The sequence below is a fragment of the Ambystoma mexicanum genome, chromosome 1p, assembly GCF_040938575.1.
Source record: "Ambystoma mexicanum isolate Mex_15411 chromosome 1p, UKY_AmexF1_1, whole genome shotgun sequence".
NCBI lineage: Eukaryota > Metazoa > Chordata > Amphibia > Caudata > Ambystomatidae > Ambystoma > Ambystoma mexicanum.
In genome coordinates this window covers 1,054,428,547-1,054,883,163 of record NC_090921.1, presented here as the reverse complement: position 1 = coordinate 1,054,883,163, position 454,617 = coordinate 1,054,428,547, and the positions used below count along the sequence as shown (strand labels likewise).

Below are 454,617 nucleotides of genomic sequence, written 5' to 3'. Positions count from 1 at the left end.
TGACAGAAGTGTCAGCCATCCATAGCATCGCTTAAACAGTTTGCAGGATGCTGTGGCTAGCTGGCACTTCTGTCAGTCACAGCTGCCTGACTAAATAATGGTGGTGGACTCATCTCCCGTTGCGGCTGAGGCTGTGGTGGGATAATGACCTGCCGTGACATGCCGGGACTGGGGGGCCTCGGTTCAGCCTCACCTTTTGGAGACTGCCGGGGATCGTCCCGGCTGGCCCCGGCACACTTAAAGCACAGAGAACAGTGAACAAGTTGGATTAATCCTCTCCCTAAATCATCCTGCGCCTGCACCTTAAATTGGTCACACTTGTGAATGATTGTGTTTACTCTTGGTTCTCTACGAAGCGCCAATATGCCACCCGGTGCATTAAGTGGGGTGAGAAATCGAGAGGTGTGGGGGCTCTGGCAAGGGGTGTGGCCTACGAAGTGCTGGGCAGGGCTTAAGGTGGGGAAACTTATGTGATGGTCGGATGCTGTAAAATTTTACATAAGCTGGCTAAGTGTGGCCCGGGTCCCAGCGGCTCACCACTAAATCATTTCTTATGTCTCGCATTCAAAGGAAGAACGCACTAATACAATTCCCATTTTATTCACATTCAACTTGCACCCAACCAGGAATCTGAAAAGGAAAACCCCAGTTACTCTCCCTGCAGCTGCATGTTCCTCGCCACTTCAATCTGAAAGGAAATGTAGGCAAATGTAGGCAAAACTAAATGTCAAAGCAAGTTGTGCAATATACATTCATTGGGAAATGACAAGTGAGGCTATTCACGTGCTGTGCTGCAATGGGGTATAAAGATTCCTGCGGCATGTGGGAGTATACATCACATCCAGTGGCAACACCACTGAGCAGATTGGGCTCTAGACCCCCCACCCCCACAACATTTCGACTATGTTGGCTGGAGCTGGCTGACCCACAGAGCCGTGGCCGGACAGACCAGGACACAGGCATTAAACAGTGCTTGGGGCTTTGCTGTTAACAATGGCCTTGCAATTACTAACCTAAGGCATTTGATTGTTAGCACCTGCATTCATATGCATATATTTTTAGGCAATTGAAATCGTGATGTGGGGTTTGTACTAGCATGCCAGGGGAGTTATTTGAAGGATAGAGGGGAAACAGAAGGCAGCTCATAGTGCGCTCAAAAATATTGTCCCAAGGGTTCGGGAATGTGTTTTTAAGCATCCGTTGATCGATCGTACAAACATTTCCTATGCACCTTGCCGTAGTTTTCCTTTATTTTACACCTGCGAAAACAGGAAGCAGGGCCCGGCCATCTTGTGATAGTCTTATCCTTTGCCGCATCGCCCAAGGTGGACTGCTCTGGCGGCACTAAATCATATCCCCCACCCCTGAGGCTGAGATCAATAGACGCGTACCACCCATTTCACAACACCAATGCACGTCTCGTGTCAACATTCTCTGCACTTCAGTTTATGACGTGTCTCCATGGAAATGGCAGGACTCCTCTTTCCTCAATAAGTATAAACAGAGCGCTTCTAAACAGACAACATCAGATTTGCTTTTCCAATCGTTTCACTGTCTTTTTTTGAGTATTCTGTGCCTCGTTTCTGTGCTCTGGTCAGCTACCTTCATTGCTTGCAGCCCATGCAAACAGATACTAGTACCATTACTATCCATTTTTATTTTGCCCCATAATGGCAACAATACAGCCCCACCAGTACGAGCCGGAGTATTCCGAGGCGGGATTACTCGAAAGAGAAAGATGCGCAAACGATGGGGCTTCGGACGACAGTTGGGACGAAGATTCAACAGATCAATAGCCTGAGCCTAGTGGCTTGGACGGCATTTTCACCTGGTGTACCCGCAATCGGTGCACGCAAATGCCAACCGAGGAGGAGAACTGCTGCTGCCGGGAAAACTCTGGATGATTGTCCTACATATCGGAAGGCGAGAGACGGCTGCAAAGCGTTACCTGCTGCCAGACTTCAGGGCAGCCTGCCTCACACGGTCCGTGTTGACCATTATGATGGTGCTTATGCACGAACTTCGAGCAACAGTTCGCCCTCACAATCTAAGTAACAAGTAAGCGTACTCTAGTTGTGATGTCACTTAGGCAACTGCCATTTCATAGTTGTCTCCTATATTGTCGTAACTTTGATCTATCTAAGCCAAATGAATGTAGTCTTGCAATTCTATACATCACTCGCAATTTTGGGAAATCATAGTGGTCTCCTTATGTTTATTTCATGTACATCCATGAAGCAATATTTCTTTGTGTCTGTATTGCTTGCCCAGAGTGCACGGACAGTCATTAATCACCAGCGCAATTGCAGAGCCAATACTTTGAACGCAGGTAGACGACGCAATGACTTACAACCACACGCACGCTTAGAAAATAATGAGCACTTATACGGCTATTTATTCAAAGCTTGGAAGCAACAAGTGACAACACAGAACTAAATCGCAGAAAAGACAGAGAATTCAAAAGAAAATACATCACTGTGGGCGTAACTGAATCCCTCATCTCGCCAGAAGCGGCTAGAAGACCCCGGTAACAGCCAGGCTGAGAGCACAACAGCCCACAGGTATGCCAGACAAAGGCGTCCCCCTTCCGACTGAGGTCTTTGTACTTGTCCCGTCTGACCGTTGAGGGGTTCCACATATATGCACTCCTCAAAAAGGGGTGGTAATTTCTCGAACCTTCTGGCAATGCACTTGCGCATTGATGGGTAACCGTTGGTTGCCAGCTGGGTCAACCGACAGTAACCTCAAGGAGTAAAGCGCTTCCCTCTCCTAAAAAAACGCCTTAGAAAACAGTTCTATAACTCATCTCAAAACCTTGGCACGGGCATAGCAAACCACAACAAATCTTGTTATCAGGTACCAGCCGGCACCTGCAGATCTTAGTTTTCCCAGCGCTGTGTCCTTGGCTAAGAAGGCCTGCATTCCAGGCCCAGCAGCAAATAACGTTGAAAACATGTTGTTTCGCAAAGCAAGTGCATCTTTCCACTGAGGCATGGATAAATATCCATTATGGCTCTGAGTGCCCCCAGAATGCACTGCGCACCAGCGCCATGTTTTAGCTCAAGCATAACAGTGTCCCAAATGTAATGGAATGCATAGTCGTTCAATATTGTACAGTGTCTAAGTAACATTTGTACTGGCAACAATGCCATTGGATACAAGATTTGTCATTGTCAACTAAGGTTTAATACACTTATCTTGTTCATTTAAAAACAGTTTGTATCTTTCTCTTTCGCATGTGGTACAGGCTGGTGGCCTATCATTCGTCTACATGGTGGCTTCATGGGAGGCTTGGACAACGCGTTCAATGAGTAATACCCGCCTGTGTCGTTAGTGCAATTAGAGAAACTTTCCCCAGTGACAGCGGTCAGTACAGGAGATTTTCCCACACTTTGCTGCAACCAGAAGTTTTAATGTGTAGTACATTTGTGCCATCAAAATCAGCAACAAAATAAAACACAACAGAACTTTTATCAATGGTTGTTTCAATTTTTCAGTGAATCAAGTGTGTTTCCATTTAGCAGTGTTCCGGCCCTTTCCTGCACGCCTCAGGCCCCTCCATCCACCGCTCCTGAATAAATGACTGTTAGCACCTGTGGATGTGCCCTCCCAATGGGGGCTGGCAGGGGTGGGAACTGCCAAGGAGCCAAACACCATGTACACTTCAAAGATATCTTACGTGCAGGGGTCATTGTCACATGCCCTCCTCAGACCCAGTGTCTCCAGGCAGGCTCCCTTTGAAGCAGGCCGCGCCCCTGCAATCCACATAAGACCATGTCATATACACGTCATTCAAATACACACCCACTTTTCTAATTCTTTATAAACCACTTGATATTTATCATGAGAACATCTTTGAGCACTGCAAGTCAATTCGTGAACGTGCTACCTGAGAACTTCTGTGACCACTGCGAGTCAGCTCGTCATTGTGTTACCTGTGAACATCTCCCTGTTCTCCTGATTACTACCCTGCTTGCTGAATCTAACTGTCTGTTGGTCAAGGTAAGGGCAGGTCACCTAATCATATCTCCTTGATCTTTAAATTTCTATCTATTTCCAACTAATGTACCCCTAGTGTAATGTTCATTCCTCTCATTGCCATTGACATGAGTTTAATTTGTTATGTTATCGATATATAGCAATTGTCATCAGTGTCAATTGGGATTGAATTGCATCCTTCGCGGACTGTGTCTAGAAGCATGTTTCATTTTGATGCACGATAGTACATTCAAGGGACGAGTAATATGTTCCGATTTGCATCACATCAAGGAATTGTGTATGAAGTTATCCTTTAATCCAGCTGGCTATGCTACACAGGTTTTGCTTCGGTACCAAAGCATAGATTGCATTGACTAATGTATGATATAATTCCATCTTTCTCACGCTTTTATGCAAAGTAATTTTCTAATAATGTTGAATTTTTATTACAGAATTTCGAACAATGCCTGCATGTACGGTTTACGGTTGCTGCTCTAAGACCCATAACAAACCCAAAGGCACTACAATGCATGTATTCCCGAGGAATATAGATCTAATAAGAGAATGGGTCAGATATTGCGGATTTGCACCGGAAGAGCTTGAAAGTAGAGTCCATGAAGACTTGGGGGACTCGAGGGGTGATCGATTCCACATCTGCAGCCTGCACTTTGCCACGAATATGTATGACCAATCGCAGTACACAAAGAAGCATCAACTCAGAACGTCTCGTAAATTTCTTCAAAATGCAATTCCGACTCTATTCATGCACACGTTGCCTCCGAGAGTCCCGGTTCCTGATTTAGCTGTAGTCCTTGGGGTACTGAACATGGACGGATTGGTGTTTTATGTGTAATGTGCTTTATATTACTTTTCATATTTACAAGATTGTATTGCTTTATAACTAAAACCCATTTTGCTAAACATCTGTCCTTAGTTTTAGGAGCATCATAGAAAACTATTTATGGGCACAGATAACTATGCTATAGTGCCCTTGGAAATAAGCATAAAGTTTTCGTAATCGGTTGCTTTACATGTCAATTTTTTAGGTTAGCATTTCTAAATCAAATCTAATTTTCCCTTTACAACTCCATGACAATGCACTGAATATGAAGGAGCAAGATTCTGCATTCATTTCTTTCCTAGAGTCATCAACAACTTTGAGCGCGCATCAGGTAGTAGCTATTCAGTTCCGGAAATGTTTTACGCATGGAATTTGAGATAATATGATCAAATTTACGGATCCGGTTGTTTGTTTACATAATGTTTCATTTATGGGTTTTTATTGATATATACCATTGTCTGCATCACATTGTGTGTGTTCAGTTTCACTTTCTTTCTTCCATACTGAAACAAGTACTGTTTTACAGGGTGATGCTGGTACTTCGACTACAATTACATCATCCTTCGGAGCTGATACAGAGCCAGAGTTATGCGTACTGACAGTTCCCTCAAATGAAAGAAAGTTGGTCCTAGATCTGATACCATTAGACATTGACATTATTATTATATTAAGCATCTTTTGCAAATTGCTTCAGTGCAACATTTTAATCAGTGGGTTGCGCAGAGTCATCTTTCATCAAGAAAACTAGCCATCAATCAGGTGAAATTCGAAATGTATATTTTGACTAAGTGATGTACACGTTGTACGAGGGTATCTGTGTAAGCCATGTGTGTGATGGAATAATTTGATTTCAAATACGAATGACTTATTTTTAATGGATACTCTTTTCTAGGGATCTATACAAGATCGGGATATAGAAGAGGAGGCACGTGGATCCGAGTCGGCGGACCAGCTTGCTGTTGCAGTCGTTACAGTAAAGAAGAAAAACAGGGTTTCAGAGAAAACCAAGAAAGCTACGGTAATTTACAAACAATTTCATTTTCAAACAGTGTTTTGTGCTGGTGTCTTCATAACATTCTTTTTAAAAAATCTAAAGTGCCATATACCGTATGTTGGATTTACATTGAACAGGTTTTTCCAACCTGTCTTCTAATTGCCCGATGGTGTACGAACTATGCAGACACAGACAGCTATAGAAATCAGAGATGCTGCTTGCCAAACTGATTGACCATGGAGAAACTGTTATTTGAGGCGCAGCATGTTCAAATCAATAAGCAGACTCGAGATGCTTTTGCCCAATGCTCAGAAAATGAATTGAATGTGACCGGCGACCATTGCTACAATGCGAGAGCTCCACCAGATGAAGATGAAACTGAATGTAATGAAGATGCTTTAGAATTAGACGCAGACCACTCGACACAATCGACACCCGCCAAAAAAGGGCCACCCAAAAACAATCGACATTGATGATTTCTCCGATTCATGTTCAAGTAACAGAAGCTGAAATAACAGAGACTGAAGCAACAACACAATTGACAGAGGAACTAGCCAAAGATCTCGACTACAGTTAGTCCAGTTGGGCTCATATGTCAACCACAGTTGAGTCAGAAACAAGATTCATGCAGGATGATAGTCTAATAAAGGAGCCCAAATACGTTGTATTCGACAGCTGCTTGATGCAGATTATAATGATGCTGAAATGTGTGCATCCAGTGAGGAGGGAAGTATGCGGGAAGCCATTGGTGAATGTTACTCGGGCATCACAAGGCAGTAACCTCAAAATACAAGCCACCTGTGAAATGCTCCATGCAAAGGTTTCATGGTCCGCTCAACCGATGCTGGGGAAACTGCCAGCTGGAAATCTAGTGTGTGCAGCTACTTTACTTTTCAGTGGCTCTAGTTTCAGTAAGTTGTCCAGTTTCTGTCAATTTGGGGACTCCAGTTCCTTTCTAAAACGCAGTACTACAAATACTACAAATACATATTTCTCTTTGTAAAGGTTTGAATAAACCAAAACAAATAAATAAAAAAAATATATATATCAACGTCAACATCTATTCCCAGCTATTAGTGAAGCTTGGAAAATTGAACAAATGTCTATTCAAAGTACATTCTCTGAAAAATGTTTCAGGCTAGCTGGCGATGGACAGTGTGACAGCCCCGGATTTTCAGCAAAGTACTGCACATACCACTTTCAGGACATGGAAACTAAAAAAATTGTGAGTTCGGTAGTCGTACAGGTGTCCGAATGTAAATCCTCAGTGACCATGGAGAAACTTGGTTTTAAAAAATCCCTGGAAGATCTCAAATTGAGGGGAATCCAAATCGACCTCATAGCCACGGACAGACACGTTTCAATAGCCAAGACAATGAGAGAGCAGTTTCCCAATATTCGCCTTCAATTTGATGTATGGCACGTTGCCAAATCAATCAATAAAAAAATCTCAGCTGCAGGAAAAAAAAAGGTTCTAAAAATATTTTACAGTGCTCCCAGTCTTTCAGCAACCATCTTTGGTGGAGCTCCAAGACTTGCGATGGGTCTGTGGAAATTCTACTAGAAAAATGGCAGTCACTAATGCACCACTGTTCCAACGTCCACTCTTGGACAGAAAACCAACATTTCCACCAATGTGCACATGGCCCTTTGTCGCCGGAGCAGGAACGGAAGAAGAAGTGGTTGATTCCATCTTCACCTCCACACAAAGCTCTTGAGAAGATTGTGTTTGATAAAACTCTGTCAAGAGATCTGAAGGGACTCACAGAATTCTTTCACACAGGAGATTTGGAGGTGTTCCACAATATGTGTCTAAAGTACAGGCCCAAGAGATTGCATTTCGGCCTAGACGGGATGCAATATAGGACATTACTAGCAGTATTAGCGCATAACGAGAATGTAGGGCGTGAACAATCGAGGACTGTGGGAAACTTTGGGATGCTTCGCTACACAATGGCCTTCATGAAAAGAAGCAGAAATGGTGGTCAAGCCAATATACGAGGAAATTAAATTCGATTTTGTGAAAGATCTTATTATGACTGTCTTGGACATACATACTCACGGAATCCCACGCTATATTTTTCCGAGGGCACATACATTGCTACAAAACATTGCAAACGTGCCCTGTCCACCTAAAGCAGAACTTGTGCAACAGTTCACTTCCAGGTACAAATGATTACCATCTGTATTTTTGATCAACAATGTTTATATAAAGTGTCCAAATAAAGCATCAAATTTGTCTTTTTAAATCTATCCACTTTGTCAATTTTTGTTTTCAACAAGAACCATTTTTACGAATGCCATACAATGTAACGCTGTGCTTTTACACTTCTCAGTTTCATTGAGCTACTGTGGGACCTTCACTGATCGTGGGAGGGCCAGATGGATAACAGCATGAAAGCAACTTTGGGGTTCTGCAGTTGCCTTACCAAACAGTTGCCCAAATAGCTGAATAACTACTCATCCCACAAAAAGGATGCAACCTAGGCAAGATAAGGTACTCGGCACGCAAGAACTACTGACTGTGAGCAAAACAGCGCATCAAAGTGGGTTGTTGGTGAGAAATAGCTGTACTCTGATCAATAAATTCAGGGGGGCATGTGTTGGGGGTTGTTGCTAAAGTAAGGAAGGAATGGGTCGGTTGAGCCCCAAGCCCCCATACATTACACGCAAAAGTGACACCCATATCTTGCACTCGTGGGGGACACCTCCTTTGCCCTTCTGCAGCCATGGGGAAGAAGGCCCTGACATAAGCAGAGATGGGACTATTGCTAGACACACTTGGACTCCATTTTGTGTACCCTCGACTCCAACTTTGGACTAGGCCGCATTCTGGCATTGCAAAGATTCCCCTCCCCCCTCAGCAGTGCCACAAACAGCAAGCACTGACAGCACCCTCCTTTTTCCTCCTGCGCCTGTGCCTCCCAAGTCCCTTTCTCATGGATGCGCCGAGACAAGATGTTGCGAACAAAGAATGTATTAATTTAATTCTTCCTCTGAGATTAATGTTGTGTGTGTGTCAGGGCCAAACCATGACTTGTAGTTGTTCATCCATCTCAACAAATATTCTCCTGTACCTCTCACCCCTGCTGATGGAGAATTACTGCTTGTTCAACTTTGTGCCCCTTCAAAGCTATTCTTTTCATGTACCAGAGGTATGCCCCTTCCTTGCTGACCACCACAGAGTGCCTCCCAATAAAACAAGACCCCAGTCACATTATATTCTGTCCTAAACTATCATGTGTCACTCCACCCCCTTTCTAGCTATGATGTGCCATACCTGTCAGCTTTCAATCCTGACCCCCACTGGTTGCCTCAGGGTCAAGAACCCCACACCCTTCACCTCGCTAGTGACCCAAAGTGGGATAGTACAAACACACATGTTCAATTTATAGGCCTCTAATATATAACTTCGGTCATGAGTTCAGGGGACCGCGGCCTGGCAGGAGAGGGTTGCAACAGGGCTTGCTCAGACATTCTCATACGAGCACATTTTGTCAGGGCTCGAGACTTGCTCCTTGCAAATTTCTTTTACGTGATTTGCTGTGTGAACACGAGATGGGCTGAGCTGACAGGTGGTGTGGGGTGGCTGTGGGAGTCGCTGGGAGAGTGCGAATTCTCCAGAGGAACCAAGTAAAAAACTAGAAATTTCAAGTGCAATTGGTGGATGGCAGCAAACAATTCGTATGTTTTTCAAAAATATTTCTAATGCCACTATTGTCTGAACGGCTATTGGCTCCCATTCTGAGTGAAGGACAGCAGCTTTGAATTTTTGGTTGCGAGCTGAGCAAACCCACGCATCGCACACAGTATAAGGTTCAATTGTTTTTCGACCTTGAAAGAAAGGGATGACTCCGAAAGGAATGAATGAATGAAAGGAGGGGTGCATTACCGTCAAATATGATAAGGTTCACCATTCCAAAACTGGACAAAGGAACATGTAATTTCATTTTATGAAAAATCGTTGATCTAAACGGAGTCTCTGCGTTACGCCGAGAGAATGGAAATGCCGAATATTATGTAAGTTTTACTTTCACCGATTTTATAGACCAACGAGTCAATTTATCATTAGCCGAACGTTACTGCTGGCTTACATTGTACTGGGTTGTTCTTTGTGGCATATTGCAATGACACGCAAATACAACCTATGCGTGTACTTATCTTTGTCCCGGGCACATGGGCAGTCCAGCATCGAGATGCATGTAGTCCACCGCTGCGTTCCCCCAGCTTCAACGCTAATATTTCATTAAAATGTCGTCTTTGTGTTCTTCGAATTGTAGCCTCAGCTTCCGCATCCCATTTCGAGCTGAACATACTCCATAGCACTAACCTCTGAAGCAAATTGTAGACTACTTTCCACATTGTTTTCTCTGTGTTCCCATTGTTTCACTTCTGTGTTCATCATTAGTTTTAACACAGGTAAAATAATAAAGATTGGCTACTGAGACCCATTTCTGTTATGTTTTTCAAACATCTACATCCTGCCTTTCTGCGATTGTCATCGATTCCAGATACCAACAACTGACAGGCTTTTTAACCGGCAGATGCAGATACACTTGAATGGCTGGATCACAATGATGCTTTTTGGGGACGATCGCCATGGGCCGAAATGCCCTGACGCGGTACCAGCGATAAGGAGCAACCTGACATCGTTTACGGTGGCCCAGCGCCAAGCTGATGCTCAAGCCTTGCGATTCACGGTGCGTCCAATGCACTTCGTAGACCCAAAAGGAACACGTGTGACTCATGATAAACATTTGTGGATCGAGAGCACAGAAAATAATTACCCATTTGCTTAAATATGGCAATCGCCGGATGTTCTCGGAGAATTTATTGTGAAATAAAAGTACTTTACAAATTGTACAGTTTTGCTATTTCCTTTAAAAGTATAGTTTTATATTCAAAATTGGGACGCGCTGTGTTGTGAGATGATGTGTATTGATATTCTGGGTTCTGCGTCAACCTACGTTAACATGTAGGTGATGACTGGGCTCGTTTGGCTACGCTGCCCAGTAACGTCATGGAGATAGGCCGAGAATATCACTAGGTTTGGTGATGTCAGCCTCAGGGGTGGGGAATGCGGCAATGGATAAGATTATCACAAGATGGCCACGCCCTGCTGCCTGTTTTCGCGTGTGTAAAAAAGAGGAAAACTACGGTAAGGTGCATGTCACGACCATTGGCGCTTGGAGGGTGTGGCGAAAGTGGAAGTTCCGTCGCCATTAGACGGTTCCGTCACGTTTTTTGTTTCAACGTACGGCGCGGTCTAGTGTTTCTCCAACATGGCCGCTCGCCGAGTATTTCACCATTCGAATCTCGGCGGGTCGGCGTGTTGCAACTTGCTTTCCCGTTCGTTGCGAGCGCTCAGTAGCGTTATTTCCTCTTAGCGTTTCTTCCACCCCCATTCCTGCTCTCTCTCTCTCGCTTACTCACCCCCCTTTTCCCTTGCTTCCAACCTCCATTGGGGTCCCCCCCGCTGGCCGTTTTCTCATGTAAGTTTCCCGTGTGTTCTCTCCTCTGTGGCGCCCATTCACGCTGCGGCATTTCCTTCTTGTGATCCATCGCTTATGCCTGGAGCCGATTTCCCTGGATCCTGCTTCAAGTACTCCACGCTTCTACGAATCTTCAGGAGTCTTCCTTCATCTGGTGGGGGTTTTTTGGGCCTCGGAGGCTTTTTCCCCCAATAACAACTGGCTGCCACGGGAGGGGGTCATCGTGAGTTTTCTCTGTTAAGATTCACGGTGGCTTCTTTTCGAGGCAGACCGTATCTGCTCTCCAAGAAGAAGTTTCTATGGGAGAAACCACGTCGAAGGAGAACCCACTACTCTTCAGCATCAGGTGAGGAGGAGGACGGCACTCAGGGGGAACCTTTCTTATCAAGCGAGGAGGAGGACATTACAGACCCAGCGGGCACTACAGCAGGCCAGTCACTAATCCCTGATAGCTTGCAACGCCCGAAGACATGGCCACGCCACAGCAGTTACAGGAGCTGGTGGCCGCAGTTCAGAACCTTAATGTTGAGGTCCAAACACTCAAGACCGACAACGCAGCACTCCAACAGAGAGTAGCTGCTAGAGAACAACAGGCTACTGATCTACCCCCTTTGCCTTTAGTGTCAGGGAAGTTTGATGGCACTGAGAGAAGGGTGAAGGAATTCCTTGAAGCCTGCAATATTCATTTCACCTTTAGACCCTATGCATTTTCTACGGATCATGCAAAGGTGGGTTTCATGATCACACACTTAACTGGGAACGCCTTGGCATGGGCAACCCCATTGGTGTCCCAGTCAGATCCTGTGTTACAGGATTATACTGCCTTTAAGGATCTCCTTAAACAGACCTTTTTGCGGACGGAATGTGCCCACATCGCTAGTGAGGATTTACTAGATGTGCGGCAAGGGAACTCCGATCTACTGTCCTACATAGCAACATTCAAGACATTGGCTGCGGAAGCTGGGTGGCAAGAACAGGCTCAGTACACGATTTTCCGTAGAGGTTTACGGGAAGAATTAAAGGACGAACTTGCCAGAATACCTCGTCCTGACTCCTTCTCGGATCTATTAGCGGCAGTACTAAGAATCGACTTCCGCCTAACCGAACGGAAAAACGAAAGAAAGAAGAGCCGTGGCTCTAACCCATTTTTGGACTCTCACACCCCCGCCTCCTCACCTGCAACTCGAAAGGTCCGAGACGAACCCATGCAAGTCGGAACCACTAGACCTCCCTTAACCGCCGAAGAGAAGAGGAAGAGACGTGAAGAGAATCTTTGTCTGTATTGCGGTTCTGCTGCCCATCTGTTGAGGGATTGCCCAGATGTGCCCCCCCGAAGGTCGGGAAACGAGCGCCCTCGATAGTTGGTAGGACGGACTACCGAGGGGTGCTTCCCTGTTCTTACACCACACTTACCGTTACCTCTGCCAGAACGCCAGAAGACCTCCGCCTGATGGTGATAGGCATCACGCTCCGCTTTAGAGACAAGGAAATTGATACGCAAGCGTTGTTGGATTGCGGAGCCGCTGGAAACTTTCTGGACACCTTGTGGGCGGATAAGGTGGGTCTACTTAGAATTGCAAAAAAGGAGGATCAAAAGGTGGAAGGAGTGGACGGAACACCCCTATGTTCCGGACTCATAACTCATACCACTGAAGCAATACAAGTATCCATACAGCAACACAAGGAGCAGATATCGTTTGACATAATCCGAGCTGCTCACTTCCCTGTCATCTTGGGTATCGGTTGGCTCCGGAAGCACAACCCAACGGTGGATTGGACAAACAACCTGTTAAGCTTTCATTCCAAGTATTGTCAGAAGGAGTGTTTACCGGAACCCCAACATGAATTGGTAAAGACGGTATGTGCCACAGAACAGAATACCGTAAATTGTGTACCCAGTTGCTTTTCCAAATTTACCGAAGTGTTTCAAGACCAGGTACCCATTGAACTGCCACCGCATAGACCCGAAGACTGTGGTATTGATCTGGTTCCTCAGGCGTTGGTTCCTTTCGGCAGGATGTATCCCCTCTCATTGTCAGAAAAGGCAGTCCTCAGGCGTTACCTTGATGACAATCTCGCCAATGGACTGATTCGTTCTTCTAAATCCCCCGCAGGCGCCTCTTTGTTTTTCATTCCCAAACGCGAAAGCAAAGAGTTGAGACCTTGTATAGACTACAGGGGTCTCAACAAAGTGACCATCAAAGACCGTTACCCGATGCCTATCATCTCTGAGATCCTGGAAGCCATTCAGGGCTCTGTAGTTTTCACCAAGCTCGACCTACGAAACGCCTACCATCTACTTCGGATAAGAGCGGGTGATGAATGGAAAACAGCTTTTCGCACTCCCTACGGCCTTTACGAATATCAAGTAATGCCATTTGGCCTAGTAAATGCACCCTCTATATTTCAGAGGTTCATGGACCGTTTATTTTCAGATCTTCTGGGTCAGAATACCGTGGTCTACTTGGATGACATTCTGGTGTACTCTCGCAATCAAAAAGATCACGTTCTTCATGTTGAAGAGGTCCTAAGTAGGCTGAAACAACACCACCTTCTAGTAAAGCCGGAGAAATGTACCTTTGCCCAGTCTTCCTTATCCTACCTAGGATTCATTTTGTCTGAGCAAGGGATTACTATGGACCCCAAAAAGGTCGAATCCATTCTTGGTTGGCCGTCTCCCACCTCCGTCAAAGAGATACAACGGTTTTTGGGACTAGCAAACATTTACAGAAAATTCATACCCAACTTCTCACAGCTCACTCTACCCATAACCTCGCTGTTAAAGAAGTCTTCTGAACCTTTTGTCTGGTCAACAGCCGCTGAGGATAGTTTTCTCCGCTTGAAACGAAGTTTCTGTTCAGCACCTATACTTAGACAGCCCGATCAGCTGAGTCCCTTCATTCTGGAGACCGACGCTTCAGCGGCAGCCATAGGAGCAGTTCTTCTGCAATCGGACCAGGGCCAGGAACACCCTGTGGCCTACTTCTCAAAGACACTGACTTCGAGCCAACGGAACTATTCAGTCATCGAGCGGGAGCTTTTGGCCATGAAGCTGGCTTGCCTCGAGTGGAGACATCTACTCCAAGGAAGCTTTCATCCTTTCCAAATACGCACCGATCATAAAAACTTACAGGTCCTCAGACAACAAGAATGTTACAACACCAGACAAGCCAGGTGGGCTCATTTCTTTGCTCAATTTCATTTTACCGTTTCCTACATCCCGGGTACTCAAAATCAGATTGCTGATGCCTTGTCCCGCAAAGACGACTTGAACCCTACCTACAGAAAAGAGTTAATGTTCCCACATACCCAGATTATCTCCACGGTGTCCTCTTTTATGCAGGAGGTAAGGGAAACCTCTTCAGATGTCCCTGCTCTAGACGCCAATAAACTGCCTGTCAGTAGGAAGGATGGTCTGTACTTCATCCAGGGAAAACTGTTCTTGCCCGCGCAGAAACATCGCCAACAGGCTCTTCAGTGGTGTCACGACACCAAGACCGCCGGACATCGAGGAATCAGAGGTACTTTGGAACTGTTAAGACGTTCTTTTCATTGGCCTAACATGAGGACAGATACCATTACCTATGTACGGTCTTGTTTAGTGTGTCAACAGAACAAATATTCTACCCAAAAACCACTGGGATTGTTACAACAAGACTCTGTTCCTTCGGGTCCTTGGAAGTCTATCTCTACCGACTTCATCGTGGAACTACCTAGTTCCCAGGGTTGTACTTGCATTATGGTTACTGTCGACACCTACTCCAAACTCGCTCATTTCTCTCCCCTGTCCAAGCTGCCTGCAGCCTCATTCATGGCTGAAGTATTCCTCAGGGATATCTTTAGGTTACACGGCTTACCCCAGAAGATCGTATCTGATCGTGGTACCCAATACACCTCCAAATTCTGGACGGCCTTGTGTAATCTCTTGGGCATGGAGAGGGCTCTCTCTTCTGGTTATCACCCTCAAACAAATGGCCAGACCGAAAGACTCAATGGTTCACTGGAACAGTATTTAAGGTGTTTCACAAATCAACAATAAGACAACTGGGTCACTCTGCTTCCCACAGCTGAGTTCGCGTATAATAATGCTGTGCATTCCGCTACGGGCATCAGCCCTTTTTTTTGTACTTATTGGTTCCATCCACAATCCATTGTACCAACCGCCTGGAATGAGACAAACATCCCGTCTTTAGAGACCACTCTCAATCGTCTGAATGAAGCTCATGACACCGCGGAACAAAGTTTAAGAGACCAGCCGACGGTATAAGGAACTATCCGATAAACACCGACGACAAGTGCCTTCGTGGGACAAGGGTACAGAGGTCATGTTGTCCACCAAGTTCCTACCCCGTTGGGTCCGCCCTTCTAAGTTGTCCCCTCGTTTCATTGGACCTTTCAAGATAGAGTCAATAATCAACCCTGTTGCCTACCGTTTAAAATTGCCAAAGACTCTCCGACGGATACATCCGGTGTTCCATTCCTCCCTCCTTCGACCCTTTGTCCCTGATGTCAGGAAACAAGCTGCTCCCAAGTTAGTGATTCAACCTACTTGTACCTCGGAGGAATATGAAGTCTCCCGTATTCGAGACTCTCGGTACCATCAAGGACGCCTAGAGTACCTCATACATTGGAAAGGCTACCCCTCTTCCGAGGATACTTGGGAGCCGGCTGCACAGGTTTTTGCCCCCCGATTGCTTCTACGATTCCACAATCTCCACCCGGGTAAGCCTGGAGGAAGGGGTCTTAGAAGGGGGCATACTGTCAGGACCATTGGCGCTTGGAGGGTGTGGCGAAAGTGGAAGTTCCGTCGCCATTAGACGGTTCCGTCACGTTTTTTGTTTCAACGTACGGCGCGGTCTAGTGTTTCTCCAACATGGCCGCCCGCCGAGTATTTCACCATTCGAATCTCGGCGGGTCGGCGCGTTGCAACTTGCTTTCCCGTTCGTTGCGAGCGCTCAGTAGCGTTATTTCCTCTTAGCGTTTCTTCCACCCCCATTCCTGCTCTCTCTCTCTCGCTTACTCACCCCCCTTTTCCCTCGCTTCCAACCTCCATTGGGGTCCCCCCCGCTGGCCGTTTTCTCATGTAAGTTTCCCGTGTGTTCTCTCCTCTGTGGCGCCCATTCACGCTGCGGCATTTCCTTCTTGTGATCCATTGCTTATGCCTGGAGCCGATTTCCCTGGATCCTGCTTCAAGTACTCCACGCTTCTACAAACCTTCAGGAGTCTTCCTTCATCTGGTGGGGGTTTTTTGGGCCTCGGAGGCTTTTTCCCCCAATAACAACTGGCTGCCACGGGAGGGGGTCATCGTGAGTTTTCTCTGTTAAGATTCACGGTGGCTTCTTTTCGAGGCAGACCGTATCTGCTCTCCAAGAAGAAGTTTCTAAGGGAGAAACCACGTCGAAGGAGAATCCACTACTCTTCAGCATCAGGTGAGGAGGAGGACGGCACTCAGGGGGAACCTTTCTTATCAAGTGAGGAGGAGGACATTACAGACCCAGCGGGCACTACAGCAGGCCAGTCACTAATCCCTGATAGTGCATAGGAAATGTTTGTACGATCTATCAATGTATGCTTACAAACACATGCCTGAACCCTCGGGACAATAATATTTTTGAGCTTTTGAGCGTACTATTGCTTTCAGACTTAAATGATAGAGTTAACTACTTGTAACATTGAAGTGGCACTAGAATAGTCTAATTAGAATGCATAAAGAATTTAGATGCCCCCACACAAGTACATTTGCCCCTCCTTCACAGTCTCTGAAGTTAGTGCCTCTCCCAACGCTTGATGGGGTAACCCCCCCCCCCCCGCCGAAATAGGTCACAACTGATTTTGCCAGAGGGCCGAATGCATCTTACAAGCTGCCTACAGTGGGCCGAAAAAGTTAATGTGGGCGGGGCGGTAGGTGGGGCAGTTGGGGGGTGCATGGCAGGATCCTTTTCCAACCCCCAATTTATATTAAACATATGGAAAAAGAATACCCTTTTGAGGTGTACTGGTTTTTATTTGTATTTCAAAACTTAATTATTGTACTGCACATTTTCCATTTTCACCATTTAGTTATTTCCTATGGACATATTGGCAATAGTAGACAAGGTAGGGACCAATCATTCAGGAGGAAAACATTGTGCTCAAACATTTTACACATTCAGTGAGAAACACTGGAGTGTTTCTCAGATGTCATTTTCTGGATCTCAGGCTCCAATGATGTTATGCTGCCTGCCCTCAGAATCGCATGGAGATGGTGGTCAGTGAGTCTTGTCCTAAGACTGGATTTATGCAATTTCAACTGAGAGAAAACTTGCTCACAAAGGTAAGCACTGCCAAATATGGACACCATTGTTAATGCTTCCTGGGACAGATTGGGAAACTTAGCAGTGTTCGGAGACTGGTAAAAGGCTAATAAAGGCATCTCTCTGTGTTTATTTTTGAGGATACTACAGCACTGAAGTTCATTCACTTCCAGCTGAAGTTCAGGTGGCACATTTTTGACATCAGCAGAGAAAGGGTCTGCAAAAACCTTTAAAGGGGCTCGCTGGGATTTAAATTGTGTGACACGATTGCCAAAAACAACTTGCAACTCACGTCAGGACTTTCACATGCCGATGCTATTGTGCATACTTCTCATGGGGAACGCTTCTGCCCATGTGGGGAAGTGTACCAACATCCCTTTCTCCGGTTGGGCTGTCAGAAGTCTAACTTTATTTCAAAAGCACCAACTGCCTCAAGTAGATCAGAGATTAGATTCTGGGCCTCTTCCAACTTTAAATTCAAGTTGTTCAAATGGCCTATCAGGTCAGTCAGAAAAGCTCCCCAGCGTTCTTTATTCTCGCTTCCCCCTGCAAATCCTTCTATTGTGAATGTTTCTTTCCACAATGGCAGCAGATGTTATATTCCTTGGGGACTGCCATCCGCTCGAGGCAAATAAGGCTTGAGTACACATTTGGTTTGGACTCAGTGGAAAAAAAAACTTCTCAATCCACTTAAAGATAAACAGACGGTGCTCCTGGTCCATTTTCCTTTTTTTAACAGCACTGGACATTGGCAGGGACATCCTTAGAGCAGAAATAGTGAAGCAATGCACACAGTGGCCTGCCTACAGAGATGGAGTACCATCGGCAAAGGCCAGGTTCAATGGTACTTCAGGCAAGATAGGAACGCCACTGTTATGCTCCCACTATGATGGTCCAAGTCTAAAGTATATACAAATCGTATACTTTTTAGACAAGCCTAGAAGCTACAAAGAACAAGGTCAGATCAAGAGCATATCCTCTCTGGCATACCTTTTTGTGCACCTATTGATGGATACTTGCTTCAGGAAAAGCAGGCTGCATAGCATATCAAACTGCTATGTAATAGACTAAGGTGGTGAATGCAGGGATTGCCTGGCCCTACTACAGTAACCATTATCAATTTTGAATTGGCAGAGCTGCGTGGTACAAATCCCACCTTTGAAACAAATAATGACCCAGAGCAAAAATGTACCTGTACAAGTGCATTTTGTGGAAGCCCCTACTTTCTCGAAAATTCTTTTTTTGCAAAATTACATTTGCCATAAGTGGTACATGCCCTGGAAAGTTAGTGCTCAATGTAGGGCAGTAGGGGGCACAATGTGAAGCAGCACTAGTCGCTCCATTCTGTGTTAATGCTGCAAATATAAGAAACAGACACATAGGAAGGATTCTCTCCCCCCAGCACTAAAGATAAGGGGTGTATCAGCCATGTTTACGCCCTCAAAATAGGCAAATGCTCCCCAAAAATATCAAAAATAAAGTAAAAATGCTCCCAACAAAAAGTAGGGAACAGACACTTAGCACCATGTGCCTCTGCTTTCGCAAACACATTTCCAATGATATACTTGCACCGGTACTGCACATAGTACCACAGGAAGCAATTACTTCTTCCGATCAGGCAGTAATAATAGCAAACATGTATCTTTTCATTTGTATGAATAACTAGGTGCAAAGAAATGATATTACAAAAACATTTCTGGTTTCCAGTTAAAACATATTTTTACTTGCTTACAAAATACTACCATGGTGAATTGGACTCATATGCTTACTCCCTAAAAAATCAGTTTACTCCCAACTTTAAAAAATGGGAAGTAAAATCCTCCCACTGCCAAATATTATCAGGAACACTGTGTCCCCCTGATTTCACAACAAGACACTATTATTACTGCCTGATCTGACAAGGTAAAAAAGTATCCTTTAACATACATGAAGGAGACTTCAATCTCTGCTTCAAGGATTCAAAAGAAAAACATAGTAAAGCATTTGCCAAAGCTCTCCTAGACCTAGATTTCATTCAAAAAGTTGACTCGGCCACCCATTCTAAAGGATGCATACCAGACTGGTTAGTTGATCACAATTGCGGGGTAGACCTCAGCTCCAATATCCCACAACCATGGACGGACCACCATCTCATCCACTTCTACATCCCAACAAGTGCTGCATCCTTACAAAACCTCCCTACACCAGCTGCCCTATCTAGATCTAAAAAACCGCTCACAAAAGATAGAATCCTCCCGCTCCTAGAAACTTCAGCACTAACATCACCACTCCCAAACAACCGGACTGAACCGATCAATCTCTACAATACCACTATCAAAGAGGTGATCGACACAATCGCCCCACTAGAGAAAAAAAAGCAAAAAGACTCTTTCATGGTACAACCAAGAGCTACTTGACTTAAAAGCACACAAAAGTCACACTCTCAACAAATGGCAATCCTGCCCATCACCCTCCACTCGTGACACCTACCTATATATTGCAAAGCAATATAAAAAGGCCAAAGCCATAGCCTACAACATCAGAATTGGCAATGCCAAATCTCACTAGAAAGAACTATTTACCATCTTCAACAAGCTGGTTGTGCCCCCCCACATCCAAACATCAAAATGTTAAGGATGAGAAATGGTGTAATGACATCCAGAAGGCTATGCTGGACAAAATTGACTTACTTAAAAAAAGAATCACTGTTAAATTTAACAACCTACCGAAGGCCACCCACACAACACACACAGTAGATCATTCTAAGCCCCTTATCCCTCCTGACGGCAATACACCACCGCCATTTACATTCAGAAATGTATCCATTCCAGAAGTCCTACTCATCATGAAGCAAATAAAACACTCACTATGCAAAGGGGACATCTGCCCAGCAAACATAATCAAAGACTGTTCTGAAGCCTTTGCTCCATTCATTACAACCTTCATTAATGCTTCATTTGCCTCAGGCTCAGTACCCTCCTCTCTTAAGGAAGCATGGGTTCGGCCACTACTAAAAAAGCTTACCTTAGACCCGGACTCCCCAAACAACTACAGGCTTATCACAACTGTGCCATTCCTGCTGAAAATCCTCGATAAGGCCGCTTATCTGCAGATACAAGCCAACTTAGAATTACACAACATCCTAGGAAAGAGACAATCTGTTTTTTGTCCACGGAACTGCACTGAATCAGCTTTGTTGGACCTAAAAAACCAACTCCTAATACATATGGACAAGGGCAAATCTACAATCCTCTTACTGCTTGACCTGTCGGACGCATTCGACTTGGTGGACCACAAGATCCTAAAGACACACCTCACAGGCACGGCTCACTTCTCTACTGAGGACACCACTTGGATTACTTCCTTCCTAGAGGGCAGAGCTATGCGAGTCTTCTCAGAACAAGCGCCAGCTACTCCATCCCCTATTAGTTGTGGAGTACCACAAGGTTCTTGCATCTCCCCCATGCTCTACAATCCATTTACACTACCACTCTAACGACTTAGAAGAATTTGGCATAACCTTCACCAAGTATGCCGACGATACACAAATTCTTCTCCCACTATCTGGTGATTATGAGCAAGACCTAAAAGCCCTACAAGACACCTATGCTATCATCCAGGCCTGGATGGCAGCCAACGGCCTCTGGAGTCAATGGAGACAAGACAGAGATCCTACTGGTGGGCCCTAAAGAAACACTCAGAAAACTAGATAGCAAATACTAAAATTTCCAAAATGAGAACTCTGTAATTGTTGTCTCCTCTTCTTTAAAACACTGGAAGTATACCTAGACTCAACCTTGTCCATGGCAGACATGTAAGCTATATCTCCTCATCAGCAGCTCTTACAACCCAAATAATCAATGCTGTTAAACCCCACCTATCCACTGAAAATTGTCTCAACATATCTAGGGCCACTATAGGTGCACAATCGGACTACTGCAACGTCCTCCTACTGGGCACTTCCGCTAAAAACATTAACAGATTACAAATTACACAGAACAACGCTTTGAGAGCAGCCTTCAGTATTCCCAGGAGGGAACACATCTCCCAAGCAAGAGAAAAGGGCCCAATGGCTCCCAGTCAGAGAACGCATCTTGTTCAAGACCTGAACTATCACCCACCACAGGTGCCTACCCCAATCTGTTCCCAGCTATCTAACCGAACGAATACACCAAGTACAGGCAGTCAGACCCAAACGGGACATGTACACACACACCAACTCTCAATTCCTACCTTCAACAGAGCCAAAGCCGGAGGGTCAAGCATTGAAGTTCTAGCTCCAAAATCCTGGAACTCACTGCCACCTAAGTTGAGATCAGAAACATCCCTCATGGCCTTCAGAAAGGCACTGAAAACCACCTTCTTCAAATAAACATGTATCTGCCCCACGGCTCCCTTGCAACTATGTAACACCATCAATTCTGTAACTAATCCTGTACTGTATATTGTACCCACACCACCGTTTCTATGTAACTCCGGAAGACAAGTAATGTTTGTAACCAATCTTTTCTTCTGTGTCATCATACCTTACCTATGTCAAGTGAGCTTTCTGTAACAGCGCCACAATGCCCGAGGGCAGTTGTGCGCTTTAGAAATGCAAATAAAATAAATAAATAAATACATAAAAATAAAATAAGGTGCAAAGAAATATTTGATGCCAAGACAAATTACTCCCTGCTCTTTGTCTGCAAAGCAGGTGCACAGTAGCGCACATTGAAAAATACATTTTAAAATTACTAATGGATCTCACACCACATACCTACTATGTGCCGACCTCCCATAACAACTACACGGAAATGGAGGAAAGGCCCAGAGATACGTTAAAATAAGCAAATGCCTGGGAGATGGGCCAAGCCCAATTCCAGCAAAAACTCAGTCAATGACCACTCATATTGCTGCCAAGATCCAGTGGCAACAGGTGTGTTTGTGTACAAATAGAGATCATCCCTTCTGACTGAACAATCCTTAAGAACAATTTGACTAGAGGCTGCTCAAACAGCACTCTTACAGTGCCATGAGTCAATTGTGCTGTTAATATTAGTAGGAAAATCATCAGACCAGGCAACCCATGCATAAACCTTTTACATTGTGCGTGCCCTTCAGAGGACATGCAAAAAAGGAAACTTCAAAGCACTCCGACTCGCCACATGCCTCAGATACGCGAATAATGCCCTGAGCAGTGCTCCAGATACGATTTTGGCGTGAGAGTATTTTACTCCCAGTTTTAGAATTGAAGAGTAAATCCAATTTCAAGAGAGTAAAAATGAGTTTCTTCCTTTGCAAGAGAGTAAAGAAGTGTCTGACAACTATCCAATTTGTGCGTGAAATTAAAACTGTGTTCGAAAACATTACTGACCTAGAACTTGTCAATGCATACTAACAAGCTTCATTTTCATTATTTGGACACCAAAACTCTGTTAGGAACTACTACAGATGCCAGCTAGTTACATCATAAATCAAGTCTTTCACTCTACCAGCATCACTTCTCTGCCTCTTAGCAATACCTGCTTGACAGCCACTCCATGTTTTTGCTCCATCTCTCCTTTCTTTTGCTACTCTGTTTCCCCAGTCTCTCACTTTCTGATGTACTTCCTCTCACTCTTGCTATGCCACGTTTTGAGGTCTGTTGCTCTGTCACTCTTCCTCTGCCATCTCTGCATTCTATTATTGCTGTTTCCCTCCTACATTGTTCTGTGTCGGTTGTTATAACTCTTCCTCTCTCATGTCATTACTCTGGCTATATCTGCTATTTCATTTTCTCAGTTGTGGTTGCTATTCCTTTTGATTATCTTTCTTGCACTGGCTTTTATGTTATTGGCCTGCCTCCCTCTAATCGGATTTTCTATTTCCAGATCTCCCTGTCTGCTGTTGATCTATGTTTTCTTATTTTACTGTTTCTATATGTCTCTTTTGCTCTGCTTCTATCCCTCACTCGTATTGTGTGCGTGTCCCATTATTTACCTCTGTTTCCCCTCTCATTTTCTTTGTTGCCCTCTTATGTAGTTAATTGGTCTCACTCCTCCTGTTGCGTGAATTCCTGTTTTGTATTGTGTAATACATTTTTTGTTCTCGCTGCCTTTCCCCACCCCTCACTTTGTTCTCCTGTATTGCTTAGGTTGAGAGTTGCTCTTTCTCTCCTTTTTGTCTTTTGACATTGCACTAATAAATCTACAAATCCAGTGCAGCTTTACCATTGGGTGCTCCTTTTTTTAGATGTGTGCAAACCTTCTTTTGGCAACTAGGCTGGGAATTATAGAGTTAAATGTGTGTCTCACTAGATGCAGTACTTGCTTGAGTGCAGATGCTTTACCAAGCACTGTATGCCATTAAGTATAAGAGCCCAGATGAGATGTGTGTTCTGAGCCATTACAAGTATAGCAGCCACCATGGGATGTGCTTGTTCTGAGCCATTACAGGTATAGCATCTCTGATGAGATGTGTGTGTGTGTGTGGTCTGAGCCATTACAAGTTTAGCAGCCCTCATGGGATGTGGTTCTTCTAAGCCATTACAGGTATAGCATCTCTGATGAGATGTGTGTGTGTGTGTGGTCTGAGCCATTACAAGTTTAGCAGCCCTCATGGGATGTGCTTCTTCTGAGCCCTTACAGGTATAGCAGCCCTGATTGAATGTGTCTGTTCTGAACCATTACAGGTATAGCAGCCCTCATGAGATGTGTGTCTTCCACGCCATTACAGGTATAGCCGACCTGATGAGAGGGAATATATGTGATCACTGTGCCGTTTTTACTGGGACCACCTAAAATGGTGATTTAAAATAAAATTCAACACCCTTTTCATCCCATATATATGCAGGGGGGTCTCCCCCTACATTCATTATATACTGGACCCATCCCCCACATATATTTGGGGTTGAAATAAAAAAGTCAACATTTTCAGTGGTCGCCGTAAAAAAGGCGCAGTAATTGTATGATCCCGATGAAAGATGTGTGTCCCGAATCACTAAACAAAGTCCTTTTGATAAGTCGAAAGCTAAGTCAGCTCTGTTACAATTGAATGTTACCTGCATCTTAAACACATACATCTGATGCAGACGCATTAGCTCACCTATCAACAGGATTTGAACTAACAGGTTACACAATGATCTCTGCAGCAGGGTTATTGACCATCTGAGCTACCTTTCCCAAGAGGCTGTTGATTTGGAAAGGCAAATAGGGCTAGGGCACTGGCAGCTCCATGTGAGGCCTGCCTGACATACCTGGCTTGCCAAAATGTGTCAGTCTGTTTGGACTATCCTACATAAGTCGATAGATTCATAATGAGGCTTTGAAATGTGCTAGATTTTTGGTAGTGGGACTCAGTAATGTGACATGGGAGAAGCAGAAGTTTTGAAAAGCGCAAGGCAGAGGAGGAGGGTTTGAAGTATATGACACCATTGCCATCTTCTCACACTGTCCGCCAGTGTGCATCACACCAGCTCAGTTGGGTGGTGGGAAGGATCTATATGAAAATACCATACTCTTTACTGCGAGGTCGAAAATCCTGCATGTAAAACACATTTTCAGTGTTTTTAAAGTGGGGGGAGACCGCTCTCAGCACACCCCATCCAGATCCACCCACTTATTAAATACCCATACCGAACACCCCTCCCCATCTATTTTTTGGGGGACATTTTCCGTTTTCCATGCAAGGTTTTCTACATCGCAGTAATGGGATTCATGAATTTTGTAGTGAAATCGGTGGCAAGAACTCAGACACTGTTCTTGCTCAGTACTTTAGCTTGCTGCAGAAAATGCCAACACATGTTCTTGCTTTGTCATTACTGAAGCTCTTTTAAGAAATTCAGGTACCGTCCGAAAACAAAAGCAGTCCTTCTAAAAAATGTTGGCATGATGCAATCAGCCCCGCTGTGAATAATTGGCACTGTGCCATGACCTGCGTATAGCAGCTCTGCTGATACATTAGGCTACTTTGCCTGAATATATAGCAGTCTTGTTAAGAGGTACCTGTACAATCTGTGCCACTGAAAATATATACAGCACTGCTTCTGCCTGCATCCATTATACCCGCTTGCAGTGGGCGGGTGGTCAGAAAGAAAGTTAAAGTAAACCTCAGACTACATGGCCAGCTATTTCTTGGTCTCCAAGACAACAAACTATGTTCCTTGCCCTTTCATGCATGCACATGCACACGGACACATACAATCTTAAGACTAAATAAAACACAGCTTCATGTAGAACAACAAAAGCTTTTCCTTCTCACAAATGCCAAACACCTGCTCGCTGGGAGGCTCTTCTGAAACTTCGAGACAAATGCAATTGATCTGCTTCTGTGATGAAAAGAAAAGAAAGACGTTCCTAATGGAGGGCGGCCACTGCTTGCTTGTGGGCCGCCCTCCGTGGGGAAAGTCTTTGATCATGGCGGGCCAGGAAAAACAACATGCAGGGCCGCACTTGGCCCACAAGACTTATGTTGTGCACCCGTGGCCTAGGTGCACCCCTAATTGTATCTGCTGCCCAAGCCTGCTGCGGGGAAAAGGTGACAGGCTGTCAAGAATGTCCCAACTATTTAGCCCAGGGCACATTTTAAAAAGCTAAAAAAGCTAATGAATGTTCAAACCCTGCAGAGCGGGGGGAGGGGGCTCTCTACAAATGTGGCTTAAACTCTTGATAGACAAGTCAAACAACATCAGATTTAGAGTCAACAGGAACATTCTTATTAAGGACAAAAAACAAGCAGAGCAACTCTGTACACACATTAATCGATGAGGGCTGCTTTCAGGTTTTCACTATCTAGAGCTGGGAGGGTGCTCAAAAGGAGATGCTTTGTTTCCAAAACCTCCTTTGCAAATTATTCACTGGTCGAGATGCACTGCAGTCACCCGCCTTTCAGGACAAAATCTTCTGTCCTGTTAATCAAGGAGGGTGGGGGACCAGGGGCGCATGGCAATCGTTGCTTGTGTGCGCCCCATCTCCCTTTCTTTTGCACATGCAACGGCGCAGACCACCCAGCAGGCAGCCTTTAGACAACGATGCAGTCTGACCAATAGCATCTGTTGGGTGAATCATCTCTCTTACAGCCATTCCCCAACAAACAGAAAACAAAGCCAATGCTGCACACCTACAACCTGCAGCGCTGCGTGCGCTCGAATGCTGCGTGCGTCTTGCAAGGGGCTTATGTGAGCCCTGGCAGAGCTCCGGCTCACTGGCACTTTTTGCAGCGGGGCTCGGCTCCGGCTAGCCCCAGTCCACTTAAAGCCCTGATGCCACTTTTGGCAACTTAAGAAGCTTTGAAAGCCACTGTAATCAATGTGAGCTGTCGCCAGCACTCACAAATGACCCGCAACGTGCACGTTACTACTCAAGAAAGCACTTGACAATGTTTAAGTCTAAATAGTGCATAATCTGCACTATTTACCTTCACAAATGCTAAATAGTACACAGTCTCTACTATTTACCTTGAAAAAAGGGTGCATAGTGATCATGCCCATGATCTCTTGAGTTTCCTGTGTTTCAGTTTGGGGCTCCAGTCCATCCAGAAATAGCCTCCATGCTAAAGGGGGACACACCCACTTTACCATCCGCTAAGTGTTGGGTTTTATCAGCGTATTCACAGAAAGGGGATAACAGCTTCGGCTTCCATAAGTGAGACCAAGGATTTGACAAAGCGATTAAACTAAAATAGGAAAGAGACAAGGACTGTGGCACATCACTAGCGAGGGGAAGAAAGGACACGTGAAAGAAGTGTGAGAGACGGCCCGGAATCAGCCAGTGAGGAGGGCCAGACACAGATGTAGCATGGCCAAGGGTGTGGGTCATGGTGTTTGAGAAAGAGTTCAGTTTTCGATACAGTTTCCCAGTTGTCATGCATCAGCAGAGGTTGTCCACCATGGCTGCAGGAGATTTGTTGAATCTCGCTAGAAGCAGAGTATTATCAGCTTAAGGGTCAAAACAGGCCGAAGGTGCAAATGAGGTGCTCAGAAGGACGCAGGTAGACGTTAAGTATTAGGAGGTGAAAAAGAGAGCACCAGTGGGGGACGCATGCAAGTATAAGGGAGATGGATATAGAGAGCAGGAGGCACAAAAGTGGTTCCTGTCATTATGAAGGATTAGCTAGGATAGAGCAGAATATTGACTGCAATGTCCGAAAGTCAGGAGAGAAGGATCTTGATCATCACACATCCCTCTCCGAGCCATTCACTGCCATACACTTTCCAGTGTCCGTGCAAGAGGCAAGTTAACTGCTGTGACCCTTGCCCAAAGCATCCACCTTGCAGCATTTTTACTTCATTGAAGGTACCTTAGTGCGCTTTAAAGTTTGCTCCCTTGCCCTGTCCTTTTTCCCCAGCCACAACCCTCCGATTGGCCTAGAGGCCCTTATAAGACACACACAGTGGGAAGCCTCTGCCCAGGCAGCGCTCGGCTAAGGGCCTCACTGGCTAAGGGCAGCTCCAGAAGAAGCAGCTCTAGTAGGTATTTGCACATGTTCGCCTGTAAAGCCAGCTGCCGTCAACCAACAGCAACTGATAAGGTAAGTGTGGTCTCGGTGGGGAATACAGCAATTACTGTATTGCATTACAACCCTACCACTCATATTAACTTACATAACATAGCAAACAGATGTTAGCCAGCTAGTAGTTTTCCAAACACTGCTGTGTCTCAATTGTAGCTGGTTCTCATTTACTGCTGTATCTCAAATGTAGGCTTTTCCCCCCACATGCCAGGTATATCTAATCTAAGTGTTTCTACCTATTGCTGTATCCCAAAATGTAGGTGTTTATTCACCACTTGTCAGGCATCTCGAATCTAAGTATTTTCTACTTACTGTTGTATCCCATATGTAAGTGTTTTATCCCCTCAAGCACTATGTGCCAGTTCTAAGGGTCTCCATACTGCTGCTATGTTTCACATCTAGGTGTTCTTCCCTTAACTGCTTTATTCCACTCCTAAGTGTTTCTTCAATTGCAGTTTTTCCAATTCTAGGCGTTGTCCCCTCTCGCACTTTGTCCCAGCTCTAAGTGTTTCCTTACTACAGTTGTGTTCCAGTTCTAGGGGTTTCCACTGCTGTTTTCTCTCCAAGTCTAGGTGTTTCCACTTCAGCACTGTGTCCCAGTTGTAGGTGTTCCCATACTACTCCTGTGTTTCAAATCGATGTGTTCCTCCATCAGCTGCTTTATTCCAATTCTAGGTGTTTCTCCTCTAGCCCTGTGTTCCAGGTGCTCCCCCACCACTGCTGGATTTTGGTTCCAGGCTTTCTCTCGCATAACAGCTGTGTTCCAAATCAAAGTGCTCCAGAACTAGGTTTCCTACTAGTACGTGGCCACAATTTTAGGTGCTCCACCACCACTGATGTGCTTCAAATCTAGGGGTTTCTAGGGGGAATCCAGAAGAAAGGAAGAAAGGTAGCCGTAAACTGACAGACAACAGAAGCCACCAAGAAAACCGCTACCAAAAGGGGACCCTAAAACTAAACAAACAAGAAAGATAACAAGCCCATCAAAACTCAGAAAAAGCAGCGGAGGTGGGCTAGAGACCCTGCAATCTAAATACAATAACATAAACTCAGAAAAAACTAGAATACCTAAGAAAACAGAATATGCCACGTCAGAGAACAGGACAACGCAAGAGAAAAATAGGAGGAAGCATACATGAAATGGAACCACATCAGGCCACCACGCAACCAAATACCAACACAACAATGAAGCAAACGCCCATAAGTGCGAAAGAAAAAAGAATAAACTCAAAAACAAGACATAAATCAGTAAACCTAACACCATACCCCGCTACGGACCACTTGCCAGAGAAGCACACGACCACCAGAAATGTTAGACAAACTTGCAGGATAGCGGTACCCCTTAGGAAAAGGGCAGAAACATGCGGAAGGAGAAAGATGGGAAACAGCACTTTGACTCCATATATCACCAAAACCCAAGGGGACCTGCAACAACAGTAAACAGACACAGAAGAGGAACCTAGCTGACCTACCCAATGATGAAACAGACCTAACAGAACACAACCTACAGCCTGATGATAATGAGGAAAATCACCAACAAGACCACACAAAGACGAAAGCAAGAACAAAACAGGACACTTTAAAGAAAATAATACACTGCAATCTAATCAACGCAAGATCATTGTCCAAACACGCAACAGAGATCTACGATCTACTCTGCGATGGTGGAATTGACATCCTATTCGTCACAGAAACCTGGCTAGATGACAACTACAAAGTCACACTACACAGTTGTCTGCCCAACAACTTCAACTTCATACAGGTGAGCCTGTGTACCCAACACTAGGACCTTTAAGACGGGGTAGCAATACTCTGAGATAGATGGGGATGCAGAATATACTCAAACATCAAAAATCAAACCGACTCAGGAAGTTGGCAATGTAAAACTGTTTTATTTTCAATTGTCTAAAACAGGGAGTACAACGAACATCAACAAAACCGCTTGATCTTCTCACTCAGCGAATTTCATAAAAAACATAGCTCATATAGTAAAAACTCATCATCATTGACGTCAATCTACATGGCAAACTACAAAAACCTACTTGGGAAAGTGATAGGCTTACAAGGAACATCTCGGTATACGTTCCATACTTCTTGGGAAGGTGATTGGGTATCTAACAGCAGGTGGGCAACTAAGCCCTCCTCTTGTGCAAGTTACTATGAACATCATCAAATACACAACATCCTATTGGTTATACAAACTATAGGGATCTCAATTACGTGGCCTTCTACAATTGCATGGCACTCTCGTACCCCTTTGTAATATCCCACACACGCCAGCACACAGGCTAGAACCCAGGTGCTGGTGGGCTGGTCATAACCATAGCTTCCCACCTCATTAGCCTGCTGCCTATCATCTCTCTGCCATCTGCCAGTCAATTAGCACTTTGAACATTGGCCTTGTTAATGTTCTCTGTGCCTGGGAATAAAAGAGAGTGTAGGCACAATTGTCTCTTGGTTTCGATACAACTCAACTTCAGTGTCAATTTCCATCCGACCATGTAACTAGAGACCATGTTTCAGAGCCTTTTGCTATATTAAACTCTATTAAATGATGAACCTCTGATGTCTTCAATGTTCTCCTACCCCACCTCAAACAGGAGTTTGTCCTTTTCACACGTTAATTGTAGCATCTGCGTGAACATCCAGGCTCACGGTGGCTTTGCCTTTCTTGTGCTGGGCCAGCCAAGCCTTTCTTAGATTCACCTTCGTTCATTAGCTGTTTTCATAGTATGCCCCACTGGAAAAGCCTTTCTACTCACGGGGTCCAGACTCTGCTAAAGTGCATTGTGGAATATCCATAGTCCATTCATTAATATGCATATAGATTTGGCGCATCGCCGCAATCTATTTACTATGTAGCCAACATTAAGAAATCTTTGCCCTGCGTTTCTGCATCTGTACAAGTGTAAAATGACTTAGTATCTTCGTTATTATTTCTGTAGAATGAGTATCTTCATCTCGAGCCTGAAACATTGCTCATCTTTAACATCTTTGCTTCTATAGAATTTCTACACACGTCAGCTTCTTCTGGGTGTGTCAGTTCCATTCTGTATGACATCACCAGTCTTCTCCCATGCTTGCTTTTCCCACTTCCTCCGTGATTTTGTTCAAATGGCCATCAATAGTTGCAATTGCACATATACTTTTCTCAATGGGAACCTTGCTTCCAGATTCTTTGCGGTATTGATATTCTTACTGGCACTGCACATGTCTCACACTCTGGCTCCCAACATATAGGCATCATGGGGGTGGAGCTTGGAGTGGGGGTACTTGGCTGCCCCTCTACACAGGTAAACAGGAAAGGAAAAAGAGGAGGAGGTCTTGCAGCAGCCTACAAAGAACACCTACAAATAAAAACAGCTGACCGACTAAGCATCCCGAACTGTGAATCCCTCGTCCTTCACCTGACATCTGACCCACAAGCACCTCAAATTCATACTCATCTATAGACCACCAACCTATGACGCAACCTTCATCAACACCATCATAGAAGCCATCACAAACCTGGACACCATACATGATCACTTGATTATCCTCTGGGACTTCAACATATGGTTTGAAGAAGAGAACACAAACTTGCAGAAATTGCTTACTAAACAGCTTAAGACAATGAGACTATGGGCCCTTATTATGAGGAAAGGGGCCCCGTTATCCCCCTACCGCCTCATTACAAGGTCTCCTTAGCGGGTCCCACGAGCAGCCCAGGATGCAAAGAACGGGACCGTCATTAACGGGCCCGTTTTTTGCATCCTCCCCATTCCCAATGAGCCCTATGGGGGCTCAATGGGAATGGGGATGTACCGGGTCCGGGTTCCCTGAATGGGGAAATACCCGGCCCTCCAAGGTCGGAATGGCCCGGTATTCCCCATTCAGGGAAGCCGGACCCGGTACCCGGAATGGGGGTGGCCATGCCACAAAAAGCGGCATGGTTACCTTCAGGGTCATAAAGAGGCCCTATGACAGATGGTGAAAGGAGAGACACACACAGTAGGACACACTCTTGATGAAGTTTTTGCAAATAAAAAACTGATCTCAACTGAGCCACCAATACAAATACTATGGAGCGACCACATCATTAAACTTTTCATGATACAACTACCATCTAAAGTATCCAAAAAGCCTTAAAAGTAACCCTGATCTGGAAAAGAAATTGGAATACCATCAGAAGCAGTAACTTAGAAGAACAACTAGAATCCTCCAAGTCATCCACCTCAACCTTGGACGCAACTGACCAAGGGCCTCATCAGGGGTTGGGCGAACTGGCAAAAATGCAGCGGTAACACTATTACCGCTGCATTACTGCTCTGTCCAATCCCGAGTTTGGGCAGAAAATTGGAGATTGACCTCCAGCTTTGCTTTCTGCCCATTTTCAGCACAATTACAGCCAGCGGGAATAGCGCTGTAAAACCCCATAGAGTCCTAAGGATTCATAAGAAATTGGGACTTACACCATACCGCAACACCAGATGCAGCGCTAACAGCGCCAGACCGAGTTGCAGTAACGCTATTTGTGTTGCCGGTATCCCGGCGCAATTACCGTTGGGATATCGCCAAGGCTGTGATAAGACCCTTAGACAAAAAAAGCAGACCTAATCCAGAAATGCATCATGGAAACAATTGACTGCATCGCCCTGGAAAAAACCCTCATCTCATCACGAAAAAATCCAGTGGCAAGATGGTTCATTCCCCACCTCAATACAATGAAGAAAAAAAAACGGAAACTAGAAAAAGAATGGAGGAAAAACTATGACCAAGCCAAAAGAATAACTTATTAAAAACAAATCCGAGCATGCAAAAAGGAAACTCTTAAAGATAAAAAGAAATACTATGACAACCGTATCACATAAGATACCAATACTCAGAAAGAACTAATCAACATTGTAAGCAAGATGAGAAATACCCCTGGATGCAACAACACACCGGTGCCTTCACAAAAAATGATGCACTTACCTCGCAGATCATTTAAAGAATAAAATCATAGATATACACCAGATCTTACAAAGTAGACCAATCAACCAGACCACGCACCATCCCTTACCTATCTCGGGACTACAGAAAAGGCTGAACAGTTTCACCCAAATGTCAAGAGAAAAACTCTTAAGGTTTGTGAAAAAAGCAACAAGGCAGACTCCCCAATGGACCCCTGCCCACCAGACATCTATAAATCAATCCTCACACAGGGTACACCATCGGAATGCTACCTAAACTTCTTCAACCAATCACTCTCAATGGGGAGAGTACCGCAAGCCTTCAAATCTGCTTGCATCAAACCACCTCAAGGATACAATGGGTGACGTGGAAGACCTCTCAAATTACAGACCGATCTCAAACATTTGCTATCCTGCAAAACAGTTAAAGAACTTTGTCCGCTGACAAACACTGGAACACATAGAAAATCACCAACTATTGGACCAGGCACAAGTTGGCTTCAGACCACTGAGAGAGAGGGAGACTGCACTTCTCTCTATATATGGCACAACCTAAAGACCAACGCAGACTCCAACACGAACTCAGCACTGATACCACTCGACCTCTCTGCAGCATTCGGCACAGTCAAGCATAACATCTTAATTAAGAGACTGGAAGAAATAGGGATCACTGACACAGCGCTGCTCTCGATTAAATCTTTCTTGTCTGAAAGAACAGAAACATTATGGATATAGCCATTAAAATGTGAACTGTGGAGCACCACCTGTGGAGAACCATAAGGATCCTCGTTATCCCTGCTCCTCTTCAACATCTATATGCTACTAAGCAACCTCATAAAAAGACATGGTTTCACTTGCTGTAACTACGTAGCTGATACCCACATCATCTACAAAATCAGCGATAAACAAGAGTAGAACACAAAGCTAATAGACTGTCTCAAAGAACTCTACCAATCGATGAACACTAACAACCGCAAAATCAACCCAGACAAGAAGGAATTCATGATTGCATCCAACAACCAAGGAAGCAACCAGTATATCCCATGGCCCACAGAACTGGGAACACCACCCATCCATACAAAGTTGTCAAAAACCTTGAACTACTAATGGACAATGAGCTAACCCTAGAACCGCAAATAAATGTGATAATTAAGAAATGCTTCTTCCATCTGCACACAATCAAAATGATTCTACCATTCCTCTCCTTCACGCAGAAAACACTGGCCATCATCTCCCGCATCATGTCTAGGATAGACTACGTCAACAGTTTATACCTTGGAATGCCGGACCATTTACTGTGGAAACTGCAACAAATACAGAACGCAGCTGCCAGACTTCTCCTCAAATTCTCATGAAGGGACCACATCACTCCAGCGCTAAGAATCACCTTCAAAACAATGTGCATAACACACAGAGCAATCCACGGCTTAGGAGCGGAATTCATACAAAAGAAAATCACCATCTACCAGCCGACTATAACACTCAGATCCTGTAACGACATCCGCTCAGAACCTAGGCCATACACCAGGAAATGACTTGGTGGATCAGCATTATCTTGCATAGTCTGTAAAACTTTAGAACTTCCTTCCCAGAGAAATACAAACTATGAAGAGCCATGTAAAATTCAGAAAACTTCTAAAAACATGGCTCTTCAGCTCAAAACGGGATATTATATGTCATTTATAACGTGTCTATACACAAGTGTTAGTAGGCACGAAAATGATTGAACAACACCCACGCACCATGAAATGAACACACAACTGAGAAGGAGTGGGGAGTAGGCCGGACTGGAGTGGAGTTCAGGGAAGAAGAGAGGCATCTCTTTAGGAGGGGTGGTTTGGTATACCCTTTGCTCTAGACGGTCAAAGGGGAAACAGGAGAGGGAGATGGGCCCGAGTTAACTGGACCACTGATAGAGGGCCTAAAATGTAACCAGGGGGGAGAGGTATCTCGATGCTGAAACGGATGGACCAGAGAGCACAGGGGACAAACCCCCCCACCACAGAGGACCCTGTGGGGGTGGTCATTGCTGCATACACACCAAAATGTACTAAGGGGCAAGGGATATAGGCGAGACTTAGTCAGAACACTGGGGTAGAAAAGGTACCACCATTAAATAACCCTCCTAAAAACCCAAACTTTTGCATACATGTAGGGTCGGCAATTGCAGCACACCAGAATGTACGAGAGGGGAAGGGATATGAGCTACAGTTAGTTAGAACAGAAGGGGTAGGAAAGGGCACGGCCACTAACCACCCTACTAAAAACTCACCCCTCTGGATACACTTCTCAAACTCTGCACTAAACACAACCATACCTCTACAGCACAACACACCGCACACCCTTCACTACACCCCAATAACTAAACAAACCACACATAGCCTCGTCCAACAGCACATGGTGGCAACCAACCGAAAAACACACACTCTCAGTGAACAGTGTCAACTGAACTGAAACTGCCAACAGCACATCAAAGCTCTCCTGCTCTTTCCCCCGCTCAGTTCTACTATCTTACCCCCTCCACCAGAGCCTCAAGTAACCACGCAGGTGGCAACAGTGCACGGTACAAGAATCTTTAACATGACATAACATACTTACTCATACTACCCCATCACTCCTAAAGTCCCTTTCCAAAACCCTGACCCTCTCTCCTCTCTGAGCTCCCTTTCTCCTACAAGACACGCTCCCAGAATCACTCTATGAAACAAACAAACCTTTCAATCCTCTCCTCTCTGAAACCCTCTCCTCCGAAATTTGTTCTCCTCTGAACTACCCGGAACATCATTCACCTCTAGAGCACCACCTCCTGCCTCTGAGGGTCTTCATTTAGGGGGCCCCCTCTTTGAACCCTCCCCATCCACGAGACGCACTACTGCTCTGAGCCACTGCACTGCTAAGTGCAGCTTTGTGAACCCCCCTTCTGAGCCATTCATGCACACTCCTTCGCCAAACTCCCCTTGCAAGCCTCTCGCCAAACCCCTTCAGCTCAAAAAGCCTCCCTTTGTGCTCCCTCATTACCCATATAGACCCCATTCCACCCAGAACACCTGATGCTCACAGTCTCCTCCACCGAGCCTCTGCACCCAAAGAGCCACTGTAATCTCCCCCGAGCCTTGCCTACCCTCTCCCCCGAGCTTCCCATTTTTCCTCAGCCCCAACACTTACATATCTCCTCTGACTACCCCATCCAGGCTTCCTAGAACCCCTCGGATCTCCCTTCCCCATGCCTCTCACCCAGAGACTATTTACTGACTGATCACCCACAGCCTCATACCATGCAGTCTCACTCACCTGCTCTCTCTTTGACCCCCTTCACTCTCTAGCCGGCTCATCCCACCTTTCTCAGCCCCATCAATGCCAGAGTCCATATACAAACCAGCAGCCATTCCGGCTGCACAGGTGTCCACTGAGCCCCTTCAATCACAGAGCCCCTCTGAACTCCCCCAGCATGTCACCCTCTCTCTCAGACTCACCCCTCAGACCTTATCTGCCCCCGTGAGGTATTCACTCCCCTATGAGCCCCAGTCAAAACCTCTCCCCGTCTAGTGATGATCCTGTCTCTCGCTTCGCCTCTCTAAGCTCCCCTCATCTGAGCCTTTTACCTTCACTCAACTCCCTTTGAATACGTTTCTTATGCATGCCCCCTCTTTCTCTGGATCAGCCCCTATAGGAACTCCTCTTGCGTCTATCAAGCCTTCTGCAATCGAAACCCAAGAAGCTGTTCACTCAATCTGAACCCAACAAACTTAACACTCCCATTCCGAGCCCCTTCACTCAGAGACCCTCTCTGACAGTATCAATACTTATCCCCTTCTGCCAATAAGCCTCAAACTTCACTCTAATTCCCCTTGCTAAGCCTCATACGTCCTCTTTCTCAAAGCCCCTTCACTGTCAGTTTCACTCTATGTACTTTCGATCCCAGGGCCCCTTAACTCTGAAGCCCTTTAGGCCCCCAGCCTCACTTGCCTTATCTGAACCTCTGACCTCCCAAAGGCACTCTCTGTCGCTGAACAATTCTCCTCCATGAGCCTCTCCCCCATTTTAACTCTACCTGGTATTTAGCACCCCCTTTCCCTGAGTCAAATAACTGTCTGAAGAGACTCCCTACTCCCTGAACTGCTGTCGTCTCTCACCCACTATTACAGGAGGGCGCTAATGCTTCCTCGCATCCTACCTGCAATAGGTACAGGAGGGTTGGAGAAGACCGCTTCCTGCGTCCAACCTGTGTCAACTCCGGGGCAAAGCTCCCCTGGGACCGTCCCGTGTCCCTCCTGCCCTGAAAGGGCTCTTAGCGGTCCTGCACCTTTCGCAGGCTGGAAGAGCAGCAATCACAACCCACTCCATGGTCAAGAAGCAATGCGTGGCTTATTCTCAGAATAGGAAGGGACTCGAAGAGATAGAAGGTAAAAAACAACTAATCACACCTGCCGCCTGGTCAAGCTTTTCCTGTCCCCAGGCGAACCAGCGATAGATTACATTTGCCACATCTAGACTGCATTGGGAATATTACCAATGCCACATTTAGATAGAATTGTGAATGCTTGCTTCGCATCTAGACAAGATTTTGAAGGTGGGCCAGTGCCACATTTGGATGTAATTGTGAATATTGGTGTGCGTCATATATAGACGGGATTGTGAGTAATAGCCAGTGCCGGATCCAGATAGAAATGCAGAGATATTCACGCGCCACATCTAGAAAGACCATGGAAATTAAGCACATATCACTTCTAGAAAGTGAGGCCAATAACCAACCCACTAACAAGTTCAACCCCCCTGCATACACCTCTCAAACTCTAACCAAACACAACTACAACCCTAAAGCACAGCAAACCGCCCAAACTTCACTACACTGCAACAACAAAACAAACCACACATAGCTTTGCACAACAGCACACGACGGCTACCGCCCGTAAAGCACCCCCAAGCTCAGCGAACAGTGTTAACCAAACTGAAGCTGCCAACAGCACATCACTGCTCTCTTGCACTTATCCCGCTCGTTCCCACTAACTCAAACCCCCCACCCCCTTTCCTTTTCAGATCCGCCAGAGCGCCATGGGACCACTCCAGTGGCGATAGTGTGCAGTACAAATATCCTTTAACATCCATGGGGGGGGAGTAACACACCATTGTAACAGCCCTGTAAGTCTTTTAGCTCGTGCACATTCTTTGTTGATGGAAAGTCACTGAGGCAAAGGCAGTAAAAAGTCCGGTTTTTCCAGCCTGGCCTCAGCATCTTTGGGTGGAAATGCTGCGCCCTCACTATTGCCAGCAGCTGTGTCCAGTTTTTCGTGTATAACTTCTTCTGAAATGGCTTACTCTGGTTTCACCTGGAGAAAGAAATGTCGCAAACACTCTTTAACTTCTCTGTTAATGAAAATATGCTCAAAGAAGTAAAAACCAGTTGTGAAGGTTATGGGCACTTGTATTGCGAGCCTGGCTGCCTTTTAACTGTCAAAGACCAGATCATAGTTAAGGCCCTTTTTACCTGATATGTTTCCAGAAGTCATTCCTGCTAACCTGCAGGCTAAGGCTCTATCTCTGAATTGATCTTTTGATCTCATCCATAAATTCCCCCAGAGCATGTTAACCCCTCTCATATCCCCCAAGTGTCATGCAGACACTCCCCAGTTACCCACCATTCCTTTATCTAAGCCCCACCCACACCCCTTCTCTGAACTTCCTCTGAACTTGCTCTCTAAACATCTCCCCACCTGAACCTCTCACGCTTTCTGTTAACTCCCTTCTCCTCTATGAGCGTCCCCCCTTTCACCCCATCTCCTCTCACAGGGCATGTAGTACGTTGCAGTAGTGGAGGCAGCTTTGGTGCCAGGGGGGCTGCCAATAGGGCACCAAGGGGGCGCCGCCTCCTCCCTCTCCCCTGGCTCCACCACTGGTAGGTTCAGGTCTCTCTCTCTCTCTCTCTCTCTCTCTCTCTCTCTCTCTCTCTCTCTCTCTCTCTCTCTCTCTCTCTCTCTCTCTCTCTCTCTCTCTCTCTCTCTCTCTCTCTCTCTCTCTCTCTCTCTCTCTCTCTCTCTCTCTCTCTCTCTCCCTCCCTCCCCAAAGCACTCTACTCCCCTCTCTATGAACTATTCAACTCTTCTCCTCTCACAACTAATCCAGCTGTGTGTTAACATTGTAGCCTCTTCCCCCTTCAACCCTCCTCTCACAACCCACTGTTCCCACCAGGGCCTGTAGTCTCGTTCTACCACCGTTCTACCACCTCCTAAACGCGTGTGCCTTGTCAGTAGTCATGTGGTGCATACGACGTAAGGCCAGTCATGTGTTGGACGGGGCAATTAAATGTCTTACCCTCCTCATTTGGGCAAATTGTGAAGAATATGTGTATTTATATGTTGACCCTGAAAATAGACACGTCATTTCCCAATACCACTAATCAGACTTCAGCCAGCACTGGGACTGTGTTCAGTCAGTGTGATTATTCTTTGAAGCCAGTACAGAACATAGAGTATCTGGGGGAGAAGAGAGGGAACCCACAGAAACATGCTTTTTGCATGCTTGACTTCAAAGCAGGGACATGCATTTACATACATGAAGCCAGACCTATTGGCTTTGCCAAATCTTGTTTATATCAAGGTGTCCACACGTGGCATGGTACAGTACATTGCTTCATTATTGGTGCATGACAGTAACAATGATTGTTGTTGTGTTGGTTTATTCTTTAGAAGCACCCCTAAATGCGACTATCTTTCTAAGATCTTGCCCCCTCTTTCCATCCTCAAAGACAATGTTTAGTAGTATTTATTGGTTGGCTTTTCTTTGATTGCTTTGTTGTGTGGGTTGTTTAACATACTTCAGGGTGCCTCTGAACAAGCGAGGAGAGGTTTCCATCCCATTTCAAGAAATAAAACATGAAACTAACAAGTCTCCCCCTCCCCCACCCCACCCCCAAACCCCGGAAGCTCTGTGACATGAATCATGAAAGAAAGACCATTTTCAAAGGTTTCCATTTTTAAAACGGACGCATCGATAAAGACGTAAGAAGTGTTTTCATTATCTGGCCTGATTATTGTGTACTCATCACAGTGGAGTTGGTAGATCAGTCCTGCTCCATCACTCACACAAACCTTAAAGCACATCACCTTTCTTCACCAGGGGAGAGTGATTCCTTCCCAGTCCACCATGGTTGCAGCCTCCTTCTCCGTGAGCGAGGAAAGCACCTGTAAGATTCGCGCACACTGTGGTCTTTGGTAAGCGCAGCCCGTACAAAACATAACACAACCTTATAATCATAGGATTTGCACAACTACCAGGCAGGTTTTAGGGTTTCCAAGGACCTGAGCAGTAATTACTCCACTGGAAGTGACATCAAAGAAAATTAAACCACATTAAGTGCCACCAGTCCTTGATCCATGATAAGAAGTAAAACCGGAAGTAGTTGGCATGAGTAAACTAAGGGACAGATAACTGTGTGTTGTGCAATGCATGAATGCTCCCTATTCTCATTATATATGAATGTAAAAATACAGCTCCATTGTATTAAAAGAAATAATACATCCGAATTTTCTGCGATTTAAAACCACGAACAACATAGAAACATACAGTGGCAACATGTGTATAATCTTTTCCTGTCGATTTAAAAACTGTATGCTAATCAGCTATGGGGATTTTTTGTCCGAGCCATCAGTGCCTCAAACAGTCAACAAAGACATCATTATATTTGACTAGATTGCTCTGTCTTGTTCTGGCCCATTTCCTGCGCTGCAAAGGTGCTTTAAAAGCCACAATTCTGAGCCATTTTTTTAATTTATTGATTGAATTAGCTGAACAACTCAACCTTTCAATTTTATACATAATGAACAATTCAATTCAACCAACAGATACATATTAAGAACAGAGAAAAAAGAAGAAAAAGAAAGTAGAAAAAAGGAAAAAGTAAACACAATTCAAATCATGACATTAGTTCGAAGAACATTTATTTTCCATAGTTTCCACAGTTACATGCTTTAGCAATTAAAAGGGGATGCCTTCCCTCGTATGAATAAAACAGCCGAAAGAAGAGTGAAGAACATTGTGCCCCTCTTTATTCAAATGATAAAACCTTCAATTTTAGCAGCACTTGAGATGTATTAATTTAACAGTTTGCCATACATTGCTTGGATCATCCTAGTATAATCCCTGTGCATCACTCTTCACTCTTTTCTATAAGATTTAACATCTCAAAGTAGTTTAGAATCGCTAACTTGAGAGAAACATGTTCATAATTAAAGAGAATATTCCACATTGACCCCAATGTTACAATGCAATAATCACTGAAGTAATGGTAAAAATACTTAATTCTCAAATTTGATAGTTTATAACATTCTGACAACAGATGCTTTAGCGTTTCAGGTTGGTCGTGATGCTTACAGAATCTGCAGTAGTTATTATCCTCAGTAATGATTCTGCGCATGGCCAACACACCTCTTGTTCTCCATAAATTCGTCCTACATCTCAAATATTTACTTCTCAGTTTTGCATCTGGAAACTTAATTAAATAAGATTCTATGATATTCATTTTCTTAGGCAAGAAGGCATGTTCTTTAAAGAGATTTAATCTCTAACAGTTGCACCAATACCGGTACCGCCACCGACGTGGTGGTATGGGGACTTACCGGTCTATTCCGACCTTTATGGGAACGGTAAATCCCAATTTGAAAAACCATTCCCCATTCCCATTTGAGCCCCCATAGGGCTAAATGGGAAGGGGTTAGGCGTCAATAACGGTACCGCAAATCACCCCCACAGAGTTTTATTTTTGCCCTATCTGGGATAGATCTCAGTAGGGTTTCAGGTACACCAGCTTCTATCAGAAACTGCAATGTATTCATCAACCATATATGCATTTCCGTATGAGTCGTACCAGTAATATAATTAGCAATTATATGCATGATTGAGTTGCTGTTAGTTGACAGTAAACATTTACGATAGAAAGACACCATCTTCCACTTATAACAAGTGCTCAGAGATACTAAACCCAATTCATGCCTAATGCAACCAACGGGCAAACAAAGAGGCAAATGCAGAACATTCTGCCAAAAGTATCCTTTGAGCTTAGACCAATATAAATCACTCCGCCAAGCCCTCGCTTCAGCACCATAAATCACTGTTGGCACTGCCTTCTGCATGTAGGTTATAACAGGCATTAAGGAAAATGTGCCATATTTTGCCAAAATAATGCCGGCCTGTGCTGTAGCAGTCTTCATTTTGCCTTGTATGTCAGCATAGTAGGGTTCATCGGAGGGGTGATTATTCGTATTGAGCCCTCAGTATTTGTACTCGTTTACCACCTATAAGGGATTGCTTTGAAGGACCCATTTTCGGTGCAATGCCGTGGCCACTCTGTCTTGGGGGATCAGATGCTATCCCAACAAATGAGAACCTCATGTCCGATATGAAAACATTAAAAATGGCTGAGGCCAATATGCAGCCTTGTTTCAATCCCCTGTAAGTGGGGATCGGAGCTGAAAGATTTCCGTTCATTGAAAGCCGTATTTGGATTGACGTATTACTATGTAGTTGATCAATCCAATGCCGCAATGATGATGGACAAGCAGCCTTCTGTACTTTTTCCCTGAGAAGTTTCCTCGAGACAGAGTCGAAGCTGGCCTGGAAGTCTATGAAGGCCATGTATATGGCTTGACGCCTTTCCCTTTCCTGTAATTCTATCGCATGTAGTTATCAAGTTTACAGTCATGCCCATTCCTGCAAGAAAGCCTGTCTGAAACGGATTAGCTGTGTTTGATGTATTCACCCATGCTACGAAGTGCTTTAGAATCAGACGGGCAAAGAGCTTTCCCAGGACGTCAAGAAGAATCACTGGTCTATAGTTCTCAGACACCTGCCGGTCCCCCTTCTTATACAAAGGTACTACTACTGATTTTTTTCCGGGACGCCGGTACTCTTTCATTTTGTAGAATCTGGCCAAATATTAAAGTCAAAATGAACACCCAGGCTTCCGGGTGGGACTTCATCATTAAATTAGACAGCCCATCCAGGCTTGGGGGATGGGACGTACTTAACTTTCCTATGTGAAATAGGATATCCTCGGTGTTAAATTCGATGTTGTACCACCTTTTTTGGATATGAAAATCACTCACATGAGACAGATTCATATCAGCATATAATGACCTATATTATTTGCCCCAAACTTCCATCCGGGACAGCATTTATTTGCACACTCAACTGATTCACACCTTGAGCCTTGTTTATAAAACCCCATATTAGAGCTGACTTTTTAGTAGCTAAAGTCTGCAGCATGGTCTCGGAATCCTGTTGATACAATTTTGCATGTCTTTCTCTTACCCAATTTCAGTATTTATTTTTCAGAATTTTCAACTTTTGTTGAATAGACGATGAGATTTGCTTCATCTCAAATCGTCTACTTGCTCGATATTGGGCCCTCTTTGTTACTACTTCGTAGTCATAAGTGTGTGTATGTATGATTTCTTTATTGTCATCAAGACGAGCCTGAGTTTGTATTTCGCAGTAATGTAACATATAGACCACTGGATGCGATTGACTCATGGTTCAAATCAAACATAAAATGTGTTAGTCGAGATTCAAAATCCCCCAACAATACTGGTGTCCATCTAAAGTGATTTTTAGCAGTAGCGGCACATAAATTGCTAATGCAGGATTTTAGAATCTTCTTATTATTTTTACTGCATGTCCAGGTTAGTGTTAGCAGATCATGATCACTACTAGTCTGGGATTTGATTTGAAAGGATTCAGTTATGGCAAATAGATTTTTTCTCACAAATATGTAGTCTATTAGGGCGACTTGATTGCCCCTATGCCAGGTGTTTTTCGGCGGAATGTCGCCCATGACGGCACCATTTACCATTAATAACTGCCTTTCTTCCACCAAAAAAACCCATTGTTGTGCCACCTGTGACAGTTGCGTCATAGAGTTTTCTATGCATTTAATATTGAAATCAGCTACCAAGATTGTAATATTGTATACTTGAATCCGAATTTATACAATCCAAAACATTCTCAATGTCTCTGAAAAAAACTTAATCCGAGATTCCTACATGGTTCCAATATAGGTTCACCAAAGCTATTATCCCATCAGGGGATTTCATTTTAACCACTTGGGTGAACATATTCGGTGACAACCATGGACATATCTGCAAGTTGGCTGCCACTCTAACTGCAACCATCAACCCAGCCATTGGTTTCCCTCTTACTGGTAATTTATCAGGAATGAGCGAGATCGTATAACTCTCCTATATGGGTGGAGTGAGTAACCACACTTCCTGCAACACAAGTGTATCATGTTCATTGAGTGGATTGTGTTGGGAAAATGTCAAATGCTTGTAACCCTGTGTGTTCCATGAGGCGAAGGAGCATCTTGCTAATATTTGAGAGACTGGTTGTTAATTGCAAGTACTTGATGAGGTGCTGCCATTAGGAACATCTTGGAAACATGTGAGTTTAATATTCTGATACTTCTGCTGAGATTTCACTTGGGTATCATTCCATTGTTGCCAAAGTGGTGACGTTTCTGCCTCCCTAACTGGCTGTTTACTGACCAGAAAGCCCATCACACACAGGTCCTCCCTGGCCTGCCAAATTAGATTCATGACGACTCCCGATGACATCCAAAGTTTTACAATGGTCAGGTTATTGTCATCTATGAGCTCTATTAGGTCAATGTCACTGGAGCATAAGTCCTCTAGTTTTATCACATCCCCCATGATATTCAGCATCATTTGTTCTGTTTAGATATTAGTTTGGGAAAGGCTTCCCTCTGCATTGCATAATTAGGTAATGAGCTGTTTTTTTTTTATTATGCTTGTTGTTTTTCTGCATCAGTCGTATTTTAGGGCCACTATTAAAGGACCTCTCATCATTTTCCCATTGTTGGTCATTTAGAGCAGCTTGTTGAGGAATTGATCCCAGCTCTGTGCTTTGATAGGACCCTGGCACCACACTTCTCGAGACAAAGGTTTGCATAGGAAGACCAGTCATGAATAAACCTACCGATCTAGCTATTTCCTCTCTTCTTTGTTCCAAGGATGTGCTAAAATTGTCAATTGCAACTACGTCATGACCACTCCCCTAAATTGTGGGTCACAAGATCAGACTGCAGTGGGAATGCTAGCTCCTCGGACTTACGACCTAATTCCACTACTCTAAGTAGGGCATCTAAGGGATCATATTTTAAGCACGCTTCCAAGGGAGTCTTTTCCATTGGTCGTTTTAAATTCATCATTAGTTCAGCCTTGCTCCGTGTAATTCTATTATATTTGTACACTACCGCAATGCTTGCTATCTGCGATGGAGGTTTGGGTAAAGATATATTTTTCACAAATTGATGAATGCTTGAGCGTTTTGAGGAAGGCAAAGTTTTGATGTTTTTACTTTTTTTGCACATGTTATATTGTTTAGTTTCCTTTTGGATTTCTCAAACATATCGTAAAGGCTTATTTCTCCCCCAGGGTCAGGTGTGATCAGGTCAGCGCTATCTACAGACAGTTCCGACACTGCCTCACCTTCCAACTGCGCTCCAACTTGCTCTTGTCAATTTTTCATTTTAATAATCTTCTTGAAAGCCCTTTTGCTACCTTCTACGATATCACATGTTATTTTCAGTTTATCCACTGCAATAGGAATCATTTGGTTGGGCGCATCAATAACACTATTGCAAATGACAGAGATCTCATTCATACTTTCCGTTCTTCCAACAGGGTAAGCCTTTCTCACGTCAAAACATAAACCCCCTCCTTCCGGGCACCAGCGGCCTTGCCATCTTGCCATTGCAGAACTTTTGCTAGCATATTGATCTGCTCATGTAATCTCACATCCAAGCTTTCGTACAGCTTGGCTAGTGAGAACAAGGCCATATTCATGGCCTGCAAAGAGATCTCTCACCCAGCACTCGAGGCAGATGGCAAAACAACTAGATCTGGAAGAGAGGCAATTCCAGCTCTCCTAGGAGTTGGTTCTGTAAAGGAGATCCATAGTACTGAGGAGTCTCGAGTCAATGCCAAAAACATAGCCGGCGACTACGACAAATCGCTAAAGGGTCATTTGTCAGGTTGAAGAGGAGTCATACTCGTGTGATCATCTCTCCTTTCATTGATCAGAACATTTGGGGGAGTGAGCACATCACTAGGTTGTCGCTCCGCAGAGGTCGAGGTCAGCGCAACTATATTAGGTGATTCTACACCACTTTCTTTTTTTTTTTTTCAAAATATATATTTATTGGTTTTTATACAAACATTGCATCGAGTGGTAGCGAATACATAAAGAGCGCTGCGAGCAGCGACGTTGAGCTTCGAGATACAAGTAATAAAACAACAAGGACTATGTCCTTCATAACAAAACAACAGTAATAACAGGTCAGGGGACAGTTCAAGGGGAAGCGCAAGCGGTTAGTTTAGCCCTAGTGGGCGGTGATAGGTTACAAGTGGGCGAGAGGGGATCCTTGAAAGTACTTTAGGCGCTGGGTCATGAGTGGGTGGCGTCGAGCGTCAGATTGTCCGGGCCTTGATGCGTTATTCCTGGGTTTAATAGCCGGCGGGATCTTGGGCCAATCTGTACCTCTGCTACTGCGTTGTCCCTTCTGTATTTATTCGGTTTTGTCCATCCATCGTAGGGAGGGGGGTTGTCGTGCCAACCCTGGGAATTTCTGGGTGTAGTCCAAAAAGGGAGCCCATGTTTGGGAGAATTTGTCTCTGTTTCCGAACCGGAGGGCAGTTATCTTTTCTGCTGCAATTATGTCCGAGCATTTTGTCCACCACATTTGTACTGCTGGGCCCTCTGGGTTTTTCCACAGCCTAGCTATGGAGATTTTCGCGGCCCTCAACAGGTGGGAGCATAACTCTGCTCTGTGCCCGGAGAGGGGGAATTGGCCCTCCCCGCTTGATCCCAATAAAGCGATGCCCGGGTCCCATGGGATGGAGAGACCTGTCATTTTCTTGATGTGATCCAGCACTAATTTCCAGAATTGGTTAGCCTTGGGACATGACCAAAACAGATGGAAGAGTGTGCCTTTTTCTGGGCATCCTCTCCAGCAAGCCGGGGGAATCGTGGGGTTGCATTTATTGAGTGTCTCTGGGGTCCGATACCACCTGAAGCATACCTTGAATGCTCCTTCCTTGTTGGAAACACACTTCGAGCTTCTGTTTGCTCTTGTCCAGATGTGGTTCCACTCCTCCAAATCGATAGGCCTCCCGATGTCATTTTCCCACTTCAGCATATATGGTTCTTTGCGGGATGGGTCTGTTCTGTCCAAGAGCTTGTAGAGGGTGGAGATTCTGCCCTTTGGCGGGGAGCCTGTGAGGGTGAGTTCCAGGGCTGTAAGGGCCCTGCTTCCGTGACGCTTCATCTCTCTGCTCGAGAGCCAGTGGCGGAGCTGGGTGTATCTGAATCTTTCGCTCTCCGGCACGTCGAACTTTGCCTTGCAGGCCTCGAAGTCTAGGGGGATTCCTTCCTCATAAAAATCTTGTATCCTCTCCAGTCCTCCAACTTTCCATCTCCTGAAGTTACTGGGGTTGCAGCCTGGGGTGAATTCTGGGTTTCTCCAAACCGGGGTGAGTGGGCCCGTCGTGCCGCGGATGTTCCATAGTCGCGCCGCTTTCTTCCAGCTCTTTACTGTGTTTTCAGTTGCCGACAGAGGACCCATTCCCTTGTTTGCGTTGGGGTCCTTCAGGTGTGGCAGTGAGGTTATTGGGCTTGGACTCCAGGCCTCCTCCAGCTCCCGCCAGCGGGGCTTGGAGGGGGCGGGGAGCCAAGCGAACGCCGACGAGAGCTGAACGGCCAGAGCATATCTTGCAACATCGGGTGCTCCCAGACCTCCCGTCTCCCGACCCCGGAGCATGATCTTTCGCGGGATGCGCGGCTGTTTCCCCTCCCAGATAAAGCTCATGTTGTTCTTTTGTAACTTCTGGATCTCTTGCTTCGGGATTGTAGTGGGTATGGCCGCACACTGGTACAGGAGTCTAGGGATGAGGTTCATCTTCAAGGCCGTGATTCTTCCCAACCAGGAGATCTCCTGTTTTTGCCAGCTTGAGAGATCGGCTTTAAGTTCTTTCAGGAGTGCCGGGAAGTTGGCTCTGTATAGTCTGCTTAAAGCGACGGGGAGCTGGACCCCTAGATACGGGAGGTTCTTTCTGGCCCAGGGGATCTGATATTCCCTCTCCAGGTCCAATAGTAGCTGGCTGGGAAGGTTGATGCTTAATGCTGTAGACTTGGTAAGGTTAACCTTAAACCCCGAGGCTTCCCCGAAATCTAGCAGTTCCTTCCATAGGGCTTTCATGGATTCCTCCGGCTTGGTTAAGGTGAGGAGGACATCGTCGGCGTACAGGGCGGCTTTATATGTTTGGGACTTGACTGCCAGACCCTGGATCCCTGCATTGTGGCGAACCCTGATCGCAAATGGCTCCATGGAGAGGGCGAAAACCAGGGGGGACAGGGGGCACCCCTGCCTAGTGCCTCTTGAGATTTTGATCGGGTCAGACTTAGCTCCATTCATTCTGAGGCTGGTGGATGGATGTTGGTAATTTGCTAGTGTCCATTTTATGAAGTGTGGGCCGAAGCCAAAGTGTGTGAGTCAGTTTCGGATGTAGCCCCAGTCAAGCATATCGAAGGCTTTGTGTGCATCCAATGATAGTACCATCAATGCCTGCCCCCTCCTATTGGCAGATTCGATGACATTGATGGTTCTTCTTATATTATCGTGGGTGCAGCGGCCGGGTATGAATCCCGTCTGATCCGGGTGGATAATTGATGGGAGCAGGGGGGCCAACCTGTTCGCGAGGGTTTTGGTGAAGATTTTTGCGTCATAGTTCAGAAGGGTGATAGGTCTATAGGAGGCACACTGGCTCCGATCCTTTCCAGGCTTCGGCAGGAGCACGGTTATTGATTCTTCCATTGAGGGGGTGGTCGTGCCCGAGAGGAGGAATGAGTTAAATAAGGTAGCCAGGTGGGGAGATAGGATGTATGAACATTTTTTGTAGAATTGAGCTGTAAGCCCATCTGGGCCAGGGGTTGAATTTTTCAATTTAGATATGGTTTCACTGACTTCTTCTGCCGAGAAGGGGGCCTCCAGGGCGTCAAGTTGTGGGGATGGGGCGGCAATATGTGCTTCTGCCAGATATTTGGCTTGTGCTGTTTCGGCCGTGGGAGCACCCGACATGATCGTTCTGTGATGGGAAGCCATGATTTCAATTTTCTCTTTGATGGAGTAGCGGAGGGTCCCTTGCGCATCTGCGAGGCTATGGATGAGGTTTCTCGTTCGTAGCTTTTTTAATTTGTTGACCAGGAGCCGGTTTGCTTTGTTGCTGTGAACATAGTTCTACACCACTTTCAAGTGCACTAGGTAATATAGGCAGGTGTTCACTATTAATCTGAGCCGTTGCCACGAGCTCTCTCCTAGGTTCATGAAAGGACGCATCTGATTCCAGCATGACCGATTCCATTACAAAGCCTGCCTCAATTATAGAGTCAGGGGGTGCGCATATATCCACTTCTGATTGCACTAAAGCAATTGACACATCAGCACTTGGATGACTGGCAATTACAGGCACTTTCACTATTGCTACACCCTCTATCGGGTTAAATCTTCTTATATCCGACGCCGGTGCCGCCTGGCGTCCTCTTTGCATTGGGTTCAAACTTTGTGTTAGATTAATCTTGGAGTGTTTTGGCATGATTCTCGAAATATCAATTAAATTAGACAACTCCTTAAACGGAGGCATATGGGTCACAAGAGTATAAACGCCCGGCATAGCTGCACAAGAGTTCACATAAACAAAAGCAAATGCCTAAATCACAAGTGAGAAACAACAACGGCAGGCACACAAAATGTTAACACATCCTATGCAGTATTGGGATTACCCAAGTACCTAAAAGAACCATTTTGACAATAAATTCACAAATAGTATTTACGGACTCACCCACACCCACTCAACCACCTCCACTGCCACAACTGCTCTTCGAAAATGCACACGCGCAAATGTAAGTAGGATTGTGGGAGTTGCGGGTGGGACTTGTCCGCTTTCAAGCATTTCAGCCTGAAAAATGCCTACAATAAATAAAAAAAACAGGTTGAAATAAGTTGGAAATTAGCAAAGTTCTTTAGTTCAGTAAGTGCTGTTCACAGACTATGGGCCTCATTACGAGTTTGGAGGTAGCCATGCCCTTAATAAGGGCATGGCTACCCCCAAACTCGGGTCCGGGTTTCCTGAATGGGGAAATACAGGGCCATTCCGACCTTGGAGGGCCCGGTATTTTCCCATTCAGGGAACCCGGACCCGGTACATCCCCATTCCCATTTGAGCCCCCATAGGGCTCAATGGGAACGGGGAGGATGCTAACAACGGACCCGTTAATGATGGGCCCGTTGTTAGCATGCTGGACCGCTTGTGGGACCCGCGAAGGACGTCTGGTCTAACCAGGCGTCCTTCGCGGGTCCCGCGAGTGGACCTTGTAATGAGGCAGTACGGGGTTAACGGCGCCGGCAGCTCTACCATTGCCATTAACCCCCTACCGCCAGGGTCGTAATGAGGCCAATGTCAGGTGTGTTAATTTCTCCACATACATATTTTTGTATATACATGGTGAAAAACATCTTTTATGTTAGGGAGCTGATTCGTATTACAGATATTGGTGTTGTTTGTTTTTAGATCTTGTCCTCAGGAAGGACCTGTGTGGCCGAAATGCACTCGCGTTTATGTCTGCCTCTCAAGCATCAATGAGATAAGAGCTAGGAAATAAACTAATTATCCTTTGCAAAAAGACATTCAAAGACTTTTTTGTGGAAATTGTTCAGTCATTATTACGACCGTGGTATAACTGGTGGAGATTCTTCCCCAGTCCCATATCCACATAAAGCTGTGTCGCAATCTGATCCTTATTTGTTTACTGTGTACAATGTGAAAGGATCCAGGGGAACACACAGAAGAAAAGCCTAAAATATCACCAAAATCTCCTTGCACTTCAAGTGATTCATGGAAGAGGTTACACATAATGACATGCCATCAACAGCTCAGATGACCACTGTGAACAATCCACTCGCTGACAATACACCAAGTATGCGCTTTTTAACAGTGTGGAAGGAGGAGAATGACGCACAGGTGGCATGCTTGTTTCTAAAGACTTTTATTTTGGCAGAAAATAAAGTAAAAACCCTACCTCACCCTATTACTAAGAGGGGTTTCCCTGCCTCAACTCAATACCATGGATGTGTCAGAATGTCTGAAATCAAAAGGCCACCCTTCTGTGTCAAAACCTATTTCCTTCCCTTACATTTCTCAGTAAAGTAAAACGTTGGTGAGTCTCCTTAATGCAGAAGAATGATTACCTTCTTCTGTGGAGTGGACTGTCGTGCCAGTAGTCTAAAGGAACTATTTCCCGATGTATAGACTCCCTTCCCCAGGTTGCAGTCCTTTTCAAATGCAGCACACAAAGTTCCTGACAAAGTCTCAATTCAAAATAAAGCAAAGTTTCCGATTCAATACCTTGGTCCCAAGAAAATGGCTCCCTTGCCTTGATCTTTCTCAGGCTTCTCACAATGTTCACAAACAAAACAATGTTACAACTCAAAAACCTGAAGGCTAAGAGAATGACCCCTGTAAAAGTGCCGTGGAAACCCCCTGTGGATAAGCAAAGAGGACAGGCCAGGCGAAATCTCACGCCCAAAACTTTTGACAAAGATCGGTTTTATTTGACAAAACCCATTTAAAATAGGAACAGGTGTGGACATCAAAACAATTCCCAAGCTCTTGAATAACTCCAAGGTTGACAGTGGCTTAAAAATGAATATGGAACCAAAATTAACGTTTCAATATAGAAAGCCTAAGGTGGGAAGGAATTGGTCAGGGGAAACAACTAGATATATATTCCATAGGGGTTAGCGCATTCATTGGCTACACTCTGTCTGGTGACTCCGCCTGAGACCACCTACTATAATAATACAAGTGAGAACATGTCATCATACTGCTGTATAATAGGCCATTGCAACATTGATAGATGAGAGTTAAAGGCGGAAAGTGATTGGTCAGTGGTGTCTTTCTCAGCCTTGGTACCCTGGAATGTTACCAACACATGAGCAACAATAGGGGTTGGTGAGAATGGCACCAAGCTGTTAACTTTAGGCAATAAGCCCGCGCCTGCAGGCCATTATCGCATAAGGTAATAACCCTGGGGCCCATAGTTACAGGCCTGAGCGTAGCAACGGCCTTAACGTAGGCCCCAGGGCATTACCTTACCATTACCATTTCCCAGTCAAGCATATCGAAGGCTTTGTGTGCATCCAATGATAGTACCATCAATGCCTGCCCCCTCCTATTGGCAGATTCGATGACATTGATGGTTCTTCTTATATTATCGTGGGTGCAGCGGCCGGGTATGAATCCCGTCTGATCCGGGTGGATAATTGATGGGAGCAGGGGGGCCAACCTGTTCGCGAGGGTTTTGGTGAAGATTTTTGCGTCATAGTTCAGAAGGGTGATAGGTCTATAGGAGGCACACTGGCTCCGATCCTTTCCAGGCTTCGGCAGGAGCACGGTTATTGATTCTTCCATTGAGGGGGTGGTCGTGCCCGAGAGGAGGAATGAGTTAAATAAGGTAGCCAGGTGGGGAGATAGGATGTATGAACATTTTTTGTAGAATTGAGCTGTAAGCCCATCTGGGCCAGGGGTTGAATTTTTCAATTTAGATATGGTTTCACTGACTTCTTCTGCCGAGAAGGGGGCCTCCAGGGCGTCAAGTTGTGGGGATGGGGCGGCAATATGTGCTTCTGCCAGATATTTGGCTTGTGCTGTTTCGGCCGTGGGAGCACCCGACATGATCGTTCTGTGATGGGAAGCCATGATTTCAATTTTCTCTTTGATGGAGTAGCGGAGGGTCCCTTGCGCATCTGCGAGGCTATGGATGAGGTTTCTCGTTCGTAGCTTTTTTAATTTGTTGACCAGGAGCCGGTTTGCTTTGTTGCTGTGAACATAGTTCTACACCACTTTCAAGTGCACTAGGTAATATAGGCAGGTGTTCACTATTAATCTGAGCCGTTGCCACGAGCTCTCTCCTAGGTTCATGAAAGGACGCATCTGATTCCAGCATGACCGATTCCATTACAAAGCCTGCCTCAATTATAGAGTCAGGGGGTGCGCATATATCCACTTCTGATTGCACTAAAGCAATTGACACATCAGCACTTGGATGACTGGCAATTACAGGCACTTTCACTATTGCTACACCCTCTATCGGGTTAAATCTTCTTATATCCGACGCCGGTGCCGCCTGGCGTCCTCTTTGCATTGGGTTCAAACTTTGTGTTAGATTAATCTTGGAGTGTTTTGGCATGATTCTCGAAATATCAATTAAATTAGACAACTCCTTAAACGGAGGCATATGGGTCACAAGAGTATAAACGCCCGGCATAGCTGCACAAGAGTTCACATAAACAAAAGCAAATGCCTAAATCACAAGTGAGAAACAACAACGGCAGGCACACAAAATGTTAACACATCCTATGCAGTATTGGGATTACCCAAGTACCTAAAAGAACCATTTTGACAATAAATTCACAAATAGTATTTACGGACTCACCCACACCCACTCAACCACCTCCACTGCCACAACTGCTCTTCGAAAATGCACACGCGCAAATGTAAGTAGGATTGTGGGAGTTGCGGGTGGGACTTGTCCGCTTTCAAGCATTTCAGCCTGAAAAATGCCTACAATAAATAAAAAAAACAGGTTGAAATAAGTTGGAAATTAGCAAAGTTCTTTAGTTCAGTAAGTGCTGTTCACAGACTATGGGCCTCATTACGAGTTTGGAGGTAGCCATGCCCTTAATAAGGGCATGGCTACCCCCAAACTCGGGTCCGGGTTTCCTGAATGGGGAAATACAGGGCCATTCCGACCTTGGAGGGCCCGGTATTTTCCCATTCAGGGAACCCGGACCCGGTACATCCCCATTCCCATTTGAGCCCCCATAGGGCTCAATGGGAACGGGGAGGATGCTAACAACGGACCCGTTAATGATGGGCCCGTTGTTAGCATGCTGGACCGCTTGTGGGACCCGCGAAGGACGTCTGGTCTAACCAGGCGTCCTTCGCGGGTCCCGCGAGTGGACCTTGTAATGAGGCAGTACGGGGTTAACGGCGCCGGCAGCTCTACCATTGCCATTAACCCCCTACCGCCAGGGTCGTAATGAGGCCAATGTCAGGTGTGTTAATTTCTCCACATACATATTTTTGTATATACATGGTGAAAAACATCTTTTATGTTAGGGAGCTGATTCGTATTACAGATATTGGTGTTGTTTGTTTTTAGATCTTGTCCTCAGGAAGGACCTGTGTGGCCGAAATGCACTCGCGTTTATGTCTGCCTCTCAAGCATCAATGAGATAAGAGCTAGGAAATAAACTAATTATCCTTTGCAAAAAGACATTCAAAGACTTTTTTGTGGAAATTGTTCAGTCATTATTACGACCGTGGTATAACTGGTGGAGATTCTTCCCCAGTCCCATATCCACATAAAGCTGTGTCGCAATCTGATCCTTATTTGTTTACTGTGTACAATGTGAAAGGATCCAGGGGAACACACAGAAGAAAAGCCTAAAATATCACCAAAATCTCCTTGCACTTCAAGTGATTCATGGAAGAGGTTACACATAATGACATGCCATCAACAGCTCAGATGACCACTGTGAACAATCCACTCGCTGACAATACACCAAGTATGCGCTTTTTAACAGTGTGGAAGGAGGAGAATGACGCACAGGTGGCATGCTTGTTTCTAAAGACTTTTATTTTGGCAGAAAATAAAGTAAAAACCCTACCTCACCCTATTACTAAGAGGGGTTTCCCTGCCTCAACTCAATACCATGGATGTGTCAGAATGTCTGAAATCAAAAGGCCACCCTTCTGTGTCAAAACCTATTTCCTTCCCTTACATTTCTCAGTAAAGTAAAACGTTGGTGAGTCTCCTTAATGCAGAAGAATGATTACCTTCTTCTGTGGAGTGGACTGTCGTGCCAGTAGTCTAAAGGAACTATTTCCCGATGTATAGACTCCCTTCCCCAGGTTGCAGTCCTTTTCAAATGCAGCACACAAAGTTCCTGACAAAGTCTCAATTCAAAATAAAGCAAAGTTTCCGATTCAATACCTTGGTCCCAAGAAAATGGCTCCCTTGCCTTGATCTTTCTCAGGCTTCTCACAATGTTCACAAACAAAACAATGTTACAACTCAAAAACCTGAAGGCTAAGAGAATGACCCCTGTAAAAGTGCCGTGGAAACCCCCTGTGGATAAGCAAAGAGGACAGGCCAGGCGAAATCTCACGCCCAAAACTTTTGACAAAGATCGGTTTTATTTGACAAAACCCATTTAAAATAGGAACAGGTGTGGACATCAAAACAATTCCCAAGCTCTTGAATAACTCCAAGGTTGACAGTGGCTTAAAAATGAATATGGAACCAAAATTAACGTTTCAATATAGAAAGCCTAAGGTGGGAAGGAATTGGTCAGGGGAAACAACTAGATATATATTCCATAGGGGTTAGCGCATTCATTGGCTACACTCTGTCTGGTGACTCCGCCTGAGACCACCTACTATAATAATACAAGTGAGAACATGTCATCATACTGCTGTATAATAGGCCATTGCAACATTGATAGATGAGAGTTAAAGGCGGAAAGTGATTGGTCAGTGGTGTCTTTCTCAGCCTTGGTACCCTGGAATGTTACCAACACATGAGCAACAATAGGGGTTGGTGAGAATGGCACCAAGCTGTTAACTTTAGGCAATAAGCCCGCGCCTGCAGGCCATTATCGCATAAGGTAATAACCCTGGGGCCCATAGTTACAGGCCTGAGCGTAGCAACGGCCTTAACGTAGGCCCCAGGGCATTACCTTATACGTTAATGGCCCACAGGCGAGGGGCTTATTGCAATTAGTACCCCGGCCCGTTAGACCAGGGTACTAAAGGCATTTTTTTTCTGTTTGAAAATGCTCCAGCGTTTCGGAACAGAAAAAACATAATTCAAAAATATGGCCGCCGGGGAAGGCTAAACAAAGTCGTTTTCCCTTTCCAAGGCAGCCTTTGAAAATAAGTGAAAAAAGTAAGCAAACAAAATGGCCACCATGGAAAGGGAGAAGGGACTACATGTAGTCCCTTCCCACTTTCCATTGCGGGCATTCAAAAAATAGGAAAAAAAGTTAACCAAAAAAAGGGCCGCCATTGAAAGGAGGAAGGGACTACGTCTAGTCCTTTCTGCCTTTCCATAATGCCCTGTAGCAGATCGGGAGCGGACGCACTGGGGACGGAAGTGTTCCCAGAGCGTTCGCTCTCAAAATGGACAGAAAAGAGGGTGTGTGCAGGTGGTAGGGCGAGGAGGGAATTCTATGGATGGGGCAGAGCTTCGGGAGAAAGACTTACTTGATTCCCCGGGAGGGGAGAGGGCTGCCGCCAGCCTTGAGGAGGCTCAGGGCGATGGGATTACCGCGTTGTAGCGCCCACGTTCTGAGCCTCCCCATTGGCTGGGTGGCCGCCACACCCCCCTCGCCCGGTACTTATTCCCAATAAGGTTACCATTTATGATTCTCTAGGCCACTAGTGTGGATGTTTAGCTTTCAACATTGCACTACCTTGTATCCTTTGTCCCGAGAACTGGATGGGACTGAAGATCTCATTCTGTCAGTCTCTGAATCTAATGAATAGACATTATCCTCCAACTGCAGGTCACGTGTTTGGAGATCAAATTTTGGATTATTTTGCGCAGCATTTATGAGGATTTTAACCCTTATTGGTGCAGGTGTCTTTACCTGTCTTAGCCTCTAGAAATGTGTTAAAACTAATTTCCCCCTAATATTAAGCCTTAGTTAGCGAGAATCCGACCTTTCAGCATTATTTGTTTCCTTGCTCAACCCAAGAGGAATGTGTCTCATGCCTGGAAACTGTCATCATCTGTTCTCCTGGGTGCCAATCCAAATCTTTCCTTACACAGTAACCTTGGTAAGACACGTGGTTTAGATGTGGCTTCTCTGCTAACTCAGCGAGCCAGGTCCTCTTGCAGCTTTGAGGCTTCTCAATGTCTCTCATTCACCCAAACGTGACTGTATCATCCATCTTGTTTTACATGGCCTATCTTTTCAGTTGAGTTCTGCATTAAGCAAGCTTTATGTGAGTTCTTGTCCATTTTGCGATTCAGCTTATATAAAGTATATGTTTTCTAACCGACTGATTGCAAGCATATTCGTCATTTCTAAGTGCAGTTTAACCTATTGTTCCTGTAGTTTCATGGTGGATGCGTATGTGCTTCATGTCTAATGCACCTACATGTGTCAATGTTCAGCATTGACATCATTTGCTTATGTCATCTTAGTCACATCATGTTCATATCCTCCATAGCTTGCAGATTCCGCTCTTCCGCGATTCCTCCGAGATAGGGTTGCGAGGGTTGTCTCAGTGAGTACCGTCTCTCGCACCTGCGGTAGGGGGTGGAGGAGTGAGATGCCATAAGTGATGTGCATTCTATTTCTGTAGCATTGAAACAGGGGAGGGGCTGACATAATGAATGACACATTCATTTGCCTGTTTTCACACCCTTCCCTTGGTCTTTCCCAGGCTTCTCACAATGCCAAAAGAAAGGCTCCCTTCCCAAGGCTTTTATCAGAATGTTCACAAACAGCAGGGGGAATGACTCCCTTCCCCTGGCCATTCCTAGGCTTCCTGCAATGCCAATAGAATTACGCCCTTCCCTTGTCCTTTACCACAATGTTCACAAACACCAAGGGGAAATAACTCCCTTCCCCTGGACTTTCTTAGGCTTCTCGCAATGTTTACAACCCACCTGGTTCACTACCCTGCCAGGTACTGTTACTACAAAGATGACTTGGGTTACTCTTCATACAAGGGTGCGGTTCCCATAACCGTGAGATTCTCCTCTCTTCAAGCTGTAGACCTGGTTCACTATCTTGCATGGTACTGTGACTATGAAGATGACTTAGGTTATTCTTCATAAAAGGGTGCGGGTCACAGACCCGTGACAGTCTCTTCTCTTGAAGCTACAGACACCGTTCACTATCCTGCCAGGTGCTGTGAATATGAAGATGACTTTGGAGGCAGTTCGTTAGTAGCTGTGGGTCCCAGACCCTTTCTTTGTGACTCTTCTTCCCTTCGAGGTCTCAACAAACTATCACAGGTACCCAGACCTCTTCAGGTTTCTAACCGGTGACATCTGGTTGTCTGTGGGCTTCTCCTCCCTGCTCGGGCTTCTTGCAGTCTCTCGAGCGGCTACAGCGTCTTTGCCGCATTCTCTGCTCCTGGGCTGCATGTTTCCAGCTCTTCGCACATGCCAGCCCTCCAAGTCGGCTGGCTCTCTGCCCCTGAAATCCCAGTGTCTCTGTTCCTTCAGCTCAAATTGGATTTTCCAGTTCCTCCAGGAAGGGTCTGACAATTTGTGAAGACCTTCTTCCCTTTTTATCATCGACTTGAACTTGTTTGTTCCAAATTGTCCAAGCCGTGCATGTTGGTTCCGTGGGGCACTCTGCATTGTACCATGCCTCTTCCTCGTCTCAGTATCGGTGTTCTCACTCTCAACTTTGTTATCCATGTTCTTCTTTGTCCCAGTACTTTCTAGGGAGGTCAGGTCATCTACCCTACAGAGGTACATGGAAGTGTGTGGAATTATGGCACCTGTGTAGGGTAGGAGATTGCTTTCGGCATACCACATTCTACCTAGACAGTTGTTCGTAGTCCCATAGGGGGATCCCTCCCCATGAGATCCACCCACTGAGTACCACCCGCAGGGGTACTATCGGGTAGCGGCCTCATTTCCCTGGCCTCATGGGAAGGGGCTCGCCCTAGGGGCGAAGGGACGACATCCAAGGATTCGTCAGAGCTTCCTCAGAATCACCCAAATGCTCTGGTGAACCATATATTCAGAAGAGCTCAGTGTGAAATGCCCTGAATGATTGATATAAGAAATGGAATGACATAATATTTGTTTTCCTCTTTAAGTCCAGGCACCATGTCAGGTTTTGCTCATCAGAAAAACAAAAGAGGTGATGGCTGGAAGGCCTAGAATTAGTCTTACCCTCTGGCTTTGCTCTGGACAATCCCCCAGACCATCGTTCTTCACCGTCCAAGCCATTCCGCTCCCACGCACCGCTCTCGACTCTCAGCGGTGCGTGGGAGAGCGGTCGCCGGTAGCCCAGAGGGAACTGCAGGCTTGGAAGCCCTGCCTGGGCCTCGTGAGTATTTAATCTTGAAATTGTTCTGTTAACTTGCTTCGCGCTCTGTGCGCGTTGTGTGCCTTTCTCCTGCTGCCCCCTCCCACTTCCTGGTCCTCCTCTCCCTCCCGCCTCCCTGCCCGCCCACCACCCCCCTCTGATTGGCTACCTTGCTGTTCCTTTCTGGCCTACTCGACGGCCGTTCCCCGCGCCCGCTTCTTTGCTCAGCGGTGCGTGGGAGAGCGGTCGCCGGTAGCCCAGAGGGAACTGCAGGCTTGGAAGCCCTGCCTGGGCCCCGTGAGTATTTAATCTTGAAATTGTTCTGTTAACTTGCTTCGCGCTCCGTGCGCGTTGTGTGCCTTTCTCCTGTTGCCCCCTCCCACTTCCTGGTCCTCCTCTCCCTCCCGCCTCCCTGCCCACCCCACCCTCCCCTTCCTCTCCCTCTGTCTATAACCTCCCCCTCCCTGGGCAGCCCTCTGCCCGGCAGCCCCCTGCGGCTAAGGGCCCCAGGCCAAGGGCGACTCCTCAGCTGCAGCTCCCTGTGTGTCTGCAGGTGTCCGCAGGGGACGCAAGGCGCCAGCTTCACCTGCTTCTCCGCTCCCCCGGCCCACCCCTCCTTCACCTGGTTCACCTCATCCGCATGGTGCCTTCGCCTCACTGTATTCCACAATTGTGGTAAACTAGGTTGTTTCTCTCCCCTCGCAGGACTCTCAAACTTAGGTGGCCCTGTACCTAATACGCATTTACTGTTTCTCTGAAATGTGGTAAACTAGGTTGTTTCTCTCCCCTCGCAGGACTCTCAAACTTAGGTGGCCCTGTACCTAATACGCATTTACTGTTTCTCTGAAATGTGGTAAACTAGGTTGTTTCTCTCCCCTCGCAGGACTCTCAAACTTAGGTGGCCCTGTACCTAATACGCATTTACTGTTTCTCTGAAATGTGGTAAAGTAGGTTGTTTCTCTCCCCTCGCAGGACTCTCAAACTTAGGTGGCCCTGTACCTAATACGCATTTACTGTTTCTCTGAAATGTGGTAAACTAGGTTGTTTCTCTCCCCTCGCAGGACTCTCAAACTTAGGTGGCCCTGTACCTAATACGCATTTACTGTTTCTCTGAAATGTGGTAAACTAGGTTGTTTCTCTCCCCTCGCAGGACTCTCAAACTTAGGTGGCCCTGTACCTAATACGCATTTACTGTTTCTCTGAAATGTGGTAAACTAGGTTGTTTCTCTCCCCTCGCAGGACTCTCAAACTTAGGTGGCCCTGTACCTAATACGCATTTACTGTTTCTCTGAAATGTGGTAAACTTGCCTGCCGCTCACTTCCTGTCTGCGTGCTCTCGTTTCGTCTGTCCTCCCCCCACCCCCTCACTCCTTCCTACTCCATGGTGCTCTCTATCTCGCCTATCTTCTCTAACTGCTTCTCCATTGACTATCCTGATCTCCTCACTAAATCTGGTAGGAAAAAGTTTAAAAAGGACATCCTGGTCTCCAACCCAGGCCTCCCTATCGCTGACACCTACACTAGTGCCAGCTCCAAGGAAACTCTCACTGACATTCTCTTTTTCGTGCCTTCGCCTGACCTATGGACCCTTCATATGGTCTCTGTGCTCTCTCCTTTCTCCTCCTCTCCCATTAATGGTGGCACCCGTTGGGATGTCCTCTTGACCCCTTTCCGCTCCTCTAAGGCCATCATTAATGTCTATGCTAATGGGACTGTCTTGGTTCAAGGCCCTCAGGCCAACCTTCACCTCTTTGATAGACGCTTCCCACGCCTCATCAACTTCCTCTCCTCTCCTGCTGTCCCCCCTCCTCTGTCCTCGGCTACCTTGCCTCTACCCTCCCTCCCTGCCCCCTCTTGTGCTCCTTATTCACCTCCTTCTCCAACACCTCCGCAGGGCGTACCTCTGATCTGTACCCCTCCCCGGAAGTTCTTCAAGGATGGCAACCTTCTCCACATTGCCACTCTTAATTCTCGCTCTGCCATCAAGCATTCCTCTGATATCTGTCGCCTTCTTGAGGAACTGGACCTCGACGTCCTCGGTCTCACTGAGACATGGTTCACTGCCAGCTCTGCCACCAGCTTTGACACACTCCTACCTGACGGTTACAAGATCCTCTCCGTGCCCAGGCCCAACCGTGCAGGGGGTGGTGTTGCCCTTATCTTCCCTGAGTGGATTCCTGCCACTGTCACTCCTACGCAGACCTATTCCTCTTTTGAATGTCTCGTCTGCCGACTCTCTCTCGCTCCTAGCCATTCCCTTACCGTGGCTTCTATCTATCGGCCACCTGGTCAAATTTCCTCCTTCCTCTCTGAGTGGGTTGACCTCTCCGCCTCACTCCTGTCCTCAACCACTCAACTCCTCTTTCTTGGTGACTTCAACATCCACCTCGATGCCTCCTGTCCCCCCACTGGTCTCTTTCGTGACCTATACGACTCTCTCGCACTCTCTATTCTCCCGTCTGGGCCTACTCACTCTGCAGGGCACACTCTTGATGCTCTGATCTCCTCCGACCTTCCCCTCTCCGTCCCTCTCTCCACTCCTCTCTCCTGGAGTGATCACTTTCTCCTATCCTCCCACATCACCCTCCCTACCCCACAGGCAAAGCCACCCTCTTCACTACCACCCACCTTCTCGGTCATCCGACCCATGAAGCGCGTGTCAGTTGAGGCTTTTGCTGCTACCTTCTCGCCCCCGCCTCCCCCTTCGGCTGACTCCCACCCTGACACAGCCCTCTCCATGCCCCACTCTGCTATATCTAATACTCTTGATATCCTTGCCCCCGTCATGAGAATCCACCTGAAACCCAAAGCCAAATGTAACTCCTGGTATGACTCGGATCTCGTCACCCTAAAACGCAAGTGCAGGGTGGCAGAGAGGAAATGGCGTGCTTCATGTTCATCCTCTGACAAACTGGCCTGCCGCCTGCTCCAAAGGCAATACCGGCTCTCCGTTCTCACCAAGAAGAGAGCCCTTATCCAAGCCCGCATCTCTGAGGCATCAAACAACTCGGCCGAACTCTATAAAATCTGCAAGGAGCTGGCCAACCCTGCTGGAGTCTCTACCTCTCCTGTCCCCTCCCAGGCCCTCTGCACTGCACTGGCCTCTCACTTCATCTCAAAAACTCAGGACATCCTGTCCTCGCTCTCCTCCTTTCACCTCCCTCCCTCTCTTCCCGGCTCTTCCTCTGGCCCTTCTGCAGCCACCCCTCCCCCTTCCTTCTCTGCCTTTCCACTTTTTTCTGCTGATGAGGTTTCCAGACAAGTCCGATCCATGAAAGTCTCGTCTAAACAGGTTCACCCCTGTTGTTCCAAAACCATCAAGGACCACATCGACTCCCTGGCTCCTGCCCTGGCTGATTTTTGCAACCATTCCTTCGCCTCTGGAGTATTCCCTTCCCCCCTCAAGCACTCCCTTGTGCACCCCCTCCTCAAGAAACCCTCTTCCGACCCTTCCTGCCCGGCTAACTATCACCCAATCTCCATTACTCCCTTCCTGGGCAAGCTCCTGGAGAAACTGGCCATCTCCCAGCTTAACCTCCACGCTGAATCTGTTGGTAGTCTTCATGACCATCAATCTGGCTTCAGAGCTGCCAGAAGCACGGAAACTGCTCTCCTGAACATCCGTGATGACCTGCTCTCGAACCTCGATTCCAACACTCCGTGTGTTCTCATTCTACTCGATCTCTCCTCTGCCTTTGACACTGTCAACCATGCCATCCTGCTCAACCGTCTCCGTGATAACCTGGGTATCACTGGTCAGGCTCTGGCGTGGCTGACCTATTTCCTTTCCAATTGACCCTCCCAGGTCCAACTGGGGTCCTTCCTCTCTGACATCTTTTTCTCCTCCTGTGGTGTTCCCCAGGGATCTAACCTCTCTCCCTGGCTTTTCAACCAGTATCTGGCACTCCTTGCCCTCCGCATCGCCGCTCTCTGCCCCAACTTCCAGTGCTATGCGGACGATACCCAGCTCATTTTCAGGCTACCCTCGGCCTCCTCCTCTTCTTCCCTCATCTCGGACTGTCTGTCTGCTATCCAGGAATGGTGTGCCACCAATGACCTTTGCCTTAATGCCAGTAAGACTGAGATTCTACTTATCGGCACACCCACTCCCTCCTTCCCTGAAGCTCTCTGGCCGGCCTCCCTTGGCCCCCTTCCTGCTCCTACCTGCAAGGCAAAAAACCTCGGGGTCATCTTCGACTCCACACTCTCCTTCTCTCCTCATATATCAGACGTCTCTAAGAAGTCACACTACCAGCTGCACCTCCTCAGAGGTATTCTTCCCTTCCTCTCCTTCCCCCCAGAAGCTCACTGTCTCCCGAGCCCTGGTTCTCTCAAAGCTGGACTACTGTAACAGCCTCTATCTTAATCTGCCTGCCTCCACTCTCCGCCCTCTGCAACTCATCCAGAACAGTACTGCGAGACTTGTCCTTGGCCTCAAGCCCAGGGACCGTATCTCTCCAGGACTGAAATCTCTACACTGGCTCCCAGTGGCTGCGAGGATTAAGTTCAAAACCCTCTGCATTGTCCACAAGGCCTTCTGGGGCCTGGGGCCCAAATACCTTCAACTCTCTCTTCCTAAATATCTTCCTTCCCGAGCCCTTCGCTCATCCGTCTCCAACTCCCTCAGGGTCAGCTGCTTCTCGAAGCAACGAGCTGGGGGTAGATCTCTCTCTACAGCAGGGGCCTCCCTCTGGAACAGCCTTCCTGCCTCCCTGAAACTTGAGGAGAACCACCTCTGGTTCCGGAAGCACCTCAAAACCTTCCTCTTTGCTTCTGCTTTCTCTCTCCCTCTCCCCTGCTGAACAGCTTTAATTCTTCACTGAATCTGCTCTGAATCTGCAACTGGGCCACTCTCAGTGACCTCGGTCCACGGCCCAGCCACTCTCCACTTGCACTGCCTCCCTGGCACCCCCCTGCACTGCGGGACTGTCACTGTATCCTTACAGCCCCCCCTTCCCAGCACTTGTTCTTCATCTACCTTGCACATGCCACCAGCTGGCCTTATTTATTATTTTTTATGCTACTTACCTTGTACTGCACTCCCCCCCTCCCCTTCCCCTTGCACTTTTCCCTTCCCCCCACCCCTGCACTTGCACGATCTGAATGACACCTGGCCTAGTAGGATCGTTGTCTGTCTTCCCCTTGTTCCCCCCCCCCTGCCTCGTCGCACCTTGAAACACTTGTATATAGGCACGTTACAAATGCCATATCATATCATTCCAAAAGCGGAAAGACCGTATGCAATTCAGGCTTGGTGTCAACCCAAAAGAGGCAGTCCAGCCCAAACTGCTAAGTCACATCCCTTCTGCACGAGACCACAAGCATTCCCCAACATGTTTCGGCCTTGTTGGGCCTCATCAGTGAGGAGTAGCTTGGGTCTCTAGGCCCAGCAGGCACTGGACCTACATCTGGACATACCCATATCACTCGGGGTGACTACAGCAAAACAAAAGAGGTGATGACTGGAAGATTTAGAATTCATTTTAACATCTGGCATTGCTCTAGGCAACCCTCCAGACCATCGTTCTTCACCTGCAAAGCAATTACAAAAGGGGAAAGACCATATGCAAATCAGGCTTGGTCCCACCCCAAAAGGGGCAGTCAAACCTGAACTGCTAGGTCACATCCCTTCTGCACGAGACCACAAGCACCCCCAAACATGTTTGGGCCTTATTGGGTCACATCATTGAGGAGTAGAATGGGTCTCTAGGCCCAGCAGGCTCGGGGCCCATGTCTGGCCATAACCGTTCCACTCGGGGTAACTACAGCAAAACAAAAGAGGTGATGGCTGGAAGGTTTAGAATTAATCTTGATCTTTGGCATCCTCTTGGCAGCACATCACAGATCTGCCATGTAAGACAGAAGTTATGAGTTGAAGGGAGGAAGTGGAGAAGTAGTGAACGCTGGGGCTGTGAGTCGACAAGCAGTCACAAAGGCCTGTGAGGAAATAAACATTTGTTGCAAGTAACCCCATAATCTGTACATCATTGAAAGTACAATACATCTAAATCAAATTGTAGATTCTTGGTGGGTGCTGTTGAGCTGGTTATAGAATAGCCAGGCATTGTTTGTGTTATGAAGCCAAGCAAACTATTGCCAAAGTTCTGCTTTTTTGCCATCTCTACATAAAGGTAAGAAAAATATAGTTGAAACCTCTTTCAAAAATGATAAATTATATCCTATTTCAGATGCACTTTTGTGTTTTTTTAACACTAACTTTAATAATGTTCAATTAGTTGTGGCCACATACAATTTTGTCTGCCATTACAAAACACATTTAGCTGAAATCTAAGTACCTTTTTGTTCACCAAAAAAACTGAATATAGAAGGTTCTTAAAAGAGTTTTATTTCTCTTATTGTTTAGAATTTACTTTTCAAGTTTGTTTTTCATGATTTCTTACATTTCTTTCCTTCTATTTTGTTACAGGTTCTGGTAATTGGCAAGATAATTAGAAAATTATTTAAGCACAGTTGAAGCGTGAAATTTGATTCTCTCTTCCAGTAAAATCAATTTTTTAAAAATGTTGATACCTCCAGATATTGAAAGTCATTTAAAAGTACAATTTCCACCACCAGCCAAAAAAAGAAAATGGATAAAAGACTTTTCCTTTTGTATCTTATGTCAACAAAGAAAGAAATCTCCCCTGGTTAATCCAAAATGTTATAAAAAGGTTTTAGAGTGTTTTAAGAAGAGAGGTGAGTGGAACAATAATGAATACTTGAACATAAGTCTACGATTAGACAACTTAATACCTGAATAACTGAAAAATGAAAAAGCATTCGTAATGCTACAAGCAACGTACTCATAAGGAAAACATGGATCGAAGCAAAAGATTGTATGGAGAGCAATTATGTGAGCCAAAGTCGTGCATTTCCAGCCATGAAGAAGAGGAAGAAGTAGAGCGAAGCTACACTGCAAGACCAAAAATACCTATGTACGACAGAAATAAATGCTTCTTTTGTAATAAACAAGGAAAAAGAAAAAATCAATTATATCTGATAGCAACTAATTCAGGAGGCATCCGTTTGAAGAGATCAGTAGGACTGTCTAACAATGACACATTGAAGATTAGTATTAGTGATTATACAAATCCTGGAGACCCTCATGCAAGAGAAATTGCATATCACAAGCTATGTTGGGACACACATGTAGTGAATGTCTTACGACGCAAGCCTACACTAAGCGCAACGATGCAGCCAAATTCACTGTCTTACAAAGTACCATATCTTGAATTTGTATCTTCAATCCGTGATGTTCTCCTTGAAGGCAAAGTAGAAACAATGGGGGGAATTGAAAAGCTTTACAGGAAAATTGCAGCTAACAATGATTTAGAAGAAGGACAGACGAAAACAAGAAAACAAATAAAAAATTTAATAGAAGAAGAGCTTGAATGTATTGGCATTATTTTTAGTAATCCCAAAAGGGTAAATGAACCACAATCGGTCTCACTGAAAGTAACAGCAGATTTTGCACCATCTCATGCAGAAGAAGAATTTGAGGATATTGAGAAAATATGAGAACCCTTCTTGAAGCAGCTACGATTTTACAGAGAGCTGCACTAGCTTGAGAAAAATGGAAATTCACTGGAAGTTCTGAAGAAGTGAATTTGGCAGATGTTGTTCCAAAAGAAGTTATTTTTTACAAGTAGTGCTGTCGAGAACAGATGATATGAAAAGTCATTCAGAAAAGCAGAATACCTCTGTAATGAACATGGCTCATAAATTGTTAGAGATGTTTATATATGAAATTCTATCACCACAACTAGCTTCCTACGCAAGCACTTCTACCCCGGCATATTAGAGAAATGCCCCTGCAAGTGGCAGTTGGGATCACAATGTCCACAGCAACTGCAGCAAATTCATCATCCAAATTCTGTGTAGCATGGGACCTTCTATAGATTATTCTGGAGTCCTTTGGTTTGAGACAGAGATAGACACAGAGGAAATAAAACACATGGGCAAGTGTAGAGGATTTTACGTTTCCTCAGAGTTGGTTAGATGCAGATTTGTCTATTGTGCTGCTGACAACATTGACTTCCGTGAGGATATTACATATGGTAAAGGAACTTTGTACAGTACAGTTAGGGTGGTCTATCAGGAGAAGGAGGAGTCAGATGTCCTAAGCCAATTGTAATATCAGGACCATCACTTTAATGACTGCAGAAGAATCCTCAGTCTCTGTCTGAGTTCATGTCTTGCAACATTCCCAAAGGGTGTAGACCACAGAAATCTGTAAGCAGTCAAATCACAGATTATACAGAGTGGAATAAGGTTATTTTAGATTACAACAGGCTTGAGGACCTACTTTGGATGATTGCGGGAGTCTTGCCTTTGAGTGAGTTTCAAGAATGTTTTGATGAAGAGTTGCTAGATTCACATACAGTGGTGGAGCCAGGGAGCCAGTGGGGGCTGGGACTCCTGCTGGGCCATGGCTGGGTAGTTCTGCTCTGCAGTGCTGTGCGTGCTGTGGCTGGCTCGTGACGCGTGCCATTAATTTATTAATTCAGGCACACACACTGTCATCTCTGATGTGTGTGCTGGGCCCACCGTGCACACTGTCATCACAGTAGACAGTGACTGGCATTTACACACAATTGGGCATGTTGTCTGTCTCCATTGAATCCATCCATTCACCACAACTCGATAGTATTTACTCCAAAGGCTTATCACAACAAAACCAACTTTCACAGTACAAGAGTCTCCAGGCTGGGCTGGGCACTGCTGGGGGTAGAGGGGCAGCTGCAGCGGGGCACCTGACTTCAGCCTGAGACTGAGTCTTGTCCTAACAGTAACACATTAACACTCTTCTTCCCCTGGCTGGGCCCGCCACAAAACGGTGCTCTAAACTACAAAGAAAAGAAAGCTGTGCCTGAGAGAAGAAACCTACAGTGTCTATCAGTGATTGAACACTTCATTGCAAGCAATTACAATATCCCCCTTCACCTGACCTCCCCACCCCCTCTTCGTTCTTCCATCCTGTTCCTGCTACTGCCAGCAGCCAGCCAGCGCCTGGCTGGCTGATGATCCCCGTCCGTTTGCAAAACGGATGACGGTGTCATCTCATTATCATGCAGGGCACTTAGGGCAGGCAGGCTGCACTGAGAGAGAGAGTGTTTGATGTAATGCGGAGGGCTGGAGAAGGGGTAGCAGCCGAATGTGACATGTGGCACGTGCCACAGCGTGCCACCAATCTCTGGACCTGACTGATGTAAAATGTACAGTTGAAATGATTTCAAACACATTCCACAAGTGAAAAATACCCTCTCTATCATTGTGGGATTGTTTTATATTAAAAATCTTTCAGCAATTGCATGGTTTAAAGCACTTATCATGCCACAACATGTCACCAATCTCGGGACTAGCTGATGTCAAATTTACTGTTTAAATTTACTGTTTAAATGACTTTAAAGACATTGAACAAGTGAATAAAAAGCCTCACAACTATTGTGAGATGTTATAAATCAAATTTGGAGCTCACAGCCTTATGCACTGTAGTCGGAAATTCTATCATTCCACCAATGCTTTATATGGGAAATTCTCTGGAGCTAGGTTTTATGACCTATTCAGACAGAAGGGCCTGCAAGTCCCTTTTTAGTGTCAATTCCAATGTGGCATGCGACCACACATATTTCTTCATATTTGCTTCGAATCAGTCTTTTCCTTGGTTCAAAAGTACTGCTGGCATCTCACCTCTTAGCCTCTTGTCTTATATTTAATAACTTTCAGCAATTGCAGGGTTGAAAGCACTTGGAACCAATCTCGTGACTAGCTGATGTCAAATTTACTGTTTAAATGACTTCAACGACATTAAACAAGTGAATAGAAAGCCTCACAACCATTGTGAGATGTTATAAATCAATTTTTTTAAAAAAAGAAAACAAATTCCAGACAGCTCCCTTGAGCTCACAACCTAATGCACTGTAGCTGGGCGCCAATGCCTGATATGGGAAAGTCTCTTCAGCTAATTCTTATGACCTATTCAGACAGCAGGGCCTGCAAGTCCCTTTTCGGTGTCAATTCCAACGTGGCATGCCACCTAGATATTTCTTCATATCTGCTTCAAATCAGTCTTTTCCTTGGTTGAAAAGTACTGCAGGCATCTCACCTCTTAGCCTCTTGTCTTATATGTAATAACTTTCAGCAATTGAATGGTTGAACGCACTTGGAACTCCAGCATGCCACAGCATGTCATCAATCACGGGACTAGCTGATGTAAAATGTCATTTAAAAAAAAAAATTAATTCCAGACACCTCCCTAGACCTCATAACCTCAAGCACTGTAGTCAGAAGTTCTACCATTGCACCAATGCTTCATCTGGGGATTGTCCTGGAGCTAGTTCTTGTGACCCTTTCGGACAGCAGGGTCACAAAAGTACTGCAGGCATCTCTCCTCTTAGCCTCTTGTCTTATATTTAATAACTTTCAGCAATTGAATGGTTGAAAGCACTTGGAACTCCAGCATGCCATAGCATGTCACCACTCTCGGGACTAGCTGATGTAAAATGTACTGTTTAAAGGACTTCAAAGACATTAAACAAGTGAAGAAATATCCTCACAACCATTGTGAGATGTTATAAATCAAATTTAATAATAAAAAGACTGTGCATCACCTTGCGGCAGCTAGCTGTCTGTCTCCTGTGCATTACACAATATGGCCTGGATAGGAGTAGAATCCTCTGACAGCGAGTAAAGCAGAGCAGGGCCTTCAAACATTCTGCAGGACCCCTCTCTGGGACAGCTGATGGAGAAAGCAGCATGGGCAGGCCTAGGGCCATTATCCCATAAGCTTGACTTTCTCCTGGACTGGGTTGCCTTTTCGCAAGGGCCGAAAGCTGTGAGGACCTGAGCCTGCAAGAGACAATGGCAGGAGGAACATAAGGCTAGTGACGAACCACAGTCCGAATCACGCAAAGGACACACAAAAGAGAAGCATGATAAGGGAAAGGCGTGATGGAAGGACAAGGTGACATATTCCGTAGCCCACAGGAAGACCAAGAGGGCACTGAATTGGATTCCAACAGCACTGAGAGTTCTTATCTTTCTGTGAGCTTGGCCACTCCTCAGGAAGGAGAACTGTGCAAAAGGCACAATAAGAGCGTTTAGAAATGCAGAGATAGTTCCCTGGTCGACCCCTTTCATCCAAACTTGCTACTCCACCCGAGGTCCTCCGAGGGGAAGCCCCCAGTTAAGGCCAAAAGGTACTTGAGCAAGCGACTGTGCACACCTCTAAATAAGGAGGTGAGAGGCTAATTGAAGGCACAATATCCCAGACCTTCTCTGCCGGATAAAGTAGCGGACACTCTGGAGGTGGACTCCTGTATGTTAACATTCATGGTGAAGCACACCAAGGACCTGAAAAGGGCATGGACCGCTCATGGATAGCATGCCAGGACACACTCCCCGATTCCATAGGTTCATTGGCCAAGATCATTAAAATGGTGGAAGAGACCAAAGAGGCCCTGTCTATGGATGTGCATATTCTGGCTAGTTGGGCACAAAGAGCAGTTTGTTTAATAAGAAATACCAACTGTACGATAGCAGCGGAGTGCAGATGATCGATTTTACTAAAGATCGACCTGAAACTCAGGGAGTTGGCATCCTCTGAGGCCGCTGCAGCAGCTAAAGGGTTTTTGTTTGGAGAAGCTTTTCTCAAAGACATGTCCAGATTTGTTAGCACCTTTGCTGCTCTGGACAAAGGTCAGACATTGTTAAAAAGAGTTTTTGTGCCCTGTGTGTCCGCCAGGGTGGCAGAAGCAGAGGCAGCTCTGCCAGCCGCTGGGGAGGCCAGAGGCCCTATAGAATAAACTACTGGTGACAGCAGTCAGACAGAAGGCTGAATCCTTCTTCCCCTCCTGTGGAAGAGGCAGGGGCCAGGGCTGGCATTGCAGCAGCAGGTGAGAGTACAGTCGTATGCACACAGAGCAGCAGCAAGCAATGCTATTCCCGCGATAGGAGGTAGGCTAGCGATGCACCTAAGTGCTTGAGAGGAGCTTACTGTGGACTCTTGGGTCGCAGAGACTGTGCAGGGGTTTCATCTGTAATTTTTAACGAGCACAGACAAACAAAACTGCCACAACCTTTCGCAATTCCAGAGGAGGAACAAATCCTCATTGACAAGGAAGTAGGAGAGTTTCTAAAGAAAATGGCGATAAGGCCAGCTCAGCAGGTGGCGCAACGCTTCCTAAGCAATGTCTTACTGGTGAAACAGAAGCAAAAGGTCATGCTGGTGATAATCTAAGACAATTTAACGCCTTTCTCGTGTACTGACACTGCAAGATGGAGGAAATCCATCTCTTCAAGGACATTTTGCAGAAAGGGCACTGGCTAACCTGCATAGATTTGAGGGATGCCTAACTAGCAGTACCCATTCCTGAGATGCACCAGCAATTATTAGAATTCCTCTGGTGATGGCAAAGGTGTCTCCCTTTTCGGACTAACTTCAGCACTGTGGTGCTTCACAAAGCTACTCAGGAGTGAGACTGATTTTATACAGCGACGATATGTGTCTCATGGCGCAGGATCCAATGCGGCTGCCAGAGCAAATGGTCCTAACAACGGGTCTCCTAGAGAAGCTGGGGTTTCTCATCAATTGGAAGAAATCTGAGACCAGGCCAGAGAATGGAATTCCCGCGTTTTTTCACAGACTCAAAGCTGGGGCACTGTCTCTGCCCCTGTAGAAAATGAACGACCCTTTGAAACATCACAGTATTGACTTTCCATTAAAGACTAAACTTTACTTGACAGTCTTATGTTTGCTCAATCACCTCTTCTGTTTAAAAGTTCTTTTAACTAACTGATCAATTTTCCATCAATCATATGTCATAACAAATTGCATTTGTCAGTAATTTTACACTCACTTATCTAAGAAGGAATCTTCTGAACCTCCAAGGGAACCTGACAGCAGGTGCAGACACTAAACAGGCAGACAACACAGGGTGGATCCCTGCAGGATTTGGAGGAGGTTAATTACGGGTTTTGTTCTTCGTTATACCCTGTTCGAGATGGAGTCATTCATTAGGAAGCTACAGCGAGACATTGAAAGAAAGAGGAATTGGGGACGAGGATTTGTGAGGTGATAGGACCATAAAGTTGTGATTCATGGACTAGGACAAGTGTCATGCTTGAGAGCAATAGAGTTTCAAACTGCAAAGACTACATTGTCACAGAAAATGTTTTTTCTTTTTTTTAAGATTGCTTCTTGAGTTTTAATAAAGAAGGGTATGCATAATACGATCATCTGTGTCTTTAATAGAATCATAACTTTCCTGAAAGTATGGAACATCTGGACTCTACCACAGTACTAACTGGAGTTTACCATCAGACAACATTTCTGGCCAGTCCCTTTTTTCTGGCAATGCATTCCATATTGTGTCGTGGAGTGCCCCCTACATTTCTCTGTCAACAGAGCTGCCAAGTCTCCCTAAAATCATGGGAGTCTCTAGCAAAAGGAGACAGACACATGCACTCTTGTATTTGAGCAGGATTTTCTTTCTACATCTGCAAAGATCTTCAGCTGTGCCTCAGACAGTCCCTTTGTTTGTGGCAACACTGGGTTGAAGTAAGTAACACAATGCTGAACACAGCACTCAACAGCACATGCTGGTCTGACTGGGGCTAAGCTGTGTCCTGTACACCTCGACTGCTGAATTTCCAGCTGATCTCAGTGACAACTTTGGATAAAGAGGGATAAATGAGATAGATAAAATGATCATGTGTGTAATTTCAGCACAGGTGGCGTGAGAGAGGCTACACAGTCTATGTGATGGTCTGACATGCCTATTCTGGCACGCAAACATGACTGTAGCGTCTGATAGGACATATTCTTGCCTTTCTTCTAAATCTGCTTAGAAACCACATCCTGCAGTCTCATATAAGGTAAGGGTTTCTAAGACAGACCTTTAGTTTTGTAATGTTACATCAGGAAAGGAGAGGAGCTTGCAATTCTCTTATTGATTTCATGTGCAAGTTCATCACTACCAGGTCGGTGCTGCGGACCCTGGTCAACGTCAAGGGTTAGCCTTCATGGAGGAACTACTTCACCTTAATGTTCACTTTTCTTAAGACTCAGCCCAAGGAAAATCCAGACACTTCCCAACAGACTGGTTCCTTGAATGTCGCTGTGGCTCATATGTCTCATACTCTGCCTGAGCTCTATTGTCCTTCAACGGCATGCATGAAATGGACAACTACCCTCAGGGCCACAGCTTTATGGAAGAAATGGCAGCAATTATATGGCATTTCCCCTAGTCTATGTTCACAAGAGAGTAACAATATTCTTATACTGCAGGCCCATGTGAAATATAGCTCTGTCTTAAAATCTATGTATCATATGTTTGTCCTTCTGTAGGCTGTTGATTTCTTGGAGTCATAGATGTGTGTGATGTGTTGCAATTTGATAAATCGTTCATTTTGTGAGGCCAATTGCTTCCGAGTCACATTTTACATGTTACTGTGTGGGATCTCAACAGTGGGTCAAAGAATAGAAGAAAAGCATGACAGGGTTTAGTTAAAAACAATATTTCCAGAGATACATGGGCTAGATGGAGCCTGGAGTCCCCTGGTGTATTAAGCAGGCCAGGCATTTCAGGAGCTACATAAGGAAAGAAGGAAGGCCCTTTACCCTGGAATAGGGAGTGCAGAGAGTGGAGGCTCCCAAAGCATTGATACAAACAGAAATGCGACATTCACAAATAGAGTGTGAGGTGTTCCTTGGTCTGTTGTGGTGTGGTCATGTCCACCTTTACATTTTTCATCATCCTATCATGATTGTGATGGACCCAAAACACCTACTGCCAATTTTCCAAGGGTCATTTCTTCGCACACCACTTCCATTAGAGCACTTGATTGTAACTGTCAGATTACATGGTCACTGTCCATTTCGATGTAGTGGCTGGCAACCCCATGGACTACCTGCTGGGTTATCCAGGTCTTCGTGCGTCGACGCCGGAGGCAGTGGAAGTTGAGGCTAGAGCTCTGGTTAGCATGGTCAGATCGATGACTCCTCTGAAATTTATGTCACTTTGATTGTCCTGCTGGTGTTTAAATTCGTTTTCAGTTGTGTGCCCATCTTGATTGTCCTGCTGGTGTTTAAATTCGTTTTCAGCTGTGTGCCCATCTTGATTGTCCTGCTGCTGTTTAAATTCGTTTTCAGCTGTGTGCCCATCTTGATTGTCCTGCTGGTGTTTAAATTCGTTTTCAGCTGTGTGCCCATCTTGATTGTCCTGCTCCTGTTTACATTTGTTTTCAGCTGTGTGGATAACCTGCTTTTAATGTGTTAACAAGTCCACCCCTCTGTACTCTGTCTAGTCTGCTACCGGTTCCCTCACCCTTCCTCAGTCCCATTGTCCCTCTGTGCTGTTATTCCCCTCAGCCCTACACCCGCTACCTCCCTTTCCTCTGCGTGTTCACTGTATTTCTGTGCATATTACCTCCCCCAGCTCTCATTGTTTTTCTCCCAGGCTTGTTCCCTGTCCCCCCCCCTCTACCTAATGCTCTCGCTGCAATTCTGTGGCCTCAGCCAGGTTAAATGTACCTAACTCTCTGCAGTTTGCTACAGCGCTATCTATCTCTCCTAGCTTCTCTATCTCTTATCCTTCACCCCTTACTAAGTCTGTCAGGAGGAACCTCAAGAAGGACATACTGAGCTCTAACCCAGGCCTTCCGATTGCAGGCACCTACGTCATTGCCTCTGCCAGAGAGACTCTCACAGACATACTCTATGTCGTTCCCTCACCTGTCCTATAGACTCTCCATATGATCGCTCTTCTCTCTCCATTCTCTTCTTCACCCATCAATGGTGGCACCCGCTGGGAGGTCCTTCTTGTCCTCTCCACCTCCAGGGTCCTCATCAATGTCTACCGCAATGGTATCATCATGGTCCAGGGTCCTCAACCCAACCTTCTACTCTTTGATAGTCTCCTCCCCTGCCTTATCAACCTCCCTCCACCTTCTGCACCAGCTCCTTTGGCAGCCGTGGCTCCCATGCCAGCTGTGCCCACCTTGGCTCCATTGGCATCTCTTAACCATGCTTCTACCCTCGCCATGGCTTTCTTGCCACCACCCCACACATTGACCACCCTGTCTGCCTTCTCCTCTTGGGTGAACCAGTCACCCACTAACATGGTACCTGGGGCTCCCTTGCCTCATGTGGTGTCTCCCGCACGGGCTCCCCCCTTACCCATTATGGTTCCGGCTCCCTTACCGGCCTTGGCTCCTCTGCCCCCTTCTACCTCTGTCCCTCAGGCACTATGGTCACTTAGGGGGGCCCAGTGTCCCCTGTTCCCCCCGTAAGTCTTTCGCTGATTGCAGTCTGCTCCACATTGCCATGGTAAGCACTCGCTCAGCTGTCAAACACTCCTCTGACATCTGCAACCTCCTTGAACTCCTGGATTGTGATGTTCTTGCCATCACTGAAACCTGGTTCAAGGATTGCTCTGTCACGAGTTTGACACACTTCTCCAAGAAGGCTACACAATACTCTCTCTTCCTAGACCAACCAGACCAGGTGGGGGAGTAGCATTGATCTTCCCTGAGTGTATCCCTGTGTCTGTCATTCCCACTCAGGTCTACTCATCCTTTGAGTGCCTGATCTGCAGACTGTCCCTCTCTCCAGGCTCTTCACTGCTGCTGTCCACCTTCTATCGGCCACCTAGTCAGCCCTCCCTCTTCCTTTCGTAATGGGCTGACCTGGCCTCCTCTCTCCTTTCCTCCTCGTCTCATCTCCTCCTACTGGGTGATCCCAACATCCATCTCGACTCACCTGATTCCTTAAGAACCTTTGCGACTTTCCCTTTCTTTCCATCTTACCGTCTGGCCCAAAGCACAGCGCTGGCCACACCTTGGATGCTCTCTTCTCAACTGACATTCCGCTATCTATCCCTCTAACTACTTCTCTCTCCTGGACTGATCATTTTCTCCTCTCTTCTCACTTGAAGCTCTCTTCTCCCCTTGCATCGGTAAGCCTGGCAATGCCTCCCATCTACAAGGTCATCTGACCCACGAAAAGAGTCTCAGTAGCTGCCTTTGCCTTCCACTCCTGCGACTGACTCCCACACTGTCACACCACTCTCAAACTTTAACCTCTCTGTTTCCAATACTCTTTATATTCTTGTCTCTGTCATGAGGGTATGACTGAAGCCTACCAAAAAGTGCAACTCTTGGTATGACTCCAAATTGGCTTCCCTTAAACGCAAGTGCAGGACAGCCAAATGGAAATGGGATTCCTCTGGTGCACCCTCTGACAGACTGGCCTGCTGCCTCCTCTAAAGGCAGTATAAACTCTGCATCCGCTCCCAGAAAAGAGTTTTTATACAAGCCCGCATCTCTGCGGCATCCAATAACACTTTTCAAAGTCTGCAAGGAATTAGCCAACCCTACCGCAGCCTCCTCCACCATTGCACCCACCCAGGCAATTTGCTCGGCCCTGGCTGCACACTCACCTCAAAAACACTGGATATCCTATCCTCCCTCTCTTCCTCACCACCTCATGTACCAACATCTCTTGTACCACCCTTGGCCACCTCCACCACTCGCCTTCATCTCTCTTCTGTCTCCCCTGTCACACCTGAGGAGGTCACTAGATAAGTATGGTCTACAAAAGCTTCCTCCAAACAGGTGGACCCCTGTCCCTCCAAAATCATCAAGGACAACATTGACTCTCTCGCCCCAGCCTTGGCTGACCTCTGCAACCTCTCCTTCGCCACTGAGGATTTCCCCACCACTGCTCTTAAGCACTCCCTTGTGTACCCTCTCCTCAAAAAACCTTCTGCTGACTCTTCCATTCTGGAAAACTAATGCCCGAACTCTATCACTCCTTTACTGGGCAAACTCCTGGAGAAGTTTGCTATTTCCCAGTTTACCCTCCGCACTGAATCTGTTGGTTCCTTCCACGGCCACCAGTCTGGTTTTAGACCATCCAGAGGCATGGAAACTGGTGTCTGAACACCTGTGAAGATATGCTCTCAAATCTTGGTTCTAACTCTCCCTGGGTCCTCATTCTACTTGACCTCTCCTCTGCCTTCGGTAAGGTGAACCACAACACCCTCATCACAAGTCTCCGTGATACCCTGGTCATCACTGATCAGGTCCTGGCGTGGCTAACCTACTTTCACTCCGACAGCCGATCCCAGGTGGTACTGGGGTCTTTCCTCTACCCTATAACTCCCTCTACTTGAATTGTCCCCCAGGAATCTGACCTACCCCCTGGATTTTCAATGGCTACATGGCCCCCTGCCCCGTATGATAGTCACCTTCACCTCCAACGTTCAGTGTTACGTGGATGACACACAGCTCTCCTTCAGGCTACCCTCAGTAATCTTTATCACTAATATCTGACTGTCTGGCCGCAATTCTGTCGTGGTGTGCTTCAAACGACCTCTGCCTCAATGCCAGTAAGACAGAGATTGTCCTCATTGGGACCCCTGCTCCCACCTTAACTCTTTCTCTCTGGTTGGACTCCCTTGGCCCTGCGCCTCCACCTACCAACGAGGCAAAAACCCTGGGGGTCATCTTCACTCCACTCTCGCCTTCTTGTCTCACATCACGGGCATCTCTAAAAAGTCCCACTACCAACTGCACCTTCGCAGAGGTATTCTACCTTTTCTCACATTCCCCTAGAGGCTCACCATCTCCATAGCAATGGTCCTCTCTAGGCTGAACTACTGCACCAGCTTCTTTCTCAACCTGCCCTCTTCTACCACTTCTCCAAGCAGAGACTTGGGGGGGAGATATGTATTCTCTGCAGGTGCCTCCCTCTGGAACAGCCTTCCAGCCTCTCTCTGTCTGGAGCCATATCTCCTTAAATTCCAGAAACTCCTCAAGACTTTCCTCTTTGCCTCCTCCTTCTCTCTCCCCCTCCCCTGCTAACCACCCCTCTCTGCTCTCTCGCTCTCTCTCCTCTACTTCTGCTCAGTTTCCATGACTGGCTGCCTGGTGTACCTTCAGTGCCTCACAGGTCCCAAGCTTTCCTCGCCAATCTCCTGCACTTGCCCCGAGGCTTTGAACTTGCTGCAGCACTGCTGCACATCGGTTACGATCCATGATATTGGTATCTCCTTGCACTTAACCTATGTTCTGACCGGACTGGGTGCACTTGTCCCAATTGCCCCCCCACACACTTCCTTTTCTATTCACCTGCATGATCTGAACGTGCCATGCCTAGTAAGATTGTTTGTCTTGTCTTCCCCTCTAATGCACGGTTGCACTTTGAAACACTTGTGTATAATGCATAATAAAGAAACAATCAATCAATCAATCAATCATCTTTGCAAGACATTGCAGAAGCCACCCGCCAGCATCGAGGCATGCAGAAGGTCGTTGAACAGCTTAGGGGTTAGTGAAAACTCTTATTGGTGGATACTACTCATGATAGAGAAGATACACAGGTATTCATGTAGGTCCTATTGAAGGTCCACACTGAATTGTGTATGGACATTGAGGGCGATCCACTTGGGGGTATCCAAATTGTAATTCCCCCCATCACTAATCCAAACAATAATCAGCATTGCACACACAGGGCACCAAGGGGTTGCAACACGAAGTCTGTTTCCCTGAGCTGGAGAAGGAAATGTATGTCCTGCTGGCCAGCTGCCAGGGGACTGGTGAGATTCAGAGCCCTCCAATTGAATCGTCCATGCGGCCATCTGTGCCCTTGCAAGCCATAAGAATGGACTTCAAACTATACAGCAGAACACGCAGTTGGGGTAGATGAGTTCTCCTGATATCCTGCTGGTGATAGAGGACATTTTTGTAGATCAAAGGCTCCCACATATGGTGAGAACATATGATAGGCCCCCATTTCAAGGTGCAGTGAGGCCCATCTAGTCAAGCATCTACCACACATGGAATTGCCAATGGCTGTAAATTAAGAAATATCACCTCCTGACTACATAAAAACAATCCATGTATGTATAAAATTAAGTCATTGAATGATTTTCCCACAACAAAATTACATTTGGTTTTTAGGACATTTTGTATCTGTCTCTTACTCTTCTAGTCAGTTGTCCTTCCAGTGTGCTTATTGCTGCAGTGTCTTAGATGACGGCCATCACTGCCCTCTTTTTCGTCAGCTGTTCTGCCTACTGTGGCTTTTTGAGCCAGGGGATGTCAGCATCTTTGCCCTTACACATTATCGTATACAAGCAACGTTGGTCTTACTCAGAAAACACCACAGGTACATATCCTACCACCCCTTTCATAGGGTGAGATGGACCTTTGTCTGATTGAAACTATCTTTCAAATGTCCTGCACAACAAAACCACAACCCTGGCAACATTCCCCAAACTCCTTTGAAAAGTATGCACTCCCTTTAACGACCAAGTATCAATGCAGTTGTCTTCATCTACATAGTTCATTCTTTTTCAATATTTAAAAATGTTTCTTTTAATTTAGCATCATCCAAATTGTATTAAATGAAATGTCTATTTATGTATGGTACACAGGATAAAAGGTGTACATTTCTTATTAAAATGTCCGTCTAATAATAACCATGGTCACCTTACCATAGTCTCACTGGCATTATTAATTTAAAAGCCTATTTCCTTGCTATAACCTTCTGTTTAATTTCTAATAATTTGTTTTTTAAACTGGTCATCTCTAATTTACACGTTTCCTTGTTCCTACTAAATTATCTTTTCTTGCATACACTGATCATATATTAACATTAATGTGGCCCTTGTTACTGTTATTAATTAATGGCAGAGTAGCTGATCTAGATGCTAATCTTGTGCTTATTTTTCTAATTCATTGTCTTCATTTCAATTCACTTTATCACAAGCCTGCCTCTGCTTTCTAACTAACACTAATGATAATGACGCGTTATAACCACTTTACATATAACATATTTGCATACAAAATCAACCAACCAAAGTTGTTACTCATTTGTCTGTCTCAGTAGGTTGAAAGTTTAAGTTGGCCTTTCTGGGATTCGAACCGGCAACCTATAAATCACAGCAGCGAGTGTTGCTACCCTACATCACTAATCTCTTATCTAAAATGAGAATCTCAAATGAAAATGCATAACATTTTTATTTTTAATCTTTTACTGAAATGCTCTCAATAAACGCTTCTTACAGTGGATTAGTTTAATTTTCTCACTGTTTTCTTGGCCGTTCAAACAATCACTTTGCTGTATACTTTTTCTAAACATTAATGAATATCAAACTGCACCAACTCAATTAAAGTTAAATTATTTAAATACATAAATAATAAAACAAATATAATAGTGCAAAAAACCATAACAACATTGTATTTAACAATGTTATATTTATATTTCTGAGGCTTGTGGAATCGGCTTAGATCACATGCTGTGCATAGGCCGACATCTAGTGGAAGCTGCGGAGTATTACAGTTTGTTTTTCGAAACTCGAAAATGGGCGTCGACACAGGGCGTGCCAGTAATACTATCTCTAGTGTGACGTCCACTGTACCCAGGATCCCTCACGCGTGTAGGACCCTCAGATTGTTTTTTCCGCCATACTTGACAGAAGCATTCCGCAGAGTTCCCTGGCTTTCAGCCATATTTTGCAAAAAATCAATAATTATTCCCTGTTTCTTCCACTCCCACGTCGAATCATCGAGGTTCGAAGTTTGACACCGACCTGGAGAAGAAACAACCGTCGAGAGCTGCACGGCAGACTTTTGGCCTAGGAAGGCTGCTGGCCTCGGCCCTGCAATTAGGGAGAGTGGGGGGTGGTAACATACTCTACACTCGTATATATTTTCCTACACACACTTGGCTGCTGCCACAGGGTGCGTATGGAGGGTACCCCTTTCAAATTCTGCCCCAAGTGCAACCGCAAGTATCCTTGGGTTGACAAACACACCACCTGTAACCTCCTCTTGCCGAGGGACCACCCTGAGGCAAACTGCAGAGCGTGTAGCCAGTTCAAGGCTAAGACACTTAAGGACCGCTTAATGTTGGGCCCACCATGCCAGGCAACACAAGACCATGGAAGCGGAAGGCACCTTCAGTGATGGCAGCAACACCGTACTTTCGGATGGCGAGGGCAACGAGGCGTCGAAAGACACCCAAGCGCAAGTCCCCGACCTCGGAAGGCTGTCCGGCAGGGCAGTTATGGGGAACACACCCGGCGACACGAGCGCTACCCACACCACTACTACACCTAAACACTCAAAGTCCAACCGAGAGCGGTCCACCGATTCGGATTCCTCTGGGCATTCACGGTCAAGATCGCCGCACAACACCAGGCAACCGTCCACAGTTGCCAAAGGTGCCTCACTCACCAAAGTCATGGAGGTACGCTCGTCAGAAGACGAATCCGACCTCCATCCCCAGCCCGCACACCAGAAGTCGGCTCTAGCAGCCCTTTCGGCGTCTGCCTCCGAGTCCCGACGTGCACACTCTAAAGTAATAGACAGTACCCCTGAATCTCGACGCCAGGCATCGTATACCTCAGAGAAGGTGAAAACACCAGGGAATCATTCTTCGACTCTTGGGGAAGGGGGTAAACAGCAGAAGAAGCCATCTCTCTCTCTTGTCCTGCACCACAAACACTTAAGGACAGCCAAAAGTCTTCAGATAAGCAAAAATCCAAGACCTCTGTCCAAACTGGTTCCTCCTACTCCTCACGATAGGGGAATAGAAGGGGAACCCTCTCATGGAATTGTCACTCCCATATCCAGAAAATGGAGCAGTGAAGATACAGACAGGGTAATGACGAGAATGTCTTCCCTGGCTGACTTCTACTCCAAGAACCCAGAACACTTCCTCACCTATACCCCTGATGGTGCTACTCCGTCGGGATCTAGGGACCCACAGCCCTCTGGTAAGAAACCTTGGTTTGATACTCCAACACAAGGTCTGTCTTCAGGCCCTTTTTACTTCCAGCCTTACACCCAGTATAGTGAGGATCCACTACAGGATGAGGATCCAGACTTGGTAACGTTGGACGACCAAACTGGGGGGGACTATTATGGGGATGACGAGGACCAAGATAAGGAGGAAGATGACCCAGAAGTCTACAGAATAGACTCCCCTGTAGGCAAAGAACCACAAGTTACAGACTCTCCAGTCGACAACCAACCCCTCCTAAATGAGGTCTTGACTAGAGCGGCAGAGCACGTCCGCATAGACACTCAGGGAGCACAAGAGGAAAGGGACTTTGCTGAAAAACTAGTGGGAGAAAAGAAACCCATTGCCCAAGCCATTCCAATTCTCAAGTCCATCCAACAGAGAATTGACCCTTCCCTTCTCACTCCTAACCTCACCAGGGCAGTAAACCCCAGAGTCGAGAAATTGTTCAGGGCAGCCCAATCAGACCCGCTTTACATAGGGGGGCAACTGAAGCCGCACTCCCTGGTAGTTACTAATACTCGGAAGAGGGCAGGAACGCCACTATCATCATCTGAGGCTCCCCCCAATAAGGAGAGCAAGAAAATCTATGGGTTGGGAAGGAAGGTGGCCTGCACTTCCGCTTACCAGGCAAGGATTGCCAACTCCACCACTCTGCTGGCTAGTTACAACTGCCACCAGTGGGAGCAAGTAGCTGCCCTCATCGACTCAGCACCGGAAACCTTAAGGTCCAGTTGGCCCAGGTTGCGTCAGAGGGGAGAGCCGTGTCTGGTTGCATCCTTAAGGCAACCTTTGATGCCACATATAATGCCAGCAGGCTAATAGCAGAGAGCACTGTCATTATGAGGCATGCTTGGTTAAGACAGTCAGGGTTTAAACACGAGACACAAGCATCCCCAATCGACATGCCGGTGGAGCCTAATCTACTGTTTGGCAAAGCAGTAGAAGACGCATTAAAAAATGCCAAAGATGAGTATGAGACTCTGAAATCCCTGGGACAGTTGACCAACAAGCCCCCTAATCAATGAGGCAATAGTAATTTTCGTCGCCCACGCGGCCAAAATTCACAAAGAGGCTCCAACTATTCACAGGGGCATGGGGTAACAACCAGCAGTCTACCCAGAGTTACAGCAGAGGAAACAAGAGGGGAAGTGGTAAGGGTAGAGGCAGCCCCAGCAGAGGCGGCACGCCTCCCGCAAAACAGTGACGCCGCGTTCAGGGTCCCTTCTCACGCATCCCCAGTAGGGGGACGCATTACCAACTTCACCCAAGCTTGGGAAGGGATCACATCAGACTGATGGGTGCTGTCCACAGCGTCCGCAGGATACTGCATAGAATTACTCGAGCGTCCCCGAAACCACCCTCCACGTCAAAAGATACATTCCTCAGACCACCAGAAGATCCTCCTCGAGGAGATCGTCAATCTTCTAGCAAAGGACGCGATAGAACTCGTCCCGGGCAACCAGGTAAACAAGGGTATTTATTCAACTTACTTCCTTGTGCCAAAAAAAAAAGATCTGACAATGCGCCCAGTATTAGACTTACGACCTGCAAACAAGTATGTCAAGCCACAAAAGTTTCGCATGACTACTCTCCAAGAGGTAATCCCCCTCCTAAAAAAGGGGGATTACATTGCAACATTGGACATGAAAGATGCCTATTTTCTTATTTCCATGTTCCCAGCGCACAGAAGATTCTTGCGCTTCAAGGTGGACAGTCAGCACTACCAGTTCAAGGTGCTGCCCTTCGGTATAGCCTCGGCTCCAAGGGTATTCACCAAGGTACTGGCGGTGGCAGCGGCACACCTATGCAGGGAGGCAATCCCAGTGTACCCTTACCTGGATGACTGGCTCATCACGGGGGAGACCCCAGTAATTTGCAGAGCAAACATTCAAAGAACGATCGACCTCCTCTTCGAATTGGGTTTCTCCATAAACGAGAAAAAATCAAGCCTGGTGCCAAGCACCTCCAAACAGTTCCTAGGAGCTGTCTTAAACACTCAAGAGGGGTTGGCCTTTCCATCAGAGGAAAGAATTCGGAATCTACTACTGCAAATTCCTCTATATCAGCCCGGTCACCAGATAAGGGTGCGCAAAGCGATGCGTTTGCTAGGCATGATGGCGTCATGTATTTACCTTGTCCCCCACGCACGCCTGCGCATGCGACCCATGCAAGAATGGTTGGCGAAACAGTGGTCTCAGACAAGTGGTCAGTGGGACGATCTAGTGGTCGTTTCGCCAACACTTGTACAAAGTCTTCACTGTGGACAAGAGAGAACCTGTCAAAGGGGAAACCCTTTTACGATCCAGAGGTACAGGCTGTAGTCACTACGGACGCATCCCTGTCAGGGTGGGGAGCACACCTCTTTCACCCCATAGCTCAGGGTCTCTGGTCTCACACAGTAGCCAAGAATAATATCAATCTGCTAGAGCTTCTGGCAGTATTCAGAGTGCTTCAAGTGTTCGAGCCCCACCTGTTGAACCTGTCAGTGCAGATCCTGACAGACAGTACAACAGCAATGTTTTATCTAAACAAACAGGGAGGGACTCGTTCGCCAAATCTGTCCAAGCTTGCCCAGAAAATCTGGAAATGGGCACTCAGACGGAACATTTACCTGTCATCTCAACACGTTCCAGGGGATCGCAATTCGCTAGCGGACGCTTTGATCAGAGATTCTCTCCCAAGAGAACACGAATGGTGTCTACTCAGAGAAGTCGTAGAGAACATCTTCTCACAGTGGGGTTTCCCCACTACAGACCTATTTGCCACAAGCAAAAACGCATCCAGGTTCCCCCAGTCAGACTCCAAGGGGAACGCCCCGTGGATGAACTGGTCAGGGATGTTTGCCTATGCTTTTCCACCAACCCCTCTCATGAGGAAGGGGGTCAACAAGATGCACAGGGAATCGATGTCGCTCATCCTAGTTGCACCCATGTGGGCGAGGCAACCGTGGTTCCCACACCTACGCAGACTAGCAGTGTGCGAACCCATCAGACTCCCGTGCTGATACAACCTACTGTCCCAGCACCAAGGTCCAACAGTGCATCCTCAACCCAGCTCAATGAACCTGGCAGCATGGCTCCTGAAGTCATAGAGTTTGGACATCTCAACTTACCACAGAGATGTATGGACATCCTAAAGGAATCTAGGAAACTAACACGAGGCACTGTTACTTTGATAAATGGAAAAGATTTGTTATCTGGTGCCAGAATAAGCACATCAACCCACTTGATTGCACTCCTTCCAATATTGTCACTTACATGCTCCACGCAACATGCTGGACGCAGGCCTGGTACTTAACTCACTAAAGGTACATCTGGCAGCGCTTTCAGCCTACACCACTCCCACAACAAGGTTTCCTGATGGAAAGTACCAGTGGTTAAAGCCTTCATGGAATGGGTAAAGAGACTCCACCCTCCAATTTCAAACCACCACCTGGTTGGGACCTTAATGTGAAAACTGCCTTCTTAGTAGAGATTACATCCATAAGAAGGGTCAGTGAAATTCAGGCTCTGTCAGTGCAGGATCCTTTCTTTACTGTTCATAAGGATAAACTGGTTCTACGAACACACCCTATGTTCTCACCTAAGTTTATTTCTAAATTCCACGTTAACCAGTCCATCGAGCTTCCGGCCTTCTTCCAAGCACCCAAAAGCTCTGCTTGTCATTACCCGGCAAAATTGCCCTTTTTGGACCTCATGGTCATTGTCACGAAGGGCTTGTACTCCTTGTTTCTCCCAACATGGCCGTACCAAGCTCCGTGCTACGCACTAGCTTTCAAGTCGTGGCACGCACTATAAATTGGTCACGCCCCTGCGGGTCCGCGCGTCTCAACACTATCTTCGGTAGTGACCCGATGTGTGTTTACTCTCTACATTGGTTTCCTTTGATCCTCTTAATTCCTTACTTGCCTTTTATCCTGTTCCTGGATTTCCCCCCCTACCTACTCGTTCATCGCTATCCTGGATACCCTGGAACCACGAACTTCCCGGAACTCTGAACGCGTCCTGCAACCTGACGAGGCTCGGGCGAGCCTATTCAAGACCCGAACCATCCACAGGAAGAGTCCTGGGGCCGAACAAGGGAGATCCCGATCACAGGTGAGGCGGGGGGAGATTTACGACAGTTTGAGACGCCAAACGATCAATACGGATTCTACCATGGAGAATGCTATTCAGGACCTGATGCGCGGAATGCAAGAACTTTCCACAGAGATGCAGAATTTAAAAGCCGAGAGTGCGGCGCTAAGACAGCTTGTCTTGTCACGTGACTCCGCGAACAAGGACAGCGTATTATTGGGAGGAGTGGTTGATAAATATGACGGTTCAATAAAGACCTTACGTGGATTCCTGGATTCTTGTTTGGTACATTTTACCTTCAAGCCCTACTATTTCTCAACTCCTAGGGCTAAGGTGGGCTTCATAATATCGCATCTTTCCGGTAATGCCCTTACATGGGCCACTCCTTTACTCAATTCAGGGGATGCTCTCCTGGATGATTATGAAGGGTTCATCACGGAACTCAAGACCATGTTCGCACGACCAGAGCTGCCCCTGGAAGCCAGTTTTACCTTGTTTCGCATGAAGAGATTAAGGATGAGCTAGCCAGGGTGGCAGGTCCTAGTTCATTCCAGGCCCTCCTGGACTTGTCTATGCAAATAGACTTCAGAATCCAAGAAAGAAAGGCCGAAAAGAAAAAGAATAAAGTCTCAATTCAAAGAAACTCCCCAGAGAATACTACAAAGACAGAATCTGCCAAGAATCCGAGCACTGATTCTGAACCCATGCAACTTGGAGCCTTTCGTGGACCAATTTCCCCGCAGGAAAGGTTAAGAAGGATACACACAGGCTTATGCATGTATTGTGCCTCAGATAAACATCTAGTTAAAGAGTGTCCTCTTGCTCCTCCCCGACGCTCGGGAAACGCCAGCTCCCGATCCTAAATGGAGCAAGGTTTCGGGAGAGCGATGTTTGCTCCACATCAATTCCATCCTTGAACTCTCCTGGACAAAACAAATTGGTGATATTACAGGCCTTTTTATCGCCATCCAAGGACAAGGTCTACCCCATACTGGCCTTGGTGGATTGCGGAGCAATGGGAGTCTTCATTGATCAAGATTGGGTCAGAAGTCATAACATTCCATATGAAGCAAGAAGTTTTTCACAGCCAGTGGAAGCAATTGACGGAAGACCTCTTTCCTCAGGACCCATAAGTCTGCAAACAAGCGAGATCCATCTTTCCATAAATCATCATCAAGAAAGAATTATGTTTGACATTATAAAATCAGCCCATTACCCCTTGGTTCTGGGCATGCCCTAGTTACAAAGGCACAATCCATATATTAACTGGACGGCCGGATCCTTATTCCTGGGCTCGGAGTTCTGTATGAACCATTGTTTAAACCTGGATACCTCAGTCACAGCTCATATAAGTCTACCAAGGTGTCCAGAGACACCACTCATGGTTTCCAATATTGTACAAGTTCCAGAGATCTATCAAGGGTATGCTGATGTATTCTCTACTGCCATTGTTCAAGCCTTACCTCCACATAGACCTGAAGACTGTGCCATAGATACTGAACCCTCAGCAGTGATTCCCTTTGGCAGGATGTTTATCCTTTCAGAACCCAAAAAGAGAGCACTCCGGGAATACCTAGACACTAATCTTGAGAACGGCACCATAACACCGTCAAAATCACCAGCTGGTGCTTCATTGTTCTTCGTTCCAAAAATGGATACCAAAGAGCTTAGACCTTGCCTGGACTATCGGGGCCTAAATCAATACACCCTGAAAGACAGATACCCACTGCCCCTGATCTTGGATATCCTTGAAGCTGTGAGAGGTGCAGTGATATTCACGAAACTGGATCTCCGAGGTGCTTACCATTTGATCCGTATCCGGGAAAGAGACGAATGGAAAACAGCCTTTAGAACACCCTTTGGTCACTTTGAATACCTAGTCATACCCTTTGGTCTGACTAATGCTCCCGCAGTCTTCCAGCGTTTTATGGATAGGGTGTTCTCTGACATGTTATTTCTCAATGTTATCGTCTACTTGGATGACATATTGATCTTCTCCAAGGACTCCTTGAAACATGAAGAACATGTCAAAGCAGTACTTCAACGTCTCCGTGAAAATCAACTCTTAGCCAAACCAGAAAAATGTTTGTTTCATGTTACATCAGTTCACTATCTGGGATTTGTCCTAAGTTCAGAAGGAATTAGTATGGACCCTTCAAAGGTGAAGGCCATACTGGCTTGGCCCGCCCCAACATCTGTTAAGCAAATACAATCCTTCCTGGGGCTTGCCAACTTCTACCGGAAATTCATTCCCACCTTTTCCGAGATTGTTCAACCCATTGTTAATCTCCTGAAGAAAGACGTTCCATTTAACTGGTCTACACCACAAGACAAGGCATTCCAACGCTTGAAAGAAGAATTCACTCAGGCCCCCATCCTAGCCCAACCAGACATAAATCGTCCTTTTCTAGTAGAAACTGATGCCTCCAATTATGACATAGGAGCAGTTTTAAAACAAGAATCCGATGATAAATTGGAACATCCCATTGCTTATCTCTCACAGACCCTGACCACCAGCGAGACTCACTACTCAGTTCTGGAGAAGGAGTTATTGGCTATTTGTCATGCCTTCACTGAATGGAGACATCTACTCCTGGGTGCTAAATATCCAGTTCAAGTCCGTACTGATCATCGACATCTTCAGGTCCTACAATCCATAGAGTGCAGGAACAGTAAACAAGCTTGAAGGGCCTACTTCTTTGCTCAATATCAATTTCAAATTTCGCATGTTCCTGGATCGCAAAACTTGATTGGCGATGCCCTTTCTCGGCGTCCCGACTATCCCTTGGAGGATAAGATCTATCCTAAAATGTTTCCACCCACAATCTTTGTAGCTGAAGCGATCAATCTCCTGGAAGAAATCAGAGTACAGACTCAATTATCTGAACTCTGGAAGGACATATCGAAGAAAAATCCCTGGCGTCTAACAATCAAGGAAGGATATTTATTCAAGAACAATTCAGTGGTCATTCCGACAAAAGAACTTCAACAGAAGTTAATGAATCTATGCCATGATACTCTTCACTCCGGCCATCGAGGAGTAACCAATACCTTCCGTCTTATACAAAGACAGTTCTGGTGGCCAGGGATGAAGTCCAGTGTAGTTCAATACATCAAGACCTATGCTATTTGTAGTCAGAACAAATACGATAATCAGAGGCCGGCGGGTCTGCTTCTACAACCTACGTTGCCAACCAGACCCTGGGAAGTTATTGCCACGGACTTCATTGTTGAATTACCACCTTCCCGAGGATATACAACCATCATGGTAACCATTGACTTGTTCACTCATCTAGCTCATTTTACACCATTGTATAAACTACCATCTTCCTCAGAACTTGCTGGAATTTTCCTGGAACATATTTTTTGTCTTCATGGCCTTCCTTCCAAGATTATTTTAGATCGGGGACCTCAGTATATTTCACAATTCTGGAAACATCTCTGTCGTGTTCTAGGAATCCAACGTGCCCTTTCTTCAGGCTATCATCCACAAACCAATGGGGCAACGGAACGAGTAAATCAAAACCTGGAACAATATCTTCGTTGTTTTGCCACCAAGGTTCAAGACGATTGGTCTCTCCTTATACCTTTAGCCGAATTTTCCTACAATAACTCAGATCATTCAGCTCTCAAGATCAGCCCTTTCCAGTGGCGGCTGGTGACTTTGAAAGGTGGTGGGGCGTACATTTCTGTGGGTGAATTGGTAAGCGAGCGAGCAGAGTGAGCGTGTTCCCTGTGTGCACCTTTTTGTATAACGGCTTCCAAAATGTGTAATTTACTGTCCAAACCCACACAAATATGACCTAAAATGCATTCAGGTACTTCAGTAGGGTAATATTGTATGTAAATATGTTCTATGTAAAGCGCTTTGGCAACAGCGCTATATAAATAACATCATTATCGTTTAAAATTCAATTGTGTAATGGAGTCTATTTGAAGTAGAAGCAAGGGCACGCCTTCTGTTCTTGATGCCAAGTATATGCTACTATAGTCTTGGCCTACTTGAAACTTGTTGCCCCCCTGCCTTTGGCGAACCCATCTCACACCTCCTTGGAAGGATGATTCGTTCGCGGGTGCATGTCCTAGGGGCCACCCACTCAATATGTGAGACCCTCTCCGGTGGGGGTGGAGACCAGTAAAGAGCAACCACCATCTTCTGCTGGGCTACTGGGCATATTTGCGATACGTTTCTGCCTTGTTGGTTACCACGTGTGTTCTCAGCACCACTGAGGCTGGATAAAACATCCACTTTATACTCTGTTTTCCTGGCTCAAGCATCTGGCCCATATACTGTAAAAGCAAATAAAAAAACTCTGAGGACTCCCTGAGTAAAGCTTTTAGCTTTCCCGTGATTTAGGGTGTTCACCTTACTGTTACTCGCCGATTTTGCATATCAAGGTGCACATAGTTTCGGGTCCTTTATTGTGGGAGAAGTCATCATAGAGCACGTTCGTTGTCACTCAAATTTTATAAATCAAGCCTTGTGCTGACCACTCATTTCAAGTGATTGTAATATAAACAAACAGATCCAAGAGACTGACGTGTCATGCTGCCCACCCTGCAGCTATCTAGTGTGCCTCTAACTTCCCAACCTGCGAGCTCCACCGAAGTTTGTAGTTCACTGTAAGAGGAGAGGAGCTGAATGCCCAGCTGCATCTCCCTCGCTGTCTAGGCTTCTAGACAATTAGTAAACTTTGCCTGTAACTGTATTAGTGAATGTAATGCTTTGATTCATGGTCCTGCAGTTGCTGCCACGGTATATAGCATATATAGAGTTGGAAGCTGCTCACCCCAGCCCCACCAGCTCGCTTTGCCCTTGGACAGTTCCTGCACATAGCACCTAACCCAAATGCACGCCTTTTGCTCCATAAAACTGTCTTACAGGGCAGGGCTACTTTCAACACAAGAAAGACATTTCTCAAGGCTGTAGACCCACAAAAACCTCGCCTGTGTATCTAAACATGCCTCAATCCTCCAATCACAAGACTCTCAAGACGATACTGCACTAGTGATCCCTAATAAGGGTGAAAACAGGCATGTGGTTGTCTGCAGCCTTCAGAGATGTCCATCTTGGGTTGATAAAGCTATGTATAAGGGAAGTTGCAGAGTGTAAACACGTTATCATGCTACCGACATTGACATCGTAAGTGTTTTTATGTAGTTAAAAACAAATGTTTAACATTTTATGGACTTCCCCCCCTCTCCAGCTGCCCATTGTTCGTTTTCGTGTATTATTTATTTCTGTAGACTGGCGACTGCTCACTAACACATGTCATTTAAATGCAAATTAACACCCAAAACAATGTTGAGAGGTGGATCACAATGCTTAGATGGTATGAAACAGAACGAGGGAAAAGGCTGGTTTCTACACTGATAATTATCCAAGATTCGTGACTGGCTGTAGTTAATTTAAAAATACCTAAATATTTAAACATAAAAGAACAGCACAACTAGCTCCCTCCCCTGTCAAAAGACAAATGTTCTTGATTTTTCTGCCGGCGCTGCTGTACAATCAGTGAAATCATCAGGACTGTTTCTACAGCCTGTCCAAGTCCATGAACATTCTGCCCTATCACATAAGCGCAGCAAATGAGTAGTGCAATTTTGTCGGAGGACATAAATTGCCTTAGTGTAAATGTCTTGTGAACCAATGCTTTTCTGTATCAGAGGACTACTCTTGAGTGCCGTTTACGAATAGTGCATTGCGTGGAAATATATTACATTAAGAAGCAACGTGCATGCAGGATATCCCTGAACGTTTCAGGTTTGGAAGAGCAGTGGGGAGGAGGCTTTCTTCTGGAGTTTGCATCATGTATTGCAGGCTGCGCAGCCGATGTTCGTCAAACTGATGGGTTCTGTACATAATGGATCATCATCGCCTGTTAGTGTTCAGTAGCATACCCAGACCGTACCGTACGTAGTTTTACCTCTGCATTCATAGATATGTGCTCCTTAGTGCACGCACATCCCTTTGCTGCTTTTATTATCACACCCTCTCCTATAATCAGAAAAACTCTTTCATGCCGAGGACGGAAATGTTGAACTCGGCAGCTGGCCTCTGCTGCATGAATCAGAGGCCTTGAGAAGAGTGTGGAACTCCCAGGCGCTACCCAGCCCATGGCACGGTGCCCTGTAACCGCCCGCATTACAGGCCCAGGCTGGGGGCACATATTTCTTCCTAAACTCAGTAGTTAGTTGAGTACTTATAAATAGTAAGTTACTTACTATTTACGGACTCAAGTCCACGCCACTCCACAAGCAGCAACCAGCAAGGCAACAAACTTAAGCAAGGCTACACTGCTCTGCAATCTCTAAGAAGGCCCTTGGCTACGTGGCTGCCCACACCCTGGCTCGCTCTGCTGACTTCGATTTCGAATTGAGATGGCGTGTGTTCGCCTGCGCCCGCCACACTCTCATGAACAATTTTCATTGGCTGCTCAGAAACAGCCAATGAAAATTCTGTTACTATGCTACTGATTAGCATAGAATTTACTGACAGGCTCAGCGCTGTTTGCGCACAAGTTAATACTGGCGGGGCCACAGCTCTAGCGCCCCGCCAGCATCTACAGTCAAATGATTACGTAAACAGCGTGAGCCTACGAGCTGCACGCTGTTTACTATTGGGAAAAACAGAGTTAAATGGGACGCGCCCCTCTGTGTTACAGCATCTACAATCAAATGATTACGTAAACAGCGTGAGACTATGAGCTGCACGCTGCTTACTATTCGGAAAACAGAGTTAAATAGGATGGGCCCCTCTGTGTTCACTTGTCGGACCCAGCGTGAGTCGCAGCCAATGCGAGATAATTATGTATTTATTTAATAATACAACACTGCAGCTATGCTGCACTGCCACTTGTGACAACTGTGACAATTGTAAACATGCTTTCCCTGATCTGATGGGGGGGCGGCGCCCCCCCGCCCTAAATAAGCGGCCGCCACTGGCCCTTTCTATTGCAGTCAAGGTTATCACCCGTCTGTTTTACCATCAGTTCTTCCAGAATCTACTCCGGTATCTACCCTTGACTCTTGGATTCAGACGCTGATCGACTTCCAAAGAGAGGCCAAGGATCAGTTAGAACAGGCCCAGACTCGAACCAAAAGATATGCGGACTCTAAGAGAAGACCATCACCTTCCTATTCAGTTGGCGATCAAGTTTGGTTAGCCTCGAAAATGTTACCTCGACATCTACGACCAAACAAATTAGCTCCTCGCTATTATGGTCCATTTTCTATAAAGGAGATCATCAATCCTGTCTCCTTCCGACTTAAGCTCCCGGATTCCTGGAAGAAGATACATCCAGTCTTCCATACTTCCCAGTTGAAACCCTACGTTAGTTCTACTCGAAAACCCTTCAAACCCACACCTGTTGTTGTGGACGACCAGTTGGAATATGAGGTGTCCAGGATATGTGATTCCAGGTATAGGAGGGGTCGACTACAATATCTGGTCGAGTGGAAAGCCTACCCCCCTAGTGAGAGAACATGGGAACCAGTTTCTAATTTAAAGACCCGTCGTTTGCTCAGAAGATTCCATCTTATTCACCCAGGCAAGCCTGGAGGAACCAGTCTTCGGAGGGGGCATGCTGTCATGACCCGGCGAAATTGCCCTTTTTGGACCTCATGGTCATTGTCACGAAGGGCTTGTACTCCTTGTTCCTCCCAACATGGCCGTACCAAGCTCCATGCTACGCACTAGCTTTCACGTCGTGGCACATACTATAAATTGGTCACACCCCTGCGGGTCCGCGCGTCTCAATGCTATCTTCGGTAGTGACCCGACGTGTGTTTACTCTCTACATTGGTTTCCTTTGATCCTCTTAATTCCTTCCTTGCCTTTTATCCTGTTCCTGGATTTCCCCCCCTACTTACTCGTTCATCGCTATCCTGGATACCCTGGAACCACGAACTTCCCGGAACTCTGAACGCGTCCTTCAACCTGACGACGCTCGGGCGAGCCTATTCAAGACCCGAACCATCCACAGGAAGAGTCCTGCGGCCGAACAAGGGAGATCCCGATCACAGGTGAGACGGGGGGAGATTTACGACACTGCTGAGGTGAAACTACACACTCTAGATGTGCGAAGAGCGATCCTCTACTGTGTAGACAAGACCAGACCGCTAAGGAAAATAGACCAACTGTTCGTCTCCATAGCTACATGCATAGAAGGAGATCACGTCTCTAAAGGTGCCATCTCCAAATGGATAGTCAATTGTATCCAACTATGTGACTCCGTTTCTGAAAAGACTCTGGGCCTCATTACCATTACACGGTCGGAGGTAACCATGCCGCTATTAGCTATTAGCGGCATGGCTACTCCCTTACTGCATAACGTGTCCGAGTAGGTGGTATGGGGATTTACTGGGTCATTCCGACCGTGGAGGACCCGGTAAGTCCCCATTCCAAATACCATTCCCCATTCCCATTTGAGCCCTCTTAGGGCTCAAATGGGAATGGGGAAGGAGCAAATAACGGTACCGCAATTTGCAGTACCGTTATTAGCTCTGAAGTCCCTCAGCGGGCCCCGTCCTTAATGCTTGGTTAGACCAGGATGTTAACACCCCAATTTTAAATATTTATTTTCACGAGAGCATGACCCTTGCATCTTATGACAACTCAATGTAATGTAAAATAATTATTATTTAAATAAATAATATAACAAATATAATAGTGCAATAATAGTGCAAATAAACTGTAAAAACATTATGTAGAATGTGTATATATATATATATCACATTTATTAATGTCATCTCAGCATAGCATGAGCATCACAGCTTAGTGAATGGTTTACATACCACCACTCGACCTGTAAAGGTCTTATTAAACTGTGCTACTAATAATAAATAGTAACTTCTTGTACTACTTTTTTTTTTATTCGTCTTCTCCACAAATTAAAGTGCATCCACAGATCAGCACACATTCAGCTTCATAGCGGTTCAGTGCTTCAGAATTTTGATTGTCATCTGCAAAAAAGAAAACAAAAAGGCACATTTCGGTCATTATTACTTTAACTGATCATTAATTGTGTAACATTGTGAACATACAAATACCCTGAGTATGGCCTGCAGACTACAAAGGGGAGTGCAACACTCACAAGAACGACATGAAAAGACTCACAGACAAGAGTGTGACAAGCGTCCACAACGGAGTGCTGGCTTAAAACAGGTCATTGTCTTTGGAGGTTGGGCGGAATGACAAGGGTGTGGATGGGAGTGTGTCGTTGGTGTCAGCACAGCCTGGTGGTTGGTGCACAAGTTCCTCAAAATTGCAAAGGGGAGGCTTGAGATCAACAAAACGGCCTAGAACTTAGCAGCGTTATGCAGCCTGTCTTTCCACTCTTTGATCCAAATAACCACTGCATTAAAAAAGTATACAATTCTAAACTTTTTGGACAACATTTCCCAAGTTTATTAATTGACTTTTGAACCATGATTTAAAGATCATGCGAGACAACTTGAGAGATAGAGATAAAAATAATGAAAGTGAGGCTAATGAGGATTAGTTGCCCTGCTTATCCTGAATTGCTATGACATCTAATTCTTTGTTATGTCTTGTTATGCCCTTTTCATGTCCTGCTAGGCTGTATTGTTCCTTGTTATATTTGGCTTTATTAATTGTTAAGCTTGTTAACTTACCACTGCATTTTTAACTTATTCTATGATTCTTCCTGGTGACCGGTAGTGATTATGTCAATGTTATTTCCACCCATGTGTCACAATACACTTTTGTCCTGCTTATGTTTTCCTCCCTGTGGTCCCACAGTCTTTTGGTCCTACAGCTCCCCAATCAATTAGTGCTCTGCTTTATTTTATGTCTTCAGTACTCAATTTTATTGTTTTGACACTGGCTCCTCCATATTCCAAATTCACCTTGTAGTAAGCCGAGTTGGTCCTATGGACACCATCGGGAATATGCCTATATGCAATCCCTACACTGAACTCACCTTTTAAAATATTCTGATCCACTATCTAATGTATCCTAGCAACTAGGGCACACAAATCGTAGCTCTAAAGATAAACATATATGCCTTTACTCTCTCTACACATGACACCAAGAAACAATCCAGCATGCGGATATCATGGTACTCGCAGTGTCCATACATCTACAAACCAAGCTATATTTCATGTTCCCTTTCTCCCAACTAACCTGACCCACTGCCCTTTCTTTCACAACCTCAAGAGCACCTTCAAACGGTAGTGCTGTGTGATGTAAACCTTCATAATATAATTATCACATCTCATACAAACTTAATTATTAGATATGTTATATACATTTTTATTCCAGGCTGTAATAGTTAGATCTTGTCTGTTTTAGACTATATTATTTAAACACAATGGGCCTCATTACGAGTTTGGCGGTAGCCATGGAGCTATTAGCTCCATGGCTGCCGCCAAACCGGGCTCCTTTACCGGGTTCCCATGAATGGGGAATTACCAGGCCATTCCGAGTTCGGAGGGCCCGGTAATTCCTCCCTCAGGGAACCAGGGCCCGGACCTTCCCCATTCCCATTTGAGCCCCATCGGGCTCATTGGGAATGGGAAAGGGAGCTAACAACGGCCCGATTACGACCGGCCCGTTGTTAGCTCCCTGGTCCCCTTGCGGGACCCGGTAAGGACGCCTGGTTTTACCAGGCGTCCTTACCGGGACCCGTGAGGGGACCTCGTACTCGTGCGGAATGGTGTTAACGGGTCCGCAGCCATTAGCGGAACCTGTTAACCCATTCCGCACGGGTCGTAATGAGGCCCAATGTTTTACATTTGACACATACTAAGCCAACTGCAGTTTAGTATAATCAGTCTGCAATGAAGTTAGGGGTTTGAATACATTTTAATAAAATCTTGCCCCAAAATCATGCCCCATGGAAAGATTAGGGGTGAAGTACCGGGTGTTCGATGCCAGATGTTTGTCAGGTGGAGGTGTTTTCCTACCCCCAAATTACAAAAGGTTTTGGTATCACAGCCAAATATCTGAGACTAGGGAATCTGGTATATTTACACCTAACAACCATCATGTAGGGGGATTTGTCTCGAAATCCAGATATCATGTCCTTGTTACCTTTCATGATAAAATAATACATTTTCAATTTACATAATGTCATCCAACCAAATGTTGAAGGAATATAAACTTTTTTCTTATTTGTTTTGTATTAAAAAAGAATAGTTTTATTTTTGAATGCCGGATAATGATACAGTAAACTATGGTTATGTTTTTCAATTATAAATACGAACTTTGAGATAAATCATGGTATGCGCTACATTGTGTTGCATAAAGTGATTACAGAGGTTCCTATGATTGTAATAATGATTATTTCGATGTTGGTACTAGCGAACTATCCATAAAAACGTTCAATTTCTCTTCACAACAATCAATACAATTAATGCAGCTATTCAGTAAATATTTAAAAAACATTCCATGTTTTGTTCGCAAATGGCTTCTAAAGTAAATGAACAGGTTTTTAGGATAAAGCAAATGGGACAGTGCCAATGGTTTCGGTTTTTTGTGTGTAGTTGTAATTGTGGAAAAATTGCAAAGAATTATGTATCCATCTGTAGAATTTAAAATAATACTTGTTGCATTACGAAAACAACAGAAACCCAGCAAGACATAGGGCCTCATTACACGGTAGGCGGTAAGGGTTTACCAGTACCGGTAAGGGCACCGGTACCGGTAAACCTTTACCGCCGTACTACGAGGTCCCTTTGCGGGTCCTCCCTTAACGCCTGGTTTTTCCAGGCGTTAAGGACGGGACCCGCAAAGGGACCTCAGAGCTAATTACGGTACCGCAATTTGCGGCACCGTAATTAGCACCTTCCCCATTCCCAATATGCCCTATGGGGCAAAAATGCGAATGGGGAAGGGCGTTGGTGAATAGGGATTTACCGCCCCCGCTCACCTTGGAGTAGGGCGGTAATTCTGCCATCCACCAAGGCGGACTCGGTACGGTACCGGCGGCAACCATGGCGCTAACAGCGCAATGTTTACCACCTACCGTGTAATGAGGCCCATTGTTTAATTAAGTGGATGAAAATGAAAAATTGCTTTTCAATGATGTGATTTGAAAAAAAAAGATGAATAGGTATAATGGTTTCAGTGCTTGTTGATACTCATCCTTGCCACAGTCCTTCTGTAACTCTCGGAAAAATAAAAGGGGGATTTAGTCTTTTAATACACAATACTGGATGTGGTTGTGTCTGATAAATATAGCGCAGCTGTTAATGCGGTGGCACCATGACACGAGACAGGATACACCTACACAAGTAGTGGACAAATATGAAGCTTAAAAGGGTTTAGAGGATTTAAAAGGACCAAGAGGTACTGAACACTGCCAAATGGGAAACAGCCACCATCTGGACAGCAGATGAGGAAAAGGTGCAGCTAATTATTGAAATGGAGCGGTTGACTTGCTTAAAGAGGGATTGTGATACTTGTTGTGCGACAAATGCAGTTGACAAGCCCATGACAAAAAAGGCAGCATATATGTCATGCAGCAAAAGTGTCTACTCAATGCAGGCACACAATGTGAGTCATCAATGACTATGGAAACAGGAACAATCAAGTAGGCATATAACAGATGTGTACCACTGTGACTGTACACAGCATGTACAACATGTAAACACACACACACAAACACACACACGACAAAATCAAAGAGAGCACCTGCTGTGACGAATGTGGACTATTCATCCATTCTCTCCAGAGGGCAGCCACCACCTTTAAGGCTAGTGATGTAAGCAGGCTAAGCAAGACCCACTTTAGGAGTCAGGGAAAGTGTGACCACATTGAGAGTGACTCCCCTTTTGGGGACAAGTACTCCCATTCATTTAAGTAATTCCCTGTACACAGTACAATGTCTGCCTACATGTGAATCGGGAAGACTGTTGTTACTTTTGTTTTGGACTCTACATATAGTTACCTTTCTTCAATCATTTTGGCTTCAGGCAATGCTGCATTAAACAGTAAAAGAGCAGCAACAATCCCCTTATCATTGTCATGACGTACTGTGACAAACCTAAGGGTATTCTCCCAGTAAGACCCCTGGAATCCCTTATTCATGTGGCCAGGACACGGTCATTGCTTTTGGATCCAGTTCCTGGGGTGGAGGAGGATCATCTGGGTAGGGGACCCCGGGGTTGTACTCTGGGAAATGACCCAGGTGAGACGCAGTATTATACCGGAGAAAGGGAAGAGGAGGACAAGGTCCCCAAGGCTTTTATGGACTGTAGTAAATCGACCTCCCTTCCACCCGATAAACTTCCCTTTCGAGAATCCATCATCCCCTCCACCTCTGCTGAATATTTTACACACCCTGTTGTATTCAGACACAATCTTTCTCAGAATCCTTGCTTTCCTGCTCCCTATTCAAATGCTCCCCACTACAATTCCCACAATCCTCTTTGTTCATTTCCCAATTCCAGCCAATCCCTTCCATCTGATTATTGTTTCCCGAAAATACCAATCTACTGGGACAGAGTACTATCATTTCCCCAATTTCTTATGTGCTGTTCTACATCCCGGTCATTTTCATCCAATTTGCAAACCTTCCCCGTCATACCCCGTAGGACACTCAGGAACTCTACCACCCTCCTTTTCCACTCTGAGCCTTTCGTCCCAGTGTGACAGAGAACAGACTTGTAATGTTAAACCTGTGTACCTGGCTGGTCTCAACCAGAGGGTCAGGTAAAGTCAGGCAATTAACTTGAACCACATGCACCTGATGGCCCTTCCTTTTCCCCACAGGGATGAAAGGTGGAGTAGAAGAGTGCAGTACGACCAAGGCGAGCCTAGCAATCATCACAACGAGACAGCTAACAGCAGTTCAAACGAAGGAGAAAGATGGCAGAAAGCGAGAGTGTGGCGAGGCCGAAAGTAACCTTGCCCTTTTTGTCCCAGACCCGCGGAACCTTCATTGACAAGAGCCTAAAACCGCGAACAATAGCGCCAGTGTCCTGCAACAGATGTGAACGGTACACAGGGCAAGCTTATGCCGATAAGAAGGAGCGAGTGAAGCTCCCCCGCCCGTGGTACCGGCCTTGACTCAAGGAAATCCGAAAGCGCCAAGCGGTGCAATACAGCCGGTGAGTCGAGGGGCGAATCGATAAGCACCGTGCTGTGTTGAGTGAAAAGCGCCAAGTGGCATGTTTAAGCATATTAGATTGAATTGTGATTGAACTGTAAAAGGTGGTTAAGGGGAGATCAGCTGAAGAGGCAAACCAGCACCACGTGGGTGCTAACTCAAGAAGTGCTCTTTAATCGCTGCTAGAACAGAGCTACAGAAACCAGAAGGCCACCAATAGAAAGTGGTCATACGTGAGGCTTGAGCAAAAGCCCCGTACAATCGAAAGACTTTGATTCGTAGATTGGCTAAAAGCAAGGGAAGTGAGTACCGAATTGTGAATAAAGGAAAAGGACGTGAATCCCGCAAACATTTGAACCCAGTAAAAAGTTTTGAAAAGGCCATAGTGAACACGGAAGAGGGATGCCGGAAGAGAGGGCCAAAGTTTAAAGGTCCTGAGAAACAGAGTGTTAAAGTGAACCCAAAAAAGAGAGGTTGACTGAACTGTCTGAAAAAGAATAAGAAACTAAGAAGAGTCCGAGCCCGGATGAGGGAGATCCGGGGTGAAGCTAAACTCAGCAATGGAAGTCGAGAGAGGTCCGAGCCCGAACGAGGGAGATCCAAGGAGTGAAGCTATCACCCGAAGTTTAATGAGAAAAGAATAAGAGATACAAAGAAATACAATTGAGGAGGGTCAGCCCAGAATAGGGGGACCAGGGGTGAAGTCGCCACCCTATCTGAACCTCGGATTACAATTGAGAAGGGTGAGCCCACAACAGGGGGACCCAGGGGTGAGCCCACTACCCAGCGAATATTGGGAACAAACTTTTATTTGTTAAACAAACTTTTATTTGTTAAAGGAACTTTTGTTTTTGTTGTTTGAATACATCAGGCCCTGAAGGCAAGAGACTTTCAGAGGAAACGAGACTCAGCCATCAACGGTCCAGAGAACAGCCATTGGAACCATCGTCTCATGCCGGAGGAGCCCGAGGCTGTACTCTGCTCCAAGCTCCCAACTTAAGTTGCTTTTAAGTTGGCCAAGAGCTCCAGGAAGATCCTCCAGACTCCCAGGAAGCAGGACTCACCGAGCCTGAGCCACCTCAACGGAGTGCTGCACCCGAGATGCAAGGAAAGCCCATCTCGACAGCCAGAAACCGCTCTGGTGTTATTTGCGATTGACGCGAGAAGCTGAAACACTGAACTGTCACTTGTTTCAAGATTGCTGGTTTCTGTCGGTGACTGTCCTATTGCAGTGCAGGGGTCCCCAGAAGTCCTCCCTCTTGTCCCCACAACTGAGGCCCAGGAACACCAGGATCACAGAGCTGCACAGGAACAGAAGTCATCTGCTGCATTTTTATTCTAACTAAAGTTACTGTACAGTCTAAGAGAATGTACCTCTTGTTGTAGAGTTGCTTGCATCTTCTACTACTCACAAGTCTAACAGCTTGTGGCCCTACATTGATTCATCTTTTTCTTCAAAGACTTTTAAAACATTGTGCAAAGACTTTTCTTAGGGCCTCATTACGACTTTGGAGGCAGCCATGCCCTTCATAAGGGCATGGCTGGTCAGACCAGACGTCCTTTGCGGGTCCCGCGAGGGGACCAGGGAGCTAACAACGGGCCTGTTATTAACGGGCCCGTTGTTAGCTCCCTCCCCATTCCCATTGAGCCCTATGGGGGCTCAAATGGGAATGGGGATGGTCCGGGTCCCCTGAATGGGGAAATACCGGGCCCTTCAAAGTCGGAATGGCCTTGTATTTCCCCATTCAGGGACCACGGACCTGGACCCGAGTTTGGAGGTAGCCATGCCCTTATTAAGGGCATGGCTACCTTCAAACTCATTATGAGGCCCATAGACTTTTGCCCAATAGACATTGGCCTAGCCTGGTTCCCTGAATGACTCTTCTCCCCTCTGACATTGTGTTGCACTTATTATTCCAGGAAGGGGTTAACTTACTCTGCATTTGGGAGGGGGGGTCCAAAAGTATTTACCTGCTTAAGAATATTTGTGATCTCTTGTTTGTTCCGTTAACCATTTTCTTTGACACTCATCTCAGTATTATCCGAAATGCCAACAGTAATATATTAATGCCCACAGTGTCCTAGCTATTTAAGTCACCTAAGGGTGTTGGAAGTGTCTGTGTGCCATCCCCAATGGGTAGTTGCTGATTTAGAAACTAAGAGTGTGTATATTTGGAAGTATTTGTGTGTTGCTGTATATTGCTCCCTTCTGAGGAAGGCTTATTCAAATGACTAATAAATAAATTATAATTGTTTAATCAAGAAGCCTTGAGTGTAAGAGTTTGTTTGAACACTTGTCACTGTAAATCTTTGTGTAACTACCCTACTGCTCACATTGACTCCTCTTCAGATAAGCCTGGCTGCTCAACCACACTACCAACCTGTGTAGTACAGACTTATACCAAAGGTTGGGTTCCTATTACCAGGAGGCTAAGGTTGTTGTAGTGCACCCAAAAGATACTACCCCAAATCTTCACCTAACACCTGCCCTCATTCCTATTGACCATAATACACAAACACATTCTAAAATCATCTGAAAACATGTCTCATACCTTGGACTCTGGTTCACCAGGGGCGTTCACCTACAGCACCAGTGAAGTGAGAGCATCCTCTCTTTGCTCCATCCGTGTTAGACAGCCTTCTATGTCCCTCACACTGTGGAAGGGTTCTGGTTGTGGGCTCATTGGACCCATGGGACTGAAAGGCAGGGCCTCCTCAAAGCTGTGGTCTGTATCACCAGTATCAGGACTACCCTCGTCCGCAGAGTTTTCATCAAGACACCCTTGTGCACGTCCTTGTGGCTGTGGTGGAGGTGCCACCGGGATCTGTGGTGGAGGTGCCACCGGGATCTGTGGTGGAGGTGCCACCAGGGTCTGTGGTGGAGGTGCCACCGGGATCTGTGGTGGCTGGAGGGATGCAGCTGGGGTAGCACTGCGTCTGCCTGTTGAGGCTCTGGAGTTCTGTGTTGAGGTGATGGTAGTGGTTCTTCGGCGGCGAGTCCTGATGCCCCTCGATGTACTGGGCTGGCCGTCCCCATTGCTAGATGATGTGCCTGAGGGAGACAGAAAGGCAGGGCATCAGTTGCGTGTGGATTGATGAGACAGACATGAATGCTTTGATGTTTTGATGACACTGCTGTGTCAGGGACATGGTGGAGGGCATGACATGGTGCACAGATGCTTGTGTCATGGATACTGTGCGGGTGGATGGTATGTGCAGTGCCAGATATACTTCCATGGTGTACTTGTGTTTTCTGGGTGGGGTTTTAGGGGTGTGGCACACAAGATGTATGATGCTGTGTTGTGGCGGGTTGTGCCATGAATGTGTTACACATGTTTCTGCTGCCTGTGGCACTTACTGCGTCTGTGATAATTTGTCATCATGGGTCATGCTGGATGTGCCGAGGGGGGTCACATGTTTCCTTCGTGTGTGACGCTGGTCATTTGTTGGTGGTGTAGGTGCTTGGCACTGACGTGACTTTGGGCCTGTGCTAGCACAGTGGAAACATCACAAGTTATGCTGTGGCAGGGGGATGTGTGTCTGAGTGCCAACAGGAGCATGTTGTTAGGGCGATACAGGATGCCTGTGATATGTTCACTGGGCCTCATTCTGAGTTTGGAGGTAGCCATGGTGCTATCAGCGCCATGACTGCCTCCAAAATCGGTCCGGGTTCCTTGACTGGGGATTTACTGTGTCATTCCAACCTTCGAGGACCCAGTAAGTCCCCATTCAAAATACCCATCCCCATTCCCATTCGAGCCCCCAGAGGGCTCAATGGGAATGGGGAGGGAGCTAATAACGGGCCCGCTATAAGCTGGTAAAACCAGCCGTCCTTAGCGGGACACGCTAAGGGACCTCGGAATGCATCGGTAAGGGGTTAACGGCACTGGCACCCTTACCGGCGCCGTTAAACCCTAACCGCCGCACTCAGAATGAGGCCACCTGCGTGAATGGGCTATGAGTGAGGTTGGGGGGCAAGGTGTATGTCGATGTGTGCAACCAGGTTGCAGGGGGGGGGGTTCCTGGCAGGGCTGTACTGGTATTGTGTACAATGTACTTGACGTGTTTGGCAACTCTAGTGTGTGCAGGGGGGACAGGGAGGTTGATGTGACATTGGGGTTACATGTACTCACCAGTGCCTCCGCAGCACCAACTCCCTCAATAGATTCAAGGTGCAGCACACTGCTGCAGGTCTCCTCCCAAGGCTTCAGGTGGATGGGGATGCAGTGCCGCCTCCTGTTGCTATGCCCTGGGTGCACTTGGCCGACAAGAGGTTGTGCACCCTCAGGTACAGGTCGTCTCACCTTTTATGGCAGTCACGCACAGTGCAGGGTGTTGAGCCAACTGGAGTGACCTTCTGTGCCACCTGCTCCCAGAGGGCCTTTTTTTCTTAGCTGGACCTGCCTTCGTAAGTCTGTTCTGAACAGTTGGTCGGCATGCTCCACTATTGTGTCTGTCAGCATGTTGAGTTCTGACTCACTAAAGTGGGACTTGCGCCTCTGGGTTGCAGGTACCCTTGATGTCATCTCTATTTCTCAGGATCAGTGCTCTGGATGTGTGTAACAGTCCTGTGCTCTAACGATTGCAATGGATTGTGATTTATTAATGGCTGCTGGTCGATTTCCTGTTCCGGCAACACTGTATTTCCCGTCATGTTAATAGCAGCACCCTTGTTACCGGTGCTGGTGGGACCGGGAGCGTAATGCCGGATTCACCGGCACCAAGGGTGGCAGTGTTGGGATTTTGGGGGGAGTTTAGTGTAATTCAAGTGCGTTCACGCCAACACGGAATCAACCATTGTTTCCAGCAGCAGTGCTTCATGGACACTGTAGCACTGGCATACTGGTATTTGCGATATTATACATCCGTACTCGTAATGAGGCCCATAATATTCCAAACATCGCAACTCACAAATGTCAAAATTCAAAAATATTGAAATTCAAAAATATCAGCTTTCAAAGTGATTTTAACCCTCAAAAGAACAACAAAATTCAAAAATCGAAATTCAAAAAAATAAAATGTAGAAATGAAAAATCAGAATTCCGAATGCAACACCAAAATTCAATAACAAAACTTCAAAACCCAAAATTAAAGATGACAAAAAAAGAATTCTAAAATATTAAGGTTTCAAAATATCAGAGTTCAAACAGTGCTGTCTTCGAACAGAGGTCACTTCCACACAATGAAAGAAGACAGACTGTTCCCTCGCAAGCAGGGTTTCAGAGTGGGGTTGAGGGCATATTTTTAGAAAAAGAATAGAGTGCATTCTCTGAAGTGCACTGTCCTTTGTAACACACTTTTGGGTTAATTCCTGGGCCTCAGGTTATAACGGGGCACCACTGGGTTGAGCCCAAGACCCTTCAGGATTGAGTGCGGTGGGGGACAGGGTCCCAGATTTATGGAAGGCAGCACTGGGGGTTCTGCTTCAGGAGCAGGAGGGGGCTCACCTTCTTCGTATGGATGTTGTGAAGCAAGAACTTTACACTTTTCAGCTTCAGTGCGGTGTCTGTGGTCATAAGGACAGTACATGGTCCTTTCGACCTGGTCTGTAGACAATTTTCACAGGCAAAGTCTTTGAGCATCATTTTGTCGCCCTCCTGCACCAAATGTAGTTTTTGCTGGTCTGGCACAGCTTGTGCCTTACTGGCCTGGTGGTAGGACTGTCTCATGACAGAAGTAAGGTGCTTGAAATATGCCAGAACTGAATTATCAGTCAGCACAAAAGGCAACCCGTTCACTGAGGGAGGAGCTTCAGCTGGCAGGGCCATTGGTTTCCCCGGCCTGTTGCCCTGCAATCTGTTGAGTTCCTCGTGTGAACGATCCTCATTGACTTGGTGAGTAGATCAGGAATGGCCATATAATTTACACTAGTACTGGGGATAGATCTATTCTTTACACATCTTTCCTTTAATTGTAGATGCCACTGAGCGTAGACATCCTATTATCCTCTGCTCCTGTACTGAAACTTGTGCAACTTGACACTTAGGGGGTAATTCATAGAATTCAGCGCACAAGTGGCGCACGCGGCTGGCGCACAGTGTGCGCATGCGAATCCCTGCGCCAGCCGCGTGCGCTAAAATCCATTTCCGCGCACAGCGTATTCATGGATTGCAGCCACCAAAACCAGCCGTGGCGCACAGTGGCTTACCGACCCTGCAGCAGCGCCAGTTACGCCCCCAAGAATGCCTCTCGCGTAGGGAAAAGCCATCAATATACCCAATCCAGCGGAAAGGGCTGCGCTAACCCTGTACCAGCACAGCAAGCGGGCTACGTGTATCACTGGGGTGTGCGGGAAGTACCTCACGTGATTGGCCCCGTGCGAGCAGGGTACGCGTATTTCAGGGGTGCGCGGGAAGTTCCACACGCGATTTCATCATGGTACGTGTATTTCAGGGGTGCGCGGGAATTTCCACACGCGATTGGGCCTGTGCGAGCAGGGTACGCGTATCTCAGGGGTGCGCGGGAAGTTCCACACACGATTCCATCAGGGTACGTGTATTTTGGGGTGCGCGTGAAGTTCCACACGCGATATCAGCAGGGTACGTGTATTTCAGGGTGCAGGGGAAGTTACACACGTGATTTCATTAGGGTATGTGTATTTCAGGGGTGCGCGGGAATTTCCACACGCGATTGGGCCCGTGCGAGCAGGGTATGCGTATCTCAGGGGTGCGCGGGAAGTTCCACACGCGATTCCATCAGGGTACGTGTATTTCGGGGTGCGCGTGAAGTTCCACACGCGATATCAGCAGGGTACGTGTATTACAGGGGTGCGCGGGGAGCACCACACGTGAATTGCACGTGTGGGTCCTCCCAGGTGTTCCCTCTACACCCTCCACGGCCCCTGCAGGTGGCTCACACCACAGGGGCCTACCCTGCACATGTCCTGCAGGCACCCTATCCACCATGGCCATGCCCCCCCAGCCAACCCACATGTCAACTTGCACTACTGCCCACCAACGCATGTCCCCCTGCACCCCCAGCCACCAGGGGCACCCTCCACAGGCCCCCACCCATGTCTCCCACCACCCCCAGCAGTGCAGGGGCACCCTCCACCAGGCCCCCACCCATGTCTCCCACCACCCCCACCCCCCAGCCACCAGGGGCAGCCTCCACCAGGCCCCCACCCATGTCTCCCAGCACCCCCACCCCCCAGCAGTGCAGGGGCACCCACCACCAGGCCCCCACCCATGTCTCCCACCACCCCCACCCCCCAGCCACCAGGGGCAGCCTCCACCAGGCCCCCACCCATGTCTACCAGCACCCCCACCCCCCAGCAGTGCAGGGGCACCCACCACCAGGCCCCCACCCATGTCTCCCACCACCCCCACCCCCCAGCCACCAGGGGCAGCCTCCACCAGGTCCCCACCCATGTCCAACTCATGTTCCCCACCTCCCCCCGCCCCCAAGCACTGTGGGGCACCTGCCAGCTGGCCCCCACCCATGTCCAACTCATGTCTCCCACCACCCCCACCCCCCAGCACTGTGGGGCACCTGCCAGCAGGCCCCCACCCATGTCCAACTCATGTTCCCCACCTCCCCACCCCCCAGCACTGTGGGGCACCTGCCAGCAGGCCCCCACCCATGTCCAACTCATGTTCCCCACCCCCCCACCCCCCAGCACTGTGGGGCACCTGCCAGCAGGCCCCCACCCATGTCCAACTCATGTCTCCCACCACCCCCACCCCCCAGCACTGTGGGGCACCTGCCAGCAGGCCCCCACCCATGTCCAACTCATGTCTCCCACCACCCCCACCCCCCAGCACTGTGGGGCACCTGGCAGCAGGCCCCCACCCATGTCCAACTCATGTCTCCCACCACCCCCACCCCCCAGCACTGTGGGGCACCCACCACCAAGCCCCCACCCATGTCCCATCCATGCCCCCTGCACCTGGGTCCCACCAATCCCCAATCATGTCCGTAATGGCCATCCTCCCCTGCCAAAAGGCCCAACCAACTATCACATCCACCCACATATCAAAGGCAATGACATGTTACACACCCAAATGAACACATGTCTGTCACACACAATGGCTGCAAGTGAATGTTAAGACACCCAACATGACATGCATGAAAGCAATGAGATGATACGACACATTGAAGGATGAAAATAAAAATGTATTTAAAATCAACTTGAATGGAAATGAAATGAGAAAAACCACAAAGCAAAACAACCAAAAGAAGAAGAATGTCCATGAAAAAAATCAAAAACACACAGCACAATCCAAAAAAATGGTGTCCAAAGTCACAGTCAGAAAAGTAATCCAAGTGTAAATGATAAACAAAAACCATTGCTCCATGGCGATGAAAAAAATCCAAAAAATAGAAAAATCCATTGAAGAACTATTTACAAGATAATCCCGAGTCCATGAGCCCAACCAAATGAAACCTAACTATGACAACTAACTAAAAACTGAACTACATACAAAAATGTGGCGCATTGTCCAATCGCAACCAAATAAAAAAAATAAATAAAGGAAACCTAACACTAACTATATAACTATATACAAAGGCGGCGGGCAAGTCCAGCGGCTCACTCTGTGGTGTTCCGGGCCAGGGCATCATCGAACTCCTGTTCGATGTCCCGGAGGCGGTCCTGTTCCATGGCCCCGAGGGTCCGCAGGGACGACGCCGTCTCCTCCTCCAACCCCCTGCGGATTGCCTCGAGGCACTCGGCCCGCCTCAGGGCCCTCCGCATGGAGTTCTCCGCCCTGACCATTGTGAGCTGTGCCTCTTCCGCCCGTCGCCGCTCCGCACCTATCTGCTGGCCCAACCGCTGCCACACGGAAGACACTTCCCGTCCTGGGTCCTCCTGCCCTCCGGCCGATGCCTGCCCCTCCGATGTTGATGGCCCCGAGCCATGATGCCTCCCATGTTGACTCCGCTGCTGCCTCCGACGCCACTGCCTCTGCCAGCACGACGGCATCCAGGCTGATGGAATCCACCGACGCCGTCGTGCACGTGCCCTGCCTGATGATGCCGGCACATCCTCCATCTGCTGGGGTACAGTTGCTGTGGTGTCCACCCCTGCTGGACCTCTGACTCCCCGACTGTGGCAGGGATGGGATCCCCACCGAGCTGGCTGCATTGGTCAGGGCAGGTCCACAGGGGGCCCTGGTGGCATCTGGGCCGGAAGACGGCAAGGAGAACGACTGGCGTATAGTCTCCACAGAGGAGGAGAGGGCCGCCAGATTGGCCGACACATGCAGGAAACCCCCGAACATGGACGATCCCGATTGGGCCACGTCGGCACGGTGCTCTTCGTGATGACGTGCGTGCTCCTCCTGGGAAGCACGCACGGCATCACGAATCACAGCCGTGCGCATCGCGACCCCAATCAGGACCTTCTCCATACGGCCAGTGGTCCCCTCGTCCGCAGGTGGAGGGGAGTCAGATGACATGGACATCCCCTCTACCTGCGGACGGGCCTGGGACGGGGCATCCCTGCTGGTGCATGGTGGTGCACCCACAGGGTCAGGGACAGCGACATGCACAGGCCCCTCCACGGTGACCTCTGCTGCCTCCTGCCCCTGGACTGCACCACTTGCACCAGTAGGGATGCCCCCACCTGGCCCCACGTGCGCCTCAGTGGCGGACTCCTCCTCCTCTGTGGAAACCACCAACCTGGATGGCTCCTCACCGTCTTCCGCCGTAGCAGGCCCCTGTGGGGGCTCACCCAACCTTTATACCAAAGGTTGGGTTCCTATTACCAGGAGGCTAAGGTTGTTGTAGTGCACCCAAAAGATACTACCCCAAATCTTCACCTAACACCTGCCCTCATTCCTATTGACCATAATACACAAACACATTCTAAAATCATCTGAAAACATGTCTCATACCTTGGACTCTGGTTCACCAGGGGCGTTCACCTACAGCACCAGTGAAGTGAGAGCATCCTCTCTTTGCTCCATCCGTGTTAGACAGCCTTCTATGTCCCTCACACTGTGGAAGGGTTCTGGTTGTGGGCTCATTGGACCCATGGGACTGAAAGGCAGGGCCTCCTCAAAGCTGTGGTCTGTATCACCAGTATCAGGACTACCCTCGTCAGCAGAGTTTTCATCAAGACACCCTTGTGCACGTCCTTGTGGCTGTGGTGGAGGTGCCACCGGGATCTGTGGTGGAGGTGCCACCGGGATCTGTGGTGGAGGTGCCACCAGGGTCTGTGGTGGAGGTGCCACCGGGATCTGTGGTGGCTGGAGGGATGCAGCTGGGGTAGCACTGCGTCTGCCTGTTGAGGCTCTGGAGTTCTGTGTTGAGGTGATGGTGGTGGTTCTTCGGCGGCGAGTCCTGATGCCCCTCGATGTACTGGGCTGGCCGTCCCCATTGCTAGATGATGTGCCTGAGGGAGACAGAAAGGCAGGGCATCAGTTGCGTGTGGATTGATGAGACAGTCATGAATGCTTTGATGTTTTGATGACACTGCTGTGTCAGGGACATGGTGGAGGGCATGACATGGTGCACAGATGCTTGTGTCATGGATACTGTGCGGGTGGATGGTATGTGCAGTGCCAGATATACTTCCATGGTGTACTTGTGTTTTCTGGGTGGGGTTTTAGGGGTGTGGCACACAAGATGTATGATGCTGTGTTGTGGCGGGTTGTGCCATGAATGTGTTACACATGTTTCTGCTGCCTGTGGCACTTACTGCGTCTGTGATAATTTGTCATCATGGGTCATGCTGGATGTGCCGAGGGGGGTCACATGTTTCCTTCGTGTGTGACGCTGGTCATTTGTTGGTGGTGTAGGTGCTTGGCACTGACGTGACTTTGGGCCTGTGCTAGCACAGTGGAAACATCACAAGTTATGCTGTGGCAGGGGGATGTGTGTCTGAGTGCCAACAGGAGCATGTTGTTAGGGCGATACAGGATGCCTGTGATATGTTCACTGGGCCTCATTCTGAGTTTGGAGGTAGCCATGGTGCTATCAGCGCCATGACTGCCTCCAAAATCTGTCCGGGTCCGGGTTCCTTGAATGGGGATTTACTGTGTCATTCCAACCTTCGAGGACCCAGTAAGTCCCCATTCAAAATACCCATCCCCATTCCCATTCGAGCCCCCAGAGGGCTCAATGGGAATGGGGAGGGAGCTAATAACGGGCCCGCTATAAGCTGGTAAAACCAGCCGTCCTTAGCGGGACACGCTAAGGGACCTCGGAATGCATCGGTAAGGGGTTAACGGCACTGGCACCCTTACCGGCGCCGTTAAACCCTAACCGCCGCACTCAGAATGAGGCCACCTGCGTGAATGGGCTATGAGTGAGGTTGGGGGGCAAGGTGTATGTCGATGTGTGCAACCAGGTTGCAGGGGGGGGGGTTCCTGGCAGGGCTGTACTGGTATTGTGTACAATGTACTTGACGTGTTTGGCAACTCTAGTGTGTGCAGGGGGGACAGGGAGGTTGATGTGACATTGGGGTTACATGTACTCACCAGTGCCTCCGCAGCACCAACTCCCTCAATAGATTCAAGGTGCAGCACACTGCTGCAGGTCTCCTCCCAAGGCTTCAGGTGGATGGGGATGCAGTGCCGCCTCCTGTTGCTATGCCCTGGGTGCGCTTGGCCGACAAGAGGTTGTGCACCCTCAGGCACAGGTCGTCTCACCTTTTATGGCAGTCACGCACAGTGCAGGGTGTTGAGCCAACTGGAGTGACCTTCTGTGCCACCTGCTCCCAGAGGGCCTTTTTTTCTTAGCTGGACCTGCCTTCGTAAGTCTGTTCTGAACAGTTGGTCGGCATGCTCCACTATTGTGTCTGTCAGCATGTTGAGTTCTGACTCACTAAAGTGGGACTTGCGCCTCTGGGTTGCAGGTACCCTTGATGTCATCTCTATTTCTCAGGATCAGTGCTCTGGATGTGTGTAACAGTCCTGTGCTCTAACGATTGCAATGGATTGTGATTTATTAATGGCTGCTGGTCGATTTCCTGTTCCGGCAACACTGTATTTCCCGTCATGTTAATAGCAGCACCCTTGTTACCGGTGCTGGTGGGACCGGGAGCGTAATGCCGGATTCACCGGCACCAAGGGTGGCAGTGTTGGGATTTTGGGGGGAGTTTAGTGTAATTCAAGTGCGTTCACGCCAACACGGAATCAACCATTGTTTCCAGCAGCAGTGCTTCATGGACACTGTAGCACTGGCATACTGGTATTTGCGATATTATACATCCGTACTCGTAATGAGGCCCATAATATTCCAAACATCGCAACTCACAAATGTCAAAATTCAAAAATATTGAAATTAAAAAATGTCAGCTTTCAAAGTGATTTTAACCCTCAAAAGAACAACAAAATTCAAAAATCGAAATTCAAAAAAATAAAATGTAGAAATGAAAAATCAGAATTCCGAATGCAACACCAAAATTCAATAACAAAACTTCAAAACCCAAAATTAAAGATGACAAAAAAAGAATTCTAAAATATTAAGGTTTCAAAATATCAGAGTTCAAACAGTGCTGTCTTCGAACGGAGGTCACTTCCACACAATGAAAGAAGACAGACTGTTCCCTCGCAAGCAGGGTTTCAGAGTGGGGTTGAGGGCATATTTTTAGAAAAAGAATAGAGTGCATTCTCTGAAGTGCACTGTCCTTTGTAACACACTTTTGGGTTGATTCCTGGGCCTCAGGTTATAACGGGGCACCACTGGGTTGAGCCCAAGACCCTTCAGGATTGAGTGAGGTGGGGGACAGGGTCCCAGATTTATGGAAGGCAGCACTGGGGGTTCTGCTTCAGGAGCAGGAGGGGGCTCACCTTCTTCGTATGGATGTTGTGAAGCAAGAACTTTACACTTTTCAGCTTCAGTGCGGTGTCTGTGGTCATAAGGACAGTACATGGTCCTTTCGACCTGGTCTGTAGACAATTTTCACAGGCAAAGTCTTTGAGCATCATTTTGTCGCCCTCCTGCACCAAATGTAGTTTTTGCTGGTCTGGCACAGCTTGTGCCTTACTGGCCTGGTGGTAGGACTGTCTCATGACAGAAGTAAGGTGCTTGAAATATGCCAGAACTGAATTATCAGTCAGCACAAAAGGCAACCCGTTCACTGAGGGAGGAGCTTCAGCTGGCAGGGCCATTGGTTTCCCCGGCCTGTTGCCCTGCAATCTGTTGAGTTCCTCGTGTGAACGATCCTCATTGACTTGGTGAGTAGATCAGGAATGGCCATATAATTTACACTAGTACTGGGGATAGATCTATTCTTTACACATCTTTCCTTTAATTGTAGATGCCACTGAGCGTAGACATCCTATTATCCTCTGCTCCTGTACTGAAACTTGTGCAACTTGACACTTAGGGGGTAATTCATAGAATTCAGCGCACAAGTGGCGCACGCGGCTGGCGCACAGTGTGCGCATGCGAATCCCTGCGCCAGCCGCGTGCGCTAAAATCCATTTCCGCGCACAGCGTATTCATGGATTGCAGCCACCAAAACCAGCCGTGGCGCACAGTGGCTTACCGACCCTGCAGCAGCGCCAGTTACGCCCCCAAGAATGCCTCTCGCGTAGGGAAAAGCCATCAATATACCCAATCCAGCGGAAAGGGCTGCGCTAACCCTGTACCAGCACAGCAAGCGGGCTACGTGTATCACTGGGGTGTGCGGGAAGTACCTCACGTGATTGGCCCCGTGCGAGCAGGGTACGCGTATTTCAGGGGTGCGCGGGAAGTTCCACACGCGATTTCATCATGGTACGTGTATTTCAGGGGTGCGCGGGAATTTCCACACGCGATTGGGCCCGTGCGAGCAGGGTACGCGTATCTCAGGGGTGCGCGGGAAGTTCCACACACGATTCCATCAGGGTACGTGTATTTTGGGGTGCGCGTGAAGTTCCACACGCGATATCAGCAGGGTACGTGTATTTCAGGGTGCAGGGGAAGTTACACACGTGATTTCATTAGGGTATGTGTATTTCAGGGGTGCGCGGGAATTTCCACACGCGATTGGGCCCGTGCGAGCAGGGTACGCGTATCTCAGGGGTGCGCGGGAAGTTCCACACGCGATTCCATCAGGGTACGTGTATTTCGGGGTGCGCGTGAAGTTCCACACGCGATATCAGCAGGGTATGTGTATTACAGGGGTGCGCGGGGAGCACCACACGTGAATTGCACGTGTGGGTCCTCCCAGGTGTTCCCTCTACACCCTCCACGGCCCCTGCAGGTGGCTCACACCACAGGGGCCTACCCTACACATGTCCTGCAGGCACCCTATCCACCATGGCCATGCCCCCCCAGCCAACCCACATGTCAACTTGCACTACTGCCCACCAACGCATGTCCCCCTGCACCCCCAGCCACCAGGGGCACCCTCCACAGGCCCCCACCCATGTCTCCCACCACCCCCAGCAGTGCAGGGGCACCCTCCACCAGGCCCCCACCCATGTCTCCCACCACCCCCACCCCCCAGCCACCAGGGGCAGCCTCCACCAGGCCCCCACCCATGTCTCCCAGCACCCCCACCCCCCAGCAGTGCAGGGGCACCCACCACCAGGCCCCCACCCATGCCTCCCACCACCCCCACCCCCCAGCCACCAGGGGCAGCCTCCACCAGGCCCCCACCCATGTCTACCAGCACCCCCACCCCCCAGCAGTGCAGGGGCACCCACCACCAGGCCCCCACCCATGTCTCCCACCACCCCCACCCCCCAGCCACCAGGGGCAGCCTCCACCAGGCCCCCACCCATGTCTACCAGCACCCCCACCCCCCAGCAGTGCAGGGGCACCCACCACCAGGCCCCCACCCATGTCTCCCACCACCCCCACCCCCCAGCCACCAGGGGCAGCCTCCACCAGGTCCCCACCCATGTCCAACTCATGTTCCCCACCTCCCCCCGCCCCCAAGCACTGTGGGGCACCTGCCAGCAGGCCCCCACCCATGTCCAACTCATGTCTCCCACCACCCCCACCCCCCAGCACTGTGGGGCACCTGCCAGCAGGCCCCCACCCATGTCCAACTCATGTCTCCCACCACCCCACCCCCCAGCACTGTGGGGCACCTGCCAGCAGGCCCCCACCCATGTCCAACTCATGTTCCCCCCCCCCCCACCCCCAGCACTGTGGGGCACCTGCCAGCAGGCCCCCACCCATGTCCAACTCATGTTCCCCGCCCCCCCACCCCCCAACACTGTGGGGCACCTGCCAGCAGGCTCCCACCCATGTCCAACTCATGTTCCCCACCTCCCCACCCCCCAGCACTGTGGGGCACCTGCCAGCAGGCCCCCACCCATGTCCAACTCATGTTCCTCACCCCCCCACCCCCCAGCACTGTGGGGCACCTGCCAGCAGGCCCCCACCCATGTCCAACTCATGTCTCCCACCACCCCCACCCCCCAGCCACCAGGGGCAGCCTCCACCAGGCCCCCACCCATGTCTCCCAGCACCCCCACCCCCCAGCAGTGCAGGGGCACCCACCACCAGGCCCCCACCCATGTCTCCCACCACCCCCACCCCCCAGCCACCAGGGGCAGCCTCCACCAGGCCCCCACCCATGTCTACCAGCACCCCCACCCCCCAGCAGTGCAGGGGCACCCACCACCAGGCCCCCACCCATGTCTCCCACCACCCCCACCCCCCAGCCACCAGGGGCAGCCTCCACCAGGCCCCCACCCATGTCTACCAGCACCCCCACCCCCAGCCACCAGGGGCAGCCTCCACCAGGTCCCCACCCATGTCCAACTCATGTTCCCCACCTCCCCCCGCCCCCAAGCACTGTGGGGCACCTGCCAGCTGGCCCCCACCCATGTCCAACTCATGTCTCCCACCACCCCCACCCCCCAGCACTGTGGGGCACCTGCCAGCAGGCCCCCACCCATGTCCAACTCATGTTCCCCGCCCCCCCAACCCCCAACACTGTGGGGCACCTGCCAGCAGGCCCCCACCCATGTCCAACTCATGTTCCCCACCTCCCCACCCCCCAGCACTGTGGGGCACCTGCCAGCAGGCCCCCACCCATGTCCAACTCATGTCTCCCACCACCCCACCCCCCAGCACTGTGGGGCACCTGCCAGCAGGCCCCCACCCATGTCCAACTCATGTTCCCCACCCCCCCCCCACCCCCAGCACTGTGGGGCACCTGCCAGCAGGCCCCCACCCATGTCCAACTCATGTTCCCCGCCCCCCCACCCCCCAACACTGTGGGGCACCTGCCAGCAGGCCCCCACCCATGTCCAACTCATGTTCCCCACCTCCCCACCCCCCAGCACTGTGGGGCACCTGCCAGCAGGCCCCCACCCATGTCCAACTCATGTTCCTCACCCCCCCACCCCCCCAGCACTGTGGGGCACCTGCCAGCAGGCCCCCACCCATGTCCAACTCATGTCTCCCACCACCCCCACCCCCAGCACTGTGGGGCACCTGCCAGCAGGCCCCCACCCATGTCCAACTCATGTCTCCCACCACCCCCACCCCCCAGCACTGTGGGGCACCTGCCAGCAGGCCCCCACCCATGTCCAACTCATGTCTCCCACCACCCCCACCCCCCAGCACTGTGGGGCACCCACCACCAGGCCCCCACCCATGTCCCATCCATGCCCCCTGCACCTGGGTCCCACCAATCCCAAATCATGTCCGTAATGGCCATCCTCCCCTGCCAAAAGGCCCAACCAACTATCACATCCACCCACATATCAAAGGCAATGACATGTTACACACCCAAATGAACACATGTCTGTCACACACAATGGCTGCAAGTGAATGTTAAGACACCCAACATGACATGCATGAAAGCAATGAGATGATACGACACATTGAAGGATGAAAATAAAAATGTATTTAAAATCAACTTGAATGGAAATGAAATGAGAAAAACCACAAAGCAAAACAACCAAAAGAAGAAGAATGTCCATGAAAAAAATCAAAAACACAGCACAATCCAAAAAAATGGTGTCCAAAGTCACAGTCAGAAAAGTGTAAATGATAAACAAAAACCATTGCTCCATGGCGATGAAAAAAATCCAAAAAATAGAAAAATCCATTGAAGAACTATTTACAAGATAATCCCGAGTCCATGAGCCCAACCAAATGAAACCTAACTATGACAACTAACTAAAAACTGAACTACATACAAAAATGTGGCGCATTGTCCAATCGCAACCAAATAAAAAAAATAAATAAAGGAAACCTAACACTAACTATATAACTATATACAAAGGCGGCGGGCAAGTCCAGCGGCTCACTCTGTGGTGTTCCGGGCCAGGGCATCATCGAACTCCTGTTCGATGTCCCGGAGGCGGTCCTGTTCCATGGCCCCGAGGGTCCGCAGGGACGACGCCGTCTCCTCCTCCAACCCCCTGCGGATTGCCTCGAGGCACTCGGCCCGCCTCAGGGCCCTCCGCATGGAGTTCTCCGCCCTGACCATTGTGAGCTGTGCCTCTTCCGCCCGTCGCCGCTCCGCACCTATCTGCTGGCCCAACCGCTGCCACACGGAAGACACTTCCCGTCCTGGGTCCTCCTGCCCTCCGGCCGATGCCTGCCCCTCCGATGTTGATGGCCCCGAGCCATGATGCCTCCCATGTTGACTCCGCTGCTGCCTCCGACGCCACTGCCTCTGCCAGCACGACGGCATCCAGGCTGATGGAATCCACCGACGCCGTCGTGCACGTGCCCTGCCTGATGATGCCGGCACATCCTCCATCTGCTGGGGTACAGTTGCTGTGGTGTCCACCCCTGCTGGACCTCTGACTCCCCGACTGTGGCAGGGATGGGATCCCCACCGAGCTGGCTGCATTGGTCAGGGCAGGTCCACAGGGGGCCCTGGTGGCATCTGGGCCGGAAGACGGCAAGGAGAACGACTGGCGTATAGTCTCCACAGAGGAGGAGAGGGCCGCCAGATTGGCCGACACATGCAGGAAACCCCCGAACATGGACGATCCCGATTGGGCCACGTCGGCACGGTGCTCTTCGTGATGACGTGCGTGCTCCTCCTGGGAAGCACGCACGGCATCACGAATCACAGCCGTGCGCATCGCGACCCCAATCAGGACCTTCTCCATACGGCCAGTGGTCCCCTCGTCCGCAGGTGGAGGGGAGTCAGATGACATGGACATCCCCTCTACCTGCGGACGGGCCTGGGACGGGGCATCCCTGCTGGTGCATGGTGGTGCACCCACAGGGTCAGGGACAGCGACATGCACAGGCCCCTCCACGGTGACCTCTGCTGCCTCCTGCCCCTGGACTGCACCACTTGCACCAGTAGGGATGCCCCCACCTGGCCCCACGTGCGCCTCAGTGGCGGACTCCTCCTCCTCTGTGGAAACCACCAACCTGGATGGCTCCTCACCATCTTCCGCCGTAGCAGGCCCCTGTGGGGGCTCACCCACCCCTTCCGCTGCAGCCGTGGGGGCATCCCCGCCGCCTTGCTCCACAGCGCCGTCTCCGCCCTCTTCTTCACTAGCCGCTGCGTAGAGGGAGACATAGAACACAAGCATCAGGGTACTGTACAATGGTCCCCTAGACAGGAAGCAATAGCAGATGAGTGCCACTGTCAAAGTACACTTCCATCATGTCCCTCCACAACACATATGTCAGTCCAGGCAAAACACACACAGTGACAGTCATGGTGCATGCCATGGACATTTCCATACATGTCTAATGGACTCTCGAAACATACAATGTAATGGAACTCACATGCATCATGGGTCATGCCTATCACATGCACACACTTCACCTCAGTCACATCCATCTGGCCCCGTACACCCCAATCACAGTGGATACAAGGATGACTAGGCTGCATCAATGAATCTGTACATTGTCACAGACATGTGTCATGCATCCATGGCATTCACAAGTCACAGACACGCAGGTCAGGCACACAGACATGGATACCATATATGTACCTGGCATCAGCACCCATCCCTCACCCCCACCCATGTCCAGGAACAGAGACTGCCATGCTCTCATGTGTAAAATCTGCATAGGGCTCCCCATGTCGCATTTAAACACATGCAACAACCGTGCGGTTCACACATTACTGGTCGCACATGCATTACCATGATGTCCCTGCACACATACATGCGTACATGGCCTATGTCACACATACAGGCAAGTATCAGACAACCAGCACACTGCAACATGCCCTGTCTCACACAGCAATGCTTGGCCACTTACCGCTCAACTCCAGATGGGTCTCCCTCTCAAGGACCTGGGCGTGGAGCGCTGGGTGTACGCGTTCCAGGACCCTCATCTGAATGGAACTCATGCGGCCCCGGCCCCCCTCCACGAGGCGCCGGGCCTTTATGAGGGTCCTGGACCTCAAGTCCTCCCAGCGCTTCTTGACCTTCTGGATGGTGCGGGTTGCCACCCCCTCCGCGTTGATGGCAACCACACAGTCGGCCCAGATCCTCTCCCGTCCTTCCTTGTTGGCGCTGGACGATCCGAAGAGGGCATCATACTGCCCCAGGACTTGCTCCACCAGGACACCTACTTCGGTGGCAGCGAAGCTGGTGCCCCTCTGCCCCTCTGGCCGGGGGTTGCCACTGGTGCCAGATGTGGATGTGCCCGACATGGCAACCCCAGGGGCAGGAGTGGGTGGGCAACTGGGTCCTGGGGCTGGGCTGTGGAGCGATGTTATCTGAGTCGGGAGTCTTCTGTTCCAGCAGGGGTGGACACAGCAACAGGACCCCTGCAGATGGCTGATGTGCAGGCACCAAATGGCAGGGCACGGTGGCAGCAGGCAGGCAGGCAGGCAGCAGATGGCACGTGGGAGGCTGCTCAGGGCACTGGGGGGCAGTAATTCGGCCTTCTGGGCAGGAGCGTGGTCTTCCGTGTGTTTTCGCGTGGCCAGCTTGATACGGAGTGATTTGGCACGTGAAAATCCTGCACGTCAGCGTGAAAATTGAGGAAAGGCCCTTAGCGCGTAAGCGCGTCAGCACGCGTACACGATTTCATTGGACCAAAGGCCCTTACAGCGTAAAGGCGTCTGTGACGTTTTGCGCACGGGCGTTGCCCTGGCAGGGCTTGGAGATCCCGCGTGCCTTTACACTGTTCTGTACGTGCTTTTCGTGCGGTGCGTGTGTTTCCGAAAAAGTTCACGCGAACCCCTGAGATACACGTAGCCCGCTCCCCCAGGCCCGATCGCGTGAAAAAGTTCACGCGAACCCCTGAGATACACGTAGCCCGCTCCCCCAGGCCCGATCGCGTGTAAAAGTTCACGCGAACCCCTGAGCTACACGTAGCCCGCTCCCCCAGGCCTGAAATACACGTAGCCCGCTCCCCCAGGCCAGATCGCGTGTGTGACTTCCCGCGCAACCCCGAAATACACGTGCCCCGCTCGCACAGGCACAATTGCTGTATGTTGCCACTTTTGTAATGCGCAGGGACGCTACCGGCCGCCTTCGTGTGGCGGACGTATTTCGGCTTGTGCGTGTCTTTCGCTGTGCGTGGCTTTGCCCTATTCGATTCCATGAATACGTGTGGTTCGGGTGCGTGTGGGCGTTCCGTCTGCTTCCCTGCAGTACATCCCCAGTTACGCCCTTATTTTCGCGAGTTGTTCCCCATTCCGCGCGTTGCGCCCCGTGTTCCGCCCACTTTCTAGTGTATGCGCCGAGGTTGTGCGCTTTCACTGTGCGCGTCGCGCACGTCTTTCGGGATGTTGCAGTGACGTGTGCGCCATGCACGGGTTTGGCGCACATCCCGAGGAAAACACGCGCAGGGACTTCCATGAATCGCACACGTGCGCGTGCGCCTGTTTTTTTGCGCTTGCGCCTGCTTGTGCAACGATTTTCGGCGCACGTTTGTTCCATGAATCGGCCCCTAAGTCGTGTGTGAGTGTATTTTTTGAAGCTTTCATGAATGTTGCACAAACTGATAGGCAAGTGGACATTGGACATGAGGGTTGATTAGGCTTTTTGCTTCTGCCTTCTAGGTGTAAACCCATGAGATGAGACTTCTCATTAAGATTTTAGTAATTGACATGTTAATAGCTTAGGAATTGGTGATTTGGTATGAATTTGCTAGTACTAATATATACTATATCCTTTAGGTTTCACAGACCACTTTGATTAAGCTTAGGAAACCAGCAGTTTAAAAGCCTTGAAAATGGACTTAGATTCCAAAACGTATCTGCCTATTTGAAGTGTCTGCTATTAACATCTTTAGGACTGAGCACTTCCTATGTAACTATTTGGTATTTTTTGAGGACATTCATTTTATATTGAATAATTCAATTTTTTCTGTCCATTTTAATTTCAGTGATTTTCACATGCTTTGAGACTTTCTGTTACTTATATGTACATGAGAAATTGTAAGGGAAATTCCTTACTTCACTTTATGTGGTGGAGTCATGTATACTAAGTGAGAAGTTAAACACTTTGTTAACTATTCTGTTTCAAATGAAGTAAATTATATATATTTTTTCACTGACCATTTTTGTTGTTATTATTGTTCTTCTAAATGAAGTAAACCTTTTTTAGTCAAATTAGTTGATGCTGTGTAAAACATTAAGAGTGCATTTGGGGGTACCTATTGAAAACAACAGGCAGTTTTTGATGGAGGGACATTGGTCTTGCCATCAGGATCTCAAATGGAGAGAGTCCAGCAAAGCGGCTGGGTATACCTTTCATGTATATGAGGGCAAGGGGAAACACCTCCAGCCAACGTCTGTGTGCACACTTTTCCCAACTTGTTCTTTAGCTCCCCATTCTTCCTTTGTTTTCCCGAGCTTTGCCTCCTAGTCTCTAGGGGCGCGGGGAAGGGGTCTGGAATATGTGCATCCAACTGTTAAGGACTTGTGCCTGTCTAGAGGTTATTATTATTATCTGAATTCTTATTCCACATCACATGCTCATGGGCCTCAGGACGCACACATAACAAATAAAAATAAACAGTTACACAGCAGGAAAAGAAGAAAGCAGCCGTGTCAACTACATTCAACCCACCTTCAGGTTGAAAAGACATGTTTTAATGAATTTCTTTAACACAGGCAGAGTGGAAGACATCCTCAGAGAAAGAGGAAGGGCATTCCATTCTTTGGGATCTTGCACATCGAAGCTCATCACACCAAATTGCACAAGTTTAATGCGTTGTTGTAAAAGCTTGTGATTGTCACTGGAATGCAAATTTCGCCTAGGCTGATCAGCTACTAGGCGGCTCGTTAGATAATGAGAGGCCGGGGTTCACATGTATATGTCAACGACAGCAGTTTGTGGGTAATCCTGTACTCGACAGGGAGCCAATGCAAGGCCAGTCTGGATGGTGTGACGTGATCACCGTTTGGTAGACCATAAATGACTCAGACAGCTCCATTTTTCACAGTCTGAAGAGAGTGTAGATCGGCTCAAGGTGTTTCAGATCAGAAGACTGTTACAGCAATCAAGTCTTGTATTGCCAAGAGCAAATGCAAGAAGGGATCTATTTTCAATGGACAAACAAGGCCTTATTTGATGCAGGAACTTCATAAATATCCACAAGAGGAACAAAGATGGGAGACACAAGGTTTCATAGACACCTCTGCATCTAAATAGACCGTTTAATCTTTCTGGCTACAGGTATCTCACAACCCATGACCGATAAATGATTGTAGAGGTGGTCTTTTTTTTTTAATCATGGGCCTGAAGCAATAATGAGGAGCTCTGTCTTCTCATCATTGAGGGCAAGAGAGTTTATAGCCATCCAAAATTGAATAGCAGAATGAACTCTATTCAAGGCCTCAGAATCTTGAGAATGATCACCCAATAGCTCAAGGAGAATCTGGGTATCATCAGTATAGTTGGTGTACTGTACACCCCGACTATCCAAGAGGTTGAGTAAAGGCCTGATATAAATATTGAATAGTTGGGGACAAGCATGAGCCTTGTAGTATTCCTCAGGTGGTAATAATGGGAGATGCTTGGGCATCCCCAATCACTAATCTACAGGCTCTTGGGCCCAGGAAAGATTGATTCTACTGGGCAGCCGACTCAGAGCAGCATGTAGTGCCCTTAAGCCTGTTCTCCAAGAGACTGTGGTCCACAACGTTGAATGCTGCTGATGGTCGAGTAGTTGGCACTAGTAGTAATGCAGGGGGCCAGAGAAGAAGTGACCTGGTCAGTAGACCTGGTAGTCATGGTAGACATGGCCTGGAAGGCCGATGCAGGGGCCTAAGGAGTGGAGGATACTACAGGGGGTGCAGCGGGGTCAGACAGTACAGAGGCTGACACAGCAGGGGGAATATGCACAAGGGGTAGTGACTGGGAAGGGAGCAGAATAGCTGGGTGGAGGAGTAAGTGCAGAAACATCTAGGACATCCTCTGGGACAGAAGGGGTTATTGGGGGTAACACTGGCAACAGGTGGTGGCCACACCTATTACTGGGGTAATTTCTCATCTTCTCACTATTATGCTGTTCTGGACTTTTCTCAAAGGTCACTTGTTGTTTCAGCCACTTCTTCCTGTCCACGGACACACTTTGCTGGGACCACAAAGTGTAGGCCTCCCACTCCCTAACTGCTGAGCTCCCTTTCTCCCTTTTAAGAACCTCACGCACTGCAGCTAGCTGAACCTCATCAAAAGGGCCTTCTGGGGGTCATTCCAATAGGCTCCGGTGCTTGGTCTGTTTATGCCATACTGGTATCTATCTGAGAATATCCGGGCCATGCCCTGTGGGGAATCAGGGGAAAGGCTCACGCCCTGGCTTGCAGAATTTCCCATTCTGACAGGCAAAAAGGTGTTGTACACAAACAAATATTTCTTGACTAAATCACTACAGGGCTTAGGTCAGCACCACTGACTCCCTACTATTCTAGCCTGCAACCGCGTGAATCTAGCACACTCACAATTGCTCAGAGGCACTCACACATGCACACTCACAGGTGCTCAACCCAGGGAAGGGGTTGGGTGATAAACTGTTGCAAGACGTGTGACTGGTGCTAAAGTTCTTACCTTACTACTTCATCTGGCAGACAGGCAGCAAGGCATGGATACAGTAGGCAGCTTGGAGGGCAGATACACCTGTTCTCATGGGCTGGAAGTCTCAGGTAGTTTCTGGTCTGTAAATTCTGAAATAGGGGAAAGTTAGAATCCACTTGGATAAAAATGGGATGAGTTCAGTCAAAGAAGGTGCAGATAGTGAGGTGCTCTTCATGTGATCAGGGACCTAGACCAGGTTCTAGATCTGAGTCACGCCACAAGCAAACTGTGTACTTGGGAGACAGGCCAAAATGGGGAAGGTCGTGTGGGAGACCACAAGCGGAGCTACTGTTTTGGGCCATGGGATAACATACCCAGTGAGGGTGCATTGTGTATGCAGGCAGACTGGGTTCTCCCTCTGGCAATAACAGACAGGCTACACCGAAGAGTGCGAAGATCAAATGATTGCACCAAAATCTTTGTTCAGGTCAGAAATCAGCAACAGATTTATTAATGGCAGAAAAACCAATTTATTGCTGGCAGAGTATGTTAGGCACACTGCTGCGGACACAAGGCGGAGCATCAACGGCAGGCATACAAGCTAAGCACACCCACGTTCATGGGACCCAGGGCCTGTTGAGTAATCTTAGCAGGGGCTGGGGGTAAGGGATACCGAGGGAAGAAGGGAAGGGTTGGAGAGGGAAAAGCAGAATGGGGAGGCTGCCGGGAAGGAGGAGAGAGGTCAAGGTCAAGAGACGTCAAGAGAGAGACTAGAGAGAGGTGGTATAGAGTTCAAGGACTGACAGAAGGGTGAAAGAAAGAGAAAAAAAATATACATATATATATATAGAGAGAGAGAAAGAGAGAGAGAGAGAGAGAGAGAGAGAGAGAAAGAGAGGGAAATAGAAAGAGATTGAGAGAGAATAAGAGAGACAGAGAAAGAGAGAAGGAAAGAGAAAGGGGGAGAGAGAGAGAGAAATAATGGAGAAAGAGAGAGAGATAGAGAGAGGATAAGAGAAAGAGAGAGTGAAAGCAAGAAAGAGAAAGAGAAGAGCAGCGACAGAGACCGCCCAGAGGCCAACCAGTAGAAAATAGAGCAGGTTGGAGGAGAAAGAGGAACAAGAGGAGGGAAAGGGGGGAGTGTGAAGGACAGACAGGGAAAAGGGGTACCTGCTAAAGGGCCTCCTCAGCTTCCCTGCCCCCATTCACACGTACAGCACACCACTGCAGGCAAGCCAGCAACAATGAAAAGACACAGGTCCTCGCTCCACACACGTATAAGGCTGTCGCTTCCACACTCCAGAACCTGCCCACACCCACTCCCATGATGAACACAGCTGTTCCCATGGTCCAAGGAGACTTTGGTGAAAGGAATGGAGACGGAAATCCCAGGGTTTAGGCCAGGCGGGCAAACATAGGTAGGGATAGGTTTTCTCCCTACCGCTGTTGCTTCCCCTCTCCAGAGATCGCCCACCCCCAAGATGAACACAGCTGTTTCTAGGGTCCAGGGATGCTTTGGTGACAGGAAGGAAGAGGGAAATCCCAGAATGTAGGCCAAGTGGGCAAATATAGGCTGGGGCAATAGATGCTGTTACTAGGGAGGAGAGGAAGTTATGAAAGGGACAGCCCAAGGCTGCAGATTACACTGGCTGTAAAACCTAGCAGCTGTAACCTGTGCTGGGAACAGGTTTAGTTTTCATGTGGGCTGGCCGGGCTAGGGAGAGAATGGAGTCCCTTTGTCTGGGCAGGAGCATGGCTGCAGTTCTACAACCCCCACAATATACAGTCCAGTCACATACAGTGCAAGATGAAAAATACATTTGGGAAAATGAAAAGTCATGCAATAAATTGGTAAAATGAAAAATACAGAAAGCCCACAGTAAATAACTAGTGACATATATGTGAAACACAAGTGAAGGCTGTCAGGGGTACACAGGTGGAGACTGCCATTTCCACACTGGTGCAGTATCCTCTGCTGTTAATACTTGGCACTGCGCTTACTTTTCCATATATTTCCATTCTGTGATTTATTTCTATGATCTTGTTTTAGTGCAATTCATCTAGCCACATTTAGGGGGTCCCTTCCTTTCACAATAGCATTTCTGTACACCCTGCTGTTCTGAACATTATGTGCTTATTTTTGACAGGTTATGTGGGGTTTGGAACTGTTCAGGCTGTATTCGGTACTGGGTGACCCCTTCAAGTGTGAAATATGGTGCCAATAAGCTAACTCTTCTGTTAAACTGTGTGTAAAAGGACACTCTGTGTTCAGTTCAAGTCATACGTGTAAAAGGTATTCATAGGAAAAGAAAGGAGAAAAAGGATGACAATCTTATGCCCTATGTTGGTTTAATGAAAAAACATGTGTGTTCTTTGACAAGGGGCCAGCAGCAAGAGTCAGACACAGAGCTAGCATGAAGAGTGTTATAAGACTGTGGGGGTAGATTGGGGTTTCTGATGGAAGAGAATCAGGGAAGAGAACCATAGCATGAGCGTCTTCATCCCCAAGAGGTAATCCTCTCCTGGAAGGTCTTACTGTATGTTACCACCCCTAGGGGGATTATTGGTTAGCTGCTGCACCACACTAACCTTACAGGGAAACTCTACCTCCTGGGGAACATTGATGTCCTCCAATGATTCGTCATATACCCTTCCCCTCGAGACGGTCCCTCGCCCATCTGAAAATATGGTGGTACTCTTAACAAAGATCATTGCCTCCATTGAGTCAGCAGATATTTGTCCCCAGTCCCAAACAGGTCTTGCTTTCTCCCAATTCCAATTTTCCCATTTTTCAAAGGGTGAGTAATAGGAAGAGGACTTGTTTCCTGTGCTTAATAGCTGATCAAAGTTTGGGAAGTCCCTTCCAATAATAACTTCTTTGGAAGCCCCGGAACTATAGCAGTGGGGAGATTTACATCTTTTCCTTTGATAGAAATTGTTATAGGGGCTCTGTGATACACCTCCTCATCCCCATGGACACAAGTGATCAGGCTATGTTTTCCTATTTGTAATATTTCAGGGCAAACTTACATCAGACCTAATAGTGGTTTACTTGCTACCAGAATCTGTAAGTGCCAAGGCATCAATCCCATTTACTCCTAATTCTCTGTGAGACTGAAAGGGACGTGGTGCGCAAAAACAGCTAGTAATTATTCCCAATTCTCCTTCATAACTATCTCTTCTTCTTCCCAGGGATCACTAGACATCCAACCGATCTCCATGGGTTCCTTCCTTGTTCCTGTTTTTAGGGCAGTATCTTGCCAGATGGCCCTTTTCATCAAACAGGTACCCATGGACCCTATAGCAGTTTTTACTTTCTCTGACCCAGATTTAATTATCAAACTTCCACTTGGCTCCATATATTTCTCGCCATCTTTTTTTTCTCTAGAAAGCGTTTTTATTTCCCTATAGATCCTCTCTGCTGGGATATTTTTAAGAGTAGATTTTACCTTTTCTGATTCGTCCCACTTGTGCAAAGGCTGCATGGGCTTCACTGTCTCCGCATGAGCCTGAGCGATTTCTACTGCTTCATTGAAGGTGGGATTACTATGTTGTAACACCGCCTTTTGATGGTAGGGTGGTAAGGAATTGGTAAATTGTTCGAGGGCAATAGCTTCTAGGACCTCGGGTAGGTTTGTTTTCCTAACCATTGTTACAAAGTATTTTGAACTCTTTCTCCTAACTCTTTAGTGCTATTCGAATATATTGTATTTCCCTAAATGTATGACGGATGAAGTTCTCAGTTTGACCCAACCTTTTTAATAATCCCTGTTTTGTCTCATTAAAGGAGGTCATACCTTGAGGATTTAACTTCTGGTACGAAGCTGTAATTCACCCTTCAATAGAGGAGCAATATAGCAAGATTTAACTCCTCACTCCATTCAAACTGCTAGGCCAGTGTCTCAAAGTTTAGGAAGAAATTCCCCAGATCCTCCCCTTCCTAGTAAGGTTTTAAAACCCCATGTGGAAGAGTAGAGTGATGTTGGCTTGAAATAATTCTCTCTAAACTGTTTTGATATCTCTGGTCCGTTTAGATGCCAACTGTTCCATCAAAGTTTCAATGATACTCATTTTAGGAAATATTTGAGAGGTTGTAAAACAGTGTTCCTCAGGGGCCTCTTCATCAAAACTATTGTTCTTGGGGTCACTAGGGAGGTATGATGTCAAGGGAGACGGATTTACAGATCTGTGAAGGCTTGCTCTTACTCCAAACAAATTTAAAGGGGTTGTCAGGTCACAGGATGCGCCATGTACTATCTCATGAAACCCTAAGGGTCCCCCAATTTTTATCAGTTGGGCTGGATCCCACTCCTGACACTGTGTGTGACATGGCACCAGAAGCAGGTGCCTGGCACAGAGGTGGCATGATTCAAAGTGGGATTTATTTATAGGAAAAGAAGACCTAACTATCCCTAACTCTAGAGTGTTCCTGTTGACTTTTTTATTCTAATATTGTTTGACTTTTCTATCAAGAGTATAAGCCACATTTGCAGACAGCTTTCTCCCCCTAACCTCCCCCTGCCATGCTTGAACATTCATTACCTTTTTAAAATGTGCCTGGGGGTAAACAGATGGGACACCTCTCCCCCACAGCTGGCTCGTGCAGCAGGTGCAACCAGGGGTGCACTTAAGCAGAAATGTCAGGGAGGGCCCTAACCCATCAAAGTTCGGGAGAGGCACTCATTTCAGAGCCAGTGGGTGAGAGGCAAATGTACTTTTGTGGGGGCATCTAACTTTGTTACGCATTCTAATGAGACTATTCTAGTGCAGCTTCAATGTTGCAAGCAGTTAACTCTCCGTCTGAAACGACACATTTTAGGATGGTGAAAGTAGTGCATGTTTGCAGAATTTGATCATAATCACGTTGCTTTAATTGATATTTTGCATGCTTTTTAGAAATTTAGAAATTGCAATATATTTATAGGGAACTTGAAATTTTAGATTGGTTTTCATGTGTTTTTAACACGGTAATAACTTTTATTTTGGTGAAGATACCTTTTGAGAATACTTTAGGAGCATTATGTTCTGCATTTTTATCTCTCCCAGCCGAACGCTAAAAAGCGTGCAGAGAGACTACATTCCCCATAATTCCTAGGTGTGTTGCAGCCCGAAACGCATGATTTCGGCACGACACAGGCCTTAACTGTCTCGCAACAGCAAGCAAAGCCTGTTTAGGCCTGTTTACGGCCTGGGTGCCGGTTGTCTGCCAGTTCGTCCCATTGTTGAGTTATTGAGGTCAATCTGACCTTGCAGGTAAGAGTATTTTTAGCATGGGAGGGGGGGCAGATCTATACAACGCTTTGCCTGAAGGAGTTAAATAATGGAAGGGGAAGTGTGCATTTGAGAACCCTCAACAAAACCAGTTTTTTGGTGATTGATAGTAAGTCATCTAAGTCAGTGGGAGAACAACCGAAGAGGACGGAACGCTTAATCATTAAAGCAGCATTGGTCAATGCATGGTTGGCAGCAACCCATGCTGTAGAGGTGGGGGAACTCATCAGGGAATATGATCTGATGCTCCTATTACTGACCAAAACCTGGTTTACAGAGGGGAGCCAGTCTATGTTTCATAAACTGGTCCCCGAAAATTACCTCATTCAGAAAATTGACCAACTGCATAAAAGAGGAGGTGGTATCGCCATCATTTATAAACAAACCATTGTCCTCTCACATATGGATGAGTTGGACTGGGGGCGAGATGCACAGATGGGGGGGTTTACCATCACACTGTCTGACTCCAGCTCAATAAAGGTGATCCTGGGCACTAGACCACCAGGGCCATTAGGTAATTTCCTAGAATCACTTGAGTCATACTTAACATTAACTTGAAGCAAATATAACAAGCTCCTGTGCCTTGGTGATTGGAATTTGTGCCTGGACAGCCCCACCACCCTAGACGCTGCTGCTCTAGCGAAGATCCTAGATAACCATGATCTGAACGTTTTTACAACCTTGTTATCATTGTTTAGATCTGTTATCTTCAAGGTGAAAGGACATTTGTTTCTCAGAGCCTCACCAATTCTGTGGTCAGATCACTGTGTCCAGTTATTTGGATTAACGAGGTGTAAGCTGCAGAGGGGAAAAGGAAGAGGAATGCCTCAGATCTGGAGGCGCACAGTGGCCGACCTGGACAAAATTCCAGGTGGAGAAATACAGGCTAGGCTGGCGAATATTGATACCTCACTCACTTGTGAAGAGTTTTTCAACAACGGGATGGATATTTTAAAGGAAATATGCTCTAAATATGCCCCATTGAAATAAAAAAAATACAAGAAGTCCAAACCTTGGTTTGGTCCTGGCCTTGCTTTGCTACTGAAACAGTAACGGCAAGCAAATAAAAGCTGGAGACTTACTTAATTGAATAACAATGCTGTTAGAGCAAGGGAAGTTCTAAAATCATATAAAGTAGCCCTGTTTGAAGCAAAAAGGGAGTTCCTACATGAGGAGATTAAGCAAGCAGGGAACCAAGCAAAGGCAGTATTTGAGGCTGTCTCAAGATTCAGTAACCCTGCATGTATGGATACGTCGATTACTCCCTCTCAGGATCAAGCAAACAAGTTGAACAGTTTTTTTAAGGAAAAGATAGCGACAATTCAAAAGAATATAGCAATGGGCAAGGGTCTAAAGCAAGAGGTGGGGGTGGTTGAAGAAGAAGAAGAAGTGGATGGAAGAAGATTTTCACTTCCAAATGGTGGATGAGGAAATGGTTCTTTCTCTTGTCAGCCAACTGAAGCACACTAATGACCTCTCATGCGCAATACCCGCATGTACAGCTAAACGTCTGCCGACTAACATTATGCCTTTTATCACAATATTTGTGAATAAGTCACTACAGGAGGGGCAGGTTACAAAAGCTCTAAAAAGAGCACTAGTGAAACCGCTGCTAAAGAAACCTAATCTGGATCCAGAAACCCTGAAAATTATCAGCCAGTGGCCAATCTGATGTGGCCGACAACATTTTTAGAGAAGGTGGCTGTAGTCAATTCCAGACGTTTGTGGACAGAGAGAGGCTGTTTGACAAGTTACAATCGGGGTTCTGCTCAAATATGGCACAGAGACAGCTCTCTTAGCAGTGCACGATATCTTGTTGGAGGCTGCAGATAACGGGGAGTCCACAGTGTTGCTGATGTTGGACCTCTCTGCAGCCTTTGACACTGTGAAACACCTAATTATGTTACATCGCATTAGGCACGTGGGTAAGGCCTAAAGTGGTTTGAATCCTTTCTTAAAGATAGGACACAAAGAGTGATACTGGAAGGTTTCACTTTAGAAATGGTGGATTTGGAATGTGGAGTGCCATAGGGTTCATCTCTGTCTCCCTTAATTTTTAATCTGTACTTTCGTCCAGTATTTAACATATTCAAGAAGTATGGTTTGCGGTTTCATTCATACGCAGACTATACTCGATCTATTTTGAGATTCAGAACATCGTTGATGCTTTTGAAAAAATCAATCCGTGTATGGATGAGCTCGACGAATGGAAGACCTTCAGTCATCTGCAGCTGAATGCAACCAAGACAGAGATTGTATTGTTTGGACCAAAGAATAAAATGTTGGAAGAAAGACGGAGACCCCCCCCCCCTGATTGACCTCCGCCCCTGATCTTAGGGGAACATCTTCACTATGCCAAAAAAATTAAAAACCTGGGTTGTATATGGCACGAGAACCTGGTCAGTGGAGCACAGGTGGGGGCGAAGGTGAAGGCAGTGTTCTATTCATTACGTTTACTGAGGAATGTGCTTCCTTTTATTCTAATACAGGATAAGGTAATGGCGGTGGGGGCAATGACTAACCCCCACCTAGACTACTGCAGTAACCTCTTAGCAGGAATTCCAGCCAAACAAGTTGCTAGACTGCAGAAGGATGCAGAATGCCGCAGTCAGAGTGATCGGCCATCTCAGGAAACGGGACCATGTCTCTACAATGCAGAGATCCCTCCACTGGCTTATGGTGAAGGATAGGATCCAATTCAAAGTAGCCTGTCTGGTCCATAAATGCTTGAGGGGGCTTGCACCTGATTACCTCGCAGAGAAGATCATTTGGTACTGCCCAACTAGAAAGCTCAGTTCTGGAGATAAAATCTTGATCTGTATCCCGCGGTCTAACTGTGTCTCCAGGGGAGACAGCAGATTTGAAGTTTTTGGGCCAACACTTTGGAACCAACTCCCACTGGAGATTAGAGCATGTGAGATATTGGACTTGTTTAGAAAAATATTGAACACCTTTCTATTTAGATAAATGTAATACTTGTCTATAGTTAAAAATCTGCTTTCTTCATGTGCTGACCTTTAGTTGTCATCTGCGCCCGAACATACTTCAATCTGTCTGGTGCACTTAAGAAATTCTTCAAAATCAAAATCAAATTCATATTGAAGTGGTGAGGCTCATGCAGTTGCAGGGAGAGTGACTGGGGTTTCCCTTTTTTAGATTCCTGGTTAGGTGCAGGTTGAATGTGAATTAAATGGGCATTGTAGAAGTGCAGTCTTCCTTTGAACGCGAGACATAAGAAATTATTTAGTTTTGAGCCACTGGGACCCACACCACAAGTAGCCAGTTTATGTAATGTTTTGCGGCATCCAACCATTGCATAAGCTTTCCCGCCTTAAGACCCGCCCAACACATTGCAGGGCACACCCCTTGTTAGAGCTCCCACGCCTCTCGATTTCCCAACCCACTTAAAGCACTTGTTGGCATATTTGCGCTTCGTAGAGCACCAAAAGTAAACACATTCACAAGCAGTGGTGTACCAAGCAGGAGGGAGGGGGGCAGGTTGTCCCTCCCCCCCAGTGGCTCTTTCAGTGCCCAGACCGGGACCGTAGTGCTGGCGGCTGGGCACAATGATTCATTATCCTTCTGACAGCCGGACTCCGTTCCTCTTGGGCACCCTAATGCGGGTGCTGAACAGGAAAGTGTCCTGCTGTCAGGAGGACAATGAATCATATGTGAAAGGAAGATTCCACAACGAGCTACCCTTCGATGTAGCACTAAAGGTTGGAGACTTAGGGGGTCATTCCGAGTATGGTGGTAGCCATGGAGCAATTAGCTCCATGGCTGCCTCCCATGCCGGTACTGACTCCGGTATGGTTCAATGGGAACTTACCGGTCCATTCCGACCCTGGAGGGACCGGTAAGTCCCCATTGACCAAACCATTCCCCATTTCCATTTGAGGCTCAATGGGAATGGGGAGGGCGCAAATAACGGGCTTGCTAATGGCAAGCCCATTATTTGCACCCTGGTCCCCTAACGGGACCCTTAAGGTACGTTTGGTCTGACCAAACGTACCTTACGGGTCCCGTTAGGGGACCTCGGAATCGGGCGATAGGGGATTACCGGCACCGGTCTCCTTACCGGTGCCCGGTATCCCCTACCGCCCGACTCGGAATGACCCCCTTAGTCTGACCCCAGGCAAGATTTTGCAATCATCTTTATCAACATATATTAAAAGATGAAGTGGTCGGGATTACAAAAATATATCAAAGTTCATTCCATAACACATAATACAAATTAGACCTCTTGGTCACATTTGCAAATCACAACAACATAAAACATGATTTTATCACAAAACAATAACTGGTTGTATAATAATAGTATCATTTTTACTATGTTGGTCTATCCAATTATACACAAGAGCTGGGGTGATGTTAGTAGCCTATGGGTGACTTTAATCAGTACAATTCATTATTATATCTTGAAAAGGGGCCCATATTTATTGTGTCGACATAAATTAGTCTGTTTCCAGCCTTATTCTTGAACACACGTTTAGACTGTATCAGTTATTCAAACAACATTTGGTCATTCGTGTAAGGCTTTCTTCAGGACACAAAAACCTAAGGGTGAGGGTGTAGGATGTCGCATTAGAGGTCTTATTGCATTCTGTACCAACGTATCTACAATAAACCAGAAAAAGATTAATATTTTACCGACCAGTCATAATTATTTGTGTCTCTTTCTCATATCTGCACAGTCGGTTAGGCAGTTCTACCAACACATAAACAAATCTTAGTGCGCATCATTTTCTACTTCTATTTCTATGTCAGATAAATTGCTTTAAAGCCAAACTATTTGACCATGTGTTTCTAATACAAGGTTAGATCACTCCGTGCAATTCTTTGCATTGCAGCATTATTGCATTTACTTCTTTGTGCCCAAAAGAGGGCCATGGTCAATTATTTATACAAGAAGGCAAGGGGGAGGGAGAAGGAAAACGGGGGGGTGGAGGGGAAAGGGGTTGGAAGGGGGGAGAGGGGAAGAGGAGGGGAAGGAAGGAAACATGTATTCCACATGTTATTTCGTCACTGACTGTGATCATTCTAATTACGAGCAAAGAAAAAGGGGGGCAAAGGTGCATACCTCCATGTTTTTAAGGTGTTGTCAAACAATGTTCAATCAAGAAAGGACTGCACTATGTCTTCTGATAGTGAAGCTGCGAAAGCAAGGTAGAGAACACTAAGTTGCTAGATTTTTGTATTTGGTTTATCTAATACAAGCCCCGTTTTCATGTGTTATTTAGTGGGCGCCTACCTGATATGCGCAGCGATTGTCGTCAAAGATGTGACATGTATGGATATTTTCTTTTTTGTTGTTTTTTTGCTGCTGTGTCTTGAATCGAAGATTTGTCATTGTGGGAGTGCCAGAGCCGCGTGGAGCTGGACATGGCGGAGGGGGGCAGAAAGAACAGGCAAAGCTTGTTTTATTAAACGCATATGCAGTGCCGATATAAAGGCATAGGTCCAGATTTAAATAACTTACTTTTGCAGAAGTCTTTTTCTTGGAGCACTGGCCGGGATCCAGTTACATGAATGATGATCCGATCCTTCTCTGACCGCGCGGTCATGTGATATAGCGAATTGGATGGCTGCGTCATGACGTGTTAGCCTGCAAAATGGTCCGTCAACGATCTAACAGTCGCGTCATCCTGTCATAATTGCAAAACCACCATGTTGAAGCCTCACATTCAAAATGTACCTACCGTCTAACTAACAGCCTACAATTTGTGGAATGTGTATCATTAGATGAGGGTGCACCACAGAGAGACGATCTAGGTACTAGCGGTGTAATGTCTCATAGTGTCTCATGGTGTCGTGCAGACCTAATGAATTTAGAAAACTGGTGCCCACGCTTGGGGGGCCTCCATTCAACCATCATGAGGGTGTATGCCAAGTCGGAGTGATACATGCATGTCTACCTGCGAGGAGGTGAGGCAGGCCTGTCCAAGTAATAGGATGTCTACTTAATAAGGACACCTAACGTGATGGTGAAATGGTGGAGGCATTATTTGCGCACGAAAAGGTTCCATTCAATGTATAGATTTAATGCGTGCTTTACAGAGTCGAAGTTGTAAATCCACTTTTGCTACAGCTTGCGGAGTCACAGGTCTCTATCCCCCCCCTGTGGGTGGGGGTTAAGAATTTGCAGAACGCTCCAAAAAATATCGTCATGGGAGTGCTTTGCTCTCTTGTAATGTTCGACAAGAGGTTTGTCTGTGGTACCATTTTTTATACAGGATTGATGTTCCCCGATTCTTATTCGGATTGCTCTTTTAGTCTTGCCGATATGCAGTAGCCCACAGGGACACCTGATGCAGTAGATTGCCCACTTAGTGGCACAATTGGTAAAAGATTTAAGCTGCCAATTTTTTCCTTTTAGGTCGATGGATTTTAGATTTTGAGTAAAAGTGCACATTGAACATTTACCACATTTAAAATCCCCTGTGACAGGTGGAAGTTGCCAAAGTGTGGACTGTTTTGGGTCATTGGAATTTTGTTGTGGATAGGTGTGGACCAGTCTGTCACTGAGATTTTGCAGACGTTTACATGCAAAACGTGGAGGAGGGATCTTAAAATCCTCTGTATTAATCATCTTCCAGTTTTTTAGTATTGATTTTCTTAAATCACTACTTATGGGAGTGAAGGACGATACACATGTGATTTTGTCCAACATGGTTTTAGTTTGTTTAGAAAGGCATTCTGTCCTAGGGACATTCGCCGCCCTTTTGTAGGATCTTCTTATGGTTTGAGACGGGTAGCCTCTTGTCTTTAGATTTTGTTTTAGTGCCTCACTATGTTGTTTGAAATCTTCTTTATCTGTGCAATTCCGCCTGATGTGGAGGATTTGTCCAAAAGGTAAGTTCTCTCTCAGCGATTGAGGATGGAAACTTTTAAATTGTAAGAGGGTGTTTTTTTGGGTGGGCTTTTTAAAGAGACTGGTCCCGATTTTGTTATTAGACATTCGATAAATGACAAAATCCAAAAAGGCGATTTTGTCTTTGTTTGCATCAAAGATAAAATTGATGGCGCCTTCCCGCATATTGAGCCAGGTGCTAAAAGAATTTAGCTCTTCCCTACTACCTCGCCAGATCATAAAAATATCGACAATGTAATGATACCAGGCTCGGATGTTTCCTAGGTAGGGGTTATTGCCCGCATATACATGGTTGTTTTCGAAATGATCCATGTAGAGATTGGCCAAATCGGGGGCAAATGTAGCCCCCATACTTGTGCCATGTAGTTGTTGAAAGAACAAACTGTTATATATAAAAAAGTTTTTGGTAAGTGCCAGATGTATACACTCAGCAATGAAAGCTGACGGAGGGCGTTTGTCCTCAGGTTTCTCTAGAAATTGGAGCATTACAGTGATGCATTTAGTTTGTGGTCTATTGGTGTATAATGATACGAGGTCTAATTTTTTATTATGTGTTATGGAATAAACTTTGATATATTTTTGTAATCCCGACCACTTCATCTTTTAATATAGGTTAATAAAGATGATTGAAAAATCTTGCCTGGGGTCAGGCTAAGTCTCCAACCTTTAGTGCTACATCGAAGGGTAGCTTGTTGTGGAATCTTCCTTTCACATATGTTTCATAGTCCTCTCTCAACGAGCCCCCAATAAAAAAGAGGACACCCCTTATTTTGCTCATTGAGTATTTATTGGACAATGAATCATTGTGCCCAGCTGCCAGCCCAAATGTTCTGGCAGCGGGACACATCCCGCTCGGCATCCTCTAAGGGTGCCGAGCGGGATGTGTCCCGCTGCCAGGACAAGGACAGCACTGAGCAGGAGCCCACCACACAGCAAACTGGTGGCCATGTCCCACCCCGCTAGGAGCTGCAGCCTGGAGAAGTGCGGGTCACGGACACCAGACAGTGCTCTTGTGTGCCCCTACAGCTCCAGGCCTGAGCGCATTCACTAGTCTAACTACAGAAAGAAGTCCGATCATTTCTTTCTGACTCCAGAAAGAAATGATCTGACTTCTTTCTGAAGTCGGACTAGTGAATGTGCTCAGGCCTGGAGCTGCAGGGGCACGCAGGAGCACTGTCTGGTGATGTTGTTTATGGGCATCTATGATCATACCTGTCCATAAAAAAGTCATGCCACAGTAAGAAAGGGCTAGACTGGCTGCCCCCAAATGCCAGACCAAGCATGATTTGTGTTATTGCTTGGCTAGACTGCATTTGGGGGCAGCACAGGGATAGCGTCAGTGCCTTTCAGGTTTTTCAATCGAAAGGGGACTCGAGCCTCAGAGGGGCACTCAGCAACTGTCCCCATGTTGCCAGTTAGCAGTCTTGTAACACAGCAATATATTAATTTCTCTATCTTCCTTCTGGGGCTTAAAATATGCGCTTTGCAGTGCTCGCATTACAAGATGCGTTTTCTCGTCCCACGGGATATACAGAAGTCTTATCACCTCATTGCCTTCTAACTCTGGTTCCTCCACATCAGCCTCTTGCTGACAAAGAAGGGTTTAAAGCTCTTCAGTCAGCATTTAGTGTTTAAGCCCCCTGCTGGCTGGCCGTCTCGTGACAATCAATGGCTGTTAACCTTATCTTTGTCGCCATTGTAATGTAAATACTCCAAGGGTACCTCAGACAGTTTTTACTCTAAGCAGGGGGCCTCCAACCATCATGTTGAAATGGACCCCACACATCCAGGGCTGGGCCTGTGGCAGCCAGTCTAGCCCTTTCTTACTGTGGAGTGACATTTTTTCTGGGCATCCATGATCCAGCACGTATGGTATGTGTTATTACTTGCCTAGTCTGGCATTTTGGAATAGCCAATCTAGCCCTTTCTTTCTTACTGTGGCATAACTTTTTTTTCTGGGCATCCTGTCGGGACAGCAGGGTTGCTGTGTGCTCCTGCTCTACCTGACTGCCTGTAGAACAGGAGTCTGGAGCAGGACACAAACAGCAGTGTGGCTGTATGCTCCTGCTCTGCACCCTCCATCAGGGGCGCCGAGTATGCAGGTGCTCCGGGGCCCAGGCACGCACCAGTAGAATCAATTTGGGCTGAGCCTCCCGCACCGGGCCGGAGAGAAGACGTAGTATGGAGGGCCCTTTGTTTTCGGCTCCATACTGTCTCTTTCTCTGTGACCCGGGTCCGTGGCACTGAATGCCGTGAACATTTCAAACAAAGCCCTCCCCTCTAGGCCTCATATTGGTGGTTGGGCCTGGAGGGGAGGGCTAAGGGACTAGCCAACGGAAGCAAATTCATATTTTGCTTCCAGTTAGCCCACAGTTTAAGGCCAGAGGAGCAGGCCCACAGGACATAACACCAGCTGAAGCAGACAGCAGAACGCCCAGAGAAGTTGAGAAGCAGGTACATTTTTTAATTTTGTAATTTTGGGCATTTCGGCCCTTTTCTTCCTTTGCCAGTTGCTTTTTGTCTTTCCCACCATTGCTTTATTTGCCCAACACCTCCCACCCCCTACCCCGTGCCCTGTTTTTACCCAGTCATTTATTTGACTTGCCCTCCCAGCGCCCATCCGCCCGGAGTGGGCTCACAACTGGGTAGACTGGCTTAGGCTGACGAGAACTTGGGCAAAGTCTGAGGGGGTTCCTTTTGAATTCAGTCAATTACATAGACTATTGCAAGGACATGCGCAGAGTACAGAGTGTTTCTGCATTGAGTTCTGACCAGGTGTCTTAATGTTTAGTGTCCCTTGATCTCATGAATTGTGCAAATAGCTCAGCCTAATGTCCAGCCATGGCCCATATGGTCTGTTCAATAGCTAAACACAGGCTTTTGATTCCGATGGATGTAGGATGCCAGAGACCATCATCTGCCTGGTGGAGTTAGCGGTGTGTTTTCATAAATTTGCATTCCATCCCAATCTGAGGCTCTTTATGGCCCAAGATAAATCAATTGGCTACATTGGAAGTATCGGCACTTAGATGCTGACCGGTACATACATTTTTGAGAGTTTCTTGGCAGTTAGTAAAACTCACAATTGGGCTGTGTCGGAGCTGCCCTGCTTTTACCCAACTTAATCAGTAACTGGTTCACACATGGAAAGTACAAGTCCTTTAAATATTGTGGATTTGTTTTTTATGAATTGATATGATGGTTGAAAACTTTATTCTTGGAAAAATGTTTGCACGGTGCAAAGTAACTACTAATCGTAGAATGCAAGATAATGGCAACCTAAAAAATCCAGTTAACCCCTGTACTTTCAGTGATTTAAGAAATGTAATAATAGAAGTTGTGTAATAAACAAAGATAGATATGCAGATCCTTTGTCACAAACTTACAGCTCGTTGTTACGTGTTGTTGGCATAGCATCAGGTGGGCATTAAGACCACCTTTGGGTTGATGGTTATGCTCCGGTAAACAGGGTATGATGTAGATCATGACAAAGCACTGTTGTTCTTTTAATCAAGAAACTTCTTTACTTGTTTTCCCTTGAATCAGGAACATTTCCTGTGTGTTGGTACTCCACCTTGCAGCTGTATCTTCTGTTTAGCGAGCATGGTGTTCTCCCATCCTAGTGATGTTGCTCTGCCTTTTGAGGGCTGCTACAACCTGGATGATTATAGCAGGGTGGAGTAGGGGCAGCGGTGGCTTACTGGAATGCAACTGGAAGGCTTGCAACTCCTTCTTACTTGACTTTAGTATATGCAGTACGTTCTAGCCAATGTTTCCACTGTTATGCACCCCCCCTTTGCACCAAGTTGGCGACTACGTGCAAATGCGGTCACATAACTGCCGGTGATGTCACTTCCCTAGATTTGGGCACCCCAACACCCCCCCAACCCCTCAGTGAAATTCATAAGTAGGCTCCCCTGCCCCCCATGCACAAGGGGGGGCATAGCAGTCACACAGCTCCATGCCTTATTCTTGTCCAAATGTTGTAGGGAGAGGGTAGGAGTCAAGTCATCATATGGGAGGGAGGCAGGAACTTGTGTGTCCGTTTAGCATTCATTTTGCAAGGTACATTTGTAGGGGAAACTAGCAGGACTTTTTCCGTGGTCCGCCCGCCCCCCCTCCCCCACTCGTAATGCTGGATACTGTCTGACTGAACATAACAGGTTGGATTACTACTCTCCCAAAATCACTCTGCGTCTGCACCTTAAATTGTCATCACTTGTGAACAGGCGAATCACCCAGGCAAAGATAACGTCCAACCAGGAAGGACTGCGGTTGGGAGCTGGCTGCGCACCTGGCAGGCACGGTGAACTTTGCCCCGTTATTTAAGACAAACACGCAGGTCCTTCCTGCCTCCAGCTTTGGTTCAGTGTACGCCGGCAGCAGCGCAAGTGAGACGAGAATGGGCGACCTGCAGGTTGGCAGTGTGCTCGTGACCGGGTCGAACCGTGGCATCGGCCTGGAACTGGTCAAGAAGTTTTTGGAGAGCCCTGTTGCTCCACACTGGGTCTTTGCCACCTGCAGGGACCCTGAAGGCCCGAAAGCACAGGTTCGGAGGAAACTGCGTTTGCTCATAGAAATGTCATTTTAAGATAAGCTGCCTGGGCATTACCATATCCATATAACGCACATTGTAGCAGTGACAGTCCGAGGTCTGTCTGCGCGGTCTCTTTTACTGCGTCATGGAGAGAAAAGTGAAGAGAATTATCTTTGCCAGTGTGCCCTCAATGGTCCTAATAATGCTGGAGCCTTCCAGTTCTTTCCACGGGATAAAGGGGTTTGTTCCCAGTGGAAAAAAAAACAATTCCTGAAGGTTGAGCAGCCTCGGAAACTGTTAGTGGGTCAGTAATATTTGTATCGCCGCCTGGCTGCACAGCAAGGCTACGCCACTTAATTTCCCTTGACAGTGTCTGAAAGGGGACCTTTTGAACTGGGAGGCGGGCTAAATAAGGTGGGTAAGGGAGAGTGGCACTCCCTCTGCTCTCCTAGGGTCACACCTGGGGAGTGGGACACTGCTGGAAATGGGGGAAAATGTACTGGGTGAACCCGCTCATCCTTGAAGGGAGGTGGGGCCGAGTGGGGGTGTGGTCCCAGGCCAGGTCAGTAATAAAGTATCTCTTCCTAGAACCCAATCCCGCCGATTTGCATAAATGTAAAGAGCATTATGGGAACATTATTTCCAGAATTTGTAATTTTAAACATGCCTTATTGTCATTCAGTAAGAGACCCTTTTGAGCGACTAACGGAATTTGGGCTCTGCAGTTTTAATTGATCATAATACTCACCCTAAGAAAACATGGCTCTGCATTGCAAGACATATATACGAGTGTGGCTAGCAGCAGGTGTTTCAGGCTTTGGCTGTTTCGAGTTGCCCATGTCGTGTTCACTGATAGTTGTGGGTGCGTGTGTTAACTCAGCTTCAGCACATAGCCTGATCTGAAGCAGAAGTGTTACAGGTTACCCGAGGCCGGGGTGTGAGTGTCTAGGCAAGCCCCGAGGGCAGCGAGGTACGTTTTGGCCAATACCCGCCACGTCGTGTATACGGTACATTTCCTGCGCGGGAGTGGGGTACAACCCGGGTGACGGCTAGGAATGCATGAGGTGTCGGGTTCTGGCACCGGACAAATGGATTTAGGGCAGCCAAATATAGGGGTACTTCAATAGCGCACACGTGTTACAGGAAAAAAAAAACTGTGGCTGAAATTGGACTTGTTATGCTGCCACGCCTATATTTCTTTTTATAGAGATAATTGCATAAGTAAAATTATGCCTCGCTATACAAACATGGTGTGTTACAATAAACACATAAAAGGTGCAGATTCTGTCTCAACATACAATAATTATTTTACTAATTTCCTCCAAGTGTAATTTTTTACTAAAACGTGTAATTCATATCGGTTCTTGGCAATTAGACATTTTTTATTTTTCGTGTGCATAGTTCCTTTCTCGGTATTATCAATCATTGATTAGTTTTATTTTTTTTTATTTCAAGCTATATATTCCGCTGGTAGTATTGGATAACGGGCTTCCATTTCTTCTGAAATGTACTTTCCATGAGTCGGTATGGGCTTCATTGTGAATATGACAGTAGCAGCAAAATAAGCAGTATTTGCAAATACCGCCTGTTTTACCACTCTACCTGCTTATTTATTTATGTATTACATTTATATAGCGCACCTAACCCTGGGTGCATGTGCTTAAGAATATGGTTACAGGTATAAAAACAGTCTTGTGCATCGTGAAATTGGTTACATTTCAGTTACTTTCAACTTAATCATGTTTTTGTACATACTTACAGCTTGCGCATGTGCTTAAGGAGTTGGTTACATCCAATTACTTTCAATTTAGTCATAATCTAGTACATACTTTCAGTTTATTCTTAGTCTGGTACATAGGAATCTGGTTGCAACCTGATACCTTTAAGCTAGATTAAGCTTTCAGTTCAAGGATTTGGTTACATCCAGATGCTTCAGGCTTATTCTAGGGCAAGGTGCGGGGGCAGCAAATTTCATGCCATGGAGAGAGTGTCTAGGTCCAACATTAGGATGGTTAATCGAGTACTGCCAGTTGATTGGGAGGGTGGACTCTGGGACCCTATGGGAAGCTCCCACCATTTGGTAGTAGTGGGATTAGTGGTTATTTTTGAGGTCTTGTTTGAAAAGCTAGGTTTTGAGTTTTTTTTCTGAACGACCACAGTGAGGGGTCAGTCCTGAGCTCTGGGGGCAGGGCATTCCAGTAGGTGGCTGCCACAACCGGGAAGCTAGAGCCACCTGCATTTTGTCTTTTAAATCTTTGGATGGCAAGCTGACCTAGATAGGGTTATCTGGTAGGTCTAGATGGTTGAACTTTGGTTATTTGGCTGGAGAGACAGCGAGGTGCAGTGTTGAACAGGCATTTGTGAGTCAATGAGAGTATCTTGAATTTGATCCTGTCTCTAACTGGTAGCCAATGGATATTGCGTCTGGTGGAAGTTATGTGTGCTGATATAGGGATGCTGAGTGCAGCTCGGATAGCATTGTTTTGAACAATCTGAAGTTTGGAGATGTTTTTGGCTGAGGACCCTGCAAAGATTGCTTTGCAGTAATCGATTCTGGAGAGGATCAGGGCTCTCGCCAGAGTGATGCGGTTCTCTACGGATAGTAGAGGTTTGCAGGCAGTGATGAGTTTGGGTGTGTATGCAGAAGCTGATGTTATGGCGTTAACTTGTCGAGAGAGAGTAGTGCATCGTCAAGGTAAACCCACAGAGTTTTGACCTCTTTGGCCACTGCAATTGTATTTCCGTCAATGTGAAAGGAAATGTAGGAGGATGAGAGGTTGTTTAGTCTAGGGGGCTGCCTATGATCAGAATCTCAGTTTTATCATTGTTGAGGCAGAGTTTGTCTTGTGCCATCCATGCTTGGATGGCAGAGTAGATGGCGTTCAGGGATTTCGAGTCAGTGTCATGGTTGCCTGTGATCAGAATGAGTATCTGGGTATTGTCAGTATAATTTGTATATGTGACACCCAATTTGTCAAGTCGGTCAAAGGCTGGTTTGGTGAATGCATCATAGAGTGTAGGGGAGCCACATGATCTTTGAGGAACCCCACATGTGACTGGTGAGTGGGGTGCAGCCGCTGTGGGGGAGAAGACTCTCATGGAGCAGTCAGGCAGGAAAGATTTAATTCATTTTATGGCATTGTTGGAGAAGGGGGCATTGCTGGCCAGGTTACGGCATAAGATTTTATGGTTCACCAAGTCGAACGCTGCCGAGAGGTCCAATAGGAGGAGCATGGCCAGGTCGACCTCTGTCTCTGAATTGGTCCATTTGGGTTTTGAGATCTATCAGGGATGTTTCCGTGCTGCGGCCGGGTCTAAACCTGATTGGCAAAGGCGAAGTAGGTTGTGCTTTTCGAGGTAGTTATGAATTTGTACATAGGCCACTCTATCTAAGATTTTTTAGTAAAAAGGTCACTGTGGTGATGGGCCTGTAATTCGTTGGAACATTGGGTTCCAGGGTGGGTTTCTTCAGTAGTGGAAGTACCCATGCTTCCTTCAGGGTTTTTGGTACTTTGTTGGTAATGAAGGAGTTGTTAATTAAGGATGTGATGAACGTGGCAATGTTATGGGCGGAGTCTTTCACAAGGGTTGCCGGGCAAATGTCTCCTTGACATTTTGAGGGTATGAGGACTTTTATGGTTTTTATGGTCTCTTCTACCGTAATAGGTGATAATTCAAACCTGGGAAGGGATTTTGTGGGGTTGTGTTCTGTGGTAGATGGTTGGGAAAGGGGGCGAGTTTAATTTCTTTCAGATTGATCTTCTGTTGTAGTGAGGTGATTTTGTCTAGGAGTGCTCTTTGTATGCTTTCGCACCAGGCCTGCTCTTTGATGGTCGTTTCCGGGGCCTGGGACAGTGATTCTAGTTCTCACAACACACAGAAAAGCTCTTTAAAGCTGGACTTGGCGTTATCTATGCGTGTGTTTTACGCATTGCTCTTAGCTTGAAGGGAGGCCTCTTTATTTTCTGAGGCTAAGGAGGCGAATTGGGTTTTGTTGTCCTGGCTGGAGTTTGAGTTCCATTTCGATTCTGCAATTCTTTTGTTTTTGTGCAGATTCTTGAGCTCTGGCGTAAACCAGTGGTTGATGTGGGCTTGGGGTTTGGCTTTGCAGGTGCCAAGGGGGGCTATTTTATTGATGGCTATCTCCATAGTCTAATTATAGGTGTCCACTAGTTCTGTGGGGTCAGTAATCATGTCATTGTGGTCTGTGATTGCAGAGAGTAATGGGAGCATGTTGGCAGGTGTGAGGTTGCGATGGTTGCGAACTTGGGTAGCACGAGCGATAATGGTGGGTGTGATGGTGTGTTGATAGTGAACAGTATTGTGTTCTGGTCTGACCATGGGCAGGCGTCATTGTTAGATATGTTGATGGTGGAATTGTGATCAGCTAGCCAATCTAAGGTGCGGCCTTTGGTGTGTGTGGGGCCGGTGGAGCGAATGGAAAAACATAGAGCTTCAATAGTGTTGGCTAGAGCGGATGCTTGATTTTCATTGTTAACGTTGAGGCCCAAGTTGAAATCTCCTAAGATGATGAACTTGGATGTGGATTTGAGATCGGTTGTCAGTAATTTGGCTATTTCCTCTTCGAATGAGGAGGTGGGGCCTGGTGGTCTGTAGATCAGGTGGAGGAGGATGGAGGCTGTGGCGGAGAGTGTTATTTTTGCTGACAGTGATACCCCTGATGGGAGGGCTTGGTTAGGTAGTTCTCTTATTATTAGGTTCTTTTTGGAAATGAAGACGACTCCGCCTCCGTTGGAGGTGTTTCTGTCCTTTCTGATAATGGAACAGCCCTCTGGTACGGTGAGCGCAAGAGATGGCCGGGCTGCTGGATGTAGCCATGTTTCTATAATGGCGATGAAATCTAGGTCATTGACTGCAATGAGGTCAGAGATACCTAAGCATGCGCCAGGAGAGATTTGGCGCTAATGAGGCCACCTTTGATAACGGACGGCTGGTTAGGATCTTTGTTCTTGTGGGTCCTATTTGTTGCGTGTGTTGTGAGGTTGCTAGCCTTAGATTGATGGGTGTTCCTAGAGTGATTAGTGGTTGTAGTCTTGTTCCTGAGTCTTTCATTTCTCTGAAGGATGGAAGGTGCGGAGGAGGTATTATGATAAGGTATTGTGATAAGGTTGTGTTGGGATGTTGACGGGGTGGATTGATGTTTGATATGCATGGCAGGGTGATAGGTGTAGGCCACTACTTCCAACTCAACTATGTGGCAACAAGATCTAACATGACAGTTCAATTAAGCCATTACTGGTATTTGGTAGGTTCAATTCTTCAATCTCATTTTTTATAACCTGCACATCTGCTCTGTTTTTTAAGCATATTTGATTAGCATTTGTAACATCTAAATTGAGGCTTACTCATCCTCAGTTTAGGTATATACACAAATAATCACACCTTGCGGTAACCTCTGTGCCTCAACATATTGCCTAAGGATCTCCACTTTCCAAAATGTTGCTATTTCTCCTTTTAATTGATGCTCCAATCTGATACATTTATCTCATAGTCTACGGCTTTTATGCTCTGCCAGGAGTGCGTACATGGAAAACATGTCTAAATGGGAGGTGCTCCGGGACTGGAACGCAATGCTCTGGTCCCACATGTAAGTCGAGGGCATGGGGAGGCAACAAGGAGAGGCTCCCTGTTTCCTGTCCTTGTTGCCTGCCAGCAATGATACCAAAAACAAAAAACACCACCCGAGGAAGGGCCTCGGGTGGCAGGGTCAGCGGGCAGGGATTGTGCATTCTTGACCACTGTTCCAGCCACCTGATTGAATGAGCTCCCTTCCCCGGGTGCGAAATTAATTTCTTGCAGTTCTTATATAGTCCTTTTGTTGCAATAGTGTTTCATTGTGTCTTCTTTTTCTTTGCAATACCAACTGAATAACCTAAATCAGTCTTTACAGCAACATTAACATATCACGCCTCATAAAGTACATTAGTAGCTTTGTTATCCATCCCCCCATTAACGGGAAGACTCTATTATCCTGGCACCTGCCATTTCCGGTAATAGTACAGTCCTGGTTAAGGAAATGCTGAATCGGAGGGTGAGTACCTGAGGTTGCAGGTGGTAGAGTACTGTAAAGACAGCAGAACGCCAGGAAGCTTTGTTATATTGTCTTTTTCCTCTGTTTTCCGACTCTCTGCACCATAACCGCCATATGGTAAACTAGCATATTTCATCATATAGCAACATTGGGTTTCCATTGGTGCTGGATAATCCAGCTTTTACTGTAAATAGATGCTTGAGCTTTTTAAGTAGAGATGGGAAGACACATAAGACAATAATATAGCCTGATAGACCGACAGAGGGGTCATTATCACAGTGCTAAGGACCATACATTGGTGAAGGGTCATTATCACAAGCGCCAATGACCCTTGCTGAGGTGTATAAGGCTATTAGCACATAATGGTAGTAGCAATACATGTTTTGGAGTTTTGCGTATGAAGTAAACATTTTACTTTAATAGTGAGTAAAGTAAATAGAACAACAGAGTTAGTAAATTAAATGTTTTATTTTATAGTATTCAAATAACAAGGTTGTTTTTATAAACTAAGCATTTTAATGGTATCTGGTTATTCTAACAAATGTAAAAGTTTCGAATGGCAAACCATTGAATTTTTTTTGTCGAAATGCCATTCTTTTGAATGACAATTTCATTGAAAAAAATGTGAAGGTGCCATCGACATGTGATGGTAAGTATTAGTGCAGGGTTGAGGCTAGGGTTAGGGGTTAGGGTTGTGGTTGGGGTTAGGGTTGGGGCTAGGGTTAGTTTAACTGTTAAAATAGGGATAGGGTTGTGGCTTGGGTTAGTTTAGGGGTTAAATTAGGGTTAGGGTTGAGGCTAGGGTTTGGGTTTAGGGTTTAGGGTTGGGGCTAGGGTTGGGGCTAGGGTTAGTTTGTGTTAAAATAGGGTTAGGGTTGGGGTATGGGTTAGTTTAAGGGTTATATTGGCGTTATGGTCGGGGCTAGGGTTAGGGTTGGGGCTTGGGTTAGGGTTGGAGGGTGGGAGGGTTGCGTGGGGGTTGGGGGGCTGGGGGGAGGAACCCCCCAATATACACAAAAACTTTGAAACGTTACATCGAGCTGTCCAGTGCTGAAATCACAGCACTGGACAGCTCCATGTAACGTTTCAAAGTTACAAAAAAAGCATTGAAATGCTAATTTTAACATGTGAAAGTGCATTTCAATTGAAACCAGTCCATGACTATTGTCGACGGATTGGTTTCCAAAGAAATGCTCTTTGCATGTTAAATATAGCTTGTCACAGCTTTTTTTTTCGAAACTTGGTTTTTCGAAATTTTTATTTTTCGAAACATTTTTTTTTGAAATAATCACTTTAAACCATTTTAATTGCAAAGTTGGTTGAACTGAAACCGGTTTAACATGAGCATACATTAGGTACCATATCAAAATTAATTAAAGTGTTTTCCATTGATTTGGCTTCCTTTTTGGTATATTAAGTTGCATGCAGCAAAAAAGGCCCTCCCAGAGTAGATGTTTGTTGAAAGAAATCTTACCTGGGAATTGTATTATTGTTTCCCTGCCTGCGTTTGAAGAAAGAAAGTTCAGAATGCAGCCAATGCCATTAGTTATGGACTGCACATTAAACATTAATATTGTCTGAGACACGGTCAATAATAATCCCCATGTGCTAATAGTATTTGGAGTGAGTAAAAATGGAAAATTCCAGGATGGCAAAATGTACTTCATCCGTTCACAGAGGATATTTATTTATTTATTTATTCGAATTTATTTAAAGCGCACATCAGCCCAGGGGCATCGTGGCGCTGTTACAGATAAACATTAAGCTGGTTACAGTGGAAGGAAGATGGTTACAAGGCAATTTTCATTACAGGATAATGTATACAGATGCTGGTATTTTCAGACACATTTCGTAGCAGACCGTATGAGATCAATTGTAGGTGAAGGAAGGTAGTGGTTAATTGAATAGTGTAGTTTTGAGGGATTTGCAAAAGGAGTACAGTGGGGGTTCTGCTCTGAGTGAGTTGGGGAGAGCATTCCAAAGCTTAGGTGGTATGTGTGGGAAGCCAATGTCGCTGGCTTTGGCTCTTCTTACAGTGGGTACTCGGAGTTGATTAGCGTGATGGCCTCTTTTAAGGCGGATGGATGAATTCATGGTTATGGTTTCTGTTAAGAAGGGGGGTGCTGTGTGATTGATGCATTTGTGAGTGGTAGTGAGTATTTTAAAATTGATTCTTTCCTTGACTGGGATCCAGTGTGCGAGTCTTCTGGCCTGTGGGATATGGTCAGTTTTGGGGATGAGTAGTGCAGCGCGGAGGGCATTATTTTGCACTATTTGGAGCCTGTTTAAGTTTTTAGTTGGTGTGCCTGCTAGAAGGGCAGTGAAGTAGTCCAGTGTGGCTCCTATAGTAGCTCTGGCTATGGAGAGGCAGTTGGGTGTGGTGAGGTAGGGTTTTATGGCGTAAATGAGTTTGGTGGTCAGTGCAGATGCAGAGGTGATGGCGCTGACTTGTCTAGTCACGGAGAGTGTGGCATCTAGGTTGACTCATAAGGTCTTAACGGCAGAGGAGACAGGTATGCTAATACTGTTGATGGTCATGTGAGAGTAGTCGGGGCTGAGTTTGGTTAGTGTTTCGCTGGGGGCTAGGATGATGATTTCGGTTTTATCTCAGTTTAAACAGAGACCATTGATAGCCATCCAGGTTTGGATAGTGAAATACATTTTAAGGAGGGCTTCTGAGTCTTGGTCGTAATCTCTGGTGAGGGGGAGGAGAACTTGCGTGTCATCCGCATAGTTTGTGGAGGCTATGTCGAGGGAGTCCAGTAAGTCAAAGAGGGGCTTGGTGAATAGGTTGTAGAGGGTCGTTGCAGTGCAAGACCCTTGTGGTACTCCACAACTGATGGTGGTGGGGGAGCGCTGGCCTGGTCTCAGTACACTTTCATGGCCCTGCCTTGAAGGAAGGAAGTGATCCAGGTGGTTGCCTTATGAGAGAAGTGTGCAGCATTGAAAAGATGAGAGGTGACAATGCTGTGGTCGACAAGGTCAAATGCTGCAGAGAGGTCGAGCAGAAGGAGGAGAGCAGGTTTGTCTGTGAGCATTATTTTGGTGATTTGAATCTTTAAATCTAGAAGGGCTGTTTCAGTCCCATGGCCTTTGCGGAAACCTGATTGTCTTCTGCCTAAAATGGTGTGGGTTTCCAGGTAGTGTTGGATTTGGTTATGGGCAGCTTTGTCTAGGATTTTGAGGAGGAAGGGGACGGTGGTGATAGGATGATAGTTATTGGGGGAGGAATGATCAAGGGAGGGTTTTTTCAGGAGCAGGCGAACCCAGGCTTCTTTTAGACATTGTGGTACGGTTCCAGATGCGAATGAAGGAAGCTGTGATGATGGGGGTGAGTGATTTTGTACATTCTTTGATGATGGAGGGTGGACATATATCACCTTTGCAGTTGGACTGTTTGATTTTTTTTGAGGAGGTCCGCAACTTCCGTCTCTGTGACTTCTCTGAAAGCGAAGAGGGGTGTTTGTGAACGAGTATTGTTAGTGGGAGGTGAGGGAGAAGTGGTGGGGGTGTTGAGAGCTTTGCGTTGTGATGCTATTTTATTTTGGAGTGTGTTGACTTTATTGAGGAGGGCAGAATGGATGCCTGTGCACCAGGCTTCATCCTTAATGATTTCATCTGGGCTGGAGGCAGGTGAGGTGAGTTCTTTGAATATTGAGAACATTTCTCTTGATTTGGAGCTGGCATTAGTGATTCTATGGTTATAGGTTTCGGATGTGGCTTGGAATATAGCTTTTTTGTAGGTCAATGAGATCTCTTTGAAATCATTGCGAGAGGATTGATTAGGTGCTGATTGCCACCTGGATAGAGCTTTGCGTTCCTTGGTGCGATGGGCAGATAGTTCTTCAGTGAACCAAGAGTTGCAGTGCATGGATTTTTTTTCTTTTTTTTCTTCTAGAGGGGCAATAGTTTCGATGGCTTGAGTGAGCGCCCTGGAGTAGATGTTGGCGAGAGAGGTAGGGTCATGGCTAAATGGAGGTTTAAGTTTGGGGATATCGAGGAGAGGAGCGAGGTTGGAAGCAGTGAGTTTTTTGGACCTTCTTACTTTGGCGTAGGCATGAGTCAGGGTTTTATGGGTGGGAGTGGTGGGAATGGAGAATTGAATTAAGTAGTGGTCCGTCCATGGGATGGGTGAGATGGAGGTGATGGCAGCTGAGCAGTTGTGATCAGCAATCCAGTCAATTGATCTGCCTTTGTTGTGAGTGGGTGTCGTAATTTTGTGTTTGAACCCCATGTGTGAGAGTTCTTTGCCTAAGTTTGCGGCTGCTTTGTCCTTCGGGTCAGATAGGTCCAGGTTAATATCACTTAGAAGGATGGTTTTGGTGGTGCTTTTAAGGTTGTTGCCAATGTTTTGGAGGAGTTGCTTTTGGTAGTCAAGGGGTGATCCCGGTGGTCTGTAGGTGATGAAGTTTATGGTGCAGTTAGGGGAGAAGGTTAGTTTGGCAGAGAGGAGATCAGCCTTGTCCCACTGGTGGTTACACATTCTCCATGGCCAGCGTATTTTTAAAGATGAGGGCAACAACGCCACTTTTAGAATTTTTTCGGTCCTGTCTGAGGATGGTATAGTCTTGGGGGAAGGCAAGGTGGATGGAAGGACTGGATGCTTCATGGAGCCAGGTTTCGGATATGGCTAGTAGGTCTAGATTATGGCTGGTGATAAGGTCAATGATTTCAATAGCATGGGCATGGACAGAGGGAGCATTGATGAGTGCACATCTTAAATCTAGTGATGGAGTATGTATGTTGGCGTTGGGGGTGCGGGAGGTGGTAGGTGCGTGTTTGAGTGAGGGAGGCTGGAGCGTGATGGGTGCGGCGTGATGGGTGCTGGGGTGGTGTGCATGATCAGAGAGGTGAGTCTGGGCGACTGATGTGTGGGTGTGAGAGCGAAGTCTGTTGTTCCTAAGGTATGTGGAGGGTGGTGTGCTGCGGAGAGCTAGGAGAGGTTTAGTGCGTGTTCTTAGTCTACAGAGCCTGCGGTGGTGTGGGTGATGTCCAGTCGGATTGGAACGGTGGTTGAATGTAGATTGGACTGCTGAAGGTGATGTGGTATGCATGAGGTCAAGTTGTGGTGTAGGGCATGGGTGAGCATGCAAGCCTGGGTGAGCAGGCGGCATGCTGCAGATGGCCAGGAGGGGGAGAGAAATGAGGAAGAGGGAAGATGGGGAGAGAAGGTGCATAGGTGCTGTGGGGCAGGTGCCAGGGGGATGCATTTGTAGAGAACAGATGTAGTAGGGTGCTAGTGCACGGGCAGCAACACAATTAATATCAGGGCTGCTGGGGGCAGGCAGCAACACCGTTAATCAGGGCTGCTAGGGGCAGGCATCAGCAATACAGTTAATCAGGGCCGCTAGGGGTAGGCATCAGCAATATAGTTAATCAGGGCCGCTAGGGGCAGGCATCAGCAGTACAGTTAATCAGGCCCACTAGGGGCAGGCAGCAGTAAAGTTAATCAGGCCCGCTAGGGGCAGGCAGCAGTACAGTTAATCAGGGCCGCTAGGGGCAGGCATCAGCAGTACAGTTAATCAGGGCCACTAGGGCCAGGCATCAGCAGTGCAGTTAATCAGGGCCGCTAGGGCAGGCAGCAATATAATTAGTGTTAGTGCCGTGTGAGACAGATAGTCAATTACTGTTGTGGAGCAGTTAAAGTCAGGCTGGTGCTCAATCGGGCATTCGTGGGCAAAGCGGGAAAGGTGGCGTGAAACATCAGCGCCTATAATGTGAGGGGGCAGGGGGCCAATAGCTTGCTAGCAGGAGCCTACAGTGGGGTGATCCTTGGTGTGGGGATTGCACATGAAGGAATGGTGTGCGGGGGACTCACCTATGGCTCTCAGCGAATGAAAGAGCGTGCGCAGGCAGCATAATGGCTCCTAGGCATCTGTAGCGCTCTGTCAGCTCGGTCAGTGAAAGGCCTTCTTTCCTGGCCTTACTTCGCTCGCCGGCTAATAGCCTGCCGGCTATTGGATGGCAGTAATTAGGCGCTTCTTGCCCAATCCGGGCCATGGGGAAGCCAGGCAGAGGAAAAGGACAAAATCAGGCAGGGGAGGCGGCCATCTTCGAAATGGGTAGCCTTGTGTGTGTCCCAGAAGATACGGCGGTGGATGGCTCCGAGATTCAGCAAATGGAGCGTTTTTAGAAGAATGTAAGCAGCCGGGTTGTGGGTGTTGCTGAATCCACGGCAGATCGTGAGATTCATGCAGGGATCAGTAAAGCTTCAAGGCAGCGTGGATAATGCCTGAGCTTACCTCCATGCTTAGATGAATCCAGACAGGGTGTGCTGCTCCTGCAGCACACGGCGGCAGCCCTAGTGAGCTCCTGCTCAACGTAGCTGGGGGAACAAATGAAGCGAGCTCAGATATCATGGATTTCATGGATATCATGGATAGTCATGACTGAAAGATATTAAAATACTAATATTTTCTAAATGTCTGTTGATATGGCAGGAGAGAAACTCGATGACCATGGAATGACACATACTCCATGTAAAACAGTATATGTCCTGGTGTTGATTACAGAACTTAGGTAAACAAAACACGTACCACTATGGAGTGTCCACCCTATTTGTGCTTTTAAACAGTTATTAGGTTGAATGTAATTGGTCTGCTGAATGGGAGATGGTAATTGACGTACAACTAATAATGTTATGTTATGTTATTTTGCATTTATATAGCGCCTTATATACCATTGGTATGGTCTGAAGGCGCTGGTAGGTTGGGAACCGAATTTCGGGTCAGTAGAGAGAGTAGAGAGAGTCCAAAGGTGCGTGTGCGCACGAGGTATGTGTGCAGCTGGTGCGGAATTCGTGTGGTAGCTGCTTCTTAGTGGTAGGGGCAGTGGTTGAGAGATCAGGAGAATGTGTTTGCTCTGGCAGGATTTATCCAGACCGAGTGTGGCTGCGTTAGGCCTGAGGAGAACGCCTGGCTGGGGGGGGTGAAACCAGCAGTGTTTACTCAGGGTGATGGGGAGTGAGCGGGAGATGTTGATATGAGAACAGTTATACCGAATGGTGACATAGTATCTCTGTGTTCTAGTTGAGTGGTCGTGTAAAGAAGAGAGTAAGCGTGGGGTGTGGAATGATATATGCTCTTTCAAATGTTCTCTGTATTCCAAAGCATATTATGTACGTCACGTAATTCAATGCGATCACTTCCAAGTTCAGCTGCTCAAAGACGATACTAGACTATTTGGTGCATTTCTAGATACAATTGTAGACAGAGATGATATTAGTTTATTAGGTACACTTCTAAGTTCACCTGTACAGAGAGAAGATATTCGGTCTGCCTCTAGATTCAGTTTGATTAGAGGGGGTATTAGATCATTAGTCACCGTTTTAGATTCTACATTACACAGCTGTACTGTTAGTTATACTAATAGGATTGAATAGGGCCCGCTAGTGGGTGGACATATTTCAATTCGCCTTTATTCAGGGTGTTAGGCATGAATCTAAATCAACTGTATTAGATTATTAGTCACCGTTTTAGATTCTACAGTACACCGCTATACTGTTAGTTATATTAATACGATTAGTTAGGGTACGCTAGTGGGTGCACTTCATTCAATTCGACTTTATACAGGGAGGGTATTAGGGACTTTGTACAGAGAGGTTATTAGGGAGATTGGACGGTTCGGTCCGGCATGGTATTACACTATTGCAATTTTCACAGAGAGGCTATTGTGGTCACTTCAAAATGTAACTTTCCACAGAAAGGCTATTGGGAACACTTTCTGAGTTCACAGAGAGGCTAATGAGGACACTATTAATGCAACTTTTCACAGACAGGCTATTGGTAACATTTCTAAACAGCAATTTCAAGTGGTAAAATGGATTGTGACATTTTGTGTTTCAGAAATTGACAGTGATAATGTTGAGGTGATATTACGTATGTCAGTCTTGTTTTCAATATACCAGGATCATTTGACAAAGAGACCAAATACTTGCCACAGCCTCTTAGAAGCATCAGAAAGGTGTGAAGCAAGCGCAGTTTCTGGATCGGGGTTGCCATGCATGTAGATTTATAGACCTCAATACAAGTCAAATATTGTGCAATTGCAACAACTATAGAAGTAAAGCTTCACTCAACGGCAATTTGATAATTAATATCAAAGGGAAAACCATCACTAAAAACCATCAAAAGATATTAACATTAGATAGTTTTACTTCATATATGAAGGCAAAATTCATGCCTAGTTAGTATGAAGGGAGGGATGCATTTTTCTTGAATCATTTTATAAGAATGATTTTCTAATAACTAACAATACACAGGCCTGCTGTGCATATTCCATTCTTCAAGATTCTGGATTTCGTTTTTTGTTCTGCCATCCATTTTTTTAAGCTAGTCTGATGGAACGGGGTGGTTGGATAATGAGGAAACCTCCCAATGGCGCATGAGGCCCGTCCCGTCTTGGCCACCTACCTCGTAGCTCCAGCGGCTGCTCCTGCTTGGACAGTTGAGTACTTAACACGTTGATCACATCCAGCCATACAAAGTCAGGTGCTGTGGTGCATGTTAAGATGGATTTCTGAACTCTGACCTGGTGGGCAGAGGTTCAGAAGACCAGCCTAGGTTCTTGGAACAGGGTAAACCTCTGGACAAGCCAGACATTGGACTGACCCGGGTCGGCTCGACCTGAGGAAGGCAAAGGCACAAAATGGCCAAAGGATAGGACAAAGAACCTCGTGGCATGGCCATTTCCAAGCCAGACCACCTTCCTATGCCAAACGCAGTTAGTGCGGTTTACATGGCAAGAAAGGGTTGAGAATATGCGAAAAGATAAGCTGCCACCAACCCTGTCCAAGGCACATCTCTCCTGAAAAATCCTTTGAGGGAGTCTATGGCCTTTGGAAATGAAAGTAAGACCCAAGAGCACTGTACTGTAAGGTACATTGTGCACTTGTAACATGTTGCAGAAAAGTTGCAACATTGGAAAGGATTAAGGGAAACAAAGTCTCCCAGTAGTGACTGTCTTTGAGGGCATGTAAGTTTCCCCATAATAAAGTGAGCGAAAAGCCCAGGGGAGTGCTGCTAAAGGCTGCACTTCACTGGTAAAGTCAGATTATGGTGTTTAAACAGCAGCAAAAAGTAGGGGTGCAATACCAGTAGCTAGCGCTTAGTGGAGCACGACAAAGGAGCTGCACATTAGCGATATGCTGTATTGTCAAATGTCCTAAGCAAGGACTTGTCAGCTCACCTCTTTCTAATGTATGTTTTGCTTCTCCTACAGATGTTTTTCTGCTCTTCAGGCTGGCCGCACTCACTCTCTTACTTTACAATGGAACTCCTTTCCTTTAGGTCTAACCAACATGCCTCCTACTCCTGATAATATGTTACTACTGCAATCTTTAGGCCTTCACCCCAAAATGTCTGAACTCAACCAAGAGACTGGCAATGTACTCTCTTGTGCCCTACTTAGCAGCTAGTTAGCGGTCAACCCTGCTATCCCAAGGGGGGACCTTGTTATCACACCAGGCTGGATTGCTTTTTTCCTAACAAATCCTGGCTTTCTAACCCCACAACCCTCATCACTGAACTAGCGCCAGAAGAGTATGACATCCACTGGGTCAACCAACAGGAAGTGCGTGGGAATGGGGCATTGGACGTCTAGCAAATATTGTGAGGGATACCCTTGCGATATTTTCCATAACACTCCTCGCAAAACCACAGTACTGATATACTGTCACTAAAAATCAACCTCACCCCTAATAGCTGCGCTCTTGGTGTCCTTTGCTATCAGCCACCCTAATATTCCTAGCCTTTCACTAACTGGCTGTTGGGACTGATAAGTTCTTTATCGCTCACGCACTATCACATCCTAGTACTAAGCGATCCAAATATCCATTTTAATATGGCCGCAGATGGTTTCACTGACTCCGCCAAGTATTGCTGCTGCCATCCTGACTTCCAGGTATTAAGCATGGATGCCACTCGGAATGAAGGGCACACTTTGGAAATTACTCTCTCCGAAAGCATTTTAACACCCCTTGGCAACATTGCTCTTCTAGTCTGGCCAAATATTGCTACTTTTTTCATGATTCTCTTCAGAGCAACGATGCCCAGTGCTGTTCCAGCGATGCTCATGCTTTAGGGCTCTATGCAAAATCTTACACCCGATAATCCTCTCCCTCTCCCACATAATCCCAAGTGAACATGCAGCTCACTCATGAGTTCTGAGTTTATTTGACACGGCAGCAGACCGCCTTCTCAAGCCGTTGATTTATAAGCTCCCACAAAGATGGGATCATGTGAAAAGAGAGCATTTCCCCGGGGTCACCCCAGCAGCCTCTGGATGGAAAAGCTAAACTAGAGCCACCAAGTGAAATAGAGGTAACCAAAAAATCTCAGTAGACAAATCGGTGCATGAAAATGCTGCACCATTTTACCGAAAAACCATTGTCCTGAAGCAGCCAAAGCCACTATGCTTACTAAGTGATGTTAACTCTTCAAAAGCCCTGTTCAAAACAGTCAGTCTCTTCTTTCTCCACATTCTGAGGTATTGTCCGAAACTATAGAGAAGAAATTCTGAATGTGCGTTTTCTGCGCATTCGGCTAGGTCAAAAATATCGAATACCGAACAAGGGGAGAAGGAGTTTCCAGGGTGTCCCCTACTCCTCTTGTATGATAAAATGGGTCCGGGGGCTGCAGGGTTGCCGTGCCTGTGGACAATAAAGTGAAAAAAAACAAAAGACAAACAAAAAGGATCCTGCAACCGGATTCGGATATGAAATTTTCAGGTTCGGTAAAATGGGGCACGCAGTGATCACATAGATCCCATTATCACACTTACAAAGTAGTCCCCCGACAATCTTTCTGTACAAATATGACCTACTCTTAAGACACAAAATCAAATAGAAGCTCCCCACGCTGTGGCCATTAAACAAGAGGGAATTCAACCATTGCAGCTTAACCACCCCTTCATATTTTCCCATCTCCAGTGAGCCTGAGTCCTGAGTTTTAACCCAGATGGCCAGCTCTAAACTTCACCTCTCCTCATCCAACTCTATTGCCGCACACATTGTGAAAGACAAAGCTCCCACTCTAGCCCTATTGATCACAGTATCATCAAACGCTCAGTCTCTGAAGGAGACTCCCCACCACCCAAAAACAAATACACCTTCCCAAAGCCTTGGCTGATCCGAATGCTGTATTGCCAGCCTAGTCTAAGCTCTCCCAGAAAGTCATTCCCTGCCAGCTGCAGGATCACCAAGCTTTCCTTCATTCATTTACATCTTTTTTTTAGATCCGGGTGCAGTACAGAAACCGCTCTCTGCAAGTGGCAGAGAATCCTAGAGCAGGAGACCTATTCCTCCGATCCCTCTTATCCCTCCTGTGCCTACACTCCCTTTTGAACACTGTGGGTCATGCTCTTCTATTGCCTTGCCTCCTGGGAGCCAATACTAAGCTCTTGCTTTGGTTGCAAAGCTTTCATCCAGCTCGCTCCCCCTGAATCTTCCCTGATTTATTATGAAGCACCTCAGGAATCCCCCTTTTTCCCATTTTATTTAACTTTACCCACAGCTTAACTTCTTGGTTGTCACCCAGCACCACATCCATGACCGCTCTTATTCAGGTGATACCCAGCTGTTCATCCGTTTATCAGGGAAGCCAGTCCCTCCAGACGAATAGGGCTATATCATTGAACACATGTGATCCAGGCTGGCAGCGAATTGGCTCCAGGTAAATCAACGGATCTATTGGTGCTGTGAGGTTAAAGCAGCCCTGCCTTCCACTCCAATCCCTCAAATCAAAGCAGTAACAAAACCCGCCGTCTTCCACCTTTTCCGACTTCCACGTGTTCTCTGTATTTACCAGTGTACCTCCACCCGCAGGGTGCTAGGAGCACTGGCGAATTCCCACTTCGGCTATGTGAACCCTTAATATTCAGGCATTCCCCTTAGACCCATTGTCTTATCTCAGTGAGTTCAGAATACACCATTTGCTTTGCCGGTGCTAGGGGGTCTCCATACTAGCTTACAGCGGCCAACAGAAATACATTGAAGATTCTGTGCCTTTAACAGAAAGGTTATCTAATCAACCTCATTTCCCCATGCCAACCTTGAAGGGCCCTTCCATCTTCTTTGGCCAACCTTCTCACCATCTGCCTTAACTGGCATGGCTTTGATGGCAAATCAGTTTGCAACTGGGAGCAAAACTGTTGAACCCTTCTTAGCACCTCGATCACACCCTTTTTCCTCTTCTGGTTTCCCATCAAGAGATGGTTTAGCCCATGATTGGCGCTGTATCTTTAATCTAGCTCAGGCACTGAATACTCAATCTGCGAACTCTGTTAGCAGAAAGATCATTGTTTCAATGTTGTGCCTTTCCCCATGACCTAGAGATTCTGCTGAAATCTTAAAGCAGCGATGTTTTTCTTATCATTTGACCTCATTTCCAGAGCTTAAATCCTGCTCTTTGAGCCATGTTTCGTGCCCATGAAATGAACAGTGTTGAATCACTCACGCTGGCACTGTTAACTGCCCTGCCCAGTAACACTTAATCAGTGGTTGAAGTGTATGAAAAGAAGTAGTGGAACTATGTCCCGTGCTGGCCTGCCCCTCCCCAACCCATGGCTTTGCATAAACCCCAGCATCACGCCCCTCTCACGCCCAATAGAAACCCACAAACAAATGCACCCGCTGTTTAAGGGAATGTTCACTTCAGTGCACTGAAGTGCACGTTTCAACGGCTTCCTACACTTTTCTTTTAAAACAAAACCTTTTCTTTTTAAAATAAAAATATAGGAACAGGAAAACCTAATAAAAAATGTAGAGGATCCCTGCTCCAAAACACTCCCACTCACTTGGACCGCTGCACTTAATCCCGGGGAAGCAAATAAAACAGCAGACACATTGAGCCCTGGTCCTTTACTTTCTTTCCTACACCCAAAGGACCATGCCCGGCAGGTCCCTGGGAAAAGAAGTGCAGTGCCACCGCAGAAAGAAGAGTCTCCACAGCCCTTTACTATTTTAAGAGAAGAGGAAGCGCCAATACCTCCAACAGACAATTGCTTGAAGGATTAACTCTGGTGTACCAATATCCACAATGCCCTAATGAACAAAATCGCACGACTTCAGCATAAAATTGCTGATAAAAGAGCTAACCTACCCAATGTAGATACTCACGCCAGAACCCCAACTTACACTGTTAAACCACCTCACTGCTTCAGATTCTCCCAAGTCAGCATTCATGAGGTTGAAAAAATGATTGTCTCTCTGAAACCGGCAAGGTGCCAGGGAGATAGCTGTCCAGCTCATAATGAAAGAGGCCGCTAGAGTCTTGGCGCCCTTTATCTCTAAATTAATCAATGCTTCTTTCTCATCGGGCATAAACCTATCTTGGGTCTTACCCCTCCTAAAGAAATGTTTCTGGACCCCACCATTCCTACCAACAATAGGCCAATTACAACAGTACGGTTCCTACTCAAGATTGTATACATAGTAGCCTACATCCAGATACAGGAGTACCTAGAAACTAATAACCTCCTAGGAATCCGCCAATCTCGCTTTAGGCCACAACAGGGTACGGAAAGGGCACTGATTGATCTAAAGATCCGGATCAATGAACTCAAAGATAAAGGGAATATGGCCTTGTTACTTCTCCTTGATCTATCCGCCGCCTTCGATTTGGTGGACCATAAAATACTATGTAAACACCTTGCTTCAGCCGCTCACTTTTCACAGGACGTGATTGCTTGTATCAAATCCTTTCTGAATAATAGGACCATGAGATTCTTCTCTCCTTCAGCAGCTGCTGACCTCATCCCAATAACTTGCAGTGTGCCACAAGGCTCCTGTGTTTCACCAACAATGTACAACATATTTATGAAGCCATTATTCGACGACCTGGATCATCTGGGTGTCACCTACACCTGCACTTGGCATACCCAGGAGATAGCCCATTTTGGGACTGAGGAAACAGAACAAATGGCTTTCCATCAATGACAGAATCCTGCTCAAAACTGTCTCTCTAACCCACAAATGTCTCAATAATGCTGCCCCACTTTACCTCACAGAGAGAATTGTAAAAAACCCTTGTCACGCCCCACTTGGTCAGTCAATTCATTCTGCCTGGTTGTTCCTAGATTCAAATTAAAAAAGCAGGGGGAGCAGCTTCCCTGTCATGGCTGCGCAGTTCTGGAACACCCTCCCTCCCTCTCTAAGAGCGGACCAACCATTCTCTAACCTTAGGTGAAATACCATAAGTTGGCTCTTAGCTAAGGAACTCTGACACACACAGGATAGTCCAAACCATGCTCGATCGTTGATACATGACCTCCCTGGCACTGTAACCTTTGCCTCGGACTGTTAAAGGTGTGATTCTCATCTGTACCCTTATTGACCTATCCTGCATTTTTGAGGTACATACTCACTGTATTATTTTGTAAAATAACTGTAACTATTGCAACTATGCCTAAAGTATTCCTGTAAGTTTCTGGTAATGCGCCCAGATACCTTTGGGTTTGGTGCGCCATATAAATCAATAAACAAACAAACAACATGGCAAACCATGGTTTGACTGCCATGGCCTCACTATGCTGCATTGTATACAAAAACAAAACAGCAAGGCCCAAACAAGAGCATTTATTAAAACAGGAAGACAACTGCAAAAGATGTTCACAAGCTAAACTTAAGTTAAAAAAAAACATTAAAATACAGGTGCACTGAGAAAGCATTTATGACCAGTGTGAAACTGACGAATTGCACACAATTGTTTTGTGATGGTGTTTAAACTGTGTGCCTATTTGCTGTCCTCTGTTCATATAGGATACTTGATTGTTGAATAAAGTATATGTCAGCAACTGGATGCAGTAGAAGCCAGATCTTATATTCCACCTTTCCTGCAATTAGCCTCGCCTGTCTCGTTTTTTCCAGCCGAAGCCAGTGCCCTGGGGTACACTGCAGGTGACTATTTCCAAAGGATTTCTCCTGTGTCTCTGTACATCTTCGGAATTGCTATCGAGAAAGGTTTAGGGGTGCTTTTGTGTATCGTGTGAAGGCCAATATTGCAGTCCATGTTGCAGCTGTAGCCAGTGGACACCGTTTCCTAGACGCCATTTGCAAGTTTCACTAGCAGGAGCTACTCACAGCTGGCATACCACCACTTGGGATAGCCTGCCGTCGCCGCAACCGATCTTTGCTGCCTCAGGTTGTTTACCTGAAGCCGTGGTGCCCTGATGAAGAATCCACGTGATTCTTTCCAAATGGTTTCTAGTGGTTCCAGTCGCTGGCATATATTTTATACATCTACGGAAAGGCTAAGAGTGAAGTTTCAGTGGTGATTTCTGTCCAATCATTTGCACTGCACCACCCTCCAGCTCCTTGTCCGTGCATTTGCAGGCAGTGCCATGCAGCGTCCACTCTTTCGCTCACTAACCAACACTCCTCTTTCACTTGCTTCTCCCCAACGTCTTTTCCCTCACCAACAGGGTCGGACTGGTGCATAAAATTGTCTCGGGCATGAATGAAAAAGTGGCACACAGTTGCAAATGGCAATTCATTCCTTTTGTGACAGACTGTTTGAATAGTGCTCAAGGGGAGTTATTTGATAAAATTCGATGTGAATTGTGCATTTTAAAGATATATATATTCAGCAGCACAGGTCATAATTACTAGCTGCATAGTGAAGTAACTCATCAAACTGGCTCACGTTGCCCAAAAAAGTGGCCCACACCAGCATTTTGTGTTTTTGGTTCAGACATTGCCCTATTGCCCGATAGGCCAGTCCAAGCCTGCTCACCACCCCTTTGTCCCTCACCATCCCTGTTACCCTTGCTCCCTCTTTCTATCACTCCTCACTCCCCCTCATGCCCTCACTCCTCATGTACCCGTTTTACAATGCCTATAACCAAGCCAAAACAATCGGCTTTGCCAGTGCCTCTTTAGTTTGTATGAAGCAGTTCCCACGCTGATATGATGTGATATGATATGATGTGGCATTTATAACGTGCCCGTACACAAGTGCTTCTAAGCATGACAAGACAAGGAGGGGGAAACAAGGGAGGGACAAATAACTATCTTACTAGGCCTTGTGTCATTCAGATTGCGCAAGTCCGGAGAAGAGGGACGGGAGAAGTGCCAGGGGGGAGCGGAAGGGGGAAGTGCAGTTAACTCACAAGTGCAGCCAGCGGGTGTCTCATAAGTGCAGAGAGAAGGGACTGTAGGGTTGCAGATACAGACCCTTAAGTGCTGGGGAGCCTAGAGGTAGTGCAAGGGCAACTGGACATGCAGGAACCTGATCCCGAGTTCAAACCGTGACCAGTGCGTGGAGCAGTCAGATGGATCAGCAGGGGAGAGGAAGAGAGAAAGAGGAAGCGAAAAGGAAGGTCTTGAGTTGCTTCCGGAACCGGAGGTGGTTCTGCTCAAGTTTGAGAGAGGCAGAAAGGCTGTTCCACAGGGAGGCCCCAGCCGAGGAGATAGATCTGCCCCCAACTCACAGTTTAATGCTTTCCCAATGTTCACATTTAAGAGGACAGGGCCACAGAGAGCAGGGATGGACTCACCTATAGCGAACTCTGGAGATTTCCCGGTAGGCTTCTGTGCTCTGTGCCTCTTTTGTGTGGTAACCTGTTTGATTTCAAAATGTACTCCTAGGAAAAGGTTTGGGCTTGCTGAAAATGTATAATATGGGGCCACTTTGAAAATTATTTCCAGGGCCTCTTTTGGTTCCCAGTCCATCCCTGACAGAGAAGCAATATGATCAGGATCACAGTTTTGCTAATGTGGGGAATACAGCAGTTTTGATTCCAAATTTGCCCAATGTGGATGGAAATACACAATTCCTGCCCACTGTCCCAGCCACTCGAGGCCCTTCCCCGTGTGGCGCCTTTTTCTTTCTTTCAATGTGGGGAGATAACAGGGAGTATCTCTGCCCCCACTACTCAAAATGACTTAATTCCCCACCCTCTCCACTTACCTGCGGGGCTGGAGCATTGCGCTCCGGTCCCAGCACTCCTCCTGTCTGGCTGTCACCATAGACATGGAAAAGGGACTTAGTCCCTTTTCCATATGGCAGCAGCCATCTTTCCCCCCCCATTTTTCATCTGCAGGTCGGCTGTGCTGGTAGCACGGATCTCGCGATGAAAAACTGTGAAATACATTTACACCCCGGACGAACCCCAGGGGTTTGAATAGCTTTCATGCCCTGCCAGGAGGGCGGACATAGCCTTTACCGGCCCACAGTCCAAGCTGAGGAGCTCGCACGGGCCGTTACAGACCATGTCCACCCTCCTGGCCGGGCATGAAAGCCATATTGTATGCCTGTGCCTGCAACAATTTGACACAAATATGAATTGTCGAAAGAAAAGCAAATCAATCCCCAATGTGAATTGCCATGTCAAATAGATTTATAGAACCACCGACACAGGATAGAATGCATATCTTCAAAAGGGAGTGCAGGAAAAAAAAGGTGTAATCAAAACATTAATACTGCATCTTGGTTATTCTACCAAATGCAGTCTCAAATGCAAGTAAGGAAAGACACTGTTATAAAGATTTGCGAAGGTAACAAACTGGTTACAAGAAAACATGCTTCCAGATATCTACAAAGATGAAGAACAGCTGCTTTTGAAAAAATGAAAATGGGACGGCACATGCAAGACTTGCTCCCAGCTTCTATTGCAGCAGAAAGCTATTGGCGCTGGCAGCTTCACTCCATTGAATTGTGCCTCCACCCTCTAATGATGACCAGGGGAAAATGCAAAGCATGAGGACCTAGCACACAGGCTGTCAGGCCCTGAAAATATAACCAAAGTCATGGGAGAGAGGGAAAGCATGAGCAGCTCACGCCCTTGGCGGACGCCAAAGCTACCCTGGCCTAAGGCCAGCCCCTAAAAGCATGCAAAGAAAGTCACAACAACCACACCAGGCGCATCTAGTCTGCTGACCTTTCTATCAATTGCTTCACCTGGAGATCATGCATAGTCTCTGGTGTTATTCTTGCACACACCAACAATCCCTGCCATTGGCTTCCACTTTTGTACATACGGCACATTTTCAGTCAAGGTTTCTCCACACCTGGCTTTCCAAGCTGGCATCGGACTCTAACAGGAGACTGCAGAAGAACTGGAAATGGCTTTCCTGTTGCATCCTTCTATATGGGGGAGCGACTAGCGGATCTCCCCCTTTGTCTTGCATACGTCCTGCCCTGTCGCAGAATGTTAATGAAGAGGACCCAGAAAGAGCACCTGAAATGATGAGGATTCAGGCAAAATGTTGACTGGAAAGTAGTAAGTAGTTCAGGACAAAAATAGACTTTCTTTTTATGGCCACCGTTTGCAGTGCAGCAGATGCGTGGAGGATGTTGCTGCATTGATGCGGAGCACCGTCAAGGTCTTCTGCTGGTGATGGAGTGATGTCTGATTGGTCCTGAATTACAACAAGACCCAGTTCTGTAGGAGAGTGAGGGTTTCCTCTGGGTGGCCACCGGCCAGCTCCATGACTGGGCATCGATCAGAAGTATTCCAAGTAAATCAATAATCAAATCCTTTGACTCTGGAAGGTTGCCACCATCGTCTTAATCTGTTTTGTGAAACACTGAGGGGCGGAAGGGAAGACAAGCAAAATTGAAAATGGTTCTGCTCCAGGCAAGCTGAAGGAACCGACAAGGGGGAGGAGGAAAGATGCTGACTGATGGGTATGCATCCTTGCGTTTCAAGTGGATCATCCAAGTGCCCGGCTCCAGGACTTCCTGCAATAACTCAAGGGTTTCCTTCTTGACATGCCTGTAGGCTAGAAACCTTTGATATCCCTTTGATTGATACCTGCTCTGAATCCCGTATACATTTTCCTTTGAATGAAAAGATTACAAAAAAAACCGGAGGGAGAAAACAAAGTCAGCAATATTCTTTATGTGTTTAACAAATAATGGATTTCTTGATAAATAACTAGTAGTTTGTCTTGGATACTTTGCCCGAACCCTGCACCATCTGTAATACCCAAAGATCCCCTGTGATTCTGTACAAATTCAACCCAGGCAGTTGGAAGATGTAGCCTGGGTGGTGGGAGCCAGTGGGTTCCTCTCATGTAATCTAAGAACTCAAGAATAACTGGAATAAAGGGTCCTACTTGTAACTTACCCACGTGTCTGAGGATCTTCTTTGTAACACCGTGCTGCCAGCAAAATATACACCTCTCAGCCATAGGGTCCTGTGGGGTTAATACCCCCTTTGTCCCAGAGTGTAAGGACTCATAGAAAATAACACTGCGCCCATCCCTGCAGTCACTGGGTGTTGCCTATTCTTACTGGTGCCCTCGGATGAGCACCCCCAGCTGCCATAACTATATGTAGTGCCCCTGACTAGGGAGGCGAGCGTTGCTAAAAGAGGAGCTTCAGTAACAGTTACAGAACTTGTAACTGATTGATCCCCAACTCTGATGTAACCCTTTAAAATTAAGATCTCAGGTGGTCTTCTCTGCATCCTTTAAATAAAGCACCCACTTGTTCAGTTTCTTGGAGAGGTGTGTGGTGAGTGCAGTCCACACCAAGCACGGGCCTTTGCTTTCTGTGAGCTGTTTCTTAGAGGACCCATTCTACAGCAGCACTATCTCAAACAAGCATTGGAAATGCGAACAGTAGTGGCGTTTGCTTAGGCATAGGAAAGGCACTTGCCAGGCCCTGCTGTAGTGGTATTAAATGGGCATTGATGGTACCAGCTGCAAGATTGTGCAAGTGCCTGGGCATTTAAGTTTGGATTAAGTTGGTTTTACCAGCCGTTAAGGAAGGAAGCCGCAAAGGGACTTTCGAGGTAATTACGGTAACGCAATTTGCGATACCGTAATTGCCGCCTTCCCCATTTCCATTGAGCCCTATTGGGGAAAAAATGAGAATGGGGAAGGGCCAATGGTGAATGGGGAATTACCGCCCCGCCAACCTTGGAATGGGGCGGTAATTCCGCCATCCACCATGGCGCAATCGTAAAAATACCGGCGTCAACCATGGCGCTAATAGCGCCATGGTTAACGCCTGGGTCGTAATGACCCCCATTAATTCTAAGACGGTTGCTTTGAAAAAACACTGGTGGCACTTTGAGTGGAAAGTTTGAAGGTAATGCTTTATAAAAGCGAGCTCAAAGAGTTCCCTTGAGGGGGTATATTGTACGGGGAGTGTCAGGAACTGGGTGGGAAACGGCTATAGGGATTAATATGGTTATGGGTAGTCAATGAGTGGGTAAATAACCCCCACAAAACTACAAGCTTTATGTTCCTTTGCATATGCCATTCCTCGCCATTGGTACTCTAATGCAATAGCCCAAACGAAAAAAAAGATATAGAGTAACCACGTCATGTTGCATGAGGGTTGTAGGAGAGGTGACATCCTGTAAACAGAGAGGAAGGCACTAATGATCGGTGCATTGCACAGGCCATAACCTACCCTGAAAGAAATATGATTCATGAAAATATGACCCCAATCCATATTATCCATGAGCATAAGTCTGGTGCTACCCTTCTGTTAAGATGGATTTCTAAACTCTGACCTGGTGGGCAGAAGTTTAGGAGGCCGACCTAGTTTAGTGGAACAGGGGAACCTTCTGAACAAACCACACCAATCTACGATAGCTTGGCAGGCAGTCAAGACTAAGGGCCTCATTACACCGATGGCGGAGAACCATGGCGCTATTAGCGCCATGGTTCATGCCGGTAAAATACCGGCACCGCCAACCCGCAAAGGGACCTCGTAGTAAGGCGGTAAGGATTTACCGGTACCGGTAAAATACTGGTACCGGTAAATCCTTACCGCCATCCGTGTAATGAGGCCCTAAGTCTCAGGAGGGGTGAGAGTGATCAGAAGCCCACAATGAGCAAAACAGTGAAACTCCACAGAATACTCTTAGACAAGTGTATGTCAAAAATACATTTATGATAGGCCTTTATACCTAAACACAAATAAACCACAGTAATAATAAAACAGTTACCACACATGCTATTCACTATGCAACATATAAGCAAAATGCGTTTAGCCTAATGCGGATAACGGGGGATAACAGAACCTGCAACATAAGAGATAAGTAAAACATAATTTGCACATTAGGCAGTTCTTCACATTTGATCCCTAGCTTATGCAGTCCAGCCCTACGAAGTGGGGAGCCTTGTGCTCAAAAGTACAGCAGTGCATTAACAACGCACGGTTGTGCGTAAGAGCGAAAGCGGGTCCTCTTCAAGGAGCTGGAGCAGTTCAGCAAGGGGGTTGAGGTGATTAAGAATAAAGCCCTAATATTCGAGGAGGGTCTGCCCTTGCAGTTAGAGTGACTTTCAGAGTTCGGGAATAGCTGGAGAGTGCAGGCTAGCCCAGCTAAGGTGAGTATCTTTTCAGGGATTCTCGTGCGTAAAAACAAGTGGATGTGCCAGGTGGCCCACCGGTAAGTGATGCAAGTACTCACCGACCTTCGACACAGTCTGGGTTAAACTTTGTCAGTCTAGTCCAGGTCGCATGTTTAACCCCTGCAGTTACACGTCGCTCCGGCTCTGAGCGGCTGCGGGATGGGACAATCGTCCGTAATGGGACAGTAGCCTTTTCTCTGCTCTCGAACAAGAAAGAAAGACAGTTCCAATGCAGCATGTCTTAGGACACAGGACACAAGGGGGCAGGTCTGCAGGAACTTACAGCAACCGTCACCACAGCGGGGCAACACAGAGACCGCAAATGCACTCTCATAAGTCGCATCCCAGAGGAGCTAGGACAATGAGTGCCCAATCTTCCTGCGGTTCCATGGGTCTGCTCTTCATTTCAGGATACTTGGCTCCTTCTGTAGTTCGGTGTGAACTTACTTCAGTTGATCGACCTGGAATGGATGCAGACCCCTTTCTCTTATCCAAGATTCACTTTGCGCTCAAATCTGGGATAGCCAATAGATGATCTGCTCTCCTGCATGCATGCCAGGCATGGGCCAATCGTGGCCCACAGTGGTTCCAGTCATTCAGGCATACCAGCCATACTGGCACCAGTAGTGTGGATTGGGACCAGACAGTCCCAACCCTCTTCCTGGGCACTAGCACAAGTGACATGCAGGAGCCCGCGAAAGAGGCGTTTTTCACAGGAGGCTGCATGCCCAAATAGGGAATACCCGGGTCTCTCGACCTGGAAGAAGACAAAGGGACAAAATGACCAAAGGACAAAACAAAAGACTTTGTGGCATGGCCATTTTCGGCTCTGGCCACAGTCTTGGGCCAAACGCGGTAAACGCGATATGGTCCATCAAAAAGAAGTAAAAATAAAAGTAAACTGCTGCCACCAGTTCGTCCTAGGCACACTTGTACAAACACCCAAAAATCCTTATAGGTTGGCTAGGGCCATAAGACAAAAGGACCCCTATGAACGGGACTGTAAGGTACTTGGTACATAGATAAAAAGTTACCAAGAAATGACAACATAGTCAAAGACTGAGGGAAAGATAGTTTCCCAGTACTGACAGCCAGAAGGACGTGTCAGTTTCCCCATAATAAATGAGCAAAAGCCCAGAGGAGTGAAGCTGAAGGGTATGCTCCACTGGAAAAAGTGAGGTTAGGTAAGCCAAACAAAAGCAAAAAGTTTGGGGGGGGGGTGCATAGGGAAATTTGCAACTAAGGGAAATCTTTCCTAAAACCTTCAAACTGAAACTAATAAAACTCCAAGAAGGTAAAGTTTTGATTCATGTTATTGAACCAACCAAACATTTCTTTTTATGATGCCACCGGAATATGTCTTCCATATGGTTTTAAGAGCTGATGAATTCTACAATTTGCACATATAACATTTGGTTACTGCATAAAAGTTGTCAAAACAACAGTAATTCTCTAACTTTATGGACAGCATTTACACCACAGTGCATCTCTCTTTTCACTGTAAAAACATATTTGTGAAAAACATTTCTGAAGAATTGCGAATGGCGCATATTTTGGAGCATGAATTGCACCCAATGCCTCTTGTTGTGCTGTGGTCCTTGCATCATGTTGCAATTAACAGTATATCATGTTGTGGAAAAGTTTTGGGACTTGGTTGCCCTCCTAGCTTTCAGTGTCAGATGCTGGATGAAGAAATGGGATGCCAACATTTACAAGCCGGGCTCCGTGATCAGAGTTACCCTGGTACATGGCAATGTGAGACTAGTATGAGCATGACCTTAAAATAGAAAATAAATTCACTAATCATGCAGAATCCAAGGAGATATTACCTAGTCAAAGAGATCCTTTGTATTGAATTCCTACTCACCTTATGTTCTTCCTTGGGGACTGGAGGTTCCTGAGATTACACGCTGATTTTAATCCAACACATTTCTTTCCTGCTCCTGCTTGAAAATTGGGGCTGCCACTTGTGGGTGTCTTCTTCATTAAGTACACACAACACACTGCAGAGTTCATCTCCTCAAAGCACTTGGAAGAGATATGGATGTGTAATCAGCTCTCCTACATTGAATATGGAAGTGCTATTTATACAGGCATTGGCAGCCAAGCCGCAGCCGACATTCATTTTGTTTCACTAACATTGCAAACATGTGCCGGCGGTCGGTTAACAACATTATTCCACTGCCGGCACATATTTGCAATGTTATTAAAACAAAGTCAAAGTCGTTGTCGGCAGCATCAGGAAAGCCAAGCTGCCGCCGACATTACATGTGTTTGACTAACCTTGCAAATAGGTGCCTGCGGCAGGTTACCAACATTAATCCGCCACCGGCACATAATTCTAACGTTAGTAAAACAAATTCAATGTCACCGGCGGCATGAATTCGCTGACACAAATTAAGAAATGCAAACAAAACACAACTTTCAGCTCTCTTCAAAAAGGAAAACAAACACACACTGCACATCCAATTACATCACTAACTGCACAGCCAATCAGGTGCTCCTTACATGAAAAACACTTGTCCAATCCCCCACAGGTCACTAGATGTACGTTTTCAGAGAATTTTAAACCAAAACCAAACTATTACAGCGCCCTATTTATTTTTAATAAAAAATACTGTAAAATGTGTAACATAAATTGAACTCTGCAGTGATTATATTTTAAAGCATCAATCAAGTTAAATAACCTTTCAATAACATTAACAGAAGGCGGCCACCATTTTGGAAGTACAAATGGCTGATAAATTCACCACACAGTACCAATTCAACCAAAGCGTGCAAAAAGAGGTGCGGTTGGAGGAAAAATGGGTGGGAAGGGGAGGAAAATCCTATAGATTTCACTTAGCAATGGGCGTTAAATGGGTGGGACACATAGCCAAACTACAAAAATTCATCCTCACATGTCATCTGCATTCAAAAGCATTACAAACCTGCAATCAAAACCCCTATTTTAAGCTTTTATGTTAAAGCTCTTATTTTAATGCCAATAGTTTCAGCTTTATAGGTAGCACTTTCAGCACCACCTAATAGCCAACACTAAAAACCCACTGCTGTGCGAAGTGCCCGTGAAAGATCGTGGACAAGTGTAGTCGCTGGAGTCAACTGCACATAACTGCTGGCCGCGTGCCATTCTACGTGACAAGGCTTATCAGTAAAACTGTTCTCACTTATTACTATGCTAATAACGTATGATTTACGTAGCAAAGCAGCCGGCCCTTTAACTGGCCCTCCTGGCCTAACTTCAATTGCGGTGAACCCTGAGTGCCCTCTGGCAGCTCCGTGTACTTCTATGATGCCCTGTGCAGCATGTGCTTCTAAGCCCAAATTATCACTAAAGGGGAGGGGTGGACAGCCACGCTCATCTAGTGACTCTGACGGGCCCCTCCTATGCTAAGATCACTGCTTTTTTCGGCAGGAAACCTGTTGTGGAATCTTCTGTTATAATAAACATGAACCAGCATCCTTCTCTGATACAGCGAGAAGCGAATGAAATTCCATACGTTGCTCTTTTAAATCTTTCGCCAGGGGTGTCCGAGTTGCCCATCTCTGTGTCTCCTGTGAAAGGCTCTGTTGGAATTGAGGGTCAGAAACGCTCTTTGGATAAATCCCCTAGTTTACTTTACAATTCAGCAGAGAAAGAGCGTTCAAGTGGCAATTCACCCCCTGACCCCCCCTTACTATTTTCTCCAGGCCTCCCTGATTTGAAGTGCATTCCGCCTTTTGGCACGACGACCATTTCAGCTTTAAACTTTGTACTAAATTCATTGGTACACCTCTATGAAAACATCATTGCTAATCTAAATGACCAAAGGTCAATGATTACAGTAACAAATATGAAGCTGGCTTTTCTTGAAGGGTATATGACCGCTTGCTCACAACCTGCCAGGGCAGATAAGGCTCTTCGATTCATCATGGCCCTAAGATGTCCATGCAAATTATGCAATCAGAAGGACAAGCAGCTTCTAGGGGCCTCATTACACGGATGGCGTTATGGATTTACCGGTAAATCCCTACCGCCTTACTACGAGGTCCCTTTGCGGGTTGGGGGATTTAACGCCTGCTTTTTGCAGGCGTTAAAATCCAACCCGCTAAGCGACCTCGGAGCTAATAATGGCACCGCAAAATTGCGGTGCCGTAATTAGCGCCTTCCCCATTCCCATAGAGCCCTATGAGGCAGAAATGGGAATGGGGAAGGGCAATGGCGGAAGGGGGATTTACCGCCCCTCCAACCTTGGAATGGGGCGGTAAATCCCCTTTCCGCCAAGGCGGTGCCAGTATTTTACCGGCATGAGCCATTGCGCTAATAGCGCCTTGGCTCACCGCCTTCCGTGTAATGAGGCCCTAGGTCATTAAGTGGCGCAGTACAACAAAATTTGGGTGCGCCTGATGCTACTGTATTGGTGTTGTCGGACATACAAGCTGCCAGTGTGGTTGAGCATGTTAGTACGCAGCAACCGCTTGTGACACATACGCCTTCCGTGGAATATAACATGAATTACTCAATCTTTTCATCAAAGAAAAACAAATGTGGCAGCCACTAAGGAGGAAGTAAAAAAAATAAGAAGCTAGTGGGGCAGAATAACACCTGTGGCTCAAGGACATTCTTGCACAATTTAACCTTACCGCGCCTGACTCCCATGAGTCTTCCGCAGTGCAATATAACTAGACCTCAAAAGAGAGGGAAGCATGTCAAACAATTGTACAAGAAACCTATACTTTTTAAAAATCCCAGTCACCAAGAAGAGGTGGAGCTGGTTATCGAAGAGCAGTGTTTCACTCGCCAACACAAGATGCAGTTTCAGATGATTTACTTAATATTTCGACCTACTCTGTGAATGGGGTCATCAAGTCATCTACTGTCATTAATAAGTCCTTCCGTGTGTCAAATGAAGGGACAACGGTAACTGTTCTACCCATGTCAATCCAGGCAGAAATCCCGTCAAGTTCTGAGACCTCACTGGAAAAATCAAATAATGTGCCTCACAGGAATTCTGGTATCTTTGTCACTTGTTTGACCAATGTAGCCTCTAAAAGAAAAGTGCACTGAGGAGGCGGGGACCTTCATCCTGGGTCTGATCGAGAAAGTTGGTCATGGCTAGCCAGAGCCCTCTACAAAGAATCTTTAATCAATACCTAACTACCTTAACGTTGTCATATTAATCCCCTGTGTGTTTTGTCATGGAACACAAGAGGGTTTTCCCATTTAGTTACGGATAATGTAGTGTTTCTAACTTTAAATCTTATGACATATTTCCCTTAAGGGATGGTTTTCGACAGTGTCAATCGTTTTCAACTTTGGAGAAAATTGCGGCTGTTGGGATGTCCATCTCATCTGGTTGAGATGATTTGCGCACTTTATTCCAATACCTTGAATAAAATAAGACAAAATAGTGATGGCCTTCTATCGACTCCAATAGATACGCAAAGGGGGCTTAAGCAGGGCTGCGTATTGACACCCATTCTTTATAATTTGTTTATTTCAGACATTGGTATTGAACTCATTAAAGACTTGTGGGCGAGAAACCTTATACTGGATTTGCGCAACCACTCATAAGTACAGTTGCACGAACAATGGGGAAGTGTGCTGCAGTAGTGAGGAAAAATAGGTGTTTTCTCCGTCACCTGAAACTAAACCAGAAAACCATGTGTAACCTCACATTCCGCGCTCACTATCAAATAGGATAGAAAACCAGTTGTGTAAGACGTGCCGAATGGCTTGGTTTATTCATAAAGGTAAGCAAATATGTTCACCTCACATAACTTGCACAAACAGGCTGTTAAGTAAAATCATTTTGACACACTAGGATATCGTGACACAAAAGTATACATTTGTTACATTTGCCAATTTTGTGTGCTCCAAAAACTTAATGTACTTTCATGTAACACTGCGTGTACAGTTTTTGGAATAAACCAAGCCATTCGGCGTGTCTTACACAACTGGTTTTCTATCCTATTTGATAGTGAGCGCGGAATGTGAGGTTACACATGGTTTTCTTGCACTCATTAAAGTCTGTATCTTTCCTTCTTATCTAGGTGCCAATTCAATAAACTGGCTTTTGTACGCCGATGACCTGCCCTTATTAGACCAAACTCCCATCGGCTTGCAAAGGCAGCTCTTAGCCCTGCAAAAATATGACCGTGAGAACAATTTAATTAGCAATATAAATAAACAAAAATTCTAATCATTCAGTTCAAGGACGATAAAAAAATATGCTACCTTTACATGGTTTTTAAATCAACTTAACCTTGAAGTTTTAAACTCCTTTACATATTTGGATGTTACAAAAAAAAAGGTAGCAGGCACTCCTCTCTGGAAAGAACATGGCATGATAACCTGTTCAGTGGTTTTTACCCACTTTGAGAGTCTGCAGCCATTGCTTTGTGCTCACTCTACTTTTCACAAAGGAGTAATATTCATTTGCATATCAGTCTTTGTCCCGCCCACAAGGGCAGTGCAGCACCGAAATGCCAGGAAAACCTCCTTAGAACAAGAGTACCAACAGCAGCTCCAGACACGTGTTTCAGCCTTGTTGGGCCTCATCAGTGAGGTGGAGCTGTGCCTCTCTGAGTACAGTGAGCAAGGTGTCCACATCTGGGTTCCCCCAGGTAATTTAGGATGACCAACCCCAAGTTCCATACAAAAAAGGTAGCAGACACCCCTCTGTGGAAAGAACATGGTATGATAACCTGTTCAGTGGTTTCTCTAAGTGGGGAGTTAGTAATGCAAACCTTATTGCCTCGTTGAAACAAAAAGGAGTCGGATTAGCTTTGCAGGCCATCATTATTGATGGTAAATATGGCTGCTTCCTTTCCCTTCCGCTGATTAAATCTTACAAAGCAAAGGTCATTCCCATCCTGACTTATGGGTCAGAGATATCCCCGTTAATAGATTTATCTTATTGGCCCTTATTGGAGGGTGCTTTCTGCAAAAGTGTTTTTGCCTTCCAAAGGAGGTTCCAGCCCCCATAATTCTCTATGAATTGAGTCTGTTGTCCTTAGCGGCAATCGCGAAATGGAACATGTTATCCTTGTTGAGGAAGATTTTACTTGTTACTAAAAGTTCATTATGGTGGCTGTTAAATTAGTTGCTAAATAATGAGAGGGTTGACACTTTTAATACTTGCCATCTATTTTTTTTGTAACAAATTTTATTGCCATTTATTCAAATGTGCACAGGTATTACAATTAACAAATGATAACACAATGAACGGTTAACCAACAACAGTCTTCTTACTATGTAGTATTGTTCACAGATTTCAGTGCGGGCTGGTGATGTAATGGGTTAATAGTTCGGGTGTTGGAGGGTACCTATGTCGGGGGGCTCCCATTGCCTGGGTGGTTCTTGAGTTCAGCTGCGTTAGTTTGGGTGGTTTCCTCAGGAGGGCTTATGGTCAGCGGTGAATTGTATGTCCCCAGAAGGGCCTTTCAAGAATCAAGAGTGTCAATCACATTGTCCCCGCCTGTGTTGACTCCGTCCCACCAGGCTCTAGTTTCAGCTTCAGTCCATCTCTCTAGATCCCTGATCCATCGTTCATGCGTTGGACCCCCGGTGATTTCCATGCCATAGCTATAGTGAGAATGCATGCAATGTCCATGAACTTGACTACGTGCTTGTATTTACAAGTCTGGGGTGAGCGCCAAGTAGGCATTCTTTTGGGGTCCATTCGTTTCTAGTTATCCCGGCGTCTATGCAGGTCTGTTTTACCCTGGACCATAATTTCATCGACTTGGTGCAAGTCCAAAACATGTGGATCAGATCTGCTTTGTCGTTTCCACACCAGGGACATTTTGGCGAAGTCTGTCTATTGAAGCTGGCCACCCTCTGTAGGGTCATGTACATCCTATATAAGACGTTTAGCTGTATATGTCTGAATCTGGTGTTTCTTGACACCTCTTTGGGGTAGACTAGTACCCTTTCCCATTCCTTGTCCGTCAGTGTGATTTCAAGGTCTGCTTCCCACTTCTCCTTCAGTGTCGCACTTTTGGGGTTGGGTTTGTCCATCAACCGACTATAGAGTCGAGAAACTGGTTTCCAGCCGTCCGTGAGGTCATGCATCTCCTGTAGTAGGGGGTTCGCGGTAGGTTCCTCTGGCCAACTGCACCAGTACTTCTTGGCGGTTTGCTTGAGCTAGTGGTACCACAGGAACTGGCCACCGGAGAGCCCCTCATTGTCCTGCAGTGATTCAAACTCTCTGAATACACCCTCTTCGAACATGTCACCCCATGTATAGATTCCAGCGCTTTCCCATCTTCTCGCTGTGGTGAGATCTGTCTGGGTCTTGCATGTGTCTACCAAGATGGGGGTATTAGAGGAGTAGGGGTGTTTCAGTTACTTGATGAAGCAGGTTCTGGACCATATCTGTCTGCCTAATTCGACAATCAAAAGCTTCAAGATTTCCCCAAAATCTTGAAGCTGTCCGAATATCCTCCCTGGCGACAGAGGAACCTAGAAAGGTACCCAACAAACTAAAATAATCTCTGTTTAAAACTCTAGCTAGTAAGCACCAAATAAATCTAATACCTTCTTGAGCAGTCGAACCCTGAAGTGTGCCTAAGATATCACATCTCATGGTGTGGGAGGGGTCTCGGGATTGGAATGGGGAGGAGTTGATATCACATCCCATGTTATAGGAAGGATCTCAGGTTTGAGCAGTTGAACCCTGAAGTGTGCCTAAAAGCGTGTCATCACCGACCTTAGAACTACAATCAGAAAACCCTCCTAAACCAATCTTAAAACTCGCACCAATCATGAGTGCACCCACTCCACCAGAATCAGTCAGAAACACCACCCATGGACCACCCCCACTCTCCGATCTGTCTCCCGTCCCCTCCCGCCGCACCCAAACCCCCCCACCCTATCTCGCACCCCCTGCTTTTCCCCTCTCCAAACACCAAGCAAGGGGGGCACGATGGCGAGCCACCCACCCCAAGACCACTCATCCTCTGAACCTCACCCCCGACCCACCAGCATTACCCATACCCGCTCCCCTCTCTATCATACCTGACACACCCCACCCTGCAACCACCCAACTCCCGCCCTCCCCTTATACCCCTGCCACCATCCCCACTCGACCTCACCCCTTCCCCTCCCTAAAAACTGCACGGCTAGCCCTAGCAAGAACCGAAGCTGCCTCCCACTCACCCTCCGACCCCCCCACTCTCTCCCACACACCAGTCGCAGCAAGGAAACTAAAGAGGAAACGTTCCTGGTCCCCCTCAATCTCACAGCACTCCTCGCCCCCCCTATCTCGACCAACCACATCTATCCCGCAATCCCCCCTCTCCCCCGCGGCCTCCCCCCACCTGAAACCCCTCTCCCTCGATTTCTCATCAGCTGCAACTGAAACTCCTTACCGTCAACATCCCTCTTTCAAATCCCCCTTCCAAAACCCGACCATCCTATCACACGCAGCCTCCCAACCCCTCCCGAAGCCTGCCAATCTCTCTGCTCGCCCACTATTCCCATCCATCATCACCCAACCTACCCTCCCCCCCCAAACTCTCCACCACTGCACCCTCCCCCCCACCACCAAGATCATCCCTGACTGCCGATGTGAACTGCATCCTATTTAACGCCCGATCAATAGCAAAAAACAGACACTCCATCTTTGACCTCCTCACCTCTGACAAACCAGACCTAGTTTTCATCACTGAAACCTGGTTCTCTGACGACTTCGGCCCAATCGCCAACGAAGCCTTTCCCCCCAACTACTCCCTCATCCCACTGAACCGTCCGTCCAGGGGAGGAGGGCTAGCATTCGTCTTCAAATCTCTCTTCCGCGCCTCAATCATCAATAACCAACCCTCCATTCCATCCTGCAAATCTCTCCTTGTTAAACTATCCCTCTCACCATCGCTCTCACATAGCTTCCTAATAATCTACAGGCCCCCAGGCTACGATAGACACTTCGCAAATAACCTTTGCGACTCTATCGCCACCCTCCAACTAAACCATCCCAACCTCACCCTTCTTGGAGACTTCAACATATGGCTCGACATCCCCACCAACCCTATGACATACTCCCTGGTTGACGGATTAGATGCAATTAACCTCCAACCCCACATAAACGGACCGACCCACTATAAAGGACACACTCTCGATGCCATCTTTAGCTCCAACAACCTGATTCAGCTAATGCCGCCCACCCCTATCATCTGGTCTGATCACTACATTCTCTCTTTCACCATCCACTCACCCGAACCCCTCCCCCTACTCGTATCCGAACCTCCGAATATAGGCAAATGCTGGAAGAAACTAATAATCACCCCAGACCTAGCCGAGGTTCTCCTCCAGTCTCCACCACCATCCTGCCCTCTCAACAACCATCTCACCCCTGAGGCCCTTGATTCATGGCTTAGCGCATCTCTGATGCGCCTCACCCCCCCCTGCAAACCATCAATCCGCCGTGGCCCTTTCCCCAGATGGTTCACTCCTGAGCTGAAGACCACTAAACGACTATACAAACACCTAGAACGCAAATGGCATAAAGAGAAAACCCATGAGAGCAAGACCACCTTAGCCCGACACCTGTATCGGTACAAAGCCGAAATCCGGAAAACAAAAAAGGCCCACTACAACTCCCGAATCCTAAACTGCAAAAACCCAAGTAAAGAACTCCACAAAATTATCTCCGAATTCACCAACCCAGCTTGTAACACAACCATCCCGACCGCATCGCAATCACTCTGTGACTCACTCTCCCTCCACTTCTACTCCACTGCTATAGAAAGGACAAATACTCTAACCTCCAAACTAGCACTCTTACAGCCACTAGACAATCCTCAGCCCTTACCACCCAACCCATCAGCTACAACCTCCACGCAACCAACGTTCGACTCCTTCAGTCCATTAACAACAGAACAGTTTCTCAAACTCCTATCTGCCCGCAAACCATCCGGATCACCATTGGACCCATGCCCAGCCACTACCCTTAAAGAAATCTTTGCCTCCACCTGTGCAGGAGAACACGCAAGATCTATCATAAATGCTTCCCTCTCTTCCGGTACCTTTCCAGACGCATTCAAATTGGCGCACGTCAAACCCCTGATTAAAAAACCCTCGCTCGACCCGCTTGAGCCCAAAAACTACCGCCCCATATCAAACACCAGGTTCCTCGCCAAACTCATTGATCGAACCGCCTACTCTCAACTTAACGCCTTTGTTGAAGCCAACAAACTCCTAGACCCCGCCCAATCAGGCTTCAGAACTTGTCACGGAACTGAAACCACCCTAATCTCTATCTGGGACGACCTTAAAATGACTGCTGACTCCGCGGGATGCGCCGCACTAATCCTTCTCGACCTATCAGCCGCCTTTGACACGATCAATCACTCAATACTCCTTGATCGCCTCCACTCCCTAGGAATACGTGGAACCGCCCTCAAATGGATAGCCTCATTCCTCAAGGACAGGCACCAAATAACGACACTCTCCAACTTTACCTCCCAAGCCCGACCAGTTGACACAGGAGTCCCACAAGGAGCGTGTCTATCTGCCCTCCTCTTCAATCTCTACCTGATCACCCTCCCACCGATAATTCGTGCACACAACAACCTATGTTACAATTACGCCGATGACACACAACTAATTCTAAAATTCTTGAACACGAATCCTAACTCACGACCTGACCTGGCATCCTGCCTCCTTAACATTGAACGCTGGATGACCCAAAACCACCTCCTGTTAAACCCCTCCAAAACAGAAATCATGGTGTGCGGCAACCCGGATCTTCTCCCGCACCCTCTACCCTGGCCAACCGCCATGGGCAACTCACCGATACCCTCCAACACAGTGAAAAATCTTGGATGCACCCTAGACTCTGACCTAACACTCTCGCGCCAAGTCAACAATGTCTCAAAGTCCTGCCTCTACCACCTCAAAAACCTTAGGCGCATCTTTCCATATCTATCATTTCCTAACAGAGTCTCTGCGGTACAATCAATCGTCATCTCACGGCTGGACTACGGCAACCCCCTATACCTCGGAATCCATGCCTACCAAATGAACAAACTTCAAAGAGCACAAAACGCGGCGGCCAAAGTGTTACTTGCGCTTGGTCCAAGAGACCACGTATCCCCAGCCCTCAAGACACTCCACTGGCTTCCAGTAGCCCGTAGGGTAGCTTTCAAAACCTTATGCCTCACCCATCGAGCAGTACATAAAACTGGACCGCAATACCTTCAAGAAAAACTAATAGCTTATCACCCCACTCGCACCCTCAGATCAAGCACAGCCGGCCTCCTAGTAATTCCTAAGACAAACTCAGTCAGGTTAGGCGGAGCATCATTCTCAGCCCTAGCCCCAACCCTGTGGAACTCTCTCCCACCCCACATCAGGCTAACCGAGGAGCTAACAGCTTTCCGCAAACTACTGAAAACCTGGCTCTTTCCCTAAAACCAACCGGTTCCGTTCTAGCATCATCAAAATAACACCGACCCAGCGAAGCACCTAAAGCAAAACCAAAAGCAAAAAAAATAAAAAATAAATAAAAAATACGGATTGTATCAAATATTCAGAAAAGAAATTAAAGCAAGTAATGTAGATGTAAACAGTGAAGTCAATAACACGAATTGACCACTGGATAAAAGAAAAAAATAGAGCATGGACGAGCTTGGAAAGACGATGAGTGTGGTGAACGGATGATTGAGAAGGGCGAATGAATAAAGATGATTCTAGACAAGTATAAATGAATGTGGAGGATGAAAGCGGTTGACCGGTGCGTCTGGCAGACGGTTGGGTCTGGAGACCCGATAAATAATACGAGCAAAATCGATGGGGATGACGGATGAGTATGTAAACCAATTGACTGTAGAAAGCGGTCCGAGTATGAAGAGCGGCTATGTGTACAAAGTGGAGGAAGGTGGAGAATTGGAAGAGCATGCAGAGCGAAGGAGCTTGTTGAGCGAAGAGAGCATACAGAGCAGAAGAATGTGAAGAGCAGATGCGCGTAATGAATAGAGAAAAGTATCAGCGACTGAATGGGGGAGCGACAGGGTGTGGAAGAGCGGAAGAATGTCGAAAGCGGAGGAATGTGTAGGGTGAGAGGCCGGAAGTGGGAGACCGACTGAGTACCGACAAGTGGAATGCGCGTGGAAGATGAACGCTGCTGACAGATGATTACGGAGGGCGGATGACTGTGGAAGGCGGATGATTGTGGAAGGCGGATGACTGTGGAAGGCGGATAACGGTAGAGGGCGGATGACTGTGGAGGGCAGATGACTGTGGAGGGCGAATGACTGCGGAGTGCGAGTGATTGCGGAGGGCGGATGATTACGGAGTGCGGATGATTACGGAGTGCGGGTGACTGTGGAGGGCGGATGACTGTGGAGGGCGGATGACTGTGGAGGGCGGATGACTGTGGAGGGCGGATGACTGTGGAGGGCGGATGACTGTGGAGGACGAATGACTGTAGAGGGCGGATGACTGTAGAGAGCGGATGACTGGGTAGGGCGGACGACTGGGCAGGGCGGATGACTGCGGAGGGTGTGTGCCTGTGGAGGGTGTATGCCTGTGGAAGATGACTGTGGAGGGCGGATTTCCGTTGGAAAGCGGTAATCTGTGGAGAGCGGATGACGGTGGAAAACGGATGACGGTGGAGGGCGGATGACGGTGGAGGGCGGATGACGGTGGAGGGCGGATGACTGGGGAAGGCGGACGACTGTGGAGGGCGAATGCCTTTGGAAAATGGGTATGGATGGCGGAAGACTGTGGAGAACGGTTGCCTGGGGAAGATGAGTGTGGAGGGCGGATGCCTGTGGAAGATGAGTGTGGAAGGCGGATGACCATGGAGGGCGGATGACCCTGGAGGGCGGATGACTGTGGAAGGCGGATGACTGAGGAGGGTGGATGACTGTGGAGGGCGGATGACTGTGGAGGGCGGATGACTGTGGAGGGCGGATGACTGTGGAGGGCGGATAACTGTGGAGGGCGGATAACTGTGGAGGGCGGACGACTGTGGAAGATGAGTGTGGATGGCGGTTGACCGTGGAAGGCGGATGACTATGGAGGGCGGATGACTATGGAGGGCGGATGAATGTGGAGGGCGGACGACTGCGGAGGGCGGACGACTGCGGAGGGCGGACGACTGCGGAGGGCGGACGACTGCGGAGGGCGGACGACTGCGGAAGGCGGACGACTGCGGAAGACTGATGACTGCGGAGGGCGGATGACTGCGAAGGGCGGATGACTGCGGAGGGCGGAGGGCGGATGACTGCGGAGGGCGGATGACGGATGACTGCGGAGGGCGGACGACTGCGGAGGGCGGACGACTGCGGAGGGCGGATGACTGCGGAGGGCGGATGACTGTGGAGGGCGGATGACTGTGGAGGGCGGATGCCTTTGGAAGATGAGTGTGGATGGCGGATGACCGTGGAAGGCGGATGACCATGGTGGGCGGATGACTGTAGAGGGCGGATGACTACGGAGGGCGGATGACTACGGAGGGCGGATGACTGCGGAGGGCAGATGACTGCGGAGGGCGGATGACTGCGGAGGGCGGATGACTGCGGAGGGCGGATGACTGTGGAGGGCGGTCAGCGTACAAAGCGAACGAATATGAAGAGCCAATAAATGTGGTGGACAGACAAATGTGGAGAACACATGAATGTAGAATGCGGCTGAATGAATATGGAGAACACATGAATGTAGAAAAAGGTTGAGTGTAATGAATTTAGAAGTATTCCCAATAGCCTCGCTGGAAAATCGATTTTATAGTGCGCCCAGTAGCCTCTCCGTAGAAAATTGAATTTAGATACGAGTCCAATATCTTCTGTGAAAGCTGCATTTAGAAGTGCTGATGAAATGAATTTAGAAGTGTTCCCAATAGACTCTGTATGGAAAATTGTACTTAGAAGTTCGCCCAGTTCCCTCTCTGGGAAAGTTGCATTTAGAAGTTTGCACACTGAAAGAGCATATAACCCATCACACCACACCCCACGCTTACTCTCTCCTTACATCACCACTCAACTAGAACACAGAGATACTATGACACCATTCGGTATAACTGTTCTCATACGAACATCCACCGCTTACTCCACATCATTCTATGTAAACACTGCTGGTCCCACACCCCCAGCCAGGCGTTTTCCTCAGGTCTAACGCAGCCACATCCGTTCCGGATAAATCCTGCCAGAACGAACACATTCTCCTAATCTCTCAAACACCACACCTACCGATAAGAAGCAGCTATTACACGTGTACCGCACAAGCTGCACACATATCCGGTGCTCACACGCACCTTTTGACTCTCCCTACTCTCTCTACTGATCTGAACTTCGGTTCCCAAGGGCGTTCAACCTACCAGCGCCTTCAGACCATACCAATGGTATATAAGGCGCTATATAAGTGCAAAATAACAATAACAATAACAATAACAACATCATGCATCTGCTTCAGTGGGTTCCAGAGTGTCTCTTTGGGGAATAACTTGGAAGGTAATTGACGCAGTAGCCCTAATTCAGGGGTCGGATTGTCCGAGAGCCACCTCGTCACATGACTGAGTTGTGCTGCCACGTAGTACATTTGGAGGTCAGGGAGCTGTATCCCTCCTTCCTTGTGTGGCAGCATTAGAATAGACAAGGACAGTTCATGCCTAGATGGTCCCCATAGGAAGTCCCTAATTAGTGCTTCCAACTTCTTGAAGAAGGGTGGTCTGATATAGTGGCAGATGTTTACGAAGTGGTACAAGAATCGAGGGAGTACTATCATCTTGACAATTGCTGCTCTGCCCATCATTGCAAGTGGTAGTTTTGACCAGAATTTCATAGATTTGCGTAGACCTTTTATTACTGCTTCGGTGTTGTGTTCAGGAGTAAGCGTCGGGGTGTGCCTCAAGTTGACTCCCAGGTACCGGAACGTATCGGGTTGCCATTTTATCCCGACATCTGGCAGTTTGGCCACCTTCAAGCCCTTCAGTCTGGCCAGGGGGAATGCACAGGATTTTAGCCTGCTGAACTTAATCCCAGAGTAGTGTGCATAGTTGTCGAGGACATCCAGTGCGACTTGTGCGTTGATCTGGGGGTCTTTCAGGTATAGGAGCACATCGTCTGCATATAGTGATATTATGGAGTGCTCATCGCCCATCTTTATGCCTGCATCAAAAAACTGTTTCCTGAAGTAGATAGCTAATGGCTCCAGGCCTAAGATGTATAACATAGGCGATAGTGGACATCCTTGCCTGGTGCCCCGTTGTATTTCCCAGGGTTCAGACACCGTTCCACCTGTCTTCACTCTTGCTACAGGCGAGTTGTACAGCACCTTGACCCATCTCACGAAGCCTTCGCCAAAACCAAACTCTCTCAGCACCTCGATGAGCCACTCCCAGAATATGGAATCAAAGGCCTTGATAGCGTCGAGTGAGAGCACTGCCAGGTCTTCATCTCTCGTGTAGGTCTCGGCCATGATGTGTTGGAATCTTCTCAGGTTGGCTGTGGTATTACGTCCTGGGACAAATCTGTTTTGGTCCTCGTGTATTATGGATCCCACCACCCTTGCAAGTCTCTTGGCCAGGATGGTAGTGAGAATCGTACTATCGTAGTTCAGCATAGCTAGGGGGCCATAGGAGTCACAATCACTGTGTGGTTTGTTCGGTTTGAGCATAGGGATTATTATCCTCTCCTTCATGGTGTTGGGTAGGATCCCATTCTCGTTAGCCTCCTGGTACACCACATGAAGGATAGGGGTGAGGGTGGTTTCGTATGCTTTGTAGAATTCAGGCGGGAGGCCGTCACTCCCGGGAGCCTTACAGGTGGCTAGCGATCTCATTGCTATTGTCACATCTTCTTTGGTGATCTCCACCTCTAATGACTCTTTTTGCTCGTCAGATATTTTGGGGAGTCCTATCTCTTCTAAGGTAGGCCTGATTTCCTCTCTGGGTACTTGTTTATCGTGGGAGTACAAACTGGAGTAGAATTCAGCAAACGCTGTGTTGATTTCTAGTTGTGTCCTGTGAATTGGCCCGTTTCCGTCCAAGATCTCTGTTGGGAGGTGTCTAGGGTGATCACGCTTGCACAGCCAAGCCAACAGTCTGCCTGGTTTATCGGATTATTTATGTTCCCTGGCCGTGTATGTTGCGAAGTCTAATTTGGCTAATCTGTCCCAGGCTGATTGGCACTTCTCTCAGATTTCTTTCAACATCACCTCAACCTCTGGTGTGGCATTGGAACTGGTCTCTAGTTGTGTTATTTCCTCTTCCCATACCTCTAGTTCAGCCTTCAGTTTTCTTCGGATGCCGCCGGCTTTTGATATTGCTCCGCCTCGTGTCACTACTTTCATGGCTTCCCATAGTGTGCCCCAGCTTGCCACAGAGCCTTTGTTGATGTCTATGTATTCCTCTAGTTTTTCAGCAAGGTCTTCTCTGAATTCGGGGTCAGTGAGAGCTGTGGTAGGCATTCTCCACATGGGGATTGGTGGTCTAGGCCCCCTGAATTTCCATTGCATGAGTAGTGGTGAGTGGTCGGAGATAGATCTGCCGAGATATGCCATGGTTTCTGTCATTGGGACTTGCTCCCTGTCTATGAACAGATAGTCTATCCTCGTGTGGATCTTGTGCGGGGCTGAATAGTAGGAGTAGTTCCTCTCATTGGGGTGTTGTTCCCGCCAGATGTCCACCAGATCTAGGTGCTCACGGGCGCCATTCATCGCATGGGTTGCAGCATTATTTGGTTGGTGGGGCGGTTCTGATCTGTCCACGGAACCGCATCCAACACAGATGAAGTCTCCTCCCCAAATAAAGATTCTTTCTCTGTGGTGTGCCATTTTAGTGTATAGTGTCTTGAGGTGTGAGGGTATTCCATGTTGTGGGAGGTATGAGTTCACTAGACAAACTGCCACATGCTCGATAGAATCCCACATTATTATGTACCTGCCTTCTTTGTCAGTCTCAAAGCCCTGCAGTTGAAAAGGTACATTTGGGTTCACCAACGTGTACACTCCCCTTGCGTATTTGGAATAAGGTGCTCCTCTCCCAATTCCACCCCATCTTTCAGTTAGTTTGGACATGGTTTCTTCCGTGAGGTGGGTCTCTTGAAGCATCATAATCAAAACCTTTTTTCTGCGGAGATAGGATTGAATCCGATTCCTTCTTCGGTATGAGCCCATCCCCCTCACATTCCATGTCATCACCTTAAGTTGTGACGCCATTGGGTTAGTGTTTTGGGTCCATCTAGTTGGTCTTGACTGGAATCTTGGGGCAGTCTCGGTCCCAGGATGTGGGGTTTCAGACTTGGGTTCCAGGGTCCCCTCGTACCCAATTCTTGGTTTCGATTCATCTTGTGCCCCTTTGGTATTAGTGGTGTGAAGACTGTATAACTAATAAAACACTTAACATAACTAAAACTGGTGCGCCAAGCGACCACTTCCTTCTTGTGGTGCTCAGGCGCACTCGCGCTGTCTGGGCCCATCTGGGTATCGGGCACGAGCTGGGTCGGTCAGGCAACTGGCCTGTCCTGGACTGCCCGTGGGGGTCAAGCCTAGCGCCTGGCAGGAGGCCGAGCGAGGGCTGCATCTGTGTGGCCAACTGTTGACTGGATTACCGTCTATGTTTTGGTTGCCTTTTGCCTGCGATGGGAGTGTGGGTTTGTAGGTAGTTTCATTCTTTGCATTCCGATATGAGGTTTGCCTCAGTCTTCCATCTGGGGGTGGTCGTTGCCTTCTGCGAGGTTATCTTCTAACCACATATAGGCGGCTGCTGGGTTCTCTAGAAATATCGCACGCCCTTTAAAAATGACCTTCAATCTCGAAGGGTAAAGCAACATGTATTTCAGGTTTAATTGTCTGAGTCTTGCTTTCACTGGCACAAATGAGTTTCTTTCCCTCTGAACTTTCTGGGTATAATCTGGGTAGATGGCTATTTTGGAGTTACCACGTTCTATGGGTCCTTCTTCTCTGGAGTACCTCAAGATGGTTTCTCTGTCTTGAAAGTTGAGTATTTTGGCAATTATGGGGTGAGGGTGAGAGCCAGGTGGGGGTCTCTTTTGTAGGGACCTGTGTGCCCTTTCGACTGCGAATCCTTGCGTTAGCTTCCCGGGGCCTATCTCTTGTTGTATCAGAGACTCAATGTAGGCCGTTGGGTTTGGGCCTTCGCTTCCTTCCGGTACTCCGAGTATTCTGATGTTACCCCGTCTAGCCCGAACTTCAGCCTCCTCGGATCTTGCCTCTAGCGCGGCCACTTTCCTCTCCAGGTTTCGGGCATCTTGGCGCATGAGTTGGATGTCTGTCACAACTGAACTTAGGAAGGAGGATTTCAATCCCTTCTCCCGAGCCACAGAAGCCGAATGGATTGACCCCTCCCACCGTGGTTGGCACGGGCGCCTGGATGTTCTAATTACAGGTAGCCACGTGGCAGCCAATGGGGGGAAGAAGGAGTTAGGGAAAGGGGATGGACAAATAAAGGGAAGTAGGGGAACAAGACATAAACAGCAAAAGACCTCTACAATTCCTGACTCGATAATGTAATACTCCTGCAACCTGACCTGACTCTACCTTCAGCAATTCGTAGAACATAACATAACCTTCATACCATACATAACCTATTACACATGACCTCCGGTGTTTTAGCACTCATGACTTTAAAGCCACAGTACTTAGATTGTGAGCAGAGAACATAGAGACATACATATAACATGGATTAACATAACACACTGCACATAGACAGACGCTTTTCTCCATGTGGAAAAGCCAATTGATTGGAAATGTAGATTAGTCGGGTTGTTTTTCCCTTGTTTTTAGAACGTGAAGAAAACAATGCGCCTGCAACCAGAATGGCGTTTATCTTGCCCAAAACCTAGTTGTCACATTAGACCTAGAAGGGTAAAAGCACCCATATACGTTCTTTTTATGAGAGTTCACTTAACTCATGGTCCGGACGTTTTCCTTGTTACGTCCGGACAGAAATGCATGAAGCGTCTGTACACTCCGTATCACTGCTGCAACCCGGCAAAACAAACAAACACAGAAGCACTTAACTGAGTGTCCGGGAGCCTCCTGCGGCTGACCCGGACCTGTGACCTGTAGAACTGAGGCAGATTAAAGAGTGTTCACCGCCGCAGCCCGGGGAATGAAGAGGCTTGGAGGCATAGCCGGCGTGACTCCTTCACGCCGCCAGATTACCCTTCTAGCGTTCGCGTTGCTGTTTCATCCTGCCGCCGCCGCCGCCCGTGCTCTCCAACATTAATCAACAGCAACTGAACACGGGTGAGCGGCCGTTAAGAGCCCACTCCCTAATTACAAAGTGCCGGCAGCTGAGTACCGGCGGGCCCAAGGAACTAAACATTCCCCATGCCTACTGGGAATTGTAGTTTTCAAATATGCCGTACCTGCTTTCTCCTGCACCACAGGCCCTTATTCCTGACAATGTCAGATTTAAATTTGTCAATCTTAGAATCTATTAATGTCCTCAGAGATGCAATAGCTTGCAGTACCTAGGATTGGTTGTCAGTAGATTCTCCCTCTCTTGTCTGTGCGGGTTCCGGGGTGGAAAGGCGAGTTTGCGCAGGGGTTTTCACTTTGGTGGAGACATATGTGTCCATGGTAATTCGTTTCCATTTATTCCTGGAGGCCATGATGAAGCTTTAATCATATGCTGTTCAGCTTGTTTCAGGGGCAGGGAGTTCAGGTCCCCGGTGAAGATCCGGGTCGTTTCGGGGCCGGGCGGATGTGCCAGGCCTATATTGTAATGTCCTTTGTTTGTTAGGATCCATGAGAAGAACAAGCGAAGCGGATGGTAACCCTAGCTCTTCCAGCCACACTCAGGTAAATAATATGCCTATTGTAGGAAGACAAAAGCTGTTGAAACACTTATTTAAAATGTATGGGTGTCATAATGACACTCAACACTGTGCCAATGGAGAAACATATAACAAAAGCACTTAAAAAAACAACCACTAGATGAAGCTAATCTAAAAAATTCCACTTAGAAAAATGGAGAACATTATTCACAATACATCTAAACATGATTACAGCAAATGCCGAGTTATTTACAAAGCTAAAAAACATTTGTGGGGTTAGTACGTGACAAGGAGTACTATATGGGCACTAGGTGTGCAACATCAAACATTTTAAGAGTAGAGTGCTGTTTGATTTAACAAGCTCTATCGAAAGAAAAACCTATTAGATGTCTTAGGTTTCTGTTTGTGGAAGTCGACATATGTTTCGGCTAAAAGCATCCAAAAAATCAGGCAATGCACAAAACAGTTGTCTGTTGATGCGGGTTTAGTCGTCTTCAGGACATGAGAAAACAAGGTAATAGTACAACTTGATGGTGTTGAGTACTTCTTAGTAAACGTATTTATTTGACAAAAAAATCCACTGTAAAGTAAACAAACAGGCAAAAAAATGAATAAAAAGTGGTTGAAAGGGTACATTTAAAAAACATTCCATATGTTGCAGGAGCGGAGTCTTCCATACCAGTGCACATCATCATTATCAACACTGATAGTGGCCGAGAGATATGCATGTAGTGTTACTTTTTCAAACATGAGGCGAGGGAAGGAAAATTTTCCGTTAGTAGTTTAGAGCAAAATGCCTGAAAATGGAGCCGTGCAACCACAGGAAGAGACCATATGTGTCTCAAGGAAATAGTTTTTAAGTGGTTTTAAGTTTTTTTTAAATTACACAATGTGGTACTGTCATGGGTACGACTCGGGGCTGGTCATTCTGGCGCCGCTGGCGCTATTTACATGCAATCCGAATTCCCCCTACTAAGATGGAGTCTCAGACTTCGAGTGACGTTCCAGCCCTCCTGTAGCAAGAGGAGACAGTGGCTCCGCCCCTTCCTCACGAAAGAGTATTTCCGGAGGCAACGCCGACAAGGCAGTGCGTTGCTACGACTTACTGCAGCCACGCTTGTGAAAGACAAAGCTCCCACTCTAGCCCTATTGATCACAGTATCATCAAACGCTCAGTCTCTGAAGGAGACTCCCCACCACCCAAAAACAAATACACCTTCCCAAAGCTTTGGCTGATCCTATTGATCACAGTATCATCAAACGCTCAGTCTCTGAAGGAGACTACCCACCACCCAAAAACAAATACACCTTCCCAAAGCTTTGGCTGATCCGAATGCTGTATTGCCAGCCTAGTCTAAGCTCTCCCAGAAAGTCATTCCCTGCCAGCTGCAGGATCACCAAGCTTTCCTTCATTCATTTACATCTTTTTTTTAGATCCGGGTGCAGTACAGAAACCGCTCTCTGCAAGTGGCAGAGAATCCTAGAGCAGGAGACCTATTCCTCCTATCCCTCTTATCCCTCCTGTGCCTACACTCCCTTTTGAACACTGTGGGTCATGCTCTTCTATTGCCTTGCCTCCTGGGAGCCAATACTAAGCTCTTGCTTTGGTTGCAAAGCTTTCATCCAGCTCGCTCCCCCTGAATCTTCCCTGATTTATTATGATGCACCTCAGGAATCCCCCTTTTTCCCATTTTATTTAACTTTACCCACAGCTTAACTTCTTGGTTGTCACCCAGCACCACATCCATGACCGCTCTTATTCAGGTGATACCCAGCTGTTCATCCGTTTATCAGGGAAGCCAGTCCCTCCAGACGAATAGGGCTATATCATTGAACACATGTGATCCAGGCTGGCAGCGAATTGGCTCCAGGTAAATCAACGGATCTATTGGTGCTGTGAGGTTAAAGCAGCCCTGCCTTCCACTCCAATCCCTCAAATCAAAGCAGTAACAAAACCCGCCGTCTTCCACCTTTTCCGACTTCCACGTGTTCTCTGTATTTACCAGTGTACCTCCACCCGCAGGGTGCTAGGAGCACTGGCGAATTCCCACTTCGGCTATGTGAACCCTTAATATTCAGGCATTCCCCTTACACCCATCGTCTTATCTCAGTGAGTTCAGAATACACCATTTGCTTTGCCGGTGCTAGGAGGTCTCCATACTAGCTTACAGCGGCCAACAGAAATACATTGAAGATTCTGTGCCTTTAACAGAAAGGTTATCTAATCAACCTCATTTCCCCATGCCAACCTTGAAGGGCCCTTCCATCTTCTTTGGCCAACCTTCTCACCATCTGCCTTAACTGGCATGGCTTTGATGGCAAATCAGTTTGCAACTGGGAGCAAAACTGTTGAACCCTTCTTAGCACCTCGATCACACCCTTTTTCCTCTTCTGGTTTCCCATCAAGAGATGGTTTAGCCCATGATTGGCGCTGTATCTTTAATCTAGCTCAGGCACTGAATACTCAATCTGCGAACTCTGTTAGCAGAAAGATCATTGTTTCAATGTTGTGCCTTTCCCCATGACCTAGAGATTTTGCTGAAATCTTAAAGCAGCGATGTTTTTCTTATCATTTGACCTCATTTCCAGAGCTTAAATCCTGCTCTTTGAGCCATGTTTCGTGCCCATGAAATGAACAGTGTTGAATCACTCACGCTGGCACTGTTAACTGCCCTGCCCAGTAACACTTAATCAGTGGTTGAAGTGTATGAAAAGAAGTAGTGGAACTATGTCCCGTGCTGGCCTGCCCCTCCCCAACCCATGGCTTTGCATAAACACCAGCATCACGCCCCTCCCACGCCCAATAGAAACCCACAAACAAATGCACCCGCTGTTTAAGGGAATGTTCACTTCAGTGCACTGAAGTGCACGTTTCAACGGCTTCCTACACTTTTCTTTTAAAACAAAACCTTTTCTTTTTAAAATAAAAATATAGGAACAGGAAAACCTAATAAAAAATGTAGAGGATCCCTGCTCCAAAACACTCCCACTCACTTGGACCGCTGCACTTAATCCCGGGGAAGCAAATAAAACAGCAGACACATTGAGCCCTGGTCCTTTACTTTCTTTCCTACACCCAAAGGACCATGCCCGGCAGGTCCCTGGGAAAAGAAGTGCAGTGCCACCGCAGAAAGAAGAGTCTCCACAGCCCTTTACTATTTTAAGAGAAGAGGAAGCGCCAATACCTCCAACAGACAATTGCTTGAAGGATTAACTCTGGTGTACCAATATCCACAATGCCCTAATGAACAAAATCGCACGACTTCAGCATAAAATTGCTGATAAAAGAGCTAACCTACCCAATGTAGATACTCACGCCAGAACCCCAACTTACACTGTTAAACCACCTCACTGCTTCAGATTCTCCCAAGTCAGCATTCATGAGGTTGAAAAAATGATTGTCTCTCTGAAACCGGCAAGGTGCCAGGGAGATAGCTGTCCAGCTCATAATGAAAGAGGCCGCTAGAGTCTTGGCGCCCTTTATCTCTAAATTAATCAATGCTTCTTTCTCATCGGGCATAAACCTATCTTGGGTCTTACCCCTCCTAAAAAAATGTTTCTGGACCCCACCATTCCTACCAACAATAGGCCAATTACAACAGTACCGTTCCTACTCAAGATTGTATACATAGTAGCCTACATCCAGATACAGGAGTACCTAGAAACTAATAACCTCCTAGGAATCCGCCAATCTCGCTTTAGGCCACAACAGGGTACGGAAAGGGCACTGATTGATCTAAAGATCCGGATCAATGAACTCAAAGATAAAGGGAATATGGCCTTGTTACTTCTCCTTGATCTATCCGCCGCCTTCGATTTGGTGGACCATAAAATACTATGTAAACACCTTGCTTCAGCCGCTCACTTTTCACAGGACGCGATTGCTTGTATCAAATCCTTTCTGAATAATAGGACCATGAGATTCTTCTCTCCTTCAGCAGCTGCTGACCTCATCCCAATAACTTGCAGTGTGCCACAAGGCTCCTGTGTTTCACCAACAATGTACAACATATTTATGAAGCCATTATTCGACGACCTGGATCATCTGGGTGTCACCTACACCTGCACTTGGCATACCCAGGAGATAGCCCATTTTGGGACTGAGGAAACAGAACAAATGGCTTTCCATCAATGACAGAATCCTGCTCAAAACTGTCTCTCTAACCCACAAATGTCTCAATAATGCTGCCCCACTTTACCTCACAGAGAGAATTGTAAAAAACCCTTGTCACGCCCCACTTGGTCAGTCAATTCATTCTGCCTGGTTGTTCCTAGATTCAAATTAAAAAAGCAGGGGGAGCAGCTTCCCTGTCATGGCTGCGCAGTTCTGGAACACCCTCCCTCCCTCTCTAAGAGCGGACCAACCATTCTCTAACCTTAGGTGAAATACCATAAGTTGGCTCTTAGCTAAGGAACTCTGACACACACAGGATAGTCCAAACCATGCTCGATCGTTGATACATGACCTCCCTGGCACTGTAACCTTTGCCTCGGACTGTTAAAGGTGTGATTCTCATCTGTACCCTTATTGACCTATCCTGCATTTTTCAGGTACATACTCACTGTATTATTTTGTAAAATAACTGTAACTATTGCAACTATGCCTAAAGTATTCCTGTAAGTTTCTGGTAATGCGCCCAGATACCTTTGGGTTTGGTGCGCCATATAAATCAATAAACAAACAAACAACATGGCAAACCATGGTTTGACTGCCATGGCCTCACTATGCTGCATTGTATACAAAAACAAAACAGCAAGGCCCAAACAAGAGCATTTATTAAAACAGGAAGACAACTGCAAAAGATGTTCACAAGCTAAACTTAAGTTAAAAAAAAACATTAAAATACAGGTGCACTGAGAAAGCATTTATGACCAGTGTGAAACTGACGAATTGCACACAATTGTTTTGTGATGGTGTTTAAACTGTGTGCCTATTTGCTGTCCTCTGTTCATATAGGATACTTGATTGTTGAATAAAGTATATGTCAGCAACTGGATGCAGTAGAAGCCAGATCTTATATTCCACCTTTCCTGCAATTAGCCTCGCCTGTCTCGTTTTTTCCAGCCGAAGCCAGTGCCCTGGGGTACACTGCAGGTGACTATTTCCAAAGGATTTCTCCTGTGTCTCTGTACATCTTCGGAATTGCTATCGAGAAAGGTTTAGGGGTGCTTTTGTGTATCGTGTGAAGGCCAATATTGCAGTCCATGTTGCAGCTGTAGCCAGTGGACACCGTTTCCTAGACGCCATTTGCAAGTTTCACTAGCAGGAGCTACTCACAGCTGGCATACCACCACTTGGGATAGCCTGCCGTCGCCGCAACCGATCTTTGCTGCCTCAGGTTGTTTACCTGAAGCCGTGGTGCCCTGATGAAGAATCCACGTGATTCTTTCCAAATGGTTTCTAGTGGTTCCAGTCGCTGGCATATATTTTATACATCTACGGAAAGGCTAAGAGTGAAGTTTCAGTGGTGATTTCTGTCCAATCATTTGCACTGCACCACCCTCCAGCTCCTTGTCCGTGCATTTGCAGGCAGTGCCATGCAGCGTCCACTCTTTCGCTCACTAACCAACACTCCTCTTTCACTTGCTTCTCCCCAACCTCTTTTCCCTCACCAACAGGGTCGGACTGGTGCATAAAATTGTCTCGGGCATGAATGAAAAAGTGGCACACAGTTGCAAATGGCAATTCATTCCTTTTGTGACAGACTGTTTGAATAGTGCTCAAGGGGAGTTATTTGATAAAATTCGATGTGAATTGTGCATTTTAAAGATATATATATTCAGCAGCACAGGTCATAATTACTAGCTGCATAGTGAAGTAACTCATCAAACTGGCTCACGTTGCCCAAAAAAGTGGCCCACACCAGCATTTTGTGTTTTTGGTTCAGACATTGCCCTATTGCCCGATAGGCCAGTCCAAGCCTGCTCACCACCCCTTTGTCCCTCACCATCCCTGTTACCCTTGCTCCCTCTTTCTATCACTCCTCACTCCCCCTCATGCCCTCACTCCTCATGTACCCGTTTTACAATGCCTATAACCAAGCCAAAACAATCGGCTTTGCCAGTGCCTCTTTAGTTTGTATGAAGCAGTTCCCACGCTGATATGATGTGATATGATATGATGTGGCATTTATAACGTGCCCGTACACAAGTGCTTCTAAGCATGACAAGACAAGGAGGGGGAAACAAGGGAGGGACAAATAACTATCTTACTAGGCCTTGTGTCATTCAGATTGCGCAAGTCCGGAGAAGAGGGACGGGAGAAGTGCCAGGGGGGAGCGGAAGGGGGAAGTGCAGTTAACTCACAAGTGCAGCCAGCGGGTGTCTCATAAGTGCAGAGAGAAGGGACTGTAGGGTTGCAGATACAGACCCTTAAGTGCTGGGGAGCCTAGAGGTAGTGCAAGGGCAACTGGACATGCAGGAACCTGATCCCGAGTTCAAACCGTGACCAGTGCGTGGAGCAGTCAGATGGATCAGCAGGGGAGAGGAAGAGAGAAAGAGGAAGCGAAAAGGAAGGTCTTGAGTTGCTTCCGGAACCGGAGGTGGTTCTGCTCAAGTTTGAGAGAGGCAGAAAGGCTGTTCCACAGGGAGGCCCCAGCCGAGGAGATAGATCTGCCCCCAACTCACAGTTTAATGCTTTCCCAATGTTCACATTTAAGAGGACAGGGCCACAGAGAGCAGGGATGGACTCACCTATAGCGAACTCTGGAGATTTCCCGGTAGGCTTCTGTGCTCTGTGCCTCTTTTGTGTGGTAACCTGTTTGATTTCGAAATGTACTCCTAGGAAAAGGTTTGGGCTTGCTGAAAATGTATAATATGGGGCCACTTTGAAAATTATTTCCAGGGCCTCTTTTGGTTCCCAGTCCATCCCTGACAGAGAAGCAATATGATCAGGATCACAGTTTTGCTAATGTGGGGAATACAGCAGTTTTGATTCCAAATTTGCCCAATGTGGATGGAAATACACAATTCCTGCCCACTGTCCCAGCCACTCGAGGCCCTTCCCCGTGTGGCGCCTTTTTCTTTCTTTCAATGTGGGGAGATAACAGGGAGTATCTCTGCCCCCACTACTCAAAATGACTTAATTCCCCACCCTCTCCACTTACCTGCGGGGCTGGAGCATTGCGCTCCGGTCCCAGCACTCCTCCTGTCTGGCTGTCACCATAGACATGGAAAAGGGACTTAGTCCCTTTTCCATATGGCAGCAGCCATCTTTCCCCCCCCATTTTTCATCTGCAGGTCGGCTGTGCTGGTAGCACGGATCTCGCGATGAAAAACTGTGAAATACATTTACACCCCGGACGAACCCCAGGGGTTTGAATAGCTTTCATGCCCTGCCAGGAGGGCGGACATAGCCTTTACCGGCCCACAGTCCAAGCTGAGGAGCTCGCACGGGCCGTTACAGACCATGTCCACCCTCCTGGCCGGGCATGAAAGCCATATTGTATGCCTGTGCCTGCAACAATTTGACACAAATATGAATTGTCGAAAGAAAAGCAAATCAATCCCCAATGTGAATTGCCATGTCAAATAGATTTATAGAACCACCGACACAGGATAGAATGCATATCTTCAAAAGGGAGTGCAGGAAAAAAAAGGTGTAATCAAAACATTAATACTGCATCTTGGTTATTCTACCAAATGCAGTCTCAAATGCAAGTAAGGAAAGACACTGTTATAAAGATTTGCGAAGGTAACAAACTGGTTACAAGAAAACATGCTTCCAGATATCTACAAAGATGAAGAACAGCTGCTTTTGAAAAAATGAAAATGGGACGGCACATGCAAGACTTGCTCCCAGCTTCTATTGCAGCAGAAAGCTATTGGCGCTGGCAGCTTCACTCCATTGAATTGTGCCTCCACCCTCTAATGATGACCAGGGGAAAATGCAAAGCATGAGGACCTAGCACACAGGCTGTCAGGCCCTGAAAATATAACCAAAGTCATGGGAGAGAGGGAAAGCATGAGCAGCTCACGCCCTTGGCGGACGCCAAAGCTACCCTGGCCTAAGGCCAGCCCCTAAAAGCATGCAAAGAAAGTCACAACAACCACACCAGGCGCATCTAGTCTGCTGACCTTTCTATCAATTGCTTCACCTGGAGATCATGCATAGTCTCTGGTGTTATTCTTGCACACACCAACAATCCCTGCCATTGGCTTCCACTTTTGTACATACGGCACATTTTCAGTCAAGGTTTCTCCACACCTGGCTTTCCAAGCTGGCATCGGACTCTAACAGGAGACTGCAGAAGAACTGGAAATGGCTTTCCTGTTGCATCCTTCTATATGGGGGAGCGACTAGCGGATCTCCCCCTTTGTCTTGCATACGTCCTGCCCTGTCGCAGAATGTTAATGAAGAGGACCCAGAAAGAGCACCTGAAATGATGAGGATTCAGGCAAAATGTTGACTGGAAAGTAGTAAGTAGTTCAGGACAAAAATAGACTTTCTTTTTATGGCCACCGTTTGCAGTGCAGCAGATGCGTGGAGGATGTTGCTGCATTGATGCGGAGCACCGTCAAGGTCTTCTGCTGGTGATGGAGTGATGTCTGATTGGTCCTGAATTACAACAAGACCCAGTTCTGTAGGAGAGTGAGGGTTTCCTCTGGGTGGCCACCGGCCAGCTCCATGACTGGGCATCGATCAGAAGTATTCCAAGTAAATCAATAATCAAATCCTTTGACTCTGGAAGGTTGCCACCATCGTCTTAATCTGTTTTGTGAAACACTGAGGGGCGGAAGGGAAGACAAGCAAAATTGAAAATGGTTCTGCTCCAGGCAAGCTGAAGGAACCGACAAGGGGGAGGAGGAAAGATGCTGACTGATGGGTATGCATCCTTGCGTTTCAAGTGGATCATCCAAGTGCCCGGCTCCAGGACTTCCTGCAATAACTCAAGGGTTTCCTTCTTGACATGCCTGTAGGCTAGAAACCTTTGATATCCCTTTGATTGATACCTGCTCTGAATCCCGTATACATTTTCCTTTGAATGAAAAGATTACAAAAAAAACCGGAGGGAGAAAGCAAAGTCAGCAATATTCTTTATGTGTTTAACAAATAATGGATTTCTTGATAAATAACTAGTAGTTTGTCTTGGATACTTTGCCCGAACCCTGCACCATTTGTAATACCCAAAGATCCCCTGTGATTCTGTACAAATTCAACCCAGGCAGTTGGAAGATGTAGCCTGGGTGGTGGGAGCCAGTGGGTTCCTCTCATGTAATCTAAGAACTCAAGAATAACTGGAATAAAGGGTCCTACTTGTAACTTACCCAAGTGTCTGAGGATCTTCTTTGTAACACCGTGCTGCCAGCAAAATATACACCTCTCAGCCATAGGGTCCTGTGGGGTTAATACCCCCTTTGTCCCAGAGTGTAAGGACTCATAGAAAATAACACTGCGCCCATCCCTGCAGTCACTGGGTGTTGCCTATTCTTACTGGTGCCCTCGGATGAGCACCCCCAGCTGCCATAACTATATGTAGTGCCCCTGACTAGGGAGGCGAGCGTTGCTAAAAGAGGAGCTTCAGTAACAGTTACAGAACTTGTAACTGATTGATCCCCAACTCTGATGTAACCCTTTAAAATTAAGATCTCAGGTGGTCTTCTCTGCATCCTTTAAATAAAGCACCCACTTGTTCAGTTTCTTGGAGAGGTGTGTGGTGAGTGCAGTCCACACCAAGCACGGGCCTTTGCTTTCTGTGAGCTGTTTCTTAGAGGACCCATTCTACAGCAGCACTATCTCAAACAAGCATTGGAAATGCGAACAGTAGTGGCGTTTGCTTAGGCATAGGAAAGGCACTTGCCAGGCCCTGCTGTAGTGGTATTAAATGGCCATTGATGGTACCAGCTGCAAGATTGTGCAAGTGCCTGGGCATTTAAGTTTGGATTAAGTTGGTTTTACCAGCCGTTAAGGAAGGAAGCCGCAAAGGGACTTTCGAGGTAATTACGGTAACGCAATTTGCGATACCGTAATTGCCGCCTTCCCCATTTCCATTGAGCCCTATTGGGGAAAAAATGAGAATGGGGAAGGGCCAATGGTGAATGGGGAATTACCGCCCCGCCAACCTTGGAATGGGGCGGTAATTCCGCCATCCACCATGGCGCAATCGTAAAAATACCGGCGTCAACCATGGCGCTAATAGCGCCATGGTTAACGCCTGGGTCGTAATGACCCCCATTAATTCTAAGACGGTTGCTTTGAAAAAACACTGGTGGCACTTTGAGTGGAAAGTTTGAAGGTAATGCTTTATAAAAGCGAGCTCAAAGAGTTCCCTTGAGGGGGTATATTGTACGGGGAGTGTCAGGAACTGGGTGGGAATGGCTATAGGGATTAATATGGTTATGGGTAGTCAATGAGTGGGTAAATAACCCCCACAAAACTACAAGCTTTATGTTCCTTTGCATATGCCATTCCTCGCCATTGGTACTCTAATGCAATAGCCCAAACGAAAAAAAAGATATAGAGTAACCACATCATGTTGCATGAGGGTTGTAGGAGAGGTGACATCCTGTAAACAGAGAGGAAGGCACTAATGATCGGTGCATTGCACAGGCCATAACCTACCCTGAAAGAAATATGATTCATGAAAATATGACCCCAATCCATATTATCCATGAGCATAAGTCTGGTGCTACCCTTCTGTTAAGATGGATTTCTAAACTCTGACCTGGTGGGCAGAAGTTTAGGAGGCCGACCTAGTTTAGTGGAACAGGGGAACCTTCTGAACAAACCACACCAATCTACGATAGCTTGGCAGGCAGTCAAGACTAAGGGCCTCATTACACCGATGGTGGAGAACCATGGCGCTATTAGCGCCATGGTTCATGCCGGTAAAATACCGGCACCGCCAACCCGCAAAGGGACCTCGTAGTAAGGCGGTAAGGATTTACCGGTACCGGTAAAATACTGGTACCGGTAAATCCTTACCGCCATCCGTGTAATGAGGCCCTAAGTCTCAGGAGGGGTGAGAGTGATCAGAAGCCCACAATGAGCAAAACAGTGAAACTCCACAGAATACTCTTAGACAAGTGTATGTCAAAAATACATTTATGATAGGCCTTTATACCTAAACACAAATAAACCACAGTAATAATAAAACAGTTACCACACATGCTATTCACTATGCAACATATAAGCAAAATGCGTTTAGCCTAATGCGGATAACGGGGGATAACAGAACCTGCAACATAAGAGATAAGTAAAACATAATTTGCACATTAGGCAGTTCTTCACATTTGATCCCTAGCTTATGCAGTCCAGCCCTACGAAGTGGGGAGCCTTGTGCTCAAAAGTACAGCAGTGCATTAACAACGCACGGTTGTGCGTAAGAGCGAAAGCGGGTCCTCTTCAAGGAGCTGGAGCAGTTCAGCAAGGGGGTTGAGGTGATTAAGAATAAAGCCCTAATATTCGAGGAGGGTCTGCCCTTGCAGTTAGAGTGACTTTCAGAGTTCGGGAATAGCTGGAGAGTGCAGGCTAGCCCAGCTAAGGTGAGTATCTTTTCAGGGATTCTCGTGCGTAAAAACAAGTGGATGTGCCAGGTGGCCCACCGGTAAGTGATGCAAGTACTCACCGACCTTCGACACAGTCTGGGTTAAACTTTGTCAGTCTAGTCCAGGTCGCATGTTTAACCCCTGCAGTTACACGTCGCTCCGGCTCTGAGCGGCTGCGGGATGGGACAATCGTCCGTAATGGGACAGTAGCCTTTTCTCTGCTCTCGAACAAGAAAGAAAGACAGTTCCAATGCAGCATGTCTTAGGACACAGGACACAAGGGGGCAGGTCTGCAGGAACTTACAGCAACCGTCACCACAGCGGGGCAACACAGAGACCGCAAATGCACTCTCATAAATCGCATCCCAGAGGAGCTAGGACAATGAGTGCCCAATTTTCCTGCGGTTCCATGGGTCTGCTCTTCATTTCAGGATACTTGGCTCCTTCTGTAGTTCGGTGTGAACTTACTTCAGTTGATCGACCTGGAATGGATGCAGACCCCTTTCTCTTATCCAAGATTCACTTTGCGCTCAAATCTGGGATAGCCAATAGATGATCTGCTCTCCTGCATGCATGCCAGGCATGGGCCAATCGTGGCCCACAGTGGTTCCAGTCATTCAGGCATACCAGCCATACTGGCACCAGTAGTGTGGATTGGGACCAGACAGTCCCAACCCTCTTCCTGGGCACTAGCACAAGTGACATGCAGGAGCCCGCGAAAGAGGCGTTTTTCACAGGAGGCTGCATGCCCAAATAGGGAATACCCGGGTCTCTCGACCTGGAAGAAGACAAAGGGACAAAATGACCAAAGGACAAAACAAAAGACTTTGTGGCATGGCCATTTTCGGCTCTGGCCACAGTCTTGGACCAAACGCGGTAAACGCGATATGGTCCATCAAAAAGAAGTAAAAATAAAAGTAAACTGCTGCCACCAGTTCGTCCTAGGCACACTTGTACAAACACCCAAAAATCCTTATAGGTTGGCTAGGGCCATAAGACAAAAGGACCCCTGTGAACGGGACTGTAAGGTACTTGGTACATAGATAAAAAGTTACCAAGAAATGACAACATAGTCAAAGACTAAGGGAAAGATAGTTTCCCAGTACTGACAGCCAGAAGGACGTGTCAGTTTCCCCATAATAAATGAGCAAAAGCCCAGAGGAGTGAAGCTGAAGGGTATGCTCCACTGGAAAAAGTGATGTTAGGTAAGCCAAACAAAAGCAAAAAGTTTGGGGGGGGGTGCATAGGGAAATTTGCACCTAAGGGAAATCTTTCCTAAAACCTTCAAACTGAAACTAATAAAACTCCAAGAAGGTAAAGTTTTGATTCATGTTATTGAACCAACCAAACATTTCTTTTTATGATGCCACCGGAATATGTCTTCCATATGGTTTTAAGAGCTGATGAATTCTACAATTTGCACATATAACATTTGGTTACTGCATAAAAGTTGTCAAAACAACAGTAATTCTCTAACTTTATGGACAGCATTTACACCACATTGCATCTCTCTTTTCACTGTAAAAACATATTTGTGAAAAACATTTCTGAAGAATTGCGAATGGCGCATATTTTGGAGCATGAATTGCACCCAATGCCTCTTGTTGTGCTGTGGTCCTTGCATCATGTTGCAATTAACAGTATATCATGTTGTGGAAAAGTTTTGGGACTTGGTTGCCCTCCTAGCTTTCAGTGTCAGATGCTGGATGAAGAAATGGGATGCCAACATTTACAAGCCGGGCTCCGTGATCAGAGTTACCCTGGTACATGGCAATGTGAGACTAGTATGAGCATGACCTTAAAATAGAAAATAAATTCACTAATCATGCAGAATCCAAGGAGATATTACCTAGTCAAAGAGATCCTTTGTATTGAATTCCTACTCACCTTATGTTCTTCCTTGTCGACTGGAGGTTCCTGAGATTACACGCTGATTTTAATCCAACACATTTCTTTCCTGCTCCTGCTTGAAAATTGGGGCTGCCACTTGTGGGTGTCTTCTTCATTAAGTACACACAACACACTGCAGAGTTCATCTCCTCAAAGCACTTGGAAGAGATATGGATGTGTAATCAGCTCTCCGACATTGAATATGGAAGTGCTATTTATACAGGCATTGGCAGCCAAGCCGCAGCCGACATTCATTTTGTTTCACTAACATTGCAAACATGTGCCGGCGGTCGGTTAACAACATTATTCCACTGCCGGCACATATTTGCAATGTTATTAAAACAAAGTCAAAGTCGTTGTCGGCAGCATCAGGAAAGCCAAGCTGCCGCCGACATTACATGTGTTTGACTAACCTTGCAAATAGGTGCCTGCGGCAGGTTACCAACATTAATCCGCCACCGGCACATAATTCTAACGTTAGTAAAACAAATTCAATGTCACCGGCGGCATGAATTCGCTGACACAAATTAAGAAATGCAAACAAAACACAACTTTCAGCTCTCTTCAAAAAGGAAAACAAACACACACTGCACATCCAATTACATCACTAACTGCACAGCCAATTAGGTGCTCCTTACATGAAAAACACTTGTCCAATCCCCCACAGGTCACTAGATGTACGTTTTCAGAGAATTTTAAACCAAAACCAAACTATTACAGCGCCCTGTTTATTTTTAATAAAAAATACTGTAAAATGTGTAACATAAATTGAACTCTGCAGTGATTATATTTTAAAGCATCAATCAAGTTAAATAACCTTTCAATAACATTAACAGAAGGCGGCCACCATTTTGGAAGTACAAATGGCTGATAAATTCACCACACAGTACCAATTCAACCAAAGCGTGCAAAAAGAGGTGCAGTTGGAGGAAAAATGGGTGGGAAGGGGAGGAAAATCCTATAGATTTCACTTAGCAATGGGCGTTAAATGGGTGGGACACATAGCCAAACTACAAAAATTCATCCTCACATGTCATCTGCATTCAAAAGCATTACAAACCTGCAATCAAAACCCCTATTTTAAGCTTTTATGTTAAAGCTCTTATTTTAATGCCAATAGTTTCAGCTTTATAGGTAGCACTTTCAGCACCACCTAATAGCCAACACTAAAAACCCACTGCTGTGCGAAGTGCCCGTGAAAGTGCGTGGACAAGTGTAGTCGCTGGAGTCAACTGCACATAACTGCTGGCCGCGTGCCATTCTACGTGACAAGGCTTATCAGTAAAACTGTTCTCACTTATTACTATGCTAATAACGTATGATTTACGTAGCAAAGCAGCCGGCCCTTTAACTGGCCCTCCTGGCCTAACTTCAATTGCGGTGAACCCTGAGTGCCCTCTGGCAGCTCCGTGTACTTCTATGATGCCCTGTGCAGCATGTGCTTCTAAGCCCAAATTATCACTAAAGGGGAGGGGTGGACAGCCACGCTCATCTAGTGACTCTGACGGGCCCCTCCTATGCTAAGATCACTGCTTTTTTCGGCAGGAAACCTGTTGTGGAATCTTCTGTTATAATAAACATGAACCAGCATCCTTCTCTGATACAGCGAGAAGCGAATGAAATTCCATACGTTGCTCTTTTAAATCTTTCGCCAGGGGTGTCCGAGTTGCCCATCTCTGTGTCTCCTGTGAAAGGCTCTGTTGGAATTGAGGGTCAGAAACGCTCTTTGGATAAATCCCCTAGTTTACTTTACAATTCAGCAGAGAAAGAGCGTTCAAGTGGCAATTCACCCCCTGACCCCCCCTTACTATTTTCTCCAGGCCTCCCTGATTTGAAGTGCATTCCGCCTTTTGGCACGACGACCATTTCAGCTTTAAACTTTGTACTAAATTCATTGGTACACCTCTATGAAAACATCATTGCTAATCTAAATGACCAAAGGTCAATGATTACAGTAACAAATATGAAGCTGGCTTTTCTTGAAGGGTATATGACCGCTTGCTCACAACCTGCCAGGGCAGATAAGGCTCTTCGATTCATCATGGCCCTAAGATGTCCATGCAAATTATGCAATCAGAAGGACAAGCAGCTTCTAGGGGCCTCATTACACGGATGGCGTTATGGATTTACCGGTAAATCCCTACCGCCTTACTACGAGGTCCCTTTGCGGGTTGGGGGATTTAACGCCTGCTTTTTGCAGGCGTTAAAATCCAACCCGCTAAGCGACCTCGGAGCTAATTATGGCACCGCAAAATTGCGGTGCCGTAATTAGCGCCTTCCCCATTCCCATAGAGCCCTATGAGGCAGAAATGGGAATGGGGAAGGGCAATGGCGGAAGGGGGATTTACCGCCCCTCCAACCTTGGAATGGGGCGGTAAATCCCCTTTCCGCCAAGGCGGTGCCAGTATTTTACCGGCATGAGCCATTGCGCTAATAGCGCCATGGCTCACCGCCTTCCGTGTAATGAGGCCCTAGGTCATTAAGTGGCGCAGTACAACAAAATTTGGGTGCGCCTGATGCTACTGTATTGGTGTTGTCGGACATACAAGCTGCCAGTGTGGTTGAGCATGTTAGTACGCAGCAACCGCTTGTGACACATACGCCTTCCGTGGAATATAACATGAATTACTCAATCTTTTCATCAAAGAAAAACAAATGTGGCAGCCACTAAGGAGGAAGTAAAAAAAATAAGAAGCTAGTGGGGCAGAATAACACCTGTGGCTCAAGGACATTCTTGCACAATTTAACCTTACCGCGCCTGACTCCCATGAGTCTTCCGCAGTGCAATATAACTAGACCTCAAAAGAGAGGGAAGCATGTCAAACAATTGTACAAGAAACCTATACTTTTTAAAAATCCCAGTCACCAAGAAGAGGTGGAGCTGGTTATCGAAGAGCAGCGTTTCACTCGCCAACACAAGATGCAGTTTCAGATGATTTACTTAATATTTCGACCTACTCTGTGAATGGGGTCATCAAGTCATCTACTGTCATTAATAAGTCCTTCCGTGTGTCAAATGAAGGGACAACGGTAACTGTTCTACCCATGTCAATCCAGGCAGAAATCCCGTCAAGTTCTGAGACCTCACTGGAAAAATCAAATAATGTGCCTCACAGGAATTCTGGTATCTTTGTCACTTGTTTGACCAATGTAGCCTCTAAAAGAAAAGTGCACTGAGGAGGCGGGGACCTTCATCCTGGGTCTGATCGAGAAAGTTGGTCATGGCTAGCCAGAGCCCTCTACAAAGAATCTTTAATCAATACCTAACTACCTTAACGTTGTCATATTAATCCCCTGTGTGTTTTGTCATGGAACACAAGAGGGTTTTCCCATTTAGTTACGGATAATGTAGTGTTTCTAACTTTAAATCTTATGACATATTTCCCTTAAGGGATGGTTTTCGACAGTGTCAATCGTTTTCAACTTTGGAGAAAATTGCGGCTGTTGGGATGTCCATCTCATCTGGTTGAGATGATTTGCGCACTTTATTCCAATACCTTGAATAAAATAAGACAAAATAGTGATGGCCTTCTATCGACTCCAATAGATACGCAAAGGGGGCTTAAGCAGGGCTGCGTATTGACACCCATTCTTTATAATTTGTTTATTTCATACATTGGTATTGAACTCATTAAAGACTTGTGGGCGAGAAACCTTATACTGGATTTGCGCAACCACTCATAAGTACAGTTGCACGAACAATGGGGAAGTGTGCTGCAGTAGTGAGGAAAAATAGGTGTTTTCTCCGTCACCTGAAACTAAACCAGAAAACCATGTGTAACCTCACATTCCGCGCTCACTATCAAATAGGATAGAAAACCAGTTGTGTAAGACGTGCCGAATGGCTTGGTTTATTCATAAAGGTAAGAAAATATGTTCACCTCACATAACTTGCACAAACAGGCTGTTAAGTAAAATCATTTTGACACACTAGGATATCGTGACACAAAAGTATACATTTGTTACATTTGCCAATTTTGTGTGCTCCAAAAACTTAATGTACTTTCATGTAACACTGCGTGTACAGTTTTTGGAATAAACCAAGCCATTCGGCGTGTCTTACACAACTGGTTTTCTATCCTATTTGATAGTGAGCGCGGAATGTGAGGTTACACATGGTTTTCTTGCACTCATTAAAGTCTGTATCTTTCCTTCTTATCTAGGTGCCAATTCAATAAACTGGCTTTTGTACGCCGATGACCTGCCCTTATTAGACCAAACTCCCATCGGCTTGCAAAGGCAGCTCTTAGCCCTGCAAAAATATGACCGTGAGAACAATTTAATTAGCAATATAAATAAACAAAAATTCTAATCATTCAGTTCAAGGACGATAAAAAAATATGCTACCTTTACATGGTTTTTAAATCAACTTAACCTTGAAGTTTTAAACTCCTTTACATATTTGGATGTTACAAAAAAAAAGGTAGCAGGCACTCCTCTCTGGAAAGAACATGGCATGATAACCTGTTCAGTGGTTTTTACCCACTTTGAGAGTCTGCAGCCATTGCTTTGTGCTCACTCTACTTTTCACAAAGGAGTAATATTCATTTGCATATCAGTCTTTGTCCCGCCCACAAGGGCAGTGCAGCACCGAAATGCCAGGAAAACCTCCTTAGAACAAGAGTACCAACAGCAGCTCCAGACACGTGTTTCAGCCTTGTTGGGCCTCATCAGTGAGGTGGAGCTGTGCCTCTCTGAGTACAGTGAGCAAGGTGTCCACATCTGGGTTCCCCCAGGTAATTTAGGATGACCAACCCCAAGTTCCATACAAAAAAGGTAGCAGACACCCCTCTGTGGAAAGAACATGGTATGATAACCTGTTCAGTGGTTTCTCTAAGTGGGGAGTTAGTAATGCAAACCTTATTGCCTCGTTGAAACAAAAAGGAGTCGGATTAGCTTTGCAGGCCATCATTATTGATGGTAAATATGGCTGCTTCCTTTCCCTTCCGCTGATTAAATCTTACAAAGCAAAGGTCATTCCCATCCTGACTTATGGGTCAGAGATATCCCCGTTAATAGATTTATCTTATTGGCCCTTATTGGAGGGTGCTTTCTGCAAAAGTGTTTTTGCCTTCCAAAGGAGGTTCCAGCCCCCATAATTCTCTATGAATTGAGTCTGTTGTCCTTAGCGGCAATCGCGAAATGGAACATGTTATCCTTGTTGAGGAAGATTTTACTTGTTACTAAAAGTTCATTATGGTGGCTGTTAAATTAGTTGCTAAATAATGAGAGGGTTGACACTTTTAATACTTGCCATCTATTTTTTTTGTAACAAATTTTATTGCCATTTATTCAAATGTGCACAGGTATTACAATTAACAAATGATAACACAATGAACGGTTAACCAACAACAGTCTTCTTACTATGTAGTATTGTTCACAGATTTCAGTGCGGGCTGGTGATGTAATGGGTTAATAGTTCGGGTGTTGGAGGGTACCTATGTCGGGGGGCTCCCATTGCCTGGGTGGTTCTTGAGTTCAGCTGCGTTAGTTTGGGTGGTTTCCTCAGGAGGGCTTATGGTCAGCGGTGAATTGTATGTCCCCAGAAGGGCCTTTCAAGAATCAAGAGTGTCAATCACATTGTCCCCGCCTGTGTTGACTCCGTCCCACCAGGCTCTAGTTTCAGCTTCAGTCCATCTCTCTAGATCCCTGATCCATCGTTCATGCGTTGGACCCCCGGTGATTTCCATGCCATAGCTATAGTGAGAATGCATGCAATGTCCATGAACTTGACTACGTGCTTGTATTTACAAGTCTGGGGTGAGCGCCAAGTAGGCATTCTTTTGGGGTCCATTCGTTTCTAGTTATCCCGGCGTCTATGCAGGTCTGTTTTACCCTGGACCATAATTTCATCGACTTGGTGCAAGTCCAAAACATGTGGATCAGATCTGCTTTGTCGTTTCCACACCAGGGACATTTTGGCGAAGTCTGTCTATTGAAGCTGGCCACCCTCTGTAGGGTCATGTACATCCTATATAAGACGTTTAGCTGTATATGTCTGAATCTGGTGTTTCTTGACACCTCTTTGGGGTAGACTAGTACCCTTTCCCATTCCTTGTCCGTCAGTGTGATTTCAAGGTCTGCTTCCCACTTCTCCTTCAGTGTCGCACTTTTGGGGTTGGGTTTGTCCATCAACCGACTATAGAGTCGAGAAACTGGTTTCCAGCCGTCCGTGAGGTCATGCATCTCCTGTAGTAGGGGGTTCGCGGTAGGTTCCTCTGGCCAACTGCACCAGTACTTCTTGGCGGTTTGCTTGAGCTAGTGGTACCACAGGAACTGGCCACCGGAGAGCCCCTCATTGTCCTGCAGTGATTCAAACTCTCTGAATACACCCTCTTCGAACATGTCACCCCATGTATAGATTCCAGCGCTTTCCCATCTTCTCGCTGTGGTGAGATCTGTCTGGGTCTTGCATGTGTCTACCAAGATGGGGGTATTAGAGGAGTAGGGGTGTTTCAGTTACTTGATGAAGCAGGTTCTGGACCATATCTGTCTGCCTAATTCGACAATCAAAAGCTTCAAGATTTCCCCAAAATCTTGAAGCTGTCCGAATATCCTCCCTGGCGACAGAGGAACCTAGAAAGGTACCCAACAAACTAAAATAATCTCTGTTTAAAACTCTAGCTAGTAAGCACCAAATAAATCTAATACCTTCTTGAGCAGTCGAACCCTGAAGTGTGCCTAAGATATCACATCTCATGGTGTGGGAGGGGTCTCGGGATTGGAATGGGGAGGAGTTGATATCACATCCCATGTTATAGGAAGGATCTCAGGTTTGAGCAGTTGAACCCTGAAGTGTGCCTAAAAGCGTGTCATCACCGACCTTAGAACTACAATCAGAAAACCCTCCTAAACCAATCTTAAAACTCGCACCAATCATGAGTGCACCCACTCCACCAGAATCAGTCAGAAACACCACCCATGGACCACCCCCACTCTCCGATCTGTCTCCCGTCCCCTCCCGCCGCACCCAAACCCCCCCACCCTATCTCGCACCCCCTGCTTTTCCCCTCTCCAAACACCAAGCAAGGGGGGCACGATGGCGAGCCACCCACCCCAAGACCACTCATCCTCTGAACCTCACCCCCGACCCACCAGCATTACCCATACCCGCTCCCCTCTCTATCATACCTGACACACCCCACCCTGCAACCACCCAACTCCCGCCCTCCCCTTATACCCCTGCCACCATCCCCACTCGACCTCACCCCTTCCCCTCCCTAAAAACTGCACGGCTAGCCCTAGCAAGAACCGAAGCTGCCTCCCACTCACCCTCCGACCCCCCCACTCTCTCCCACACACCAGTCGCAGCAAGGAAACTAAAGAGGAAACGTTCCTGGTCCCCCTCAATCTCACAGCACTCCTCGCCCCCCCTATCTCGACCAACCACATCTATCCCGCAATCCCCCCTCTCCCCCGCGGCCTCCCCCCACCTGAAACCCCTCTCCCTCGATTTCTCATCAGCTGCAACTGAAACTCCTTACCGTCAACATCCCTCTTTCAAATCCCCCTTCCAAAACCCGACCATCCTATCACACGCAGCCTCCCAACCCCTCCCGAAGCCTGCCAATCTCTCTGCTCGCCCACTATTCCCATCCATCATCACCCAACCTACCCTCCCCCCCCAAACTCTCCACCACTGCACCCTCCCCCCCACCACCAAGATCATCCCTGACTGCCGATGTGAACTGCATCCTATTTAACGCCCGATCAATAGCAAAAAACAGACACTCCATCTTTGACCTCCTCACCTCTGACAAACCAGACCTAGTTTTCATCACTGAAACCTGGTTCTCTGACGACTTCGGCCCAATCGCCAACGAAGCCTTTCCCCCCAACTACTCCCTCATCCCACTGAACCGTCCGTCCAGGGGAGGAGGGCTAGCATTCGTCTTCAAATCTCTCTTCCGCGCCTCAATCATCAATAACCAACCCTCCATTCCATCCTGCGAATCTCTCCTTGTTAAACTATCCCTCTCACCATCGCTCTCACATAGCTTCCTAATAATCTTCAGGCCCCCAGGCTACGATAGACACTTCGCAAATAACCTTTGCGACTCTATCGCCACCCTCCAAATAAACCATCCCAACCTCACCCTTCTTGGAGACTTCAACATATGGCTCGACATCCCCACCAACCCTATGACATACTCCCTGGTTGACGGATTAGATGCAATTAACCTCCAACCCCACATAAACGGACCGACCCACTATAAAGGACACACTCTCGATGCCATCTTTAGCTCCAACAACCTGATTCAGCTAATGCCGCCCACCCCTATCATCTGGTCTGATCACTACATTCTCTCTTTCACCATCCACTCACCCGAACCCCTCCCCCTACTCGTATCCGAACCTCCGAATATAGGCAAATGCTGGAAGAAACTAATAATCACCCCAGACCTAGCCGAGGTTCTCCTCCAGTCTCCACCACCATCCTGCCCTCTCAATAACCATCTCACGCCTGAGGCCCTTGATTCATGGCTTAGCGCATCTCTGATGCGCCTCACCCTCCCCTGCAAACCATCAATCCGCCGTGGCCCTTTCCCCAGATGGTTCACTCCTGAGCTGAAGACCACTAAACGACTATACAAACACCTAGAACGCAAATGGCATAAAGAGAAAACCCATGAGAGCAAGACCACCTTAGCCCGACACCTGTATCGGTACAAAGCCGAAATCCGGAAAACAAAAAAGGCCCACTACAACTCCCGAATCCTAAACTGCAAAAACCCAAGTAAAGAACTCCACAAAATTATCTCCGAATTCACCAACCCAGCTTGTAACACAACCATCCCGACCGCATCGCAATCACTCTGTGACTCACTCTCCCTCCACTTCTACTCCACTGCTATAGAAAGGACAAATACTCTAACCTCCAAACTAGCACTCTTACAGCCACTAGACAATCCTCAGCCCTTACCACCCAACCCATCAGCTACAACCTCCACGCAACCAACGTTCGACTCCTTCAGTCCATTAACAACAGAACAGTTTCTCAAACTCCTATCTGCCCGCAAACCATCCGGATCACCATTGGACCCATGCCCAGCCACTACCCTTAAAGAAATCTTTGCCTCCACCTGTGCAGGAGAACACGCAAGATCTATCATAAATGCTTCCCTCTCTTCCGGTACCTTTCCAGACGCATTCAAATTGGCGCACGTCAAACCCCTGATTAAAAAACCCTCGCTCGACCCGCTTGAGCCCAAAAACTACCGCCCCATATCAAACACCAGGTTCCTCGCCAAACTCATTGATCGAACCGCCTACTCTCAACTTAACGCCTTTGTTGAAGCCAACAAACTCCTAGACCCCGCCCAATCAGGCTTCAGAACTTGTCACGGAACTGAAACCACCCTAATCTCTATCTGGGACGACCTTAAAATGACTGCTGACTCCGCGGGATGCGCCGCACTAATCCTTCTCGACCTATCAGCCGCCTTTGACACGATCAATCACTCAATACTCCTTGATCGCCTCCACTCCCTAGGAATACGTGGAACCGCCCTCAAATGGATAGCCTCATTCCTCAAGGACAGGCACCAAATAACGACACTCTCCAACTTTACCTCCCAAGCCCGACCAGTTGACACAGGAGTCCCACAAGGAGCGTGTCTATCTGCCCTCCTCTTCAATCTCTACCTGATCACCCTCCAACCGATAATTCGTGCACACAACAACCTATGTTACAATTACGCCGATGACACACAACTAATTCTAAAATTCTTGAACACGAATCCTAACTCACGACCTGACCTGGCATCCTGCCTCCTTAACATTGAACGCTGGATGACCCAAAACCACCTCCTGTTAAACCCCTCCAAAACAGAAATCATGGTGTGCGGCAACCCGGATCTTCTCCCGCACCCTCTACCCTGGCCAACCGCCATGGGCAACTCACCGATACCCTCCAACACAGTGAAAAATCTTGGATGCACCCTAGACTCTGACCTAACACTCTCGCGCCAAGTCAACAATGTCTCAAAGTCCTGCCTCTACCACCTCAAAAACCTTAGGCGCATCTTTCCATATCTATCATTTCCTAACAGAGTCTCTGCGGTACAATCAATCGTCATCTCACAGCTGGACTACGGCAACCCCCTATACCTCGGAATCCATGCCTACCAAATGAACAAACTTCAAAGAGCACAAAACGCGGCGGCCAAAGTGTTACTTGCGCTTGGTCCAAGAGACCACGTATCCCCAGCCCTCAAGACACTCCACTGGCTTCCAGTAGCCCGTAGGGTAGCTTTCAAAACCTTATGCCTCACCCATCGAGCAGTACATAAAACTGGACCGCAATATCTTCAAGAAAAACTAATAGCTTATCACCCCACTCGCACCCTCAGATCAAGCACAGCCGGCCTCCTAGTAATTCCTAAGACAAACTCAGTCAGGTTAGGCGGAGCATCATTCTCAGCCCTAGCCCCAACCCTGTGGAACTCTCTCCCACCCCACATCAGGCTAACCGAGGAGCTAACAGCTTTCCGCAAACTACTGAAAACCTGGCTCTTTCCCTAAAACCAACCGGTTCCGTTCTAGCATCATCAAAATAACACCGACCCAGCGAAGCACCTAAAGCAAAACCAAAAGCAAAAAAAAAAAAAAATAAATAAAAAATACGGATTGTATCAAATATTCAGAAAAGAAATTAAAGCAAGTAATGTAGATGTAAACAGTGAAGTCAATAACACGAATTGACCACTGGATAAAAGAAAAAAATAGAGCATGGACGAGCTTGGAAAGACGATGAGTGTGGTGAACGGATGATTGAGAAGGGCGAATGAATAAAGATGATTCTAGACAAGTATAAATGAATGTGGAGGATGAAAGCGGTTGACCGGTGCGTCTGGCAGACGGTTGGGTCTGGAGACCCGATAAATAATACGAGCAAAATCGATGGGGATGACGGATGAGTATGTAAACCAATTGACTGTAGAAAGCGGTCCGAGTATGAAGAGCGGCTATGTGTACAAAGTGGAGGAAGGTGGAGAATTGGAAGAGCATGCAGAGCGAAGGAGCTTGTTGAGCGAAGAGAGCATACAGAGCAGAAGAATGTGAAGAGCAGATGCGCGTAATGAATAGAGAAAAGTATCAGCGACTGAATGGGGGAGCGACAGGGTGTGGAAGAGCGGAAGAATGTCGAAAGCGGAGGAATGTGTAGGGTGAGAGGCCGGAAGTGGGAGACCGACTGAGTACCGACGAGTGGAATGCGCGTGGAAGATGAACGCTGCTGACAGATGATTACGGAGGGCGGATGACTGTGGAAGGCGGATGATTGTGGAAGGCGGATGACTGTGGAAGGCGGATAACGGTAGAGGGCGGATGACTGTGGAGGGCAGATGACTGTGGAGGGCGAATGACTGCGGAGTGCGAGTGATTGCGGAGGGCGGATGATTACGGAGTGCGGATGATTACGGAGTGCGGGTGACTGTGGAGGGCGGATGACTGTGGAGGGCGGATGACTGTGGAGGGCGGATGACTGTGGAGGGCGGATGACTGTGGAGGACGAATGACTGTAGAGGGCTGATGACTGTAGAGAGCGGATGACTGTAGAGAGCGGATGACTGGGTAGGGCGGACGACTGGGCAGGGCGGATGACTGCGGAGGGTGTGTGCCTGTGGAGGGTGTATGCCTGTGGAAGATGACTGTGGAGGGCGGATTTCCGTTGGAAAGCGGTAATCTGTGGAGAGCGGATGACGGTGGAAAACGGATGACGGTGGAGGGCGGATGACGGTGGAGGGCGGATGACGGTGGAGGGCGGATGACGGTGGAGGGCGGATGACGGTGGAGGGCGGATGACTGGGGAAGGCGGACGACTGTGGAGGGCGAATGCCTTTGGAAAATGGGTATGGATGGCGGAAGACTGTGGAGAACGGTTGCCTGGGGAAGATGAGTGTGGAGGGCGGATGCCTGTGGAAGATGAGTGTGGAAGGCGGATGACCATGGAGGGCGGATGACCCTGGAGGGCGGATGACTGTGGAAGGCGGATGACTGAGGAGGGTGGATGACTGTGGAGGGCGGATGACTGTGGAGGGCGGATGACTGTGGAGGGCGGATGACTGTGGAGGGCGGATAACTGTGGAGGGCGGACGACTGTGGAAGATGAGTGTGGATGGCGGTTGACCGTGGAAGGCGGATGACTATGGAGGGCGGATGACTATGGAGGGCGGATGAATGTGGAGGGCGGACGACTGCGGAGGGCGGACGACTGCGGAGGGCGGACGACTGCGGAGGGCGGACGACTGCGGAGGGCGGACGACTGCGGAGGGCGGACGACTGCGGAGGGCGGACGACTGCGGAGGGCGGACGACTGCGGAGGGCGGACGACTGCGGAGGGCGGACGACTGCGGAGGGCGGACGACTGCGGAGGGCGGATGACTGTGGATGGCGGATGACCGTGGAAGGCGGATGACCATGGTGGGCGGATGACTGTAGAGGGCGGATGACTACGGAGGGCGGATGACTACGGAGGGCGGATGACTGCAGAGGGCGGATGACTGCGGAGGGCGGATGACTGCAGAGGGCGGATGACTGCGGAGGGCGGATGACTGTGGAGGGCGGTCAGCGTACAAAGCGAACGAATATGAAGAGCCAATAAATGTGGTGGACAGACAAATGTGGAGAACACATGAATGTAGAATGCGGCTGAATGAATATGGAGAACACATGAATGTAGAAAAAGGTTGAGTGTAATGAATTTAGAAGTATTCCCAATAGCCTCGCTGGAAAATCGATTTTATAGTGCGCCCAGTAGCCTCTCCGTAGAAAATTGAATTTAGATACGAGTCCAATATCTTCTGTGAAAGCTGCATTTAGAAGTGCTGATGAAATGAATTTAGAAGTGTTCCCAATAGACTCTGTATGGAAAATTGTACTTAGAAGTTCGCCCAGTTCCCTCTCTGGGAAAGTTGCATTTAGAAGTTTGCACACTGAAAGAGCATATAACCCATCACACCACACCCCACGCTTACTCTCTCCTTACATCACCACTCAACTAGAACACAGAGATACTATGACACCATTCGGTATAACTGTTCTCATACGAACATCCACCGCTTACTCCACATCATTCTATGTAAACACTGCTGGTCCCACACCCCCAGCCAGGCGTTTTCCTCAGGTCTAACGCAGCCACATCCGTTCCGGATAAATCCTGCCAGAACGAACACATTCTCCTAATCTCTCAAACACCACACCTACCGATAAGAAGCAGCTATTACACGTGTACCGCACAAGCTGCACACATATCCGGTGCTCACACGCACCTTTTGACTCTCCCTACTCTCTCTACTGATCTGAACTTCGGTTCCCAAGGGCGTTCAACCTACCAGCGCCTTCAGACCATACCAATGGTATATAAGGCGCTATATAAGTGCAAAATAACAATAACAATAACAATAACAACATCATGCATCTGCTTCAGTGGGTTCCAGAGTGTCTCTTTGGGGAATAACTTGGAAGGTAATTGACGCAGTAGCCCTAATTCAGGGGTCGGATTGTCCGAGAGCCACCTCGTCACATGACTGAGTTGTGCTGCCACGTAGTACATTTGGAGGTCAGGGAGCTGTATCCCTCCTTCCTTGTGTGGCAGCATTAGAATAGACAAGGACAGTTCATGCCTAGATGGTCCCCATAGGAAGTCCCTAATTAGTGCTTCCAACTTCTTGAAGAAGGGTGGTCTGATATAGTGGCAGATGTTTACGAAGTGGTACAAGAATCGAGGGAGTACTATCATCTTGACAATTGCTGCTCTGCCCATCATTGCAAGTGGTAGTTTTGACCAGAATTTCATAGATTTGCGTAGACCTTTTATTACTGCTTCGGTGTTGTGTTCAGGAGTAAGCGTCGGGGTGTGCCTCAAGTTGACTCCCAGGTACCGGAACGTATCGGGTTGCCATTTTATCCCGACATCTGGCAGTTTGGCCACCTTCAAGCCCTTCAGTCTGGCCAGGGGGAATGCACAGGATTTTAGCCTGCTGAACTTAATCCCAGAGTAGTGTGCATAGTTGTCGAGGACATCCAGTGCGACTTGTGCGTTGATCTGGGGGTCTTTCAGGTATAGGAGCACATCGTCTGCATATAGTGATATTATGGAGTGCTCATCGCCCATCTTTATGCCTGCATCAAAAAACTGTTTCCTGAAGTAGATAGCTAATGGCTCCAGGCCTAAGATGTATAACATAGGCGATAGTGGACATCCTTGCCTGGTGCCCCGTTGTATTTCCCAGGGTTCAGACACCGTTCCACCTGTCTTCACTCTTGCTACAGGCGAGTTGTACAGCACCTTGACCCATCTCACGAAGCCTTCGCCAAAACCAAACTCTCTCAGCACCTCGATGAGCCACTCCCAGAATATGGAATCAAAGGCCTTGATAGCGTCGAGTGAGAGCACTGCCAGGTCTTCATCTCTCGTGTAGGTCTCGGCCATGATGTGTTGGAATCTTCTCAGGTTGGCTGTGGTATTACGTCCTGGGACAAATCTGTTTTGGTCCTCGTGTATTATGGATCCCACCACCCTTGCAAGTCTCTTGGCCAGGATGGTAGTGAGAATCGTACTATCGTAGTTCAGCATAGCTAGGGGGCCATAGGAGTCACAATCACTGTGTGGTTTGTTCGGTTTGAGCATAGGGATTATTATCCTCTCCTTCATGGTGTTGGGTAGGATCCCATTCTCGTTAGCCTCCTGGTACACCACATGAAGGATAGGGGTGAGGGTGGTTTCGTATGCTTTGTAGAATTCAGGCGGGAGGCCGTCACTCCCGGGAGCCTTACAGGTGGCTAGCGATCTCATTGCTATTGTCACATCTTCTTTGGTGATCTCCACCTCTAATGACTCTTTTTGCTCGTCAGATATTTTGGGGAGTCCTATCTCTTCTAAGGTAGGCCTGATTTCCTCTCTGGGTACTTGTTTATCGTGGGAGTACAAACTGGAGTAGAATTCAGCAAACGCTGTGTTGATTTCTAGTTGTGTCCTGTGAATTGGCCCGTTTCCGTCCAAGATCTCTGTTGGGAGGTGTCTAGGGTGATCACGCTTGCACAGCCAAGCCAACAGTCTGCCTGGTTTATCGGATTATTTATGTTCCCTGGCCGTGTATGTTGCGAAGTCTAATTTGGCTAATCTGTCCCAGGCTGATTGGCACTTCTCTCAGATTTCTTTCAACATCACCTCAACCTCTGGTGTGGCATTGGAACTGGTCTCTAGTTGTGTTATTTCCTCTTCCCATACCTCTAGTTCAGCCTTCAGTTTTCTTCGGATGCCGCCGGCTTTTGATATTGCTCCGCCTCGTGTCACTACTTTCATGGCTTCCCATAGTGTGCCCCAGCTTGCCACAGAGCCTTTGTTGATGTCTATGTATTCCTCTAGTTTTTCAGCAAGGTCTTCTCTGAATTCGGGGTCAGTGAGAGCTGTGGTAGGCATTCTCCACATGGGGATTGGTGGTCTAGGCCCCCTGAATTTCCATTGCATGAGTAGTGGTGAGTGGTCGGAGATAGATCTGCCGAGATATGCCATGGTTTCTGTCATTGGGACTTGCTCCCTGTCTATGAACAGATAGTCTATCCTCGTGTGGATCTTGTGCGGGGCTGAATAGTAGGAGTAGTTCCTCTCATTGGGGTGTTGTTCCCGCCAGATGTCCACCAGATCTAGGTGCTCACGGGCGCCATTCATCGCATGGGTTGCAGCATTATTTGGTTGGTGGGGCGGTTCTGATCTGTCCACGGAACCGCATCCAACACAGATGAAGTCTCCTCCCCAAATAAAGATTCTTTCTCTGTGGTGTGCCATTTTAGTGTATAGTGTCTTGAGGTGTGAGGGTATTCCATGTTGTGGGAGGTATGAGTTCACTAGACAAACTGCCACATGCTCGATAGAATCCCACATTATTATGTACCTGCCTTCTTTGTCAGTCTCAAAGCCCTGCAGTTGAAAAGGTACATTTGGGTTCACCAACGTGTACACTCCCCTTGCGTATTTGGAATAAGGTGCTCCTCTCCCAATTCCACCCCATCTTTCAGTTAGTTTGGACATGGTTTCTTCCGTGAGGTGGGTCTCTTGAAGCATCATAATCAAAACCTTTTTTCTGCGGAGATAGGATTGAATCCGATTCCTTCTTCGGTATGAGCCCATCCCCCTCACATTCCATGTCATCACCTTAAGTTGTGACGCCATTGGGTTAGTGTTTTGGGTCCATCTAGTTGGTCTTGACTGGAATCTTGGGGCAGTCTCGGTCCCAGGATGTGGGGTTTCAGACTTGGGTTCCAGGGTCCCCTCGTACCCAATTCTTGGTTTCGATTCATCTTGTGCCCCTTTGGTATTAGTGGTGTGAAGACTGTATAACTAATAAAACACTTAACATAACTAAAACTGGTGCGCCAAGCGACCACTTCCTTCTTGTGGTGCTCAGGCGCACTCGCGCTGTCTGGGCCCATCTGGGTATCGGGCACGAGCTGGGTCGGTCAGGCAACTGGCCTGTCCTGGACTGCCCGTGGGGGTCAAGCCTAGCGCCTGGCAGGAGGCCGAGCGAGGGCTGCATCTGTGTGGCCAACTGTTGACTGGATTACCGTCTATGTTTTGGTTGCCTTTTGCCTGCGATGGGAGTGTGGGTTTGTAGGTAGTTTCATTCTTTGCATTCCGATATGAGGTTTGCCTCAGTCTTCCATCTGGGGGTGGTCGTTGCCTTCTGCGAGGTTATCTTCTAACCACATATAGGCGGCTGCTGGGTTCTCTAGAAATATCGCACGCCCTTTAAAAATGACCTTCAATCTCGAAGGGTAAAGCAACATGTATTTCAGGTTTAATTGTCTGAGTCTTGCTTTCACTGGCACAAATGAGTTTCTTTCCCTCTGAACTTTCTGGGTATAATCTGGGTAGATGGCTATTTTGGAGTTACCACGTTCTATGGGTCCTTCTTCTCTGGAGTACCTCAAGATGGTTTCTCTGTCTTGAAAGTTGAGTATTTTGGCAATTATGGGGTGAGGGTGAGAGCCAGGTGGGGGTCTCTTTTGTAGGGACCTGTGTGCCCTTTCGACTGCGAATCCTTGCGTTAGCTTCCCGGGGCCTATCTCTTGTTGTATCAGAGACTCAATGTAGGCCGTTGGGTTTGGGCCTTCGCTTCCTTCCGGTACTCCGAGTATTCTGATGTTACCCCGTCTAGCCCGAACTTCAGCCTCCTCGGATCTTGCCTCTAGCGCGGCCACTTTCCTCTCCAGGTTTCGGGCATCTTGGCGCATGAGTTGGATGTCTGTCACAACTGAACTTAGGAAGGAGGATTTCAATCCCTTCTCCCGAGCCACAGAAGCCGAATGGATTGACCCCTCCCACCGTGGTTGGCACGGGCGCCTGGATGTTCTAATTACAGGTAGCCACGTGGCAGCCAATGGGGGGAAGAAGGAGTTAGGGAAAGGGGATGGACAAATAAAGGGAAGTAGGGGAACAAGACATAAACAGCAAAAGACCTCTACAATTCCTGACTCGATAATGTAATACTCCTGCAACCTGACCTGACTCTACCTTCAGCAATTCGTAGAACATAACATAACCTTCATACCATACATAACCTATTACACATGACCTCCGGTGTTTTAGCACTCATGACTTTAAAGCCACAGTACTTAGATCGTGAGCAGAGAACATAGAGACATACATATAACATGGATTAACATAACACACTGCACATAGACAGACGCTTTTCTCCATGTGGAAAAGCCAATTGATTGGAAATGTAGATTAGTCGGGTTGTTTTTCCCTTGTTTTTAGAACGTGAAGAAAACAATGCGCCTGCAACCAGAATGGCGTTTATCTTGCCCAAAACCTAGTTGTCACATTAGACCTAGAAGGGTAAAAGCACCCATATACGTTCTTTTTATGAGAGTTCACTTAACTCATGGTCCGGACGTTTTCCTTGTTACGTCCGGACAGAAATGCATGAAGCGTCTGTACACTCCGTATCACTGCTGCAACCCGGCAAAACAAACAAACACAGAAGCACTTAACTGAGTGTCCGGGAGCCTCCTGCGGCTGACCCGGACCTGTGACCTGTAGAACTGAGGCAGATTAAAGAGTGTTCACCGCCGCAGCCCGGGGAATGAAGAGGCTTGGAGGCATAGCCGGCGTGACTCCTTCACGCCGCCAGATTACCCTTCTAGCGTTCGCGTTGCTGTTTCATCCTGCCGCCGCCGCCGCCCGTGCTCTCCAACATTAATCAACAGCAACTGAACACGGGTGAGCGGCCGTTAAGAGCCCACTCCCTAATTACAAAGTGCCGGCAGCTGAGTACCGGCGGGCCCAAGGAACTAAACATTCCCCATGCCTACTGGGAATTGTAGTTTTCAAATATGCCGTACCTGCTTTCTCCTGCACCACAGGCCCTTATTCCTGACAATGTCAGATTTAAATTTGTCAATCTTAGAATCTATTAATGTCCTCAGAGATGCAATAGCTTGCAGTACCTAGGATTGGTTGTCAGTAGATTCTCCCTCTCTTGTCTGTGCGGGTTCCGGGGTGGAAAGGCGAGTTTGCGCAGGGGTTTTCACTTTGGTGGAGACATATGTGTCCATGGTAATTCGTTTCCATTTATTCCTGGAGGCCATGATGAAGCTTTAATCATATGCTGTTCAGCTTGTTTCAGGGGCAGGGAGTTCAGGTCCCCGGTGAAGATCCGGGTCGTTTCGGGGCCGGGCGGATGTGCCAGGCCTATATTGTAATGTCCTTTGTTTGTTAGGATCCATGAGAAGAACAAGCGAAGCGGATGGTAACCCTAGCTCTTCCAGCCACACTCAGGTAAATAATATGCCTATTGTAGGAAGACAAAAGCTGTTGAAACACTTATTTAAAATGTATGGGTGTCATAATGACACTCAACACTGTGCCAATGGAGAAACATATAACAAAAGCACTTAAAAAAACAACCACTAGATGAAGCTAATCTAAAAAATTCCACTTAGAAAAATGGAGAACATTATTCACAATACATCTAAACATGATTACAGCAAATGCCGAGTTATTTACAAAGCTAAAAAACATTTGTGGGGTTAGTACGTGACAAGGAGTACTATATGGGCACTAGGTGTGCAACATCAAACATTTTAAGAGTAGAGTGCTGTTTGATTTAACAAGCTCTATCGAAAGAAAAACCTATTAGATGTCTTAGGTTTCTGTTTGTGGAAGTCGACATATGTTTCGGCTAAAAGCATCCAAAAAATCAGGCAATGCACAAAACAGTTGTCTGTTGATGCGGGTTTAGTCGTCTTCAGGACATGAGAAAACAAGGTAATAGTACAACTTGATGGTGTTGAGTACTTCTTAGTAAACGTATTTATTTGACAAAAAAATCCACTGTAAAGTAAACAAACAGGCAAAAAAATGAATAAAAAGTGGTTGAAAGGGTACATTTAAAAAACATTCCATATGTTGCAGGAGCGGAGTCTTCCATACCAGTGCACATCATCATTATCAACACTGATAGTGGCCGAGAGATATGCATGTAGTGTTACTTTTTCAAACATGAGGCGAGGGAAGGAAAATTTTCCGTTAGTAGTTTAGAGCAAAATGCCTGAAAATGGAGCCGTGCAACCACAGGAAGAGACCATATGTGTCTCAAGGAAATAGTTTTTAAGTGGTTTTAAGTTTTTTTTAAATTACACAATGTGGTACTGTCATGGGTACGACTCGGGGCTGGTCATTCTGGCGCCGCTGGCGCTATTTACATGCAATCCGAATTCCCCCTACTAAGATGGAGTCTCAGACTTCGAGTGCCGTTCCAGCCCTCCTGTAGCAAGAGGAGACAGTGGCTCCGCCCCTTCCTCACGAAAGAGTATTTCCGGAGGCAACGCCGACAAGGCAGTGCGTTGCTACGACTTACTGCAGCCACGCTTGTGAAAGACAAAGCTCCCACTCTAGCCCTATTGATCACAGTATCATCAAACGCTCAGTCTCTGAAGGAGACTCCCCACCACCCAAAAACAAATACACCTTCCCAAAGCTTTGGCTGATCCTATTGATCACAGTATCATCAAACGCTCAGTCTCTGAAGGAGACTCCCCACCACCCAAAAACAAATACACCTTCCCAAAGCTTTGGCTGATCCGAATGCTGTATTGCCAGCCTAGTCTAAGCTCTCCCAGAAAGTCATTCCCTGCCAGCTGCAGGATCACCAAGCTTTCCTTCATTCATTTACATCTTTTTTTTAGATCCGGGTGCAGTACAGAAACCGCTCTCTGCAAGTGGCAGAGAATCCTAGAGCAGGAGACCTATTCCTCCTATCCCTCTTATCCCTCCTGTGCCTACACTCCCTTTTGAACACTGTGGGTCATGCTCTTCTATTGCCTTGCCTCCTGGGAGCCAATACTAAGCTCTTGCTTTGGTTGCAAAGCTTTCATCCAGCTCGCTCCCCCTGAATCTTCCCTGATTTATTATGATGCACCTCAGGAATCCCCCTTTTTCCCATTTTATTTAACTTTACCCACAGCTTAACTTCTTGGTTGTCACCCAGCACCACATCCATGACCGCTCTTATTCAGGTGATACCCAGCTGTTCATCCGTTTATCAGGGAAGCCAGTCCCTCCAGACGAATAGGGCTATATCATTGAACACATGTGATCCAGGCTGGCAGCGAATTGGCTCCAGGTAAATCAACGGATCTATTGGTGCTGTGAGGTTAAAGCAGCCCTGCCTTCCACTCCAATCCCTCAAATCAAAGCAGTAACAAAACCCGCCGTCTTCCACCTTTTCCGACTTCCACGTGTTCTCTGTATTTACCAGTGTACCTCCACCCGCAGGGTGCTAGGAGCACTGGCGAATTCCCACTTCGGCTATGTGAACCCTTAATATTCAGGCATTCCCCTTAGACCCATCGTCTTATCTCAGTGAGTTCAGAATACACCATTTGCTTTGCCGGTGCTAGGAGGTCTCCATACTAGCTTACAGCGGCCAACAGAAATACATTGAAGATTCTGTGCCTTTAACAGAAAGGTTATCTAATCAACCTCATTTCCCCATGCCAACCTTGAAGGGCCCTTCCATCTTCTTTGGCCAACCTTCTCACCATCTGCCTTAACTGGCATGGCTTTGATGGCAAATCAGTTTGCAACTGGGAGCAAAACTGTTGAACCCTTCTTAGCACCTCGATCACACCCTTTTTCCTCTTCTGGTTTCCCATCAAGAGATGGTTTAGCCCATGATTGGCGCTGTATCTTTAATCTAGCTCAGGCACTGAATACTCAATCTGCGAACTCTGTTAGCAGAAAGATCATTGTTTCAATGTTGTGCCTTTCCCCATGACCTAGAGATTTTGCTGAAATCTTAAAGCAGCGATGTTTTTCTTATCATTTGACCTCATTTCCAGAGCTTAAATCCTGCTCTTTGAGCCATGTTTCGTGCCCATGAAATGAACAGTGTTGAATCACTCACGCTGGCACTGTTAACTGCCCTGCCCAGTAACACTTAATCAGTGGTTGAAGTGTATGAAAAGAAGTAGTGGAACTATGTCCCGTGCTGGCCTGCCCCTCCCCAACCCATGGCTTTGCATAAACCCCAGCATCACGCCCCTCCCACGCCCAATAGAAACCCACAAACAAATGCACCCGCTGTTTAAGGGAATGTTCACTTCAGTGCACTGAAGTGCACGTTTCAACGGCTTCCTACACTTTTCTTTTAAAACAAAACCTTTTCTTTTTAAAATAAAAATATAGGAACAGGAAAACCTAATAAAAAATGTAGAGGATCCCTGCTCCAAAACACTCCCACTCACTTGGACCGCTGCACTTAATCCCGGGGAAGCAAATAAAACAGCAGACACATTGAGCCCTGGTCCTTTACTTTCTTTCCTACACCCAAAGGACCATGCCCGGCAGGTCCCTGGGAAAAGAAGTGCAGTGCCACCGCAGAAAGAAGAGTCTCCACAGCCCTTTACTATTTTAAGAGAAGAGGAAGCGCCAATACCTCCAACAGACAATTGCTTGAAGGATTACCTCTGGTGTACCAATATCCACAATGCCCTAATGAACAAAATCGCACGACTTCAGCATAAAATTGCTGATAAAAGAGCTAACCTACCCAATGTAGATACTCACGCCAGAACCCCAACTTACACTGTTAAACCACCTCACTGCTTCAGATTCTCCCAAGTCAGCATTCATGAGGTTGAAAAAATGATTGTCTCTCTGAAACCGGCAAGGTGCCAGGGAGATAGCTGTCCAGCTCATAATGAAAGAGGCCGCTAGAGTCTTGGCGCCCTTTATCTCTAAATTAATCAATGCTTCTTTCTCATCGGGCATAAACCTATCTTGGGTCTTACCCCTCCTAAAAAAATGTTTCTGGACCCCACCATTCCTACCAACAATAGGCCAATTACAACAGTACCGTTCCTACTCAAGATTGTATACATAGTAGCCTACATCCAGATACAGGAGTACCTAGAAACTAATAACCTCCTAGGAATCCGCCAATCTCGCTTTAGGCCACAACAGGGTACGGAAAGGGCACTGATTGATCTAAAGATCCGGATCAATGAACTCAAAGATAAAGGGAATATGGCCTTGTTACTTCTCCTTGATCTATCCGCCGCCTTCGATTTGGTGGACCATAAAATACTATGTAAACACCTTGCTTCAGCCGCTCACTTTTCACAGGACGCGATTGCTTGTATCAAATCCTTTCTGAATAATAGGACCATGAGATTCTTCTCTCCTTCAGCAGCTGCTGACCTCATCCCAATAACTTGCAGTGTGCCACAAGGCTCCTGTGTTTCACCAACAATGTACAACATATTTATGAAGCCATTATTCGACGACCTGGATCATCTGGGTGTCACCTACACCTGCACTTGGCATACCCAGGAGATAGCCCATTTTGGGACTGAGGAAACAGAACAAATGGCTTTCCATCAATGACAGAATCCTGCTCAAAACTGTCTCTCTAACCCACAAATGTCTCAATAATGCTGCCCCACTTTACCTCACAGAGAGAATTGTAAAAAACCCTTGTCACGCCCCACTTGGTCAGTCAATTCATTCTGCCTGGTTGTTCCTAGATTCAAATTAAAAAAGCAGGGGGAGCAGCTTCCCTGTCATGGCTGCGCAGTTCTGGAACACCCTCCCTCCCTCTCTAAGAGCGGACCAACCATTCTCTAACCTTAGGTGAAATACCATAAGTTGGCTCTTAGCTAAGGAACTCTGACACACACAGGATAGTCCAAACCATGCTCGATCGTTGATACATGACCTCCCTGGCACTGTAACCTTTGCCTCGGACTGTTAAAGGTGTGATTCTCATCTGTACCCTTATTGACCTATCCTGCATTTTTCAGGTACATACTCACTGTATTATTTTGTAAAATAACTGTAACTATTGCAACTATGCCTAAAGTATTCCTGTAAGTTTCTGGTAATGCGCCCAGATACCTTTGGGTTTGGTGCGCCATATAAATCAATAAACAAACAAACAACATGGCAAACCATGGTTTGACTGCCATGGCCTCACTATGCTGCATTGTATACAAAAACAAAACAGCAAGGCCCAAACAAGAGCATTTATTAAAACAGGAAGACAACTGCAAAAGATGTTCACAAGCTAAACTTAAGTTAAAAAAAAACATTAAAATACAGGTGCACTGAGAAAGCATTTATGACCAGTGTGAAACTGACGAATTGCACACAATTGTTTTGTGATGGTGTTTAAACTGTGTGCCTATTTGCTGTCCTCTGTTCATATAGGATACTTGATTGTTGAATAAAGTATATGTCAGCAACTGGATGCAGTAGAAGCCAGATCTTATATTCCACCTTTCCTGCAATTAGCCTCGCCTGTCTCGTTTTTTCCAGCCGAAGCCAGTGCCCTGGGGTACACTGCAGGTGACTATTTCCAAAGGATTTCTCCTGTGTCTCTGTACATCTTCGGAATTGCTATCGAGAAAGGTTTAGGGGTGCTTTTGTGTATCGTGTGAAGGCCAATATTGCAGTCCATGTTGCAGCTGTAGCCAGTGGACACCGTTTCCTAGACGCCATTTGCAAGTTTCACTAGCAGGAGCTACTCACAGCTGGCATACCACCACTTGGGATAGCCTGCCGTCGCCGCAACCGATCTTTGCTGCCTCAGGTTGTTTACCTGAAGCCGTGGTGCCCTGATGAAGAATCCACGTGATTCTTTCCAAATGGTTTCTAGTGGTTCCAGTCGCTGGCATATATTTTATACATCTACGGAAAGGCTAAGAGTGAAGTTTCAGTGGTGATTTCTGTCCAATCATTTGCACTGCACCACCCTCCAGCTCCTTGTCCGTGCATTTGCAGGCAGTGCCATGCAGCGTCCACTCTTTCGCTCACTAACCAACACTCCTCTTTCACTTGCTTCTCCCCAACCTCTTTTCCCTCACCAACAGGGTCGGACTGGTGCATAAAATTGTCTCGGGCATGAATGAAAAAGTGGCACACAGTTGCAAATGGCAATTCATTCCTTTTGTGACAGACTGTTTGAATAGTGCTCAAGGGGAGTTATTTGATAAAATTCGATGTGAATTGTGCATTTTAAAGATATATATATTCAGCAGCACAGGTCATAATTACTAGCTGCATAGTGAAGTAACTCATCAAACTGGCTCACGTTGCCCAAAAAAGTGGCCCACACCAGCATTTTGTGTTTTTGGTTCAGACATTGCCCTATTGCCCGATAGGCCAGTCCAAGCCTGCTCACCACCCCTTTGTCCCTCACCATCCCTGTTACCCTTGCTCCCTCTTTCTATCACTCCTCACTCCCCCTCATGCCCTCACTCCTCATGTACCCGTTTTACAATGCCTATAACCAAGCCAAAACAATCGGCTTTGCCAGTGCCTCTTTAGTTTGTATGAAGCAGTTCCCACGCTGATATGATGTGATATGATATGATGTGGCATTTATAACGTGCCCGTACACAAGTGCTTCTAAGCATGACAAGACAAGGAGGGGGAAACAAGGGAGGGACAAATAACTATCTTACTAGGCCTTGTGTCATTCAGATTGCGCAAGTCCGGAGAAGAGGGACGGGAGAAGTGCCAGGGGGGAGCGGAAGGGGGAAGTGCAGTTAACTCACAAGTGCAGCCAGCGGGTGTCTCATAAGTGCAGAGAGAAGGGACTGTAGGGTTGCAGATACAGACCCTTAAGTGCTGGGGAGCCTAGAGGTAGTGCAAGGGCAACTGGACATGCAGGAACCTGATCCCGAGTTCAAACCGTGACCAGTGCGTGGAGCAGTCAGATGGATCAGCAGGGGAGAGGAAGAGAGAAAGAGGAAGCGAAAAGGAAGGTCTTGAGTTGCTTCCGGAACCGGAGGTGGTTCTGCTCAAGTTTGAGAGAGGCAGAAAGGCTGTTCCACAGGGAGGCCCCAGCCGAGGAGATAGATCTGCCCCCAACTCACAGTTTAATGCTTTCCCAATGTTCACATTTAAGAGGACAGGGCCACAGAGAGCAGGGATGGACTCACCTATAGCGAACTCTGGAGATTTCCCGGTAGGCTTCTGTGCTCTGTGCCTCTTTTGTGTGGTAACCTGTTTGATTTCGAAATGTACTCCTAGGAAAAGGTTTGGGCTTGCTGAAAATGTATAATATGGGGCCACTTTGAAAATTATTTCCAGGGCCTCTTTTGGTTCCCAGTCCATCCCTGACAGAGAAGCAATATGATCAGGATCACAGTTTTGCTAATGTGGGGAATACAGCAGTTTTGATTCCAAATTTGCCCAATGTGGATGGAAATACACAATTCCTGCCCACTGTCCCAGCCACTCGAGGCCCTTCCCCGTGTGGCGCCTTTTTCTTTCTTTCAATGTGGGGAGATAACAGGGAGTATCTCTGCCCCCACTACTCAAAATGACTTAATTCCCCACCCTCTCCACTTACCTGCGGGGCTGGAGCATTGCGCTCCGGTCCCAGCACTCCTCCTGTCTGGCTGTCACCATAGACATGGAAAAGGGACTTAGTCCCTTTTCCATATGGCAGCAGCCATCTTTCCCCCCCCATTTTTCATCTGCAGGTCGGCTGTGCTGGTAGCACGGATCTCGCGATGAAAAACTGTGAAATACATTTACACCCCGGACGAACCCCAGGGGTTTGAATAGCTTTCATGCCCTGCCAGGAGGGCGGACATAGCCTTTACCGGCCCACAGTCCAAGCTGAGGAGCTCGCACGGGCCGTTACAGACCATGTCCACCCTCCTGGCCGGGCATGAAAGCCATATTGTATGCCTGTGCCTGCAACAATTTGACACAAATATGAATTGTCGAAAGAAAAGCAAATCAATCCCCAATGTGAATTGCCATGTCAAATAGATTTATAGAACCACCGACACAGGATAGAATGCATATCTTCAAAAGGGAGTGCAGGAAAAAAAAGGTGTAATCAAAACATTAATACTGCATCTTGGTTATTCTACCAAATGCAGTCTCAAATGCAAGTAAGGAAAGACACTGTTATAAAGATTTGCGAAGGTAACAAACTGGTTACAAGAAAACATGCTTCCAGATATCTACAAAGATGAAGAACAGCTGCTTTTGAAAAAATGAAAATGGGACGGCACATGCAAGACTTGCTCCCAGCTTCTATTGCAGCAGAAAGCTATTGGCGCTGGCAGCTTCACTCCATTGAATTGTGCCTCCACCCTCTAATGATGACCAGGGGAAAATGCAAAGCATGAGGACCTAGCACACAGGCTGTCAGGCCCTGAAAATATAACCAAAGTCATGGGAGAGAGGGAAAGCATGAGCAGCTCACGCCCTTGGCGGACGCCAAAGCTACCCTGGCCTAAGGCCAGCCCCTAAAAGCATGCAAAGAAAGTCACAACAACCACACCAGGCGCATCTAGTCTGCTGACCTTTCTATCAATTGCTTCACCTGGAGATCATGCATAGTCTCTGGTGTTATTCTTGCACACACCAACAATCCCTGCCATTGGCTTCCACTTTTGTACATACGGCACATTTTCAGTCAAGGTTTCTCCACACCTGGCTTTCCAAGCTGGCATCGGACTCTAACAGGAGACTGCAGAAGAACTGGAAATGGCTTTCCTGTTGCATCCTTCTATATGGGGGAGCGACTAGCGGATCTCCCCCTTTGTCTTGCATACGTCCTGCCCTGTCGCAGAATGTTAATGAAGAGGACCCAGAAAGAGCACCTGAAATGATGAGGATTCAGGCAAAATGTTGACTGGAAAGTAGTAAGTAGTTCAGGACAAAAATAGACTTTCTTTTTATGGCCACCGTTTGCAGTGCAGCAGATGCGTGGAGGATGTTGCTGCATTGATGCGGAGCACCGTCAAGGTCTTCTGCTGGTGATGGAGTGATGTCTGATTGGTCCTGAATTACAACAAGACCCAGTTCTGTAGGAGAGTGAGGGTTTCCTCTGGGTGGCCACCGGCCAGCTCCATGACTGGGCATCGATCAGAAGTATTCCAAGTAAATCAATAATCAAATCCTTTGACTCTGGAAGGTTGCCACCATCGTCTTAATCTGTTTTGTGAAACACTGAGGGGCGGAAGGGAAGACAAGCAAAATTGAAAATGGTTCTGCTCCAGGCAAGCTGAAGGAACCGACAAGGGGGAGGAGGAAAGATGCTGACTGATGGGTATGCATCCTTGCGTTTCAAGTGGATCATCCAAGTGCCCGGCTCCAGGACTTCCTGCAATAACTCAAGGGTTTCCTTCTTGACATGCCTGTAGGCTAGAAACCTTTGATATCCCTTTGATTGATACCTGCTCTGAATCCCGTATACATTTTCCTTTGAATGAAAAGATTACAAAAAAAACCGGAGGGAGAAAGCAAAGTCAGCAATATTCTTTATGTGTTTAACAAATAATGGATTTCTTGATAAATAACTAGTAGTTTGTCTTGGATACTTTGCCCGAACCCTGCACCATCTGTAATACCCAAAGATCCCCTGTGATTCTGTACAAATTCAACCCAGGCAGTTGGAAGATGTAGCCTGGGTGGTGGGAGCCAGTGGGTTCCTCTCATGTAATCTAAGAACTCAAGAATAACTGGAATAAAGGGTCCTACTTGTAACTTACCCAAGTGTCTGAGGATCTTCTTTGTAACACCGTGCTGCCAGCAAAATATACACCTCTCAGCCATAGGGTCCTGTGGGGTTAATACCCCCTTTGTCCCAGAGTGTAAGGACTCATAGAAAATAACACTGCGCCCATCCCTGAAGTCAATGGGTGTTGCCTATTCTTACTGGTGCCCTCGGATGAGCACCCCCAGCTGCCATAACTATATGTAGTGCCCCTGACTAGGGAGGCGAGCGTTGCTAAAAGAGGAGCTTCAGTAACAGTTACAGAACTTGTAACTGATTGATCCCCAACTCTGATGTAACCCTTTAAAATTAAGATCTCAGGTGGTCTTCTCTGCATCCTTTAAATAAAGCACCCACTTGTTCAGTTTCTTGGAGAGGTGTGTGGTGAGTGCAGTCCACACCAAGCACGGGCCTTTGCTTTCTGTGAGCTGTTTCTTAGAGGACCCATTCTACAGCAGCACTATCTCAAACAAGCATTGGAAATGCGAACAGTAGTGGCGTTTGCTTAGGCATAGGAAAGGCACTTGCCAGGCCCTGCTGTAGTGGTATTAAATGGCCATTGATGGTACCAGCTGCAAGATTGTGCAAGTGCCTGGGCATTTAAGTTTGGATTAAGTTGGTTTTACCAGCCGTTAAGGAAGGAAGCCGCAAAGGGACTTTCGAGGTAATTACGGTAACGCAATTTGCGATACCGTAATTGCCGCCTTCCCCATTTCCATTGAGCCCTATTGGGGAAAAAATGAGAATGGGGAAGGGCCAATGGTGAATGGGGAATTACCGCCCCGCCAACCTTGGAATGGGGCGGTAATTCCGCCATCCACCATGGCGCAATCGTAAAAATACCGGCGTCAACCATGGCGCTAATAGCGCCATGGTTAACGCCTGGGTCGTAATGACCCCCATTAATTCTAAGACGGTTGCTTTGAAAAAACACTGGTGGCACTTTGAGTGGAAAGTTTGAAGGTAATGCTTTATAAAAGCGAGCTCAAAGAGTTCCCTTGAGGGGGTATATTGTACGGGGAGTGTCAGGAACTGGGTGGGAATGGCTATAGGGATTAATATGGTTATGGGTAGTCAATGAGTGGGTAAATAACCCCCACAAAACTACAAGCTTTATGTTCCTTTGCATATGCCATTCCTCGCCATTGGTACTCTAATGCAATAGCCCAAACGAAAAAAAAGATATAGAGTAACCACATCATGTTGCATGAGGGTTGTAGGAGAGGTGACATCCTGTAAACAGAGAGGAAGGCACTAATGATCGGTGCATTGCACAGGCCATAACCTACCCTGAAAGAAATATGATTCATGAAAATATGACCCCAATCCATATTATCCATGAGCATAAGTCTGGTGCTACCCTTCTGTTAAGATGGATTTCTAAACTCTGACCTGGTGGGCAGAAGTTTAGGAGGCCGACCTAGTTTAGTGGAACAGGGGAACCTTCTGAACAAACCACACCAATCTACGATAGCTTGGCAGGCAGTCAAGACTAAGGGCCTCATTACACCGATGGCGGAGAACCATGGCGCTATTAGCGCCATGGTTCATGCCGGTAAAATACCGGCACCGCCAACCCGCAAAGGGACCTCGTAGTAAGGCGGTAAGGATTTACCGGTACCGGTAAAATACTGGTACCGGTAAATCCTTACCGCCATCCGTGTAATGAGGCCCTAAGTCTCAGGAGGGGTGAGAGTGATCAGAAGCCCACAATGAGCAAAACAGTGAAACTCCACAGAATACTCTTAGACAAGTGTATGTCAAAAATACATTTATGATAGGCCTTTATACCTAAACACAAATAAACCACAGTAATAATAAAACAGTTACCACACATGCTATTCACTATGCAACATATAAGCAAAATGCGTTTAGCCTAATGCGGATAACGGGGGATAACAGAACCTGCAACATAAGAGATAAGTAAAACATAATTTGCACATTAGGCAGTTCTTCACATTTGATCCCTAGCTTATGCAGTCCAGCCCTACGAAGTGGGGAGCCTTGTGCTCAAAAGTACAGCAGTGCATTAACAACGCACGGTTGTGCGTAAGAGCGAAAGCGGGTCCTCTTCAAGGAGCTGGAGCAGTTCAGCAAGGGGGTTGAGGTGATTAAGAATAAAGCCCTAATATTCGAGGAGGGTCTGCCCTTGCAGTTAGAGTGACTTTCAGAGTTCGGGAATAGCTGGAGAGTGCAGGCTAGCCCAGCTAAGATGAGTATCTTTTCAGGGATTCTCGTGCGTAAAAACAAGTGGATGTGCCAGGTGGCCCACCGGTAAGTGATGCAAGTACTCACCGACCTTCGACACAGTCTGGGTTAAACTTTGTCAGTCTAGTCCAGGTCGCATGTTTAACCCCTGCAGTTACACGTCGCTCCGGCTCTGAGCGGCTGCGGGATGGGACAATCGTCCGTAATGGGACAGTAGCCTTTTCTCTGCTCTCGAACAAGAAAGAAAGACAGTTCCAATGCAGCATGTCTTAGGACACAGGACACAAGGGGGCAGGTCTGCAGGAACTTACAGCAACCGTCACCACAGCGGGGCAACACAGAGACCGCAAATGCACTCTCATAAATCGCATCCCAGAGGAGCTAGGACAATGAGTGCCCAATCTTCCTGCGGTTCCATGGGTCTGCTCTTCATTTCAGGATACTTGGCTCCTTCTGTAGTTCGGTGTGAACTTACTTCAGTTGATCGACCTGGAATGGATGCAGACCCCTTTCTCTTATCCAAGATTCACTTTGCGCTCAAATCTGGGATAGCCAATAGATGATCTGCTCTCCTGCATGCATGCCAGGCATGGGCCAATCGTGGCCCACAGTGGTTCCAGTCATTCAGGCATACCAGCCATACTGGCACCAGTAGTGTGGATTGGGACCAGACAGTCCCAACCCTCTTCCTGGGCACTAGCACAAGTGACATGCAGGAGCCCGCGAAAGAGGCGTTTTTCACAGGAGGCTGCATGCCCAAATAGGGAATACCCGGGTCTCTCGACCTGGAAGAAGACAAAGGGACAAAATGACCAAAGGACAAAACAAAAGACTTTGTGGCATGGCCATTTTCGGCTCTGGCCACAGTCTTGGACCAAACGCGGTAAACGCGATATGGTCCATCAAAAAGAAGTAAAAATAAAAGTAAACTGCTGCCACCAGTTCGTCCTAGGCACACTTGTACAAACACCCAAAAATCCTTATAGGTTGGCTAGGGCCATAAGACAAAAGGACCCCTATGAACGGGACTGTAAGGTACTTGGTACATAGATAAAAAGTTACCAAGAAATGACAACATAGTCAAAGACTAAGGGAAAGATAGTTTCCCAGTACTGACAGCCAGAAGGACGTGTCAGTTTCCCCATAATAAATGAGCAAAAGCCCAGAGGAGTGAAGCTGAAGGGTATGCTCCACTGGAAAAAGTGATGTTAGGTAAGCCAAACAAAAGCAAAAAGTTTGGGGGGGGGTGCATAGGGAAATTTGCACCTAAGGGAAATCTTTCCTAAAACCTTCAAACTGAAACTAATAAAACTCCAAGAAGGTAAAGTTTTGATTCATGTTATTGAACCAACCAAACATTTCTTTTTATGATGCCACCGGAATATGTCTTCCATATGGTTTTAAGAGCTGATGAATTCTACAATTTGCACATATAACATTTGGTTACTGCATAAAAGTTGTCAAAACAACAGTAATTCTCTAACTTTATGGACAGCATTTACACCACAGTGCATCTCTCTTTTCACTGTAAAAACATATTTGTGAAAAACATTTCTGAAGAATTGCGAATGGCGCATATTTTGGAGCATGAATTGCACCCAATGCCTCTTGTTGTGCTGTGGTCCTTGCATCATGTTGCAATTAACAGTATATCATGTTGTGGAAAAGTTTTGGGACTTGGTTGCCCTCCTAGCTTTCAGTGTCAGATGCTGGATGAAGAAATGGGATGCCAACATTTACAAGCCGGGCTCCGTGATCAGAGTTACCCTGGTACATGGCAATGTGAGACTAGTATGAGCATGACCTTAAAATAGAAAATAAATTCACTAATCATGCAGAATCCAAGGAGATATTACCTAGTCAAAGAGATCCTTTGTATTGAATTCCTACTCACCTTATGTTCTTCCTTGGGGACTGGAGGTTCCTGAGATTACACGCTGATTTTAATCCAACACATTTCTTTCCTGCTCCTGCTTGAAAATTGGGGCTGCCACTTGTGGGTGTCTTCTTCATTAAGTACACACAACACACTGCAGAGTTCATCTCCTCAAAGCACTTGGAAGAGATATGGATGTGTAATCAGCTCTCCGACATTGAATATGGAAGTGCTATTTATACAGGCATTGGCAGCCAAGCCGCAGCCGACATTCATTTTGTTTCACTAACATTGCAAACATGTGCCGGCGGTCGGTTAACAACATTATTCCACTGCCGGCACATATTTGCAATGTTATTAAAACAAAGTCAAAGTCGTTGTCGGCAGCATCAGGAAAGCCAAGCTGCCGCCGACATTACATGTGTTTGACTAACCTTGCAAATAGGTGCCTGCGGCAGGTTACCAACATTAATCCGCCACCGGCACATAATTCTAACGTTAGTAAAACAAATTCAATGTCACCGGCGGCATGAATTCGCTGACACAAATTAAGAAATGCAAACAAAACACAACTTTCAGCTCTCTTCAAAAAGGAAAACAAACACACACTGCACATCCAATTACATCACTAACTGCACAGCCAATTAGGTGCTCCTTACATGAAAAACACTTGTCCAATCCCCCACAGGTCACTAGATGTACGTTTTCAGAGAATTTTAAACCAAAACCAAACTATTACAGCGCCCTGTTTATTTTTAATAAAAAATACTGTAAAATGTGTAACATAAATTGAACTCTGCAGTGATTATATTTTAAAGCATCAATCAAGTTAAATAACCTTTCAATAACATTAACAGAAGGCGGCCACCATTTTGGAAGTACAAATGGCTGATAAATTCACCACACAGTACCAATTCAACCAAAGCGTGCAAAAAGAGGTGCGGTTGGAGGAAAAATGGGTGGGAAGGGGAGGAAAATCCTATAGATTTCACTTAGCAATGGGCGTTAAATGGGTGGGACACATAGCCAAACTACAAAAATTCATCCTCACATGTCATCTGCATTCAAAAGCATTACAAACCTGCAATCAAAACCCCTATTTTAAGCTTTTATGTTAAAGCTCTTATTTTAATGCCAATAGTTTCAGCTTTATAGGTAGCACTTTCAGCACCACCTAATAGCCAACACTAAAAACCCACTGCTGTGCGAAGTGCCCGTGAAAGTGCGTGGACAAGTGTAGTCGCTGGAGTCAACTGCACATAACTGCTGGCCGCGTGCCATTCTACGTGACAAGGCTTATCAGTAAAACTGTTCTCACTTATTACTATGCTAATAACGTATGATTTACGTAGCAAAGCAGCCGACCCTTTAACTGGCCCTCCTGGCCTAACTTCAATTGCGGTGAACCCTGAGTGCCCTCTGGCAGCTCCGTGTACTTCTATGATGCCCTGTGCAGCATGTGCTTCTAAGCCCAAATTATCACTAAAGGGGAGGGGTGGACAGCCACGCTCATCTAGTGACTCTGACGGGCCCCTCCTATGCTAAGATCACTGCTTTTTTCGGCAGGAAACCTGTTGTGGAATCTTCTGTTATAATAAACATGAACCAGCATCCTTCTCTGATACAGCGAGAAGCGAATGAAATTCCATACGTTGCTCTTTTAAATCTTTCGCCAGGGGTGTCCGAGTTGCCCATCTCTGTGTCTCCTGTGAAAGGCTCTGTTGGAATTGAGGGTCAGAAACGCTCTTTGGATAAATCCCCTAGTTTACTTTACAATTCAGCAGAGAAAGAGCGTTCAAGTGGCAATTCACCCCCTGACCCCCCCTTACTATTTTCTCCAGGCCTCCCTGATTTGAAGTGCATTCCGCCTTTTGGCACGACGACCATTTCAGCTTTAAACTTTGTACTAAATTCATTGGTACACCTCTATGAAAACATCATTGCTAATCTAAATGACCAAAGGTCAATGATTACAGTAACAAATATGAAGCTGGCTTTTCTTGAAGGGTATATGACCGCTTGCTCACAACCTGCCAGGGCAGATAAGGCTCTTCGATTCATCATGGCCCTAAGATGTCCATGCAAATTATGCAATCAGAAGGACAAGCAGCTTCTAGGGGCCTCATTACACGGATGGCGTTATGGATTTACCGGTAAATCCCTACCGCCTTACTACGAGGTCCCTTTGCGGGTTGGGGGATTTAACGCCTGCTTTTTGCAGGCGTTAAAATCCAACCCGCTAAGCGACCTCGGAGCTAATTATGGCACCGCAAAATTGCGGTGCCGTAATTAGCGCCTTCCCCATTCCCATAGAGCCCTATGAGGCAGAAATGGGAATGGGGAAGGGCAATGGCGGAAGGGGGATTTACCGCCCCTCCAACCTTGGAATGGGGCGGTAAATCCCCTTTCCGCCAAGGCGGTGCCAGTATTTTACCGGCATGAGCCATTGCGCTAATAGCGCCATGGCTCACCGCCTTCCGTGTAATGAGGCCCTAGGTCATTAAGTGGCGCAGTACAACAAAATTTGGGTGCGCCTGATGCTACTGTATTGGTGTTGTCGGACATACAAGCTGCCAGTGTGGTTGAGCATGTTAGTACGCAGCAACCGCTTGTGACACATACGCCTTCCGTGGAATATAACATGAATTACTCAATCTTTTCATCAAAGAAAAACAAATGTGGCAGCCACTAAGGAGGAAGTAAAAAAAATAAGAAGCTAGTGGGGCAGAATAACACCTGTGGCTCAAGGACATTCTTGCACAATTTAACCTTACCGCGCCTGACTCCCATGAGTCTTCCGCAGTGCAATATAACTAGACCTCAAAAGAGAGGGAAGCATGTCAAACAATTGTACAAGAAACCTATACTTTTTAAAAATCCCAGTCACCAAGAAGAGGTGGAGCTGGTTATCGAAGAGCAGCGTTTCACTCGCCAACACAAGATGCAGTTTCAGATGATTTACTTAATATTTCGACCTACTCTGTGAATGGGGTCATCAAGTCATCTACTGTCATTAATAAGTCCTTCCGTGTGTCAAATGAAGGGACAACGGTAACTGTTCTACCCATGTCAATCCAGGCAGAAATCCCGTCAAGTTCTGAGACCTCACTGGAAAAATCAAATAATGTGCCTCACAGGAATTCTGGTATCTTTGTCACTTGTTTGACCAATGTAGCCTCTAAAAGAAAAGTGCACTGAGGAGGCGGGAACCTTCATCCTGGGTCTGATCGAGAAAGTTGGTCATGGCTAGCCAGAGCCCTCTACAAAGAATCTTTAATCAATACCTAACTACCTTAACGTTGTCATATTAATCCCCTGTGTGTTTTGTCATGGAACACAAGAGGGTTTTCCCATTTAGTTACGGATAATGTAGTGTTTCTAACTTTAAATCTTATGACATATTTCCCTTAAGGGATGGTTTTCGACAGTGTCAATCGTTTTCAACTTTGGAGAAAATTGCGGCTGTTGGGATGTCCATCTCATCTGGTTGAGATGATTTGCGCACTTTATTCCAATACCTTGAATAAAATAAGACAAAATAGTGATGGCCTTCTATCGACTCCAATAGATACGCAAAGGGGGCTTAAGCAGGGCTGCGTATTGACACCCATTCTTTATAATTTGTTTATTTCAGACATTGGTATTGAACTCATTAAAGACTTGTGGGCGAGAAACCTTATACTGGATTTGCGCAACCACTCATAAGTACAGTTGCACGAACAATGGGGAAGTGTGCTGCAGTAGTGAGGAAAAATAGGTGTTTTCTCCGTCACCTGAAACTAAACCAGAAAACCATGTGTAACCTCACATTCCGCGCTCACTATCAAATAGGATAGAAAACCAGTTGTGTAAGACGTGCCGAATGGCTTGGTTTATTCATAAAGGTAAGCAAATATGTTCACCTCACATAACTTGCACAAACAGGCTGTTAAGTAAAATCATTTTGACACACTAGGATATCGTGACACAAAAGTATACATTTGTTACATTTGCCAATTTTGTGTGCTCCAAAAACTTAATGTACTTTCATGTAACACTGCGTGTACAGTTTTTGGAATAAACCAAGCCATTCGGCGTGTCTTACACAACTGGTTTTCTATCCTATTTGATAGTGAGCGCGGAATGTGAGGTTACACATGGTTTTCTTGCACTCATTAAAGTCTGTATCTTTCCTTCTTATCTAGGTGCCAATTCAATAAACTGGCTTTTGTACGCCGATGACCTGCCCTTATTAGACCAAACTCCCATCGGCTTGCAAAGGCAGCTCTTAGCCCTGCAAAAATATGACCGTGAGAACAATTTAATTAGCAATATAAATAAACAAAAATTCTAATCATTCAGTTCAAGGACGATAAAAAAATATGCTACCTTTACATGGTTTTTAAATCAACTTAACCTTGAAGTTTTAAACTCCTTTACATATTTGGATGTTACAAAAAAAAAGGTAGCAGGCACTCCTCTCTGGAAAGAACATGGCATGATAACCTGTTCAGTGGTTTTTACCCACTTTGAGAGTCTGCAGCCATTGCTTTGTGCTCACTCTACTTTTCACAAAGGAGTAATATTCATTTGCATATCAGTCTTTGTCCCGCCCACAAGGGCAGTGCAGCACCGAAATGCCAGGAAAACCTCCTTAGAACAAGAGTACCAACAGCAGCTCCAGACACGTGTTTCAGCCTTGTTGGGCCTCATCAGTGAGGTGGAGCTGTGCCTCTCTGAGTACAGTGAGCAAGGTGTCCACATCTGGGTTCCCCCAGGTAATTTAGGATGACCAACCCCAAGTTCCATACAAAAAAGGTAGCAGACACCCCTCTGTGGAAAGAACATGGTATGATAACCTGTTCAGTGGTTTCTCTAAGTGGGGAGTTAGTAATGCAAACCTTATTGCCTCGTTGAAACAAAAAGGAGTCGGATTAGCTTTGCAGGCCATCATTATTGATGGTAAATATGGCTGCTTCCTTTCCCTTCCGCTGATTAAATCTTACAAAGCAAAGGTCATTCCCATCCTGACTTATGGGTCAGAGATATCCCCGTTAATAGATTTATCTTATTGGCCCTTATTGGAGGGTGCTTTCTGCAAAAGTGTTTTTGCCTTCCAAAGGAGGTTCCAGCCCCCATAATTCTCTATGAATTGAGTCTGTTGTCCTTAGCGGCAATCGCGAAATGGAACATGTTATCCTTGTTGAGGAAGATTTTACTTGTTACTAAAAGTTCATTATGGTGGCTGTTAAATTAGTTGCTAAATAATGAGAGGGTTGACACTTTTAATACTTGCCATCTATTTTTTTTGTAACAAATTTTATTGCCATTTATTCAAATGTGCACAGGTATTACAATTAACAAATGATAACACAATGAACGGTTAACCAACAACAGTCTTCTTACTATGTAGTATTGTTCACAGATTTCAGTGCGGGCTGGTGATGTAATGGGTTAATAGTTCGGGTGTTGGAGGGTACCTATGTCGGGGGGCTCCCATTGCCTGGGTGGTTCTTGAGTTCAGCTGCGTTAGTTTGGGTGGTTTCCTCAGGAGGGCTTATGGTCAGCGGTGAATTGTATGTCCCCAGAAGGGCCTTTCAAGAATCAAGAGTGTCAATCACATTGTCCCCGCCTGTGTTGACTCCGTCCCACCAGGCTCTAGTTTCAGCTTCAGTCCATCTCTCTAGATCCCTGATCCATCGTTCATGCGTTGGACCCCCGGTGATTTCCATGCCATAGCTATAGTGAGAATGCATGCAATGTCCATGAACTTGACTACGTGCTTGTATTTACAAGTCTGGGGTGAGCGCCAAGTAGGCATTCTTTTGGGGTCCATTCGTTTCTAGTTATCCCGGCGTCTATGCAGGTCTGTTTTACCCTGGACCATAATTTCATCGACTTGGTGCAAGTACAAAACATGTGGATCAGATCTGCTTTGTCGTTTCCACACCAGGGACATTTTGGCGAAGTCTGTCTATTGAAGCTGGCCACCCTCTGTGGGGTCATGTACATCCTATATAAGACGTTTAGCTGTATATGTCTGAATCTGGTGTTTCTTGACACCTCTTTGGGGTAGACTAGTACCCTTTCCCATTCCTTGTCCCTCAGTGTGATTTCAAGGTCTGCTTCCCACTTCTCCTTCAGTGTCGCACTTTTGGGGTTGGGTTTGTCCATCAACCGACTATAGAGTCGAGAAACTGGTTTCCAGCCGTCCGTGAGGTCATGCATCTCCTGTAGTAGGGGGTTCGCGGTAGGTTCCTCTGGCCAACTGCACCAGTACTTCTTGGCGGTTTGCTTGAGCTAGTGGTACCACAGGAACTGGCCACCGGAGAGCCCCTCATTGTCCTGCAGTGATTCAAACTCTCTGAATACACCCTCTTCGAACATGTCACCCCATGTATAGATTCCAGCGCTTTCCCATCTTCTCGCTGTGGTGAGATCTGTCTGGGTCTTGCATGTGTCTACCAAGATGGGGGTATTAGAGGAGTAGGGGTGTTTCAGTTACTTGATGAAGCAGGTTCTGGACCATATCTGTCTGCCTAATTCGACAATCAAAAGCTTCAAGATTTCCCCAAAATCTTGAAGCTGTCCGAATATCCTCCCTGGCGACAGAGGAACCTAGAAAGGTACCCAACAAACTAAAATAATCTCTGTTTAAAACTCTAGCTAGTAAGCACCAAATAAATCTAATACCTTCTTGAGCAGTCGAACCCTGAAGTGTGCCTAAGATATCACATCTCATGGTGTGGGAGGGGTCTCGGGATTGGAATGGGGAGGAGTTGATATCACATCCCATGTTATAGGAAGGATCTCAGGTTTGAGCAGTTGAACCCTGAAGTGTGCCTAAAAGCGTGTCATCACCGACCTTAGAACTACAATCAGAAAACCCTCCTAAACCAATCTTAAAACTCGCACCAATCATGAGTGCACCCACTCCACCAGAATCAGTCAGAAACACCACCCATGGACCACCCCCACTCTCCGATCTGTCTCCCGTCCCCTCCCGCCGCACCCAAACCCCCCCACCCTATCTCGCACCCCCTGCTTTTCCCCTCTCCAAACACCAAGCAAGGGGGGCACGATGGCGAGCCACCCACCCCAAGACCACTCATCCTCTGAACCTCACCCCGACCCACCAGCATTACCCATACCCGCTCCCCTCTCTATCATACCTGACACACCCCACCCTGCAACCACCCAACTCCCGCCCTCCCCTTATACCCCTGCCACCATCCCCACTCGACCTCACCCCTTCCCCTCCCTAAAAACTGCACGGCTAGCCCTAGCAAGAACCGAAGCTGCCTCCCACTCACCCTCCGACCCCCCCACTCTCTCCCACACACCAGTCGCAGCAAGGAAACTAAAGAGGAAACGTTCCTGGTCCCCCTCAATCTCACAGCACTCCTCGCCCCCCCTATCTCGACCAACCACATCTATCCCGCAATCCCCCCTCCCCCCCGCGGCCTCCCCCCACCTGAAACCCCTCTCCCTCGATTTCTCATCAGCTGCAACTGAAACTCCTTACCGTCAACATCCCTCTTTCAAATCCCCCTTCCAAAACCCGACCATCCTATCACACGCAGCCTCCCAACCCCTCCCGAAGCCTGCCAATCTCTCTGCTCGCCCACTATTCCCATCCATCATCACCCAACCTACCCTCCCCCCCCAAACTCTCCACCACTGCACCCTCCCCCCCACCACCAAGATCATCCCTGACTGCCGATGTGAACTGCATCCTATTTAACGCCCGATCAATAGCAAAAAACAGACACTCCATCTTTGACCTCCTCACCTCTGACAAACCAGACCTAGTTTTCATCACTGAAACCTGGTTCTCTGACGACTTCGGCCCAATCGCCAACGAAGCCTTTCCCCCCAACTACTCCCTCATCCCACTGAACCGTCCGTCCAGGGGAGGAGGGCTAGCATTCGTCTTCAAATCTCTCTTCCGCGCCTCAATCATCAATAACCAACCCTCCATTCCATCCTGCGAATCTCTCCTTGTTAAACTATCCCTCTCACCATCGCTCTCACATAGCTTCCTAATAATCTACAGGCCCCCAGGCTACGATAGACACTTCGCAAATAACCTTTGCGACTCTATCGCCACCCTCCAACTAAACCATCCCAACCTCACCCTTCTTGGAGACTTCAACATATGGCTCGACATCCCCACCAACCCTATGACATACTCCCTGGTTGACGGATTAGATGCAATTAACCTCCAACCCCACATAAACGGACCGACCCACTATAAAGGACACACTCTCGATGCCATCTTTAGCTCCAACAACCTGATTCAGCTAATGCCGCCCACCCCTATCATCTGGTCTGATCACTACATTCTCTCTTTCACCATCCACTCACCCGAACCCCTCCCCCTACTCGTATCCGAACCTCCGAATATAGGCAAATGCTGGAAGAAACTAATAATCACCCCAGACCTAGCCGAGGTTCTCCTCCAGTCTCCACCACCATCCTGCCCTCTCAACAACCATCTCACCCCTGAGGCCCTTGATTCATGGCTTAGCGCATCTCTGATGCGCCTCACCCCCCCCTGCAAACCATCAATCCGCCGTGGCCCTTTCCCCAGATGGTTCACTCCTGAGCTGAAGACCACTAAACGACTATACAAACACCTAGAACGCAAATGGCATAAAGAGAAAACCCATGAGAGCAAGACCACCTTAGCCCGACACCTGTATCGGTACAAAGCCGAAATCCGGAAAACAAAAAAGGCCCACTACAACTCCCGAATCCTAAACTGCAAAAACCCAAGTAAAGAACTCCACAAAATTATCTCCGAATTCACCAACCCAGCTTGTAACACAACCATCCCGACCGCATCGCAATCACTCTGTGACTCACTCTCCCTCCACTTCTACTCCACTGCTATAGAAAGGACAAATACTCTAACCTCCAAACTAGCACTCTTACAGCCACTAGACAATCCTCAGCCCTTACCACCCAACCCATCAGCTACAACCTCCACGCAACCAACGTTCGACTCCTTCAGTCCATTAACAACAGAACAGTTTCTCAAACTCCTATCTGCCCGCAAACCATCCGGATCACCATTGGACCCATGCCCAGCCACTACCCTTAAAGAAATCTTTGCCTCCACCTGTGCAGGAGAACACGCAAGATCTATCATAAATGCTTCCCTCTCTTCCGGTACCTTTCCAGACGCATTCAAATTGGCGCACGTCAAACCCCTGATTAAAAAACCCTCGCTCGACCCGCTTGAGCCCAAAAACTACCGCCCCATATCAAACACCAGGTTCCTCGCCAAACTCATTGATCGAACCGCCTACTCTCAACTTAACGCCTTTGTTGAAGCCAACAAACTCCTAGACCCCGCCCAATCAGGCTTCAGAACTTGTCACGGAACTGAAACCACCCTAATCTCTATCTGGGACGACCTTAAAATGACTGCTGACTCCGCGGGATGCGCCGCACTAATCCTTCTCGACCTATCAGCCGCCTTTGACACGATCAATCACTCAATACTCCTTGATCGCCTCCACTCCCTAGGAATACGTGGAACCGCCCTCAAATGGATAGCCTCATTCCTCAAGGACAGGCACCAAATAACGACACTCTCCAACTTTACCTCCCAAGCCCGACCAGTTGACACAGGAGTCCCACAAGGAGCGTGTCTATCTGCCCTCCTCTTCAATCTCTACCTGATCACCCTCCCACCGATAATTCGTGCACACAACAACCTATGTTACAATTACGCCGATGACACACAACTAATTCTAAAATTCTTGAACACGAATCCTAACTCACGACCTGACCTGGCATCCTGCCTCCTTAACATTGAACGCTGGATGACCCAAAACCACCTCCTGTTAAACCCCTCCAAAACAGAAATCATGGTGTGCGGCAACCCGGATCTTCTCCCGCACCCTCTACCCTGGCCAACCGCCATGGGCAACTCACCGATACCCTCCAACACAGTGAAAAATCTTGGATGCACCCTAGACTCTGACCTAACACTCTCGCGCCAAGTCAACAATGTCTCAAAGTCCTGCCTCTACCACCTCAAAAACCTTAGGCGCATCTTTCCATATCTATCATTTCCTAACAGAGTCTCTGCGGTACAATCAATCGTCATCTCACGGCTGGACTACGGCAACCCCCTATACCTCGGAATCCATGCCTACCAAATGAACAAACTTCAAAGAGCACAAAGCGCGGCGGCCAAAGTGTTACTTGCGCTTGGTCCAAGAGACCACGTATCCCCAGCCCTCAAGACACTCCACTGGCTTCCAGTAGCCCGTAGGGTAGCTTTCAAAACCTTATGCCTCACCCATCGAGCAGTACATAAAACTGGACCGCAATATCTTCAAGAAAAACTAATAGCTTATCACCCCACTCGCACCCTCAGATCAAGCACAGCCGGCCTCCTAGTAATTCCTAAGACAAACTCAGTCAGGTTAGGCGGAGCATCATTCTCAGCCCTAGCCCCAACCCTGTGGAACTCTCTCCCACCCCACATCAGGCTAACCGAGGAGCTAACAGCTTTCCGCAAACTACTGAAAACCTGGCTCTTTCCCTAAAACCAACCGGTTCCGTTCTAGCATCATCAAAATAACACCGACCCAGCGAAGCACCTAAAGCAAAACCAAAAGCAAAAAAATAAATAAATAAATAAAAAATACGGATTGTATCAAATATTCAGAAAAGAAATTAAAGCAAGTAATGTAGATGTAAACAGTGAAGTCAATAACACGAATTGACCACTGGATAAAAGAAAAAAATAGAGCATGGACGAGCTTGGAAAGACGATGAGTGTGGTGAACGGATGATTGAGACGGGCGAATGAATAAAGATGATTCTAGACAAGTATAAATGAATGTGGAGGATGAAAGCGGTTGACCGGTGCGTCTGGCAGACGGTTGGATCTGGAGACCCGATAAATAATACGAGCAAAATCGATGGGGATGACGGATGAGTATGTAAACCAATTGACTGTAGAAAGCGGTCCGAGTATGAAGAGCGGCTATGTGTACAAAGTGGAGGAAGGTGGAGAATTGGAAGAGCATGCAGAGCGAAGGAGCTTGTTGAGCGAAGAGAGCATACAGAGCAGAAGAACGTGAAGAGCAGATGCGCGTAATGAATAGAGAAAAGTATCAGCGACTGAATGGGGGAGCGACAGGGTGTGGAAGAGCGGAAGAATGTCGAAAGCGGAGGAATGTGTAGGGTGAGAGGCCGGAAGTGGGAGACCGACTGAGTACCGACGAGTGGAATGCGCGTGGAAGATGAACGCTGCTGACAGATGATTACGGAGGGCGGATGACTGTGGAAGGCGGATGATTGTGGAAGGCGGATGACTGTGGAAGGCGGATAACGGTAGAGGGCGGATGACTGTGGAGGGCAGATGACTGTGGAGGGCGAATGACTGCGGAGTGCGAGTGATTGCGGAGGGCGGATGATTACGGAGTGCGGATGATTACGGAGTGCGGGTGACTGTGGAGGGCGGATGACTGTGGAGGGCGGATGACTGTGGAGGGCGGATGACTGTGGAGGACGAATGACTGTAGAGGGCGGATGACTGTAGAGAGCGGATGACTGGGTAGGGCGGACGACTGGGCAGGGCGGATGACTGCGGAGGGTGTGTGCCTGTGGAGGGTGTATGCCTGTGGAAGATGACTGTGGAGGGCGGATTTCCGTTGGAAAGCGGTAATCTGTGGAGAGCGGATGACGGTGGAAAACGGATGACGGTGGAGGGCGGATGACGGTGGAGGGCGGATGACGGTGGAGGGCGGATGACTGGGGAAGGCGGACGACTGTGGAGGGCGAATGCCTTTGGAAAATGGGTATGGATGGCGGAAGACTGTGGAGAACGGTTGCCTGGGGAAGATGAGTGTGGAGGGCGGATGCCTGTGGAAGATGAGTGTGGAAGGCGGATGACCATGGAGGGCGGATGACCATGGAGGGCGGATGACTGTGGAAGGCGGATGACTGAGGAGGGTGGATGACTGTGGAGGGCGGATGACTGTGGAGGGCGGATGACTGTGGAGGGCGGATAACTGTGGAGGGCGGATAACTGTGGAGGGCGGACGACTGTGGAAGATGAGTGTGGATGGCGGTTGACCGTGGAAGGCGGATGACTATGGAGGGCGGATGACTATGGAGGGCGGATGAATGTGGAGGGCGGACGACTGCGGAGGGCGGACGACTGCGGAGGGCGGACGACTGCGGAGGGCGGACGACTGCGGAGGGCGGACGACTGCGGAAGGCGGACGACTGCGGAAGACGGATGACTGCGGAGGGCGGATGACTGCGAAGGGCGGATGACTGCGGAGGGCGGAGGGCGGATGACTGCGGAGGGCGGATGACTGCGGAGGGCGGACGACTGCGGAGGGCGGACGACTGCGGAGGGCGGACGACTGCGGAGGGCGGATGACTGTGGAGGGCGGATGACTGTGGAGGGCGGATAACTGTGGAGGGCGGATAACTGTGGAGGGCGGACGACTGTGGAAGATGAGTGTGGATGGCGGTTGACCGTGGAAGGCGGATGACTATGGAGGGCGGATGACTATGGAGGGCGGATGAATGTGGAGGGCGGACGACTGCGGAGGGCGGACGACTGCGGAGGGCGGACGACTGCGGAGGGCGGACGACTGCGGAGGGCGGACGACTGCGGAAGGCGGACGACTGCGGAAGACGGATGACTGCGGAGGGCGGATGACTGCGAAGGGCGGATGACTGCGGAGGGCGGAGGGCGGATGACTGCGGAGGGCGGATGACTGCGGAGGGCGGACGACTGCGGAGGGCGGACGACTGCGGAGGGCGGACGACTGCGGAGGGCGGATGACTGTGGAGGGCGGATGACTGTGGAGGGCGGATGACCGTGGAAGGCGGATGACCATGGTGGGCGGATGACTGTAGAGGGCGGATGACTACGGAGGGCGGATGACTGCGGAGGGCGGAGGGCGGATGACTGCGGAGGGCGGATGACGGATGACTGCGGAGGGCGGACGACTGCGGAGGGCGGACGACTGCGGAGGGCGGACGACTGCGGAGGGCGGATGACTGTGGAGGGCGGATGACTGTGGATGGCGGATGACCGTGGAAGGCGGATGACCATGGTGGGCGGATGACTGTAGAGGGCGGATGACTACGGAGGGCGGATGACTACGGAGGGCGGATGACTGCGGAGGGCAGATGACTGCGGAGGGCGGATGACTGCGGAGGGCGGATGACTGCGGAGGGCGGATGACTGTGGAGGGCGGTCAGCGTACAAAGCGAACGAATATGAAGAGCCAATAAATGTGGTGGACAGACAAATGTGGAGAACACATGAATGTAGAATGCGGCTGAATGAATATGGAGAACACATGAATGTAGAAAAAGGTTGAGTGTAATGAATTTAGAAGTATTCCCAATAGCCTCGCTGGAAAATCGATTTTATAGTGCGCCCAGTAGCCTCTCCGTAGAAAATTGAATTTAGATACGAGTCCAATATCTTCTGTGAAAGCTGCATTTAGAAGTGCTGATGAAATGAATTTAGAAGTGTTCCCAATAGACTCTGTATGGAAAATTGTACTTAGAAGTTCGCCCAGTTCCCTCTCTGGGAAAGTTGCATTTAGAAGTTTGCACACTGAAAGAGCATATAACCCATCACACCACACCCCTTGCTTACTCTCTCCTTACATCACCACTCAACTAGAACACAGAGATACTATGACACCATTCGGTATAACTGTTCTCATACGAACATCCACCGCTTACTCCACATCATTCTATGTAAACACTGCTGGTCCCACACCCCCAGCCAGGCGTTTTCCTCAGGTCTAACGCAGCCACATCCGTTTCGGATAAATCCTGCCAGAACGAACACATTCTCCTAATCTCTCAAACACCACACCTACCGATAAGAAGCAGCTATTACACGTGTACCGCACAAGCTGCACACATATCCGGTGCTCACACGCACCTTTTGACTCTCCCTACTCTCTCTACTGATCTGAACTTCGGTTCCCAAGGGCGTTCAACCTACCAGCGCCTTCAGACCATACCAATGGTATATAAGGCGCTATATAAGTGCAAAATAACAATAACAATAACAACATCATGCATCTGCTTCAGTGGGTTCCAGAGTGTCTCTTTGGGGAATAACTTGGAAGGTAATTGACGCAGTAGCCCTAATTCAGGGGTCGGATTGTCCGAGAGCCACCTCGTCACATGACTGAGTTGTGCTGCCACGTAGTACATTTGGAGGTCAGGGAGCTGTATCCCTCCTTCCTTGTGTGGCAGCATTAGAATAGACAAGGACAGTTCATGCCTAGATGGTCCCCATAGGAAGTCCCTAATTAGTGCTTCCAACTTCTTGAAGAAGGGTGGTCTGATATAGTGGCAGATGTTTACGAAGTGGTACAAGAATCGAGGGAGTACTATCATCTTGACAATTGCTGCTCTGCCCATCATTGCAAGTGGTAGTTTTGACCAGAATTTCATAGATTTGCGTAGACCTTTTATTACTGCTTCGGTGTTGTGTTCAGGAGTAAGCGTCGGGGTGTGCCTCAAGTTGACTCCCAGGTACCGGAACGTATCGGGTTGCCATTTTATCCCGACATCTGGCAGTTTGGCCACCTTCAAGCCCTTCAGTCTGGCCAGGGGGAATGCACAGGATTTTAGCCTGCTAAACTTAATCCCAGAGTAGTGTGCATAGTTGTCGAGGACATCCAGTGCGACTTGTGCGTTGATCTGGGGGTCTTTCAGGTATAGGAGCACATCGTCTGCATATAGTGATATTATGGAGTGCTCATCGCCCATCTTTATGCCTGCATCAAAAAACTGTTTCCTGAAGTAGATAGCTAATGGCTCCAGGCCTAAGATGTATAACATAGGCGATAGTGGACATCCTTGCCTGGTGCCCCGTTGTATTTCCCAGGGTTCAGACACCGTTCCACCTGTCTTCACTCTTGCTACAGGCGAGTTGTACAGCACCTTGACCCATCTCACGAAGCCTTCGCCAAAACCAAACTCTCTCAGCACCTCGATGAGCCACTCCCAGAATATGGAATCAAAGGCCTTGATAGCGTCGAGTGAGAGCACTGCCAGGTCTTCATCTCTCGTGTAGGTCTCGGCCATGATGTGTTGGAATCTTCTCAGGTTGGCTGTGGTATTACGTCCTGGGACAAATCTGTTTTGGTCCTCGTGTATTATGGATCCCACCACCCTTGCAAGTCTCTTGGCCAGGATGGTAGTGAGAATCGTACTATCGTAGTTCAGCATAGCTAGGGGGCCATAGGAGTCACAATCACTGTGTGGTTTGTTCGGTTTGAGCATAGGGATTATTATCCTCTCCTTCATGGTGTTGGGTAGGATCCCATTCTCGTTAGCCTCCTGGTACACCACATGAAGGATAGGGGTGAGGGTGGTTTCGTATGCTTTGTAGAATTCAGGCGGGAGGCCGTCACTCCCGGGAGCCTTACAGGTGGCTAGCGATCTCATTGCTATTGTCACATCTTCTTTGGTGATCTCCACCTCTAATGACTCTTTTTGCTCGTCAGATATTTTGGGGAGTCCTATCTCTTCTAAGGTAGGCCTGATTTCCTCTCTGGGTACTTGTTTATCGTGGGAGTACAAACTGGAGTAGAATTCAGCAAACGCTGTGTTGATTTCTAGTTGTGTCCTGTGAATTGGCCCGTTTCCGTCCAAGATCTCTGTTGGGAGGTGTCTAGGGTGATCACGCTTGCACAGCCAAGCCAACAGTCTGCCTGGTTTATCGGATTATTTATGTTCCCTGGCCGTGTATGTTGCGAAGTCTAATTTGGCTAATCTGTCCCAGGCTGATTGGCACTTCTCTCAGATTTCTTTCAACATCACCTAAACCTCTGGTGTGGCATTGGAACTGGTCTCTAGTTGTGTTATTTCCTCTTCCCATACCTCTAGTTCAGCCTTCAGTTTTCTTCGGATGCCGCCGGCTTTTGATATTGCTCCGCCTCGTGTCACTACTTTCATGGCTTCCCATAGTGTGCCCCAGCTTGCCACAGAGCCTTTGTTGATGTCTATGTATTCCTCTAGTTTTTCAGCAAGGTCTTCTCTGAATTCGGGGTCAGTGAGAGCTGTGGTAGGCATTCTCCACATGGGGATTGGTGGTCTAGGCCCCCTGAATTTCCATTGCTTGAGTAGTGGTGAGTGGTCGGAGATAGATCTGCCGAGATATGCCATGGTTTCTGTCATTGGGACTTGCTCCCTGTCTATGAACAGTGTGGATCTTGTGCGGGGCTGAATAGTAGGAGTAGTTCCTCTCATTGGGGTGTTGTTCCCGCCAGATGTCCACCAGATCTAGGTGCTCACTGGCGCCATTCATCGCATGGGTTGCAGCATTATTTGGTTGGTGGGGCGGTTCTGATCTGTCCACGGAACCGCATCCAACACAGATGAAGTCTCCTCCCCAAATAAAGATTCTTTCTCTGTGGTGTGCCATTTTAGTGTATAGTGTCTTGAGGTGTGAGGGTATTCCATGTTGTGGGAGGTATGAGTTCACTAGACAAACTGCCACATGCTCGATAGAATCCCACATTATTATGTACCTGCCTTCTTTGTCAGTCTCAAAGCCCTGCAGTTGAAAAGGTACATTTGGGTTCACCAACGTGTACACTCCCCTTGCGTATTTGGAATAAGGTGCTCCTCTCCCAATTCCACCCCATCTTTCAGTTAGTTTGGACATGGTTTCTTCCGTGAGGTGGGTCTCTTGAAGCATCATAATCAAAACCTTTTTTCTGCGGAGATAGGATTGAATCCGATTCCTTCTTCGGTATGAGCCCATCCCCCTCACGTTCCATGTCATCACCTTAAGTTGTGACGCCATTGGGTTAGTGTTTTGGGTCCATCTAGTTGGTCTTGACTGGAATCTTGGGGCAGTCTCGGTCCCAGGATGTGGGGTTTCAGACTTGGGTTCCAGGGTCCCCTCGTACCCAATTCTTGGTTTCGATTCATCTTGTGCCCCTTTGGTATTAGTGGTGTGAAGACTGTATAACTAATAAAACACTTAACATAACTAAAACTGGTGCGCCAAGCGACCACTTCCTTCTTGTGGTGCTCAGGCGCACTCGCGCTGTCTGGGCCCATCTGGGTATCGGGCACGAGCTGGGTCGGTCAGGCAACTGGCCTGTCCTGGACTGCGCGTGGGGGTCAAGCCTAGCGCCTGGCAGGAGGCCGAGCGAGGGCTGCATCTGTGTGGCCAACTGTTGACTGGATTACCGTCTATGTTTTGGTTTCCTTTTGCCTGCGATGGGAGTGTGGGTTTGTAGGTAGTTTCATTCTTTGCATTCCGATATGAGGTTTGCCTCAGTCTTCCATCTGGGGGTGGTCGTTGCCTTCTGCGAGGTTATCTTCTAACCACATATAGGCGGCTGCTGGGTTCTCTAGAAATATCGCACGCCCTTTAAAAATGACCTTCAATCTCGAAGGGTAAAGCAACATGTATTTCAGGTTTAATTGTCTGAGTCTTGCTTTCACTGGCACAAATGAGTTTCTTTCCCTCTGAACTTTCTGGGTATAATCTGGGTAGATGGCTATTTTGGAGTTACCACGTTCTATGGGTCCTTCTTCTCTGGAGTACCTCAAGATGGTTTCTCTGTCTTGAAAGTTGAGTATTTTGGCAATTATGGGGTGAGGGTGAGAGCCAGGTGGGGGTCTCTTTTGTAGGGGCCTGTGTGCCCTTTCGACTGCGAATCCTTGCGTTAGCTTCCCGGGGCCTATCTCTTGTTGTATCAGAGACTCAATGTAGGCCGTTGGGTTTGGGCCTTCGCTTCCTTCCGGTACTCCGAGTATTCTGATGTTACCCCGTCTAGCCCGAACTTCAGCCTCCTCGGATCTTGCCTCTAGCGCGGCCACTTTCCTCTCCAGGTTTCGGGCATCTTGGCGCATGAGTTGGATGTCTGTCACAACTGAACTTAGGAAGGAGGATTTCAATCCCTTCTCCCGAGCCACAGAAGCCGAATGGATTGACCCCTCCCACCGTGGTTGGCACGGGCGCCTGGATGTTCTAATTACAGGTAGCCACGTGGCAGCCAATGGGGGGAAGAAGGAGTTAGGGAAAGGGGATGGACAAATAAAGGGAAGTAGGGGAACAAGACATAAACAGCAAAAGACCTCTACAATTCCTGACTCGATAATGTAATACTCCTGCAACCTGACCTGACTCTACCTTCAGCAATTCGTAGAACATAACATAACCTTCATACCATACATAACCTATTACACATGACCTCCGGTGTTTTAGCACTCATGACTTTAAAGCCACAGTACTTAGATCGTGAGCAGAGAACATAGAGACATACATATAACATGGATTAACATAACACACTGCACATAGACAGACGCTTTTCTCCATGTGGAAAAGCCAATTGATTGGAAATGTAGATTAGTCGGGTTGTTTTTCCCTTGTTTTTAGAACGTGAAGAAAACAATGCGCCTGCAACCAGAATGGCGTTTATCTTGCCCAAAACCTAGTTGTCACATTAGACCTAGAAGGGTAAAAGCACCCATATACGTTCTTTTTATGAGAGTTCACTTAACTCATGGTCCGGACGTTTTCCTTGTTACGTCCGGACAGAAATGCATGAAGCGTCTGTACACTCCGTATCACTGCTGCAACCTGGCAAAACAAACAAACACAGAAGCACTTAACTGAGTGTCCGGGAGCCTCCTGCGGCTGACCCGGACCTGTGACCTGTAGAACTGAGGCAGATTAAAGAGTGTACACCGCCGCAGCCCGGGGAATGAAGAGGCTTGGAGGCATAGCCGGCGTGACTCCTTCACGCCGCCAGATTACCCTTCTAGCGTTCGCGTTGCTGTTTCATCCTGCCGCCGCCCGTGCTCTCCAACATTAATCAACAGCAACTGAACACGGGTGAGCGGCCGTTAAGAGCCCACTCCCTAATTACAAAGTGCCGGCAGCTGAGTACCGGCGGGCCCAAGGAACTAAACATTCCCCATGCCTACTGGGAATTGTAGTTTTCAAATATGCCGTACCTGCTTTCTCCTGCACCACAGGCCCTTATTCCTGACAATGTCAGATTTAAATTTGTCAATCTTAGAATCTATTAATGTCCTCAGAGATGCAATAGCTTGCAGTACCTAGGATTGGTTGTCAGTAGATTCTCCCTCTCTTGTCTGTGCGGGTTCCGGGGTGGAAAGGCGAGTTTGCGCAGGGGTTTTCACTTTGGTGGAGACATATGTGTCCATGGTAATTCGTTTCCATTTATTCCTGGAGGCAATGATGAAGCTTTAATCATATGCTGTTCAACTTGTTTCAGGGGCAGGGAGTTCAGGTCCCCGGTGAAGATCCGGGTCGTTTCGGGGCCGGGCGGATGTGCCAGGCCTATATTGTAATGTCCTTTGTTTGTTAGGATCCATGAGAAGAACAAGCGAAGCGGATGGTAACCCTAGCTCTTCCAGCCACACTCAGGTAAATAATATGCCTATTGTAGGAAGACAAAAGCTGTTGAAACACTTATTTAAAATGTATGGGTGTCATAATGACACTCAACACTGTGCCAATGGAGAAACATATAACAAAAGCACTTAAAAAAACAACCACTAGATGAAGCTAATCTAAAAAATTCCACTTAGAAAAATGGAGAACATTATTCACAATACATCTAAACATGATTACAGCAAATGCCGAGTTATTTACAAAGCTAAAAAACATTTGTGGGGTTAGTACGTGACAAGGAGTACTATATGGGCACTAGGTGTGCAACATCAAACATTTTAAGAGTAGAGTGCTGTTTGATTTAACAAACTCTATCGAAAGAAAAACCTATTAGATGTCTTAGGTTTCTATTTGTGGAAGTCGACATATGTTTCGGCTAAAAGCATCCAAAAAATCAGGCAATGCACAAAACAGTTGTCTGTTGATGCGGGTTTAGTCGTCTTCAGGACATGAGAAAACAAGGTAATAGTACAACTTGATGGTGTTGAGTACTTCTTAGTAAACGTATTTATTTGACAAAAAACACACTGTAAAGTAAACAACCAGGCAAAAAAATGAATAAAAGGTGGTTGAAAGGGTACATTTAAAAAAACATTAGATATGTTGCAGGAGCGGAGTCTTCCATACCAGTGCACATCATCATTATCAACACTGATAGTGGCCGAGAGATATGCATGTAGTGTTACTTTTTCATACATGAGGAGTGGGAAGGAAAATTTTCAGTTAGTAGTTTAGAGCAAAATGCCCGAAAATTGAGCCATGCAACCACAGGAAGAGACCATATGTGTCTCAAGGAAATGTTTTTAAGTGGTTATTAAGTTTTTTAAAAATTACACAATGTGGTACACTCAACTATATATTAGATGAAGTGAGAGAATTGGCCAAGGAGAAGATAACCTTTTGTCCTAGTGAGCCAAGAGGAATCTGTAAATCAAATAGGTTTGTGGTTAGTTTTATCTATTTTATCACTTGTTAATTTGGTGTTTACCTAAAACACTAAATGTGGCAGCAGCTCGACATGCACTCACCTATATTAATGCTGTAAGGATATCTATTTTTAGAGAAATGACCACGATATTCATTACTAAATAGTGCTTAGTCCGGAAAGCAGTGTGGCTCGAAATTTTCGTTGTTGAAAAAAGCTGCTGGATGGAAATTGTAGCAGGAAAGAAAAAAGAGACTTTAAGCACACGAGACGGAGTATATTTGTAGTTTGTATGCGAGAAAACAAAGTAGGCTTATTACCTTTTATTGGCTGCAAAGGTGGATACACTTGGTAACAACTCTGTTACCGAAGAAACAGCTCGTTAGTGAAAGGTACTTTTAGCCAAAGTTGCATACGAGCGGGCACGACCTACGAAGGAGTAGGTAACAGCAAATTAATGCATTGTGAACCGCTGTTTTTATTTTGCCATTTAGCACTGAACAAGAAATCCGATCATCCCGGCGTTTTACCTATTACCTAAGATACATAAAAATGAGTGTACCTGTTAACCTTTACCACACCGAAAGATTAGAGAGGCTTATGGGTCTCACTGATTTCTGACAGAAGCAGTCCTTATCAAGTGGGGGCCGCTGGATCCCAAATGCAGAAATGACACTCTTACCTTGTCTTCAAACGGACCCGCTGAGATTAAGGATCTACCTGACCCCTCCTCGCCCGACTCCCAAACAAGGCGTGTAGAGAAGGCGCCAGGGAAACCCTTTGAAGGGAAAAAACCCTGTGTAGCTGGGGTGCGCTGTGAAGCTCAGGAAGGTGCTGTTGTAGCTGGTGAGCGCAGATGGATGACAGCTGGGATGTGCTCGAAGGATTCTGGTGTCGGGTGTTTAGGATTCCGACTGTTAATATAAATGAAAGTGGTTAAAGGAAAATGAACTACGTGTGAAACTTTGTTTATGGAATTGTAAGCGCGGATACCTTGGATGCAGTCTTTGGGCCTCATTACGACCCAGGCGGTAAGTTACCGCCTGGGTTGTACCCTTACCACCATGGCGTAAACTATGTTTACGCCATGGTGGTTGGCGGATTTACCGCCCCATTCCAAGGTGAGTGGGGCGGTAAATCCCTATTTCCCATTTTACCCTTCCCCATTCCCATTTTTGCCCCATAGGGCATAATGGGAATGGGGAAAGGCGCTAATTACACCACCGTAAATTACGGTGGAGTAATTAGCACCAAGGTCCCTTTGCGGCATGGGTTTTAACGCCTGCAAAAAGCAGGCGTTAAAATCACCATCCCGCAAAGGGACCTTGGAATCAGGCGTTAAGGGTCGGCGCCGTTTACGGCGCCGTAAACCCCTTAACGCCTGGGTCCTAATGAGGGCCTTTATCTGTAGAACAGGGCAGCTGAGGAGGCTGGAGCTCGGTCTCGTGGTAGGAGAAGGTGGGAAATGACAGACCCTTTACAGAGTTCGTATGATACACAGGTAGTGTTTTAGTGTGTTCGGAAGAATGGCTTAATCTTCCCGATCTGCGAGAATGATGGGAAACGTAGCCCGTGTTCTAGCGGGTTCGGACCCTCACTTAAAGGAGAAAGGAAAGAGTTTATTTACTCCGGGAAACCAAAAGACGGAAAATGATTAAATAGGGAAATGGAAGTTAGGCACTTACTCCCATGAGGCACAGGACGGGCTTCCGATAGGAGTGAGGACCCGAGGGTACAGAAGGAGGAGTTCGAAGCTGGCGGATCTGCTAAGAATAAGAAGTGTCAACAGGGGGTGGTTAGATAGGGAGTAAAACGGGTAATAGAGATAAGAAAACTTGACGGTGAATCTTGTGAACTCACGAAGCGTGGCTGCAGTAAGTCGTAGCAACGCACTGCCTTGTCGGCGTTGCCTCCGGAAATACTTTTTCGTGAGGAAGGGCCGGAGCCACTGTCTCATCTTGCTACAGGAGGGCTGGAACGGCACTCGAAGTCTGAGACTCCATCTTAGTAGGGGGAATTCGGATTGCATGTAAATAGCGCCAGCGGCGCCAGAATGACCAGCCCCGAGTCGTACCCATGACAGTATGCCCCCTCCTAAGGGAGGCAAAACCTGGTTTACCCGGGTGGTTCCGGTAGAATTGGCGGACCAGTCGATGGGCATGTACCGCTGAAGCTGGCTCCCAGGTTCTATCTGCCGCCGTATAACCCTTCCAGTCAACAAGAAATTGCAAAACACCTCTTCTATACCTAGAGTCACAAATGCCGGAGACTTCATATTCAGGACCGGTATCAGTCATTACAGGGGGAGGTGAACCCATAGGAGTAGCGTGGAAGCGATTGCGAACATCAGGCTTTAGTTGGGACACTTCTAATGTCGGATGAATGCGTCTCCAGGAATGAGCTTGAAGACGGCTGAACCCCTCTTTTCAACCACCGGAAAGGGCCCGAAATATTTAGGAGATAGCTTGGAAGGTACTAATCTCCTGGGTAGAAATTTGCTGGCCAACCACACCGAGTCTCCTATGTGAATGGAAGGAGCAGGAGTACGGTGTTTATCAGCTTGCTTCTTACTACGGTCCTGAGCCTCCTCTAGAGCGGTCTTTGCCTCCTTGTGGCCGTTTTGAATGGTCTCCACCAATCTATGTCCGGGCACGGAGAGGCTTGTGGTACTTGGGAGGGAAAAACTGAAGGGTGGAATCCATAAGTACAAAAGAAAGGACTTGTGTGTAGGACTGAATGCGCCGTGTTGTTATATGTAAATTCGGCAAATGGTAGTAATTCTGACCAATTATCCTGGGCTGATGATATGTAACACCGAAGGAATCCCTCCAATGTTTGATTTAGACGTTCTGTCTGCCCATTTGTCTGTGGGTGATAGCCAGAACTCAGGGCTCGTGATACCCCCACGGTTTTGCATAGGGTCTCCCAATATCTAGAGGTGTACTGTGGACCACGGTCAGATATTATTGTGTCAGGTAGACCGTGGAGTGAAAATATGCGCTCCAAAAAGGTTTTTGCCATTACTGCTGTCGCAGGAACCTCTGGTAGTGGAATGAAATGAGCCATTTTTGTCAATGTGTCAACTGTCACCATGATAGTGGTGTTTCCATCGGATTTAGGTAGATCTACAATAAAATCTGTGGATATTATCTGCCAAGGTCTCGTAGGCAGAGGCATCTTTACCAATTCACCCAAAGGAGGTCTTCTGGGGGTTTTGGTCTGGAGGCAAACAGGATAGGAAGCAATATATTCACGTACATCTGATTGTAGGTCTGGCCACCAGAAATGTCTTAGTATTAACTCCAAAGTATTGTGTATTCCTCAATGACCTGCTGCTCGAGAATCATGGCACATTCTTAACACTTCTCTCTGAAGACCTTCGTTGGGAATAAACATCTGCTGATTCCTAAACAGAAGGTTATTACTCTTGGTCAATTTCCATTTTGTTATTAGATCCGGATGTGATGTCTCCAAATCTTGGGATTCATTAGCTATTTTGCTAAGAAAGTCTTGAATCACTGATACAAAGAGGGTGGTGGGAAACAAGGGTTCCTGTTGAAATGGGGATTTCTGCAGAGTTTCTATTTGAGAGAGTGCATCCGCTTTCAGGTTTTGATTGCCTGGGACGAAGGTAAATTTTATCCGAAAAGGGGAGAAGAAGTGGGCCCACCTGGCTTGCTGACTGTTGCAAGTTTGTGCATATTGAAGAGCACAGAGGTTGTGATGGTCGGTTCTAACTTCTATCGGATGAACCGACCCAAGAAGAAGATGGCGCCATTCTTCGAAGGCTCTTTTTATTGCTAATAACTCCTTCTCTAAGACCGTATAATTGATTTCAGCAGGGGATAATGTCCTGGACAGATAGGCTATGGGATGTTCTATGTTGTCATCATCGGGCTGCAGGAGTACAGCTCCTAAAGCTTGTTGGGAGGCATCAGATTCTACGATGAACTGTCTTTGTTGATCTGGCACTGCAAGAATGGGAGCTTGGGTGAAAAGGGTTTTCAGCTCCTCAAAGGATTCCTGTGCTTCCGGAGACCAGTTGAAAGGGATTCCCTTTTTTAGTAGATGTGTTAAAGGCTGAGATAGGGAGGAAAAATGAGGGATAAACCTTCTATAAAAGTTAGCGAAGCCCAGGAATCTTTGGATTTCTTTGACTGTTCTGGGAGCAGGCCAATTCTTAACGTCCGACACTTTAGTAGGATCCATGGAAATGCCCTTGCCTGAAAGTATGTATCCAAGATAGGCTACTGAGGATTTGTGGAATTCGCACTTTTTGATCTTGCAGTACAGATGGTTTTGTTGTTGACGACGGAGTACTTCTTCTACATGAATTACATGCTCTGACATCGTGGAAGAGAAAACCAGTATATTATCCAGGTAAATGATGACATAATGCAGGGCGATGTCGGCAAAGATGTGGTCCATGAACCTTTGGAAGACAGCGGGCGCATTAGAAAGGCCAAAGGGCATTACCCTGTACTGGAAGTGGCCGAAAGGGATTCGGAATGCAGTCTTCCACTCATCGCCCGCTCTAATACGTATGAGATGATACGCCCCTCTTAAATCTAGTTTGGTGTAAATGTGGGCTCCTCGAACTGCCTCCAAGATATCAGGGATGAGTGGCATAGGATATTTATCCGGTATGGTAATCTTGTTCAGTCCCCTGAAATCTATACAAGGAAGAAGTTCCGTGGTGTTTTTCTTCGGAATAAAGAAAAGAGAGGCTGCAGCTGGTGTATGGGATTCGGTGATAAGACCGTTTTGTAGATTGGTGTGGAGGTACTCTCTTAATACTTCTTTTTCTCTGGCAGACAAGATGTACATCCTGCCGAATGGGAGAGGACGGTCTGGAATCAAATCAATAGCGCAATCGTCTCTGCGGTGTGGTGGTTACTCTGTGTATTCAGTTTGGGAAAAAACCCGATGATATTCGTGGTATTGTGTGGGTAGTGCTGAGATCTCATTCACCGTGGTTGTTCCGAGATCCGGTTGGACGTTCTGGGGCTATGCTTCCAGTTGTCGCTTGTCTTGAACGATACATTGGTGGATACAATATTCGGATCCCAAAAATAGAGTGCCAGCGGTCCAGTTAATATAAGGGTTATGATTCTTCAACCAAGGAAGACCTAAGATCACCGGGTAATGGGCTGTTCTGATAATGTCTAATTCCAATGTCTCATAGTGATTAGACAAGGATATAATGACAGGAACAGTGTGATCAGTAATTGGTCCTGAGTTAAGGGGGCTACCGTCTACGCTTTCCACAGGGATGGCCTGAGGCTTACGGGAGCGGGGAATGCCTTGATTTTTAGCCCACAGGTCGTCTATAAAATTTCCCGCAGCTCCACTGTCAATTAACGCCGGTACGTTTTCCAAACGGTGGTTATTCCAGGAGAGGGAAACCCCCAATATGATCATAGAGTGATCAGTTGAAGAAGTTAGAGGAGAGGGGAGAGCGTTATGAAGGGAACTAGAAGTAGAAGGTGAACCCGGCACCGTGGTTCCCTTCACTGCCGGGCACTGCCATTTCCCGGCTTTCGGGGAGGCGCAATTGGGCATTCCTTTACCGTGTGAGTGTTAGCCCCGCAGTACATGCATAAGCCTAAAGTTTTTCTTCTACACCTTTCTTTTACTGAAAGTGGGCCTCGGGTGGTACCCAATTGCATGGGTTCTTCAGTGGGGAAAGTTTTAGGAGGCTTAGGAGGATAATCAGCGAAGGATCGGAGATTCCGGTTCTTTCTTTCACAATTTCTCTCTTGAAGTCGGTAGTCCAGTTGCATCACTAATGCAATGAACTCAGACATGTTATTTGGACGAGGAACTCGAGAAACCTCGTCTTTTAACTCCTCTGACAACCCTCGTCTAAATATTGTCATTAATGCCCAGGCCGTGTCTGAAGCATACTGCTTAAATTTGGTGACATAAGTCAAAATGTCAAGGTTGCCTTGTTTTAGGTCTATAAGACGTTCTTGTGAAGCTATGACTATCTCTTGCCTACCAAACATGTTTTTTACGCTATTGCAAAAGGCTTGGTAGGAATCCAAGATTGGGTTGTTGTTGACTACCAGGGGAGTTGCCCATGCCAGGGCTGCTCCCGTCATTTGGGCTATCATGTGTCCTACTTTATCCCTATCGGTAGGAAAAAAGGCATTTTTGAAAGTAAACTGGACGGTACAAGATTCTAGGAATTCTTTGACCATGTGGGGGTTACCGTCGAAACGCCTTGAAGGAAGAGGATCCGGCGGAACCCCGGCACCCTGTGAGGCTTTGTTCACCTGTTGCCGCAATGACGTGTTTTCCTGTTTTAGCTGTTGCACTTCTGCTGAAAGTGCCTGTACAGCCGAGACTAACTGTTGTATCTGTTGCTCCATTTTAGTTTCCAACAGCCAACACCGATAGGGCTACCACTGTCAATATTTTTTGAGGCGTTGCTATCTGTTAACCTTTACCACACCGAAAGATTAGAGAGGCTTATGGGTCTCACGGTTTTCTGACAGAAGCAGTCCTTATCAAGTGGGGGCCGCTGGATCCCAAATGCAGAAATGACACTCTTACCTTGTCTTCAAATGGACCCGCTGAGATTAAGGATCTACCTGACCCCTCTTTGCCCCGCCTCCCAAACAAGGCGTGTAGAGAAGGCGCCAGGGAAACCCTTTGAAGGGAAAAAACCCTGTGTAGCTGGGGTGCGCTGTGAAGCTCAGGAAGGTGCTGTTGTAGCTGGTGAGCGCAGATGGATGACAGCTGGGATGTGCTCGAAGGATTCTGGTGTCGGGTGTTTAGGGTTCCGACTGTTAATATAAATGAAAGTGGTTGAAGGAAAATGAACTACGTGTGAAACTTTGTTTATGGAATTGTAAGCGCGGATACCTTGGATGCAGTCTTTATCTGTAGAACAGGGCAACTGAGGAGGCTGGAGCTCGGTCTCGTGGTAGGAGAAGGAAGGAAATGACAGACCCTTTACAGAGTTAGTACGATACACAGGTAGTGTTTTGAGTGTGTTCGGAAGAATGGCTTAATCTTCCCGATCTGCGAGAATGATGGGAAACGTAGACCGTGTTCTAACGGGTTCGGACCCTCACTTAAAGGAGAAAGGAAAGAGTTTATTTACTCCGGGAAACCAAAAGACGGAAAATGATGAAATAGGGAAATGGAAGTTAGGCACTTACTCCCATGAGGCACAGGACGGGCTTCCGATAGGAGTGAGGACCCGAGGGTACAGAAGGAGGAGTTTGAAGCCGGCGGTTCTGCTAAGAATAAGAAGTGTGAACAGGGGGTGGTTAGATAGGGAGTAAGACGGGTAATAGAGATAAGGAAACTTGACGGTGAATCTTGTGAACTCACGAAGCGTGGCTGCAGTAAGTCGTAGCAACGCACTGCCTTGTCGGCGTTGCCTCCGGAAATACTCTTTCGTGAGGAAGGGGCGGAGCCACTGTCTCCTCTTGCTACAGGAGGGCTGGAACGGCACTCGAAGTCTGAGACTCCATCTTAGTAGGGGGAATTCGGATTGCATGTAAATAGCGCCAGCGGCGCCAGAATGACCAGCCCCGAGTCGTACCCATGACAGTACCACATTGTGTAATTTAAAAAAAACTTAAAACCACTTAAAAACTATTTCCTTGAGACACATATGGTCTCTTCCTGTGGTTGCACGGCTCCATTTTCAGGCATTTTGCTCTAAACTACTAACGGAAAATTTTCCTTCCCTCGCCTCATGTTTGAAAAAGTAACACTACATGCATATCTCTCGGCCACTATCAGTGTTGATAATGATGATGTGCACTGGTATGGAAGACTCCGCTCCTGCAACATATGGAATGTTTTTTAAATGTACCCTTTCAACCACTTTTTATTCATTTTTTTGCCTGTTTGTTTACTTTACAGTGGATTTTTTTGTCAAATAAATACGTTTACTAAGTACTCAACACCATCAAGTTGTGCTATCACCTTGTTTTCTCATGTCCTGAAGACGGCTACACCCGCATCAACAGACAACTGTTTTGTGCATTGCCTGATTTTTTGGATGCTTTTAGCCGAAACATATGTCGACTTCCACAAACAGAAACCTAAGACATCTAATAGGTTTTTCTTTCGATAGAGCTTGTTAAATCAAACAGCACTCTACTCTTAAAATGTTTGATGTTGCTAGTGCCCATATGGCACTACTTGTCACGTACTAACCCCACAACATTCTTTTAGCTTTGTAAATAACTCAGCATTTGCTGTAATCATGTTTAGATGTATTGTGAATAATGTTCTCCATTTTTCTAAGTGGAATTTTTAGATTAGCTTCATCATGAAGACAAATAAAATTATTTGTGTTACTATCTAGTGGTTGTTTTTTGAAGTGCCTTTGTTATATGTTTCTCCATTGGCACAGTATTGAGTGTCATTATGACACCCATACATTTTAAATAAGTGTTGCAACAGCTTTTGTCTTCCTACAATAGGCATATTATTTACCTGAGTGTGGCTGGAAGTGATAGGGTTGCCATCCCCTTCGCTTGTTATTCTCATAGATCCTTTTTGATCCCCGAGGGTGGTATTCCCATAATCCGGATCTTCCCAATTTGTTAAATTAGTCCTTTGTTTGTTAGGGCCGGGGCCAAGTTTGTGACCCCCAGTACGAGTGGCCCGTTGGTTTGGGTGCAGAGAGCCTTCTCCCAGCACCTCGTTACTCTATATGTAGTTCCCAGGGTGATGGGTTTTATTATCAATGCGACCCCTAGGTTCTGGTGCCGTGGACCTTCTGGTCAGTTCCTGGGGGGGCCCACTCACTATGATGATGGCGTGTTTCACTGCACCCGTTTATGTGTGAGGTGCAGCGGTTCCTCTGCTAGCGCGTTGACCCCTCCATCCTCACCTTTAGTGGTGTGTCTCTGCTTCTCTGAGGCCGGATGGTTCAGAGGCAGGGGGGAAGGCCTTCTCCGCTGCCTTCTCTCGTTCTATCCGATGCGCTTGTGTCGCTCTCCAGTCCGGGTTCGGGCGCGAGCTCCTCGCTTCTGGGGTTTCCCAACAGCGCTGGGTCGGAGTCCTGGGTGGCTGCAACCGGCGTCTCCAAGTTGCTCCCTCCGTTCTCACTGCGTGCGCGGTGATCGATCAGCGCGGCTTCCAGCTCGTGCCGGGGTGGGTGTCCCGCAGCGGCCCCAAGCACAGTGAGGGCCGCCATGGGTGAGCAGCTTCAGTATTTGGGCAATCTTGTGCAGGAGCCCGGGACCCAGAGTGGTCACTGCTCACTCCGGCGTGAGTTATTGCTGCAGATGTGGCGCGCGGGGCCGCTTCCTCGAGAGGCTCCACAGTCACAGGCAGGCCGCCATCTTGGATGCGCGCCGGGGGGGATCAGTTCAAGTGTGGACCCGCTAGCCCCTGAGGTCCAATTTTTCGGCAAACCAGGTGGATTGTGCTGGGGACCGCTTCTGCTACCCACGTAGCTGCTTTTCACCGTCAGGGCATAAGTCGATTTAGGCAAAAAGGATCAAGAAACAGCGCCTCGGCCGGAGCACGGCAACTCAGCCTCTACTCGCCATGAGCTCCAGGCCACGCCCCTAATACTTGCCATCTATAATGTAAATTTATATTGACCTCTTTGGAGGCATCAGGCGCGGTGCTGTCTTCTATTGCTAATAGCGTTACAAAGACATTGTGGAGACTTGATTGGTTATCTACCAACTCTGAATGTAAGTCATATTAGCTGTTTTCATACATCACGGCTGTTGAGAAACCCCTAAGTGAGATTCCATTGCATCTTGAAAAATCGCCAAACTCTCATCTACGTATCCTTTTTTTTTTAGATTACGGTCTTAATCTATTCCCTATGTATGAAATATTGGGCGCGCACAACAAAATTGTAATAGAAAAGCGATCAGTCCCTTTTTACATTGTTTCGGGGTAATTGAAACATTACATCGTATATTGGTTGAATGTGATAATCTAAATGATCTCAGAGCTCAATGTTTTAAACGTTTGGTGGGCCATTCTATTTTTTTTTGTTGATAAAACATTTTTTATTGTTTTAAGATAACAATCACAAAAACAAAACCAACATAGGGACTATCATGTTTATTCATAATCAAAGGGTATTACACATGTTATCAATGACAAAAAGGCTTTTTACGTGAGTACGTTTGTGTATTGTTCGTGCTCATATCACTTGTGACAGAGAGTCCTAAGTCACTTCCTCTTCCCATCTTTCCCATATGTTCGAGGCTTTGTTGGGGCAGCCCCTTGCTTTGTAGATCCTGCGCTCCAACATGGCACATGTGTCCATATCCGCTATCCATTGGTCCAGCGTCGGGGAGTCTCGGGCTCCCCATTTCTGCGCTATGTTGCGCTTAATCAGCCCTGTTGCCGTGTGTAGGAGCAGTCTCTCCCATTTATTAACATCTATTTCGTTAGGTATGCCTAGGAGTAAGGCCCTTGGGTCCAGTGGTATGGTGCGGGCCAGGACTCTAGCGGTTTCATTACAGCATGCAATCCAAAAGGTTTGTATCCGGGGGCATGTCCATAGGATGTGTGAAGGTTCCTTCTTCCTCTCCACATCGAAGACAGTTTGGGTTTGGAGCTCGTTTCCAACCATATAAGCGTGTGCTAGGATAGTGTACTCAGTGCAATATTTTCAGCTGTACTAGGCGAAGCCTGGAGGAGATAGCGATCTCCCGGGGGTGCATGAGCACCTGTATCCAGACCTGGATCTACTTCCCCCACATCTACTTCCCATTTCGCCTTTAAACTGTTCAATTCGGGGGTTCCGAAGGATGATATAGCGTTATATAGGATTTAAGTGCATTTGGTGGAAATATATGCTGGCAGCATGTTGCGCTCTATATCAGTGTAGTCCGGTACAGTAGCGTCTGCTGGTATGTGAGTTTTCAGGGCATGGGCCAGCCGCACATAGTGATATCACTCTGTACCTGGGATCTGGAATTGCAGTTGCAATGTGTCAAATGAGGCCAGTTTCCCATCTGCGAGAATATCCCCAACCTTCAGGATTCCCTCCCTCACCCATTTGGGCAATGGCTCAAACTTTACGATTTCGGTCAAGTTGCTATTTTGCAATAGGGGTTGTTCGGCAGTAATTTTGTTTTTCCACCCTACAAATGTGTGTGCTTGTTTCCAAACGGTAATGATGTGTGTTGTGGTTGTAGGTGGAGGGGGTCTCGGAAGGGGCCGATATAGGAGACTAAGTGGGTCTACGTTGTGAATGGTGGCTAACTCGGCCCATATGTGGGGCAGCTCCCGGTCCCCAGGGAGTAGGTCATTAATCACTGTTAATTGTGAAGCCCAGTAATAGGTTTGGAGGCGGGGCACTCCTATCCCACCTTCCCATATCGACCTCTTGAGCGTGGTTGGCCTCCACCCCATATGAGTTCTCTAAGGAGTATCTCTACTTGGTCGAATTCCGAGTTCGGGATCTTGAGCGGGGCATTTTGCAGGATGTAAAGAAATCTTGGGAGAGTCATCATTTTGAAGAGTGTGGCTCTGCCATTAAGAGTCAGGGGGAGAAGTTTCCAATGTTGAACATCATTGATAAATCGGTCCATAATCGGTTGGAGATTGTGTTTTATATACCCCGCCAAGTCCTCGGATATCCAGATTCCCAGATACAGGAAGCCCTGCCGTTCCACTCGGTACGGGCAGTCCTGGGGGATGGCCTGCACCCCACCCTTTACCGGAAAGAAAACGGATTTTCCCCAGTTGATTCTTAGTCCACTTAACTCGCCAAAACATATGAGCATCTGCGTCACTATGGGGTAGGACCAGGTTGGATCCCCCAGATATATCAAGAGATCGTCTGCATATAGGGATGTTCGGTCATCGTATCCCTTTGGCCATCTGAACCCTATCCAGTCTGCATTCTGGCGAAGCCGTAGAGCGAGCGTCTCGATCGCGAGGGCAAAGAGAAGGGGGCAAAGTGGGCAACCCTGTCGGGTGCCCTGCCGAAAGGGAAGGATCGGGATGACCATCCGTTTACTTTCACTTCTGCCTGGGTATTGGTGTAGAGCAATTGTACCCATCCCAAAAAGGCCTACCTGAACCCCATACGTCGCATGATTTCCCACAGGCTGTCCCAGTGAATCGAATCAAACGCCTTCTCAAAATCTATTGCAAATAGGGCTAGTGGTCCATCTATAATAGTGGCTTGTTCTAGTGCCAGATGGAGACGTTGCAGATTCATCTGGGTCGATTTGTGTGGCATAAAGCTGCATTGGTCCGGGTGGATCAGGGTAGTTGCGACCAATTGTAATCGATTAGCTAGGAGCTTAGGCTTTGCTGTTAATTAGTGATATGGGTCTGTAGGAAGTGCATTTTTCAGGGGGTTTGTCGGGTTTGGGGATGACTACGATGGTTGCCCTACATAAGTCTGGCGGAAGGGTCCCCTGCTCTCGGGCACTGAGGAACATTTTATGAAGGGGGTGGGGGGGCGCTATTTTGTCTCCAACTAGTTTTTGCCAGGTTTCAACTGGGAATCCGTTAGGACCCGGTGTTTTCCCTGTTTGAAGTTGTGTTATGGCTTCTGTGATTTCCGCATCTGATAGAGCGGAGTCAAATTGTTCCTTCTGTTGCGTTGAGAGGACTGGCAGTGTGATGTTATCTAAGAGGGAGGGGTCAAGCGGAAGAGTTGGGGCTTGGTATAGGACCGCATAAAACTCGGCAAAGGCCTCTGCTATCTCAGCGTCCTACTGACACCGTTTGTCATGTGGAGTGACTATTTCCCGGACGTGGCGTTGTCCCTCATCTCTTTTCTCAAGCCAGGCAAGCATTTTGCCCGCTTTGGTGGGCCATTCTAGAGTGATGACTGAAGGCTATTTAAGAGCTCAGAGGTGGAACTATCAAGTTAGGTAGCTCTTCAGATTAGCGAGCCTGAGTCCTCTTCAGGAATCTCAAAATATTCCCCCTCAGAGGAAGTCTCCAACTGTCCCTGCTCCGTTTTGCTGCCAGAATGCTGCGACCTTCCTAAGACTTCAAAGGAATTACATAGACGTGTTCCTAGGCAGGAGCAAGCAAGGAGCGCATGAATCACCATTCCTACAGGGGTGATAGTGACAGAAGAAGAGTGTTGCTTCGTGGGGAGCACACATGTACCAGCTTGCTTGAATTAGTAAACCATGCTCTGGGAAAGATTTCTGAGGCATCAGAGGTGTTGTTTGGGAGGCAAGGAGGGAGGGTGGGGCTATAACCCCAGGTCCTTTGGTTGTAGCTTAAGGCTACAACCAAAAGGCAAGCTAGCCCCAAGTCCCGACAGTCCCCACATTAGTGTAGCCCCGGATTTTTTGCAAACCTAGCAACCCCCCTTGAGGCATAGTCCAAATGTCATTCCGGGAAAGTCTCCTAATTGTATCTTCATGTACTGTGTCCCCAGAGCATGTCTCCATCCAATTAATCCACATAAAATGAGAGTGCACGCAATTTCCATTGCATATGAGACCGGAATATTATTAACCCATACATAGCCTGCAGAACAAACAGACATTTATGAACAGCGTTCCGCAATACTAAACACTGAGCAGTAGCAGCAAGAAAAGAGGGCATGGGGTCGAGGCGAAGCCTTTTCTGTTATGATTTGGAAGAAACTCGAGGAGACTCTATGCACATTGAAATTATCCGTTTTGTAGTGCCTGTTGAAAAAGGTTTTGAATACATTTCTTACTGCGATCAGAAAATCAAAGCAATTTTAATGTGTAACAAGAAGCCTATGTCCTCTGCCATTAAGCCTGCCCACACGTGTGTTGGCAAAGCACAGAAATGAAATGGCTTGGAAGTCAGCTAAGGGGCCCAGATTTGAAGCTTGGTGGGCGGATTTAAAGCGTTGGTCAATGGCTGAGACTATGGCATGTTATAGGGCTGTATGGACTGGGATGAGGGAAGGAAGTACAGAATTAGTTGCCTGGAATGAGCCGACACAGACAATGATTGCCCCCTGCGACGAGGAGCCCCCGTGATCATGTCAACTTGGGGAGGCTTCGGCGGCTGAAGAGTAACAGAAGTTGCCGAAAAGGGGTGGGCAATTACCAGGGGAGGCGAGGGGGGAGTGCCTGGAAGATAACCAGACCATGTGCATGCCATGGATTCCTTTTGGTAGAGTTTAGGTTTCAGGGTTACGCGGCATACTATTCTTTAAATCCAATATTAAATGGCACTTTTTGTTGTAAAAATCAGTTGTACTGTGAAATCTGAGTACTGTTTTACTTTCTTATTCAAAATTACTATAATTGGGGTTTTATGAATCCAGTTGCATTGCAGAGCAAGTTACCTTATGAATTCCATCGCAACCGTGCATCATGCAGTTTCAGAACTACACAATCAAAAATAATTTCTAACTTGTTTAATTATTTTTGTATGTAGGGAATGTTATGACGTTATCTGATTGTATGCAAATAGTTGCCGTCAGGCCTGCTGTATATAGAATACTGAATGTTTCATGCACATGATGCAACTTAGTTCTATGTAGAATCTTACAGCCTAGTTAGACCTAAAGAATGTTTATATTTAATGTTGGTTCTATACAGTGCTTAAAGTGGGCCGGGGCCTGCCGGGGCCGGGCCCCGGCAGTCTCCAAAAAGTGGGACTGAGCCGGGGCCCTGCCGGGGCCCCGTCCTACCACAACATTGGCGGGATGCATTAACCCGTCGCGGCTGTAGCCGCGACGGGATAATGCGCCTGCAATGAAGTCAGGCAAGCTGACCGAAGTGGCAGCCAGCCACAGCGACGCTGTGACTGGCTGCCACTTCCGTCAGTCACAGTAACTGCATCTGGTGACCCCTCGCGCGAGAGGTCACCAGAGGCAGTTACTGTCCCTTTGTTTCCCCAGGTCGCCGAGGCGTCTTTAATCCTCGGCGAACCTGGGGATTCCTCGACATATTTCGAGGTTTATAAAAAATGGCTTTGAAAGTACACATTTCAAGCCATCTTTTATAAAGCTTTGCCGATGGACAATTTTGTCCGTAGTCAAAGCTTTATAAAAGATGGCTTGAATTGTGTACTTTCAAAGCCATCTTTTATAAACCTGAAATGTTAGAAAAGATGGCCTGAAAACTAGGCAAACCGTAGGGTATGCACACAAATATATATAAACGTTATATATTTGTGTGCGTACCTTACTATGGTTTGTGTACTATGCAAGCCATCTTTTCTAAACATAGAAATATGTAACATATTTCTACGTTTATAAAAGATGGCTTGCAAAGTACACAAACCATAGTAAGGTACGCACACAAATATATAACATTTATATATATTTGTGTGTATACCCTACGATTTGCGTACTTTTTAGGCCACGCCCCTCCCACAAGCCACGCCCCCAAACGAGGGCCCCCCCTCGATTTCTTACCCCACTTAAAGCCCTGGTTCTATAACAGTTTGTAGTACCCAGCCTGGTCTAAAGACGTGCTGGGGGTCTGTACTATATGCCCTGATTAAACCCTTTTTAATCTATTGGAATTGGGCCTGCCTATCTTTCATTGGTGACGAGTATCTCCAAACAGACCCCTGGCACCGCAGATCAATGGATTAGCAACCCATTTATCCTGCAATAACGATTGCATTGTCGCTCCGCCACCCAGCGTTTACAGTGGGCGACGTGGGGGCAAGGAGTGCCTTTCCTTTTAATGTACGCAGCTCCATGCCTAGAGAATAGAAAGCCGTTCCGCCTTATCTGGCTGAGGCATCTGCAGCAGCCAACGCTCTGCGGGTATATGAGCCCGTTTAGTTTTATGAACAGTGAGGAAACAGCTCACTCGTCAATCACACGTCCGCAAGATTGAGAAGTAAGTAAAATATTCACTGTACCAGCAGTAAAAGAAGTGAGACAGCCGCGACGCATCTTTCAAAGATAATTTACACATGCGCAGCAACTTGCCTGACCATCCTGAAGACAGAAGCGAATCACGCATGTGCAAGGAGGGAGACGCGCAAGCGCATGAGCAGTGCTGCATCTTTCTAAGGTCATTTGCACATGCGCAGCAGCTTGCCTGACCGTCCTGAAGACAGAAGCAAATTGCGCATGTGCAAAGAGGGAGACGCGCATGCGCACGTCAACTCCTAACGCGGACTAGGAAAGCAAGAAGTTTCCGCACATGCTGTCTGCAAAATGAACATGTGGGGCACGTTTAGATAGAGTATTAGTATTAGACCTTGTTAACTAAGGAAGAGAGTGTAAGGGACACAACATCCCGCACGATGGAAACAAGGAAAGAGTAATAACATTGTACAAAACATTTCTTACACCACTAACAGAGAGAAAGAATACACAGTAAGATAAAGGGCATCAAGTAGTAAGAAGAAGTAGAACATATCACAGCTGGCTAACATATAAGAATGTGAAGTGTTCAAAGTTCAAGTATAAAGGCCACCAAGAAATAAAAAGAAGTACAGCATATCACTACTTGCATACAAGGTAGCACAGGCATCCTGACATGATCATGGCAATGACAGGTCTACTGGGACCATCTTTATTTATGGCATTTCCAGGAAACCCAAAAGTGAAGTGGTCACAGTGGAAGAAGGGGTTTCAGCATTATACCAGGGCGGCAGGTGGTAATTAATTTTCCATGGACAGAAAAGTAACTTTACCCATGCACTTTCTAGGCTATGAAGGACAGAGAATATATGATACATTGTCATATCTACCAGAAGCAGGAGACGGAGATGGCATATCGGATTTGGACATAGCTCTGAGGAAACTGAACATTCATTTTGATCCCAAAACGAGTACAATACTCTAATGATATAACTTTGGAATTAGAGTTCAGGAACCTGGTGAGAGTGCAGAAGAATTTGTTACAGCTTTAAGACATTTAGCCCTATCTTGCAAGTTCAAAGTTCAAATTCAATGAACATATCAGGCACCAATTTTGTATCAATTGCAGCAGCAACAAGATACGTGAAGAGTTATGGTTGAGAGATGATTCATTGTTAGAGGAAGTGTTGAGTATTGCGAAAAGAGTGGAGCATTCCATGGCCTGTGGGGCTAAGATATCAGAAAAAGATAACAATGAAGGAAAGATTGAAGTTCTCAATGTGGTTGAGTCGTAACAGAAGAAAAGGGAAAGGCTAAACCTTGTAGGAAGGAAAAGGTTGAATTCAAGAAGAATACATGAAAAAGCGAAAGAAAAGATGAGGAGCGTTTATGCTTCAGATGTGCCAGTAACACACATTTTACGGCTGCATTGGCATGCCCAGGAAAGAGGGAAGTGTGTGCCAAATGTAAAAGGAGAGGGCATTTTGCCAACTGTTGCAAAAACTACCAAACGAACCAAAGAAGAGTTATGGTGGTGAATGATGAAGATGGAATTGGTTATTCGGAAGAAATAGGAAATATTACTGTAAACGTAATTCATGATAAGGATGAGATTGAATGTGAGCATCCATATGCGACTGTGAAATTGAATGGTAGGAGTGTTAGGATGTTGGCAGATTCTGGGTCTAAGATTTCCTTAATGTCTAGAAAGGTATTCGAGGAGCAAATGGATGGTAATGTCAGAAATCTACTCAAACCAGATATAAATCCAGTGGTGTATAACCAAGACCGTATAGAATTACTAGGATATTTCATGGCAGATTTTGAATTGAAGGAAAGATATATCAAAGGAAAGGTTTATATTACGAAAAAAGGATGACCTGGTTTGGTTGCAGGGACCAAAAGAGATTGATGGTAAGTTAGACCCTAATCAACCTAATCAAGATGATCAAGTGTTGCAGATAAATACCTCTGTGTGTGTTGAAGATACATATGAGGGAGTGTTCAGAAAAGGCATTGGCAAGGTGAGAGGGATGCAACATCTGATTGTGTTGAAGAAGGCATGTGTGCCAGTGACAGCGACATTGAGACCTGTTCCATTTTCTTTGAGAGAGGAAGTGAAGAAGGAATTGGAGAAACTGTTGAATATGGGTATAATTGAAAGAGCTGGTGTGTGGAATGGACTTCCCCCATTAGTAATAGTAAAAAAGCCATCAAGGGATTTTAGGCTATGTGTGGATTTAAGGGAAGTGAATTGAGCTGTCATGATGGACAAACATCCCTTACCAAATATGAGCGAAATGCTTTCTATGGTGGGACAAGGAAATTTGTTTTCAAAACTTTGACATGGCATCTGCATATCACCAGGTGGAACGTGAAGAGAAATGCAGAAAATTAACAACTTTTATTACACATGAGGGTGTGTTTTCAGAAGATTATGGACAAATTATTTTGTAAAATCCGTGGTGTATTCTGTTTTCAGGATGACATCCTAGTTTCTGGTGAGAATGTGGAGAACCATGATGAAAGGTTGGGTGAAGGTTTGAAAATATTGGGTGAGAGAGGAATAACATTGAGGAAAGAAAAAAGTGTATATTTCGTGTCAACAAAGTAGAATATCTGGGTCACAAGACTTCAGCCCAGGGTATAAAGCCCAAGAGCTCTATGGTGAGTGCAATCAAAGAGGTTATGGAACCTAAGAGTAAAGGAGAGTTGCGTTCCTTTCTTGGTATGCTTGAATTTTATCAGAAATTCATAAAGAATTATGCCGAGAGGGTTACCAAAATGAAGAAGGAAGAAGAATTTGTGTGGAATGATGGGGGTCAAAGGGAGTGTGATAGATTTGGCTACGCCATTGAAAATTGAAAAAATATGACACACGGTGGAGAAGTACAATCACTGTTGATGCCAGTGATGTGGGTTTAGGGGCAATATTGTCCCAAGTGCATTCTGAAGGAGGAGAAGAAATCATAGCACATGCTTCAAGAGCATTGAGAGGTGCAGAATTAAGGAATTCTGTCCTGGAAAAGGAGGCTTTGGGGTGCTTTTGGGCTCTGGAAAAAGTTTTGTATGGGGGCCACATTTCATGAGTAAGACTGATCATAGGCTTTTGAAGGCAATATTTGAACAGAAAGGTTTAGATAAAGTTTCTAGAAGAGTAGCGGGATGGGTCACCAGATTACAATGCCAAAGTTTTAAAGTGTGTGTGGTACCAGGAAAGGATAATGTGTTAGCGGATTGTCTGAGGCTAGCAAGGACGGAAGAGGGAAAAACTACAAAATGAGGATATGGAATTGGTTTTTGCCACTGGTGACAATGTTGTGAGTAAGGAGGAATGGATGAGGTCAGTAGAAAATGATGAGATATTGACAAAAGTAAAGAGGTCCATAGAAAGTTGTTGGCCTGCAAAAGGTGAGTTGTCCCCGAAGGAGAGGTCGTTTTGGAATGTTCGGGAAGAATTGAGTGTTGAGGATGGTATTATATTTCGGTGGGGTAGAGCAGTAGTTCCTGAAGAGATCAGAAAAAGGATGTTTGATATAGCTCATAAAGGTCGTATAGGTGTTAGTAAAACCAAGGCAGTCTTGAGGGCAGATTACTGGTGGCCTGGATTTGATAAAGAAGTAGAGAAGAGATTGAAAGGCTGCACGGGTTGTGCTGAAAATTGTAAAGGGTTAATGGCAAAAAGACAGCCCTTGATGCTCAAGGATGTTCCGGGGAGAGTATGGGAAGAGGTGGCTTTGGACATTCTGGGTCCTGTAGAAATCGGTAGGTTTATCCTGGTAATTGTGGATGCATTCTCCAGATGGTGTGAATACAAAATTGTTAGAGACATTAATGGAGGGAGAATAGTGGAATTTTTGCGTGAGGATTTCGGAACAGAAGGAATTCCGAAGTATATATTGAGCGATAATGCTCTCCAGTTTACGAGAGGATGTTTTAATGAGTATGTGAGAAGTTGTGGTAAAGAGAAGCATTCTACCATCCCGAAGGAAATGGATTGGTGTGAAGAATAAATCGATGTATTATGGAGGGTGTTCCATTGGCGGGTGCTTGTGGTGTGAGTAGGAAGATGGTGGTTGAAGAATTAATGTGTGCATTATGAATGGCACCACATTCTGTCACTGGAGTGTCTACATTTGAATTGATGAGAGGGTGCAAGGGGTTTTCGGAAGGGTATCCTCCATGGATGGAGAGAGGAGGTGAGTCAGATTGTGTCATTGGTAAATTGAGGAAGACACTCAAAGAGAAAAAGGAACAGTATGTTATGAGGGAAAATGTGAGAATAGGTATTAAGGAACTCAGAGTGGAGTGTGGAGATTATGTAAGAATTAGGAAGGCAGTGATAAAGAGAAAGGGAGATCCCTTATATTCTGATCCTGTGCATGTGGTTGCAGTAATGAAGGGTGCCGTAAGAGTGAGTGGGGGGCAAACTTGGAATAAAAATAGAATAGCTGCTGTGAGAATATCTTGTGTGGGATAAGAGAGGGAGATATGTTATGAAGTTATTTAATTGTATGTAAATAGTTGCTGCCAGGCCTGCTGTATATAGAATACAGAATGTTTCATGCACATGATGCAATATAGTTCTATGTAGAATCTTACAGCCTGGTTAGGCCTAAAGAATATTTATATTTAATGTTGGTTCTATAACAGTTTGTAGTGCCCAGCCTGGTGTAAGGATGTGCTGGAGGTCTGTACTATATGGCCTAGATTAAACCCTTTTTAATCTATTGGAATTGTGCCTGACTATCTTTCAGGGAAGTAATTGGGGAATCATTAAAAACATGTTCATGCTCTGTTTTTGTTTTATATTTGGTACAACTGAACTACTTTGTACTTTGAAGGAAAAGTTTAGTAACTTCTGATTTGGTGGCTTTTTCCCTTTTATGTAGGAAAACAAAAAAAAGTATAGAAGTTGGGACAACCTGTTATGATTCCATCTTGCTTTGTTTGCTCTCTAAAATGTAGATTTCAAACAACCAGAAAAGTTTTGCATTTCATTCTAAATCTACTTTGAATTGCAGGGCCATCAATCATGCAACAAAGGGCTGTATCATGCACCAGGGCAATATTCTGTTTTACAATACCTTTTCAAAAATAATCTTTGAGTTAAAATGTACTCCTATAATGGAATGCAAAAATGTATCAAAGTTCAAATGCAAAAAGCACTTGTTTTTGCATGTAATATAGATAAAGCTTCCAGTTTTCAATTCTTACAGATTTGTACCTACAGATATAAGATGAAAATCACTGTTTCAGTATTTATTTGCAAAAAATGGAAAAAGGTGGAAATTCATGGGGCTTCACATTTTCAATTACACAACGGAGAGCTAGAAAAACGAATGTATTGTCCTTTGAAATTATTTAAAGGCTACAGAGATGTTTATCACGGTAGCATAAGAAACAACTGTGTGTTTCGGTTGAAAAGGAATCTTGTCATCATGGCAAGCACCCAGGACTATGAGCTTCTCATTACAGGCATAAAAGCCTGTAATGAAAAGCCCTCGCAGGACAAGGCTGTGGTGTTCTGTGACGCAGGTACACAGGAGACGCTGCCCGACGACACGTAGCACACAATGCAACTTCTACGCTTCCGAGCATTTAAGAACCAAGGATCAGACCCTCTGCGGCAAAGCCCTCGCAGGACAAGGCCACTGTATTGTGCGATGCAGGTACACAGGAGACGGTGCCTGATGAAACTTAGCACTAAACGCAAGGCAACCTCCACACTTCCGAGCATTTAAGAACCAAGGATCAGACCCTCTGCTGTAAAGCCCTCGCAGGACAAGGCCACAATATTTTCCGATGCAGGTACACAGGAGATGCTGCCTGATGAAACTTAGTACGCCACGCAAGGCAACCTCCACACTTCCGAGCCTTTACGAACCGAGGAACAGACCATCTACGGCAAAGCCCTCGCAGGACAAGGCCGCTGTGTTGTACGATACAGGTAAGCAGGAGACGCTGTCCGACAACACGTGGCATGCAATGCAACTTTAACGCTTCGGAGCCTTTAAGAACTGTGTATCAGACCCTCTGCGACAAAGCCCTTGCAGGACAAGGGCGTAGTGTTGTGCATCACAGGTACGCAAGAGACGCTGCCTGACGACACGTAGCACGCAGCGCAACTTCCATGCTTCTGAGCCTTTAAGACCTGAGGATCAATCCCTCTGTGACAAAGCCCTAGCAGGAGAAGGCTGCAGTGTTGTGAGACACAGGTACACAGGAGATGCTGCCCGTTGACACATAGCACGCAACTTCCATGCTCCCAAGCATTTAAGAACCGAGGATCGGACCCACTGCGGCAAGGCCCTCGCAGGATAAGGCTGCAGTGCTGTGCGACGCAGGTGTTTGGTGGCAATGGCGAAGCAGCATCCATTGTGAGCATGGATGACACTCTGTCCATCCGCGTCTGTAAGGTAAGAAGGTGCGGGGACGGAGAGTAGCACAGCTGCACTCCACGCAACTCCTGACTCTTGCATGTCCTTCCCCTCTCTTCATGTCTCCATGTGCGCTTTCCACCTGCAACTCAGGCTCCGCTCTCCCGGCCGTGCGTGCCCCTCCTCACTTCCCGTTTCTACGTGCGCTTTCCACCTGCAACTCAGGCTATGCTCTCACTGCCTTTTGCGTCCATCTCCTCTCTTTCCGTCTCTTTGTGAGTTTTCCACCCGCATCTCAGGCTCCGCTCTCCAGGCCATGCGAGTCCCTCCCCACTCTTCCCGTCTCCATGTGCGCTTTCCCCATGTTCTTGGGTCATTCTCCTCCTCTCCAATAAGTCCCCCCAATTGTGACTATTTATTGAATACTTGCTGTATTGTATGCATTCTCTTCTTCTCCTCTAGGTCCCCCAGGGTTCTAGTGTCTTGCTTATATTGTACTGTATTTGCATTCCCCTCTAACTCTATATTGTTTTGTGTATATTGTATTGTATTTTTGTGGCATTGTGCATTCTCTTCTTACTCCTCTAGGTTCCCCATGGTTACTAGTGTTCTGCGTATTCTGTACTGTATTGCATTTCTCCTCTCACTCTTGTTCCCCCACAAGTTATCTCCAGTGTGTTATTGCATACTTTTGCACTGTCTCCATCTCATTAGGTCCTTTCCTACACCCTAACTGCGAGCATTGTGGTTAGGTTCTCTCTGCTCACTGTACGCATCCTCCTCTTGTGTCTTCTCCTTTGTGTGCCCCTAGTGTGTGACCCCTCCCCTCTCCTGCTTGGGCTGCCTTCTCTTGCTCTCCGCCTCGCAGCCCTCCATGGTGCTCTCTGTCTCACCTATCTTCTCTAACTGCTACTCTATCTCCTATCCTATCTGTCGCACTAACTCTGGCAGGAAGAAGCTCAAAAGGGGCATACTGGTCTCCAACCCATGTCTTCCTATCGCTGATACCTACACCAGTGCTTCCTCCAGACAGACCCTCACCAGCATCGTCTTTGTGGTTCCCTCCGTCTCCAGGCCTATGGACCCCCCACATATGGTCTCTTTTCTCTCTGCTATCTCCTCCTCTCCCATTAATTGTGGCACTCAGTGGGAGTGGGCCCCCTTCCACTCCTCCAAGACCATCACTAATGTCTATCTGAATGGCACTGTCTTGGTCCATGGCCCTCAGCCCAATTTCTTCCTTTTCGATAGATGCTTCCTGCATCTTATCAACTTCCTTCCTTCTCCTGCTACTCCTACCTAAACCTCTCTGCCTCCCCCGCTACCTGCCACTTCTCTGACACCCTCCTCTGCTTCTCTGGCTGCTCGGCCTCCTCCTTCCTCTGCCACTCCTCTGGCACCCTCTTCTTCCTCTCTGACTACTCTGCTATCTCATTCTTCCTCATCTGCCCACGCTTGGGCACCTATAGCACCTATGCAGGGCGTACCTTATGCCTGTACCCCTCCACGGAAGTCTTTCAAATGTGGCAGCCTGCTCCACATTGCTACCCTTAACTCTTGCTCTGCTGTCAAACATTCCTCTGACATCTGCCGATTGCTCCAAGAACTTGATCTGGATGTCCTCAGTCTCACTCAGACATGTTTCATGGCCATCTCTGTTACAAGTTTCAATACTCTCCTCCCTGATGGCTATAAGATCCTCTCTGTACCCAGAACCAACTGCCCAGGAGGTGGAGTAGCCCTGATTTTCCCAGAGCGGATCCCTGCTTCTGCCATTCCCATGCAGGCCTACTCCTCCTATGAATTCCTGGTCTGCAGGCGCTCTACATCTCCTGGCTTCTCTCTTACTGTGGCCACCATCTACAGACCACCTGGCTAGGTCCCCCTCCTCCTCTCTGAGTGGGCCAACCTCTCCTCCTCTCTCCTTGCCTCTACCTCTCAACTTCTCCTCCTCTGAGACCTCAACATCCACTTAGATGCCTCTAGCCCCTCCTCTGGGCTCTTTCACAATCTCTGCAACTCTCTCTCTCTCTCTCCCTCTCTCTCTCTCTATTCTTCCCTCTAGCCCAACTCACTCTGCTGGGCACAATCTGGATGTTCTTATCTCGTCAGACATCCCCCTCTCCAACCCTCTAACCACTCCTCTCTCCAGGACTGACCACTTTCTTCTCTCCTCTCACCTGTCACTCTCTGTCCCCCAGGCAAAGCTGACCCCAGCACTGCCACCTACTTTCTCGGTCATCCGGCCCATGAAGCATGTGTCAGTGGAGGCTTTTGACGCTACTTTCTCTCCTCCTCCTTCACCTGCGGCTGACTCACACTGTGACACAGTCCTCTCCAGGCTGCATCTCCCAATCTCTAACACTCTTGATGTTCTTGAACCTGTCACGAGGATCTGTCTGAAGCCCACATCCAAGGGCAGTTCTTGTTATGATTCCAACCTTGCCACCCTTCAACGCAAGTGTAGGGTGGCTGAGAGGAAGTGGAGGGCATCGGGATAATACTCCGACAAACTGGCCTGCCGCCTGCTCCAAAGGCAATATATACTCTCTGTCTGGTCCATGAAGAGAGCCTACATCCAATCCTGTGCCTCTGCGGCCTCTAACAACTCAGCCAAACTCTTCAAAATCTGCAAGGAGCTGGCCAATCCTGCTGCAGTATCTACCTCTCCTGTTCCCTCCCAGGCCCTTTGCATGGCTCTGGCTTCTATCTTCACCACTAAAACTCAGGACATCTTGTCCACTATCTCCTCTTCCGCTCCCTCTACCACTCCTGGCCCCTCTCTGGATGGTCTCTCCTCCTCTTTTCTCCTCCTTCCCCGCGTTCACTCCCAACAATGTTTCTAGACAAGTATGATCTCTGAACATCTTGTCAAAGCAGGTGCTCCCTGCTCCTCCAGAATCATCAAGAACCACATTGACACCCTCACTCCAGCCTTAGCCGATTTCTGCAATCACTCTTTTGTCACTGGAACCTTCCCTCCCCCCCCTAAAGCACTCCCCTGTGCACCCCCTTTTCAGGAAGCCCTCTGCCAATCTCTCCTCTCTGGAAAACTATGGCCCGATCTCTATCACTCCTTTCCTGGGCAAACCCCTGGAAAAGCTGCCCAGCTCCCAGTTTACTCTCCATACTGAATCTGTTGGTTGTCTCCATGACCACCAGTCTGGCTTCAGAGCACCCAGAAGCACAGAAACTGCTCTCCTGAATACCTGCTCTCAAATCTCGACTCTAACCTTACTTCTGTACTCATTCTTCTTGATCTATCCTCTGCTTTCGATACGGTCAACCACACCATCCTGATATATCGTCTCCATAACAACCTGGGCATCACGGGTCAGGCTCTAGCATGGTTGACCTCCTTTCTATCCAATCAAACCTACCAGGTCCAACTTGGGTCCTTTCTCTCTCCCACCTTTCCCTCTGCATGGGGTGTTCCCCAGGGTTCTAACCTCTCACACTGGCTCTTGTCCTGGGAGTATAGCTCAGCGGCAACGTGCGCGCCTTGGAAGCAAGACGACACAAAGCAACACAGTTTCGATCCCCGGGTCCGCGCTTAGAAACCTCTGGGTGTTTAAACGCGTTATAAATACGCAACTAAGACACAAACAAAAAAAAAAGAAACAATTATTCAACTAAACAAACAAATTCTGTAAGAGCGCCTTGATGCCTGCGGGCTGTGTGAGCGCTTTAATAATGTAAAAAAAAAAAAAATACTTGTTCCTCTGGCCCACCTCATCTCTACCTTCTGTTCTAACTTTCAGTGTTATGCAAATGACACTCAGCTCTCCTTCAGGTTCCCCTAAGCCTCCTCTGATCTCTCGCTCATTCCTGACTGCCTATCCGCAATTCAGGAATGGTGTGCCTCCAACGATCTCTGCCTTAATGCCAGTAAGACGGAGATCCTTCTCATTGGAATCCCTGCTCCAGCTTTCCCTTTTGCTCTCTGACCACCCACCCTGTGACCTCCACCCTCACCTTCCTGTGAGGCAAAGAACCTTGACGTCCTCTTCGACTCCTCCCTCTCCTTCTCTCCTCACATATCTGACATCTCTAAGAAGTCACACTACCAGCTGCACCTCCTCAGAGGTATTCTTCCTTGTCTCACTTTGCCCCAGAAGCTCACTGTCTCCAGAGCCTTGCTTCTTTCTAGGCTGGACTATTGCAACAACCTCTTTCTAACCATCACTACGTGGAATAACTACCCTTGTGGCTCCTCGTCCTCCGTGCTTTCTCTCGCTTCCGCTCTTTCTCTCTTCTTGGTCCACTTGCATGGAATTCTCTTCCCCCGGATATCCGAGAAACAGTCCACACAGATTTGCTCAAAACCAAACTAAAAGCGTATTGCCTCGCCTCTGAGTTATACTCTTCACCTACCTCTCATCTCCCTGCTAGATAACAATGTTCCCTCACCTCTAACCTGCCTCTGTCCCTCACTCCCTCTGCCTCCACTGTAGCACTTCACCCATCATGGTCACATCCTGTGCACAGCTGGCTGTACCGCCTACCTGCACTTAAAAATGTCCACTGCTGGTTGTCCTTAATATATGTATGTTCACTTATGCATTGTCCTCGAAATGTCCCTCAAAGTCACCCCATTGTAAGAAGTTCACTGCTTCCCGTCACATCTGATTTCTTATGTATTGTACATTCTTTTGTGATCAAAAGAGCATTGTTCCTTTTAGATATGAATAAATAAAATAAATCACAAAGGACTGAATTATATTCGAGGAGGTGTGGCCCGCATTGATACATCCTGTCTACATATATCAGACATTGGGCCTCATTAGGACCCAAGCGGTAAGGGGTTTACGGCGGCGTAAACAGCGCCGACCCTTACCACCTGATTCCGAGGTCCCTTAGCGCCATGGAGGATTTAACACCTGCTTTTAGCAGGTGTTAAAATCCATGGCGCTAAGGGACCATGTTGTTAATTAGGCCACCGTAATTTACGGTGGCGTAATTAACGCCTTCCCCACTCCCATTATGCCCTATGGGGCAAAAATGGGAATGGGGAAGGGTAAATGGGTTAATGGGGACTTACCGCCCCGCCAACCTCGGAATGGGGCGGTAAGTCCGCCAACCACCATGGCGTAAACGTAGTTTACGCCATGGCGGTAAAGGTACGGCCCAGGCGGTAACTTACCGCCTGGGTCGTAATGAGGCCCATTGACAGTCCACCCACATATCCTGCTCACCGTAAACCTAACAGTCACATGTTAATCCCATGTTGTCCCCATCACAGTGCAATCCCAAAGGCTCCTGGAAGACGTCTCGACTTTCCCCACTCAGATCTTCCTGACATTAGGCCTTTCTCTGGTCGCTGATACTTCAACCTTTGACTGCAGGATAACCCACACCCTCCTTCTGGAAATCCTTTAACATATAGTGTACAACAGCCTCAATCTTGAAATACTTTTTGGAAAACCATCTCAAAAGCATGTGCCATACCTTAACAACACCCATGGATTCGTTATTCCCTAGTACTTCACTGCATCCCCTGTCATCTACAACAAGTCACACAAACTCTGCAAAGTAGTAAACTCCTTCAATACACTTCACCGCACAAGGACATAGAGATCATACCCTTCAACCAGATAAACCACTGACCCCCAGCTACACGCTCAGCATTTGGCGTGGCACGCCCTCTGACTATTTATTTCCAAGAATTGAACGAGAACACCACTTTCAGGGTAATAAAAGCCTGGCATCCTGCTTGAGATGACCATTCACCACCCCTGAATACATACTGCCCCACCACCTCGCTACACTCCTCTGCAGCCCACTGTCTACCAGCTTTGTACTTAGTTCACTAAAATACTCCCTTATCATTGCACTTCTAAGAAAAATAAACTTCCTGTTCTAAGGAGGAGCTTCCGAGCATCAGTAGTCAGTGGATTTCCAAACATCTGGAAACAGAGGTCGCCATCCACCTTCAAAGGTATAGGGATGACTCAGACCCTGCTTGGCCATATTTATTCAGGCTCCCGTCTCCGCCATGGCACAGACAGAATTCCCTTAGTCTCCATCTGGACAACACATTCGAATTTCCATCATCAGTGCAGCCATTTGGATACTGCTCAAATGTTAAGGTGGTCGGCCACCCCATCCTACTACATGCTACATGCACTGCAGTCACTGCAGGCGTCTCCAGCGATGACCTGCAATTGATTTCCTCCTTCCTCTCTGGAAATGAACAGAGATAACACTGGGTAACCTCACCATCCCCCTGCCCCCAAGTCTTTGGCATTTTACAATGGGGTGTCCACCTGCAACCAGCGCAATGTGTGGCATTCCGAGTGTATATTCAAACTTGACTCCCCAAAATGTTCTTTTATTGCTTCTCAAGCTAAATATTTGATAGCATTGGAGCAGAATTGTTAGAGCTCTCTTATGAAGGACTTGTGCTGTTTAAATGATGCAGGCATGTAGCAAGAAAATAGAGCGTTGATTTGTTTTCAGCAGGTTTTTTGCAGAGCTGCTTTCAGATCATGTTGTGCTCAAGGAGCAGCAAGACCAGGTACAGCAAGTGTCGCGTTTGATTATTTTTTTAATGTTTTTCTTTTTCACAGTCAGGGTTCGCCACTTGCAATCCTATAGTTTTTGTTCGGTTGGTGGTGTGGGCTTTTTGAGTCTACTTGATGATGTATCTGTAAATATAGTGGTGGGGGGGTCACCAAACTGTTTATGTCAGTGCCACTCAAACCTGCATGGGTGCGTCGAGGTTTGTTAGTTCCAGGGGCACGTCATTCCAGAGCCAAGAGCAAATGCCTGTCTTCCCTTCACCTGCCTTTTCAGTGCAGAACTGTTAGAAGGTTAGTGTTGGCTGATCTTAGGGGTGGGTGAATTGCTAGTGAAGGATTTTGTCCTGGAGATACTGGGGGGCTCTGCTTTTTTAAACTTTTATGTATCAAGCCTAGCAACTTGAGGCTAATCATTAAACATGCTGATAGTGAGCGCACCTTAGTTGGGTTTCCTGAGGTTGATGGTCTCTCAGGTCAGAGAGTTGGGGTTCGGATGCATTTTGCAACCATTGGCGTCTTTGGAGCTGGTACTTTGGGATGCCTAAAAACAGTGCATTCCTACCACAAGACTGCCCTACCACACCATCCATCGAAGGGGGGCATCTTAAAGGATGTATTAGAGTATGTTTTGATGATGCAATACTACACTGACCTTTTATTCTAGGGTCATGCCTACATGATAGGTGCATGACATGTGACGCCCAGGTTTCTCACATTCTTCTGTATTGAAGTTTTTCTCCTGAGAAGGAGAGGCTTGGCCGAGGGGGGTTGAATTTGCTACAAAAGTGTTTGGGGCCCAGGGACAAAAATCATCAACCAGTGAGTATCAAACCCTTTGTGCCCATCCACGCTTTGCTTGCTGCCCTTTTGGCACTGCATGCAGTGAACGGGGCCTTCATGCAGATACAGCTCCTGGTTTTACATGTACGCATGGAAATGGAGGTGGGTGTCCCCGAGTAGGTCCATCACTAGCTTAACATTAATGTTGAATTGCAACTAAAACTGAAGCAATCCCTGGGAGAGTCATAAGGATATTACTCTTAAACTGGGATTAATGTCTGAGTCTAACACTGAGACAAGGACATTGCAAACCCCTTCAGGACCTGTTGTGATATTGTGTTGGTGCTGGAATGAGATCCTGTGTCAAATGCATAGCAGAATCTGCCGTAGACTTTTTAAGGTCACCACATACAGCTATGTGGGCCGATTGCATGCCATGTCAGGGATGTGAGCCACATTGACATTGGTCAGTTATTGGGCGGCTTGCCACATGGTCCTGAAGCTGGAGGGGACCTCTTTCTCCATCATTGGGCCTATCCAGCGGAGGCCTACTTTGAGCCAGCAATGTTTAGGGGCAAGACACACATTTCTTAGTAGAGAGAATATTGGAGCATTTCAATGTCTGGGAACTCTTGCCATTAATAGGGGCTTTGGATAAATGCCATCACCAGGCAGACTGGGTGATTTCATGGCGGGCATCAATGACTGCAGGGTCTAAGCAGCTGGTGTCTTTGCTTCCTACCAACTATGAAAATTTAAATTGTGCAAGCACAGTGTGGGTCATTTTAGTGTGAGGGCTGGTAATAAAAGGGTCTATCTGGTCTGTGGCAGGTGGGATAGTGTGACAGAATCTTTAATGTTCTCGATCTTCTCATTGAAGAATGTGGAGATGCTGAGCTCCTTAGTCGGGGAAATACAGGATGGTGTGTATTGGAGGGATATGCATGAATGCACAATTGTGAAGTGTTCTTGTGCCGGCTCGTGGCTTCCAAGGCCTTTAGGACAGTAGTGCTCCTATTTGGCTGCGAACGTAGCCTGTGGTAGACCATGAGGGTTATCTTCAGGCCAGCTTTGATGGCGGGGTCTCTGGATTTGTTCAAGGATGTTTCTGGTTTTAATAACTGAACACTGTCACTGTGATTCATTGTATCTTTTAACTTAACAAACATGTGACTTGTACAAATTAACTGAGCATTTATACCATTTGTGTCCAATAAATGACCATCCACAACCCTGCCTTCCAATAAACAAACTCTCACATCCTTCTGTATTCTTTCTGGGCACATATAGCCGTCACTCTTCAACAGCACCTGTGATCCCCAGGACCTGTTTCTGAGTCTCAGGGCGAGGCTACACATTCTCTAAACATACACAATATTCTTTTGGCTACAGGAATTGAAGGCCCTGGCGTCAGAACATTCCAACCTGGTGGTGCTTCAGCTAGGTAAGTCGTACTTCAAAGACGTTTTGTGTGTATGGGGGGGACGAATATGGGGAGATTTCTTTAGGGAAATATGGGAGACAGCTTGAACTAAATTTGTAAGGAACTTTAGTGAGATTTCCGAAATGTAATGTTGTCAAAAGTCATCCATTCTAAGGAAGTGTTTATTCTGTGATGTGTAGATCTGTACGGTGTCCTCCATACTTCTATGCTGAGTGCATCCTGGGACATGTTGTCCTATTGGATGAGGGGGGCATTCTGGGGCGTGTAGGTCTGCTAGAGCATTCTCCCCAAAGCGAGACCGAATTCATTCTAATATGTGAAGTCCTGTAGGAAGCCCTATATGAGTGGACCAAAGTACATTCTGAGACATGTAATTATTTGGGTGAGAGCTCTGAACTTAGGTAGACTCTGTATAGATGTAAAGATGATCTTTTGAGGGAATTTATACTTGGAGATGTAAATTTGAATTGTGGGGCATTTTGTCACCTAGAGGCATCAGTCCTGTGCAGGGGAGAGGGTATTTGTAGAAAGTAAGTCCTGTGAAGTCCACTGAGTGTAGTAATGTGCATTCATTGACATGTAGCTTTGTGAGTGGCTGGGGTGGCATCTGAACTATTAGGCAGAGTTCCTCTTTCGACACGTAGTCCTGCTGAGGCACTAGTATTGAGGGAGGCCGGCTGGTGTATAGGACAGTTCTGTAGAGGCATTTTTGTCATTTTTGTCAAGTGCGCTGCAGTGCATTTTGGGATACATAGTCCGATATGGTTACTTATACGTTACTTACACGTATGAGAATTAAAGTGTATTCAGGGGCCTGTAGTTCACTATGGAGACTTCGATACTGAGCGAGAGAATGCATTCTGGGTTATGCAGCCCTGTGGTGGAATTTGCACAGGGTGAGGCCAAAGTTATATACAAGTCTAAACAATGGGTTAGTACTGTAGATCCGCGCACTGTCCAAAAAATATTAAGTAAGCATAGTCGCAAATGTCCTTAAGTAGATTGTTCGCTGGTTTATTGATATGTTCAGCCGACACGTGTTTCGACAGTAGGTCGTTTTCAAGGCCATACGTTCCTGGTTTTGATGCCCAATATATGCAGTCTTAGGTTCTATCCTTCAGTTGGGCTGATTGGCGAGCTTCATGTAAATACTATCCATGTGTAATATTTACATGAAGCTCGCTAATCAGCCCAACTGAAAGATAACCTAAAACTGCATAAATTGGGCAACAAAACCAGGAATTTTTTTGGAAGAATATTTTGGGCCTTCCCAAAAGTACTCCAATTCAACTAATCTGATTAAAGGGCTCTTGTCTGTAAAAGCTATGGTCTACTGGAAAAGGCTGGCTTTTATTGAAAGTTCTTGATAGCTGATGACTTCACTCTCCTTTTAGTTGTAGAGAAATGTGATATAATTTTAAAGTGGGAGGAAGACTGTCTACAGGGCTTTAGAGGGGCGGATTGGGCAATAGAGATTTTGATTGTGAACTCACAAGAGGTTAAAGGGAAGCTGTGGAGACACGTCTGGATTCTACACAAGGGCAATGTAGTGCATATAAGGCAGATTTGCTGGTGGAAAACGCTCTGTCTGTGTGTAACTGCAGTGCTCCTGCAGCAATGCTGTGCCTTTACAAAAACTATACATGTGTTGTGTATTTTAGAATGCTTCAATGGTGCCAACAATGTATGTTTTGTATTTTCCTGTGATGCAAAGCATTAGTTTTGAAACTTGAAAAATCCTACATCTTTTTGGCCACAAAATGTTGGCAAGTATGCACCTCCCGTCCGGTGAGGTGAGTGATCACCCTCACCCAGAAAGCTGCGGTAGCCGCAGGGCTGCTCTCCTGTGCTAGCAGCCCTGGAAGTCGCTTCCGCGCTGCTGGCGGTATAATAAATAACTGCTGAACCCATATGCATGCATTGTTATTGGCCGACCCCTTACCCTCACCCAGAATAGTTTGGCTCACACAATGTTGTCAAGTGTTGGCAATAAAAGGCTGTAGGTTTTTATTGTACAGATATGGTTATGGAGATAACAATTATCACATATCATAATAATAACATGCTTTTGGGCACCGGGTCCTGAGGTTAGCCCCTCTGGCCCATGCCGCCTTCTCATGTCCCATGACTTGTTGTGGGCACCGTACAGTACCTTGTACCTCTTTTTCTTTGTTCTTCTCCCTTATTTTGTAGGGTGGGAGGGTTTTGTGGTAAAGAAGCAAAGGTTGGAAGACACTGGGTAAACAGTGAACCTCCAGTTTGTTTGGGTCCCCGTTCAGGGTCCACAAACAGATTGTGTTTTCTGAGAGCATGCTGCTCTTATTTACAAGACCCAGGGGAGCCCTGGGTCTTTGATGTGTATAGTAGTGGGGGCTGGGTTCGAGCCCCCGGCCTTGTAGCCGACTGTCTGGCCCCTGGGGGGGGCAGATCTTTGAACCTGGGCCCTGCCTGACTGTTGGTTTCCTTAGGTGCTTAGCACCTTGCTGCTTGGAGGAAGGGTGAGGTGATTGTTCACACCCCACCCTTCCTCAGCTTTGTGTGGCAGAGACTGTGTGTCTCTGCAGCTAGGAAGAGGAGAGGAGCAGACAGGGGGCAGGGAGGTTGGGCTGCCCCTCTCCTGGTCTGCTGATGTTAAGACCAGTTACCCTGCCTTGCCTTGGGGGGCCCTGCTGCATTGCCCATAACTGCTGAACCCATATGCATGCATTGGTATTGGCCGACTCCTTACCCAGAATAATTTGGCTCACACAATGTTGTCAAGTGTTGCCAATAAAAGGCTGTAGGTTTTTATTGTACAGAAATGGTTATGGAGATAACAATAATCACATATCATAATAGTAACATACTTTTGGGAACCGGGTCCTGAGGTTACCCCCTCTGGCCTGTGCCGCCACACGTGGGCAGGTTGACGGCTGACCGTGTTCCCCCAAAAGTATCTCCTAGTGACAACCCCTGGAGGCTAGAGTTGCTGTGATTTCTTGAAAGAAGTGTTCTATGCCCTGATTTGGTAAATGAGTGCCGTTTTTGAGAAAAAGGCCCGGGTCACCCAGTGTAATGGCTGGGTGCTTTATGAAGCCCAGTCCTCTTGTTGTACAGAATTTCTCAAGCCCCTGTTCAGTTTTCTTCCAGAGATGTCTACTGATTGGTAGCAGTTTGCCCCTTGCCATTTCTTTCTGGGTACGATGGCAGAGAAATATATTTCTGTTCCCCTCCAGTTGTGAGAAATGCCTGCTAGGCAGGAGCAAATGTCCTCGAATAAGGTTCTCCTTCCAATGGAAACCAGGTAATTGCCCCCTAGGTGTATAATCATAAATTCTGGCGGGTCTCTGTATGCGACCAACTCTGCTAGTGTTTCGTGGATATCGGCCCATTTTAGGCCTCTGTATCCCCACCATGAAGCAATGGTGTTTCTGAAGGGTGGCCTTTCTTTGGTCTCTTCCGCCCATCGGCCCATCCTGAAGATAAATGAGTGGCCGACTATCCATGCTGATCGGAGTGGGGACCTCCCTTCACCTGTCATTTCTGCAGCGGGGACGGGGGGCAGGAGAAAGCAAAATGAGGAAAGATGGCTACATTAACTGTGGTCTGATGTATCTTTTGTAGCAATCTGACATCCATCACCCTATGTTTTTTAGCTGTTGAGGTGCTAAGCCTCCTTGCCATGCTGAGGTGGCGGCACCTATCCTGAAGGAGTGGGTGCCAAAACCCTTTGGGTCCCACCCTGCTTTGCTGGTTGCTTTCATCAGCACCCCTTTACATTGGTAGCGGCTTAGTGCCAAGACGTCCTTGTGGATTAGGAACCTCTGCCCCACTTTGGGCCTTTGTGTGTAATAAAGATTGCTGATACATACCGGGCAGTTTGTTGTCTCATCAATACAACAAATGTTGATGGTTCTTTTGGCCCCAGTTTTTGACTGTTGGATTTCTATGCTGTCGCTCTCCTGTCTAACCCTGACCTCCATGACACCCAAGCCGTTTGTGGCCTTGGTGCTGGAGGCGATAAATTCACCTACCCAGAACGCCCCGAAGTATGCCAGGAAAAAAGCTGTATTGAATAATATTGTCATGATCTCTGCTTCCAAAAGATCAGGACTTGCCCAACTCCCTTGGAAGCAGACCCATAACCCCGGTTCCGAGTGCCAGCCAGTCCCAATTGGGACCTTTTGGACCTTGTCCTGGCGCCAGTGGCACCAGGCTCATAAAGATGCCCAGTCCCAGTGCTGAAAGCGCCGGGCTCATAATGCTTGGGTGGACTTAACTGCAGCAGACCATGCTGCTTACTTACATGCCAGTTGAGCCCCCGATCCTCTTCTGTTTGGGACTACTTTTCCTGTTGGGTGGGGCAGGAGCCACTCCCTAGGTTCAGAACACTGGAACTCTTCTGGAAAGCAGGAACTCTTTTCTTACCTAGGCGAGGCTGTGGAAGGAGACACCTAAGCACTACAGGAGGCTATTTAAACCACACCCGATGGATGAATCTTGCTTTGCGTTATTCTGCATTCTCTGCAGCAGAACGCTCATCGTGTCTTCAGCTTCTGATCCTGGGCCTAAGGGAACAAAGGCTTATCATCCTGGAATCCAGTCTTCAGCAGCACCTGTAAAGACAAAGAAAGAACAGGTTAGCACTACGGTCTTCAGTGGCAGCGCATCTCTTACCTGGTCCATCGGCTGTCACCAACGCCTCGCGCTGCATTCCGGCATCTGAAAGACAAAGGCTTACCTACTCTTCGCATGCTCCGGAGGTCTTCGCACTGCATTCCGGCATCTGAAAGACAAAGGCTTACCTACTCTTCGCATGCTCCGGAGGTCTTCGCACTGCATTCCGGCATCTGAAAGACAAAAGCTTACCAGCTCTTTGCACGCTCCGGAGGTCTTCGCCGCTGCATCCCACATCTGAAAGACAAAAGAAGGTGCGTTTAAAGACATTGGGCAACTTTATTACTCACGTGCCATTACTCCTTCCCACGCCGAATCCAGTGGGTATTCCAGCACCCTTCAGCTTCTCTAAAGCTCCGAACTTGTACCTGCAAGATAAAAGGGACAGTTAGTGCGCATCGTGAAGCAGGCTACAAGCGCTTACTTACGTGCTTCCAGGCGCTTCTATTCCTCACGCGGGTTCGATCCTCAATTCTCTTCAGCCCGCCATCCGCCATCGCCGGAACCCTGCAAAACAAGAGATATCATTACAAAAGACTTTTAAGACATTTGAAGTGCCCAGAACTTACCGTTCGTGCAGTTAACGACGGACAGCAGTCCTCTGAGGTCAAGAGGCCTGCACCCTTATCCAGTGAAGAAACTGGTTACGGCACCCTGCCCCGAGGCAGATAGAGAGCTCGGCGTTCACTTACCTAAGGTGAGGGCGTTAACCTTTGGGGTTCTACAGGAGAAGAGAAAGGGAAGAGGAGAGAGGCACCCAATAACCCCAGTTCATTAATCCCATATTTTCTATCTGCAGACATCTTACTCTTCGAGTCAGACATACAGTGCACAGAGGTCCAGCCCAAAGAGCCAACCGTGTGTTACACATCACCTTTGAAGATACGGCATTCACCCAGTCAAGACCGGCGCCTCTGCGGGAATCAGGTGAGCGTTACAGAACGCAAAGCCGACCGCAAAACTCCCACCCAGGCGCTATGGAAACCTCGGATACCGACCAGCTAGCCCAGTTACTTGGGGAACTAAGAGCAGAAGTGCATGCAGCCCGTCAGGAAATGAATGCTCTAAGAAGGGAACTGATTATTTCCAAGGAGCGAATAGACGATCTCGCTAGACAATTGCTACAGTCACAAGCCGGACAAACTCTGTTACCCGCATCAGGGGCAAATCTTCCTTCAACATCCTCTACGAACCCAGTGCAGATCAACCTACCTGGGAATGTACCTCTGGCTCCGCCCGAACGATTTTCTGGTGACCCAAAGAGGTTTTCAGTATTTATTAATCAGTGCCGGTTGCACTTCTTATGCCGGCCAGCAGCCTTTCCAACTGATCAAGCTAAGGTAGCTTTCGTGCTTTCGTACCTTAGTGGCAATGCGGCAGACTGGTCGATCCCTCTAGTTAATCAAGATGATCCTGTTCTCCATGATTTTCAAGCTTTTCAGCTCAGTATGGAAAAACTGTTTGCAAGACATTCACAGGGGCAGGCCTTGGACAATGAGCTCCTTTCATTGCGACAGGGTAATCAAGACCTTTTGGCTTATATTGCGTCTTTCAACAGACTGATAGTGGAAACTCGATGGCCTGAGGACAAAAGGATTACGCTGTTTTATAGAGGTTTACGTGGAGAGCTCAAAGATGTGTTAGCCCAAGTAGTGAATCCCCCGCAAGACTGTTCGGACTATATTGACTTAGTCGTTCAAATTGACCACAGACTGCAGAACAGGAAGGCCGATCGTTCCAAGTTTGATGCTCGAGTATTTTCCAAATCACCAACTCCTACCAAAGGAGTAGACTCCGGGGAACCCATGCAAATAGGGGGCCTGAAAGGACCACTAACACAAAAGGAGCGGGAAAGGTGAAAACAGCTGCAATTATGCCTCTATTGCGGAAACTCGGGGCACTTTCTTCGAGACTGTCCGGTGAAACCAGCCAAGAAGGCAGTAGGAGCTGCAGTTACCAGGGTCACAAACTCTGAGCAGGGAAACAACCTCGCCCGACAAGAATAGAGGTCCTCTTGCCGAGCGTTAAAACCAGTTCCGTGACCTCGCATTTCGTGATACCTATGGTCCTCATTAGCCCTGAACATCCGGATCGATTACATGCGATTGAAGCTTACGTCGACAGCGGTGGCATCGGCAATTATGTGGATCATGAAATGGTTTTGAGGATGAATCTGACTCTTTGTCCAAAGGCTGTAAAGGACGTCATTACTACGGTGGATGGTACGGAGATAGCCTCCGGACCAGTAACGCATACCACCCAAGAAGTGACGCTAATAAGTCAAGATGGACACCATGAGAAGATCGTGTTCGATGTGATCAAGGCCCCTCAGTTCCAGATTATTCTAGGAATTCCTTGGTTAGAAAAGCACAATCCTCAGATCGATTGGCGAGCAAGAACGGTTCAGTTTCCAGAATGTGTCTCTACTTGTCACCCTCGACCTGGTGTTGCACTGGCAGCAATTTCCTCGGAGGCTCCCCAGTTACCTCCTGAATACCTAGAATTCCAAGATGTTTTCCGGAAGGATCAGGCTAACTCTCTACCTCCTCATAGGTCTTATGACTGCCAGATAGACCTGATACCTGGATCTACTCCTCCTTGTAGTAGAATTTATGCCCTCACCGAGCCTGAGAATCTTCACCTCCGACAATACCTGGATCAATACCTAGCGAATAGGTTTATTCGTCCTTCCAAGTCCCCTGCTTCCTCAGCTTTGTTCTTCGTTCCAAAAAAAGAAGGGGACCTTAGAACTTGTATAGATTATCGCGCCCTGAACCAGATCACCGTTAAGAATAGATATCCGTTACCTTTGATCCCTGAACTCCTGGACCAAGTCAGAAAAGCATGCATATATACAAAGCTGGATCTTAGAGGAACCTACCACTTGGTACGAGTAAAAGAGGGCGATGAATGGAAGACGGCCTTCCGCACCAAGTATGGGCTATTTGAATATCAGGTCATGCCCTTCGGACTTTGCAATGCCCCAGCCGCCTTTCAATATTTTATGAACGATGTCCTCAGAGAGCTCATAGATGTGTGTGTTGTTGTTTACATTGACGACATCCTCGTTCATTCTTCATCGGAAACTGAACATCGGAAACACGTGAAAATGGTCCTCGAGAGATTGCGTCAACACAAACTTTTCGCTAAGTTGGAAAAATGTGTTTTCAACGTGACTGAAGTTGAATTCTTGGGATTCATATTATCACCTAGCGGAGTGCGTATGGATTCAAAGAAGGTCGATGCAATTCTCAAATGGCCATCGCCATGTTCAAAGCATGTTAGGCTTCGCTAACTTTTACCGCAGGTTTATCCCTGAATTCTCTCGAATAGTCCAGCCCATCACCGCCTTGTTAAAGAAAAACAAACGTTTTGAATGGTCTACCGAGGCGGAACAAGCTTTCCAGAATTTGAAGACTAGATTTATCTCTGCACCGATCTTAAAACATCCTCGCCCAGAACTCCCCTACATCGTTGAAACTGATGCTTCGAGCCTTGCCATGGGGACAGTTCTATCACAAAAGGACCCAGTAACCAATCAGTTGCATCCCGTGGCATTTTGGTCCCGCAAATTCTCGCCTCCTGAAATCAATTACACTATTACTGATAAGGAACTTCTAGCTATCAAGTCCGCCTTTAAGGCTTGGCGGCATTATCTTCTGGGGGCCCGACACACCGTTACTGTGATTACAGATCACCGAAACCTGCAATATTTGAAAACCGCAAAAGCTCAATCCTCTAGGCAACTCCGTTGGGCACTATTCTTTGCCGAGTTTGACTTCGTAATCACCTATCGACCTGGTACAAAAAACGGTAAAGCTGATGCCCTTTCTCGGATGGGAGTGGAAGAACATTTGATCAATCCTAAACCTGTACCTATCATTCCCGAACAAAGAATTCTGGGTGTAATCGCCACACAATCCATAGAGGAAGTTAAGGATAAAGCCAGGCTACTGGTAACTCCAGCAGACATACAGAATTGGCATCTGCAGGGAAAGGACTTTACGGTGAAGGACAACCTATTATATTTCCAAGAACGGTTATACCTGCCCAGCACAGATTTACAGAAAAAGGTAATCTCTTGTTATCACGATTCTTTAATGGAAGGACATCCCGGTATGGCCAAAACCTCGGAAAAGATCAAGCGCTACTTCTGGTGGCCGTCTTGGAAAAAAGATATCAGAGACTTTATAATGTCCTGTGGAGTATGCGCCCAAAACAAGAGTCAAAAGAAAAACCAGCCGGCCTCTTACGCCCTATTGACATCCCACCTCGCCCTTGGCATACGCTTTCTATGGACTTCATCACCGATCTACCTCCATGCTCCGGATACAATACGATCCTAGTAATCGTGGACCTATTCTCCAAGATGGCGCATTTCATTCCACTCAAAGGCTTACCAACAGCAGCAACTCTGGCCCGAGAATTTCTCGAAAACATCGTACGACTGCATGGTTTTCCTTCAGTTCTAATTTCGGATCGAGGGAGTCAATTTATTTCTCATTTTTGGCGAAGTTGCTGTCGGTCGGCTCAAATTGATGTGAGACTTTCGACCAGCCACCACCCTCAAACCGACGGACAAACCGAGAGGACCAATCAAACTCTGGAACAGTATTTGCGCTGCATGCTGCAACAAACTGAAAAAACTTGGAAAGATATCCTTTGGATAGCCGAATATGCCTACAATAATTCTGTCCACTCGGGAACTGGGAAGACCCCGTTTTTTCTTTTATACGGTAGTCACCCTCGAACCTCGGAGTTGGATCCACTCCAAGATCTTGGAACACCAGCAGTAGACCACCTGCATTCTACAATCACCCAAGCCTTTAAGGAAGCCGTTTCTCACCTTCAAAGGGCTAAAGAACAATACAAGAAAGGAGCAGACCAACATCGGAAGGAAGCCCCCCAGTATCAAGTAGGAGATCAAGTCTGGTTATCCACCAAATATCTACCTCTAAAAGGACCACGCACATTCAACCCAAGATACCTTGGTCCCTATTCCATCACTACCATAGTAAATCCAGTAGCGGTCAAGTTGGACTTGCCCCCTCACATGAAGATACATCCGGTCTTCCACGTCTCTCCATTAAAACCCGTGCAACCTCAAACCCGACTAACTAAATCTCCAAAACCTATTCTAGTTGACGGAGAACTCGAGTTTGAAGTCGAAAGCATCCTGGATTCCAAGATCTCCAAATCTAAACTATTTTACCTGATTGACTGGAAAGGCTACGGTCCCCAAGAAAGATCCTGGGAACCTGCAGAATATGTCCACGCGCCTCGTCTAATCAAAAGATTTCATCGAACATTTCCTAACAAGCCAAAACCCCCGGAGAAGCCCGGTTTGGGAGGGGCCTTGAGGGGGGGTGCTGTCATGATCTCTGCTTCCAAAAGATCAGGACTTGCCCAACTCCCTTGGAAGCAGACCCATAACCCCGGTTCCGAGTGCCAGCCAGTCCCAATTGGGACCTTTTGGACCCTGTCCTGGCGCCAGTGGCACCAGGCTCATAAAGATGCCCAGTCCCAGCGCTGGAAGCGCCGGGCTCATAATGCTTGGGTGGACTTACCTGCAGCAGACCATGCTGCTTACTTACCTGCCAGTTGAGCCCCCGATCCTCTTCTGTTTGGGACTACTTTTCCTGTTGGGTGGGGCAGGAGCCACTCCCTAGGTTCAGAACACTGGAACTCTTCTGGAAAGCAGGAACTCTTTTCTTACCTAGGCGAGGCTGTGGAAGGAGACACCGAAGCACTACAGGAGGCTATTTAAACCACACCCGATGGATGAATCTTGCTTTGCGTTATTCTGCATTCTCTACAGCAGAACGCTCATTGTGTCTTCAGCTTCTGATCCTGGGCCTAAGGGAACAAAGGCTTATCATCCTGGAATCCAGTCTTCAGCAGCACCTGTAAAGACAAAGAAAGAACAGGTTAGCACTACGGTCTTCAGTGGCAGCGCATCTCTTACCTGGTCCATCGGCTGTCACCAACGCCTCGCGCTGCATTCCGGCATCTGAAAGACAAAGACTTACCTACTCTTCGCATGCTCCGGAGGTCTTCGCACTGCATTCCGGCATCTGAAAGACAAAGGCTTACCTACTCTTCGCATGCTCCGGAGGTCTTCGCACTGCATTCCGGCATCTGAAAGACAAAAGCTTACCAGCTCTTCGCACGCTCCGGAGGTCTTCGGCGCTGCATCCCGCATCTGAAAGACAAAAGAAGGTGCGTTTAAAGACATTGGGCAACTTTATTACTCACGTGCCATTACTCCTTCCCAGGCCGAATCCAGTGGGTATTCCAGCACCCTTCAGCTTCTCTAAAGCTCCGAACTTGTACCTGCAAGATAAAAGGGACAGTTAGTGCGCATCGTGAAGCAGGCTACAAGTGCTTACTTACGTGCTTCCAGGCGCTTCTATTCCTCACGCGGGTTCGATCCTCAATTCTCTTCAGCCCGCCATCCGCCATCGCCGGAACCCTGCAAAACAAGAGATATCATTACAAAAGACTTTTAAGACATTTGAAGTGCCCAGAACTTACCGTTCGTGCAGTTAACGACGGACAGCAGTCCTCTGAGGTCAAGAGGCCTGCACCCTTATCCAGTGAAGAAACTGGTTACGGCACCCTGCCCCGAGGCAGATGGAGAGCTCGGCGTTCACTTACCTAAGGTGAGGGCGTTAACCTTTGGGGTTCTACAGGAGAAGAGAAAGGGAAGAGGAGAGAGGCACCCAATAACCCCAGTTCATTAATCCCATATTTTCTATCTGCAGACATCTTACTCTTCGAGTCAGACATACAGTGCACAGAGGTCCAGCCCAAAGAGCCAACCGTGTGTTACACATCACCTTTGAAGATACGGCATTCACCCAGTCAAGACCGGCGCCTCTGCGGGAATCAGGTGAGCGTTACAAATATGATCTCGTATGGATGCCAACATATGGCTTACAGCTGGCTTGCTATTTGTACCAGCTAGTTGAAGTCAGGAGGGCGGCAGGTGTCCACCTCGGGGCCCTCTAGTCTGCCCCATCCTTTCATTGCATAGGCAATGAGGGCGTTCTGGGTGGGGTCTGAATCGCCCCGTATTTTTGAGAAATATGAGATTGCAACTAGGTGTCTTTTTGCCCAGTCTCTCTTAAAGCCCTGTTCATGCGCCCATTTTAAAAATATTTCTATGTCTTTAATTGTTATTAACTCTACATGGTTTAAACCTGTGACTCTAAATACTGTTTGTAGGCACTTACTGTACTGCTCTGCGGTAGTGCTGGCTAGTGCTTTTTCTGCCATCTCTGTTAGGAACCCTGGGCCAGGGTTCGTGATTCCTGTGGGCAGTGGGTTGTTGGCACCCGTTTTTGAGGTGCCTGGTTCTTGCTGAGCATCCCGGCCTGGGCTCTCTGGCGCTGGCGTTGATGCCGTTATGTTGTTGGCACCCGTGTTTGAGGTGCCTGGTTCTTGTTGGGCATCCTGGCCTGGGCTCGCTGGCGCTGGCGTTGATGCCGTTATTCTTGTTTTCACATTATTACCCAGCATTCCGCTGGTATTGGCGTCATCTGCTCCTGGGCATGTGGCGCTAGCTCCCGGAATCTTGGCCACTGAAAGCGAGATAAAGCATCTGCAATGTTATTATCCACCCCCAGATGTGCTTTGCTTTGACCACAAGGTTTTCTTGTAGTGTGACTGCTGTGATGGCTCGTAGGACTTTCAGTACTAGAGAGCATTTGGTAGACCTTCTGTTTAAGGAGCCCACTACAGCCATGTTGTCGCACCAGACCAAGAGTTCCATGTTAGCTAGCTGCCTGCCCCAGATGTGTAAAGGTAGCCAAATGGGAAATATTTCTAGGAGGGTGATGTTTTTTGTCCACCCTGCCAGTTGCCATGAGTTGGGCCAGTGTCCTGCCACCCATTCTGAGTCTAATATGGCTCCAAATCCCTTGCTCCCGGCTGCATCGGTGAAAAGGACCCTTTTTGTTCATGTGTTCAATGGCGTTCGCCAAAGTGAGGTCCTGTTGAAATCTTTAAGGAAATTCCCCCAAATCTCCAGATCTTGTTTCACCTCTGTGCCTAGCCGGATGTGTAGGTGGGTTTTGGTGTATGATTTGATTTTAACTCCAGACTTCTGGAAAATACCTTCCCCTGAGGGATTATTCTGGCTGCAAAGTTGAGGCTACCTGCTAATGATTGAATTTCTTTTACTGTGCCCTTGTCTTTTGATATCAGGGCTTGTATTTTCTCCAGGAGTTCTGCTATTTTTGTTTTCAGGATTTTACATAAGCCGCTTGCAGAGTCTATTTCGATACCCAGAAAAATTATGTTGGTGGCAGGTTTGGTAGTTTTTTCCCTTGCTAGAGGTATGCCCCAATGTGAGGCCATTCCTTCTAGTGTTGCCAGAGCCCTGCTGCATTCCTCAGAATTTGCTGGTCCCATTAACATGAAATCATCGAGGTAATGTACTATTTTGGTCCCTGGTCTCTGTTTTTGGAAAGCCCATTGAAAAAAGGAGCTGAATTGCTCAAATAGGGCACAGGATACTGCGCACCCCATGGGGAGGCATCTGTCTAGATAGAATTTGTTATTAAAAGTACAACCTAGCCATTGCTGGGAATCCGGATTGGCTGGCAATAGTCTGAAAGCGGATTCGATTTCCAGTTTGGCCATCAGGGCGCACTTGCTGCATTCCTGTATGAGTCTTACCGCCTCTTGGAAGTGTGTGTAGGATACCGTGGATTCTGTGTGTGGAATGCCGTCGTTTATAGATTGACCTTTGGGATAGGATAGATGATGAATTAACCTCATTTTCCCGGGTTCCTTTTTGGGGTCCAAATCTAGTGGAGATATTATGTAGTCTTTGAGGGGCATGTGGTCCCAGGATCCTGCAATTCTGCCTAGTAGTAGTTCCTTCTTGATTTTACTCTCCATCATCAGGGGGTTTCCCTGGCTGATTTCAGGTTCATCGGGACATTCTGTGACCCTGTGCCCTTGAAAGGGATGATGAAACCCTTGGTGGTGAAATCCTGCCATATCGCGTTGCTGGTTTCCCTGTCTGGGTAATTACTGAGTGTTTCTCTAAAATTGTTTGGGTTCATGGGAGTTCTGCCTGGTGCTAAAATTTGGGTTGGTGGGGAGGGGTTGTTGCTAGTCTTTTGAATTTTTGGCTGGCAGTCTGGTGCAGTTGTTTGTTGCATGGTCACCGTTGCAGTTTGTGCAAGTGTGCTTGTACCAGCATTCCTTCCACCATGTGCACAGGGTTTTGCCAAATTTCCTGCATGGAATGTTGGCCTTTGGAGAGTGGTTTTTGTTCTGCCTGTGGGCATTAGACTTAGCCGCCCATGGCTGATTCTTCCGAAAGGGCTGTTCCCCTTTTTTGTGTTTTTCGTTGTCATTTATTCTGGGGCTCTGTGCATTTTTGTTATTTTTGGAGATTGTTTGTGGGGCCTCTTCCTCTGATGGAGGCTCGGCGTTCAGCATGTATAAGTCATTCTGGACCTCGTCCCATTCTATGGCTGGCCTCTCTGACATGCTTCTCCTAAATCTAATATCATATGCTAGCCAGGTCTTCCCTCTTTGAGCGATTTTTACTTCTCGTATTTTATCCATGTATGCCCATAGTTTTCTGCCATCATTGGGGAATTTCTCTTCATATATTGTTGCCAGGATTGCAAAGGCCTGCATCCAGTTGTCCCAATTCTGTTCTACCTGGGCGTATCTGGCTATGGCTTTCTCCTCTATCTTTTTGGGATCCCTAAAATCATCTTTCCCTTTGCGTTGGCCTTCTATAAGTGAAAAGATTTCAATGAACTCCTTGGCCCAAATGGCCTCTTTGATTGTGGTGTCAATGATCCATGCTAGGCATCTTTTGTATCTATTTAGTATTTCAGTCTGAAAGGATTTCATTTTTAAGTCTATTAGGCATTGCAGATCATTGCTATGCCTGTTGGGTTGTTGCTGCTTGCCCCTGTCTGCCCCAGAGTGTCTGTAATGGGGGTTGCCCATGCTTTTAAAGCACTTGCTGGGTCTGTTGTTGCTGTTGTTGGCACAATTGTGGTGGCTGTTGTTGGTGTTGCTGGCATCTGTGGCAGTGGTGTTGCTGGTGCTGGTGTTGTTGGGATTGTTGCTGATGGCGGGGTGACCGTTATGGTGGGTTCTATAGGTATGCTGGGGTTTATGGGCCTATTTCCCCCTGTGGCGGATAGTTGTTTTCCCCTGATTTTGAGCAATAATTGTTGCAATTCAGACATGTTTTCGCATAATTTTACCAGTTTCTTGTTACCTTTTCTTGCGCCTTCTGTTACCTTCCTTCTCTTTGTTGGTGTTGTGTCGTCATCTTGACTGGGTGGTATGGGTGCCCCTTCTTTTGGTAGGCCATACATATTTTTCCTGATCCGAGCCCAACCATAGTGTTCCACCGCCTCTATGGCTGCTAGGAGGTGAGGTGACTTGGGCTTTTGTGCTGGTGTTAGGGGTTAAGGGAAATTTCTTTTTCGCTTTGAATGGCTGGGCTCTTGTATTTGTGAGAGTTTCTCACAAAGTTTGTTATGTTGCTGCCCATGTTAGGTAGCTGCCAGATGTTGCACACTAGTTACAAGGCTTCTGTTTAGCCAATTGCCTTCAGCCCACAGAGCTGGCTTGCTCCCGGGCCTCTGTGTTGCCCCTGCTTGTCCCTCAAGCTTACTGTCATATATTGTCTTTACTGTGCGCACCCCTTCCTAAAAACATTTGTTTGTGCCCAAGTTCCAAGTCTAGGGTAGCCAGAAATTATGCTCTGTTGCTTATTTGACTTCAATCATGCATTATCACGTGTTATACATTTTTTTTGGTGTCTGAGAGCTGCATATTATTCCCCAGGTCTCTTTCCAATGCCAGCTAATTCATGCAAGTTAAAAACGGTTCAGTGTGAAATAAACTTATACCTGCTGTTGGCATGGACCCTAGTAAAGAATAAATAATAGTGCTATGAAGCCTGTGTATCTATGCACTGCTTATTATTACCCAGGACACCCCTTTTTCGCCTGATCAAATCTCTTGCATGAGGTTTCAGAGGCTGAGTTTCCCTGCGGCCGGTGCTTAGACTTTGTTACATTCTTTTCTGTAATTGACACAGCGCGTGCTATTTGACAGCTGGAGGGATCAGTTTCTTGCCGGCTCCCTCGGGATGTTTATATTAGCACTCGCGTTGCAACAATAGTTTTCATTTTCCCTCGCAACCCGGCATAGCGGCTCACCTGCAAGCTGAAATTGACCGCCGCGTAACACTGGGCTGCTTTGTTTGTTTGTCCTTCCCTCAATCAGCTGGGCATGAGTCCTGATCCCGCATGGCACGTCCTGGGGATCCTCTTCTGTTTATTCAGTTTTCGCTGCTCACTCCCGGTCTGCAGAGTTCTTAACAGGACAATGTTCAAGAGGTAGAAAGACACTGCGAGTGCAGTGAACCTCAAAGAGTTTGCTAAAGAAACAAAGGTTGGAAGACACTGAGTAAACAGTGAACCTCCTGTTTGTTTGGGTCCCCGTTCAGGGTCCACAAACAGATTGTGTTTTCTTAGAGCATGCTGCTCTTATTTATAAGACCCAGGGGAGTTCTGGGTCTTTGATGTATATAGTAGTGGGGGCTGGGTTCTAGCCCCCGGCCGGGTAGCCGACTGTCTGGCCCCCTGGGGGGGCAGGTCTTTGAACCTGGGCGCTGCCTGACTGTTTGTTTCCTTAGGTGCTTAGCACCTTGCTGCATGGAGGAAGGGTGAGGTGATTGTTCACACCTCACCCCTCCTCAGCTTTGTGTGGCAGAGACTGCGTGTCTCTGCAGCTAGGAAGAGGAGAAGAGCAGACAGGGGGGGTTGGGCTGACCCTCTCCTGGCCTGCTGATGGTAACACCAGTTACCCTGCCTCGCCTTGGGCGGCCCTGCGGCATTGCCCAGAAGCGCTCCAGGATGACGCACAGATAATAAAGTATATTGCTCTTTGACCAGGCCATAAAGGCGGTGAGTTCCCTGCAAGGCTCTGTGTCGGAACGGCCCCAAAGTGGGAAAAGAAATGCTCTGGCTCGGAGCAATTGAAAAGAAAAATGACTGTGTGTCTGTGGCCCGCACCCCATTCTTTCCCCTATAGCCAACGGTATTAGGGTGCCAAGCGCACACAGAGATCCTGCAGATACACTGGGGCTGCTGGCGGGGAAAGTGTTCAAGCGCTCCGGTATCGGAGTTCAGAGAGGAGATGCCCTGCTATGTAACATTGATCCTGGGCCCTGCTGGTGGTGAAGAGCTGAAGTGCTCCGTGACAGTGCTGGGAATATAGCATGCACACACACCCCTGAAGAGCACGGGGCCCACACCAGTAAATATTTTATTTAAATGCAAAGTGTATGTAAAAAGGGGACACTCGGGGGTGGCGAGGTGCCAATAAAATGTGAATGGCTCTCCTGCAGTAATCCCGGGCCGAGGGGCGGTGAATGAGCAGCGCTCCATGTCGGGGCAAAGAAAAAGAAGATGCGACTGCCCATCTGACAATCCTGGGGCTCCTGCTATACGTGACACTTGCTCCTGTTATCAGAGGGGCTTTGCAGTGCTCCTTGGTGAGCTGATGGGCAATTTGCTGTGCCGGTGCTCTCTGTCCCCGAGGCACCCAGCGGTGAAACACCAGTGTGTGCTCCATGTCTGCGCAGTAAAAGTGACAACATATGGCCCTACAGTGATCCCAGGCTTACGACCCAGTGAAAAGAGCACTCTGTGACAGCGCTGTACATATAAAATGAAAAGGGATTTAACTCTCCCCGCTCTTGCAAGGCCACAAATAATTGCCTCCCCCAATCGATCCCAGGGACGGTCACGCCCAATATGATGTGCTCCTGTCTGTGGAGCTCCAGTGATTCACATTCGCATTTCCGAGCTGTCAGCAGAGGAAAGTGCAAGTTTGCTGCCACACAATCATCTAGTCTAGGTGTAACACCAGACAATGTAGGAACTTACTGTAACACAAGCTCCATGCGCCGCACCAAAGCCTGCATTTGACTCTAGTGCCAACGGTCACTGCCTTTGTTAATACAGGAGCATGGGGAAGATAAAAGAGCAGGACAGAGGCAACTAGCACCCGATCCGCTTAATCCATGCATCTTTTTACGTGAATGCGAGCACACCATCCCGTGGAGGTGGTGCCTGCTATCCTGCCTCCACAATTGTGCACATTACTTAGTCCCGGCAAACCAAACAGCAACTCCTAGCGGTCACTTGACAACTGTATAAGGTTGACAACATGCTGTGCCATTACACAGAGCTGGAGCACTGAAATAAAGGAGCTCTGCTGTATGAGGACTATAGAAAGGAAGGCGACAATACTGCACTCCATGGCCCGATAACATCTGTGACTAGCACAGGCCTGCCAAGAAGACCTGAGCTGACAACTGCCCAAAGCAGATAGAGATGAGGGTTGCAACTCAAGGTTGAGTGTTTGTGTGCCCTCTACTACTGATAGCGTCCTGCCAACAACTCCTGCCTGGGGGAGCAAACGAAGTCGAAGCCCCGACACCCCGACACCCAGCCACCAGTGTTGCCCTGCTAGTGCCCCTCACCCACTGATGTCACTCTGCCTGCCAGGAGAGTGGGCCCCAACACCCTGCCACCAATGTCGCCCTACCTGGCTCACCATCCATGGACCAGGCCTTTGTGGCCCTAGGTGCGATTCCTGCCAGCCCCGAACTGGGACACCAACTGCCCAATTGTCCTTCCTGGAAGAAGGGAAAGGTGGACTGGCCAGGACTACTGCCCCACCAACAGTAGTGACTCCTGTTTGTGGAGGAGAGGCTGTGGCCCAGATACCCTGTCACATGTGTCCGGCCAACTGTGATGCTGGAAATGCATTGGAGGGACAGGGCCTCCCTGTCCTTGTCCTGTAGTCCTTTTTCATTTGTGTTCTGTATTATTTTCTGCCCAGGAGTCCAGGTGGGACTACTGGCAGTGCAGCTCTTCCTATTTTTGTTTTGGTGTACAGACCCAGGGGATACCCTTATGGCACCCATGGGTGGGGGTGCAACCCTGTGCCCCTAGTGTATGTTTTAGGGCACCTGTGGGTGGCCCACAGAGCAGGGTATAGGCTGGTGGCATCTCCATGCAGAATTTGACAGGTGCTATGGGTGTCCTCCATTTTGGGATACCCAGGCCCTGCCATTGGAATCAGTTGATTCCTGATAGGAAACAAGATGGCCCCTGTGGCCTCTTGCTTTCTATTGCCTGTTACCTTGTTTTCCCAAAGTCCTGGGAAGCCCTGACTCTGTCCCCTCCCCCTGGCTGTTGGGTGGAAGTTCCATATATGGTGTTGTTGGGAAGGCCAGGCCAGACTAGCTGGAGCCTTCCCATTGACTGTATGTTGTGGGTACCTCCTGGGGGTGGGACCTGGGTGAATGGAGTGTGTGACCAGTATGAACTTCTTGTTGTGGTTGTCTGGTTTCTGGCATGAGAGACAAAGACTGAGACAGCCCTGCCCGAAACTGGCCTGAATGCAGTGTGTAGTGTTGAATGGCTGGGTACTTGTCCCAATCCACCTTCCTTGTTGTGAGTGTCTGAGAGGGAGGAAGATGGCCTGAATGCACTGTGTGCCTGATTGGCTGACTGACTCCATGAATGCCCTTCTCTATGATTGGCTGCTGAGTGTGACCCAGCAGTGTGGATGAGAGACAGAATAGTATATCTGGGGACCTCACACCACTGGAAATTGCTCAGAAGCGTTCAGAAGTTGTGTCTACACTAGAAGAGTAACTGGAACTGCTGATCCTCGACGCCCAGCTGGAAGAAGAAGACTTACTGTTGCATTTGCTTCGACCTTTCTGAAAGCTGCCGAATTCGTCGAAGACTGATCCGAGAGAGGACCTGGTAAGGCGCCCTCTTCCCGTGCTCCGAGGGACCATCGAGCACCGCTAACCTTCGCCGAAGCTCCCTGGATGCCAAACCCTCGAAAGGCTGCCGACCGGAGACGGGGCGGCCGAGGAGATCGAAGTGAAGCACCCGGACTTCGCCGCCGTCGAAGTCCATTGCCGTCGACCAGGGTTCGCAGGTTTGTGTAACTGCTGGAGGCCCGTCGAAGTCGTGTTGCCCAGATGTGGGGACCACTTGATGCCATGCCACCGATGACCGGAGCCGCGCGCTCCTTTGCCTAAGAACAGTTGAATCGAAGGACTCCCTTGTCCGCGCCGTCGACCACTTTATCCTGCCGGAGAAAGTCGAGGACAACCAACGCGCCGAGGAGAATCCGCCGGTGGGTTTCCCGCCACCTCACGACCACAAATACTCGAACGACTCAATTCTTCACACTCTTTGCGGTCCATAACTATTGTCACTGAGGTGCCCCGCACGCCTATTCCTTGCAGGACGCCAACGCTCCGTTGTCGACGAGCACTGCTCGGATTGAAGCTGCCACCTCATCGACGCCGTTCTACCCTGTTCACTGTCGGACGTTCGACGACCCGTGACTCCTGCTTTAAAGGGAGGGCACTCAAGAACGGTCGTCGATTCCCCGACGCCGAACGCCGAGTTCACTTTCCTCGACGTCTCTCGACGATCCGTGACTCCCGTTTTAAAGGGGGTCACTCCAGAAGGATCTGTCGATGCCTCTTCGAAGAACTCGACTCCACCAGGTACATTGGGGGGTAAAAACATTATAGGAGGGAATAAGACTATTGAACCATATCTGGACTGGGCTTGTGCTATATATCTTATTTTACAGGTTGCCCAGGTGGGGGGGATCTCCACACAGAACTGTGTCTAGGTAACGGGGCTAGTATTCTGCCAATTGTGCCAACCATCTTGCTTTCCCTCCTCTCTCTATTTGATGGTTTCCTCTTTATTGATCTGTGTGACATTTTTACATTATAGTTGATGCACTTTAATGAGATCTAATATTTGTGGTACCACTTTAGAATTGTAGATATTTACCATTGTTGATTTTCCTGAGCACAAAGTGAGTTATTGTGATAAGTGTACATAACCTTTGAATATTGATTATATAAAGACTGTTTTCAGTAATACAGTGTGTGGACATTCCTTTGTGGGGGCTTGGGGACTACACTGTACTTAAGAACCAGCCTGCATCACCTCCTGAGAAGCTAGGCCTTGATTGCTCGTCCATTGCTACCACAATAGAGAATCTTGGCTGGGGTCCTCTGTGCCTCTCCTCTACCATATAGAGAGCAGAAGTACAGACCACCCCCTACCAGTCTTTACACCAACCAATGTTGTGTGTCCCTCACACCCGCCACCAGAAGGCGGTGTAACAAGCATGGAGGGTTGTAGCTCTGCACAAGTGCTTGTGTGCCCTCCTGTACCAGTGCAATAAAGTGACACTCCTTCCTGGGGGAGTGTGACCAAGAAAAGAGGGGTGAGTAACATGCTGTCACCCCATGCCCAGTCAACATCATGTGGCAGAGCCTAGATGCCCTGCTACCACTGTCTCGTTGCCTGCCCTAACATCAAGGGACGAAGCAGATGTGGCCCCTGGTGCCCACAGGTGCGGCTTTGCCGGTGTTTGACCCGTACCATCAACGGACCTGAACCCGTGGTAGTGACTATCCCGAACAGACGGTGAAGCAAAGTAAACTGGTCTCCTGCAATCCTGCAAGGAACACCTGTGTATAGGCACATTACAAATGACATATCATATCAAGTAATCAGGGAAGACGCAGTAAGCATGTGTTTAGATGCTGTGAGCCTGCATGTAGATGATGTGCTTAAAGAAGTCCCAGTTAAACGGATGTGATGCTGTGCTCCCGCAGTTTGTAGGCATGCTTTAAATGGTGCCAGCAGCCAGCGAGGGCATCATTCAGTGGTTGAAGTTCCACTTACCGCAGGTTAATAAAGAATCTTGTAAAATGTGGTAGAACTGCTAGCATTCCACCGGTGGTTCACCAACCAGGACTGTCACCCGCTGGTTATGTTTAGAGTGTGTTGATATGTGTTTTGTGTCTGTAACTATTTGAGTCCCTATAAGTGTAGCAGTGGCATATCCTACTAGCTGTCTACCCTACAATTCCCAAGTGGTATACGTATTTGCCATTCTCTAATGGGAAGGGGGATCATTTATGTTTCAGCAACATTTGTTTGTTCCTTATGAAAAAGGAGGAGTGTGATATGTGACCCTCCCACATATTGCCCCTTTAAGATGTGAGTCCCTCCCAATGGATATTGCCCTTTTAAAATGGGACATAACTGTGTCATGGACCAAGCTAATAAAAGGAGCCCCAGCAGGCACGTGCATCAGAGCAGTTGCAGACTCCCAAAAAGGCTCGACTGAGTCCATCTCTCATTTAGGCCTGCAGGCCCATACCGTGTGAGCACGGGCCTGCAGGCCATGATGCTGTGGGACCATCGAGCCAGCAAGGTGGCAAGGGTCTGCATTGTCATGGGTATGGCCTGCCCTGCCCCACATAAGACTGGGTGTTCACCGTCAACCCCCTGTGGCACTTGGCCTCTAAGGTGCTGATGCCTGTAGCACTAAGGGGGCCAGCATGATGCAGTAGCCGGCCCCCATAACAGGGTGGGCTGGTGGTCAAAGAGTGGAGCGATACATTATTATTATTTTTTTAATGGGGAATTCCAGCTTCATTAAGGTCTGGATTTTGGTTGCCCCTATCTTCCACTGGGCTCCCCCTCCAGTGGTACAGTAAAAGGCACTTGCAGTTTGTGGGGTATCAAGTGTCCCCTGCACTTCATCTCATCTTGGCTGAATGGTTGCTTGTCATCCTCCAGTCAAGAGGTTGGTCTCTGAGGCAGTCGCTTTTTCACCTTTTGGGACTTGAGGGGCATTGAGTTCATTGATTTGCTTTCCAAAAAGGATTGGCCATAGGTACTGCGGTGCCTTTGGTAGACTCTGCCGCATTCCCTATAAACTCCCTTCGTCTGCCACGATTTCTCCTTCAGTTCCCCTCCTCCTTCCCAGTTGTCTCCGTCATGGACTGGGTGCAAGTCTCTCTCCTCGCTCTCCCCCTTCAGATTTTGCAGCCTTCTTGTCCTCGTCTTTTACTTACCCCTTCCTTTCCTCCTGCCCCCTCTATTCTCCTCTGTTCACTTCATTCCCTCAAGGTGTCCCTTTCTAATCACTCTCCTCAGTTCTTTCGTCTTTCCACCTTGTTTTGCTCTCAGCTGTCTCCCACATATTCTTATCTATTTTCCCGTTTCCACTTTTGTGTTCCGTTCTTTAATTTCCTTCTTCTACTCCAATACTTTCTGAGTGGGCATTTACAGATTTTGGGTGGGCCTTGCCCGCTCAGGCCCTAACTTGCATAGCTGCTTAGTACCGGTGTCCCTTCAGCGCCCCTCCTTTTTCCCTCTCCTTCCTCCTCTGCTGTTAATGTCACACTTCTTTCTCTATCCTCTCTTCCTCTCTCCAGGTCTCCTTCCAGGACTTTCCAATCCTCTCCCCATCCCTCGCCTATCTCCACCTTTCTTCTCCGCCTCGTCTCATCGCCATCCTCCTCCTCTCTTTTTCTACCTTATCTACTGGCATCCGTTGCCAGAGAAAATACTTTTTTAAAAAAAACTATTAGCACCCGTGTACTACACGGGGCTAATGGCGATATGCCCCTCTGTGGCTGGGCCCACCCTGTGGGTAATGGCCCACCTCCCATTTTAAGGGCCCGAGCGACCTCGGGGCATATCGTCTCATTACTACCATTACGCACTTTAAAACACGCACTCCGTGACCCGCAACACAGCCAGTTTTGCCGTTTTAATTGTTAAATGGTGGCTGTTACGTGCATATCATACTGAAAACATAAAGGGTTGGGGATGAGATGTAGGTCTGAAGAATACATGGGTGACTGACATTCAGTACTAGCAGCACAGTACAGGTGAATTGCACAGGACATTATTCAAAACCTTGCGTTCGGGCAGACACTTGTTGCCGTCTAAACTGATTCAGTTGGTTGTTTGAGCATTAATTAGCAAGCAGGTTAGTTAAGATAATAACCAAGGATTCAATTAAGCACAAGAATGCTCTATGATATTTTCTTTTTGGTTGGTCCACATTCAGGGCCGGACTGGGAACCAAAAGTGGCCCTGGAAAATGTTTCCAAAGTGGCCCCATATTTCACCGAACAAGCGAGCACAGAGCGTGAGCCCAACCCTTCTATCGGGGGATTGCCAGTATCCCCCAAGAATGAAAAATTGAAAATAATTAATCAAAATGAGTGCACTTAAAGCATGTTTTAAACATACACAGATTAAAAAGTCATGTTTTAAATAAGTTCATGATCTCCTAAAGTAGATCTTCCATCACAGAGGGACCTAGGACGTTCCACATTTAGCAGATGAGCAAAACGAATAAAGCTGTTTTCAAAAGTGCCCAGACAACATTCACCCCTAATCCATTCCCTAATCCAGTTCACCCTATTCCCGTGCTGTGAAGGGCACACAGATAAAAAGCATTCAGAAACGAGCATTGGCAATGCTAAGAGTTTTGGCTTTTGTGTAGGCATGGGAAATGCATTTTGCCAGGCACTGCCACAGTAGTATTAACTGTCCATTGATGGTAGCAGCTGCAAAGTGGTGAGACTACCTGGGCGGCATAATTTAGCAATGCCTGATGAAAGTCTAATATTGAAACAGAAGTTTAAACTGTTGGCTTTGCCAATGCTTGTTTTTAACAGGACTTCAGTGAGGGACAGATGTAGTGCTTATTTGTTTTTAACAGGACTTCAGTGAGGGACAGACGTAGTGCTTATAAATGGAGTGCCTGAAGGCAAACCTGGTTGACATTTTTATTTTACCAGTAGCGTGTTCATAGTTCCATTTCAGTCATTAACTCTCAGAAGACTGCATTAGAAAAAACTGGCAGGCACTTAAAGCACACACTCTGATGCTAAGGCTTGATAAAGCTAGCTCAAAAACATCCCAGGAGGACGCGTTTTTGGTGAAGGGCAGAAAGCAGTTAGAAATGGCCATAGGGATTAACATGGCATTGGGCAGTCAATGGGTGGATAAATAACCAAACAGCATGTACAAGGTTTGTGTGCCAAAAGGCACCATAGGGTCAGAAAGTGGATAGTAGGATTCAGCGAGTTGATGTTGGGAGGATGAGCAGATCGGCCAGACAAGACCTGTGAATAAAATGTAGAGGCAGGTACAATAATGATATGAGAGATGCTATGATCCGTACACTGCACATCTGTATAGGTATACAATGAGAACCACACAGTCCACAATGTAAATCTCAATAACAAGTATCCATAGCATGACGCTCCACGGCTCCCCTCCCTCCATGATCCAGCTGTGTCTGGCCAGATGTTTGGCCCCATGCTTTGCTGGGAAGACTACATTTGAAGATTTACTTATGCAATGTCCTAGCCGGCACTACCCATCCCTGCTTCATGGTGATGGGATTTTCCAAAATGGAGGTAAGGAAAGATACAGCGACAAAATACAAAATATCACGGGAAGCGAGACAAAACACATAGAGGAGCAAAAAAAGAGGAGAACGTGTGAGAAAGGGGATGAAGGGGGGACAGACAGATTCAAACAGAGAGGAGATGTATAACAATAGAGAATGGTATATTGGAGAGATAAAATCAGAGAGCAGAGAAAAAGATTGTCAGGGAGAAGGAGGTGGATAAGAGAGAAATGTTTAGAGAGAGGAGTGAGCATAAGAGGAGAGAATTCAAGAGATAGAAAAGAGGGCAGGTGGAAGATAAAAACAGACTGTGCGGGAGATAGAACAGGAAAGAGGGAAAGGGATGACACAATAAGGAGAATTGGAGTATGCCTGCTACACTAAGGAGGTTGCAGGTAGCCCAGAGAATTGAGCACTAAGGCGCGGGGTGGCCGGTGTACCCCTGGCGTTCTACTTCTTGCAATGATTGTTTGCTTAGCTGTGATGTTCATTTCTCCTTGAGAGGCTCCCTTTCCAGCAACATGCAGGCTACCCCCAGTGCTGCAGCTGCAGTGCCCTGGCAGCAGGTCACTCTGAAAATTTGAGCAATAATATTTCCCCTTGACGCTGGTTATATTTAAGCATCATTTAAGTGTTAACGTAATGCATTTAAGTGACAGGGATCCATTCATTTGTTGCTAGCAGTTGACGAATGGTGAGTTGTATTCGCTTTTTTCAAGGGTGTGGCATGTCTGTAGGACAATAGTCAGTATCAAAGTTACAAGTCCACAGCACAATCACAAAGACCCAAAATGGCTGCCATCAAATACTAGGTGCAGCCTTGTATGGCGAGGCAGTGCCATCTTATGACAGGCTCAGCCAGCCTGGGTTGCCTGGGTGCTGCCAATTACACAACATTGTATGATACAGGGTACAGCATCAGAGCGCACCAATAGGTAAGCAGGTACTAGTGCTAAGAGAGATATGGTGGAAATAATGGGGCGAGAGAAAAATAATGTGTAGAGAAAATAGTCTGTTGGGCAGGTTTCTGACTCCTGATGGAATAGCAAAACCCTTACAAGTTTACTGTTTTGCAGCAGGGAGGTGGCTGGGCAAATGGAGCTCGGAACGTTGTTCCATAAGGCCGGGGCGCTGTTGAGAACCCTTTGCCTCCTCAGCATGGCTATCAGGAAAATTTTGGAACAGTTCATCAGTCAGATGGTTTTGCGTGACTAGGTATTACACATACATGACAGATTGCTTGTGCTTTGACAAAATGCGTGTATGGCTTTTGCAGGCTGCCATGTGTTAATATACTGGGCATGGCAATCAGGCTTATGCAAGGTGTTGCACTCGAGCTATTATGGCAAGTATTGAAACCCAGCCTTTACACCGGCTAAGGATCGAGTCCTGCATGATATGATATGGCATTTGATATGATATGATATGGCATTTATAACGCGCCTATACACAGGTGTTTCAAGGCGCATAACTGCACTCATAGGCAAACCCTCCAGCTTCTGGGGGGCATCTAAAGTGCAGCTAGTGTGGCATAGGTGAAACGTAGTCATATCTTGGGATGAGCGGAGCTTTGATAGGGGAACTAAATATATCCTATTACTGTGTATTATTGAAGATGAGCTGCCGGTTGCCTTCCGACCAGGTGTGTGAGTAGACCATCCGTGCAGAACTACAAGTTCCACAATGCAATGCTAACAAAATACAGACCTGTGTGAACCACGTGCGCCTCATCGCGGTGCAGCGTCGTGCCTGGAAATCTAAGAGGGGCACAGGGCAGTAAAAATAGGAAAAAAAGACAGACACATAAAAATTCCTGCTGAAAGACAGAGAATGATGCTTCTGCACAAGGATAGCTGTCATTATGCTGTGCAATTTCATACCATATGTACACATGACAGTGGGAAGTCGGATGGGCTTCACCCAGGCTCGTTGAGCACCCTCATGAGGACCGGCAGCATGCGCGGACCTCTTCAAACACAACCTTGGAGCCTCTCTTTAATATCAAGAAAAGGGGCTCCGGCAGGTGAGAGGCACTGGCCTGGCCCCCTTTTGGAGCCTCTATTTCACCTCATCGTGAATGCTCTGGGCTGAGAGTGGCCTTCCTGCATTCACACCAAGTACCCAGGCCTGTTCCATCGGCAGGAGCCCATTGCAGGCAGGCAAATAAAGACAGAGGTTTGTTGCTGCCTCCTGCAAATACACGGATTACATGATGCAGCTGCATGATCCACGGTACATGTTAAATGGATCATGCAGCTGCATCATGTAGTACAGGTCTAAGGGCAGATATTCGTATCGGCACACATTTAAAGATGAATCGCACCTGAATTGTCAGCACCTGGGCTCAGTTGTTGTGCACTCAGAAGCACTGAGGTTGACACTGGCGACCCAGGGTGTGCAGCCTGCATTTCTCCCTCAATTGTCTCGTTTTCACCTACCTCAGTGGTCGTGGCGGTGAGTCGTCGGAAGGCACAAGCAGCAGGCAGCCACCTGGCTGTGGCCTGTGGCTGGCTGGCTGCTGCCCTGCCCACTCCGCCAGTGCACTTTAGCCACTCAGCAGCACCTGCCCTGTGCAATGTGTGTGTAGTAGCAGGCAGGGCACGTGTAGTTCCCAGGACCCCATCACCACGCTCAGGCACGAGCTGCAGGGAAAGAAAAGAAATGTGCCAGAGTCACGTGCTTTGGTCGGTGGTGGCAGTAGCCAATTCAATCTGAATCATCCAAGCAGATCACGCGATGCGTGTGATCGTTGCTCTTCTAATTTTGTATCCTTCCGCTCCTCGCCAAAGAGACCCTATGCCCAGAGGCCCACCGGGGGATGTCCCGGTGTCCCTGTGGGGCAGTCCAGCCCTGGGACCAAAAGATACAAATAAATAAAAATAGTAAGATCACTATGTTATATGTTAACTAAATGAGAGCACTGTGACCTTTGCTAATTTGTCAACCTTAATACCAAAGAAACACCCTTGTGACACCTCTACCAATTAGGATACAGGACATCATTATCAGAGTTGAATCAAAATCGTGTGACTTATTTCTCTACCAAGTAGTAAGGTGCCACCCGCAGCAAGAGGGCTCCCCCTTAATTATTCAGAAGATGTTCTTCTAAAATGATGGGAACCAGCTCTCTTCTCATGTACACATCTACAAGAATGGCGCACCAGGCGCAGAGCTCACGGCCTGGTATCTACAGCAAGGGAAGAGTCATCAAGAGACCGCGTCAAGAGGACTCGAACAGGTAAATAAAACAGAAGTCCTACACTGTGAAGGCAAAGAAAGGGAACACACTTATAGTATTAGTATTGCCATATTGGCGTGGGGAACAAATCGCCCCACAGATATGCAGGCGTCTCTGTCTCTTCTCGAGCGGCTGCACTATATGAGCCGCTCTCCAGGGATTCAGTAAATAGTGGAAAGACAAAGGGGCAGAGGCTGCTATATTAAATTGAATGTACAGAACAGCCTGTGAGGAGCAATGAGGCCATTGTGTGTCGAAAGACTCACTGGGCCTCATTACGAGGTGGGCGGTGAGGGATTATCGGCACCGGTAAGGGCACCGGTGCCGGTAATCCCTTACCGCCCTAATACGAGTTCCCCTTGCGGGTCCTCCCTTAACGCCTGGTTTTTCCAGGTGTTAAGGACAGGACCCGCAAAAGGACTTTAGAGCTAATAACGGTTACGCATTATTAGCGCCTTGCCCATTCCCATTGAGCCCTATGGGGGCTCAAGTGGGAATGGGGAAGGGCCCTGGTGAATGGGGAATTACCGGTGCCGCCAACCTTGGAATGGACCGGTAATTGCTCCATTCACCAGGGCAGAGTCGGTAAGGTTTTGGAGGCAACCATGGCGCTAATAGCGCCATGGTTACCTCCCACCTCGTAATGAGGCCCACTGTTTATTGTAGAGTGCTGTTCTGCGATGGCCTGTCAGCTCTGCGCCAGTTCACAAGAATACTGCTAGCAGCCGCACTCGAGGGGCTGATTCCTGTTTAATTGCGTGAAGAGAGAGAAAGCAATTATTACTAACTGATGTCTGGCTTCGCCTTAGCTTGAGCGTAACATTCAGTAGCCACTTGTGGCGTTGCCCCGTGAGGGAGACGCGCACGCGGCGACGTGACGTTGCACGTCGCCGCATGCGTCTTAAATAAACGGGGCGTTCCCGGCCGCGTCAGAGCGACCGGGGAGCCCGAAGCACACAGACATGTCTAGTCTGAGTCTGTGGGTGGAGGGGCTCACGGGCACGCGTGGGGGCACCCAGAGACCCCCAACAGTGACGACGAGTGTTGGATGCCCGGGCCCGGCGGTGAGAGCGATCCCGGATAATTTTTTCTTCGACGACGAAACATCCGCGGATGTTTCGTCTCACGCTGTGGCCGCGGACCATACACGCGGCTGGCGGCCATTTTGCGCACGTGGCTGAGGAACTTCTGAAAGCTCCGGTTTGGAGTCGGAAGGCCATCCAAGCCCAATTTTTGGATTTGCTGACTGCGGGCAGCCTAACCCGCAGGCCCATGCCTGAATTTTGATGTTTTGGCCAATTTTCAGTCTGTAACGTCGTGTGGTAGCTGGAAGATGGACTGAGGTGGCTGGGCCTTCTCAGCCCACTCCATTTTTGAAGCTCAATTTTTGGAACATTTGGTTCAAGGACCCTCTTCAACCCCTTCATCATCACGTGGGTGATGGCATGGCCGCTCCTGAGATCCACGTTGGAACGAGACGCCTCAAGGTAGCTTCTTTAACTCTTTCATCATCACGAGGGTGGTGGCAGTGTGGGGAGAGGTGCAAGTTGCGGCCCTCAGGACGAGAACGAGGGTGCCTGTGCGCTTGGGCCCATGAGTGATTTCGGCGCCCTGGAGGGTGCGACTGCCACGGCCTCGGAGGATTCGCAGGACGAAAGCCTGGCTGATTTGTTTCAACAGAATCCCCCACAGCCAACCCCACATTCTGCGACGTCTGGGCTGCCTACACCCACGGTTGGTGCCGCCCTTCCCCCGAACCAACCACCACCCCTGGCCATGGCCCAAGCCAGGGCGCAAGCGGCCTTGCAGCCCATTCCGGAGTTTGACGCTACGGGTCCTCCGTCCAGCCTGGGCCCCCAATGGAGAAGATGGATTGGACGGCTGGACATGTACTTTCGGGCCGCCCAGGTCACGGACAATGACAGCAAGGTGGCTACGATGCTGTATTCGGCCGGAGCAGCTCTACAGGAGATATTTGAGTCGTTAACTCCGGTGGACAACTCCTATGACCAAGCCAAAGCCGCCCTCCTCGCGCATTTCATTCCCCTTGCCTTCGTGGACTATGAGAGGTTCGTCATGCTCTCGGCCAGACAAAAGGAGGATGAAACGCTCGACACCTTCTATGGCCGCCAGCGCCGCCTATCCCAAGGGTGTGCGTGGGGGGATGCGGAGGATATGATGAGGACCATGCTAATCCAGGCATGTTCATCTGGCAAGCTGAGGCGACAGGTCCTGAGAGAGCCCGGACTCACCCTGCCCAGAATCCTGGAGCTCGGGCGGTGCCATGAGGTGGCGGAGGCCCGTGCCAACAAGATGGAGGCCGGATCCCGCGCAGCGAGGCCGGAAGAGGTGTGCGCTGTCTGGCGAGGCGGCAGAGGGGTGCGAAGGCCCGGTGGGGCTCCCAGAGACAGAGCTGGTAAGCCAGTGGAGTCATGCCAGAAGTGCGGCTATGACCTCCCCCACTCGTCTGAGTGCATGGCAATAGGAAAGATCTGCGGACGCTGTGGGGTGCCCGACCACTTCTCGAGGGTGTGCAGGGCGACCCTGCCTGTACTGATTCCGAGGGGACAACCCCGTCTGTGGACCCCTCGCCAAAACCGCCCGCCCAATGTAGCTCAGGTGGAACAGGCGGGAGAGGAGACGCCGGCGGAAGAAGCGGAGGAAGAGGATGAGGAGAATATCTTCTTCGTCTCCAGCATGGAAGTCCTCAAGGGGAGGAGCAGGAGACAGCCGAGATGCGTCGTGGAGGTGAACTGCTCGCCGGTCCCGGTGCTGGTCGACACGGGGGCCTCAGTCAACGTAATGGCGAGAGGACATTATGCCGCGCTCAACCCACCCCCGAGGCTGGCGACGCCGAGAGCCCGCATTTTTGCATTTGGTGGGCGGGAGCCCCTGCCACTGGACGGTGCGTTTGTCGCCAAGGTGGAGCACGACGGGTCGAAGATCAAGGCCCGCTTCTACGTGACTCCGGTGAGCAGCAACACCCTGTTGAGTTGTGCGGCAGCGGAGGCTCTTGGCATAGTGAGCTTCGCGTACTCAGTCTACTTAGAGGACATCAACGATCTGCTGGAAAAATATGCTGACATCTTTAAAGGGATTGGGAGAATGAAGGGTGACCCCGTGAGGCTCCACATTGATGAGTCGGTGCAGCCCGTGGCTCTGAAACACAGGAGGATCCCGTTTCATCTAAGGGACCAGGTGGACAGGGAACTAGACAACCTGGTGAACCTGGATATAATCGAAAAGGTGGAGGGCCCCACACCATGGGTATCCCCTATCGTAGTGGCGAGGAAACCAAAACAGCCGGACTCCGTCCGGATCTGTGTGGACATGAGGCTGCCCAACAAGGCCATCAGGAGAGAACGACACCTGACCCCGACAATCGATGACATCATTGCTGAAGTGCAGGGGGCCCGGTTCTTCTCTAAGTTGGATTTACGAGCTGGATACCACCAAGTTGTCCTCCACCCAGAGTCCCGATATATTACAACCTTCACTACCCACAGGGGGCTCTACCGATACAAGCGGCTGAGTTTCGGAGTGTCGTCAGCAGCCGAGGTATTTCAGAACTTGATCCGAGGCGCTCTCGCAGACCTGGAGGGCGTCCTAAACATTAGTGACGACATTCTGGTCTTTGCCAGGATGGAACTTGAACATCTGAAACGTCTGGCCAAGACCCTCGAGAGGCTGCAGTCGCTGGGGCTCACTCTCCACAAGGACAAGTGCGAGTTCCTCCGCCCGACCATTGAGTTCTTTGGTTTCATCTTCAAGGAGGGCGGTGTATCTCCAGACCCCAGGAAGGTCCAGGACATCAGGACCGCGCGCCCCCCTGAGTCGGCGTCAGATGTGCGGAGCTTCCTGGGAATGGTAACATACTGTGGGCGCTTCATCAGGAATCTCGCCTCGAGGTCGGAGCCTCTGAAGGCCCTGACGAAAAAGGATACCACCTGGCAGTGGGGCCCGTTGGAACAGTCAGCGTTCGAGGACATCAAAGGCGCCCTGACAGCAGATGATACCGTGGCTTTTTTTGACCCCGCCCTGGAGTCCGAGATTGTGGTGGACGCCAGCCCGTTTGGCCTCGGTGCTGTGCTCACCCAAGTGGGCAGAGATGGGGGGATAAGGCCAGTGGCATATGCCAGCAAAGCCCTCTCCGAGACCGAACAGAGATACTCGCAGATTGAACGCGTGGCCCTGGCTGTCTTGTGGGGCTGTCGGCATTTTCGGCTTTATGTGCTGGGGAGACCCGTGACAGTGGTAACGGACCACAAGCCGCTGCTTCCGATCATGGCCGGATCATCTTCAAAACCACCAGCCAGAATCGAGAGGTGGATGTTGGCCCTTCTGGAGTATAGCGTCACCCTGATCTACCGGCCGGGTACCAACAATGCGGCTGACTACCTGTCCAGGCACCCGGTGGGCGGTGGAGGACCCGCACAAGACTCATGTGCTGAGGAAGCCGATGACCACGTCAGGATGGTGGTAGAGGGTGCCACCCCCAACGCAATGCCGCTACCCGAACTGGAGAGTGCTGCGGCCAACGACGAGTGTTTCCGCATCTTGAGGAGCTCGATGCGGTCGGGGTCCTGGAAGTCCGTGCTGGAATTGGTGGCAGGGCGCACTCAAGAAGCTAAAGTGACCCTCGAGCAACTCTGGAAGGTAAAGGACGAACTGTCCTTCACAGAGTCGGGCCTGCTGCTGCGTGGCGATCGCCTGGTGGTGCCGGGCTCCAAGATCCATGAAGTCATCAGCCTGGCACACCAGGGACACCAAGGGGCCGCCAAGACGAAGGCGAGACTAAGGCTGAAGGTGTGGTTTCCCGAGCTAGAGAAAAAAGTGGACGACTTCGTAGCGGCCTGTGTGTGGTGCCAGGCGGCCTCCCCAGTCCAGCGGGAGCCTGAAATCGAAGTAATGCCACGAGGGACCCGGCCGTGGGAGGTCGTACATGCGGACTTCGGATCCACGGCCGTAGGCACTCACTTCCTGGCCATTGTGGATGAATACTCCCGATACCCTGAGGTGGAATTCGTCGAGTCGGTGGCATTTGAGCACGTGGTGGGCGCTGTGGAGAAAATCTTTGCCACCCATGGGTTTCCCGTGACTCTGTGCTCGGATAATGGGTCCCCATTCCAGAGCGCTAGGTTCTCGGAATTTCTGGTGAGCTGTGGAGTGGCGCACCGGAAGGTGTCCCCGCTGTGGCCCCGGGCGAACAGGGACGCGGAGAGGCTGATGAGGACATTGAACAAAACATTCCGGATAGCCCAGGGACAGGGCCAGCCCCTCCAGCGGGCGCTATACCAGTTCTTGAGAGTGTACCGCACCACCCCACACGCCTCAACGGGGGTGGCCCCGGCTGAAGTCCTGTTCCGAAGGTGCCCCCGAGGTCTCCTCCCGGAGGTACATGAAAAGGAACCCGGCGTAATAGATGACCAACGGGTGGAAGCGGAGCGACAGGCAAGGACACATCAAGAGAACATACGGCGGGGTCTTCGTCCGCAGCGGCTGGAACCGGGCGACGAAGTGCTGATCAGGAATCGGCATCCCCACGGAAAACTCTCGCTCCCATATGAACTGGAGCCGCTGGACGTGGTGGCAGTAAAGGGATCGATGGTAACGGCCTCGGACGGGAAGTCGGCTGTCACTCGGAATGTGAGCTTCTTTAAGAAACTGGGGGACTCTCGAGCTGAGCTCCCGCCTGACCCGGATGAGACTGTCCTCCCGGATGAAGATACCCCCCCGGGGGGAGCTCGTGGGGTCGCCAGAACGAGGCACTGGAGCAGCTGGGACTCCTGCGGCTGAGGTAGGCGGGAGGTACCCCCAGAGGGCTGGGCGAGGGAGACCTGCCTATCTCGGAGACTATGTGCTGGGGCCGATTGACTGTGTTCCGGAGTAAGGGGAATCGGGAGGCTGACATTAAAGGGGCATGGGCTCTGAGTTTGTAATTGTTATGTTGTGTGCAGTGCAATTTTTGGAAGTGTCTGTTGTTGTTGTTCCTCCCGGAAAAAGGAGGAGTGTGGCGTTGCCCCGTGAGGGAGACGCGCACGCGGCGACGTGACGTTGCACGTCGCCGCGTGCGTCTTAAATAAACGGGGCGTTCCCGGCCGCGTCAGAGCGACCGGGGAGCCCGAAGCACACAGACGTGTCTGGTCTGAGTCTGTGGGTGGAGGGGCTCACGGGCACGCGTGGGGGCACCCAGAGACCCCCAACACCACTGATATCGCACTGACCTGCTGTGCGAGGTAATTCTCAGTCCGCGCCGCTACACGTCAGTTGACATTGGTAACCACTAACCGCTAGTGTACGGCCGCAGGGAAACCAGAAGACATATAGGGCCTAATTCGAAACGCTTCTGTGAATTAGATCCATAGTCTCGCGAGAACAATTCCGTTACGGGAAGGCAAGTGCACATCCCCTGCGTAGCTAATGAGATCGGCATGTGGCGAGTGGGTGTACAGGTTAATCAGGCTGTTGTATGATATAGAGAAGATGTCTCATTGATGGGTCCTGAGACGAACGTGATCTGGGGAGGACTGGGAGAGGCCCTGGAAATAATACTCAAAGTGGCGCCGTATTACACATTTTGATCAAGCCCAACCCTTTTCCTATGAGGAAAATATGAAAATAAAATATAATAGCGGGCCAGGTTTCAGAGGCCGACTGGGAAATCTCGAGACTTCCCTGTAGGCCAGTCCAACATTAAACCTGATGACACATCCACAGAGGGAACAGTTGAGTGGCACTGGACTAGTGGGAAGCTGCACAATAAACATCACGTCAACAGAGGGCAGAAATGAGACCCGAAGCGTTGACACCTAGATTGCTGCTGGGTTCACTGTTCAAGATCATCTGTGAGAAAAATCAGGAATGATAACTAATGAACCTGCAGACTTTATATGCTCAATAACAATTGTGGATTCATATCACTGGGCATATGTGTTGCCATTATGAGTGTTGTAATTATTGTTGCAATGCCAATTCAGGTCGTTTTCTTTGCTGCTTCCTAATGAAATGTATTGATGCAAACTAGGAAATAATTAGTAGTGACTACACTGTCACATTCACACTGGCCAATGGAAAGGCCATGTTCCTTTGACTTTTTTGTGCTTGTCACCAATAAACTGCTGATCCACTTGATGTTATCCGAATTAAATGAACAAGGGGTTGCGGAAGAAATATTCTGGAAGGAGAAAAGTGTGCAAAGGCTGTGCACTCACATTGCATCTCTGTGTTTCATTAGATGTCACGGACCACAGCAGCATACTGGAGGCAGCGAAGAAGGTGGAGAGCAAGCTGGATGGATCTGGGTTGAACTTGTTGATAAATAATGCGGGCATGATGCATCGTACCATGCTACATGACTCCACCCGTGAAGACCTGATGGAATCATATGACAACAACCTGATTGGGCCCCTGCTGGTTAGCCAGGTAATTTCATGGTGTCATCCGTCTAGGCCTGAAAATCCAGTTTCATCTACGCCGGACCAATAACATATTTGTTTCAAGATCTTTTCTTGGAGAAAAAGGGGCGCTCATTTTCACCAAGATTAGAGCAGGAAGTGTAACATCTATGCTCTGTATAAGCACAATATTGCATTGTCTGCCTTATTTACCAAATCAGTTGCTAATTATTTGCAAAATTTAAAGTCAGAGCTTACTAATTGTGATCCTGCAAATGCTCCTAAATATCTGTTTTTCCACAATATGCCTAGGGGTTCCTGTTTTCAGTGTTTGTTTTTCCAATTTCAGTGGTGTTCTTCCGGGTTTTCAATTTTTCCAAGGGCTTATGGCCCTTTGGAACATGCATTTGGCAATGGATGCGATTACACCAGAATAATTCTGAGTCGAAATAACCGGACAAACTTAAGAATATGGCAAGTTCTGTTTTATTAACAAGTATCTAAAACAGGGACGTTACAACGAACATCAACGGACGCACGCTCAGTCTCTCAATGATCTCCACATAAAATATGATCCTTATACTAAATAATGCGTCAGAATGATGTCATACTACGTGGCAATAGTGAAAAACCTATCAAGGGTCAGGATTGGTTAAAGGAAACATCTGAGTATACATTTCTATGTGAGCTAGGATTGTTATTGTCTGCCTGTTATCAGGTAGACAACTAAAGCCTACCTCTAAAAACATGACATTTCAGAAATATTAGATACACAGTTTCTCATTGGTCTTCAAACTAGAAGGTCCTTCGCTATATGGACTACTACAATTGGTTGGCATGCTTGTTCCATGTCTGGAACATTCGGTTAATTTAGCAGCATGGAAGCCCAGACCCAGGTGTAGGGAGATAGAACATAAAGCTATCTCATCACCCAATTAGCACAGCATCTCTTATCACCCATGCCTTCTGCCATGAAATCGTCTTTGTACTTGGCCTTGCAGAGTATCCTTGTCTCTGAGAATGCACGTGAGTGAGGGCAATCGCTATTGTATCTGGAACTCCAAGTACAATCTCTATTTCAATCCTTGGCTCACGTGACAGGAGACCACAATATGGTATATTTTGCAGCTTTTAAATGCTCTAAATGAATTCAAACTTGGCATCCTTTGTGTTCTTTCTTGCACCATAACGTGAGAAGGTTCATCCTCAGCACACGTGTTCTTCTTTAGAGTAGATAGCTGACCTCGATTTCTAGAATCTTGACTTTAGGCCAGGCAGCTTCGCCACACAGCTCCATGAGCCTGCTATTCTGCTGCGACACAACTTTTCCATTCCTGCTTCATGGTTTCAGGCTTACTTAATTTGTGATACCAATATCCAGTACTTGTACAATAGTGGCTTCACCTGCATTCTAATCACTACTAGCTAGCTTATAATGACTTAATCTTCCTTGAATTTCAGCATCTGTACATTTATTGAACGTTTGTTTTCTGCATGTAATCTTCTTCTTTTACACTTGAGAGTTCACTCAATCCTTACTTCGTCATTGGTGTTCAGGATCAATACAGCATCTTCGTATCTTGAGACGTCAAGCACACTTTCTTATGATGTCACTAGCTCCTCTTCTTTGCTCTTTCTCATATTTCTTCAGGGAGTTCCTGCTGCCAGTTATCATTACTTCGGTGGTACATACAATAAGGTTCTCTTAATGGGTATCTTCTTCCAAACACTCACTGCGGTATCGGCATGATGGCTGGTGTCATAAACGGCACGGTCTTATGTCTCCAATACAGTGGAGGTAGGGGGGCCAGATATCCTGCAGATGTGTACAGCTGCTTCTCTACATTCCCCCCTCTGGTCGAGTCCTTGACCACCTCCTCAAGTTTTTCTGCTTCCTTCTATCTTCTCTTAAAGAAGTTTTTCTTGGGTGTCCATATTTTCATCACCCCCACCCCACCCAAACCCCTCAGGGTGCCTGCTGTTTTAATGTGTTCATCCACACTCCAGGTCATGTAACTACATTGTGCATTCGGGGTACAGTAGACCCAATGCCCCACATACCTTTTATGATCCTTTGGATACCAGAACTTTGTTCCTTCAGGTGCCACAATGCTTGCCTTTATGTAATCCCTGACGGCATCATCAGTTAACTCTTTGGTGTCTGGCTCATCCTTGGCATCAATCATGATCTGCATTCCTACTGTTTTCTTTGCTGTTTTCTTACATTGTGCAATTATTATCCTGATTAAACAGAATCCAAACATGATCAGCACCAAAATTCTTCCAAGAAACTTGAATACATTCGCCATCCAATGAGGAATCCATGAAAACAAGAATGCAAACCAACTGTCATCTTCAATGCCAACTGTCTCTACCTCCATCTTTGTATGCAGCTTGGTCAACATTGACAACATATGGCCTCCATCAAGGTGCCATTCTCACTGTTGTGAGAAGGAATGAATGTGCAACATGATGGCCCAATATTGGCGCAAACACCTCCTTTCATTGATGTGATCATGTCAAGGACCATACCTATTCTGAAGGGTCATCAGTCGTATGGCCCTCAGCTCTTCCTTTATGGCGTTGAATCATTTTATAGTAGCATTGATTGTCTGCAGAAGCTCCCACCTGGTGATCTGATAGCCATTTGGAATTCACCGCTGTTTGTAGTGCAGGCATAAATATAGAAGTCATTATCATAGCAGTCTTGCGGAACAACTTGTGTTCATCAGAAATGGCTTCATAAGCCTTTATTGATTTTGATGAGAAATAATTCTCTCTTTAAATCTGTCAGAGTTCAAGTGATCTTCTTTTTCTCAAATGGTCATCCACATTTGGGAATTCATCAATGTTTAGATCGCTCTGAGGAATTACTAATGCTGGAACATGGACGAACACCAAGAAACACACTCTACCCCAAATCCTGGGCAATTTCCGATATGCTCTAAATCCACAGGCCCAATATCAATCCATTAGGACAGCTGTCTCTTTTCTCATTCCTTAGACATCAATTATGGTTCTGCACCCTTTAATATGTCCAATGTGATTCTTTCCATGACTCTGGAAAAATATTGTTGCCTTAACTAATGGGACTCTTCCACCCATGTCAGTGGTTTGGAGTACTTGGCCCAAGACTTCAGATACTCATCATTCACTTTCTGTATTGCTTATATTGCTTCCTTCCTCAGCAGATGGACTGCACAGGACACCATTCCATCATCCCATCCTTTAGTTGTGCTGACTCGTCCATAAATTAGCAGCTGTGATTGTTCCCAGCATCCAGGCATTAAAGCTTTTTCCGTCATATCAGAACAGTTCATCCTCTTAATTTCTTCAACGATCACCTTATCTTGACCTGCAGCAGGATACCCAAGCATCTTGTCTGTCCATCCAGGCTCCTTCTCCATTTGAGTAGTCTTAATATAGTCATCCTGGTATGGGAACGCCTGTCTTGTTCTCCATCGCAAGGTTGCCCAACTCCCTTGGAATAGTCCCCGAGTAGTACATGCTGCAAGATGACTGGGGCACTTTGAAATGAAAGTCTTTACTGTATTCAGGGCACAGGGGATGAGAGAGCAGACATAGCAATTCTCATTGACACACCATCCCCCACCTTTCTTATGTGTTGATACCACATATTATTCCCAAGGTGAGCTGAAATATCAAGATAGGTATTTATCCCCTGGTTATCTTCCTCTGCATCCCTCCTATGTCGTCTGACATGCCCAAATAGTCAAATAAATTGTTATCATTTGTACTCATAGAAGGAAAAATCGTATGAGCTCTTTCTTCAATTGGACCATTAGGATAAGAGAGACCTTGAAATGTAAGATATAAAAAGATAAAGAGAATACACATGCATATGTATATCGAGCATTAGAGTCGGGAAAGACATTTGGTGTGCCATCCCAATACTTGTTGAACTTGTGCTCTCTCTAAAATCACATTATCCTCCTTGTGAATATTTTTTTAATACCAATATTCAATTCTTTTACATTTGTAATTGCACAATCTGCTCAATTATAGCGATCAGGACCATTTTTGGGATCCTGTAAAAAAGGTATGAATATTGGCGTTTCTTCTGACAAGAGCAGGGTAAGACTGAAGTATAAACACAAAGAGGGCAACTACAAGCTGGTGTGTGTCCCTGTCGACAGGTATCATGTACTTATTATTAAAACAGATATTCTACACAAAATGAATCTGGGTATTGATCTCACTTCCAATTTCCAATCAGGAACTGACGTCTAGGAATGATACTGATACATGGTACTGATGCAATATTCATTCCTTCAAAGAATTTCTAAAAGTTGGTTTCAGCCTCTGGAATTTCTCTGCAATTCTATGCACTTCCTGCTAAATATATAAAGCGTGTCCACTGAATTCCAGTCCAAAGGAAATATATGCTAATCACTTGCTGTGTTATCGTCCTTCTTCTTGGTCATCGATCGAGTCTGCACACACAGAAATTCTTCTTCTTGTCTTGCTTCTCGATCAGCAACTGCTGGAGGGAGGGTCTCGCCTTTGTAGATTTTTATATCGCCTAAATGCAGCCAAGCCCGTCTTACTGAAGAAGGGAGACTTCCTCAACACTAAAGGGGCCATTATATCTAGGTTTGTGCCACTTTCGAGTAAAATCTTTAATAAGAATTAAGTCTCCAACACATAACTTTGGCAGTGGCAATAGTTCACTTGGATTAGTCGCTGGACTGTTCTCTTCCATGTTCCTTGTCCCCTCCCTCCGATGCTTGACTTGATCTGAAATGAAAGAAACACTGGTAGTCATACATGTCAAATGATCATGCATTTCATCACTTAGAGCCTTTGCCACACTCTGGGCATCACTCCTGACTCTAGATGGAGGCGTAAGAGGCATTCTGATGTGACACCTTGCCACTGACTTGTGAGAGGTGAGGTGGTGAGAACCTGGCTGATTCCTACAAGATCCTCTTCACGCCCAGGTCCAACAATTCTGGAGGGGGTGTAGCCCTGATCTTCCCCAAGTGGATTCCTGCCTCTGTCATTCCTACACAGACCTACTCCTCTTTTGAATGCCTCCTATGCAGGCTCTCTCTCTCTCCTAGCCATTCCCTTATTGTGGCTACTACCTATCGGCCTCCTGGTCAGATCGCCTTCTTCCTCTCTGAGTGGGTGGACCTCTCCTCTTCCCTCCTGGCCTCGACCAATCGACTCCTCCTTCTTGGAGACTTCAACATCCACCTGGATGCTTCCTGTCCTTCCTCCAGACTCTTTTGCGACCTTTGCGACTCTCTTTCACTCTCTATTCTCCCCTCTGGCCCGACTCACTCTGCAGGGCACACTCTGTATGTTCTGATCTCCTTAGACCTTCCCCTTTCTATCCCTCTCACCACTCCTCTCTCCTGGAGTGATCACTTTCTCCTTTCTTCCCAGCTCACCCTCTCTACCCCTCAGGCCAAGCCAATTCCATCACTACCATCCACCTTCTTGGTCATCCGACCCATGAAGCGCGTGTCAGTTGAGGCTTTCGCTGCCACCTTCTCACCCCCCATAGCCCTTTGTCTGACTCACACCCTGACACAGCCCTTTCCTTGCTCCACTCTGCTATATCTGATACTCTCGATGTTCTTGCCCCTGTCATGAGGATCCGCCTGAAGCCCAAAGCCAAGTGCAACTCCTGGTATGACTCAGACCTTGTCACACTTAAATGCAAGTGCAGGGTGGCTGAGAGGAAATGGTGTGCTTCATGTACATCCTCTGACAAACTGGCCTGCCGCCTGCTCCAAAGGCAATACTGGCTCTCTGTCCTCACCAAGAAGAGAGCTCACATCCAAGCCCGCATCTCTGCAGCGTCTAACAACTCGGCGGAACTCTTTAAAATCTGTAAGGAACTGGCCAATCCTGCCGTAGTCTATACATCTCTACATCTCCTGTCCCTTCCCAGGCCCTCTGCACGACAGGACATCCCTTCCTCTCTTTCCTTTTTTCGCCCCTTCCTCCCTCTTCTCTCTGCGCTTCCTCTAGCCCTACTTCGGCCACCTCTCCTCCTGCCTTCCCTGTGTTTCCCCTGTTTTCCCCAGATGATGTTTCTAGACAAGTCCGATCTATGAAAGTCTCATCAAAACACGTTCATCCCTGTTCCTCTAAAACCATCAAGGACCACATTGACTCCCTGGATCCTGCTCTGGCCAAATTCTGCAACCACTCCTTCACCACTGGAGTCTTCCCTTCCCCCCTGAATCACTCCCTTTTGCACCCTCTTCTTAAGAAACCCTCCGCGACCCATCTTGCCCGGCTAACTATTGCCCAATGTCCATTACTCCTTTCCTGGGCAAACTCTTGGAAAAGCTGGCCGTCTCCCAGCTCATTCTTCACACTGAATCTGTTGGTTGTCTCCATGAGCATCAGTCTGGCTTCAGAGTTGCCAGAAGCACGGAAACTGCTCTCCTGAACATCCGTGAAGACCTGCTCTACAACCTTGATTCCAACACCCCTTGTGTCCTCATCCTACTTGATCTCTCTTCTGCCTTTGACACGGTCAGCCATGCCATCCTGCTCAACCGTCTCCGTGATAACCTGGGTATCACCGGTCAGGCCCTGGAATGGCTGACGTCTTTCCTCTCTGATTGACCCTCCCAGGTTCACCTTGGGTCATTCCTCTACTCCATCTCTATCTCTACCTGTGGTGTTCCCCAGGGGTCTAACCTCTCTCCCTGGCTGTTCAACCAATACCTGGCACTTCGTGCCCACCACATTGCTGTGCTCTGCCCCAATTGCCAGTGCTATGTGGACGACACTCAGCTCATTTTCAGACTACCTTCAGCCTCCTCTTCTGCTTCTCTCATCTCTGACTGCCTGTCCGCCATCCAGGAGTGGTGTGCCGCCAATGATCTCTGCCTTAATGCCAATAAGACTGAGATTCTCCTCATCGGAACACCCGCTCCCTCCATTCCTGTCACTCTCTTGCTAGCCTCCCTTGGCCCTCTTCCTGCTCCCACCTGTGAGGCTAAAAACCTTGTGGTCATCTTCGACTCCACACTCTCCTTCGCTCCTCACTAAGAAGTCACACTACAAGCTGCACCTCCTCAGAGGTATTCTTCCTTTCCTCTCCTTCCCTTAGAAGCTCCCTGTCTCCAGAGCTTTGGTTCTCTCTAGGCTGGACTATTGCAACATCCTCTTTCTAAATCTGCCTGCTTCTACTCTCCGCCCTCTGCAACCCATCCAGAACAGGACTCCAAGACGTGTCCTTGGCCTCAAGCCCAGGGATTGTATCTCACCAGGACTGAAATCTCTGCACTGCGGCTGTGAGGATTAAGTTCAAAACCCTCTGCATTGTCCACAAGGCTTTCTGGGGCCCGAGGCCTAAATACCTTCAACTCTCTCTTCCTAAATATCTTCCTTCTCGAGCTCTTTGCTCATCTACCTCCAACTCCCTCAGGGTCAGTCACTTCTCCAAGCAACGAGTTGATGGTAGATCTCATTCCTCAGCTGGGGCCTTCCTCTGGAACAGTCTCCTGGCCTCCCTGAAGCTTGAGGAGAACCATCTCCCGTTCTTGAAGCACCTCAAAACCTTTCTCTTTGCTTCTGCTTTTTCCCCTCCTCTCCCCTGCTGACTTCCTGGTTTAAACAGAAACTGCACTGGTTATCTGGTCACCCTCTGATCTCGGACCCAGGTCCACTCTCCCGCCAGTCGCACACGGGCACTGCCTTCCTGGCAACCTCCGTACTTGGGGACTGTTTTCTGTATCCCTACAGTCCCACTACCAGCACTTGACACCTGATGTCTGCACTTACCCTTGCACTTGCCACCAGCTGGCCATACTTTACTTATTGTTTATTTATTCTTTTATCCCATATACCAAACTTTCCCCCCACTCCCTTCCCGTGCACTTGCACAATCTAAATTACACCTTACCTAGAAGGATCTTTGTCTGTCTTCCCTCTGTTTCCCCTCGCGTGCCTCGTCGCGCCTTGCAAAACTTGTGTATAGGCACGTTATAAATGTCATATCATATATCATATCATATCATTCCGAAGGGCATATAAGGCTAGGGGAAGGCAATATAGCCTTACCCTCCTTTAAAGTCAATTTAATCTTGGCAATCCTCTCTTTGAGGAGGCCGTTGAGCCTCTCTCATACACCATGCTTGTGGGTGATATGTAGAAGAAAACGTATGCTTTATGCTCAATAAAAGCCATATTTGCTCAATTAGCTCATTAACAAAATGTAGCCCATTATCGGATCTTAGTACTTCGTATACACCCCATCTCGGGAAGACTTTGCTCACTAAAAACTTTGCTGCACAAGTGGCATCAGGGTGTGTACAAGGACCAGCCTTGATCCATCTACAGAAGGGACACACCACCACTAATAGATACCTGTATCCATTACATGTTTGCAGCATATCGATGTAATTGATATGTAGTTGTTGAAATGGACGATCCGGTTGAGGTATTACTCCTCTGATTGTTCTCAGTGTATGCCCAGCAGTAAATCTTTGGCACACTGTACAATTCACCATGAACTGCACAACGTTTTCCAGTAAATTGGGGATGAACCAGTTTTCTGCAATCGTGGGGGCAAGACATTCTCTGGTTATATGTGTGTGATAATGCAGTTACTCAAGTGAGATTTTCAATAATGCTGCTGGCACACTGGCTTTCCAGTGATTTCCTGTCACCATAATGCTTCTGTGGGGGATAAAGAACACCCCCTACATTTCCATAGTTTTTGATCCTCTTGCGGGTCTCTGCCCTGAATTTCTATTAATTGCGTAATTGACAGCATATTAAACCCTTCTTGTATTTACATGCTTCTAGTTAATACTTCTTTAGTATGTTCAGTGTCAAAACGCACAATATCTGGAGAATATTCAAGCCTTTTGGCTTTTACAACTGCGGCTTCATTTCCATGAGAAGTAAAGTCTCTTTGTTTAGTATGTTCTGCGCATTTTACGACCGCTTGTACGGTGAACGTCACATAGTCGGGTCACTGTACACCGTCACTTCGTGCCCTTCATGTTTCTCGAGCGCGACAATAAGCGCTACTAATTCTGCTGCTTGTGCTGAAAAGTGAGACGGTAGTCTTTCACTCGCCACTACCTCAAATTCACCATTTAATCTGTGTTTTATAACTGCAGAGCCTGAATGCCTCTCCCCACTAGTCTGGTCAATTTTTGAAGAACCATCAATAAAGAGAATTTCTCCACCTGCCAAAGCATTTTCTTTCACATGGGGTATATCATCATAGAATTCAACATATGTTGCAGAGTCATGCACATGATCACCTTCTTCTACAGGTGTAGCTACAAACGTGGCTGGGTTCACTATTTTGCACCTCACTATTTTAATCGGAACTCATTACTTCATAAACCGAAGCTCTTCGTGACGTCAATGTACCCTTGGGTTTCTTTAAAATGGCAAATAGGGCATGCTCCATGTAAAGAGTCATGGACCAGCCCATGACACTTCTTGTGGACCTCTCAATTGCAAATGCGGCAGCAGCCAAAGATGCCTAAGGTTTATATTGCAACGTTGTCCTTTGTGTGAGCAATGCTGTCATTACTGACCCATTTGTGTGTGAAAACAATTACAATTCCTCGCTATAGTTGGGAATCCCTAAAACTGAAGCTGTACAAATTGCTCTTTTTAACTTTTCAAACCCTTCCTCCATTTCTTCAGTCCATTCTAATGTTTCCTTACCAACTTGAGCTTTCTTTAGTGCTTGCAAAAGTGGTTTACTATACATGCTGTAATCGAACACCTAGGCCCTGCAGTAATTGCATAAGCCCAAAAACTGCTGCATTAGTCTCTCTGTGTTTGGCTTTGGTGTTTTCATAATAGCCTGAGCTCTTTCAAGTGTCATCTTCTTTTCTTCATGTGAAATTAACTGACCTATGTACAATACTTCTTCCTGACAGTACTGTAATTTCTCCTTGTCCATCTTGTATCCTTTGTCTACCAATATAGTAATTAACTGAATAGTCTTGTTTACACTCATCCTCTGTTTCACTACAGACTAGTATGTCATCCACGTATTGAATCACTGCGCTCTTGAGTTCACTGTTACCGAGATCCATCTGTGGGACCCTGTTAAAGATCGATGGGGACTCACAATAGCCTTGAGGTAAACAAATATGTTTTAGTCTGTTTTGTCTAAACGTAAAGGAAGTCAGGTCTTGTGAGTCCTTATGCAACGGGATCGAGAAATGCATTTTTCGAATCGATCACAGTGAAATACTTAGCTTAAACTGGGATGCCACACAATGTTGTCGCCAGCGTTGGATTGAGCAGTCGGCCAATCGGCCCGTGGCCGATAAGAATTGGAGCTGACTGGAATGTGGGCCGGTTTTATTTAGCACTTAGGGGCCGATTTATTAGTCATGCACACACGCACACATAATAAATCAATCGTGGCCATTAGCATTTCCACTCTCAGCTGCCTCTGCTCTCAGCCTGAAGGTGCTGCGTGGGGGGGGGCGGGGGGAGGTAGGGTCAGCCCGCAGGACTGCCTGGGCAGCGTGGTGTTATTTCGTAACATTTCCAAAAAGTAACATTCTCCGTCCGGTGGAGCGCGCCCATGTGCCCACAGGCGAGAGAGCAGAGCAGGCCATTTAGCATTCGGTTTCGTTTCGCTTCCTTTCGAATTTTGCATTCAAAAGGAAGCAAGACTTCGAGTGCTGACTGCCTGCCTGCCGAGAGGATCAAAGTGCTCCCTGCAGAGGCTGTGGGGAAGGCGTGCGCACAGGGGAAAGAACATAAATCCGACGAACTGCAGAGGTTAGTTTGTTGGCGGGCACGCATAAACCTTGTTGTTCTCCTTTGTCAGTGCGTGTGCTGCTGTGCACCAGTTTTGGGATTACTAAATCATTTAAATGATGCTCTTTCTGACTCGCATTGGAGCTTGAAGCACGAATTATGCAGCCCATACGGTACCATAGTAGAAAATAATGGATTTTTTTTTAAACTGACAGCATTCCTCAGACACCGAGAAGGGAAAGAAGGGGGCGGTTAAAGGAGTCAGGCTCAAGTTATTGAGCAAAAGTGAACCACAGCCCATTTATTTTTCTGTTGTTAATTAAGACTAACAGCAGCGCACAGTTATACTGAGTCATCTTGCCGTGTGAAATGATTATACACAACCACCATAGAACTTTAAAGAAAGGGTCCCATTTTACCACGGCTGTGAGGTTCGAAGAAATTACAGCACGAGCATGCACTTATGAATGCAGCATTTGGAGAAAGCGCAGGCATTTATTTCAAGTAGTGCAACCACCATGGCTTTGCTGAAAAACCTCTTTTCCATAAGAAAATAAAAAGCCTGCATAACAATTTATTGGGCTCATCAGTTTAACACAGTGGCAGCTGCCCAGCCATGGCAATAACTTTCTTCATGGACCCTCCCTCGCGGCCCGGGCTCTGATGAAAGAGCTTCTGGAAATCTCAGGCGGATAAGTCGCCAGCACTTCCTGCCCTTCGTTTAACTAAAATGTAAACAGTTTCAGAGCAGACCTGTGGCAAGTAAAACAGGAAGACCCGAACTGAAAGGGGATTGAGGAGGCACAATTTACAACCTCACAGCCAGGGGTGCGCACACCGGCCATGGAAGATCCAAACCTATATGGTAAGCAAGCACCCCATTCCCTGCTGCAAGATTTCAGGTAACCTTATGATGCATGGCTCTTTCAGGCTTGTTAAACCCCTTGATGAAGTATTGATGTATTTGTTATGCCTATATGTTTCTCGTGCATGTTTTATTTAGGTGATAGAATATATGTTTGACGTGGTCCAAAAGGCCTGCGTGGCAAATAGCCCACGCCTTCCTGACCTCGACTGGTGGATTAATTAAAAAAAATAATGTAATTCCCCCAAATTGGGATCCCAAAATCTCTGTCAAGTGGTGATCGATCATTACCACAAAAGATGATAGAAAATGTGCCACTATTTCTTTCCTGCTTGAAATGATTTCACATGGGTCTTGTAGCTTCCTCTCTGTAGAGTCCGCATTTTGAGGTGTAGATTTGACAAACTGATGATGTGCACAACAATTCAGTAAAAAACATGACAATGGGGACCGGGTCACTGGCATTTTCCCATCCAAAAGGTCTCAGATTTCTGATCCACGAACTCTGGATTCATATTTTAATGATCAGCTATGGGTTTCCTGCCCCTGTTTACTCCTCCTTTTCCGGAATGTACTGGAACTTTGTGAGGAGAAGCCACGACGTGCTTACTTTCTGAAAGCCTGCTCTCTTTTGTTGGGCTAGGAGATGCCCCGGGTGTTGGCAGTACAAGTTGCCTCTAAAGCGGAAATGTGGGGTTCTCCACAAACATCATTGCAGAGAGAGAGCACATTAACACCTACTTGCATACCGGGGTGGGAAATTCTGAAATTAAGGGAACGTGCCTCTCAGTACGCATTGCTACTTTAACATTATTTTACAGCTTCTATGAGCTGTCTTGGTTTGGGAGTGTTCTGCAGGAGTCACAGGATTCTCTTGAAGAGTGGGGAGGGTGGCTGGACTGAAGCGTGCACACCGCACACACGTTATGGGCTGCACATGCTCGTCTGTACAGTCCAATAGGGGAGGGCGCCTCTTCTGTCGAGTCACACACACAAGGTAGGGGATGGTGTTATGGTGTGTGTGTACGTACGCGCAGGCGAGACATACTGTCGCTCTGGAGATGTGGGTTCGACCAGCGCTCTGTTGCATGCACCCTGAAAAGTAGATGCACACAGGCGCATGCGGCCCAATTTGCACCAGACGTGCAGATGAACTTTACTGGTCTGCCCTTAAATCTCAGTTACAAGATTAATGGTATCAACACCACACTACAGAATAATTGCTGATTTTACCATAGCCGATATGATAGCTCAGTGAGTTGAGCGCTCACTGCTGCGATGAGTGTGTGATCTGCAGGTTGCAGGTTCGAACCATCTCCGCCTTTCATCCTTCTGAGGTCGATTTTAAAAAGTACCAACACAGGTTGGGTGATATTGTATGCATATTTGTTCTATAAAAAAGAGCTTAAGCGTAAGTGCTATACAATAACATATTATAATTTGGCCTTGGACGTCTGCTTGCATTCACAGTAATTTGACAATATGGATCTATACACACAGATATTAATGATACATAAGGTGATCCATTCTTGTATGAAATGTATATCACATTAGTGAAATCATAACCATATTTTTCGTAGTGTACTTAGGAACAATGCTATTTGATGCCACTTCCTGTTTTGTCAAGGGGTGAAAGGTTGTGTTAATTCCACCCCTGCACCTCAGAGCTGTGGACCCTGTCACAGACCTGTATGCAAAGTTATGTTATTTCATGAGTTGTGTTGTAATGTAACAGACACATGAAACCTCCATAAGCAGAATTTTCTGGAAAGTCATGAATTGGCGGGATTCACGAATCACGGATAATGGTTTGAGGGCCACTTTTTTGAGGCGCCTGGTGGGCCACTTTTTGGAGGCGAGGGGTGGGCCACTTTTTTTTTTATGTCCGGGCCTATTTCTAGCCCCAGTCCGACCCTGGTTGTCGCAGGATTAGGAACTAATGGAAACTCTGCTTCTGCAATCTGATCAAGAGGGCACATGTCTTGGATAAATCTCCATGACCCCCCTTTAGATTTTTTAATTGGATACACCCTAGTAATGAACAGGGATTCTGATGGTACTAGAATTCCCTGATGCATTAGTGCTGAAATAGTCTGGAATATGCTTTCATCAGATTTTCGGGACATAGGGTACTGTTTTTCTCGGGTGAAATTGCTCCTGGCTTGAGTTTTATTTTAACCTCTCCTATTCCCTTCAATAGGCCTACGTAATAGGGGCCCGTATTCCAAAGGACACTTGGCACTTTTTCTAGGTCTTCCTGCAAGAATGTGGGTCGTTGCCGCATTATCGCCATTCACTGAGGGATTTCTCTTTTCTCTATCTTTATCCAGTATGTAATGTCCATAAAAACACCACCTCATCATCGATAAGTTCTTCCCTGAACATATCTTCATCTGTTATGTCAACTGAAAACGAAATCATGGCTTCTCGCTCAAATCTGATTCAGCCTTCTGCCTGTAGCATTCACTTAGAGTTATCTGCCTCCACTAACTTTGTCTCGCTTAATGTATGTTCCTATGTCGTATGTTCCTATGACAAACTGCCCAATATGATTGGCTATGTAACACTATGGTTTTACTTACCTCTGTAATTATGTCTATTATAATATACCTTATATATACAATTTCTTGTACTATACTGTAATTTTCGCTATGTTGTATATTTTGTATATGTTGTTCAGTTCTGTAACTTTGCTTATTAAGTTTTCTTGCCCGGATGCCTCTGGGCCTGGTGCGCACTACAAATAAAATAAATAAAGAAATACATAAATAAATAAATAAATCCCTCTTCAAGAGCTAGCAACATCCTTCATGATCTACCTTTATCATCCACCCCTTCAAGCATTGCTATTTCTCCTCGTACTATAGCTGCTTCCAGTTCTGTAGGAATAGTCCGTCCGCCTTCCTCATCCATAGGGATTTGTGGTCTAAATAACAACTCATCCCGTATCCTCACACTCCCAGGTAGCCATGTCAATAAAATGCTCACCCCATACAGGAAAACTTCCAGATCTACCGGGACTCCTCGTAGAGCCACGTGCCCTGTGGATGCCAGTATGAACTATCCTACAATTAAAAAGTGTATTCCTGGAGTGGAGCACACTATTCCCTGATCAGTGAATGAAATTGTCATGTTGAGTTGTGTCATCAAATCTCTTTCTTAGATATTAACTGGTATCTGTTGTGAATATAACAAGGGGACCGGCATGTCACATTCCCCTATAGAAACATGCAATTTATTAGTAAAAAGAACTAAATTCGTAGCTCCAGCGAACCCTTGAGCATTCATGGCAATACCGAACATTGGATTTTTCCCTCCCATATGCAAGAGCGAGTCGCCCCAGTGTCTACAAGAAAAGAAAAGGATTTGCCTCCTATCATCACATCGACCCTTGGTTCCTCTTGTCACAGATAGTACTGAACACATCAAGGCACCCTGTGAGCTATTCTATTGAGGGTATAAACTCAACCCTTTCCCGTGAAAGGATTTCCTCCTACCACAGAGACGCCCCCTATCCTAGGTGTTAGTGTGTGCCCTGTATTCGCATTTTGTTGTGTTTGCATAGGTGCTGGTTGTGACTGCCCTTGCGGTGGGTGCATTTGCCCCGGTCCCTGCTGTTGTGCTTGCTGTACTTGCAGCGCCTGTGCCTGATAAGATGTGTGATCCTCGGCAAAGCCCTCTCGTGTTTGTGTGCTGTATGGTGGTGGATAAGCCATCCCCCCTCTTGAAGGTTGTCCGTTTTGTTGCGTGTTCCCTCAGCTCCTACATACGCGTGCAATATGCCCTGTCATTCCACAATTCCAACATACTAGGGGTTGCCCTCTGACAAACCCTCCTTGGTTATAGCCTCCCTGAGTATTCTGACTCTCATTCTGAGTGTTCTGAAATACACCCTGGGTGTTCTGGAATCTGCCTCCTCTTCCTCTAAAACCTACACCTCTACTTCGTGGCCAAAACCCATACCCACTGTGATCAATTGGGCGTGCATTTATAACCTGCCACTTACCCATTGCTTCTTGCATTCCTATTCCTTCTCCACTTGTCAATACTGCCCCTTCTATGGCAATCTTTGTCAATTTTCTCTGAACTAACTTGGCTTCCTCATTCTTTCTATTCTCATCCTTCTTTTTAGCCTTCTCTTGTAGCAACCGACAATGATGTACAATAGTTAACTGTATCTCACCCCATGGCTTCGCTTCCATCCCTATTTGTTTTTTCATTTGTCTCTGTACCGGTTCCTGCAATGCCTGACACAAAATATGATAAAATAGTGCCACTGTTTTTTTCCCAAGGCTCATGAGTTTGAATCTGCCATTTCTCTCGAATAACCTGAATATAAGCAATCAGGTCTTCATCTTCCTTCATTGTACGTGTCATAATTGCAATCATATCTGATATATCAGGATTCTGTATCCTGAGAGCCCTCCAAACATCTGCTCTGCAATTATTGAATGGCGCTCCATCATGCGCAGTGTTTTGTGCTGTCACACCCACATATCCCGCTCGTCTCGAAATGTCATCAGCTCTCTCTCCAAGGATAGCTGCCTATAGACCTTTTATGTCCCCTATGGCCAACATATTTCCCCCTGTCATCTTTTCTAACTTGTATATCGATTTCCCAGCCCCCAAAGTCAAACTAGGGAGCTTGCATTTTAAGTTATCTTTATCCATCTAGGGCCATGGAATATATAGTGGCCTTGCTCCCCCTTCTCTAGCGGGGGACTGTGAGAACCCCATCCCTTAGTCGGATTCCACTATTCTTTTACCTAATGCAGGGGTGATTGTTCCTATCCGTCTTAGTGCTGGTAATGACCTTAACCGACTCACATAAGGTGGAGATTATCCTCTCTTACTACCCAATCATCTTTGGGGAAGCTCAGGATATGTTACAGGATCTGGTGTTTTCTCCTTAGGGTTTTCCAGATCAGACATCTTACCTCCTTATCCATCTGTTGACTTCCTAAGGCAACACACACACCCTCTCCCTCTGCCTCATGACCTGACTCTCTTTCCTCGTCTGATATTGCTAAACCCCAACTAGTGTGACTATCATCTTCCCTTTCTAAATTTAATCTGCTCAAAAACAGTGCTCAGCGCTCATCACTAAACATATTTTCCTCCTCATCCCGTGGTTTGGGTACCGGGGATCGGTTATCGCTCCCCTGAGTGCCATACTCACTGTTCTGCCTTAATTGCTGATAGACCTTATCGATCCTTTCTCCAATATTTTCTGCATCATGTCTTTCTTCTTCTAGTGCTACTCTAGGTGTTTCTGTCATTATTTCCTTTATCGGGAGAATCTCTCTTATTCCCATCGTATTTCTTCGCTCAGCCTCATTCATTCCTTAAGGATGAGACTGGCATCCAGACCTCGCTGCCTCCTATTCTGTTTTATTTTTTCGTCCACTTCCCTTCGCTTTCTTGCATCCCTTCTTACTCTCTGTTCCTTTGCCTATGTTCTTCCTTGTCACTTCCTGTCTTCATTCTACTTCTTCTCTCCTTCTCTGTAATCTTTTGTCCTTCACCCTTTGTGCTTCTTCTTCCTCTTTCTTTCTCTCCTATCTCTTTCTTCTATTTCCCTTTGTTTATTGTCATACTTCCTTTGTTCCTCTGCCCACTTTACATCCTTTTCTTGTTCTTCTCTATATATCTGTTCCCATCTTTCCCTGCTTTTTCTTCCTTGCTCATCCTCTCTTAACCGCTTTTCTCATTCTCTGTCCTTCTTTTCTTGCTCGTCTTTGTCCTCTCTCTGCCTAACCTCCTCAATGCTTTTCCAACTAACTTTAGTATCTGTCCTCACGCCCATTTGTTCTGTATGAGCGTTAGCTCAGTCCTATCCTTTTCTCCTTCCACCACTTGATTTCTCGGTCTATATCTGTCGATAAATTCGATCTCTCGCCTCTCTCTTCCCTATCTCGTATGAACTTACAGGCATCTTCCTTCCTTTTGCTCTCTTCTGGACTATCATCGGTACTGTAAGCTGGGGTTCATATACTGGGTTACTATACCCTGCCGCTGCTTTCAGTTCCTTTTGAAGGATAAACTGGTATCTCTTCTGTAGTTGCACTATTAATCCCAGACATGATAAGAGGAGCTGAGGGTTCAACGTCCTCCCTCATATGCTGATTAAGCATGCACTCCTCCGGTGGCGGGTCCTCTTTTTCCTCTTGGTACATTTTCCAAAGTTCGAAAACTGCAGCCTTTTCTCTAATTTCTTTCCCGTGTACGCAGCATGCACTTATGTGGTTATGTGTTGCAATACAGTTTTTGACAATAGTTCCCCTTCTGGCCATGGCATGAACATTTTATTGTCTGTGCCCTTTACCCATTCTGCACTGTACTGTTTGAGCTTGGGTGCATGTTTTGGTAGTGTTTTACAAAGATGCATGAGAGGAGTGTACTCCATAATGACAAGTCGCAATTGACTGTGAATACTTACCAGATCGTTAATAAAATCTCTATCTAAAGGCTAATCGGCCACCACTTTTAATCTTAAAAACAACAAATATGAACAAGCACCATCAATCTCTACTCAATCCTCTTTTGTTTTAACAACCTATATGTCTTTTGATTGATGCCAATCGTTTACTACACCTTACTTCAAACAACGTCACTTTTGACCTTCACAGCTTGTTTTTTCTTAAAACTTCACACAACAAAAATTACTCAAAACCATAACACAATAGACATTAATAGCCCCTGTGATTACCTTCCCTTGTTTATATTTATAATAAGAGGTCTCCTTCTCATGCCTCCACTTATTCTACCCTATACAGGCCTTAAGACGTCACCTTTCACAGTCCTGACTGTGCATGTTCCCTTTCTTAATACTCCCGTTGGAGTTTGAGACGTCTTCTTCTATCTCCCTTGAAATAGGATTACTTGGGTGTTCCTTTATCTACACAAAATGTCCTGTTACTCAAAATATCACAATCCCAAGCCCTTATATTGCCATTTCTCTTAGTCTACTTAGATCCGTTAATCAACTCGAGGCTTTCAGCATCGACTCCTCCTCCAATCCGACCACTTCCCCTTCCGTTCCGCGGAGCGCCCGTGGAAACCGAGCAGGGATTTCTTCAAAGACGGACCTGCCCACCATCTCGATTCTTCTTCCAAGCTTATTTTATCGGCCGCTGTCCACAGGAACCTCCACGATCTTCCAGCTATTGGCGCAGGGTCCCAGATCGTCTGAAACTCTGAAGCTGAACTCGTTTGGATCTGAAACCATACACACTGCTGCCACGTGAGCCTATGGCCCTTTGGTACGTGCATCTGGTAATGGATGGGATTACACCAGAATAATTCTGAGTCCAAATAACGGGACAAACTCAAGAATATGGCAAGTTATGTTTTATCAACAAGTATCTAAAACAGGGAGGTTACAACGAACATCAACAGACATACACTCAGTCGCTCAATGATCTCCACACAAAAATGGTCCTTATACTAAATAATGCATCAGAGTGACGTCATACTATGTGGCAATAGTGAAACACCTATCAAGGGTTGGGATTGGCTAAGGGAAACATCTAAGTATACATTTCTATAGGCAGTAGGATTGTTATTGGCTGCCTGTTATCAGGTGGACAACTTATGCCTACCTCTAAAAACATGTAATTTCAGAAATATTAGAAACACAGTTTCTCATTTTCTTCAAACTACAAGGTCCTTCATTATATGAACTAATACAATTGGTTGGCACGCTTGGGCCATGTCTGGAACATTTGGTTCATTTAGCAGAACGTAAGCCCAAACCCAGGTGTACGGAGATAGGACATGAAGCTATTTTACCACCCAATAAGCCCAGCATCTCTCATCACCCATGCCTTCTGCCATGAAATTGTCTTTGTACTTGACCTTGCATGGTATCCTTGTCTTTGAGAATGCACGGGAGTGAGGGCACTCGCTATCGTGTCTGGAACTCCAAGTTCAAATTCTATTTCCACCCATGGCTCTCTTGACAGGAGACCATGATCTGGTCCATTTTGCAGTTTTTAAATGCTCTAAATTAATTAAAACTTGGCATCCTTTGTGTTCTTTCTTGCACTTTAATGTGAGAAGGTTCATCCTCTTGACACTTTATCCTCTTCAGAGTAGATAGCTGATCTCGATTTCTAGAATCTTGACTTTAGGCCAGGCAGCCTCTCCACGCAGCTCCATGAGCCTGCTATTCTGCTGCAACACAACTTTTCCATTCCTGCTTCCTGGTTTCTGGCTTACTTAATTCATGATACCAATGTCTAGTTTCCGTACAATGGCGGCTTCACCTGCATTACATTCACTACTCATAGCTAGCTTCTTTGATGACTAATCTACCTTGCATTTCAGCATCTGTACATTTATCAAACGTTTGTTTTCTGCAGAACTTTGTGCACGTGTAATCTTCTTCTTTTACACTTGAGAGTTCACTCGATCCTTACTTCGTCATTGGTGTTCAGGATCTATACAGCATCTTCAGCTAGTATCTCGAGACGTCATGCACACTTTCTTATGATGTCACTAGCTCCTCTTCTTTGCTCTTTCTCATATTCCTAAAGGGAGTTCCTCCTGCAGTTTATCATTACTTCGGGGGTACATTCGATAAGGTTCTCTTAATGGGTATCTTCTTCCAAAAGCTTGCTGCAATATCGGCATGACGGCTGGTGTCAAATACGGCACAGTCTAATGTCTCCAATGTAGGGGAGGTAGGGGGATGTGATCTGCAGATGTATACAGCTGCTCCTCCACACCAACATCTGTGTTAATCACTGCTTACCCATTGTTTCCCTCAAAGAAATCAGACCACTGTGTTCTTCCAGTGTAAACAAAAACCTATCTTTTATTGCTGCATGCATATTTTGCATAATTCTATTGAAACAAAAAAATACCAGGTACTGCTGGGACGGTCTTTGTAACCTCTTTAAATTCTTGGACCCGTAGTCCTGAATTTGAGAAACAGAGAAATGCAAATAATCAAATCAAGCTCATCCAAGCTAACAAAAGAAAGATAAATAAGTTTGATTGAACAATTAATGGTGAAATCCTAGAGGTTGTTGATACATACATATATTTGGGCATCTCTTTTTTGATTCCTTAAATTGTATGAGGTTGCGGTAACCTATAAGAAATAAAACCCAGAAAAAGTTCAGTGCAATTAAGAACTTTGTTAAACTTAAAGGAGGTTATTCAATAGATGGCTTGATGAAGGTGTATTTTGCTAGCATAGTTCTTAGAATGCTTTACGGCACAAAGATTTTTACCAAAAAAGAAAATGCCTGGCTCTATCTCATTGAGGGAAAATTATGGCGTAGGGCCTTAGGCCTCCCTAACTCTACCCCTGCGGAAGAAAACGTTAGTGAGTTGGTTTTGACATCATTGTGTACTCAAAATACAATTAATAGTGGTACATTCTATTTGAAATGGTATCTGGCCTTTCCATCGAAAATGAATGAATCAAATTAATTTTCATCTAATTTTATTCGTTGAAAATACTTTCCATTGAAAATGCATTTTCATTCAATAACATTTGATGGATTTCCATGGATTTTAGGCTTAGGGTTAAGGTTAGGGCAAGGGTTAGAAATAGGGCTAAGGTTAGGGTAAAGGTTACAATTAGGGTTAGGGCAAGGGTTAGGGTTTGGGTTAGGGGGAACCCCCCCATTAAATAAAGACTACTAAAATGTTACATGAAGCTGGACAGTGCCGAAATACTTTGAAGTGTTCAGCACTGGATAGCTCCATGTAACGTTTTAACTTGTAAAATAAATGCATGGAAATGCTATCTTTTACATTTAAAAGTACATAACTATCGAAACTTGACCATTCCTATATTTGATGGACAAGTTTCGATGGATATGTACATTTACAAATAAAAGATAGCAATTCGATGGATTTCCTTTTCGATTAAATGTTTTTGTTGAAAAGACCATCAACCATTAGAAATGAATGAGTGAAGAAGGTAATCCAGTCTATAGGATGATTATAGGTTTGCTGGTATCTTGCCGGTATTACTGGTGGGATACCAGCAAACTGCACTTACCATCTCTGCCGCCCGATATCCCAGTATTACCGGGATATTACGTGTGGCGGAGTGCCGATAAATTCCCATTCTCGTAGATTCCCGTAAGACTCCATGGGTTGGGATTTACTGAATCACTGGCACCATTAGTAACAGTGCCAGTGATTCAGGTATTTGTTTGTCATTAGGGGCCTGAACTCCTGGCATGTCAGGCCTGCCGGGTGATCCATGGTCCTCACTGGCAAACTTGAAGCATTTTTACCGGACCGGCACACTTGTAATGAGGCCCATATGCATTGCATTTTCAAGGACCTCCTGAAACCTCCTGAAACCTGAATTCCCACAGGGAAACTTAAAGGTGTGGCTCAAGGATGTTCTTTCTTTTTATAATGATATCGGATATGAATTGATAATATATCTCTTAATGTTGGAGTGGCAAATAAGGAAATCAAAGAAAAAGCTTGTATTTGGGACAGGAATAACAATCTGACAAAGTTGGCTAGCAAATCCAATTATACTATGTATGTGCGGCAGGGATCCCCTTTAAACACTCCTTTCAGTTATATTGAGAAACTTAGCAATGGAAAGGTAAGAAGATTCATCCTACAACTTTGTATCGGTCTGCTCCCTACATTCTCTAGATTAGGAACTTGGAATAAACCACCGTATTCAGAACGATTATGTCGCCTTTGTAAGCCAGAGATTGAAACTCCCAGGTACTTGCTGACGGGTTGTATTGAACTCAGGGCAATACACTTAAAAGGCTATCATAATTGTAATGAAGCAGGTCCACACTTGCTTAGATTGCTTCTTTATAAGTTTACTTTCAGTTCTTAAGTTACATGTTACAGGACATAAAGACATCAGGTATAGGACAATAGATCACCGGCACCCATCACCCAGGGAGGGAGGGACCAACTGAACCAATACAGAACACTCAACACAGCATTCTCACAATCATACATCAACATTCCACTTGACACTTGTATGACATCATTGAACACATGACCACCTACAGCAGACTCAGACAAGCACATCATAACACATCTCCCTCCTTACCGAAGCACCTACCCAAACAACAAGCACTTAACATGTAGGCAAGTCACACCACCATCCACCATAGAACTTCACAAGTACTCCCACAGCTATGCAATTCCAAACTTCACCTACATATATCCAGATCACCCTCAATAATAACACAAATCACCTTCTGTCTATCCCTGCCACAAACAGACTCTAGACTCACACTCTAGACACATGCCAGCCCATATACAAGGCTAAGACTACCCTACAAACCAAATGCCCGCTAAAATAACATATATCCTTCCGCCCGCCCCCGCCACAGGCGGGCCTCCAGGCTGCCACCCTGAAGCACAGCTTGCCATCCTGATGCAGTACTAGACATCCAGGATGACAACAGGATCACCATACCTAGTAAGAGAACTCATAAAACCGCTAACCACCGCTGAAATATCACCAACTATGCCTAGAACACGAACATACAAACAGATACATAAATGAACTAGGCCAATAGAGCCCACTCAACCACACCAAGGTATACAGATCCTGCAACAGCTTGAAGATGCTGGCCAGCCAGCTCCAAGACCACCAACAAACCAATGGGGTTGGCCTAAACGCTCATATCAATGGCAGTATGTTGAGTTCAGGGTTTGGCCACAAATGACTCTGACACTCCAGTGAACTGTTAACTTATTTACTTAAGTTTAGGTACACCAAATACAGTTCTTGGAGTCAGGTAAGTAAAAGGGGACATAGGACACCCACCGGCATCCTCTCTCAGGGCTTACATCCTTGCAACTAACAAACCTGGAACTCACTCATAGATAAACATTCTAAGCCCTGGATTCCATCTCAAGATTCTAGTCACTTGCACCAGATGAATGCAAAGTTAATCACAACACATCTTTCCCCTATAGGGACAACAACAAGAACAGTAAAGTATCGGTGGCAAGATCAATATTTCATCAAATGATTTGTCCAGTAAAGTCCCACCTGAAAAACAAAAGATTATTCAAAGCATTTCATATATAACCACAACCAACTCCAAAAGGTTTAGACCCTGTCACCACTTCAAAATCTATTAACATTAACATCAATGTCCATCTGTGGATTAAAATTAAAAGTCCACCTGTGGAGAGAACATATTAATCTGCCTACATAGAACAGCTAATGATGAACACTGTTATCAACTTAATAACTCTAATGAAGATTTAATAAACACTCAAAACCTTAATATCTTATCTCACTCACACATCACTGCACACATGTCTACCAACATATGCCAAAACAATGGCACCAAATCCTAGGAACAACATTTCCCTTGTAAACTGTTATCTCAACACCTTTGGCACCACACCCTAGGAACCACCCGTTCCCTTACAAACTGTGCCCACACTATTCATGCAACATATAAACACTATAACGTTGACCTTATACCTGAGTCAACAACCACACCATTCCCCACACACATACCATATAGGACAACTGAGCATTGAACATGGTAACCAAGTAAAAGAAATGCCCCCATCAATGTCCAAAATTCAAGCCTGCAGGGCCCATACTGATAATAAGCCTCATTACGACCCTGGCGGTAAGGGGTTTACGCCAGCGTTAGCTGCGCCGACCCCTTACCGCCAATTACGAGGTCCCTTAGCGCCATGGAGGTTTTAACACCCGCTTTTAGCGGGTGTTAAAATCCATGGCGCTAAGGGACCATGGAGTTAATTACGCCACCGTAATTTACGGTGGCGTAATTAACGCCTTCCCCACTCCCATTATGCCCTATGGGGCAAAAATGGGAATGGGTAAATGGGGATTGGGGACTTACCGCCCCGCCAAGGTCGGAATGGGGCGGTAAGTCCGCCAACCGCCATGGCGTAAACGTAGTTTACGCCATGGTGGTAAAGTCACGGCCCAGGCGGTAACTTACCGCCTAGGTCGTAATGAGGCCCAATGTGTCTGTGGGAAAATGTATGGTTAAAGAACCATTTCCCAAAAACACTTGCTTTGACACTCATCCAAACATCACACGTGTGTCAAAGCAAAAACTAAACAGTGCGCACCAACTTTTAAGCCTTAATATCCACATGTTGAAAGAATTTTTTTTTTTTTAAACATTCTTGTTAGACATTCTATATTCTTAACACTATTGTAGTATTCACTACTCATTCACTTCACTAAAGTGCCTTATCCAACAGAGGCCTGACATTCAGCCATGGTAAGCTGTGTAGCAGTTCAGTGCACATTAAAACTAAATGCAGGATTGCTTTCTAACATCGTTTGCAAAAATCTATTAACATCAAAAGTCCATCCATGCATAAAAATGTCAAAAGTCCTCCTGTGGAGAGAAATATGTTAAACTACATAACTCAATTAAAGAGAGAGACATGTACCTACAACATCACTCTAATAAACTAATATATATCAGCTCTAGTATCTCAACTCTAATCGCCAGCACCTCTGCAGTCTCTCCTACTTCACCATTGCATAGAGAGTAACGGAGGAACACAGAGCTCCCATCCCCATCAAACTTCATAACTGAGTCAGGCCTCCCGCTGCAGCACTCATGCCGAACTCCAGGACTCCACTCAAGCCAACCGCAGCAACCTTCGGTTCCAGTCAAAGGTACGCGCTGACATCGGATAACTTTGTCAGTGATCTCAGCTGTCTTCACTATGACCAATAGCTTGTAGCCTTGGCGCAACAGATGTTTGCACAGTCCATGGGCCCCAGGCCCCTCCTAGATCCATTAACAACTTCCAACTCTTCTGAATGTTTGTACAGTCTCAATTCTCTTAAATGCTTTATGAGAGACTGCCACCTTGAACTTCACCATGCCAATGAATGAATGAACCTTGCTGCTCCAATGAACTTCACAGCTCCTTCTAATAACCATAAGTCTCACAGAGCCCACTGCACTTTACAGCAGACCGTTGTACCTTTCAACACTAGAACTTCTTGTCCCCACTGCCCTTTGCAGCACACCCTTGTCACTGAAGTGCCTCTTCACTCCCTATGCAGTGCCTCTTCACTGCCCCGTGCAGCACTTCACTGCCCTCGCAGCGCCTCACCTCTTCACTGCACCATGCAGCACTTCACAGCCTCTGCAGCGACCACTCATTGCCTCTTGCAGTGCCTCTTGACTGCCTCTTGCAGCACCTCTTAACTGCATCTTGCAGTGCCTCACTGCCCTTGCAGAATCTCTTCACTGCCTCATGCAGCACCTCTTCACTGCCTCACGCAGCACCTCTTCACTGCCTCACGCAGCACCTCACTGCCCCTGCAGCACTTCTTCATGCAGCGCCTCACTGCCTCTGTAGCATCTCACTGCCCCTAGCAGCGCTTCACTGTCTCTGCAGCGCCTCTTCACTGCCTGTTGCAGCCCCTAACTGCCCTCGCAGCACCTCTTCATGCAGCGCCTCACTGCCTCTGCAACATCTCATTGCCCATTGTAGCGCCTCACTGCCCTGGCAGAACCTCTCCACTGCCTCATGCAGCACCTTTACATCCATAGCTGCTCTGTTATTCCAGTGCCTTCGTAGCGCCTCTGTCTGGGCCTTTCTTGCCCCCTCTGCCTCTGTAGCACCTCTGTCTGGGCCTCAATTGCCCTCACTGCACTTGCAGTGCCTCACAGCCATCCAGCGCTCTTACCTGAGAGAGGATCACTTCTCAGAGGGGGGGGGGGCGGTGGGTGTCTCCCTTTGGTGCTGTTCCCCCAGCACAGCCAGATCCCATCCTCGTCGCCAGTGTTGAGTTCAGGGTTTGGCCACAAATGACTCTGACACTCCAGTGAACTGTTAACTTATTTACTTAAGTTTAGGTACACCAAATACAGTTCTTGGAGTCAGGTAAGTAAAAGGGGACATAGGACACCCACCGGCATCCTCTCTCAGGGCTTACATCCTTGCAACTAACAAACCTGGAACTCACTCATAGATAAACATTCTAAGCCCTGCATTCCATCTCAAGATTCTAGTCACTTGCACCAGATGAATGCAAAGTTAATCACAACACAGTACTAACAAGTCCCATGATCCTAACCTCAGAATACCATGACCAGTATTGACAGATAACACACAAAGAAAACAACTCATCAGACAACTCTTCATCTTGGACAGCATATTTCCCTTTAGCCAATGGGCCTCATTACGAATCAGGCGTTAAGCGGCGCCGACCCTTAACGCCTGATTCCGAGGTCTCTTTGCGCCATGGTGAGTTTAACGCCTGCTTTTTGCAGGCGTTAAAATCCATGGCGCTAAGGGACCATGGTGCTAATTACGCCACCGTAATTTACGGTGGCGTAATTAGCGCCTTCCCCACTCCCATTATGCTATATGGGGCAAAAATGGGAATGGGGAAGGGTAAAATGGGAAATGGGGATTTACCGCCCCACTCACCTTGGAATGGGGCAGTAAATCCGCCATCCACCATGGTGTAAACATAGTTTACACCATGGTGGTAAGGGTACGACCCAGGCGGTAACTTACCGCCTGGGTCGTAATGAGGCCCAATATGTTTACTAGAGGGCGTACCCAACCAGTACAACAACTTTTACTAACAGAACCACTACCACAACTTCATCTAACAGAATCACCTGTCCATTAAAAATAAGAATCGACTTCTCCTAACAGTGCACTAGTACCCTTCTCATGTTCACCATACATACAACTCCCTTTCTCCTCAGTGCACATCTCAGATACCATTCTCTCATATAACCCTGGCAAGGGCGCTATCCCCAGGATTTACTTTACTCAACAAAAATATGACCCAAAAAGGCGCTACCTAGAAATGGGTACATACACGGAGCCTCTGCCTCCATGACCCAGTAGTGCCAACACTCTTAAACCTAAAGCAAGAATTGGAGGCCCTACCACCCAGCAATACTCATACACTAACACGGAGGCGCTACCTCCAGTTACCTTCAACGGAGACACTACCACCCTAATATCTGTAGTGAATACCTCACACTAATCCAACATTGCTATAGGAAGCGCTATCACTAAGCAACATTCCAGCAACATTCATAAACCAAAAGCAGAGGCGCTACCTCTTATCCTTAGCGGTGCCTATCACTCGCTAAAACACCTGCATATCACACGCAAGTCATCTTCACTCAACCCATTGAACCGGAGTGCCTACTCTCTTCATGGGCATACTAAGTTCATTTAAATACGAACTCTGCACACATCACTCATACCAGTGATATCCATTATGTCACTTACATCAGGCCTCAAATTCACAGCAAGCCTTAGGAACAGTCTGGTGTAAATATAATAAGCATTCACATAACACACCCTAGTGAATGTTTGGTTATTACTGATGACATTTCTTCACACCTTACAACTTTAAACGGAAACATCTCCAGCATAGTTCATTTCCTTGTCCATGGCTTGGATTAATCCTAAACGCTTAATAGTCCAAAAGTCTTAAAAGACTTTTAACCTAAAAATCCTCAATAGGTTAAACGTGCAATATTTGTTTGAAACTGTGCAAATTTTCCTAAAATGCATTGTCACACATTTACAACTTCGTACACACTCTGCACTCCGACTAGCAGTCACTTCCCCACTAGTTCATTCCACCTCATGAACCTGCAGTAATGCATAAACTCCAAACCATGAAATTCATTCTTTTTCTCAATGCAACAGTCATCACTGCATACATTAAATATGAATGCTAAAAACGAAATGACTATGTAAATGCGACCCCAACCTCAAACCTTTAAAATGCATTATACACCGCAGCATTTACTCCTGAAAATAAACATGTTAACATTTAATCTGAAATGCTTCATTTCACTTAAAACTCCGTACTCTTCAAAGTCAATGTGCCATCGGCCCCCAGGCACTGTTTAAACCGAGCATAAACCATAAAACCTTCAATAGCACCGTGCTCTGCATTTCTTCTGGCAACTAACACAGGACGCCCTGCTCCAATAACAAACTCCATCTGTTCTTGAAATGACAGGAGCTGTGTGTCCTTACATAAAACAAAGTGCCATGTATCGCATGGATGGCAGCGATGTAAAAAAAATATAACAGTACCTCATAAATAAATACTTCTCCTGTCAGTCCACTGCAGTTTCCATCCATGAAACAAACGTTATTTTCCATGTCCTCAAGCAGTCCATTGCTGCCTCATCTCCTTGAAGCGAGCGTTTATATATTAATTTGCTCCAATATAGAAAGAACTCCTGCTGCTGTGAACTCTTCCACTCCGGATGAAATGAAACAAAAGTACTTCGTTCCAATGGAACTCCTTCCACTTCCTTGATGCGCGTCGTGACGGCAAAGCACGTTGCGAGGGCCTCTCTTCTAATTTCACACTAACAATGCAGGAGACATCCCCGGAGCTCCGAACATGGCGCAGAGGCTGATCCAATGCGTTCCAGCCTAACGGCACAGCTGGAACGCAAGGGGGGGCTCGCATGGGTGCGCGCGCCACCCATGGCCCCCCGTGGCCCCCAAAAATCTCTCAAAACACAGACATCCTTTTTTTTTTCAGCACCTTCATGGCATCTCCATAACGGGACTACAGGTCCCAGAAACCTTTTCACTGCAGGAGCGAAACGACACTCGGTTCATCAGTGGGGGCGCTGCCCGGGTTCTAGTGTGGCCGGACTATGCACTCCAACGGGCCACGAATCCATCATAATGTTCCGGGGCCCCTTCTAAGATGGGCTTCTTCCAGATCTGTACACACCTCGTGAGCTCCCTTTTTGGCCCTCTGAGCGCAGCACTCCCAATAAGCTATGGGCTGCTGAGCGGAGTCAGTCTGTGGCGGGGCTTTCTGCTGTGGGGCTAGTGGGGCTCCTACCTCCTCCCATATCCACCCTGGGTGATGGGTCTCCTTACTTGGGGGCGGTGATGTCCTTTCTTCCGTCCTGATGATCTCTGCACTCCCCGCAGCAGTGGTCTTCAGTTGCTTTCCTTCCCTTCATTTACATGAGGGTTCTTCTTTCCAGAGATCCTCGTCGCCAATGTAATGAAGCAGGTCCACACTTGCTTAGATTGCTTCTTTATAAGTTTACTTTCAGTTCTTAAGTTACATATTACAGGACATAAAGACATCAGGTATAGGACAATAGATCACCGGCACCCATCACCCATCGAGGGAGGGACCAACTCGACCAATACAGAACACTCAACACAGCAGTCTCACAATCATACATCAACATTCCACTTGACACTTGTATGACATCACTGAACACATGACCACCTACAGCAGACTCAGACAAGCACATCATAACAATATTTGTCACAGGTTGGCCAATTTATATACAGAGCAATCTTGGGTTTTCTTATTTTCAGGGAGTAGTATGGTTTTAAATTTCACCATGATGATAGGTTGCAACAAGAGATCACTAAATTGTTGAATTAAGTACTGTGAGTTAGTATGAGAATATTTTAAAATGTTTTTATAACCTATGAAATATTGTATTTAAGTGGTTGAATTATTTTGCTTTGATTGTCTAGAATGTTTTTTTAAGATTTGTGCAATGGTGTTTGGACGTTATCAAGTAATATGTATGTATATGTAGTCTTATCCTTTTGATGATGTATTTTAAATAGTGTTAAAAGGTTCTATATTTTAACCAAAACACTTTAAAAAAATGTTTTAAAAAAAATCAAATTATGACTTGATGACCTCCAGTTGGATGATGGGTTGGGCGGCAAAATACAAAATAAGGGCTTGAATACATTTTGCATTGAACCCTAAGACATGCACTACCCAAAGTTAAAATAAACCATGGTGAACAGGCGATGAAGGGCAAAGCACATGGGGACAGAGGTAGGGTTCTATGTCTATTCACTTATAGATCAGGACAAAGAACTGAACTTTATTTTTAAAACCACTTATGTGGACCTACGCTTCTCACACCGATTACATATAAAATGTAATGTTTACTAATTAGATGGCTTAATAGGGTTTTGAACCATGAAAAAGCTGCATTTTTAATGGTAATTAGGGTTTCCATAACTGCTATTATTTCACAGAACTGTGCAATCAAATTTTGCTGAAAACTTTTCTTTCTTTGGTCCATTTCCCAAACAGAACTTCAATGGACTAGTATTTGATAGACAATTATTGCAATAGACAGTGTTTGTTCAAGTAGTCCATTTGGATCTTCTCTGACAAGGGGCTAACACATGTTTTTTCAGCCTTGTAGCTTCAGGAATCCAATAATTAACTCCAAATTGCTATTTTTTAAAAGTACACAATCCATACAAGAAATATTAAGGGGAACATATCATATGGCCTATTTCAGTTTGGATCATAATGAAGTACGAACATGGCGGAACAGTTCGACTAGACGGGAACACTGACCTTGGGCCTCATCACGACTTGGGTGGTAACGCTGGCGGTATTACCGCCGGCGGTATTAACCCTACCGCCGAACTCCCCGATGCTAATAGCACCGGATCACGAATTCAGCGGTAATGTCAATTCCCATTCCCCATTGAGCCCATTCGGGAATGCCCCATTCCCCATTGGGCTCAATGGGGAAATTTCGCGCTAATACCGCTGGCGGATATCCCGCCGGCGGTAATAGCGCAAATTTTCAGTGGATTTCCCCCCAGCTCAGAGCTGGGGAGAAATCCGCCGAAGTCCTGCTTTGGCGGACCCTTAAATCCGGCGGTAATAGCGCTACCGCCGGATTTAAGGGTTACCGCCAAAGTCGTGATGAGGCCCCTTGTTTTCTGTTTAATACAGTAATCCATGTGTAACAAGGTCAGCACTGCCATCTAGTGGACATTTCCAGATAGAGCCCTAAACGAGAACATTATTTCCGGGTAGCAGAAATCGGATTTTACTGAAATCCAAAAAGTATAAGTATGCCCTTGAAATTGCAAAGTTAAGCTGTATTGATTAGCAGACAGAATGCCTGGGTTCCTCTGTCCATGTAGATCGGACCAACAAGTGCCCCCTCACATAGCTACAATCGTCCTGTTTTGAGCTGAGGCAGACTTTAGGTCATAAGGGATCATGTGGAAGCCCCAGGATGGGGAGAGCCCCAAATCTAAGCTCTCGTATCTTTCAATGTAAAAGTCGTCTTGTATAGCACAGGCATTGCTGTGGCAGGTTCTGCAAGAAGAGGGAGGGGGAGGGTTGGAGAGGCAGGTGAAAATCATGTGGTAGTGATGCTTGCGAGCCAGAAGTGCCAGAGTCTTGAGTGCCGGTGTAACTCGAGGCAGCTATTGGTCACATGAACCTTGAGTATGCTATTTATTCAGAAGGGAGAACCCAAGGTCGATCACTTGGAATCAGTGCTGTGAGGACCTAATTAGCTTCTGGTGAGGAGATCAGTGAGTGCTGGATTAGCGAGCAGTGGTGTTGCTCAGGTAGTGTGTTGTGTTTGTCAGCAGTTGCTGCTGTGTGCGATGGTTGACTGTGTGACTAGTGGAAGCTGGAGAGAAATGAAGTTGAGATTTGGTTAGAGGTGGGATGGTTAAGCAAGAGGAATCCTTTTTTGGATCATGGCTGTTGCTACAAAGCTGTTGGAGTGTTTGGTCGTGGTGTGTTCTGCTCCTTTTTGGTTTGTGCGGTGAGGAGAGACCAAACCAAATTAGCATTATCTCTGGTAATTCTTGTCTGGTGTCTTGCGTGCTGGCCTGTTGCTTGTGAAAGTATAAGTACATTTCATTTGGAGGTTGAAAGGAAAATCAATCAGAGTCTAATCTCCCATAGTCCTCGGCTGACAAGTTGTATGTGGTTTTATGGCTGGTTCTGTAATTTTGTGTGGGGGAGGTTCTGTCTAATCTATGCTAAAGAGACTGGATTACTATTGACTGAGGATTTTGTGGCCTCCGTGGCACTTTTGGTTAAAGGTTGGCACTGTAACAAGGGCAGCGTTTCTGGGTCATAGCGTTCTCAGTAGTTTGTAGCAGATTTTGAGCCCCTGCTGTGTAAGGGTATGTGGGCAATCTACAGAGTTTTGAAGTAAATCTGTCATTTCATCGGGAGCCAGTGTCATGTTTGCGAGGCTGCAGTGATGTGCTTCAAGTCTAGCTGCAGTGTTTTGTTCTTCCTTATAGAGAGTTGACTATGTAATCCAGGAGGCCAAGTTAGAATATATTAACGTAGTCGAGCATTATGAGTACCATAGCAATTACTGCCATTTTGTTGTGCATTCGTATCGTGTAGGGCATGATTTGTTGGATCAAACAGAGTTCAAAGAAGCAGCTCCTTACCATAACCTGTGGATTGTGTCTGTTGTCATTGTCCATCAGGATTCTGAGGTTTCTGTGCATGGCATTAGGCAAATGTCAGGATGCTACTTCAGGCCATCGGAATGGTGTGGGGTTTGGTGATGCAAAGCATACATTTAGTTTTGGTTGGATTTAGTTTCAGTTTATTTGCAATCGTGATTTTTTGCTTGGGGTGCTCCACACATAAGCTTAGGGGAAATGTCCTGAAGGGGGCCATGTTTGTTGTTTCGGTCCTGTTAATGATGAATGGAGTGATCCAGTTCAATGCAGTTCCATTTAGTCAATGTCCTCTGATCTATTTATGAGGTGCTTGTGGCTGATAGTAGTATAAAATGTCTAGATGTCAAGTAAGATAAGTGCACTGGAACAATTGCTTTCCGGGTTGTATTTTATGGTACCCCACATAGAGAAATGTGGATCTGTTCCGATCATTGGTCTAAATCTGTTTTGTGATATATGGATGAGATTGTTGCTTTTCATATGTTTCTTTTGGTAAATACATTTCTCATGGATTTTTAGATTGGAGATTGGTCAGTAGTTAGATGGGACATTGGCCTTGGCCATGGGTATTTTGAGGAGAAGTTTGATGAAATCACAAGGGATGATGCTTTGTTCAGTGGAAGTGTTGAGGAGGATTTGAAAGGTGGGCTCTAGTACGGGTTGTTCTGTTATTTCTTGTGGATGTGGTTGACTGGTCTTCTGGCAAGCCTACTGGAATGCTAGTATTGACTGTGGTTAAGAATTCTTCAGTTGAGAAAGGACCAAGACTGTTGGTGCTTGAGTAGGTGATCTCCTTGGCACTGCTTCCATTTTTTAGACTGGTGGTGTTGGTCCTTTCCCATCTAGGCATTCCTGAGTTGGTCGTATTTTGTTGCCGAAGTATACTACTATGGTGTTGCAGATCTCTTATGATGGTGTCAGTGTTGTGTCACAGGCTCAACCATTTTAGGACTTGTGGATGATTTTGAAAACGTCCTTGTGGCCCTATTGCACTGACTCTATTTCTTACCCATAATGAGCCTTTTTCACTTTGAGCTTTCCTAGTCTAAATTTAGAGCAGTAGGTGGTGGGCTAGTTTGTTTGTTTTTATTAGGTTTCGTTCCAGAATATCTTGTGCCTCCAGCTTTCTGTTTTGAGGAAATTCAATTTGGAGGAAAACAATTTGGTGACTTGTCACTTTTGTGCAAATGCAAAGGATTTTCTGTTGTTTTTGCAAGCCGCCTTTCCATCTTGATTTCCTTCAAAGGCCTGATTGATGTTGGGAGGGCTTTCATTGACTTTGGGAGTCGTGGTGCTTGAGTAAAGATGCTGAAAAGGATGGATAGATGCTCTCCATTGGTTAAGGGAAATTAGGAGGATTTCTGTGTTGAAATTCTTATTTCAAAAGATGCCATGCAATATATGTCTAGCTTTATGACTGGGTCCTTTAATTTGTTGTCTTGTGGTGTAAGGCACCAAGGCTTGAAGAGTGATTTTGTAGCTCTGGTAACTTCCTTTTTCATACACCGATTGAAGTCTCTGAATATGCGAGGTGATGGTGGTCTACCAAAAGGTTACCACATCAGCCAGTCTATTTGCAAAGGATGGGTTGTATACAGCTGGTCTGTAAATAGGGAGGAAGCTCAGCCTGAATGTGTAGGAAGTGGATCAGAGTAGTGCTTCACAGTCCAGGATGTTGCCAGACCGTGACATTTTAAGGTCAATGCAGTATTTGTGAACAGGTGCAATTCCTCCTCCTCTCTTTGTTATTCTATTGACAAGTTTATTGTTCAAGGCTGTGGGGATGGCTTTGCATATACCTGCTGCATAGTCCTCTGTGAGACAGGTCTCTGTGATGAAAAATAGGTCTATTTTGTCCTCAAAAAGAATGTCATAGATGTCGTTTCCGCTTGTTGTCTAGTTTGCCTGAATTTTTCCTTGCTAGTTGTAAAGGGTTCTGAAGTGTTTGGGATGTTGATTTTGTACTTGAGGAAACTGAGCAAGTTCTTCTGGGGGTCAGGTTGGTCATCTTGGTTCCGCTGACTGCAGGTGGTAGGTTAATGTTTTGTGATAAATTATGCAATATGTGAACATTCCTGGAGGAAGGAATTTCGGGTTATGATATGATAAGTCCTTTTTAGTGCACCTGTACACAAGTGTTTCTAGGCGCGACAAGATAAGGAAGGGTAGACCAAGGGAGGAGAAAACAAATGATCTTACTAGGCATTTTGTCATTCAGATCGTGAAAGTGTGAGGGGGAGGGAAGAGAAGTGCCAGGGGACGAGAATGAGAGTGCAGTGGCAAAAACACGGTATGTGCTGCCAGGGTGGTGGCTCAAGTAAGTGCAGGGAGACAGGGGACTGCAGATACAGTCCCTAAGTGGGTGGGAGACCCACAGCAGTGTAAGGGGCTACTGGTCGTGCAGAAGCCTGGTGCCCATGAGGTTCAGTGGTTGACCGGGTAACCAGATAGCGTAGCAGACAGGAGAATCAGCAGGAGATAGATAGAGAGAGAAAGAGAGAGAGAGACAGAGGAAGCAAAGAGGAAGGTCTTGAGTTGCTTCCCGAACCTTAGGTGGTCCTGCTCAAGTTTGAGAGAGGCAGAGAGTCTGTTCCAGAAGGAGGTCCCAGCTGAGGACAGAGATCTACCCTCCACTCTCTGCCTCGAGAAGCGTCGGCCCCTCGGACAGTTGGAGGTGGATGAGCAGAGGGCTCGAGAAGGAAGATGCTTAGGAAGGGAGAGTTGGATGTATTGTGGTCCCCAGCCCTAGAAAGTCTTGTGGACAATGCATAGGATCTTGAACTTGATCCTCACAGCCAGTGGGAGCCAGTGGAGAGATTTCATGGCTGGAGAGATACCATCCCTAGGTTTGGGGCCAAACACAAGCCTTTCAGTCCTGTTTTGGATTACTTACAAAGTGCTAAGAGTAGAGGCAGGCAGATTTAGAAAGAGACTGTTGCAGTAGTCCAGCCTAGAGCGAACCAGGGCTCTGGAGACAGTGAGCTTCAGGGAAAAGTGAGAAAATGAAGAATACCTCAGAGGAGGTGCAACTGGTAGCGTGACTTCTTAGAGATGTCAGAAATGTGAGGAGAGAAAGAGAGGGTGGAGTCGAAGATGACCCCAAGGTTCTTCGCCTCACAGGAAGGTGAGGGTAGAGGGCCCAGGGTGGGTGGCCAGAGTGAAAGAGGGAAAGCCGGAGCAGGGGTCCCAATGAGAAGGATCTCAGTCCTACTGGCTTTAAGGCAGAGATTGTAGGAGGTACACCATTCCTGAATCGCGGATAGACCGGTATGAGCAAGAGAACATAGGAGGCTGAGGGAAGCCTGAAGGAGAGCTGAGTGTCATCCGCATAACACTGAAAGTTAGAACAGAGGGTAAGTAATGGTTGAAGAGCCAGGGTGAGAGGTTAGAGCCCTGTGGAACACCACATGTAGAGATAAAGCTGGTAGAGAAAAGGACCCAAGTTGGACATGGGAGAGTCGATCGGAGAGAAAGGAGGTCAACCAGACTAGGGCCTGACCTGTGATGCCCAAATTGTCATGGAGATGATTGATCAGGATGGTCTGGTTGACTGTATCGAAAGAAGAGGATAGATCAAGGAGAATGAGGACAGAAAGAAGGTTAGCATCGAGATTAGAGAGCAAGACTTTGCGTGTGTTCAGAAGAGCAGTTTGTGCTTCCGGCTGCTATAAAGCCAGACTGGTGGTCATGGAGACAACCAACAGATCCAGTTTGGAGAGTAAGCTGGCAGATGGCTAGCTTTTCTAGGAGTTTTCCCAGGAAAGGAGTGATAGAGATTGGGCGGTAGTTTGCCAGAGCGGATCGGCAGAGGGCTTATTGGGAAGGGAGTGCACAAGAGAGTGCTTTAGCAGAGAAGGGAAGGTTCCAGTGGCAAAAGAATGCAGAAATCAGCGAAGGCTGGAGCGAGGGTGTTGATGTGGTCCTTGATTGTTCTGGTGGAGCAGGCAAGTACCTGCTTTGATGAGACTTTCATAGATCGGACTTGTCTAGAAACAACGTCGGGAGTGAACCCAGAGAAAGAGGAGAAAGGAGGAGGAGAGACGGCAGGAGAGAGGCCAGGAGTGGTAGAGGGGGAGGAAGAGGAGAAAGTGGACTGGGTGTCCTGAGTTTTAGTGGTGTAGTGAGATGCCAGTGCCCTGCAAAGGGCCTGGGAGGGAACAGAAGAGGTGGAGACTGCAGCAGGATTGGCCAGCTCCTTGCATATTTTGAAACGTTCGGTTGAGTTGTTAGAGGCCACAGAGATGCAGGCTTGGATGTATGCTCTCTTCTTGGACAGGAGATAGAGTCTATATTGCCTTTGGAGCAGGCAGCGGGCCAGTTTGTCAGAGGATGAGCCTGATGCCCTCCCGTTCCTCTCAGCTACCGTACACTTGGGTTTAAGGGTGGTGAGGTTGGAATCATACCAAGAGTTGAACTTGAATGTGGGCTTCAGACGGATCCTCATGGCAGGGGCAAGGACATCAAGAGTGTTAGAGATTTAGAGATGCAGGTTGGAGAGGGCGGTGTCACGAGTGAAAGCCAGCCTCGGAAGTAGGAGGAGGAGAGAAAGTAGCGCCTCCACTGACACACGCTTCAAAGACCGGATGACCGAGAAGGTGGGTGGCAGCGTTGGGGTCAGCTTTACCTGGGGGACAGAGAGCAACAGGTGAGAGGAGACAAGAAAGTGGTCAGTCGAAGATAGAGGAGTGGTGAGAGGGCTGGAGAGGGGGATGTCTGACGAGATGAGAACATCCAGGGTGTGCCCGACAGAGTGTGTTGAGCCAGAGGGAAGAATAGAGAGAAGTTGAGAGGTAGAGGGAAGGAGGGAGGAGGAGAGGTCGGGCCACTCGGAGAGGAAGAGGTCGACCTGGCTAGGTGGCATGTAGATGGTGACCACAGCACGAGAGAAGCCAGGGGCGATAGAGAGACTGCAGATCAGGCATTCAAAGGAGGAGGAGGTCTGCATAGGAATGACAGAAGCAGGGATCCACTGCGGGAAGATCAGGGCCAGTCCACCTCCCCGACGGTTGTTTCTGGGTTCGGAGAGGATCTTGTTGCTTGTCTCTATGGTATAAATCATCCAAAGGTCTCTGTTTTCAATTTTTCAGGGCCAGCGTTGTTTCTCAAGTCCTCCTTGGTTGGTGGCTTGGGATGAAGGTATTTATTCCTGGTGCTCTGAGTTCTATGACAAGGTATCATGAGATGAAAGATGTCTGAAGTCTTGCATTGGATTGTTTGGACTGCAGCTACTGGTTCTCATTTATTGATTTGTTGGTGTCTTGAAAGAAGACTCCATAGCTTTCCTGTTTCTCTCTTTGGTTTGTACCATGTCATCTTTTCACCCATTGGCCATGATGTAAATTTGTCATGCGTTAGCCTGGAAGCTCTCAAATGTTAAATACAACAAAATAAAGTGCTATGATGCTGCAGGATTAGGTGGTTGTTCCGTACTGTAGGTGGTTTGGTGATGAGAATAGGGGAGGACCTGTGCCATGGTAGGGCACCGTGGTGCGAGGTTGCAGTTGGATATTAGGACAGAAAAGCACAGTGTGGCAAGATATCCAGGTTGGACACCAAGGAGCAAAGTCACAAAAGGATACCAAGAAGCACGATTACTATTACGCAATGAAAGTGGGACAAAGGGAGCAGAGTCGTAGTGGACAACAATTAATGAGGGATGCCAGAGAACAGAATCAAGTGAGCAAACAGTTAGTATGCACAACAGGGAGAGATATCATGGAGGCACAATAACTAAACGTGGACACCCAGGAACAATATCAGTGACACAATCATTAATAAGTGTTATTGGGGGCCGGAATGAACACAGACCCCGGGGAGTAACATCACAGTGTGGCAACACATGAATTGGACAAAGCAGGCACACCAATGAGCAAAATCACAGAGAGAGCAGCAGTAACAGTGGGGCAGTAATTGATAAGTGGCTCAAGGGAACAATATCACGTTGGGACAATGCATGTAATCTGGGCATCGTGGAGCAATATCACTGTAGGCAGCAATTAGTTTGGGCACTGGGGGCCTGTATTATAGTGGAGCAGCTATTACTGAGAGACTTGCAAGTACTATCACAGCAAGACAATACTCTAATGTGGCACACCAACAGCACATTTGTAGAATGGGAGAAGATAACCTCAACAGTAGGGTCTCCTGGGAACAATAGACAATGATTACTGATTACTGATAAAGACAAATGCCACCGTTGGTCAGCAATTTGTATGTACTCCATATAACAGTACCAAAGTGGGCCACAATGAAAATTGACACAAGGAAATTATATCACAATGAGGGAGCCAGTAATATGTGCACCAGGAGACGATAGCAAACCAGAACCTAGGTAGGAAAGTTGCCAATAAACATCCCTCAGTGTTACCTACGTAGCACAGGTACTCGGTAGAAAAGTATGTTTAAAAAAAATGTGTGTGCGTGGATGGGGGAGCGTGGGACACAAGGTTTCCATGGGAGTGTCCATTGTGGAGTTTACCAGGGGGAGCAATGGATCAATGCTGGAACAGTGAGACTGACACTAATACAAAAGTATGCGCCGAGTGGTAAATTGGCATACATCTTCACAGGGCAGGACAGACATTGCGGCAGAAATCCATGCTAAGAGACAGATTGAGGCAGAACTGGGCACTGAGGGGCAAATTAGGGCATTACTCATGTAGGGGAAATTGAGGTACAATTCAGCACAGTGAAAAAATGGGTCAAAATTCGATACAGTGAGGCACTTTTGGGCAGAAGCCAAAACTGAGTTTAAATTGATTCAGACCTCAAAACTGAGGGACAAATCTGGAAAAAATTGATTGACATTGAGGGTCCAATCTGGATAAACTTGGTCACTGAGGGGTACATTGGGGATGTCTCAGTCTTGGTGGCCACATGGGGCCTAACTTCACACTGAGATACAAATGGAGGCAGACTCCGCTACTAATACTAACATTGGGGTGGAAACCACTACCGAGGGGCAGCATGTCAGGACTGGGCACTCAAGTTCCATTCAGGGCAACATTGAACATTAAAGGTCACATTCAGGCAGAACCCCTCACTAAGGTGCAAATTGGTAAAGCTGTAGGCTAGCTGAGGCAGAATGGGGCGATGTGGGACAAAATGGGGCAGGCCTAAGCATTTGAGACAAATTGGGGTATGACTGGAAACTGGGTGGAAAATGTGGCATACCTCAGCACTGCAGGATAAATTGGGACTGAACTCACCTCTAGGAGCCAAAAAGTATGTATGTATTTATTTTCCAAAACAAATGGGTTGTCCTGGTCGTAAGCCCTGCTATTTCGGGAACTCATCAGAAGTACTTCTTGGCCTTCCTGCTTTGCCCGGAAGGCACACACTCCTCTTCCGCGACAATGCAGGAAGACAAAGTACTTGCACTGAGTTCCTTTAGACCGTGGGAGCTCACGGATGGCAAAGTGCAACAATGGAAAAGTTCCCCAAATGTGAGGAGCGGTGGATACATTTTTCTTTTTTTCGTACATGGGATGGATTTATAGGAGAATTGAGAGTTCCATTCAGAACTTCTCATTAGTGGGGAAAGCTTTGAAATGATGGTTGAAATACTGCATTTGTCCTGATGAAGGCCTATATTTTTGAAGTGAGCCGTGGGATAGAATACCAGCCTGGACCCACATTGAAGGTCCGAAACACAGGGTGTTGACAGTAAAACATCAAAACAACGCTAGATTATCGGATGCAGAGAGACATTTTTTGCACCCAGGTGTGGATTTGGGAGATTACAAAAACGTTAAGAGAAATGTGCTAGTGGGCTCTGTGTAATGAATTTTGTGATGGAAATCGGGGCGTTATCACAGTGGTTGTTTTTATGAAATGTAAATAATGTTTAGTTTACCAACCCATATCCGCTTTATTTGATAGATATCTATTGGATTCTGTGCGGTTTATTTCTGTAAAGTTAAACAATGGGGGTCATTACAAGGTTGGCGGTAAGGGGTTAATCCCTTACCGCCACATTACGAGGTCCTTTAGCGGGTCCCGCTAAGGGCGGCTGGTTTTACCAGGCGCCCTTAGTGGGAGCTGCTAAAGCACCAACATGCTAACAACGTTGTTAGCATGGTCCCCATTCCCATTGAGTCCTATGGGGTCTCGAATGGGAATGGGGATGGGTTCCCTGAATGGGGAAATACCGAGTCCTCCAAATTTGGAATGGCCCGGTAATTCCCCATTCAGGGAACCCGGACCCGGTATGCGGTAAGGGGGTAGCCATGGCACTAATAGCCATGGCTAATAGCGCCATGGCTACCTCCAACCTTGTAATGACCCCAATGTCTTGTTACATGAAAATACACTGTAATAATGTGATGGTCTTTTTCTTACACGCTACATAGAATAAGATGGGGTGCTCTTCAGGACCGTGATATTGATTTCCTTTTTACCCAGTAGAGGAGCCAGTTAGTCTCGTCTAGCATAAAATAATGTGGAACAAGATTTAGAAAGGATAGGGTCAATTCCTAAACTGGTCCTAACTACAGTCCTACCACTTTGGGTTTTTGACATGTCTTTATTTATGTATAGGACTTATGAAGCACAAACGCAGCTGGGAACCAACCGAGCGCTGTACAAAGCGGGCGCACCCACAAGGTTACAAGTGGGGTGCAGAGGAGCTGGGATGGGTGGGGAGGACAGGGCAGATAGGGCAAAACAGCATTGCGGAAGAAAATGGGGTAGAACTGGGGGTAAAATTGAGCCAGAACGCTGCACTGAGGAGCAAAGTGGGGCAAAACCATGCACCGAGGGGTCACAGGGGCAGAACCCTGCACAGCGAGCCAGACTGGGGGCAGACCTCGACCCAGAGGGGAAAAATGGGACAGAACTCGGCACTGGGGGACATGTGGAGACAAAACCAGCCACTGAGGGGAACATTGAGGCATATGTTGACACTGATTGTTGACTGGGTGGAGCACTAGGATGCAAATTATGGGATAGCTCATCAGTAATACACTGGAGCAGAACTGGATACTGGATAAAGTGGAATAGTACTGGGCAATGAGATGCACATTGGGACTGATCTGTGCACAGGGGGAGGGGTTGGGTCTGACCACTGCATTGAGGGCCAAATGGGGGCAGAACCAAGCAATGTGGTGGCAATTGAGGCAGATCTAGGCACTGATGGGCAAGTTGTTCCAGAATACAGCGCTGAGTGAACAATTGGGGCATAACCGAGCCCCGAGGGATGAATTAAGGTAGAACAAGTGAATGAATGGCAAATTGGGGCAGAACTGATGAGGTGCAATAAGGAGGATGAATAAGTAATGAGGAGGAAAAGATATAAATGTAATTTGTGAAGAGTGAGAAGGAGTGAGGAGAGAGGATGATGAGTGACGAGTAGAACCAGTGAGCAGTTAGGAGGAGAGAGAAGGTAAAATTACAATGTCCTAAAATAGATATTGTATTGAAACAAGTTTGAACTCTGAAAATGGTGGTCCATCAACATCGATAGTTACTGGTGTGCATGCAGTCTATACACAGCGGGTCAGTTCCTAATGTCTGCCAGTTTCTTGTTTAATCCTGTGTTTCACTTTAGAATCAGTTTTTAGGTTTTGATAACATCAAGCGACATTTACGTACGTTCTTGTAATATCGCTCGATGTTTGGTGCACTAGGACCAAATGCATGTGCATGTAGCCGATAAACAGCAGTAAGCAATAGGGTGGCCAGCGAAATGCAGCAACTCTAGCTTTGCTGACGTACCATAAACCAGAGGTGCAATGACATCTCAGTCATGTGTGCACAGCGCCTTAGCATGATAGGCATTCATATTCCCAAGGACACCAAGAATGGAAGCGTGTGACATGCCACATGCCTTTCTCCAGATTGAGGGTGCCAGAGGACCGTACACTGTGTGCAGATAGCCCGCAGATGCACCATGATGTCTCCAGTGCACACATGAGTCTGTACTTTATTCTAGACCAGTGGTCTTCAAACTGTGGGGCTGCCCCCCCAAACCCCAACCGGTGACCAAAGAAGGTCCAGAGGGGTGGGCCGAAGCTCTTCGAAAAGGGGATACGGGGTCTTCTTGCAATAGAATATATAAGCAGATATGCATCTAGGGGTGCCTGGAAACAATATGTTTAATCAAGAGGTGTGGGGGGCTGGGCTCAGCAGTAATAGGTTTACTCAAAGGGAGGCTCAGCACAAAAAAGTTTGAATACCACTGGCCTAGGCCTTCAGTACCAAGATTTCCACCATCACACCAACACTAGAGTGATGCGCTGGGGTTTACTCTTGGCAACTCTATGCTAACATCTCTTATCACTCTTTCTCTGTTCTCTTCCCCTCTACCAGGTGTTCCTACCTCTGTTAAAGAAGGCTGCTCAGGCAAGCCCTGCAGCAGCATTGAACTGCAACAAGGCTGCTGTGATCAACATCTCTGCCGCGCTGGGATCCATTGAACTTGTGCCTGTGGTACTGGACATGTTTCCAGTGATCCCTTACAGGCTCAGCAAGGTATGGGGCATCTGGAGCAGCTCGCTCTGCTCAAGACACTGGATCTCTTCCAGAGAACATCAATGTTTATGTTTCACATGTTTATGTTGTTTCAAATCATGTACACTGTTTCTTGAATGCGGCGCACCACTTCCGCACCTGTGCCTTCCGACTGTTGCATTTCCTACTCAAGCAAACACTACTTCACCCACAATAAGAAAAGTTGTCATGATGTGGATCTCCCCACTTCAGCTTTGTGGGATGAATGGGTCCTTGTGTAAACATGTGGTGTTAGGCACCTCAACTGCTCCCACAAGTCGACTTTTGGGTATTGTGAAGGTTCATCTTGTCATTTCTCCCTAGGGGGAGCCCTTTTCCATGAGGCTAGGGAGGTGAGGTTGCTACACAAATGTCCCTGTAGAAGTGGTAATATTTGGGAGGACCACATAGGGAGGACTCCCCTCCTGGGGATAAGGACATCCACTTGGGAGAAAGGCTCCCTAAAGTCCTGTCACATAACCCCCTACCCTCATGGTCACCCTTTTCTCCCACCATTGATAGTGGAACAATGTGTTATTGTAAAGACATGACTGACAAATGTAAAACATACTGGGACGAATGAAGAAGAACATGAGAAGTATATAGAAATAACCATATGCAAAGCTAGCTAAGTACGCTAACAAGGTGGCTCACTGGAGGCATGAAGTGTGGCAAAGAGACTTTCCAAGATGGTTTTGATGTTACGCCACAGTGGAGTCAACAGTATTAAGTAGAAATCAAGAACGGACTAAAGGGATCTCACTGCGGAAGCCAGGAGTATGCAAATGAGACCCAGGAAGTTGAAACTGGGAATGCTGCAGCTGAAGTAGTCGTGTCTCTCCAGCAAGAGACAAGAAGAACAGGACGTTGCTGGAGCGTCCTGGGAGCCGACAGGGAACTGGCACACTGGGTGGTGGCTTGACCGCAAAAAGGTGGACTGTCTGGTCTAGAAACAACGTAGAGACCACCAGCCTGCCGCATAGCCACGCAGGAAGAGGACATAGCTCCTGTGAAGAGCTGTGTCTCCAAGGTACCGCAGGTAATAGGAATGGCACGAAGACTGGGCGTTGTCCGGGAAGATTCCCAACTCAAACAGGGTGCATTGTGAGTCATCTCCCTTGTTGCAGTGGCCAGCCCAATACCTCCACCGCTCATGCAGAGTGCATCAAGAGTCCTCTTCCTTGTTACAGTGGTTCATCCAATACCACTGATCAAGCAGACTGCGTCGGGAGACATATTGATCTAATGCTGGATTTTTGTCCTGGTACTTATTGTTCTGTTGTAAGAACTTGATAAAGACCTGAAGTAAGGTTGTAACATGTGGCGGCTGTCCACTGTTACACATTTTTTCTCATGCAGGTTGATTTGCATGGATGTTACACTTTGTGCATTTGTGGTGACACATTAAATCATATTCCTTTACTTACACATCTGCTCCGCACGCATAGTTGTCTGGGGTATTTAATATTTACTACATATAACGTGCCCATGTGCAACAGTCCAGCGCATAAACAGGTATACATTACACTTGTTTAAATGCAATGCCTTCATCACATCTCAACTTATCCTCAAACATTTTTAAATATCAAGAGGGCCTTCATAACGCAATCAAAAATCTTCTGCTGTTGTTTGCAAAGCTTTTCTGGAATTAGAAACTGTCATTCAGTACAAACCATAAGCAAACCAAAATATAGATAGTGGCTCAAAACACATTTGGGCAACTAGACTGTACAATGGCAGAATTCTTTCAGGCTCTGGAGCAAAGACAAATGGTCTAGATTACTGAATTACAGAAGTCCATATGCACCATTAAAAGCTGCTCCAACACAATACTCAGCAAATGACTGAACTGGAGCTGCACCAGAAACTATTTGAAACTAGAAGCCCTGTGACAATGTTAGTTTTCTTGGGGTACTGGAAATTGGTGAGTGATCAGCTGAGAACGTATGATTTTATTTATTGGGTTTTTATAACTCACAAACCATGGACAGGGCCTTTTCAAAGCGCTATAGAATCACTATTCATGTTTTCCCACTCTAACTCTAGATAGGGACGATGCACGAAAAGGCTATAAAAACTGAAAACCTAACACCAATGATTATTATATTTAGAATCTTATGAATTTATATTGGCAGAAGGAATCACAAGGGGTCTATGGGACTTGGAGAGGGGTGATATTTCTCCCACTGATTCTCCCCTACCTATGCAGTGTGGGAGACTTGCTGGGAGATGGAAGCTGAGAGGTGATCACCAACTTGTGGGTATGCTGTGTCTTCCTTGAGAGACAGGCGTGTGTCTGCCTTCATGGGTATGCAGTGTCTTTCTTGAGAGGCAGGTGTGTGTCTGTCTTCATGGGTATGCAGTGTCGTCCTCAAGAGACAGGTGCGTGTCTGTCTTCATGGGTATGCAGTGTCTTCCTCGAGAGACAGGTGTGTGTCTGCCTTCATGGGTATGCAGTGTCTTCCTCGAGAGACAGGTGCGTGTCTGCCTTCATGGGTATGCTGTGTCCTCCTCGAGAGACAGGCGCGTGTCTACCTTCATGGGTATGCAGTGTCTTCCTCGAGAGACAGGTGTGTGCCTGCCTACGGGGGTATGCAGTGTCTTCCTCGAGAGACAGGCTCGTGTCTGTCTTCATGGGTATGCAGTGTCTTCCTCGAGAGACAGGGGTGTGTCTGCCTTCGTGGGTATGCAGTGTCTTCCTCGAGAGACAGGCGTGTGTCTGCCTTCATAGGTATGCTGTGTCTTCCTCGAGAGACAGGTGCGTGTCTGCCTTCATGGGTATGCAGTGTCTTCCTCGAGAGACAGGCGTATGCCTGCATTCGTGGGTATGCAGTGTCTTCCTCGAGAGACAGGTGCGTGCCTGCCTACGGGGGTATGCAGTGTCTTCCTCGAGAGACAGGTGTGTGTCTGCCTTCATGGGTATGCAGTGTCTTCCTCGAGAGACAGGTGTGTGTCTGCCTTCGTGGGTATGCAGTGTCTTCCTCGAGAGACAGGTGTATGCCTGCCTTCGTGGGTATGCAGTGTCTTCCTCGAGAGACAGGTGTGTGCCTGCCTACGGGGATATGCAGTGTCTTCCTCGAGAGACAGGTGTGTGTCTGCCTTCATGGGTATGCAGTGTCTTCCTCGAGAGACAGGTGTGTCTGCCTTTATGGGTATGCAGTGTCTTCCTCGAGAGACAGGTGTATGCCTGCCTTCGTGGGTATGCAGTGTCTTCCCCGAGAGACAGGTGTGTGCCTGCCTACGGGGGTATGCAGTGTCTTCCTCGAGAGACAGGTGTGTGTCTGCCTTCATGGGTATGCAGTGTCTTCCTCGAGAGACATGCGTGTGTCTGCCTTCACTGGCAAAGAAGGTAAGTGCAGGGCTGTAGTGGGGCAGGTTTTGGTACCGAGAATAGGCACAGATGAGCATCGTCTCAGGAAAATGACGTCATTACTAAACTAAGTTGGGAAAACCGTTTTATGGCGTTGGAGCATATTTTAAAGAATCCGTTGGAAAATTAATCTAGAGTGTTACCTAAGTTTTAAATAACCTTTGCACTGAAAACGTATATATTATCAACCTGTTTTCTCTAAGTGACCATGTATGTCTTGAGACAAATTAAAACTAGATTTATTTCCTGAAGGTTATCTAGTCTTTACTAGAGAGAGTTAAGGGGCCCCTTCATTCCTGCTGCTAGAAACTTCCATGAGTGTTTCACGGCCCAGACAGTGTCATTTGCCCAAATCTGTTCCAACTATGCCCCTCTATGCCCTTAGTTCCATGATGTATAAACACAAGCATGTGTCCCTACTCGGAACTTGGAGCTGGCACTACAAAAATCATCAAAAGAGAACATTGCTCCTTGTTGAGGTGAATCTTCCCTGTGTTATTTATTGTGCCACATTTACATTATAATACGTTTCAGCAAAAAGAGTAACATTGTGATGTCATGTAATTCTATTTAGAGTGTTTAGTTTCACTGTGTATTCTAAGGTTGGTGAGTTGGAGCCTGCCTCTTGAAGGGGTACCTGCTGTCCTTGAATGATACTTAATAAAGGACTTTAATATACATATATCCCTGCCTGGACCCAGATTTAACATTGGCGACGAGGATTGGCACTTCATGTTGCCTGGGGCCACCTAATGTCCTCTGGTCTCCGGTCTTTTCCACACCGACAGCTCTCAGGATCTCCTCCCGAGAGGGACAGCAGGCGAGAGGCGGGCAGGAGGTGGAGCTGAAGCCCTGCATTCAGGCAAGTTGGGGAAAGCTCCTTATGAGCGTCGGTGCAGCGGGTGCTGCTTGGGGAGTCCTGCGCGAGCCCCGAGGCAAGGAGGGGCGTTGCGCGGATCTAGCGCGAGCCGCAGCCCGGCATTCAGGAAAGCTTGGAAAGGTTTCACTTGAGCGTTGGTGCAGCGGCTGCTGCTTTGGGAGTCCCGCGCGAGCCCCAAGTTGAGGAGGAGCGCTGCGCAGATCCAGCGTGACCCGAAGCGCGAGCCGCAGCGCGGACCCGGGAGCGAGCGCTCGCTGCTCACGTGTCTTGTTTAGCCACGCCCACCTCATGACGTGTTGGCCTCCAGAAGCCCCGGTCCTCCCATTGTGACATCAGGTCTCCTAGCAACGTCCTTCACAAGCCCGGCAACAGAGGATAGAACGCAGAAGTACTTTGTTGCAGAGACCCTAGCAGAGTGCTAATGGTGGACTGCAATTCTTGCAATTTATTTATTTATTTAAAAAAAAAAAGAAGAATTTTTTTTTTCTTTTTAAGAAAGGAAAAAAAAAGAGAAGTTTTTGTGCTTACATTTATCCTCGTACTTTATGCAACAGTTTCTTTGGACCAATTGTGTGCTGTGTATGCACCATTAATAAAAAAAAAATAGATCTACATTAAGAATATCGTCCTGTTTGAGTACGAACCATGGCCGCCTCCATTTCACCTCCCCTGCCCTTTCTGAGTGAACCAGGCCGAGCTCCGATTACATGGGACAGGTGGAGGGACATGTTTGAGAACTACCTGGTGGCGATGGGTGGGGAGAGATTTCCTCCTGCGCGCAAGAGGGCCTTACTCCTACACAACCTTGATATAGAAGGACGCAGAATTTTTGATGGACTTTCCAGACACCATGCCCCAGAGGCAGGTGACATGGATGAATATATGTTTGCCCTTAACCAACTTCGGGACCACTTTGAACCGAAAAAGAATGTCAGTTTTGAGAGACACAAGTTTTTCCAGAGGGCCCAAGAGAAGTCGGAGTCTGTGGAGTCCTACATTGCTTGCCTCAGATCCCTGAGTTACACTTGCGAGTTTGAACATTTGACTGATTCCCTAATCAGAGACCAGCTGATTAGATTCACTAATAACGTGAGAGTCCAGGAGAAACTTCTTGCAAAGGATATGAAATTGGATGAGGCAGTAGAATTGGCAAGAAGCATCGAGCAGACTTCAGAGTATGTCAAAGAACTTAGGATTGACAAATCCAATCCTCCATCGTCTTCGGTTTGTGTCGTTAATCAAAAGAAAAAAGTTGGCTTTTCCACAGTCAAGAGAGGAGGAGGAAATGCAAGAAATGTATGTTCTCGTTGCGGCAGTTCAAGACATGATATGAACTATCCTTCCTGCCCTGCAAAATATGCGGAATGTTTCAAGTGCAAGAATAAAGGGCATTTTGCCAATGTCTGCAAGGGTAACGCTGTCAATAGTATCGAGTTCAGGCCAGTGGACAATAATGAAGACGGCATCGGAAAGGGGTACAACATCCAAGAAGTGTCCGGCACTCAAGAATTTACCCCAAGACACATATTCGAGATTTCAGAGATGTCTGGGATGACCAAAGGTCCCGTGGACAAGTTTCAAGTGGATGGAATTGAGCTCAAAATGAAAGTTGATACTTGTTCCCCTTGGACCATTATATCCCAAGACACATTGACAAACATTCTGGGGAAGAGCAGTACTATTATACGGCCTACCAATGTCAGGGTGTGTGGATATGCAGACTCTGATATAAATATCCTGGGTGAATTTCTTGCAGAAATAATATACAAGGAAAGAGTATGCCAAGCCACGGTCCTTGTGGCGGAAAAAGGGACCTCTCTGCTAGGCTGGGAGGAGCAGAGGAAGCTGGGTTTAAGGGTACAGGCCAGTGCACCGGATCCTGTCACCATTGCCGAGTTGGGGGACTCTTGGACCAAAGAATTTCCACAGGTGTTTTCTGAGAGTCTGGGAAGGCTTAAAGAGTTTGAACATCACATCAGACTTAAGAACAATGCCCAACCAGTGGTACACAAGGTACGCCAGGTACCACTGAAGATGAGGGCACAACTTAAAGAGGAGCTAAATAGCTTGGTTGACAAAGGGGTGATTGAACCAGTTGTAGCTACGGAATGGTTGTCTCCAGTTGTTTTGGTTACTAAGGCCAATGGTAAGATGAGATTGTGTGTCGACCTACGTAGCCTCAATCAGAACATAGTGGTCGAGAGACACCCATTACCGAATATCTCAGAAGTTTTGTCCAAACTAGGAGAACCTGAGTTATTTTCCATAATCGATCTCTCTGCTGCCTATCATCAGGTTCCGTTGTCTAAAGAGTGCCAACACTTGACTGCATTCATCACTCCTGAGGGTGTTTTCAAGTATAACCGGATGCCCTTTGGTTTGGCCTCTGCGGCATCCGTATTTCAGAGAGTGATGGAAATGGTACTGAAAGGCCTTGAGAAAGTAACTGTATTTCAAGATGACATTCTGATATTTGCAAATGATGGTCCTGAACATGATAAGATACTTAGGTCAGTGTTAGTCAGACTCAGAGAAGCGGGTCTGACTGTACAGAGGGAGAAATGCAAAATTGCTGTTACGGAAGTGGATTACTTGGGGCATAAAATCTCCTGCAATGGTATTGCTCCCAGGAAGTCTTTAGTGGATAGCATTGTGAGTGCTCCCCAACCTCTTGACAAGGAGCAACTACGCTCGTTCATGGGATTGGCGGAGTACTATCACAAGTTTGTTGATGGCTTCTCTGCAATGTCGTCTCCTTTGAGAGATCTATTGAAAAAGGGCACCAAATATGTGTGGTCAGAAGAATGTCAAAATGCCTTTAGTAAGATTAAAGATAGCATTGTGAAGGCACCTTCATTAGGAGGGTTTGTTTCTGGCAGACGAACTGTGCTGGCTGTAGATGCAAGCACGTTAGGTCTGGGTGTCGCTCTTTTTCAATATGATGGCAACATTGAACATGTCATAGCTTTTGCCTCCCGACCTCTGAGGGGGGCGGAGCGCAATTATTCCGTGGTGGAGAGAGAGGCCCTAGCTGTATCATGGGCTGTTGCTCATTTTAAATTTTTTCTATGGGGTCAGTCGTTTGTTGTAAAGACTGATCACAAGCCGTTAGTTCAGCTACTGGGCAGTGCGGAATGGGCTAATTTTTCACCTAGGATATCTCGTTGGATGATTGACTTGCTAGCATATGACTTTAGAATGGTGTATATACCTGGGGGAGAAAATGTGATTGCTGATTGTCTTTCTAGACTGCCTGCACAGAACGAGAGTTTCAAGGATGTGAGTGCAGAGGATACTGTGGGTATTTGTGCATTGGTACACAATGCCATAAGCAAGAGTGGCAGTCTGCTGATGTTAAGGATGAGGTCTTGGGGCAAGTCAAATTGTGGACCAAAACAGGTTGGCCCAGAAAAGATCTCATTGAAAAGAAATATGATGTTTATTACTGTATTAAAGAGGAGTTGAGCATGTCAGAGGATGGGTCTCAACTCAGAAAAGGAATGAAAATAGTACCTCCATGTGACATCAGGCCCAAATTAGTGGACATAGCTCACCGAGGCCATCTAGGCATGGGAGGTACTAAAAGGCATATCAGGCAATTCTTTTGGTGGCCAGGGATTGACGGTCAGGTAGAGAAGTGTGTGAGGAGCTGTAAAGAATGTGAAAGAAGTGACAAGAGTAAGATTATTAAGGAAGCTCCCTTAAGACCTGTGAGTGTTCCAAGAGAGCCATGGAAGAAATTGGCAGTGGATTTAATGGGGCCCATACAGGAAGTAGGAGAGGATTTTAAATACCTTATTGTCCTGGTGGATTATCATTCAAAATGGGTTGAGTGGAAAGCCATTAGAGAAGCAACCACTTCACAAATGATTAATTTTTTTGAGGAAGTTTTTTACAGGGAGGGATTCCCCTCTGAACTTGTTTCAGATAATGGGGTACAATTCTGTTCGGATAGGATGGTGGAGTTTCTTAAGAGGTTTGGTATCAAGCACTACAGGACAGCACTGTACCAGCCCAGAGCGAATGGTCTTGTCGAGAGAGCAAATAGATTCCTAAAGGGAGGATTGCAGTTAGCCATGGCTTCGGGTTTAAGGTGGCAGACAATTCTCAGGGAGATGGTCTGGAACTATTGCTTGACTCCACACACTGTTACCGGCATTTCACCTTTCATGTCCCTCAAAGGCAGACAACCAGGGACAAAGTTGTGTCCGGGCTGGTTGGATTTAGCGAGGAGTGTACATGTCAACAGGGAAAGGATCATGGATCTCATTAGAGAGGCTCAAGATGAATACAAAGAGAGGTTTGACACAAAAAAGGGGTGCCAAGGAGATGCAATGGTCAGTGGGGGACTGGGTTTATGTTAAGAATCCCAGGGCTTCTCCCAAATGTATTGCGAGCAAGTTCATTGGACCCAAGAAAATTGCTGTGATCAGGGGGAATGTTGTCATCATGGAGGGTGGAGAATGTTGGTCGATGGCCAAACTGGTTAAGTGCAATATGGTGGACAGTGAAGTTGGTGAGGGAACCAGAGAGGAGCAAGTTTCATTTGGGAATGGAGAGGAAGAACATATGTTTGAACCGAACGTGAGTACAGCCTCCAGTAACAACAGCAGCTTGAATGCGAACAGGGTCAGGAACAAACCGGTCAGGTTGAATGATTATTACCTGGGTTAAATCTGCCACAAAATGAAGGGAGGAGATGTGTTGAGGTGAATCTTCCCTGTGTTATTTATTGTGCCACATTTACATTATAATACGTTTCAGCAAAAAGAGTAACATTGTGATGTCATGTAATTCTATTTAGAGTGTTTAGTTTCACTGTGTATTCTAAGGTTGGTGAGTTGGAGCCTGCCTCTTGAAGGGGTACCTGCTGTCCTTGAATGATACTTAATAAAGGACTTTAATATACATATATCCCTGCCTGGACCCAGATTTAACACTCCTCCCGAAAAATATTTTAAAATGTGATCTATGTATGAAAATGCCCCAAACCTTTGACCAAACTTAATATAAAATAAATGTGGTCAAACAAAATATGTTTTTCCATAATCCTATTCAAAAAGACATTTGGAGAGACACAAGTATTAGAAGGATGCTTAAAAATGTAATATAGCTTTGTAGACCTGTCGCAAGGGCCTAAGCAGGAGTTATGGGCTGTGAAGACCATGTATATATGAGACACTAACTCCTGAACGGTGCGAGGGTGAGTTCTACAAAGCTATTCAAAACCATCACAAACACACGAGAAAGGTTTTCATATAACAACATATCATTTTTGTTTTTATATTATTTTTATCTTTAAACACATCTGAAAAAGGGCACCTGGAAGTTCATTAAACATTTGAAATTAGTAAACTTACAAATAGATTCATAAAACTGATGAGTAGCAAAAATCGGGATTGTGAAAAAAACACATTTGATTTCACCTAAGTGAGATCGAAACATGTTGACATAAATGGCTTGTCCTCCAACAAAGTAAGCAACAGAACTAAAGAGGATTTGAATTTGCAAGAATAGAAGAGTTTTATGAAGTTTTATGAAGAGCAAATGAGTGAATGTATCTCTTTAGAAGGCTCACCTTCTAGTTAGCGCACAGCCCACTGACAACAAACCACCCTACAACAGCACTAACCACCACTCACGCAGGGAACCCCGCCCGTTGCAGAAGAATAGGGGCCCATTTCAGATTGTTCTTTGGTGAATGCACACTCTTCTGCTTTGTTTCGAGTCGGCAAAAGCACACCCACAGATGCAGGGAAGTGATGTGTTCAGGAGCATGTTTAAGGCAAAGGGCTTGGAAGCAGGGACGTCATTTCACCAAAATGCCAGGGTTAGCGGAAGTGACATATCATGACCATTGACCTCTGATGACATCACATGAAGTTATGTCATTTGACCCCACCTCGAAGTGAGGACATCATGGGAAGCGATGGAACACAACCTGTCACCCCTTGACAAAACAGGAAGTGGCATAACATAGCATTGTTCATAAGTGCACTATGAAAAAAAATGTTATGATATCACTGTAATGTCCTACACATTTCATACAAGAATGGATCACCATATGTATTGTTCATATCAGTGTGTATTTGCCCATATTGCCAAATTACTGTGAATGCAAGCAGACATTCAAGGCCAAATGATAATGGTGTTTTATTATATAGCACTTATGCGTACGCGCTTTATATAGAACAAATATATATGTACAATATCACCCAACCTTTGTTGGAACACAATTATCATCCTCAGAAGGATGAAAGGCTGAGTTGGTATTGTTGGGATTCGAACCTGCAAATCACACATACATAGCAACAGCGAGAGCTCAACCCTTTGAGCTATCTTACCGGCTACAGCTATCTCACCAAATATAGTAAAATGAGCAATTACGTGTCTGAATGTTCTCAAAGTCAGAAAGCAAATTACACTCTGCAGTGGATACCAATAAACTGGTAACTGAGATTTAACAGCAGGCCAGTTCATCTGCAGGTCTGTTGCAAAGTGGGTCACATGTCAAGCCTGCGTGGATCTACTTTTCATGCTTCAAAGGTTAACAAAATACATACCATCGGGAGGGTTCATAACTGTATACTAAAGAATTTAGAGTAGCACATGGAAAGCAGCGCACTGACACAGCATCCTGTACTCTGGGCACTTGTTACCTCATACATGCAAACAAACATCCTGAACAACATGCAATGGAGATAGGAAAGATAGACACATTACAACCAAGCATTGATTGTGGCACAATGAAATCAAGGGCCACTTTATGTGCTATGGACAAACATTTCTACACTGTACACAAGCTTTTAGCCACAAGGATTTTGCTAAGTAACTAAGGACACCGAGATGGAATGCCCTGTGATGTTCGTAACAGAGACAATGGCAGAAAAAAACGTGCTATAACTGCATCTTGCGAAAAGCAAAATACATATTCCGAAAGGATGCTTATTCTACTCTCAATGCTTTTTGGAAGTTTTTGTCTGTATTGTGAATTTGAGTTGTTTAAGAACAGACTAAATCAGTGACTCACCCCCTGGAGTGTGCCTGAAATAAACCTTTAATGGGTCTAGTAATTATTGTATAGCATTCCAGAAAGACAAATTATTTTTTATTCCTCTTCTTTAGTTAGTGTCACTGCTCAAAATGTTACACTTGTGAAACCCCCTGTTTTTTTTAAGAGGCCTGAACAAGAAAGTCAGCCACTCCAGAAACAAAGAGCCAATAGGCGCTGGCCACAACCCAGGACCTACCATTTAACAAAAACAAATGATATTTTTTTTTTTTTTTAGCGGTAGCAAGGGACACCTCAAGGGTCACCCCCAAATGACATCCCTGCTTGCAAGGCAAGATTGACACAGAGCCAACAGAGAGACCCCAGGCTGGGTGTCTTATAGGGACAGTGGCCTGGAGTGGGCAGAGTGTTTGGTGGTCTTTGATAAGGCAATGGTGAATTTTCAGAGTAAACCGTTACATTATTTAGTAGTTTTTAAAAAATGTTAGTGTTGCAGTTTTGTTAGGAAATTTCTAGGCCTGTTTAAGAAGTCTCGCTGACGGCAGTGTCAGGTACGGATGTCAACCACTGCCCAGGCAGCTTAAAATAATGGCAGCAGGAGGTAGGTTTCAGGATAGTAAAAGGAAATTCCATACAGCTTTTCAACAGCGTAGCTCAAATTTCATGAAAATTAGGTCTGAGTCCATGTTTTAAACCACTTGGTGCTCATCACGTTTGACTCATATTTTCATTTAGTGCAAGAGACTGGAAGTATTATTTTGATAACAAATACATCTCACACTACAATAGTCTCACCACCGCCCCTTACGCAATCCCCTTCCTGGCCCGGTTTGCCGGAGGCCTTTTGAGGGCTTTTTTTTGTGCACGCTAAACCACCAGGGATGGGGGCTCACAAGTACTTGGAATCGTTGGCCACTATTTATGTGTGATGGTGAGCCACCAGAACTCCTTTGTTTGCCTGCAAATGAATGGCAGAGGCACAGCCATCGCCAGTGTAGACTTACCCTGCTCATAAGGGGGACTTGGGTGGGCGAGGCAAAGCCACTCCACACCTTCCAGCATTTGATCCCAGGTTAGGGAAAACCATCTTCACTACAGTGGGTGGAGGCTGACCAGGTACCAGCATCCACATCAAAAAAGTGTTCTAAAATGGAACACAAACTGCACTTCAGGGGTATCGGGTAATAATGTCACCATGAAAAAAGTCGTCAGGTTGGCGACTTTTAAAAAAAATGCATTAATGATGCACCCTCCAAATATTCAAGGACTAGAGGTAATAATATATAATTATACCCATCCTAGAATATTTGGGGAACGAATTCTGGTAGCCAGGAAAAAGTCGCCAGAACCTGACGACTTTTTCACAGCAGCATTATTACATGCAACCACTTCAGGCGATGGGCACCAAGTGCTATACTCTACCACCCCTTCTCGGCCCCGGCTGGGCCAGTCTGTACCCATATCCTTTGCGGGGATCACCTGGAAATCTATCAACTCGCAATGCTTATTCATGTCTGTGTTTTTGGAGAGTGTCTCATCACGAGTTGGGTGGTATCCCGACTGGGTATCCAATGTTTATTTTTTTAATAATATATTATTGTATAGCACTTACGCTTAAGCCCTTTATTTATAGAACAAATATGCATCCGATATCACCCAACCTGTGTTGGTACTCATTTATCGACTTAAGAAGGAGGAAAGGCTTTTTGAAAAAGAAAAATTGAAAAAAAATATTTGTTTTTCTATTTTCTTTTTCCAAACCGGCCTAGGCATGGCCAGAAACCGGCCCCCACTGTCCAGGGATGATTTCGGCCCGGCCACAGACCGAAAGGCAGAGAGGCCAATCCGACCCTGGGCTTCCCTTCCCCACATTTTCAGCACAGGACATTGCGGCACACTCGAGCTTAGCACACTCTCTGGCTTCTCTAGCACAAGGATGCAGTTCAAAATCTCAAAATCAGGGTCTTCTGTGCCAAAGTCTCTGCCATTCAAATTATCTTATTTCAGAGGGCTTGATGCAACACGGCAAACATTAAAGTTCTTTCCTTCATATGATTTCACATATACAACTTCTTGGGTGATTTACTGTTCACCCTGGGTTCTGTCTGCCGGGCTCAGACCCGCTTCAACAAAAAACTTCAATTGGTCTCCCTCTGCCAGGCTCAGACCAAACTTATCTACTTTTCCAAACTTCCTCTAATTCATCAAAATCAAAGACTTTCGACTGTGAGCAGGATTTTGATTGACGCGTTGCAGGACAACTTTGATTCAAAATTACTCATTCTTTTCTTGATATAACCTTTTTCTCACTTTCACTTTTGCCACTTCTCAGCAGGATACCTTACAGAGACCTTCGATTGAGCACCCATGCAGTGCCAGACCACTCTGTCAAAGGTATTGTATCTTGCTTTTAAAGTTCAGTCACTCATCAGCAGTTCAACTTTACTTGTGTCTCTTATCACACGCGAAACAATGTTCATTCCAGCGCTCGCTGTACAATGTTGCGGCTTGCAACCTTGGCTACAACACAGGCCGGTCTTGCATCAGTCTCCCCAACTCACCGGCTGTGTTGATTTCACTGATGTTGTTTTGTTCTTGGAGCCAAGGACGGTACCATGGCAGCTGGTGATTGTCCCCACCTTGATTATTGTTGCGGTAGGGCCTTGGCTATCATTGACACATAATGCAGAATTCTTCAGCCTGGTTTCCTGGTCTTACGCTTTATATGCTCAAGGTTTCTGGAAAGTAATGGTTCCTTGTCCAAAAGGTCACGGGAACTTCCCTCCTTGCAATCCCCTTCTGTTATGCCATCTGGTGTGTGTGATGGTCAGTAATTGCCTGACCTCACCTGACCATTATATTGGGACACGTCCGATATACTGTTCGGGTGTTAGTCTGTTTTCTCTGATACCGGGCTGTTCATGGGAAAGTGTTCATGTTGTAAAAGGGGAACGGGTTAGAGTTCCTAAATATCGTACCTGGTAGGATAGGGTAAAAGTGTTATAGGGAAGGGGGATACTGCGTCTCACCATCCGGTGTCCCACTCCCACAAGGCCCCTCCCCCAGGTGATCCTCCCGCACTGGTCCACCCCAGGAAGTAGATTCAAAAGCAATGGCCTTGTCCTGGCCGCCTGGATGACAGATTCCCGGGGACTAGTGGGTAAGACACCTTCTGGTTCCACACAGTATAAAAGTCATTGGGCCTCATTACACGGTAGGCGGTAAACCATGGCGCTATTAGCGCTATGGTTCATGCCGGTAATTTACCGGTACCGCCTTGGAGGAAAGGGGAATTACCACCCTATTCCAAGGTTGGGAAGGCGGTAATTCCTCCTTCCTCCATTGCCCTTCCCCATTCCCATTTTTGCCCCATAGGGCATAATGGGAATGGGGAAGGCGCTAATTACGGTACCGCAAATTGCGGTATCGTAATTAGCAGCAAGGTCCCTTTGCGGGTTGGATTTTTAACGCCTGCAAAAAGCAAGCGTTAAATTTCCCAACCCGCAAAGGGACCTCGTAGTAAGGCGGTAAGGATTTACCGGTACCGGTAAAATACTGGTACCGGTAAACCCTTACCGCCTACCGTGTAATGAGGCCCATTGTCTTGGTACAATCCAGGGAAGCATTTGTCTATAACATGGATACATCTTGCTTCCTGCCGGCATAATTTGAGTTCTCTATTTCCACCTCTTTGTGGTTGTTCCGTAATAGTTAAACCCATATATTTCAACAATTCTAATGGTTCATTCTGATGCTCTTTCTTGTAATGCTGGAATGGTGTGTTTGGAAGGTTACTTTCGCCCAGTCTGTTGTTTTGTAGTGCGCAAAGAAAGTCTAAAGTGGTTGTTAATTAATAGGTTTTATTGGATGAGTACCAAAGGTATTGTTCTAAGTAAAGTTGTGCCAACATACTCCATTTGGAGGCACGTGCAACTGTTTCGCCCTTACCTGGGCTTTTTCAAAACACTGTTATGAATAAGTGTAGCGTATTGATAGGAAAGATTCCCATTTATGTGTAATTTTCCCTCGAGTTTTGTACCCCCTAACTTTTTTGCTGATGTCTGAACACCATAGTTTGACTTTACCAGAGGAGCACAGTCTTTTGCTGCACTCCCCTGGGCTTTTCGCTCACTTTTTATTGGGAAACTGACATGCCCTTAAGACAGTCAGTACTGGGAGACTTTGTTTCCCTTAGTTCTTTCCAATGTTGCAACTTTTCCTCAACATGTGACAAGTGTACATTGTACCTTACAGTACAGGACACTTGGGTCTAGTCATTTCCAAAGGCCCTAGATACTCTCAAAGGATTGTTTAGGAGAAGTGCAGATGTGCCTTGGACAGGGCTGGTGGCAACTTATCATTTCGCATATTTTTAACCCTTTCTTGCTTGGTAAACCGCGAATACTTGGCACGGTTAGGTGGCCTGGCTCCAAAATGGCCATGCGACAAGGTTCTTTATCCTGTCCTTTGCCCATCTTACCCCTTCAACTTCTCCAGGTCGAGCCGACCCGGGCCAGTGCTTATTTGGGCAAGCATTTACCCACGAAGCGCCAAACTTTCGCAGGCTTCTGCATGCCTTGTGTGTGTGTGCCTCCAGAATGTGGGCTGGAACGTCTGGTTCCAATACACATCATGGGTGCCAGAGAGTCTGGAGTGCTGTGAATGCCTGGGACCACTGTGGTCCATGATTGGTCCATGTATGGTATGCCTGTTTGTGAGCAGATCTCCCATTGGGTCCTCTTCATTTTGGCGCAAAGGAGATACTGGATAATAGAAGGCCCCAAACACCCATACCATGTCGATCCTTGGAGTTCTCACTGAACGAAGGATAGGATCCAAGTATCCTGAAACTAAGAAGCTGAGTCGAGGAACCGCTGGTGACCCGCTGGAAGGTTTGGCACCCTGAGCCCGCTGTCGTCCCGCTGGACCTGTCTGCATCTGATCATCCCAGAAGGTCTGCAAAGGTGCTTCCAACCATTGGCATAGTGGGACCAACAACTCTCGGCACCTTCATCGTAACCTGCAAGTAAACCTTTTCGGACGTGTCCCTGGGCTATCCAGTGGACTGACCAGCTTGCGCAGACATTTAGCACTGATACTGCCGCCGTTTCGAGGAGGCCCTTGAAACTTGGCACATCACAAGATCTGTGTTCACGGCGCTCTCACACCGAATGTCGTACACTTGGCGTTCAGAGGTTTGGAGTAAAGTGAGTGCGCCCGAACCGGAGTTTAGGCGGTTACCGTGTCGCCCAGCCGTGGTGATGAAATTTGCAAGTTCATTGCAGCTGTAGTCCTCTGTGCCCTGAAGCCTGCTGCAGCAGAACTGGCCTGATCCATCCACCAGGAGCGGAGAAATTGCCACTGTCCCATAGGGGAATCAACGCTGTACTTTGTCGCTGAAAACGCAGAGCTGCGAGATTGCTGCCTTTTAACCTGCAACCGAAGTTGACTCGACTGCCGAAGTTTGGTCCGGAGTGCACTGGGGCTCGGTGAGCAATCGCAAACTTAACCGGTGGCCCCTAGCGCATCCATCCATTTTTACGCACACGTGGCCACTGAGGGCCCCTTTCCTTTCCACTGCTAGTGGGAACTAGGGAACTATTCCCAACTCTTGTAATCGACTCTGCCCTCAAGTGGAGGCCCTTCTCGAATAGTGGGAACCTGTTCTTCATCACCTCACCCACTTTCGTGAGCTACTACAGACCCATGAAGCGACCACGTTTTGCCCATTTGAACTACCGCGTGCGCCAGCAGTGCAAATACATTTGAGCAATAGGCTCCACTCTTGTTAGGGATTGGACTGCCTCTTAGGAATGTGTTGGATGCAGAAGGGACTAAAGACTATTTGCACTGCCTGTTTCCTTCCTCTTTTAGGTTCTGGACCCATTTCGTGCATTAACCCTTTAGACCCCATTGGTCTTGTATATATGTATTTAGATAGGATTGTGTTGGCTCAAAAGTATTACTGTGATTGGATTTGTGTGTTGAAACTCAAAGGCCTTGAAATAAATGTATTTGTATTTTTTATATATCTACACCTGACTGGGAGTGATTTGTAAGTGTCCTTTGCTCTGTGTGCTCATTGAGGTCTTTCAGTCACCCTAACACCTCCTGAGACCTAGTTTTGACTGCCGCCATAGCTACCTTCATTGGTCTGGCTTGTCCAGAAGGTTACCCTGTTCCAAGAAACTAGGCTGGCCTTCTGACCCTCTGCCCACCAGGTCAGAGTTCAGAAATCCACCTTAACACGTATAAGGTGTGCTATTCTGTTAGTACAGTTCAGCATAGCATTTTCACACAGTATGCATTTACAGGCATAGTTAAGTGTTTGTTACACAATATTCAAGAATAAGAATACTGTATTTATAGATCGGTTATGTTATCAAGGTACCCAATGGTCCCAATACATTTAGCTTAGTAATGCAGGCTCTCATAAAAGCCATGTTTACAGTTTGTCACTTCGAAAGCGCAGTAAATAAATATATTTGTAATCTAAGTTATGGAATGGACTAATCCATGTGTTGATTACACGTAGCATCATTGTGCTTGTTTATGATCACATTGTCAATACATGTTGGTAAATTAACTCTGTACCTGTGTCAGTTCTGGACAGGTACAGATCTGGCCACTTTTCAGGCTATGAACTTAACATATCAAAACCTGCAGCGCCTAAAACGTCTCTGGCCTGTCTATTAATTCAGATTATGCCAGGGCATGGGTAGGTAATCTGGATTTTATCAAAGGCACAGGGGCAACCAATATGCATAATGGCACTCAAACTCAGTGGCGGTCTGGCTAAAAACACTAAGTACCCTACACAAACGTCAAAGAAATAGATTTGCGCTTCTCTTCAACCATTCCAACCCAACAAACCCTCCTCCCCTTGCACGACCTCAAAACCCTTCATCTCCAGATCCTCCAGCAGCCGGTGATTATTTTGTCCATTTTATGATTATGAAGAATCCAGAGTCCGTTCTCCTGTGTAAAAGTAAAATAAGCTGTGAGTCCATGTTTGGTGGGCCCTGCCGGTTGGTAATGTCCCGCCACCCAAGTAAATAGGCCTGAGAAAATTGATGGCCTTTAACACAGGCAGCGGGTCATTACTGCCCAGTAGGGTCAGCCGAATTAAGCCTTATAGATATTATCACCCTTGGAATAGTCGAGTTTGCATGCCAAAAACACAATTACAAATGATATGGCCCCCATGGAAAAGGCTGCCGGAGCTCAGTTTTCATGGCATATGTGAGCTGAGAGAGGAGGCAGTGGATGGGCTCTGACAGCTGGCACCAAGGAAAAATAAACCAGGACAGGGCCAGGTAGCTCGGTGAAGCGCAGGTGGGGTGGAGGAAACCCAGACAGTTAGGCACTCAAAGGGGAATGGTTCCGAAAAAGGGGGCTGGGTGGAGGAGGCACAGGGAAGGAGGCTCAAGCGTAGGTTTGGATTGGCAAATAAAGCCCATGTTCCAGTAGTCTTGATTATCTGGCACCTAAACAGTGTCGGACTGGGGCATGCAATTGTCTCAGGCACCAATGAAAAAGTGGCACACAGTTGCAAATGGCAAGTCACTTCTTTTGTGACAGACTGTTTGAATAGTACCCAAGGGGGAGTTTATTGATACAATGTGATGCAAATTGTGCAATTTAAAGAATACTCATTCAGCAACAATAGTCAAACCTACTAGCCGCATAGTGAAGTCACTCATGGCCAAAAAGGTGGCCCACACTAGCATTTTTTATTTTTGGTTCAGGCATTGCCCTAATGCCCTATAGGCCAGTATGAGCTTGCACCCAAAAGCGGGGTGCTAAGAAGAGTTCAAATGTTCAACACGCTGCCCTAGTCACCTCTCGGCTCGTGGTTCTCCTCTCTCCACTGTTGGTCCACAAGTTGTCTCGGCTCCTGGTCCACATCCCTCCACTCATCTTGTCTTCCAACTCTCTGCACTGATGCATGCCATTCAATCCCCAGCACCTGCTCCACGCCCCTGCTTTTCCTGTTCCTACCAGCCCTTCCCAAAATCACCCATGTTAAATGATTTAAACGGTGGCTGTACTTTGTGTTGACAGTGATTTTGAGCTGCAGCTCAGCAGAAAGAATTTCCATCATTGCATGCCCAGGCCCACAGGCTGTATTGCATGCCTAGTTCAAGAGAGGGGCTTCCCCTGATACAAGCGGCAGTGGATACCTTATTCAACTATGCAATGTCTACTACAGATATTGGACAAGGGTTACAGGTAGTGTCTTTCTTATGAAGCTGAGCGGTAGCTTCCCTGGGTTTGAACATAGCTTCCTGTCGGTACCTATATATATATTTGTTTTTGTACAAGGACAGAGCCCTTAACGTACGACAAACCAGAAATACAAGTCCCAGCAGGCCACTGAGTGCAGCACCTGAGCATGTGAGTTTGAGGCAATCACTCAGCCCACCCTTTTCTGCCTTTTGTAGCCACCATCAAACTCCTCGTCTCTGCTATGATATTTTCTCATCTTGATTACTCTCTGCTCTTTTGATTGGCCTTCCTGCCTACCATCTTGCCCCTCTACATTCTGCTTCCAACTCTTCTATCTGCACTGTGTTCTCTCTTCCCACTTGGACATCTGTATCTAGTTCTCTTCATCCTATTTTCTGTCTCTCTTTTGAATCACACCCTCTGTTTCCCTTTAAATGCATGCATGGTCTTCCTCCCACTTTCTCTCCTTTCTTGTCTCCTGTGTCCCCGTGCATTCACTAAGCTCTCAATCTCATCTTCTAAGAGTAATTACCCCCCGCCCCTTCTGCGTCTTTCCCTTTTCAATCATTTTCTTCACTGGCCCCTAAATACTGGAATACATTACCTTTCACTATTCACTCTTCTCCTTCTTTGGCCGTCATTCAGATCGTCTATGAAAACTCATTTGTTGTCCTTGTGATGTTTCCTTTGTCTTTCATTTAATCTTCATCATATTGTTGTACCTTTCTATTTTTGTGTTATGCGCTTTTGCGAAAGTGCTCTTTAAATTCAGCACATACAAATGCTAACCAGCATACTAAGGACGGTGAAATGGGTGAATACGGTCATCAAATTTTAAGCACAAGCACAAACTTCTTGCCTGCCATAAGCCTTAGCAGGTTATGGTAATGTCTGAGTTCCAATCAACCCCTTTCCCTCATCTGCCAACTCGCAGATGCTCGTTTTCTTTCTCAATTAGTACAATGTATCTATTTGTTGGTGAGGGAGGCAGAGAGAGAGACAGACAGAGATAAGGAGAGGTGATATTGTTAGCTAGAGAAATTGAACTCGTCTGCAAATGACCTGGGGTAGGAGTGCAGGGTTGTTCTGCCTTGTAAGGCCTACTCCTGCCCCCGACTAACCAAACTAACTCCCCTCTAAGACCTCTTACCACCTTATTCACCATACAAACCCACCCCGGTTGTCCACAACAGGCCTAGCTGTTACCACATCAACACTAACCGAGCCACGACTAAGCACTCCACTTTATCCCTGTCGCACTGTCCTACATCAGTGGCTAACCAGACCCAAAGCGCTGTAGTCTATCAGATCTTGGGCTCTTTCCTATGGATAACATAATCCCACGTTTCTCTGTCAAACTATTAGAAAGCAGATTGGCACTTCTGACCTGCACCCATCAACACCACAGGTTTCGCATCTGACTTCCCCACTCTTCCACTAATGAACATTTTTCTTACAAAGCCAAACGTAGCAAGGCCACCAATAGTGGCAGACAGGATCTTTACAGGAACACTCACATCACATTACACTATGTGCTCTGAGTTTCCATAACCGTACTGATTTTATTCATCCCAGTAATATAGAAGTGATTTATTGTCAATACACGTTAAAACAGCCCACTGGGCCTAACAGCGGTGTCATCACCCACATCTGCATATATGAATCACAGCAAGGACTACCCGAACACTGCCAACCTACAGTGACCCCACCGGTAACTCCAACATTCCTAGGCCCCACCACTGACAGTGCCATCATTGTCAACCCTCCATGGGCCCATCAACGAAACTGACAACCATAACAGTACCGTGGGTCCCACCAATGTCAATATCCACTACACTAACTAACATATGCCCCACAAAGAACCACACAAACACACTATAAAGCTGTGTTGGTGAAAACAACATACCAGAACACCAACAAGGAAGCTACCGCACTGCAAATCCACTGTGAATCCATTTGAATCTGACTAAATATTGCACTAATAATATCAACCTACCAAATAACTTCCCACAAATATCAATTCAACTGGATCCCATCAAGGAAATCATCCAAAACCCCTTTAGTCTCCCAAAGCTTTACCCCAGACACCAGCAACTACTTGTGCCAGGTACTCTTCTCCAGATGAGTTCTATCAAGGACTCAAACAATTATTTCAACCGCACCTTCTCAGTCTGTTCGGCCTAGCATATTGGGACAAATCATCACATTGTGAGACTCAGATGGCCATAGCTCATGTACAGAAATGCTCATGAGCCGCAAGCCGCCTGCTCTTGTATTCTTAAACTCAGTTTGGTGTGATAGTATTCACAAGCCCATTACATGCCCTGTGGGTGAGCCAACCTCCATCTGGTTGCATTGACTGCACTAGTCGCCATAACTGCTTGAGTCCAGGGAGGATTTGGCAAGTATGTGTTGGCTGCTGAGTCGGTGCATTGATTTCTGGAGGATTCCATAAGCATGGACATCTAGAGATGTGTCATTGTTTGGGGCCCTGATGCACATCAAATATATGCCTCACACATTGCATGTGTTATTGGGATTTTGGCTGAGGTGTGTCTTGAGTTTTCCTCACTGACACGATGTGTGACACTGAATGTGTGATGTATTATTGCTGCTTTGGGCCTTTTCTCACCAGTGCATTCGAATTTCTTTGAAGAAGCATGCACACACCTGATATTAAATACTAGTAATGACTATTGGTGTCCCCCATGCAGGTTGCCTTGAACATGCTCACCCGTTGCCAAGCCGAGACCTACAGGAAGGATGGTATCCTGAGCGTGGCCATCCACCCCGGCTGGGTGCAGACTGATATGGGAAGCATTGCAGTAAGTGGTCATCGCATTTAACCACAGGTCATCCTGCATGCTTCTGACTTGACATCAAGAGGAGGAGCTAGCAAATGAGTGACTGAGATGTTGGCCAGCCCCTCCTTGTAAAAGAAGCAATGTCTAACAAATCTAACCACTTACTGAGAGGCGTTGTCTTCTTTGTGTTATGGCTGAGTCTGGGAACAGTATTCATGGAGAGCATGGTATTGACCTTACTTTAACTTAATCTAGATAAATTCTGTAAGTGGGCTCATAAACTATCTGCCTCAACATTTGGCCCATTTTCAGGGAGATTTATGTGCTCAATCAACTTACGGAGCATGATCAACAAGTGGGCAAATCACTCAGCGTCCTGACAGCGAAGATTGTTTGTTGCTGTACATTTGTCGGGTATCTGTGATGAATAACAAGGATGTCGGGCACACTTTTGAATATGTGCCATACATCTGCCTGACTATTCAGGAGAGTCCTTTGCAGTCTGATAGTCCTTTGTTTGTCTCCAATTCTCCTGAGACCATTCACGTCTGAAGATTTAGCAAGTCAACTACTCATACCGTACTTTCAGATTTTATTATTTTATTAATAAGTCTTAACAGTTCTGAGTCAGAGTAGACTCTGAGGAAATTGGGGGAACCCTAGTTAGGTAGCGCTTGACAAGGGGTGTCTGTTCCAAAGCCCTGCCAGCCTTTCTGTGGCTCTGACCTGCTTGACCCTCATCGAAGAACAGGTCCCCATCAGGAAAAAAGTGAAATCCTTTGGTCGACCCTGGGATGCTGCTCTTTAGCCCCAAAACCCAAGTTGTTCCAGTGGCCAAGCACATTTGCATGATCCTACCCAACTAGGTAACGACTTATAAAAATGGTAAAGGGGACCCCTCATTTTTTTTATTCAGGCAGTGACCCATGTAGCATGTTCTTTAGACCTAATGTCAAGTCATTGGCATGTGGTGTCCATCTATTTCTGGCATGCACTAGTTTTCAGCAGAACATTTTGCTCATGGTTTGCATCAGTGGGATTAGGTATTTTACTTACCGAGCCAGGGTGCTCTCAAGCAGAATTAGTTAGAACTTGTGAGGATTCTTCATGGCACAGCATAGTCCCTTATTAGCCACTGAGCACAGTGAGTATACGGTTATAGTGGTCAGTAAGTCATTCCCTCTTTGGCAAGGCCATTGTGCGTGGCACTCTTTGGAATAATTTAAAAACGGTGATTTCTGACTAGTGTGTTGAAATATAAGTACAGAACCTGTAATGGCACATTCGCGGTCAGTGGTTTCTGAATGGATGGGCCTTCTTACCCTTGGGGTGTGTAAGTGAATCATTTTCATCCATATATTAGACAAACGGGTAAACTGTCTGCTTTGCACAGTCTGACAAACTACCAACTGTACGCTAAATGGCCATCTTTCAGAAATCAAGTTAAATGCAGCAGGACAAATCTGCACATGCAGCACTGGATAGCATCATCCATGGTGCTTTCTTTGAAAACCTAATTGGCATTAGGAAAGTGAGTTCATATTATACAGGTGTCAATTGGTTTTCCTGACTTTATCCCAGATGACTGCTAGGACCAAAACAGAGACTAAGCAAGAATAGGTTACATTGTCTAAATGAAACACCATATTAAAGCCTATGAACAACACACAACCCATATGCGCAAATAGAATACTACAAAGTTAGTAATCCAATATTTTAATAATTATCATTCATATAGTACAATGGAATATCAAAAACATTTCATCTTCATATGACACTATTCTCTTATACATCAACCATATGTGGGTGACATAAAAACAATGTAAACAACAACACTTGTGAAAAAGATAAAAATTACAAATTCACAATTCGCCAAAACTACACATTCACACTCATACATGGTAGTACATAATTGTCACGTTGAGAGTTATTAATAAGCTCTGTGGTACAATGGGATGTCATAGTTTGTTTACAGGGATCAGACATTTTTATGAAGCTGGGAAGCGATTGTCTGTAAAGAACAGAAGAACACATAGGAGTCAGAATTGTCAGAATTGTTGTTCCATTCAGAAGCGAAGACTGTTACTCCTGTTTGAATGTACAATATTATACATGGATTTTATTTGGTTAAACATTTAGTTTAGAATAGCAAGAACCCTACTGTGGTAAATAGATACATATAAGCCTCTGAAGAAGTTCCAGTGATTTATTTTTTGAGCCAAATAGGAACAAAACACGTTGGGCAGGCTAATATTGAAATTGTACATTAGTTGCTTATTTTTATAATTTTGTATACTAGTGGCAGGACCTACTTGGTAAAATAGGAATTTGCAAGAATATTAAGTTACCAAGGAGGTCTTGCCTTGACTGTGGATTTATATGGCATTCTAAGAATGCATGTACGATTGCACGAGGCACTTTATAGATGAATGTATGAGCGTGAATGTGTTGTTTTAGCGAATTGTGAATTTGTAATTTTTATCTTTTTCACAAGTGGTGTTGTTTACATTGGTTTTATGTCACACAGATAGGGTTGGTATATTATAGAATAGTTTCATATGAAGATAACTTTTTTTTATATTGCATTTTACTATATGAATGACAATTATTAAAATATTGGATTACTAACTTTGTAGTATTCTATTTGCGCATATGGGTTGTGTGTTGGTTATAGTATTTATAACTGGGGTGCGCATGACCCGTGGGTCTCTTTCTAGTGTAATTGTGATACCATATTAAAGCTTAATTTGCATTCAGATATTATGTCATGATGGTTTGAAATTAGTTGCTCAGCCTCTGCGGCAGCAGGTCCCTGAGCGTGGAGAAGTCACGTAGTATCAGAAAGATTTTGTGATGCTCACGGTTGACAAAATAAGTGCTCAGACACCCGTACTGGGTAAAAGGTGCATCTGAAATACCACATGTTACCTCCACACACTGGGGCTTCGTCAGGCAAGTAATCGCAATAGTAAAAACAGCACAGAGCATTTAAAAAAACATCTCAGGCAGTCACTGTGTCTAATGTGCAACAAACATACATCCAGTAACAGAGATAGAAAAAGGACCAATAATTGTTCCAAAATTAGCCCAAATGCAAACCTTTTCTCCAGGAAATTGTTTTTGTCTTAGAGGGCAGTGCTACTTTATTCATAGTTTAATAACCCAAGACAGACATTTTGCAAGGCTGTCAGGACAACTAGATACCTGGTTTCACCCTTACTAGGGATCATCAGGGCAGAATAGTCTTCACGGCCTTGTGGGTGGAGGATTTGGCCATGTTTTTTCACAACACCAAGAAAGTTATGGTGGGTTTGAAAAGATTTGGAAAAACCCTTTCACCGGAAATGTGAAAGTAGGAAAGTCCATTTGAGCCAAGTCACACATTCCATAACTCCACCAAGTAGCCATAGCTGGAAGTTCATCTCCAGTTCTGTACCACAACAGCAAGGTTTTGTGGGTATGCACGTTAGCCCAAATGCAATCCTTTTCTCCAAGGAATTATTGTTGTTTTAGAGGACAGTGCTACTGCCCCAGACAATAGTACCATTCACTGGCACCCGTGCCAGGGTCAGTTGCACCACTTGTTGAGTGGGGGCCCACCATGGTCTCTGCACCATGATCTCTGTAGTTAGCCACACGCTGTTTGGAACCCACAGCACTCTATGCTCTTCCCCTGCTTACAATGGAAACAGAAGACAGCCCACCAGTACACATCCATGGAGACAGTAACATACTGTTGTTAAAACGTTGATTGTTTTTTGAGGCTGCAATGTTGAAAAGATGGACATTCTAAAATTAGGGGAAAAGGTTCAAATGAATTAACAAAAAGATGGGTATGAATTGATGACTGTGACAATTCTAAGATGGCTCTATGTGGTGCATTTGAACATCAAGTTAGATACTAAGGAGAACTTTGGAATTCTAAGAGAGAAAGGAATATCAATTTAATATATTAATCCTGATGAATGGCATTTAATTGTAACTGTGGAAAAGAGAATGGTTTTTTTTATGGAGCAGAGTCCTGAACCCCCTTTTTTGAAGTGTGATGTACGTGCACAGAGATGCACATTTGTTGTAGCAGATATAATTGTTTTCCTAGCCGTAATGTTGGCACCCATGGCACAGGTCATTTTCTTTCTCCCTATGAATGCACAAGCGTAGAGCGCATAATATGGAAGCCAAAACAACTGACTGTTGGCAATAGCATAGAGCAAACACAAACTGTTACTTTTGGCTTAGTTTTGCTTTTGCACCATTGCAGCCAAAACTACAAAGTTTGCCCTAGTAATAATTATATGCAAAATTGCACTTGGGCAAAATGTCTATAATGATGTCCCAGAAGCATCTTCGGACACCAGTGCAATACCTCATCCAACCAGAGGTGAAAGGGTTTACTTGTGAAGTCGGAGGGGCTCTTTAAGACAAGGTGGCGCTCTTATGGGATGCAGAAATTACTCAAACATGAATAATAAGGTCGACTCAAGACATTGCCAAGGTGGATCTAAAACGGAGTACAACGGACATCGACGGATGTCTCATGGCAAGTTCTCAACGATTTACATAAAAAACAATTTTTTATAGGAAAAGTTCATCATCACTTACTTCCCACTACGTGGCAAAATGTAAAAACGTATGTGGGGCTGTGATTTGGTAACAGGGAACATCTACATATACTTTCTATGGGGGTTGAGGTTGTTATTGGGTCTCTACTGTCAGGTGGGCAACTAAGCCCTCCTCGAGTGCAAGTCATCTTCATCGTTATAAAATACATGCCGATTTATTGGATCTCTAGCTATAGGGCTCTTCGATATGTGGCCATCTATAATTGGTTGGCACACTTGTACCCTTCTAGAATATTCCACTCTCTTGCAGCGCACAAGCTGGTATCCCAGGTGCTGGTGGGTTGGTCTTGACCATACCTCCCCTCCCAATTGGCCCAACATCTATCATCCCTCTTACTTTCTGTAATTCAAATGGCCTTTGAACATGGCCTTGTAGGCCTCACAACTCCTGGGAATAATAGGGAGTGCGTGCATACTCTTATCTTCTGGTCTCTGTGTAGCCTGCTCAAGCCTATTTCCATAAATGGCATTAAACCGAATAGAACTTGGCACTCATTGTCTTTCAGCTGCACCTTGGCAGGAGCTCGGCCCACCTCTTGCATTTATTGTATCCTTTGAATAGACAACCAGTTCTCACCTGCACTGGCCTTTTTGACACTGCGCCAGGCAGGCCTTTTTGATTCTTTCTTGCTCATCAGCTACTTTTATTAACAGCACCACACTTTCAGTCGTCCTGCTCATGGGATCCCAGTTTGTTAAAACACGATGTGGAACATCCAGATTTCTCATGCATTTATATACCTTGGCGGCACCGCCTGCAGTCTATTCACTAAATATAGCCAGCCTTACTTAATCTGCTTGCGTTACAGCATCTGTACAATTATAAAACGGTTTGCATTTTCTTCCGTGCTTTTTACACATGTAATCTTCATTTTGCACGTAACAGGTTACTCGATACTTTACTTCGTTACTGGAATCTATATGTTCTCTTTACATTCTCTTCTATTAACTCTTCTCGGCATGTCACTTTACATCATGTGATGTCACCAGTCTGCTCTTTCATTCACCTTCTCTCGCTCTTCAGGGATCTTTCCCAACAGGCTGTCAGCTCTTTGTGGATACATAAAGAATGGCTTTCTCAATGGGTACTTTGCTTCAAAGGCTGCTTGTGTTATTGCCATCATTACAGGTGTCGCCTTTGTCACCATCTCTGGTTCCCAACATATAGGCAGGCTAGAAGCGGAACTTCTGATAGAGGCTTTTGGCTCCTCCTCTACACTCCCCCCTCTGGTTGATTCATCGACCACGCCTTCATCATTCTCTACCTTTAGACATCCTTTCTTGAAGAAATGTTTCTTCTGAGTCCTTATCTTCATCACACCTTTCAAAGACCCTGCTGATTTTACATGGACATCAACACTCCAGACCATGTGGCTGCACTGTCCACTTGGACTACAATAGATCCATCTTCCCACGTACTTCATGTGGTACTTTGGATATATAAACTTTGTTCCTTCAGGTGCATGGATGCTGGTCTTTATATAGTCTCTGATTTCTTCATAAGTCAGCTCCTTTGGTTCAAATCCAGATTCGACATCAATCATGATGTTCATCCCTACTGCTTTCTTCGTTGTCTTTTTGCATTGTATAATTCTCATCCTGATTACACAGAATCCAAGTATTATCATCACCAGTAATGCTCCAAGAAACTTGAAGATGTTCGCCATCCATTATGGTACCCATGAGAAGATCGATGCAAACCAGCTATCATCTGCAGCATCTTCTACTTCATCTTCCATCTTGGCGTGTACGTTCGTCAGCATTGTTATGGCCTCTGTCAAGGTTCCATTCTCGTCATCATGAGAAGGTATGAATGTGCGACATGATTCCCCAGTTTTGGCACAAACACCTCCATCCATTGCTGTGATCATGTCTAGGACATATCTATTGTGGAGTGTCATTAGTCTTATGGCTCTGAGCTCTTCTTTGATTGCCTTGAATCCTTTTAGGGTAGTATTGATCGTCTGCACTAGCTCCCATCTGGTTATTTGTAACCATTTAGTATTTGCCAACGCCTGGATCCCTGGCATGAAGATAATCGTGAATATTGAGGATGTCCTGCTGAACAACCTGTGTTCATATGGAATGGAGTCAAAAGCTTCTATTGATTTTGCTGAGAATAATTCTCCCTTTTCATTTGTTTAAGAATTTCAAGTGATCTCTTCTTTTTTAGATGAGCATCAGCTTTAGGAAACTCTCCAATGTTCAGGTCACTTTCCGGGATCACTAATGCTGGAACATGAATAATTACTATGGAACACAATCTACCCCAGTCTCTGGGTAGCTTCACATAAGCTCTGGATCCACATGCCCAGTAGTGGTCCATTATCACTACTGTCCCTTCCTTCATTCCTGGTACATCGAAGATTCGTCCGCACTGTTGATTCTCTCCAACTTTTCTTGTGCCATTGTTTCTCAAACACAGTTCTGCACTTGCCAAAGGCACTATCTGCACTGGGCCTCCTCTATCTTCAACACAGGTTAGCAGCTTGGCAAGCTTCGGCCATAGAGGTTTGCATATCCTCTCCACATTCTTTATAGTTGATTTGCGATATCCTATTACTACCAGTGCTCTGCATGCAACTACGCCTTCTCCCATTCCATCTGGTGAAAGTACTGTTCTCCAAATCTGCATCTGTCCTCTTTCTTTGCATCGTCTGATTTCTTTGTCATCCTTTCCCTGGCAATTAAGCTTTGTATTTATCTCCCATCTGATTCCTGCCCCCTTAATTCCAGGCTGTTCATATCTTATCACATGATTTCTGGTGAAAGATCTTGCTCTTGTTTTCGTATTTTGAACATAATCATCTTCTTCTGGTGCTGACCATTCTGTTACCCATACTAAGGATGCTGTTTGACCCTGGAAGTGACATCTTGTATGACAGAGTGCAAGTTGAGTAAGGCAGTGAGCCGTTTGGACGTTTATTTCTATTGCTATAAATATCAGAGAGTTCCCCAATGCATAAGGAAGGAGAGCACAAACATAGCAACTCTCCTCAGAGGTTCATTTGCCCACTTCTTTCATGTGTTGATACCACATGTTATTCCCCAAATGTGCTGTACTGTCAAGATAATTATTTAACTCATAATCATCTTCTCTTGCATTTATTGTGGGTCTCTTTCTTGTATAATGAGTGTGTATCCAATGATCATGGAGCAAATCAAAAACTGACCTTCCCTCAGGGGGAATCATAGGGACACTTGTTAGAGAGATAGGCGACTTTGCATGTGTCATCAGTGTACAGATAATCACATATGGCCTTGGCCTTCGTGAAACAGTTCTGTCTGCAACAGCCACTTGTGTGGGGAGGATCAAGGGAACCAACAAAATAAACAGGGTGTATCAAGAGAAACAGAAAAACATTGATGAATGTGGTGCATGCATATATTATACACCAATATATCAATTCCCACCCGCAATGATTCCTTATACGTAGCTGAGCTTGTTAATTGTCTGCGATGGTACCACTTTTAGGACTCCACATTATGCCTGTGAACTTCTTTTTAAGGAAGGAAAAACTTCTTTAATCAGGCAAGGTTGTCTGATGCTTGGGAATCTGCTGGATGTACTCAATTATCTCTATAAGTAACCGACTGATTGCTGGGCGGTTTATAGGATCCTGCAGAAACAGATTTTTGTTGGTGTTGCGCCAAACAAAGTAAGGATGAACTTGAAGTATATAGTAAAAGATCATAACAAATAGTCTGTGGGCATCATCATTAGACAGGACCATTAGGGTGAGCAAACAAAAACTCAGTGAGGAATGAATCGGGAAACGGTTCCCTTGTCCAATCATCAAATAGGAACTCAAGATTTGGCATGCTTCTTCAGGACTTCACTACTTTTCTAAAGTCCACATTTTTTAAAGATTCCTGTGGCTCAAGCAACGAGTTTTCACGCCTGCTATAATATCTATAAGGAGTGCTCAAGGGGAGCCACAGTCCAAATGCATACTTGCATTTATTTTAATCAGCACTTTCTGCGTCCTTCTTCCTCTTCATCGATCGAGTCTGCACGTGCTGGACTACTTCATGTTGACTTGCTTCCGAATCAACGGACGGGTGGGGGTGGATTGGTCTCATCGGCACATGGCATTGGCCAAATGTATCCAGGCACGTCTTTCCTGGACCTTTACTGCTGAAGGGGTAATATTCTCGATGATAAAGGGACCAAGAAAACGGGGCTCATGCCACTTCCTATTGAAGTTTCGAATTAGGATTGGGTCTCCAACAAATACTTTTGGTATAGGTAATAGTTCTTGTAGTCCGGTTGCTGGATGGTCTTCGCTTGCATCTTGAGATCGAAACCCCTTGCTTCTGTGTTGATCTGAAATGACAGAGATACTAGCGGTCATACATGTCAAATAATCACGTATCTCATTTCCTAATATTTCTGCTGTCTTCTGGGCATCACTTCTATTCCTTGATGTTCATGGGGTGTGAGGTGGTGGTCCGACCCAGGCTGATTCCTTAATGCATGCAATACTAGGGGTAGGCAATACAGCCATCCCTTCTTCAGTGAAAATTTCAATTGGGCAATTCTCTCTTTGAGAAGATCGTTGAGTCTCTCACATAGTCTGTTTGCTTGTGGGTGATATGCAGAAGAAAAAGTATGCTTTGGGCCTCATTACAACTCGGGCGGTAACCATGGCGCTATTTGCACCATGGTTGCCTCCGGAACCATATCGATTCCGCCATGGTGGATGGAGCAATTACCGCCCCATTCCAAGGTTGGTGGGGTGGTAATTCCCCATTCACCATGGCCCTTCCCCATTCCCATTTTTGCCCCCATAGGGCTCAATGGGAATGGGGAAGGTGGCAATAACGGTACTGCAAATTGCGGTACCGTTATTACCTCCAAAGTCCCTTTGCGGGTCCCGTCCTTAATGGCTGGTAAAACCAGCCATTAAGGGAGGACCCGCAAAGGGACCTCGTAATAGGGCGGTAAGGGATTACCGTTACCGGTGCCCTTACCGGTACCGGTAATCCCTTACCGCCTGGGTCGTAATGAGGCCCTTTATGTTTAGTAACAAACTAATCTGTTAAAATAATTAATTTACAAAATGGGGGCCATTGTCGGATCGCAGCACCTCACATATTCCCCATCTAGGAAATACTTCTCGGACAAAAACCTTTGCCGCGCAAGTGGCATCTGGGTGTGTGCATGTACCGGCTTCGATCCATCTTGAAAAAGGGGCACACTACCACTATCATATACTTATATTCATATATTCACTACATATCTGCAGCATGTCAACATAGTCAATATGTAAATGCTGAAAAGGACCGTTCGGTCAAGGAATTACTCCTCTAATTGTTTGCAGTGTCTGCACAGCAGTAAACTTCTGACATACGATGCAATTTACTACATAAAATGCAATGTGCTCTAACAGGTTCGGTATGTACCAGTCTTCTGCAATAGTTGCAGCCAGACTCTCCCTAGTTACATGTGCAGGGTAGTGCAGCTGTTCAAGCGCTACCTTTAACAATACTACTGGCATCACTGGCTTTCCAGTGCTGTCTTTTCGGCATAAGGCTTCAGTGGGTGATAAAGAGCCTCCCCTCCTTTCCCAAAGCTCCTTCTCATCCTGTGGAGCATTCCCTTGAATTTCCATCAGCTGTGTTTTCAGTAAGTGATTAAATCCTTCTTGCATTATCATAGCCATAGTCACCCCCCTCTTTATACTAGGAGTATCAAACCTTGTAATATCAGAAGAATCTGTAACCCTTTTGGCCTCTACGTCCGCACTTCATTTCTGCGCAAAATAAAATCAGTTCTCTTAGTATGTGCTGTGCATTTAACTATTGCAATGGCTGCTGGGAGATGAAGTGCATTAATAAGCCTGTCCAATAATACTGCGTGTTGCACTGGAGTGCCGTCCGCTCGTAGGTAGCCCCTCCTTTTCCAATGGGCTAGTCCTGCGTGCACGGTCGACATCACATAGGCGGTGTCACTGTACACCATCACTTCCTCCCCTTTGTATTTCTGAAGTGCGATAATAAGCGCCACCAATTCTGCTGCTTGTGCTGAAACATGAGATGGCAGCCTTATGCTTGCCATTGCTTCAAACTCTCAATTTTTCCTGTATCTACTGCAGTTGAACCAGTCCGTCTTTCTCCATTATTTTGATCGATCTTCAAAGACCCATCAATAAAGAGAATCTCCACTTCCGACAATGTATTTTCTTTTACACACAGTATCTCGTCATAAAACTCCTCATAGCTAGATCAGTCGTGCACATGTTCACCCTCTGCCACTGGCTCAGCTACAAATGTGGCAGGGTTCCCTATCCTGCATCTGACTATCTTAATTTCAGGATTCAATATGATTACTTCATATGCAGAAGCTCTCTGGTGTGTCAATGTGCCCTTAGGTTTTTCCGAAATTGCAAACAAGGCATGCTCAAGAAATAATGTCATAGAGCATCCCATCACTATACTTGTAGCCTTCTCAATAGCGAACGCAGCTGCAGCCAGCGATTGTTCGCAAGGAAAGTGTCCTCTCATGACTGGATCAAAAATCCCACTGTAATATGCCAGAGGTTTATACCCCAAGGTAGTCCTCTGTGTGAGGACTGCTGTCATGACTATCTCATTTGTGTGCGAAAACAGGTAGAACTCCTCAGAATAATTGGGAATCACTAAAACTGGAGCTATACAAATTGCTTTCTTTAACTCATCAAATCCTCCCTCCATCTCCTCAGTCCATTCCATTTTATCTTTGTTTGCTTGTGCCTTCTTTAGAGCCTGCAAAAGTGATCTTATGTATGAACTGTAATCAAATACCCATGCTCTAACATAGTTGCACAGTCCCAGAAACTTTTTCGTCTGTTTTATCGTGTGCAGTTTTGCTGTTTTCATAATTGCCTCAGCTCTTTCAGGTGTAACCTTTTTTCCCTCATGTGAGATTAACTGGCCTATGTACAACACTGTAATTTCTCCTTATCCACTTTATATCCTTTTTCTGCTAAGATAATCATTAACTGAATCGAGTCTTCTCTGCACTCATCTTCTGCCGTGCTGCAAACTAAAATGTCATCTACGTATTGCAGTAGAACACTTTTTCCTTTCAATTCAATATTGCCTAGGTCCATCTGGAATGCACTATTAAAAATTGATGGAGACTCTTAGTACGCCTGAGGTAAACATGTGCTTTTCAGTTTCGTCTGAAGGAAAGTAAATTATGTCAGATCTTGAGAGTCCTTATGCAACAGGATTGAGAAAACACATTTTTCAAGTCAATCACCATGAAATATCATGCTTCGACATGAATACTACATAGCATCGTCGCAAGTTTTGGAACTAGAGGAAACTCTGCCTCTACAATCTGATTAATCGGTCTCATGTCCTGGATTAAATGCCACGACCCTCCATTCTATTTTTTGACCCAATACACTGCAGTATTAAATGGTGACTCTGACGTCACTAAAATACCCTGTTCCATTAATGCTGAAATGGTCTTAAAAATACCCTCATCTGCCTTTCAAGACATGGGATACGACCTTGCTTGAAGGTTAAATTGCTCCTGGTTTCAGCTTAAGCTGAACTTCTGCTATCCCCTTCAATAGGCCTAGGTCATAGGGGCCTGTAGTCCATAACTAGGTTAGCACTTTTTCTAAGACCTCATCAAAATATTCTGGACGCTACCGTACTATCATCATTCGATGCAGAACCTCTCTTTTCTCTATTTTAATCCAATAGGTAATATTCATTTCAAATATTAACTCATCGTCTGCTGGATCATCTTTAAACAAATCCTTGCCTGTGACATCAGTCAGTCTGCACCCTTCCCCAATGGCAATGACTGTTCTCCATGGCCTGCCCTTATCCCATCCTTCGAGCATGGCCAATTCCCCTCACACAACAGCTGCAATTAGTTCTAAAGGAATGACTTTTCCCCTCTCTTCGTCCCTTGGTATCTGTGGTCTAAACAGACACTCATCAGGTATTCTCCTAGTCTTTCCCATTAAACCAGGCAACCACGTTAGCAGAATGCGTATCCCATAAAGAGAAACTTCAGGTTCGAGTGGCACTCCTCACATAGCCATGTACCCTGTAAAAGCCATTATAAATTCACCCACGTTTAAATAGTGTATCCCAGGAGTGGAACACACTATGCATCATCAGTCAATTAAATCGTCATGTTAAGCTTTGTCATTAAATCTCGCCCCAGAATATTGACTGGTGTCTGCCATGAATACAATAAAGGCACAGACATGTCACAGATATTGGCAATTCATCAGTAAAAGGAACTCTACTTATAGCTCCAGAGAATCCCTGAGCATTTATGGCATTTCCTGACATTGGATATTTGCCCTCACGTATACATGAACGAGTTGCACCAGTGTCTACTAAAAAAAGAAAAGGATTTGCCTCCTATCAATACATCAACCCTTGGTTCCTCTTGAGGATCTGGTGTTACTGATAGTACTGAACGCATCAAGTCACCATGTGAACTGTCCTATTGTGGATATGTGCTCATCCCAGTACCTGTGAAAGGAGTCCCTCCCATCACAGTCTCACCCCTACTCTAGGTGTCATTAACTGTCCCGTGTTTGTGTTCTGCTGTATTTGCATGGGAGCGTGTTGAGACTGCCCTTGCGGCAGACTCAATGGTGCCTGTTGTGATTGTCGGATTTGTTGCATTTGCGGCGCTTGCTGTTGATACACTATCTGATCTTGCGCATACCCATTTCTTACCTATAGGCAATATGCCAGAGGGTAAGCTGCCCTCCCCTCTTGAAAATTTCCCATTCTGTACATACCCTTGGCTTCCACACATGCGCACGATGTGGCCTGTCATGATGCATGCCCAACATACAAGAGGCGCTTTTCCCATCTGCCCTCCTTGTATATTCTGATTGTCATTCTGCATATTCTGAAAGCTGTTTTCATTATTTTGAAAACCACCCCTTCCTTTGAAACCCATTTTTCGGCCTCTCTGCACAAACCCATTTCCTCCTTGGTCCATCTGTTGTAATTATTCGCTGTCATGCACCCATAGGTTGCTGCATTCCCAACCCTTCTCTGCTTGTCAAAACCCGCTCCTTCTAGGGAGTATTTTGACAATTTTTTCTGAACTAATTTAGCTTCCTCAAACTTCCTAGCTTCTTCTCGTTTCTTATTCTTCTCTTGCAACAGTTGACAGTGATGCACGATGGTCAACTGTATTTCTGCCCAAGGCTTTGCTTCCATGCCCACAAGTTTCTTGAGCTGCCTCTGCACTTGCTCCGGCAGTCCTTGAGATAAAATGTGGTAAAATACTGCCACTGATTTTCCCCAAGGCTCAGCGTTTCCAAAGTCCACTGCTCTTGAATAGTTTGAATGTAAGCAAGCGGATCTTCGTCTGGTTGCATCTTACGTGCCATAATTGCACCCATATCTACTGTACTCTCAGGGATCTCCAAACGTCTGCTCTACAATTATTAAATGACGCTCTCTCATGAGCTGTATTCTGCGCCGTGACACTTGAATAACCTGCTTGTGTCCTGATGTCGTCAGCCCTTTCCCCAAGAATAGCTGCTAGGAGTCCCTTAATGTCCCCTATTGCTAGAGTATTCCCCTCCTGTCATTTTTTCTAGCTCATAGATCCATTTTCCCCACGCCTGCCTTTAAACTAGGGAGTTTACACCTTAAATTATCCTTATCCATCTGCGGCCATGGGATATACTGTGGCCTAGCCCCTCCTTTCTCTAATAGGGGGAACTGCGTATACCCAGATTCGCCATTGGCTCCCATTGTCAGCTTGTCCATAGCAGGAATAATGGTTCTGCATCGCCGCCTACCTGGCAATGACCTTAGCCTGCTCACATATGGTGGCGATTCTTCTCTCTCACTATGCAATTGTCATTTAGGGCACTTGGGATATGCTATGGGATCTGGTGTCCTATCCTTATTTTGTTCCAGATCTGACCATCTTACTTCCTTGTCTGACAGCATGCATCCTTCCGACCACATACGCTTTCTCTGTCCTCCTCTCGGAAGCTTTGCCTTTGTTCGTCTGGCATATCTAGCCCCCAACTAGTGTGGCTTTCGTCTCTATCATTCTTATCCAAAGTTAACCTGTCCAAAGACAAGGTTCTGTACTTGTGACTGAACGGGCTTCCTTCCTTGCCTTGTAATTGGGCAATTATAGATCAATCTTCCTTTCCCCTGCTTCCCAATTCACCCTTCGTCCTCATTTCTTGGTAAACCTTATCGATTCTATCGCCGATGCTTCCTATGTCAAAATTGTCTTCCATGTCTACTCTAGATGGCCCAGGCATTGCTTCCTTTAATGGAGCAAACTCCTGTAGGCTTATTCCAAGTGGCTCTGCCGTCGCTCCTTGTGATGGGAGAAACTTCTCTATATGGTTCCACGATATTACTGGACTTGGTTCCATTAACTCTTTCTGAATGCGATCAATGTTGCATGCTCTGTCTCCTTTTTCGTTCCATTCCTTCATCTAATTCTCTTAATTTCTTTGCTTCCCACCTAACCCTTTCCTCCTCCTTTCTTTTCTCTTCCCTTCTCTCATTTGCTCTACGCACTTCTTCATCTCTGCGTCTTTGCATTCTTTCTCTCACAATTTCTGTTCTTCTTCCTCTTTTCTCTTCCTTTGTAATCTGTCTTGTTCTTTGATTGCTCTCTGCCTGTTGTCATATTTATTTTGCTCCTCTGCCCTTTCTTCCTTTCTTTGCTGTTCCTCCTGATACATCAGTTCTCTCTGTTGTCTATTCTTTCTTTTGTTCTCATCTTCCCTCAACCTTCTGTCTCGTTCCCTGTCTTTTTTGATCTTGCTCGGCTTGGTCTTCCACTTGCATGAATTCTTGGATGCTTTTCCCATCAAGGTTAAGCAATATCTGTTCACCCATCCATAAGTTCTGCACAAGTGTTATCTCATCAGCTTTATCCTTTTCCTCTTTCCATCTTTTGATCTCTCGTTCTATATCTGTGGTCACATTCCATTGTTTACTTTTCTCTTCCTTGTTCTGCAAGGCTTTAAAGATTTCTTCCTTTCTCTTACTCTCTTCTTGACTATCGCCACTGCTATACGCAGGTGGTTCATATATCGGATTATTATACCCTGTCGCCGCTTTCAGTTCCCTCAATGGTATCCCAGGTGCTGGTGGGTTTGTCTTGACCATACCTCCCCACCCAATTAGCCCAACATCTGTCATCCCTCCTACTGTCTGTCATTCAATTATCCTTTGAACATGGCCGTGTAGGCCTCAAACCTCCTGGGAATAATAGGGAGTGCGTGCATGCTCTTATCTCCTAGAAAGAGGTGAGTAGGCAAAAGGCCTGATGCGTGCGCTCTACACGTCCCAAGACTAAAGATTGTGGAATTAAGCTGCGCTGCTGTGGTCAATGCTGTGTACGCCTACTCCTACAAAGTGAAGAAAAGACAGTAAAAAGGGTAATGACCCACAAATCGCGCTTCTCCTGATTAGTAATATATGTTAATGATATTCAATTCAACAAATGTATATAAAGAAAATTATCAAAAGTCCATGTTATTGGTGTGCTTTATTGACACACTGTATCAGCCGACACGTGTTTCGACAATGGCGTCGTTCTCAAAGCTATCTTCTGCTAATTATATTGTGGATAGAATCCAAACAAATTTATCATTCAAGAATGATTCCTGATGTGGTTGTATCCATGACTCATGTTGTACTCAGTTATTGCCCTCCGGAAACCAGTATTACTTAGGCTCATGAGTCACATAAACATTCCAAGTCCACATATTTAATTGTTCACATTATGTTCGATCCATTATGGATTACCATATATAAGGGTTCAATCCCATTCCAAACTATTGTAAGAGAGTCAAAAAGGCTTATCTCCTGGTCTCTGCGTAGCCTGCTCAAGCCTATTTCCATCTAGGTCACATGACTGGAGACCACGTTTTAAGCTTCATTCCGATGTTAAATGGCATTAAAACAAATAGAACTTGGCACTCATTGTTTTTCAGCTGCACCTTGGCAGGAGCTTGGCTCGTCTCTTGCATTTATTGTATCCTTTGAATAGACAACCAGTTCTCGGCTGCACTGGCCTTTTTGACACTGGGCCAGACAAGCCCTCTTGATTCTTTCTTGCTCCTCAGCTACTTTTATTAACTGCGCCACACTTTCAACTGTCCTGCTCATGGGATGCCAGTTTGTTAAAGCAGTTTGTTAAAACACGATGTGGAACATTCAGATTTCTAATGCATTTATACCTTGCCGGCACTGCCTGCAGTCTATTCACTGCGTATAGCCAGCCTTTATGATTACTTAATCTGTTTGCGTCACAGCATCTGTACAATTATAAAATGGTTTGCATTTTCTTCTGTGCTTTTTACACATGTAATCTTCATTTTGTACATAACCGGTTACTCGATTCTCGATTCTTTACTTCGTTACTGGATTCTATATGTTCTCTTTACATTCTCTTTTATTAACTCTTCTCGGTGTGTCACTTTACATCACTTGACATCACCAGTCTGCTCTTTCATTCATCTTCTCTCGCTCTTCAGGGATCTTTTCCAAGAGGCTGTCAGCTCTTCCTGGATACATAAAGAATGGCTTTCTCAATGGGTACTTTGCTTCAAAGGCTGCTCGTGTTATTGGCATCATTACAGGTGTTGCCTTTGTCACCATCTCTGGTTCCCAACATATAGGCAGGTTAAGGGCGGGACTTCTGGTAGAGGCTTTTGGCTCCTCGTGTACACTTGGGCTCCTCTCTTCCGCTGTCCATTTTCCACCAAAAGATCTGCTCTAAGATAGTGAGATCCTCTGCAGCAGATAGGGAGCTTCTGTGGTGCACAAACAAGGGCCATATGAAAACCCTCACCAAGCCTGCAAATGTGAATAGGTGGCATGGTGGCCTTCTATGGCTAAGTCACAGATTAAAGGGGATGCCGTCCCTGCTCCAAAAATAATAGGATATATTGTCAGCTTGCTCTCAATTTCTGCCCCATTTTTTTGGGGGGAAAGTGTGTGAGTTTTTGTTGTAGGCCAGCGCCAGGGCCATTGCAGGAGCTCAGACAACCAGCCTCTGCCTTCCTCTTGACTCAGGAATCAGAGCCGCACTCACACAGCTAGAGCATTGCATGCCACAGAGAGAGCGAATAACTGGTAAGGTGGTTTAGTGCTATGTCATTAATGCTTCTTTTAAAGAAAACTGCATACCACTCTGTATTAAAAAGGCATGGTTTCTCCACAGATTAAAAAGCCCTTGTTGGACCCTAATGTGCCAGGTAACTACCAGACCATTACCAACGTGTCCTATCATTTGAAAATCCTTGACTAGTTGGCCCTCAAACAAATCGCAGAGTTTCTCTCTAAGCATAACACCGCAGGAAAGAAACAATCAGGTTTTAGCCATGCACACAGCACAGAATCGAACTTGCTAGATTTTAAAACTAACATCTACAAAGTTTTCAAGAAGGCCTATATTGCATTGATTGTGTTGCTTTGATCTGCTGGGTCATGCCGTTCTTACGGACAGACTACAGCATACAGCCACCTTTTCACCATTAGAACAAGTGGGTACAATCGTTCCTTTCGGATCGCAATTCTGAGGTCTTTGTCAAACTTGCAATGGCTGAGGAATTCCCAGTAACTTGCGGGGTACCACAGGGGTTGTGCATGTTGCCTCCATTATTTAATATCGTCATGTTACCCCTGTTTGAACAACTGGACATGGAAGGCATTACATATTCCAACCACGCAGTCGACATGCAGCCTGATCCTCCTTATTGGGAATCATGCCACTGACTCACTTACCATCAATGCCACCTATGGCCGGTTTCAAACCTGGATGTATATTAATGGTCTTGCTCTAAACAACTCTAAAACTGAACTCATGGGTAACCCTGCACAGCTTTGGAAGTTAGACCCAGAATAGCAGAGCTTTAACATTGCTGGCTGCACCATTAAAACACACCAAAGCCAAGGCATTAGAAATTACTCTTGACCAAGAATTGAATATGAAGGCCCAGGTAAGCAGACTTGTTCCATGAACTTCCTATCATTTCAAATTGCTTGCCCAGCTAAGACCATTTCTAAATTCCATCAACTATACTACTATTGCACGGGCCATAATAGGACATAGCTCGATTATTGCTCTAACCTCCTGATGGGCATTGATAAAGGTTGAAATGACGCAGTTACATGTTATTCAGAACAATGCTGTGCATATCGTCGAGGGACCCCGTAGATCAGATCACCTGTCTGCAGTTCGCACTGCCCTAAACCGGCTCCCAATTGGCAGCAGAATCTCTTTCAAGAGTTAAATGTATCACGCACAAACTGTCTGTATGGGGAAAGCACTAAGTACTTGTCGAACTGTATTGCATGGCTACCTGCCAGAAGGGTTTGAAGATCTAACAATGCCTTCCTTTTAGACACACCGCAGGCTACACTGTCTACTGTTGCTGAAGAGCCCTTTCCTTTTGGAGCCCCTAAAATCTGGAATGCATTGTCTCCTGAATTGAGAGCAGACTCCTCTTTGGCTGCTTTCAACGAGGACAAAACATTGTTCTGTTTCAATAAGCCATCCCTTTTGACCCAGCAGCTCCAGGCCTAGTCCTTCTGTCCTGATTTGCACTTTGTTTTTTGTTCTATGTTTTTTTATGTCTTGCCCAGGTGCCCCTGTGCCCAAGGGCTTCTTGTTCCGCGCCATACAAATAAAATACATAAATGTTACCTGTAAAGCAGAGAACCATGCTGATGTGTACTGCTCATGAAGCAGCTACCTGCTGGAGAGCTACCTGCTGGAGAGCGCAGTAAACAAGACACAGACACTCTGGGTGTTACTGGATAATAACCGCACCGTATGGGTTTGGTTTCCTTTATTTAACTCCCAACATAAGACATGCATTATGTGAGAAACCTGAAGGTGTCTCACCTGCTAGTCCCCAGAGATCTGTTATCCAGGTGGCCAGGACACGGCCAGCGCTATTGGATCCAGTTCCTGGGGCTGCAGGAGTAACACCTGGATGAGGGGTCTTCTGGGCGTGGAAGTGGGACACCGAAGGGTGAGAAGCGGTATCCCCTTCCCTGTAACAACTTTTCTCCCTCCTACCAGGTAGGATACCTAGAAGCCCAGTCCGCCCGCCCCCTTTCCTGACACAAACACTTTCTCACGGACAGTTCGTCGTGAGCGACAACAGACTAACTCCAGAGCCGTATACCTGACATGTCCCAACACAAGGCTCAGGCAAAGTCAGGCAATTACTGATAATTATACACACCTGACTTCCATCACACTTCCCCACACGGATAAAAGGCAGAGCACACAGAGAGCAAGGCAAAATGCATGAGGAAGCAGCAATTCCGAGATGGCAGTTTAAACCGAGGAGGAATGCGGCTGTTGTGGTTTATTTTGCGGACACACTCAACTCAGGGAGTTTGTTACCCCCCAATGAAGGTGGTGTACAACAAATCACAATTTATTTGATTCAGGTTCACTTTGGTAAGGCCTCCAACCCAACTCACACTCTACCCCAACAAATACCCGGTGCCACAATGGACTAGGAACCAGGCCAGTGTGTAGTAAGAATATAGATGTATTAATTTATTTAAACCAAATTTGACAAACAAACTAACATTAGTCACCAATGCTGTGGCAACACAAGAACAATGTAATCTGTATGGCACAAATGCAGAGCTGATACTGAGATATACAGTCACAATTTCCTGCAGCTTTCTTTTCAAATCACCCACAAATACAGAAAAATAAAAATTCAAGACACACAGTGATTGCTGATTTGGTTATAATACTTTTTTCTCCCAGCAACCCCCACCCTCCAAACATCAATTAGACTTGACTCCTCTGAATTGAAGGCCAGCGGCAGAGAGTGGGAACACAATGAGAAAATTGTTTTGGGTTCTGATAGAAATGCACTCTTTGGAAAAGGATTTCAAGGGGAAAAATTATTTGTTCACTTATTACCACGGATGCAATATGAGGGAAAGAAAAGCAATGGGATTTTTGTTTTGCCACAACTAAAAAGAACAGGCAGAGCTTTGTGGTTTGGGTCACAGCACAATGGGAACAAAGTGGCAATTTCGTTTTTCCCACCACACATGCAAAGGAAATAAAAGGCTTCACACTTCTGATTTAAAATGAAGGGGATCAATGAGGAATTTCGTTTTGCACCCTGCACACTCTTGTGGAAACAGGGTATTGGGATTAATTTTGTTGGCAAATCTTTGTCTATACTGGCTCAAAACACACTGGGAAGAGCTTGTTAGTTTCGAATGCTAACAAAACACATCCTGTGATTTCTATAGGGGAATTAATTGATTTACTTTAATTAAATATGCTAAGGATCTACACAGACAAACCAGGTATTTTGCTATGGGGAAACACCTAAAACAATGCAGGGCCTACACAATCTAGGGATTTCGGATAGTTTTACTTACAGGAGATACCTTGTAATGGGCATCAGGGAACAGCAGGGCACCTCTAGGACAGCAAGGGTGGCAGTCAAGGATAGTCCCTGTGGCTCCTACAAGAGGTCCCAGTCAGCTTCTATGTCTCCTGGTCTCTGTCTCGAATGCAAGATTTAGGGCCTCTCTGCTTGGGTGTTTCACGCAAGAGCTCAGCAGCAGGTTACCTCCCGGAATAAGTGAAAGACCCCAGTTCTGATGCAAATTGGTTTACTTATAGGGCAAATGACATCGCAAGATTTTCATGATTCCCGAAAAAGGGATTGGTTGTTTTTTTTTACCCACCGCCCACCTGTGTGCTAATAGGACAAGGAGATGAGCGGTGTCAGTTAGCAAAGCTGTGAGAAGAGAAAGCTTTGCCATCCCAAACTGACATTTGGGCTTGACCTGTTTAGACTCCGAAAATCTATCAACATGGCAAGTACCCTAATTTTTCAAATCTTTACATGTATGGATACATTTTTAAGAACTACATTTTAAGGCAAATCAGATGATACTAATCTGAAGTTGGCACGCCCTTCCTATGCAGACATACAGTTTTTCTTCATTTACGCAGAAGCCGCATCAGTGAAAAATATGCCACTTCATAGTTCCCATGTAAATTCTGTCCTTCACCCTCACACCAACTTTCAAATCTCTCGGAATCAAGGGACGACCCAAATCAAATTTTCAATAATAACTTCTGTTTTGTTTATCACAGAAAAATCATTTTGGCATGGTTCAGAGGGGGTTACTGTCACCTTTAGTAAAAGTCTGGAATGACCATTGTGGCATATACGCTGCCCTTTTTATGCAATAATATGTATTTTCCATTAACTAAACACCAGCCTTTCCTTTGTTGTCTTAAGTTGCATTTCCCCTTAAGCTTGAGATCAGCCAGAGGCTGGCTCATTTTTATCTTCACCTATCCCTTCTTGGCCTTCTAATGGCCCTGGCTGTGCTTATGCACATTTTAAGGGAGTTGTGACTTGAAGCTCACTTCAGCTGAAAGAACAGGCATGGCTTTATCTATTTCCACCATGGTTTAAATCTAGGCAGTGTATTTCTTTATATTTTTTTAAGCAATGGATCTGATTGATGGTTGACAAGCAGACCTCCCTCTCCAGGACGAGCAGAGGAAAGGTCTTGGAGGTTAAGTTTCATTTACAGGAGAAATGCCCAGTTGCATGTAAAATTCTGAAAGAAATGGCTTTTAAACTCACACACAATACATTTTACATGACATTTCATAAGGCACCTGGGCCTTATATCCATTTGTAATGTACTTCTCAGTTGCAAAAGACATGAGTATCACTTCTGGATTGACCATATGTATAGGGCAGTTATATGAGAATCCATGTTCAAACTCTGAAAGTCTAGTAGGCGCTTCTCTCTGCATACTGTCATTTGGATGAGGAAAAAGGAAGTTCTTTTATTTCTTATAATTGCAAAAAGCCTGGTTTCACTTGAGATTACCAGAGCACAATTTGGTATTACATTGAAGATAATGTACACACTACTATCTGTCTCTTTAAGTAAAAGTGTAGCTTTCCATGGATTTAGTAAAATAGCATTGTCAGCCACATGCCTTTTTTTCTTCTTGCTGGAATGCATTGTGCATATCTTCACTCTTTTGAGATTTAAACCCACTTTATTTCCTTTGAGATGTAGGCCCGTTTTTGGTTCAATGGGCCTTATGTCTGACATTACCATTTCTGTGCTGGCCTTATACTTCAATGGGACTACACAAATCACTCTGGCCTATTTATTTCTGGCATTCTAGGGCTATATTTCACCCCACAGGGCCCCCCTCTTGGATCTTTGTTTACATTCACAGTGATACAGAGAGAAGAGCAAGGAGAGAGTGGGGTTTCTGTTTCCTTGTGGCTTTGGTTCATCCCAGGAATTTCTGTCAAAGCACGCTCACTCTTTTCCCCGTCCTGTGGGAGTGGCGCTATGGTCTGCAGTCCACTCTTTTCGGATTTTGGGTTCTTGGTAATGGACCCCTCCCTTTCCGGTATCTCCACCTCTGGCCTGTAGAGGCAAGGAGTTATTTCATCTGCCAAGAATAAAAGAGAGGTTAAGGGGGTAATTCATAGAATTCAGCACACAAGTGGCGCACGTGGCTGGTGCACAGTGTGCACGTGCGACAGTCTGCGCCAGCCGCGTGCACCAAAATCCATTTCCGCGCACAGCGTATTCATGGATTTTAACATCCATTACCAGCCGTGGCGCAGAGTGGCACAGCGACCCTGCAGCAGTGCCAGTAAGGCCGCAACCCCTCCCCGTGCGCCTTGTACAGCGCACAAATCCCATACATGGCGTACAGGCCAATGGACCAGCATACAGGCCCCCAACCACGAAAACGCCTGTAAAACTCTCCGCACACCCCTCCGAATACACGTACCCCGCTGTGCGGGGAGAATCACACGCGACTGGCCCTCTGCGAGCGGGGTTCGTGTATTTAGGGGGTGCATGGGAAGTTTCACACGTGATTGGCCCTGTGCGAGTGGGGTACATGTATTTCGGGGTGCGTGGGAAGTTTCACATGCGATTGGCCCTGTGCGAGCGGGGCATGTGTATTTCGGGGGTGCGCGGGAAGTTTCCCATGCGATTGGCCCTGTGCGAGCGGGGTACCTGTATTTCGGGGGTGCGTGGGAAGTTTCACACGCGATTGGCCCTGTGCGAGCAGGGTACGTGTATTTTGGGGGTGCGCGGGAAGTTTCACATGCGATTAGCCCTGTGCGAGCGGGGTACGTGTATTTTGGGGGTGCGTGGGAAGTTTCACACGCGATTGGCCCTGTGCGAGCGGGGTACATGTATTACTGGGGTTCACGGGCAGTTTCACACGCGATTGGCCCTGTGCAAGTAGGGTACGTGTATTTCGGGGGTGCGCAGGAAGTTTCACACGCGATTGGCCCTGTGCGAGCGGGGTACATGTATTTTGGGGGTGCGCGGGAAGTTTCACAAGCGATTGGCCCTGTGCAAGCGGGGTACGTGTATTACTGGGGTTTGCGGGCAGTTTCACACGTGATTGGCCCTGTGCGAACGGGGTACGTGTATTTCGGGGGTGCGCGGGAAGTTTCACATGCGATTGGCCCTGTGCAAGCGGGGTACGTGTATTACTGGGGTTTGCGGGCAGTTTCACATGTGATTGGCCCTGTGCAAGCGGGGTACGTGTATTACTGGGGTTTTCGGGCAGTTTTCCACGTGATTGGCCATGTGCGAGCGGGGTACGTGTATTTCGGGGGTGCGCGGGAAGTTTCACACGCGATTGGCCCTGTGCGAGCAGGGTACGTGTATTACTGGGGTTCGCGGGCAGTTTCACACGCAATTGGCCCTGTGTGAGCGGGGTACGTGTATTTAGGGGGTGCGTGGGAAGTTTCACACGTGATTGGCCCTGTGCGAGCGGAGTACGTGCATTAGTGGGGTTTGCGGGCAGTTTCACATGCAATTTTGTTGTCAGAGTGGGGTACGTGTATCCAGTGGGGTGCGCGGGGAGTCCCACATGTGAATTGGCAGTGTGGGTCCTCCCGGGTGTGCTCTCTACCCCCTCCACGGCCCCTGCAGGCAGCCAACACCACAGGGCACTACCCAGCACCCCTGGTCATTTCCCGCATGCAGCCCATCCACCATGGGCATGCCCTCCAGCCAGCCCACATGTCACCTTGCACTAGTGATCACCAACTCATGTCCCCCAGCACACCCACCCAGTATGGATGGGCACCTGCCAGCAGGCCCCGACTCATGTCCCCCAGCACCCCCACCCACCCAGCAGTGAGGCTCAGGCCCCGACTCATGTCCCCTAGCACCCCCATCTATCCAGCATTGACGGGCACCTGCCAGCAGGCCCGACTCATGTCCCCCACCACACCCACCCAGCATTGACGGGCACCTGCCAGCAGGCCCCGACTCATGTCCCCCAGCACCCCCACCCAGCAGTGAGGCTCAGGCCCAGACTCATGTCCCCCAGCACTCGCACCCACCCAGCAGTGAGGCTCAGGCCCCGACTCATGTCCCCCAGCACCCCCACCCACCCAGCATTGCCGGGCACCTGCCAGCAGGCCCCGACTCATGTCCCCCAGCACCCCCAACCCCCAGCAGTGAGGGGCACCTGCCAGCAGGCCCCGACTCATGTCCCCCAGCACCCCCACCCACCCAGCATTGACAGGCACCTGCCAGCAGGCCCTGAATCATGTCCCCCCTACATGACATAAAGATGCACAATCATGGCCCACATTTCCACCAACATACCACAGCATGCCACCCCAGTCTTGAGACGCAATGATTTCCCAATCCACCCCACACTGACACGCCTATCTCAAGACACAAACCAAAAGTCAACTGTGTACATCAACACATGTCCATCAAACACACACACTGGTTGGCATCGATTGTGTAAACCCACATTTTCACACGCATGAACTTAAAGAAAAGAGGGAGACATAGAACACAAGTAAAATATCATAATGTATTATGGTCAAAAATAAAGCAATGAAATAAAAACATAAAAAAATAGCAAACATGAAATGAAAAGCATGTCCAAAAGATGAGTACATGAAAAGTATAACCAATCCAAAGAAATCCAAAAGAAAAATAGTCCAAACTCTCCCTCCACCAAAGCAAATCCAAAGGAAACGTAAAAAGTAAAATCCATTAATCCATGGTGAAATCCAAAGAAAAAGTTCCAATAAATCCATTGTCCAACTATGTACAATACATTGTCAAGGGTCCATGAGCCCAACGAAAGAACAGAAACCTATGGAAAAAACTACCTAATAAAAAAACTATATACAAATGTGTGGGGCAAAGTCCAAACACCCCAAAATAAAGGAAAACGAAAATGAAACCTAACATTAAAAACTATATACAATGGCGGCGGCTCACTTTCCGATTTCCCGGGCCAGGACATCATTGAACTCCTGCTCAATGTCCTGGAGGCGGTCCTCTTCCATGGCCCCGAGGGTTTTCAGGGACAATGCCATGTTGGACTCCAACTCCCTGCGAATGGCCTCGAGGCACTCGGCCCACCTCAGTGCCCTCCGCATGGAGTTCTCCGCCCTGATCATTGTGAGCCGTGCCTCTTCTGCCCGCCGCTGCTCCACATCTATACGCCGGCCCAACCGCATCCACATGGAAAACACCCCCATTCCAGGGTCCTCCTGCCCTCTGGCCGATGCTTGCCCCTCTGATGTTGATGGCCCCCAGCCATCTTTGCTCCCACCTAGAGACTGCTGCTGCTGCTGCTGTCCATGTGCCCTGTCCGATGATGCCTGCACATCCTCCATCAGCTGGTCTCCAGTTGTTGTGGTGTCCACCCCTGATGGACCGCCGACTCCCGACTGTGGCAGGGATGGGATCTCCACCAAGCTGGCTGTGTTGGTCAGGCCAGGTCCACAGGGGGCCCTGGTGGAATCTGGGCCGGAAGACGGCAGGGAGAACGACTGGCACATAGTCTCCACAGAGGAGGAGAGGTCTGCCAGAGTGCACGATGCATGTAGGAACCTACCGACCAGGGCCCCTCCCAACAGTGCCACGTTGCGACGCTGCTGTTCATGATGGCGAGCGTGCTCTACCCAGGAAGCACGCACGCCATCACAAATGTCAAGCGTGCGCAACGCGACACCAACCAGGACGGAGCCCATACGGTCATGGGACCCCTCGTCTGCAGGTAGTTGAGAGGCAGATGATGTGGCACTCCCCCCTACCTGCAGACAGTCCTGGGACGGGGCATCCCTGCTGGTGCATGGTGGTGCAGTCACAGGGTCAAGGACAGCGACATGCACAGGCCCCTCTGCGGTGACCTGTGCTGCCTCCTGACCCTGCCCTGGACTGCACCACTTAAACCAGTGGTACTACCCCCACCAGGCCCCATGTGCGGCTCAGTAGCAGGCTCCTCCTCCTCTGTGGAGACCACCAACCTGGATGTCTCCGCACCATCTTCCGCCATTGCAAGCCCCTTTGGGGGCTCACCCGGCCCTTCCGCTACAGCCGTAGTGGCAGACGCGGCACCAGTCCCCTCGCTCCCGTATGATGGCAATTCCTGGGTGGGTGGCAGGGCCTTGTGTCGCCGCCCGGTGAAGGCATCCCCGCTGCTTGGCTCCACAGTGCCGTCTCCACCCTCTTCTTCACTTGACGCTGTGTAGAGGGAGACATAGAACACAAGCATCAGGATACAGTACAAGATTCCCCTAGACAGGAAGCAATAACACATGAGTGGCACTGTCAAATGTCACTTCCATCCTGTCCCTCCACAATACATGGGTGAATGCATGCAACACACATGCACAAACAGACACGGCGCCTGCAATCAACATCAGCATCCATGAACTAGGGCCTCTTTTAACCAAAATGTTGCCTTCAAACTCACATGCATCATGGCTCACACTGATCCCATGCACACACATCACCGGAGGGTCATGCATCATGGCCTGTACACCACAGACACAATGGATAGACACAGTGGATACAATAGTGACCGCACTGCATGAGTGAATCTACACATCATCACGGACATGTGTCATGCATCTATGGCATTTCAAAGTCACACACACATTTCTCAGACACACAAACATGTGCACCATACATGTACATGAGAGCAGCACCCATCCTTCACCCCCCTCCATGTCCAAGAACAGAGACTGGCATGCATTCATGTGTGCATTCCGCATACAGCTCCCCATGTTGCATTGGAACACAAGCACCATCCATGTGGTTCACACATTACTGGTCTCACATGCATGACCATGATGTCCCTGCACACACACATCCATACATGGCCTATGTCACACATACAGGCAAGTATCAGACTACCAGCACACTGTAACTTGCCCTGTCTCACACAGCAATGCTTGGCCACTTACCGCTCAACTCCAGACGGGTCTGCCTCCGAAGGATCTGGCCGTGGAGCGCTGGGCCTACGCATTCCAGGACCCTCATCTGGATGTTGCTCATGCTGACTCGGCACCCCTCTGCATCCTCTGCCTTCGCGAGGCGCCGGGCCTTGTAGAGGGTCCTGGACCTGAAGTCCTCCCAGCGCTTCCGGACGTGCTTGATGTCGTGGGTTGCCAACCCCTCCGCGTTGATGGCAACCACTGCAACCTCCCAGATCCTCTCCCGTCCGTCCTTGTTGGCATGTGATGTTCCAAAGAGGGCATCATAATGCCCCAGGACATGCACCACCAGGACACCAACTTCCTTCTCACTGAAGCTGGTGGCCCTCTGCCTCTCTGGCTGGGGGTCGCCAGTGGTCTCAGATGGTGCTTGCCCCGACATGGCGGCCCCCGAGGCAGGTGTGGGTGGGCAACTGGGTCCTGGGGCTGGGCTGTGGAGCGACGGTATCCCACTCGGGAGTCTTCTATTCCAGCAGGGGTGGACACAGCAACTGGACCCCTGCAGATGGCTGACGTGCAGGCACCAAATAGCAGGGCACGTGGGCAGCAGGCAGGCAGCAGCAGATGGCTGGTGGGAGCGTGCTCGGGGCTCTTGGTGGCAGGAAAATGGCCTTTTGGGAAGGAGCGTGGTCTTCCATGTGTTTTCGCGTGGCCAGCTTGATATAGAGTGATTTGGCATGTGAAAAAAGTGCACGTCAGCGTGAAATCTGAGGAAAGGCCCGTAAGCACGTAAGTGACGTTACGCGCGCAGGCGTTCCACACCACACGGGTGTATTGTAAATCAGCACGTGAGAAAACTGCACGTCACCGTGCTATTGGAGGAAAGGGCCTTAGCGCGTAAGTGACGTTGCACGTGTGGTGCTGGCTTAAAAGGTACAAGTATCATGCTATTTTCTTGTACGTGCTTTTTGTGGAGAGCGAGCGGGTGTTTCTTGTACTTCTTGTCGGTTCACACGCGATTACTTCACAACGTTTCCAGTTCGTACTCCCTGTTTCCTCAGACTGCGTTCTTTTCTTCTTTTGGCGGGGGTGTTGCCAACGCGCACACGCGCATATTTTTCATGTTCTTTTTCAAGGCAGACGGTGAGTCGCGCACGTATTTTCCAACTGTGGTTGCCCCCGTGTCGCGTACCCCTTCAAAGGTCATTGTAGGCTGCGTGTAACATGTGTACGCTTATTTTTGTGTTTCTGGGGGCCACAGTGTAGTGCGGGTTCATTTTTCCATGCATGTGGTCTACCAGGGGTTGCGTGCACATGTACTTTTGTTTTTGGGGTGCCTGTGCATTGCGTGACCCGTCATCTTCCCCCAGGGGTCACATACAGCCGTGCTAGAGCACTAGGGTACGAATTCAATCTAGTACCCTACCCTTTCACCCCAATTGCCCAGGACAATTGTTTACTGCAACTCCCATACGCACAACAACATCAGTGCCATGGTTGGGAGGCGACCAAGCAGTAAGGGAGGCAAAGGTGGCCGACCTCCAAAAGGTGGGCGTGGTGGGTGCGGTAGAGGACATGGCCAGGATTTGCAGGGTGCCCCTGGAGCCCCGTGTGTGGAGGACCAATCGGGGCCACCTATGCCCCCCCCAATGGTTGTGGTAAACGTAGCTGACACCATCCCAGCTCAGCCCTTGTCGGACCGGCCCATTTTGTCACCTGAACCGGCACAGGATGACTCCCAGGCTGACTTCCAGGTCAGCAAGTCTAATCCACGTGTTGCGGTGAAAGTTGCTGTCACCGGGCCACGTGGATCTGGGGCAGCAATGTCATCTGCTGCCCCAAGTAGCCAGGGTGGGGAGGCTGCATGGGCAGCTGCAGCTCAATCCACCCCAACTCCGAGTCTCCCAGCCGGGACAGTGTCGGTCCAGGTCCATCACAAAGACGTTGGCCCTGCCGACATCACCCTGCAGCCAATGCCTGCACCAAGACCTATGGTCATTGTGCCTTTACAGGCTTCTAGTACCCAGTCCACCTGCACTTCTGCCCCTACTGACCAGAGTGGCGTAAGCCACTCAGAATCCGCACCACCTTCCAAGAAGAAGAAGAAGGGTGCTCTTGCACTACAGGCTGAGACCCCAGACACGGCTACACACTCTGCCACGTCAAGGAAGCCTAGCTTCAATGACGCCGAACTTGATGCACTTGTGGCCTATGTGTCAGCACATAGCCACAAAATGTTGGTCACTGCAGGTTGTAAGACTACGACTGCTCAACGTAGGGCCCACTGGCAGACCATCGCGGACCACATTAGTGCCCTCGGATTTGAGAGGCGCACAGCTGATGATTGCTACAAGCGGTGGAATGACCTTAAACGCAGAGCAAAGAACAAGCTGGCTTCCAATCATGCCTCTACTCTGCTGACTGGCGGTGGGTCTCCAGCAGAGGACGACCAACTCACTGAACATGAGTCTGTTGCTGGAACCTTCGTCACAGAGGAATAGATCCAAGGCGTGGGAGACCTACCAGATTATGAGGCTTTGTCCGGTGAGTGCCCATGCAAGTGTGTGTAATCCATGTATATGTTTCTTGGGTGATGTGTATGATTGAGTGCCAGGTGAGGGTGTGTACTCCTGAGTGGTATGAGTCACCCATGTGCTACCTCCAAACCATTCACCGGCCTTGGGTTTGGGTATGACAGTATCCCTTCTGACTACAGTAGCCAATTAGCGCCACATTACTGCAGTTGCCCTTGAACTGTCATCTTGCAACAACATTGTTCTGATTTTTTGAGCTCATTCAGCCTGATTGTTTCAATCCTCCCATTTTTGCAACGCATTTTTCTGCCCTAATGCCACATATGTGACATGCTTCTGTCATAGATTACAACCCACATTGGCCCACATTTATTACCTTGTTATGGGAATGATTTAACCATTCAGGCTGATTGAGTAAGGGCCTGCTCAAATTAATTGTTGGGGCCTGTTTGAATGTGGAGCATGATTGTTGTTGCTTGTCATGTTGAAGTGAACAACCATTGATGTATCCATCTGCCTGCCATCACTCTATTATTGCACACTGGATGTGTTGCAGTGTGTGGCACAAGCATTTTTTGTCACACTATTTTGCATTTTTCATCTCATCATGTCCATCTCACATGGATGGGTGACAGTACTCATTCATTGACATATGGCTGTACTTGTCAAATGTACCATGGCTATGCTACGTGCCATCTGTGTGCTGGCATGTGTCATGTATGTGGATTGCCCATGCCACTCACAGGCTAATCTGTGATGCCAGTGCTATCCAGCATGCAGCACATGTGTTGATTTTCCATCTTGGAGTCCTCAGTGTCTGCTTTTTGCCTCCCCTTCCAACTCATTGACAGTACATGCATGCCAGGGTTATAGTCGTGTGGGACATGTGTTATTCATGTACTGGATCTCTGCCTTGTCAGGCCTATGTGTGTGCTATGGTGCTCATGCCTGTTTCCATTTGTTGTCTTTCATGTTTTTGCAGGTGATGACGCACTTGATGCTGTAGAGGTGGAGGAGATGGTGCAGACCCAGGAGGAATCTCAGCCAGGACAGGGCACCAGTGGAGGACGTGGTGTTGTGGTGGGTGAAAACCCTATCCTCCTGCAGACCATACTGTCCACGAGTGTCTCTGGGTGCAAATCCCCAGACCTCTATGATTCAGGTGCTGAATCGGACAGTGGGACTTATGTGTTGTAGCAGGTGAGTGTTTCTGGCAGGGATGCTGTTCTGTCCAACCCACCTGCACCGGGGGTAGGCCCCTCTATGGGGATGTCAGTGTTGGTAACTCTGCCTTTGGCGGTTACGGATGCAGGGTCACACTCCATAACATCTGATCCTGTTCCTGGGCCAGCAGATCAGAGGGGGAATGCAGTCCTGCAGCCTCAGGCAGTGCCAGCACAGCAAGGTGCAGATCGCCTTGCCCCAAACAGGTGTGGTGCCCGCCGACATGGTGGCTGTACGCCACCAGGCAATACTGTATGGGAAAACGCCATGTACAGTATAGCAGCACAACAGGGAGCATCAGTTGAAATGATGGCTCAGGCAATGGAGAGGGTGGCCACTTCCATTCTCCCCCCTGAAAGGCAGATGGAGCAACAACAGCAGGCAACAGACTCTGTTTGCCAATCACACAGGGAAGACATGTTGGCGTCCAACAGGGACCGACGGCCGGCACTGGAGACTCTGCGCGAAGCCATATCTGTAGAGTCACAGGGCCACAGGGAAGCCCTGGGGTTAGAACTCCATTTCCTCAGGGAGACTCTGGGTGAACTTGAGGCTTCCCGAAATTTTAGGTCAGAACAGCAGCTGGAGCAGCTCACACGTTCGCTCTCAGCTGAGCTGCAGGCAACTCGTGAGGAGATCCGGGCATCACGCGAGGCCATGCGTGCAGAAATGCAGGCAACCCATGAGGTGCTGCATGGGGATCTCCGTACTATCATCCTCCAGAACCAGACCTTCCACACCCGCATGCTTGCTGCCATGGAGGACCATGCCAGGGCTTTGCGTGGGCCGCCTCTCATAGCACCGCCACCTCCTGATGTAGCAGCAGAGGGTGAAGAGAGCGACAGCAGTTCTCCCACATTGGCGTAGCCGAGCAGGCCATGAGCCCATGGAGGTATTTATTTTTCTTGCAAGATCCACGCAGGTGGGTGCTCGGGTGCCCCCCCTGCCCCCGGGTCCACAGATGGCCATTTTTGATTTTTGTATTTTTTTGTATTTTTTTTAATTTATTTTTTACAGTGTGTTGCCTTGTCTGGCTCCCGTGGGCATCCACTGTGTATTCCAGCTGGGCACATGCAGGCTTGTCCTGTCTTTGGGTTAGATGCTTGGGTTGATGACACACACACCCCTCCTGTTTCCCCTTTCCATGGGCTTGCAAAGGGTGTGACCAAGTGACAGTGACTTACACAGTGACATTGGGCTCCCATGAGCTGTGTGGGCAGTCTGTAGTCAAAACTGTGTGGACAACCCTAGTGGGGATTGTTGTTGTATTGAACACTGCATGATGTATGGATATGTGCTTGTGCATCCATGTCTTCCTCCTTATTCACAGGTACCTTCTTCATGTCTTCACAAGGCCGTCTCCTTTGCAGATGCAGTTCATGTTGTATGCAGTACTCTGACACATTTGCCTGACAGCAACACTCTGCAGTTGGAAGGGGTCAATGTGCTGGCTTATTCAGGTTGTAAGACTTGCACTACTTTGATTTTGTACTGTCATATTTTGCCACTGTTCTTTCCTGTGTTGCTGTATTGTGTTGCTGGTAAGTATTTGTTCATTTGTGCTGTTTGTTATTGATTACTGGGAGCAAATTGTCTGTGGCCTGTTTCCATTTGGGACAGTGCACTTTGTGACACTTGTGTCATGTGTTGTGCATTCATTTGGTTGCTTTCACATTGCATGACATGCCATAGTGTGTTGGGTAGCTGAGATGGGGAGGGGCTTGATGACATGGCTCTATTTTCATGTTGTATTTTGCAAGGGGGTAGTGATTCATGCAGCATAAATGTGTGTCTTTTTGTGACACAGCATTGGTTGTCTTTCAGTAGGTAGGGATGCACACAATGTAACACTTCCAGGCTGTATGGTTGTGACAGTTGACAGTCCCTTATGTCCTCATCATTGATTGTCAGCTGGTATGTTCCAGGGCTGCGTGCACTCCACAGGGGTGTGATTTTAGGTGAAGTAATTAGCGACCAGCTGCGTAAGGGCTCCCTCACTACGTGCCCTTTCCTCTCCCATGTGCAGTGGCCGTGCATGTGGGGGCACCACCATGTCCACCGGCAGGCCCCGGCGGGTTGCAACGTTGTGCAGGACACATGCTGCCACTATGATCCTGCACACTACTAAGTGGGGGCGCGTATAGCAGCTGCCCACCAGAGAGGTCAAGGGAGCGAAAGCGTGACTTGAGCACTCCGAATGTGCGCTCCACTATGCCCCGGGTTGCAATATGGGCTGTGTTGTATCTTACCTCGGGTGGTGTGGTTCCGAATTGGTGTCATCATGTGTGTGCTCCGAGGGTAGGCACTGTCCCCTGGGGAGGTGATGATGGGTATCATTAGTGGAGTTGTGACATTACTCAGTATCTAACATGCATGCATGTGCAGAGGCATTTATACTCACTAAGCAGCCATGTATCGCCATGCAGCCCAGCTTCTATGTCCCGGTTTAGGGCTGACATTCTGAAAATGAAACTGTCATGGTTGGACCCTGGATAGTTGGCATATACTGAGGTGATGATTCCCTTGGCATCACATACTACCTGCACGTTGATGGAATGCCAGTGCTTGCAGTTTCTATAGATGTGCTCAGTTGCCCTGGGAGGATGTAGAGCCACATGGGTGCAATCAATGGCACCTAGCACTTTGGGGAAGTGTGCCACCCCCTAAAAGTCCTGGACAGCAGCCTGCCTTTCTGCAGGTGTTCTGGGTATGTATATGTGCCTGCGGACTGAAGAGCGTGCAGTCATGATGGCCAACACCTGGTGTAGGCAGCGTGACTGTGTGGCCTGTGACACCCCCCCCACTATGGCACTTGTCCTCTGAAATGAACCAGTGGCCAAGAAGTGCAGTACATTGAGCACCTTTTCCAAGGGGCTCAGTGCTTGGGAGCACAGGGTGGGTGATGTGAGGTCATCCTCCCACTCACTCACCAGGTCGAGTATTATGTGTGTTGGGAACCTGTACCTCCCATACACCAGGTCATCAGGCATCCCAAAAAGGCTGAACCTGGATGTAAAAATTCTGGGCCTTGCTATCCTCCTCCTGCGGTGTCCCACGTCCACTGCTGCGAGGAATGGTATATTCATCGTAGCGTCTGAGCTTGTTTGTTGTTTGCGTGCACTTTTATGCTGCGCGGGGCCACGTACGCCTGCTTCCTGCTGGCATACGTGTTTCCGGATTAACGCGTCTTTTTTGGCGCACGTGTTTATCCTGTTCGATTCCATGAATATGTGTTGTAGGCGCGCGTGTGGGCGTTCCGCGCATTTACCTCCTGTACTTCCCTCGTAACGTCCACATTTTCACGCATTGTTCCCCATTCCGCGTGTTACGCCCCGTGTTCAGCCCACCTTTGTTGTGTGCGCCACGCTATGTGCGCTTTCGCTGTGCACGTAGCGCACGCCGTTTGATGACGTGTGCGCCCGCGTGTGCCACGCACAATTTTAGCGCACATCCTAGGATTTACACACGCACGGACTTTCATGAATCGATGTGCGTGGCTTTCGCACGCCTGTACTGCGATTTTCGCGCTTGCGCTGCGATTCGCACGCTTTCGCACGCTTGCGCAGCGATTTTTGGCACACATTAACTCCATGAATCGGCCTGTAAGTATTTTATACAGTACTAATTTCCCCAGTATGGTCGACATACAAATTGACAACAAAACAACCAGTTACACATTACTTTTCCCTTGACTTTTACAATTCAGAACATGATCATTACTTTTGGTACATTCCTGATAAGTAGAAGTTGTGTTACTCCCTGTAAATGTGTAATTTTCTCCATCCGGGTTTCCATTCTTTACTTTTATTCTTCAGATGGTTCCTGGGCTCTACCCTCACTAGGTTTTTCAATCAGTCGCTGAATCTTTTGGGATGACAGCTTTTCAACTGATTGATATGAACCCATTTTTCTTCCATCTGTTCTCCTTTAGGGATGCAGATCTCATAGGCGACAGGTGAGATTTTGTCAAAAATTTCAAAAGAACCGTGCCCAAAGGGGAGGAACTTCTGTTCTTTGGTCTGGTTGCTTTGGAAATTGTACAGGTAGACCCTAGGTCTCATTACGACCCTGGCGGTACGCAGTGAACGGCGCCGTAAAAGGTGACGGCGCTGTTCACTCGTACCGCCGCATTACGAGTTCCCCTGGTGGGACAAGGTAAGCATGCCTGGGAAAACCAGGCGTGCTTACCGGGTCCTGGGAGTGGAAGAGGGAGCAAACAACGGGTCATCTCGTAATGCCCCGTTGTTTGCTCCCTCTCCCATTCCCATTCAGCCTTATGGGGGCTGAAATGGGAATGGGGAAGGTCCGGGTCCTCGGTGGGAGGAATTACTGGGCCTTCCGAACTCGGAAGGGCCCAGTAAGTCCTCATTCCGAGGACCCGGACCTCAACGCAATTTCGGTGGCAGCCATGCCGCCAATAGCGGCATGGTTACCGCCAAACTCGTAATGAGGGCCCCTGTCTCTTACTCCGTACTCTTTCTTGGTGATCTTTAAGTTGTAGTGGGTTTTCATCCCCTCTGCCCACTTTATTCTAAATTTCGCTGAGCGTAAGCAAAAGCGTGATGAAGGTGTTTTTGTAAATTTTCAATGTACTCATGAGTAGTGGATGCGTTGATCAGGGTCTGCTCGTGAGTCCTGTAGAGCAGATGCTGAGGTAGCACCATTTCCTGTCCAGTTATGAGCTGGAAAGGAGACATTTTTGTCCCAGAAGATGGTGTAGACCTGATGGCCATCAGGACAAGCGGTAATCGAATGTCCCAACTAGATCCAGAGTCTGCCACAAAATTCTTCAAGATGCCCACAGGCATTTTATTGTACCTCTCAACTCACCCACTCGAAGTTGGATGGTAGGCAATGTGGTGTTTTCTCTTTACCCCTAGTATCTCCCACATCTTTGTCATCACCTCACTGGTAAAATTACTTTGTCGTCCGACTTAATCCTTTGGGGTAGGCCAAAACAAGAGAATATGTGATTGATCATTAGGGCAGCAGCTGTTTCCGCCTTGCAATTTGGGGCCGGAAGACATTCCACCCTCTCTTGGTAAACAAGCATGTCATGGTCATCATGTATTTGTTTCCTCTAGAGGAGTGAATCAATGGGCCGATGAAATCAACTTGCAAACCCGACCAAGGCACTTTCATTCCCCTTTTCTGTAGGGGAGTGTGTGTGTGAGGGAACTTAGCTGAAACTGAGCACACACAAGATACCCCTTTAAGTATAGGTCGAGGTCCTGACCCATGTGTGGCCAGTATGCGACCCCTTGCAAGATTTCTAAAGTTGTATGAAACCCCCTATGACTGGCAGTGACCGTGTCATGGGCGTGACTTAACATCAGGCTTCAGAATGAGGTAGGTACAACCCACTGGTCACATCCAGATATGGCTCTCCGTACCAACAAACCGTCTTGGATTCAGAACATTTTGGAAAACTTCATCAATACCTGGAGATCCTCTTTCCCGATATAATCAGATTCTGTCAGAGGAAAATTCACAGGGTTTTCAATATGCTGATAAAATTTCCCAATAATCGGGTCCTCTTTTTGTGCCGTAATCAAATCAGCACCTGGGGTTTCTTTACTCCACTGGGCAATTCATAGTTCATTTTGGGCATGTGTTTGGTACCTGGTGATGGCAGCAACCTTGATTTCCCCCAACAGGGATTTGTTTTCTATGAGATCCCAGTAAATGGCTCCGGTTTTGGCCAACTGGTCAGCCAAGTAATTTCCAGTTTTGTCTGGTCCCTCTATTTTGGACTGACCTCTGATCTTTTTTCCAATAGATGGTCTTCTCATTAGAGGTGACCAGATCATCAATTGCTTGGATTAATTTTCCATGCTTGAGTGGTTTGTTATTCACACACATCATGTATTGGTTTTTCCAATTAATCAGGTTCTCCACAAACCCATTCCTGACATAATCTGAATCAGTGATTATAACCAGTTCTTTGAGCTACATCAACTCTGCCACCTGACTACTTCAGGGACCTATTTGTACCGAGCAGAGGGCTCTGGGGTATTCCTCACCCAGGCATTCCCAATGCCAGCCACTAGTTATATTTCCCTGTGATTATGAACATGGTAGGAACACCCATCCACATAAACTGTGGGTATCCCCTGACACATGTATTACTAATAGACTTCGTGCAGGGAAGTAAGGTAAGTCTACATGTTGTCTTTGGTCTTTAGACTTTTTGTCCTCAAGACAGTTTTCTTGGGCACAGTCATGCAAGTCAGCCAAACCTTGTGCTAGGGGACCCTTCTTGTTTTGGCCATATCTGACCTCCACAGGAAAGCCTTGCATGGTCAAAATCCAGGAAGTAATTCTGGAATTATTTACATTCCCTGTTTGGAATAGGTCACTTTGGAGACATTGCTATGACTGGTGAGGAGTCTCAACAATGATGTGCTCCCCCTAGATGTACCAGTGCTAATTCTTCAACACCCACAACATTGCCAGGAGTGCCTTTTCGCAATCGTTGAATTTTTCCTCCACAGAGGACAAAGTCTTGCTCGCATGCGAGTTTACTTTGTTGACCTTGTCGTGCTTTTGGTATAATACTGCTGTTAAGCAAGTATTTGAGAACCCTGTCTCCAAGAAGAACTCCTTGTTCTTTATGGGGTAAGCCAAACAAGGTGCTTGGGAAAGGCTTATCTTTAGTTATTCTACTGCCACTGATTGTTCCAGACCCCACTCCCACTTCACCTTTAATAAATGGACCAAGGGTCACGTGACCTCTACGTACTCTTCAATGAACTTTCTACTATAATTAGTGAGTCCAAGAAGGCTTCTTAGTTCTGGCAGAGTAGTAGGGTCTTTTAATTTCAATAATGCTTCCACCCTTTTCACCTGGGGACTGAGACCCTCAGGGGTGATTTCATTCCCTAAGAAGTTCACATGGGTCTTACGCTACGCTACTTTTCCTTCGGAAAGGACAGTTTTGCTCCGGCTTTCTGCAACTGGGTCAGAACATAGTGTATTTCAGTTATGTGTTCTGCCACAGTTGAGCTCTTAATTAAGACATCATCTACATAGGCTAGGTTTCCCCTTTCACCCAAGTCCAGCATGGCGTTATGTAGGAAGATATTGAATTTGTTGCCAGAGTTTATGTATCCAAAGGGAGTTCAGGTCCATGTTTATTGCTGCCCCCCGAAGGTAAAGGCAAGCGTGTACTGGTCTTCCCTACTCAGTAACCATTGGTCAGGTCAATGGCGGTATACACCTTTGACCCTTGGATCTGGGCCAGTCCCTGATCGATGTAGGGAAGGGGCCATCTTGACATGTGGACCTGTTTATTTAACGCCCTAAGGTCTGTGCAAAGTCTCCTTTGGCCATTGGGTTTGAGTATCCCCAGTACCGGGTTGTTAAAGGTACTGTGGACTGGACGAATGTTCCCATAGATGCTAGAGGCAACCGGTATCGCTTCACAAATACGGGAGCCATCTTGGGGTCCGTAGGTATGGAGGTTGAATGTATCTCTGTGCATCCACAGTCGTACAAATCCACAGCAAAGATATCCTGAAAATGCCAAAACACCTATTTCAGCTTCTGCTTTTGCTTCTCGGTCTCACAGGCATCAGCGAGATTGATTAGTTCTTCGACCATCTGCTAAAAGCCTGGAAAGACCTTGGGTTTGCCAATTTCGATGGTATCCTCCAGTTGGGTGGAGAGATCTTTGTTATGGTGTTGGCCTGGATATGAGGTTTCAAGGATTGGAGGGAGTCACTATTGACTCGAAATACCACCTCATCCTTCCTGATGTCACAGGTCAACTCTTCCACACTGTATACGATATGATATACCTCTTTTCTGGAGGTATATCATCGTCAAAATTGTAACAGTCATTTGGAATTGGTCCAATGATCTCATTATCTAAGTCAATAGAATAATGTCGGGCATCAACCTCCATTCCAATAAAGGGGTCTGCGCCCAAAGTGATACTTCTAGGGTCACTGTTATCCACCAATATTCGAATGGTTTCATGTTCTAGGTCAACTATGGGTGTCTGATGTAAATACAAACCTTGCTGTTTGAGGTGATAATTCAAATTTATTTAAGCATCCTTGTTTTTGAGATTCTGTCCTCGCTTAATTTTTAGGGGAATTGTAAATTGTCACACCTGTGCTGGAATGGTGACCTCTTCTCCCATTTGAACTTCAACTGCATATGGCAGCAATTGAGCTGACCGAAATGCTTTCTCAGTGTTGTTAAAGCCCATGGGGTTACCCCCCAGTCGGGACAAGGCTTTGTAATTAATTTGGTCCAAATTAATTTCGAATCGATTGAGAATATCACTTCCTACGTAAAAGGCGGAGGGGGCATCTCTCACAACCCAACAATTAAGTTCTATGTTTTTGTCTGCAATGGACATTTTTAGCATGCACCTGCTAGGCAGGAGATGTTTGGAATTTGGAGTTTCCAAGCCCATTTCCCACTTATCAATCAACTTAAACGTGGGATTGGTCTGATCTTTTGAGAGTTTCCTGAATAATGCTTCGCTGATGAAGCTCCTGCCGTTATAGCGTTCAGGCATACTCTAGCGAGAACAGTCCCCCCCTCATTGACCTAAATGGGGAAAAACAGCTGTTTACCCTTTCTCTGGATGTCGGTCAAACTTTTATCTGGTTTTGCATCATCGTTCATCATGGGATTTCAGTTTTCCTCTGATTGTGGATTGCCATGAAATTTCAGGGCATCCCTACAAAATACCCCCACCAAAAATATTGCTGTAAATATCGCCATTTATCTCGCCATAGGCAATATTTTTGGGGGGATAGTGGAATGCCACTTAAAACAGAGACAGAGGTTCATTTTCAAAAATGCAGAAGGGTTCCCATCACCAGTTTGTTCTCCTACAGAGATGACTGTGATGTCTGGGACTTGATTGGTCCTAAAGTGGAATTCTATTTTGCCAGACCGTTATTCAATCACGTCGCATGTGCCATTTAAACTCACATAATGTTTACTTTTTTTTTAATTTGACTGGCCGGTTAGTCTGAGTCCAGAGGACCTTGTTCACACAGTCAATAAGAGGTGATAGCCTTCGAAGGAGGTCATTTCCCAGTAGATAAGGTGTGCCCTATGTAGTGATGACTATCAGCGGGTGTTTCACCCTATGCCGCCCAATTTCGATCTCCAGATCTGCAGTCCCTTCGACGGAAATATTTCCATTGAAGTTTTGGAGTTGTCCATGTAGAGGCGTGAGGGGAATTTGGTGACTCTCCCCCCATTCCTGAATTTATTTGGTTAAAGGCCTTTTTGGACAGGAGGGTGGCTTGGAATCCAGTATCCAACAGCGCTGATAATGCACATTGATCCTGTACCTTGACGGAGGCATAAAATCTTCCTTCTCTCTCTTCAAGGGTACAAAGAAAATGTGCATTTTGTGCCAGCTTGGCAGTTAAGAGTCCGGGAATCTCTAAAGAGGATTTTGCACCCAGATATCTGTGGAATTGGGAAGTCCCCTTTTTCCCCTGTTCTTTGCTGTCCCCCTTTTCTTGGAGACAGTTACCCGAACCTGTTTGGGGGGAGGATCCCTCATTGCTTTCAGTGTCATCTGGGTGACATTGTTGGGGTTTAAGAATGTGTTGCTCTAGGTCAGCCGGCATACTTGCCCAGTCTAAGTTAGGATCTTTTGGGAACCATTTTTCCTTGGGAGGGATCCCTCCATCCCTGAAAGAGAAGATTTTCTACCCTAAATCCACCAGGGATTCTTCCCCTTTCGAACGGGATGATGCGGACTTCCTCCACAAAGTGGGTTCTCTTTGGCTCTTGATTTCTCCTACTTACCCTCTGTTCCCTAGGTTCCAGCTTTTTGGGGGTAAGAGATTTGTTTACAGTTTCAGAGGTTTCCAGGGGTTTTGTTCTGGTGAGAAAGGAAACTTTATCTATGGCTTTGCATCTCCCTTCCCCCCGGGCTCCCTCCTCTGGAACCTGTTGGTTGTTAGGGTTCTTCCTGTCATTACTCCGGGGCCCCAGACCCGGGTGTTGAGCTGTTCTGGGCAGCAATTTCCATTTGAGGGCTCTGATGAGCCCTCCATATGCAACCAAGGTCTTGTGTTAAATGTTGGACCTGGTGCTCCAGTTGAGACATCCTTTCTGATTGGTAGTGGGGTCTGGATTCATACCTTTGCTGCTGCCGGAAAGGGTAGCTGTCCCTTCTCCCAGAATAGCTAGGGTATTCAAAGTTTCCCTGATAACCCCCCATCCTTGGTCTCCCTTCTCCCTGATTTGGGAATCTATTGTCCTGAAAGCAGGGAGAGAGAGGGGGATTGTTCTAGAAATTGGAGTTTGAAGGGTATCTGCAAAAGAAAAACTGAGGTTGGGGTGGAGTATTTCTTCCCTCCTGAGGAAAGTTCTGAGGGAAGTTTTGAGGGAGGTTTCCTGGGGCAGTACTTATCTGATTGCCCCGCCTTGTGCCGGGATCCATACATACCCCAGGATGGGTCTGTTACCCTTGTGTCTAGGGCTGATATAGGTGGCAGGGTCAGTTGGAGCGTTGGTCGGATACCCTGCCTGGCTACCACCCGATTGCGGTTGGATTAGAGGGTCTCCTCTGCCTCTCATTCTGCTTATTACTATTAGTAGGAGGAGTATTTTTAGCCCCCCCCATTTCCAAGTCCGAAATGGGGGTATTTATCACCTCTGCCACCTTTGCAGCATCAGCTGTGGTTGACTGTTTCGGTTTTTTTGGATTCTTTTTGTTTTCGAGGGCTTTTTCTATTTCATAAATCTGGGTGGCCTGTTCTATCACCCAATCCAGGGTCCTACGCTCATGGAAGTCCCTTACCAGTTGGGTCATAATGTATTTTGGGAGCGCATGGAAGTGTTAGTGAACTCCTGGCTATTGGTGTTCACCCACCTAGAGGTCTGTGCAAATGCCCGGTTCAGCTCTTGCACAAACTCTCTAGGTGCTTGGTCTTCCCCACACTGCAGGTTGTAGACCACCTTGTGGTCCTCCTGAGGGTTCCGGTGAACAAAAAATGCTTTACGATAGCCGCCTTATAGACGGACCATCTTTGATGATCTTGATCCTCCAGCCCTGCAAAGAAGCTGGAGTAATCCGAGAAGAATGTCCATTTGACAAACTCCATGGAATTTTAATCATTCTTGATACTAAATGACATCATCATTTGGTCAAAAGGTTCTAGATGCGCCCATACTCAGTATTTGTCATTCTTGTGGTAGGAGGTCATAAAGCTCTTTATAGCCTTTGTCTGCCGAATTGGGTCTTTCACAAGACCTTTCTTCTGTTTGGCAGACTTTCTTTTCTGCTGCACATGAGTCCACTCACTCTCTAACTCAGAGCTGCTACTACTGGTGGTCCACTCCCTGTCCTCTAGGCACTCCCTACTTCTCTGAGACTGGGAATCTCTCCCAGAATGACGGTGTCTGGTCTCTTCTCCCAAGTGGTGCTGTGGGCTGTCAGGGTCACTTCCCTTGTACTCCCCTTTTCCCACAGAGGAGTACTCATCTTCCTCATCCCTTCTTCCGAGTATGGTGGAGAATTCCCCCCACCTCCCTGAAGGTGTTAAGGTTTTTAAAATACTCTTTTGAGGCCTGGACTCTGGTTCTTTTCTGTCTGCAAAGTGGTCCAAGCACTCCCTTTGTAACTTTAGTTTCTGAGTGTCTAACTCCCTGATCTTTTCATCATAGGAGCCTTCCTGGTCAGAACTACATGCTAGGGTATTTTTAAATCTGGGTAGAGATAAAAACCTGTCAATATCTGATAAGGACTGGCCTTCCGGCTCTGTTGGACTAGGCCTGGTTCAGTCCAGTGACCTCATTCTTCCCTGTTCTTGAAAACTGGCAGGCACGAAGTTAGCAGCACCCTGTGCATTTAAGGTGGTGAGTTGGCTTGAGATCCCTGATAAGAGGTAATCACTCCATGATCGGTGGGTGCCTTTCCATACTCTAACTGGTTGGGGTGCCTCAAAGCCTGTTTGTATTTAGCTATTTCCTTTTCCAATTTCTCAGATTTGTTTTTCTCTGCCCCTATCTCTTGGTGATATATAGAGGCCTGAGTTTTATACTCTGATACCAGTGCTTGAGTAACTTCTAGCACTTTATTTTGTGCCAATACTTGGTCACTGAGTTCCTTGTTCTCTTCACAAAGGGACTTATTTTCCATCTGTGAGACTCGTATTGTCTGGGCATATTCAGACCTCTTCTTTTGCAGGAGACTAATCTCCTCCCTTTGTGCACGTTTGGCCTGTGTTGCCTGCTCTATGTCAAACTCTGCTTGCCTCACATGTTCCATTAGTTTTTCATTTTCAAGCCTCATATCAGTCATTTCCTGAGAACATAACTCACTTTTCTCCATGTCTGTCCTTAACTGATGCACTTTCAGAAACAGGGCACTTTTCTCCTTGACACAATTTGCTATTCTCTTCCCTGAGCTGATCTCTTTGTTGTTTCAAAGAGTTCAGATTTTGGCACATATGATTGAATTCCCACTGGGAATTGACATCCCTAATGATCAACTGGCTATTTTCATCTTTCAGTTGTTTAATCTGCGTTTGAAATGCGAACATGTCCTCTAAGCAGGCTCTTATTGTGAACAACCTGCTCACTTAATTTGTGTTGACTCACTCTCAGGTTTTCAACACCTTCTTGATACTCCTCTTTCAGTGCAGAAAATTGAGCCTCTCGCTCTAAATTCACTTGCTGTTGTATCACTAACTCATCTTTTAGCTGCTGAATAATGTCTTCTAATTTCAATTCTGAATCTTGTCTCTGTTGTGTTTTTACCTCTAATTGTTTCAACTGTCTCTGTGCTTGATCCAAAAGCTCAGATTGGTTTTGCACTGATGCTACACTATCCTGGTATCTTTCTTCCATGATCATCATATGGAAGTACATATATGCTGTGAACTGAGCCATTTTAATTTGCTCATCTCTGCTGGTCTGTGTCATATACCAGTCTGTCAAGGGCCTGATGCAACAGCCCATTATCCGACCACATATCAACATTTGCAGAGGGAACTTTCTGCTTCATTTTAGCTTGTCACATTTCGTGCCCCTGTTCTACCCATTCACCTTTAATAAACAATTTGGATAGAATTTGGATAGAAGGTGCTTCCTGGCCATATTGATTTATACGGTGCTCATTCTGAAATGTGTTCTGCAACTAATATGCTCTCTATAAAAGGGAAAAATCTCAACCCTGTTCCAGCTTAGTTTGTACTCACAATGACAATTTAAATCAACACTGTTTTATCTACACACCGCTCTGAATCCCAGGGTACAGGTCTGAATGGCGCCTTCACAATGCAACACAACTTTCCATCCACTGCAATGCGATTACAGCTAAATCAATAGTCTGCTGCTACTGCACTGTCATGAGTGGAAACTCTCTACCAATCCCAGCATGAGCCCCCAGTTTTGTCACAGGTTAATTAGGCGGTCACACTGAACTCAGGGAGATCCTTTCCCCCCAATAAAGGTGGCGCACAACAGAGCACTATTAGTTTGTTAAGGTTCACTTTGGGAAGGCCTCCAACCGGTCTCGCACCCAACCCCAACAAATACCTAATAATGGACTAGGAATCACGTTGGTGTGTAGTAAGAATATAGACTTATTAATTTATTTAAATCAAATTTGAAAAACAGACTAACATCAGTCACCAATGCTGTGGCAACACAAGAACATAAATGACTTCTGTAATGGCACCAACACAGAGCTAATACTGAGATGTACAGTCACAATTTCCTGCAACTTTCTTTTCAAATCACCCATCAATACAGAAAAAGAACAATTCAAGACATAGAGTGATTGCTGATTTGCTTATAATACTTTTTACTTCCAGCACCCTCCACCCTCCAAACATCGATTAGACTTCACCCCTCTGAATTGAAGGCCAGTGGCATAAGAACAGGAATTACAGCTGAACAATAGTGCAGTGTGTGTCAAAGGTACATGGGGCCCACCCGCATTGATAGCCAAGGTGGGATGAAGCGATCGTCGCCGTGGTACTGTCCTTGTCTCCGTCAACAAAGCAGCACCAGTGAACACAGACGATGAGTCGGAGAGACTGATAGGAGACCGGACTGTGTTACGATCAAGGTTGTACGCTGCAACATTGTATGAAGAAAGATGACCGGTGTGTGATTGAACTTTGTGAAACCGAAATAGTTACCATACACTGAGTGATCCAGCGCCACGTGGGTGCTCATTCGAAGGTCTCTGTTTGGTATACAACTGAGTGTGTGAGAATTATTGAACTGTGAAATCAAAGTGGTCCTGCAATGGGTCAAGCTAAATCCTGTGCACATTCAAATGTCTTTGATAGCTAAAATGAACTGAGATTGGTCTGAGCCCGGCTGAGGGAGACTAATTGTACAAAAGGGGATCTGAGTCCAGAAGAGAGATATCCGATGTGACCCGTGAGGCACCCAAGAAGATATTGCTGTGGCAAATGTGAACCCGACTGAGGGATGCCTACAAACTAAAATTGGTTTGAGCCCGGCTGAGGGAGGCTAATTGCATAAAAAGGATCTGAACCTGGAAAAGGGGATCCAAACAAAAGATTGTGGTAAGAAAAGGGATCTGAGCCCGGCTGATGGGGATCCAGGGTGAAGAGTGAATAGCCCGACTTGAATATTTGTAAAGGAACTTTTTCATTGCTTTTGGTACAACAGACCTTCTGAATCAAGAGACTTTAAACACAAGAGACTTGGGCATAGAAGGCGCTGATATTGGTCCTCGTGCCGAAGAAGCCCAAGAGTGTGCTATGCTTGAGTGAACCGCCTTGTCCCGTGCTGAAAACGTGGGTAAGGGAGGCCAATGGTCTGAACATCCTGACTTATCATTTTGTGAACACTTCTTTCTTATTCATGAACATTTCCCCACACTATTTGTAAATTAGCGCTTAGGATTGGCAAATTATTTTTTAGTATAGGCCCTTTTATTTTGATCAGCCTCCACTAGGACTACACTATTATTATTTCTATGGTCGTAACTTGCTCCCATCTTAGATTTAGGTTTAGATAGGCGTTTATCACACCCTTGATAAGGTTCAATAAACACCCTTGAACTGTGGTCACTCGTGTCTGTCTTACTTTGATACCATGCCTTCCTTACAAATAACAGCAGACAGAGCACCACATCCCTCTTTAGCCATAATTAACTTTCTTCACTCACTAAACATATTATTGAATTATTAAGGAGTCTTGTAATTGTTTAGGGAGCTTTCAGTTTTCTCTGCTACAATACCTCTTTGTAGCTTCCTCTGGCCCCTTTGGCTTAGTCAATTTATTCTGTGCTTTTTCTGCTTTTTCTTCAAGCGATGCCCCTCTTTCGGCACCAGATCATCTTCCAGATCTTCACATGCAGGGTGAGGAGCCTCCCTGTGACCTTCTTCTTCTCTTTTGACTTCCATGTGTTCCATATCTGGCCAAAATTGTTCACAAAGAATCTTGCGGAACCAGTTGCAGTTCCTTGCTCTTCTCCTGGTTACCGTATCTGCTGTGATCACGGTTATTTATCTTGTCACAACAGTCTAGGGTATTGTTTCAAACAAGAGCCAAAGCTTTTGCCTTGGATGCCGATTGCAGATCTGCACCTGGTCTCCTATGTTAATGGGATTGTCCTGAAGTCGCCTCTTCCGGTTCTTTCATGTTATCTTCACTGGTCTTTGGCAGACTAAATCGACACTGATCACTAGCGCTTTCCAGGAGACATGTTCTGGGATCAACGGCATGGGCTTTCTGCTTGATGTCAGCTGCCTTCTGAGTGTCTGCTGAAAGACCTGCCCCCTGGAACACATATCCAAAAACGTCCACTTTCTTTAGCAGGAATCGGTGCTTTTTCTTGTTCAGTGTGAGCCCATGCTCTCTAAGGTGATGAAATACTGCCGCCAGGTGATCCTTTTCTGATGATAGGTGTGTGAGCATGTCGTCACTCCCATTCAACAAACCAGGGAGTCCCAGCAGCACACCTGCTATAGGTTCATTGAAATACTTCAGCAGCTGGCGACACCCCAAAGCTGAGTGGTTCAGACTGAAATAGCTCTACAGGAGAAAGTTGTGATGTATCTGGACGCCACATGGAAGAGTATTTCATGATACCCAGCTTTAACGTCCATGATTGAAAAGATTGCTGACCCTTCAGATCAGCAATGATGTCATGTAGCCAGGGAGTAGGGTGCCATTCCCTCTGAATGGCTCTATTGGGCAGTCACAAGTCTTCACATATCCAGACAGCTACCGGCTGCCTGGGTTTGGTTGCACTCACAATCAGTGAGACCCAATGGTGTGGGGCCATTCCCCTTCTCCTTTCTGGTGCCAGATTTTGCAGGTTTGCCTAAGATGTTTCCTCTGATGTCTGAGAGCAACTTGTTGCACCATCAGATCGATGTGGAGGTGAGCTTCATGTTCCTTGTAGCATCCAATGTCAGCATGTGCTGTATTCCTGCAAGATAGCATCAACTTCTTCTTGGTCAATGCTGACTCGAAAGTTTGACAACACAAGCTCTTCTGCTGAGTCACAGCTTGGCAAGGTGTCCTTGGCTTCAGATTTACATAGGTGGCCAGTGTGGAATCCAGAGCATGCGTCACTCTTGTGTGGAACGCTCCTTCCAGAGACCGTGGGTGGGACCCACTATACGTGAAAATGTACACCCCTTGGGCCTTGCCAAGTGTGTCCTCGGTACGAGGCTTTTGAAAAGGGATGTCAGCATGACGGTGACTGATGCACTTGTGTCAACGGGAGATGGGACTGGATTTTATAGTTACCACACTTCACAATCGGTTCCTTTTGTGGCATTGGCAGACGACTGAAATTAAAAATATGTGTTTAATGTCAGCATGGTCTCCATGTGCAGTGATGTCAGTTGAGTCTTCCTGGGTAATGGAAGCTACACTTGCTTGACTCAACCTTGAATGGGGTAGCGCTTGGTTGGATGTTGTTGGCCATGGTGTGCTGCACACCTTTGTGAAGTGGTTGGGTTGTGCACATCTTCTTTAGGTTTGTCCTGTTGCATGTGGCAGTGACCCACCACAGACGTCACATTGCACTTGAAGAGGCTCACTTGTTCAGGTTGGTGTGGTACGCGATCAGCCACTTCCTCTCTTAGGGCTACTTTGCGCCAAGCAAGTCTTCGAGACGATGTTGTTGCTTCTTCCATATGGTGGCCCTAGTGGCAGCCAGCTCATGATATGTTATGGTGAGATGCCTGTTTCTTGCAGTATTTAGAGGCATAGTTAGCTCAAAAGACAATGTTAAATCGGTTGCATTGTTATTTAGCCCCCCCATACCTCCTATGTTGAGCTCCTGATGTTTAGGTGTGTAGAGGAGGATAGGGCACCTGTTTCCCCTTCCTATTCATCACTACCCATATCGCTTCAGTACAAAATGGGCATGGCGGTGATCAGGTTGAAAGCTTTCCTCCTGATCGGTCCACCAGGAAAGCCTCTCTCAAAGGAACACACGTTTCTGTGAAAAATGACTTCTCGGTGTACTATCCAACATGTGATTGCAGTGCAGGGTAATTGGATGAAGAACACCACGCACCTAATCAGTGTCTGAAATATAGCATATACATTGAGCACTGCAGCTGTACCAGGGAGCATGCAGCTGGTTATTTACATGAAATACACCATACACACGAAAGACTGTTCCACCCGCAGCGTCAGGCGGGCCACACGAGCACCCTTACCACAACCACTTGGCAACAGCACTGAGATTAGGGAAGTGAGGCGTCACAGGTGGTCACTAATGCGGGACCATACGTGACTAGCGGATGCAGTTTGGCGTGTGGGACGCTCCGCCTCGTCTCCAGTTATGTTCCCCGTGAACTGGATGTGTGCCTCACGTGACGCAGCTAGCACTGGAGAGAGCGGTGAATGAGCAGGGCTGGACTAGCCTATAGGGAACTCTGGAGTGTTCTCGGTAGGGTTCTACACCCTGGGCCTCTTTTGTGTGGTAACATATTTTATTTCCTCACTTTCACATAGGAAAAGGGTTGGACTTGATGAAAATGTGTAACTTGGTGGCCACTTTGGAAATGATTTCCACGGCCTCTTTTGGTTCCCAGTCCACCCCTGTGAATGAGAGACACTTTGGGTGTTACTGGATTACTGCTGTGTCTTAATGAGTTGGCTTCCTTAATTTCGCCCACAGCATATGCCATGCGATGATGACAGAAGTCCTGGATTGCAACACTTGAGGCCTGATTATGAGTGTGGTGGGAGCCGTAAAACACCCGGTAATTAGTATATCAGGGTGTTTTACCATTCTGCATAGAACCAAGTTTCATTACCAATGCTTTTCTTTCCAACTGCTATTGTGTGGAGGTAAACTGCACTAAGCAAGGCATAACATAAGCAGTGTTGCATAGCAATTTGCTATACAATTCTGAAGGTTTGCTAATCAAATAGACACTTGTGTAGCAAAGTTAGCTGTTGCCTTCTTCAATGAAAGCACAGCTCGCCCTGCATTCCTCTCTTGCCCGCGGTCCTTCACCCTCTTTTCTCTGTTCACTTCCAGTGCTAATGGGGAGAAACTGCAGCAGTAATCATCTCCTCCTTCCTTCTCAAATAATTGCAAACCAGAAGTAATCTGCATACTTTTATTAAGCTTTCTATATCCTGTATGACAAAGACCAGTATGTGTCAACAACTTTATATATTTTTATATAGTCATACAATTCCATTCCTAAAATTTAAGTTGTTACATAATGCATAATTACAGTATTTGTATTGTAAAACACTTATCATCGTCATACTTTACAGTAAAGTTAAGGTTAGTGTACCTAAATGTTATAGTGTCAACTACTGGGGAAGATGCACCATATTGACGAGTGAACACTTTTGAAAATAAACATGACCAAATGCTTTTGATTGCATACCTAGTTCTGTAATCTGCAGGTTGCATATGTCTTGCAACTGGTGCTCAACCCCTGAGATGACCCATACTCCTTTACATTCTATATTATCACCCTGTTGCTTTATACCAGGTACCCTGAAAGTGAAATGACCACAAACTACAATATTCCACTTAGTTTGCCCAGTTCTTTGCCTGCTACGTAATCCACTATGCTTAGTCTCTTTCTTTCCTGTCATAATGAAATACACAAAGCGAACTAGATGCTTATGCAAAGTAGTGATCAATAGTTCCATCCAGTCTGTACATCTACAGAGCTACTGCAACACCAAACACTGTAGTTCGCCTCCAGATCTTGCTTTGCTTTGATTGTATTCTATATTAGCACCTGCAGGAGACAGCTGGCCAAACTGTTTTCAGAGCCTTTTTATCTTATCTATTTATTTGTGTCCATTCATGCAGCTAACCTTTTACATTTTACAAACACTCATCTATTGCTCGCAAAGTCTTTTCACCCACTCGCATTGTCGAGTAGATTTTATGAAGAGTGCTTAGCATTTACAAGCGATGTTTGAAACTTTTAGTTAACATTTATTTTGTTTGCAGTAAAGGTAAAAGGTTTCACTGTGCATGGCTGGCCTCTGGGTGGCAGCAGTGTGCCAAACATAAAGTGGGTTTGTAGTGACATGCACCATTTTATAGAAATCGCATTTTAAATTAGTTGTCCTCTGTTACTATGGGTCGAATGCATTTCTCTTATGTTGAATAGATAGGTAAACTCAGTCACCTGAGCTGCAGGTCTAGCTAAAGTTTAAAAAAAATTGCAAGGCCCGACTCCTCTCACTAATGTCGTATTTCAGCTGTAAGCAAAACAGCTGTATTGTTGCTCATTTCATGTCTTGGGTACAAATACATTCTGGTGATATTAACAATATTAGTACAAAAATGCTAATCAAATGGGTCTGTTTGCTAATCAAAATAATTTTAATTGGCAAACTCTGCTAATCAATTTTTGACAACTAATTCATGCCTTGCTAAGTGTGTTAATGCAACTACAGCAGAGAGCCACTTACAACCTGTAGGTAACAGGTTTAATTCTTGATGTGAAGACCCGGCTTGAAATTGGCCTATGAAAGTAGTTTCATTAGGTTGGGGTAATAATTATGCCTACTATTTTCAATGTTGCAAAGCCACGAGGCAGCTCCATGGTTGTGTAGCATAGGAGATGAACGTGTTGTTTTCTCACTCTTGCAGGCGCCACTTACCAAAGACGCCAGCGTGCGGGGAATCCTACGGGTGCTTGCCTCGCTCACGGAGAAGAACACTGGAACCATGATGGACTGGGAAGGAAACACTCTCCCTTGGTGAAAAAATGTGGTGTGCAGTAACTTTGTACTGACATCCGGAAGAAGGACTGATCCATCAACTGCATTGTGTTTAGGGGTGTACTGAAAAGTACATTTTTGACCGACTTATTGAGAAGTTGGCCACAGCCTAATGGTTATTCTTATAACAAATAAAGTTGCAACATGATCAACTCACTTCATGAACTAAAAGCACTTATTTAAAAATGAATGTGGCGTTAAGCACCCATTCCAAGGGCTAGAGCGGATGTTAAAGGCCTGGTAGCGCAAGTTAAAGGCCTGAGCGAAGCAAGGGCTTTTAACGAAGGCTACGGGTCGTTACCACCCGTTACAGCCCTTGGAACGGGTGCGTAACGCCATTAGCACCTGTACCATGGGCTGGGACTAAGTGAAAGTATTTTCTTCCTGTGATCGGGTCACCTCTCTGCGTCCCATTGACTGAAAGAAAAGACTGTTCATAGATGGCCGCCATGGAATGGGAAGGCAGAGCTACGTATAAAGCCCCTTTTCCCTTTCCATGGAGGTCATCAGCGGCAGTGCAGAAGGAGCGGCCCTGCCACTTATTTCAGAGCCCCAGCACTTATTGGGTCAGTTTCAGTTTTATTATGTTGTAATGTTTTGGCAAGTTTATTATTTTAACTGTCAGTCAATTGTAGTCACACAATAAGCAACAGTCGTGTGCATTCGCATGGGTCTCTGCATCCTGGGGTGATCCATTGCTGTTCATGAACCCGATGACCTAGGTGTGCAGGGCAGGACTAGTTACCCATTTTTTATGGATAACAATAAGTTGGAAGGTGACAATGCTGAGCACTCATGCTGGCCATGCCCGCACAGTTCTCCAGTCATCCTGCATGGCATCGGTGCACCTTCTCCACCTTAATGACCAGCAGCACTGCCACAGCAGCGTGGAGCTGACAGCATGCCAGTCACCAGCCAGTAGCCCCAGTACAGGGGAAAGGTGACGTAAAAGGCCCCTGTCGAAGAGGAGTGCCTTTCACAAGTGGCAATCTATCTAAGATCTTGCTGCAGTGTTTTACAAACAAGTTCATCAGTTCAACAATCGTTTTGCCTGCATGTGTCCATCACTGTATCTTACCAACACGCCTGCTCTTCTTTCTGTAGATAGATGGTCAACGTGTTCCACTTGCCAGCGATAAAATCCGAGCAAAATGTCACCGATGATGTGTTTGAAGAAACCCTAAACACGTATCTTTCTTCGAGAGACACCTAGCATGTTATGCCGATTGGTGTCTGTACATTTAACATATGCTGTAGTCAGTGCACCCATCGCCCTCTAAGAACAGGTGGGAATTGCAGCTTTAACCCGAAGTTTATTGACACTGTCGGGAGCAGCTGTGGGTGGTGTGAACAGTGGACAGGGAGCAGTGCGTCCTGATGTGTCACAGGGATTCCAGAAAATATGTGGGCCCTGTTATGTTTTATTTTACAAATTAAGCACTGGTTGCAAATAAATATAATATATGTCTTAAGTGCTGAAGATACTGTTATTGCCAGCATCGGAAGTTTGAAATTTACGGTGGTGTTACGGGAACGTTAATCTTTATCAGGGAGCTACATACACTTGTCTGCAGGAGGCACACTCCCCCACTGAGCTGTCTTACATGGGTTGGTCCTTTTGGCCTTCTGGTTGCAACACATCTCTGCAGCAGGCGCATTACCCCCTAAGCCTTTCGGCCGGGTTTGGAACTGAAGTCTCAGCAGCAGCAGCCGACACATTAGGTCCCATAATCATTGAACTGGGATTGGGATCTGTAACTTGCAGGTTATGTAAAGTTATGAATTAAACCTTGTGCGAAAAGGCAATGTTTCCGTTGTGGTTTCCCCAAATATTCCATAGTGTTTATAAATCGAGTTGCTGAGGGCAGACCTAGTTAAGACATGTTTATTACACCAGTTGCACGTTTACAGCCCCAATTAAGGTATTAACTCTCAGAAGACTGCTTTGAAAAAACACGGGCAGGCGCTTTGAGCGCCACGTTTGATGGTAGGGCTTGAAAAACGTAGCTCAAAGAGATTCAGGAAGATGTGTTTTGGGCGGCGAGGGGCAGGAAGTGGGTGGGAATGGCATAGCGATTTATCCAAGCAAGCGTTGTGTCTCTCCTCCGATGCCATTTCTCCCTAGCTGTACTCCAAAGCAATAGTTTCAGCTTATCGGTGGCACTTTACGCCACCTAGTAGCCCAATCTAACCAGGGAGAACCGGCTATCAGCTACTCCCCTTAAGAGGGAACTGTGAGGGTGTGCCACAAAAAAGGGCATCAAAAGGAAAAAAGATACATCCTCATGGGACTCAATAGCTCTTCCAAAAAGAAAAAGCTCACTGGGCAGTAAGCAGACCCATCCCCTCCTGCTCAGCATGCCTTCTGGGTAATGGAGAGGATTAACCAAACTCCCAGCCAAATACAGCCAACCATCGGCACACTCGGCCACACAGTGCAGACTAACAGGGCCGATGAAGACGGTGCAGGGGCCAATGTACATAATGGATAACTGTTTGCCTCCAGTGTGCTGCAAGGAAGGGAGCCAAGGAAAAAAGCAACCGGAACCAGGACCCCATCCAGAGGTTACAGAAGAGAAAAAAAAGAGATAAGGCAAGAAGAAGTGTTCCCCGTGCCCACGGGCCATATAATATGCAGGAGAAAAACATGTATTCCTTAATGTTAAGGGAAAGTAATGAAGGTGGATGTTTTGTGATTCTACGTGAACAAAATCAACAGGAAAATGCTATCAGCAAATGCAGTCCTTCTATACAAACAGTGTGAAAATGATGCCAGTGATAAAATCCCCCAAAAAGCTATTTTCACAAAACAAAATGATAAGGCAATCACAGTTAGCCTATCCCTAAGCGTTCTGGTAACCCTTAGTCTGCTCTTACCCATAGGGTTTTCCCTACTCTTCAGCGCGCCAAAGCATCTTATTTGGATGTGACTTTATACAAAAGACCAAATAAATAAATAGAAAAAGAACAATGACCCTACCTCCAACCACAGCATTATCCCTCCACAAATGCCATAGCCCTTACCCAAATCCTTGCTCTAATGCTAACCCAAGCTTTACCCTAACACCAACTCTAACTCTTACCTTTACCCTAACCCATAGGTTTATCCTATCCTCTATCCTACGCCAAATCACCAGCCCTCTCCACCTCCCTATCCCTTTTCTTGAAGGCTAACCCAAGAGCCTCATTACGAGTTTGGCAGTACGTCGGTGGTAAATCCACCAGATTACTGCAAGAATCGATTACCGTTACCACCACTTAGTCCCATGGATTTAACACAGGATTTCGAGCTGCGGGAATGTGGTGTAAATCACCGTATTTGAACTCTGGGGGATTTTGGCAGTATTACTGTGAGCGATAATTCCGCCACAGTAATTCTGCCTATTTATTTGTTAATTTGTTTTGGGGTAAAGTGGAGGATTTATATCCAGCATTTTGCTAGAGGTGAATCCGCCACTTATCTACAAACTCAATTCTGTAAAGTGGTAAAAGCGGCAGTAATTCTGTCAAGGTAAATATAAAGTGGTATTAATAGAATGAGTGCACCACCAAACTGGCAACGAACCTTTACTCTTTGAACTCTAGCCTTGTCATAACCCCTGACCTAACACTTAACCCTAGTACCTAATGAAACCCCAACATCACCAGCCCCGCACAGACATCCTGAATATAATCCTTAGCCTAATTCTAGACATATAGTCTAACCCTTAACTCCACCCAAACCCCCAGCCTAGCACAGCCAATCAAAAGCCCTCCACACCCTTCTTCACCCTTACGCATAACTTAATAGCACTGTATTTTTTACTACTTTGTGCCTGGCAACTTTTTCACTGCAAAGGTCTTTTCACTGAAATGTTTTCACTTTCTACAGTTTAGTTGGCGACACTTTCACTGGATACCTGTTCTACAGATCCCTGTAGTGCCACGTGAGTGCAATGATGGACATGTACGAAGAGGAGTCTGCTCTGGAGCCTTTAATAGTGGCCTCCAAGGCTCATTTACAAATTGAAGGAGTCCAGGAAGGAAGCCTTGCTCACCACCCATGATGTGCATGAAATGAATGCAGAATACACATTTAAATGATTAGCCGCCAATCCCTCATGGCCTGTTAAAAACGGTCATCTCCCTCGGTGAGCACGCCCTCAGACCTGCCCCATGCTCCCCAAGCCTCCCTCTCAAGGAGGCGAGTCTTCCCAAAGTACATTTCTTCAGGTTCCAGCACTGATCCAAAACTCTATTTTCTTCCATCTCCCTCTCATGAGGGCTTGGAAGGAACCTTCTCACCAAAGCCACCTGCGGCAGAGCAGGAAAAGGAAGTCATCACAGAACGCGGCATGCATGATCTCGAGAGACACACCACGGACACAACCCAGAAGATTGAATATTTTCAGATTTGGGGTCCCATTTTGTTGTTTTTATTTTTCAGGAAGCAATGGAGATGCCATGGGTTCCAAAGAGCAATTTGTGTGGGATAATACTCGGCTGCACTTTTTTTACATGAAGATAATGTCATGGAGTTTCTAGGGTGATCAGTGTGGCATGAAGTTTTCCTTTGCGGGGATGGGGGGCAGGTCTAGCTTCAGGTAGAATCAGAGCTCAAAGCCCATTGTATTTGAAGTTTGGAGGGGATTTCAAATAACTACTAGTGTTGGGTTGTTTTGGGGGCAGACTCCCTTTATTTACTCCAGCAACTGTATTCCATATAACTTGTTCCTTTTTCTGCCTGCGATGACCCTCTCAGTAAAGAGATCCGGGAGTGGGACACAATTCTTGTGGCGTTGTCTCATGCGCACTAGTGATCTTTTACAAGTTGCTTATTGCGTGTTTCCTTTACAGTAGCCACAGGGTCCACCTTTCCAGCGCTGGTCCCTCCCTCCCCCAATCATAGGGTTTGAGTCCACTCTCATAGCCGCTTAGAAGCACTTAGCGCCTACCCCTCTTTGTGTCTACCCGGTTGGACTTATGCTGACACATGACCCAGCAGAGCAATGATCACAGTATTTTGGGCTTCAGCTTTACAAAGCAGATGTGAGTCTCATGTGACTCTGGTGTCCCATACTGGTAGCATTCACAGTTACCCCTGATGCCTTACACACCAGAACTGTGTCTCCTGTAACCCAGGGGTCATGGCTGGGATGGCTGCTTACTAAGAGCCAAGTCTCATGAGCCGAGATGGCACAGGGTATCACCTTACACAGTCAAGCTATGCACAATGCTGCAGGCTGTTGCATGACACTGAGCGGCTCCGTCACCCAGGAGACATGGGCTGGTTCCTTTCCCAGCTGGCCCTTGTCTGGTGTCAGCTGGTGTCAGAGGTGTTCCTTACACTGCAGAGCACTGCTTTATTTGATCCATTGGCTATAGGCTGCAGCTTAGACAGCAGATCCTTGCCTTGTATTATGATAAAGCTGCTATAAGGTCCTCCTTTACACAGCAGGGTTTAGCTGGTGAATCGCGTGCATAGGTAGGTCTTATGCTATCACTTGTCAAATGATTTGCCTTTAAATGCAGAGCTATGCCCCCACACTATCCCTGAATCATAGACTAATGACGTAAGGAGCAGACCTATGTCTTATGTTGCTCCGGTGTCAACCACTTGCTCCTCACACAATGGGGCTGTGTTTCGAGTTATCCACTTGTAAATGGCTGCCCTCTTAAGGCGCCAGTGCTTTGGCTCATGTTGGCCAGCTGCTATTTATTGGGTCCTTAAACATAAGAGGTGTGGCTCACTTAACTCAGGTGTGGTAGACTGTTGCCCTACACAGCGAGGCTAGGTCTCATGTAACCCAGGTATAATGTGTTGGTTGCCTGCACAGGTGTATGTTGTGTACTCAAGTGCCATAACCTGCTGCCCTACACAGCAATACTAAGTGTCATATTACAAATCACATCACAATGTTCCATTCACATAAGTATCCTTGTACCTTACACCATAGAGTGATGTCTCAACTGGCCCTATTGATGCAGACTGATGATTTAGAATAGAGCTGCACCTGTTGTTGATTTTCGTGTCAGAGCCAATCAATTTCTCTTGGCACTCGAGTGTCTGTGGCTGGTTACTTACACAAGCTGTTTAATGAGCCCCCAAAGTTAAAGGCTGGATCCTAACACGGCAGAACCATGATTCATGTTACTAATATGTCGCAGGCTGCTGCCTTAAACCACAGTGTTATGCGTCATATTAACCATTTGTCATAGAATGATGATGGACCCGGGCACCTGCATGCACTCTACCCAATATCTCTGTTCCCACTCTCCCAAATAACTGTCCCTGCTTTACCCAGCATTGGCATCTACTCTATTCCAGGAATTCTAGGAGGGGCAATACTCTACCAAAGGAATTGCAGCCGTAAACTCCATGGCATAGCTGACACGGACCCACCAATGGAGCAGAGGTGAGCTTCAACCTGTATCGTCCTCCATCGGGTGCCCGGGCTCGCTTCTTTTGACAACCCCAGGCCTCCAGGGCCCATAAAGGAAGCCAGGCGGTGGCCATTCTCCAAAAAAGCTGGCCCGTCTGACATGACACCCCACCGTTTGCATTAACATTACTAGTTGTCGTCCTTAAGTGACGGACCTCCATATGACACGTGGCATTTATGTGTGTAGCCGACACCTGCTTCGACTCTCAGGGGTAATTTTCAAGGCCGTTTTGGTCGCTTGGATGTTGCAAGTCCTGGGTTGAGATTGGGGGAGATTCCTGGTGGCCGCACTGCATTCAGAATTTCTCTTCTCCTGATAAAATCCCAGGCTTCTTTCTTCTGATGAAGGCCAGGAAGAATGTGGTGCATCTTTGGACAGAATCAACCCAGCCTCTCATTTGGCTGCAGAAGTTTATAACCATATTTCCCTGAGAGGGTGTCACCAGGAACCTCATTTCTGCAAACATGTCAGAGCCTGTTTGGGGTGGGGCCAAGCCTGATTTGCATATGGTCTTTCCCCTTCTGTAATGGCTTGGCAGGCGAAGAACGGTGGTCTGGAGGGTTGCCCAGAGCATTGCCAGTGGTTAAGATTCATTCTAAACCTTCCAGCCATCACCTCTTTGTTTTTGCTTTGTCACCCCGAGTGGGACGGGTATGCCCAGACGTGGGTCCCGTGCCTGCTGGGCCTAGAGACCCAAGCTACTCCTCACTGATGAGCCCCAACAAGGGTGAAACATGTTTGGGGATGCTTGTGGTCTCGTGCAGAAGGGATGTGGCCTAGCAGTTCGGGCTGGACTGCCCCTTTTGGGGTGGGGCCAAGCCTGATTTGCATATGGTCTTTCCCCTTCTGTAATGGCTTGGCAGGCGAAGAACGGTGGTCTGGAGGGTTGCCCAGAGCATTGCCAGTGGTTAAGATTCATTCTAAACCTTCCAGCCATCACCTCTTTGTTTTTGCTTTGTCACCCCGAGTGGGACGGGTATGCCCAGACGTGGGTCCCGTGCCTGCTGGGCCTAGAGACCCAAGCTACTCCTCACTGATGAGCCCCAACAAGGGTGAAACATGTTTGGGGATGCTTGTGGTCTCGTGCAGAAGGGATGTGGCCTAGCAGTTCGGGCTGGACTGCCCCTTTTGGGGTGGGGCCAAGCCTGATTTGCATATGGTCTTTCCCCTTCTGTAATGGCTTGGCAGGCGAAGAACGGTGGTCTGGAGGGTTGCCCAGAGCATTGCCAGAGGTTAAGATTCATTCGAAACCTTCCAGCCATCACCTCTTTGTTTTTGCTTTGTCACCCCGAGTGGGACGGGTATGCCCAGACGTGGGTCCCGTGCCTGCTGGGCCTAGAGACCCAAGCTACTCCTCACTGATGAGCCCCAACAAGGGTGAAACATGTTTGGGGATGCTTGTGGTCTCGTGCAGAAGGGATGTGGCCTAGCAGTTCGGGCTGGACTGCCCCTTTTGGGGTGGGGCCAAGCCTGATTTGCATATGGTCTTTCCCCTTCTGTAATGGCTTGGCAGGCGAAGAACGGTGGTCTGGAGGGTTGCCCAGAGCATTGCCAGTGGTTAAGATTCATTCTAAACCTTCCAGCCATCACCTCTTTGTTTTTGCAGAGCCTGTTTCGGAGCCACAACAACCAGGAGACAGATGCAGTACATGGGGGAAGCATTCTCTGAGCCTTAACTTTAATGCAACCTTCATTGAAAATGATCCTTTTGTATCTCTGAACATGCACTCTGAGGGCTAATATGGCCACGCGTTTCAATACTCTCACCCCTCCAACTCTTGGAGCTGTGCATTCGGTGCTATGTTCTCTGTCGCACTACATGAAAACACCAAAAAATCATCGGAAGTGCATGGAGAGTGTTCTTTGAGAAGATTTTGGAGGTCTGTTGTGGACTGAAAACAAACATATCTGGCTTGCTTCCTAAAACTACAGGTGCATTAGTGGAAAACCTACGGACACTCGTTCCGATCTGCAAATTCAAATTGACCAACTGTATCCTAGTGTGCAACACCAGTGTTAATGGAAACAACCAACTATCCCCTCGACAATCTTGTCTTGTCATTCTATCTCCCCCATGGCCTTAAACGGCCAGAAATGTACTAGAGAAAAATTTGACAAATACTGACCCATTCCCCGGGGCACAAAAGGTAAAGGGAAGGTAACATTTCTGATATCTTGTGATGGTTTATCAGTGGAAGGTCACGAACCCAGGACGGTCGATCTGGAAGTTGTTTCTGAAACATCAAGGACGTGCCAGATACCACAGGAGCAGCTAGGCTTCAAGAAGGCGGCCCGGCCAAAAACAACCAAGAGTAAAAACAGGTGATCAAGCATAGACAAGACGACATAAGTGTCTTTTTAAAACCAAATAGATAAAGATAAATAGCTGTGACCTCTCGATTAATGAAAGTTTGTGTGTAAATGAGCTACCCTCTGAAATAGACCAGAGCTTGTTTTTTTTGGATTCTACAAAGATAACGGGTGAAACTCTTACTTTAGTTTTGTTTATTTTTTTGTGTTTCAGTTTAAATTAACTTTTCACAAATTTAAATCGCATTTAACAAAATACTAACAACAAAAAAAGGAAATAAAGATAACTTAATCTGTGGTTGCATACATTAAAATCATTCAACAAATCAAATTCAGCATTCTTATTCAGCAGGTCCTATATTAATAACACACTGTAACCAGCGCAATTTACTACTTTCTTAAGGATCTTGTTTCTTATCACACAGACTTAAGTAAACCTTCAATCCTTTGCCAGAATTTGAATGGTGCCATATTAATATGGATGTTTCTTGCCATACGACAAGTTTTCCAAAAGGATCTTGTTTTAATTTCCTCTGTGTTAATAGCAATTCTCCCAAATAGAATTCATACAAGTGTCCCAAATTAGGGCATCTCTTACTAATACAGGTGTTATTCCTCTGCAGCCCGGCCAGAAGGCAGCAGAGGTTTTTGTCTTGAAAACGTACCCGGCACAAACACGGAGAAGCGAATTAACCAGGTGTGTTGATATTATGAGCAAATCTTGGACAAAAATTCGGGTTGGGTAAATCAAGCTCAGATTTTATCATTATTCAAGGAAATTCCAAGATTGTGTGTTCGCAATTCCTCAAATATTGAATGGGCAGATCTGGAGCAGAGTAACTAGGGGGATTCTGCTATTGTGCATTTTAGAAACAGGCTCAGAACGCAGTTGGTATTATCTGAATTGGATTAATTTCTAATGCTGGGAGCCGATGTATTGGCAGTTCCACTATCTCACAAGGGAAAAAGAAAGATTCGACGTGATGACATCTAGGTCCAATGGTAAAAATTGCAGCTCCCAAGATGACATGATGGGTGCTTGTTCCAACATGAAGATATTTATTTCTAATGGTGACAGCTCTGGTCGGAAAGGTTCTTTTGCCAAAAGATAGAGCCACGCTAGCTACCAACCAACTGTCCTGCCTACCAAATGTGTTAATGGTGTTGTAGGGTCCTGGCCCTAACAGAATTAAATCCATGGATGCTACTCCATGCCATCGCCAAAATCATTTGCCAATGTTATCATGGAATTCCAGAGGCTACAACATTTTGTTTTGCAAAATTCGGAATTGGCAAACGGTTGCAGAGATTTTGATTTTAGTTGCATTCAAGAGGCTTGTTTGTGTGATGAATTAATTGTTGATGGTTTTGTGTGTTTTTTAAATCCAGCCTTCTAGGGCCCTAGAGGTCGCCTGGCAGGGATTTAGCCATAATGATAAACAATTCTTTACATTTTAACATGAAAAGGCTTCCCCTCAAAATTCGAGAAATACTTGGTGTTGTAGCTATAGGGCCTTCTCGGTCGCTATTTATCATCAATATTTATAATCCCCGTCAAAGGGGTTTTGTCCCTTAGAATAAGACAGATCATAAATAATTATTTAGAGGAGTATGAAGGTAGTGGAAACACCTTTAACATAATTGTTGTTGGCGACTTTAATGCCCTATATCCCGATCTCTACAGCACCAACACTAATAAATAGGGCACTTCCTGTCCGGTCACAACAAACAAATGTTCTCTCTATCATCAACAAGGTAATGTCAATGGCAATGCAGAGGATACATTTTTTCAGTCATGGGCTATGCTGTTGTTGAACGGGCGCAAAAATGGTGATACTCCAGGTGCATGGACCTGGTCCAATGGCAATATTAAGTGCACGCTAGATTATGTATTTGTTTAGTCTTGCATGTGGGAAAACGTGCAAGCACTAAAGATTGTAGATATTATTGTAAGATTATGAGGAAGAATATAAGGCGCCATAATTCAAAAGGACATAAGGGTCATAGTACACAGCGCAAATAAATAAAACCATGAATTCTTCAAGCTTATAAAAACTGTCTGATTGCACATGGGAAATCTCAATATTCTAACAATAGTAAAGTAGGGAGTTGCTAAGGATAATGGCAATAAAGGATCAGAAATTATTTTGGAAATCTGTTTCTTATAACTTCGAAGGACTCAAGGAATATTTAATAATACCCACTGAGGAAAAAAGATGGATGCGGTGCTTCAAGGCTAAATTCAGTGCAGTAAAGGAAAAGGATAATCCTAATAGTCAGTTTACCTAGGGTGGAGGAAACATTTTCACATGAGGACGTTAGCATGGACGTCATTTCACCAAAATGTCAGGGGTAGTGGAAGTGACAACACACGACCCTTGACTTCTGATGGCATCACAGGAAGTGATGTCATTTGACCACACCCTGAAGTGGTATCACGGGAAGCAACGGAACATGACCGTTCACCCCTTGACAAAACAGGAAGTGGCATCACATAACATTGTACACCACGAAGAATATGGTTATGATATCACTATAATGTGATGTACATCTCATACAAGAATGGATCACCATATGTATCATTAATATCAGTGTGTATAGGCCCATATTACCAAATTACTGTGAATGCAGCAGACGTTCAAGGCCAAACGATAATGATGTATTATTAAATAACACTTACGCTTAAGCGCTTTATATAGAACAAATATACTAACAATATCAACCAACCTGTGTTGGTACTCATTTATCGACCTCAGAAGGATGAAAGGCTGAGATGGCATTGCTGGGATTCGAAACCTGCAGATCACACACACATCCCAGCAGCGAGCGCTCAAACCACAGAGCTATCTTACTGGCTACAGCTATCTTACCGGCTATAGTAAAATGAGCAATTACATTTCTGAATGTTCTCAAAGTCAGAAAGCAAATTACACTCTGTAGTGGATACCAATAAAATGGTAACTGAGATTTAACAGCAGGCCAGTTCATCTGCAGGTCTGGTGGAAAGTTGGCCACATGTCAAGCCTGCGTGGATCTACTTTTCAGATTTCAGAGGTTGGCAAAATACATACCACTGGGAGTGTTCATAACACTGTATTAAAGAATTTAGATTAGCACAGCGAATGCAGCACACTCACATGGCATCCCATTCTCTGGGCACTCTTTACCATGCAAACAAACATCCTGAACAGCATGCCAGGGAGATAGACACATTACAACTAAGCCTTAATTGTGGCAAAATGAAATCAAGGGCCACTTTATATTATGTGCTATGGTCAAACATGTCGACACTGTACACAAGCTTTTAGGCACAAAGGTTTTGTCAAGTTTCCAGGACACATAGATGGAAGGTCTTGTTAGGATCATAACAGAGACAACGGCAGAAAAAAACATGCTATAACTGCAAATTGCAAAAAGCAAAATACATAGGGCCTCATTACGAGTCCGGTGGTAAAACCGCTTGGTTACCGCCGGACTCATATTACCATTCCGCCTCCGTGATTCCTGGAATTACCGGGGCATTACAACCCCGGGTCCCGGGAATTCCGGAGGCAGAAATCGGTAAATCCCCATTCCCATTGAGTCCCACAGGACTCAATGGGAACGGGGATTATGGAAACACCGGCACCATCTAGTGATGGTGCTGGTGTTTCCTCGTCCGCCTGCAGGCGGGCGGTGTTAAACCCGCCAGGTCAGACCTGGCGGGATTGACGCCTCCGCCTGCAGGAGTCTGACTCGTGATCACCCGGCATGGAAACAACGGTGGCGGCGGGATTACCGCCACCGTTGTTTCCATAACGGGTGAGTTGCAATGAGGCCCATAGTCTGAAATGGATGCTTATGCTACTCTAAATGCTTTTTGGAAGTTCTTGTCTGTATTGTGAATTTGAGGTGTTTAAGAACAGACTAAATCAATGACTCACCCCCTGGAGTGTACCTGAAATAAACCTTTAATGAGTCTAGCAATTATTGAATAGAATTCCGAAAAGACAAGTAATGTTTTATTCCCATTCTTTCTGATTTAGGGTCACTGCTCAAACTGTTACAATTGTGGAACCCCTGTTTTTTTTAAGAGGCCTGAAGAAGAAAGCCAGCCACTCCAGAAACAAAGAGCCACATGGTTCTGGCGATAGCCAAGGAGCTTCCATTTGTAAAAAAAACGTTTTAAAAAAAATTGTTTTAGGGGTGCAAGGGAGACCACAGGAGTAGTAAGGAAGAAAACAGGGGTCGCAGCTGAGTAGTAAGGAAGAAAACAGGGGTCGCAGCTGCGACCCCCAAATTACCTCCTTGGACGTTAGTTATGCAATTGAGCATATTAACAATTCTAGGGCTGTGGGACCGGATGGTCTGCCACCCTGGATTATAAAAAGTAGTCCTGTCTCCTGGATTCCCATGGACCTCCATTTTGATCGCACTGTTTGAAAACTGTTTGACCAAGTCAGTTATTCCAGACTCCTAAAATAACAGTACAGTAGTTCCTATCTATAAAAGGGGTCAAGGGAAGAAATAAATAATTACAGGCCCATCTCAGTAAAAATGTTGTCTTTCTGTATTCTGCAAACATTAATTAGGTGGTGCAGGCAAACCACTACTCTAAATATTTTCCAGATGGGGCTTAGGAAGGGGCTAGATAGAGAGTGTTGCGGCTTCATACTTAATAGTCTTATGGAAAAACGTTGCCATCTCAAGAGGGGTGGGAGAGGCAGTGGGAGAAGTCTTTAGCAAAACTGTTCCGGGAGTGGCTGAATTGTAGCGAGCAGACAAGCGCCGGCAATGCAGCCCCGAACGGGTTGGAGACAGGCTATGGGGTAGCATGGAGGGTGAGGCGAAGAGCATTAAGGATAGGAGATGCATAAGTAAGACACTGGGCCTCATTCCGAGTAGGGCGGTAAGGGTTAACGGTCACCGGTAACGAGACCGGTGCCGTTAAACCCTTACCGCCCTACTACGAGTTCCCTTTGCGGGTCCTTCCTTAACGCCTGCCTTTAGCAGGCGTTAAGGACGGGACCCGCAAAGGGACTTTAGTGCTAATAACGGTATCGTAATTTACGGTACCTTTATTAGCGCCTTCCCCATTCCGATTGAGCCCTATGGGGGCTCAAATGGGAATGGGGAAGGGCCATGGTGAATGGGGAATTACCGGTCCCTCCAACCTTGGAATGGACCGGTAATTACTCCATTCACCACGGCAGAGTCGGAACGATTTTGGAGGCAGCCATGCCACAAATAGCGGCGTTGTTACCTCCAAAGTCAGAATGAGGCCCACAGTCTCGTAGATACTTAGATGTGTTTGGCGACCTAGCTAGTGTTTCAATAGAAGGGCATGGGACTCATGATCTAGAGGGGCAGACTCGAGATGAAGGTGTAATGGTTTAGGCATCAACGCTGCATGTACAAATACCTACTGCAAAATGACCACATTTTCTTTATATTGCGGGGGGAGACCCCCGCACTCCTCCCCCACCACTTCATAACCTATACCCTTACCCCACCCCTTCTATTTTTGTATTAAAATTGTCAAAAATCCCTAACAAATTCAACCAAAGAAAATTGGTCATTTTGCAGTAGATATTTTCGAATTCTACCACTTCCGCAGCTACCGGGCCAGACATGGGACACACCTGCAGAATATAGACCAATGGTGAACAGGACACTGAGGGGAGCACACAAGCAAGCCACTTATCACAATGCATAACATGCCATACACAATCATGGTAAAGGCACGGTAAGGCATAGCAAAGCAAAAGAGGCCGTAGCAAAGCAGGTAAAGGGCTAAGATGGCAATGCAGCCTGGTCTCGTGCATTTGACCTCTACAGACAGTTCTCATTCCATGTTCTCACTTTGCCACTGCCAACCCCATGTGTCTGTCTCTTGCCCACTCTGCTCGCTTTCTCTCTCTCTCACTCTCTTCCAATCTTTCATTTAGACATACCATACAATGCGTGAAATAATGGGCACATTAAGGGATGCAGCTGACTGTCGACTCCCATCATAACCCTAAGAGTAGCACCACGCATGAAATTGTTGGTTTAGAGAAAGCTGCTTAGATATGGAAACGACAGGTACACATTTAACCTTTATGAGTATGTTCGCTGGCAGGCGGAGAGATGTCTCACACTTCCCTCTAACTTGCTCAAGTGATGTGCTTAGTGAGCCCTACTGGGACCTTCACCTATCAGGTGTTTGCCAGGCGATTAACAAGAGATCAGGACAGGGGCCAGAATCCTTAGTTATTTCTCACCGGTCTACCACAGTGTCTCTAAAAAGATCCAAGCCCCGTTCACAAAGCCGACACAGCCACAGGCCAAGAATGATACCCCTCTCAACCCAGCCACCTCACATGAGGTTAAAGACGCTCCAGAACCTCAGCTTCAGAATGATGCAAAATCCTTGGTGGGGGTTCTTCATGGAGTGGTCAATGAGATAAGGAGTAGGAAAGATAAAAGGAAAGTGTGGATTCCTCAAAGTGCCCCACAAAGTTGGGTGCACCACCTCTTGCTGTGGGAAGATATATGGCATTTATAACGCACCTATACACAAGTGTTTGTAGGTGAAGACAAGCCTGCTGACATTGAAAGAAACAGGTTTGGGGCGGTGTGGGTGAGGGATAGGATGGCAATCCAACAACACTGCAATATAGAATTTGCAGGCTTCAGAATCTGGGGCCTCTTACTAAGTACTGGCCCCTGCCTGCTCTCATTGGTAAGCTCTGCGCAAGAGCTAAATAATGAACTAGGACAGATGGTTCAATCGCTAACCAGAGATTTGTCACTCCAGAGGCAAGGAATGTGAAAGCTGCTCCCTTCAGCTGCCAGATTATTTCTGAAGCTGTGGCAGGAGGGTCTTAAACAGGTCCCCAGGGACAGGTTACATTGCCCCATAGATTTAGGGTGCCTCTGTTCTCAAAAGAATGATCTGCCAAATTGTCCTTCTACATTGATCTACTACCCTTGCCCATGACCCCTCAGGCAATGCTTGTCCACCTCAACTTTGCTCCTTGTCCTCCTCCCAATACACTAAGGAATTTGTCTCCTACTTCTCCACTAAGATATGTGACACATTCTGTCCTATTTGGGCCCCACCTTCCCTTCTTTATTTCTACTCTCAGCTCCCACCCTTTCTTCTTTATCCAACTGCTCCAGCCCAACTCGCACCCATCCTCTGCTCGGCCAAAAACTTATCTTACCCTCCTACTCCTAGTTTCCCATCCAAAACAACCAAAGGGCGTTCACCTGTCACCTGTTCTCACCTCTCCTCCCTCATTGATCTCTTGCTATCAATTAGCATTTTCCCAGCTTAGCTTACTACAAGGTGCCCAGGTCATTCCGATTATGAAAACAAACACTGCTGATACTAACAATCCCTCTTTCTACAGACCTAACTCTTTCTTCCTCCACACTTGAAACCCCTTCAA

The 454,617-nt window shown here is 46.8% G+C and overlaps 1 protein-coding gene and 1 long non-coding RNA gene across 3 annotated transcripts; one reads left to right on the top strand and one right to left on the bottom strand.

The window, feature by feature from the left end:
• Window positions 1–94,756: 94,756 nt before the first annotated feature.
• On the bottom strand, window positions 94,757–270,413 carry LOC138447956 (uncharacterized). Its single transcript, XR_011259974.1, has 6 exons — window positions 270,329–270,413; window positions 234,195–234,355; window positions 202,059–202,219; window positions 169,828–169,988; window positions 123,956–124,071; window positions 94,757–95,016 (listed from the first exon to the last, which is right to left on the bottom strand). It is a non-coding gene; the product is annotated as an uncharacterized lncRNA (long non-coding RNA).
• Window positions 140,428–438,625, top strand: LOC138447951 (C-signal-like). Of its 2 annotated transcripts, XM_069604481.1 has the most exons (6): window positions 140,428–140,613; window positions 285,352–285,403; window positions 320,878–321,065; window positions 364,176–364,337; window positions 386,561–386,671; window positions 438,339–438,625. In XM_069604481.1, the coding sequence occupies exons 1-6, from the start codon at window positions 140,467–140,469 to the stop codon at window positions 438,450–438,452; spliced, it is 774 nt and encodes a 257-aa protein (XP_069460582.1). In that variant the 5' UTR covers window positions 140,428–140,466; the 3' UTR covers window positions 438,453–438,625. The 2 variants fall into 2 exon arrangements, with proteins under 2 accessions (XP_069460582.1, XP_069460583.1); XM_069604482.1 differs by lacking the exon at window positions 386,561–386,671.
• The last annotated feature ends 15,992 nt before the right edge of the window (window positions 438,626–454,617 follow it).

Coding starts and splice junctions, on each gene's coding strand:
- LOC138447951 (XM_069604481.1), top strand. CDS start 140,467: ATGGGCGACCTGCAGGTTGGCAGTGTGCTCGTGACCGGGTCGAACCGT. Junction 364,338..386,560: donor TCCCTTACAGGCTCAGCAAG/GTATGGGGCATC, acceptor TCCCCCATGCAG/GTTGCCTTGAACATGCTCAC. Junction 386,672..438,338: donor CTGATATGGGAAGCATTGCA/GTAAGTGGTCAT, acceptor TCACTCTTGCAG/GCGCCACTTACCAAAGACGC.